Genomic DNA, 555232 nt, shown 5'->3' on the forward strand with positions numbered 1-555232 from the left:
AAATCAAGGACACCGAAGCTTTGGCAAGTGAGCTTTCAGCCCTTCTTCCTTCCTCCTCATGCCCCCGAGCTACATCCCAAAGTAATCCACACCATCCCCTCCATCCCTTTGAAGCCCACATTATTTTTTTGTCGAATTATTAATTGTGCTTTTGGCACCTATTGCTCCCACCTTCCTCAGGTCTCCCAGCCATCTCAGCTTGGATGTCCAGTCAGCTGTGTAAAGCAATTTGAGATAATAATAATAATCCTTGCATTTGATATCGCGACTTATAACGTCTTTGAGACGTCTCAAAGCGCTTCGCAGAATATACTGTAAAAGTGAATTAACTATATTTTGTGGGCGAAACGCGGCAACCGATTGCGCACAGCAGCATTCCACAAACAGTCGTGGATTGAGTGACCAAATTATTATTTTATTGTTAGAAGGGTTTATTACACCTGGAAAGTGATCCACCAATCGACTAACAACCGGGTTCCTACTAACTGCTGGGTAAGCAGAGGCGTGTGGAGTAAGGAAACTTGCCCAATGTTTCGCACTGCCCGGGAATCGAACCCAGGTCCTCTCGCTTGCGAGGCGAGTGCTCTAACCACTGAGCTACAGAACTTCACTGTCCTCCTGCTGTGAAGGTGGTATATAAATGTAAATCGTTGTTGTTGGCAACATGTTTTCACGCCATGTCCATCAAATAAAATAATTTCACTGCATTGTACATTTAGTGTACAAATGGAATCTGTATACTTGTGGAGTCCTGTAGCTCAGTGGTTAGAGCAATCATCTCGCAAGCGAGAGGACTTGGGTTCGATTCCTGGCAGGGCAAAACCTTTGGCAAGTTTCCTTACTCCACACACATGCCTCTGTTTACCTAGCAGTAAGTAGGAACCCGCTTGTTAGTCGATTGGCAGATCACTTTCCCAGGATAATAATCTCTTCAAAATAATAATAATCCTAAAAATAAATTGGTCACTCAGTCCACAACTGTTTGTGGGACGCTGCTGTGTGCAATTGGCTGCAGCATCCGGTCCACAAAATATACGGTCAATTCAATTTACAGTATATCCTGCGAAGCGCTTTGAGACGTCTCGAAGACGTGATAAGCCTTTATATCAAATGCAAGGATTATTATTATTACTATTATTGCTAAATATGTGCGGATGTGTTTAAACTCTGTGTGCGATCTTTCCACGTGCTTTGCCATCTGTGCAAATAGCATGTGTGGAATTGGTGTGAGAGATAATTCAGGAAGTGTAAAAAATAATGCCTTGGTGGGACGAACAGTGAAATCGGAGATGCAGTGTACAGGCTTGTAATTATGTTTAATTCAAACATGATTCGTAGTGTAGGTTTTTGTGGTTGTCTTTTTTAGGGAACTCTTCTGTGAGCGGTAAAACAAGTTTGTGTACATCGGAACTGTCTGCGAAGGAAAATTACCCAACAAAACGTGAATTAAACATTCAATTTAAAAAAAAAGTGCACGCAGGCAAAGCTACACACGTTTCTGGTGTTGAGCGATAATTTTTACTAATACCGCAAATGGTGTGTGAAGAGAGGGGTACTTATTGGGGAGTAACATTCTAGGAGCCATGGAGTATGGGCATTGGGGGAAGGGGCTAAATTATCTTTGATTATGCGTAATGCATTAGCTCCATAAATACCATTGCTCACTGGATTTACTGAGCTATTTAACATGAATCCATTTATACACCGAGGATACATTTTTCCCTTCTCTGTGACAGTTCTACAGGCTCAACCATTTGTTTGATTTAAAGCTGGCTTTGTATCCTTTATCTGCGAGAGGAAATACAATTTAATAATGCAATGCTGTACTAATAGGTGCTTAAGCACACTCCATTTTTACTACATTTGAATTGTGAACACAATCCGGAAAAAAGGAACATTAATTCTTCCAAAGCACAAGGATTCAGTATTTGAGTTAGAGCACAGCCTTTATTTCATCTTACTAACAAACGATTCCCCTTATAATAATAATCCTTCCATTTCTCATGTTGTCGGGATGTCTCAAAGCACTTCACAGAACATACTGTAAAGTGAGATGACTATACATTTTGTGGGTGACATTTGCACACAGCAGTGTCCCACAATTCAGTCGTGAATTGAGTGACCAAATTATTTTTAAAGGGATTATTACACTTGGAAATTGATTCGCCAATCGACTTAAAACCAGGGTTCTCAATTCAAGTGTAATAAAAAGATTCTGTGCTTACTTCTAGGTAACCAAAGGTGTGTGGAGCAAGGAAACTTGTCCAAGATTTTGCCCTACCCAGGAATCGAACCTGGGTCCTCTCGCTTGCGAGGCGAGTGCTCCAACCAATACACAACAGATCTCCCGTTGTACTTAATGTGTTGGAATGATTTCAAACGCTACCCTAAAAAAATGATCGGCTGAGAAGGAACAATACTTAGAGATTCAAATATAGTTCAAAATGAACTGAATGTCCTCTCTTTTGAAGTGTTCTCCCTGCTAACACTGCCAATCCCTCTCCCAGAGGTTAAGATGATCAGAATTAGGCTCTTTCGCTGTTTCAGTCTTGTTTTTAAAACAAAAGGGATGTAGCAGCAGCCATATCCCGATCAATATTATCATGGGTAATATTTTAGCTACGAAGGTAAAAACAACATTTGTATTTCAGTAAGCGTGCCGGTTTGTGAAAGTGGTGAGTTAGGTTTGAATTATTAATCTCCATCCATTGTTCTCTCGTTGCTTTATTTTCCTTCAGTGCGTCAGCCCTCGCGAAGGAACTTGACGTTGCCAGTCATGATGAAGGGTTAGACTGTAATGTTAACCGATCTTTCTCTGTCGGATGCTAATCGAAACTGCTGTCCCTTTTCAGCTTTGTCTGTGCTTGTTACCAATCGGTTGTCTCATGAATAATACTGAAGGAACACTTCAAACTAATTGCAATTTACTTGTCTGTGCATCCAGTAAGATTCACACTGACGGCTGGGTGTCAGCATTTGCCAACACCATTCTCAGAATAATACTAATAATCCTTGCATTTGATACAGCACCTTATCGCATCTTTGAGACGTCTCAAAGTGCTTCACAGAATATACTGTAAAGTGGAGTGACTGTATGTGTTGTGGGTGAATCGCGGCAGCCAATTACGCACAGCAGCGTCAGCGCAAACAGTCGTGGATTGAAGTGATCATATTATTATTTCTTTTTTATTTTTAACATTTATTTTGGAGGGATTATTACCCCCGGAAAAGCGATCTGTCGGTCGACTAACAACCGGGTTCCTACTTACTGCTGGGTCAACAGAGGCGTGTGGAGTGCGGAAACTCGCCCAAAGTTTTTTATTGGCAGCAATGCAGATTTTATTCTCTTGAAAACTTCTGGTGCAGTAGTTTCCAGTTGCACAGCACGTTTCAAGCAAGATGAGTGTGGGCCTACAAAATACAGTCACCGGTTGTAAAGTCCTGTGAAGCGCTTTGGAATGTCCTCCTGATGTGAAAAGCACTACATCAAATGCAAGGATTATTATTGTTATAGTGTCCTGAACCCTTGCATGTTCCGTTCACTTCCATCAGTCTGATTAGCCATGTTTGTGTGATTCCTACGATATTAAAATTACTGCTTGTCACTATTGCTTTGAATGCAACCATTTTTTTTGAATATTTCTGTTTTTCTTAAAAAGATTATATATATATATACTCGCAGGGTAATCAAAAAGTCATGCTACCATTACAATGTCTAATAAGTCTGGATAATAGGATAGATATCCCAACTTTTTGGTCACCCTATGTATATGTACATATATTATATATATATATATAATTGTGGTTTAATTCTAACTGACAGATGAATTAAACGCCACTTAAGATCTTAATGAGAGTACGTTACAGAATTAAATACGGCAATAGTGTAATTTTCCATGGATAATCGTGACATGAATTTGCAGCACCCGAATAGCCAGGTTTGCGGCCTGTGAAGTTGCTCAGAGGACCACATCTCTCTCAGCCAGGTAATGGGATTAGATCATGCTGCAGCACGTTCTGGTTTATTGATAGCAACAGCGATAGCCGCTGAGCAGAACAATCAATCCTAGAGGTGAGGAGGAGTATCTCAAACCAGCTTTAAATGAGAGGCTAAGGTGAGAGATGTTTTACAACAACAACAAGATTGCATTTATAGAGCGCCTTTCACGTCGGGAGGACGTCCCAAGGCGCTGGATGGTTGGGTCGGGACCCGAGCAGGGGAGAAATGGTCAGCGTGAGGGGAGGGAAGGGAGGGAGCGAGGAGGGGGTAGAGAGTCGAGAGGGGAGCTGAAGGCACTGTCAAAGAGAAAGGTCTTGAGACCGGCCTTGAAGGAGGAAAGGGAGGAAACGGCGAAGGCACTGGGGGATGGAGTTCCAGAGCCTCGGGGCTGAGAGGCTGAAGGCCACCGATGGTAGGGCGGTTGGGACGGGGGATGTGGAGCAGACCGGAGCCAGAGGAACGGAGGGTACGGGCAGGTAGGTAGGGGGATAGTAGGTCAGAGAGGTAGGAGGGAGCGAGGCTGTGAATGGCCTTGTGGGTGAGGATGAGGATCTTGAAATCAATCCTCTGGGGGATGGGGAGCAGTGGAGGCGAGCGAGGGCGAGGGTGGGAGTGATGTGGTCGCGGTGTCTGGTGCGGGACAGTACACGAGCTGCAGAGTTCTGAATGACCTGCAGTGTGGAGGGAGGGCCGGGAAGGCCGGCGAGGAGAGAGTTCCCATAGTCCAGCCTTGAGGTGATAAAGGGGTGAGGTAGTGCCGTAGTCTGGCGATGTTCCAGAGGTGGTGGAATGTAGTGCCAGCTGTGGCGCGGATGTGGGGAAGAAAGGACAGCTCAGGGTCGAACAGAACACCGAGGTTCCTGACCAGCTGTGAGAGGCTTGACAGATGCATATTGCCTCATCAGGCTCTGCCATTATTTGCTGGATATAATAATAATAATCCTTCCATTTTGTATAGCGCCTTATCACGCTTTCGAGGCGTCTCAAAGCTCTTCAAGGGATAATACTGTAAAGTAAGTTGACTGTATATTTTGTGGGAGAAATGCGGCAGCCAATTAGTCCCCACAAGCAATCGTGGATTGAGTGACCAAATTATTATTATTTTGAAGGATTATTACCCCTGGAAAGCGATCTGTCAATCGACTAACAAGTGAGTTCCTACTTATTGCTCAGTAAACAGAGGCATATGGTGTAAGGAAACTTGCCCAACGTTTCGCCCCGCCCGGGAATGAAACCCAGGTCCTCTCGCTTGCGAGGCGAGTGCTCCAACCACTGAGCTGCAGGACTCCATTTAAGGCTTAATAGCAGGAAATCAATAATATGCTGAGGTTCCATGAATCCTGGAGTGCCCATGTAAAGTAGGCAATTGAAAACATAACCTGTCAATTACGCATACACACCTACAAGCTTCAGAGATCTAGTGTGCGCGTTGAAATTAATTTTATAATCACACAACAGCAAGATAAGAAACTTTGCCAACCAGTGAAATTTCGCCCTCCCCACTGGAGTAACTAAACTCAGTTCAATGTCCAGTCCTTCTACACAGAAGCACAATATTTCCTGGATAGATGTTGCTGTGCTGTGTCAGTGTAAGATGAACTGATGCGTTTTTCTGTGAATAAGCTGTTTCTTCGGACACCATGAATTGCAAAGGAGTCAGATGCACTTCAGAAATATGAATGGGGCATCCTCCCTCATAGTTGGGATTAGCCCATTTATTTTAGGGGACAATGAGCTATTTTACTCTGTCGAATATTTGCTGCCCAGTGACGCTCATAAAAAAGATAAAGGAAACAAATAGGAAGAAAGCTATCTTTGTTGCCAAGCGAGACAAGTTGTTTGTCAAGGATTAAAGTAACACCGAAGATAAATTTAGATCCATGGAAAGGAAATTTATAATTACAAATTACTAAATGGCTGGCGCAGAAGGAAGGCCCGAGGTGGATTTGTTAGGATTAGGAATACATATGAAAAGGACGTTTACTAACTATTGGTGACATGACTGACCTGGAATAATAATCCTTGCATTTGATATAGTGCATTATCACTCCTTCGAGACGTCTCAAAGCGCTTCACAGAATATACTGTAAAGTGAATTGACTGTAATTTTTGGGCAAAATGCAAAAAGTGTTTTTTGTTAAAACACAAAGGTAAATGAATAAAAGCTAACATTGCTTCTTGATGCATTGTGAAAGGAAATTAATTACTATGAGGTATTGAGTCCTGTAGATTATTGGTTAGAGCATTTGACTTGCAAACGAGAAGACCTGGGTTTGATTCCCGGGCAGGCTAAAACCTTCGATACTCCACACGCCTCTGTTTACCGAGCAGTAAGTAGGAACCTGATCGTTAGTCAATTGGCAGGTCGCTTTTTCGGGGATAATAATCCCTTAAAAAAAAATTGGTCACTCAATCCACAAGTGTTTCTGGGACGCTGCTGTGCACAATTGGCTGCCACGTTCCGTCCACATCCGACTTTATATATTCTGGGCAACAGATCGTTATGGAAGTTCATTATGAAATGAAGAGGAAACAAGTAGTCAAGGAATTTAGAGGATATGAGCTGAAATCATACGCCAAAGGAAAAAAATTGCAGTGATTCAACAAGACAAGCAGTTATATTGATAAATCAGTCGAGTTTTTAGGTTCCCAGATGTGATTCTCAGGCTGGACAGTGATCAGGTCAGACTGCACCTTGAATACTGCTTACAGTTCTGGTCACCGCAACATAACAGGGCTATCCAGATAGTGCAGAGGAGAGCAATTAGAATGATACCCAATTTTAGAGGAATGAACTATTGGCAAAGACCAGACACGCTCATTAGTCTTGAGAGAAGACAGAAGACTCTGAGGAGACCTCATAGAGACGTACAACATTTTAAATGGGATTGAAAATGTAACCCCAGATCCATACTTTAGGATGTATCACGACTGTAGATCAAGAGGACGTAGGTTTAGAGAGGGCAATTTCAGGACAGATACCAGGGAGTGTTTCTTTGTTCGGACGATTGGAACAAGTCGCCAGGAATGGTGGTAGAAGCCAAGACATTTGACTCGTTTAATAAAAAATAGCTTCAATGCAGGTCTACCAACATGTTCACATCAAATTAGAAAATCTACTTTCCTCTTTGAGACGTTCACGACAGCCTAATTAGCCCATACCCTGTTGGACTGTGTTGGACTGTGTCCAAAAACAACTAGAATTTCAAGCCGCTGACTGCAATTTCACCCAATAAAGCGAAAGACAGAATAAATTAGTAAATATCTCCTGTCTTGAGGTGACCCAATTTCCCACATTTCCATCACCGTATTAGAACCACGGAGCAAATAAACAATCATGGTTTCTCAAAAATGCTTGCATCTGAACACTATCTTTCCCCATCAAAGCCTTTAAAAAAGCCTAACTAACTATCACTCAATGTGATTGCGATACATTGAGAAGTTATAACACCTCATGCATTTTTTTCTGTTTGAGGAAGAAATTTTATTAACCCTTTTTTAATAAATATACTCCAGAGAAATATTCACACTGAGTAAAGGTAATTTTTCTTTTCAGCTGCTCGGCCAGTTACTGACCACTATAATCATAATAATCCTTGCATTTGATACAGCGCCTCATCACATCTTCGAGACATCTCAAAACGCTTCACAGAATGTACTATGAAGTGAATTGACTATGTTTTGGGGGCGAAACGCGGCAGCCAATTGCGCACAGATGTGTCCCATAAACAGTCGTGGATTGAGTGACAAAATTATTGTTATTTTTGGAGGGGGAAGGGATTATTACCACTGGAAAGCGATCCGCCAACAGCTGGGTTCCTACTTACTGCTAGGTAAACAGAGGCATGTGGAATAAGGAAATTTGCTTAAGGTTTCAACCCCGCCCAACAATCAAACCCATATCCTCTGGCTTGCGAGGCGAGTGCTCTAACCACTAAGCTACAGGACTCCCTGTATCCCTAATACAATAATTACAGTTGTAGAGGTGCATCCAAATTCAAAACGGCAACAGTGTAGTAGTCATGAATTAAATTAGCCTTAAAAATCATATCCTCGGAGAGGAAAATTCTGTAACATCCATTTATGAAAGGGCTAAATTGCTGAATAATACAACAGAAGTTGTGAGTTCAAACCCCGTATCAGGGATTTTGAGATCACAAGTCTGTTCTCCTTGGGGGAAGAGAAGCTTGATCTCCTCGGAGCTTATTTGGCTCCTGGGTGATGTACTTGGCAATGGAATATTGGAATTGAGTCAACTTCAGTGGTAGTCTCCATAGTATAGATCCTGAACCAGGTGGGTCCACAGCACTCCAGGACCTTGCTGATGACAGACCTGCCAGCCTGTCACATCAACAGGACTTCCGTTGGGGGTAGGGATTCTTACGAATTGAACCCTGTTAACTCTGCAGTCTGAAGCCCTAATAAGTAGGGTAGTCTAGCAGAAGAACAAGCAGCAGGAAACTTGTCCGACCGTGCGATTTTAACTAACTAAATTCTAATGTACGCTCTGTTGTCTCTGAGCCAAGCTGCACCTGATACTCCTGGAATTAGGTAAACAAGATTAATCCCTCCATGGAGAAGAAAGTGAGCACTCCATTCAAAACACAAGGAAATTTCCATGTACAGGTGAAGTACATATGCAAATCTCGTTTGAATAGTTTGAATATTCTTTTAAGCACGGCTTTGGGTTAATTTATAATTAATAATAATCATTGCCCTTGATGTAGCGCTTTATTACATGTTTGAGTTGTCTCAAAGCGCTTCACAGAATATACTGTAAATTGAATTGACAGTATATTTTGTGGGCGAAACGCGGCAGCCAATTGCGCGCAGCAGCGTCCCCACAAATAGTCGTGGATTGAGTGACTGTTTTTTTTTAAGGAATTATTACCCCCGGAAAAGCGATCCGCCAATCAACTAACAACCAAATTCCTATTACTGCTAAGTAAACAGAGGCATGTGGAGTAAGGAAACTTGCCTAACGTTTCGCCCTGCCCGGGAATTGAATCCAGGTCCCTCGCTTGCGAGGCGAGAGCTCTAACACAATTCCCTTTTATCAATGAATGCTTTCTAAACCCCATTAACTTGACTGTTGGTAATATCCTTTTAGGTTTGTTTTCAGCGTTATGTGGGTGTCAATCAAATATCGCTGTTTCTCGCCAGTGCCTTTGTAAAACTGTTGACACATTATTGTGGCTTGAAAGTGACTTATCTGGATGGTTTCTGAGCCACGGTTATGAAGCTTCCGATCAGGATACACCAACTTGTGGCCAGTTCATTTCTTAATCAGGATGATTAAGAAATGGAGTCCACCAGCTTGATGGTTAGAGCACTTGCATTACAAACGAAACGTGGTTTTGATTCCCGACAGGGAGAAACGTTGGGCAAGTTTCCTTACTCCGCACGCCTCAGTTTTCCCAGCAGTAAGTAGGAACCCGCTTGTTGGTCGATTGGCGCATTGCTTTTCCGGGGGTAATAATCCCTTCGAAAATAAATAATAAGAATTCCTGACGTGAAAGGCACTATGCAAATGTAATTTGCTGTTGTTGTCTGAACCTGAAGAGTTTAAACGTGCATTACGAATTTTCGTTTCTCTCAGGAACTGATGTTCGATAACTGATTGTCAGCTTGAACAAACAGACATTAGACAAGTCACATTGTCAAAACCTTATGTTAGGCTGTCCAGCGGGAGACTTAGTGCTTTTATAAGTTCCGGACTGTTATATAGTAAATAATAATAATAATCCTTGCATTTGATATAGCGCCTTATCATGTCTTCGAGACATCTCAAAGTGCTTCACAGAGTACACTGTAAGGTGAATTGACTGTACATTTAGTGGGTGAAACCCCAATTGTGCACAGCAGTGTCCCACAAACAGTTGTGTCAATCAGCCAATTAAATTTAGTCGTGGATTGAGTGACCGAATTTTTAAAACAAAATGTTTTTGAAGGGATTATTAACCCCAGAAAATAAACCATTTTTGCACAAACACTGCACGACTGACTGACTAACTGACTGCTTACACAGCCAGTTTGGGAATCCAGTCACAAATCTATGTCTTGTCTTCTTTTTTTGACCTGCAGAGACTCAAAGTGATGGCTGGTCGATTGAAACTAATGTGTTTTTTTCCTGGGTGGTCAGACACTGCAGCAATTGGGGCTTTAGGTTGAAGCAGAAGCTGCGAAATATAGAGTTCTTCAACACTCAGCAACAGCACCTACATTGACTCAGTCGAAAGAGCAGGTTCTGTGCAATGTCACAGACAAGAGATGCTTTAATTATACACAATTATGCACAAAAATATATACGTTTGGCTTAAAAAGTGGAACTTTTTTGGATACTGTCTGTAGTCGTACTTGCACACAAGAAGTAATTAGTGATAAACCTGTGCATGTAGGATAAGAGACACGTATAATATTGAAACTCTGCACTATTTACTGCCAGGAACCAGTATTACTTGGCATTACTTGGATCTGTTTGAGATGGCAGCTAAAAATGTGTATTTGTTTCTTCATCACCAGCACAATTGTATTGGCTTCTGGTTTTTGGCAGTTCCCTCCGCTCGACAGGCACCGGCCAGCTTCACGTTACCCCCCCACCCCCCCACACTGCCTGCCCCACCATCGGTGGTCGGACCTTCAGTTTTTCTGCTCGCACACTCTGGAACTCCATCCCGGAGACCCTATCTCGCCTCCATCACGGTCTATCTAAAGACCTTTCTCTTTGCCCATGCCTTCCCCCCCCCCCAACCGCCAACACCCCATACCGCCCACTTCGGATGAGGGGCTTTGTCACAATGGTGCGGTCTGATTGCATGATAATCTGGTAATTTACATTGGATCAAATACACGTACGCTTGGTCAAAATTCACCCAGCCAGATTATTTCAAACCTCTAGTGAGGCAGATTGCTAAAACAGTAAGTTTTTTAGTGAAATGAGGTGTTTTTATTTTAAATATTCTAAACAATAACAAGGTGAGCTTATATAGCACCTTCCACGCAGGGTAACATCTCAGGACAGTAGTAAACTGAAGATAGTCCTACCATTCAGGGTGTTGTTGTTTCTAGGTCGAAACACACTTTCCCTGGCCGTATCACAAAACATCTTTTGCTGTAGATACACAATGTTTGGTTTGTCATTGTCAAAATGGAAACACAGCGAGCTGAAAGAGGGTTCTGTGTAAATCAGACTTTGCCCTGTCAGTGTAGGAAAGAGTAATATTATGTTACAAATGCTAAAAAGAATCTGCTTGAAAGGATCCGTTCATTAATGCTGCCCACACAAACTCGCCTTTGCCAGTTATGCGTCCTGAAAGTTCAGCTAAAATGTGATGAAACTTGAGATATCGGCCACTGACAATTGTGCTGTTTGTGACATTGTACTATGGTCAGACTGTGAAGCACTCCGAGACCCTACCTGGCACGGAGGACGCTATATAAATTCAAGTTGTTGTTATTGCACCCACAGTCATAGAATACGCTTGTATTACATACATTAATTACCCTATTTTCTACATAAATTGCCTTTTTTAATTCAATTATCCAATTTATGGAGGAGAAATTCCATCTGGGTCTCGCTTTACTTTTTTTGTTGTTGTTAGCGGATTTCATGGTATCCAGAATTCAGCAAATTGGTTCAGTCTAGGTTGAAACTCAAATGCAGTAATGGATTAATAGTGCTGTGTTTCAGGTGAGATGATAAACTGAGACCCTTCTGCCTGTTCAGATGGCTAATAAAAATATGGTGACGTTATTTACATTGTGGCTATTTGTGGGAAACTTGTGCCTACAAAATACACAGTCATTATACTTTACAGTGTATCCTGTGAAGTGCTCTGGAACAAATCGCGATATTAAATGTCGAGATTATTACTATTATTTATTATTCGACAGCAATTATTTCTGAAGTGCTTTAAGTCATTTCAACGTGATTGAAACCGCAGCTTTTTTTTACATCAGACAGTTTTAGTGCAGTATCTTGTTATTTGTGACTTAGAGCATATAATATTGTTATTATGCACCCAGGAAACTTTTTCGAATGGGTTCGGGGACTTTGTTGAATTCTGGAATGGGACTCAATCCAAGATATAATAATATAATAACCCTTGCATTTGATATAACTCCTTATCGCGTCTTCAAGGCATCTCAAAGCGTTCCACAGAGTATACTGTAAAGTGAACGGTCTGTATAGTTTGTGGGCCAAACACGGCAGCCAATTGCGCACAGCGCAGTGTCCCATAAATAGTCGTGGATTGAGTGACCAAATTATTATTTATTTATTTTGAAGGAATTATTACCCCTGAAAAAGTGATCTGGCAATTGACTAACAACAGGCTTCCTACTTACTGCTAGGTAAACAGAGACATGTGGAGTAAGGAAACTTGCCCAACGTTTCGCCCTGCCCTGGGAATCGAACCCAGGTCTCTTGCTTGCAAGGCGAGTGCTCCAGGACTGCGATATAAGATATTTGTATCTCTGATCATTCTCCCAGGCCATATAGAACTGGGTTCCTTCCACTCCACATTCCTTCTAGCATACAGACGGAAATCAATTCCCTGTCCATCGATTATATTGTGGGGTTTAATTTGCTCAAATGCATAGATTTCAGGCAGATGTGTTTATTCCCTTAGTTTCTCGATGGCGAGAACTTCATTAACATCAGCGACCAAATGATCAATTGACCGACTAGTGACTGCCTCGAGCGGGGAAGACTTCAGCAAGGTTTCTTTCGAGCTGAAGCTATGACCAAGGTGACAGGACTTAGTGGGGCAGAAATTCTTCCCACTCGACTCCTGTTGATTCTGAAAACCCAAGCAAGCAAGGTCCTAGTTGGACAAGCAGCGGGAAGCTTCCCAGACAGCGCTCTCAACGGCAAGCTGTGCTGTGTTCGCTGATACAGTTCAAGATCCGGGTCCTCACCTTCAAAGACCTCCATGGTCTTGCTCCGACCTCCTAACCCCCTACCACCCTGTTTGCTCCCTCCATTCAGCCGGCTCAGGCCTGCTTGACGTCCCCAGTCTCGCTCGCCCCACTATTGGCTATACACTATTGGGTCTTCCACCACTCTGCTCCCATCCTCTGGAACTCCATTTCACAGTCCCTCCACCTCGCCACCTCCCTCGCCTCCTTCAAGACCCACCTCAAGACCCTCCTCTTTGACCATGCTTTTGATCTCCCTGCTTCCCCCCGTGCCCTTCATCCTCCCCGACCCCAACCCCCAGCTCAGGTCCGTAATTCTGTCTGTCCAGCTCCTCAGGAACGTCCTCCTGACATGAAAGGCGCTTTACAAATGTAATTTTGTTGCTGTTGTTGTCGATATTTCCCGGAATTAGGTATAGTTTGTGGCCGGCCAGGGAGAGAGTGTGCATTTCCTTTCTAGACTCAGGAAATGTCAGCGCATAGGTGGAATACATAATAATAATCCTTGATATAGCGCCTTATCACGTCATTGAGACGTCTCGAAGCTCTTCACAGGATACACTGTAAAAGTGAATTGACTGTGTGTTTTGGATAAGTATATTTTACATATGCCACTGATTCAAATCTCTGCTTTTGGATACTCTTAAGCATAGCGATAAGGTTTTGCATGTGTCAGGCAGCAGCTGATTCCTTTATCAATGGGTTCAGATGTAAACTAAACTTTGAGTGATTTATATATCTGTTGTATTGAGTATTGTTGTAATCTAGACGATTACAGCTTCGCAATCATATCACCATTTTGTATTTATATAATATATGCAGCGTTTACAGATTTGGTGAGGATTGACAGGTTTATCCTATTTTTACTGTGCAGTAGTTTGATCACTGAAAGCAGCCTAGAAATGTCATCAAGTGGAGTCCTGTAGCTCAGTGGTTAGAGCACTCGCTTTGCAAGTGAGAGACCTGAGTTCAATTTCAGGCAGAGGGCGAAACCTTGGGCAAGTTTCCTTACTCCACACAGAGCCTAATAATAATCCCTCCAAAGAAACCAAAAACAATAATAAATTGGTCATTTTCAATCTACGACTGTCTGTGGGACATTGCTGTGCGCAATTGGCTGCCGCGTTCGCCCACAAATATACAGTCAATTCATTTAAGTGTGTTCTGTGAAGCGCTTTGGGACGTCCTCCCGACGTGAAAAGCGCTATATCAAAATGCAAGGATTATTATTTCACACGCCTCTGTTTACCTAACAATAAGTAGGAACCTGGTTGTTAGTCGATTGACGGATTGCTTTTCCGGGGGTAATAATTCCTTCAAAAAAATAATAATAAATTGGACACTCAATCCACGAGTGTTTTGCAGGCCACCGCTGTGCGCAATTGGTTGCCGAGTTTTTCCCACAACATAGACAGTCACTACACTTGACAGTATATTGTGTGAAGCTCTTTGGAAGTCTAGAAAATGTGATGAGGCGCTACATCAAGAACAAGGATTATTATTGTTGTTGTTGTGACCAATGATACAAAATGAACCGTTTACGGAAACCTCTTAAGATGGTAACTTATCCCTTTGTATCTTTCAACAGCACTTTCTTTCTCCATAAGCATCCTCTCCACGTGAGACAGCAGTTCACAGCTACTGCCTTCGATCTCGGCAATCGCTGTGTGGTCTCTTGTGAAAACACCTGGCGTATCGGAAACAATGTGACTTGACCATCTCGTTCAGTCTATAAGTATGATCCCAACTTCCTTGTGGCTTCTGCCTATTGGGTGGCCCATAAATTCTGAATGGGAGCCTTTTTATTGTTATTAAACAAACAAATGCAGGACTGTGTGTTTTGTTGCATGTTATATACTTCAAATACAATAGCAATCCTTGCATTTGGCCCAGCGTCTTATCACATCTTCGAGACATCTCAAAGGGCTTCACAAGATACACTGTAAAGTGAATTGACTGCGTATTTTGTGGGCGAAACGTGGCAGCCAATTGCGCACAGCAGCGTCCCCCACAAACAGTCGTGGGTTGAGTGACCGAATTATTATTAGAAATAATTTTACAAATTATTATTACAAAACAAATTATTATTACAAATGGACCTTGAAATGACGTAATTGGATGTTCTGTTTTGTTTGTTGTGGGGGACGCACACCATTGATCTCTTTATTGTGTTCTCTGAGGCAGTGTTTGGTATTATTCAGTTATGACAGAGAGTCTCGCCCGAAACATTAATCTCGCTTTCTTTCAGATCATTCCCAGCATTTTCTGATCTGTTTTCCAGAAACCCGTGTTCCCCCTCTCTCTCCCACCCCCTCCCACACCCCCTTTTATTGCTACTTAAAATTTATTGTAAGGATAGACCTGCCATCATACTGCGTCAGATCATAAAGACCGGAAGATGCGCTTATTGGCTGAGGACTGGATTTAGTACTAACATTATCGCCAAAGATTATACGATTGAGTTATAAGCGTTTCATTTGAGATAGTGAGGCGAGCAATGTCAATGGATGAAGCCAGGTTAAAAATAAAGCCATCAAAGGCAAGAGGCCTTTTCTGAATTATAAATCAAGCAATCTGTGGTAATGGGTCTTCTGTAACCCCCTTTTCTGCAGAAACCGTAAAAGAGAAGAAAAGTTGTCGTTTTTCCTGAATTCACAGACGTCTTATGAAGACCAGGGATGCTTTAATGGCTACAATTAGTCAAGAAATTACATTTCACGAATGCCCATTTTGGATATATTTTTGCTGAAATGTCCCGGATTAGGGGCGGCAATACCTATATTGGGCTGCTGCGTTCACCTGCAAATACACAGTCACTTCATCACGTCACAGTAAATCGTGTGAAGTGCTTTGAGGTGCCATGAAAGGAGCTAATACCAAAAATGCAAGGCTTTCCGTGACTATTTCCAGCATTCTCTCCTTTTAATACTTTTTTCAAATTCCCAGAACTTAATGTTTCTTTTTTTTTAAAGTACGTTTTAAAGACCTTCGTAAGAAATTACACATAACAAATAATAAACCTTGCGTTTGATTTTTAGTATCTTAATCACGCCATCGAGACGTCTCAAAGCACTTTGCGTGATTTGTGCGAGACAACGAGAGAGAGAAATAAAAAAAATTACGCTGAGGACCGAGATGTAAAATGAGAGAGAGTGCGGCAATATCCTACAAACAGCCGGAAAGTGAACGACTAGTTTTTTTTTGGAAACCAGAAGAAATTCCCTTCTCCTTTAGAAAACCGCCGTGTGGGATCTTTGACGTCCGTCTGTACAGACAGACGGGACCTTGGATTAATGTCTGATCTGAAGGACGGTGCAATCAAGTGACAGCCCAAGACGATATGAGTCCAGTGTCCCTCCCTGTCTATGTGTGCGGGGATTACGCCCCAATATTTCTGACTGGTTGGTGAGAGTGCTCTCAGCTGAACCAGGCTGACACCCCCCTCACATGTTAAATGGGGGGAGTAACACATTAAAAAGGGTTTTGAAATGCGTTTTAAAAGGGATTATTATTATTATTGTTATTATTAAACCCTGGAGGAGATCGTGAACGTTGAAGGGTGGGGGCGGAGGGTTCGGGGGGAGATGTTGGGACATGATACCTTTTCATCTTTTGTTTGGTTATCCTGGCGTCTGACACACGCGGAAACACACCACCGCCTTGCATTTATTTAGCGCCCCCAACGCAGGGTAGTGTCAGGAATGGGTTGCTCATTCTTTGAGGGGTGCTCTTCCCCCCCCCCCCGCTTTACCTAATCTCGGAGAGTATCAGGACGCAGGTTGGCGAGACTCCCAAGCTGAACGTTGTATGGGGTGGGGAGGTAAGCCACTGTGTGTGTGTGAGACAGCCGGGTCCAGCCGGGGCGAGCCTACTAACTCTTTGGGGCTTTGGCTTCCAACAAACAACAACAACAACAACTTGAGCTGATATAGTGCCCCTCACGCAGGTTAGCGCCCCAGGGCGCTTGACAGTGACGGAGCACGACGCTGAGCCGAAGGGGTGGGGGGGGTGGGGGGAGATGACCTGAAGGTGGAGAAGGAGAGATTGAGGTAGAGCGTTCCAGAGTTTTTTTTGGGGGGGAACCGAGCGCCTGAGAGCGTGACGGCCGATGGGGGGTAGAGGGTGAGAGAGCTGGGGGGTGGGCACTGCCCCTTTAACAAGCAGCCGAGTGTGCACAAGACGAGGAGACCCCCGGGAGAGTGAACGGACAAGAAAGACGCAAGAGTTTGCGCTTTTTAAGAATAAACACACGCGCGCGCGCACACACACAAATATATATAATATATATATATATAATTTTTGAACAGACAAAAGAAGCAAAGCAAAGCTGACTCTTTTTTTTTCCCCCTAAAAATAATAATTACACACACACACACACACATATATATATACATATATGACATAATTATTTATCACTCTGACATATGTGTAGGGAAAGGTTTGCCTTGTGCTCCTGATGTGCAGAGGCTGTATTTATTGTCTCTCTTGTGGTCACATCCCCTCCTCTCTCTCTCTCTCTCTCTCTGACTCCCCCTTTGCAGACGTTTCAGGGGTTGGGATGTGAGGCAATTGTTTACCATCAGCAGCTCCTGGTTCTAACCTGTTTTTTTTTACTCGAGAGAGAATATATATATATATATATTATATATTATATTATATATATTTATATTGCAATTTGCTCCTCTCTCTCTCTACCCCTTTCCCCCCTCTCTCTCCCTCTCTCTCTCCTCTCTCTGTGGAAGGAAAAGAGAGGATATTTTGCTTTATTCTTTGCTCTTAAGGGGAGAGAGGGAGAGAGAGAGAGAGGAAAAGAGAGAGAGAGAAGGAGGGAGGGAGGGAGAGAGAGAGGAAGAGGGAGGGAGAGAGGAAAAGAGAGAGGAAGAAAGGGGGAGAGGGAGGGAGAGGAAAAAGAGGGGAGAGACAGAAGGAGGGAGGGAGGGAGGGATAAGAGAGGAGAGAGAAGGAAAGAGAGAGAGAAGGAAGGAGGGAGGGAGCAAGGAGGGAAAGAGGAGGAGAGAGAAGGAAGGAGCGAGAGAGAGGGCGAGGGAGGGAGGGAGAGAAGGAACGAAAGAAAGAAAGAAAGAAAGAAAGAGAGGAGGAAAGAGAAAGAGAGAAGGAAGGAGTGAGGGGCAGGAGGGAGAGAGGGAAGGAGAGAGAGGAGAGGGGAGGGAGAGAGGGAAGGAGAGAGAGGAGAGGAGAGGGAGAGGGAGAGAGGGAAGGAGAGAGAGGAGAGAGGGAGAGGAGAGGAGAGGGAAAGGGGGAAGGAGGAGAGGGAGAGAGAGGAGAGGAGAGGGAGGGGAGAGAGAGGGAAGGAGAGGGAGAGGGAGAGAGAGGAGAGAGAGGGAAGAGGAGAGAGGGAGAGGGGAGAGGGAGAGAGAGGAGGAGAGGGAGAGAGGAGAGGAGAGAGGAGAGAGAGAAGGGGAGAGAGGGAGAGGAGAGAGAGGAAGGGAAGAGGAGAGAAGGAGAGAGAGAAGGAGAGAGAGGAGAGGAGAGAGAGGAGGAGAGAGAGGAGAGAGAGAGGGAAGGAGAGAGAGGAGGAGGGAGGGGTACAGAGTGCCCGGTGTCCGGGGTAAGATGACGAGGGGGAGAGGAGCCCCGGGGCGGGGGCCCGGGGGCCCGGGGGGGTGTCCGGGGCCCGGGGCCGGGGCGGGTGTCCGGGGGCCGGGGCCGGGGCGGGGCCGGGGGCCCGGGGCCGGGGCGGGTGTCCGGGGGCCCGGGGCGGGGGCCCGGGGGCCCGGGGCCGGGCAGGGCCTGTGTGTGGCCCGCGCTGCTGTACCTGGTGCTGGCGGCCCGGGCCCGGGGGGCCCTGGGGGTCCCGGGGGGGCCCTGTGACCCGGAGCCCTGTGTGTTCGGGCGGTGTGTGGGCGGCGGCTGTGACTGTGACCCGGGGTGGGTCGGCCATCGCTGTCAGCACTGCGGGGGCCGCTTCAGGTCAGTCACCCCGGGGGGGGGGGGGGGACTGTGTCACTGTGTGTCACTGTGTGTCACTGGTCTGTCACTGTGTCTGTCTCTCTCTGTGTCACTGTGGGTATCTCTCTCTGTGTCACTGTGTCTATCACTGTGTCTGTCACTGTGACGGTGTCTGTCACTGTGGGTGTCTCTGTGTCTGTCTCTGTGTCTGTCACTGTGTCTGTCACTGTGTCTGTCACTGTGGGTATCTCTCTCTGTGTCACTGTGTCTGTCACTGTGGGTATCTCTCTCTGTGTCACTGTGTCTGTCACTGTGGGTATCTCTCTCTGTGGGTTTCTCTGTGTCTGTCACTGTGTCTGTCACTGTGTCTGTCTCTCTCTCTGTCACTGGGTCTGTCTCTCTCTGTGTCACTGTGTGTCACTGTGGATGGGTGTCTCTGTGTCTGTCACTGTGTCTGTGTCTCGCTCTGTCACTGTGTCTGTCTCTCTCTCTGTCACTGTCTGTCACTGTGGGTGTGTCTCCCTGTGTCACTGTGTCTGTCACTGTGTCTGTCACTGTGGGTGTCACTGTGGGTGTCTCTCTGTGTCACTGTGGGTGTCACTGTGTCTGTGTCACTCTGTGTGTCACTGTGTGTGTGACTGGGGGTGTCACTGTGTATGTCACTGTGTGTGACTGGGGGTGTCACTGTGTATGTCACTGTGTGTGTGACTGGGGGTGTCACTGTGGGTGTCTCTCTCTGCGTCTGTCACTGTGTCACTGTGGGTGTCTCTCTCTGCGTCTGTCACTGTGTCACTGTGGGTGTCTCTCTCTGTGTGTCACTGTGTCACTTTGTGTGTCACTGTGTGTGTCTCTCTCTCTGACTGTGTCTGTGTGTGTCTCTCTGTCTGACACTGTGTGTGTCTGTATATGTGTCTGTGTGTGTGTGTGTGTGTCTCTGTGTATGTGTGTCTCTATGTGTGTGTGAGTGTGTCTATGTGTGTCTCTATATGTGTATGTCTCTCTCTCTATATATGTGTGTGTCTCTACGTGTGTCTCTCTCTATATCTCTATATATGTGTGTGTGTCTATGTATGTGTGAGTGCGTCTATGTGTGTGTGTGTCTGCGTCTCTCTGTGTGTAACTCTATGTGTGTGTGCGTGTCCGTGTCTGTGCGTATATGTCCCTGTGTGTGTCTCTCTCAGTATCTGTGTCTGTGTCTCCCTATCTGTGTGTGACTATACATGTATGCGTGTGCGTACCCCTCTCTCTCTCTATCTGTGTCTGTGTGTGTATGTCTCTGTGTGTCTCTGTCTCTGTGTGTGTGTATGTCTCTGTGTCTCTCTCTGTGTGCGCGTGTGTTGTGTCTCTGTGTGTGTGTTGTCTCTGTGTGTGTATGTCTCTGTGTCTCTGTGTCTCTGTGTGCGCGTGTGTGTTGTGTCTCTCTGTGTGTCTCTCTCTGTGTCTCTGTGTGCGCGTGTGTGTTGTGTCTCTGTGTGTGTGTGTCTCTGTGTCTCTCTCTGTGTCTCTGTGTGTTCGTGTGTGTGTGTGTGTGCGTCTCATCTCTTTCTCTCTCTCTCTCTCTCCCTCTTTCCAGAACAAAAGGGAAACCTTTTCCAAGTGCGAGGCACTCAGTGTGGGGTTAATTTGTAGCAATGCCGCATTTTTAACAAAAAACACTATGTGTACACGTGCAATGTATGTATATAAATATGAATGTTATGCATAAATAGGCGCACAAGGTGTACGTATCAAGAAAAAACCCTCACAGGGTGGCTGACGTAAGTGTTTGTTGGTGTGCGATCCTGCAAAAGTGTCCGTTTCATTTGTTAACAGTGTGGATGAGGTTTTTAATATACAGTTATGAAAGGAGAGAGAGGTTGCAATGTCAAGCAAAGCGAGAGCTAATAGACTATAACCCCCCCATCCCCTCCACCCTCCCCAGTCTCCCCCAGACGCACGTGCAACTCTTTTTTTCTTGAGCTGGAACGAAAGAGGTTCAAGAGCGGTGTGCGTTCCTGCACAATTTGTTAAAAAAAAATTAAACCCCAGCCCCTTCGCTGACGCGCCGCAGCCGACGAGGATTTCTCCGCCTGGCTCTCACCGCTCCGGCGGAGCCGGTGCGAGCGGAGATATCATGCATTTCGGCTCCGATCTTTCACCGTCAAGAGAGGACGTTGAACTGATTCACCGCGTCGGCAATCTGTGCGGGCGGGCGGGCGTGGGTTCGTAAGAGCAGCTCGCCGGTCAGGCCCATGAATGTTTTTCAAATCTCTGTGCGCTGTCGTCAAGTGGCTTCCAATAAGTTATATATTTTTTAAAAAAATTACGTTTCTTCACCTTTTTGCTTCATTCAATAGTTGGCAGAGAGAGAGAGAGAGGGGGAGAGAGAGAGAGAGAGAGAGAGCACGAAACTCAACCACTCAGTCTTTCCACTGCTCGATTTTGACTTGCAGCACAAAGGCAAAGCTTTTGCTATGGTTTCTTATTATCGTTACATCTAAAAAAAAAATCCCAACAATAACGGTGATTCCCCTGAGAGCATTCATTCGATTATTGCTTGCGGCCTTTGCAGTTTTTGTTTTTCTACGGAAATAAAACAAAATATAAAAAGAATCCGGCGATCGATCCAAAGAATAAGTCATCTTTTTTTTTAATGCGGGCAGAGTTTGCCTCTCTTAACCAATGGCAGTTATATTTGTTGTATATTACACAACTTCTGTCCGGAAAGTGTGATTTTTTTATTTGTATTAAAAGTTTGACTGAAGTTATGGAGGAGCAGTGAGGAGTCTCCCCCACAAAATCAAACAGTCGAGTCACTTTATAGTATATTCTGTGAAGGGCTTTTGAGACGTCTCAAAGACGTGAGAAGGTGCTGCATCAAATGCAAGGATTATTAATAGTAATAATACTACTACTAATAATAAAGTCACTAAGTCCACAACTGTCTGTGGGACACTGCTGTGCACAAATGGGTGCCGCGTTTCACCCACAAAATTCACAGCCACTACACTTCACAGTGCATCCATCCTGTGAAACGTTTTGAGACGTCTCAACGATGTGAGGTGCAATAATCAAAGGCAAGAATTGTTATATTACGGAGGAGGAGAGGGCCTTGCCTTGTTGTGGCAGAGAAGTTAACTTTGTTTTGGGGCCGTATAGAAAAAAAAACAAGCACCTGATCTCCAATTTACCCATTTCTATCACCAGCTGTTTTTTTCTACGAAAAAAAAAAGACCTCATTTGGATCGTGTCACATAGTCCTGACGAGCTTGTACTTTGCTCATTATTTTAAAGGACGCATTTTGTGGGACACGTGAAGAGACAGTGTTTCTGGCTTACGGGCGCTCTGGGAGGCTAACCTGTGTGAAGGGCGCTATATAAATGCAAGTTGTTGTTGTTGTTGTTGTACGTGCACGTGCGCGTGTGGGGTACATGGGTGACACTGTGCTCCTCTCTTTTCTGTCAATAACTAACTGACAGGCGGTGACAGCATCAGCATCCAAGGCTGCACTCTCCATCTCTCAAAGCCATCAGGAACCTCGGGGTTCTGTTCGACCCTGAGCTGTCCTTTCTCCCCCATATCCGCACCACAACTGGCACCGCCTTCCACCACCTCCGGAATGTCACCAGACTACGGCACTACCTCACCCCTCACGCTGCTGAAACTCTGGTCCACGCCTTTGTCACCTCAGGGCTGGACTATGGGAACTCTCTCCTCGCCGGCCTTCCCGGCCCTCCCTCCACACTGCAGGTCATTCAGAACTCTGCAGCTCATGTACTCCACATCACTCCCACCCTCACTCGCCTCCACTGCTCCCCATCCCCCAGAGGATCGATTTCAAGATCCTCATCCTCACCTACAAGGCCATTCACGGCCTCGCTCCCTCCTACCTCTCTGACCTACTATCCCCCTATCTACCTGCCCATACCCTCCGTTCCTCTGGCTCCGGTCTGCTCCACATCCCCCGCCCCAACCGCCCTACCATCGGTGGTCAGGCCTTCAGCCTCTCAGCCCCGAGGCTCTGGAACTCCATCCCCCAGTGCCTTCGCCGCCTCCTCCCTTTCCTCCTTCAAGGCCGGTCTCAAGACCTTTCTCTTTGACCGAGCCTTCAGCTCCCCTCTCGACTCTCTACCCCTCCTCGCTCTCCCTCCCTTCCCTCCCCTCACCCTGACCATTTCCCCCCTGCTCGGGTCCTGACCCAACTGTCCAGCGCCTTGGGACGTCCTCCCGACCTGAAAGGCGCTCTATAAATGGAATCTTGTTGTTGTTGTTGTTGGTCCCTAATTCGATCAGAGTGCAGTCTGCAGTCTGATCGAATAACCAAATGCGACACTGAGGTCATTCCGCGTGTTTTCTGCAACAATGTGCGATCCGGCAAACCTAAGGCCCGAATTTATGGTGAGTTTGTCTTTGGTGAAGTTACAATTTCTTCGGCCCCCCTCAGACTCCCAAACGTCAGTTGTGGTTTGGTTGCGTAACTGGTTTCCGGTGAGGGTGGATGGCAGGTAAAAGGCATTTATTATCATGGCGTAGGTAGATAGGATCTCCGTTGCTAGTCGTGCTGCCCAATGATGGCAATAGAAAGGCAATTTTTATCAAATAATTTCTAATCGGGGTTTTAGCGTTTCTTTTTTTTTAAGCTCGACCGATAAATGATTTGAAATCTACATTACGCCTGGTGTCAGCGTACAGTCCCGTATTCTACGCTGTGAATTTAGAGGGATACTGAAATTCTTGGATTTCTTTTCTTTTGGTGTTCAGTGTGAAAATCGTTTGATAGAAAAAAAAACTCATGATCACAGCTGCAAAACTGTGCTCCCGCCTCTGAATCAGAGGGTTGTGATCCTGGTCTTGCACTATTGCAAGAGAGAAGAGAGTTTGTCCTGGTGTTCTGGCCAACAGTCCTCCATATGAAATAAAAACGTCACTTGTGATCTTGCTGTGTGCAAGTTAGCTGCCGCATTCCCCCATTGAAAAAAAAAACAGTCACTCCACTTTACAGTATATCCTAACGTGAAAAAGTGCTATTCAAATGTAAGGATTATTCTGATCGTTATTCAGAAGAGAGGGCTCTGGTTTTGACTGGTGGGGGAGAAAAGGACTAAGGAAAGGCTTCTCGGAGATCCTCAAGGTAGAATTGAGAGATCTGACTCCAGGACCCAAAAGGTTCCTATGGAGTTCTGTTGCTCAGTGGTTAGAGCACCGGCCTCGCAGACGAGAGGACTTGGGTTTGATTTCTGGGCGAAACGTTGGGCAAGTTTCCGTATTTCACACGCCTCTGTTTACCGACAGTAACGAGGAACCTGGCTGTTAGTCGATGGCAGAGGTAATGATTTTTCCGTGGGGTAATAATTCCTTTCAAAATAAATTTAAAGAATTTGGTCACTCAATCCACAGCTGTTTGTGGGACTCTGCTGTGCGTAGTTGGCTGCTGCATTTCGCCCACAAAATGTGCAGTCCATTTACTTTGTGGTATATTCTGTGAAGCGCTTTGAGACGTCTCGAAGACAGGATAAGGCGCTTATCAAATGCAAGGATTATTATTATTATATATATTCACCTGTCAACTATCCAGCCATTACTGCACTTCACAAATTTTTTGCCTTTTTTGAAGGCAAACATGACCGACCGGACTGTCATGTCGTTTTGCGGTCTTGTATCATACTCGATACAGAGCAAACGGTCTGGTGATCGCAAGCAATAGAATCTTTTAATAATGAATTTTTCAAAGCTGCAGCCCAACTTTGAGATGAAGAGAAGTGCAGAAAGCAAACGCGCAAAGGGTTCCTTACACAACTTGCCTACTTAAAAGTAGAAGTTGTGCTCAATTATTTAATAAGGCGAGATTGTGTTACCACTCTGTTTAGTTGCTGGTACATGAACTAGGTAGTGTTTACTACTCGCCAAGGTAAGGCAGACTTTAAACGCAACCTGCACATCTGTATATTTTTTCGGGAACGGGTTGTTGCAGTGGGTGAGAGCGCATGTGTTTGAGCTAAATGAAACCTAAGTCCCAGATGACAAGTTTTTTCTTTCTCTCTCTCTCTCTCTCTCTGTGACTGCTAAAGGTCCTAAGCAAAACGAGCTTTGGCTGTTTCATTCGTGTTCCCGGTGGACACAAGTACGGAGCGTGAAAAGCGTTCAGAACGCACGTCAGTGGCGTGAAACTGGCCTAATATTGGCTTTTTCTTAATAGCTCAAAAAGCTATATAGGCTGAGTGACTGTATTTTACCTGCGTAGTGCACATCCCATGCATGTGTGTCGACTGTTATCAGAATCGATTGCAGTGTGTCCTGTTCCCGAGCATGTCCTCGTACAATGTCAACAACAGTAGAATAGGGAATGGTCTTCAGTGTCCTAAAACGTTTCTTTAATGTAAAAGTGAATTAATTACGGCTTATCTGAAAATTTGCATTTATGGCATCTAAAACTCAAATGAATATCATTCCTTGTCTTATTGCTGGCATAAGGCGTAATCTAAATACAATGGTGTAGAAATATTTCCTCTTCCCTCAGGGTATTATATGTGTTCCAGGAAGATGACTCAAGGTGTACAATAACATGCTAAACCTGTATGGGATTATGTCGTGATCAAAATTATGATTATTTGATTTGCATTTTTAATATTGTTCTTGGTTGCTTGACAATAGGGGAGACATTTCTACCTGGGTCTGGATCTACACGATGTTTGTGGCATATTAGAATGTGAACAAAAAAGCTTCGAAATTAATCTTCCGTTTGAGAATTTGCCAAATTCCACAAGTTTCGAAAGCGCTATACGAGTAGAAAGAATCTGGACCCAGGTAGAATTTTTCTCTAAATTTTTTTTACCAAGCTATCAAGATGACCAAAAGATCTTTGCCACTGTCATTGCCTCCCCTTTGGTGATACTCCTATTTTATAATAATACTAATCCTTGCATTTGACGTCGCGCCTTATCACGCCTTCGAGAGTCTCAAAGCGCTTCAAAAAATTATACTGTAAAGTGAATTGACTGTATACTTTGTGGGCGAAAAGCGGCAGCCAATTGCGCACAGTAGCGTCCCACAAACAGTCATGGATTGAGTGACCAAATTATTATTATCTTTTTTAAGGAATTATTTCCCCCGGAAAAGCGATCCGCCAATCGACTAACAACCAGGTTCCTACTTACTGCTGCGTAAACAGAGACGTGTGGAGTAAGGAAACTTGTCCAACATTTCGCCCTGCCCCGGGAATCGAACCCAGGTCCTCTCGCTTGCGAGACGAGCGCTCTAACCACTGAGCTACAGGAATCCATTTTGGGTACGATAGCTGGTCTGAATTTGGCTCAATCCAGTTTCGAAACGGCTAACGCTGTGTAGCACTGAACTGCCTGTGGATGAAAACACAGAGCCCAAACACTTTTGGGTTGGATCTCGCTTCCTGGGACGCAGTTGCGCTCGGGCCAAACCAGTTTGGTTCAGAGTTGCAGTGTATTTTCATTTCACGCTACTACTCCTCAGCACGCCTCAAGTCATTTTGTTTTGAGCTTGTATCAAAGCCCATCTGATGCCAGATCACGCTATGGTGCTGTTGTGTTTATTACAGCCAAGCACCTCATCAATTGATGATTTCTCCATCTATGTTATTGGAAGAAACTCAGTCTGGTTTAGTTTTTTTTCCCTGAACCTGGTCTTTCATGAACCCCGCCCAGTGTGCAACTGCACTCCGATTGGGTTAAAGCCTTCCGGGACTTCGTCCGGTGGGAAGGATGCGGTGCAAATGCAAGTTGTTGTTGTTGCTGCTGCTCTGAGGACTTGCCTCTTCCCTAATCTGATGAAGCAAGAGAGAGAGCTGATACCAGGTGCTTTGTGTTTAAAAAAAAATTCCTTGCTTGGCACCTTCCACACCAGGTGGACATCTCCATGGATTTACTGTAAATTTGTGAAAAATAAGAAACCAGCAGAATTACAGTTTTAAAGACGCCGCTAGGAATTTCATCCAAATGCAGAGCTAATGTCTCTCTCTCTTCCCATGATCATGGGTGTTGTCCATGTGTCGGGTTCTGTGTAGCCCAGTGAATGCCAATTTTCAGTGTAGAAATTTACATGGTTTGAATGTTGATGGTATCGTTTTAACTCCCATGGCTTTTGTGCTGTAGAAATGGAGTGGTATTTGTCAGGGTCCAACTGCAGATAGTTTGGTATTTGAAGAATCCACACTTTTATTAATTTTTCATTCAATATTAAGTATCCTTTTCCTGCTGCGTGCCCTTATAGAATGGCCCTTTTTGTGCATGGGCGCACTGTGAATTGTTTCTATAGTAATCCTTGCTTCCGATAATATAGTGCCTCATTACGTTATCAAGATATCTGAAAGTGCTTAATAGGATTTACTGTCAAGTGTTGTGTATTGTATATGTGAATGCAGCAGTCGATTTGCGCATAGCAATATCCCACAACCAGCCCTGAAGTAATGACCAATTTTATCTGGAGGATTGTTGGCCGGGATACTGGGAGAAATCTCCTCCTCTGTTCGAATAGTGCCTTGGGGGCTTTGAAGTCCACCTTGACAAGCAGAATCTGTTCAATGTCTCATCCACAAAAGACAGGACATCCAGTGACAGCTCCTCCAACAATGCAGCACATCCCTAGCACTGCAAATAGAGTATCAGCCAAGTCTATAGGAGTTCAAAGTGCTGCCAGCAAGGCTTGACCCACTACCTTCTCGCTCAAAGGCAATTGAGCCAGTTCGACACCTATTTCGATCCAGTGCCACTACGTTGATGACTCGTATATAATTTTGCCCACACAAAATGGACAGTCAATTCACTTTATGGTACCATTTGTGAAGCTCTTCGAGACGTCTCAAAGACGCGATAAGGTGCTATATCAAACGCAAGGATTATTATATTATATTATATATTGCTGGACTTTCAACTTGATAGAAAATCTGCTGCTTACGTTTGGCGCAGAAACTTGATAATGAAGATCCTTGATGTACTCATTGAAATTATGCAATATAATAATGTATAATAATGTATGCAATAATGTATAATGCAAACAAATTTACGCTTATATGGTGCCTCTCATGTTGGAGGATGTCCCAAGGCGATTGATTAACAGTTAATACTGACTTGGCGTGCAAGCTGAGGGTGGGACCCAAGGGGAAATAGAGGATTGAAATTGTGGTCAAAGAGGTAGGTTTTGCGATGCTCTGGGGCACTATATGAATCCAAGTTGTGGTTGTTGTTGAAATGGACCTCGGATTGAGGTGAGGGAAAAGGGAGCGAGTCAGAAGGGCTGTATGAAACTATTTTTTTAAACCACATTTGCCTTTGGAGTGGCTGGGGGCGGGGGAGAAACACAATCGATTCCCCGTGTGATACGATCTTACATTGTTTAAACACTGGAGATGATTCAGGCATGTTTTCTGTTGGTGGAGCATAAGTAGCGCGTAACCTGGAGCGTGCCACAGATGCCTAGACTGGCATGTTAATCACAGGATTCGAACACAACAAAAGCATGCTGAGGTGCGTGTTGTGCGCGGGTATATATTGCCAGGTGCTTCAAATATAATCTTACCCTGGGAGGAGGAGGATGGTGAGAATTCTGTTTGCGCGCGTAACCTTTTCCTCGACAAACAAAGCTGACTGATTCCTTGCAGCAGAATTCTTTCCTCTGGCTCAGTTTACTCCTTGTGGTCTAAACACTGAGGCCTACCTTGTGCTGATCTCTTTGAAAACGTTGTCTTTTCACGCTGGGACGACAGTATTGAAAAAAAAAAGTGGCTGTTCTTGATTAACGTAGCAGCGTGGAGATGTTGGATTGTGTGGCGGAGATTTTGTGCAAGATCCATCGGTGTCAGTTTATCAATCTAAACGCCAGTGTATCTGGGGCAGCAGCAAGTGGGGGGTAGAGGAAAAATGAGACTGTTAATGCCTTTTCCCTCTGAATGGAGATCAGGCAATAATGATAATCATTCCACCACTGAATCACCTGAATGTGTTAAGTTGGGAGTGTATCTACGACTGTTTGTGGGGACGCCGCTGTGCGCAATTGGGCTGCCGCAGTTTGCCCACAAAATATACAATCAACTCACTTTACAGTATATTCTGCGAAGCGCTTTGAGACGTCTCGAAGACATGAAAAGGCGCTGTATCAAATGCAAGGATTATTATTACCCATGCATGTTCCTACGATATTTATTTGCACAGTCAGAAGGGAAGTCGAGTATAGTTGTTTTATGTGGCATTGGTTTTAAATGACTTCCTTAGAATTCTAAATGACTGTGCTGGGAATGACAGCTTCTAATAATAATAATAATCCTTGCATTTGATATAGCGCTTTTCACGTCGGGAGGACGTCCCAAAGCGCTTCACAGAATATACTGTAAAGTGAATTGACTGTATATTTGTGGGCGAACGCGGCAGCCAATTCTAACAGTCAGTTGTAATCCACAAGGCCGTGAAATATGAAAAGGTTATATCGTTATTTACTTTGTGGGAAAAAAAAGACTGAGAAATGGACGCTCATCGGCCTCCCCGAGGAACACTGCTTTAATTCTTACCAGTGAGCAACCGAAGCAGTTGTTCAAAAAAAAAACAGGTCCCTAAATGGGTGTCTCTCGGAGTCTCTCCGTGACTCTCGGAGTCTCTCCGTGTCTCTCGGAGTCTCCCCGTGCCCCCGTGGCTCTCCCGATTTGAATGAAGTGGTCCACTTTACGAAGATAACAGTATCGGCTTGAAGCTCGGTTTTTGAAACGCAAGACCGTTTTTGGAGTTGTCGGGAGAAAATGTCAATGCACATTTGACACCAAATTCCGTGTTGCTCAAATATGGCATTCTGCTGCCCACTTTGGCAACATCTTATTATTATTATCTTGGATACTGCTTGAATTTTGGGTGAATTTATTTCCATTGCTTCAGAGCACTGAATTGAATGTGATTTTAGATCTTGCGTGACAGACCTATAGGGAGGGTGGGGAACTCTAGGAGTTCATAGTTTGTAACATGGTTGAGCAAACTTGGTGGAGCAGATTATCAGCTACAGCTGTTTTTTTTAAATAAAAGTCTTGCATTACATTGGAAGTACAATATTGTCACATTCTGTGCCTATTTGGCTGATGTTTCTGGGCTAAAATTCAAATTGTATGAAAGCTGTGAAGTGAAATAGATGTTAATAATCTTGATTTACATCTCAGCCGAATGTTTTTCTTTATATAAAACCCTAAATCGTCAATTGAATTTTCTGAGCCTTAGAAAATGTTGTAGTATTTGTAATACTGATGGACACTTGTAAAGACATCCAGGGATTCTGCGTGGGGGTTTGGGACAAACATGAGAACATCTTGCTTAACTGAACAGACGAGACATAGTTTGCAAACAAGTTTAATTGAAAAAATATTGGACCCATAAGTTTCTTTTTAAACCAAAAATGCCGTCTATCATGTTGAGAAAGATGGATCACTGATGTAATTACTCGCCTTTCTTGCAACCCCACCGATGTCTTTGTACAGCACGTGAAAATAGATATCCTTCTACATGAATAGTACTTGTATTAATGCAAATTGTTATTGTGTGTGGCTTTTCACTGTGAGAAACGAATGTCTAAGGAGCCACTTGTGGTTTGCCTGCAAGACATGCGGTCACTGCAATCTACAGTAAATCCTGCGAAGCGCTTTGAGGTGTCTTCCTGACTTGAAAGGCACCTGTAACAAATGCAAAAAATATTATTTATTATTATTATTGTTATACCCGATTCAATGTGTTTAAAAATATATACGTATGTGTATATATATATAAATTTCTGAATTCAGTGAATGACCACTCTGAAAAGACATTTGAATTCATAGAAATGGTCAGACGTTTAGTTAATAATATTTCCTGCATTCGATATAACTCCTAAAATGTCAAAGCATCACAACGGCTTTCATTGGTAATTGCTATTGGATGTATTTGTAGGCAAAAACAACAACAGCCAATCTGTACACGGCAGTGTCTGAAAAATATCGAGAAGGTGAATGAAGAGTTTATCTGAGGACTATCTGCTGCGACACCAGCAGTAACTCTCTTCTCTCTTCAAGTCGTTGAGGAATCTTTAACGTCTCTCTGAGCAGGCAGACAGGATCTCGGTTTAATGTCCCACCTGAAGAAGTGGACATCTGGTAATGCAGTTGCGGTACTTCACTGGGATCCTAGCAGAAACTCCCCTCTACATGTGGGATTTGAATCTACATCCTTTTGATCCATTGGTAAGGCCCAGTTGAACTGGAGGAAAGGGGAAGGAGGCTGTGTGGTTAATCGGAGACTTGCTAGCAATCTGGTTGTGTCATGGAAACTTAAGGCTACAGAAGAAGGCCGTTCGGCCCACGCTGCCTGTGCCTGCTGTTTGAAAGAGCTACCCATTAGGGTTTGTGTTTGTTCCCATTTCTGTTTGTTCAATTATAATAATAATAATAATCCTTGCATTTGATATAGCGCTTTTCAATTGAACCTGGAGACCGCAATTTTCAAATTGTCATAATGCTACATGTACAAGTTAGCATGCACAAGGGAAACGGACTTTGCAAGTTAAATCTACTCCGAGTGCATCTCCCTTATGGACATTTTTGCTTCGAAAAGCTCAGGAGGGGTGGAGGGCGGGGAGGGTATGAGTAGGAGGGTGGCCGAAGGCACGGTCAAAGAGGAGGGTCTCGAGATGGGTCTCGAAGGAATCATGGCTGTACAATCCAAACATTGTCGGGGCCTCAGAATGTTTCAGTTAAAATTGTTCAAGGAGCTTATTTAGTTGGTTAAATAGGACACCAGAGATGTAAAGAGTTCAGATGGTGCAAACTGCTAAACTCCGGCATATTGACCCATATCTATTTTTTCAAGCATTTTTAATTCTGAAACGTTTTAACATATATCATGTCCATTTGAGTGCTTTAGTTGGACCCACTGAAAGTTGCACGCAGAATAAACACTTGTGAGTTGTTGGGGTTTTTTTTTGGGAAAAAAAACCTTGACTAACTTGTGCTTGTGGGACGCTGCTGTGCGCAATTCGCTGCTGTGTTTCGCCCACAAAATACGCAGCCGCTACACTTGACAGTATATCTGCTTTTGAGACGTGTCAACAACGTGGTAAAGCGCTGTATCAAATGCAAGGCTTATTATTGTTGTTGTTGTTGTTGTTGTTCTCTGCTTCAAGTTACATGTTGAGAATAAAACAGAAATGAAATTTACGAACGACAGAGAAAATATAGTCACTTACAGCTTCCTCCTACAAAATGTGGTTCCCAGATAATCCCTATTGGATATCCCGGGATGGGTCACATTGTTAATGTGCTATAAATAAACACTAATCAATCTAAAAGTAGGATACTTCTGTCACGTTCTTCTTATATATGGATGCCATGGTCAAGCGGTTGACAACGGTAATGTCACTTTTTCCCGTGGATGTTCAAAAGCACCACAAAATGTGTCTTGTGGTCTCTTCTCAGTGGATCCTTTAGTGGTCACATCCAGACGGTTAATGAGCTAGCTTGCTGCAGAAGTAATAGTTTTCTTGGAAAAAAATCATGAATGGGATTCTTCAGACACAGCTAAATGTAGTGTGCACCGAAAACTCACCCTTGTAATTTGGAAGGAACATCCGGCAGGGAAGGAGAAGGGAGAGTGCATTTTTGGTTGCAACAGTCATACTGTATCTGAATAAGATGAGTGCTGTCCTACTCTGCCTTCTTTTAATATAATTTGTGAGATTGCACAACTAAAGATGGTCGTCTTAACAGTCTGGGTTTCTACAATGCAATTTATTTAGCTCTTTCATGTCTGTGTGTGTGTGTCTGTCTGTGTGTGTGTCTGTGTGTGTGTCTGGATCAGTCAAAGATGTCTTGAGTTGCTATTTAAAAGTGGGAAGGGATGAGATGGAGGGCCTCGGGGAAACCCCATTTACTCCCAGGTCCTCTCGCTTGCGAGGCGAGTGCTCTAAGTTTCAGGACTCCACATAAATGTAAATTGCATTCTTATAACCCTCCGATCGAGGTTCATAACATCAAAATTTGTGTTCTGGGATTGCGTCTACTTGTTATTCATGACTACTTTTCCAGCTCCAAATGTTGATCTAACCAATATTACACATGACAAAAAGATGTACAATGCATTTTATGCCAATTGGTCATTTGAACATTATTTTTTCAGTGATGCAACTTGAGATTCTTAATAACGGGGAAACTCTCTGGCAATTTACTTGAATATATGATGAATGACAACTTTTGTGCAGATGATTAAAGTAGAACAAAATTAGTTTCACCCGTTTAATTTCTAATTTGCTCTCGCATTAATTGCTACTCGTGCCAGTTGATACAATTTTCTAAAGATTCACAGAAATGTCGCCTTTGATGTTGATCACAGCTGTCAACGTCTTACTGTTACGAGAGTTGGAATCTATGGAATGAAGTGGATAGGTATAGTTATACGTGTTCTGCAGATTCAAGATTCACCCTGAACAGATTCGTGCACGTTTTATTTTAGATTTGTGATACGTTTACGACGATTTACAAAGAATGCGCAGCATGGCAACAGGCCACCCTGCTCGACCACTCCATCTTTATACTCCAAAAGCGTTCTCAACTATTGGTTGCTCCCTCCCACACCCTCAATTCCCCTCTCGAAATTAAACGGGTGAAACAAAATTAGTTTCACCCGTTTAATTTCTAATTTGCTCTCGCATTAATTGCGAAGGTGAAGGTCTAGCTTTCTCTAAACCATTCTACGCTATCAGCTTCCATCAGCTGCTTCAGGCAGCGAGTTCCACAATCTCACTACCCTTTGTGTGAAGCAATTCCTTCGACAGTCTCCTGTAGATCCCCTTAGTCTCTATCTTATACTTGCAGTTCAGTGTTGGAGCATTCAGATCAGAATTGTTGGCCAGCACTTAGTGGACGGCTTGGCTCACGATCTTGATTCGAAGATGGCAGGGGATTTATAATCATAATAATCCTAATAATGCATGGATTTCATATGAGGACATCTCAAAATGCTTTTCATTAGTGTGTCAGTCTGGCTCAGTTGGTAGCACTCTCGCCTCTGAGTCAGCAGGTTGTGTGTTCAAGTCCTGCTTGGGATTTGGAACTCATGTAGCCTTAAAATAATAATAATCCTTGCATTTGATGTAGCGCCTTTTCACGTTTCGAGACGTCTCAAAGCGCTTCACAGAATATACTGTAAAGTGACTTGACTTGTGTATTTGGGGGGAAATGTGGCAGCCAATTGCGCAAGCAGCGCCCCACAAACAAAGACATTCTGTCACAGGAATGTCTTTCTGCTTCGCTTGCAACCAAGGGATCCAATATGGAATGCAGATTGACACACCAACAGACATTTCATCTTTATCTTTACTCATCTGGGAGGACTCCTGTGGGAGGATTCCTTTTGGGAGGACTCAGTGGAAGGACTCAGCGTTTTTAAAAATGTAATTTTGTTGTTGTTGCCACAGAGGGGGTGAGGCGGAGGCACTGCAGGATGGAGTTCCAGAGGGTGGGGGCAGAGAGGCAGAAGGCCCGCCCGCCAATAGTGTTGTGAGCGAGGCAGGGAATGTTAAGCAGGCCAGAGCCTGCTGAGCGGAGGGAGCGAGCAGCATGGTAGGGGGTTAGGAGGTCGCAGAGGTAGGTGGGAGCAAGTCCATCGAGGGCTTTGAAGGTGGGGACCAGGGTCTTGAAATATACCCTCTGTGTGTTGGGAAGCGAGGATGGGGGTGATAGGGTTGTGGAGCCTAAAGCGGGAGAGGATACAGGCTCCAGAGTTCTGGATGAGCTGTATCCTGTGGAGTGAGGAGTTGGGGAGGCCAACAAGCAATGAGTTTGCATAGTCCAGCTTCGATGTAATGAAAGCATGTATGAGGGTTTCGGTGGCCTGCGGTGTGAGGCAGTGTCGGAGCCGGGCGACATTGCGGAGGTGGGGGAAGGCAGAGCGGGTTATGGCGCAGATGTTGGGTAGAAAGGATAGTTGAAGGTCAACCAAGACTGGACTGGCTCAGTGAGGTGGAGTGCGCAACCATGGATGGTGATGCTGTCAGTGCCTAAGGTGAGGAGGCGCTGACAGGAGCCAATCAAGAGAGCCTCGGTCTTGTAGAAAGTTCGCATACATGTGGAAGTTGACCCCATATCTGCGGATGATGTCACTAAGAGGGAGCGTATAGATATTGAAGAGGAGGGGACCAAGGACAGAGCCCTGAGGAACACCGCACGAGATGGTCAGGGGGCTAGAGGAGAAGCCGTTTGAGGAGATAAAGTGGAGGCGGTGTGAGAGGTAAAATCTGAACCAGTCAAGGACAGAGCCGTGGAGGTTGAGGTGAGAGGAGAGGTGGTGGATGAGGATAGAGTGGTTGACGGTGTCGAAGGCAGCAAAGAAGTCAAGGAGGCTCTATACAAATGTAACTTTGTGGTCGTCGTTATTTTGTTCTCACCACTTGGCTACGTGCGTGCTCTGTGATGCAGGATTGCCGCAGTGCCACATAGACTCGGCAGTCACCAGGTGTAACTGTAGGGAAAAATGCAAAACTGAAATTAGCTCATTAACGATATAAGATACCTGAAAACAAATATGCCCACATCACTCCCAAACGCAATTGCTTTCCGGTGAGGTATAAATGATGTCTCTACGTCAATCGGTTATTGAGATCCTTCTTGAAGCGCAGACAGACATTGTTGTTTTATTAGTATAGATAGACAGACACACAGACAGACAGAGAGAGACAGAGATGGATGGGTGGATGGATGGATGGAGAAGATTATCATCACTTGTGGCTGATGTTGTGACCAGTTTTACGTAGCTCTTCCGTGCCCCCACACACCAGCAAAAAATAATCAGTTTTCCAAACTGGTTCATGGAGATAGTGCCCTATTTAGAGGAACGAATGTGAAAGCTGTTGGAAAAGAAGTGACTTGCAATGTGTTTTGAAATTTGTCTCATTTTTATGGAATTTTTTTACGCACTCATTTTTCCTGATTTATAATTCATTTGTTTTGGGAGGAACAAAGCAAGTAAAGTCACTGCTCAACAACGTGCAGTTCTGTGAACTCGCACATTCAGCAGCTCGAACTGCCCTGTGCCATGTGAAAAATTCAACATCTGTTATATATTGATGCATTTCCTGTTTTTTTGCTCGTTCTGTTCCACTTCAGCCGTTTGCAGCTTTGAGACATTCACACCAGCCTGAGATTTTCTTCCTGCAGGCTTCATATTTGTACATGATCACATGTGTTTTTTTTTATTTAAAGCTGACCCATTTCTTTCGATGGAATGCGAGTTTTAAGGAATTTGGGTGGCAGTGTTTTGTGTCGTGTTGAGCGATTTTTTTTTAAAGAAAATGGCATTCACCGTGCTTAATGTGAACGTAGCTTTCTGTCACAGGAATGTCTTTCTGCCTGTCTTCCTCGAATGCTCACCCTCTACCCATCCTCCCATCCCAGTATCGAGCTGATTTTTTTTTGATATCAGGATGAGGATGAGGCATTCTGGCCTAAAACCACTCTTCCTGGTGACATGTCCCATTCGTTAATTAACCTAAGGGTAAAAAAAAATTACTTCCTGCTGTCTGGCCTGAAAATGCCATTTGCAGCCCTAAACCCACGTCCTCTCAATCCAGTTTCAAAGTGATTCCGAAAGTATTGTTCTGGCTTTCCTTCCAAAATTGTTGTCAACAAGAATCTGACCTTGACTGTGACAGTATACCCTGATGCTGGGCATAGAGGAGGGAGGGGAATATGGAAGGAGGTGTGATGGGGGGGAAATGTGGGGGTCGGGAACAGACCTGTGTACAGATCCCTCAGAAGCGGTGGGTAGAAGTCGCCATAAGTACCTTCTTTACGTGGTCTGTGGAAGCATCAGGTTGGTTGTATTAGCCAAATGACAAATGTAACGCTGTTCGTAATAGAAGAAAAGAGGTTGCAGAGAGTACTGATTGCGTTGGAAAGTTCGCTGTGCTCGTGATTTGGTCCAAGCTAACTCAAGCCAGTTTGTGTACTGGAGCAATTCAGATTTTGGGTGGTATTAGACTTCAGACAAAATGTAAATCGACCATCAGCAAATCTGCCAAACAGCTGTATTTCTGTTTTTGGCAGTGACGCGAATCCCTAAGGCGGGCCTGACTCACACTGGTGCTGATTCAGAAAAAACATGTTTTGGGCCATTTACGGTGGTGAAATCGAGGTCAAATCCATCTATTTTCACGAATCCAACCTGCATTTACGGTCATAAATGTGGCTTTGGAGTGAACGCGAGTTAACCGTGTCTGACGAGCNAAAAAGCGGTTGCTCTGGATTTAATATATTGATACGCAATCTCACAGTGTACATTGGAAACCTTGATCTGCTCCCACTCACTCGTCATCTCATTTCCTGCTCCGAGGAGCAGAGCTAGGGAGGTGAGCAGTGCACACACTAGTAAGTCTGCTTCCAATTAAACCCTAGGCGATAAGTGCATTACAATATCAAGTTTGTAACGGAAACACTGTGTCCAGATGTCCTGTCACCCTTTTGCGTATACTTCTATAAGTAACTGGAAGCTGCTATCCTGATAAATCCAGTTTCCAGCAACCAACGTTTCTCCACCGATGAGTCATTCTGTAGTGGAGAACGGTAAAGGAGGAAGAAAATAAGTTTTTATGCTGTGGAAATTTGAGTAGTGTTGGGACTTTTCTTCAATGTGCTTCAAGGCAAGTTACAATACCTAATTTCTGTAGGTTGTGTAACGTTTCTTCTGCATAGTAATTGTAGCGTAGTGATATAGCAAGCGAGAGGACCTGGGTTTGATTCCATGGCAGGGCAAAACCTTAGGTAAGTTTCCTTACTCCACACACACGCGGCTCTGTTTACCTAGCAGTAAGTAGGAACTTGCTTGTTAGTCGATTGGCGGATTGCGCAATTGGCTGCCACATCTCGCCCACAAAATATCCACAGTCACTACACTTTAGCGGTATGTTCTGTGAAGCATTTTGAGACATCTTGAAGACGTGATAAGGCGCTACATCAAATACAAGGATTATTATTCTATTATACTCCCAAGGTTTTTATATTTCAGCAAACTTTCAAAACCTATTTTTCGCCAAACAAACTGTGGTTTTGAACCTCAATTGCTACTTGAGTACGCAAGAGATTTCCACTCTGCTGCGCTCAAGGCGAATTCTTAAAATGAAACGTTTAGTTGGGGTGGCTTTATTACACGGCTTTGTGAATTATCTTGGTGGGAACTGGCCTGCTGCATGGCCCCTGCCTGCCCTGCCCGCCCCACCATTGGCGGTCAGGTGGTTGGGTTGAGGGATGTGTCAGTCGCTCAAGATTAATGCTAATTCTTTGATACCGAGTTCAAGGTGTTAGAGCAAGCAGAAAAAGGGCATTTGGTTACTTCATCAGGCCCTTTGGACGTGTTGGTAATGCTTGGATGCCAGGTGAAGTGAAATTAAGTCTCAGACAGGGTTGAAGGAGCAGATTGGCTCCTGGACCAAAAACCACACTGGTATCAATCAAGGAGCCATCCAGTTGGTGGAAGGACAAAACCTTGGCCCTAAATAATTTCTTTGCCCTCGACTATTTAGTTCACTGATTGCAAAGTTAGTGCAAAGTGAAGCCTATTTCAGAAAATGTGAACCCTGTGTAATGCTGTCCAATTTGGCTCCTCGCCTGTGGACTGAAACTTTGTTTTCCTTGATAGTGACCAAGTAGTAAAATTTCCAGGACTGAAAATCTCTTTCCAATATTACATCAGAACTTTGTCTCTTAAGCATGTTGTTTGTGCAGTTCACTGCACACTTGAGCTATGTGCGAAGCTTTAGATGTACATGGTGAATTACACAAAAGCTACTCATGGTGATCGATTTGGGGTCAAAATTAACCTATTTTCGTTTTTCAAGTTAATGGCTTTTGGAGGCAAGTGGGGGGGCGATAGGCGAGAGGGCAAAATGTTTAGAGGTGTAAATTGACTGAGGTTAAAATGAGCCCACCCTAAAATAATGATAATAACATTAATCTTTTGATACAGCGCCTTATCACGTCTTCGAGACGTCTCAAAGCGCTTCACAGAACATATTGTAAAGTGAATTGACTGTGTATTCGTTGGGCAAAACGCAGCAGCCAATTACGCACAGCAATGTCCCACAAACAGTACACCCGAAAAAGCAATCCGCCAATCAACTAACAATCGGGTTCCTACTTACTGCTTCAACAACAAAATTCCATTTGTATAGAGCCTTTCACGTTGGGAAGACATCGCAAGGCACTGAACAGTTACTGTTTCGGATCTGAGCTGGGGGTTGGGGAGGTGGAGGGCAGGGGTGGGGAAGGAGGGTGATCAAAGGCACGGTCGAAGAGGAAGGTCTTGAAATGGGTCTTGAAAGAGGCAAGGGAGGGGGCGAGGCAGAGGGTCTGTGAGATGGAGTTCCAAAGGGCGGGGGCAGAGCGGCTGAAGGTCTACTGCCAATGGTGGGGCAGGCGAGGCAGGGGACGTGAAGCAGGCCAGAGCCCGCTGAGCGGAGGGAGGAGCACTTTGGTAGGAGGGGAGACCGACAAGTAGGGAGTTTGCATAGTCAAACCTGGAGGTTATGAATACAAGTATGAGGGTTTCGGTGGCCTGTGGTGTGAGACAGTGGCGGAGCCGGGCGATGTTGCGGAGATGAAGGAAGGCAGAGCGGCTCGTAACTCAGATGTGGGGTAGAAAGGATAGTTGAGGGTTAAACAAGACCCCAAGGTTCTGGACTGGCTTAGTAAGGTGGGGTGTGCAACCACGGATGGTGATGCTGTCAGCGCCTGAGGTGAGGAAGCGCTGACGGGAGCCAATCATGAGAACCTCGGTCTTGTTGACGCTCAACTGAAGAAAGTTAGCTCTCATCCTGCTGGGTAAACAGGATGTGGAGTAAGGAAAGTAGCTTAAGGTTTTGCCCTGCCTGGGAATCGAACCCAGGTCCTCTCGCTTGCGAGGCGAATGCTCAAACCACTGAGCTGCAGGACACCACGCAGCTGTTGATGATTGTGGTCTTAAAGTCTGTGGCAACGTGATAAGAAGAGAGTTTCTCCCAGTGTCCAACCAACAATACACAAAATAAAATTGGTCACTCACTCCATGGCTGTGCATAAATTGACACCCTTTTCCACTCCCCTTCCCCCCGGTACTATAAACTGGTTGGCGTTCAGGCTGATCATGTTTTTTGCTCTGTCTGTAAACGTGGAAACAGGAGGAGGCCATTCAGCCCCTTGAGCCTGTTCCACCATTCTATAAGATAATACTGATCTGTACCTCAACTCCCAATTACCCGCCCTTACCCCATATCCCTTGATACCCTGACCCTACAAATATCTATGCACCTCAGTCTTGAAGATGTGAATGGATCAACATCACAGCCTTTTGGGGAGAGAGTTCCAGATTTCCACTCTCCTTTGGGTGAAAAACTGTCTCCTGATTTCACTCCTAAATGGCTCAGCTCTAATGTTAAGGTGGTGTCCCCTTGTTCTGGATTCCCCACCAGAGGAAATAGATTATCTGTATCGAATCCCTTTATTATTTTAAAAACTCAATCACATCGCCCCTCTAACTTCTAAACTCGAGGGAATACAGACCAAGTTTATGCAACCTGCCCTCGTAACTTAACCCTTTTTGCTCTGGTATCATTCGGGTGAATGTACAAGTGGGGGTTTTGTGCTTACTGGCTCTCACGTGCTGTTTCCCCCTCCCGCATCAATTGCATTTGCAGTATTTTGTTTTTCTACTCTGGCTTTTGTGGAAATTACCCCACAAATTAAATAATTGTTTTCACTGAAAAAAAAACGCCCTGTATCTTCAGCCAAGCAGCTGGAAACTGAAGGTTGCAAGGCTCAATTATTGTTCGGGATACTTAATTAATGCATGTTACACGTGGCTCGTTGTCAGATTACCATAAGCCCTCATTCTACACGATATATCTATGTCTTGGCCCATTTTAATTGCCGCAGAGCTCTTAATATTGTGCAATCCTAAGACTCGTTGTTGCCAGTTGCTGGTGTAATTTGCAGATTGTTAAGTGAAGTCAGTTTTTGTGGCCGTTGTAGATATTGAAAGGGCAAAGCAATTTTATGTTTCTTCCTGAGATGAGAAATTACCTTTTTTTAAAAAAAATACGCAAAGTAGGGTAAGTGGGGGAAGGGGAGAGAGTAATCTCAGTTTGTGCTGGGATAGTGTTATCAGCATTGATCGCATCCAGAGTTCACCGCCACATTGCCCGCCTCTGTCCATACCTCACAACTGACACAGCTGAAACCCTCATCCACGCTCTTCGTCACTTCCCGACTGGACTATTCCAGTGCCCTCCTCGCTGGTCTCCCCAGCTCCACCGTACACCTCCCTAAGTCTCCGACCTGCTTCTCCCCCACCCCACTCCACCACCCGCTGCCTCCGCTCGGCTGGCTCCGGCCTCCTGTTTGTCCCTCGTGCCCTCCGTTCCACCATCGTAGTACCTTCAGCCGCTACACCCTCAAACTCTGGAACTCTCTCAATCCCTCCGCCTTTCCCTCTCACTCCCCACCTTCAAATCCCACCTAAAGACCTTCCTTTCTGATCGTGCTTACGATACACCTCCCCCCCTCCCTCTCCCCCTGGCTCGGGGGCTGGGCTCTGCCACTGCGAAGCTCTCCGGGACGTTACCCCACGTGAAGAGCGCTAGATAAATGCAAGTTGTTGTTGAAGTTGTTGTTGTTGAAAATGAGTTACTGGCAAGCACTTGAATTGTGTGCAAAAAATAGCACATTTGTTTTTTGCTTTTTACATGCGTTCTCCCTCATCTTTGCTCCATCCACGGTATCTTTTTTGAAAAATAAAATGACACCTGATGAGAATTGGATCATTTCCATATGTATATGTGTGTATGTGTGTATATATATATATATATTCAGAGTATTTCATCTCAATTTAACTCTCTTCCATTTTAAACATTTATGACAATGAGAGTGCGTATTAATAACCCATTTCAGGGCTTGCAGTTTTTTTTTATTCCGATAGCTTTTTCTTTGGCCTTAGAGCTATCGGGAACTGAAAGAATGAGATAGGACTAGGCGGCATTGAAAGGCTTAATTATGTTTGATTGTATATTTAAGTGAAATTTAAGAAAAACGATGGCTAGAATCGTAGGAATTCGCAGCGCAGATGGAGGCCATTCAGCTCATTGAGTCTCAAGCACTTTCTTGCCATATCCCATACCTCTTCAAGGCTAATTTGTCATTGGAACTCCTCAAATTATGTGAGCTAATTCTGAGTTGAAGGCAATCAACTGCTATACGTTTGACCCTTGATTGCACAGTTCAGGAGCATTATTTCTGAAAGTTTAACTGTCGTACAGATGGATGACTGCACCATGGAGGGGAGGGGGGGAGGGGATAAAGGCTCTAAAAGACATTTGGGGAAGCACTTAACTGTAGGGTGTTTTACGCGCTGTGATTTCGTTTCCACAAAAAGTCCCCGTTTACAGGTCAGTGCTCAGGGCCATATTTGGCATTTGAAGTACCGACTCTCAAAACCTGACCAGAAAATAAAAAGCATTTTAACGCACAAACGTTTATTTTAGAGTAAGTCGGTCAGCGAACTTCTGAAATGTGCTTTAAGCCCAGTCACAATAAACCTTGCACCGGACGTAGCACCTCTTACGTTGGGAGGACATCTCAAAGCGCTTCATAGGATTTGATTGTAAAGCAAGGTGGTCCAATTGGCAGCCTGTGGGCCGAATTCATCCGAATCTCTTCCCCTCACCCTCGCCAGCCTCGCTCCATTTCATCTTGCTCACCCCTCGTTCCCTCCATAACCCATAAATGTTATGTTTCTGGAAGGGAAACCTGGACGTATTGCTTATGCAGCCGGCAGGCGTCTCTCAAATAAGGCATCCGTTCGTCAGCAGCCAAAAGGTTGAACCTCCCCCTTGCTGTAAAGTGTACTGATTGAGTATTTTGTAGGCATAAGTGGCAACCAATTTGCACAAAGAATAATCCCACAAACAGCCTTGGAACTGGATTGTTGGCCAGGACACTGGGAGAAGCTCCACTATTTTATCAAGCAGTGCCATGAGATGTGTGAGGTCCACCTGAACAGGCAGATGATTCTCATCTCATCTGAAGGACAGCACTGTAAATTATGCAGCATCGCTCCAGTACTGCATTGGAGTGTCAGCCGGGGAAGTATGAGTTCTTAGGCCCAATACGAGTCTTGAACCCACAACTCACAGGTGAGAGTGTTGAGACAAGCTGACATCTGATGCCAGTACAGTAGATACTAATGAAAGTATTAACGATACATTTGGTTTAACATTAAAAGGAAAACTCATTTTGGGGGCAAAACGCCTCCTTTGTGCAGCAAATGTTGATGACTTAAAAAAAAAAGCCTGTGTTTGATGGCTATCGCAGTCGTTGAAGTTTCCAAGAAGGGATAGAATAAGTTTAAGCCGTGCCTAGAATTTCCAAGTAAATGCACAATAAATTTGTACAGCCACAATTTTGGAGAATCCTACTGGCACGGTGCCTGGAGCTTCCAGTAAGAAGGAACATTTCTACACGTGGGAATAGGCTGCTCTTTCCCTTTGCTCTCTGTACTCTATTGTGCTCAGTGACTTCTCGGTGATCTCTCCTGTGCAATCTCTAAATCTCTGATGGTGTCCACTCGATGCTGCTGTACCTAAGGAGTGCAGATTAATGCTGCAAGAAGTAGCAGAGACTACCAATATATGGGGAATTCAGAAACAAAATCCCCTCCTCTCTTGGTTATTAGGTTTTAACAGCAAGTGGATTCCTGTAGCTCAGTAGAGCACTTGCCTCGCGAGTGAGAGGGCCTGGGTTCAATTCCCGGGCAGGGCGAAATGTTGGGCAAGTTCCCGTACTTCACGCGCTTCTGTTTACCCAACAGTAAGTGGGAACCTGGTTGTTAGTCGATTGATGGATCGCTTTTCCAGGAGTAATAATTCCTTCCCCCCAAAAATAAGAAATTGGTCATCTCAATCCACTGTTTGTGTGACGCTGCTGTGCGCAATTGGCCACCGCGTTTCGCCCACAAAACGTACAGTCACTCCACTTAACAGTATATTCCGTGAAGCGCTTTGTGACATCTCAAAGACGTGGAAAGAGCTACATCATATTCAAGGATTATCACTATTATATCAAGTGAAAGGATTATTATTATTGTTAGTATCAGCTTCACTATTTTATAGTTATGAAGTTCACAAATCTGAAGCATATCTGAAGCCACTTGACTTGAGGTAAAATGAGTTCAAATCTATATTTATAGAAACAAATGAAGGGTGAAGGGATTCCCGTAGGGTTAGTGTGCTCGCCTCGCAAATGAGAGAACCCGGCTTTGATTCCTGGCCGAGACGAAAGCTTAGGCAAGTTTCCTCACTCCACACGCCTTTTGTGTACCTAGCGGTAAGCGGGAACCCAGTTGTTAGTTGATTGGCAGATTGGTTTCGAAGGGGTTAATAATCCCTCCCCAAAAAATGGTCACTCAATCCACGAGCGTTTGTGGGACACTGCTGTTCACAATTGGCTGCTGGGTTTCACCCACAAGATGCGTAGTGAATGCACTTTGCAGTATATTCTGTGAAGCACTTTGAGAAGTCTCGATGACGTAATAAGGCGCTATATCAAATGCAAGGAATGTTAATGTTATCATTCCCGAGGCAGCCGTTGTCCACGTGGTCATCATTGTAGTTTTGGCAGTGTCTTGCGATGGAAGTCTTTGCATCCTCTCTTTGCTGTTCACACAGCTTCGGCAGTATTGGCTGGATAGTTGTCAAGAAAGTGAATATATAATAATAATAATCCTTGCATTTGTCATAGCGCCTTATGACGTCTTTGTAACGTCTCAAAGCGCTTCACAGAATATACTGTAAAGTGACTTGACTGTATATTTTGTGGGCGAAACGCGGCAGCCAATTGCACACAACAGCGTCCCACAAACAGTCGTGGATTGAGTGACCAAATTATTGTTGCTAATTTTTTTTGAAGATATTATTACCCCTGGAAAAGCGATCCGCCAATCGACTAAAACTGGGTTCCTACTTACTGCTCGGTAAACAGAGGTGTGTGGAGTAAGGAAACTTGCCCAATGTTTTGCCCGTACTGGGAATCCAAGTCTGGGTCCTCTCGCTTCTGAGGCGAGTGCTCTAACCACTGAGCTACAGGACTCCATTTGCTGTGTCCCAGCCTTTTCTTCCATTCCCTCCTCCTTCCTCCCCACACAATTCATAGGTATCGCCGAAGCACAGACTGAGAGATTTGGAACTGGCACCTTTTGGTCTAAAGCTCTGATTTGTTTTTGGGGGGTGGGGAGGAGGAAGGAATTGGCAATCGTTGGTATTAATGTTCCCTACATCAACAGCAATGTTGCTGTTTCTATACAAAATTTACACAGCGCTGTTACCCAATCAGCCACTGCCCGCTCCAGTGTTTTCTAATTGTCAATAAAACACTTTGGTGTTTGCCATTTTATACATTTGAGACTGACAAAGTGCCCCACTTCATATGTAGAGCAGCAATACTTTATATTCTCAAGAGACCAGTTCAGCTTTGAATCTATCTTCACTTCAGGGCTTATCTTGCTGTTTCATAATGCATTGAATAATAATTTACATCTGGAGTAAATGGATATAAATACTTCACGGGGGGAGCGGGGGGTGGGCTAGAGAAAGAAATAGACTTTTTGTTACACACAGGATGAAGGCTTTCCTCAATAACTCAGTTCAACCTATCTTGTGTCAGTAATTTGCTCAAGAATATGCTGTATCACGTTTCTGTACTCAAAGCAAGGTGATGGCAGCCATCTGGTCACGAGTTGGTTTAAACACGGTTTAATGCGTGTGTGTATTTTACAGACGAAGATTGAAATCTTGATTACACTGAGACATTTTGTCATAGGCCACAGCATGTGACTTATTTTAAAGATACAACCTAAATTGATCTGCTCAGGTCATTTTATATAAGAGCATAAGAAATGCTAGATGAGAAAAGACCAAGGTCCATCTAGTTCGCCTTCCGAAACTATCTATTTTTAGGTAGTTTGGGACATAGATATTTGTCCCAAATATTTTAGATATTTTAGAATATCTATATGTTCATGAGATCACAAGATCGGTTCGGGTGAAGGCACTCATCCATTCAGAATATCCACTCTACATTTTTCAAACCTGTCTAAAAAATGTTGTATACCTCTGAGATTGAAACAACTCACAGAGCTTCAGAGTAATCGTCGTCAAATCTCGTGCTTTTTAGTTTGGGGGAAATGATGTTATGACGTGACCTGAATCAAGTTAACTCAAGATGATTAAAGTTTGAGACGATAAATCTTACTAATTTGCTGTCAACTCGTATTTCATTCTGTTTATGTGTCCTCACTATTCTGGGATCCGCTGCCCCTTCTCCAACCGTAGCTACATTGATGCAGTGAAAGAAATTATTGTGATGTTTTGGGGGTTTTGTAGAGATGAGTATTTTTACACATAAGCGTTGATTGAAAGGCTGACTTTCATACCAATTGCACCAATTGGAGCTACATCAGTGAGCAGCAATACAGACTGCACTGGTCCAGCAGGAAGGGCACAATAATAATAATAATAATCCTTGCATTTGATACAGAGCCTTATCACATCTTTGAGACGTCTCAAAGTGTTTCACAGGATATACTGTAAAGTGAATTGACCGTATATTTTGTGGGCGAAACGCGGCAGCCAATTGCGCACAGCAGCGTCCCACAAACAGCCGTGGATTTGAGTGACCGAATTATTCTTTTTTTTGAAGGAATTATTACCCTTGGAAAAACCATCCGCCAATCACTAACAATCGGGTTCCTACTTGCCGCTGGGAAAACAGAGGCGTGTGGAGTAAGGAAACTTGCCCAAAGTTTTGCCCTGTGGGAATCAAACTCAGGTTCTCTCGCTTGCGAGACGAGTGCTCTAACCGCTGAGCTGCAGGACTCCACAACTCTACCTGTATCCCTTCCTACGTCAGGTGCCAAGAACCGGACAGATTCACTCCCAACCTTTAGAGCACTCGCTTTGCAAGCGAGACCCCTGAGTTCAATTCCAGGCAGAGGGCGAAACCTTGTGCAAGTTTCCTTACTCCACACAGAGCCTAGTAATAATCCCTCCAAAACCAAAAACAATAATAAATTGGTCGTTTTCAATGCGTGACTGTTTGTGGGGACACTGCTGAGTGCAATTGGCTGCCGCATTTTGCCCACAAATATACGGTCAATTCACTTTACAGTCTATTCTGTGAAGCGCTTTGAGACGTCGAGAAGACGTGAAAAGCGCTATATCAAATGCAAGGATTATTATTATTATAACCTCTTCTTTCTTCGTCTCCCCTCTCCTCATCCCGAACATCCAGCAAGAACTTCAGGAATGCCATTTGAGTTTGAGTTCCTTTTGGAAACGCTTCAATGATTGTTGAACGCACTTCCACCGGAAGACCTTTTGCTCTTGGCACGTCTAGAGCGTGAGCAATGGTTGTCAAGAGATTTGGAAGGTTCACATTTTTGACGCTGAAAATCTCTGAGTGAATTCAGTTGAACAGGGAGCGAGGCTTTCTAAATTTAGAAAGGGACTAAATGCAAAATGTTTCTTTTCCCTTCTCTCCAACCATCATCTTACACGGCATAATAATGGGTTTGTTAGGATTATCTGATGTATTCTGTAGATGCTTTGCAGAACTGCTGTTGCTTGACCTGCGTGCAACATGAAGCTAACCTTCCTTGGCAGTCTTGTTTGAATTCACTTTTGAAGAAAGAGAGAGAGAGAGAGAGAAATAGATCGAGAATGTTGTCTGAAGTGTAGGTTGTGGGTGGATGCTTGGCTCAGAGCTACGTGCGCAAGCAACAACCTGTTTAAAGATCCATTGAACCCACATGTGCATAATGGACTTCAAAGAACCACCACTTGAAATGAATATCCCTGAATTTGACCTAGCTGTTTGGATTTATTGTTAAGAGAGCGAGAGAGAGCGAGAGAGTACAGTGGATGTTTGATGATCTGCTGTAATGAAGAGGAACCCAGTGGATAATTGAAATTGGTGGTTAATGATAGTTTTTTTTTGATTGTATTGTTGCACTCAATGGAAATGTTCCCTGATGCATTTTCATGCGCTTCTATCGATATTTAATCGCTTTCCTGACCTTTTCATGGGGTGACCTTTTCATTAAAAAAACACTTTGAGATGTTTTGACGTTATAATAGGGTTGTATCAAATGTAAGGATGATTATAGCAATGCAGCTGATGCACTGGTGAAAGTTATTTCAAGATAACCGGATGGAGTTCACTTTAATTCGTTTTTTCTCTCTCCTGGAGTTGCTATGCTGTGGTCTGTGAACTTTCTGTCTTCCGCAACAGACGGTTAGCTTTGAAATGTGGATAATTAATCTCGCAGTGTGTTTACAAGGTCCAGGGGGGCAGTGTGGCCAGTTGATAATAGGAGATATACTTCAGTCACTTATTATTTTGTCCAGTTTAAGATGCAGTCAGAATGGCTTGGAATAATATAACATCATTAGTGTCATTTTTCTGCGCAACTCTTGACAGTCCATTCGCCTCACGATGATAATGATCGCACACTGGTTGAGAGCTGAATTCTGCATTCACAGTCTCGGGATAAATTGCGCGCTTGTGTTTGCATTAATCAAGCCTTTTGCAATTGCAAAGTTGAATGGTGGCTCCTATCATCTCTTTAACCGGTGAAATGCAGCTCAGTTCTGCAAGTCTCTCTTTGTAGAGGACATGACACGAGTGGCTGCAAATGCACTCAGACACGCACCAATGTCTTTTGAAGACGGGGTGAGCAAAATTGGCACAAGTTATGCTTAATTCTCAACTGTATTAAATCTAACCTCACCAGGATCTCCCCTTTCCTCCTGAAGTTAGTGTCTCATGTTGGGGTATAGCTCCATAGGCATATGTTGCTTTTCAGTCCCTCAGCCAAGAAACCATCCCTTAATGTACGGAAAAGGCAAAGTATTGCAGATGCTGGAAATCTGGTATGGACACAGAAGTTGCTGGGAACACCCAGCATTATAGGCAGCATCCACACATACTGCCTGACCTACTGTGTGTTCCCAGCGACTTCTGTGCTTATACCTTAATGCATGAAGTTCTTCCATGCGTGTCAGAGGACTTTTAGACGATGGGGAAATATCTTACCCTTCTATTTTGGCGGATCGCTTTCCCAAGGTGGGGGGAATGGGGGAATATTCCCTTCCATTTAAAAAAAAGTCATATTAATTTGATTGCTCAATCCACGGCAGTGTTTGTGGGGACGCTGCTGTGCTCAATTGGCTGCCGCGTTTCGCCCACAAAACATACACAGTCAATTCACTTCATAGTATATCCTGTGAAGCGCTTTGAGACGTCTCGAAGACGTGACCAGGAGTTGTATCAGATGCGAGAATTATTATTATTATAATATAGCCATAGTCTGAATACATGTATTTCCACCCAGGGCACGAGATTTTCCCTTTTCCATCACCCCATTCACTTGGTGCTTTTATTAGAGAATGTGCGCTACTGTTTGACGTGCAACAAATACCATTTCAGCCCCCCCACCCCATTGTAGTGGTTGCTTTGTTATTTCCGTGAAATCTATAGCAAACCTTTCTGTAGTGTCGTGCCTTGTTGACCAAAGGACTAAGAGCTTTAACGGGCAATTTCCCAGACCTGGTGCTGCGGATTTGGAATCTATTACTACTAGTTCCCTGATTTTCTCTCTCTTTTTTAAAACTCCCCTCTCCCGAGGGCTTTAGCTAATTATTACAGCAACAACAACAACGACTTGCATTTGTTTAGCGACCTTCATGTGGGGTAGAGCCTTTGACCAAGCGGAAAAAAAAAGAGAGAGACATAGGGCACGCTACCAACTTTAATGGCACCGGACTGTAAAAAACAAAAGTCCGTTCATTAATCCTGGGCTTTTTCTCTTCACTCTAATTTGATTCACTGCAATGAAACGCCATCAAATAGAATGTCTCACACAAGCTGTGTCACTTCAAGCAGCACACCCGCCTACATCTGCTGTTGTGCGATGGAAGTGATGATTCATGGTCTGTTGATCTCTCCGGGTGTTAGAAATGCCAGCTGTTTAAATTCACTTTTTTAAAAAAAAAATTGCTCACCTCTCCCATTGTGAAAGTAGTTTACACCACCACCACAACAACAATAACAACAACTACTACTTGCATTTATGTGGCGCCCGTCACCCCGGACAGCGCCTCAAAGCGCTTAGTAGTAAGCCTTCACAGATTTACGAACCTTCTCTGAGCTGTGCTTATTTGAGAATTACGTCCATGTCAGGACGTGACCTAATATACCATGCAGGGATTTGTAGCTGAGCAAAATTCTACCCCTCGCCTCAAGTTCTTTTGAAGAACCCGGAAAAAAACGTCCTCTGAATTGAAGACTGTATGTTTAGGCTTTGGCTCAGATCTGCACAATCCTAAATTGCACAATCTTTCTGCCAAGCGTAATTTTGGACCTTAGATGTTCAAACACGAAGCCTTTACGCGAGAGATCACTGGAACGAATGAGTGGTCAGTGCTGGCAACCCTGGCAAACAGGAACTTGCCACGTTTTTTATGCTTCCTCTGTGTGAGGGGAGCTATCCAAATGCAAGTTGTTGTTGTTGATTTTCCATTTCCTTAAAATGCTCCCACTTATGATTTTGAATTGCCTGCAACTTTATTTGTTTGACCTTGCCTCGAGGCATGATAAAAATATGAATTTCAAACGGATAGGCACACTATTCATGTGCAGGAAGTGGGAGATGCCATCTGTTTTTGTGTATCTATTGACTTGAATTCAGGATCTTAGTCTTCAGTTTTACAATAGTTTTCACTGCACACAGTTTTATTTCCCAGTGTGTCGTGTCTGAGTCATTTCGGGAAGTTGTGCAAGTAGACCAAAGGAAAACTTTTCCGAGCCACACAGATCACACATGCAAAGACACACTGTGATTTGTGAATATTTGCCAAAGGCCAATAAGCTAGAAAACTTCCCAGTTGCTGCCTCTCTAACAAAGGCCTTTTCATCACAAAAATACAGATTATGTAATGGTTTTGCAGAGTACCAGTGGACTGGTACAGTTCTGTGTACAATCTTGGAGGAATGGTATGAAAGAACTTGCACTTCAAAAACAAAATTGCCTGGTGCTTTTCACCAAACTCACCATTGTCTGAAGCGAACCGCAACTATTTATCTCATCTTAAATCTCCAATCTAAACGCTGCATAAAAGTTCTATAAATGAGTTGGTCCAAAAATGCGTGCGTCAACCTGGCTCAGTTGGTAGCAGAGGCAGTGCATATCTAATCATGTCGGGAGGACGTGCCAAGACACTGGATAACTAGTCGCTGAGCCCTTTTCCCTTGGAGTCGGTGATGAATTATCAGGAGTTTCACGTTCTTACGTTCTTCTACACCTCTTACTGTCAGTGTGGTTGTAGTTAGTGCAAGGCAGCAAGGTGTGTTCTCGTGCTTTTCAAGGGTAGAGATTTGGTTCAGGACAAAGCAGCCTTGCTTTAGGGAATAAAATACTGAAAATTTGCAAAGGGGATGGGGAAAGAGCGGGCGAGTGAGATTGATTGGGTAGTTCTTCCAAAGAGCCTAATCCTTCTGTGCTGTAATATTCCATGATTCTATGAAGTGAAAAGGTTGACATTTTCAATCGGGAGTGTTCGCTTATATAGCGGTTTCGTTGTGAGATTGGAACTAATTTAATTTTGTGACCATCAACTAATCTGCTAATGTAACTTGAATTAATATTGTCACCCGTGGGTGTACACATAGTTAGTCTGGAGACTCATCCCTTGGTGCAGGATAATGAAAGTTTCAAATCAGACTCGTTCATTTTCTGTGTTTTTTGAGGAAAAAGGATTAGTTTTAAAAGATATGCAAACTGATTCAAATTTAACACTTTTCACATTTCCTATTCCACGTAAACTTTAACCATTGCTTGCTCTTGGTTCCAACCACCAGTCTTCAGAGCATCGTGATGTGATTTGTTTTCTGTCCGATTGTTGCCTCATTTATCTCTGATCTCCATTGTACTGTAATAATAATAATTCTTGCATTTGATATAGCGCCTGATCACATCTTCGAGACGTCTCAAAGCGCTTTACATAATATACTATAAAGTGAATTGACTTTATATTTTGTGGGTGAAACGCGATAGCCAATTGCGCACAGCAGCGTCCCACAAACAGTCGTGGATTGAGTGACCAATTTATTATTATTATTTGTTTATTTAAAGAAGGGATTATTACCTCCAGAAAAGAAATCTGTCAATCGACTAACAACCGGGTCCTACTTACTGCTAGGCAAACAGAGGCGTGTGGAGTAAGAAAACTTGTCCATTTGGCCTTGCAATCAAACCAAAGTCCTCTCGCTTGCGAGGCGAGTGCTCTAACCCCTGAGCTACAGGACTTCACTTTGGCTTAAGATAATACATTCATATTGACCTTTTACTGGCAAGCAAGCACTAATATTGCAAAGTCAATGAATGGTTCAACTACCTAGTCTTTCCAAACAATGAAAAAAAACATTAAAAACGCGTGTAACTATAAATCCAATTGAAATGGACTTTAAGTTTTTTTTGGTTAATTTCACAACCCCACTGCCCACACACACACTCACAAACCCATCCCTTGGATGTGAATACTGAGAGAAGACCAACATTGATTGCTTTGCTGTTGATTTAAGCAAAACTTAAAGTGGGGTTCTGACAACATGCAAAACTTATGGATTTTTTAAAAATCAATTAAAATTTCTTGAGTATAATTGCTTTACTAATTGAAAAATCGAGTTATAGCGCTTTTCAATTGTAGAGATTTGATTCAATACAAAGCAAACTGGCTTTAGGGAATAGAATAATGAAATATGTTGTGTATATATTACATGAATCCTGCAGTGGCATTATATATTAAAAGGTTTAAATTACTTTAGAAACCTCTACATCAGGCTGCTGTCTTGAGCAACTTGTGCCTCTCATGCCATGAACTGTAGGTTATTACAATTCAGGTGGAATATAATTCATTTATAATAATCTTCCTTAGCTGCCAACGGCTTCCAGCATCTGTCTGAAGGATAACGAAAAGTCCAGCTGTAATCGTGGGGAAAATGAAGGGGAACTGGGGTGTCTTGAGCCAACATGGACATTTATTTCCAGGTGGTTATGTATGAGAGTTGGGCTTGAAGCTGAGGTGTTGCCCCTCATTATTCCAACCTCCCTGTGAGTCCGACCTACATGTTTGAAATGGAGTTGCTGCAAAAAAAAAAGCATCTTTCGAAGGGCCACAGTGTCTCACCACCTCATTACCTTACAGCAGTGTCACTGAGGTCTGTGTTCAGGTTGGTAGAGGCAGCAGCAGCCAACATGCAAAGTAAATGTCTGGAGTCCTGTAGCTCAGTGGTTAGAGCACTCGCCTCGCAAGCGGGAAACCTGGGTTTGATTCCCCTGCAGGGCGAAACATTGGGAAAGTTTCCTTGCTCCACACACCTCTCTGTTTACCTAGCTGTAAGCAGGAACCTGGTTGTTAATCGATTGTGGCGGATCGCTTTTCCAGTGGTAATAAATCCTTCCCCCCAAAAATGTGGTCACTCAATCCATGACTCATTGTGGGACACTGCTGTGCGCAGTTAGCTGCCGCGTTTCGCCCACAAAATATACACAAAATATACACTTTACAGCATATTCTATGAAGCGCCTTGAGATGTCTCGAAGAGCAGATAATAATAATAATCCTTGCATTTGATATATCGCCTTATCACGTCTTCGAGACATCTCAGAACGTAACCTGAATTGACTGGGACTATATCAAATGTAAGGATTATTATTATTATCATCAACGATTTACTCTTTATTTTCACTGGATGAATTGTAGAATGAATGTAAATTTTGCCCAAAAGGCCCACGTCTTACAAGAGCAGGTGCAGTTTGACACGCTGTTTCATAAGCTGAATAGCCCTCTCCTGCCGCAGGAAAGTTCTGTTTCAATGGTGGTTTATCCATTCACTCCATTTTAATAAAGGCTCTTTCATAATCTGCCATTGCACTTCCAAGGGATCTGTGATAATATCTTTGACAAGACATTGGCAGTCGTCCAGTTGTCTTTATATTTAAATTTAAAAGCAGTGTTTGCCATTAACTGGAGGAGTTAAGAGCTTGCTGTAAGTGTATTTTGTGCAACATTATGACAGTGACAGCTGGGACTAAACATACTATTAGACCATATGATATTACTCGTGGAGTTCATAATAGTGCACTGTAGTTCACTGTATTGTACCCAGTAATGATAATAATCCTTGCATTTGATAAAATGCCTTATCTCATTGAAAGATGTCAAAGCACTTTGCAGATAGCTGCTGTTAAATACAGTGGCTATAACATATATATATATATATATATGTTATATATTTATGTAGGTGATAGCAGCAGCCAATTTTGTTCCCAACAGTGACCCATAAACAGCCATGAAGTTGATTACTATTTTATTACAAAAAACATCTGAAGGATTGTTTGACAGGATCCTGGGACGAAACTCCCTTTTCAAAAAATACAACGCTTCCCACTTTTAAACCTCTTGATTCCTCCCGTAAATCAAAAGATATTCAATCGAGAAAAAAACGAAAACCATTGCCACCGATTATTATTGCTGACTGAACACGGATTTGCCATGACTCGAACGCTTGATGGCCCCGTGGGCCACTTCTGGCCCGTGGGCCACAGGTTGGCTACCACTGGTCTAAACTCTGAGCTCAAAGTCTCGACATCAAGCTTCAACCTTTCGACTCGGACAACCGACTGACTGAGCTAACCTGTTATCTTGTAGCAAAAGGAATATAAATTGAGAGTGGACTTAGATTTTTTTTTCAGAAATGCTGAATAAATCTGACCACATGAATAAATCTGATCCATTCACTCCATTTTACAAGTAAATTTACAAGTCTTTCACGGAGTATTTAAATCTTTTGCCAATGCTGGGGGAACGTTTGATTCAATCAACAAAAAAAAATGATCGGTCGTCATTAAATCCCCGTTTGTTCTTTGGATTGTTTAATGATTTGGCCTCTTTTTGCTTTTCAGATTAACCGAACCATCAGGATATTTAACAGATGGACCAATAAATTATAAATATAAAACTAAATGCACATGGTTGATTGAAGGATAGTAAGTATGCCTTTTTTTTTCTCTCAAGTTTTTAAAAACAAAATATGTCTGACCCATTCTACATAATTATGTACATACGGATGCAATTGTATAAATTACAATTTGTTTTGGCTCTGAAGTTTTTCCACAACTGGCTCAGTTGGCAACTTGTACAAATGTTGAATGCTGTACTTGCAGTTGGTCTTCAGTTCATTTAAAATTAAATTTGTCTTAAAAAAAAGTGTAGTTTTAGGAATTAAAAAATGCAATAAAAAATTTCTCATTCTGTTATTTTAAGAAGATCTAATCTGTAATTTGTCTACATATAATCCTTGCATTTGATCCATTTATATGTTGCATTATAGCATACAAGTTCTGCATTATTTACAGCTATTTGGATATTGCATTTTTCAAAGAATTGACGACTTTAGTAAGTTTGTGTTAACTAATGTCATTTAACATATGGCCAATGAATTCTGGCTATTTTTGCAAGTACTTCCAAGCCTTCAATGCCACATTCATTGGCTACGATGATATTTTAGTGATGAACGGGTGAAATTATAAAGAATTATACTTTGAATCGTCTCAAAGATGTGATAAAGGCGTTTATACCAAATGCAAGGATTATTATTAATGAGAGAGCTTAAAATACCAATGTGAAAATTGTTTAGTGTTTTTGATGGAAATAACTGGTTGCAAATTTTTAAATTCATGTTTCCAATGTTTTTTAACATTTGATTTCTCTTGTAGTCCAAATGCAGTATTAAGGTTAAGGTTTAACCACTTTGCTACAGAATGCAGCTGGGACCATATGTATGTATATGATGGAGATTCGATATATGCACCTTTGATAGCTGTGTTCAGGTAAGTGAGAACATTCTTGTTCAAAAGACAGTGCTTTTGAGTCTCACGTGAAATTTGTGTAGATTGTTGTCAATTTGGGCTGCATGCAACAGCAACACAAAAATGTGCAGCTTATTTGATTTAAAGATTTTAAGAGAGCTAAGGGGCGGGGGGTGGGCGTGTGGGAGCACGTTGATAGTTTCATTGTTAAATTTTATTTTATTTTTTGTGCGTGTGAGTATGTATGAAATAGACCGTTTGTGATCTTGGCTTTGTCACGCAAAAGCGACCAACTGCACAGCCAAGTGGGATAAAATGCTGATTAGCAATGCAATCACCGAACACCAATGCCCTTGTCACTTTGAAAACATTTTCTTTTACCGTTTCTTCTGTTCCCTGACGATAATTAGCTGAACAAGGTTAATGAACTGGAGCAATAACCATCAAGCCCAAGATTGCTCTCCTGCCCATACATGGCGTATGACCTGAGCCAATGGAAAAGGCCAGAATTATTTGGCAAAAATTACATGATGTTTGACGTATTCCGTGGGAGATTGCGGAGACATTTGAAACATGTTGCTCTTGCCAAGAATTAGTCGCAGGAGCTTAGTTGAGACCGGGTGAAGCCGATTTTCACCCACAGGCACAGCGTCGAGCAAACAGAAAGAGAGGCCTGAGGTCTAACACCCTGTGTGTACAGGTGTGTAGCAGAGGGCACTCTGTGTGTACAGGTGTGTAGCGGGGCATGCTGTGTGTGTACAGGTGTGTAGCAGGGCACGCTGTGTGTACAGGTGTGTAGCAGGGTGCGCTGTGTGTGTACAGGTGTGTAGCAGGGCACGCTGTGTGTGTACAGGTGTGTAGTGGGGCACGCTGTGTGTACAGGTGTGTGGCAGGGTACTCTGCGTGTGTACAGGTAGCAGAGTGCATGCTGTGTGTTCAGGTGTGTAGCAGGGCACGCTGTGTGTGTACAGGTGTGTAGTGGGGACGCTGTGTGTACAGGTGTGTGGCAGGGTACTCTGCGTGTGTACAGGTAGCAGAGTGCATGCTGTGTACAGGTGTGTAGCAGGGCGCGCTGTGTGTTCAGGTGTGTAGCAGGGCGCGCTGTGTGTGTACAGGTGTGTCGCAGCGGGCACGCTGTGTGTTTACAGGTGTGTAGCAGCGGGCACGCTGTGTGTGTACAGGTGTGTAGCAGGGCATGCTGTGTGTACAGGTGTGTAGCGGGGCACGTTGTGTGTGTACATGTGTGTAGCAGAAGGAGAGAGGGGTGATTGGAATTGGACCTGAACAAGGTTAAGCTCTTGAAAATCTCGCTTTTTTTGCAAGAGCAGTCTTTCCTTTTAAAGTAGAAAATATTTTTTCTCTCTCGTGAGAATGTGGTTAGGAAGCTCCTCCAAAGTGCACATCAAGCGAAGGTTTGTGAGATAGATTATTTAAATGAAGTTAAAGATGCATATATTCCGTACGGAATAAGGAAATCCACTTCATTCTTAGACTTGAGGGCAGAGTGCTGAATACTGGTTCACCAAAGGAGCTGCACATGGATGAAAATATTTCCATCTGAAAGGAAATTGCATCTTAAGGCCACCACACTGAGCCACGTTAAGTAACCAGTTGGCTGGTGCGAGAGTTAATCAGCTATATTCCTCTGTCAACCCAAGTAAATCCCTTGATGTGCATCTGCTTTCCAGCATCGCTCCTTATAAATGGCCTTTATAATGTCGGCAGAGAATTCTGAATAGTTTGATTGGGGAGGGGAAGAGGTAGCTCATTGAAGGGCCAGCTGAATAATAGTTTATTGAGCTAGAAGAAAGAGCTCAGTTGTGTCGATGGTGAAATGCCGAATGAAGGCTTTGCAGAACGATAACACCGACGGAAATTTCTTGAGACTTAAGAACGTAAACAAAACAAGACTTAACGGAGAACTAGAGGCAGATGATAATTTGCTTTTGTGCTTCGCCACATAGTCATATTTATATTTGAGATTTTCCAGGTATTTATAAACTTTGCTGCATTTTCCAACCTTCCCCTGGTTTGTTTTGAAAGGTTGGTTTACAGCATGTAAAGTTACACAAAATCTCAGTGTGTTTGGCTTAAAACCTGCACAGAAATTCGACTGTTTAAAGCTCCCCTCTTCATTTTATCTTGAACACAACAGCTGGGTGGGATTTCAAGTCTTCTGTTAACGTTTCCAAAGTGTTTAATTCAAAATGATAGTTGGCTTTTGTCGGGCATATTCCTGTGTAATCCGAAGTTTCAATCAACTATTTTCACCCCGTTGCTGCTCATGGTAAATTGTTTGGCAAATCCAAAATGTAGTGGTGCCTTTACTGCGAATTTGGAAAATATCATGTAAGTAAACCATCTTGATGATTTCAATACTTTTGCTGATGTAGTGAAAGCACTCGTTGCACCAATGGATGAGGCGGCCAAATAAAACTGTGTTTTCCACATCTGAAAGGTTTTTTTTAAAAAAAATGTGCAATCGGGAAGGCTATTGAAGCAGGGAGTGTAAATTCTGAATGTGGTTAAAGGAGGAGGCATTTATTGCTCTAGGGAGAGAAGGAGTTGAGTGACCGTAGTAAGAAGGGGGGTATTTTGTGCTAATTTTAGGCAAGAGTAGATCCATCATGACATCCAGCCAATCCATTCATCACCAACAGCAACTCGCATTTATATAGCGCCCCTCACACAGGGTAGCGTCCCAGAGCACTTGAAGTTTCCCACAGTGGCAGCTTTGTTGAGCCCAGTTGCTTTTTGCTGTTAAAAAGGTCTCACGAGGATATTGCTTGTGTCATGATGGGATTGTGGAACAGGAGGAATCTATGATTCAGACCCAGAATGATTGACGAAGCAGGGAGAAAAAAGTAACTATTAAGGAAGGAAGGGGACTGTTAGTTGTGAGAAACTGATGTCGGAGGAGAATTTATAGCATCACGAGACAATGTAATAATTGAAGGAAAAAGCTGTAGGAAGATATGGATTATTTTCAGGTCCACCATCTGGTGGGCAAGAAGATATGAATTGCCAAGAGCAACTTGAGGGCAGATGCCAGGATGTATTTCTTTACCCAGAGGACAATTAACAACTTGAACAGGTTGCCAGGAAGTGTGGTGAAGCCAAGACACTGGACTCATTTTGATGTTGTGTTGGGAAGTTGGTTTTTCTGGAAATTTGAGATCAAATTGACCGAAGGATGACTATTTGTAAAACAAGGAGTATACTTGTGACATGTAAAGATCTTGTAAAATTAAATGAATGTCTCGGGACTTGTACTTGAAGTCTTATCTACTCGGCAGCAAAAACATGCTTATTCCTACCAGTCATTGCATGGTTCATAAACCAATTCTTTATTTTGTCCCTTGAAGAAAATCATGTACTGCTTCAATGAAAGTGTAGAATGGGGAATTGGAGCCATTTTACGTTAATAAATTCATTTGAATTAACTTAGAAGTGACAAGGATGGCATTTGTGCTTGGCTTGACTCAGCATGAAGTATGCATTGGTCATCATAATATTCTCTCTATGGATCTCATTTAATTCATTCAGCTGAATTACGATAATCTTTAATGGCTGTGGTAGGATGTCTCTTTCAGTGAATTTTTGGTTTAGACAATTATGCAGCCTTATGTCTGATTTCCTCCCTCTTCCCCCTCCCCCTCGCGCCCCCCCCATCCCCCCCACCACCCGCTGTGATTTGTTTGTACAGTAGTTAAAATGTAAATGTATAGTCTAAATTTCAAGGGTAAAAGCTGAGGTGGTTTTAAAAAGGCAAAGAAATTAAGTACTCGGAAAGTTAAATAGATATTCTCCTCCATGCAATTCAAGACTTTGTTATTGTTAAAGGTTTGCTTGTTTGACCCGTGGAACAGTATGATCGAGGTTTTATCTTATGTTTTTGCTCCCAAAATTTCTCCTTTCTCTACCTCTATTAAGTATGAAGTTACTCGTAAATGTTAGGGAAATGACTAAAACTGTCACTTTTCTGCTATTTAAGTTGCATTTCCCTTGGATGAACATTGCATTGAGGTCAAGCCATTCATCATTATCATAAGAACATAAGAGTTTTGCTAATTATCATAAGAACATAAGAATTAAGCGAAAGAAGACCAAGGTCCATCTAGTTCGTCTTCCACCATCCTGACAGTGGCTTGACCTGTCGTGTCCCAAATTATATACTGTATCCCGAGGATATTATTTTATAGCAGAAATCTTGCTAATTTGTTCTTGAAACAAACATTTTCTGCTTCCACCATCTCCCAAGGGAGCCTGTTCCTTAAGTTTGTTACATAATGGATGTGTGCTGTTGACAACTGGATGTCCGTGTGTTCAAGTGTTTTTATCCGAAATGCTGAACTCAATACTCTTTCTTTAGTTTTAAATTTTTTTGCTCTTTTTTTCACAGTGGCCTCATAGTTCCAGAGGTACGAGGAAATGAAACCGTTCCCGAAGTAGTGACCACTTCTGGTTATGCCTTGCTCCACTTTTTTAGTGATGCTGCTTATAACTTAACTGGATTCAACATTTTCTACTCGTAAGTACATTGATATAGTAGGCTATCTAGTACAGCATCATTAGGCACTGATGCAAGTGTTTAAGATTATGAAAGGATATCAATAGCTGTTTCCACTTGTTGGACGTGTTAGATTTATTAGACAGTGTAATGGTATCATGGTAATGGTTTTAGTCGCCCTGTATAAGGCAGCAGTAGATTTGAAAGCGAGGTTCATTAAAGTGATGATGATGAGAATGTGGTCCTCACTGCTGGAAATTGAAGCAGAAAGCCTCAGCGTATTTAATAATAATCCTGCATTTGATATTGCGTCTGATCACATCTTTGAGACCTCTCAAAGAGTTTCATAGAATACACTGTATCCGAATTGACTATATCTATTGTGGGCAAAACACGATAGCCAATTGTGCACAACAGTGTCCCACAGACAGTCGTGGATTGAGTGACCAACTTATTATTATTTTTAATGAAGAGGAAACTTGATGCATGCATAAGGATAAAGGGAAGAGAGGGGTATAGGAGAAGCGATTAGGAAGGGTGGAGGCTCACATGGAGTAGGTGCACCACACGGATTAGTTGGGCTGAATAGCTTGTTTTTATGCTGTAACGTGTGATTGTAGGTAATACTGCTTTTCCCACTTAAACAAAACACTTCGCTGTTCCTCAAACCAAGCTGAAATCTAAAACATGATTGGTAATCACATTTTGGAAAAGAAAATTGTTTTATACTTGTATAATTTAGGGGCTAATGCAGAAATCATAACTACAGACGGTGAATAATTAATAATTTTCGAAATCATCAAAAGTGCTGTGGTGCAGATTTTCAAAAATAATCTGAAACTTCTATTTGTGTTAAAGCTTCCGGCACTGGAATTAATTCCATTTTCTGGTGAAAGCACATTAATCAACAAAAACAGTTGGCTCGCGAGGTGTTATATTGTGCTATGATAATTAAACATTCAAACCATGGCCAAGAAAACAAATGGCTCTGCAGTTTGCTTTGCGCTGGAGGCTGACTGACTCAGCGAACATGGAAAAGATGGTTTCTGTAGCGTACCAACTTGTACCCTGTCGGTACAGATGAAGTGCGATGAGAAACAGTGTTCGGCTCTGCTCAGAATTGGTGTCTTAAAATGTTTTGAGGAGTCCAATGGCCAGTAGTTTTAATGGACTGAATTTTGTGTTATTAAAGATGTGAATGATATTGAAATACTGTTGCTCGAACAGATTAGATATGGTTCGCTTGTGCAGTGCCAGCCAATGCAATTCGGAGCAGGAAGCATAAATTTAGCTTCACAATCCTCATTGCTCTACTGCAAACCATGGCGCTCTGTTTCCAGCAACGTAAGTTGGCAGAAGTCATGCTAGCGTTGCTTTATAAGAGGAAATTGTTTTAATGCCATTCAGCACTGGTTTGGGGCACTGGCTAAGATTTAGTTTAATCAGCAATCTATGGAAACTTGCTCTTTAACACGATTGAAAAGGCATCATGTACCTGCTGATTGACTTCGGTTGAGGGACACGAGCAGGAGTCTGTCTGCAGGCGGCTAAAATTAATTTCAAAGATTTTTGAAAAAAAAATCGTTGAAAGTGCATCATTCTCCCTGGAATAAACGGGGTGGATTGCGTGCGTGTGCAGCAAACCCTCTGTTTGATCACTCTGAAGCTGACGCGCTGATTTTTAGCCCTGTAGCCCTCGATTGCGGTCGCTATTGGAAGGGAAGGAAATGGTAGCAGTTCCCCTTTCTGATCTTGCAATAACTGAAGCAGCGAACTGTGTCCGGCAGGAAGAAAACCAGAAACATTCTGGTTTCATCGCCTGCCATTTGTGAAGACGAATGCCTTTTTATAAATGCTTCTTGTTAACTCTAAAGCCCACTGCGTTAGTTACATTTATAGCCATGACTTGTGTTTTGGAGTTTTTTTAAAATCTGCATGGATTATTATTGTGTGGGCTGTTTTGGAGGATGTAGGATTTCGAGTCAAACTAGATGTAGGATGTTCTCACCTGCGAACTGCAAACTGTATTTGCACTTTCGAGCAAGTGTTGCTGAAAAGCAATCAGCAGTGACATTTGTTTTTGAGTGCGATGGCGATACGGAGGCCAATTCCTCACTGTTGCCCTGATTGATCGACTCTTGCAGAGAGATGATTGATTCTGAGATCTTCACGGTCTGCTTCACTTAGTACCACATGACATGCAACTGATCCGTCAGGGAAGATCTTAACGTTAGCTTCGGAGAGTGTCTCAACCCGGATCTGTATAAAAGAAAAAGAGAAAGTTTCTGTATACCATGAGGAAAAGGCTGAAATGTCCTAAGTGTTTGTTTGTGATGTGTGATGGCTTTGATATGAGGGTGCCTTCACCCATGTTTGATCCACGTGTATCTGGTTGCCGCCCATCAGTCCCATAATAGCAGGTTGCTGCTGAAACATAAAGTCCTAAAATCATTGACCCCCAAAACCACAAAAGAACACATTTACACTCGTTGTACAAGTTTTATTTTAAGTTGAAGCAAGATGAGCCTCTTGGGATCTTTATACATTTCTTGAAATACAGATTTAAACGAGAGAACACATTTGTGGCCTACACAACGTTGAACAACAGCAGAAGGACTTTTATGCTTGAGTTATTATACCCGGAGACTATGTTTGAATCCCTGAGAAGACCAGATATTTAATCCCATCAATTGCTGGCAAAGCTCGGACAAACAATTGTTCCCTAGTTCATTTTTGTTTGAGCAATTGAATTGTATTGAGAAACCCTTGCTCGGCCACAATGTTTTAATCAGAACCAGATTTTTATCAACGAGTAGACTCACAGTTCAATCAGCAGGACTTCTTGATACCCCAAAGTCCTGTGTCGCAGTGTCCTGAGAATCAGCAGTAAAAAAAAACCCCTCAAAACGCATTCAGTCTGCAAATCAACACAACCACCCTGGAGGTTTGGGGATCGGGATTTTGGGAATGTGTGCACCAAGTTATTGCTATTATGGCACTGATAGGATATCTAGGTATGGTTGGCTGAAATGTGTGTCGTAACATTCTGTGAGCTCCGGTAGATATTGCGTGGGTTATATTCTCTGCTCGGTGGTAAATGTCCCACGTTTTATCGTAACGCCGATTTACATTTACATGGCGTCTTTCACATTGGGAGGATGCCTCAAAACACTTCACACGGTTAACTCGGAGCCCAAGCTGTTGGAAGCAGCTGGGCAGAACATGGCAAGAGCACAGTCGAACAGATGGGATTTAAGCTGGTTTTGAAGGTGGGGAGGGAGAGGGCAAGGCAGAGGAACTCTGGGATGGAGCTCCAGAGACCAAGTGAGAACCCGATAGCGAGGGACAGTTTTGGGTGGAAGGGTTGAACAAGATGCAGAGGTTTTGCATTGAATCCGTGAGGTGGAGTGAGCACCTGTGCAGGTTGATGGAGTGAGAGCCTGAGGTGAGAAGACATTGACGGGAGCCAAGCAGGAGCGAATCTGTTAGAACTCAACCGGTTAGACTTGATGTCCGACAGGCAATCAGTCTTGAATTCAGGGTAGGAGCAGAGAGATAAAGTCCGCGTGCGTACAGAAGGTAATTTGAGTATTTAAAACAATTTGATTATTTTTTTTGCTGGGGGTTTATTGCTGCTGCGTCTGCATTGACGGAGGATTTTTAATTTGTTCTTCTACTGAAATGAAACTTACTGTAGTCTATATTGTTGTGTAAGTAAGCATCGTAATATCAAGTGTAACAAGATATCGCAAAATGTTTGGGAGGCTTGATAATGCGATAATGATTACAGATATTCAGGTTTGCTGATGTGCGTACAATTATACTTGCATGGCAGGCCTGTGCTTGAATGTAGCTGAGAAATTTGGACGTGAATAACAACTACAACAAAATTACTTTTGTACAGCGCCTTTCACGTCAGGAGGACGTCCCAGGGCGCTGGATAGTCAGGGATCCCCACCTGAGCTGATGGGTGAGATCAGGAGGGGTGGAGGACGGGGAGGGGAGGGGTAGGAGGGTGACCGAAGGCACGGTTGAAGAAGAGGGTCTTGAGACAGGTCTTGAAGGAGGCAAGGGAGGGGGAGAGCGAGGAGGAGGGGACTATGTGATGGAGTTCCAGAGAGTGGAGGCAATGAGGCTGAAAGTTGGGTGGGTGAGTCAGGGGACGTGAAGCAGGCTGGAGCCCGCTGAGAGGAGGGAGCGGAGAGGTTGGTAGGGGGTTAGGAGGTCATAGAGGGAGGGATAAGTCAATGTATGACTGGAAAAGACCATTGGGATTCATTCGGCTGGTCCCAAATAGATGTGGGTAGAAAGCACAAGGAATCTGACGCACAAAAAACCTTGAATTATGATTTTTGCTTGAAGATGCCTTTGCGTACTGGTGCAGTCCCATTTGATTCCTGTCCAATATCTGAATAATTCAATTGGATTAAAGCTGGAGGAAATAATTTGGGTCGTGACCAATTCAACATTATTACAGCTGGTAAAACACTGCAGGTAAGATCCTCTGCAAGAAGGAGACGGGTCTTAAAATGGTAATGCTGAATTTGGGATATGTTTTCCCGAAGCGATTCTTCAAATTACAATGTTATTTTGATCACTCGTGGAGTTTTATCTGTAACACTCGTGTTCAGTGCAGATTCATATAAGCACCTTAGCTGGCAACATTCACTTGTTAGCTTTGTGTGGCTGTGCTAAGATTGTTCTAATGACTGGATAGTTGTACAGTTAGTACTTTAAGTATGCTGGAGAGAGTTCTGTGGTCGAAGAAGTAGTTATTTACTGGCAAATCTAGTATTTTGAAAGATTTCTCTGAATAGATGAACATTTGTCAAGCAAAGCCACATGGACGCAAAGTAGGTTTAATGCAGATTTAATCTCAGTTGGTGCACTACATTCGGCTTACTGCTTCTGGGTTTTGGAGGGGAAAAAAACGGCCACTATCAATAATAATAATAATCGTTGCACTTGATACGGCGCCTTATCACGTTTTCGAGACGCCTTAAAGCGCTTCACAGAATATACTGTAAAGAAAATTGACTGTATATTTTGTGGGCGAAACATGGCAGCCAATTGCACACAGCAGCGTCCCACAAACAGCCGTGGATTGAGTGGCCAAATTATTATTATTTTTTTTGAAGGATTTATTAAACCAGAAAAGCGATCTGCCAATCGACTAACAGCCGGGTTGCTACTTACCGCTAGGTAAACAGAGCCGTGTGGAGTAAGGAAACTTACCCAACATTTTGCCCTGCCCGGGAATTCAACCCAGGTGTCTCGCTTGCGAGGCGAGTGCTCTAACCACTGAGCTACAGGACTCCTATGGTTGAGTGCCTTGTTTGCACTCATGTTTGCTACAAAATGGTGATCAGACGTTTGAGGTCAAACTCTGGAGGAAAGGATGGGAGAACAAAATTACTGGCTGGTGTCAATGTGTTTAATATATCTCACTTGTACCAGACGGATTAATGTAATAAAAACAATGGTTATTTTACTCAGATTTAAAGTGGTCTCAAATTCATTGCATTATGTTCAAAAGCAATAAATCCAGTTGCTTTTGATCACATTACAGTGTATCAAGCAGTCATTATTTTATATAAATAATAATAATCCTTGCATTTGATATAGCGCTTTTCACGTCTTCTCAACTTCTCAAAGCGCTTCACAGAATAGACTTTAAAGTGAATTGATTGTATATCTGTGGGCAAAACACGGCAGCCAATTGTGCATAGCAGTGTCCCACAAACAATCGTTGATTGAAAATGACCAATTTATTATTGTATTGTTCTTTGGAGGGATATTATTAGGTGTGTGGAGTAAGGAAACTTGCTCAAGGTTTCGCCCTGACGGGAATTGGATCCAGGTGTCTCTGCTCTAACCACTGAGCTACAGTAAATTGAGCCAACTTGCTTCATTTTATTGAATGGCAGAAAATGTTTTTCAAAGGGAAAGTGGCTGAATAGCAGCAACGAAGCTTAAATGTATCGTGTGGCGTTTGCACAACGTTTCTAAACCTTTTTGTGTCATAAGTAGGCACTAATGAATACCATAGAATTACCATAGTTTGACTTGTACAGCACACATTCCAGGACAGAATGTTTTACTCTTCGGATCGCATTTATTGCCAGATAGATAGATAGATAGATAGATAGATAGATAGATAGATAGATAGATAGATAGATAGATAGATAGATAGATAGATAGATAGATAGATAGATAGATAGATAGATAGATAGATAGATAGATAGATAGATAGATAGATAGATAGATAGATAGATAGATAGATAGATAGATAGATAGATAGATAGATAGATAGATAGATAGATAAGATAGATAGATAGATAGATAGATAGATAGATAGATAGATAGATAGATAGATAGATAGATAGATAGATAGATAGATAGATAGATAGATAGATAGATAGATAGATAGATAGATAGATAGATAGATAGATAGATAGATAGATAGATAGATAGATAGATAGATAGATAGATAGATAGAGCGAGCATGTGACACAATCTGTTTTCGTCTGTTTTCACAACTGGAGAAAATCTCATTCAAATCTATTCTCTGCAGTACAATACATGATTTTATTTTAAGAGGGTGAGGGAAGTTGGAAAGCTGCAATATTCAAGTTGCGTATATTCTCGAGGTAAGTTTTGCACCTTTTTTTTGCAATTTTGCTTTTTTTTAAAAAAATATCATTCTCGCTTTTTTTTCAATAAAGGATCAATTCCTGCCCAAACAATTGCTCGAGCCATGGCAAGTGTGTCACTGGAAGTACGATGGGCAGAGTATTCTGTGAATGCGATAATTATTGGAAGGGCGAAGCTTGCGATATTCCTTACTGTAAGGACAACTGCGGGAGCCCCGATCACGGCTACTGTGACTTAACGGGAGAGAAACTCTGTGTCTGCAACGACAGCTGGCAAGGTGAGTTGATTAAACGTTACCTCTTTGAATGAGCCTTTGGACCCACCTCTCCTGTTGCTCGGTGTCTAACCGTGTCCCTGTGAAGCTCTTGGCTTAGATACTACATGTTGCTTCCCACGGGCTCGGGTCCTAATCCCTGATTGCCCAGCGCCTTGGGACGTCCCGACGTGAAAGACGCTTTACAAATGTAATTTAGCATCATATATGATGGCAAGTGGTTACTACAGCCACAGAATAAAGTGCTGTAGGCATTTCACTTTCGAGGTATGAGGTCAGTAAAGTGCATGATTTGTGCATGTTTCAAAACTAAAGTGGCTGAAAAGAGTTCCAAAAATTTGGATGCACTTGTGTGACAAGGGGCCTTGAGATAAAGCAGTGCCGCATTTAGCTTGAAGTCAGTCAGCCGCCTCGTAAAGCAAAGACCAAACAGGTTCATGAATGGTATTATTGTTCCCTGGTGCATTCGATAATTTTCATTAAAAAGTTCCTTGTCAAAGGGAGAAAGGCTCTTGGACCTGAGCCACCAAATTCTCAACATTTCCTCGCTTTAAGGAGAAGTGACAGTGCTAAAGGATGATGTTATCACTCCTTGCGTAATTCCAGCTCTTTATTGCTTCTACTCGGGCGTTGAAAATGTGTGGCGTACAGTCACTTTTTCAAACTCGAATCCTACATTATAAGAAGAGTTTTTTTTGGAAAGAAAAACAGAATTCTCAAGTTTGATGTGCTCTGTAACCATTTCCACTAGACAAACGCACGGGAATGTAGTGACTGATTTATTGAATTAATGCCAATTCACAGAATGCTTAACATCTAATTATTGTCAATCCACTGGCACCTGCTCTTTGGAGTTGGTCGCTGCAGAAATCTCATGACCTATTGTATAAATGTGATGCGTTTTTCTACCTGTTTAATTCAGAGTGAATTGTCAGGTCACTGAAAATACTAATTGGGATCTTTGTGAATTGAAAGCTTATTGAGATTCTCTTTGCAAACAATCTTTGAATGTGGCTGGACAGGTTGATGAAGCTGTTAAAAAAAAGCATGCGGGCTACTAGGCTTTTTGAAATAGGGGCATGGAATACAAAAATCAGGAAGTTATGATGAACCCTTATAAAACACTGGTTAGGCCTCAGCTAGAGACTGTGTTCAGTTCTGGACCCCACACTTTAGAAGGGATGTCAAGGCATTGGAGAGGGTGCAAAGGAGATTTACCAGGATGGTACCAGGCATGAGGGGCTTCAATTTTCAGGCGAGGCGAGAGAAACTAGGATTATTCTCCTTGGGACAGAGAAGGTTAAGAGGCGACTTAATGGAGGTTTCCAAAAGGATGAGGGGATTCGATAGATCATAGAATCATAGAGTTATACAGCATAGAAGGAGGCCATTCGGCTCATCGTGTCTGTGCTGGCTCTTTGAAAAGAGCTTCCAAATCCATCCCACTTGACCCTGCGTGGAGGGCGCTATATAAGTGCAAGTTGTTGTTGATAGGGTGAACAAGGAGAAACTATCTCCACTGGCGGATGGGTCGGTAACCCGAGGACACCGATTTAAAATAGTTGTTAAAAGAAACAGAGGGGAGGAGAAATGTTTTCACACAGTGAGTTGTTGGATCTGGAATGCATTGCCTGAAAGGCTGGGGGAAGCCGATTCCATAACAACTTTTAAGAGAGAAGTAGATCATTATTTGGGGATGACAAGTTTGCAGGGCTATGGGGAGAGAGCGGGGGAGTGGGGTTGATTTGGACAGCTCTTCAAAGACACGATGGGCTGAATGGCGTCCTTCTGTTCTGGATAATTCTGCGATACTATGATCTGTGTGTTTAGCTGCACTGATTTTGATGGCATAACTTTCCCATTAGCTTGTGGTGTGCAGGACCTCTGTTGGTGTTTTCCGTGGAAAGCAGGTTTGAATTCTGTTGGATCAGTTAGTACATCGGTGCCTCTTAATTTTCTCCTCTTGGAGGAGGTGACCCTTTTGAAGGTTGAGTTCTGATACCTTACTGAAGCGGCTGTTTATCATAAACACGTGAGCCCAGCCAGTGAGGACCAGCCGGTGTCTTGTGTTTTATTTTGCCATCGTCGCTGTCATTTTTCAGGAACCGCAATAACAAATTGCAATCGTTAGACCAGAGCAAAAATAAGTGGCCCAGTGAGATAGGTCAGTGAGAAGCCGAGCCTGGTGGAGCAGGAAGAATCCAGGTCCAATGCTTGCTTTATTTGGGCTGGGGTTAGCCAAGGTTAGCTCAGGAAGCAGAGGCACCACAAAGGCCTTGGGTTGGGTTGGGGGAAATTATAAGAGCCAGGGTTTTAGCTGATGATAACGCTAATAATAATAATCATAATAATCCTTGCATTTGATATAGAGCCTTTTCACGTCTTCGAGACGTCTCAGAGCACTTCACACAATGTACTATAAAGTGAAGTGACTATATTTTAGTTTGAATGACCAAATTATTTTTAATTATTTATTTTGAAGGAGTCATTACCCCCCCCTTCCTACTTGCTGCTAAGTAATCAGAGGCGTGTGGATCAAGGAAACTTGCCCAACGTTTCGTCCAGTCCGGGAATCGAACCCGGGTCCTCTCGCTTGTGAGCCGAGAGCTCTAACCACTGAGCTACAGGAATCCACATAGCTAAAGTAGATAACTTTGATGGTGGCTAGCCAGGGGCCGGAAGCACACCCATGTCCAAGTTGGATGTGACCTTATTGTATGTGACTATATTGGCTCCCTCCCATGTAGCGAACGTCAACATTTACACGTGTGAATAATACACTCTTGGACAAGTTACCTTGAGGGTGTCTGACACTTCGGAACCTTCAGGAAGTTATTAAGAACTTTCCAGCAAAAAGAGAGGGGCGGAGGGAGTTAAGTGCCTTCAGGCGAATAACAACAGCCGTCATTTACTGTGATGTTCTTGCTTGTGTGTGTTATTTTGGTCCGTAGCCAAAATTATCAGCACAACGTTTGAATTTAATGAGGCTACTTTGCCATTGGCCCATTTTCGACTGTGTGTTTTGGACAAAGAAGTGAATACATTTTTTTAATCTGATAGCATTGCTCGCTCTTAATACTGTTGATGTTGACTGATCTGGGGAGCTCTGCAGATGGTGGATGAAGTTGATGCGAGAACACTTGCTTTTGTCCCTGGCCCCAGTATCTTGGGACGTCCTCCCGACTTGAAAGGCGCTATAGAATTGCAATCTTGTTGTTATCGTTGGTGGTGGCTTGGGAGAAGTTGCCTGAATGCTTAACCATTGCTGGTGCTCCTGCAGATTGCTGCCTTGCACACAGTTGCTGGGTGAAACCCATCTTTTCTCCTCTTCTCCACCACTCCCCCATCACTTCCCCCTCTCCCCCTTCTCTTCCCCTCCTGCCCCCTTCTCCTTCCCCCTCGCCCATCTCTTTCCCCCCCCCTTCGCATCAGAATTACTGTGACACGATTTTCTTTTTCGTCAGCTAGCCTACATAGATCACAAAGTCAAATTTCATCTGCATCCAGTATCCTTCTCATAGGTGCAATCAACAAACACAGGCTGACCTGCAATGGACAATTCTCTGTGACACCTGTGGATGCTCTTCGTTCAGTTCTTATCTCTATCTTTGGGAGATTCCAACAATTTTATTTGTAGCTCCCTTTTTGGGTACGATTTCTACCAGGGATTTGAATGTGGCGTTTAATCCCAGAAAGGGTTTGTGGATATCCAGGAGATTCATCAAGTGGTATATTCACAATGTGTTTGATGCAGTGTGGAGGCTGTGGTGGCTTAATGATAATAATTATAATTCACATAATAATTCATAATAATAAAGATCTCGAACAACACCAACAACAAGATTCCATTTATAGAGCGCCTTTCACGTCGGGAGGACGTCCCAAGGCGCTGTACAGTTGGGTCAGGACCCGAGCAGGGGGGGAAATGGTCAGGGTGAGGGGAGGGGAGGGAAGGGAGGGAGAGAGGAGGGGGTTGAGAGGGGAGCTGAAGGCACGGTCAAAGAGAAGGGTCTTGAGACCTTGAAAGAGGAAAGGGAGGAAGCGGCGAAGGCACTGGGGATAGAGTTCCAGAGCCAAAGTAAAGCATTGATCCAAAATACCATCAAGCTAACAGAAACATTCGACTACATATTATCATTAAATTCAACCCTAGATGGACTTGATGATAATATCAGAGAATCTGATTCAATATAACAATCTGGCTAAATATATTCACTGGGCAATTTTGTGAACCCTTTAATATTGATGTAAAGACCAACTGGAGTGAACATCAAAGAGCAAAAGTGTTCTCGAAAAATCTCATTACAATAATCTGGGACTCACAAGTACATACAGATAGAACAGTAATCTGTAACTAACCGGATATTATCATAAAGAACTAAATAGATTATACATGTAGTGCTATTGATGTGGTTGTCCCAAGTGATTACAACATAAGAAATAAGGAACTTAAGAAGATCAGGAAATATATCAATCTACACATTGAAGGCGGATATCTGTGGTAGTATAAAACATAGTTATAATAATAATATCCTTACATTTGCTGTAGCCCCTTATCACGTCTTCGAGACGTCTCAAAGCGCTTCACAGAATATACCGTGAAGTGAATTGACTGTATATTTTGTGGGCAAAACGCGGCAGCCAATTGCGCACAGCAGCGTCCCACAAACAATTGCGAATTGAAAGACCAAATTATTATTATTTTTTAAAATAATTTTTTTTAAGGAATTATTGCGCCCGGAAAAGCAATCCGCCAATCGACTAACAACCGGGTTCCCACTTACTGCTGGGTAAACAGAGGCGTGCGGAGTGAGGAAAGTTACCCAACATTTTGCTCTGCCCAGGAATCGAACTTAGTTCTTCTCGCTTGCGAGGCGAGTGCTCTAACCACTGAGCTACAGAACTCAACTTCCTATGATTATTGGTTAACTAGGATGGTTAATAAAACTATTCAGTTATGGCTTGACAAAATACCAAAGTGAACCATATATCAACCTCCTCCTCCAAATATCAAACATTCCTGTAACGGGGCAGTGATATTGGTCTGGCTGACTTAAAACCACTCAGAAATACCTCTACAGAGTGATTTTCAAACCGCAATAACATAATTAACAATAAATAATTAATAATAAGTATTTGTATTTGATAGAGCCCTACAATCACAACAATTAATGCTTCCGATCCTCTGCCCAATTCACCTCACCAACAGTGAGCGAGCTTTTCAGCCAACCTACCCCCTGTTGTGGAACTCCAACTCCCGAGTTCCTCTGCTTCCCTTTCCCCTAACGCCGTCGCTTTTGAAGCCACTTGGAGAACTATTTCTTTGACTCCACTTTGAGTTACCTTCAACTCTTCCCCCACCGACCTCCACCACCCACAGCTCCGATGTCCAGTCAGCCGTGTGGGAAGCGCTTTGAGATGTGACGAGGCTCTATATAAATGTAAATTTTATGCAAGATGGCTCCCTGCCCCACGTAGGTAAAATTGTTAAGTGAATCGACTGTGCATTTGTTGGCGAGGTTCATCCTCGACCTTGTGTGATTAACTTTTTTATGACAGTCATCACGGTAATTTGCATGCTTTTTCAGTTTGCTTGATTGAGCTGCACGTAACCTGCTGGTCCAATTAATTGCGGATCTGGAATGCCAAATAAGATTTTTGCCTTGGTATGTCATGTTCAGCTGTGAAAAGGGTAAAGCAACTGAATGGGGAACAGAATACATCACGTCGACTCTCTCTTGTGCCTTCAAATGCAAGTGCTCTTGAAGCAATTTGCGTCTGGGGTGGGGGTGGGAGGGGAAATGTTCATTGCGTTTACTTTCAACTCAGCACCGTACAATGACCGAAATGCAGGACGAATTTATAGCATTTCCACTCCAACTGAATCGCTTGACTATAATTCCTGTGAAAGATTAACATTCTGTTTAGACTTTAGTTTAGCTTCTCGCAAGAAGCATTAGTGGGCCTTTCAAAGAGTGTTCTGTTGGCCTCTTGATTTGGTTCATTTACTGGTGAAGTGCTGTACTGAATTGACAACGCTGCACTCCACCAGGATTACACTGCAATGTCAGTCTAGACTATGAGCTCAATATCCTGATGTGGGGCTTGAACTTGCAATCTTCTGTCTCGGGGAGAGGAGTGCAACCACCTGAGCCCTGTTAATTCTATTTTCACGTTAAAATAATAATTGAATTTAATTGGAGCTCGTCGCTGTGGTAAATCCTTAATATTCACTGTAACTCAGCTATTATTTTATTTAATACGTTACTACTAAAGCCTTAAACGTGGTAATTGACTGACTTTTTTCTAATCTGCCTGTGTTGCTGTATTAATTGTCTTGTCACTGTATTGTACCCTGTGAGTTAACTCTGCAGTTCGGCTGCACCATCATGTGGATGCCAATGCCTACAGCAGCATGTGTAACTCACGGACATCGCTTTTTTCAGATTCCTTCCTGCTTAACCGTATTATCACAGAAGGTTTTAATTCCCCAGGAATGTTTCTTTATCCTCCCGTGTGTCTGCGCGTCTAAAAAAAATGCAAATAATATCTTCCCAGACCCCGACATTTCCATCCATTCTAACACTTGTGAAGGCACTGCTGTGTGCAAGTTCCCGTCATAATATAATAATCCTCGCATTTGATACACCGCCTTATCACGTCGTCGAGACGTCTCAAAGCGCTTCACAGAATACACTAAAGCGTATATTTTGTGGCGAACCACTGCAGCCCATTGCGCACAGCAGCGTCCCCACAAACAGTCGTAGATCGAAGTGACCAATTTATTCTTATTATTTGTGTAAAGTGAATTGACTGTGTATTTTTGTGGGCGCTACTTGAGACTAGAGCAGCGTTCTCACTGTGCGATGTTTCAGTAGAAAGGCAGATAAGATCATTCCAGTGGAACCTCTTTCGAGGTGTCCGAAACGCTTTCTGTAACGGTCTGGTTCTCAGTCTTGCTGTCTTGCAAATTAAGTCTTTTAATTAGAGCCCACCGCCATCTGCTGAATTGCTTCCTGCTACCCTTTGTATAAGCTGTTTGATAAGTGGGGGCAGATGATCGGATAATGCCGAATTCCTTTGTTCATTTTAATTTTTGTATGCGGTGGAAACCCGTGCTTCTGTTCTCTTTCAAAAATGTTAATACCAATGCATTTCACTCCTTCTCTCAACGGTATCGCATTGTAATCGATCAAAAGGCGTCTGCTTAAAACAGCCCACGGATTAAGTTATCAATCACGCCCAGCGTCTGCTGGCTGTAGAGAAGATGTGCGGCAGAGAAGCAAATCCACATGGCACTGAAGTTACAATCACATAGTCCAGTCAGATTTTAGTTCAGTTGATTGTAATTCAATCCTGGGAGCTCTCCGTCACCAACTCCCGCTTGCCCTCGGGCAAGTCAAAATAAGGCAACACAGAAACTACTGTGACATCAAATTAACTGAAAGGGACATTAAATTCCCCCCACCCCACTAAACTTCACGATTGTATTTTCTGCTGGATTAGGTTTGAACCCCTTCTGGGCATTATACTGTCTCGGTTTGTGTTGATAAATATCTCAGGTGGGATGCTCAAGAAAGAGGATTTTCAACATCTTTCTTTAGGGCTTATCCTGGCATTATCTGCCTCTCCAGATAATGGCTGGTAAAAAAGGTGTGAGTTTTTAACTGATTTTTAGTTATTGCAAAGATATTTTGAAATGCCTTGGAATATATGTTTCGTGAACCAAAGATATTTGAGAATGTGGATCTTTTGATGTTTTTTTTTACATCAGAGTTTGAAATCTTCCAACACTCGTTTTGCCTATAAATTGTGCCGCTCGAAACATTGAGGTGTAAAACTCTGGGGATTGCTGAATCTGGACATAATAATAATAATCCTTGCATTTGATATAGAGCCTTATCTTCAAGACGTTTCAAAGCTCTTCACAGTATACACTGTAAAGTGAATTGACTGTATATTTTGTGGGCGAAACGGGGCAGCCAATTGCGCACAGCAGCGTCACACAAACAGTCGTGGATTGAGTGTCCAAATTATTATTATTATTTTTTTTGAAGCGATTATTACCCCCAGAAAAGTGATCTGCCAATCGACTAACAACCGGGTTCCTACTTTCTGCTAGGTAAACAGAGGCGTGTGGCGTAAGGAAACTTGCCCAAAGTTTCATCCCATCGGGAATTGAACCCAGGTCCTCTCGCTTGTGAGGCGAGTGCTCTTAAGAGCTAAGTTGGCGGGACTCCACTGCGTGATGTGAGCCTGTCAGTTACTATATACAGTCAGGTAGCTTTGGATCTAACCTGCTGAGTGGCTTTGTAATCCAGAATGGATCTCTTGTGAGCCGGAAGAGGAAACAGAAGAAGATGAAAGAACTTTTCAAAATGTTGGAACCAGGTTCTGTTAGATTAAAATCTAAAATGGTGTAAATTTAACTTGGTAGGAAGTGTGGTGGTCGGTAAAATTTTAAAAATATTTATACTTCATTTATTTCCCCCTTCCCTGCTTTTAAAGCTTGCCTCGAGATTTGCCTCCTTTGGAAAACGTGACCACCTTCATCTGTTTTGGTCATCGTTTGAATCCATTAGATTCACTGGGGGTCTAAGTAAATGGATGGACAACTGCAGGTCGGAATAAAGATCACAGTGAAATAACCTTTTGCTTTGTCTCCAGGGCCTGACTGTTCTCTGACTGTCCCATCTACCGAATCGTACTGGATATTGCCAAATATTAAACCCGTTAGCCCAAGTGTGAGCCGGGCATCCCATAAGGCTGTTGTACACGGGAAGTTTATGTGGGTGATTGGTGGATACACGTTCAATTACACTTCGTCCCAGATGGTCCTTCAGTAAGTATGTGGTTTACGTTGAGTCTTTATTGTCTCGCATTAATGATTATCGTCAGGACAAATGGTGCAACAGCGTGCGTTTACCCTTCACATGAGGTAGCTTCCTGGAGCACTTCACACTGACGGAGTCTGATAATGAGCCGGGGGGGGGGAGAGGGAAGGGGGAAAAGGAAAGTCTTCAGGTAGGGAGGGAGGGGGCAAGGCGGAGGGATTGAGGGAGAGGTTCGGGGTGTAGTGACTGAAGGCACGGCCACCGACGGTGAAACGGAGGGCACGAGGGACAAATAGGAGGCCGGAGCTGGCCGAGCAGGGGGCAGCGGGTGGTGGAGTGGGGGTTTTAAGCAGGTCAGACAGGGAGGGAGGTGGGAGGGCATGAAGTGATTTGAAAACGAGTGAGAGGATCTTGAAATCGACATTGATGCAGATTGATACACTGCACCATGGTTATAAACTATTCTGTGATGTGTTTCAGCAGCCTGGTGCCCAAGCTTTGTATTTTTCCAAATTAACAATTCACATTGAACTTGTAGAGGAGTTGGAAACTCAAACTAGTCTGATAATTACATTCCAGTTATGAGTGTGAAATAACGACTATTATACAATGGATATAAATTTGAGAAATAGTAATATTTTAGGCAACCTTGGAAAGTTCAGCTACAGATTTATATTTGGGCACATAGAAAGTTGCACGTGATTGCAAGTCTTCTGTGTTTTTTGAGTGGGAGGTTGGGGAGAGAGGAAGGAAAAAATTACCATATAATCCACACTATTTGGAATAATAAACATCATAATAATCCTTGCATTTGATATCGCGCCTTATCACGTCTTCCCAACGTCTCAAAGCCCTTCACAGAATATACTGTAAAGTGAATTGACTGTATATTTTGTGGGCGAAACGCGGCAGCCAATTGCTCACAGCAGCGTCCCACAAACAGTCCTGGATTGAGGGACCAAATTATTATTTATTGATTTATTTATTTGAAGGGATTATTACCCCCGGAAAAGCGATCTGCCAATCGACTAACAAACCGGGTTCCTACTTACTGCTGGGTAAACAGAGGCGTGTGGAGTAACTGAATAAAAGAAGTGAGTGGAATATAGAGTAGGTGGCACCACTGTTTGTAGGTTATGAGAAGGGGGTAACCTTAGAGCTCAAATGATGGATGGTCAGGACAATGGTTTTATTTACAACCTGATCTTCGCTGCTTAAGCATCTCACGCTATGCAAAGGCAAAATCAGCAGCAATGTCATGACAGTGTTGCTGAAGCATGTCAATCTTGACTGTTTATATAGACTGTTATTTCCTAAAAGGCCAATAACTGGAATGTTTTAGCTACACTTGCGAATGTGCATTAGAAAACTGAGGGAAGGAATGCTTTGGTTCGTATCACTCAGATACACGTAGCTTATTAATTATTGTACAGCATTGATGGGGTGTGTGTTTGTTCCAGGTATGACTTGGAAAGCAATAGATGGACTGGGGTACTTGTCACCAGTTTTATGAGACCACTTGCTAGGTATGGACACTCTCTAGCATTATATCAGGTAAGAACAGAATTTTTTTTACCTTTTTTAAAACAGATTGCGAATGAATTTGCTGAGAGCAAAATCACCTTAAAGTAAAGGGTAAAGGATTACAAAATTCAGGCCACAGAAGGGAACTAACTTTTCAAAGAGTGGCAAGTCACACGCTTGAAATACCTATTTCTCAACACATCCTAATTCTTAACTTCTGATTTCTAATACACTGGCAAATAGACTTTTGGATACATAGTGCCACTGGGAGGCAGTAATGCATCGCAAATGTACACAGCCTTGAATTGAGAGGCTGCTGGTTCAAGAGATGATCGAAGTTGGGCACATTCCACATTCAAGCTATTGTTCGTTATTTTTTATTTTTGTTTCAAACGCGCATTATCCCTTGGAGAAAACTTTTCTGACTTTAATAAAGTTTTGCAGCCGAACAATTTTGGGGGTTTTAAATGAAAATCCTTCAGTTTTCCTGATCTGCGAATTGCTCCGAATTGCATTCGGTTTGAACTGCCCATNAAAAAATGCACTACAGTGTTAATATTTTTACAGCCAAATTGAGATGCATTCATTGGATTCTGTGCATAAATTATCCATTGAAACAAGAGGACATGCAATGTCATGTACTGTTTTTTTAATCCCAAGTGTTTGGTAGAGACTTGTTGCAATTTTGACAGTGGGTTTCTACACCAAACTCACAGTATAGACCAGGTCTAAACCTGAGTGAATCCTGGAAGAGGTGTTTAGCTACGAGACAGTATAACTCTGGTGGAAGCAAATTGCACAGGGCTCACTCCTCCATGTTCCATTAAATCTCAGCTGTCTGTTGGATAATCTGTTTATTAATGGTATTAAAGAGCGTTCGTACAATGAGCTCTTTAACCGCAATAACGTGTGATTTTCATGTCCTTGGTTCATGGACTGTTCGACATGTCTGGGCCACGCAAACTTTATGCCAATGTGGTTTGAAGGACTTTTTTTGTTTTAAGAAAGAAAAGTAGTGACCTGTTGTCTACATTTTAGTAGGGTGGTGTTGGTGCTCCTGAGGGGAAAGGGTTGTTAACTGATCTGTCAGGCCTTTCAATATGTGTGGAACTTTCAAAGAGTTTTTGTTAATTATTAAACATTAAGCACTCGGAATATATACAGAGGAGATCTGGTAATAGGCAACTTTTTTGCCTTTATTAAGATCGAAGGGAGTTTATTTACCATTTACAGTTGTACCAGTTTTCTTTGTTGTTTTTCACCTTTAATGAATTAAAAGTTTCTCTGATTGTCCTGGATTTTGAATTATTCCCAGTACTAATTTGCCAACGGGAGCCCAAGACTGGTTTGCACAAAATCGCCACAACAACAGCAACTTGTGTTTATACAGCTCTCCTTCATGGGGATATCGTGTCTCAGAGCGCACACAATCCACTGGCCATTCGCTGGAAATATTATTTTATTGCACATATTACTGTTATGTGGTTGTGCGGCACTTTTGTTTCGACGGCAGGAGAAATGGCAGGTCCAGTAACGTGTCTTTGAACTGTGTGTCTTGGAACATTTGGGACTTCAACCACTTTGGTGATTTTGAAGCTAGAATTTTGCACAGTGCAGCAAATACACGTCCACAGCACATTTGGGAGGAATGTGTGGGGAGAGTGAATGATTGATAGTTAACCCTTCCTATGAAAGGTTACTTTCATGAGTTTTTTTTAAAAAGAAAGAAAACGTAAAGTTTTTGACCTATTTTCCAAGGGGACCTTGTTAACCTAAGAATTTAAGCAGCTCTGTGCCTTTTTTTGTCGCGGACAGTAACTTTGATCTTTTGGGGGCGGTGGGGGGGGGGGGTGGGGGAGAATTCAAGCAACTGAATGTGCAATGACCCTACGCATCAAAACTGTCGACATTCAGCTTCCAGTCTTTAAGTTATTTCAGTGAAACTGAAAACTGGAAGTAAATGGCTACCAGCATCCGTGTGTGTGTGTGTGAGAGAGAGAGAGAAAGAGAGAGGTTAATGGTTCCAGGAACAACACTTCAGTGGAGTTGGAAGAATTGGACTCTCCCAGAACCTTTTATAGAATTGTCAAGTGCTCTGGAACGCTAGCCTGCGTGAGGGGCGATGTATGAATGCAAATTGTTGTTCTATACAAATAAAATAATAATCCTTGCATTTCATATAACGCCTTATCGCATCTTCGAGACATCTCAAAGCGCTTCACAGGATTTACTGTAACGTGAATTGTCCATGTATTTTGTGGGGGAAACGCGGCAGCCAATTGCGCACAACAGCATCCCACAAACAGTCGTGGATTGAGTGACCAAATTATTATTTTTTAAGAGCAGATGGGACAGCACGGAGACCTCTAGCTGTATCTTAGAATACGTAATCACGATCCTGACCTTCCTAGCACTCGGACTCCCAGTCTAAGATAACCTTTCTATCTCAGACCTTCTACAATTGCTGCAAACCAAGCTGAACGCAAACCTCTGGGGCAGTGTCTCACTTTCCTCATGGGCGCTATTCAGTCTCTTGGCGAATGGTTTCAAATGCCAACTGGCTCTTTCATTTTTCCACCAAACGGGTTTACTGCTAATTTCTAGTCTGCATTTCCAGCCTATGGTTTACTAAGCCCCTCAAGCCCCCTCAAGTCTTTAAGAGGATTTCACCCTCATCATGTAACACTTTGAGGTGTGCCCAATTTACTTAGTCGCTCCTCTTAGTGAGGACTACAATGAGCGGCTCAGTAAATTGGGCATCTTCACGCTGGAAAAGAGAAGATTGAGAGGCAACATGATTGCTATCTTTAAGATTCTAAAGGGGCAAAACAATGTAGATCATGCCAGGCTGTTCCAACTTGTCCAGAATAGTAAAACCAGAGGACACGGCCTGCGATTGAAGCGGGGAAATTCAGAACGAATCTATGAAAACACTATTTCAGTGAGCGAACAGTAAACCTGCGGATCAGGCTCCCTAGGGAGATGGGTGAAGCTGGAAATGTTGTCTCCTTCAAACTCAGATGAGATAGTTTTGTTTTAGGAAATAACATGATGGGATATAGTACAGAGGGAGGTTGGGGCATATGTGCATGCGTCCACCAGGAAGGTGGAAGGCAAACTAGATGGACTTTGGTATTTTTTTTTGGCTCCATTTCTTATGTACTTTTAGACCCACTCGGCCTGTCACAATTTAGTTATAAATAATAATAATAATCCTTTCATTTGATATAGCGCCTTATATTATTATTATTTATATTGAGTCTCCTATTGCCTTTGTAGCGAGTTGCCTCGTTCCAGAATGAAATTTTTTTTTGGGGGCAATTTTCTGCCTTTATTTTGGAAATCCGTTTATTTGCTTGATCCCTTTGATAAATTTCATCACTGCGTTCTGTCTGAAATTCAAACGAGTTTAATTTTGTAATTAACATACAGATAAGTATTTCTATCATACGGGAGACTGAATTCATCCAGTGTTCACAAACAAACAGCGCCTCGCAAACAAAAGCAACAAAATGGGGTTTTGCCCCATCCAGGAACCGTTCACATTTTTTTTAATTGTAGATTTGATTCTCGTATAAAAAATGTGTTCAATAGAGGTATGAATGCTCATGCAAATGCCTGTGAGAGATAATTCAAATGCAGTTGTTTTTTGATGGATATGAGGTTCTGTGTATGAATCCAAATATACATCGCCAATTAACACGCACAATTTTCCCTGCTTTGTGACACTTCTATAGAAATTATTTCTGCTTTTTGTACACTGTATAATTTTCGCCCTTTGCCATTCTTCCACGCCTTGAAAATCGTTTACGTTTTTAATAATGGTAATTATTTCATAATCGCCGAATGTTCCAAAATCGACACATTCATTGTTGCACAAATTATTTTAAAAAGTAAAATATTTGGAGCAGAAAATTTATTGTTGATGGATGTAAATTGTTATCAAGTACGTGTGCGGGATTCAAATAAAATATTTGCATTAGGAGGAGTGAGATTATGGTCTGAACAGAAGAGGTCTTATGACCTTTTTTTAGACTGAATTTTGAGATGATTTTCATGAACTCAGGCAGTAGCCTGGCTCACTTGTTAGCTTTCTTGCCTCCGAGTCAAAAAATTGTGGGTTCAATCTCTAAATTGGGACTTTATAATAATAATAATAATCCTTGCATTTGATATAGCGCTTTTCACGTCGGGAGGACGTCCCAAAGCGCTTCACAGAACACACTGTAAAGTGAATTGACTGTATTTGTGGGCGAACGCGGCAGCCAATTGCGCACAGCAATGTCCCACAAACAGTCGTAGATTGAAAATGACCAATTTACTATTGTTTTGGGTTTTTGGAGGGATTATTATTAGGCTCTGTGTGGAGTAAGGAAACTTGCCCAAGGTTTCGCCCTCTGCCTGGAATTGAACTCAGGTCTCTCGCTTGCAAAGCGAGTGCTCTAACCACTGAGCTACAGGACTTTGAGCTCATAGTCTCGACTGACACTCCAATGCAGTGCTGGGAAAAGTATTGCATTGTCAGAGGTGCGGTTCTTCAGCTGAGATGTCATCGGTTTTTATTAAAAATCCCAAACGAATTTGCTCTTAAAATGGTGGCAGGTGTTACCTCATTGTCTTACTATACCATACGCCTGGGATTATCCTCAATTGTTAATGATCAACACCTTCATGTTTTAGGTGCTCCCAGTTTTTTTTTAAAATTAAAAAAAATTAAAAAAACAAAAAACTTGGAAACTGTATGGTTTCCAAACTCCATCGTACAATATTGTAGTGTCAGCTGCTCTGTGCTTCACAGGAGATTATAAAGTACATTGATGTTACATTTGAGTGTCTATTATTTCTTGAGACAACCTGAAAGTGAAGCGGGCTGGATAATTCACCATCGAGGCAAGCAACAGGGCAAAGTATAATTTAGTTAAAGAAAAAGATTTGCTGGAACGTTAAATAAATCTGAAATTGCAACATTGCATTGGTACATTGGGGGAAAAACAGTTTCATCATTCAGTAGCAAAAAAGGGCTGTTTATCGCAAATTGTGGTCATAACTCTTTTAGAAAATGAAATTTTTCTTACTAACTGTCCTTAATGTTGGTTTATAAGATGAACTTGTGGGAGACAATCTGTGGGAGAGATTATAACTGAGAGAGTGGGGTGGTACATCACTGGCTTCCCAGCAATACGATGGGTTTTAAGTCCAAATCTGACTTATCACCAAAGTCTCACAGTTCCAATGAATGTCATTATTTCTCTTGTCTGGCAATATTGATACAAGGCCCCAGTGAAGCATTCCGCCCTGGACAAGGTGGAGGAGGAAGGTTGGAGGATTTGCTCTTGTGTTATAAAGAAGTATGACTTTGTCGAACATTGTTCAGTCATTGAAGGGAATGTACAAATGAGGCCCCTGAGCCCAGTTGATGAGTGCGGAACAGAGCAAGAATCAAAATGTTCTTTACTGTCTCCCTGATTTATTATCACGATAACAATCCAAATAATAATTCTTTATTATGTGGGGGGGAGGGTGGGGTAGGGGCGAGGGGGAAGCAGGGAAGGCATCTCAAAGTACTTCACAAATAATATGCAATGGCTTTGTATTTTGTTGGCAAACCTAGCAGCTAATCTGCACAGAACCTTGTCCAACAAAAGCCATGGAGTGAAGTAACTAATTTTATCGGTGAGATTGTCGGCCATGACAGTGAGAGAAGCCCCTTTTCTCTTTTTTGTGCAGTGCTATGGAATCTTTAATGTCACCTGAAAGGCCAGGTGGAACTTAGTTTAACGTCTCACCCAAAGGATTGTCTCCAATAATGCAGTGCATTGGAGCATCAGCCTACGCCATATGACTTGGGGCTTGAACCTGCAGCCTTCTGACTTTTGAAGTGAGATTGCTGCCAACTGAACCAAATCTAATTGGACCATGATTTCAGTTTTTTTTGTTCAGAATAAGTGGAGTCCTGTAGGTTAGAGCACTTGCCTCGCAAGCAAGAGGATCTGGGTTCGCTTCTTGGACAGGGCGAATGTTAGCCAAGTTTCCTTACTCCCCACGCCTCTGTTTACCTAGCGGTAAGGAGGAACCTGGTTGTTAGTCGATTGGCGGATCACTCAATCCACGACTGTTTGTGGGACACTGCTGTGTTCAATTGGCTGCTGCGTTTTGCCCACAAAATATACAGTCACTTCACTTTACAGTATAATCTGTGAAGCGCTTTGAGACGTGATAAGGCAAGGATTATACTATTAGGTATACCCAAGATATATTTTAGGGCAATCATGGCTAATAGCTTTATTGTAAAATCCTGTACATTGTCGCAGAAATTTATCTTGCAATGGTGCGTTAGTTCACATTTGATTTGTTGGCATTTTATTACGGGCATAAATCCTGAACTGCACCTATGTCATTGACTCTCACATGAACAAGTTCAGTAAGAATAATTGTACTTAAGACAGGTTGTCAAAAAAAGTGCAGAACTATGTTAGGCAGTCAACCATAAAGACAAAAAGTTAATATGGCTAGATGGATAAAGAAGGTAAATAAATCCAAATCAATATAGATCCAAAGAGTTGGCCAGCAATATATGTCATTTTTAACCCATGATAAATAGTGCCATCTTCCCAACGTTTTGTATTGGCAAGTATTATTCATTGAATCTATTTTCGCCTCGTTTGCAGCTTTGGTTGGAGTTACCTTGAACTGATAGTTTCTGTCGACGATTTTTCACTTTCAGAGACAAGTTTTGCTTTTTATTCATTTTTTAGTAATGTTCCCTCTGCGGGTTCCTGCATTCTTTCTTGGAACAATTACTCTTGCATATTTCTGTACCATCAAGTTTGTTCCCATTGAATAATAATAGTAATAATAATAATAACAAACCTTGCGTTTGATACAGCGCTTTTCATGTCTTCCAGTCGTCTCAAATCGCTTCACGGAATATACTGCAAAGTGAATTGACTATATTTGTGGGCGAAACGTGGGTGGATTATATTTGTGGGTGATTCCTCCTATTTAGGAAGAAGATGATTTCTTTATTAATCTGGTGGTCCTCTGATTAGCTTACTTAATCAGTATTGACCTACCCCGCTCCACTTATTTATCCTTTCTGTCTGTCTGTTTGAGTGAACTTTAACTTCCATTTGAATAGAGAAATTATTCTCTCTGAATTTTCCCAGCTAATGATCCTCCATTTACTTCATGGCTGTATGTGGGACCTTCATGTGCAGAAATTGGATGTTGTTTTGGCCTACGATTGCTGTACTTGACCTTGCTAAGCCAGTCCGGAACCTTGGGGTCTTGTTTGACCCTCAACTATCCTTTCTACCCCACATCTGTGCCATGACCCACTCTGCCTTCCCCCACCTCTGCAACATCGCCCCGCTCCGACACTGTCTCACACCGCAGGCCGCCAAAACCCTCAGACATGCTTTCATTACATCCAGGCTTGACTATGCAAACTCACTGCTTGTCGGCCTCCCCAACTCCTCCCAACACAGGCTGCAGATCATCCAAAACTCATGCAGCCCGTGTCCTCTCCTGCACCCCCATCCTCACCCGACTCCACTGGCTTCCCATCACACAGTTAAAGATCCTGGTCCTCACCTTCAAAGCCCTCCACGGTCTTGCTCCCCCCTACCCCTGTGACTCCTAACCCCCTACCACCCTGCTCACTCCCTCCGCTCAGCGGGCTCCGGCCTGCTTCACATCCCCTGCCTCTCTCGCCCCACTATTGGCGGGCGGGCCTTCTGGCACTCTACCCCACCCTCTCGAACTCCATCGTGCAGTCCCTCCACCTCACCCCCTTTCTTGCCTCCTTCAAGACCCATCTCAAAAACCTCCTCTTCAATCGTGTTTTCGATCTCCCTGCTTCCCCCCCTGCCCTTCACCCTCCCTGGCCCCGACCCCCAACTTGGGTCCGAAACTCTGTCTGTCCAGCTCCTTGGGACGTCCTCCCGATGTGGAAGGCGTTTTACGAATGTAATTTTGCTGCTGCTGTTGTTGTTGACAGAGGTTACCTGTGAAGTACTTTGAGACATTATTGATATTAACAGCGCTACATCCAATGCAATAATTATTGATGATTTATTGAATATCTGTAGATTTTTCCCACGCTAAGCAAATTTACTACATGCCTCTCTTTAAGTTAAACCGACCGGCTATCAACTGCATTTGCTCATACTTGTTGCTGTTGTCACTAATTTGTTCTTGCACTTTTTCCATTGCTTTCCTTTCTGTTATTTTGGCAATTTTATCAGCTGCTGTTATCATCCTCCACCACTCTGCCCTGGTTCAGTGGTTCATTCCACGTGAAACCTATTATTGGTACTATTTATCAGAAGAAATGCACTGTTAGGGGTGTAAATGAGACATTAAGCCAAGGTCCTGTCTGCCTGGTTAGGTGGATGTTAAAGATCCCCATGGCACTACGTGAAAAAGGAAGAGAGTTTTTCCCAGTGTCCTCGTCAACCATTGCCCAGATAAAATTGATAGGGGACTCCTAATTTTCATTCGGAGAAACATTTAATTGTAAACCTTCAACCCCTGTTTAGTCTGTTTTAAAATGTTTATTTGTGTTCCTACTTTCAGTCCAAACATTATTTTGTTTTTAACCTCAGGATCAGCAATGAGTTACTCCCTCAGTTTGTTCATCCATTCCTTCATTCAGGTTTACCATATTGTCTGAGCCTCTTCCCACCAGAATGCAGTTCAATTGAACTGCAGTAGTTACCTCCGCAAACTGATCCCAACGTTTTTCCAGGGAGATACTTAGCAACTTAATAAGAATTATAACATTATAAAAGACGAATAAAAATAATTAACGGGTCACTGCTGTTGAAGCTTTTTAACTGAATTAATGAACTGTTAAGATACTGGAACAGAACATGCTTTATTGAAAATAACGCAAATGAACAGGAGCAATACACTACGAATATGCTGATAGATTCAGAAATAATAAAAATGGATTGATTTGCTTTCTTGTGAGTGCTGCAGACTGGAATAGGCAGTTTTCCGCGACTGTTTGTGGGACACTGCTGTGCGCGTTTCGCCCACAAAATATACAGTCAATTCACTTTACAGTAAATTCACGTCTAGAAGACGTGAAAAGCGCTATATCAAATGCAAGGATTATTATTCTTTGTGTGTTGTGTCTTGAGGAAATTATTATTATAAATGTATGCATCATGTTGAGCAGCCGAGATAATAATAATAATCATAATAATAATCCTTGCATTTGATGCAGCTCCTTATCACGTCTTCGAGACGTCTCAAAGCGCTTCGCAGGATATACTGCAAAGTGAATTGACTGTATATTTTTGCGGGCGAAACTATCGAGAGATGTCTTCCTAATTCATAAGATTCCAAGTCACCAGCAGGACATTTCAGACTGAGATGCACGCTTAGAAATTGGGAAACTAAACTGTAAGGAATGTTACAGTGGCCGCTGGCAAGGGGATATCTGTATTGCCTTTCGCAGGGCCACCAGAGTGCAGTGTTGCTTTGCTTTCGGTAGCAATCTGACTGCAGTAATGCTGTAATGCTGCAACCACAATTGCTGTGCCCCTTGAGCTGGTAACACAAATAGACATTTCCTTTGCCGCTGGTGCAGAAAATGCTCTGGGGTTTGGGATACCTAATATACTGAGCCGTCCATATTGGTGAGACATTTACAGTTAGACTGATGCAGAATGCAATTGCGCTTAGACACGTGGAGCTGGATTCAGTTTTAATTCTGATGTTTAAGTCACTTGCAAGTCATCTTTTTGCGATCAAAATGAATCGATTGTCAGTCCCACTGAGTGACACTGGTCTTTGCATCTGCATGGACTTTTATAGTATTTAAGATGTTGTCTGGAATAATAATACTAATATTCCTTGCATTTGCATTTGGTATAGTGCCTTATCCTGTCTTTGAAATGTCTCAAAGAGCTTCACAGAATATACCATAAAGTGAATTGACTGTATATGTTGTGGAATGGGAGTACACTCACTTTGTCATTGGCAACTAAGCAATTGTAGATTCATTGTGTTGTGCAGTGTTATCACCACACCAGTGGGCTTTTATTTTCCGATGAGTAACACTTCTTTAAGAAAGATTTTTTTTAAAAAGAAATCATGTTTCCTTCATTAAGTTATATTTTGTCTATACATTCTCATTACATCTACTAAATACATAGTTACTACACTAAACTATATCCCGTGAAGTGCTCTGTGATGTCCTCCCAACATGGTATGCTCAGCGGGCTCCGGCCTGCTTCATGTCCCCCACCTTGACTGCCCCACCACTGGCGGGTGGGCCTTCAGCCTCTCTGTCCCCGCCCTCTGGAACTCCATCCCACAGTCCCTCTGCCTCACCCCCTCCCTTGCCTCCTTCAAGATCCGTCTCTTTGTCCGTGTCTTTGGTCACCCTCCTACCCCTACCCTCCCCGTCCTCCACCCCACTTGTCCCCAACCCCCAGCTTGAGTAGGGATCCCTGACTGTCCAGCGTCTTGGGACGTCCTCCTGACGTGAAAGACGCTGTACAAAGGTAATTAGTTGTTATTGAATGTACCAAATGTAAGGATTATTTCTATTATGAATTAATTCTTCGCTCCACTCATCTTCGACTTTAATATAGATTTTAATGAATCAATATAACCTGCAATGACCAGTGTAGCATTCATATCGTTAGGAGTTCACTTTTTTTTTCTCTGGATTTGTATTTCGATTGCCGACATCTTAATGTCGCCATCTTGTGGTTACCAAATTGGTGTTATTATTGATAGCAAAGCTCTAAATTTGGTTTGGGGAATGCAAAAGTGGAGAAGGTGGAAAGAAAGACTGGTCAAATGTTTCTCACACTAAAACCCAAAATCTGTTAACTTACCTGGACATCAGAGAGAGAAAGCGAGGTCAAAGTTTTCTGTACAATCTTCAGAACATAGTAATAATAATATCTAGATTATGCTGTGCATATGGAGTCAATACAAAGAATACCTTTGAAGTACAATTACGATTAAGTGACTTACGTAGCAGTCCACCTCCCCAAAACAGTCAACACTTGGTTAAGATTAGGGAATGTATTTGCTTCTGCTGAGGTGTAAATGCAGGCAGTGCAGATACGTTTGACCTCTGGTCAAAAATCATCCCTTAAAGGTCCTTTGGCTTGACTGGCCCAGCTCATTGACATTAAAAACTGGTTGATTTTATTTTATCTTGTGGGTGAAATGAGGCAGCCAAGTGCGCACAGCAGTTTCCCAAAAACAGTTGCGGATTGAATTGACCAAATTCTTATTTTTTTAAAACTTTTCTGTTTTTTAAGGGATTATTACCCCCTGAAAAGCATCCGCCAATCGACTAACAATGAGTTTCCTACTTTCTGCTCAGTAAACAGAGGCGTCTGGAGTAAGGAAACTTGCCTAAGTGTCTCCCTGCCTGGGAATCGAACCTAGGTCCTCTCGCCTGCGAGACGCCTGTTCTAACCACTTACTACAGGACTCCATGTTTCGGTCACAAAATATACAGTCAATCCACTTTGCAGTATATTCTGTAAAGAGCTTTGAGACGTCTCGAAGACGTGATAAGGCGCTGTATCAAACACAAGGATTATTATTATAAAAAACATTTGATACCCAGAACCATTTGGTGCAGCTCTGGATACTTGCAAAGTTCCCCTCCACCACTAGGCAATTAATTTTGGAGTGGGAAATCTAAATGAAACTTCCTGCTTCTTGTCGCATTGAGCAATGCAGACGTATGGCCTAAGTTGAGCAGAAAATGGAAGGAAAAAAATCTGGCGTGTAGGCTGCTCTTGAAATTTCAGTAAGTTGTTTGAGTGGCGTGAAGGGAAGCTTCAGGAACAGGTTGTTTGACTTTGTGGGCCCATTAATTCGTTGCTTGCTGACTGCAAAATTCGCCGTCAAATGCTTCCATAAATAATACTGTGCACGTTGCATTTCGGAGGGGTCACCGTGAACATAAGGCGACAATTCTCGACCCCTTAGCAGCGAGAAGTGGATTCATAATACGGCTGAATACTATTGATTTCATTTTCTTCAAGCTAACAACTTCTGTCTGCGGAGTAAGTTCCATTCTTTGAACTGTGCTGATTAATTTGGTTTAGTGTTTTAACCTCTCAAAATTGATCAGGTATTGCAAGCAGCGACTGAGGCAGAAGTTCAATACAGTGATTAAAAAGGAGGATTTGATCATCCACTTACCAAATGGAACTTGATGCACATAAATAAAAGCCGCTGATGTGCTTGCGCGGTGTTTGATTTTGTTTTTTTTCCCGACGTTTCTTCCTCTAACAGGGTGACATTTACATGTACGGGGGCAAAGTCGAAACTGGTTATGGAAATGTCACCAAAGAACTATGGGTCTTCCATATCCCAAGCCTGTCGTGGACAATGAAAACTCCCACAGTTTTGGCTCACGGACCTCAATATGACGTGGAAGGACATTCTGCACACATCGTTGAAATGGACAGTGGAGACGTAATCATGATCATCATATTCGGATATTCTGCATTCTACGGTTATATCAACAGTGTTCAGGAGTACAATATAAGTAAGTGGTTTGTACTTTTTCCTTCCCGACCCCAAGTGTTCAAATCCTTTCATAGGTTCAGATTTGTGAGTTTTGAAACAACTACTTACACAGCATTTATGCAGTGTCTTTCACATGGAGCAGCATCTCAGAGCTCTTAACGCCTAATGCGAAGCCTGACACTAAGCCGGGGGGGAGGGAGGGGGTGACCGTGAGCACGGTCAAAGACAAAAGTTTTCCAAAGAGGATCAGTCGTGATCTAAAAGAGGGGAAGGAAGGGGGCAATGCTGAGGGATTGAGGGAGGGAGTTCCAAAGTTTCGAGAAAAACACGCTCATGAAATTTTTCTTTTATTTATTTAAAAAGATGGCTTTAAAAATCAACTTAATGCTTTAGGATTAAGTGGAAAGCTATCCTGTGTGAAGAGCGCTAAGCAAATGCTACTTGGTCGTGGTGGTGGTGTTGTGTTCACATTGTTGCCTTCCATTTACTGTATTTAAAATGTTTTTCAAATCTAACCTACACTTTTTTTAAAAAAAGCAGTTTTTGGGGGAAGTGCTTTTATCCATTCAGTTTTGCTGATTTGTAGGGGACTCCTTTTCGTTTTTAATTCTTCCGTGAAGCGCAGAAACAAGACCTCTCCAATTTTAGTAAGGAGTGAAACAAAATATTGTTGACATTTGGTAATGGAAAGCCTTTGTTTGCATCGATTTTCTTCCAGCTTAGGCTTTTCTAGTCTAATTGAGTGGCATCTATTTTGGGGTTGGGGAGAAAACCCAATTGGTGTTCAGAGACATATTTATTTTGTTCAACAAGTTTGCTTCAGATTTGTGTGTTTTTTCCACAAAACATAACTACAGGGATGTTGAATAAAATAGGAAAATGTCTGTTTTTCTCTGTTCTGAACTTCAACGAAAGGTTATCGAAGAACAAAACCCCTGTTCCAAACTCATGATGTGGGTAAAACAATAAACTCAAGGCTTTGATAGTCATTACACAAAGTGCCTTGATTTTCAAGGTCTGCACTTCTGCCTGCACTGTTCGCTTGCTTCGGTTTTCCCCGCAATTGATATTTTCACTGATCTGTGAAGGTGTGTACATATGCACCTAATTAGCTTGCCAGTTGAAGTGCTGTTCCTAATATCTCCAGGGAGCTTAGCAATTCATGAGCTGCAGGCTTAAATCATAGAATAATGGGGCACTATTTGGAAGTGAATGTGGAGGACCGCATGTTATTTTTATCGATCACACTGTGAAAACATTCAGCCCATTGAGCCTCTTCCACTGGTTTATTTGATTTTGCCTGATCTTTTAATTCCAATGCCCTACCCATTTGCCATGTCCCTTTGTACCTCTGAATACCCAAGTATCTGGCTATTGAGTTTTTAAATGTCCAACCATGTGTAGGTGGGATGTATAGAAATCCCAACTTGATTTGGAGACTCTTAAGGACGGTGATGGGTTTCTACATTTGTCAGACACTCGGCTGGGCAAAAAAATAAATGTTTTCATAATGACTTACCCGTTTGTGCTTTAAGTCATCAGAAAGGTTATATAACTAGCAACAGTGCTGACAATCACACACATGCTTTATGCTCTTAGAACATGGGTACAAGTTGTCAAATGTCCAGCCAGCTGGTGTCTCCAAAGTATGTATTGGGGTGTTGCTGGATCAGCTAATGAACCAGCTAATCATGCACATCTTCTCAGCACAAGGCACTGGTAAGCTTTCCACTGCTTAGCCAGCTTGGATTACCATTTTCGTTCGATGTTAACTTCTGAGTTGAGTGACAAGAATACCCCAGAAGAATATGTTAGCCCACGGGAAATACACGGTAACTTACACATTGCAGTATTTCCTGATGTGAAAGGCACCCTAAGGATTATTATTAGTTTTAATACAATTTCTTCAGTCCCATTGACAGCGAAGGCATACAAACTGGTCAGAATCTGAGCTGCAGTGATGCATTGCTTTTGTTTCAGTACACTTTACAGGTAGTTCCTCAAAGGCTCAGTTGATAAAGCCACTGCCCTGTGTGAAACAGAACCAAATAGACCTGAAAGATTACTCTATTTCTAGTCAGCCATCAATTCTTTTACGTCAGCTGATGCTGCTGTAAGGTCATTGCAATTAGCCTGGGTGGATATCGTGGTGAGGAAAATCAGCCACAATTCCTTCTCCTGATTGATATCTAGTGAGCCCTGCAAGAAAGTGTTGTGTGCAAGAACATTGGACAAGATTGGACACCGCTGTGATGCTTCCACAGCCAAAATAGCCCGCTGAGGCTCTCTGTCAAAGCTGGTGGTTACAGAATGGTTGAGATGCTGGAGGTGCCTAATACTTACGGAACCTATCCGACTAAAATCACTGCCTTCAGGAAAGAAGTGTGGGGAACATAGCACCTGCAGGGAATAGCATCCCCTATATATTATATATATTACACGCTACATGAAGGGCGCTCTATAAATGCAAGTTGTTGTGGTTGTGAGACTTTGACACCGCTGAGGGTATCAAAACAGAATGCCTTACCTCTTGTGTTTAGCTTCTATTACATTCATTCACTTCACATCAAGATTAATAGGAGCGAAATCTATCTTAGAGGAGGTTAGTTTTCATTTGGTGCCCATGAAGCATGCTACTCTTTAGTGGATATCCCGTATCAACCTGCCTGCTCCCTCCTCTCAGCGGGCTCTGACCTGCTGCAGATCCCCTGCCCCCACCATCGGCGATCTGGCCTTCAGCCTCTCTGCCTCCACCCTTTGGAACTCCATCTTACATTCCCTTCGCCTTGCCCCTTCCTTTCAGACTCCTTTGCCTCCTTCAAGACACGTCTCAAGATCCTCCTCTTTGAGCGTGCCTTTGGTCACCGTCCTACCCTCCCTGTCCTTCACGCTCCCTTAACCCAATCCCCCCTGCCCCCACCCGCTTGGGACTAAATCCCTGACTGTCGAGCGCCTTGAGATGTCCTCCTGACGTGAAAGTCACCATACAAATGTAATTTTGTATTGTCTGCTTGGTGGACACCGAATGAAAGCTAGCATCTGCAAACTGATATAATTTGCAGATGCTAGCGGCAAAATAACTGATCTAATTTCTTTATATGTAAAACTGTTGTCTCCAGGATTGGTTACTGTGGTTTGAGCAAAGCTATTGGGTTCCAGTGCTGATGGAAAATGAGCTTTCTTTCCCAATGAATTGTGAAGTGGAGAGAAAGAAGCGAAATCAAAACATTTTTTAGGAGAATTTTAGCATGCAAATTCTGTTTTAAATTCAAAATTAGTTATGCATTCATTAAAGGCTGTTGAGGTGGTGTAAATGAGTTGATAGAACAAATGTAGCAGGTCACTGGGCGTGGGAAGAACAATTAATCTTGTACAAATTGGACTAATCCTCGAGAGCGAAGGGAGTATCTGTTGGAATCAGTGACTTATTTTCTGTAATGTATTTAACTGAAGAATAGTAAAATTGTTAATCAGGGCTGCACCAAAGAACTTTTTTTTGTTCACTTAAGCTCACTGGAGAAATGCCTTGAATCAGAGAGTACAACCTTGCAGGGAAATGTAATGACAACCAAAGTTCACCATCATAATATAATTAAATGAGCTGAAGGTCTATGATTGCTAAATTGAAATGTGTCCTCAGACATGGTCAAATATTTATCTTTAATTGAATGTACACACTTGGGATCTCTGTTGTGTAGAATTTATTTAAAAACCGAGCTAATTTTATAATCCAATTAATAAGCAAGTTTTGAGCAAAAAGTGGGATGAGTTTGTGTTCCTCGAGTAAATTGGATGGATTAGCAACGGTTTGGTTTGCAATCTGTTTTGACTTTGAACTTGATATCTTCTCTCTCCCTTCTTTTGATGAGATCCTCGTGCACCACTCGTCTTTTAAGCGCTTTGAGACTCTACCCTGCGTGGAGGGCACTCTATAAGTGCGAGCTTCTTGTTGTTGTCGTTGTCTTGAGTTCATATTATAACAACAACTTGTACAACTTACACAGCGCCCATCACACAGGGTAGCGTCCCATTGCGCTTCACAGTGGCGGAGCCTGACAGAGAGCCAGGGGGGTAGGTGACAGTAAGCACGATACATTGCATTACAGCGTTGGCGTTCATTATAGGAAGGGGGAAAAGAAAGGGGGGTGTAGGGTGGGGGGAGAGAAAGGGAGTGCTTCATTATCAGTGAAGGGGTTTGGAAAAAAAATGCTATACCAAGGGCTGAAATTACTTCTTCCCGTTCAGTGGACCTTAGGGGACCCGGGAGACTATTTGCAAGTGACAGGAGTTTCACCTGGTGTCCTGCTTAACAATCTTTCAAGTTAACTCTCAATTTGTTATTGAATAGTGTCGTGCAATTTATCACCATTAAAGCCATCGCATTATACGGTATTTTCTCAGAAGGTGTTGGCAGAATGGGGTCAGGACACGAGTCGGTTCATACATTTCTATATAAATGTATTGAATTGCAAACCGAATGAGTGCCAGCCTTAATTTTATACTACATGATTTTCAACCTCCTGTCAACTTTAAACCATTTTATTTATAAGACAGGCAGACAGACAGATCCACCAGCACGAGGATTAAAGCAGCTAAGAAGTAAAGTGTGAGCGTGTGGGTGGAAGGGGGGTAGAGAGAGAGAGAGAGAGAGAGAGGGTAAAATGGCATTTCCTCTCTGTATCTTTTGGAGGCAGGTTAATGTTGAAAATGCTAGCGTTCCTCATGCGGTTGCCGCAAAGAAAGGAAAGATCCTCTGTCCCCCAACGCAATGAATCATTTGCTGGCCAGCTTTTTGCCTTTGAGGCAAGCAGGAAATGACACTCAGACCTACGGCTTTTTCTGGAGTAGCCTTCTTGCATTTGTACACAGTTATCACCACTGACAGCAGCAACAACTTGCATGTACATAGCGCCCGTCGCGCGAGGTAGCGTCCCGGGTACACTTTATCCCATCGGAGTACAATTGAAAAGATTCCCTGTACTCTGCATTTCGTCACCTCTCAGGCAAATGGAGCTGCTTTGCAGTTTAAAAAAAAACTAGAGTGCTTATTAAGATTAATAAAGATAATAACCTGCCATCCTCAAACGATGAATAATCAGAAACTTTACTTCAGTTCCTTTATTTATCCCCAAAGATGTCGAAGACTAGGTGATGGGTAAGGCTTAGTCCAAACAGAAGACAAATGCAACAATTATTATTATTATTCCTAATAAACTGAGATAGAGAATTTCCGAATGCCCCACACAGTAATTGTGTGCATCTGGTGAAGGGTGTTGTATCAATGCAACTTGTTGTTGTTCATTTCCACAGCTATGTATGGATGTTATTCAGCAACATTTTCTCATGCATAGAAGGGAAAAATTCACCATAAATCTTAAGAATCTTTACCAAATGTCTATGGACGCATTTTTGCCACCTTCAGTTCTCTTTAGTAACCACCACTTGCGATAGGCATATTGGTTTACAGCTGACCCACGTAAATCCTGATAGGACTTGAAGTTTATAGGAACTGATTTCAAACATAACTCATGCATTTTATCTCATAGCTGATCTCATGTGCTTGATCCAGCTGATGTACTGATCCAGTTGTCATCGAGCTTCTCAAAGGATCCCAATGATGCTTCAAAAGGGCAATGAGCTTAATATAATACAATTTGTGAAAGTTGTTCCGTTTCCCTTACTTGGGACTTTTTTTATACAGGGTTTTTGGCGAATTCTTGGAAGTTTCTTTACATAATTAATTCTTACAGGTTTGAAGCGGATTTTTTTCTCTGCAGAGAATTATTCAAGAATTCTGTTTGATGGCTTTGAGCTACATTTTAATTCTTTGACTTTGAGATGTTGAATTCTATTATTGTGATTTAAGCATTGCTTGGATTTTAGAATGACAGTTGCCATGAAGCCACACATGCATATATCAATTGAATTTCTGATTTACAATGACCTTATAAAAATCTTGCTTAAAAAAAAGAAAAAAGCAATAAGATTTTTTTTAAGATTATGGCAGCGAAATAGTTTAAGTTGTAAGAATTATGTGCACAAAGTGCTTTGTTTTCAAATGTTTTCACCCTAATTTAAAATGAACTTGGCCATCTTTTTATTTGTAAAGAACAGGGGGATTCAAGAAAATTATTAACTAATGTAAACAATAATATCTGCACTTATCAGAAGCTGATAAATAACGCTGTACATTTAGTGGAAATGGTAGACTAGACTGGTATATCTAGTTTGTAAATGGTCATGAATATCCTGGAGTTAAGCGTATTAGGCATGTTACTAGGCATGTGATCAATATTACACTCAAAACTGTTAAGTTTATTCCAGGATTAAGTCTTAAAAAATTCCTAGCATGGATTACAGTTTGTTTATGTTCAGGGTTTGGAAAGTATTTGTTTGTGGCTGGCAAACCTTTCATGAAATACAGTTTGCATCTCTTGGAATGGATTGTAAACTATTTTATTTCCTTCATCCAGAGACCAATTCATGGTTGGTTCCAGAGACCAAAGGGGCGATGGTACAGGGTGGATATGGCCACAGCAGCATCTACGATACCATGACCAAATCTATTTACGTGCACGGAGGATACAAAGTGTTTACAAGCAATAAGTACGGCTTGGTGGACGATCTGTACAAATACACAGTGAATACACGTACCTGGTAAGTGGAACAGTCGTGCATCTGTTCAAATGGTTTAGTTGTGGCAGCGTCTTCTGTAATTGCTTTTAAATAATAATAATAATCCTTGCATTTTATATAGCACTTTTCAAGTCTTCTCGACGTCTCTAAGCACTTCACAGAATAGACTGTAAAGTGAATTCACTGTACATTTGTGGACGAAATGCAGCAGCCAATTGCGCACAGCAGTGTCCACACAAACAGTCGTGGATTGAAGTGACCAATTTATTATTGTTTTTTTTTTTCCTTGAGGGATTATTATCAGGCGTGCAGAGTAAGGAACTTGCCCAAGGTTTTGCCCTGCCGGGAATTGAACCCAGGTCTCTCACTTGCGAGTCGAGTGCTCTAAACACTGAGCTACATGTACACTTAATCCTGTAAAGTACCCAAGCTTCCTTTCTGACCACACAGTGACATTGATCTCCTCTTCAGCATGCACAGGATTCAGGGCTTCTTTTTCATTTTTAGCAGAGGAAAGATATTTCATTTGCTTATTGATGATACTGATTGCAACATTGGGAAATGAAACAAAGGATTTTCCATTTTTCACAGCCAAGGTTAGCATCAATCAGCCCTAAAGTCAGTTAGCCCAAGCTCCGAGCGTATCTTGTCTCCTACCCTTACCCAGGTCAGTCTGACAGATAACTTCCTTCCCCAAAGTGTCAAAGAAAAAAATCCCCGACCAATTAATTCAATCATTTGTTGCAATTCTGTTTAATTCAACACTAACTCTTGTAAGAACTTTTAAGTCTCAAATTTGTGTGCACTGCACAAAACCTACATTTAACCTCCCAATGATTTTACACAGAAAAATGGCAATACATTTTCTGCACTGCATATCAGCAAATTTAACTCATGTACGCCTTTTACTCCTTACTTACCTTGGTTCCCAGCCACAGCTAAGGTGTCAAGCCAGTACTATTAAGTGCCTTGAGACGTCCTTCTGATGTGAGAGACATATTAATGTCATTTTGTATTGTGTTGGGTAGTTAGTTATAAATATTAGGCTCATCAACCCCACAGCATTGTTTAGAATTGGCAATTCAGTTGGATAAGGAAGAGTTACCCAAATTCCTGTTGGGTGAAGCTATCCCCCTTCTCTGTATACCTTTGATTTGAACTGAAATAATCAAGTAGTTGCCTATCTTATTTTAAACAGAAATGATGAAGCTTTAACGTAGATCTTATTAGACGTGAAGAACCCAATTGTTTTTCAGTTCCTTGCGCTTTTACTTTAGGGCAAAGTAAAGAGACTTAAACACGGCTTAATATGGGTTACTGAACAGATTTAGACTTCTTTTAAAACATACGTACAATTAGGACATGACATGTCAAGCGACTGCCACGATGGTAGAAGACGAACTAGATAGTCATTTGTCATGTTTTACCTAGAAAATTCTTATGTTCTTATGCACTCCCTTGCATTTTTGTCCTTGCTCCTGTAGATTATTTTTGTTCAGTGTTTCTCCAACTTTATTTTTTTAACAAGACCCACCCCAAAAATAATGAGATAATTTTTATTCCAGCAGCCCTGCCAAAATGTACTGAATCCTTTAGTTTTCACTCAAATTTTATTTACCAATTTTGAACAAGGATTGTAACATTTAACAATGGTGTTTCGATCATAACAGATTCAATTTTCAATCAAATTTGTGCATATTGCGCACGTTTTCCACACTCCATCAGTTTTGTTTGTTAAACCACCAGCTTTCAACCAATTTTTTTTTCTACCTTTTTGAAATAAGCCCCACGGCATCGCCTGCAATATGACTTAGAGAGGAAAAAATAATTAGTTCCAACTATGCATGTCTCATGTACGTGAACTAATTAGTTTTACAGGTTAATAATATACCCCAAATTCAAGTGCATTGTTCTCAGTGCCCTTTGAATTAACAAATACAATTAAAGTGTTTTTTTTTACAAAACGGGCAACAAGCGATTTATATTTCCGATACAAATGTTGGGGGAGGGGGGAAAACTCCAGCCTCTTTTGCAAACCTCCCACCCAACCAAAAAGAATCCTTTTGCGCCTGCCTCCGCTCTACTGGCTCCGGCCTCCTCTTTGTTCCTATACAAATGCAAGTTGTTATTATTGTTATGTTGAAAAATCTCAGATCGCTTCACTGGATTTTACTTCATAAGTGCAGGCAATCAATTTGCATACAACCATGAACTTCATGACCAATTTTATCTGGGGAATTGTTTGCCAAGGTGCTGGTAAAACACTTTTCTCTTTTTGAATGGGATGATGTCTTTAACATCCACCTGAACAAGCAGATGGGACCTGGGTTTAACATCTCATTCAAAGGATGGTGTCTCCAATAATGCAGTGCTCCCTCAGCTATGCATTGGAGTGTCAGCCAGAAACAACTGCTCTTTGTTGTGACCTGGACTGGGTTCAAATTTATTATATTTAAAACTAAATCATAGACTAAAGTCAAAAGAGCCCACAATCCAAGAGCTGGAGGTGGGTACGTTATGTAAATTAAAATAATATTGTTTGTTTTGCAAAGGGATTCATCTGCCAAGTGGCTCCATTAGTGAAAACTTTCTATTCCTTGGTGTTTAATGGAATTTTTAAAAAAAACACAAAAAAAATCTCTTTGATGTTTTGTTTTGCAAATTGTCCCTGTGGGGACTTGTGAGCATAAGTGATGCTCTTTCTACTCGTGTTTCATTTGAACTTAATCTTACTGAACTCATTGGCTCATCATATTAACAATGCAGCATTTCCCAAGAGTATCAGCTATAATGGTGAGGAAGTGACATTTTCCATTGGAGAAATCACATTTGCACGCTTGCAGGACTCTTAACAGATAATTTACCACATCCTTTGTTTAGTTTAATTGCATGTTTCAATTCCCTCCCCCTCCTCCCTCACCCCACACACTTTACTCCCTTCCCAAAGGCAATGACCCTCTTATTGGAGTAGGGTTCCATAGACCCTCCAGTATTTCCCCCTACTCCTCCCCTACCGTCGCCCTCGAGGTGCCCAGACAGATTGAGGCATTTCTACTTCTGAAACCAGCTAACAGTACATCAGGAATCAATGGTGACCTACACCAATAACAACTTGCATTTATATAGCGCCCCTCATCAGGGCAGAGTCCCAGAGCACTTGTCAGTGGCGGAGCATAACACTGAGCTGGGGGGAGGGGGTGTGACCATAATCACAGGCATAGAGGAAGGTCTTCAGGCATGACCTGAAGATGGGGAAGGAAGGGACAAGGCGGAGGGATAGAGGAAGAGTGTTCCAGAGTTTCTGGGCATAGTGGCTGAAAGCACGGCCACCAATGGTGGAACGGAGGGTACGAGGGACATGGAGAAGGCCGGAGCCAGTCGAGCGCAGGCAGCAGGTTGTGGGTTGGGCGGTAAGCAGGTCTGAGAGGTAGGGAGGTGCCAGGGCATGAAGGGGTTTGAAAACAAGTGTGTGGATCTTGAAATCGATCAGTTTAGGCGATAGGGAGCCAGTGGAGCCCCGGCCAGAACTGGTGTGATGGGGAGATGGAGTTTAGTGCGGGTGAGTATGTGACCGATGTGGATTAGTGCTACATTGGGTTGTGCCTCCACCCTTTGGGTCAGTCGAAATCCCGTTTACTTGCACTTTCTGAACACCATTTTGAGCATCTTGAATTGTAGTTTAACCCTGAGGCTGATGCATTTCAGATTCAACTCCGTTTGATGTTCTCCATTTTATTAATATGGCAGGCAACAGTAAGCATCCAATCAATGCACATTGTAAGTGGAAGAGAATTAATTTAGCCCTGTCTAATTCCTTGCATTTGAAACATCTGCAAGGAAAACTCATTAGTGAAGCCACATTTGTAACACAGTTTTGCCACTTCCCAAACAATATTACCCCAGTGATGGCTGGAAAAAAAAGCGGTGAGCACAATTGCAGAATAATAAAAGATAACTCTTTTTTATGAGATATAGATGATCTACTTTACATCTTTAAAATCAGAAAGCCACAGATACTAATGTTGATGGTGATTTGATTATAAACGTAACGCAAGAGGAGCCAAAAACCAAATTGTAGCCTTGATTGAACCTTGCTAGATTAGAGCAGTCGACATGCGATCGACCCACCAGGAACAATGCGCCAATCAATTCTTGCAAACAATGATCAAATTCTGTACTCTCTGTGGAACGCTGTTTGAGTCCGGTCCAAAATGGAACTATGGGGAGGGGGTAGACATATGCGAAATATAACTGGAAAAGGAAATATGAAGTGTGTGATGTCAGTTGATACCTCTGTGAATTTCTGGCTAATTGGAGGCAGGAATCATGGGAGGCAAGTGAGAAGTTTCACAGATTTTTCTCATTTTGCAAGTTTTTCTCAAAGTAATTATTCACGTCCGTCGAGAGATTAAGTCAGTTGGGAGCGCTGGCATCTCTGCAAATTGAACGTACAGTATTTACAATATTTCTCATTTGGTTCTTATCCGTTGATCTTTTTATATTTTTATAAAAGGATTTGCAGACTAGAAATTCCAGATCACCCCAAGACTTTCAACTGTCTCCAACCAAAATGGAACTGGAATATAAATTGCATTTCAGTGGTCTCCCTCACAAACGTTGCTGTTTAAAATGTTAATTACATCCAGAATATATTTACAGCTGTTATTTGATCAAGAATTATAAATCATGAGGGGTTATGAAGAAAGCCTTTCAGTTTCTTTCCGTCTCATACTTGTTGAATTCTAATTCTACTGTGTTTCCCCATGACAGTGTTTATTGTTTATTCCCTGTTTATTCACAAGATCAGGTCAGATGAAGAAAGCCCTTCAGTCCATTTGATCTCATCCTTTTCAGAAAACTCACCTATATGTTTTCCATTGCATGAATGGAACCCATCAGTTTCACTAGTCTGATCCATCTGGATAATAATCATCTTGAAAGCCTCTTGGCTTCGTTATCCTAGTTTATTTTGATATCTGAACACTTCACTTGAACTCAAGCTTAATAATTCATTCTGCATGCATCTCATTCTCTTCAAGCCAGGTCTGGCTGTTTGATGTTAGTAAATGTGATGAGCATTCATCAGCAGCATTTCAGCTGAGAGCAAGTTGCGAGTGTCAAAGTGTGTGTGTTCTGGTGTGATGGGGGTCCTTTAACTTAATTTCACTTTTGCACTGTTAGAAAGGCAGTAAAAATACTTGATATGGATAATGGTGGAGTCCGGTAGCTCAGTGGTTAGAGCACTCACCTCGCAAGCGAGAGGACCTGGATTTGATTCCCAGCAGGGCAAAAAGTTGGGCAAGTTTCCTTACTCCATACGCCTCTGCTTACCTAGCAATAAGTAGGTACCCGGTTGTTCGGCGATTGGCGGATTGCTTTTCTGGGGGTAATAATCCCTTCCAAAAAGAATAATAATAACTTGGTCACTTCAACCCACGACTGTTTATGGGACGCTCTTGTGCGCAATTGGCTGCCGCGTTTCGCCCACAGAATATACAGTCAATTTACTTTACAGGATAATCTGTGAAGCGCATTGAGACGTCTCAAAGACGTGATGAGGCGCGATATCAATTGCAAGGATTGCTAATGTCTTTCTGTTTCGATTTTCAGTGCATGTTAAATTTTCAAATACTGCTAGTTCTGCTGCTTACAGGGTTGACCTTTATTTTTCCCCTCATAGCTATTTTGAGTTCAGGACCTATATGAAGTAACATTTTCCTCAATCAATTGAAGATTTGCCTTGGGCGCAGTATACCTGCACTTTCCACTGATTGTCAATGTTAGAAATGTACCTTTTGATTTGGGTACGGAGTCTTTATTTTAAATGCCACTACCTTGTAGTTGGCATTGTTGATACAAACATTGAGTTTTAATTGAATGTTGAGGAAGACACAGATACATGCCCCAGCCTTCCCCCACTGCAATGATGCAATGTACCTTTCCAAAGATCCTAACTGGGCTTTTGCGAACATGGACTGTGTTCGTAGTTTTAGGATCGCGATTAGGTAGAAGATTATGGGTTCAAGACCCACAGCAGAATGGAACCCATATAGTAGTAATAATAATACTCTTTGCATTTGACATAATGCGTAATTACGTCTTTGAGACGTCTCAAAGCTCTTCACAGGATATACAGTAAAGTGAATTGATTGTATATTTTGTGGGCAAAACGTGACAGCCGATTGCACACAGTAGCGTCGCACAAACAGTCATGGATTGAGTGACCAGTTTATTATTTTTTTAAGGGATTATTACCCCCGGAAAAGCGATCCGCCAATCGATTAACAACCGGGTTCTTACTTACTGCTGGGTAAACAGTGGCATGTGGAGTAAGGAAACCTGTCCAATGCCCTGCTGAGAATCAAACCCAGATCTCTCACTTGCGAGGCGAGTGCTCTAACCACTGAGTTATAGGACTCACGCACGAGGCATTCCGCATGCATAAAATTATCCCTCTCTTCGCAAGTTGACCTTCCCTGGCATTGGCGGAGGTGCTGTCCTTTGGATGAGAGGTTAAACCGAGGTCCCGTTTGTCTCTCTTGGAGTTAAAGATCCCATGGCACTATTTGAAAAGACAAAAGGAGTTTTTTCCAGTGTTCTGGCCAACAATCCTCCAAATAAAATTGGTCACTCGCTCCATGGCTGTTTGCGGGGACGTTGCTATGTGCAATTTGGCTGCTGCGTTCGCCCACAAAGTACACACAGTTACTTTCCAGTAAATCCTGTGAAGCGCTTTGAGATGTTTCAACCATATGATGAGGTGTGATGTCAAATGCGAGGATTATTATTATTATTTTTATTATTGCTTGTTTTCCTGCAACACTGCAAAGGTATTTCTGTGTGTCCGACTCTCAAACGTAACACTATCTTGACACGCCATAAGCTTAAAACTGTACACTGGCGTTCAAGTACACTGCCCGAGGGGCGCTTTATAAATGCAAGTTGTTGTTGAGCTTGCCACAACTCTCGGTCCAGTTCTTGCCAGAACTACACTCGTATTTCGCGGGTTTGGGGTAGGAGGGAGGGGGCAGGGGAAAATGAAAATGTCAAATTAGGGGATTGTGTTGATGATCTACATTTGACGCATCAGCATCTTGTGTAAAGATATCGCCCTCGGAAATAATCATTTGCACAAGACTGTAAGTGTCACTTTCCCTCCAGGTTCGCTCTCTCACTTCAGTATTAATCAGCTTCTCAGTTTCACTTTCAGCAGCTGCCAGACCAGCTCGCACCAGATGTCTCTTTTCATTAAATGACGAGACAAATTACATCGCATTAATCTGTGGAGTTAGCCAGTTTTGCTTTATTTGTGTGTTTTCATGTGGTAAGAGGCAAAATACTGCAGATGCTGGAAATCTGAAATACAAACAGAAGTCGCTGGGAACACGCAGCAGGTCAGGCAGCATCTATGGAGAGAGGCAAATGAGTTAACGTTTCAGGTCCAATGCCTTTCATCGAGAGTTCTGATGTAAGGTCATCGGCTTGAAACTAACTCATTTTCCTCTCTCCATAGACGCGGTAATGTAATATTGTCGGATTATAAAGCCATAGCAAATTATATTTTTACTGATTTTAAGAGGCGGATTTAAAAGAAAAGTCTTTTTTTTTAAAAAAAAGGCATTTATTGCATTAAAATTGTTGTTTTTCCCGAGTTTGAAATGTACCTTTAAGGCTTTTTGTTCTATTGTTGTACCTTTTAAGTGTGATATACGACACGTCTAGTTACTAACCCAAATTCTTGGAGAGCAGGCACTTTGAATTAATTCATTGATGAAGTTCTGAATCAAAATGCATCACCAGCACACTTCACCCAACAGTACTTTGGTTCTAAGGTTTCTAGTCATTTTCTGGATTACTTGTTTTTCAAATTGACTGCTTGTGTGTTGACATTACAAACGAGAAAAAAATGCTAAAGCTACAGTTTTTTTTGGTAATGATATTTTAAGTCAATTTAATAGTCATTTAGTAAATTCAGCCTGACACTGTTTTCCTTATTAATACGATAATAATACTTTTAATAATGATAATAATCTATCTGGTTTTAGGCATTCAGGTTGAATTCTGTTCAGAATTATTCTGAAATTGTCTTTGTTTGACATGTGATAATTTGTTTGTTTTGGGGTCATTGCTGTGTACAAATTGGCAGCACTTTTATCTAAAAATACGACCACTGCACTTTACTAGTACATTCTGTGAAAATGCTTTGAGACGCCCTCCCAATGTGAAATGAACTAGTATCAAATCAAAAGACGTCAAGATTGGTTCGGGTGAAGAAGGCCCTATGGCTCACAGTGATCTCTTCCTTTCAGAACACCCACCCTACCATTACCCACCCCTCTCACTTCATTGAGCTGTTTTTCTTTAAATGAGTCGAATCCTGCCCTCGGCCACCATCCCTGGCAATTTGTTTCCAGTCATTGATTCCCCTCTGAATGCAAAAAAACTCACTGGTGTCTGTTCTGAAATAGCAGCAAAAAATATTATTTGATCAAGGCACATGTGGAAACTTCGAGAGAAGATCCCATCGAAAATTTTGAAAACAAACCTATAACATTGCCTTGTTATAATTTCCACTTTCACCAGTGTGAGAGAGATTATGCCCTTATTTGATGATTGAATAGCACCTTTCAATTAGGGCTGCTCTCTTTAGCAGTCTCGCAGGGAGGGCAAATTTGCCTTTTAACTTTGTGCTTGTATTTTCAATTGATTTGATCAGAGATTGTAAAGACATTCATTCTCCTGAAGAAAACGATCTGATTGTTGATTCTTACGTCAGGAATTTGTTTAATCTGTTCCTTCCGTTCCTTCTCAAAGCTAAAATGGAAATTGTGTTTATAATTTATATGTTGATTACATGTATGTTCTGAGTTAAGTATATAAAGGGCACATTTATTGCTACAAGACGCAAAGCCGAGTAATGGATTTTCTGTTTTCTGTTTGTACGAAACGTGTCTTACCTTTCTTTTTCTTTCACATTACAGGACAATCCTTAAAGAGAGTGGACTGGCACGCTATCTACATTCAGCTGTCATCGTCAGTGGGGTGATGCTTGTTTTTGGTGGAAACACACACAATGACACATCTCTGAGTAACGGAGCCAAGTGTTTCTCTGCAGATTTCCTAGCTTACGACATTGGTAAGTACATCTTAGCACTTTGGAGTAATCAAACGACAGAGCTCTGACTAATTGTTTCTAACCTTGGCTCGAAATGCTGAGATCATTATTTGAGCATTCCCACTCTCAGCCTGCTTCATGCCCTCAGTTTCAGGTTCAATGACGTTACGAGCTAACCTCTTGGGGGAGAATGTGCTTGTGTTGATTTCTGTCCTAATACTGTCCAGCTATGAAATGTTTTGTCTTATGCTACCTACGTTAGAGAAACAGTCCAACACAAGTTTTCTGAAGAATACCTAAAATTAACATCCACCATAGGTTGGGTACACACTGTGGTCACATTGGCTGGAATGGAGGAGGTTTAAGTTGATTTGATTGAGGCATTTAACAAAACGAAAGGCATTTGGCAGCGATAAAAGATAGTTGGATATCTCTTTCCTCTGGTATAGGGATTTCTCGCATCGGGACATTGCCATGAAATCGTAGCTAAGATGGTTAAAACAGACATTGGGAATCATTTCTTTACACAGAGGGTTGTGAAAGCATGCAATCCTCTTCCCGAGAAAACTGTAGAGATGGAATCAATAGGATGTTCAAAGGAGAAATAGGTCCTTGATTAGCAGAAGTATTGAGGGTATGGGGAAAGAGCAGGGATATTAGGAGTAAAAGATCTCAAACTGTTGGATTGGGCTCAGTGGTCTGAATGGTTTCCTCCTGTACCCATTTTCTGGACTGAAACTTTGCGCGACCATGAAAAATTGCTGTTCTTTGCAGAATTGTAAACAACAACAATATTACATTTGTGTAGCGCCTTTCACTTCGGGAGGACGTTCCAAGGCACTGGACAGAGTACAGAATTTCAGACCCAAGCTGGAGTCGGGGTGGGGTGGCCGATGGCACGGTCGAAGAGGAGGGACTTGAGGCGGGACTTGAAGGTGGCTAAGGAGGGGGCGAGGCGGAGTGACTGGGAGATGGAGGTTGGGGCCAGAGTGGCTGAAGGCTCTCCCACCAATGGTGTGGCGGGTGGGTCGGGGGGGTTGGGGGATGTGAGCAGGCCAGAGCCGGCTGAGCGGAGGGAATGGGCGGGTTGGTAGGGGATTAGGAGGTCACAGAGGTAGGGTGGGGTGAGGCCATGGAGGGCTTTGTATGTGAGGACCAGGATCTTGAACTGGATCCTCTGAAGGATAGGGAGCCAGTGGAGTCAGGCGAGAGTAGGGGAGATGGGGTCACGTAATTTGGTGCAGGAGAGGACACAGGCTGCAGACATCTGGATTATCTACAGTCTGTGGAGGGAGGAGTTGGGAAGGCGGACAAGCAAGGAGTCTGCATAGTCGAGCCTGGAGGTGATGAAGGCATGAACAAGAGTTTCAGTGGCCTGAGGGGTGAGGTAGTGGCGGAGTCGGGGGCTGTTATGGAGGTGAGGGAAGGCAGAGCGGGTCATGGCTTGAATGTGGGGGAGAAAAGACAGTTGAGGGTCGAACAAGACACCCAGGGTCCTGACTTGCTGGTGAGTTCTCATGCAAGTGAGTATCAAAACAACAGGATCAAACACATGAATGCATGGCTGGAGAAATGGTGCAGAAAGTCGGGCTTCAGGTTCCTGGATCATTGGGACCAGTTCTGGGGCAGGTGGGACCTGTACAAGGTGGATGGGTTACACCTGAACAGGGCTGGGACCAATCTCCTCGCAGGGAGGTTAACTAGTGCTGTGGGGAAGGCTTTAAACTAATTTTGAGGGGGGAAGGGAATCAGGATGTAGAATCAGAGAGGACAAACAAGTTACATAGAGGGGCTGGGAGAGACGAATAGCAATGTAATAAGGAGTAATCCAGAAAAAGGAGGAATTGGACAGGAGAGGAATGCAGAACAGCCTCAGTCGGTCTTGGAGTGCATGTGTATAAATGCACGGAGTGTGACAAATAAGATTGGTGAGAGCTGTAGCTCAACTTGCCACATGGGGTTATGATGTTGTGGCAATAATGGAGACCTGGCTCAAACAAGGGCAGAAATGGGAGCTATTCAGGAGGGATAGAGAAGGGAAAAAAAGGAGAGGAGATATTGATTAAAGACACGGTTATGGCCCTGGGAAGGGACAATTAGTTAGAGGGTAGAAAAACAGAATTTATTGGGTTAGAATTAAGGAGCAGAAAAGGAGTGTTTACTCTGTTAGGTGTATACTATAGACCACCAAATAGTGGGAAGAAGATAGATGAGAAAATCTGCAAGCAGACTTCAGAAAGGTACAAAACCAATAGAGTAGTGATAATGGGGGACTTCAATTACCCTTACATAGACTGGCAAAATAACAGTGTAAAGGCCAAGGACGGGGAAGGATTCCTGAAATGTATGCAGGATAACTTTCTAGATCAGTATGTTTCCAGCCCAATGAGGAAAGAAACAGTGCTGGATCTAGTTTCGGGGAAATGAAGTGGGGCAAGGTTTCAGTAGGAGAACATCTGGACAACGTCATTAGGTTTAGAGTCCATGTGGAAAGGGACAAGGAGCAATCAAAGGGGAAGATATTCAACTGGAAGAGGGATAATTTCAATGAGTTAAAAAGGGACCGGGTCAAGGTGGACTAGAAAGAAAGCTTGTCAGGTAAAACAGCTAACGGGCAATGGGAAGCCTTCAAGGATGAGATAGTTCTGATGTAAGCTGATGGTACAATCTTAAAGGGGTGAAGAAACAGAGACCATGCGGGGGTTCATATAAGTAAATCTTTGAAGGTGGCAGGACAGGTAGATAAAGCTGTTAAAAAAAGCTTACGGGATACTAGGCTTTATAAATAGGGGCACAGAAAATAAAAGCCAGAACGTTATGATGGAACTTTTATAAAACACTGGTTAGGCCTCAGCGAGAGACTGTGTTCAGTTCTGGGCCCCACACGTTAGGAAGGATGTCAAGACATTGGAGAGGGAGCAAAGGAGATTGACCAGAATGGTACCAGGAATGAGGGACTTCAGTTATCAGGAGAGGTAGAGAAGCCGGGATTATTCTCCTTGGAGCAGAGAAGGTTAAGAGGAGACTTAATAGAAGTTTTCAAAATTATGGGGGGAATTGATAGGGTGAAGAAGGAGAAACTATTTCCACTGGTGGGTGGGTCGGTAACCCGAGGACACTAATTTATTATAGTTGTTAAAAGAAACAGAGGGGAGGAGAAATGTTTTCACACAGCGAGTTGTTTGGATTTGATTTACATTGTCTGGAAGGCTGGGGGAAGCTGAATCGATAACAACTTTTAAGAGAGAAGTAGATAATTATTTAGGGAGGACAAGTTTGCAGGGCTGTGGGGAGAGCGCGGGGGAGTGGGGTTGATCAGGGCTATGGGGAGAGAGCGGGGGAGTGGGGTTGATCAGGGCTATGGGGAGAGTGCGGGGGAGTGGGGTTGATCAGGGCTGTGGGGAGAGAGCGGGGGAGTGGGGTTGATCAGGGCTGTGGGGAGAGAGCGGGGGAGTGGGGTTGATCAGGGCTATGGGGAGAGCGCGGGGGAGTGGGGTTGATCAGGGCTATGGGGAGAGCGCGGGGGAGTGGGGTTGATCAGGGCTATGGGGAGAGAGCGGGGGAGTGGGGTTGATTTGGAAGCTCTTTTCAAAGAGCGGCACAGACACGATGGGCCGAATGGCCTCCTTCTGTGCTGTATAATTCTATGGTTCCATGAATATTTGAAGAGTTGAGAGAGGTAACGAGGACTTTTTCCAATCTTCCCTATGAAAGTGGAACGCATTTATTTTGAGTTATTGCTCTTTGTTGAGTCGATGAAGTTTATAAAGAGCTCCGTGCTTTGCGATTTTGATATTTTATTCTGTGAAGCGCTTTAAGACGTCTTGAAACATATATCAAATGCAAGGAATATTATTATTATTATAGCAATGTTTTTAGTTATCCCGGCTGTTAACAGGTCTGTACCTTTCTATACCATTGGAAGGAATTGACCCTGTTATGAAACCATTCGGTGGGAGGGGGAGACGAGGGAATAAAATTGTGTTCTGATGTCTTAAGAAGAGCTTTCTGCTGGGCCTGATGGCCGCTGATATTTTTATAATCTGAAGATAAGCAGGAGTGTGACCATAGTTTTAAAATCGCAAGACCGTATAATGCTCGGGTGTCAGCTGGTGACCAGTCTAGCAGTGGCGAAACTTGCTTTTAACTTGAAAATAAGAATCAGTTCGGAAAATTGTCTGCGGTGAATCCAGTTAATGCTGCAGCCGACCCCACTGATCTGATTCCAAGCCGTCTTCAGAAGGTTGTTTCAAGAGTGTGGGGCTCCACAGGAAATGCACCATAAAAGGCCGCCAGAATTACTGTACTTTGTAATTGCCTCCGAAAAGCTCAGTTTAACAACGAGAGTGACACAGCACCAAAGTTATTTTTAAGCTCGAGTCAGTGCAGGTCAAGGAAGAACTTGCAATTTTAAAAACGTGTGCGGTTTGCTTTCAGCCGCCGCACCCCGAAACTCTGCCACGCTCGCTCTGGAACACTCTTCCTCCGTCCCTCTGCCTCGCCCCTTTCCTTCCCCGTCTTCAGGTCGCGCCTGGAGACCTTCCTCTTCGACCGTGCCTACCGTCAAACTTTCACCCTCCCTCCCCCCATCCGTTACGGCCTCGTGCTCCGCACTGTCAAGCGCTCCGGGATGCTATCCTGCGCGAAGGCTGCTGTATAAATGCAAGTTGTGGTTGTTGTAGCAGTTGTATTGGCGAGGTCTTCGTGCAGATGATGAGCTGGATATTCCTGGATCAGAATTTGCTACATATAATTGTGTAAAATTTAGCGTGCAGAGGGTTGCGTTAGATTCGCATGCTGCCAAACATCATGAAATTCAGTTGTAAGTAATCTGATTTACCGGCAGCTGCAAGGCAAACTCCATGTGAATTCAATCATTTCGACTTGAAACAAAGAACCAATGACGTGTTTTTATTTGAGGTAAACCAAATGATTACGGTGGGGGTGGGGGGGAAGGGGGAAGAGAGGTCGGCCAATATAAGGTTGTCGTGGCTCCGCGTTGGGCAAGTTTCCTTACTCCACACACCTCTGTTTAGCTAGCAGTAAGTAGGAACCCACTTGTTAGTCGATTGGCGGATCGCTTTCAAGGATTTTTGATCCCTTCAAAAATAATGATGATAGTAATAGTAATTTGGTCACTCAATCCACGACTGTACGTGGGACGCTGCTGTGCGCAATTGGCTGCCGCGTTTCGCCCACAAAATGTACAGTCAATTCACTTTACCATATATTCTGCGAAGCGTTTGAGACGTCTCGAAGATCTGTTAATCATGCGCTATATCAAATCCAAGGATTCTTATTATAAGAAAGGCAGCATTTAAAATAATAATCTTTACATTCACTTTACACTTGGTTGACATCTCTAAGTAGGGTCACAGAATTTTACTGTAAACTGTAGTGACTGTGTATTTTGCAGGTGAACACAGCAGCCAATTTGCGCACAACAGTGTACGACAAGCAGCTAAAAAGTTAATGATTTTTTAAATTAATATATATATGTGTGGGGGATTGTTGGATAGGACACGGGGAGAAACTCCCTTCTCTTTTTAAATAGCACCACTGGATTTTTAACGTCCATAATTTGACAAGCGACTACAAAGTACACAGTCACTACACTTCACAGTAAAATCCTGTGACCAAGCTTTGCGATGTTGACCACGTTAAAGCACTGTATCAAATCCATAGTTTACTGATTTTTTTTAAAAACGTGCCACCTTTCTTATAAACCTCTTAAATTTGTTGAATGCAAGGGTACGAGAAGCATTCGTACAACGAAACGGACCATTCGGCCCAACTAGTCCGTGCCAGTGTTTATACTCCAGGAGTGGAAAATTTAGCATAAATTTTGGAAGAATCGGTATTTTCCTGAATAGTAATAATCCTTGCATTTGATATAGTGCCAAATCACGTCATTGAGACGTCTCAAAGAGATTCACAGAATATACTGTAAAGTGAATTGACTATGTATTGTGGGCGAAACACGGCAGCCAATTGCACACAGCAGTGTCCTGCAAACAGTCGTACATTGAGTGACCAAATTATTATTTGATTGATTGATTGAAGGAATTATTACCCCCAGAAAGCGATCTGCCAATTGACTAACAACCGGGTTCCTACTTACTGCTGAGTAAGTGGAGTAAGTAACCTTGCCTGAGCCTGGGAATCGAACCCGGGTCCTCTTGCTTGCGAGGTGAGTGCTCCAACCATTACCCTACAGGGTTCCACAGCAGATATCAGCTGGAATGGTATTGGCAAAATGTAGACACTCTCCATCTGGACTCCATGCAGTATTCACGTAGACCAGTGGAGTGCAATGGAGGGCTAGGATTAGCTGCCACATATCCAAGTATACCCTCCGCTCTCTTTCAGTTCGGTGTAACCTGGGTTACAATTTATAAGCCCTTACTGGTTCTCAAGCCACAGACCTCTGGGTTTTATACTCTTGAGGCAGCAAAGCTGCTGCACCTCTGACTTATCCTCGGTTGGCCTGCAAACTTGGCGTGAAATACAAGCGACTGCCATCAAATTGTTCCAAATGGACAGTTAGAACAGAGCTTTGTAAGCATGCGACAGTTTAGAGAGTTTTATCCGCAGCTGTTGCGCATTGTAATTTGATGATTTTACGGTACTGTAGCCATAATGTTGTGCTTTGCACATTGCAGACAGCAATTAACTTCTCTCTCTCTCTCTTCCTCCCCACCCCACCACTAATAAAAGGATAAAACCCAAAGCAAACGCTTCGAAAGCAACAGGAAATGCAAATGACAGTAATTGAAACTGAAATGTTTTTTTTAAAAAAATAAATGCCTGGTTGTGTGGATAAACACTCTCGTTTGTCCCAAATAACACATCATTTGGCTTCAATTTGTCTTTGAGACTGGCGGACTATGAATTGCCTGTGCGAGATTTTAATTATAAGAATAGTGTGAATAACACTGCAGTTGCTGTGAGTCGAATGTTACATTCAGAGAAGGAAACAAGGATGTATTGTGAGCTACAGCTTCATTATCACAACAAAGCAGCTTAAAACTACTGCCCCTAAAGAATGACAAAGTATTGTGTTTGTCGGTACCCGTGGTTTCCTTGATTGAAGGCAGTTTTTGCCAATCTTATTCATTGAAATAGGCTGAGACTGCCGTCAGGAACCTTAGCAATCATTTGGAAATTGACTTCCCCTCTGTATTTCTTTAACTTGATTCAGACCCAGAGTCCAGAGGCAAAAAGGAAAGCTTTTCTAACCCATTTCATCACCAGGTGGTGGATTTCGGATTGTAAAACACTGATTTTTGGGGGATATTCATTAAACAAAAAAAAGTCACACCACCTCCAGCATTAGGCTGTTAAAGCTGCAGTAATCCGCGAGTGTTAACCTGTCGGTTTGTGCGAACAAAAGGCTCACTTGGGATGAAAATCACACTGTTTGATAATCAAATCATGAGAAACTCCCAATTTTTCTTTTCCCCTGCAGGGGGGATGAACAGCCCTACAGCTGTGCTCTCGACCCAACTCTCCTCCACGGACTTGGCATTGGTGGGAATACCGTTTATAATCCCTTCCACCAACCCCCACCTTCATACCAACCTGTCCTCTCCGGGATTAAGCCTTGTTTTTCCCTGTTGGCTGATGGGTGGATTTCCAACCCACCAGTGGGTGCTCATGGGGTATCTGACCTGCACCCCATCTACCACTTTTGGCTGCTGCTAACGTGGATATTAGTAGGGCATTGCTGGGGGCAAGTTAGCTGCCTCATTCGTCTGCAAATATTCACAGTCACTGGACATTACACTAAATCCTGTGCAGCCCTTTGAGATGTCCTCCTGACACCGAAGGTGCTATAAGAAGTGCGAGGATTATTATTTGCATTCAAAGGATTTCATCTGGATTGCTTTATAACCTCCTCTAAAATTTGAACACAGGATGTTTGTAGATTTGAATGAATGTCATTATAAAGCACGGGGTAATAAAACTCTGCCTGCCTTTGGAGATCTAGAAAAAAACGTTCTGCTTGAGTTGCTTTCTATTGCTACTTGTCGCGGGCAGGTGAATTGTGGACGTGTAAAAGTGTCACTGCGACTTCAAAGGCAAAATACGGTGCATTATATAAGCCATTGTTTTGACAGTGGGGCGAGTGGGGGGGAGAGAATCATTCAGAATGTTTCTCTGGTAAAGGAATATTTTGGGGCTGGGCCAGAAAAGTTTCAGTCAATGTTCCCACAGCTCTGCGGAGCATTAGTAACACCATCATAAGTCACGTCAGTCATCGAGGGATATGAAGCGTGTATTGGATGTATGAATGGTATTTGATGCCTTGAAGTCAGGAAGCAAGTTACGTCTAATTACCTTATAATGGTGTTCAGAAATTTGCCAACTAACCACAGGATTTCCGAAGAGACTTCAACTGACAGTGTATCCGTTGGAGTTCAAATTATAGCTTTTCTAATCCCATGTATAATAACAGAATCTCCAGGAAGTTGTCATTAAGGTGTGCTGTATTGTTTATATGAGAATACCCTCGTTGACCCAGTGTGTGTCCATGCAGCTTCAATAATTAGCTCGTGCTCGGAAGCTTAAACGTTGGATCCTGTCGAGTCACTTGCTCTCCTGTAAGAGGAATGCAAAGCGATCTCTGAACAACACTCTGCGTTCCAAGTTGAATATTAAAACCATAATATTGTATTTTCTGTATTTGCATTCTTGTCCTTCGCATGGGAGTCCTGTAGTTCAGTGGTTAGAGCACTCACCTCGCAAGCGAAAGGACCTGGATTCGATTCCCGGCAGGACGAAACCTTAGTTTCCTTGCTCCGCACGCCTGATAATAATCCCTCAAGAAAAAAAACAATAATAGTTTGGTTACTCAATCCACGACTGTTTGTGGGACGCTGCTGTGCGCAATTGGCTGCCGCGTTTCGCCCACAGAATATACAGTCAATTCACTTTACAGTATAGCCTGTGAAGCGCTTTGAGACATCTAAAAGACGTGAACAGCGCTATATCAAATACAAGGATTATTATTATGGGACGCGAAACCGAAGCCCCGTTTGCCTGTTCAAGTGGAAGTTAATTTGAAAAAGAGAAGGAATCTTCTCCCTTCGCTTCATGGCTGTGCAAAAAAATTCAAACTACGAAAATACAAAGGCACTACACTTTACAGGACATCACTTTGCAATGTTCTCCTGATGTGCAAGGCTCCATATTACTAAAAAAGAGTGGGTTGGTTCTCTCAAATCCTGATTCAGCTCAAAAAATACTGTTATACTTACTGTGCATTTGTGAATACTTTCACCCACAAAGTATATTCACTTTACAATGTATTATTTACATTACATTGCTCTTTTCAAAGAGCCGGCACAGACTCGATTGGCCAAATGGCCTCTTTGTGTGCTGTATGATTCTATGATACAATCCATGACTGTTTGTGGGACGCTGCTGTGCGCAATTGGCTGCCGCGTTCGTCCCCAAGTATACAGTCAATTCACTTTACAGTATATTCTGTGAAGCGCTTTGGGATGTCTAGAAGACGTGAAAAGCGCTATATCAAATGCAAGGATTATTATTATTAAGCAGAGTATAAACACCAGCACAGACTTGTTCACCTGAATGACCTGTTTCTAAGCTATCCTGTTCTGTGTAATTTTCTAAAATACCCAATATTTCAATCGCGTTGAAACGCACAAAGGGTGTCAATGTCTTTGCTAACGTTTTCAAACGACCCTCAATCTTTTAATCCACCAAACCTGTTGTTAGGGGAAAGTATGCGTTTGAAGGTTGTGAAGGAGGGACCGTTCTTTTCAGCACTTTATTAAAGCTTCGGAAAGAGAGTTGCGATAACGTTCTCGGAAAATAGCAAAGGCTGAAAGACTAAAAGTAAACCATCTCAACTTAGGGAAAGTGACATTCCTTTTAAGATTGGGTTTTCTGCAGCCGTGCACTGCTGGGATGTTACATGGCATCTTCTGTGCGTTTTATTCTTGTTTTCAATGGAGCTGCGGTAGTTTCAATTAGCTCTATCCACTTCAGTACAAGATTTATATTTCATGAAGTGGTTCTTGATTTAAGAGTCTTTTACTCTTTTCACTGGGTTTGTGTATTTCAGCAGCTTATCTTGTTGCGGTGCGAAATTAAAACTTTGAACTTGAAACCCAACAGGCGTCCGACAAACCAATGCTCCGTTTTAACAGGAATCATTTCAAGAGTGACTTTGAAGTCATTTGCTATTGATTTTTTTTGTGTGTGAACTTTTGCTAATGCTTTTCGATGTAACGAAATCTGTCCTTTATCTAGCTTGCGATGAATGGGAAGTGCTTCCAAAACCCAATTTGCATCGTGATGTGAATAGATTTGGGCACTCAGCAGTAGTAAGCAATGGGTAAGTCCAGCAGTTACGTTTACTTCTCTGTTTCATATCAGTTTCACTTTACTGAGATTTTTTTGTTGTTGAAAAGTTTCATTTTCACCTCTTAATTGTTGTTCTAGTTAATACTCAAATGAAATTCTAGTCCAGAACCAATAAAAATGTAACCTACTCCCAGAATCTCTTTTGAACTCGTGTGAATGAAATTGGCTCTAAGTAGGTTGGATGGTTGGTGGGAAATTTTGTAACTTTTCAGCTAAGTTCTGGTCTCTATGGCATAAGGCGCTAGAGACGGTTGGATTCAGTCACATTTTCAAGACAGAGGTGGATAGATGTTTGTTAAGTTAGGTTATCAAGGGATATAATACAAAATACAATACCAAATTACATTTATATAATGCCTTTCGTGTCGGGAGGACGGCTTAAGGTGCTGAACAGTCGGAGATTTGGACTCAGGCGAGAGATGAGGGGTGGTGGGGGTGTGTGGTTGGGATCAGGGAGGGTGGAGGGCAGGGAGGGTAAGGGTTGGAGGGTAGCTGAAGGCTCGGTCGAAGAGGAGGGTGTGGAGACGGGCCTTGAAAGGAGACAAGGAAGGAGTTGAGGTACATATCAGCCATGGTCGAATAGAATGGTGGAACAGGCTCAATGAGCTGAATGGCCTACTCCTGTTCCTGTGTAGGGAGAGCAAGAAGGATGATTCCGATTGTTAGAGGAATGAACCATGAGCAATGGTTAAACAAGATAGAGCTCTTTCGTCTGAGAGAAGATGTCTCGGAAGACTGTACAGAGGTGTACAAAGTGTCAAATGTGATTGAAAAAGTAAACGCAGTTCAATTATAATTTAAGATGCAACAAGACAGTTAGGTTGGCTGGAAGGGTGATTGAGGTCAGGGCACTGGATTCATTTAATAAAAAAAAAGCCCGATGCTGTGATGGGAAGATGGTAGGCTGGGTGTTCTGCTAGAATGAGATCACAAATTATAGAGTCAATTCACTTTACAGTGTATTCTGTGAAGCGCTTTGAGAGGTCTCTGAGACGTGATAAGGCGCTGTATCAAATGCAAGGATTATTATTGTTATTATTGTATAGGATTATTATCACATAGGCTGAAGAGCGTTCTTCATCTGAACCGATCTTGTGGTCACCCCTAATTCAACGTGAGACGTGCCAAGTCTTTATTCATTCAGTACCTGATAGGCTGAGATCAAACAGTTGACAGAAGCCTCTTCAACTGAACCTCTCTTGTGATTAATTCTGTCAGAAAGTCCTACCCACTTCGGTAAAACATTTCGAATCTTGCTATCAACTTTAAGCCTGTATCATTATAGCTCATAACATTAAATTAACAATGAAACATATCTGAAGCTCGTACATATTAAATTAATCTTGCTTTATTTTTTATTCTATCTCCCCCACCCCACCCCTTCTCTTCTCTTCCCTAGGTCTATGTATGTGTTTGGTGGTTTCTCCAGTATGCTTTTAAATGACGTCCTTGTATATAAACCTCCAAATTGCGAGGCCTTCAAAGAAGATCTCTGTTTAAATGCGGGTTCAGGCATAAGGTGTTTGTGGTACAAGAATCACTGCGTTCCCTGGGATCTGGGCTTCGCTAATAGTAGCTCCCACAAGGTGAAATGTCACCCAAAGAAATGTAAGTATTAGGCAGATGGGTGTTTGCATCCTCTCCCTTCTACCCGCTACCAATTTTGTTCCACATTTTTTGTAATTACCTCAGTTTACAGATGACAACAGCAAATGCTTTGAAAAGGAGCAACCTTGGCAGAGTCATTCCATTTAGTTTCATTTCACCCTTTGCTTCAGAATATTCTCAACTATCAATCTGCACATGACCGTTCTTGTGTTATATGTCTTTTGCAGCATTGGTCATTTTCTGCATTGGGAGGTTGGGGGGGGAAGAGAATTTAAATCCAATCACTTCAAATGGGGAGAGGTGAACACAGTAGAACTGCTGTTACAATGTGCTTTGTCTCTCCAAGAGGTGGTTTATATCACGATTGTAGACAAATCCACAGATAGACAGCTGACTCGCTTCAAATTGCATGAGAGGGCTTCAAAGCGTGTCCTTGGTGACGTGTTGGTGTTGTGACTCGAAGGGACTCTTAAGCCTGATGCGCCCATTTGCTGGCTAAACGGTGAGGTAACCAAAGAGAGTGCGTCCTCGTCTCGATCAGCTCAGTTCCCAGTGGGGTTGGACTATTACACTACTGTAGGTAGACTCCAGTATGCCGGTCTGCCCAGCTCCACCATGCACAAGATCAGCTCATTCAGAACTACTGCCCGCATACTGACCAGGACCAAGCTCCGAACCCACATCTCACCAGCCCAGGCTCCACTGGCTCCCCATCACCGAACGGATCGACTTCAAGATCCTCACACTCGTGTTCAAATCCCTCCACTCTCTGGCACCTCCCTCCCTCTCCGACCTCCTCACTCCCCAACCCACCACCTGGTCAGCGCCTCCGCTCGACGGGCATCGGCCTCCTCTCTTCCCTTACACCCTCCGCCCCACCATCGGAGGTCGCGCTTTCAGCCACTACACCCTAAAACTCTGAAGCACTCTCCCTCAATCCCTCTGCCTTGCCCCCTCTCTCCCCTCTTTCAAGTCCCGCCTGAAGACTTCCCTCTTCGACCGCGCTTACGGCCACCTGCCCCCTCCCCCCCAGCTCGGAGTCGGGCTCCGCCACTGCTAAGCGCTCTGAGACGCTACCCTGCATGGAGGGCGCTATATAAGTGCAAGTTGTCGTTGATGACTTATATAAATCTATTTTATATATAATATATGTACATAAAGTCATGAGCTTGGTACTCTTGCACTCGATGGTAAGCTCTGTGATTTTTAGCTGGCTAAATTTCAACGCTCTGAAATGTTCACGTGTAAGTCCGGTACATAGGTGGAACCCTCGGTCTGGTTTGGATACTCTTAAAGCATGCTGCCGGGTTTACGTGTGGATCAGACACCTGGCTGACTGCAAAAAAAAAACTAGACACAGATGCTGCATTTATAATATCAGGAGAGAGATGTGGCAACCTGGAGTGAGAAACCTGACGTGTAGCGTACACTCTAAATCGTCTTGAATTGGGGCAGATGAAAGCGTGAGCCCAGAAGTCAATGTTCCACAGATAGAAATCCTCTTGGGTGGGGAAGGATTAATTAGGTTTATAGAACTTTATTGGAGGAGACCTGCTTCCTGTTCTCATGTTTTAATTATTAGGCTCTGCAACATTTAGCATCTCTCATTTGGGACAGCAACATTGTGGAGGAAGTGTGAAATGGAAAATGCATGAGTTTCTGAGAAAACAAGCAAAAGAGGAGTAATTGGGATCTTCTAGGGAAAAGCCCACTATTCCACTGTAATAATTGTGCTTCTAATGAATGGCAAATTCTGGCAAATTTGTGAATCCTGCATTTTTAAAAAAAAAAACCACACAAATCTGAAGTAGTTTTTCAGCTTGTGCATAAATTGCACCCCCCCCTCTCCGCCCACTGCACCCCACCCCACCCCATTCAGGTCCTTTTTGATTTGAATAATCCATATAAAAATCGTTCAAACAATACAAAAGTTGACTCGCAGGATGAACCCTCCAGTGTTTAAAACTTTGCAAGAAAACGAAGAGACGTAGCGTGGAAGTCTTCAAAGTATAATTTGTTTTATAAAACCTATTAACAGTTGGGAGGTGGAGGTTGAAGTGAACGTCAGCCTCAGTTTTGTTGCCATGCAGTGGCTTTGTGATTAAGGGAAAACCATATATCAATGTACTTTTTGTAGGAGAACAGAAGTAGTTGCCTCTTAGATAAAATAAACCTCCAGGTAAAATGTAAAGATGTATTGAGACCTTTACGGACCTCGATTTAACCAATGTAAGGTGTTTTTTTGTTCAGGCTTGACCTTTTCTTTAGCTATTTCCTACAGTTTGTTCCTACTTTATTTTTATTCCCTCGCCTTAATAAAGCTCTAAAGCTGAGAGAGCGACTGAGTAAGCAATTGATCCTATTGCACCACCATGGATTACGTTTGCCTTTATTAAGTGGTTTGTTCTGGAAATGTCATCTGCTCATCTTGTCTTAGCTCTCCAGAGAATAAGTGTTGTAGTAGTTTACAAAGATATTACAATAGTATGAAGAGCAATCCAATGCCTCAGGCACACCGAGGATAGAGTATTTGAATCTCTGTAACAGCTTTTTTTTTGGACAACAAACTTTGGTTATTACCCATTTTAAATCGTAAATGCTGAATCAATGAACTGTGATGCCCAGAAGTGCTGAGGTCAATGCACCAAGTTTGAAACGTAGCCTTGGACACGATCGATGCAGTTATCAACAGTTAAATGTACTTTTGAGTCAACGTTCCTTAAAATTTGTATTATTTTTTCCATTCGAGTTTACCCGGTCTGCTACTGATAATGACTTGCTGTGACCGGATAATCCTGCCGACCAATCTGCTGGTGTGAAGCTCCAAAGATTCCTTCGAAAGTGATCAACAGGATCCTCTATACCTGCATTACTGATGTCTCGAGATCATTATCAAAGACCGAGATACCAATCCGTGCTTTCACAAGTCATCAGCCATCTTTTGCTGCTTAAGAGCTGAATGGGCAGGTTGACAAAGAAGTGGTTTAAAAATAAGACACTCGTGCTCCCACAAAGGTTTCACCTGATGGTCTGGAGATTGATTGTCAGGTTTATTTATTTTCTCTTTGCCCTGCGACCTCAATGGATCAAGTCTTTCCTGTAAAGCTGCAGGGAAACCTAGATTAGTCACCAGACTCGCTAACCCGGCTTCTGCTTCACTTTGCCAGCGATTTTTCTTCTCCAGAGTGAGATGGTTGTTGCTGACCAACTGAGCGTTGTGGAGTCCTGTAGCTCAGTGGTTAGAGCACTCGCCTCGCAAACGAGAGGACGAAGTGTTGGGCAAGTTTCCTTACTCCACACACCTCTGTTTACCAGCCGTAAGTAGGAACTCAGTTGTTAGCTGATTGATAGATCGATTTTCCAGAGGTAATAATTCCTTAAAAAAAAATTGGCCCCTCAATCCACAACTGTTTGAGGAACACTACTGTGCGTAATTGGCTGCCGTGTTTCGCCCACAGCAAATATACAGTCAGTTCACTTTACAGTATCCTCTGCGAAGCACTTTGAGACGTCTCGAAGACATGATAAGGCGCTGTATCAAAGACAAGGATTTTTTTTGGAGTGTCTCTTGGCAGTGAGCAGTTTATTTTTTCAGCGACTTTGAGCAGCCTGTGAGGGTATATTTTCTTGAGCAGCAGTTGTATTGCTGAGGTTCTCAATCCTTCATCATGGTGGTTCGTGGGGAAGGAATCCTTCCCATTGTGGTGTTTAAGGAATGCTCACTCTTAATTCTCCTGCTCAGCTATGTTTTTAAAGGAGGGTGAACATTGATCATTGCCAAGGTCGCAAACTCCTGAAAGGTATCAGGCGGAGGGGAAGAGCTGCTAACGCAATAATTGTGGGGTGCGTAACTGTCCTGTTGGTGTCTGCAGACTTGTTAATTAGTCGCCCACTATTTTTGCTAAACGGCACACCTGGGCACGCACGCTGACAAGGACACTCGATGATTTGGCAAGAATAGCCTTGCGCCCACGGATTAAACCTTCGCTTTGCAGCTCCTTCGCAGGAATGACTAATTTTGCCGCTGATTTATGTTGCAGCTGCTACGGATGGCACATGTTTCAGGTACACAGAGTGTGCCAGCTGCACTGCTAATACGAACGGGTGCCAGTGGTGCGAGGATAAGAAGTGCATCTCTGCCAACAGCAACTGCACTTTGGTGAGTTTGAAGAGAAAGATGAGTTGACGACTGGTACTTATTCACTTAGCTCCTATGCAAGTGTTTCACGCTAACTCAGACGGCTATTGCTTTCAGGGTTCTATTCTGACGAAGGGTCGTGGACCCGAAACGTTGACGCACTTTCCTTTCTCCATAGATGTTGCCTGACCTGCTGAGCGTTCCCGGCGATCTCGTGTGTTTTTTATTGCTCTTAAGAGTTGTGTGTCCTTAAGAAATCCCTTCGCCCTTGCTGGGTGTCCAACCTTGCCCTTGATCAGTAATAATAATAATCCTATAATAATGCTCCAAGATACTATCCTGCATGAAGGGTGCTATCTCAACCCAAGTTGTATTTCGTAGGTTTCAGCCAATTCCGCGCTTTCAGCCACTACCCCCCGAAACATTGGAACTCTTCTCCAATCCCTCTCCCTCGCCCCCTCCTTCAGTCCTCTTAGGTCACGACTGAATACTCTCCTTTTTGACTGTGCTTGCGGTCACCGGCTTGGAGTCAGGCTCCGCCACTGTTAAGCGCTCCGAGATGCTGCCCCGCATAAAGGGCGCAAGATAAATACAAATTGTTGTTGTAGTAAAAGGTAGACATTTAGGATCGGTTTTGGGAACTTCGCTTGATCCTTAACAAACTCAGTGGCTGCTTTCTCTGGAATCTGGAGCGGCTTGTGGGGAGGTTACGGCTCATATGAGTATCTAACTACTACTTTCAACTTCAATAACTCAAAATGTCTTGTAGATATTTCCTTGTAGACAGTGAATAAATGAATGAACGAATGAGTTATGTGGTTTTGACCTACTTTATGTATAGAAATCAATATGTGAATACAGAAATAGTGTTGCACTTAATGACCTTTTTTTTAAACTGCTGGAAGGCAAAGCGATATCACTTGCAGCAGTAAAGCCATTAGAATCAGGTAGCCTGATTTATACCTCCTGCTCCTAATTACATTGGAACTGAAATGCATTGAAACGTCAAGGATCATTTCGGTGCGAAGCCTGAAACCATTTCCACCACCTGTATTTATGCTGCAGCAGTGCAGAATTGATGTGCTGATGTTTCCCCTGAGTTGCTGTTGCATCTGAAACCACTTCTTCAAGGTGGGCTTGGCAGCGGGGCTGCAGATTGAATTGTTTCCCTGTTTCTCTCCTCAACCTGATTTACACTTGTCCTTTTAGCGATGGCTTGGCACGCGGACAACGCTCACAAAGCAGCCACTTTTCCTACGTGGCGTAGAGTTGTAAGAGTTGTGCCCGAAAGTCTATTTCACCTAATACGTGTTTGTTTTTATATTTTTTTTACAATGTATTTCGTCGACAAAATACAGTCAATTCACTTTACAGCATATTCTGTGAAGCTTTTTGAGACGTCTCAAAGACGTGGAAAGCTCTATATCAAATGCAAGGGTTATTATTACAATGTTATTCATGACTTAGTACTTCCCTAACATTACCGTTGTGAATTGGAAAGGTATTGAGCATTTGTGGAGTCCTGTGGCTCAGTGGTTACAGCACTCGCTTTGCAAGCGAGAGACCTGAGTTCAATTCCAGGCAGAGGGCGAAACCTTGGACAAGTTTCCTTACTCCACACAGAGCCTAATAATAATCCCTCCAAAACTAAAAACAATAATAAATTGGTCATTTTCAATCTACGACTTTTTGTGGGACATTGCTGTGCGCAATTGGCTGCCTCGTTCGCCCACAAATATACAGTCAATTCACTTTACAGTGTGTTCTGTGAAGCGCTTTGGGACGTCCTCCCGACGTGAAAAGCGCTATATCAAATGCAAGGATTATTATTATTATTATTAATAATGAGTGAAATGGCCAATAGCTGTCTTGTTCAGTGTGTGGGTGTGTTTTGGGTGGTGGGGGGGGAGGGGGGAGGTGTGTGTGCAAGTCTGAATTTGCTAGTGGTTGCATGTGTCCTTTTGGATGACTTGACAATAAAATGGGTTGCGAATTGGAAATATTCCATGTTCCTCGGTGCTGGATCTCTCTTCCTCATTAAACTTAATAATAATAATAATTATAATAACCCTCATCCACACTTACAACTCATTCAGGCTCGACTACGCCAACTCCCTGCTCGTCGGCCTCCCCAACTCCTCCCGCCACAGGCTGCAGACCATCCGGATCTCTGCAGCTCGTGTCCTCTCCCGCACCTACTCCGTGACCCCGTCTCTCCCACCCTCGCCCGGCTCCACTTGCTCCCCACCCCCCGGAGGATAGATTTCAAACTTCTCATCCTCGCCTTCAAGGCTCCGCACGGCCTCCTCCTTACCTCTGCAACCTGCTGATCCCGTGTCAACCTGTCCGCTCCCTCCGCTCAGCCCTCCCCACCATCAGCCGTCAGGCCTTCAGCCTCTCTGCCCCACCCTATGTAACTCCATCCCACATTCCCTTTGCCTCTCCCTCCCTCCCTTCGCCTCTCTCTCCCTCCCTTCTCCTCTCTCTCCCTTCGCCTCTTTCCCTCCCTCTCTTTGCTTCTCTCTTCCTCCCTTCGCCTCTTTCCCTCCCTTCGCCTCTCCCCTCTCTCTCCCTCCCTTGCCTCTCTCTCTCCCTCCCTTGCCTCTCTCTCCCTCCTTTTGCCTCTCCCTCCTTTTGCCTCTCTCTCCCTCCCTTGCCTCTCCCTCCCTTGCCTCTCCCTCCCTTGCCTCTCTCTCTCCCTCCCTTGCCTCTCTCTCTCTCCCTTTGCCTGTCTCTCTCCCTCCCTTGCCTCTCTCTCTCCCTCCCTTTGCCTCTCTCTCCCTCCCTTTGCCTCTCTCTCCCTCCCTTTGCCTCTCTCTCCCTCCCTTGCCTCTCTCTCCCTACCCCATCCCGACCGCTAGCTCGGGTCCAAATCCCTGAATGTCCAGCATCTTGGGACGTCCTAGATCATGACAGACTGATTAGGGGTATTATTAATGTGTTTCAGGAAGACTGTTATCCACAAAACAATTCAGTAGAACGTTTGAAGAACTGGAGAGTGCCAGGGGAGTTCCAGTTATTAGGGATACATAATTAACAATTTGTATGGTTGATCCAGGATAAGTTTCACGAAGCTAATCTGTTTAACCTAGGAAGTTCTCAGAAGGACCTCTGCCAGAGTTTTCTATCAAGATGATCAACTGCGAGTTGCCCTGTTTTAAATGGTCACGTAAGGGCTGCCGTAAATTATCTGTCACAGGGCAACCTGAATGCATTCTAACAGCCCAATAAAATAATGCTGCGGCTGTACCCAGGCTGATATTCGTGCTGATTGAGTCGTATCCAAGTGCAAGTTGAACCTTTGCGCTTATCACAAGACGACCTGCTCTTGACATAACCTCGAGATTTCGGTAGTTCCAGCAGAACTCCGAAATCCACTGCCCACTGTTTAACAGCCCTCAATGACACAAACTTTACAAGATTTACTTTGAATGAACAAGGCCCTTCACAGAATTATACAGCGCAGAAGGAGGCCATTCGGCCCATCGTGCCTGTGCCGGCTCTTTGAAAAGAGCTTCCAAATCAATCCCACTCCCCCGCTCTCTCCCTATAGCCCTGCAAACTTGTCCTCCCCAAATATCTATCTATTTCTCTTTTAAAAGTTGTTATCAAATCGGCTTCCACCAGCCTGTCAAGGTGCCATCCGATCTCAACCTTCCAGACCACCCACCCTGACGTCCCCCATCACAGCACTGATCTGCTTTTTAAATGAGTCCCAGTGTCTTGGCCTCAACCACCTTTCTTGGGAACTTGTTCCAGTCATTAATAATAATAGTAATCCTTGCATTTGATATAGCGTCTTATCACGACTTCTAGACGTCTCAAAGCGCTTCACAGAATATACTGCAAAGTGAATTGACTGTATATTTTGCAAGCGAAACTCTGCAGCGAATTGCGCACAGCAGCGTCCCACAAAACAGTCATAGATTGACTGACCAAATTATTAACGTTTTAAACTTTTATATTTTTGAAAGAATTATTATCCCCGGATAATAATAAGCGATCTGCCAATTGACTCATATTTAAGATATAAAATATGTACAAAATATATATTTAATATATTAAATATACATTTAGTGTGATGGTGACTACAATATTAGCCCCAAAAGTTACATTTTACTGGGACTTGGTCAATATAATTCAGCCCAGAATGGAACCAGAGTTCAGTCAGCTAAATGAGATTACTGTTTTGCGGTTTAAAAGATTATTCAGTTTCGACAAAACAACAAACCTAGACTTGATAGAAAATCCTGGAGCTGAGAATAGTTTTCATCTATACTATTAATTTGTTACTATAAACGCATCTCCATATAAAAAAATCTATCCTGTGTATGTGGGAGAGAGAGAGGTAACGATTTAAATTTATTTCCATCTGCAGCTTTTTATTAACTGAATTGAAAAAATTAGTGCTGATATAATACAATAAACAATAATAATCCTTGCATTTGATACAGTGTCTTATCACGTCTTCGAGACGTCTCAAAGAGCTTCACAGAATATACTGTAAAGTGAATTGACTGTATATTTTGTGGGCGAAACGCGGCAGCCAATTGCGCACAGCAGCGTCCCACAAACAGTGGTATTAAGTGACAATTTATTATTATTATTATTGCAGACCTTCAATATTTTTTGTCTGGTTTACATTATTTTTCTCTCTGTGGTTCCCCAGCTTCCCATGAATTTTCTTGCTTATATTGTCGGGAAGCCTGTAGCTCAGTGGTTAGAGCGCTCGCCTTGCATTTTCAGTCCACGACTGTTTGTGGGACATTGCTGTGCGCAATTGGCTGCTGCGTTCGCCCACAAATATACGGTCAATTCACTTTACGGTCTATTCTGTGAAGCGCTTTGAGACGTCGAGAAGACGTGAAAAGCGCTATATCAAATGCAAGGATTATTATTATATGATAAGCACTTTTCCTGGACAAAATTAGGGATTGCAGCGATTGAACCAAAATCCTGTCATTTCTATCCTGCAGTGACCTAAATGCACTCTGCTGCTTCTCACGATTTGGATCGATTGGCGTGTGTGGTGCATTAGATTGGGCTAAACTGGTTTATTTTCTTAATTGGTAGCACCTCTGGGTCAAAACGTTGTCCAACTGAAATCCACTACAAATTTGAACTTCTAATCTCGGGCATTGCAGTTTATTATTAATAATCCTTGCACTTGGTATAGCACCTTTCACGTTGGGAGGATCTCTCGAAGTGCTTCACAGGCCTTGTGGAGTTAGTGGTTAGAGCACTTGCCTCGCAAGCGAGAGACCTGGGTTAGATCTGTGAGCCGGGCGAAACGTTGGGCAAGTTTCCTCACTCCATACGCCTCTGTTTACTTAATAGTAAGTAGGAACCTGGTTATTAGTCGATTGGCGGATTGCTTTTCTGGAGGTAATTGTTTCAAAAAATAAAAATAAATTGGTCATTCAATCCACGACTGTTTTGTGGGACACTGATGTGAGCAAATGGCTGCCGCATTTTTCCATCCATACAATATACAGTCAATTCACTTGTGAAGCGCTTTGAGACATCTCGAAGACGTGATAAAGTGCTATATCAAATGCAAGGATTATTTATTTCTTTATTTCTTATTTTCTGATGGAGTGGTACAGGTGAAGGTTAAAGGTGCAACAGCACTGTTTCAAAGAACAGCATGGGTTGGGTTGGTTAACGACCTGATCAATATTCCTGTTCCATCTGAATTCGGTAAACAAGTAGATTAAAATTGGCTCGTGTGTCTTATTTGCTGTTAACGCTTTTTAATGTTTTTTTGTTTTCCAGTCAGTGAAAAACTACACAAAATGTCGCGTGAGGAACGAGCTTATTTGCAGCAAGCTTACGAATTGCAAGACCTGCTCACTAAATCTAAACTGTCAGTGGGATCAGCGGAATCAGGAATGCCAAGCTTTACCAGGTAAGAATCCTTAATCCAAATGCATCAACGCCCAATTTGACATAGATTTTTGTCTTCGCACTCGATTGATTTAAAAGGTAACTTCCTTTTATTCGAATGGTTCCAGACGGGTACCTGAGGGACATTGACCCTGAAGGTGTGAGAAGATTTAATCATCCTCAGCTGTTAGTTTATTAGAAACGAGCTTGGCTGTATTAGTATTATTGGAATCCTGTAGCTCAGTGGTTAGAGCAGTTGCTTCGCAAGCGAGAGACCCGGGTTCGATTCCCAGCAGGGCGAAACATTGGGCAAGTTTCCTTACTCCACATGCCTCTGTTTCTCCAGCAGTAAGCAGTAACCCAGTTGTAAGTTGATTGGTGGATCGCTTTTCCAGCGGTAATAATTCCGTAAAAAAAATAATAAATTGGTCACTTCAATCCACGGCCGTTTGTGGGACACCGATGTGCGTAATTGGCTGCCGCGTTTCACCCACAAAATATACAGTCAATTCATTTTACAGTATATTCTCTGAAGCACTTTGAGACATCTCGAAGATGTGAAAAGGCGCGATATCAAATGCAAGTAATTATTATTACTATTATTGCGGTTGACAGTTTCCTGTGAGAGGCTGTATTATTACTCCAGATGTTATTGAGAAACATTTCTAGAGGCTGATTGAGTTGCACCGAACTCGACGAGAGCTTTCCTTGCATTGCCATTTTTCATTTTGCTTTTTTTTCTGGAGTCCCCTGACGATATGATATTGAGTTTCAGTTGATTGTTCAGAATAAAAAATAGTTTTCCCGTCACATCCTATAAATGCATATTGTGTTGGGGAGATTTGTATAGTAATACTGCGAATACATGTCGAGGATTCCCGAGGCTTTTTGTTTCCTATTTAACACGGTTAGAATGGTTGCGTTTACCATGGTTGAGAGGAAAAAAAAAAGTGTTTTGAGACGAAAGAGATTTGGCTCCGACTTACTTTTCGAATCGTGAAAATGTATTGCAGGCAATCGCCTGAAAACAAAATCCTGTCGGTGTTTGACTTTGATTATGATAGTCCGATGCGATGCTATTCTGATGGCGTTCTGCTTCATTATATACACTCTACAATCGTGCTTTTGGAGAGAGCTTCAGGACACCTAACAAGTCTCTCTGTTGGGATTTACTGACTTGAGCTTCAAACCTTGTGGACCAGGCACATTGCGTCAATGCAGACAAAAGCCAACCCAGCAGGAATCGATGAGAATAACGATGTTTTGCCAGACAATGATAGTTCTGTACCCCTCTGGAGATTTGAAGCAATTTCAAGTACAACAGAAATTTTGGTCCAGGTCGACATTCTACGAGTGTTCCGTGTCAGGCTGACTCAGACGGTCGTGCTCTCGCGTCAGTCAAGGTTGTGGGTCAATCCCCCTCTGTGACTTTTTGAGCTCACAGTTTAGGCTGCCACTTCTTCACGTTGCCTGAGAAGCACAGCATTCTTCTTTTGGGTTTACACGTTTGACCAAAGTCCTGTCTGCCTGTTCTGCTGGATGCTCAAAGATCCCACGGCACTATTTTTTGGAAATAAAATGCCTCTTCTCCCAGTGTTTCTCCCCCCAAAAAATCGTTTCATAGATGATTGTGGGCTATCCACTTTGCTGTGGATAAATTCGCTGTCATTTTTGCTTTCGAACACACAAGAAAATGCTGTGAGGTGCTTTGAGGTGTTTCGATTCAATAAGGTGCTATATCAAATGCAGGGAATAGTACAGAATTATTATAATTAGTTTAGATACCACTGAGTGCCAAATATAGTCAATTGCATTTTGCTCTTCAGATTACTATGAAGTTTTCATAGCAATGACATGAAAGAAATCTGTTCTTGCAATGTGTGGTGTGCGTGCTTGTGAGGTGCATGTGTGATGCGTGCGTCGTGTGTGTGTGCTGCGTCCGTGCGTGTGGTCTGCGTGTGGACAGCCAACATAATCCTGATTCAAGTAGGTGACGATACAGTACAGAGTGCATTTATTTAGTGCCTTTCATGCTGGGAGGTTGTGTCAGACTCTGGCAATGGCGGATGGGCTGGGATGAGAGAAGAGCCGGGTGGATAGGAACGAAAAATGGAAGCGGTACAGTTTGAGACGGGCCAAGGAAAGAGGGGGAGGTGATGATGGTCATCACAATACTAATAATAATACTAACACTAATCCTCGCATTTTGATACAGTGCCTTATCACGTCTTCGAGACGCCTCAAAGCGCCTCACAGGATACACAGTGAAGCGAATTGACTGTATGTCTTGTGGGCGCAATAAACGCGGGAGAGGGAAATGCGGGCGGGTTGGAGGATGTGTAAGGTGCGGCATTTTTTTGGGGAGGGGTGGAGGGGGGGCTGGTTTACGGTGTTATGTCCCGGCAATCGTGGCGCTCTACCAGTTGTTTGTTTTCCTGTGGCTCCAGCTCACCTCTGCGGAGAAGGTTGGAACCATGTAGGTGACGTCTGCCTTCGCATCAACACGAGCCGAGAAAACTACGACAACGCCAAGCTCTACTGCTACAACCTCAGTGGGAATCTCGCTTCCCTCACCACTTCGAAGGAGGTTGAATTCGTTCTGGACGAGCTCCAGAAGTATATGGTACAGGTGAGTGCAGCCTGGTGCTCCTTGTCTTGCTCTGTCTCTTGCCCCCTTCGAGTCCCGTCTAAAGACCTTCCTCTTCGACCGTGCCTTTGACCACAGTCCCACCCCCCGCCCTCCACCCCCTCGGACACCAACTCCCAGCTCGGGTCCAAAAACCCCTGACTGTCCAACACCCTGGGCTGTCCTTCCGACGTGAGGAGGGGGCTATACAAGTGTAATTTGTTGTTAGCTTTGTCGTGTGTGGTGTACTCTAGCATTTACACTGGGAATTGAAGCTGTTTTAACCTCTGCTGTTTTAACCTTATCTCATCGTGAGATGTGGTGAGATATTGATACACCAGTCCATGTCCGTTAGAACCCCCCCTCCCCCCCATTTATAAATACTTTCAAATTTCAGAGTTCACTGTTCTTTTGTGCCGGAGTCGGGAAGTGTCGAAAGGATTACTGTATCCAAATGCATAGTACAGTTTTGTTTTGACATTCCGGTTTAATTTCCCGAGAGCTGAACATTTTACAAAAATTTATTTTAAAAATAATAAACAGAGTTTTCCTCTTTTGTGTCAAACAATTCAGTTCATCAATTTTTGTTTCCACTTCAGTTAAACGTGCTGGGGTTATTCGAACCAGAATAGAAGATTAGCATCACAGCTTGATACCAGTGTTTTGCTTTGAAATGTACTTAATAATAATCCTTGCATTTGGAATTATCATGTCGTTGAGACGTCTCAGCGCTTCGCAGAATGTACTGTAAAGTGTAGTGACTGTATTCGTTGACGGATGAAAACTGATGACACGACTTCAGTTAACGAGCAGTAAACTTTGTGGAACAGGCTCCCTAGGGAGATAGCAGAAGCAGAAAATGGCACTTGTTTCAAGAACAAATTAGATAGATTTCTGCGAGAAAATAATATCTCGGGATACTGGGTATAGTTTGGGACACGACAGGTCAGGCGACTGCCAAGATGGCGGAAGGCGAACCAGATGGACCTTGGTCTTCTTTTGCCTGCAAATTCTTATGTTCTTATGTTCTCCAGCGACCATGGGTGTGGAGGAGTCTTGTTTGTACAGCAAGCATCTGCAGAAATCCAGTCAGATTAAAAAAAAATAACTCAAGTCTTTGATATTACTGTGGAGCTGCTCCCTGACTATATGAAACTGGTAACTTCAGACATGTCATGGCGCCTGCACTGCCCTCGTATAATCTGTTGCTGTACACGGGTTTGAAGCAACAAGAACAGCCACTTGCCATTTTCTTTCAATTTCTTATCAAAGTCGTGGAGTTAAATATTCACACGAGGTCCGTGATTAAAGTGGTTTCTTCGGGCTGAAAACATTCGAGTGATTTTAATACCTTACCCCTGGAAGAGAGAATTTTTAAGATGAATGCTTGTGGGGTTGGAGAAACATTCAGGTAGCGTAACTAGTACACATCCGCTTTGAAATGAAATACGACATTATTTTCACCTAAAATTATATCTAGATTTATTTTATGTGAACTAGATTACACAATGGGAGCGAACAGAGGTTTGACCATTGCTTTACGCTTGTGGGGAAAGCTGCCATGAGTTGTTCACAAAGGAGTTTATGTGGTTTTGGCTTGTGAAATAAACTGGATCATTCGCTTTTATTCATCTTGCAACCTCTGTCCAAATTTAGAGAATATACTGACCTACCGAAAGCAAAGTGTTGGATAAATGTTAAGGGGAAAAATAAAACTATTCAGGGAATGATAGACTTCCAATTAGGTGACGATTGATCTGTGGACAGACTATTTGGATCCAGGACTGTTGCTATAGCAGGATCTCCAAACTGCAAGACAAATTTTACTCACTTGACAAGAAACATGAGGGTTCTGTAAGTAAATCATTGGAACGGAAAATCCTAGCTTTTTTTTTATTAGCGTAAGCTTTTCAATTTATAAAAATTCTTATACTGCAACTTTGTCTAGTTGCAGTGATCTGGCATGCTAAACCTTTTAGTCTCTTGTGGAATCCTGTAGCTTAGTTAGAGCACTCGCCTCACAAGCGAGAAGACCTGGGTTCGATTCCCTGGCAGGACTAAACGTTGGGCAAGTTTCCTTATTCCACATCCCTCTGGTTACCGAGCAGTAAGTAGGAAATTGGTTGTAAGTCGATTAGCGGTAATCATCCCTTGAAAATGTGGTCACTTAATCCACGGCTGTTTGTGGGACGCTGCTGTGAGCAAACTGGCTACCGTGTTTTACCTGCAAAATATTCAGTCAATTCACTTTACAGCGTATTCAGTGAAGCCCTTTGAGACGTCTCAAAGGCGCTATATCAAATGCAAGGATTATATTAACACGAGAATGCGCTGTACTGAGGAGCTCAGATAGCATCCAGTCATACTAGGATACAATTGTTTGATGTAATTTAATCTGATGTGGTTATAGGCTACAATCTCTGCGTTCTGATGCATTTTGAGGTGGTTATTCATAGATATTCAAAGGGACAAATGCAAGAACTACCGTGTCAGCGTTATACAATTATAAATCGTATTGAAAATACTTTAGGCTGCACCAACCCAGGCCAAGAGGACATAGGTTTAGAGTTGAAAATGGCAATTTCCGGTGGTAATTAATAACTGTGGTTGAGGCCAGAATACGACACTTTTTAAAAAAAAAACACACACAGATAAATGCAGTGATGGGAGGTTTTCTGGAAGGATGACTACCTTAGAATGCATTAGAATCTACAGCACAGGAACAGGTCATTCGGCCCAACTGGTCAATGCCGGTGTTTATGCTCCACATGAGCCAATGAGCAAATGTTGGTCATATTTATATGGTCTTGGTACTCCATCCCATATTCCCTTTGCCTCGCTCCCTCCCTGGCCTCCTTCAAGACACATCTTAGGACCCTCCTCTTCGACGGAGCCTTTGGCCACCCTCCTACCCTCCACCCTCCCTGATCCCAGCACACACGCCCTCCCCCTCCTTGCTCGAGCCCAAACCCTTGACTATCCAGTGCCTTGGGACTTCCTCCCGACATGAAAGACAGTGTGTAAATAATTATGTATTGGAATATTTATATAAATGTAAGTTGTCATTGTACTATTTGGATTTACTTGCTTCACATCCCCCGCCTCGCTCGCCCCACCATTGGCGGGTGGGCCTTCTGCCACTCTGCTCCCAACCTCTGGAACTCCATCCCACAGTCCCTCCGCCTCGACCCCTCCCTTGCCTCCTTCAAGACCCATCTTAAGACCTTCCTCGTGTTTTCGATCTCCCTGCTTCCCCCCCCTGCCATCCATGCTCCCCGACCCCGACTCCCAGCCCGGTTCTGAAACACTGACTGTCCAGCGCCTTGGAACGTCCTCCCGACGTGAAAGGCGCTTTACAAATGTAATGTTGTTGTTGTCACTTCACACTGCTTTGTAGTCAACTTTTTGTAATCTTGTTTGAAACTGTTGAAGACGACACATAATTTTATCGCCTTTGCAGCTTTACGTGAGTAGGAATGCAGGGAGTGGGGTGAATGAAAGAGTTGGTTCATTGTTTTTTGTTGCTTCGATTGCTAACATTGCGACAGTACATAGAACTATAGAATTATACAGCAAAGAAGAAGGCCATTCGGCATGCCATGTCTGTGCCAGCTCTTCAAAAAGAGCTTCCAAATCACCCCCACTCCCCCACTCTCTCTCTCCCCATAGCCCTGATCGACCCCACTCCTCCCTCTCTCTCCCCCCATAGCCCTGATCAACCCCACTCCCCCGCTCTCCCCCCATAGCCCTGATCAACCCCACTCCCCCGCTCTCCCCCCATAGCCCTGATCAACCCCACTCCCCCGCTCTCTCCCCATAGCCCTGATCAACCCCACTCCCCCGCTCTCTCCCCATAGCCCTGATCAACCCCACTCCCCCGCTCTCTCCCCATAGCCCTGATCAAGCCCACTTCCCTGCTCTTTTCCCATAGCCCTGATCAACCCGACTCCCCCACTCTCTCTCCATAGCCCTACAAACTTGTCCTCCCCAAATAATTATCTAGTTGCGTAGTGATACGACGATACAGCAACATAAAATAAAGTCATAAAATTGCACCTTAACAGTGACGGCACTCTCTTCTCACTTATCCTGTAAACTTTTTGGCTGGTGTATAGTAAGGTTCCTCTTAGTTTATGACAACAGTCGGGTCAGGAACCCGAACATGGGGGAGCGGTGGGGTAGGGGTGAGGGAAGGCAGAGAAGTGGGAGGGCGAGCGAGGGCACGAACGAAGAGGAGGGTCTTGAGGCCGGCCTTGAAGGAGGCAAGGGAGGAAGCGAGGCCAAGGGACCATGGGATGGAGTTCCAGAGTGTGGGGGCAGAGAGGCTGAAAGCCCGGCCACTGATGGTAGGGCGGGTCGGGCGGGAGACATGGAGCAGGTTGGAGCCCGCTGAACAGAGGGAGCGGGCAGGTTGGTAGGGAGTCAGCAGGTCAGAGAGGTAGGAGGGGGCACGGCCATGGCCATGGATGACTGTGAAAACTGAGAGTGCAGACGCAGCACAGGTTTGTGCAGCAATCCCAGAATGTCTCAGCTAAAGCAAGTGATACTTAGACACTGTTGCCATGTCCCTCACGGACTTATTTGATGCAGATTAAAGAACTGCTGAGAATCAGATTTTCCTGTGTACCTTTGATCTAAGTGTCGTTTTTTCCGATCGAGGGAGTCAGTGCCTTGGACTAACCTGCAGGCCATCTCAGACGTGCTTGAGCCTATTTTTGTTTAATAAAAATCTCTCTGATTAGTGAACTTCTGATAAAACCAATTAAGCTACTACCCGAGACACTGAGGCTGACCTTGAAACCTTTTGTCGATGTAAAAGCTGTTGCTTTTCCTCTCTTAAAAGAGATCAGTGGGACGTATGCACACGAGGTAACTCACCCCTCCCCCACGTCATTCCGCCTTTTCCGTCTTGTTCGACTGGAAGCAAAAAATCCTATTCAATCCGGAATTGAAATGTGATTATCAGGCTCATGGTTTCAGTGACGGTCAGCCGTACAAACATCCTTTTATACTTCGTAGATGTTACCAGACGCACTGCTGTGGCCTAAAAATGTCCGTGCGTTGTCTTTATTAAAAGGGTTCTCATTTTCTTAGGTTATTTCCTATTTTTGCATGTTCGTTTCACTTAGAAAAATGACTAAGAGCTTAACCCAACAGCGAAATTAGGAAGATGTGATCTGTGAGCCATCACCTCTGCTATTATCAGATACTGTCGAATTTGTATAATATTCACGGTCACGCCTCTGTTTACCCAGCACTAAGTAGGAACCAGGTTGTTAGTCGATTGGCGGATCGCTTTTCCTGGCGTAATAATTCCTTCAAAAAAATAAATTCAAAAGATAATAAATTGGTGGTTCAATCCACGGCTGTTTATGGGACGCTGCTGTGTGCAATTGGCTGCTGCGTTTCGCCCACAAAATACACAGTCAATTCACTTTACGGTATATTCTGTGAAGCACTTTGAGACGTCGCGAAGACTTGATAAGGTGCTATATCAAGTGCGAGGATTTATTATTATTATCCGTGCGTTCAAAAGACAAAGGAGTGTTGCTAACTCCTAAATGTGTTGCCCATTATTTAAATTCGATGTTTTGAGGGAAGAATTATTTTATTTTCTATCTTCTTGTCGTTTTCAACTTTCTGTGGCAATGTCGACTTTGTAAATTTCTAGTTAAATAACCTGTCTCTTGTGAATTCAGGTAGCGATCGACCATTTTCGGCACAACATAAATTGTATGGTTTTAAACCTTTGTATGACCTATGAAACAGCGTTTGATTTTTGTGTGTTTGGTGATAGCAAAGGCGAGGCAAGAACATTTAATGATGATAAATTTTAAGAATCTATTTTCAGCGCTGCAACTAGGTTTACTGTACAATTATAACGTAAAATATATGCCATTTTCGACCGTGCCCTTCAATTGTATCAGTTGAAGCTGAGAAACACATAATTGAATGAGAATAGGTAAGGATGGATTTTTTTTCATTAAATTTTTCAAACTGTAATTATCTGTAAAAACTGGACCAGGCAGATTGTTTTCTGCTGGGGGGTGAGGGGGGAGAGAGTTGTGGGGGGTGGTGGGGGCAGAAATCAATGTGAACGGAGGAGGCTGAATGTAATCAGAACAGTATTGATTTCAAACAGGAGAAAATGGACACTGATGTTAATATAAGAGGTAATTGTTCCGTTTGCCTTTTGTTGTGACAGAAAATCTCACCTTGGGTTGGACTGCGTAAAATCAACATCTCCTACTGGGGCTGGGAGGACATGTCCCCATTCACAAACACTACCCTGCAATGGCTTCCTGAAGAGCCCAATGACTCCGGCTTCTGCGCATACTTAGTGAAAGCAGAAGTCGCCGGTCTCAAAGCATACGCATGCACAGAAATGGCGGACGGCTTGGTCTGTGAAAAACCAGTTGGTAAGATTTGTTGTTTTTTCTTTTCTTTTGTGCGACTCGGATCAATTTTCAAACAATGAAAGCACCGCTGGAAAAATGGAACCTCTATTTGACCTCGAGAGTTCAAAGTCTACCCAACAGAAGGGCTGGAGGGATGGGCCGGAGCTGACCAAAGTTCCAAAAAAATATATAATAATGCTACTTCAATTTGATAGAGCGCCTTTCATCTCAGGAAGATGTCCCAAAGTGCTTGACTGGGTGTACTGTAAAGTGTAATGACCATATATTCTCTAGGCGAATGAGGCAACAACAACAAATGACATTTACACGGCGCTTTTAACGTCAGGAGGACGTCCCAAGGTGCTGGACAGTCAGGGATATGCACCCGAGCTGGTGGTTGGGATCAGGAGGGGTGGAGGGCGGGGAGAGTAGGGGTAGGAGCGTGACCGAAGAGGAGAGTCGAAGAGGAGGGTCTTGAATGAGGCAAGGGGAGGCGGCGAGACGGAGGGACTGAGGGATGGAGTTCCAGAGGCAGCCAGTTTGCGCACAGCAATATCATGCAGACAGCCATGAAGTGAGTGACCAATTTTATTTGGGGCTTGATAGCTATCCATCAGGAGAAATTCCCTTCTTTTTTGAGAAAGAGTCATGGGCTCTTTAAACGACCTCAAAACAGGCAGACGGGACATCTCAGCCAAAGGATGTGCGGCAGCTCCAACACTGGAACACATCCACCCTCAGCATTACATTGGGTCAGTCAAGTTCAAAGCCCTGACATAGGTGGAATCCTGCAGCTCAGTGATTAGAGCGCTCGCCTCGCAAGCGAGAGACCTGGGTTCAATTCCCCGGCAGGGCGAAGCGTTGGGCAAATTTCCTTACTCCACACTCCTCTGTTCGGCGATTGGCGGATCGCTTTTCTGAGGGTAATATTCCCTTCCAAAAGAATAATAATAATAATTTGGTCGCTCAATCCACGACTGTGTGTGGGACCCTGCTGTGCTCAATTGGCTGCTGCGTTTTGCCCACAGAATAGGCAGTCAATTCACTTTACAGTATATTCTGTGAAGCGCTTTCAGAAGTCTCGAAGACGTGATAAGGCGCTATATCAAGTGCAAGGATTGTTATTTATTTTATTATGGGTCTTGAACCGCACCTTCTGACTCAGAGGCAAGAGCATCCCCGAAGTTACAACTAAACTTCCCACCTCCTCTTTGACTTCCCCACAAGTAATCAAACGCAATGAACAGCCAGTATAATGACCACTAAGAATTTGACCTCTCTGTAACTTATGCTTACTTTTTTGAAAGGTGTTTCAGATTCCGACAAATGAATAGTCAGACTCTCTTCAGGCAGAGATACAGCCCCAAACTTTATGGAACAACGTAACCATATGATACTTTACCATAAAAGCTTTATGATAAAGAGAGGTGCCCAAATGTCCTTGTGCACACGTTTGGAAGAACATTCAAATATACATTTTGCACTCTAGAGGGCAGACTTGCACTGAAACCTACTGATTTTTAAAAAAATAATTTGTAATGTGATCGGATGTTCTTTCCTGTTTAGAAGTCAGTATTCTAATTTTGCATTCTAATTTAGCAACATAATAAATAAATATTCTATGTAACTCAAACACGCTGCGTGTAATTGGATTCATGTATACATCTAGACTGTATTATAGTAACAACCAGCACGCTATTAAGTGTTCAAATAATTTAGTCTCATCAAATATAATTTAAAAGTCCTTTTTTTTTGCAGTAAACCAAGATGGAAATTGTTTACATTTTTCTTTTACAAATAATTGCAATCCAAATGTGAAAGTATTATTCGCTTAGCCCCGTGGAGTTCTGTAACTCAGTGGTTAGGGCACTCGCCTCGCAAGTGAGAGGACCTGGGTTTGATTCCTGGCAGGGCAAAACATTGGGCAAGTGTCCTTACTCGACACCTCTCTGTTTACCCAGCAGTGAGTAGGAACCCGGCTGTTAGTTGATTGGCGGATTGCTTTTCCGGGAGTAATAATATAGACGCCATATCAAGTGCAAAGATTATTATCATTAGCGAAATTCTTCAAGTGCATTAATTGGTGCCCATCATACATACTATATGTATATATTATAGGTTGAGAGTCATCACTGGAAAAAATATTTCTGCATAATGCAATTATTCAACCAATATGGAACGATGTTATGGACACATTTCCCTCTTCCCCTCTCCCTTTCCCCTCATCTTTCACCAAATGCCACTGAACCCCTTATGCCTTTGTTAGCTCCTGCATAGACTTTTTAAAAGCACCCTCACTGGTCGCTCCAGCTTTGCCATCCTTTAAACTCCAGTTAATCCAATACTCTGCAACCAGCATGTATCTCCGCAGGCACTCCCACCAGTTCTTGCTAGACTCCCTGTCTCCCAAAGGATTGATTTCAAGTCCTCATCCTCGCCTAGAAATCCCTGTATGCGCTATGTTTTCATTTTTCTTTTACAACCAGTTGTAAACCAAATGCCCCATCTTATGATCTCCTGCTACTCCAATACTTTGGATTCCCTTATTCATTCGAAGTCTTCAGTTATAATGTGTCTGACCTCTGGAACTCCCTTCCTCTACATCTCTATTAGAACCTCTCTCTATATCTGCCTTAAAACCTACCTCTTCAACTGAGCCTAAGGTCACTTCTCCTTCCACCTCTCCTGTTTCCCTTGCTTACATCTGACCTTGTCATTGGAAATCGCTCCGAGACATTAACCTACACAAAGAGTGCTGTATAAATGCAATTTTTGTTGTTGTTGCGTTCTCATATACAGGGTACCTAGATTTCCTTTTTTTTAAAAAAAAACGAACCTGCAATTCTTACAAATGTGCAAAGCAAATCACTCAATTTTTGATGAATAATATTACAGTCTGATAGAAAAGACTGAAATTCAAAGAAATTCTTTGCAAGCGGGTTAACTCTAATTGTTTATTCCACCAGTGAAAGACTTTTTCTTTTCGTTCCCAAAGCTCAGTCTCTGTGAGTAATTTGTTTAAGGAAGATAAGATTCCTGTTATAAAGAAATATGTAGTGGGTAGAAATAATGAGAATTGAAATTACATCTTATTCATGCAATGTGGGTATGTGTGTCCATAGACACAAAATTAACTACCTCTAATTTAGAGACCAGACTTTATAAGAACATGGTGTTGACTCACCGTTACATAATGACTGTATTGCAGCCTGGCTCAATTCCCAGTGGCAAAAAGAAAAGAATTTCCCAGCGCACTGCAAATGGTGGATTTAATTCTGAAACCTGCATGAGCAAGAGAACACTTTAACGTTTTAAGCCCAGCTGGCTCATTAGTACTCCTGCTCAGTAATATGGGTTAGTTTTCCGCTGAATTTGAACTGTGGGGAATAAAACCTTCATTCCCTGAAACATGAAACCTAGTTAATAACGGTTTCATTTGCAATGCTGCTGATTCCTTAGTTTTTAAGAAAAAGGTGAAGCAATGTGCCTCAGTGCAGCAGACATCAAGTTTGAAAAGGAAAGCAAAGAGATGCGATAAGTCAAGAAGAGGTTAGATAACACCGAAATTGGGCCTTTAACCACTTGTGGATTGTATCAAGGAAAAAAGACTGGAGGAGGTAAGGAGCTTCTCTATGTTGCTGCTCCTGGGAAATAAGAATAAGTTAGAAAAGAGAGATTATACCGTTTATTGATTTCCTCATGCTTGATGAAGAGCATTCGGAATTGTTTATGTGAAACTTAGGAGAAGCACATGCAAGACTTTGATGTGGACTCCATGAAATAGGGAGAAGCGTTTAAGACCAACAATCCTGGGAGGATCAGACCACCAGTTTCGTTTGTCCTTATTTAGGAATGCAAAAGAGCTGTTAGTCTCCCCAGATATGGACCAGTATTCAAGCCTTGTGTAAACAAAGCTTTCTAAAGGATCGAGAATTGTTTGGAGGAAAATTAATGTTTGCTGTGAAAGAGGACACTGAGCATCTTGAAGACCTCTTTGGAGATCAGGAGAGATAGTAGGGGATGGATTGCCGACAAATGAAGAAGCATTAAGAGTCAAGCTATTGAAAGTTGAGAGATTGGTTAGACTCGCAAGAGATCCAAGGAACTGTACCTTTGATGAATTAAATGAAGTCAGATTATCTCTGCTAAGGAATTAGCTTGTAAGAGAATGGAGAAGATGCTGATTTAGTGATCCAGCCATCCCTTGGAAAGGATTGAAAGTTGTGTTAATCAAAGAAGGGTTATTTGGAGAAAGCTGATAATTGTGGAGTGGAATTACCATCAGAAGCACGGATAGGGTTGGATGAAGTGTAGAAGAGGACAGAATGGGTGAGGACAGAGCCCAAGTTGTCGATTGGGGAAAATGCTCACAAAAAAGAAACATTGACCGGAACACAGAGTATGATTTGCTTGTACGATCAGTACATCCTTCTGCCATCATTGATCACAGAGTATTACACACATTCACTGTCATGAAAATTCCAACTACCCGATTCCACTTTAATCCAAATGCTTGTACATAAAACGTGCGCAAATTGGGTGAAAAATTACATATAATAATAATAATAATCCTTGCATTTGATATAGCGCTTTTCATGTCAGGAGGACATCCCAAAGCGCTTCACAGAACACACTGTGTGAAGTGAATTGACTGTACATTTGTGGGCGAACGCGGCAGCCAATTGCGCACAGCAATGTCCCACAAACAGTCGTAGATTGAAAATGACCAATTTATTATTGTTTTGGGTTTTGGAGGGATTATTATTAGGCTCTGTGTGGAGTAAGGAAACTTGCCCAAGGTTTCGCCCTCTGCCTGGAATTGAACTCGGGTCTCTCACTTGCAAAGCGAGTGCTCTAACCACTGAGCTACAGGTCTCCACATCTGCAGGAAGGTGATGTATCAATGTTGAGTTCTTTTTCAAAAAGGAATCAGATAAGTAGTTGAAAAGGAAACATTTGCAGGGATATGGGGAAAGAGTGGGGGAGTGGGACTGGTTGGGTAGTTCTTCCATAAGAGTCGGCACAGGCAACGATGGGCCGAATGGCCTACTTTCTGTGCTGTAATGGTCTACGATTCTGAGTAAGAAATCTTCTTTCTTCTGCAGTCAGTCCAAATCAAAATGCGAGACTCTGCAAAGTGCCTTGCTCGCTCAGAACAACGTGCGCAAACTGCACGAGTCAAGGTGTCGAGTGCATGTGGTGCAGCAGTACCAAGCGATGCGTGGATTCCAACACTTACGTGATCTCCTTTCCGTATGGACAATGCATGGAGTGGCAGACCATGAGCTGTCTCTGTAAGTACTTTATTCTTAAACTTCTCCTCACAACTTTTCACTTCTTCTCAGAGTCGCTTCTCGTTTCCAAACAGGATCTGCTGATCACCTTCAGTGTACCCGTGTGCTGTTTGTCAAGACTAGACAATATTTTACACACAGCGATGTTTCATTTAATCTCTCATTTATCAACCCGCCCCCCCACTTCCTCACCCAGTCACCCAAATGTATTTTTTGGAGGTTAAAAGTTGTGACCTCTCGTAATTTAATCTTCCTCTTAAAAACGCTTTCTCGTTTGAGACGAAAGTGATTTTTAACCTTGATTTTTACCGTGAAAAATTTGAAGAAAATGATCATTTTTGAATAAAGAAGTTAAATAGGTTGCAAGGGCATTTAACAGCAACTCTGCTCCTGTTGGAGCATTGCCCCTTAATGCAACAGATTTACAAGCTTTGCCATTGATTATTTAGCCAGCAGAGTAAACCAATCGCTTGATCTGTTTGTGAAGTGTGGAAAGGAATTTTGAATGAGCGCATCTGCAAAAATAGATACTTAAGATTTCCATACAAGTCAAGCGAGAAGGTTAATATCAAAATCCTTTTTTTTTGCTCATCAAACACTTGATTTTTTGTAATGATCACCAGATGATTATATTGCATGGCAACACATTGAAAGGATATAAACTGGCTTTATGTTGTTGATCATTTTTTGTTCTTTTAGATTTTTTTCTCTCCCTCTTGAGGTGGAAAATTGTTGCTCTTGTGATGGTCCCGAAAAAGCATTCTGTACTTTGCAATATTTGGCCTTTTTGTGTATTATAGATAAACCAAAATGCCCCATCACTGTGACAGATATTTTGTACCATTGCAATTTAGAAATGAGTTGTGAACATCCATTGCTCGGCCATTATATAAAACATTGTTTCGCAGCTTTACAGAATCCAAATGTTTTCCGTTGTTGTAATTTGTACCCTTGGGATATGCTGAAATTTGGAGTATAATAGAACGTGAAGCGGGAAAGGCTATTTTCACGGTGGGGGAAAAAAAAGCTCAGCCAACAAAATGGAACCCTATACAGCATTTCCTTTGAAACACTGAAATATTTTAGATGTCTGTGGTTACTAAATCTGCTGTCACCAAATGTAATTGCATATGAAATCAGTTTTGTGTCACAACAATGCACTGCAGTCCATTAGATTCCATTTAGACGCTCGATAGAAATTGCTGCATCCTCATTTGAGTGCACTCTGGCTATTCCAATGGAAATGTGTTTTAAAAGGGTACGGAGCCAAATATGACAGGCGTTGGGGAGGGGGAGGTGGGGAGGGGGAGGGGGGCTGGGAGAAGGTTCATTGACTGATCCAGCTGAGAGAAGAACTGAGCACTTTCCGTAGATTGGAATCATATTTTCCATGAGAAGAAACAATTGAATTGCCTCACTTTGTGAAGAAATTGGGTTCCCTAATGTTATCCTTTAGCACTTTGTGGAAGGTTGATGAACAATGAGGTCATGTCAGTTTAGACGATTATATCCCGTGAAAGGTTTTAACCAATTTCTAATGATTTGAGGTATTTTGGAAGAAAATGTGATGATGTAAAAGACTGAAGCTGCTTCATCTCCAGCACGTTTTTGTTTGGTCAACCAAACCAACTTTTGTTTGACACACGCAGAAACCCATTGCCATGCTTGAGGGCATTCAAACCAGGCAGAATTCCACATATACATGCCACCTCCCCATCGAAATTTCCCATTTCACTTATTCAAGACTGAGGTTGATAGATTTAAAGTATAGAGCGATTAAGGCATATGGGGATTAGGGCGGGTAAATGGAATTAGGTTAGAAGCTCAGCTATGATCTTATTAAATGGCGGGACAGGCTCGAGGGGCCGAATGGCCTACTCCTGCTCCTACGTCTTATGGTCTTATTTATCTCCGATGCAGTGTGCATTTTCTCCCTAGAAGCGCACACCCTGCTAATGTATTTTCAGAAACTGCTAGGCACAGATTGGTAGGAGCCAAGCCAAGAATTCAGGTATTGCTGGACTACTAACCAGCTAAAACCACATAGTTTGCCATTGGAAGTGCTGTCTGGTAAACTACTTTAGCACTACTTGTCCAGCTAAGATCACCCGACTTGTTAAAACTTTGGCTTGCAGAATTAATAGGCGCTGATTGAGAAGGTTCCCTGTGCCCAGTGGCTGACTCATTTGTTAATTGTCATCTGGCCAAATGTGCTAAGGTGTAAAAATTGATGCAAATAATTCTCTGTACATTGCAGATTGAAACAAATACAATCTTACTCGCATTTATAAATGTTTTCAGTGTTTGGGAAACTTATTTCCTGCCTATAAAGCACAAATATGTTGAATGTTACAGGTAGCTTATGAAAATCGGAGAGACATGAACTAACTCATTCACTATCTGGCCATTTGCTGAGTGATTTCTTATTGTCTGAGTGCTTGTAGTGTTTATTAGCACACAGTTTACTCAACATAGATGTGGAAGCACAGAGTGCAAATTCATCTCCCCACCTCTGTTCTCTTGACTGGTACATTACCCCATTGATTTTCACTCCACAGATTGGTTCAGCACAGTTTGGCTAGTTTTATCCTTGTTTAAAATGTGCTCACGGAAATGGGTTACTAGTGGTGTTTTGCGAAACTCGGCTTTAAAACGTACAGTGTGCAAAATTGTTCGCAGTGTCAGAATAGGTGCAGAAACCAAAGAGTCCCATATTGGAGGAAGCACAATTGTACGAGAAAGTTAACTGTCGGATTGTCCCCCGACACATTATGCTGTCTTCGAGGTCTCCCGACTGGGCAGAGGGTGTCAGCAGCTGTTGCAGGATGATTATGTAAAGCACTGTTCCGAGACAAAGACAACGACGATATTGGTATGAAATAGGTTTAGAGAAAGGTAACAAAATGTTCAACGAAATAGCCGACGTTGATTGGGCAATGAATTTCCACTCCCTGCTTCAGTTAATTAAACAGTCTGTTTGATGCAGGATTCATTGGAAACCTTGTGCTTTGCAAGAATTTTCACATAATTGCTGAACTCGGGCATTCTTTCATCTGTCTGTATTGACTGACTTGCATAGTCATCTTTAATGATGAAAATTAATGGGATTTTTTTTCTCCCCACCCTCCCCTTCCTCTCTCTCTCTTTCCTTTTAAATAGCTCAAAACTGCTCTGGGCTTCGTACCTGTGCACAATGCCTGGAACATCCTGGTTGCGGTTGGTGCAACGACCCGAGTAACACAGGAAAGGGACAGTGTACAGAAGGCTCTTCAAGGGGACCAATGAAGCCAAGTGGGAAGAACACCCAAGAAGTCGTGCTTGACACAAGCCTTTGTCCAAAGGACAAAAATTATGAATGGGCTTTCATAAATTGCCCAGGTAGGCAAATTTTCTGCATTAATGTCACTAGTTTCATCACCACTCGTGTTCAAATCCCTTCACTCCCTGGCACCTCCCTCCCTCTCCGTCCTCCTCACTCCCCAATCCACCACCCGGTCAGTGCCTCCGCTCGACTGGCACCGGCCTCCTGCTCATCCCTCGCACCCTCCACCCCACCATCGGAGGTCGCGCTTTCAGCCACTACGCCCCGAAACTCTGGAACGCTCTCCCTCAATCCCCCACCTTGCTCACGCTCTCCCCTCTTTCAAGTCCCACCCGAAAACTTCCCTCTTCGACTGTGCTTACAGCCCCCTCCCCCCGGCTCGGAGTCAGGCTCTACCACTGTTAAGCGCTCTGAGATGCTACCCTGTGTGGAGGGCGCTATACAAGTGCAAGTTGTTGTTGTAGTTTTTTTAAAAGGAAATAAGATTGTGGGATATAGTACACAGGTAGCTCGGGACATGTGTACATGCAACTCCCTTGGAAGGTGAACTCGATAGAACTTGGTCTTTTTTTTCATCTCGCATTTCTTATGTTATTATCTGTTCATGTAACTAAATGAGTTTTTAAAAACAAAAAAAAATCCACTTGGATATGAATTGTTCTGAACGGTACAGTCAGAGATTGGAGTCATACCATAAGCATTGATGATGATCTCACCAGAAAACAAATCAAACTGGAATCCAGTCCAACCGTTTTATTGCACGATTCCCATGCTCTCGTTTCGTCCGACGATGCAGATGCAACGATTTGCAGTGAATTGAAGACGCACACATGGGATTAAGTTAGCATGGGTAATGCAGAAGCTTGCAACTCCTAAAGGAAGCTATTTCACATTGGAAACTCTTTGGCCTTCATTTACTTTGTGAGGACAAATCTCTGTCCTGTTCTCTATCTTAGAAAAAATCCGTCGTATGTAATTGCGAAGACTGGCACTGAGGAACTGGTTACGATGGTAATGAGAGCATAGCAATGCCCAGTTGTTGCTGATTCTTTTTCCAACCCCGCACCCGCCCCCCCCTTCAGCCTTCAGCCTCTCTGCCCCCACCCTCTGGAATTCCATCCCACAATCCTTCCGCCTCGCCCCCTCCCTTGCCATCTTCAAGACCCGTCTCAAGACCCTCCTCTTCGGCTGTGCCTTTGGTCACCCTCCCACCCCTCCTGATCCCAACCACCAGCTCGGGTGCGGATCCCTGACTGTCCAGAGCCTTGGGACGTCCTCCCGACTTGAAAGGCGCTGCGTAAATGTCATTTGTTGTGGTTGTATGTGACACGCCTGACAACTGAACCACAACATCAGACCAATTTTGTGGCAATCCATGATGATGCGAGCACAGACTGCAATGGGTGTTCTCAGTTGGGGTCACAGTGCAGAAGATTGACAAGCAACTTCTCCCCTCTTCTCCCCCTCCCCCATCTCCCGCCCTCCTCCTCTTTCCTCGGCTATATGGACTATAACATAACTTATGGTTTTTTTGCTCTTGATCGGAGAGATGTTTTACTTTAATGACGAAAGTACCGCAATGCTTTATGCTTTTTAATTAGGTACGTATAACTGTCATAAAAATATACAACTTCCCAATCTAATTAAGTAGTGCTACTGCATTATTAAGTACTAAAAATTGGTATCGACTCCCAACGCAACTCAACTTTTATTTCTCTTTATGAACGTGGTGGGCTCTTTTTCATCCATGGCTAGTTTTTTTTTATTGAGCCTTCACAAAAGGGGGAAATGTGACTTTGGCACATGTAGAAGCATTTATGTGTGTGTGTGTGTGTGCGTGCGAGCGTGTCTTTTTTTAAAAGAAAATGACTTGATCTTCAGCTGTTCCTTGCCCAGGAAGATCCAGTTCACGGGATGCATTTTGCGATGATTCACCCCAAAAATAGCGAGTTGGGTTGCGGGACCCAGATACAAGTTCACACCGGAGCAACCACTTTGACAAGTTAGTTTGGGCGGGATGTAGGCTTCCCGGAAATGACCGAGGCTTTCAATAACATTGAAAAACTACTGCTGGTTCGTAGAATGTGTGTGTCTTTGTGTGTGTGCGTGTGTAAGCGTGCTTAGTTGTGTATTTTCTGTGCTCTGTTCAAACTATGGTAAGAGGGATTGGGAGCAGGATGTATTGATCTGGTTCAATGCACTGTACCGCTGGGAGCCGAAGTACGAACAGGCAGAAGTGAGGTCAACCGAGTCGGGGACATGCAGGGTGTCGGAAGATGAAGAAGCCATCAAAGATCGGAAATGTTAGCCGTCGGTTAGGACGTGTGAAGAACGGGAAGAGAAATTGCCTGAGCGGCTGGAAGAAAGGAGATTATCTTTGTCGTGCAGCACTCAGTCATAGTTTCGGCTTCATTGTTGATCTCTGTATTGGTACAACTGTTACAGTGACTCTGGCGGTGAACTTCAGAAGGAAATAACTTTACCATTAATCACATCGAACTCATCGGTATGCACTCATGTGCGGCAATCCGTGGTCCCAGGGACAAGCTTCTGTCAGCTCCTCTATTGTTCCACTTAAAAACTGCACTGAATTGCAGCATGGTTTGAATTGGATGTCATGGGAATCTTTCCCTGCAATTTATTTTTGTCGACGTATAGTCAAATGCCCTCTGAAATGTCAAAAGACCTCAGACAGGTAACAAGGTTTTATCTTGCATCGCTGCAATCCTCCACTGATATCGCTGGAGGTTTTCCATAGCCTTCCTAAACAGAGGACTCCAGCGATTGTACTTAGTTTTTATTTACTCCGAAAATCATGTGGATTTCACCCCCGAAGTTTTCCACAGGTGCGGAATCACAAAAAGTCTTTTCCTGTTTTACCTCGAGAGAACAAGATAGATATCTTAACAAGGAGCAAACTACTGGGGGAACAGGCAAGTAAATGGGACCAAAAGGATTGTTCTTCAATAAAACCAGGACAAGACACAATGATCTTCCTCTTGAGTGCTGTCAATTTCTGTGATTCTTGCAAGGCAAGTGTGCAAGGATGTTCAATATGACTCTGTGCCCTCAGTGAAGTTGAATAATGTTCTCCAGTTTCATCTTGAAGTTCCTCGTCTCTCTCTCTCTTCTTATCACGACACGTTGAAGAAACCGCTTGCTAGGAGGGAGGGTAGGTTGAGATTCTTGATTGGATATGATCAGATGATCTTTTTTCCATCCGAACCCCGTTTGTGTAATCGCTTATAAACCTTTTGCTCTGAGAATATTAAGTTGGTATTTATTGTTTGAGTCTGTGTGAATTTGTGTGTTTTTTTTCAGAAAAAAGAGAGATTATTTGCAATTGATTTTATTTTGTGGTATACATTTTATTATTATTTTTTTCAGGGTGTCAGTGTAATGGACACAGCACGTGCGTGAACGGCAGTGTTTGTGAGCAATGCAGAAACCTCACTGTGGGGAGACAGTGTGAAGCCTGCATGCAGGGATACTACGGAGATCCTACCAATGGTGGCAAATGTCAACGTAAGTACGTGTACATGGTTAGTGTATAACAATGACCAATTGCAACTCAACCCTTTGATAGATAACGCTTTAAAATATGATATAGATGTGTCAGATGCCCGGCTGACCTCCCAAAAATATGACTAGCATGTGTTTAACCCCGACCTCCTAACCCCCTACCACCCTGTTTGCTCCCTCCGCTCTGCAGGCCCCGGCATGCTTCACCACCCCCGTCTCGCTCGCCCGACTATTGGCGGGCCGGCCTTCTGCCACTCTGCCCCCACCCTCTGAAACTCTATCCCGCAGTCCCTCCACCTCACCCCTTCCCTTACCACCTACAAGCCCCATCTCAAGATCCTCCTCTTTGACCATGCTTTCGATCTCCCCACTAACCCCCCACCTGCCCTGGACCCGCCCCGATCCCCAGCTCGGGTCCGAAACTCTGTCTGTCCAGCGCCTTCGGATGTCTGCCCGACGTGAAAGGCGCTTTACACATGTCATATGGTTGTTGTTGTTAATGTCCTTTATTTTAACTTTGAGTTAATTCATACGAGCACATGTGATTCGTCATTCAGGAGGCTATTTGATCGGAAAGAAAACCAGAGGAACATTTTCTCGGTCGCTAAACCATTGTAAACTTTTATTTTTTGCTACTAGGAATGTGAAGTTTAATCCCGGTTGCAAAAAAAAATGTTCGGATTTATGTCTTTTTTAAAGAAAAAAAATCCAACAGCTTGAAAATTATATTTCAAGAACGAAATTTCGTTCTCAGTGAAAAAACGTTGTTTCATTTCTTTCGGGCTCTACAGATTTGTGTGTGTGCGGGTGTTTAGGGAGGAGGTTTCTATTGTGCTTTATTGAAGTCAGCATCAAATCTCTAGTCGCACGAAAAAACCCATCAGTTAGTTGAGTGTTTTTTTTCAGTTGAATAACTATGATGACGCAATATGTTGTTCTCTGGTTGAGTTGAAAACTTGTAATGCTTTGTAGCCTCAGGCTGTGAATTGAATAGTCTGGGTATTACAGGTTGAAGCCAGGTTTGCAACTTGCCTGTTTTATATTTGGTGAGTTTTGTGACAAAGGTATAGAATGGAAACTGTAGCGGACTTTTGGCATAGCAATTAACCCCCTCCAATCTCCCACAAGTTCTTTTAAGAAGTGCTGAAGTGGTCTAATTTGTCAAATCTCTTTAACTGACTTTAACGTTGCTGCCGAGAAAAGCAGAAAAACCCAATGGATTGAGGGCATGAGTTGAGCTGCCATCATTTTGAAGGTTACAAAATGTAATGGGTTCATAGTTTCTACCCCCGCCTTGGTCTTGTCACGGTAGATGTTAAAGATGCCGTGGCACTATTTGAAAAGGGAAGAGAGTTTCTTCTGGTGTCCTGGCCAACAATCTCCCACATAAAATTGGTATTCACTTAATTGCTGCTGTAGCTCAGTGTTCAGCGTACTCGCCTCGCCAGTGAGAGACCCTGGATCGATTCCCAGCACAGCGAAATGTTGGGCAAGTTTCCTTACTCCACACGCCTCTGTTTACCTAGCAGTAAGTAGGAACCTGCTTGTTAGTCGATTGGCGGATCGCTTTTCTGGAGGTAATAATTCCTTGAAAATAATAATAACAATAATAAATTCACTTCAATCCATGACTGTTTGTGGGACACTTGCTGTGAGCAATTGGCTGCCGCGTTTCGCCCACAAAATACAGTCAATTCACTTTCCATTGTATTCTGTGAAGAGCTTTGAGATGTTTTGAAGACATGGTAAGGCGCTACATCAAATGCAAGGATAATTATTGCTGGGAACAAATTGGCTGTCGGGTTCACCAACAAAATGCATACTCACTCCGCTCCACTCTGTGAAGAAGTTAGAGGTTCCCATTTGGTTCATGGGGAGGGGACAGGCAGTCATCTGTGTTGCTGAACATCTCAGGAGAGGAATGGAGGACATTGAAAGTAAAAAAAAATGTACAGAGGGTCCTCTATTTATTATTTACTAACTCATCTCTTTACATTTGTAAGGTCTGAAAGGTCTCATTGCCGAACTGACTCATCCGTTTCTGTATCAGTGTCTGTAATGGTCTCAAATAACTGGAGCTAAACAAAACAATTGGCTTCAGAATGTACCTCGGTAGAGGAAATATTAAATTAAAACTTGCTGCTGAGTTTGGTGTTTCTCAGCCATTTCTATTACCCGGCACTCAAATCTGTACGCTCATCATAAAGAAAAGGGCACAGCTATTAGCTGCATCTGTTATTTCTTAACAACCCTTTCATGTTGTCTCGTTGTTTGAGGTTATATAAAAAAGAGAACGGTTTCACTCTGGCTTGTCAAGATGATTCTGAAGAATGCGTAAATGGAGTTTTCACTTCGATTCAATTCCTACGAAGATATTAGGAAGCGCAAAAGTTATTAAACAGTACACGTCCAGTAGTACATTTGAATTGCATTTTATTAGGCAGGATTTATAATGTCTACTATTGACAATTCAAGTACTGAATAGTGTTTTATGATGCCTTAAATAATTTCAAATACTTCTATTTCCTGGAGTTGGCAGGTCGTTTTAGTGCTGTCAATAATAAAATGCTGTGCCTTCGATTTACCCAAACGGTCTATTCTTCTGGGATGCATTTAGTTTTTGCCACCAAATGGGCAGCAAGTGGTATATTTTCGAAAGTGAAGGGAGGTGGGAAAGTAGGGAAAAGAAAATGTGGCCTTTATAAATTCTTTGCCCCGGCATATGCTATAAAATAGCTCATTTAATTTTTATTGTGTTTTGATGCAGTGTCTTTTCTGAAAATTCAGCAGATGAGTGCAGTCTTGTTTAGCATGCTTTACTGTAAGGCAGGAATCACCTTAATTCACGTGAAAGGCGCTATATAAATGTAATCTTGTTGTTATTCCAGGCAAAGTAAGTAAGCGATTGTAAGTGTGTGTGTGTATATGTGACAGTGATATGGCTAGGTGCATCTAGCCAAGAGCTCTAATAATAATAATCATCCTTGCATTTGATATAGCGCCTTAGTATGTCTTCGAGACGTCTCAAAACGCTTCACAGAATATACTGTAAAGTGTAGGCTTTGTGGGCGAAACACGGCAGCCAATTGCACACAGCAGATTCCCACAAACAGTCGTGGATTGTGGATTGAGTGACCAATCTTTCCCTTAAAGCTCTTTTTGTTCCAATGCAAGGAGTTTTCTGCGTTAGGACCCAAATCCTTGTTTGTTTGAATAGCAGTGTGATCACCTGAAAAACCACATGGTTGTTGCATGATTATAATTTGTGTAGCTGAAGAAATTGCCATTCTCTCTTATTCTACTCAAAGCAGAAGTACACTTCATATCCCATTGTATCCACTGGTGCTCTCTTGACTGAATGAAAAGTCTCAGAAAATCCAATAGAGGAGACTTTTCAGATGCAGTATAATGGAGGACAAGAGTTTGGGTAATCCAGCTTCAAAACGAATAACAGTGGTCAGTGGAATGTATATAGTGCTTCTACCGACAGCCTGGATTTCCCCCTCAAGAAACCTAACGAACCATCACTAGTTGAACTCGCCACTTCCTGTAAATGAATGCACATTTGCTTTGAAAGATATTTAACCGAGGCTAAGTAATGATCAAGTGGTTATTAAACATAAATGTTTGGATGTGGGCGCAAGCATAAACGCAGTTAAGGAAAATGTTTATGTGGGGAACAAATTCTAATGTACTATCTGTCACCAGAGTGTAGCCATAGAATGGAACTGGTTTTGATCAAGATCCCAGTGATAGATGGAGGCAAAAGATCAGGCAGTGTGTTTACATAAGGTGAATTGATCCGCTCTCTGAATACTCTATCACAATCAGCACGACACAGCACAGCCGTACTCTTCTACGCTAACCCAGCGTAGAAACACCCACACATAAATCACGCATTAAGTGGGACTTGAAGGTTATTTGCTGCTACCTTGAACTTAGCAGATTTCCAAGATTGTGAGCCTGCTAAACGAGAAACTGCGAAACTTTTGTTTCCCTTTGAAAAGTTTTGTTTGGGTTTTTGCATGGCTGGTGAAATCAATTTGAGATTGGTTCTTGTGCTGATGACCTAGTCAATGCGGTAGAAATGTAATCACTAATGCTATTTTTCTTTGACATTTCTGCTGTTCTCTGTGTCTGGATATAATTGACTGGATGCAAAGTTCTGCACCAATTTATCAATAATGCCTGTTACTGAACATCCTGTACCCACCACTATGCATCACGGAGACCAAATGGAAGCATTGCATTTTCAATATCTTGCGAATTGAAATAAAAGCCGAAATTCGAACCATTTTGAATATATGAGTCTTAAACGGGTGCCTGGTAAAAATTCATACAGCAGATTCATAAAGCGAATTGCAGAGCCTTTTTTTGTGCTTATTCAGCAACAGGGCAGCACGTTAGCTGAACACAGAGGGCTTTGGCTAACTGGTAAATATATGGTAACTTCTGCAGTCATCGTTATTGAAACTGTGAATGGAAATCCAGCAGTTTGATTTCCATCAATTGCCTTTTATCTATTTCTTGTGGGTTTTTTTTTCCGATAGGATTAATTGATAATCTCATAATTGTTTCATTGATGCCGGTGGTTGGAATTCCCCCGCATGTCATTGGATGTTAAAGTTTAGATATGACTGCAAAAACCTTAAGCTCTAAATCTGATGCAAATAATAGAGCTGCCTTACTAGTTGAGTTAATTTTTTTACATCACTGAAACATAGAGCCGTAAAATCATTTAATAATAATCCTTGCATTCGATGTAGCACCTTGTCACATTGCGAAGACACCTCAAAGCGCTTCACAAGTTGCACTGTGAAGTGTAATGACTGTGTATTTGTAGGTGACATCCGAGGTTAATGTGCACATGAAATGTCCCACAAAAAGCCACAAAGTTAAATGACCAATCATATTCAGGAATAATAATTGTAATAATAATAATCCTTGCATTTGATATAACGCTTTTCACGTCTTCTAGACGTCCCAAAGCGCTTCACAGAATATACTGTAAAGTGAATTGACTGTATATTTGTGGGCGAACGCAGCAGCCAATTGCGCACAGCAATGTCCCACAAAACGTCATGGATTGAAAATGACCAATTTATTATTGTTTTTGGTTTTGGAGGGATTATTATTAGGCTCTGTGTGGAGTAAGGAAACTTGCCCAATGTTTCGCCCTCTGCCTGGAATTGAACTCAGGTCTCTCGCTTGCAAAGCGAGTGCTCTAACCACTGAGCTACAGGACTCCACACTCCAGGATTTTTCAACATTATCCCTTAATGTTGAAAAAATCTTAGAGCATTTTTTTTCCCTCTTAATGTTTTTATTTAGTTCCCTTTTGATTCCAATTTGATGGTCAGCAATAGTAATGAATTCCACACTCTCAGCATCTCTCAGAGTGAAGGAAATTTCTCCTAATCTCTCCATGAATTTAATTTGTCAACATTCCTGAGACAATATCCCTCTGTCACCAGTCTCTCCATTCAAAGGACAAAGTTTATTCTTATTTAACTTGTCATGTCCCTTCATAATCTTGAGGACCTTACTTTTATCCTTTCTCCCCAGTCCTGTTTCCTTTATATAATCTAATGTATCTTATTGGGGGGGGGGGGAAGAAGAGCAATTTCTCACTGATGCTCAGATCATATTGACCTTTTTAATTAATCAGATAAACTTGGTAAAGGGAGAGATCTTGATTGTGGGTGCTCATTAATTAAGGTGGACAAATGGGAACACCTCCTGATGAGCAGCAAAACTCATGGTCCAGATGGGACTACATTTTGGTTTCACAAGAGATTTGTGACTGGGGACACGCTATTAACCACTGAGCTGAATAATAAATTGTGGCAATTTAGACATTTTTATGTACCGGTGATGTAGTAATAATAATCCTATATTATTAATTAATAATACTAATTATTAATAATATACTGTAAAGTGAATTGACTGTGTATGTTGTGGGTGAAATGCGGCAGCTAATTGCGCACAGCAGCGTCCCGCAAAAAATCGTGGATTGAGTGTCCAAATATTTTTTTTTTGAAGGCATTATTAGCCCCAGAAAAGTGATCCATTAATTGACTTACTGCTAAGTAAACAGAGACATGCGGAGTCAGGAAACTTGCCCAATGTTTCGCCCTCAGAGAATCAAACCCATGTCCTCTCGCTTGCGAGGCGAGTGCTCTAACCACTGTGCTACAGGAGTCCAAGATATAAATCCTGGCAATTTAGACATTTTTAAGTACCGGTGATATAGTAAGTTTAATGTGACACTGTAATATGGGCAGAGGCAAGATGTAATTAAAAATGTATCAGGTACAAGGAGGTGATTCTTTGAAAAAAATTATGAATAAGGAACTTACAGCATAGAGCAAAACCATAATTATTTTCCAAAGACAAACTGGAAGGCTTAGACTAAAGTTTACATACTATATCTGGAGCAGATGGCTATTTAAACGCTAAGCCCCGAATGGTTACAGAGGAAGGTGAAGAGATGAATTAGAAATGTTCAAAAAAAAAACAAGTTTTGAATTATTTTCCCATTCAGGCAAGAATATTAACAAATATCCAACAGAAAATTTAAGAAATAATAAAAAAATGATTGAGGGATAAATGAAAAACAAATAGCATCGGACATCAGGGAAGGGTGTAATATATCCTTCAGTTCTGTCTGGCAAAGCAGTAAAAAACAAATTGAAGCCCATTAATGAAGAGCAGCAGAAGTGCTGATGGATCGAGTCTTAAATAATTTTTTCTTATCAGTATTCACTGCAGCAAGTGTCCACAATATTCCCAATCCTGTCAACCAATTTGTCAGCAGATGAATCCAAGTTCAAGTCAAAAATAGAAATTGGGAATGAGATGGTTGATACGAAACTGGAACAGGGATTCATAAAGCATTATATCCAGATGGAAAGCGTCTGAGAGGACGAAAATAAATTGGGGTAGAAAAGGAGTGGGGGGGAGTCACCACCTGCAGTTCATGGGACCCAGAAGTGATATTCAATGTCTCAAATATCTTTATTTGGTTTCCGAAATACAACCTTGGGAATTGCCACCAGTGGCTTAACATCCGCAGTAGAGAAATAGAGGAAACAATTTTAAAGAGCAATTAAAGACTAAAGGCAATAAATCTCAGGGAAAAAAAAACTTTTGGCTACTTTATTGGAAGTTTCTAAGATGTAATGGATGAAGCCAATATGTTTCGTGTTACGTCTTGTCTTTTATGCAAAGCTAATTACTGCAGAAAGAGTAACTCTGGGTGATTCCCGTTGGTTTATTAATCGTTTTTTTCCTCCTCCTCATTAAATGGTAGTGATTCAGTTATTCTACAGTGCTCTGAAATGTTATCCTATACAAAGGCTGCTCTCTAAAAGCAAGTTGTTGTTTAGATAAGCAAATCTACCATCCGTCAAAGAATTAAGAAAACCATTCCCGGGCCACATAATCTTAACATTGTGTTATAATATATAAATAATAATCCTTGCATTGATATAGCGCCTTATCATGTGTTCGAGACATCTCAAAGCGCTTCACAGCATATAGTGTAAAGTGAATTGACTGTATATTTTGTGGGAGAAACACGGCAGTCAGTTGCACACAGCAGCGTCCCACAAACAGTCGTGGATTAAGTGATCAAATTATTATCATTATTTTTTTTGAGGGATTATTACTTCCGGAAAATTGAACCGCCAATCGCCTAACAGCCGTGTTCCTACTTACTGCTAGGGAAGCAGAGGCGTGTGGAATAAGAAAACTTGCCCAACATTTCATTTCGCCTTGCTCGGGAATCGAACCCAGGTCCTCTCGCTTGCGAGGCAAGTGCTCTAACCACTGAGCTACAGGACTCCTGTGTTGATGCCATCTCAACAGCTTAGAGGGCAGTTACTAAACTAGTGGAAAAATCGAGGCACCCCTGAAGTTGCAAGTTGCATATTGGCAGAAGCGAGGCTTGTTTTTCAGCGTTGTTGGCAACTGAGATAAACATGAGAGGAACATCCACATTTTCATTACGAACTAAACACTCGAGCGATTTTTCCTTTTTACCCCCTCAAAAATTCCGCCTAACAGCAAGTTTGTTCCATGCTCATATTTATTGAGTTCAGTGAGGCGAAATGCCTAAGTAGGGCAAGCTTTGTATTCTCTTTTGTACCAGTGGGAACTGGGGCCACAGAAAGCTCGGATCGTTTAAACAGGATGTTGAATGGTTGGTCAGTTGAATATGTTACAGCCTTTGGGAGAAATTTGAATTCTTTGGTGTGATTTTGGTGTAATTATTAAAGGCTGCATCAGTTCTGGGTTCAAATGTAGTAACACCAATGCAAATCATTAGTTTGTACTTCTGCCCTGATGCAAGTATTTCTACTATTCATGGAAGATAATTCAAATCCATTTTTAAAAAAAAAATATGGTCACTCAATCCACGACTGTTTGTGGAGACGCTGCTGTGTGCAATTGGCTGCTCTGTTTCGCCCACAAAATCTACAGTCAATTCACTTTACAGTAGTTCTGCGAAGTGCTTTGAGACATCTCAAAGACGTGATAAGGCTCTATTTAAAATGCAAGGAATATTGTTATTATAAGATACTATAAACAATAACAGTTAATAGAAAGCGGTAAAAATAGCAAAAGTGTTACAACAATAACAACAAAATTACATTTATCGAGTGTCTTTCACATCGGGAGGACGTCCCAAGGCGCTGGACAGTCGGGTCAGGACCCGAGCATGGGGAAGGGGTGAGGGAAGGCAGAGAAGTGGGAGGGCGACCGAAAGTACGATCAAAGAGGAGGATCTTGAAACTGGCCTTGAAGGAGGCAAGGGAGGAAGCGAGGCCAAGGGACCGTGGGATGTAGTTCCAGAGTGTGGGGGCAGAGAGGCTGAAAGCTCGGCCACCGATGGTAGGGCGGGTCGGGTGGGAGTTATGGAGCAGGCTGGAGCCCGCTGAATGGAGGGAGCGGGCAGGTTGGTAGGGAGTCAGCAGGTCAGAGAGGTAGGAGGGGGAAAGGCCATGGATGGCCTTAAAGGTGAGGACGAAGGATCTTGAACTTGATCCTCTGGGGTTGGAGTTGGGAGAGGGTGGGAGTGATGGGATCACGGAGCCTGGTGCGTGAGAGTACACGAGCTGCAGAGTTTTGGATGATCTGCAGGTTGTGAAGGGAAGAGTTGGGAAGGCTGATGAGGAGGGAGTTCCCGTCGTCGAGCCTTGATGTGACGAATGTGTGGGTGACGGTTTGGGCAGCCTGAGGGGTGAGGCAGTGGCGGAGTCTGGCAATGTTGTGGAGGTGGTGGTTGGCAGTGCCGGTCATGGCGTGGATGTGGGGGAGAAAGGACAGTTCAGGATCAAACAAGACACCCAGGTTCCTGACTGGCTTAGTGAGGCCGAATGTGCAGCCTTGGAGGCTGATACCGCCAGTGCCCGAGGTGTGGAGGCGCTGGCGCGAGCCAATCGAGGGCCTCGGACTTGCTGACGTTCAGCTATTATTTAGAAACCGCTAGCATAAGTCCAGCTTTGTCATTGATGAGATATTGAAAAGTATTCATCTCTGCCTTCCCATTTTCTTCCTTGAATCACATTTCAGGAGCTTTATGCAATTACTAATGCTGTCGGAGAATTTATGAAGAAATGCAAGCACTTAATTGATGGTGGTCAGCAACAGTAACATCAATAGGCTCTTAATTGTAGATGTATCCTTTGCTGATCCGCACACATTCTGCTCCTCATGGAAAATTAACTGACTAACTGGGTGAAGTTCTCTTAGAATATTGGCTAATTAAAGTCAGCTGTCACCCGAAAGAGAGGACCGATTTCATTACACTTCAATCCAGAGGCTTCCAAATTTACTGGCGCTGCAATTTGCTAATTTGTCGCTGCTCACGTTCCCTTTTTGCTGTATTAGCATCGCATCAAATTCAGGCTTCTGGGGTCTGAAATCCTCAGAAATTAGCTGGTGGCAGCCCGTCCACCTGTTTTACATATGTTTGAAAAGCAAAAATGTAGTCGGATGCATTCATCAAAACCTGTCAGTCTCTCTGATTAGTTAACGTGTTGGAATTTATTGCAACTTTGGAGATTAGCTGAACTCGGCAATCCACTGTTGTTCTGTTGGGGAAAGAAAAAATAAGCACTGAGCTGCTTTTCCATTTTAGACGTCTTTTGTATCCTTTGCTGTTATTAGTAAGATTATGTGTTTCGTGTTGTAACACGAGTCCTAGCTGTGCAGCGCAGATGGTTATGATTTTGCAGGCCCTGGGCTGTGTACGTCTTTTGAATTCCCCCTCTCTCCACTTAGCGGTGATGGATAATTGTTAGTTCATTGCCAAGTTGCTAACTGGAAAATTCTGCGACCAAAGTGCTTCATTTTTGTCATTGAAGCCAGTCGCTGTCTACTTTGCCTTGTTATAAATTTGCCTTTGTCGCTGAGCTAATTCCATGGTTAGACGTCTGTTTGCATGATCCCAATTGCTCTTGAGTTTTTCTTTGCCTTGATTCCCTCCCTCTATACAAATGCAAGTTGTTGTTGTTGATCACAAAGTCAGTTCAGTTAAAGAAAACCATGGAATAAAGTACACTTTGTGCCAATTCTGTAGCTGATTCAAGGTGAGGATTAAATGGTTGATGGGGGTGCCATTGATGCATGTTTAGTTGGAGGGAGGAACAATGAATATGGCAATTCATTTCAGGTGTTAAAGGTTACCTTATCTGTAGTCTATCAACGGAAAGCCTGAGTATTAGCTTCCCCTGACTGCCAGATGCCTTTGAGAACTATGGTGAGTCTCTAGCCCTGCTGTGCGCTGCTGATGGAAACTCTCTCGTTTGATGCTGAAAGGCTTAGTGGTGCACATGTACTTTTCACTTTGGGGTGCAATTTTACAACTTACTCTGCTCCTGCATCCAAGTAGTCTTTTTCTATTGCAGTACCCAGTTAGTCTTCCCTTCGGGTATTATAATAATTCTTGCATTTGATATAGCGCTTTCCACGTCTTCGAGACGTCTCAAAGCGCTTCACAGAATATACCGTAAAGTGAATTGACTGTATATTTGTGGGTGAAATGTGGCAGTGTCCCACAAACAGTCGTGGATTGAAGAGACCAAATTATTATTATAATTTTTTTCCTGAGGGATTATTATCAGGTGTGCGGAGTAAGGAAACTTATCCAAGATTTCGCCCTGCTGGGAATCGAACCGGTTCTCTCGCTTCAAGGCGAGCGCTCTACCCACTGAGCTACAGGAGTGTTGTCTTGATGGCTCCTGTTAATTGACTCATTGACTACCTATGTACTATATTAGGGGATATATTACGTAGATAGTTTGGGTTGTGTGCATGTGACCACCAGGGTGGTGGAAAGCGAACGAGATGGACCTTGGTCTTTTTTTTATCTCCAGCCTTTCTCACGTTCTTATGTATTTGTTGCTTTTTAAGCTTTCGGTCATCCATCAGTTTAGTTCAGTTCCAATGTATTAAGGCAAATATTCTACGTGAAGCCAATGATGTCAGTCGTGACCTCATCAGTGGTAAGTGGGCTATTTTTTGGAGTCTCGTTTGTAACACAGCTGTTGAGACATTGGACACTGCCATCAAACCCGCATCAAGGAGTCGGTAATATGCTGGAGTGAGTAATGAGTTTCATAGACTCCAATTTATCTCTAAATCATGCCAAAACTCTGACTCGGGAAATAGCTTCATATAACAGTGCGAACTTGTCTGTGGATATATTTTCACTTCAGCTTTCTTTTCCCGATCCTTTATCTAAAGTGATCGTTATTCAACATGCATTCAATAATTTGTTTTGGTCCGGCTGTGTAAAAAAAAAATAAAAAAAAAATTTGTGGCTCTTATCAGAATATTCCGACGGTAAAACTTATTTTAATAGCTTGAATTATGTTGCAATCAATTTACAAATGATTCCGTTTTGCAACCGATTTTTCTTCCAGTAAATCTTACGTGCCACAAGGCACATTATCGCAGGGTCATTAGGCTTATTCCATGTAAGGCACTTTTTAAGCTGCTTTTCCTGCTCTGATTTTTATGGTTCTTTGCTTTGATAGGTCGGTGTATATAATTCTGAGATGTCAGTAACATTCCTATGTTACCCCACGTGAAGGGCACTGTATGAATGCCAGTTTTAGGAGTGGAGCAGTAGACGACTGTGAGGTCCGATGAGATCATAACTTGTTGAATAAATAAGAACCATTAAAATCTATTTTCACCAATAAATACGGCACTTGTTTGGGTGACATCAATTAGTGGAAAAACATTTCACCTGAAATTTTTAAAAACAAATTCGGATCACATTCTGTGCACTGTTAAGTGGATGTTTCAAAATAATTCCTGATTGATCACCAAATTCACCCGTTTTTGTATTAAATCCCTCTTCCCTCACACACGCACTCCATTTTCTCTCGGTTTTTTGACAGTAAAAAATTGACTCTGAAAATAGCTGNTTTTTTAATTGTTCTGAAATGGAATGGTCCTATCAACAAAGCCTTGTGAGGAGGTGGGGTTGGAGGCTAGTGGGGATGAAATGCAATAGACACACAGGCAAGCTCAAATCGTTGTGTAAGACGCTTCTGCCAGGTGTTTGGCATGATTTATAGCCAAGTTTGAAACTAAAGCAAAATTGATGTGTTTCGACTTTGCCCTTTTATAATAATATAATAATAATAATCCTTGCATTTGATATAGCGCCTTATTACGTCTTCGGGACTTCTCAAAGCGTTTCACGGAATATTCTATAAAGTGAATTGACTGTATATTTTGTGGGTAAAACGCGGCAGCCAATTGCACACAGCAGCGTCCCACAAACAGTTGTGAATTGACTGTTTCACCTTTCACACAGGTGAAACCAAAATAAAGCTTTCAAGATAGCCTAACTATGCGCAGCACCCTGGCTATAAACTTACCTTACAGATGCTTGACTAACCTATAGGTGTGAATGGATTGAAGTTAGGAGAATAAGAGAATTTAGTATTGGAGCTACTGATGATACACATCTCAGTCATATAGGTGAGGAGAAATTATGTAGAAAAGGAATTTTTATTTGTTGACTGAAACCTATTTATTGTGTACTCTTGTTTACTTGAAAGAGATGTACCATTATCAGGATTTGGCTGTCCAGTATTGCTGGCACTGATAATCCCTGTGCGCAATTGGCTTCAGCGTTTCGCCCACAAAATATGCAGTCAATTGACTTTACAGTATATTCCGTGAAGCACTTTGAGACGTCTCAATGGTCTGATAAGGCTCTGTATCAAATGCAAAGATTATCATTTGCTTAGCGTTCCCTTATCTGGAATGGAAAAACCAACGCAGGCGAAACAAAATAATTTTTTAGGGAAACTGAGTGGCATTTCTTTGTAAGAGATACCACCAGAGACAGAACGCTGCAGTTAAAGATTGGGTTTCAGATTGCGCTGGACAAATTGAATGTCACCCAGTGGGAACTTGAGTGAGTGACGGTTGTCATTGAGGGAACAGCCGAGATTAAGCCTCTTATGAAGGAATATTGATACAAAATTATTTTCTCGCGTTTTATCACCGGAGCTCCGAAACTCGAGATTGTCAAATGTTTCAAGGTGAAGAAAAAAAAAATGCCCAAAGCATTTCCGGGAACAGGGGAAGGAATCAAGCAGAAAAGCGAGTCGTGAAATTTAGGAGCTGAAACGTTTCGCCATCAAGCAGCTTTTATGGTTATACCTCGATCCATTACTTTTTGTGGGAGGGACGCTGCTGTGCGCAATTGACCGCCATGTTTCTCCCACAAAATACACAGTCGCTTTGTTTGATACGTCTCGAAAGATGTGGTGAGGCGCGCGATATCAAATGCAAGGATAATTATTCGGAAACTGGACAGTTGTGCAAAATCAGGCCATTTATGGGGAAACCTGACCGGCACATCTGTTGCGACCGACTGTCTGCAGAAAGTGGCAGCAAAAGACTCTCGAGTTCTGCGAGAATTGGCAGGGAGCAGTTTGCAAAGCCCTGGGAGATGTCTGAAACAGCACATACTCCGCCAGCCTTTTGATGTGGGGCACAATGCCAGCCAATGTCTTGGACCAGCCGTTCCACACACAATGATATCCTGAATTCAATCGCTCCACTATGGGGAGCTGTCAACTTGAAGGCCAGGCGCTTTGAAACCCTTGGGGAATAAAAGCCGGGATCAATAGATCCGTTTCAATATGGCCCTTTCATTTGCCTTGTGGAAGCTGCAATTTCCTTGTTTCCCCAACACATAGCCTGACCTTTTTAAACAACAAAGGGGGAAAGAGAGAACAGCACCGAATTGTCACTTGGTCAATGCCGTAAAGTTAGGGCACACCGTGAACAGAGGCCTAGTGGCAGATGGAGCATAGCGAATCTATCCAGCGCCAAGGGGCGAAGGAGAGGGCAAATGGCACCTCATCTGTATAATAAATATCACTGGGTATACTGTTTGTAAATTGAATATGAAGCCATGAATAGGAAGTGCTGTGGATTTGAAAGGACAGCCCAAATGGGGCATGAGAAAGCAGGACATTCAGTGGCAGCGAACGGATCAGCTCAGGCTTGCAGCGACGTCGGCGGGAATCAAAGGTTGATTTAAGACCCGCTTCTGATTCAGCTTCGCCAGTCTGACTGCCACCTAAAGTCTCGCCCCTGTGCCAGGAGGCTTTCGGCACCTGTACACGATGTGCAGCCAGGCGGCAAGGGAAGCTGGAAGTGTACGGCAGTTTCAGATGCGATGGGTCAATGATGCAACCCACGGTGTTTATAGAAGCAGGTATAACTGGTCTCACTGTCATTAAGATGATCAGTGAATCTGAATTAAAATTGGTGACTCGCTACATTGCTGTTTGTGTGACATCGCTGTGCACAACCTGGCTGCAGGTTCACCTACAAACACACAGTCACTGCACTTCACAGCAAAAATCCTGTGAAGCGCTTTGAGCAGTCTTGACGTTGTGACGAGATGATGTATAAACTGCACAGAATATTATAATGTGTGGACAAGCACTTTAGAAGAGAAACTGATTTCCATTAACCTTGAGGCATATTTCAAGGCCTCTTTTAATAGGTTAAAATCAACCCTCTTAATTGGGTGGTTGATAATTTTATTGTAATGAGAGCAATTCAATGAATTTTGTGATAAACGAAAGGACTGGAATTTTGTAAAGTGGATTTTTACTAACAAGATTCATGATAAATCTGTCAAGACCACATTTTAATTAGTTTTTGTTTGCATTCCTGACGTCAATGAAACTTCTTATCTAACCTTTACTATTTCTGCCAATGAAGAAATCATTCCTGTGACCAGGAAGATTATATATGCTGAGGCACTGCATGTTTACCGCTGACACCTCCATACTAGCTGCTGAGCAGCCACGCCATCAACTTGCAGTCATGTAGCACCCTCCGCTCCAGGTAGCGTCTCAGAGCGCTCAACAGTGGCAAAGCCTGAGCAGATAGATTTCTCAGAGACTTTGAGCTTGTGGTCTAGGCTGCGACCCAAGTCTTACCCTGGGGGAGCACTGCATTTCTGGATTGCCCTTCAGGTGAGATGTTAAACTGAGGTCCTGGGGCTTGTCTGTTTAGATGGATGTTAAAGGCAGCACTAGGACACGATTCCAAACGAGATTACAGTTTCTCTCTGTTTTTCCCAACCATCCTCCACTTAAGCTAATCATTCACCTACCGGGCTGTGTTTGAGACATTGCCTTGTGCAAATTGGTTGCCGCACGTTTGCCTACACTCCAGTGACTGCACTTTCACTTCACAGTAACTACTGTGAAGTACTGAGATGCCAACATGAATAATAATAATCCTTGCGTGAAGGGCGCAATACAAATGTCATTTTGTTGTTGTTTATGGGGATAAGGTGGTGTATCAAATATAAGGATGATTAGAGCACCGACAATTTGCATTTATATTGCGACATTCCCGTAGGTCAAAGTCTCTCCGAGTGCTCCATATTATATAATATGAAGGGATTTCAGCAGGAGACCAGTTTACAGCATGCGTGGCCTCATCTTTGCTGCTTTAGCGCCGTCAAACAAAACGTGACATTGAAATGGCTGATTGATAATAACGCAAACCCCCTTTCTTTCAGAAGCTCCAGCTGTAACTGACTATTATAGAATCTGCAAACCAAGCTGATGTAGAAATCTGGCATGGCCCATCTTTAAATACTATCAAGAGGACAATTAAACTGCAGTTGATTGTAAATCTTTTGGGGTTTTTTTTTTGGAAAAGGTGTGCTTGAGATTTTTGTTTTTGTTTTGTTGCATTGACCTGAATCATACAGAGCAGATCTTTGCGGAACCGAGAAACCAAATTGATTATTTGTTGCGGCAAGAGAACACTGTTTGCCTTTCCACTATCCCATAACAGATAGATGTGAGGATGGCTGTTTTGAATTTAGGTCAATTAGTTGTCCACCTCCCAAGTGTATAAATGAGATGCATGTGTCAGTTCTGCTGAGTCCCTGAGTGGGGCACATTCATGCTTAAACCCACAAGGAAGCTAACAGGCTGTATTTTTTTTGTGTGTGTTGTTCATTATATTTGTTTATTGAAATCATGAGTTTTCTGCCAAAGTCTTAAGCATATATTCTTGTATCATTATTTTGTATTCATTTGGAGTCCTGTAGCTCAGTGGTTAGAGCCCTCGCCCTGCAAGTGAGAGGTCCTGGGTTTGATTCCCGGGTAGGGAAAAAAGTTGGACATGTTTTCTTACTCCATACGCCTGTGTTTACCTAGCAGTAAGTAGGAACTCGGTTGTTCGTCGATTGGCGGATTGCTTTCCCGGAGGTAATAATCGCTTCAAAATAAATCAATAAAAATAATAATAATTTGGCCGCGCTGCTTTGGGCAATTGGCTTCTGTGTTTCATCCACAAAATATACAGTCACTTCACTTTACAGTATATTCTATGAAGTGCTCTGAGACGTCTCGAAGATGTGATAAGACGCTATATCAAATGCAAGGAATATTATTATATTGCTAATTTCCAAAACAAAGACAAACTCCCTTGTCCAGTGCCAAGGGATCTTTAACGCCCATCAGAGCAGATAGAAGGGACTTCGGTTAATGTCTCACCAGAAGGATGGCACCTGAAACAATGCAGCACACTCCTCGATGGCATTGGAGCGTAAGCTTAGACTATGCGAGTTCAGAGCCCTGAGGTGGGGCTTGAGCTCACAACCTTCTGGCTGAGAGGTGACTGAGACAGATGGCACCATTACATTTGTGCTCCCAACATTAACGGGTCGATGAATTTAAATGGTAGTTTGCCTAGAGATCCCCATTGACGTCTTTCAGGGGTGTCAGGTTCATATGTGGCGGGTGTGGTGTTGCCTGCACTTTCTACCCGACGTATCTTTGTGCTAAACTGGTGAATGTGCTCTGTATCGCTTGTAATCATTTAAAAATAATGGGCTTAAGTTGTCAGCATATTTGCATTCATAACCATAATCCTTTTAAAATCGGTACTGACTGATTAAGGTGCTTTCTCTTATCCTGTGGTGCAAACATCTTGATAGACCTTTCCATATTATTTTGAAGGAAAGCTCCCAAAACCCATTACTATACCACCGGGGATACTATTCCATTTAAGGATTAGAAAAGCTAAATCCTAGCAAAATGTAAAATGAAATAACATTGATTATAAAATACAACATTAATCTTTTTGCACTTTACGTGCTGATTTCACCACACAAAGACTTGGCCGAAGGCATGGTGCAAGAGGAAGGTCTTTAGACGGGACTTGAAGGGGGCAAGAGAGGGGGCGAGGCAGAGGGATTGCAGGATAGCGTTCCAGAGGGTGGGGGCAGAGATGCTGAATGCTCGACCGCCATTAGTTGGGCGGGAAGTGCGGGGGAAACTCACTTTGTTTATTTTGAAAAGGCGCAGTCACCTGTGGACCTGTCCCGAGCGAGTGTGGCGTTCATACTTGGAACTCTTAAGACTCGTTTGGATGCCTTTAAGCTCGACGATGGGTTTCCGCGCGTGTCTGACGCTCCCAACTGCTCAAATAAATTCTAGGAAATGGTTTGAAAAAAAACCCCAAAAAGTGGCAAACAAAAAAGCTTCAAAGCTTTCAGCAAAGGAGGAGCGACAATTAGTGAAGGTATCAGATCCCAAGAGCAAATTCGGTTCATGTCGCCAAGTGACTGGGAGAAAATCTCAGTCATCTCTGATGAATTAAAAAAAAGTCATAATATTCTTGGTGATTAATTCTCATGTATTCGTTTTTTTAAAAAAATTAATATTTCCTCATCCATTTAGTGCAATCGGCGCTGAAGACTGAGGAGATTGCTCAAGACCACTAAATTGTCCTGGCCAACAAATCCCCCAAAGAAAATCGGTCACTGACTCCATGACTGTCGATGGGACATTACTGTGCAAACTGACTGCCATGTTTCTCCCACAAAATACACAGTCAATCCACTTTACAGTCTATCCCGTGAAGCGCTTTGAGACGTCTTAACGGGGTAATAAGACGCTGTATCAAATGGAAGGATTATTATTATTGTGTATTTAATCGTGTTCAGACACGTATTGGGTTACTCACACATTGTTTCGCAAAGTGGGGATTCAGCCAAATTAGNTTTTTTTTACATATAATCCCACCTTTACATTTATTTTGAGTTTACTTTTTGGAAATAAAAATCGTTCTATCAGTAGAAATATATCCCCCAAAAAATAATCTCAACCTTTGATATTTTGGACAAGTGTCGTTTTGCTCAGGATTGAATTGCAACTGTGCTTCTCTAGGAATGTCTGCAATGTCTTGACACTATAGAATATATTGCTCAATTGGATTATTTTCTATCATATTTTCTACTGTAGATTACTTTTTTGTTAAAAAAAATGATTGAATGTAACAATAAATGATTCTCAAAAGTATTTTTTTTTCACAATTCCCCACTGAAAGAAAAAAAGGACGAGAAGATTACACTCACAAAAGTGGCATTTTATTCCTACAGATGGGGATGAGGTTAAACTTTCAGCTGCAGCTGAACTGAAAAGTGCTTTGTGTGCTATTATGGTCTCATTAAGCTCTTCATATTTTAATTTTGCACATTGGAATTCCATGCATACTGATTCAGCACATTTCTATATCCTTATTGTGTGTAATCAATAAGTATATAATCCAGCATCTGATAATTGATTGGATATGGGGCAAATATTTGAACTACGGAAAGTGCTTGGATGCAATTTTAAGATTGAAACGATGTCTTGATCGTGACTTTACAATTGCAATCTGGTTTATATCACCCGAACAGCTGAGCTATTGTGCGAGCGTTGAAAGAAGCAGTTGTGGCTATTTTGGCATGAAGCAGAACGTTCAAATATTAATGCAAATATGACCTGACCGCAAGTCTAAATTCACCTCATTCACAGGTGACATATTGACTTCAGTTGGATTTGATTGTCGTCGACTTGAATTCTGATGCACATTGCTGTTGGGGCTACCCTTCCTGCTCCCTTTAACAAATGCTTCCTTTGGATACACAAGAGAATACATTTCACTTGACACGTTGCTTACAAAAGGCCCAGTGTTGCTATTTAAAGTAAAGTCTAGAGTCTAGATAAATACACTTTGCTCCAAACACATAAACCATGATGTATTCTGTGAATTTATATTTTTTTGCAAGCTCTTAATCTAAACGCACGGTTCTTGGCAAATTGCTTATAAGCCATTCTTTTTTTTTATCGGGATTGGACTGTGTGAAATCTCGTTTGTACGTTGCAGTAGATGAATGTTCTCTGTATCGCTTTTATTTGCTGTGCCTCTCTTTCTCCCTGACCTCCTCGGAGAGGGGAAAGGACAGACAGCTTGTGACAATCTCCATGGCTGCCAATAATCTCTTACAACTAACCGCCTGATAGTTGAAATGTTCATCAAAGGGGCAGTAAATAATTAAGTTACTGTTCCTCCTTCCTTCATGTTCTTTTGCATTGAGGTGAGGCATTCCACGTATTCTGAATTTAGACTGGGGTCATGCCTTTTCTCTCAACTGGAATGGGCAGATCTAACCAACGAGCAGTAGGCGTATAGTCTCAAACACAATGCAATCAATCTCAGCGAAGTGGAAGCAATTTGCTGCTATTCTTCTGGTTCCAAATCTTTGAAATGATGTGAATTACTAAAATAGATTTCCAAAGGTTGTGAACGCACATTCTTAAATTCGAGAGCTGATTTTCCCAGCTGTTGTATTCTGTTAATTTATCCGCATCAAACAAACCCACATTTCCATGAAACTTGACGCAGGTTGCAATTATCACACTTTACTGGTAAAGTCCAGGAATCGAGTGAATATTGAGGTTAATTTCAACATAAGCATAGCCTTTACTCCATCTCAATTGTATTGAAAGCTCAAATCGCTATTTCTTTTTAAAACTGCAATATTGATGTCGTTAACCCATCCATATCTTTGTCAAAACTCATCAGACTAACAGTTGGCATCTGAGTGATGCCATTGTAGAGACAGAATCAGACTAAATCGGGTGCACCTACAATCCACATTTTTTTATTGTGCGAGTGCGTGAGAGAGAGATGCACCATTTTCTCCCTGTTTGGATTTCTGCGCCTTGCACTATCCTCAGTCGTGAGTTTAAGCAGATTGGTGACTTGCACCCAGCCCAGTATAGAGCTAAATAAACCTCTTAAGTTTCATTCTTGAAGTCGATGAACGTTTCCGAATTCCTCCTAAAGATTTAAAACCCAGTAACCGCTCTTGGGGGTCCATTGTTGGTTATTTCATTGTGACGGTTGTTGCCTTAACGTAAAGGAACATTTCTTTGCTCCACAGCTTGCAAATGCAATGGACATGCAAACGCTTGCCAGGCACAAACAGGGAAATGCTTTTGCACCACGAAGGGAATCAAAGGAGATCAATGCCAGTTGTAAGTATTTGTGCGTCTGATTATTTTACTCGTCTTGATTTACTGTGTTATAAAAATGAAGCATTTGTCTATACCCTGGGACAACCCTAAACACGCCCAAAACTCCCTGGCTCCCCATCCCCCAGAGGATAGAGTTCAAAATCCTCGTCCTTGCCTTCAAGGCCCTCCACGGCCTTGCTCCTCCCTACCTCTGCGACCTGCTGGCCCTGTTTCAACCTGTTCGCTCGCTCCGCTCAGCAGGCTTGCTCCACGTCCCCCGCCCGGCCCTCCCCACCATTGTCGGTTGGGTCTTCAGCCTCTCTGCTCCCACCTGATTGAACTCCATCCCACATTCCCTTCGCCTCACTGCCTCCCTTGCCTCCTTCAAGGCACGTCTCAAGACCCTACTCTTCGACCATTGCCTTCAGCCACCCTCCTCCCCTCCCTGCCCTCCACCCTCCCATCTCCCGACACCCCCCAGCTTGGGTACAAATCCCTGACTGTCCAGCACCTTGGGATGTCCGCCTGACGTGAAAGGCGCTGTACAAACTTAATTTGGTATTATATTATATTGAAGTGCTAACATCAAACAAAGAATCATCACAAAACGAGTAACTGGCTTTGTTCAGCCTTGGTATTGTTGGAAGCAAATAAGGATGCAACAACGGAAATGATTTTGAAAGAATAAGTTAGACAAGGTGGGGGAGCGCACTGTGCTTTTTTGTTATTTCTTTCAATGTTTGTTGCTCGACGATAACGAACTATGTGTTGCTGGTAATTTTTTCCAAGTACTTGGCAGTTGAGTTGAAAAGAAATATTTGCTTATGAACCTTCAAATGTAAATGTTTTGGAAATGTGATTTGCCTTGTCAAAGCATTTGTCATTTCACTTGCAACTTAATTCAATTAAAAATCGCTTTTTTCCCCCCACCCCAAATGTGCTACCTACATTATTAGAAATTATGCAAAATGGCTTGCCTATTGGAGTCTATCGGAGACTGTCCCTTTTTTAAATCTTGAATGGGAGAAATTAATCCTCACTCTAAAATAAAGTTCAATGAATCCTTGATTTGGTCGATGTCTTACGATCCTTCTATCTTGACATTTTGAATTGAGTTCGATTAAATTTGATCAAACTTGAACAAAATTGAACCCTTGTCCTATTATTGCAACAGAATTCCTTCAACAAAACAGTCTCACCTTTAGAATGTGCCCCAGTATAGTGCTTCTCGTGAGCAAACAGTAAGTGAATGCAACATCCGAAGCTCAGCGCACTAAAATTCTGTTGCCCATGAAGCATTTGAGTACAGGAAGCAACCTCCACAATGGCCATTTCATATCACGCCTTTATAATGATAATAATCCTTGCATTTGATACAACGCCTTATCAGCTCTTCGAGACGTCTCAAAGCGCTTCACAGAATATACACCATAAAACGTAGCGACTGTATATTTTGTGGGCGAAACGCGGCAGCCAAATTGCACACAGGACTGTCCCACAAACAGCTGTGGATTGAGTCACCAAATTAATATTATTATTTTATTATCACACGATGTCTTGCTCATAACGGGTTTGGTGTGTAGTGTCACGATCCATTTGCGGACACTGGGGCCTGCTATTTGAAAGCACATTTGGGTTCTGAAGCCCTGTGTACAATGTGTGTTGGTTACTTAATTGTGTACTATTTTTATTGAACATAGACTGCTTGCTCAGAGATTTTCTTATTCCAGTTGTGGTTGTGCGCAACGCTGAAATGTTATCCACGAGCTTTTTTTTCTCTCCTCCCAAAAAAATATGATTGCAAGCTGAAATTTTAAAGACTTGTTACTTGAAGCCCTGAAGGATTTTAGCATCTTCTCGTGTAAAGTCAACATCGGGTCAAGCAGAATCAGAATGTAAAGCAAATTACAATCCTACAAGGCATAAAAACCACGCGCACGCTATGTTAGGATTTGAGTGGAGATTTGTTAAAATTCTGCAGCAGGCATTTTCAAGAGTTCTTAGATCTGTGGAGTCTTGCAGCTCAGTGGTTAGAGCACTCGCTTTGCAAGCGAAAGACCTGAATTCAATTCCAGGCAGAGGGCGAAACCTTGGGCAAGTTTCCTTACTCCACACAGAGCCTAATAATAATCCCTCCAAAACCGAAAACAATAATAAATTGGTCATTTTCAATCCATGACTGTTTGTGGGACATTGCTGTGCGTAATTGGCTGCCGCGTTCGCCCACAAATATACGGTCAATTCACTTTACAGTATATTCTGTGAAGCGCTTTGGGCCGTCTAGAAGACGTGAAAAGCGCTATATCAAATGCAAGGATTATTATTATTATCATTATTATCTGGCTGGAATAGGTGTCGTGAAACCCCACGATCATTACAGATGATTTAACATTGCAATGCAGTGCTACCTGGTTATGAGACACTTTATTTATAAGTGCTGGTTTATTTATCTTTAACACAAAGACTGTGTGGATCCCCTTCAACTCTGCAGGTGTGCAGCTGGATGCTTCGATCACCGTCCATGTGCCAATTTGCGCACTTAAAAACGGCCGACTTCTTTGCCAACATCACTTCCTATGTTGCCCAGTACAACAGAAGTGACATCAGTAGCAACCTGTCGACCTTTCATCAGTGCGCGAGCCAGCTGATTGTGCGCGTGCGCTGTGAATTATTACTATTCCGAATAATAATTTGGTCACCCAATCCACGTCTGTGTGTGGGACACTGCCGTGCGCAATTGGTTGCCGCGTTTCGCCCACAAAACACACAGTCACTACGCTTCACCATGTATTCTGTGAAGCGCTTTGAGCCGTCTCGAAGAAGCGATAAGGCGCTATATCAAATGCAAGGATTATTATTATTATGGCTATCGTGGTCTTGTTCTGAAGCAGTTTTTATCGACCTCCCTTACTTCCCCTTACAATGAGGCCCCACTGTGTTTTACAACACGTCAGATGACTCGAAGGTTTGCAATTATTTTTCAAAACTCTAGGAATTTTTGTGCCGATGTAGCTTGCTTGTGAGATAAGCACTACTCTCTCAGTTGCCAGGAGACTAGGGAACATTTGCAGAAAGAAAGACTCGTTAATTTCCAAACGTATAAACCCGCTCTGATTTGATCGGCTGCCAAAACAAGCATTTATCCGCCCCACTGATGGTTATGAGGAGTCAGATCAGCGAGTTCAGAAAATTCTTTTTACAAGGCAGTATTTTTTTTTAACCAACATTTTCTGCACTTAACAGACATTAAGCAGTTTACGCATAAATCATGAGTTAATATAATTTTTTTTCCCCAAAGTTGGCGAGCAGTGACGAGAAGTTGCATAAATGTCTTGGAACTATTGTGCCTGGACTGGCTCTCTGAAAGAGCTTTTATTAGCCCCCACACGGGCTAATAATTTTCCATGCCAGATGTTAATCCAATTCGCTAGTCCTAACGGAGGTGGATTGTGCCTCAACCACCATTATTGGCAGGGCGTTCCACAAACCTCTGTTTTTTTTAAAAGAAAAACTCCCAACCTCTCCCTTTGCTCTTTGGTGATTACAGTAAAACTCGCACAAGTCTTGTCTTTAGGAATCGTACAGATGCCTAAATCATACAGGTACCCGAGTCCCGTTTAGTTTACTATCAAAACCAATTCGATTTCTGGGCACTTTCATTTCCTAACTCGAAACTGCGCTCCCCTACCCTCCGTTACACCCTCACTTACCGGCTGTGTTGAATTGTAGGCAGTGATGTCCTGACCAGTTGACACATGCGCACTTCCCAGCCGGCTGATTGAATCGCGGGTAACATCGCCTTGACCCGTCACACCATGCACACTTACTGACTGCAGTGGCAAACTACCTCTTGTGCACTGATTGAATTGCAACCACCACAACAGCAACACCATCAAGATTACATGTGTATAGCACCTTTCACGTCGGGAGGACGTCTCAAGGCGCTGGACAGTGTACAGCTTTTCAGACCCGAGCTGGGGTCAGGGGGGGGAGGGGAAGGGGGTGGCCGATGGCATGGTCGAAGAGGAGGGTTTTGAGGTGGGACTTGAAGGAGGCTAAGGAGGGGGCGAGGCGGAGTGACTGGGGGATGAGAAGTCGCGGGTGGAATGGCTGAAGGCTCTCCCGTCAATGGTGGGGCGGGTGGGTCGGGGGACGTGGAGCTGACCAGAGCCGGCTGAGCGGAGGGAACGGGCGGATTGTTAGCGGGTTAGGAGGTCGCAGAGGTAGGGTGGGGTGAGGCCATGGAGGGCTTTGTAGGTGAGGACCAGGATCTTGAACTGGATCCTCTGAAAGATAGAGAATCAGTGGAGTCGGGTGAGAGTGGGGGAGATGGCGTCACGGAGTTTGGTGCGGGAGAGGACATGAGCTGCAGAGTTCTGGATTGCCTGCGGCCTGTGGAGGGAGGAGTTGGGAAGGCCAACAAGCAGGGGGTTTGCATAGTTGAGCCTGGATGTGATGAAGGCATGAACAAGAATTAAATTACGCATTACAATTACGCATGCGCAGTGTAGATAGTTGATTAAAGCATATTTTGTACAATTTATACAGTTTGCCCATAACTAGGATTTCACCCAAGTCGTATTAAAATGTTCTGGTCCTGACTGATACGACTGATGTGAGTTTTACTGTACCTTTAAATTCACGCTCTCTGACTACTGACTCACTGACCAGTGGAAATAATTTCTCCCCATCTTAAATAGCCGTTCTCATACTTAATCGAATGTGGATTAGTCCTGGAATATTGCCACTTTTATCAGTTGCAAATCAGATGCTGGGTTTGCTCGCGTCCAGAGCCACGACAATGAACCATAAATATCTAAAGTAAATCAAGAGGAAGTGACAAACTCGTTGTTTATTTCCAAACACGTAGCCGCTAGTTGATGAAATTGAACATCAGGCAATTGTAGGTAAATTGCAGTATTTATGTTTGTATCATTGTGCAAGACCCACGAATGCTGACCCCGCTCAGACTTGTGAAGTGACAGGGTATGGACAAATCTAACCATCTTGAAATGACACTTATTGTTTGCTTCCACTGGGAACATCTGTTTCTTTGCAGAAATAACCTCTGCATTGAAATTGTTTTTTCTTGGGAGGGACGTGCGAGAAAAGTGTTCATTAAATCTATATATCCTGATGTTGTGATACGGTTATTACACATCAGATGTAAAAACGCAGGGTTGAGAGGTGATTTACTTTAAAAGCTAGAAAGTGTGGAAACGTATCTCTCTGTTAATATTTCAATAACTTTCTTGGACCAGGTTTAAGATACCTATGTCTGAAAGAAGCCCTCTTCTGTTCATTTTGCAGTGGAAAGTACATTTAAATATATTAATACTGCATCAAGCAGCACACACACGATTTCACAGAATGAACATCTGATTTCTTCCAACTTAATCCAGGAAAGCACCTTCAGTGCTAATACTGATGTTTATTTTATGGCATTGGATTTGAAAGCATTTCATGAGGATGATTGCAACTAAGGTCTTTGCTAAGGGAGCTAGGTCAAAATGGAGAGAGGTGCCAAGCAGTGTGCCTCAGGAGCCTGTACTGGGACCCCTCCTGTGCCTTGTATATATATATATCAATGACCTGAATTTACAGAGGCAGTGTAAGATAGTTACGTTTGCAGATGACACCAAGTTGGCAGGGAAACGTGGAATCAGAGGAGGCAGCAAAGATCCTAAAAAAAATACCAGTAATAATAATCCTTGCATTTGATACAGCGTCTTACCGTGTCTCCGAGAGCTGTCTCAAAGCGCTTCACGGAGCATACTGTGAAGTGAATAGACCGTATGTTTTGTAGGCGATTCATGGCAGCCAATTTGCACTCAGCAGCGTCCATCCCGCAAACAGTCGTGAATTGAGTGACCAAGTTATTATCTTTTTTTTGCAACGCTCTGCCTCATAACCAGATATCTTTCTGATTTGTTTCCAGCACAGCAATATCTTTGCAACCACTAATCTGGGCAGGGTTCAACCAGTGCATTTGAAATCAGCGTCGTCTCTTTTGTTTTCGTGTTGCGGTGTATCTCTCTGCTATTCCAACATGTTTTTTTGATTGCAGCAGTGATTGAACTTCTGATCTCAGTGATTTTTTTTGCAAAAAAACGAAATCCCTTTCCTAATTTGCATGCTACAGGGCTGTCTAATCCCCCATATTCTACACCCTTGTACTGGTTGCTTGGGTTTGTAGCATTTAATTTACATCTATCTACATTGAACTGCATTTGTTGTCCCTGGCTACAGTTTCCCTGAAGATCTGTATCCATCTGTTATTCATTTTTTGCTCGGTCTCGAATGTTAATACAAGTACCTGCAAAATGTAGGGCTGTTGCTTTCAATATTCTGGTACGTGCTGTTATTTTGTGTGCCCATTTGTACCCCTTTTCAGCCCAAAGAGTTTCGATTTATGGCTGCACTTAAAATGTCACAGAGAAATTGAACTAAAGAAAAACAAAATTGGATAATTAATCTGCTTTCGTGGTTGACCTTTTTTTATGTGTGTTATTGATAGAAAAATATTGTTGCATACATACATGCACGCACCCATGCACACATACATATACACGCACAAACTATTTCTGAAGTATCTACGTATAGTTTGGGAAAATGCCAGATATCTGATTCGGTTTCAAGCAGTTTATATTTTCTTTTCTATGCAGTTACCAGTCAGGAGTAAGTCATAGGCTAATCTTAATAAGCATCTGTTATCTGTAATGAGAACCAGTAATGTTTTCCTTTGATTTCCTTAAAAAAAAGGAGATTTGAGGATTCTTTCCCAGTGCCCCTAACACCTGTTCATTTTAATTGCCAGTTTTGCAGTTTACATTTCTCCATCACCAACATTGAGGCAGTTGTAGCCATAGAAGCTATAGAATAATAATAATATTCCTTGCATTTGCTATAGCGCCATATCATGTCTCAAAGCGCTTCACAGGATACACTGTAAAGAAAATTGACTGTATATTTTATAGCGAAACATGGCAGATAATTGCGCACAACAGTGTCCCCACAAACAGTCGTGGATTAAGTGACCAAATTATTAAATTATTTTTGGAAGGGATTATTACTCCCAGGAAAACGATGTGCCAATCGACTAACAACCGGGTTCCTACTTACTGCTAGATAAACAGAGGCGTGTGGAGTAAGGAAACTTGCCCAACATTTCGCCCTGCCCGGGAATCAAACCCAGGTCCTCTCGCTTGTGAGGCGAGTAATAATAATAATAATCCTTGCATTTGATATAGCGCTTTTCACGTCGGGAGGACGTCCCAAAGCGCTTCACAGAACACACTGTAAAGTGAATTGACTGTATATTTGTGGGCGAATGTGGCAGCCAATTGCGCACAGCAATGTCCCACAAACAGTCGTGGATTGTAAATGACCAATTTATTATTGTTTTTGGTTTTGGAGGGATTATTATTAGGTGTGTGGAGTAAGGAAACTTGCCCAAGGTTTCGCCCTGACCTGTCTGGAATTGAACTCAGGTCTCTCGCTTACAAAGCGAGTGCTCTAACCATTGAGCTACAGGACTCCACAAGCTGGGGCTACATGTGGTTCCAATTTTCATGCAAATATATTTTTAAGCTCCAGTCATTTATTCGCCCACAAAGTACACAGTCATACCATATGACAATATCCCGGTGTCCCGGCCAACAAACCCCCAGATAAAATTGGTCATTCACTTTGTGGCTGTTTGCGGCACATTGGCTTAAGGCACTTTGGCTGCAGCGTTTGCCAACAAATCCCCAGTCATTGCAGTTCAAGAGGAATACGCTTTGAGACATCTTCACGGTGTAATAAGGCGCTATATCAAATGCAACGATCATTATTGTTATTTATTTAATAATACACTAGATTTTCCCGAAACAAAACCTGAGGTGACTAGACACCAGATGCCCTACGGATGGATGATGATAATAATAATAATTAATAATAATCCTTGCATTTGATTTAGCGCCTTATCACGTCCTTAATGGCAATGTTGTCGGTGATGGTGCACTGAGTTAAGGATCGGGTCAAAATAAACTTGAGAGAGACGCTGCCTGTCGGTAATTACGGCAGATCTTTGTATTGAAGCCGGGTTACCTCGCAAATCAATGCTCGAGTCTCGTGGGTCATACAGTTTTTAATACGAAGAAACATTCAACGCAGGCAGAAACTGTTATAACGGCAGAGATAAAAGGCAAATCTGCCATTACATTACAATGACATGGCTAATCGGGTTTAATTTAGGAGATCAGTGCCACATGTGCATAAAGCTTCTTTATTCACAGCGTTCCGCCTGCCACCAGGGAGTGTCCTCTGCCGTGCATTACACTTGTTAACTGCGAGTACTCTTTACTGTCGGACTGCGTAAAAGAAGTCGGGCCTTCCGAACAACCGTGGTGCAAACGTTACATCAGAAATCTGCTCAACCATTCGATTTAGAAAAGAAAATGCAAGCGTTTACCTAACTTGTGTTTGCATCGCTTTTTGCAGAGTTTGATCCTGTGTGGTGAAGTTAAATTTTTTGCTCCAGCTCGTTAGCAAAAGGCAGTTAACGAATGATAGTAATACTTATTATTTCATCAAGGTGTCTCATAGTGCTGCATAGGATAGGCTGTCAAGTGGTATTAGCATATGTATTTTGCGGGCGAATGCGGCAGCTAATTTGCGCACAGCGATGCCGCACAAACAGTGAGTGAGTAGCCAATCTTATTTTAGGGGGAATTTTAGTTTGCCCTCAAAACACACCAGTCACGCCACTTTTTGGCATATGCTGTGAAGCGCTTTGAGACAGCTAGACGATGTGGTAAGGCGCTATAGGGAAAAAGCAAGGATGATTGTCTATAATAAAAAGAGAGCACAATACAGTGAATTTCTTGAATACAATAATATTCCTTGAATTTATTGAGCCAACGAGGAAGATTTTTTAAATAGTCACTTTTGGACAACCAGTCTCCCCTCTGAGTTCCCGTTTCATATTTTATTCAGACATCACCGTGTAAAACAAAGACAGTGTGAGTTGATTGATTTTTTTTCCTCTCTCGCACCATTGTGCAACCTTGGATTAACATTTGCAAATGCCTGCAGCATCGTGTAGCAGATATTAATCATTTGTTTAGTCACAATGAAAACGAAAAGTGCTAATTACTCAAGAAGTCAAAGCAATTGTAATTTCCAGCAGCTTTTGTGTGTTTACTAGGGCGAACAGTGCGGTTGTGTACTGACACATCAGAATACAAGCATAAAAGAACAATGCTGTAAATGTAGCTCGTGACTTGCCAGTCAACAAATTGTCAAACAGCAGGAAATAGCAGGAACAGGACATCTCTCTAATGGCCCACAGGGCCCCTTATGTTGGAGCAATTTTATAATCGCTTACTCTTTCTCCTGTGCCAACAGTGTGGGGAAAAAAATCTGCAAAATGGTAGCCCACTCGCATCACAGTGCTGCTGTTGGCAAATTGTTCCAGTCTGCGGGTTCCTTCCCGCAATCACCTCGCGTGCATTTCACTCCCATTATCACACGCACTCATCTCATTGCTCACGTGCACTCGGTCTCACACCTACAACCCCACGCACCCACACACACCCTCTAGGGGGAGGTGGTAACGAACAGACCCTTCTTCTCACAGATATCTCCTTGGACAAGTTTGTCTCCTAAGTTTCGCCCACAAAATACACAGTGAGTTCAGTTTACAGTGTACTCTGTGAAATGCTTTGAAACGTCTCGAACACGTGATAAGGCGCCAGATCAAATGCAAGGATTATTAATGGAAAGCCAAACACTGAAATTTTCGCTTGACCTTTATAGAATCGTAGAATATTACAACACAGAAGGAGGCCATTCAGTCCCGCTCTCCACCTCTTTCCCTACAATCTTTGCAAATTTTTTCTTTTCAAGTACCTATCCAATTCCCTTTTGAAAGTTGTCATTGAATCTGTTATAGAATCGTAGACTCCTGTGTTAGACTCCTTTACACAAATGATGATCGGGACACTCACGAGGGTTTGAAATTTGGGGAGGTTAGGCGATCACTCTGTTGTTGCGTTTCCTGCATTATCATAGAGGATTAATATTTAAAGGGTTCTGTTCACGAAGAAAAGGAATCGCATGAAGCCAACCTGGCAACTTGATGCATTGCTTCTGGACAAATGGCCAACGTAATGATCTGGGCCCCACATTCAGTTGCTTGTAATGTTTAAAGTAACTCACTAAGTGGCATTTCTAACCCCGATTTATTTTTGCCTCATTTGTTTTTTTGTTTTTCTTGCCCAGATGTGAATCAGACAACCGTTACCTTGGGAACCCACTCCGAGGAACCTGCTATTGTAAGTATTTCCGTTTCTCATTCAATTTTTGGAAATGGCAGGTCGAAAGATAAGACTTTGAGCTCATTAATCTGGGCTGACATCTCCAGTGCAGTGCCAGGAGAGCACCGTGCTATCAGAGGTGGCTTCCTGTATGTGTGAGGTTAACCTGAGAAGTCATCTGCCTGTCCAGGTGGGCATTAAGTGAGGAGGTGATGTTTAATTTAAACAAAACTTTGGTTAGACCACATTTGGAGCAAGAAGGATGCAGCATAGATGCAAAGAGTAGCTCAATGTGGAGTCCTTTGGCTCACTGGTTAGAGCACTCGCCTTGCAAGCGAGAACCTGGCTTCGATTCCCGGGCAGGGCGAAACTTTGGGCAAGCTTCTTTATTCCACATGCCTCTGTTTACCCAGCAGTAAATAGGAATCTCGCTGTTAATCGATTGGCGGATCGCTTTTCCGGGGGTAATAATTCCTTAAAATAATAATAAATTGGTCACCTCAACTCCTGACTATTTGTGGGACACTGCTGTGCGCAATTGCTGCAATGTTTCGCCCACGAAATATACAGTAAATTCACTTTACAGTATTTTCTGTGAAGCGCTTTGAGACGTCTCGAAGACGCTAAGGCGCGAAATCAAATGTAAGGGTTATTAGTATAATTGTTAAAGAGTGCAGCATAGATTTACAAAGATGATACCAGGATTGTCAGGTTACTGCTATCAAGATAGACTGGAGGGGTTGGGCCTTTTTGTTTTGCTAGAGATGAGATGTTTAAGGGGAGTCCTAATAGGAGCATTTAAAATTATAAAAAGGTTTGATAAGGTTAACATAAATAGGCTATTTCCACTGGTTTGGGCATCAGTGACCAGGATACATAAATATAAGATGGCAATTAGGAGAATCAAAAAAAAGAATTTAGGAGGAACTAGTTCACGTAGAGTGGTGAGAGGGTGGAACTCGCTGCCTGAAGTGGTGGTTGAATCAGATAATGTATCTGTAATCAGGTGGGTATGGGAGGGAGTAAGAAATGGGTGGACTGTTCTGTTTACCTACAAAATGTACAGGGCTGTATAGAGTCTTGAATGTTACACTAAAATATTCCACCATCGGTGGCCGCTTTCAGCCACTACGCCCCGAAACTCTGAAACCCTCTCCCTCAATGCCTCCGCCTCCCTCCCTCCCTCCCTCCCAAAATGCAAGTTGTTGTCAAAAATCCTTTGAAGCTCTTTGATATCAAATGCAAGGATGATGATTATTAAAGCAAAATGCTGTGCAAACACATCTCATCAGCTGTCAATGTTTGCTCACTTGCACCAATACAGAAACTTGGATTAACATGTATTCTCAGCCTGCAGCTATGAAAAGAAATGTGTACTACATATTCTCCTTCTTGCAGCAGTGACTGATTTGACCTCTGCCTGTAAATGACCCTGTTTCAGTTGTCAAGCATTTATGCGTTTAAACGAAATGGTACTTTTCTGCTTGTTTTTGTCTCTCACGTGGTGTGCTGTTGTGCGCAGACGCGTTTTAATACAGAATTTTTAAAAAATCAAGCGTTTTGTGGCAAATCGCGTTTGCGAGCTGAAAAGGCGAGTTGAGGCACAAATTGACACGGCTTCAGGTTGCCACTCACATTCATGGGTTTACAGATCCAAACAAATATATGTTCCGAATAACAACAGCTTGCATTTCAATAGCACCTTCACGGAGGAATTATCGTCCAACAAGGGAAGGGGGGAATGGGATAGTGACCCTTGGTGCAGTTAAAGAGATAACATAAATCACTATAATAACTCACAGTAACTCAGTGGTTAGAGCACTCGCCTCGCAAGCGAAAGAACGTGGGTTCGATTCCCGGAAGGGCGAAACATTGGGCAAGTCATTTCATTTTACAGTACTTTCTGTGAAGTGCTTTGAGATGTCTCAAAGACACGATAAGGCGTTGTATCAAATGCAAGGATTATTATTATTTTCTTCTTGCCGTGAGGATCATTACTGTTGTGCTTATATTTTTTATTTATTTGCCCTCATATTGGGATGTGTGAAAACTGCTTCAGATGCGAGAGCGGATTCAAAAAAAAGGGAGGAAGAATAACATTGAATAGATTATACACACATTCTGCACATTACATTTATTACCTTTATTGTTTACAGGTTACATTTATTGTTCCACGTATCTGACCTGTGTGGCACCACCTTCATATTTTAACGCATTTTATTTTCTCTCGGACCCGTGGGTGACAGAACAGTCAGGGAAATGCGCTGCCCTTTAATAAATTGCTGGTCTTGAAACAGTTTCAGAAAAAATCTTCCTTTCAGGCAGACAGACCTCCTTTCTCGTAAGGCACCAACCGGAAATGACACGAAAATAACACAATGGCAGGTCTTTACATAAAGCGTGATCAGAGGTGACACAGATCACAAATTAATGGGGATCTGGGGAAGAGAATTGTGACTTTAGGAAGAAAACGTAGCAATAAAATGGACAGATGACAGTGATATAACATTCTAAAGTGGCACATTGGCAGCACGATTCCGATTAATCAGGTTTGTTTTTTTTATTATATAAAAAAAGCTTTTCTGTGCACTCTGCCTAAGTTGCCTTGAGCTGAAGAGCTGGATTGTCAGCCTTGTATCCATTCCGACTGACTTCATTGAAAGTCAGAGTACAGATGGGCAAAGCTGCCCATTTCCTGGCCGTTCCTTGACCTTCGCACGGCTCGTTTAAGACGCCAGCTTTCTTGCAGCAAATAAAAATAGTTCTTAGTTTGCTGGAGCTCGCTGCGTTGGGCAGAATCAGTCTTTCTAAATCTGCCTTTGATTTATTTGTGATTCATAATTATCCCACCAACTTTGTAGACTTTAATGCCGGCAACTTGCATTTTATATTCGTTTTATTGCGAGGCAACACTGGGGCGAAATTGATTGTGCACAAACATAATGGAATCTTCAGAAGCAAGAGATTACATCGAAATGGCTCTTTTGTTCAAAGCTAATTGCTTTATCTTGGTAAGAAAGTTTCAAAGGAAATGCATATATTTGCAGTCTTACATGCACATTCCAAATTGCTAATTTATTGGTAATGTACAGTTAAACTGGCAAACTATTAGTTGCTAATGAGGTCCAAATGCAATTTCAGGCTGGTTTGTCAAGAGCCCTGAAGTGATATGATAGTGAATTGGAATGAAAGATAATCTTGTTTGGATAGTTCTTAATCTGGAAATTTAATTCCTTGGCTGTCAAAGCACTAGAGGGCACAATCATTATACTCTATACACTTATAATTTTCCCCAAAGAAGTGATGAAAAGGTGATGTGTACTCTTACTGTGTAATGATGTTAATTTAATTTGCAAATCCTTGTGTGTTTTTGTTTGTAATTAACGTGGAATACTGTAGGCACTGACAGCTTCATCTGTAGAGTATAATAATAATAATACTTGCATTTGATATAGCGCTCATCACATCTTCGAGACATCTCAAAGCGATTCACAGGATCTACTGTAAAGTGAATTGACTGTGTATAATTTGTGGGTGAAACACAGCAGCCAATTGCAGTGTCCCACAAAGGTTCGTGGATTGAGTGACCAAATTATTTTTTTTTTGAATGATTTATTACTCCCGGAAAAGCGATCCCTCAATCGACTAACAACCGGGTTCCTATTTACTGCCAGGTAAACAGAGGTGTGTGGAGTAAGGAAACTTGCCCAACATTTCGGCTTGTCAGGAATCAAACCCAAGTCCTCTCGCTTGCGAGGCGAGTGCTCTAACCACTGAGCTACAGGACTGTAGCATTGGTGTAGCAGATCCTCAGGCCTTACTCTTCTCTCACCTATCACCTCCACTGCCCAACACTCCCTCCAGCAACAACAGCGATAACAAATCAGTACAGAGCCTTTCACGTCAGGAGGACGTCCCAAAGCTCTGGATAGTCAGGGATCCGCACCCGAGCTGGTGGTTGGGATCTGGACGGGGAAGGAAGGAGCCGAGGCGGAGGGACTGTGGGATGGAGTTCCGGAGGGTGGGAACGGAGAGGCTGAAGTTGGGGGCGGGTAAGGCGGGGGACGTGAAGCAGGCCGGAGCCCGCTGAGCGGAGGGAGCCGACAGGTTGGTAGCACCACCCACAAATATGACCCCACAAAATATTTTAAGCTTTTAGAGGGTTATCACCTCGTGCACATGTGATGTTCCAATTTGCACGCATTAACTTGAGCCTTCTGCAAACAGGATCCGAACAGGATCCAGTTAAGATGCCTTAATAAGTTTGATATTACGCACGCAGCCATTTAGTTTGATTGCAGGTCGTTTTCAGAGATTATTATCAGGATGTGCTTGCATTGATTGTAGCTTGGATTAAGGGTTAATGAAGTAAAAGCTGAAAATTGGATTCACGTGCCAGCAGCCTGCAATGTGATCATGGTGACGATGGGTGATTATTCAAGGCAGTATCTATCCGTCTTTGAAATAGAGTATTGAGCCTTGTGAAATCTGTGGTGCTCTGTAAATTTCCCTGTACTGTTCAATTTGCACAATTGAGGTTCAACTGATTATACCTTGATGGGCTTTCTATGTTGGATGTAACGGTAATAATAATAATCCTTGTATGTGATATAGTGCCTTATCACGCCTTCAATAAGGAGACATAAGACGTGATAAGTATTGCACGCGGCAATTTTAATGCCATTCACCACAGAAATTTACAGTCATTCAGCTCCTTGAGCCTGTTTGGTTCATTTCAGTCCCATTTACTGGCCCCATTCCTTAAACCACTGAGGTATGTATTTTATTGATTGAAAGTACACTCTAGACCAGTTATTTTGTTGAATTGACTATACTGACATTGTTTGGCACATACAACTTCTCAATGACAGAACCATACAGTCAAGTTATCACAGTAAATTGCAGAATATTGCTTGATACTGAGAACACTTTCCTTGCTGTGCAGTTTTAATTTGTCCCTCTTGTCTAAAATGCTGCTGAGTTTGATTTAGAAGTGGAAATTAAGAGTCTTCAGGAAGTAAGTAGTTCAGATCTAAGGAGAGTAGCTTGATCGTAATGATGAAATACCTTAATGGGCAGGAAGAATTTTAATAGTTTGAAAAATATTAGCATGATTATTATCAAAAGGTTGGGTAAAATCCATAGCCATAAAGTATCGTGTCTATCCTGGTACTTAGCCCCAGAGCCTGTGTAGAGCATCCAGCTGTGATGTTAGTTCTAGCTAATATCTTTTATGCCTGAATATGAAGTCTAGATGCTCTACAAGCAAAAACCAAAGGCCTTCACATATTTTGCATTTCGTCTCTCCCGGCTGAATTACTGACAAACAAACTCCATCTGATTAGTCAGTGAAGTTGAGGGATATTAATTTTTCTTTAGATACATTAAACGGTGCCTCTGGAATGCTCTCCCTCAATCCCTCCGCCTTACCCCCCTCACTCCCCACCTTTAAATCCCACCTAAAGACCTTCCTCCTTGATCGTGCTTACGATCAACTCCCTCCCCTCCCTCTCCCCCCCTGGCTCAGGGTCAGACTCCGCCACTGCCAAGCGCTCTGGGACGCTACCCCACGTGATGGACGCTGTATAAATGCAAATTGTTGTTGTTTCACTAACTTCACTTCCGCACATGTCAGACACCCGGCTGCCCATAACCCCCTCCCCCCCCAAAAAAAACAATGCATATTCCCTACCCTACTGTACTTTGTCTAAAGTTTTTTATTGAAAAAAATGCTTCACAAACAATTCAGTGAGTAAAGCAAACCAGATGTTGGGATGTATCAACAGATCAATAGCAGCCGAAATAGTGGGGTCATCCTGCCACTGTGTAAATCCTTGGTGAGACCGTACTTAGAGACTGTACAGTTCTGGTCGCCGCAGTACAAAAAAGATATTGGAGAAATCGAGAAGATACAGAGGAGGGCAACCAAAATGATTGAGGGGATGGAGGGACTGGACTATGAGGATCCACTCAGTAAATTGCGCATCTTCACGCTGGAAAAGAGAAGATTGAGAGGTGACGTGATTGCTGACTTTAAGATTCTAAAGGGGCAAAACAATATAGATCATGTTGGGCTGTTTCAACTTGTCCAGAATAGTCAAACCAGAGGACACGGCCTGCGATTGAAGTCGGGTAAAATCAGAACAATCTACGCAAACACTATGTCAGTGAGCGAATAGTGAACCTGTGGACCAGGCTCCTGAGGGAGACGGTTGAATCTGGAAATGTTGATTCTTTCAAACACAGATTAGATAGTTTTTTTTAGGAAACAACATGATGGGATATAGTATAGAGGGAGTTTGGGCCATATGTGCATGCGACCACCAGGAAGGTGGAAGACGAACTAAATGGACATTGGTCTTTTTTCGTCTAGCATTTCTTATATTCTTAATTGCCTTTTAATATGAACAAGGCAAACAGGATGCCGGGCTATTTTGCCCAATTGAGCTTAGATCAGCAGAAGTCATACTCAGCCTCTATTAGTGCTTTGGCCTGACTGCACATAGTAATCATAATAATAATAATAATCCTTGCATTGGATACAGCGCCTTATCAAGTCGTTGAGACATCTCAAAGCGCTTCACAGAATGTATTGGAAAGTGGATTAACTGTGCATTTTGGGGCCAAAACACGGCAGCCAATTGCGCACAGCAGTGTCCCGCAAACATAGAGCCACTACAGACAGATCTGCTCACTGAGAAATAAGAGAGCCACCCATCCCCTCGAGGCAATGCAAAATAGAGTAACGACTGTTAGAGAAAATGAACAATAAGCCAACCATTAGACAAGCTAGGAAGTTTCAGTCTTGAATAGACGGCCACTGTATCTTGATTTTTGTCTTTTTTGTTCCCTTTTCTCTTCCCCACGACTAATTCTTTTTTTGCTGGAACAGTGTCCATTGATGGTATGAATAAGAGTATAGACTTGAAAGATACTGTGAGCTTGCTGAGAGATAATAAAGGAGCTCAATTATTATGTAGTAAAAGGTGAAGTACCTCACCACAAGGCTCAGTGATTCCAAGTTACTCTCCCAGTGATTTTTTTTGTTCGCTATTACAACATACTTATATATAAAAAAATTAACAAGGTGGGTATAAATGAACATCTTGTGATTCTTCACAATGATTTCCTTTCTTTGCATTAAAAACAGTAGGTTCTTGATGATCGGGAGTAATAACAATAATCCTTGCATTTAATATAGTGCCTTATCACATCGTAAAAATGTCTCAAAACAATTTCACAGTATATAATAATCCTTGCATTTGATATAGCGCTTTTCACATGTTCGAGACGTCTCAAAGCGCTTCACAGAATAGATTGTAAAGTGAATTGACTGTATATTTGTGGGCAAAACATGACAGCCAATTGCGCATTGCAGCGTCCCACAAACAGTCATGGATTGAAGTGACTAGCTATATTTCTTTACTGTAAAGTACAGTGACTGTACATTTGTTAGGGAACGCAGCAGCCAATGCGCACACAACAATGTTGCATAAACAGCCATAATAATAACAATAATAATCCTTGCATTTGATACAGCACTTTATCCCGTCTTTGAGGCGTTTCAAAGCGCTTTGCGGTATATACTGTAAAGTGGAGTGACTGTATATTTTGTGGGCGAAACAAGGCAGCCAATTGCGCACAGCAGCGTCCCACAAAAAAAATTATAATAATTTGGTCACTCAATCCACAAACAGTTGTGGATTGAGTGACCAAATTATTATAATTTTTTTTAAGGGCTTATTACCCCCGGAAAAGCGATCCGCTAATCGATTAACAACCGGGTTCCTACTTACTGCTGGGTAAAAAGAGGTGCGTGGAGTAAGGAAACTTGCCCAATATTTTTCCCTGCCCGGGAATTGAACCCAGGTCCTCTCGCTCACGAGGCGAGTGCTCTAACCACAGGAGTCCACATAGTGAAAGACCAATTATATTTGATGGATTGTTGGCCAGGACCAGGAGGAACCCCCTTATTCATCATACCCTTCATAACTTGACGTTGAAGCAGCCTCAAAATCCTGCTTTGCGCTATCAACCTACAGCCTTGATCTGAAGCATATGCTGCCAATCCAGAGGATAGAGCGTTGAAGGATTTATAGTGTGTTCTTTCTCCACCATGATTTCCTTCATCCTTTATAATCTGGTGATGGTTTCCACTTCCTTCAGTGTTGAGAAATGTTATTCCTCATGCAGCACAGTGACTGGAGGTCTGAAACTTGATCTCCGTGTGTTTTTATAAAGCAAAGAGTGCCATGTTTCCACCGGCCCCCACCCAGTTTCTCAAACGAACAGTTTCTGCATACCCCATGCCAATCGACGAACACCTACTCTCCCTTACACCCCCAACAACTCACATTTATGCAGCTCCCCTCACCCAGGGTAGCGTCCTAGAGCGTTTGACAGTGGCTGAGCACGACGCCAAGGGGAGGGAGGGGGTGTCTGTAGGCACGGTCGAAAAGGAAGGTCTTCAGGCGGGATCTGAAGATGGGAAAGGAATGGGGGCCAAGACGGAGAAATAGAGGCAGAGTGTTCCAGAGTGAGGCTGTGGGTTGGTGGGGGTGGGTAAATCTTTAATGGCTCCATCTACCTTAATCCTTTGTAGATATTCTGGGTCTCTCAGTATCTCAAATAGTATTTTCACATCTCTATTTCTATAGCTGAATAATAAAAATAAAGGTTGGTTCACTCTTTCAAGCTCAGATCAGCAAGCCTTAACTCTCTTTAAAGTTCAAGATTGTACAACTCTTTATTATTGCTCCCGATTCCTGGGAAAAGCATTTGATGCACCCATGGGGGAGGGAGAACAACCAGTTCGCCTCCCACCCTCTGCTGGCAGCCCCCTGGCACATGTAATGTGCCAACCTATATGCTGTATCCCATGATATTATTTCTTAACAGATTATCTAATTTGCTTTTCAAAGAAGCAAGAATAAAAGAAAAACCTTTTATGGGACTGTGACATGTACCCTAATAATCCTTAATCCTTGCATTTGATACAGCACCTTATCATGTCTTTGAGATGTCTCAAGGCCCTTCACAGAAAAAGCTGTAAAGTGCATTGACTGTAAATATTGTGGGTGAAACGCGGCAGCCAATTGCGCACAAACAGTTGTGAATTGACTGTTTACCCTTCACACAGGTGAAACCAAAATAAAGCTTTTAATAATAATAATCCTTGCATTTGATATAGCGCTTTTCACGTTGGGAGGACATCCCAAAGCGCTTCACAGAATGCACTGTAAAGTGAATTGACTGTATATTTGTGGGCGAAGATAGCCTAACTATGCACCCTGGCTATAAACTTACTTTACAGATGCTTGACTAACCTATAGGTGTGAATGGATTAAAGTTAGGAGAATAAGAGAATTTAATATTATGGCTACCGATGAAAGCTCAGTCGTATAGGTGAGGAGAAATTGAGTGACCAAATTGTGGCTTGAGGGACCAAATTGTTAGCGTTTTTTTTCGGAAGGAAGGAATTATTACCCCCAGAAAAAGAGATCCTCCAATCGACTAACAACCGGGTTCCTACTTACTGCTGAATAAACAGAGGCGTGTGGAGTAAGGAAACTTGGCCAACGTTTCACCCTGTCCCATACCAGCGTATGAATCGCCATCGATTTATATAACTGGCGATGAAGAGAGGAGATGATACTTTCCATCCTCTGGATCTTTTTTTTCCCCCCCTCAATGCAGACATGAAGGAAAAAGAGTACTTGCTATTTATGGAATATAATTGATGGTGTACTTTCGAATCTTTTCTACAGACGGCCTTTTGATTGACTACCAGTTCACCTTCAGCCTCATACAGGATGATGACCGCCATTACACAGCTATCAATTTTATGGCCACCCCCGAGCAGGTTGGTTTCATATATTTTTTTCTCTCTCTCTCTCCACTACAAATGATTTGCAGTTTAGAAGATTGTGCTCAGAGCAAGCAGCTTTCGTGAAGTATATCTCCTCAGGTTTTTTTTTCGTGAAGCGCATCGAAATTGTGCCGTTTGGGAAATTTATACAATACCCGGCTCTGTGCCCTCGACCAAACTGTGGAGATGAGGCTACATATTCCGGCTTTTAAGTTGTAATCTTGTTCAGCTTTCCGCTTTGCTTCCTCATGCCCTGTTGGTACCAGTGGAAGGTAAGCAGCATGATTTTCCGCCTCAGACACGAAATGTTCTTTTACTTCCTGAACCCTCATCGCTTTGGGTAGGGGACTATATATTTTTTTAAAAAGTGCCCCGTTTCGGAGCTGTGTGTAAGTTGTACTTCGATGCAGGACTCTGGGCTCATAGGTTCATTTTTAATCTTATTAAAATGTTTCATGTTTTTGATGTTAGCGTTGGCGGGCGGGCCTTCAGGCTCTCTGCCCCCACCCTCTGGAACTCCAACCCCAGTCCCACCCTTGCCTCCTTCAAGATACTCCTCTTCGGTCACCCTCCTACCCCCACCCTCCCCGCCCTCCACCCTTCCTGATCCCAACCACCAGCTCGGGTGCAGATCCCTGACTGTCCAGTGCCTGGGGACGTCCTCCTGACGTGAAAGGCGTTGTGTAAAAGCAATTTGCTGCTGCTTTTATTAAGGAGCTAGTCATGCATTTGCACTTGGGTGACTTTGGCAAAAATGGACAACAATAGTCCACACAATAGTCCCCCGAAAGAACTTGTTAGGAGCAGGGACACCCTTGATTAGACCACGGTGGAGCGAATCTTGCGGCTCAGCCCATGTTTATACACTCCTGTACTTTTCACACAGTCTAAGTCCGGCATTAAACTTCCTTGTTTCACTTAATGTTTCCAAAAGAAGACTCGTGTCTCTTCTGACCGCACCAACCCCATCTGAGTTTTGTTCGTGTCGTCCTCAGTTGTTTGCGCATTTTTGTTCTTGGCTGCATGTGCTTCACTGCGAAGGGACTGAAGAAGTTTTTAATATCTCCTCCTTCCGCCAAACACGTGCACACACTCATTCGCACACACACTTACTCACACACACTTACTCACACACACTTACTCACACACACACTCACATACACACTGACTCACTCACTCTCACTCACACGCACTCTCACTCACACGCCCTTTCACTCACACGCACTTTCACTCATGCACTATCACTCACTCACACACACACACACCCACTCTCATACACAATGAATCTCACTCACTCACCCACCCCCCACACATACACTCTCTCGCTCACACACACTCACTCTCTCGCTCACGCACACTCACTCGCACACACCACTGCCGCTCTTGAAACCATTTTGTTTGATGCTCCCTCATTCTTTCATCTGATTATCTACCAACGTGTTTTCAAGTTCTATTTGCTTCACACCAATACATAACCTTTACATTTCCTTGAGATGTAGATCTCTGGTGGCTGCAAAGAAAATCAGCGCAAAGCTGCAGTGCGTTACTCTTATTACGCTATCTGCTAAGTATAAAGATAAGACTGATGTATAATAAATTGGGTAAGAGAAGCAGAAGGACAATTTTCCTCCTAGGAGTAATTTTATTTATGTACCATTCAGCAGCGTTTCTGCTTCAAGATAAATTGGAACGCAACGTCTTTTTACTTCTCTGAGAGAATACTCACGAAATGTGAAATGTGGTTGGAATCTGCAGGGTACTAAACATCCTATTTAGAAATGCAAAGTACCAGATTGTTTTTGTGTTCACAATTAAGTTGTGCGGGATTGCCGCTCACTCAGCGCGATCGATGCGTAGGTAAGCAGGATGTGTCCCTCCAGGGAGAGAATTCACATTCCACGAGACAAACGACGACCACAACAACAACTTATATTTGCACAGCGCCTTTCACGTCAGGAGGACGTCTCAAGGCGCTGGTTAGTCAGGGATGTGCACCTGAGCTGGTGGTTGGGATCAGGAGGGGTGGAGGCGGGGAGGGTAGGGGTAGGAAGGTGACCGAAGGCACGATCAAAGAGGAGGGTCTTGAGACGGGTCTTGAAGGAGGCAAGGGATGGGGCGAGCAAGGCGGAGGGACTGTGGGATGGAGTTCCAGAGGATGGGGGCAGAGAAGCTGAAGGGAAATCTCAGCTTGGTTTGGATAACCTTAAACATGGTGATGGGTTTCCGCACATGTCAGACTGCCTCTTTGGTGGCATTTTGCTTGCAACAATGATATAAGTGCAATTTGAAAGCTGCGTAGAATAGTCAGTCCCTCACCAGGTGCGCTCCCCGGATTTCCAGATCAGGCTTCTTTGTCATAGCACCAACCCTCATTAACCAAAAAAAATGGAGTGCACATTAAAAGCTCTGATGGAAATTTGCAAAGTGCTTGTAAAATCAATGTCAGTGCACCTGTCTGAAGTAAATAAGGTTCGGCCAGATGCTGGGATGAAGATTAATGAAATGTCCAATGCAGTCGGTGTAATTGTAAAGGTTTGATGTTTCAAGGGAATTCGTGCCTTTGGCTTTTTAATCAGGCGATCACTTTCCTCTCCATGGACCGATCAGATTTCCTTTCCCTTCTCCGGATGACCCTCCCCACATTCCCATTAATAATAATAATAATCATTGCATTTGATATAGTGCTTTTCACGTCTTCGAGATGTCTCAAAGCGCTTCACAGAATATGTGAATTGACTATATATTTGTGGGCGAAACGTAGCAGCCAATTGCACACAGCAGCGTCCCACACACAGTCGTAGATTAAAGTGACCAAATTATTATTAATTTTTTTCTTGAGGGATTATTATCTCCCACCCCCTTTGGCTTCTACCTTCAACTTGGATTCCCGGCCGTTAACTTTGAGACGTTCACTCGCTGTGAAAGTCGCTTTATTATAATAATAAAAATAAGCCTTACATTTGAAAAATAAGCCTTACAGCGCTTTATCACGTCTTCAAAGCACTTCATAGCATATACTGTAAAGTGTAGTGACTGTATTTTGTGGGCGAAACACGGTAGCCAATTGTGCACAGCAACTGAGCACACAACATTCATTTATGAATGTACATCAGATTTATTGTATCTTAGGACTTTGAGCACTATTTCTTCTGTACCTGGGACTCTCATAGCAACACATCTCTTGCATGTTTGCCAACTGATTAATTCTGCTGATGGAACGAGCAATATATGTTGCTAATGAAGGGTTAATATCGTAGGATATGAAGAGGAGGCATGCAATCCTGCAGTTTCCTCCATTGACTTTGGCTGAGGCAAGCAGAACATTTACTGAAAGTTTCTTCTGCAGTTTTCCTGGGTTTTGGATCGAGTCCACGATGGTTTGCAGTTCTGTTCTTCAATTTAATTTAACATTGGGCTTCTCCTGGTGGGTGGCATTGCGTTGTGTGGGTGTAGAGAATTGACAACTAATTGAATGCTGCAGCATTTGGGGAGTCAGGAGCGCAATGTGACGGCAAATACAATGGGAGCCCAAGCTTTGGTTTTTATTTTGTTTTAGGGGAAACGCAGTAAGGACAATAATCATCCTTGCATTTGATATAGACCCCATCCCGTTGTCAACATGTCTCAAAGTGCTTCACAGGATATATTGTAAAGTGGAGTCACTGTGTAATTTGCACACATTGTTGTCCCACAAATAGCCATGGACTGACTGACTAACTGACCAATTTCATTTGGGGGAATTTTTGGCCAGGACACCGGGAGAAACTCCCTTCTCTCTTCGAATAGTGCCATGGGATCTATAACGTCCACCTCGGTTTAACATCTCATCCAAAGTTCCGCAGCCCTCACCATCCCAGACTCCACTGGAGTGTCAGATTGGGCTGTGATCCCAAATCACGACGTGAGGCTTGAACCCACAGCCTTCTGAGTAAGAGCCAAGAGTTTGTGGAAGAATGCTGAAGAGTGCACGCAAACTGCCATGGTGTGAATGACCAATATTATCTGGGGGGATTTGTTTGTGGAAATACTGTTAATAATAATTCTAATAATCCTTGCATTCGGTATAATGCCTTTCACGTCAGGAAGACGGGAAGCACTTCACAGGATATTCTGTATATAAAGTACGGTGTGTGTTTTGTGGGCAAATGCTATTGCGCTTCATAGGATTTTGAAATAGTTTGAACTGTTATTTCTGGTTATTTTGTTTTCTGTTTGATAATAATAAAAATAATCCTTGCATTTGATACAGCGCTGTTCACGTCTTCTCGACGTCTCAAAGCGCTTCACAGAATATGCTGTAAACTGCATTGACTGTATATTTGTGGGCGAAACGTGGCAGCCAATTGCACACAGCAGGATAAATAATATTTATTTGCAGGGCAAACAATAATAAATTGGTTCATTTTCAATCCACAAACAGTCGTGTTATTTATTATTGTTTTTGTTTTGGAGGGATTATTATTAGGTGTGTGGAGCAAGGAAACTTCCCAAGGTTTCGCCCTCTGCCTGGAATTGAACCCAGGTGTCTCGCTTGCAAGGCGAGTGCTCTAACCACTGAGTACGGGCCTGATGTTACTGTATGAAAGCTAAAACTTTGATGGAATGAGCCAAACTGCAAAAGAACTTATTGCTGTATCGTGAGAATTGGATTTCTCGTGTGAGCAATTCCACTTTTCTTTTACAAACTTAATTTTCTTTAGCGCAGGATGGGTTGGTTAGACTCTCAGAGATTGCTGTAATGTCAGAGGTTCCCGCTGTTGAAGTGAATGGTTAAAGTGAGGTCCCGTTTGCTCGTCCGATCTTATATTAAAGATTCCATTGCATTGCTCAAAAAGAGAATGCTGCGTTCACCTACAAATACAGAGTCACTGAACTTAATCCTGGGAAGAGCTTTGAGACATTCCAACAATGCAATCAGGTTCTGTGTCAATTGCAAGGATTATTATTACGCTCAAAACCTGTGTTGCAAAGCTGTTGGTTTCCATTCTCTTTAGAAACATCCAGCTTAATCCTTTTGTGACCAAAGCATTCCTGCAAAGTACAGGGGAAAATATGAGCATTGCTAAATTCCGATGCAATTCTTTGATTGTCTATCGTGTTTCATCGTGGGGGACTTGTATTAGAAGAGCTCATGTTTTTACATTTGAATTTGCGGATGGTAATTTTTGCTCGAGGTAAAACACCGATGCCTTTTTTCAGAATGACTTAATTTGGAGGATTAATAATACTTGTTGCTTCAGGCATCTCACAGGTCATTGAAAATTAAAATTGTTGGAGGGGGAGAGATGGGTGGTTGCGTGCGTGTGGTTGAGTGGGGGGAAGGTAATCAGTGCTTAAATAAATATTTCTATTGACGTTGCAGTATGTTGGATGACATGACATCCACTTACTTTTTCCATTAGGTAATTTTTAAATATGTATTTTTTTTTGACAGACAGACAAAGATCTCGACCTGTCCATCAATGCGTCAAACAACTTCAACTTAAATGTCACTTGGTCTGCAGGCTCAACAGGTAAGAGATGGAGAACTCTGCAGCTCGTGTACTGTCCCGCACCAGGCTTCACAACCATATCACTCCCACCCTCGCTCGCCTCCACTGCTCCCCATCCCCCAGAGGATCGAATTCAAGATCCTCATCCTCACCTACAAGGCCATTCACGGCCTCGCTCCCTCCTACCTCTCCGACCTACTATCCCCCTATCTACCCGCCCGTACCCTCCGTTCCTCTGGCTCCGGTCTGCTCCACATCCCCCGCCCCAACCGCCCTACCATCGGTGGCCGGGCCTTCAGCCTCTCAGCCCCGAGGCTCTGGAACTCCATCCCCAGTACCTTCGCCGCCTCCTCCCTTTCCTCCTTCAAGGCCGGTCTCAAGACCCTTTCTCTTTGACCGAGCCTTCAGCTCTCCTCTCGACTCTCTACCCCCTCCTCGCTCGCTCCCTTCCCTCCCCTCACCATTTCCCCCCTGCTCGGGTCCTGACCCAACTGTCCAGCGCTTTGGGACGTCCTCCCGACGTGAAAGGCGCTCTATAAATGGAATCTTGTTGTTTAAAAAAAATAGTGTCTTTGATGTTTCTTGTTCAGATTCGTTCACAATAGCGGGATCTGATCGGAACTGAAATGCCAAAAAAAAAAAGGGGCATCCCATCAAAATCTTGATAAAACTCTTTTTCCTTCAGGCTTCTCGTTATTGAACATTTCTGGGATGGCATGTTGCAACTTGGCGTCTGTCTTATTTCTTTAACTCTATATGTTGGATGCCCAGATAACCAATAATCTTTTTCCAAATCCATTAAAATGCACTGTGTGATATGCAGGACTTGTTAGGTTTAGGGGAGACACTGAGCATTTTGTTCATTGTGAAATATTTTCTGATGTTGCATTCTTAAAGCAGAAGGTCTCAGTTAAAACTCACTGCAGTGATCTGGCCTAAATTCACTTCATTCCCTTGTGGCACGAGTGTATCTTGTGCTGCACACAGTCGAATCCGTAGCTTTCCGCCGAATAATGTTTTATTCAATCTGACGTATCCACTTGTGCACAATCTAAGGTGTGTGTTTGTGCTTGGCTCAGTTAAGTGGCACTCTCACCCCAGAGCTCGGAGGTTGTTGGTGGAAACCCTCCATTGGATCTTTGAGCTCACAGCTTTGCCTTCACCCAGCGGCTCAAGCCATCAGAGAAATCTGATCAGATTGCAGCTGTGGTGCTGGGCTGCATTGCATTGTTGAAGGTACCTAAAAATCGCTTCAGGATGTCTCGAAGACGTGATAAGGTGCTATCTCAAATGCAAGGATTGTTATTATTATGATTGTTCAAGTGGACTTTAAAGTTCTCATGATAAAGAATTCTACAGACTATCCTAATACCCCACAAACAGCAGCCTGACTGAGATAAACCAATGAATTTAGCACACAAGGGAATTAAGATGGGACACTCCATGTTGCATAATGTATTTAATTACTAAACCGTTACTCAGTTCTTCTGTTTCTCCTCTTTCCTCCAATACTGCCTCAGATTATAATGTAATGTAGAATTACGTTTTGGTTCACTGTGTTCATTGCTGGTATTTTAAAGAAAATCTTCCTTTGATTGTGTGTAAAAGAAGTTTGCATGCGGTTTGAAAGGTGAAAAAAACTCTTTCATTACTCGAGGGTTCAAGGTCGTTTTTATTTATCTTATTCAACTAAGATTAGATTTTTTTTAATATTAGGAATCGCTGCAGCTGTGCATTCTATGTACATAACTCTATTAAACAGTCTGGCTTTGCTTTTCCATTTCGGTTTAGATTGGTTTTCTAACAAAGTCTCTGACTGCATTAAAATTCCTGAAGCCACAGAAAAAAAAAGAAATACTGTAATTCCAGTTAAGATAACTTTGCATTTGCCTAACAGCTGTTGCTTGTAAGATTCGAAGGTCTGCTGTCAGGCATGTCGTGCTGCATTTAATTTTCAAAGTGAGCGAAATACAGTTCACGCAAACCAGATAAAAAGAGCACGGGCTTTTAAATACCATGGATGAGTCATTTAACAGCGATTATGATTCTGTGTCCTGCATTCTTCTTCGTTGGGAGTTTGGTGTTCGATACAATTCTTTTCATCGCACTTCTTGAACGCTGTAAGCCTTTGTGCACCATACCTGTCAAACTCTGCCCGCGGTTGTCTCCTTTACACTCCCACTCGCCAAATGGTACGAGAATCCCAATTTAACTGTGGGAATTATAAAGCAAAAATAGACACCAATTTGGTGCCCCTGGATTTCATGGACAGCAGCATCTATCTCGGCCTGTCCCGCCCACCATCGAAGGTCGGGCTTCCAGCAAATCTACTCGACTCTGGAACTGAATCACTGACTCCCTCCGACTCGCTCCCTACCTCACCTCTTTCAAGTCTGTCTCTTAACCTACCTCTTTGACTTCACATTTCCCCTCCCTACCTCCCTCCCTCGGGTCCCACCCCCAGCTCGGGCGCCAAGATAGGACTGTTAAGTACCTTGGGAAGTCTTCCCAACATGAAAGTCGCTATGTAAATGTGTATTGTATTGCATCTGCTCCCATTACAGTGCTCTCTGGCTGAGGCTTGCCCTCCTCTTGTTAGGTACCTCTTTTTCTTTGTCCTGTTGCTCTTAATTTTCAGAGGGTATTGGTTGCATTTGTTCTCATTGCAGCCTCCCTCTCTCGCAGTAACTTGTTGGTTCTGTGATCCCTGCACAATACAGGCTGAGGTTAGATTCATTTACCGCTTGCATGTGCTCACAGTACTGGGAATAAACAGATCCTGTTTTACTGTATATGACGAAAAAATTGGAATAAAAAATAAGGAATGTGGGCTAATCTGTGGGTAGGGTTTTTGCTCTCGGAGACTCTAGCCCGAGTGAAGGGGGCTATATAAATGCACTTGCTATTGCACAACAGGAGATATTCACTTGAGAGATTTGTGAAAGTATTAATTTGGTCACAGTGACTAATCAACTGATAATTAATGAGCATTTCCTATATAGTCCGTAGAGGATGCCCAGTATTTGACCCAAACTCTTTTAAAGTGATGGCCGTGCTTGTAAAATGCGATTTTTGCAAACACCGGATATAATTTTAACCAAATTTCACAATTTCTCAACCTGCAGCTGGAACAATATCTGGAGAAGAAGTTCCCATCATCTCGAAGATGAGCATTAAAGAATACAGAGATGGCTTCTCTTACGAAAAGTTTAACTTTCGCAATAACCCGAATATCACATTCTACGTGTATGTTAGCAACTTTAGCTGGCCCATCAAAATACAGGTGAGTTCTTGTTTTTTCCTCAGTGAAAAGATGCAGCCTCGATCTCTGTTTTATATAACTCCGGCCAAACACAAACAATGTGAAACTTGTGAAATTAAGCAACACTATTTAGACTCTGATGCTGAGAAGCTGCTCTCTAACCTTGACTTGACAGTCGTAGGCTTAACATCTCAGTCACCAGCGTTGTGAGATAATAATGTGAGCGAAATGCAACTGCGACTTGTTTAAGACTTGTCATTTATCATTTTGTCATTTGTCATTTATATTGAGATTTGTCATTTCTATCATTTCCCGCAACAGAGTGAATTGAGAGTGGGGAGCAGGATTTATATGTTAAGTTCTCAACTCTGCTCACCAACGGGAGCTGTGCCCATACTCGATTTATGTGCAAGCACAGAACTTTGGGTCTCAGTCGTTCTTTCTTTTTAAATTTTATAATGCTGTTTAATGATAACATTGCAAAGAGTCCCTTAATTCAAGATCCCTCGAATTCAAGATCCTCATCCTCACCTACAAGGCCATTCACGGCCTCGCTCCCTCCTACCTCTCCGACCTACTATCCCCCTACCTACCTGCCCGTACCCTCCGTTCCTCTGGCTCCGGTCTGCTCCACATCCCCCGCCCCAACCGCCCTACCGTCGGTGGCCGGGCCTTCAGCCTCTCAGCCCCGAGGCTTTGGAACTCTATCCCCAGTGCCTTCGCCGCCTCCTCCCGTTCCTCCTTCAAGGCCGGTCTCAAGACCTTTCTCTTTGACCGTGCCTTCAGCTCCCCTCTCCACTCTCTACCCCCTCCTCGCTCCCTCCCTTCCCTCCCCTCACCCTGACCATTTCCCCCCTGCTCGGGTCCTGACCCAACTGTACAGCGCCTTGGGACGTCCTCCCGACCTGAAAGGCGCTCCATAAATGGAATCTTGTTGTTGTTGTTGTTAAAAGTTCATGGAAAACCTAAGGGACCCTTTCTGAACAGCAGCCTGCATTTCTACCGTAGCAATTGGAATCTGTGTCCTAGTGGAACCAACTTTTCAAGGTGCTCCAGGGAGGCAGACTCACAGAGCAAATCGTTTCCCACTTGTGCCACGTCACACAACAAGCCGTGTGTTTTTCCACTGCAAAACCTCGCCCGAAAACTTCAGTGCGAACTGGGGAAAATCACATTTTCAGCTCAAATGTTCAGTCCACTGTTGTGAATAATATAAGTATCTTGCGAACCAAGGTTATGCTTTTACCAGCTGACCCTAAAGACCATTGACAATCGCACAGGATCTGTGGCATTGCGATTTTACCATGTAAACCACCTTTATGATAGAATATTTCTTGATTTATACCTTAAAACGCGCTATTAATCGAGCACCGATTTACCTAGACTTGTGCGAATGCTCGGGGGTTGCCTCTTGATGGCCCCGTGGGCCACATCCGGCCCGTGGGCCAAAGGTTGGCCACACCACTGATTCCCAACCGTTAACTTAGGAAGAAAGCTGGACTTAATGTAATTTTAATTGTTTATTTTGAAATATTCAATGATGTACTTACTGACGTGCTCTCCCTGAAATGCCTGGTGGAATGGAATATTCCCTTGTTCTGTTGATAATGAGGTAGCACAAATTCCATTACTTCGACTTGAAGGAATTACTGAGTGTAAACACAATTTCCATTCTGCAGTACAATTTGCGTGTATACAGAGCCTTTCACATTGGGAAGACGTCAAGATGAGTTGGGGTGGGGGGGTGGGGTGGGAGCTGAGGGGTTGGGGTGGGGGGTTGGGGGTGGGAAGGGGAAAGGTGACAGCACGGTCAAAGAGTTGCATCTTGAACTTGAAACAGTACTTGAATAAGTAAAATCTCCTCTTCAGATGATTCAGGTGAAATGTGTTGAAACATGGCCCTTGGTTGATAAGAATTAGGTGTTCCAATTTATCGTCTAAAGGAAATAATCCACAATTTCAATTTCACAATTTCAGCAGCTCCATTTCTACTCTTGGGTGATGAACACCTGCTAAAATGTAGTCGTTATATCCAAAGGAATGAACGCCTCACCTCGGTTGTTGTCTTGGCTCCCTACTTCCCAACAGATTGACTTTAAGTTCTAACTTTCAAATGCTTTGATGCTGTGACCCCATTGGAATCTACAGTTCTTCTGTCCTTACTCCCTCACTCTGCTCTGCCAACTCAGGTCTATACAAAATGCACGTTCTTATGTGGTGCATAGACTACATTACTAACATTATATATTAAAAACAATTTTTTTTCAGTGGGATTGGGTAGCAGAGTGGATGAGAAGCACCACTTGGGGCGGTGGGCTCTAGGTCTAAGTTCAGATTGAAGGAATGAAACTCGCCTCCACTGGCTCCCCATCCCCCAGAGGATTGATTTCAAGATCCTCATCCTCACCTACAAGGCCATTCACGGCCTTGCTCCCTCCTACCTCTCCAACCTACTATCCCCCTACCTACCTGCCCATACCCTCCGTTCCTCTGGCTCCGGTCTGCTCCACGTCCCCCGCCCCAACCGCCCTACTATCGGTGGTCGGGCCTTCAGCCTCTCAGCCCCGAGGCTCTGGAACTCCATCCCCCAGTGCCTTCGCCTTGCTTCCTCCCTTTCCTCCTTCAAGGCCGGTCTCAAAACCTTTCTCTTTGACCGTGCCTTCAGCTCCCCTCTCGACTCTCTTCCTCCTCCTCGCTCCCTCCCTTCCCTCCCTCACCCTAACCATTTCCCCCCTCCTCTCTCCCTCCCTTCCCTCCCCTCACCCTGACCATTTCCCCCTCCTCTCTCCCTCCCTTCCCTCCCCTCACCCTGACCATTTCCCCCCTGCTCGGGTCATGACCCAACTGTGCAGCGCCTTGGGACGTCCTCCTGACGTGAAAGGCGCTCTATAAATGGAATCTTGTTGTTGTTGTTGTTGTTGTTTTGCTGGTGGTTCTAAGGATCATGAATTAAATCAATTTTGGTCGCCTCGATCTGATTCCCAGTCACTGTAGGTCTGAAAAGTCAGACTGTGCACATTAAATTGGACAGCTTTGGTGGGAAAGACCGCAAGGATTAAATGAGGTGGAAGATGGAAATGTCGCTTTGGTAAAGCAGAGGGCAGATGTTTGTGTACATTTCTACAAAGTGGAGATGCACATATAAAAACTGGAATTGGAAAAATTCATTGCCTCTGTTGATATTTAGTTTTATTTGGGCCGGGTGTCTGACACCTGCGGAAACCCAGCACCCTGCTTAAGAGTGTCCAAACCAAACGAGTTCCATGCGTACCACTTACGCGTGGAAGTTCTTGTGTTTGGAATGGAATTCGGACTCTCTCTCTCCCAAGAGGGATGCATCCTACTTACCCAATCCTGGAGTGTATTAAACAGGATGACGAGAGCCAAGGTTTGGGGATGCCACAGTGCATGTCGGACTTGGGGAGTAGAAAGGGCAATGGTATCACATGGGGTGTCGCGTAACCTTATTAGCACTGGAGGAGTCGGTGCTTTTAATGCTGGCTGCACAAGGACAACGATGATAACAATTTGCATTTATATAGCCCCCTTCACGGGGGTAGCATCCCAGAGCACTTCACAGTGGCGGAGTCTGACCCTGAGCCAGGGGGAAGAAGGAAGGGGGAGGTGACTGTAAGCACGATCAAAAAAGAAAGGTCTTTTGGCAGGATTTGAAGGTGGTGGGGTGCGGGGGTGAGTGGGATGGGGACAAAGATCAATAGTGGGTGGTTTTCCTCTGGTCTGAGCCCTTTCTTACTCTGCAGGAGTGGTTCAGGTTCTCTCAATTGGACACCCCGATAACCTCTCGGTGAAATATCTTGGGGAACACCGCTCCGATTGCTGGAATGAAACTGGTCATGCAAAGTAGTGTTTGATTTTCTTTCATTTTCCCAGTCTTGTTTCACATGGCTAGGCTCCGTTGGTTTTATTGTATTTTAATTGCTTTGGTTTTTAAGCACGATTCTGAACTTTCAGGAGGAAATGCAACAGGGTTTAGCTGTGTTAACACGGGGTTTTAACACAGTTAGATGTCTTTAAGCAGTCTTTGTAGATTAGCTTTTCCGTACCATACGTTGAATGTTTTTATCGTTCACAAAACTGCTTAACATTTTTGCGGCTTGCTTCGTTGTGACTATCAAGTGGGGGAAGGAAATTTTGGGGTGAAAAGGGAGCTGATGAAAGAAATTGGCGTTCTCCGAGCACTTCAGCTCGTCTGGATGCACCGGTCCTCCTCAAACATTTATTCTTAGATTGTGGACTTGCCTGGAGGAGAACCTCAGGGTGAAAGCCTGCCTCTACAACTGTGACCGGTGTGAAAGGTGCCCAGGAGAAAGCATCCAACTTGAGGGCACTGCACCACCCAGAATATGTTTCATGTAAATAAGATCCAGTCATCAACGTCGATTTTGGGGAAGCAGGGAGCGAGAGAGAGAGAGAGAGAGACAGCCAAAACGTATAACCGGCTGGTACAAATAATTAATCATTGGCACTAGTTATTTTCTGGTTTCTCAGTTTGTGTTTGAAGTGTGGTGTGTATTAAGGTTTGAGACATTTAGTTTACTATCTCTGAAACTCAGAAATTCAGTTCAATGAATTTCTAACGGGGACAGTGCTTTGATGTGAGTTACGGAAGCTCCAGACTCAGCTTTCAGAAATAGCATCTTAAGCACAGCGAGTGTCGTCAGCTATGTGCAAAGTGGCAGAAAGGGTAGTCAGCTGTATTTTGTGGGATCATTAATGTGACGGCCACAAATGTTGCACAGGTCCGGTCCAATCCACATTTGCTACGAATTAAACTTTTTTTTAAATCGATTCTGAAATATTTTACCCCCGCCAACCCTCCAGTTGGTACTGGTGTAAACAGTCTGTCCTCCATAGTCTTGGTATGAACAATTTTGCGATGTACAATGCCCCAAGGCTGTGGGATACTGATTCATGCCTTGATGTGAACTTGGGAGAATGATATAATACTACTACTATTAATAATAATAATCATCTTTGCGTTAGATAGAGCACCTCATCACGTCGTTGTGACGTCCCACAGCCCTTCACGTAATACAATGCGAAGTTCAGCGCCTCGGGACGTGCTATGTCACTACACAAAACGTTGAAGCATTGAAATTGCAGGTCGCTTCAACTTGGGCTACTTTCATAGGCCCGGAGAGGGCGAGTTCTGCTCAATATAACCGTTCTTTCAATGCGGGCTTCTAATGGGAAACTAGGCCAAATCTGAACTCAAAGTCTAAGCTGACACTCGCGAGACAGTATTGGATGAAGGGAGCATTGCATTGTTGGAGGTGCTATCCTTTAAATGAGACGTTAAGCCAAGGTTCCTGTTCAGGGGGACGTTAAATATCCCATCGCACTACTCGAAAAGGGGGGGATTGTTTTTCAAAGTATTATATTCTCAATGTTTACCGACACACTTTTGTGCGAAATAGAAAAAAAATTGTCAGATTATCACAACTTGACAGTGTGACAATCTGAGCAGATGTTTTGAGGGTGTGAACCCCCAACATTTACTTACCTAACCATTCGAACCCCACTCAGGAAGCCAGCCGGCTTCAACGGCTCGCTGCTCGTGGTGGAAATGTTCCCTTCGAGCTATTCAGCAGCGACGCCAACATTTAGAGCAACTCCTGTTGAATTTACCCATCTCGGAAAGATATCAGATATTAGAGTCATTAATGCAGCTGTACACAGGTAATGATGACGGTAATTACCAAAATTGTGCTGGATGGTTTCACTGTTCACAAGAATTCACTGAGCCCAGATAAACATGGAATTGCATACATGTCTAATTCCATCTCATTTCCTCTTTGTCAGTCAATTTACTTCAAAATGTTTGGGTGTAGGTAGCCAAGCACTAGGTGACGTTTGCTTAACTCAGTATATTCAGGTTCTAGTTTCACTATTATCCTTTCTGCCAGAGCCATGGGTGATGTTAGTGTGTTCACTGATCACGAGAATGGTTTGGATGAAGAAGGCCCTTTAGGCCATCTGATCTCATCCCTCCAGAATACCCATCCCAAAAATACAAGCAGCATAAAGCTGCTTTTTTTAAAAATAAATTCAGTGTCCTGGCCTCAACCACACTTCCTGGCATAGTTCACCAAGTACCTGTTGGGTAGTCCTTGGAGCACTTGCCTCGCGAGCAAGAGGACCCGGGTTCGATTCCCGGGCAGGGAGAAACCTTAGGCAAGTTTCCTTACTCCACTCGCCTCTGTTTACCTAACAGTAAGTAGGAACCCAGTTGTTAATCAATTGGCAGATTTTCCAGGAGTAATAATCCTTTCCAAAACTGTAATAATAATAATTTGGTCACTCAATCCACGTTTTTAGGACAGTGCTGCGCGCAATTGGCTGCTGCATTTCGTCCACAAAATATACGGTGAATTCACTTTATAATATATTCTGTGAAGCGCTTTGAGACGTCTCAACGACGCATAAGGGGCTATATCAAATGCAAAATGCAAGGATTATTATAAGTAAATGAGCAAGTCACAAGTGGGGTTTCTCATTGGGAAAGGGGAGGGGCAAAATGTAAAAACAGGGCTAATTGCTCAGCAATTAGAATGCTTTCTCTTTGCACTTTAATATTTTCTCAGAAGTTGTTTGTTCGACTTATTTCTGAGTCTTTGAACGCCAAGCGAAAATTGCTCGAATCTAATGATCGGGGGGAATTATATCATTAAAATTGTGTTTTTTTTCATTAAACAAAAAAAATTGTTGTGAAATTAAAATGTCCTACTTTACAAATGAATTTCTATTAGATTCATTTATAAAATCCAATTAGTTTAGATTGTTTTAAATGAGATTGACGATATGCAATGCCTGGTAAACGTTCAATTTTTTTCTGAGCAAAAACAAAGGATTAAATAACCATTTCTTGAAGCAATATCAATTTCAAGATCCTCACCCTTGCATTCAAGTCCCTGCACTCCTCTGCAGCCCCCCGACCTCTCTGACCTCCTCTCTCCTCAAAAGAATACCCGTTGCCCCCGTTCCTCCGGGTCTGGCCTCCTCCTCGTCCCCCGAGTCCTCCACTCCACCCTCGGTGGCCGTGCCTTCAGCCACTATGCCCCGAGGCTCTGGAACTCTCTTACTCACTTCCTTCGTCTCGCGCCCTCCCTCCCTTCCCATTTTCAGGTCTTTGCTAAAGACCTTTCTTTTTGACCGCGCCTTTGGTCACCTTTTCCCCTCCCCCTCCCCCTGGCTCGGCCCCGGGATCCGTTACTGTAAAGCGCTCTGAGACGCCGTCCGGCGTGGAGGGCGCTATATAAATCCAAGTTGTTGTTGTTCCCCAAAAGAGTGCTATGCTAAGAGAATAGAATTCCAAATGGTCATAGTGACTAATGGCTGGTAACTTTAGTCAAATACAAAAGTTCAAACCGTGCTTTTTTTTTTTACTTTGCTTGCACCCAGATCTCATTGATTTTTGGGGAATATTTTTCATCTCAGAAACTGCAGACGGAGACATTCGATGATGCATTATCCATTTACCCTAAAGCTGCTTTTGTCACGGTGTTGGGATCCAACCTGACTCTTATGACTGAGTAAGCAAGTGTGTTTCGGGATGATTTAAGAAATGATAACTCTGGGTTTTCATTGCGAGTTGTTTGGGCTCTATTTTACTGAACACCCACACACGCTGCTAATGAGCTTATAAAGGGGCGTTTAAAATTGACCACTGTAAATCTCCGTCGAGAAAAATGGGTTGCGGTAATGTAGATTGAGGTCACAATGAGTCAAAAATGCATCATACTAGGCTTCTCCCACAAAATATACAGTCAATACACTTGCGCTTTGAGACGTCTCGAAGACGTGATAAACCGCTATATCAAATGTAAGGATCATTATTATTGCCGGTCAAGATGGCTGACTGGGCTTTACGTAGCAGAGTTGTTTCAGTTTTGTCGGGACTCATTGCAATGTTTGGGAGATGCCTGAAGACTTGGCTGATTTAAAAAAAACCTTTAAAGCACTTATTACTGTCATGTGTATGAAAGGAATTTCATTGAAAGCTTTTCTGTATGAATTCCAATGGTGTCATCTTTGTGCAGTTATATAAGGTCCTTCATGTTGAACAGTTGGTTGCCGCGTTTTTCTCACAAAATATACAGTCAATTCACTTTACAGTGTATTCTGTGAAGCGCTTTGAGACGTCTCGAAGACGTGATAAGGCGCTATATCAAATGCAAGGGTTATTATTATTAATAACATTTTGGAGCGCTTTACATTGGTGAGGGAGAAAAGTAGTCACTGATAGTGATGGCGATGAGGCCACCAATACACAGCAGTTAGCAAGGATTGTTTTTATTGTTCATCAGTAAAATCCAAATCGTTTGAATTCTTTTTAAAATAACGTTGACGCATTTTTGCCACATTTGATATCTTTGTTAACTTGTAAATCTGCAGTTCATGTGGTTTCACATACTTTGTTGTCAGTGACAATTAATTGTGGTGACATTTTAATTAGCTGGTCTAAAAAGTTTAAAACCTGCTTCTATCCTTACCATTTTTTAAAGATTGTAGGTGTTGAGTAATCTGGATGGACGGCATTTGTTTCGGCTGAGACAAAAGAATGAAAGGACTATGCAAATAGTTCAATATCCAGCAAAAAACGACACTTTCTGCTTTGTTTTTCCCCTTCAATTTTTTTTGTTGAAGAATTGAAACTCTGGCATTTAAGCAACCCAAATCTTGATAAAAAAGATTTATTGATACCTTATGGCTTGGGTGTCAGCCTGGCTTAGTTGGGTGGACTCTTGCCTCTTGTTGAGAATTCAATGTGGAGCTGGAGGAGCAATCCTTTGGGTAAGACATTAAACTGAGCTCTCGTCTGCCTGTTCAGGTGGATATTAAAGATCCCACGGCACTACTGTTAGACATTGCTGTGCAGTCATAGGCAGCTGTATTCGCCTACAAGATACACAGTCATTGGACTTTACAGTAGATCCTGAGAAGCGCTTTGAGACATCTTCCCAGTGTGAAAAGCACTGCGTTAAATGCAAGGGTGGATTATTCTACCTCCATAGGGCAGCTTTTGGTGCATCAGTATTTTGGCTGTGGTTCTGCATGGATCTGATGGTAAAAATGGAGTTCCTTTTGTGTGGAACACCTGTTAGTGGCAGCTTTGTGGCAAACTCCTAACGATCTTTACTTAGCCTTCAGCTGAGCAAATGTGAATATGCATCACACTGTATGATTTGCCGTATGGTCGCAGACAACTGGAGGATAAAAGCTTAAGTGTGCAAACCCCGCATTAAGAACAGATGCTGGAAGGGAATCATGCTTAAAGTACAATATTGTCCACAGATGCTAGGACTATATTTCTGATGGATGGGGTTCAGCTCTGCAATTTCAGAGATTAACCTCCTGCCTTCTGCGTGAGCAATTGTCCTTTGTTAATGAAGTTTAAGACCATTCAAGGAGTATTGTTGTTCTCCATCAAGGGTAGTGGGGAAAAAAAACACATTTGTGTAATTTTCTTTGGCTTTTCTTAAAGAGATGTGGAGACATACCGCTAGGTTTTTATGGATTTTTAATCTTAGTTAATTAAAGAAATATACCGCTCAATGACATGGGGAAAGACATTTGTTTTGATGTAAGTTCGCAGATTTAGTCTGTGTGACCAGAACCATCTTTTTTTTAAAAAACATGCAAGTCCATAAACTTGTTTGGGAGATAAAACATTTGAGTTCTGGCGATTCTGTTTTTAACACTCCAGGCTCCTCTACGTGTTGAGTTTGTCATTAGTGAGGTTGTCAAATATCTATAGAATAATAATAATAAATAATCCTTATATTTGATATACCGCCATATCAGGTCTTCGAGATATCTCAGAGCCCTTTACAGAATATACTGTAAAGTGAATTGACATTATTTTGTGGGTGAAACGTGGCAACCAATTGCGCACAGCAGTTGTGGATTGAGTGACCAAATTATTTTTTTTCTCAATTTATTTATTAGTTTGAAAAATAATAATGATAATAAATTTGGTCACTTGAATCCACGACTGTTTGTGGGACGCTGCTGTGCCCAATTGGCAGCCGCGTTTCACCCACAAAATATACAGTCACTACACTTGACAGTATATTCTGTGAAGCGCTTTGAGACATTTCGAAGACGTGATAAAGGAGATTGACCAAGATGGTGCCAGGAATGAAGGACTTCAGTTATCAGGAGAGGCTGGAGAAGCTCGGATTATTCTCCTTGGAGCAGAGGTTAAAGGAGACTTAATAGAAGTTTTCAAAATTATGAGGTGATTCGATAGGATGAACAAGGAGAAACATTCCCACTGGCGGTGGGTCGGTAACCCGAGGACACCGATTTAAAACAGTTGTTAAAAGAAACAGAGGGGAGGTGGGGAGAAATGTTTTCACACAGCGAGTTGTTGGAATCTGGAATGCATTGCCTGAAAGGCTGGGGGAAGCCGATTCCATAACAACTTTTAAGAGAGAAGTAGATCATTATTTGGGGAGGACAAGTTTCCAGGGCTATGGGGAGAGCGCGGGGGAGTGGGGTTGATCAGGGCTATGGGGAGAGCGCGGGGGAGTGGGGTTGATCAGGGCTATGGGAAGAGAGCAGGGGAGTGGGGTTGGTCAGGGCTATGGGGAGAGAGCGAGGGAGTGGGGTTGATCAGGGCTATGGGAAGAGAGCAGGGGAGTGGGGTTGGTCAGGGCTATGGGGAGAGTGCGGGGGAGTGGGGTTGATCAGGGCTATGGGGAGAGCGCGGGGGGAGTGGGGTTGATCAGGGCTATGGGTAGAGAGCGGGGGAGTGGGGTTGGTCAGGGCTATGGGGAGAGCGCGGGGCGTGGGGTTGGTCAGGGCTATGGGGAGAGCGCGGGGAGTGGGGTTGATCGGGGCTATGGGGAGAGAGCGGGGGAGTGGGGTTGATTTGGAAGCTCTTTTCAAAGAGTCAGCACAGACACGATGGGGCGAATGGCCTCCTTTAGTGCTGTATAATTCTATGGTTCTATGCAGGCGCTGTGATATTTGTATATTTTTGCCTCTGTATCTGCTGTATTCTTTACATGCAGCATCTGCTGGGCGGTTATTCGTTGTAAGGATCCAGCTGCCTGCGTGTCGGCACCCACGAGGATGATCTTTCGGTTTCTTTGTGTCTTAAGCCTGCCTGGTTGTAGCTTCCTGAAGGCAGCAGGAAACTCCAGAGAGGCACTGCGTCTCGGGAAAATAAACAAGAGTGGTAACACAAAATACATCAATAAGTGCTGAACCAAGCCAAAGATTTAGTCTTTCCAGAGCTCCAGCTTGTATCGATTGAATCATCAGAGACATATTAATGTATGTTTTATAAGCCAGTTTGTTTGGGGCCTGTTTTCATCCTGCTAAAACATGCTGAAATTTGCTTAGCAAAAAACACAAGGACGTATGGAAATTGTAATGGGTTTAAAAATTTACGTGTTAAACATTTTTTACAACAACTGTAAAATGAAACCTACTTTTATTAGCATTTGTAAAAGTAAACCGTCTCAATTGCTGATATTAATACAGTGATTGAGTATATAGAGTGACTTTCAGCTTAAAGAAGTGTAGTTACAATCGCTTATAAATTACAATCCTTTAAAATCTTTGAGTTGAATGGCTAAGGCTACAGGCTTTAAATCCGCCTTGATGACACCAAAAACGAGATGATATAGTTCTGATGAAAGGCTTAAAAAACAGAGACTGTATTCACTGTAGCAGAGAAGGTTAAGAGGGGATCAAACGGAAATGTTCAAAATAATCAAAGGGTTTGAGAGGGCAAGTAATAAAAGATTTATTCTGTGGCTTGATGAGCCAGTAACAAAGGGGAAATAAAGCTCAAGATTATTACTGGATGTACTTTAGAAAGGCGAGGAATTGTAGCTGTAGTTGTAGTTTTTATACCAAGGGTTATTGTGAATGGTCATGCGTTATCACAAGTGGCTATTGAATCCTGGTGAATTGTACGTTTCAGATTAACAAATAAAAGGCAGCAAAGTGGGATCGGAATGAACAGCTCCAGTGAGGATCTAGCAAAGCATAGATCCTAATGGGCTCCTTTTGTACCATGATTCTATGAAATGCTATTTGCAAAACTGGGCTAATAACATTTGAACACTTCCAGTAGGAGTTCTGTAAATGTGTTCAATTGGACTACTCTCCTCCAGCCAGTGTGATTAGGAACAGGAAATGCGAGTCGGTCTTCCCAGTCCAAACCACTCCATTGCAGGAACTGTCATTGTTTTCTTATATAAGAACTTAAATGCTGGTCGAAAAAAAGACCAAGGTCCATCTAGTTCACCTTCCACCTTCCCAGCATTCACATGCACATATGTCCCAAACTCCCTCTGTACTATATCCCACAATGTTATTTCCTAAAAGAAAACTATCCAATCTGTGTTTGAAGGAGTCGACACTTCCTGCTTCAACCTTCTCCAATGGAGCCAGTTCCACTTACGGTGGAGTACACTGAGTATTTGTGGAGCTCAGTTCTTCAATCGGTATTTGAGCACTCCGAAGTTATAGCCTCAATCTAGTTTTCTTTTTTGGAGGGGGAGGAAAAAAAAAGCAGGAAGATCCCCACACAATACATATCCATCAATCTCATCAGATCTTTCTCCCTAAATGTCACTTAAATGTCATTGCTGAGAAGTGGCTTTCGAACATGTCGGCAGCTGTGTTTGTGAAGGGCCCTCCATTTCAGAAGATTCGCACTTGATTTGCCTCAATCATCCTCCATGTTAAAGCATTTAAGTGACACCCTTGTGCTCAACTCAAAAATTTGCAATGTTTCTAGAAGTCCTCTTTCCCACTCGTGCACTTCACGTTGTGGCAAATTGTTGAGGACTCGTTCCTCTCTGCACAAATGGGCCTTTTCGTCAACATTTTTATTGCTGTCGACAGCTTCACACAGCAACCCAAACAGACAGACCAAAAAAAAAAACGGGATCTAAATTAACGAAATGCACATATTGCCGATGAATGAAAAAGTCGTCTCTTCTCCGTAATTATTTTACTCTTAATAATTTGAGCTGGAGTCAATCGAGCTCCCGAGAGAAAATTGTAATAATGTGGTGTGGATGTTCTTAATTAACCTTAAAAGGAATTGATCGCACTTGAAGAAAAAAAATCATCAGATTTTTACCCTGCAGTCGTTTGGGATTCTGCTCTCCTTTTGGCCGCACTGAAACTGGGGAGATGGAATTTAGGATGTCCTTTGTCGTAGTGACTTGTTAAGGAACCAGATCACAGTTCTTCTCTGCAATGTGTTGTGCGAACAGTGTGATATTGGGTGAATCATACCCCCTCCCCACACTCTACCTCTGTCATCTCCTCGCCATGTCATGTCATCTACTGTTTGCTTAACTAAAGAGACTGTTCCCTTCACTCAGCAAACACCGGCTTGGTCTGCTCACCCCTCTAATCGATTAACTCAGGCCCCAGCTTCTGCACCCTTCTGCATCTACCTCCCTAACCCTCTGAGACACTAACCTTCTGTCAAGCCTTCTTCTGACTTTAAATCTGGCTTTAAGTTGTGTCTTAAAACCTGTCTCTTAGACTGCATCTGGGGTCACCTTCCCCCCTGCTCAGCATCCAATCCCACCTTTGTAAAGCATTCAGATGTTATCCTATATGAAGGTCGCTATATAATATATAATATACACACATAATAGGCAAGTTGTTTCTCGTGAAAGAGCATTTAGTGACTTTTACTTTGCAGAAGCGCAACACAATAATGCAAAACTATATATAGTTTTTAAACTATAGTTTTGTGGAGTCCTGTAGCTCAGTGGTTAGAGCACTCGCTTTGCAAGTGAGAGACCTGAGTTCAATTCCAGGCAGAGGGCGAAACCTTGGACAAGTTTCCTTACTCCACACAGAGCCTAATAATAATCCCTCCAAAACCAAACAATAATAAATTGGTCATTTTCAATCCACGACTGTCTGTGGGACATTGCTGTGCGCAATTGGCTGCCGCGTTCGCCCACAAATATACAGTCAATTCACTTTACAGTGTGTTCTGTGAAGCGCTTTGGGACGTCCTCCCGACGTGAAAAGCGCTATATCAAATGCAAGGATTATTATTATTATTATAAACACTGATTCTTTGCAATATCATTCTGTTTGTTTAGTTACAATGGTCAAGCGCTCTGGGATGCTGCCCTGCATGAAGGGCACTATACAAATGCAAGTTGTAGTTGCAGTAATCCCTTGTGGCTCCACCCCAAACAATAACAAAAGGTTTGCTGAAGATTGTGCCCCTTCAATGAATAAACTGATGATTTTTTTATTTCTTGCTGCGCTCTTGCCTGCTCAATTGACGGGGAAAGCACCATTGCGCTTAATGGCGGCAATTGACTTAAAAATGGGGAGTATAAACCCAAGTTGAGTCAGCGCCATTCTCTTTGGCGGGGAGGGGAGAACTTTCAAGTCCAATCGATACGCCTTGTTGTAATGTAAAAGCAATCAAAATCTCGCCCATAAAATATACAGTTAATTCACTTTACAGTATATTCTGTGAAGTGCTTTGAGATGTCTTGAAGACGTGATAAAGCACTGTATCAAATGCAAGGATTATTTCTATTATTGTTATTATGATCAAATGGAATACATTGCCTGAGAGGGTGGTGATTCGATAACAACATTTAAGAGAGAAATAGATAATTATTTGGGGAAGACAAGTTTGCAGGGCTATAGGGAGAGGGCGGGGGAGTGGGGTTGATCAGGGCTATTGGGAGAGCGAGGGGGAGTGGGATTGATCAGGGCTATGGGGAGAAAGCGGGGGAGTGGGGTTGATTTGGAAGCTCTTTTCAAAGAGCAGCACAGACATGATGGGCCGAATGGCCTCCTTCTGTGCTGTATAACTCTGTGATTCTTTAAAAACAGGCTCGACTCCCCTGGTGTTCCCTTCACGTCGTTGATCACATGGATGATCAGGAAGTTCAAGCACCAACGTAGACCATATGTTTTAAATTGGACTTTTTCTAATGGCTCCGAATGCAGTACAGAGAATAAGCGGGAAAGAACCCCATCAGGCCTCGCGCACACTACAGTGCTGTGCTGGTGCAAGCAAAAAGCTGCTTCACTTCGAGCAGTCTAAACGCAACATTAAAGTCTCCAATATCCATCAATATGCAATTAAGGAGGAGGTAATTTAGTTTGCAATGAGGTTTTGTCAACAAGGTTAAAATGGGTATGACTAATGGTGTGTACAGTTACAGGGCAAATGGAGAAAATTAAATGGAGTGAATAGAAAAATGACTGTGGGTATCAGTAAATGCGTCTCACACTGAACACGGATGTGTGTTTTAATGGTAAACGTCAGTTTACCATTTCTGAAGAATTCTTTAATGAAGAATAATAATAATCCTTGCATTTGCATTTATATTAATGCAAATGCATCAATAAAGAATATGTTGAGCCACCTTCCCCCCCCGCCAACCCCCCACCGCACAAAAAAAAACGGAATGAACTGTCCGAGTCGGATAATTGAACATGTTTTGCTTTGGCAAGACGTGTCCAAATTCTTCTGAATTTAACTGTTGCCAACTAAAATGTCTGGGTTCCTGTTGTCAATCATGCGGAAATAGCCCACATGAGAGCTGATGCCTAGGTAGACTGATAATAATAATAATGCATTTGATACAGCGCCTTATCATGTCTTCGAGACGTCTCAAAGCGTTTTGCAAAATGCACTGTGAAGTGAATTGACTGTATATGTTGTGGGTGAAACGCGGCAGCCAATTGCACACAGCAGCGTCCCACAAACAGTCGTGGATTGAGTAACCAACTTATTATTATTTATTCTATTTATTGTTTTTTGGAGGGATCATTACCCCCGGGAAAAGCAATCCGCCAATTGACGGTGTTCCCTCTTACTGCTAGGTAAGCAGAGGTGTGTGAAGCAAGGAAACTTGCCCAATGTTTCGCCCTGCCCTGGAATCAAACCCATGTTCCTCTCGCTTGCTCTAATTTGGAATACGACACAATAACATAACAATTGACAGACATATACTGTAGTGCCTTTCATGATACGATGACATCTCAAAGCACTTCACACTGCTGATTGTGGGTCCAAGGTTTGGGGGTGTGCGGTGTGGGTGGGAGAGAAGGGGGAGTTAAAGGGGAGAAGGTGACTGAAAGCCAGTTGAAAAGAAGAGGTGGGTCTTCAGGTACGTTTTGAAGGTGGGGAGAGAAGTGACGAGGTGGAGTGATTCCGGGATGGAGTTCCAGAGGCAGATATGAAGTTCTGGCAGTATGTGTTTGTCAGAACACGTCAATGCAATGAAACTTCGAACCAGTGCAGTGCAACAGGGAACATTTATTGTGGATAATTCTGCTCTCAAATCAGTCCCCAAACATGCATCTAAACAACTTGCCATTATGGCAAAAAAAATTCTGCAACAACTGGTATTTTTCTGCAAATAACCTCAATAGATCATTGCTGAGAACAGTTATAAACATTACTATTCTCTGTGTGATTTACTTACCCATGCCATAAATTGAAAGCTTGATCAGCTTTCTTTATCAGCTTTCTGTCCTCTCCCAGTTTTGCTATTGCTGTATTTACAGAATGTGTGACAGTGAGGCTGAGTTTCCTCTTAAGTCAGCTTTCCTTCCCTTGCACACTTTAGTTAAAAACTCAGTACTCTCGTAAAACATCAATCACACTAGTTTTTTTTTAGAGACCCTGCGAAAAATGAAATCAAACGAATGCAATCAAAAGGGAACGGTTATCTTTTTATTAGAAGCAAATATCACGTCATTTCAAGCAACAAATGATTTTTTTTGTCTTTTATAGGAAGTACTGGGTCTTTAGCAGTATAGCCACTGTGAATCTGTGGCTAAGTGTGGGGAAAAAGGCTTTTGACTCATGTTTTTCAGAATTCTCTTCAGCATCCTCCTACCCGAGGTAGGGTTAGGAAAAATTAAATACACCATTGCTATCCAGAGACCCCTACTGGAAGTTGTGTGTTTGTTGACTTTAGTTCAGCACAGGAAGGAGAGAGAGACGTAACATTCCATGGCAAGTGCCAGCCTCGCGCGCTCTCCTCTCATCTTCAGGCCAAAGCCCCACATTACAGGACTCAGTCCTTGCCGACAGTAAAAATGCTGTGCTGGGGGGTGGGGGGGGAATGCTGCATTGGTGGAGATGTCATCCTTCAGATGATATGTTAAACTGAAGTCATGTTAGGCTTGCTCAGGTGGATGTTGTAAGAACATAGGCAATGCTGGACAAAAAAAAGGCCATCTAGTTTGCCTTCCACTTTTCCTGCCGTTTGCATGCCAATAATGTCCCGAACTACCTCCATACTATAGCCCATAATTCTAAGTTATTTCCTAAAAGAAAACTACTTAATCTGTGTCTGAATGTATCAACACTTCCTGCTTTAACCGTCTCCCTAGTCTGAAAAGGGAAGGGAGTTTCTTTCTCCAACAACCACAACAACAACTTGGATTTACATAGCGCCCTCCGTGCCGGATAGCGTCTCAGAGCGCTTCACAGTAACCGATCCCGGGGCCCTAGATAAAATTGTTGTGACTACGTGACTGTCGAGGGCATTGCCATGTGCAGAGACGAGTCCTGTGGGAAATGTGTGCTAAATTGTCCGCTGCTTTTGCCTGCAAAATATTCGGTCACTAAACTTCACAGTAAACCCCGATGTGAAAGGATTTGAGTCAAATGCAAGGATTATTATAGGCTGCCAGCACTCACTCACCACAAGGTACAGGAGGGTGCCCAGCTCCCTTACAGCGGTGCCTCAGTGAAAGGGAAAACAATCATCTTTGTGCTCAACATTGCTCTGATGGTTAAGTTTCCGGAGCACATATTACTTACTGTCTCTTTCGAGAAGAGTCTCTTACTTACTGTCTCTTTCAGCGCCTTGGGACGTCCTCCCGACGTGAAAGGCGCTCTATAAATGGAATCTTGTTGTTGTTGTGTTGAGATGCCTTGCTGTTTGATGTGGCTTAATGTATGGTTGAAGAAATAATGACAGCCGGTAAATCCTTACATGAAATGCTTGGTTTCTTTTGAATAGATCATTGATATTTATAGTGGCATCACAGTAATAATAATCCTTGCATTTTCTATAGGGTTTTATCATGTCTTCGAAACGTCTCAACACGCTTTCACAGAAGGCAATGTAAAGTAAATTGACTGTATATTTTGCGGGCGAATACAGTGATTGTTATGCAGGGCTATCCCACTTATTAAATGACTCGGGTGTCCTTGTGGATATGTGGTTCCTTGAAGTGTGGTCCACATCGGTGCAGACTGACCATCTTCAACCGCTGACAAAATGGCCGACTTTTGAGTCATCCGGTCACCGCAGATGTGCAGAAATTGTCGTTACTGTTCCTGTGCGCCGCCATTGGCGCCCTGTGCAAGAAGTACCGACAGCAGTGCTTCGCGTACGTGTACACAATACACAGGAAGTGATGTCGTTTTAACCCGGTGACCTGGAAGTTGCCCTTTTTTTTCCTTCACACCCAGTGTGTAACGCGCACTGTCTGAGATATTGAACCCCGAACGACCAGGTTGTAACTGTTTTTATTTGCAGTGATGTTTTCGGCCCCCGTTTTTACAGTTTGGTCGACATCGATTAAAAGTCATCTTATTTGTGATGATCTACACAAGGGGGTTCTGGGAAACACTTAGGGGTGGGGTTGGGGGTGGGGTGGGGGGGGGGGGTGTGCAGGCAAACCCGTTGCCATGTGTCTGGATGTGAAGGCGGAAACCGTTTTGAACTGAACGCTTGGAAGATTTGTCTCAATATTTTAGTCGCGGTGGTAAATTGCTATTATCTGCGTAACAGCATAGCACTTAGCATGGTAGGGGGGTGTCTGGAGTTATTGCTGAGGCGATCGCTGAGGTATCTGGGTCAACTCAATATCCGAGAATGTCTCAATACATTACAACTGGGAACTTGAATGCTGTGCAGACAGTAACCATTACCACCAGAAACATAATTATCTTCCTCGTGTCGGCCATGGTCTGACCATGGTTATCATTGAATTATAAACTAATCCAGGGGTTCAAGAAGCGACCAGAACTCCTATCAAGCTGTTATTAAATTGCTGACATCCCGTGCTAAAAGCTTTCGCTCTCGGCTTGCAGGTTTCCGCACGAGGGGACCTTGGTAGCAGATGCTTAAGCAATGGCAAAGAACACATTTCTACTCCCTTCGTTTGAGAGCCCTGAGCAAACAATAGCGATCACTTAGCAGTTATAAACATTTATTGAACAATGTCAGGATCACTCCTGTGTTTTATGCATTTGTCTTATGCTCTTGTTAGAACACGTTTTGCGGTGGGGTTGTAAGAATCGAGAGCATGAACCAACCAGCAGAGCGGCATGTATGCGGTTCCTAGCTTGACGACTACGTTCGGCAAAAAAACCCGAACAAAAAGCCAACGTCTTGGTGAAACTCGCGCAGGCGCAGCATCATGATACGTTTAATTCCTTCATTAAAATGCTTTTTACTTAACGAATGAAACTTTCGGTGCCAACCTGTCGGACTCAGCCTCAAATTGCAACGATTTGGTGGGACAAAAAAAAGCTTGGTTTGACCCAGGGAGTGGGGCCACTGATGATATACTGTTATCCCAATAGATTGAAAAACATTTGCATCAAGTAATTGGAGTAAACTAAATTGTCACTGGGTATTCCTTATTAGGAAAGCGGCGCAATGCCTATAAAAGGAGCGAGCACATGGTGCTCCAGGTTGCTATTTTCCTGATGACACCAAAGCTACGTGCCTGAATGTGACTGAGGAGTCGTCCTCTAGGTCGGGAATTTTCAGTGCATTCTTTTCACTGACGCACTGTTGAGCGGCTGCTAGCTGGTGTTTAGTTCAAGTGTAATTTTAGTGTTTCTTGGCATCATATTTACCCCATTTGTCAGGAAGTGTTTTAAGTTGGGTTGCGTGTTTCATGGAAGAGCAATAAAATTCGGTTGAGTTTTCTTGACCATGCTTTCTCGAGTCTCTGAAATCAACCTGGAACGAGGGACACGCATACGTAGGTCGAGCTTACGTCACAGTCTGCTAGTGAGATCGGCTGCTGACGGAATCTTCTCAATCAGCTGTAATATAAACGGCAATTGGCGTTGCCTGTCATCGTGGTATCTCTCACTAACGAAGTACACCTTAAAATTAGGGACTTGCATTCATAGAGAGACGGATTGAACAGAGGGGCGGCCTACGAGGGTGGGCGAGATACACATAAGGAACGAAACTTTCGATTTCATTCACTGTAAATGCACAAAAGGGGTGAGAACCGTCGCACCATAGCTCGGATTTATTGGATTTATTGACCTAAGCCGTTCAGAGACTAATTTAATGATTGCTCTTTAATATCCAGTTCTTTGCAATAGTTTAATTTGAATTAAAAAGACCTCTTTAGCTCTATTCACTCAGCCAGCTCTAGCCTTCTGCACATCCCTTGGTCCCTCTGTTCCACCATCAGGGGTTATATTTTCAGGTACAATGCCCCCAAACTCTGGAACTCCGTGCCTCAATCCCTCCGCTTTGCCTCCAGCTCAGCAAGTTGCACCATCGTTAAGTGCTTCGAGATGTTATCGCGCTGTACAATTGCAAGTTGTTGTTGAATAGTTACATTTATGTAACGTAAAGAATCTTGATGGCTTGGATAACTTTAAGACCACCATATTCATCCGTTATGTTGCAAAGCACGTGAGGAATTTATTTCCTTTTTTCCCTGTTGAAAGGAGGAGGAAAGCAAGAATTCCTTGGAACATAAACATAACCAAATCTCTCGCGCATTTAAAAATCGCCACTAACTAAACGAATGCAATTTCTATGTGAGACCCAATTAGCTAATGGATGGGAGTCATGGAAAGCCATCACACGCATGGGTAACGAGCGGAAGAAAGTTACTGTGCAAGTCTGCTGGGGTAGACCTTGTGTTCCCTTTGTAACCTTGGCCATTCGTGGCGACACTGCACCATGCAGTCGTTCAACCGTGGAAACGTTGATCAATATAATACTCGCTTTTGCTTGCTGGATAAATCATGCTGATAAAATGAAGTTTTATAGGGCGGCATTGAGTTTGGTACCCCAGCTCGTAATATTTAATAGAATTTCTTTATTGGATTTCAGAACACAAAGTTACTTATTTACTCACTGAATAGATGTGATTAAATTGAATGCCTTTTGTAATTCAGTTGCCTGTGTGACATAAATTTTAATCTCGTCTCTTAGTTAGGTGCATGAATCAAATGACAGTAATTCTCCTACATTTGATAAAGGTCAATTGAGACAACATAACATAACATAACATGTAGGAGCAGGAGTAGGCCATTCGGCCCTTCGAGCCTGCCCCGCCATTCAATCATGGCTGATCTTCTAATCTAACTCCAGCTAATAACCTGACGCTGCCTTATCCCCATATCCCTTAATCCATTTTGCAATAAGAAATCTATCTATCTCAGTCTTGAACATGTTCAAGGACTGAGCGTCAACAGCCCTTTGGGGTAGTGAGTTCCATACATTCACCGCCCTTTGAGTGAAGAAGTTCTTCCTCAACTCAGACTTCAAGACATTAAAGATTAAATCACTAATTGCGGTCAATTCGGTGATTTCATTTCCAGTAGATGGACAGAGTTTAAGTAGTCGCTGATTATTGAAATTCAGAAAAACAGTTGAAACATTTTCTTTTTAAAAACAAATGATTTGATTTATTTTTCTTTTACGTCGTATCTTGCGTGGAGGGGGGGGGGGGGAGAACACAATCTAACACACTTGACATCAAATGGAAGAAGTGATCCAGATTGATGTGCACTGTAAAAGGTTTGCGATATGACTGGATGATGCATTTCTGTTTAAAGTGTGGGTGTATAATTCATATTGCTTTGCTTGCGTCTTCCCCGCCACAACAAAGCAAAATGAAATAAGGCCGCAGATGTTCACTTTTTAATTTCAAATTGCTGCACAGTTTAATCTAATGGTGGTGTTAATAATAATGATAATACTTATTTTATATCGCGCCTTTCACGCCGAGAGGACATCTGAAAGTGTTTCACAGGACACGCTGTAAAATGCAATGGTTGTGCGTTTTGAAGCTAAAGCTCAGCAGCTATTTTGTGCACCGAAATGTCCCACACTCGAGACAGCCATAAAATGAATGAGCAATTTTATTTGGGGGAATTGGTGGCGAGGACACTGAGACAAACTCCCTTCTCTTTTTGAACGGTGTTGCAATTGGTCTCAGCAATCCTGCTTTGGGAAAAGGAAGGGGAAACGTCAGCAAATATTTCTGATCCTGATGTTGGGACCTCTGCTAGATGTGGACATGCGGGGGCAGAACAGGGCTTAGATACGACCAGATCCCAGTGACACTTATTGTCATGGCTCACCCACACAGAATTGCTGCTGAGGCTGTAAATTCTGGTCAATCTACTGTTACCACAGTCCATAGAGAGGAGGGGTGGGGGGGAGTGAGGAAAGTAACAGGAAATAACCTTCAGGAAATAAGGTTTGAGTGGGAATATTGCCAGGGAATAAAAAATAATTGCTGCAGGAAGGAGCTGGTAGATTAATTGATTTTGCATGTTAATAATCCTTACATTTGGTGTAGGGCCTTTCACATCTGGAGGACATTCCACAGAGCTTCACAGGATGTACTGTAATGTGCATTGCCTGTATATTTTGTGGACGATCTGTGCAATACTGGCATCTGTCAAATGCAAGTGTTATTGTTATTATTGTTATTATATTGTTATTGCAGGATGATTCCTCCGTTGTGCCTTTTTGTGCACATAGATGTAAGAAAAACTGGCATTTGCTGTAGCGCCTTTCACGTTTGGAGGGCGTCTCAAAGCGCTTCACGAGATTGCAACGTGTAGTGACTGTGTACTTTATAGGAGGAAACGGCAGCCAATTTGCGCACAGCACCGACTCGCAAACAGCCTTGAAGTGAATGACTAATTTTTTTTGATCTGCTGGATTGTCTTTGCAGAGTCTATTTTGGCAATAGTATGAAATATAGATTTTCTTGCAGTGTCGATCGTGACAGCTGCAGGAAGCAGGCTCCCTCAGCAAATTTATAGACATCTTTCTCCTCTCCCTCTCGATGACTTCATCCTCTGTAATTCAAAGTGCATCCGAATTAAGAGAACTTGAATTAAATGGAACAATTAATTATGCCAGATTTTTGATTCTGGGCCAAAATGCGATTTCTTGAGTATCAAAAATAGAATTGTTCTTTCTGCATTTTTGGACCACTCAAGTCCTCGTCAAAAGATCTTCAGATCGAATCGGTCCCATAGCTCCTCGTGTCCAGCTGCACTTGACCTGAATAGGTTATAGCAATTCTGGATGGATTGAGGCCAAATATAAGTTCTTGATTAGTACACCAGATGGAGCACTACACGTGAGTGAGTCTAATCTCAAGGAAGAAACTACTGAGTGCAATTGTGCCTTCCCTTTAATTCACAGTCCTCCACTCTCCAACCTTTATCAACTTCCAGCTCATCTTATTATCGACTTAATGGTAGAATTTCCGGTGAATTGTATGGAGGATCTGTCTTGTGGTCAACCAATAAGTAGAGAATAATTGGATCAATATAATAATAATAATAATAATAAATCTTGCATTTGATATAGTGCCTTATCACGTCCTTGAGACGTCTCAAAGCGCTTCAAGGATCATATTGTAAAGTGTAGTGACAGTATTTTTTTAGGCAAAATATGTTGTTTGCGTTTTATGCTTTAGGAATGAAACTGACCTGTTCGTGGAAATACATGTGCATATTTCACCCTTGTTTATTTTTTAAAAAAAAGCTTAAAATTCTACTTTGCATTCTTTTTCAACGTGTTTAAGAGAAAAACTTGCTGTAGGTAAATATCATATAGGAGTGGTGGAGGTTTGTGTGAAGTATAAGCACCTACAGGAACTAGTTGGACTGAAAGGTCTATTTCCTTGCCATGTCAATTATTTTGCTTAAGAGTGCAATGTATATACATTTGAGCACCAGATGACAATAACAACTGGCATTTATATAGCATCCTTCGTGAGGGATAATATTTCTGAGCCATTCCCAGGGTTAGACTCTGAGCAGGAGATGTGGGGGAGCGGAGAAAGGAGGCTTGACCAGAAATGCGAACAGAGAGGTGGGACTTAAAGCCAAATGGAGAGAGGAGACGACAACATTAAAGGCAGAAGCTTCAATATGTTAAAAATAAAGCAAGTAATTGTTATCTAGCAGTCCTATGGTAATAACAGCACACCTTGTTTTTTTTTATTCCCTCTCCCAAGAACTTTCTTCGCTGGGGATGTGGTTACTTTGATTATCAGTGCTACTTATCTCCAGTCTTCCAGAATGATAACGGTAGCAGTACAAAAAAATCCTTGCGTTTGATATAGTCCCTGTAACATCAAAATGTGTCATAGCAATTCACACGGACTTGCAGTAAAAGCGTACTGACTTGATTTGTTGGTGATCATGGAGGCGAATTTCCTTACAGCAGTGTGCAGCGAGTGAGTGATTGATTCATTTATCTCGTTGGCCAGGATACCGGGAGTAAATCCTACCTCAGCTCAAATAGGGTCACGGCATCTTTAACATTCGGTTTAACGTCTCATCCCAAAGGACCGAACCTCTTAACAAAGCAAAGTCCCGACGTGAGACTTGAACCCACAACCTTGCGATGCAGAGACGAGGGGGCTACCAACTGAGCCGGGCTGACGTCGAATAGTAGAATGAGGGAAGCCTGTTTCCTGAGCCAGCCAACCCTGCTGCTTCAAGCTGTTGGCTCTATGTGAAACTTCCAAGAAGATAAAGGAGAAAAAGAGCCTGCGTCCCTCCTGGGGGTAATGGAGCACAGAGACGATTCAGCCTTGTATTACTAACATGTCTGTGTTCTTCAACCCTGACTGGTTACATTCTACGTTTTTATAAGATTCCCTGAAATCTCCCGTTGCACATTAGAACCTTTTACGTTGGTACTCAAGTAACATTTCTGTAACTAGCTGCTCATTCAGTGGTATTTTGTGAAGTGCCACGTCGACAAACCGTGTTCGGCTTTTAACCGAAGATTCTTCCACATGTTTCACAGGCAATGGTTTGTTGGTTTGTGTTGAGATTGATCACCAGTTTCATAGTCCTGGCTCTTGCTCCGTGAGCATAGTTTAAATTAAATATCGTCCACCTCATTCATATATATTATAGTAATAATTATATTAATAATGATCAATATAATTATAAATAATAATAATAATAACAATATAATATATGATAATAATAATCCTGGAGTTTGGTGTAGCGCCTTATCACGTCTTCGAGACGTCTCAAAGCGTTTCACAGAATATACTGTAAAGTGAATTGACTGTATTTTGTGGGCAAAATGCGGCAGCCAATTGTGCACAGCAGCGTCCCACAAACAGCCGTGGATTGAGTGACTACATTTTATAAAAATTTTTTACTTATATATAATGTGTGTGTCTCTATATATATATAGAGAGAGAGAGCACATTAAGGAATGGGATCACTTTTCCATTTTCCTTTTTTTTTCTTTTAAGAAGACAAGGTTCATTCTGTGAGCCTTTACCTTCACCCACTTGCAGGTTATTAATTGATTCCGCTCGGCTGTTAAACACCAATCTGATGTAGAATCTGCTCCGAAAGTCTGTTTCTCACATATTTTAAAAAGTCACTTATTACCTCCATTAAAGTTGCTTGGGTTTTCACTGTCAAATATTCAATCTCCTATCACCGCATTACGAATCATGATGGCCTCACGACTTGTCCTCACAACTCACTGTCTGCGTTTCCACCTTGAATTTTGGTTTGATGGCATTGGTGGGGTTTTTTTATGTTTAATAATCGTCCAAATCGCTTCTGTCACACCACTTTCTACTAGTGTTTACGGATCACTCACCGTGCCAATATAATAATATTTCCGTCTGACGTAGTGCCTGATCGCGTCGGGAGGATGCCTCTCAGCTCTTCGCAGAGTTCACCTTGAATTGTGGTGGTCGTATATTTTTTGTAGGTGAACGCAGCAGCCAGTTTGCACTCAGCAATGTCCCACAAACACCGATGGTGTGAACGTCCAGTTTTATTTGGCAAATTGTCAGACAGGAAACTGGAGACACCCCTTTCTCTTTTTGAATAGTGCCGTAGGACTTTTAATGTTCGTTCACCTGAACAGGCACCTCTGACAACGCAATACTGTCGTGGACCAACATTAGAGTGTCAGCTTAGACTGTGTAAGTTCAAAGTCCCGACGTGGGCCTTGAACCCACAACCTTCTGACTGTGAAGCTATCTGAGATGTTGTGGCAATTTGATGAGGTTTATAGATCAAATGCAAGGATTTGAAAGGAAAAGCAGTCGTCATGCCTCAACACCGAGATTACAACAAATCCATTGTTACCCTGAATATCATATGACTGAATGCTCAGCAATACTATCCAGTACTTGGAGCAGACCTGCATACAGTAAGACCGGCCGAATGGCCCGATGAAATCGCAAGGTAGTTGTGGAGGACGTAACAGTGTTTACAACAAGTGATTATCTTTTAATTGCAAGGTTATTGCAGCTTTTTAAAGCAATGGTATAGTTACTCCTAGCTGTTGCGTACAGTTGGTAGGTGGTAAGAATAGCTCATTATGTAGACAGCTCAAGTGATCTACGCGACATAGATGCCTGTCTTTGGGGTTGAACACGACAACTAAATGTAGGCTGTCTGTTCACTAAGTACAGTCTGTCTCTCTCTCTGTCGCTCTTTCTCTGTCTTTCTCCATCTGTCTTACTCTCCCTCCCTTACCCCCCTTCTCTCTTGCTCCGCTATTTTTTTTCCTTGTCATCTGTACGGTGAATCGGTCGCTAGATTTTCCAGTAAATACTGTGAAGCACTTTTGAGACATTTCAATGACGTGATAGGTGCGATATCGAACGGAAGGATTATTATTGTTTATAATTATGATTTGCTCAGTCCTTCAACACAAAAATAAAAACTTACATGTAGACCATAAGGTGTAGCAAAAATTGTAGCGGGAGAAAAGATCTGAATGCTATCATGTCTTAACTGATCTATTTGCACTTGTCTCCTTATTAGTTAGCTTTACTCAACTGTTTATGAGTATCATAATAAAAATAAACCTTGCATTTGATATAGCACCTCATCATGTTTTCGAGGCGTCTCAAAGTGCTTCACAAAAGGTACTGTAAAGTGAGTGGAGTCCTGTAGCTCAGTGGTTAGAGCACTCGCCTTGCAAGCGAGAGACCTGAGTTCAATTCCAGGCAGGGCAAAGCCTTGGGCAAATTTCCTTACTCCACACGCCTAATAATAATCCCTCCAAAAACCCAAAACAATAATAAATTGGTCATTTTCAATCCACGACGCAATTGGCTGCCACGTTTCGTCCACAAATATACAGTCAATTCACTTTACAGTCTATTCTGTGAAGTGCTTTGAGACGTTTAGAAGACGTGAAAAGCGCTATATCAAATGCAAGGATTATTATTATTATTTTTTGGGCGAAACGCCCGTCATATCATCAGTGGACATCCAGCTCAAGTCTGATGCACACAACCAATTTGATGGCCATGTTCGTATTACACGGTTTAGTTTTGATCTCACTTCGATTTGCACCCTTGCGGATTTCTGCATACTCAGCAGTTGAGTTCAATTTTCACTCCACTCCCAAATGGCCCAAGAACTTGCAAGAGAACTCTTTTTTTAAAATCATGTTAAAGGGCACATGTGGCTTCACTTCCAGAAGCATTGGCTTGGCATAAACGAGGTATCTATATGGATTGAGCCGAGTCATCGCAAAGAACATTATCTCAGTTTCCAATTAAGGCCAAACTTTAAAGTTGAGTATTCCTGGGGCGCTAAGAAAGCAAATTGATTGGTAAATGCTATCATATTTACGTTTGTTGTATATGAAATCTGTGGCCTTGGCGAAACGTTTGGAGATTTTTTTGGGGGCGAACGATATTCAAAATAAAAAAAAGAGGAGATGGAGTTTTAGTAACTGGACAGTAGGCAAATGGGATCATAGTCAACTAGAAAAAAAGGAGCGTGTGTGCGGGGTGTGGGGGGGATGGAGGGGTTAGGCCAGGGGGAGAGAAATCTTTAGTTTTTTGATATATGTTGGGAAATCACAGATTTTAGGAACTGAATACACAGAGCACAGATGACAAATTTGATTCCCATCAACATGTAATTATATCATGACTGGAGTCCAGCTCTGAAACATAATATTTCCTAAGCAGCAAGAGGTATTGGCGCTGGGGGAAGGGAGAGATTTTCCATTTCCATTTCAGGCTCCTTATGTCAGCGGCACACATTTCCAGGTCAGGTAGAGCTTGCACGGCGATAGAACATGATTCAAACGGAGCAGGTTCCTCCCAGGTCTAATCTCCGCCACAGAGATGCTCATTTATCTCGTCGGGTGGATGATTTGAGGAGACCGTCGGGAATCCTCTGTAAACTGCGTCCCTCGCAAAGTATCCTCCGCGTGACTTAGGTTCCGCCTGAGTGAGTGGGATTTATTTTCCTCCAGTCATGTTGCGGCTTTCGCGTCGAGATATGTCAAGAACTGCGCTGCGATCCTGTTCAGGAGCCCTGCTGTTCTGAAAGGGACGTGAAGCGGGTTCTGCAATCACTGCTGGCAAACCATGCGGACGGAGGTTGCACTGCGGGAGAGTACAGTGAAGTCCAGTCCCAAGGATATTGCATAAAGTGAGGATATAACTCTCAACGACACAAGCACTTCCCCCGTTTCTCAGAGCGCCCCCAGGCCTTCACTCGCAGGGCATTGCTGCTGATCATTGCACCGCAGATCGCCAATTTCTCCTGAGAATCCAAAACCTTCCATGCTGTGGCCTCTTGACTTACAGATGGAACTAAAGTCATTCTAATATTTCCCTCCATCCCCAACCCCCAACTCCCCCCCTCCCCCCCCCCCCCACCCGCCCGCCGGAAAAGCTAAAAGCTCTGTGTCTGTAGGTCTCAATTGTGTTCTATAAAAACGTACAGGGTAAACTGCAATTAAACTGGCTAATAAATTAGCTCGCAGCATATAATGGGGAGGGGGTGGGGGAACGTTGGCTACTCATTTCAGTGATGTGCTGCACACTGGATATTTAAGGGGTTGAGACCATCAAGCTGAGAATGCCACAAATGGAACAAATTAGACATTCCACTGTGCACAATTCATTGTATGTTACGTTAAACAAATCTGGGACAAAACAGCGCTATTTATTTTAATGGGCAGCGCAGAGAAGTCGCTTCTCGCTTCCAGTTTATGTCAGGCGAGCACTCGAATCTCTTTTGCCCGCCTTCAGAATTCTATGAGCAGAAATCAATAATAATAATTCTTGCATTTGATACAGCGCCTTGTCACCTCGTTGAGACGTCTCAAAGCGCCTCACAGAATATTACTGTAAAGTCTGTATATTTTGTGGGCGGTATGTGGCAGCTAATTGCACACAGCAGTGTCCCACAAACAGTTGTGGATTGAGCGACCAATTTTTTTAGTATAAAGAAATTATTCAGCAGAGTTGGATGGAATTTATTTGGCATTTTCAGTTCTGTCTGGGGCATTTGGTAATTGTGGTCCTGTTGAAAGTCACAGCTGCAGCAGGGAATGGAGAAATCATTCGGTCCATCATAATAATAATGACATTGTTTCATAATCTGAAGTGTTCTATACAGAAAGAGAGGTCAGAATGGGAAAAAGGCAATTAGCTTATCTTGCTGCCCTTCGCTTTTTTAACGATAGTAAGCATTACCCACGCACGCAAAATCATTGCCAAAATTAAACCCTTCTACTTGTGGAGTCGCAAATCCCATTTATTTTTGAATGCATCAATGGAATCCCTGTTCGTCTCAGTAGGTGAAAGTATAATTGATTTAAGTCTTTCAGTTTTTTTTTTTGCATTTGAGACAGCGGACGAATGTGTCGGGAAAAAGTGTCAAAGCGCTTCCCAGGATTTAATTTAAAGTGTAGTGACTCTGTATTTGGTAGGCGACAGCAGTAGCCAATTTGCGTACAGCAGTACCACACAAACAACCATGAAGGGAAGGAACAATTTTTTTTATCTGGATGATTGTTGGCAAGGACACTGGGATAAACTCCCTTTTTTTTTCAAATAGTACTATGAAATCTTTAATCTTGTAATAAATAAAATAATCCTTGCATTTGACATAGCGCCTGATTGCATCGTTGAGATGTCTCAAAGCGCTTCAAAGAATATACTGTAAAGTGTAATGACTGTGTATTTTGAGGGCAATTGCGCACGGTGTGTCCCACAAACAGTGTCGTGGCTTGAGTGACCAAATGATAATTATTTTTCGGTGAGGAATTATTACCCCAGAAAGCGATCCGCCAATCGACTAACAACCGGGTTCCTACTCACCGCTAGGTAAACGTGTGTGAAGAATAAGGAAACTTGCGGACATTGAACTCGGGTCCTCTCACTTGCTTGGGAGGCAAACCCGCTAACCACTACACTACGGGACTCCTAAGAGTTACAGATGGATTGTTGTTTGAAGGGTGGGGAAAGACACACAAAAACCTTCACCATAAAAGGCACAAACAACTCCTCGGTTTAACATCTCATCCTGATGACCTTACCTTCCCCAGCACTGAATCGGAGTGTCAACCTGCACTGCCGTGTAGTATTTGGAAGTGGGGCAGCCAATGGATTAAATTTCCACTCGGAGCTTTGAGGACAAATGAAAGAGATTAGAGTGTTCTGCGCTCTGCTATTGCCTGTGAAATTCTTCCCTGGAGAGTTTCGCTGCCAGCGTAGAAACTTCCATGCATCTCCAATCGGCATGTGTGTGTTTCTATGGTCCCTTGTTTCTCTGAAGGTATTGTTTTTTCCCATTATACTGATATTTACAAAGCCCTGATATCACTTACAAAGAAACATTGCAGCTAATTTAAAAACAGACTTGAATAACCTTTTTGTTTCCACACTGCCTGGTTTTGCTACAGTCGTGCGGTTTCACATTAACTTTACACAATCCCATTTTGCACTCAGTGAATATGGTAAAAGTGCAGTTCGGTTCATTTTATTTGCTTGGGATTATCGCACTTGCATCTTTCAATAAATATAACCCCCACGTCTCGCCCGACACTCAACTGCTGCACTCAATCTTCAGAAGAGAAGTTAAACCAAGTGAATTTGCACATGGCAATGTCCCACAAACAGCAATGAAATGAATAACGTTTTTTAATATAACTGGGGGATTCTTTGCCAGGACGTCCAGAGAAGAGAAACTCCATTCTCTTTTCGAGCAGCGCCTTAGAATCTTTAATGTCCACCTGACAATCAGACAGGAATCTCAGTGTAACGTCTGTGCTCAATTGGCTGCCGTGTTTCACCGACAAAATACACAGTCACTGGACTTCCCAATATATTCTGTGAAGCGCTTTTGACGTTTCAACCGTGCGATATGGTGCTATATTAAATAACAAAGATTATTATTATCTCATCCGAAGGATGACTCAGTGCTTGTTCCGTATTCTCGCAACCTTTTATGTGAATAAGTGATCTGTGGGCTCTGGCTATTCGGATGCTGGGGTAATTGTCCCTCTAAAAAAAAACAGCAATCCCTTGTGCTATTTTTATAAACAAAAAAGGTAAAGGATGCATCAAGTATTGTCGTGGTTGATGACTGAGAATTTTGTAGTGGATGCAAGATAAATTTCTTAATTCCTTATCGCACTTGTCTAAATAATTGGAATAGAACATCGATACCAAACCTTCATCTTCTTCGAGTAATGTCTGCATATTTTCTTTCATTTCAGACAACGGGTTACTTAATAATGATAATAATAATCTTTGCATTTGATACAGCGCCTTATCACATCTTCGAGACGTCTCAAAGCGCTTTACAGGATATACTGTAAAGTGAATTGACTGTATGTTTTGTGGGTGAAACAAAACTGTAACACAATCAGAGCTAACCTGTGGACTGTACTGCTGAATGTTCACCAGCTCGCTTTACAAAACAACGTGCACTTTTTTTAAAAAAAAGAAAAACAGTCAATAGTCATCTCTTACCGAAGGGCACAGTAAGAGAGATTCCGTACCTATTGGAGGTCAGCAACATTTTTGTATGCAATAATCATAGTGGGATCGCAAGCTATTCGAGCGGGTTTAAATTGCTCCGAACGTCTTTGAGACGTCTCGACGATGTGAAATGCAAAGATCATCATCATTATTATTATTTGTACCTTTTTCTCTTTGTGGTAAGCAGATATTTGCTGAGCCCATTCATTGAAACGGAAGGTGCCACAGAGTGAAGGGAGGTCGCAATCAAACTCTTCACTTTGCACTACAACTCATTGCTCTGAGCACTGTATCACTGTGTCACCCAAATGGGTTCCTCAACATTAAACAGCCAGTTTTAATGAGGGTTCTTTATAGTTGTTTAATGATCATATTTATTCTACGGCATGTTTGTCAAGGCAGATAACCATGCAGCTGGACACTTGTAGTGTGGATCCTGTAAAAATATAGACAATGTTTCGACCTATTTTGGGGGCAGATTTCTTCTCTTCATGGGAAGCTTATTTTGGGCTGCAAAAGAAAATCATAAATAAATTACTGCGCACAAGGGAAATGTGAGAAGTACAGCAGGCCGGGAGCAGTTTTTCATGCAGTGCATTAAAAGTAAAAAATGTACCATGTAGACATTTTAATTAAGGTGAAGATTTGTGCTTCGTTTTGGAAGGTTACAAATTAAATCACTTACTACTTGCGACCAGAAGTATTTTTTTTTAAAAAAGCATTGAATGTATGTTTGTGATGAACTGCCAAAATTATAATGTTAAGGTGGTTAAGGTAGTGCTGTGGTAAGTTAGAGCAAAGTTGACCTCAGTCAGGTGTATTAAATATTTAAAGAAGATTGAGCATGAGTGCATGAGTAACGAACAAGGTGTTTTGAAACATAATATTAAGGCTTGGCAGCCTTTCCCGCACCAGCACTTGAATTGAATAATTGTTCAACAAGAATATGTTAATTGTAACTGAGCCACTTATTCCATTTTGTGCATAATTTTGCACTGTGGGCTACAAATCCACACTGATTTTTATTTGCACGGTCCTATCCTGTTTTATTAAGGCTGTGCCCCTTATTAGCCAAGCTGGTCTTCAGTTACTTGCGAGAGCTATTCTTAGAAGGTTCAAAGAATAATATTTCATGATTTTTTAAAAAAAAGTACCCTTTGTTTCTGAATTATGAATAGCCCCTCACAGTAGGAACAGTCAATCTGATCTCAACAGTTATCTGGACTGTCAGACTGACTTGTGGCGGTCCGTAAGAATTTGACACGAGGGTATTATATCTAACTGACTTTGTAACTGAATAACGTCTATATCTGGAGCAATTTTTTGCGGCGTGCCATACTGTAAACACATTTTAAGCTGGGTCAGATTTCACCCAGGCAACAACTGCATAATTCGAGAGATAATCGGATGCAAAGCGACCGGTTTCACATTCAAATATGGAAGAAATTTGTCCACCTCCTGCTTGAACACGTACATTTAGCTGCATGCACTCGGGACATTTTTGAAGTCGTCTCGATATTTTATTGAACCGATAGAAATGCAATTGCCCAAAGCAGGAGATTGGGCGTCTTTAAGTACCCCTTTTCTTTCCCCCCTCGCAAATTTGTTGAGTGCTTTCTGGAAATGAGATGCATTTAAAATCCTGTCCAGAGTTGCTGAAAACTTAGATTGCTTTTGATTTCTACCCTGGTTATGCAGTACAGGGTTTTAATTTGATGGTTTTCTTATTTTTTCCCCTCACTGTGTTTGTTTTTACACAGGACCTAAAACAGCTGTCACTTTAATCATAATCGCAAGCAGCCATGCCCAAACTATTAAATATAATAGATTTCACATCTGTGAGTCTTCATATTATCAATCTTTTTACAAGAGTCTACTAGCTGGGGTAGAGTTAAAAACTCCAAGGATCAGATGGTGAGGGAAATCCTAGCCCCACAGAGACGATTAAAGTTAAAACAGATGAATAAGACTTTGCAGTAGATGAAGTATAAGGAAATAGAAAGTCCAGAGAGAATTATCCAAATTGAGATTGGTAAACAGAGAGCACTGCCAATTGATGAAATCTTAATTACGTTCTGTCACACGATGTGTTGATTTGAATTCCTGCTAATTGCAAGAGCAAAATAAATAACTTGTCCTTGAATCGTAGGAGCAGAGGAACAGGAGGGGCCATTCGGTTCTTTGAGCCTGTTCCGCCATTTAATTAGATCATGGCTGATCTGAACCTCGACTAATTGCAATTGCAGGCAACCTCACTCTTGAAGGTGTGGATAGATCCAGCATTCACAGCCTTTTGGGGGAGAGAATCGGGCACTGGGATCGCCTGATGAGTCTCTGAATTGCCACCCAAACAAAGTTTAGACTCAAACAAACTGTGGAGTCCTGTAGCTCAGTGGTTAGAGGCCTCGCAAGCGAGAGGACCTGGGTTTGACTCCCTGGAAGGGCGAAACGTAACGTTGGCAAGTTTCCTTACACCACACGCCTCTGTTTACCTAGCAGTATGTAGAAACCCGGTTGTTAGTCGATTGACGGATCACTTTTTCAGGGGTAATAATCCCTTAAAAAAATAATATTAATATAAATTTGGCCACTCAATCCATGACTTTTCGTTTAATTGGCTCCCGCGTTTCGTCCACAAAACATACAGTTCAATTCACTTTACAGTTTATTCTGTGAAGCGCTTTAAGATGTCTTGAAAACGTGATAAGGCTTTGTATCAAATGCAAAGATTATTATTGTTATATATTATTGCTTTCATTGTTCACTGGAAGCATTTCATGACGATAGCTTTGCAAGATATCTTGATTACGCCTGGAATTTGCACAACCTATTTTAGTAGCACAGTAGCACCTTTTACGTTGAAGGCCAATGCCAAACTAACCGTAGGGCAATGTTAATCAATAATTTTGATTAGATGCAAGTGGATTCAAGGCCCTAAATCAAAGAGTTTGAACTCAGGATCTCTGCTGACACACAGAGTTGAGGTGCTCTCCTTCAGATGAAATGTTAAATCAAGTCCCTGTCTGCCTGCTACGGTGGACGTTCTGGATCCAGTGATACTGTTTTAAAAGAGACGTAAGTCGCCAGTGTCCTCGTCCAGGGATTACCGAACACAGTCGTTCATGGACTGCAGCACACAACTCTTAAGGAGCACTTGAGCTGCTCTTACTGTGCAATGGCAAATTAGTGCTGAGTTAAGTTGGTCATTCATCTCCTGGCTGTTGCTGAGACATTGCTCTTTGCAAACAGGCTGATGTGTTCACCTTCAAAATATGTGGTCAATGCACAGCAATTAACAGCGACTACGATGAAATGCTTTGAGGCAGTTCAATGTGAGAAGGGTCCGTGTCAAACGCAAGGATTATTTTTATCATCATTATGGAGTGCTGTGACGCCCACAGTCTCTCTCTCTCTCTCTCTCCTCCATTTCCCTCATGTAGATATTCTGATGTCACTGAGCATTTGTGAGTGAAGCACAGACACCTTCGCACGGGTGGAGAGCAATGGGTTCATTAACGTGAAACCTGGATTAACACTTCTAATTGTGTGACTGTGGGATGCTTGTGTTGCTTCCTATCCCAGCTGTGCCCAGAGTGACATTGGCAAGGGCTGGGTGTAGGTATTTGGCCAATGTATATGGATGGAAAAAGTGGACGAGAAAACGTGGAATGAAGTTGTTGAGGAAGAGCTATCGTAGTACCAGAGCAAAGGCTTCTATAGGACCTACCTATAACAACAACAACTTGCTTTATATAGTGCCCCTCTCACAGGGTAGAGAGCGCTATTTATCTATAATCATAAATATAACTTAAAACAACAACAACAAGAGCTTTCATTTATGCTAGCGCCTTCACTCAGGTAGCGTCTTGGAGTGCTAAAATACAACCACGATATAATTCAGCTCTAAAAATTGTTTGGTCTAAATCTGTGTCGTAATTCTCCTGTAGCTATTTGTGCCATGAGCACTGCAAGGCAGGATTACGGGATGGTTACGACACAGGTTTAGGTCCAACACTTTTTTAGAGCTAAATTATATGCCGGGGAGATCGACTGGTCAAATCATAAGTGTGATTCACTGAAAGGAGGGCACAGATGTCCTCGCCAGATGGTGGCATGAATAGTTAATGAAAAATCGCATGGGCGGAGTGAAGGGCGCATGTATTATTTAAGGTTAGAAAGAGGGTTGGAAAAGATTGTCCCACAATGCTGCCGTCCATAAGTAAAACCCAACAAAGGTGGGAAAGCCGAAAATCCCAGGAGTGTACAGAAGGATATATTACTGTCTTGCTCGCGAAACTTCATCGAGTAAAATAGTGGCTATTGTTTTTTTTAGATTTGTAGCACTCGCATCCCTTCAACAACAACAAAAAAGTTGGACGCTCAACCCTTGGCTGTTTGTGGGACATTGCTGTGTGCAATTGGCTGCCGCATTTCGCCCACAAAATATACAGTCAATTCACTTTACAGTGTGTTCTGTGAAGCGCTTTGGGATGTCCTCCCGACGTGAAAAGCGCTATATCAAATGCAAGGATTATTATTATTATCCTGTGAAGCATTTTGAGACGTCTCGAGGACGTGATATATCAAGTGCGAGGATCATTATTATTATTTGTTGCATATGTTCCAATACTATCAGCTGAAGTTTGTTTATAATTGTAGAAGCATTAATCCAAGTTCCACAGCAAGTGACCCAGGAGAAATGGGTTGGGGAAAAAAAGGTGCCAGCAAGAAAAGCGTTTCAGGGAGCATGCGATGGCAATGTGGAGTTGGTAGAGGTTGGCGTACTTTGCTCATAGAAATAGCAGCAGATTTAACACACGCCATGTTCCCTAAAAATATCCTGTAGATGTCATCGCAATAGCAATCATTATCATTTGATGGTGGCAACGACGAGAATTGTATTTTTCCTTTTGTGTGATGGCTTTTAAATCAAACCCATTGGAGATTTGGCGTGGCAATTTTATTGCGAGACATCGCAGAGTTTTCAGCGAGGAGAAGTGGGAGCGGAGAGGTTGTGGGCAGCAGGGAAAAAGGAATTCCACCCTCACAGTTTATTGCACTCAACGTGGCAAACTTCAATTCCTGCAGTTTTTCGAAGGGGTGTGTGGGCATATGTTTTCAAAAAAACACAGATCAAAACGCTTCCCGATTCTCTCGCCGCCTCCCTCCACACGTGCAGGAATTATTTGGGTGAACCCTCTGTTCCATTCCATTCCATTCCAAGTCACTGTCCTGTGTGTAGGTCGCTATATAACTATTACATTTCATACAGTGCCACCACAATTAGCCAGAGGTGAAATGCCTTTGTGAAACACCAGTTGAGATCAATGGAAATAATGATGATGATGATAATAATAATAATAATACTTGCATTTGATACAGCGCCTTATCACGTCTTCGAGACGTCCCGAAGTGCTTCACAGGATACACTGTGAAGTGAATTGACTGTATTTTGTGGGCAAAACAGCGCGGCCAATTGCACACAGCAGCGTCCCCACAAACAGTTGTGAATTGAGTGACCAGATTACTATTATTATTGTTGATGATAGTGCCCTTCGCAGTTGCGGAAGACCTTCATTCCAAACAACTGAGACGAACACTCACCCCACCCTACGAGTCGAGTTTGCCTTTTGAGTGTTTATTTCTACGGTTTTGCTGTGGGCTTTCGCAGTCCGTTTCTGTTCAGTTTGGGGAATTCTCGCGCTTGTTGTCTTTCTCTACAAGGGAATCGCTGCTGTTGTTACATGAGGAGGAGGAAATAATCGAGGAGCAGGTGCTTTTTTTTAAAAAATATATAAAAATTCGGACCTTGCCAAAGAATCTGCGTCATAGGCTTGTTAATAGTTAACTGCCCGTTAAATCTTGGTATGGAAAACACGTGCTGAATTAATTTCTTCCCGTGGATTCATTACTGACGTGTGTGGCAAGCAAGTTCCTCATCCAGATGTTTGCTTCAGCAAATCAGAACCTCAAACTGCGGTTCAAACTAAAAAAAGAAAAAACTCTTCGAATTAATGCTTGAAGCCCCTTTGAAACGAAAGGCACTGCTTCAAATTATGCCTTGATAAAGACCTCATGAATATGCAGATGCATTTCAATGAGGTTGCCAGTAACCATTGATCCAGCATGGGCTCCTTTCCAATGCTAAATATCAGATTTTGTTGACTGTATTGTCTTGAACACTTACCCTTCGCTTCTGCTAATTGTCATCTCGATGGAAGGAATGTGTGTTCACTGTGTGACAAGTCGATTCCTTTGAGGTAATGGCTTGTCAACATGTGCGTGGGATATTAAACGCTTGAGATGTTAAACGATATTAAACGCTATTTTTGTAAAAAAAAATAACAGCTTTTAAAGATAGTCATTTTTTTTCAATCCACCACCACCTGCACATCACGTCATTGGAACCCTTGATTATCCAGCAGAAAGCATTTGTCCCTGGTCAATTGCAGGAGCGATTAAAAACCATTCCACTTTGTGGCTGTTACAGAGATAAAGTCTGAAACAGAAATAAAGAAGGGACTCGCGCTTTTCTGGAACCTGATTGCATCGAAACGTCTTTACAAGTAATTGCCACTGAGAGAAGATGCTGTTGTTTGTTGCAATGGAACCTCCTAATGCGTCATTACGCCCATTCACTATACAGTGTGTTCTGTGAAGCGCTTTGAGACATCTCGAAGACGTGGTAAGGAGCTTTATCAAATGCAAGGATTATTAATTATTACCCTTGCCCAAAAGAAATGCGTTTAATGTAGAGAGGTACGAGCTGCGTTTAAGTGCTACATTTATACACCTGGACGCCATGCTGTGACACTTCCACCAGAGACGATTGAGATCAGGAAACCTTGATCACCTGGTTCCGCCAATTGGCTTGAGGCTGAAGAGAGATCTAGGCTCGTGCCGTGCTCCGCTGTCTAGTCTTGAACAACCCTCAGCTATTTAAATGCAGAAGCAGCAGATATTCATTTGACCACCCAAGGTTCTTCCCTCAAAGTGGCTTTGGAGGACAGGTGCCAATGTAAATTGCTTTGTGATCTTGTGCCTGAGGCATAATTTATACTGTGTTCTTCCTTTCCATATTCAGTGTGAAAGGCTCAGTAGAAATATGGCACGAGACGCGCTGGATATTCTTCATTGGCACCTTATCGTGACAGCGATCAATGTGAGGTGCAAAAATCTATACCAATACGAGGCTCTTCCTTGAGGCACAGCAGTTGTTGGCAGATCATACAGTGAGACAGGAGGGAACGGGCTGACAGTTATCAAGCGAGTTGAAGGGATAATATTGCTAAAGCAATCACTTCCAACGCCTGATTGGTGCCCTTCTCGAAATATCTCTCCCCTGATGGCCTTTAATTTCATTAGTGCTTATGTACACATGGTCCATTCATCACTGCTTCCTTAGAAGTAAGAGCAGCCTCAGTGGCGAATTGGTCAACCCAACTCTGGCAGCGTTGAGCTTTATGGCCCAACAGTTCTGCTGGAGAAGGAAGGTTTAATTCCACCGCATATTGAATGCCGTTTAAACGTTTATCTGACGGGAAGTGCGCAGTTTGTTTGAGTTAACATTCTTGGTGCGTTCCCTTTTCTTTGTGCTGGCATTTCAATATTTTGCGATCAGCGATGCAAGCAATTAATATCGCAGTAATTATTATGAAAAGCATTTAAGATCATCAGCTCGGATCGCTATAATGACTGGATAATGATTTTTTTTCCCCTCTCTCTCCAGTTCTGAGTCTTTTTTTTATATATATATATAGAACGAGAAGCCCTTCATGCACCCAGAAGATATAAAGCTCGGGAACCCTTCCAATATGAAAGCCTATGTAGCAATGACACTGATATCAAATAGTCAATTATTTTTGTGTGATGCATTGTTAACATCAATGATGAAATCGCCCTTTGTGACAACAACAGAAAGTGCAAGCTCCACATCGGAATTTTATTGTATAAAAAAATTTATACAATTTTTTGTATTGTGTGCAGTTCTGAAGTCATCACCATGTTGAGCGCCTCTGGTTTAGACTCTTCTGCCTGTACAATTGTTGCCCTTTCTTATGTACCATAAAAAGGTTTTGTTTAAAGAGTTAACATTTTTTTTAAAAAGAAGTAAATCCAGTTTAAAAGAGATACTTAATCTGTTCGTCAAGAGGGAAAAAAAAATCGTAATTTGACCCGTAAATCACACCTATGTAGCTCTATGTATGCATGTGAGTTATTGTAGGATTAAGTATTGCAGTTTAAATTTCCAACACAGATTTGTAATTGGAAAGCGCAGTGGGCTCACAATTCCACCAAGACTTAGCTCTAATACCAATCAGCTGATCTTAAAATTTAAGATGGCGCAAACATGTAGATAATTCTTTATAAAGTTCGGATTCAGTTTCCAGGCATTTTTTCCGCAGTCCTTAAAAAGAAATCGGCTTCCAACTTAAAACCAAATTTTAAATTGTTTTTCACAATTCCGCTTCATGCTAAACGTCAAGACAAAATAATAAAGAAATAATAATAATAATAATAATCCTCGCATTGGATTTCATTATTAGGACTTCCAGACGTCTCAAAGCGCTTCACAGGATATACTGTAAAGTGAATTGACTGTGTATTTTGTGGGCGAAACGCAACAGCCGATTGCGTACAGCAGTGTCCCACAAAGAGTTGTATATCCTTATATTTTGACATCGGGAGGACATCTCAAAGCGCTTATTGTCGCTTATAGTGCCAAAGGGTTCTTTAGTGTATCAGAGTGTTGACTTAGACAGAGTTCAATGTTCCAACATGGGGCTTGCATCCAAACCTTCTGCCACTGAGGCTAGAGTGCTTCCATCTGAGCCAGTCTGCCGCAAAAGAGTCTCGATAGCTAAGACAAGGTGGAATTTCAAGCCTAATGCGTATCAGGAGATTTGTTCACTGTAGTTCAGAGTGCGTAGTGCAGTGTGTGTTAGAACAGTGTATTTTTTATCTTTGGAACTCTGGTGAATTTTGCTTAAAGCAGCGGCATCGTGCAGCCAAATTGTCTGCTTTTCTCTTACTAGGTCCCTTTAAGTAGGTGTGTCAGCACCAGGGTGCTGTGTTTGTGAAGTGTGATCCCGTCAGTTCAAACAAAAACTGAGAAGGGATAGAAAAATGACTCAGAAAACGATCAAATCGACAAAAACCAAAGGAAAGGATTATATTTAACCTTTCTGAGGTACAGCCACACAGATGATCTCGCATATTATTTTGAGAGAGTGGATATAGGCAGACTGTCAATTTATTCGTTGAATTAAATGATCTTGATATTTTCGACTGAGCTCATTTACACATCTTGCCAATAATACGGCTTCTCAGATCAACCACATTGAAATTCAGTAACGGATGTTGCAGCAATTTGACTTGTTCAAGTCACCTTGTAAAAAAAAATTGCTCTTAAAAATCTGTCACACTTAGCTAGTTCAAAGTGATCGGCAGTTTGATGTTACCCTGTGGTTCGCAAGTCAAGGCAGATCACTTTCATTCCTATCACAAAGTGCCTTATAATGCTGCACATACTTTGCAGTTTCACAGGCTGTCCTTTAGCTTCGGATAATTCGTATTCTTTTGTGGTGCGGAATTAATTGGAATAATTCCTATCGAGAGTAGACTGATGATGTGAAAATGGGAAAATATTGATGCGGGTCTGGATTGAGTAGTAAATTGAGCCTCAGTCGAGCAGCAAGAATAGTAAATGTCTTTTATAATCCAGAATTTCTCCCCATTTATTTCCAATGGGTGATGAATCATAATTTTTGTTTGCAGCATGGGAACCAAGGACATATCACTTATGAAAAGATTGCTCTGTGGAGAAGAGAGCCAGAGCACCAATCTCACTTGCAACTCTTTCATTTTTCCCACAGCCTTAAAAAGACATGTTCTCTCTGCGTAATCCATTTCCACAGGCAGTGTGGTGTCGAGATATATTGATGGCATAGTTAAGTCTATTATGCCAGGTACAATTGTTTGCTACACCTTGCATATAAAGCAGCAACATGAATAAATTCAGACAGTTCAGTTGATCAAACCGCAAACAATTGGAAACTCAGTGCTGTAAGTAAGGATTGATGAAGATTGAAAGCAATTGAACTGTTATAGTGATAAAGAATTTCCTTCTGTGCTTTCGTTTTCCATCATAAAGCAATGTAGAGATGGATTACATAATCAGATGCATTAGGTGCTGAGAAATGTAGCGTGGGCACTGTTTCTAACCCCACGTGTGTTCCAGCGGTGGGTGGGTGCAATCGGAATAAAAAGCACCTCCCGACGTGAAAGGCGCTGCGCAAATGTGATTTTGTTTTGTATTGTAATAATTCAGAAATGATAGTTGCTGAATTTGGTCAAGGAGACAAGGAAGTGAAATAGATGGTGGCAGGAAACCGTTTTAGAATAAAGAGCACTGTCGACAAAGCCACACACTGTTGTTTGACTTTATTTAAGGGAATGCTGCTCAAGAGTACCAGAGAATCATAGAATTGTACAGCACAGAAGGTTGACCATTCGACCCATTGTGTCTGTGCCGGCTCTTTGAAAAGAGCTACACAAAGCAATCCCCGCGCTCTCCCCATAGCCCTGCAAACTTGTCCTCAAATAATTATCTAACTGCAGAGTGCAATCATCTGCTCTTATGTTCTCTATCATAAGGAATCAAGACTTGGGTACTCGTTTGGCCCTCTTAAAATCTCTTTGGGGCCTGGCGTCCATTCTCCTGAATGCACCGAAACTTTCAGTGTGTCCTTTAATAATATGCAAAGGAGTATGTTGTTCCTGCACTCAACAACTTATGGAGAATAATAACCCTTATTGTCATTATTGTGGTCATCTGTACAGTGGAGTCCTATGCTCAGTGGTTAGAGCACTCATCTCACAAGCGAGAGGACCTGGGTTCGATTCCCGAGGCAGGGCAAAACGTTGAGCAAGTTTCCTTACTCCACATGCCTCTGTTTTATCTAACAATAAGTAGGAACCTAGTTGTCAGTTGATTGCTTTTCCAGGGGTAATAATCCCTTCAAAATCAAATAAATAATAATAATAATTTGGTCACTCAATCCACGACTGTTTGTGGGACGCTGCTGTGTGCAATTGGCTGCTGCGTTTCGCTCACAAAATACACAGTCAATTCACTTTACAGTATATTCTGTGAGACAACTCAAAGACGTGATTAGGCGCTATATCAAATGCAAGAATTATTATTATTATTATTATTATTATCTCTTTTCCCATCCAGGGAGAGTGGGTGGTTGGGAGACCGGAAGAGAAACATTGAACAATGCTCCTCCAAAAGCTTTATTCATGTCTTACAAAACACGTGTGACTTTCAGGCTAGTCTTTCACTACATCAAACGCCGGTCCACGGCTCCACCCTCAGTTCTGTTCTCCCATTAATGATAGCAGAGCCTTGCAACAAACTATGAAAGTGCTTCCCGGGGAATTGAGCCGACGCAAATTGATTGAAGAATTAGATTAGTGCTTGAAAACTTCAATTGATCTGTCTGTACTGAGTTCCTCAGTGCAGTACAAATAGAAGTTCATTATTGCTATTTGATTGCTTCTCCGAGTGGTTTGAGGAAATTTTCTGTAGTATTCTTCTAAGATGATTTGGTTTGTGCATCTGTTAGTTTGGCATTGCTCCTGGAAACACAGTCTGCATTGAGCACTCCATAAAGTTATTTGTGGACTGTTACCATTATCTCAGACTGTGAAGTGTCAGCATTGCTTACGTTTCCACAGTAATGATGTGATTAATTAGGAAGAGAGTTTTCTTCTGAGATTGCCTCAGCAAATGTCAAGAATTCTGTGTTTGAAGCTGGTATTACTGTTGCCTTAGGCATGTGATAGTGTGGCATGTGTGCCAAACCGTATCCCATGAGCATTTTTTCTGTCACTGTCAAGCTATTCCCAATCCCGTCAAGAGCTATAGGTTGCAGCCAGTCAGAACTTTGCCAGAGCTGCACTGAAGTATGATCAGATGTCTTCTAACCAGCAGTCTTGAATGTCGGCACTGTTTTACAACCCGTTTGGACTCAAAAGCAGAGAAATACCCTTTATGTGGTGTTGAGTATCAGAGGTGGTGATTATGTACAAAAGGCAGTTTTTTCTTTTGTTTAATTCATCACATTTTTTTCTTGTATCTTTGTTTCCCCTCGCCCCAAACAATTGTCCCGCGGTGCCCTGGGAGAAGTATTTATGTGCTTTCAAGTATTAATGCCGGCTTGAAGAACTCTTGGAATTTTTTTTTGAAATGATTGGAAATGATACCGATGAAAAGTAAAGCAAAGTGAGAGAGGTTTACTGACGACATGAATTTGATGACGTTCGGATTATTTCTCTTCCGCCTTTTGACTTTAGAGAGCACTGGTTCGCAACCTGTTTATTTCGACCAACAATCCCTGAGATTAAAAAAAATTGCTCATTCACTACATGGCTGTTTGTGGGACATTGCTGTGAGTAAATTAGCTGTCGCGTTGACCTATAAAACACACGGTCAATACACTTTACAGTAAATCGTGTAAAATGCTTTGAGACATCTCGACGACGTGATAAAACTATATCAAATGCAAGGTTTATATATCTTATAGGGAGCTCAGTGGTTAGAGCACTCGCCTCACAAGCGAGAGGACCTGGGTTCGATTCCCGGGCAGGGCAAAATGTTGGGCAAGTTTCCTTACTCCACACACCTCTGTTTACCTAGCAGCTAGTAGGAACCCGGTTGTTAATCGATTGGTGGATCGATTTTCCAGGGGTAAATAATCCCTTAAAAAAAATTAATAATTTGGTCACTCAGTGCACGACTGTTTGTGGGACGCTGGTGTGTGCAATTGGCTGCCGCGTTTCGCCTACAAAATACACAGTCCATTCACTTTACAGTATATTCTGTGAAGAGCTTTGAGAGATCACTGCAATGTGATAAAGCGCCATCAAATGCAAGATATATATATATACACATTCCAACAAGTTTAGACTTGACGTTGAATTTTGAAAAATGAATACAATGTTGGCACCACGCTATAAACACTGAGCATCACAGGTTAATGGGAATCGAAGAGTCATTGCTGACGGGATAAGTATTTGAGGTGATAAATCAAAAGTCTAGATGCTCTGGTAACGGAATGTTTGTGTGGGGTAATTTGTTCCATCTGTGAAGACTAATTTGACACTTCATTAGTTTCGAAAGATTAAACCGAATTCCATCTCTTTTGAAAATCGGTAGATCCTAATGCTATGCCATTCTTGCACCAACAACTTTCAAACTTTTGGCTATATTTTAACTGTGTGAAACTTCTCCAAGTCTGTCATCGGTACCAATGTTAGCGTTTTTAAAAATTGCACAGAATTATAGATTGTAATAATAATAATAAACCTTGCATTTGATACAGCGCCTTATCACGTCTTTGAAACGTCTCAAAGCGCTTCACAGGATATACTGTAAAGTGAATTGTATATTTCACTTTATATGTATATCTTGTGAGCGATACTTGGCAGCCAATTGCATACAGGTTGAAACAGGGCTGAAACTCCATCCATCCTAATTCCCTACCCACCTCCTATCCTACTCTACCCTATTCTCTTCTCCCTCATGTATGTATCGAGTTTCTTTTCAAATGCGTTGATGCTTTCTGCTTTCGATCACTTCTTCTGGCGGCGAGTTCCACATTCTGCCCACCCTCTTTGCGAAAAAATGCCTCTTGAACACTTTCAGATCTGCTAGTAACTATTATGTCCACGCTGCCTTGTTATAGATTCAACAACAAGTGGAACCAACCTCTCTATATCCAGCTTATCGAACCCTTTCAGTTCCCGTCTCAACAAGCACCACATCTCTAGAGTGAAAAATTATTGAACCAATCCAGCTTTTCTATGTAGTTATATCTTGTAAATCTATGCTGCATTCTCTCCATTGCTACAATATCCTTCTTGTAGTATGGTGACTGGAACTGCAATTGGCAGCCAATTGATGCATCCAAATGGCATCTCAGCAAGGTTTTGTTACAAGTTTAACACTGGAACTCCGGAAATTCTCGCTGTGTAGAAATATTGAAGCACAACTTGGGTGATATGGAATAGTTTCCAAAGCAGTGTGCAGCTGAGTTGAGCTCTTATTGCTAAGTCAACAGACCCAGTCATAAATCAGCCTTGTTCTAATTGTATTCTGAAAGGCTAACTCTTGAAGTAATGTGTCAGAGCCAAAATAAATATAACTGGAGAGTTACCAATTGAGTGTGGTGATTAAAAAAAAAAGCAAGTTATTAAATAATCTCAGATGCCCTTGTAATCTTGTTTGTTTTCCTCCAATTAATTTGTTTGCCTACTTTCCCGTTCTGTAAAAATCACCTGACCTTTAATATCTGAAGTTCCATTGAAATAAAAGGAAGTAGGGACACACAAAATCGGATATATTTTGACGAGTACTTAGCTGCTGTGTTCTTCATAACCGGGGCTAAACTTGTTTCTCTGTTCTCTGCTGAGCACTTTTGATGTAATTTTCTGAAGAATGAAGTGCATTTGCAAAACCTACTTTTCGATGCAAATTGTGAGCAATTACTTCATCAGAGTTGCTTTGATTAAAAATGTTTTGATTTAATTGTGACTGCTGCTCAGCACCAGGGCCATTGTATAAAATTCGAGTTCCGTGTTTCTCCCAAACATAATGAGACGTGAGTGAAATTTCTCCATATGCTCCAAAACAGCCCGGATCAAAATTAACATTTTTGTCAAGTTATGCGCAAACCGAGTTCATTATTTTTTACTTTTTAAAAGGGGTTAGAGAGTAAGAATAAAAAATAATGATGAAGGTTGTACAAATGCAGCATTCTGTCAGAAATCTTTAGGGATAGTTAATGTAATAATAATCCTTATATTTGGTATAACGCTGGTCACGTCAGGCGGATGTCGCAAAGCGCTTCACAGGATACACTGCAAAGTGTAAAGTGGAGTGACTATTTTGTGAACCGATTCGCATAAAAGTTGGCATTCATAGACACGATGGAGCAAATGGTTGCCTCCTGCGTTGAAAGTGCTATGATTATTCAGTGAAGCTTGTTCGAAAATGATCTCACTCTTAAAACCGGATAAGGTGGTGTAAACGTGGAATCACTGAATTCGGTGGAATGGAAATGGTTTGAGGCAGGCGCAATGTCATTCTTCAAGACTGCCCTCAAGCCTATTTTTGGAGCCTTACTGTAGTTGGGTAAATGTGAGCAAATTAAGTAATCACTTAAGCGGTTAAACCGTGTGGGTTTTATTTTCCTTTGGGATCGACCAGATGGATGACAGTGTTGTTTCCTTGTGCTGTATTGCAAGAATAATAACTCAAAGTGCTTCACTGTACAGTGTAGTGGCTGGGTATTTTGTAAGTGAATGCGACAGCTCATCTGCACTCAGCGGGGTCCCAAACACCAGCCGTCAAGTGAACGACCAGTTTTATCTCGGGGATTGTTGGCCAGGACGTCAAGAGAAATTCCCTTCTTTTTTCAGTTAGTGCCTTGAGTCCTTAAGTGTCCACCTGATCGGGCAGGAGGGAGCTCAGGTCACCACAAGCTCAGGTCTGCACTGCATTGGAATGCCAGTGTAGATTTGAGTTCAAAGTCCTGACTTGAGCTTTTAACCCACAACCTTGTGACTCAGAGCGAAGATACCTGGGTACCTACCTTCCTACAATGCTTCATTCCATTTTCCGATCGGTATTTGCGATTGTAAATTCAGAAGTGGGGGGTAAATTCAGGATAAATCTGCGGAAACACTACTTCAGTGAGTGAGTAGTAAACTTATGGAACAGGTGCCAAGGGAGACAGATGGTGGGAGCAGAAAATGTCATTTGTTTCAAGAACAAATTAGATAGATTTCTGCTAGAAAATAATAGTATCTCGGCATACAGAATATAGTTTGGGACAGTATATAGTCAAGCACACGATGGTGGATGGCAAACTAGATCGACCTTGGTTCTTCTTTCGCCTCGCTTATGTTCTTGTGTCCGCCACAAGCGACAGACACGGAACAATTACAGTAATGTTTTACACCTGAAGTTGGAACAAATCTCTCGCCTGCTGGATGGATTGCTCATTTTTCACAAAAAAATTCTAGCACAGCACTGGAGAAAGGAAGATTAGTTTCATGTCATTTTTTTGCTCTAATTGTAGTTGAGGTTTTATTGAATAAAACATTGTACGAAATTTAGACATGGCCGTTTTCTTGTCTTTTGAAAGTCTAGACATCTCAGAAAATGTCTCCCTGTCAATATTCCAGGAAATCCATGGTCTGTTCATAAATGCACATTTATAGAGCATCTTTCATGTTGGGAGGATGTTTTGAATCATTTTGCTCATAAAACACAGTCAACTCACATTACAGTGTATTCTGTGAAGCGCTTTGAGATGTCTCGAAGACGTGATAAGGCGCTATATCAAAAGCAAGGATTATTTATGATTATTACCTGGACTTGGAGTGGGTGGAGGAGCTCAAGAGGATGGGGGAAAGATGACTGAACGTGTGGTCAAAGAGGCAAATCTTGAGACAGGCTGTAAGCAGATTCTCCAAATGAGTTTCCAATACGTGCATCGTGTGAAAAAGATACCAAATACTGTGACATAGTTTGCTCTACGCTTTAACGTATATTCGGCTTTTAAAACAAAATCAATATACGTTCACATTTATCTCCCAAGGAGTAACATTTCCAACTCTTGTATCTTTAAAAAGTAAAGATTAACTACATATTAATAAAGTTAATAATAATAATGTTTCAAGTAACGTATGAGTGGATTTTTCACATTATTTATCTATCTGCATTTGATATAGCATCTTTATCATGTTGCAATGTCTAAAAGCTACAAATCTTTGTCTAAACTCCAGCAATCAATTGCATATTTGCAGGCAAACACGGCAGCCAACTTGCACGCAGCGATGATGCACAAACAGCTATGAAATGAGTGAGCAGTGTGTACCTGGAGAATTGTTGATCAGGAAACTGGGAGAAATTCCCTTCTCTTTGCTAATAGTGCTATGGGATCTTGAACAAGCAGATGAGACTTTAATGTCTCATGGAACCGGTGGATCCATGTGCACTTTTTGCATCTCACCTGGGCTTTACTTGAGAGGTTTCCGAAACTATCTTTGACTTGCACACAGGGAATGGGCGGGCGGGCAATTTGCTGAAGGTTTCACATAATTTTTCTCAAAAAGTCGCTTTTCGCTTTTCAAACACAAAAAGTGGTTCAGTATGTTAGCAATGTAGGTCACGCAGCTGAACGGTGCTATTTTCTCAGGCCATAATCTCACCTAGTTTTTGTTTCCAGGTTCGGACTGAGCGCCTGGCACCCAGTTTGTGTAAAACAAAACATTATGAAACGTATATGAAGGCAGAGAAACACATTGGTCACCACCACCACCACCAACATCTTGCACTTAAAAGAAAAGGCCTATAAAACTGCCAAAAAGTGTAGCAAAGCTGAGGACTGGGAGTGTTTTAGGAAAACCAAAAAGCTCATTAAGAGTGAGAAAATGAATTATGAGGAAGCTCGCTAGGAACATTAAGACAGATTGTAAGAGTTTTTATAAATATATTAAGAGGAATAGGCTAGCAAAAGTAAATGTGGGACTATTACAGGCAGAGACAGGAGGAATTATAATGGGGGATAAGGATATGGCAGAGTCCCAAAATAAATACTTTGCTTCTATCTTCACGTTAGAAGACCCAAGAAGTTTACCAGAAATTGAGAAGAACCGAGGGGCTAATGAGAAGGAGCAACTCAGGGAAATTTACATTAGCAAAGAATTGGTGCGTGGGAAATTGATGGCATTAAAAAGGTGACAAGTCCCCTGGACCTGGACTAGGGTTTTTAAAGAGGTAGCTCGTGAGCTAGTGGAGGCCTTGTCTGATCTTCCAAAATTCTTTGGATTCTGGAACGGTTCCCATTGATTGGAAGATCGCAAACGCGACACCACTATTTAAGAGGGTGGGAGAGAAAAGATGGGGAACTATAGACCAGTTAGTCTGACATCGGTGGTAGGGAAAATTCTAGAATCCTTAATTAAGGATGTGGTAGTGGGATACTTAGAGGATCACAATATGATTAGACAGAGTCAACGTGGCTTTACAAAAGGGAAGTCATGCTTAACAAACCTCTTAGATTTTTTTGAGGACACATCAAGTAGGTTAGATAGTGGGGAATCAGTGGATGTAGTGTATTTAGATTTCGAAAAAGCATTCGATAAGGTGCCGCATAAAAGGTTGGTTCACAAGATTAGGGCCCATGGAATTAAGGGGAATATATTAGCATGGATTGAAGAATGGCTAACGGGAAGAAAGCAAAGAGTAGGGATAAACGGGTCCTTCTCAGATTGGCGGGATGTGACTAGTGGAGTGCCACAAGGATCAGGGCTTGGGCCTCAACTATTTACAACCTACATCAATGATCTAGATGAGGACATCAAACTTAATATATCCAAATTCGCGGATGACACTAAACTAAGAAGGAGAGTAAACACTGAGGATGACATTAAAAAAATGCAATGAGATATAGATAGGCTCAGTGAGTGGGCAAATAGGTGGCAGATGAAGTATAATGTGGGGAAGTGTGAGATCATCCACCTCGGTGGCAAAAACAGTAGAGCAGATTATTGTTTAGAAGGGGAGAGACGAGATAGTGTTGGCGTTCAGAGGGACTTGGGTGTCCTTGTACACCAGTCACAAAAAGTTAGTTTGCAGGTACAGCAAGCAATTAGGAAAGCTAACGGTTTGTTGGCATTTGTTACAAAAGGGTTAGAATATAAGAGTAGGGAAGTCTTGCTGCAACTGTATAGGGCCCTGGTGAGACCACACCTAGAATATAGTGTGCAGTTTTGGTCTCCTTATTTAAGAAAGGATGTACTCGCCTTGGAGGGGGTCAACATAGATTGACTAGGTTGGTACCAGGGATGAGGGGGATGATTTATGAGGATAGATTTAGCAATTTAGGCCTATATTCTCTAGAATGTAGAAGAATGAGAGGTGATCTTATAGAAACCTATAAGATTATTAAGGGGCACAGCAGAATAGATAGTGGGAGACTTTTTCCCCTGATTGGAGAAACTATAACCAGGGTCATAGTGTTAAAATTGGGGTAAGCCCTTTCGCACTGAGTTGAGGAAAAACTTCTTCACTCAGAGGGTAGTGAATTTATGGAATTCTTTACCCCAAAGGACTGTAGATGCTCAGTCCTTGAACATATTCAAGACTGAGATTGATAGATTTCTTGTGGATAAAGAGATTAAGGGATATGGGGATAAGGCGGGCAGGTGGAGTTAGAATAGATCAGCCATGATCTTACTGAATGGCGGGGTGGGCTAGAGGGGCCAAATGGCCTACTCCTGCTCCTAATTCTTATGTTCTTATATAACGCCCTCCACGCGTCTCAGAGCGCTTAGCAGTGGCGGAGCCTGACTCCGAGCCGGGGGGAGGGGGAGGTGGCCGTAAGCGCGGTCGAAGAGGAAAGTTTTCAGATGGGACTTGAAAGAGGGGAGAGCGTGAGCAAGGCAGAGGGATTGAGGGAGCGTTCCAGAGTTTCGGGGCGTAGTAGCTGAAAGCGCAACCGCCGATGTGGGCGGAGGGTGTGAGGGAAGAGAGGAGGCCGGTGCCCGTCGAGTGGAGGCGCTGACCGGTGGTGGATTGGGGAGTGAGGAGGTTGGAGAGGGAGGGAGGTGCCAGGGAGTGGAGGGATTTGAACACGAGAGTGAGGATCTTGAAGTCGATCCGTTCGGTGATGGGGAGCCAGTGGAGCCTGGGCCAGAGCTGGTGAGATGTGGGTTCGGAGTTTGGTCCTGGTCAGTATACGGGCAGCAGAGTTTTGAATGCACCTTGTGAATGGTGGAGCTGGGCAGACCGGCGAGGAGTACGTTGGAGTAGTCCGTCCTCCCGACGTGAAAGGCGCTCTGTAAATGGAATCTTGTTGTTGTTGTTGAGCGGGAGGTGACAAACGCATGCAGGAAGGCAGCAAGCAGCCATACAGGTTCACACCAGGCAAAATATACAAACCTTAGCATAATACTAATCCTTGCATTTGATATGTCTTCGAGCCTTATCATGTCTTCGAGACGTCTCAGAGCACATCACAGAATATGCTGTAAAGTGAATTGACTGTGAGCAAAACATGGCAGCCAATTGTGCACAGCAGCGTCCCACAAACAGTCGTGGATTGAGTAACCAAATTTTTATTAAAAGGGACTATCACCCCTGGAAAAGCAATCCGCCAATCGACTAACAATCAGATTCCTACTTACTGCTAGGTAAACAGAGGCGTGTGGCGTAAGGAAACCTGCTCAACATTTCGCTCTGCTCGGGAATCAAACCCAGGTCCTCTCGCCTGCGAGGCGAGTGCTCTAACCACTGAGCTACAGAACTCCACTTTGTAGAAGTAGAAATTTAACTTTGTTGACCCTGGAAATTGTACACGTATGTGGCTTTATTGCTTTAACATGACTGCTAGTGGAATTGGGATAAGTTGCATTGATTAAATGATTAGATTTGTTCTGTTTGTGCGGGCTTTGCACTGACTGTTAAAAGGGAGTGGGTTTGATGGACTGAATGACCTTGTTTTAGTTCACTCCTTTCCATAAGGTGCCTTGTATAACCCTTGTTATATTTGCAGTTTGGAAATCTAAAAAGAACTGAAGGATAAATTCACAGAGCAGTTCAACCTTCCTCTCCCCACCCCACCACTGTCTCGCCCCCCCCGCCCCCCCCCCCCCCCCCGAGTCTTCATCAACTGAGCTCCTAACCTGTGGAATTCCCTCGATCTATCCCACGATCTCATCCCCTCTCTCGCTGTCATTAAATCCTGTCCAACAAACTGCCTCTTTGACCCCCACCTATGTGTCCACTTCCCCTCCTTGCTTGGGGTCTGACCCCGTCTTTGTGGAATTGTGTAAGCGCTTCGAGATATAATCTTACATGAAGGGTACCTGTGTTTTTTCCATGTGTCTGGGTGGTGGTGGAGGAGGTGGGGTGGGGGTTGGGGAGGGAGTGGTGGTCAATGTGCCCTCATATTCTTTCTTCAGTCAACCCTGAGCTAGTCACTTGACTCCACTTATATCCTGTGGAGCCAGAAATGATGAAATGATCTCGCCTTTACCCTGTGTGGCTCAAATCGGGATCTCATCTTGTTGCGGATAATCACAAGATAAATAACACATTTATTTTTGGGGGGAGGTCACAAGATTGGTTTGGATGAAGAAGGCCCTTTGGCCCATCTCCTCCTTCCAGAAAAACTCACCATACCATCTCCCATCACAGTATAAAGCTGCTGTTTTTTTAAAAATGAAAAGCACAAACTCTCGCCCACCCCCCACCTTAACACGCGTCAGAAACACAACTCTTCCAAGTGCTTTTGTCGTTTCTGTGCAATGTTGAAAGTTGAACAAGGAATTGAACGACAATCCTGGTTGCGCATTTGTTTTTGTTTTACAAACATTTGGAGATGCATAGAATTCTTCTTTAATATCTGTCGATCACAAAGCCCACTTTATCATTTCGCCAGAACAATAACTTTACACGGGGGAGTTTTTGCTTTGGAATATTGGATCACACTGAGACGTGAGCGGGAAAGCATATCAGAGATATCTGATTGCCTGTGGGGTCAGTTTGGCATCAGCATAGTCAAGTGCTATGAAGTGCGTTCAATAGCTGCAGCATTTTAACAGTGACATAAAGGGCAGTTTGATGTGGAAGTGGGGATGGAAGGAACAAAGAGACTTATTGAAACAGAAACCTGAATGATTGGCATTCGTGGCAGTGAGAGGAATTGAAAGCGAGAGGGTGGGGTGGGATGGTGGGGGAGGGAGTGTTATAGCGAGGCAGTCCCAGGCAAATAGGCTTGTTACAGATGGCAGACAGGACTTTGTCAGCACGTTTTTTTCGTATCTGCTGATGGCTTATTTTTCTTCACTTTTATTTCCAAATAACTGTGCATGAGAAGCACAACAATAACCAATAGACAATTATTAACTTCACGAACAGCTGTTTTGCACCTAATCCTTTATCAGTAACTATAGAGGGAGGGAGGGAGAGGGTAGTGTGGGGGGAGAAAGCAAGTAAACAGTTCATGCATATGGTCGTCAACAATTAAAAACAACTCAAACGTTAAGGACTTATTATTATTATAATACTCATTGCATTTTATCACGTGTTTTATTGCATTGTTGAAACATCTGAAGATGCTTCACGGGATTTAGTGTAGTGTCACGGAATGACTGTGTGTTTTGTAGCTGAACGCAGAAGCCAATTTACGCACAGCAAGGTCCCAAAATGGCCGTGAAGTGACTGACAACAACAACAACAAGGTTGCATTTATAGAGCGCCTTTCACGTCAGGAGGACGTCCCAAGGCGCTGTACAGTTGGGTCAGGACCCGAGCAGGGGGGAAATGGTCAGGGTGAGGGGAGGGAAGGGAGGGAGCGAGGAGGGGGTAGAGAGTCGAGAGGGGAGCTGAAGGCACGGTCAAAGAGAAAGGTCTTGAGACCGGCCTTGAAGAAGGAAAGGGAGGAAGCGGGGAAGGCACTGGGGGATAGAGTTCCAGAGCCTCGGGGCTGAGAGGCTGAAGGCCCGGCCACCGATGGTAGGGCAGTTGGGGCGGGGGACGTGGAGCAGACCGGAGCCAGAGGAACGGAGGGTACGGGCAGGTAGGTAGGGGGATAGTAGGTCGGAGAGGTAGGAGGGAGCGAGGCCGTGAATGGCCTTGTAGGTGAGGATGAGGATCTTGAATTCGATCCTCTGGGGGATGGGGAGCAGTGGAGGCGAGCGAGGGTGAGGGTGGGAGTGATGTGGTCGCGGTGTCTGGTGCGGGACAGTACACGAGCTGCAGAGTTCTGAATGACCTGCAGTGTGGAGGGAGGGCCGGGAAGGCCGGCGAGGAGAGAGTTCCCATAGTCCAGCCTTGAGGTGATGAAGGCGTGGACCAGAGTTTCAGCCGCGTGAGGGGTGAGGTAGTGTTGTAGTCTGGCGATATTCCAGAGGTGTTGGAAGGCGGTGCCAGTTGTGACGCAGATGTGGGGACAGCTCAGGGTCGAACAGAACCCCGACTGACCAGTTTTGTTTGGGATGTTGTTGGCCAGCACACTGGGGGCAACACTCTTCCCCTTTCGAACAGTGCCCGTGGAATCTTAACGTCCACCCGAAGTCAGATTGAAATTTGAGTTAACGGCTCAGTCGAAGGATGGCACCTCTGACAATGCACACACTCCCCCCCCCAGCGCTGGAGTGTTAGCCGAGAATGGATCGACTTCAAGATCCTCACACTCGTGTTCAAATCCCTTCACTCTCTGGCACCTCCCTCCCTCTCTGACCTCCTCACTCCCCAATCCACCACCTCCGCTCGATTGGCACCGGCCTCCTGCTCGTCCCTCGCACCCTCCGCCCCACCATCGGAGGTCGCGCTTTCAGCCACTACGCCCCGAAACTCTCCCTCAATCCCTGCACCTTGCCCCGCCTGAAAACCTTCCTCTTCGACCGTGCTTACGGCCACCACCTCCGCCACTGTTAAGCGCTCTGAGACGCTATCTTGCGTGAAGGGCGCTATATAAGTTTAAGTTGTTGTTGAGATTAAGTTAGGAGCATTATACGTTATCCCGTGCTTCTGTAAATGGCTATTTACCAAAGAGCTTTGGTAGATGTACATAGTTTCAGCGATTGAAAGGCTTTCTGATGTATGATGCACGAAGAGAGAAGTTTCCATTTTGGTAATTCACGAAAGCTCATTTCTGAACCTCTTTTTAGTCACAAAATAAATTATGAGCGAGTACGGGGAATAGATCTGCCAACATAATCTATGTCTGCTGTTCGCAAAACAGATCATTCTTTAGTTTGAGGCATTTTAATTTCCATACCATGTTTAGTTTCCTTTGATGCACCGTCGATTGATGTTCCATGCTCACATTTTTCCCCACTCGGGATAGTGTTTGCAACATGTTGGTTAATTATGACCACCAGAATCTCCCTACTCTGCGCGATTAAAACATTAACATTTTACTGGCCATCGCAAAAAGAGATCACAAGGGCAATCTGGATGGGCAAAATGGTCCCTTATCTGTACTGAAGGTCGTTTGCTGTGCATCACCCCTCTTTGTAATAATCCCTTCAAACAAAATGATAAATAAAATAACTTGGTCACTCAATCCACGACTTGTGGGACACTCCTGTGCGCAATTGGAGTGCGTAAGTGGAGTCCTGTAGCTCAGTGGTTAGAGCACTCGCTTTGCAAGCAAGAGACCTGAGTTCAATTCCAGGCAGGGCGAAACCTTGGGCAAGTTTCCTTACTCCACACAGAGCCTAATAATAATCCCTCCAAAACCAAAAACAATAATAAATTGGTCATTTTCAATCTACGACTGTTTGTGGGACATTGCTGTGCGCAATTGGCTGCCGCGTTCGCCCACAAATATACAGTCAATTCACTTTACAGTGTGTTCTGTGAAGCGCTTTGGGACGTCCTCCCGACGTGAAAAGCGCTATATCAAATGCAAGGATTATTATCATTATTAATTGGCTGTCGCATTTCGCCCACAAATCACTACACTTTACAGTATATTGTGTGAAGCACTTTGAGATGTCTCAACTACGTGATAAGGCGCTATATCAAATGCCCACTTGAATGTAACTGCATTCATGAGAGAACTTTGGTCGAGGAGGGTAGAAATGTATAGGAGAGGGTGGAGAACGAGCTCCAGCGCAGGCTAATTTGATCGAACGGCCTGTTTTTCTGCTGTAACTTTCTGCGTTTGAAACAGAGCCTTATCATGTCTTCTTCGAGATGTCTCAAAGTGGTTCACAGAACATACTGTAAAGTTAATTGACAGTGTATTTTGTGGGCGAAACGAGGCAGGCAATTGCGCACAGCAGCGTCCCACAAACAGTCGTGGATTGAGTGACCAAATTATTATTATTATTTTTTTTGAATGGATTATAAGCCCTGGAAAAGCGATCCACCAATTGACTAACAACCGTCTTCTTTTAAAAAAATAATAAATTGGTCACTTCAATCCACGACTGTTTGGCCGACGCTGCTGTGCGCAATTGGCTGCCGCGTTTCACCCACAAAATATACAATCAATTCACTTTAGTATATTCTGTGAAGGGCTTCGAAACGTCTTGAAACGTGATAAGGAGCTTTATTAAATGCAAGGATTATTCTTATTAATCGAATGTAACATTAATACATCACTTCCTCCTTGTCAGCTGCAGAATTCATTGTCAGAGACAAAATACCGTTTTAGTTGCAAGCAAAATGCAATTAAGCACTAGCTTGCAATTCGGCAAGTTTCAGACCTATATAAAACTTTTGAGTTGTAGATGGCGAGAACGCATTTCAAATTGAGTTTGGCCAAAGAACACATGGCAAAATGTGCCATTAAAAAAAGCAATAATAGAGGCTGGGGGAAGCATCCTGCTCAAAGGGTATCAGAGAACTAAATAATGGTTTTAATCCCAAGAAAAATAATTTCAGGGCGTGTTTTTTCCTTATGCACACAGTTTATATATTTCATCCACCATCCAATATTATACAATTCCATCTGTTACAGTGCTCACTTTAATATTTTATGTTTCATATACCTGTGCTGTTGAACTAGTACCTATGCTGGGGTGATGTGAGTCCACAGCCTGGACTACTAGCTCTGCAATGCTCTCCCGGGAAGATAAATTTAAGCAAAGCAGAAGCTTCACGCGTACGAAACCTCCTCACATCCCAATTACACCCACAAAGAACTTTCTTGTGCCTGGTGTTTGAATTCTGGTTCATTTTTTAATGTTACCCAGCATTGCCTCCCAACACGCACTCTGGAGACCCCAAGCCTTGGCTCTTGCCAATCTATGCCAAATACTCTCCAGAATTAGGTAAACAGGTACATCCACCCAGGGACAAAGATTGTGTATTCCTTTCAACAACAACAACAACTTGGATTTATATAGAGCCCTCCTCGCCAGACGGCGTCTCAGAGCGCTTTCCAGTCGCAGGTGAATTTCCACTTGTAGACGGCAAATGGATGTGGAACCTTCGGTCTTCCTTCTGGTCCTGTCCCAAGACCTTCCTCTTTGACTGTGCCTTCGGCCACCTTCCTCCCCCGCTCCCCGCCCTCCCCTCTCCCCGATCCCGACCCCCAGCTCGGGTCCGAAGCACTGACTGTCCAGCGCCTTGGAACGTCCTCCCGACGTGAAAGGGGCTTTACAAATGTAATTTTGGTGGTGGTGTTGGTTTGAATACCCTCAAGCATGGTGATGGATTTCCACGTGAGTCAGGCAAAAAGATGATCAAAATAAAAGTTACTGGAGAACTGGTGGAATTACAGTATCAACTTGTTATTGCATTGAGGTTTCAATGACCTTGTCGACCTCTAGTATTCACAGGGTCATTGAATACAAGAGAAGATGTCAGCTTTGTGCAATGCATTGTTTAGGCTGTAATTAGAATTATGGCATCTCAGCTTTGTAAACTTTGAAACATCTCAGTTTCTGTGATTCTTTAAGCTTCGGCGAGACTTTTTAAAGCCATTAGCTTTGTACTGACTTATGCCGTGATACTGCAGAAAAATCAGTGCAGGATTAGCTCCCGCAAGCAAACTAACATCATGGAGACCTGTAGCTCAGTGGTTAGAGCACTCGCCTCGCAAGCGAGAGACCTGGATTCGATTCCCGGGTGAGGGCGAAACGTTGGGCAAGTTTCCTTACTCCACACTCCTCTGCTTATCCAGCAGTAAGTAGGAACCCAGTTGTAAGTTGATTGGCGGGTCTCTTTTCCAGGGGTTATAATTCCTTAAAAACAATCATAAATTGGTCACTCAATCCATGACTGTCTGTGGGACGCTGCTGTGCGCAATTGGCTGCCATATTTTCGCCCACAAAATATACAGTCAATTCACTTTACAGTATATTCTGTGAAGCGCTTTGAGACGTCTCGAAGATGTGATCAGGCGCTGTATCAAATGCAAGGATTATTACTATTATTTATCATCACTTCTCTTTATGATTCACCCTGAGAATTTTGACCAACTCAAGAGATATTGACCCTACTCCGGTATCCACTCTTTCTCGTCTCCATGTCAATGGCTTCCAGTCATCGTCTCACCCAGTGAACTTCCTTCGGGTTGCAATCGGTGAATGCAGGCAGCCTTCATTCCTGCTCCAGTACAGCGTCTGAATAATAAAACATCCATCTCATCCATGCAGCTCAGTGGCTGTGAAAATCTAGTTTCTTTCAACTCCTCACAGAGAGCGTTTCTTCAAGTCTCTCGCAAGTCTATGCCAACAGCCAAGACTCTCCTCGCACCTCTTGATGTCTGTACTCTTAATTCTCTTTTTTTATCTAACGACACTCTTCACCTCACTCTCTGTGCTTATCTCAAAAGGAACTCTCACCATCATTTCCTCTGTCGCTAATGCGATTGCCTCTAAGAAGATCCATTTCCTCCTTTGGACCAAAAGCGTTTCCCCCTCAACAAGTCTTAATTCTCGGAATATCATTACGTTGAATGACGACTCTTTGTGAATAGGAGATTTGCAGCTCATGTCCACAAAACATTTCTTGCAGAAATGATGCCGTTCAAATCGCAGGGTTAGCTGTATGATTAACCCTTGAGAAGGATTAATACCAAAGACATCAAAAGTTAAAGAGACTTGCAAGGGACAAGAAGAAACTCTCCTCAAAGAATTGATGGAAACCTGATTTTCATTGCCCCATTGAACAGCTCAAATTAGATCGATGTTAGCGATTCAATTATTACAGCATGAGCGAGTGAAAGGCGATCTACTAAAATGAACACTAAAATTATTATAAATATTTAAAGTGTTGCATTTGAAATGTTTCCATTTTTTGGTTTCCTTTTTTCCTTATTCGCTCTGCCCTTTTCTTTAACAAAAATTGCACTGTTGTATGTCTTTCTTGCCTATTCTAATCTTTTCATCAACTCATGTCTAAATGGTGTTTCAAGCTCACCATCGCAAATATCTATATAAAAAGTGAGGGCGTCTCAAAGCACTTCACAGAACTCACTGTAAAGTGCAGTGACCATGTATTTTGCGGGCAAACACACAGCCGATATGCGCACAGCAATGTCCTGCAAACAGCCGCGTGGCCAATTTTATTCACCTGTGGAGGAAAGATCTCTATCAGCATTGTTAAAACCAGGTCAGTCGTGCTTGGTGGAATGTGCAGTGGTGAAGTGGTTACGAATGAGGGCAGAGGCACATATATTTCAGCTTTTCATTGTAAAAATGCTTCCTACCCATTCCTGCGAGAAATATAAATCCTGACTGGAAACACACAGAGAGAAGCTGGAGACTCGTATTTCCAAAAGTGATTGCAGACTTCCTATGGGAAAAGTGCAAAGTGACTTAATGGGGGGGGAGGGGGGAGGTGAGGGAAGGCGAGAGGAAAGAAAATCGACATGTGTAGACTTCAGTTCAATTTCACCGCATTAAACCTGCAACAGGTGAAATTATGTTCCATTTGTGTGGATAATGATAATTGAACGTCGCCTTGCTTGTAGAAACTCGAGTAAATATCTCACAAAAGCAGCGCGGTGCCTTAAAGCTGAAACGCCGCCTCTTAAGCCAATCGAATTATACTGATTGAAACCAGTAAAGCTGATCAAGACGATCAGTTGGACAAAAAGGCAAACTGATTTGCGAGGAAAATAATTTTCTGCCAACGGCTGCAAGCAGAGTTTGCAAAGAAAAGGCAACAAAGTCAGTTTTTCTTCTTAAAACCAAAATATTGTCAAATTATATTTTTCTCTAATTTTGTCCCCACTGACGTTTGCCCCCCCCCACCTGCCCCCTGCTTCCACTGGCGAGGGTATAGTTCTATGGACACTGGGTGCTTTCCCATACCGTGCTGAAGTGCCCATTGTACACATGTGAGTGTTGGCAGTGCCACTCGACTGTAGAGGGCATCCCAGCCTCACCCGGGCACAACCAGCGAGTGTCGGCCTTTGAGGATATGATAATAATAATAATCCTTGCATTTGATATAGCGCCTTATCACGTCTTCGAGACGTCTCAAAGCGCTTCACAGAATAGACTGTGAAGTGAATTGACTGTATATATCGTGGGCGAAACGCGGCAGCCAATTGTGCACAGCAGCGTCCCCATAAACAGTCGTGGATTGGGTGGTCAAATTTTTTATTAAAGGATTATTAGCCCCGGAGAAACGATTCGCCAATCGTCAACAACTGGGTTCCTACTTACTGCTAGGTAATCAGGGGCGTGTGGAGTAAGGAAACGTGCCCAACTTTTCGCGCTGCCCGGGAATCGAATCCAGGTCCTCTCGCTTGTGAGGCGAGAGGTCTAAATAGCTGAGCCAGACCCACTTTCTACCTAGCTGAACCCCCCCCCCCACCCCACACCCTTACATTTCAGGGCTGTTCTGTCAAAAGGTGTTTATTTCAAAAAATATTCCAACCATATTACTTAGTAAATGCATAGAAACCATTAACCACACAGTTTCAATTGAGACCTCTTTAAGTGGAAATAATGGTATATTATTCAGCTTCATCGAGGCTGACGAAAACTTTAACGACAACTTTGGTTAAATGCTGAATAAGGCAGAATTTTCTAGCAGTGCTGATTGATGACTTTTTTTTCATAACTTCACGTTAGCGTAGTCAGTTTTCGAAAACAAAATGATTGCAAAGTCTGTGTCTGTGTAGTGGGATTCCTACAGCATTGTAGTCCATGTGAAATGTACAGTAAGATTCTTCAGTATTGTTTGGTCCACTTAGTCTTCTATGGATAACAATAACAACGTACATTTATATTGCGCCCTTCAGAGGACAACACTCTGCTCTGTGTATAGTCTGGTAAAGTCTGCTTTCTATTTAATAACTCTAACTCGGTTGGCCTCGGGAGTTTTAATAACCCATGTCCTGGTGTGAGATAAAACGGGATAGATTGGAAGTTATTATTCGAATGTCATTGATTGCAGTTGGACAAGATCTGAAATAGATTGCCAGTCGGGGGAGTAATCTGTTCCACACCTAAAACAAAACAAATAAGTATTCTTGCAAGCCATCTGTAGCCATAAACAATGCCTTATTTTAGTGTGTCTGTGTTCCATTGCACACGCCAGAGATACAGAGGTTTGTTTGACAGCGCAGTGAAATAGTCACCATCTGTTTGTTTAGATGCACATGCTTCCCTTGCAAGATTCTTGAGCGCAGCCTGCTGTCAGCTTGGAACGCATTGAATAATGTGATGATTTTTAATCCCTCCAGTAGATTTTGCCTTCATCTTCAAAATGCACTGTTGTTGCACTTCGCAGTATACCCTGCAAAGCGCTTTGAGATGCTGTGCTGACATGAAAGCGGCTATACAAAGCACAAGGCTTATTAATATTGTTATTGCGCTTTTGTAATGTAATTAGGAAAAGTGCTCTGAGATGCTATCCTGCGTGAAGGGTTGCTGTATAAATCCAAGTTGTAGTAATTGTTTTTTTATTAGCAAAACTTTTTTTTAAAAAAAGAAACTTGTGTATAATAATAATAATAATCCTTGCATTTGATACAGCGCCTTAACATGTCTTCGAGACGTCTCAAAGCATTTCACAGGATACACTGTAAAATTAACTTACTGCGATTCCCGGCAGGGCGAAACCTCGGGCAAGTTTCCTTACTCCACACGCCTGATAATAATCCCTCAAAACAAAATAATAATAAATTGGTCATTCAATCCAAGACTGTTTGTGGGACACTGCTGTGCGCAATTGGCTGCCACGTTTTACCCACAAATATATAGTCAATTCACTTTACAGTATATTCTGTGAAGCGTTTTGAGACGTCTCGAAGACGTGAAAAGCGCTATATCAAATGCAAGGGTCATCGTTATTATTATATTTTATGGGCGAAACACGGCAGACAATTGCCGTGAATTTTATGTACGATGCAAGAGAAATTATGTACTGACCTTCCCTTTAAATAAATATTTGCTTGGGAGGATAGATGCTCAGCGTTCCGCTGTCGTTTCTCGTGAGACTTCTGACATCACTGTTATTTAAGATAGGGAAAGGTCGGGATTATGGATTGTAATGGGTTTACTTGACAATGATTGCTTCTGAGTGAAGGAAATTCCAACTATTGCTGACATTTCACTATCCCCGAATTACTGCATTAGCGTAATGTGTACGAAAAGCAGCTTTAACAAATAGCACTCGACTGTGTCACTTCAGCAGAAAATCGTTTAAAAATGGCAGTGTCATCCAAGTGATTTGGGTTCCTGAGGACCCGCATGTCAACATGTGCAACTACTGGAAACATGCTCCCACTGTCGTTGCGATGATCTGTAATTAATTGCAGTCCGCTTTCTGACTTTGTCCCTCTCTACTGCCCCTCAGTGTCAAAACCCTTGGGACCTTGGTCCGTTTATAGCACAAGTTCAGCTGTCATTTGGGTAGCAATTTGCTGCCAAGGGGCAGGCAGATGGGTGGATTGATGGGGGGGTTTCAGGTACGTGTTGCCCTGGGCTTGCACCTCGATATTCCGAAGGGCCCAATCTCGGCTTCAAACGGCCCAAGAATTTAGATTTTTAATGTTAGTAAAGAGTCGGGGTTTAATAGTATTAAAAATATCTCCCCTCCCTCCCCCAACAATCCTATCACCACCCCCACCCCAGCCTTGATGGAAAGTAGCTTCACTCCACACAAGGTGCAGTTTACATAGCTTGTTGCATCTTTAAGATAAGACCTGTTGACCTTGGACGTTTGAAACGGAGTTTAAGGATCTCAAACTTTGACCTGAAACTAGTGCAACATTCAAAGATGTTGGTGTAGCTGATCTGAGCTGAGGTGGAGGCTGAGGCTGGAATTGAGACACCAAAATGATGAGCTGAGCCAGGATTTCCACTGTACGGTTGGCAAGTCTTACAATCCAATACAAAATTACATATGTACAGCGCCTTTCACATCGGGAGGACGTCCCAAGGTGCTGGACGATCTGGGATTTGGACCCGAGCGGGGGTGGGGGGAGGAGTGGGATTGGGATTAGGGAGGGTAGGAGGGTGGCCGAAGACACAGTCTGGGAGGAGGGTTTTGAGACTTGCCTTGAAGGAGGCAAGGGATGGAGCGAGGCGAAGGGAATGTGGGATGGAGTTCCATAGGGCGGGGGCCGAGAGGCTGAGGGTCCGACCCACCAATGGAGAGGCAGGCCAGGCCTGTCGGGTGGGGGATGTGGAGTAGGCCAGAGCATGCTGAGCAGAAGGAACGGACCGGTTGATAATGAATTAGCGGGACGCAGAGATCGGAGTGGGCAAGGCCGTAAAGGGCCTGGAAGGTGAAGACGAGGATTTTGAACTCTATCCTCTGAGGGATGGGGAGCCAGGACATCTGATGAGAAAAGATGTCTGGCTTTGATGCCCTCCGCAATTGAATAGCCCGCTGGCTGACTGACATTCAACGTCTAGCCGTAATCGTGCAGAATGTCACTTGGGCTCAGTACCAGTCAGAGAGCTGTGAAACGCACCTCGGTGAGATTACGAGCCCACCAAACATGAGAAAGAGAGAAAATGGCAAAAAAGGAAACCTTAAACCTAGGAAGCCTGGAACAGGAGAAGGTCATTCAGCCCACAGAGCCAGTCCCAACAGTTTATTAGATCTCGGCAGAACTTTTAATGTCAGTGCTTCATACTCCTCAAATACCGCTAATATATGGAGTTCTGTTGCTCAGTGGTTAGAGCACTCGCCTCACAAGTGAGAAACCTGGGTTTGATTCCCGGTTGGGCAAGTTTCCTTACTCCACACGCCTCTGTTTACCTCCCAGTCAGTGGGAAACCGATTGTTAGTCGAATGGCGGATCGTTTTTCCGGAGGCAATAATTTTTTCAAAATTAAACAAAAATAGGCGGCTCAATTCACTGCTGTGTGCAATTGGCTGCTACTTTTCACCCACAAAATATATAGTCAATTCATTTTACTTATATTCTTTGAAGCGCTTTGAGGCATCTTGGAAGACTTAACAAGACGCTATGTCAAATGTATAATGTTATTATTATTATCTATCCATCTCTATTTTAAACATCCCTGTTGTGATTTTTCCTCTGGAGTTTTCTGGGGAAAAGCATTCCACAGCTGCACAATTGTCTTTGTAAAGAAATGCTTCCTGAGCTGAGTGTTACGTGTCTTGTTTCTGATATTAAGGCTGTGGTCCCACTACCAGAGGAGTCATTCACAATAGAAATTCCTTTATATTAGATATTAGATAACTCAATCAAATTGCCCATTGACCTCTGCTCTAAGGAATATAACCATAGTTATATGGTTGCTGTAAGGAATATAACCGTAGTTTACCCAGCCTCTCATTGCAGCTAGGCTCTTCCATCAAGGTATTAATCAATTGAAACACCCCTGGACACCCTTCAAGGCTTGTATATCCTTCCTATGATTGGGTGTTGAAAACTGAACACAGTAACTCAAAATAAGGTCTGACCAAAGCTCTATATAGCTCATCCAGCACCACCTTGAGTTTATGTTCCAAAACCTTCGTCATAAACCCCAGGTTCCCATAGCTTGATGTACCTTTCCTTTTTTTCCCACAATGTCTTAGAGAGGACTGCTCCTTTAATTAATAATAATAATAATCCTTGCATTTGATATGGCGCCTTATCACGTCTTTGAGACATCTCCAAGCACAGAATATACTGTAAAGTGTAGTGACTGTATATTTTGTGGGCAAAACGCAGCCAATTGCGCATTGCAACGTCCATACAAACAGTTAAGGATTGAAGTCATCATATTATTTTTTTGGAGAGATTATTACCCCCGGAAAAGCAATCCGCCAATCGACTAACGACCGGGTTCCTGCTTACTGCTGGGCAAACAGAGGCGTGTGGAGTAAGGAAACTTGATTTAATTGATTTAAACTTAATTGCTCTTCATATAGCCTGTATTTCATTCATATTGTCCATTCAATACATGTTACCAATTTAATACGTTTGTTTATTCCGTGTGTTATTTAATCCTTGTCTTATTGACTGTTTGCTGATAGTTTATTCTGTGAGCAACCGGTATCAAAATAAAAGTAGCTCTTTTGCAGCATCATGGGCTGCCTTGTCAAGTAAAATGTTCTGCTGTTGTGTGGATTTCTCCAATGCCTCACTATCTGATGTTCGGAATTAGAAAGTTGGAGGGCATAACTTCTCGGATCAATTTCTGTGATAGAAAGCCTGCACATTAACAGAAATCCACAAAGGATATTCTGTTCTCAGTGACTAATATAAAAACTCTGGTGATGCGATGAATTGGGTAGTTCTCTCCTGGTTTTTTTTCCCCTTCCCTTGGCCAGTAAATGGATATGGGAATTGAATTCTGTGATGCACGTGCTGTCTCTTTTGAATATATACTTAGTATAAAAGAGGATTTGCAAAGTGAGATCTGTCCGCAAATGAATGCCTGTGGCAGGGTGATCTATCTCTGTTTTACTTTGGTCAGCCGGGTGGCTTGACATGTGCAGAAACCCACCACCATGATTAAGAATATCCAATCCAGACTGAGAATTCCACGTACCTCCGCATACCGTCAACATTATCAGACGTCATTGTCCCATATTTGTGTAAGTGCGGGAGTAAAGGTTGGAATGCAGATTTAGCGACAACTTATATATTTCTGTAGCTCAGTGGTTAGAGCATTCGCCTCGCAAGCGAGAGACCTGGGTTCGATTCCCGGCAGGGTGAAACCTTGGTTTTCTTGCTCCACACACCTGATAATAATCCCTCAAGAAAAAAAAACAATAATAATTTGGTCACTCAATCTACGACTGCTTGTGGGACATTGCTGTGTGCAATTGGCTGCCCTGTTTCGCCCACAGATACACAGTCAATTCACTTTACAGTGTATCCTGTGAAGCTTTTTGAGATGTCTAGAAGACGTGAAAAGCACTATAACAAATGCAAGGATTATTATTATTATAACTGCACTAAACACAAGGACACTGAGTGGAACATTTCTGGTCATTTGGAATTTGAAAAGCTACCACTCGTAATCTCTTTGAAATCCTTACCTATTTCAGAGCCTTGGGGACATCATCCCGATGTAAAAAGCGCTATACAAATGTAATTTGTTGCTGTTATTGTTGGTTTGAGGGTCATCGAAGTATCCTGGGTACGGCAATAAGATTGAAACGTAAAGTACAATACAATGCAATTTACATTTGTATAGAGCCTTTCACATCGGGAGGACGTCCCAAGGTGCTTTCAACACTGCCGTCTGAGCATCAGTCTAAGTCATCTAAAGAGCCCAGTGATTGCTAGTTAACACTCATCCGAATTTGTTGTCGACAGCCTGCTCTCCAGAAGCAAAATCTTTCTGGCAAACGTCTCCACCACCTGCTCATGAAGGATGATCTCTGAAGGTTACAGAATGCCTTGATCTCTACCTGGACCCCAAAATCTTTGACATTTTCTCAAGCTGCACATGTAGCAGAGAAATTAATCCACGGTCAGCTGAGCTTTTGGCAGGAAGGGATCATTTCTCACTCCCCTTTCTTGGCAATCAAGGGTAATCCACACTATGGTTCCATGGGTTATCGACATGGAAGTGTTGCAATCTTGATGCCTATCCAATGAAAGCCAATCCGTTACGCAAAAAGCAACTTGCAGCATTTAGAATGAACATATCTCCTAAGTGTTTTCATAGTTAAGACTAATATTAATAATAATCCTTGCATTTGCTATAGCGCCTTATCACGTCGTCGAGAAGTCTCAAAGTGCTTCACAGAATGTACTGTAAAGTGAATTGACTGTACATTTTGAATTCATATCTGAATTTTCATGTATCAGATGCCGTGAGACTGTCTTCAGCAATTGGGTTTCCTTTTTTAATTGAAAAATAACTATTGCAGTGAGGAATGTCTGACAGAATGTGAGCATCTTTTCCATGGTTCCTCCATATGAATAAAGAAACCATAAAGCCATGTGAAACGAGAAGTGGTGCTATTCCAGTGACTGATTCCTCGATTCTTTTTATCGTACGCATCAAATGGTGTGACCACCCACCCCACACCCCGCATTTGATAAGCTGGGNTTTTTTGTGTGTGCGCGCGGGTGCAACCATCTTGTGTACGTAGTTTTCTTAAAGGAGAAAGTTAGGGCCAGAGAAATAGTTTGGGTTCAAAGTACTCCGTCTAAGTTACGCAGAAAATAGCTTTTTATCTTTAGAAAGGAATCCTCCCTTTAAGTGCAACCTTGGGAGCTATCTCCTCAGCTGCTTGGAGTATTGTGTGTACTTGTCAAGACCTGAATTGGTTCCCAAATCAATCTAATGTCATCCCCCTCTGCTGTACTGGGTGCAGCCGTTCAACGAATCAGTGTGCTGCTTTCCATGAATTGCACGTGGGAGAGATTCCTTCAACAAAGAAACAGGAGGAGGACATTCAGCCCCTCGAGCGTGTTCCACCATTCTAAAAGATCACGGCTGATCTGTACCTCAAGTCCAAATACCCGCCCTTACCCCATATCCTTTAATAGCTTGACCTAACAAATAGCTATCCAGCTCAGTCTTGGAAGATGTGAGTGGATCAGCATCCACAGCCTTTTGGGGGAGAGAGTTCCAGATTCCTACTAGCCTTTGGGTGAAAAACTGCCTCCTGATTTCACTCCTAAATGGCCTCGCTCTAACTTTAAAACCATGCCCCCTTGTTCTGGATTCCCCACCAGAAGAAAGACAGACTGTGCTAACTGTGAAGATTCCTCACAAAAGGTAAAGAGAGATTTTGTTAGATTGTAAGTTTTTCTACTGGGACTAGGGGGTATGTGTTGAATTGAAAGTAGTCTCCCTGGACTGACCAAGACATTTCACAAGATTTGGTTCAGATGAAGAAGGCCGTTAGATCCAATTAATCTCGTCCTTCCAGAAGACCCACCCTACCATCTGCCCATCATAGCATCAAGCCATTTTTTAAATGAGTCCAGCACCCTGGCCTCAACCACACTTCCGTTACAATCATTAATTACCCTCTGGGTAAGGAAATACTTCCGCTTGTCTTTGCCGCTCGAAACCCATGTCCTCTCGTTCTGCTGTCTGGGTGGATCCTAAAGTATTCCGAGTATTCTGAGATTAATCTCTTTTTAATCTCAATCCCATTTAACATTTTAGATACTTCTCTAAGCTATCCTCCGAGATGTCGCTTTGCAAGACTAAAGAGCCCTATCTGGTCTAATCGTTGCTCGTACGCTCACTTCTATTAACATGAAATGCCCATAATTAACCATTGATCAAACAAAAACCGGCCACCAAAACATCTGCTCATTTTGTTCCTTCATTCATTTTGTGCTGGTCATAAAATATTGTGGGTTTGGGAGTCTTCCGATAAAAACATAAGTCGCTGGGAACACTCAGCAGGTCAGGCAGCATCTACAGAGAGAGAGGATTAACGTTAACGCATTCTCAAGGTCCGGTGCCCTGTCGATGACAGTGTTTAGGCCCTTCTTAGCGGAGGTTTTAAAATTGAATTTGCTGTAGTTTTACGGGCGTCACACGGCCAAGCACGAATAACACTTTAAATATGGGCAGGTAATTCGCATGACGGTTCATGATCCTCAGATTATCACCTCCAATCTGTTCCGAGTGGGTCATGATTTGGGTTCAGTTCATTGGAAGGCAGTGAATACTGTGGCGCTTAATAGAAAAAAAAGGACTGCATGGGTTTCATTTTGCCCTGGCATTTTGAGCCTGTCTAACTGTACCACGGGAGACATTCGCTAGATTTTCACAGTGTCATTTTGTGTGTTAGAGAAATCGCCTCCCTCCGACCATTGGCAAAGATAACCTTGGCTTGGTAACTTTCCAGGGCCCTTCAGCCAGTGCGGACAGAAGGAGCTTTAGGTGGTACTTGCCTGAATTCTTCAGTGCTTAGCAAGATGAGGGCTCGGATTAATATTTCTCCATACTCCAGTGTTACTGATAACATTGCCAATAAGCAAGCCTTTTACCGCAGGCAAATTGCTCCTGTGGTCTTGCCAGAATGCTGTATTTGTCACGTAATTGGCATTTGAAGGTGACCTTGCAGCTTGCTTTGTAAATAATTGCAAGGGGAAATATGTCAGAAGCTCTTCGTGCCATTGTAAGCTCCAAATGCTTTGTGTTTGACCAGGTTCAGTTTCTCTATTTTTATGATGGGCCAGCGATTAACTCCTTCTCGTCGGAAACGCTAACAAAAATGCTATGCTGACCCAACCATCGTGGCACAGACTGTGGGTGGAGCAGTATCTCTCTCGCGTTCTCTCCCCTCTCTCTCTCTCGCACACACACACTCTCTCTCTGCTGAAAATGTCTGTGTTTTATCTGCCGTGCATTTAAATTGTCTGGGTCTAGAATGAGGGGAGGGAGGAGGTGAGGCTTAGGTAAAAATCGTAATAATCCTTGCACTTGATATAGTCGAGACGTCTCAAACTGCTTCACAGAATATACTGTCAAGTGAATTGACTGAATATTTTGGCTGCGAATCGCAGCAGCCAGTTGCACATAGCAATGTCCCCACAAACAGTCGTGGATTGTGTGACCAAAATTTTTTTATTTTTTTTTGAAGGGATTATTACTCCCCAGAAAGCAATCTGTCAATTGCCTCACGACTGGGTTCCTAGCCACTGTTAGTTAAACAACGACAACAACTAAATTACATTTGTAAAGCGCCTTTCACGTAGGGAAGATGTCCCAAGGCGCTGAACAGTCAGGTATCAGGACCCAAGCATGGGGCGGGTGGGGGCAGGGTTGGGGTGAGGGAGGGCAGAGGGGTTAGGAGGGCGGCTGAAGGCACGGTCAAAAAGGAGGGTCTTGAGTTGTGCCTTGGAGGAGGAAAGAGAGGGAGCAAGGTGAAGGAACTGTGGGATGGAGTGGGGGCAGAGAGGCTGAAAGCCCGGCCGCCGATGGCAGGGCAGGTTGGGTGGGAAACCTGGAGCAGGCCAGAACCTGCTGAGCGGAGGGAGTGGGCAGGTTGATTGGGTTCAGCAGGTCAGAGTGGTAGGAGGAAGCGAGAGGGTGGAGGGCCTTGTAAGTGAGGACGAGGATTTTTGAACTCTATCCTCTGGGGGATGGGAAGTCAGTTGAGTCGGGCGAGAATGGGGGTGACAGGAGCCTGGTGCGGGAGAGGACACGGGCTGCAGAGTTCTGGATGATCTGCAGCTTGTGGAGGGAAGAGTTGGGAAGGCCGACAAGTGGGGCGTTTCCGGAGTCGAGCCTTGAGGTGATGAATACGTGTATGAGGGTTTCGGCGGTCTGAGGCGGGAGGCCGTGGTGGAGTCGGTCAATGTTGTGGAGGTTGGGGAAGGTGGAGTGGGTCATGGCATGGATATGGGGGAGAAAGGCCGGTTGAGGGTCGAACAAGACTCCCAGGTTCCAGACAGGCTCGATGAAGTGGAGTGTGCGTCTGTGGATGATGATGCTGCCAGTGCCTGAGGTGCTGGTATGAGTCAATCAGTGGGGCCTTGGTTTTGCTGACGTTCAGTTGTAGAAAGTTGGCTCTCATCCAGGACTTGATGTCAGACAGTCTGTCAGGATGTCAGTTGTCCTGGAATTGAGGGTGGCGGCAGAGAGATAAGAGTTGGGTGTCATCCGCATACATGTGGAAGTTGACCCCATGTCATCAAGGGGGAGCATCTAGAGGTTCAAGGAGGGGACTGCGGTCAGAGCCCTGAGGAACACCGCACGAGAATGTGCGGGGGCTGGAAGAGAAACCGTTGGCGGAGACAAATTGGAGATGGTGTGAGAGATAAGACCTGAACCATTCAAGGACAGAACCTTAAAAGTTGAGGTGACAGGAAAGGCAGTGGAGGAGGATGGAGTGGTCCACGGTGTCGAAGGCAGCAGAGAGGTCGAGGAGGACAAGGAGGCAGAGAGCGCCCCGGTCACAGATGGACAAAATGTCGTTTGTCACCTCGACCAGAGCAGGGAGGGGGCAAGGCGGAGGGATTGAGGGAGAGAGTTTCAGAGTTTCGGGGCATAGTGACTGAAGGCACGTAGAATGGAGGGACAAGTAGGAGATGGGAACCAGCTGAGTGGAAGCAGCGGGTGGTGGAGTGGGGGCGTAAGCTGATCAGAGAGGTAGGGAGGTGTGGGGGCGTGAAGTGGTTTGAAAACGAATGAGAAGATCTTATCAATTCACATTTCTAAAGCACCGTTCAACCTGGTTTTCAGTTAAGCAGGTGGGGCTGTTGCTGGGAGTTGTGAAGTGGAGTGTTGTTATTGCCACAAGATCGGTCAGCGCGGCTCACTCCCTGATACCGTGGATTTCCTGTCTAAACGCTGCGGGTGATTTGATGTCAAATGCCGTTGTTTCCTGACGTGGGGCTGGCAGGGTTCTGCAGATTTTCATCAGCAAATGTGGGTATTTGTAGCTGATCCGGATAATCTTTCAGGCGAGACGTTAAACCGAAGTTCTTGACAGCCTGTTCAGGTGGATGTTAAAGACCCCGGAATGCTATTCGATGAGAGAAGGGAATTCATCCCAGTGTCCTGGCCAGCAATCCCCCAAATAAAATTGATCATTCAACTCCGTGGCTGTTTGTGGGATGTTGTGGTCTCATTGGCTGCTGCATTTGCCTGCAAAATACAGTCACTACTCTTTCCAGTACATCCTGTGAAGCACTTTGAGACGTCTTCCCAACTTGAAAGGCGCTATATCAAATGCAAGGATTATTATATTTGATATCAGCGAAGCTATAGGAAGCCTGAACAGCCACATGTGTGTAGGCTATAATTTTCTGTACTCACAAGGACTACTAAAATTATTTTCCCAGTTTTGGATTTTCTGTTTGGAACGTGGGTACATCAACCATGCTGATTAATAATAATAATAATCCTTGCATTTGATACAACGCCTTATCACGTTATTCAGACGTCTCAAAGCGCTTCACAGGATACACCTATAAAGTTAACTGATTGTTGTATTGCTGCAGCCAATTGCACACAGCAGTGTCCCACAAGCGGTCGTGGAACGAGGGATCAAATTGTTATTATTTTTTATTATTATTTTTTTTTGACGGATTATTACCCCTGGAAAAGCGATCCACCAATCGACTGACAACCGGGTTCCTACTTATTGTTAGATAAACAGAGGCGTGTGGAGTAAGGAAACTTGTCCAACGTTTTGCCCTGCCCGGGAATCAAACCCAGGTCCTCTCGCTTGTGAGGCGAGTGCTCTAACCACTGAGCTACAGGACTCCACAGGACCGAATAACATAAAAGTTAATATTTAGAATGATTCAGTATCTTGACGTGCAACATTAGACCAGCAAACAAAAGTAAGAATGCAAAATATCTGATTATTGTTCATTCATGATGTTTTTTTGTACCAGAATCGGTGTCTGCCATACATGTTAATAAATACTCTGTTGATTATCATCGATAAGCCATTCAAGAATATCCCTTTGTACCAAGGTAGTAATATCGACTCTTTGTACACTTTGCCATTGTGTTGAGGGGTTTGGTTAGCTTTTGAAAAGAATCGCAATCAGTGCTCATAGTTTTTTTTTCCAAGTAAATAAATGGGATGTAAAATAGTTCTGGAAATGTAATGAAAAATAGATTGAGTTTATATCGGTCCTGTCCAATCATTAAGTGCAATAATAATGTCGTTTATGTCTGTCCCTCCACAGATCTCCTTTTCACAGCACAGTAGTTTTATGGATCTGGTCCAATTCTTTGTCACATTTTTCAGGTAAGTTGATTTTTTTAATTGAAGCATTAGCTTTGTTTAGACCCCCAACCCCCTCCCCCTTTCCCCCCGCAAAACAAAATGCACACAATTGATCAGAAATAATCCATACATTGCAAATGTAGGAAAAGGGAACAAGGCGTGAATGATGATAATAATAATCCTTGCATTTGATGTAGCACCTAATCAGGTCTCTGCGACGTCTCAAAGCACTTCACGGAATAGGCTGTAAAGTGAATTGACTGTATATTTTGTGGCCAAAACGTGGCAGCCAATTGCGCACAGCAGCGTCCCACAGACAGTCGTGGATTGAGTGACCAATTTATTATTATCATTATTATAAATTTTGGTCCTGTTGAAGCTTGCTTCGTCATCTCTTTCAGCTGCTCAATCTGACTATGTTTTTTTAATTGCCGATTTTCCTGCACAAGCTTAGCACTTAGACTCTTCCTTTGGATCAGTGGTTCCTCCAATTTACTTCTGAATGCTTCAGCACGGTATTCAGTGCAGGTGAGTGATGAGTCATTTCAGAAATTGATGATACAAGATGGACAAAAGAAAAAAAAACCTGTGCACTTTGGCACTGTGCTGATTAATGTGACTTTGGTATTGCAACCCATACACCAGAGAAACATAGAAACAGGAGGAGGCCATTCAGCCCCTCGAGCCTGTTCCGCCATTTTATAAGATCATGATTGCTCTGCACCTCAAGTCCAATTACCCTTCCTTGCCCCATATCCCCTAATACCCCGACCTAACAAATAGCTATCTATCTCCGTCTACAGAGAATGATGGTGAGAGCTGGCTTCTCTGATAGACTGTAAACAGAATAGGATTTCTTCAAGATTCATTGGCCTTTATATTAAAAGATGACTGTGGTCGCTTAAAGGCTTCTCTTCGAAGGCCACCAACGTGCTTTGATTTATAATAATAATCCTCGTGTTTGAGACAGCACCTTATCACGTCGTTGAGACGTTTCTAAAGAGCTTCACACTCTATGAGAAGTGGATGGACTATCGCGTTCCTTCAGCATCCAAGACCCTGACCTGGGTGAAGAGTTCTATATAAATGCAAGTTCTTGTTGTTGTCACTCTACTTTTACCAGATATTTCTTCTAAAACCGGACATCAGATGCCTCTCAATGGTCCGGTCTGCTCCACATCTCCTGCCCCAATCGCCCAAACCATCGGTGGTCGGGCCTTCAGCCTCTCAGACCCTCGGCTCTGGAACTCCATCCCCCAGTGCCTTCGCCGCCTCCTCCCTTTCCTCCTTCAAGGCCGGTCTCAAGACCTTTCTCTTTGACCGAGCCTTCAGCTCCCCTCTCGACTCTCTACCCCCTCCTCGCTCCCTCCCTCCCTTCCCTCCCCTCACCCTGACCATTTCCCCCCAATGCTCGGGTCCCGACCCAACTGTCCAGCGCCCTGGGACGTCCTCCCGACGTGAAAGCCACTCTATAAATGCAATCTTGTTGTTGTTGTTGTCACCCTCTCTGGTCACCCTCATCCATTGTGCCAATGCAATGCCCGCCAATCTGAACTGCCTTTCAGAAGAATTTGCCGGGCAAACGAAGACCAAGATCCATCTAGTTCGCCTTCCACCATCCTGGCAGTCGCTTGACATGAGTCCCAAACTATATACCGTAACCCGAGATATTATTTTCTAGCAAAAATCTATCTTATTCGTTCTTGAAACAAATAACATTTTTTGTTTCCACTGTCTGTCTCCCTAGGAAGCCAGTTCCATAAGTTTATTACTTGCTCACTGAAGTAGTCTTTCCACAGATTTTTTTCTGAATTTACCCCCCCACCTCCTTCAATCGCAGGCCATGTCCTCTCGTTCTACTGTTCAGTACGAGATGAAACAGCTTTTTCGTGGTTTGCATTATTTGCATCAAGTTATTGATTTTTTTTCCCTCATTGGCTTCTTCTCTTGTTGAAAAAAACCCCTTTGTTTTTTCTCTCTCTTACTGTAGCCGTGGAGTAAACAGGCCTCTAATTCAAGCTTTCGTGCTTCTTACTTTCTTTTATTATAAAAGCTGAAACGTTAGATCTATTCTGTCTGCTTCGTGAATTGGGAGCAGTTTTAATATTAAAAAAATTGTCTTGACTGAAAACCAGCTGCATGGGCCTCTTTTCCCAAATCTTTTCCAAAGATTAAACTGGCTGCTTTATAAAAATGTGGCACGTTACACCTGGTAATAAACTCTCAGGCGAGGTCCAAAACTTTCCACTGTCAAATCCAACCAGAATTATTTCACTCTTTTTATTGCAGTTTCCCTTTTTGAATTCAGGTTTATACATCTTCTCTTACCATCTTTTTTTTTGCTCTTCGACCTCGACTCAAATCACCCTCCTACCCCCACCCTCCCTGCTCTCCCTCCAACCCTGCTGATCCCAAACCCCCTGCTCGGGTCTGAATCCCTGACTGCCCAGTGCCTTGGGACGTCCTCCCGGCGTGAACGACGCTGTACAAATGTGCTTTGTTGTTTGTTGTTGTTTTTATTATCTTTTTGCCACTGTACATTTTGACTTTCCCGCTTAAACGATAAGTAATCCTTACGTTTGAGGTTGCACCTTTCACATTGTGCGTGTTTCGAAGAGTCTCTCACGGATTTATGATTCTTAACAGTTGCAGCACTTCCAAACGATAAAAATTCCTGTGGAGTCCTGTAGCTCAGTGGTTAGAACGCTCGCCCCACAAGAGGGAGGACCTGGGTTTGATTCCCAGGCAGGGCGAAACATTGGGCAAGTTTCCGTACTCCACACGCCTCCGTTCACCGAGCAGTAAGGAGGAACAAAGGGTAATAATCCCTTCAACAACAAAAAATAATAATTTGGTCACTTCAATTCACGATTGTTTGTGGGCCGCTGCTGTGCGCAATTGGCTGCTGCTTTTCACCCACAAAATATACAGTCAATTCACTTTACTCACTGGCTGCTTTATAAAAATGTGGCACGTTACACCTGGTAATAAACTCTCAGGCGAGGTCCAAAGCTTTCCACTGTCAAATCCAACCAGAATTATTTCACTCTTTTTATTGCAGTTTCCCTTTTTGAATTCAGGTTTATACATCTTCTCTTACCATCTTTTTTTTGTTCTTCGACCTCGCCTCAAATCACCCTCCTACCCCCACCCTCCCTGCTCTCCCTCCAACCCTGCTGATCCCAAACCCGTGTAAAGTGAGACGTCTTGAACCCATGATAAGGCGCTACATCAAATTATTACATTATATAAATGCAAATTGTTGCCGTTGCCAATGAAAAAGTACTCTGGCCTCACTCGAACCTTCCCAGCAAGCTGTTCCAGTCAATAATAACCTTTTGGGTAAAGAAACCGTTCCCTTCTCCTCATCCTCTCCAGCTCTAATATAATAAAATACGGCCCAAACAAGCATATTTTCTGAATGATTATCTGCAGTGCAGCAGAAAAAGTGTTCCTTTTCCTCTCTTATGTTTCCCTTCATTCAGTGTCTGCTTGTTTACCAGCTCAGTGATCCTCCTCCTCGGAACTAGTGCTGAGAAGGCATGTTGTAAAATCATAAATAGTCACTGCTGGTGATTGTCGACAAAGGCAGACACATCTGCAGTGGAATGATACGGTTTTATTTTGCTGAAGATGTGCGCATACAGAAAGAGAGAGAGAGAGGGGGTGGGGTGGGGGGATGTGGGTGGGTAGACAGAAAGAAAGCGAAGGAACAATATCTGCAAGAGCTGGGGAAAAAAAAATTGAGCAATGTTTATCCGAAAAAAATTCCAAACAGTTTTCCTTTTCAGGAAGAGGTTCTCGCAAAGCCACGTAAAATGCGTTGCCCAGATCTTAGGGAGGAACGGGGGAAAATCATCAAATAGAATGAAATTAATAATAATGATAGAAAGAAAAATAATCCTTGCAATAATCCTAACCTGCCGATCCTGGTATCATCCTTGTGAATCTATGCTGTACTCTAATAATAATCCTTGCATTTGATTTTGTGTCTTATCATGTCTTCGAGACGTCTCAAAGCGCTTCACAGGATATACGTGAAGTGACTGTGTATTTTGTGGGCGAAACGTGGCAACCAATTGCACACAGCCGTGTCCTGCAAACAGTCGTGGATTGAAGTGACCAAATTATTATTGGTATTATTTTTTCGAAGGGATTATTACCCCCGGAAAAATGACCCGCCAATCAACTAACAACAGGGTTCGTACTGACTGCTGGGTAAACAGAGGCGTGTGGAGTAAGGAAACTGGCCCAGTATTTCACCCTGCCCGGGAACCGAACCCAGGTCTATTGCTTGCGAGGCGAGTGCTCCAACCACTGAGCTGCAAGAAACTGATAGTTTTCGTGCAGTTTTCCTCGGTTGGTCTTTTCACAATGCAAAGAGGACTCCGTGTGTCTGTACCATGATCCAAGTTGAAGGATGTCAGTCGTACAAACATCAGTTCTGCAGCTAACGCTTCATTATCGTGCATTGTGCCACATGCATTATTAATCGGGCAGCATAGTTTGGGAGGGGAAGGAAAAGGAGAAGGGAGAGAAAGAGAGGTAATAGAACCAGTAAATTGCCAACATTTCAGATCTTTCCCGAGACTATTGTTCGTTGGCTTCACAGTGATGCAAAAGAGGTTACAGAATTTAAGATGTTTCTTTAGCAACCCAGAGGAAAACGGGGGAGGAATTGCGAAAGAAACAAGAGATGTAAAATAACAGGTCTTAGCTGTAAGCAATTGGTATCATCTTGTGTTAAAGAAACGACAAGCTGGCTCACAGGGCGATGTGCCTGTTTCTGCATGAAGCAAGCCAGCAGAGGTCTCTGTGAAATGAGTGACATTAAAGAAATGAGCAACCTGTTTACAGCGTAAAAAGCACGTGTGTGTGTGTGTGTGTGTGTGTGGAGAGGGGGGGGGGGGCAGCTCTTTCTACTGAATCCCAATAAATTTCAGAACCGTAGAGAATTGCTCGTGCCTCCAGAAGATTATATCTCGTGCTTTCCTTTGCTCAGTTATTAAAAATAATCAAAATTGCCAGGATATAAGAAAGAGGGGAGTGTGGGTGGGCAAGAAGCAGATTACTTTAATTAATTAAAAATGAAACGCGGGGCCTGCTTGTGAAACGTTATTAAAAAAAAGATAACGCACATTTAAAGAGGAGGAAATATTTGAATATCGGTTTATGAGCAATTATGGGTGATCTCTGTGAGGGTCATTAAAATAATGTTCTGCTTCACCAGGGATTTGCTGCTGATATCTTAGTTAAATCTTATTTGTTCACTTAAAACAAGAGATAAAGTTAATGACCCTGATAGCCCACTACAGGGTCAGCGCTGATAAGCCATGATGAATGTTGAACAAAAGGTACTTCGATGTTTTGTCGTACAGCGTCGAGTTCAGTCAAGTCTCCCTCAGCTCGGTCTTACACTGATGCACCACAGCATGTGTCACCAAGCAAATCATTGCCCCCACCCCACACTCGCTTGTTTACAAATCCCTTCGCGTCCTGGCACCTCCCTACCTCTCCGACCTGCTTACCCCCAACCCACAAACCGCTGCCTCCGCTCGACTGGCTCCGGCCTTCTCCATGTCTCTCGTGCCCTGCATTCCACCATTGGTGGCCGTGCTTTCAGCCACTACGCCCCAAAACTCTGGAACACTCTTCCTCTATCCCTCCGCCTTGCCCCTTCCTTCCCCATTTTCAGGTCGCGCCTGAAGACCTTCCTATTCGACCAGTGCCTACGGTCATCTCCTTCCCACTATATAAATGAACTTTCTACGTCGGTTTGCAAGGTTATATTTTCAAAGGTTTAATCCCAGAAATATCTTTTATTTGCATTCTTCCTTTCAAAAGGATCGAGAGTTAAAAAGGGTTGCCATTTTATGATTGTCTACAAAAAACTTATTCTTAGAAGCAGGAACAGGAGTTGGCCATTCAGCCTCTCGAGCCTGTTCCTCCATTTCTATAAGATCGTAGCTGAGTAATAATAATAATCATCCTTGCATTTGATATAGCGCCTTGTCACGTCATCCAGACATCTCAAAGCGCTTCACAGAAAATAATGTAAAGTGTAGTGACTGTATACTTTATGGGCAAAACACAGCAGCCAATTGCGCACAGCAGTGTCCCATGAACAGCCATGGATTGACTGACCGAATTATTATCATTATTTATTTTTTGTCAGAGGGAGAAAGTGCATAATTAGGGTATCGCTGCGATTTTGTGCTCATCACTTATACTGTTTCTTTGGGTGTGTATTTTTCTGGAGCAGAGTGTATGTTTGTAACTGTTCAAAAAGTACAGCCTAAGGTACACACGTGTTATTGTACCTGCACGCGTGTGTGTGTGGGGGGTGGGAGGGGGCGTGGGAGCATGTGGTTACGTTTTCTAATGTACCCGATTGTAGTAGTACATTGTAGAGCAGGGAATGTAAATCAAACTTCTCTGATTTGACCCTCCCGCTCCCTGTACCTATTCCGACTGTTGATAAGGTGGTTTTATTTTCGACATCTATAATGACTTGCATCGTTTCCCTTCCTGTCGCTCTCTAATGATAACTGGTTCAGTTGTTCAGGTTCCTCGTAACGCAGCCCCTGAATCATCCTTGTCGTATGTTGACGAACTCTCTCCGCAACGAGTCAGTGCTCTTTTGAAAGTAATTCAGACCCAGATTCGTGGCTCTGTATAATGCCCCAGTAAATACTAACCCGAGGCAGACTCTCTATTTTGTAACATAGACAGAAATGTTTTGACCTAGAAATTCAAACCATCTGGAGCCAGACTGTGTCAGCAGTTTCGAGAAGGAATTAGATAGTTATTTGGTGAATGAATGATTGACAGAGATGAAGCATAGAAACCGGAGGAGGCCATTCAGCCCCTTGAGACTGTTTCTCCATTCTATAAGATCATAGCTGATTTGTACCTCAAGTCCAATTTATCTGCCCTTGGCATATCCCTTGGTACCCTGACCTAACAATTAGCAAATCCATCTCAGTCTTGAAAATATGAATGAATCCAGTATCCACAGTCTTTTGGGGGAGCGAGTTCCAGATTTCCACGACCGCAAATTATTTTTGCTTCAGCTCGGCAGACTGCAGTGCTCTTTTGCAGCTGAGTATCTGTGCAATAAAACATTAGACATCTTCTCCACTGTGGATGCAGAATTTTCAAAAGAGCAACTAACATTGGGGAGATGAACACTTCAAAGCCTTGGGACGTCCTCCTGACATAAATGGCGCTCTACAAATGTGTCAGTAACCCTGTATTGCTACCATTGGATTGATGGTTCGAAGATCTCTCTGCAGACTTCCTTGCCTATACTGATGAGGTTGTTGCTATCACCTTGAAGTGCAAACATTGGTCTGACTGTTCGTATATAGTTATGTTTTAAGTGGAGTGACAAGTGAAACAGAGTCCCCTATTAATATTTTGCATGGGAAGAGGCTGAGATATGGACAGCATAGCTACTTAAGTGGCCGTGTCTAGTTAAGCTCGTGTCTTGTTATCAGGAGTTGACTGTATTTGAAATGTGAATGTTTTCAACGTCGACCATATCCAAAAATGATGATATTTTAGTTAAAGCACATTTAGAGATGTTAATTCGCTATTGTCCTGCCCTTTGCAGGTATAATAACAATAATAATAATTATTGTTTCACCCACAACATACATGTCAAACCACTTTACAGTATATCCTGTGAAACGCCGTGAGACGTCTTCATGACATGATAAGGCGCTATATCAAATGCAAAGATTATTATTATTGTTGTGTGAAGTTATATTACTAAATTACGGGACAAGGGCGGGTAATTGGATTTGAGGTACAGATCAGCCATGATCTTATAGAGTGGCGGAACAGGCTCGAGGGGCTGAATGGCCTCCTCTTGTTTCTATGTTTTCTACGAAGTCTGATCTTGGTAAATCTGCATATGCCTCACACTTTTCCTGCAATCATTTACTATACGTCAACCAGCAATCACTGCATACCATTATGCATTCCTGCAAGCATCATTGACCACAATATGTGCAACGCTACACATGCTGGGAACTCAGTTGAAGGGAATGATTGAAGTGTAACTTCATTTCTGAACTGGGACAGCACTCTCTCGCTCTGTGTCCAATTTTTCCTTCGTCGAAAGAAAATCAAGTGATTAAACTGCAGTCCTTTCCCTGCTCTTCAGCAACGGGAATAATCCTTCCATTTGGTACAGCGGCGTTCGTGCCAGGAAGACGTCTCGAAACGCTTGGAAGGATATATACCGTAAAGCTCGGTGATCGCATTTGTACCTGAAAACGGCCGCCCATTTGCGCACAGAAGCCAGAAAAGTGAATGACTAATTTTATCTGCGGTCTTGTTGGCCAGTTCACCGGGAGAAACTCCCTTCTCTATTCAAATAAGGCAATTTAACGTCCACCTTAAAAGGTAAATCAGTTTAATCCGAAGGACAGCACCTCCAGCAATGCCGCAGCAAACCATCGGAATGTCAGTCTGGAATATCTGACTTCCAAGGAACGATGTGGGGCTCGAAACCACAACCTCTGACTCCGAGGCCAGAGGGCTGCTACTGACTGAGCCGGCCGGCACTCGTTATTTCAGTAATTAATATACTGCCAGGTGATGTTACAGCACCATATGCTTGTATGGAGGTTATAGAAGTAAGTTCCAACAATAGTAGACCACAAGAGCTGATGTTGTAAAAAAAAACTACTGTAAATGTTAGGTCAGTGATAACATTGGTAGATCCGGAAAGGAGCAACAAAGTGTTGGAGTTATGCAATCTTAATGAAACGGCATCGATGTTCACCGGAGACATTTACCAACACATCCCGTTGGTGACTTAATGCAAGCGATGGAGGCAGTGCCTTAATTCAGAGCTCCACCGCCCAGGATTCTCACCCACACGAAACTCCGTAGCCTCATCACGCCAGTCCTCGCCAGGCTCCACTGGCTCGTAATCACCGAACGGATCGACTTCAAGATCCTCTCACTCGTTTTCAAATCCCTTTACGCCCTCGTACCTCCTTACCTCTCCGACTTGCTTACTCCTGCATTCCACCACCCGCTGCCTCCGCTTGGCAGGCTGCGGCCTTCTGTTTGCCCCTCGTGCCCTCCACTCCATCATCGGTAGCCGTGCCATCAGCCACCATGCCCTGAAACTCTGGAACTCTTTCCCTCAATCCCTCCATCTTGCCCCCTCCCTCCCCACCTTCAAATCCCACCTAAATAAAGACCATCCTTTTTGATCGTGCTTACGGTCATCTCCCCCACTCCCTCTCCCCTTGGTTCAGTGTCAGACTCCGGCACCGTCAAGCGCTCCAGGACACTACTGCGCGTGAAGGGCGCCATATACATACAAGTTGTTGTTGCCCCCCCGCCCACCCACTCTGGCTTTGGCAGAACTTGCCCCAATGGGTTTTTTTCTGGGTTGTTTTCCTGGTTGTTTGTGACATGGGCTGAACTGAGCAACATGAAAAAGGGCGTGGACTGAATACAGTGCCCTAAAAATTAGTGAGGAGAGTCTTGAGGCTTCACTTAGGACTTGAAAATAACTGCACGCATTTTACTCCACGAAGTAGAAGGGGCCAAGTCGACAGCATTTGGGGAATTCATAGCCGCTTCTCTTCGAACCAGTTCCTCAGTATCAACATTGAGGCAGAAGCCTGATATTGTGAGGAAATGCAACATCTTTGATATATCGTTGGTAGACCTTTCCTGAGTCCAGGTGTTTTACTTAACACCCAGGACATTAGTAATGGCCGTTTAAATTCACGATGGTGGCGCCCACACATTTTAACACTTGAAAATCTGCGTTGCACCTGTTCTGCAAACCAAAATGAGCATCTGGCGTGCCAGAAAATGGCTGGGTTGATCATCAGTTTTGTCGAAAGCTGATGCAATTCTCCTCTATCTAATTGCTGTGACTCCTGTAACTAAAATCCTGCCTCAATGGAGATTTTCTATCGGGAGAGAGAAGTGCCTGAAAATATTTGACTGGATTGTTTGGAAATAATAATAATGATAATAATAATCCTTGCATTTGATATAGCGCCTCATCACCTCTTCGTGATATCTTAAAGCGCTTCACAGGATATATTGTAAAGTGAATTGACTGTATATTTTGTGGGTGAAACGCGGCAGCCAATTGCGCACATCAGTAAAGTAAGGATCAAACTGTAAAAAACCATGAGAACTGCAATGCTTCTTTTCGAAGCAGGACTCTCAACAGCCAGTCTAGTCTCGCTATTCAGGTGGATGTTAACGATCCCATGGGGCTACTTGAAAAAGAGTAGTGCATTTCCCCCAATGTCCTGTCCAACAATCCCCCATATATATAAAAATTCAATAATTTCCTGTTTGTGGGACATTGCTGAGTGCAAATTGGCTGCAGCTTTAGCCTACAAAATGCACAGTCACTGAATTTTACAGCAAATCCTGTAAAACGCTGCAGGAAATACATCCTCCTGACGTGGAAGACACTATATCGAATGCGTGGATTATATTATTAGAAATGCACGAGGTGGTGAGGATGAAAACTGGCCCCAGTCACCAATACCGATGCTGCGGAAAGGCCCAGGGTGAGTTATTTACCCAAACCCACCTTGTTGCTAAATATCATCCCAACTCCAACACACTGTCAATCTATGTCATGGTTTTAGATCACGAGATGTGAACCGGGATAATCCGGGGGATTAAAGAGGATGGAAGTTTAAAAAAAAATCACAAACTAGGTTTACTGAATGCTGAGTCGGTATGATATTTCCGATGGAGAAAGACAAAAGGCTAAACAGACACGTCTGTTCCTGGCTCAACCCCAAGCGCTGTAGAAACTCCAGCTTCATGAAGCCATCCTAAAAATGAGCTGCGGTGTCTTGGAATGGCTGTCCATTTAAATCACATCGCGTCCCAAACACATTGGGTGGAATGACGTTGTGGACTGAAATCGGTTCCTCACTTCAGGGCTGTTTTGTGGAACACTGCTGAGGGCATACTGGCTTCTTTGTTCGCCCGCGCTCCCCCCCGCCCCCCAAAAAGTGCAGTCACTACACTTTACAGTGCTTTGAGACGTCTCCATAACGTGAAGAGGGGTAAGAATTATTATTTTGCATGTGGAATGACAGAGTTATGTTACCCACTGGTGAAAAATTGCTCTTCGTCTTCTGTTTAGATTTGCCGGGAACGGTAATCGGCAGGTGACCTCGAGTGATCACGCACTAATTATGCCTTTTGTTGAATCAACATTGTACATTATAGTTTCTCCTTTTCTGGATTGCATATTTCACAATAATGAAATGAACAATTAGTCGTGATTAAATTAGTTAAATATGCATCAAATTCCATGTTTACCAAATAGACTCTGCAGAACATCATAGTTATTACCATCAAATCGCTCCTCGACTGGTCTACGAGGAGCGATTAGATAAACTGGGCAAAACATGGTCAGAAAGAAAGTTTATTAAGGCGTTCTTAGTTCCAAGCAAATTCATCATATTTGCCACATTTGCCCTAATCTGAGTTGAGTTTGCAGTCAGTGCACCCACCTTTATCAATAGAATTGTTCTTTATTCATATGCAGTATATCGGATACGATCTTCCAATTATTTTTCCTTGGCAGTTTCCTACCTCTTTGTATGATGCTTCTCTCTGGTCTCCACGAGTCAGCCTTGCTCAGTTGGTCGCACTCTTGCCTTGGAAACACGGTTTCTTGTGGTACTTTGCTGTGTGCTAATTAGCTTCCCCGTTGGCCTACAAGTGCACAGTTGCCGCATTTCAACATAACATTGGCTGCCGTGTTTCGCCCACAAAGCACACAGTCACTAAACTTTACAGTGTTTCCTGTGAAGCGCTTTGAGACGTCTTGAAGATGTGACAAGGCACTATACCAAATGCAAGGATTATTATTAAACCAAATGCAAGGATTATTATTATTATTTTATTATAATAGCCTTGGAAATATTTGCCTCAAACTTTCTGTGCTGAAGAACGCTGCTATATTACCTTTTACATGTATAAATAATGCATTGCCCACTGGTTGGTAGGTGTTTTTTTTTCTCATCTGCTGTAAAGTGTACAACAGCTCTATTGAAGGTTCAGTAAAATCCTGATAACTCGTCACTGTAAGGGAGAAAGGCTCAGCGACTTGTTATCCAGAGTGACTAGTTAGGCATAGGCCCTCCTGTCCCACAAGGGGACACTGTGGTTAGTGCAGGTGCTTGGCAGAGTTTGGGTGTGCATTCGTATTTTTTTTTGCCCAGCCGGGTGTCTGACACGCACGGAAACCCGTTGCTTAAGAGTCTCCAAACCAAACTGAGAATTCCATACCTCCCACCTGCACATGGAAATCCCAGAGATAGGTTGTCGGAATGGAATGCACTCTCTCTCTCTCTCTCTCGCTCTCTCTCTTCCTGGAGGGACCCACCTGTTTACCTAATTCCAGAAAGTATTAAGCGCAGGTTGGCAAGAACCAAGAGCTTGGGGACAACAGAGTGTATGTTGGGGTAACTACTGGAGTCTAAAACCACATAGCTTGCCATTGATAATTGATATTACTGTCCGGCAAGCGTTCCCGCTACTTCTCTAGACCACTGCTCTACCTGTTAAGGCTTTGGCTTGCAGAGTTAGCAGGAGCTGAGTGGGAGGATTCCCTGTCCCCAGTGACTGGTCTGCCCTTCCAGGTCCTGCCGATGAGTCAGGCTGGACTGTGCTGTCATTAGCTGTGCCCTGGATTATTGAGGACCCACCTGGGTCAGGAACCTGGGAGTACAATGCTCAGATGCATTACAGAGGTTTTTGGTTATAGGCTGTGCCATGCTCTATCCTGTTGCAAAGGCCTCTGCTCTCTGCCATGGACCTCCGCTCTGCAATGCAAGACCCCATCTCATAGGGCTAGTTATCCGATTAATTGGACATTCTAAGGGCTGACAAGAATTTCTGTTACACGAATACAGCTAATCGCTTGTAAAGTCCCTCATTAATATTCGGCATGGGAAGTGGCTGAGATATTGACAGCACGGCAACTTAAGTGGAAGTGACCAGTTAAGCCAGTGTCTCGTGGTCAGGAGTTGACTGCGTTCGAAATGTGAATGTCTTCAGTGTTGACCACGTCCGATTGATTACAGGCACTTTTGGCTCTGGAACTCTATCCCCCAGTGCCTTCGCCGCTTCCTCCCTCTCCTCCTTCAAGGCCGGTCTCAAAACCTTTCTCTTTGACCGAGCCTTCAGCTCCCCTCTCGACTCTCTACCCCCTTCTCGCTCCCTCCCATCCCTCCCCTCACCCTGACCATTTCCCCCCTCCTCGCTCCCTCCCCTCCCCTGACCATTTCCCCCCTGCTCGGGTCATGAGCCAACTGTGCAGCGCCTTGGGACGTCCTCCTGACGTGAAAGGCGCTTTATAAATGGAATCTTGTTGTTGTTGTTGTTTTAGAGACGTCAGTTTGCTATTGTCCCGGGCTGTTCATGTATTGCTTTCAGCATTGAGATGCTACCAGCTGTGCATTAACATATCCCCCTTCCCCCCCCCCCACGCCCCTCTCCCTGCCCCCATATAAGTGACACAAGTCTGCATTCGGTCTGATCAGCGCTGCTTTTCATTTTCAAAGCCAGACGGAAATGGTTTGAACGATTTGCAGACTGTCAATCAACAAACGACTTTGCCTCAAATGGCTGAGACACAGCCCGTCCGATTTGATTGACAAAAAACTTACACCTTTTAAGCTTTTAACAGCAGAAAACATTCTTCGTCCCCAATGTGATGTTTCTCGAGGGAGGCAATGCTAAGATTCGCCAGGTAGAAAAACAAAGTTACATTTGTAAAGCGCCTTTCACGTCGGGAAGACGTCCCAAAGCACTGGACAGACACAGTTACGGATCCGAGCTGGGGGTCGGGTTTGGAGGGCAAGGGGGGAAGCAGGGAGATCGAAAGGAAAGTCGAAGAGGAGGGTCTTCAGATGGGTTTTGAAGGAGGCAAGGGAAGGGGTGAGGTGGAGGGACTGCAGGATGGAGTTCCAGAGGGTGGGGCAGAGTGGCTGAAGGCCCACCTGCCAATGGCGAGGCGGGGGACGTGAAGCAGGCCGGAGCCCGCTGAGCAGAGAGAGCAAGCAGGATGGTAGGGGTTTAGGAGGTTGCAGAGGTAGTGGGGGAGCCAAACCATGGAGGGCTTTGAAGGTGAGGACCAGGATCTTAACTGAATCGTCTGTGTGATGGGAAGCCAGTGGAGTCGGGCGAGGCTGGGGGTGATAGGGTCATGGAGCCTGGTGCGGGAGAGAACACGGGCTGCCTGGATGATATGCAGAGAAGTGTAGTGTGAGTCTGCTTTGGCCTTGCTTACTAATAGCAGCTTTTATTAGTAGGGGGTGGAGGAATCTACGTTTCCAGCACAAATCAAAGCGGTGGAATGTTATTATGGGAGCTCTCGAGAGACAATTATCAGTGCTTTGTCAGCGCGAGTTGGGAATGACAGCTTTTTGTTTGCATCTTCAAAAAAAAATCCTGATTTGTTTGCAGGAATGCAATTCATAATTGTGAAAAAAAATAGCGGGAAGCTTGCCAGCCAGTGCTCTGAATGACAAGCTGTGCGTTTTTATCTGGCTAAGCTCCAGGAGCACCCCAATACACACTCTGGGGTGCCCCCAAACCTTGGCTGTTGTCAACCAAATACTCAATCACTACCACAATACTAATGACGTGCATTCATCTAAGTACCCTTCACGTACGCATCCCGCACGAGATCCTCTCGTTCGTTTCCAAATCCCTTCATGCCCAGGCACCTCCCTGCTTATCCGACCTGCTTACCGCGCACACTCCACCCCCGCTGCCTCCACTCGACTGGCGCCGGTCTCCTGTTTGTCCCTCGTGCCCTCCTTCGTTCCACCATCGGGGACACTACCTTGCGTGAAGGTGCTATATTAATGCAAGTTGTTGTTGAATCCCATCCCAGATGTAGAAATTTCCTTGTGTTGGTGGCCAACATGGAACTCCATATGGTTTAGATACTCTTAAGCATAATGATGGGTTTTTGTGCGTGGCAGCCACCTGCCCAACCCCCAAAAAAAGCCAAATTGTGAAAAAATATATGCTTCCGTTCAATTTCAATCCGGTGTTTATATTATTTAAATGGATATTCACATTATGAGCAAGCGTGAAAAACATGTACACTCTCCCCCTCAGATGAGAAATCTATTATTTCCATGCTTGTTATGCTATCTCTATTGAAAATCGAATTAAGCAAGCCCAAAACTTGTGTTGACTGTTGCAGAAGGTCATTTATACATTAGAGAAGATCTTTCTAATTACATATAATACAGTTAAATGGTTGACCATGCATACTGAATGAACAGTATGGTGTTTGATTTTTGTTCCCTCCCCTATGTCAACATTTCATTGTGGCAGTTTCGTCACCTTGAAATCCCTCCATGGTCTCGCCCCACCCTATCCTTGCGACCTCCTCAAACCCTACCCATCTCGCTGCTCCCCTTCGCTCAACAGACAATGGGCTGCTTCACATCTTCCCCACCCCACCATTGGAGGGTGGGCTTTCAGCCCATCTGCTCCCACACTCTGAAACTCCATCCACAAGTCCCAATTAACTCCCTCCCTCGCCTCGATGAAGATCCATCTCAAGACCTACCTCTTTGACCGTACTTTTGGTTATCTTCCCCAGAGTTCACGGCCTGCGATTGATGTGGCGTAAATTCGGAAAGAATCTACGCAAACACTATTTCAATGAGAGAACAGTGAACCTGTGGAACAGACTCCCGAGGGAGACGGTTGAAGCCGGAAATGTTGATTCTTTAAAACACAGCGCTTCCCAGAATATACTGTAAAGTGAAATGACTGTATATTTATGGAACAGTCAATTCATTTTATGTTGTGTATCCACAGAAAATAATGCACAGAGGAAAGATTTAGATTTTTTTTCTCGGTCTGCCTTTACTTTGCACTTTTTAATGTGTTAATAAAACTCCGAACGGAAGTTTCTTTTTAACCGGGATTGATGGTGGGGGGGAGAGAAAAAAAACATATCTGCTAAGGAACAAAAATTGATATGATTAATGTGAGGAAGCAGAGACCAAATGAAAGAGACCGAGAATTCAACAGAATAATTTAAAATCTCGTATTTTCACTGCCTAGGGCATATATTTACCACATATGCACATGAAAACCCATCATTAAGCTTAAGAGTATCTAAACCACATATGGTATATGTTTTGTGGAAAAGCAGGAAATTGCAAAGAAAATGTGTTCAGTTTTCCTGTGATACGAATACACGGAAAACCGCTTTTATTTTATTTTTCTTTAAAATGAGCGTCCTCAATTTTCTTTTTGCCTTAATTTGCCCCCAATTGCGTACCCATTGCTCCTCTGCTGCCACCACAAAGAATATTTCACATCTCAATAAAGACCCTCACATGTGGGAGCCCTAAATCCGATCAGTTTGTTGATTCTTCCTTGAAGTTGCAGAAGTGCTTCACACAATGTACCTGCTGGGTTAAGATGTCATGTCTCACAGCCCTGAATGGAAGATAGATGAGCTCCAGTGCTTTTCCGTTTACTCGTTGTCGAAGCTGTAAACATGTCTGAAATGTTACATTTAGCGAGCGGGAGTTGTTTATGTTCGCAGCTGCTGCCAGTCTCATTTTAGAAAAGAATTGGGATGTGAAATCGCCGTCGTTTCCATGCTTTGATGCGCAACACTCAGATTATTGAAGAGATTGAAAAAGCAATTTCAGAATAAGGTGTCAGGATGCTCTAAGACTGTAGAACAAGAGGACAGAGCTTTTAGGGTTACAAAGGGTAATTCCAGGACAAAATACCCAGGCAATTTTTTTTCTTTGCCCGAGGGGGTTTGGGGAAGGGAATTAACCACTCGCGCAGATTGTCGGGAAGTTTGGTTGAGGCTAGGTGATGGTTGGGTGGGTATTCTGAAGGGCGATGACATCGGATGGGCCAAAGGGCCTTCTTCAGCCAAACCAATCTTGCGATCTTATGATCCAATATATATATCTGTTTCTGTCCCATATGTGGCCATTGTGTGATTTGTGAGCTGACAGGAAATTGGCAAGCTCGGCAGGAAGTCCGAGCACACACTGCATCTTTCTACATTAAAGCCATCTGTGAGTACATAACCCCAAAGCATCTATCATTCAGAGAAGCAGGCCTTCAGTGGGTTTCATTTCACATCGCTGACTACTCCAGGAATTCAGCAGTAACATTTGTTAGACGCCAATGATTTCCAATCTAACGTACGATGTGCTGCTTGTCTGACCGCTTGCGTTTATATCAGTGACTGCCACTTTGCTTCGTTGCTGCAGCTCTGCGTGAATCCCAATGCATTTTTACCTCTGTCGATATCTCACCTACTTGTAAGTTAATTTGTGAGTTGATTCACCCGTTACAGGTCAGCTGTTCCCAACACTCAGAGGGTCGAGCCAGCCCTTTGCAGTCCTAGCGTTTGTGACTTTGCGAGGTCAACGTACAATCAAGTCCCGAACTTGCAGAATGAGGGACGTAATGAGGGTGGAATGAGTGTGAAAGCAATGGCTTCTTCTCTGTCAGTTTGGCGGTTTCTACAGTGCGTAAAAAACGAGTGGATCATTTGGGTTTGGCAGTGCAGAACGCACTTGTAAATGATGTACAGCTCTGTCAAGCGTACAAATAATGCCGCATATTAACATTTGTTAATTTCAGGTGCGCCTGAAACCCGAGGAATGGAACACTGTGACTGTTCTAATGAATATCTTCAATTCGGCTGCACAATTGTTTTTTTTTAGATCCTGCGAATTTCAAGTGTGAAGCTGCTATTCTCTTTATTGGGATAGGAAACTGGGATGAAATGGCTGTCTAACTATCATATATTTAAATTAAATCAATCTGCGGTTCAGTGAAATTGCATGTAATCGTGCGCAACTTCCTTTCCCACACAGACCTTTTATTTCAAATCAATGTTATTTAACAGGAGTCTTATTTATGTGCAGCCTTGATCGCGGGCTGGAGAATGACCAGATTTATGCAGCGAAACAAGTTTATTTTTACACCGGTTTTCACTTCAGACCAATTATTATGAAATCACTAGGATATTTCCTATTCACCTCTTTGTAATTTGCAGTGATATATCTCCTACTGGAACCATTTAATGTGATGTATTTTCTTATTTGAATCACCTCCACTTTCTCCCTCTAACCCAAGCTTGAATGCAGATGAAGCTAAGTCTTTTCAAGCGCTGGACCTGAGATTTAAAGGTTCTGGGTTTGAATTGCTGTGCTTTCACTAAGCTTTTACATCATTCTGAATACCAAGGCTCAAAAATTCACTGGGAAGAGAGGAGGTAAGAGGGACTTGCCTGGGGCCAAAATAGTTATTAGGAATAAATTCATGACCCACTTTTATGTCTCGATCAATAAATGTGAATTTATGCTCTCTGATTGACTATCAATAACGAGTAGACATATTTTAGTATCAATGCCATCAAATGTTTTTAATAATGTTGAACAGTCTATCGTCTCTCCTTCTCTGGATTGGGATCTGGTTAGGAGAGTGATTGATGATTACGGAAGTATGTACAGAGGGAAGATCAGAAGGATATTAAAAAAAAGTAAAATACTGCAGATGCTGGAAATCTGAAACAAACACAGAAGTTGCTCGAAACACTCAGCATCTATGGAGAAAGGAAAGTGAGTCAACGTTCGTTCTGACGAAAGGTCATGGACCAGAAACGTTGACTCACTTTCCTTTCTCCATAGATGCTGCCTGACATGTTGAGAGTTCCCAGACACTTCTGTTTGTGCTTCTCTGTAGGATATGATGGTGTCTTTTCCCGTCTTCTCAACATCTCAAAGCGCTTCACAGAATAGACTGTAAAGTGAATTGACTGTATATTTGTGGGCGAATTGCCAATTGCGCACAGCAATGTCCCACAAACAGCTGTGGATTGAAAATGACCAACCGATTATTTTTTGTTTTGGAGGGATTATTATTAGGCGTGTGGAGTAAGGAAACTTGCCCAAGGTTTCGCCCTCTGCCTGGAATTGAACCCAGGTGTCTCGCTTGCAAAGCGAGTGCTCTAACCACTGAGCTGCAGGACTCCACTTAAAGTTGTGTTTAACATTGAGCGCTTTTCATTTGATGAACTTTAGGAAGAATTTCTGCAAAGGTATCTCTCGGGGGATGAGAGACAGCTAATTAGGATTGTTGGGGTGGGGGGGCTCTTCCTTGTCAGTGGAAACAATTGTAATGTAGCGTTAATCTTGTACCTGCAGTGGATGCCAATGTATCCCTGAGCAGTTTGTTCCTCTCTCTGTGGGAGTGTAGAGGCCTCGAGCCAGTCCTGACCAACCATCCCCCAGATCTAAACAATTGGCCATTCACGTCATGGCTGTTTGCGAGACCCTGCCGTGCACACATTGGCTGACGTGTTCATCTGCAAAATACACAGTCACTACACTTAACATTATACCCCGTCAAGTACTCGGAGGCGTCCTCCTGATGTGGAAGGCGCAGTATCAGTTGTAAGGATTATTATTATCTTGAAATGCACCATGTAAGTGCAGGCTCTTGTATTTGAGATGCTAAAGAGAATCTCTTTTAATACCACCTGCACAGGGGCAGTCGAGACCTCAGTTTGATCTCCAATTCCGGGTACCTTCAACACCTCCAGCCCTGCACTGGAGCATGACCCGAGACACTGGGTTCAATATCCCGTCATGGGGGCTCGAACCCCTTAAGATGAACTCCCGATGGGTCGTCCCAGCTGTCACCCCCACCCTCACCACGCACCGCGCCCCCCCACCGCCGTAAATTGAATCGGGTGTTTTGTTCTCTTCTGAACAGTTGCCAATTTATGAATATTAACCCAAGTAGAGAGGGAAAAAAACAGGCTTGCTTTCCTGCTGCTCAGGCATGTTGGCACTGAGCCCGAGATCAACAGATTGAGAAACCTGCGCCTCTCAGACGAGTTTCTGTCTGAAGGATGAGGCGTGGGAGCAAAGCAACGTTTAAAAATCGAATTTCACACCCAATCTCTCAAATGGACATTTATTGGAAGGTTTGTTTCTGCACCACCGAAACTCTCAGACTTAGAAAATATACTGCATTGTTTTTGTGAAATAGGGTTCTTTGAGTTCGTCCGAAGGAGTTAAAAAAAACACAGAAATCACAGCTATGGTTCTGTTTTATTTCCTTGTAGCTGTTTCCTGTCGTTGCTGTTGGTGGCTGCTGTGGTGTGGAAAATCAAACAGACCTGTTGGGCATCTCGAAGGAGAGAGGTATGTAATTGTAGCATTGATGACCCTCTATTGAAACAAGTGCGTGCAACACAGACACGGTTAGTATTTTCAGTTCAGTCAACCTACCTGGTTTAGTTTGGATGTGCTATCTTCACTACTGGTTAGGAGGGGCACTCAGTGTGTTGCAAGTTTGTCTTTTGTTCATTGTATACCTGTTAGTGGCTCAGATAAAGTAAGTCAATTATTAACGGTGAGCTGTTTTTAAAATCTCACTCAACAAATGATTTGTCATTAATTGACTTTAATCTCGTTGTTTGCTTCACGGCCCGATCGTTTCGTCCCCGTCGTCCACCTCGCTATCAGTGGGAGAGTTTTCCTACCCCAGCTCTCTGGAACTCAATCCCTCCTTCTCAATCCCTCCGTCTCAATCCCCCTCACTCAATCCCTCACTCTGCACGTTCAAACCCGCCTCGAGACGGACCTCTTTGACCGTGCTTTTGGTCACCTTTCCCTTCTGCACCCTCTTCAGACGACACAGACCGTAGAATCAGGTATACATTTTACTGCTGGTAGTTGCGTAGAAGTAATAGAAGCCTTTGACTTGTGAATAGAAGATGCAAGTTATGTTAGCTTTGGAACCTGCCATCGTTACCTTTGATCGACCCAGCGCCATTATGTCAATCTGCTTTATTGTAGAAACATTCAGAATGGACTAAAAATCGTACGAGTGGGGACGGCGGAGGGGCACAGATTATAGAACAAATAATAATATATATGATATATAATCTTTGCATTTGATTTAGTGCTTTATCATGTCTTTGAGGTGTCTCACAGACTATACTGTAAAGGGAACTGTATATTTTGAAGGCAAATGAAGAGGGGAGACCATTTTGCATATCAAATGCAAGGATTATTATTATGATGATGATGTTTGGGCCTATCGGGTATGCTCAACAATGGGGGGGGGGGTTAAAACACAAGAAACTAAAGTTTTGACTCACCTTTTGGAAGATAATAGTTCTTGCTACATTAGATGGTGTGCTGGCTTTACTGCTTCAATGAGAATGTTGGCAGCGCAGTTTTTCAGTCCTGCAGGAATTCTCGGTTTATGAGTGTACATGTGTGACTGCATATTTTACAGGAATTTTTGAAACTCATTACCGCCGCAACACATCTTCCCAACCTATTAGCTGTAATTTAATGCATTTTAATGTAGATAGGAGTATTAAGAAAAAGTGAATATCAGCTGAAGCATTTTACAAAAACTATTGCAATTGCCACTGTTGGAGGAGCCAAGTCGTTTTGGATTCCGTCCAGAAATAATGGATGGCAGCTGATGTGGTTTAATGCACTCAGGATTTAAGATAATTTAATGCATCCAAAATCCTGCAAACTTCAAAACTAGTTGGACAAACAATGTTATGCTTGGCTCTTGAATGCGCATTAATGGGGACCAGTATTGAGTAGGTCTCATCTCAGATACTCAGCTTTAGATTGAGAGTGAATCTGATTATAATGATTCAATTGGATTCTACTCTTTGGAGTGAGTGGGGGGATTGTTGAAATGGAAATGATTCAAGTTCCTTGCTGATAGGGTCAGGGTTTGTTTTGCATTCCCCCTTACACGCACGCACGCAGTCTTTCAGTCACACATTGATTCCTGCCTGTGGCTTTAAAGTGTGTTTTCTTTTTTTAAAGACTCCTCTTCCTGACATAGACATAGTTGCATAGAATGACACGGTATGGAAACAGCTACTATAATAAAATAATAATAATAATCCTTTCATTTGATATAGTGCCTTATCACGTCTTCGAGACGTCTCAAAGCCCTTCACAGAACACTTTTCACTGTTAAGTGAATCGGCTGTTTTTTTCTGGGCGAAACCCAGCAACCAATTGTGCACAGCGGTGTCCCACAAACAGTCGTGGATTAAGTGACAAAATTGTTCTTATTCATTCTCAGCACTTTTTACATGAAGCTGTTCTTCCTAAACTCCCTATTAGATCTGGTACTTATAATTATGTCCCCTTGGTTGGTGGCGAAGGCGGTGGGGGAAGAATTTAACGTACGAATGCTCAGAGCAGAACAAGGTTGTGGGAGCCCTGGAAGCTGTGGTTGAATGTGGTTTAGTGATTGTTGCAACGTTTGCTTCTCTTTTCCCTATTTCCCCAACCCACAGCATCTGCCCACCCACTCAGAGTTACATCAAAAGGCAAAGTACCTCAGATGCTGGAAATTTGGTATAAACACAGAAGTGACTGGGAGCACGCAGCAGGTCAGGCAGCAACCATGGAGAGAGGGAAATGAGTTAACGTTGCAGGCCTGTGACCTTTCATCAGAGTTTTGCCAAATTGTCTCTGGAGTATTCTTTTCCCCAGGAATGTGCGGAAATTGTCTTTGCAGACCCAAACGGAAGTAAAACTCACTTCTTTGCTTAAGATTTATTTTTACTTTATTTTGAAAAAACAAACTTCCCACAATCTCGACTGGAAACATGCTTTTCTGGGGCAATGGATTATTATTTGCCCCCACACTCCCAACACCCCCCCCCCGGGCTCTCAGCAGTTGATGTTCCGTATCTTAACCCATGCTGTGAGCATTCCTGTCAGCTGTGTTTATAAAACAACAGGGATTCGAGGTCAGATGAATCCAGGGTCAATTTTGTCTTTCAAGTTGGGGAAATGATGCCCGACAATAAATAGGTTTCTGTAAAACAACTACGTAATGGGAATAATCGAAAAGCATTGCAAGTCCATAAACAGAGTGAAAATGGACTGAAAAGTAGTCTCTAATAGTGCATTACCTTCCCACTTGGTAAACAGTGATTGTGGAATTGCCAGCGTTCTCGCTCACCCTAAACCTGAGCAATTTACAGCTGGGAGGTATTCTTTGTCACAGCGTCACGTCATGCTGTGAAACACTAGTTGCTTTTGAGAAATGCTCCCTTCAAGTGAACTATTGGATGATTCAGTATTTGCAGATATCACCGTAGTCATACATCAGCTTATGGATTTGTTTGCCATTTCCTTAAAGTATTTATCATAATTTAAGCTAAGTTTAGGGTCCGATTGGGCAAAGTGACGCATACCTTCACTTCCAAAGCGGGATTATGATTAGAAAAATACATACTGTTTGAAACTCATTGTTTCCTATTGTTTTCGTGCAAGAGTTTCCACAATGATTCATTTCTATTCCTGCAATTTGACATTTGAAACATTACGGTTTACAATCGGTGTTCGAAGATTCATTGCTTCTTTGCTCGCCAAATTTAAAAATAACTTGTCATGTTTGACAGTCAGTCTGCAGGCTTATTATATCTCTTTCCCTGTGTATATACTTTAGGATGTTGGAGGCAAAAGGCAAAGCATAATAAACTCCGCTGGTAAATTGTTAAAATCCTGGTGAGGATTGATGGGTGCTACAGGGCAAATATGTTGATCCTGTACGAAAAAACAGCGCCTTGGGACATCCTCCTGACATGAAAGATTTAATCTGTTGTTGTTAATGTGGCCCATCCCAGGATGGACAGTAAGGTCTCGAGAATGAAGGGCTGTAGGAGGAAACTGTTGGTAAAGACTTTACTCTGTAGATTATCTGCCATGTTAATCTGCGTGAAGGGTGATATGTTAAGTGCTGAAACGTATTTCGACTCCTTGCAATTTTAGGTTAGCAGCAACCCTGGTTATGAATATTGGCGCAGAAAAATCAAATGATCTGTCTCACAGTCTTTAACTGCCCACCCAACTTCACACCAATCAACGTTTGACAAGAAATGTGCAGATCACTAATATTATTCTGTTTAAGGAGAATATTCCATCCTGCTAAAAAGGTGAGAATGTGGACTACTGGCTCTCGCTCCCAGGTAGGGCGAAACGTTAGGCAAGTTTCCTTACTCCACACGCCACAGTTTACCTGTTGTTAGTCAATTGTCGGATCGCTTTCCGGGGGTAATAATCCCTCAAAAGAAAATTGATCACTTATTCGAGAAACTTGTTTGAAAAGAGAAGAGAGTTTCTCACAATGTTCTGGCCGACAATCCCCCAAATAATATGGGTCATTCACTCTCTCACTCCAAAGCTGTTGTTGGGGGTGGGGGGGTGGGGGGGGGACAGGTTGGCTATGGCCTTTCGCCCACAAAATACACAGTCAACATACTTTACAGTGTATCCTGTGAAGCACTTTGAGACGTCTCAACGGCGTGTGATAAGGCGCATCATCAAATCAAGGATTATTACGTTACATTATCACTTGTTCGAGTATTCAGTGTGTCGGTCTGAGACACTAAAAATTAACACGTTCCATTGGGTTTACGCATTTACACAACTTTCCTCGTTCCATCGGTGGTTGTGCCATTGAGACAATTGGAAGCTCCTAAGCCATGGTGAAACATCCTAACACAAGCGCGAATGTTCAGCACTTACAAATGTTCTGTATTTAATGTTCTGTAATGTTTAATCAAAATTGAACACTTTGTTCGAAACAAATTCCCCACAATGGTGTTCAACGTTGCTGCAATCTTCAAACTCAACAATTACTAGAAACGTGTTCTCTCTCTGCCTCGGTAATGTGAAACCATGTCTCTCTCAAATCGCAATGCTCTGTTAAATTTCAGTAGCACTTGTTTGGCTTGGAGCATGATACGACGTCCTTGCTTTATGGCACATTAATTTACTATACACATCTGTCTTTCACTTGTGGGCAAGTTTCCAAACCAAATCAGACTGCCGGGAAGGCAAAAGTGGTGAAAGAACGCAGCACTCAACATGCAATCCGGTCATTTTGATTTTTCAAAAGGATTTTGCAAAATGTTAATCGTTGTGCTTGCGAGCTCCACACCCAACTCTCACTCGCCTGTTTATTTTGTTTCAAACTTGTCACTGCCTGGGTTATATCACCTGCCTCTACCATTCAGCTCAATAATTGGGAGCTTCTCCCACTGTCCTGGCCAGCCATCCCTCAGGTAACACTTGTCATTCACTTCATGGCTGTTTTATGGTACATTGATGTATACGAATGCTACATTCGCCGACAAAATACACAGTCACTACACCATCAGTAAATCCTGTTGGTGCTTTTATTGCGCCCACTAAATATACAGTCAATTCACTTCACAGTATATTCTGTCAAGCGCTTTGAGACGTCTCGAAGACGTGATAAAGCGCTATATCACATGCAAGAATTATTATTAGACGACTGCGCTGTGTGAAAGGCACTGTATCAAATACAAGGATATTAATGTAACCATTCATTTTTAGAAAAATATGAATTTCAGAATATTTAAATCGATAAACGGCAGTGCATCTACAAAGTCTTAAAATAAATCATAATAATCTTTGCATTTGATGTAGCGCCTTTTGATTCGGGAGGACATCTCAAAGAGCTTCACAGGATTCATTGTAAAGTGGAGCCACTGATTTGTTTTTCGAAGTGAAACTAGCCCGAGTATCGAAACTGGGGATAATTTGGAACCTGAATGCATTTCTGTAGTTTAGTGCATGTGCTATGACTGCTGAATAAATAGAAATTTCAATGGTGGAAGATTGAGCAGTGTGTCAATTTGCCATCAGTCCAATAACTCAAGATTCCCTGCACCTCTATGGAACCTGTGTTTTCATACACAGTAGCGAGTTGTAGAGATGATTTGACTTGTGCTCATTGCATTTGAAACTTTGATTGTATTTTTTCAGAAGACACAAATCCTTGGAAAGATTAACGTCACTCACAAGTTAGTGTGATATTGCTAGGTTACATCAATAAGTCACTGCCGAAGTAGGGGGCTGATTAAGATTGCAAATGATAAGATACTGACAGTAGTTTAATGTTTAGTGAGGTTTAAAGCCTCTATGTTAACTTCTGGTCAAGGATGCCTTTTCTTACATCCACAATGATCAGTACCTACTCTGACGAATGTTCAAAGTAAGGATTCTCCAGTTGTATTGAAATACCTGGAGCAAAAAATCTCGACAATGCACCACCAGTAAGCAATTATTCCCATTGAACATTGTTGGCTTTGTCTGCCTGCAAACCGAGATTTCCAGAATAGCACAGCTTGAGACGAACTCAGCATCTATGGTCACAAGGGCTCCTATTAGGAAAGGTGTGTGCTGAGCAGCATTCCTCAAATCTGTACGTATTTGACCCTCCAAAGCAGAAAGAACACTCAATAAACTGATTCAAAGTCACATAAAGTACCGACTACAAATCCAGATTCCAAACGTCGCTCTAGAATTACTAGCCACATCAGAAAGCCGGGGGCAATCTGGTCTGGATAGTCACCAGAGCAGTGAAACTCAGTCGGCTCAAGATAAAATGAATCAATGGCCAGTTGACTTTCATTAACGACCATGCCAATAGACTCTCAACCAGAGATGATGATAAATGAATAATAACAAAGTGGTACCCTGTCAAAACGGCTCAAATGGCTTCACAGGATTTTAGTGTAAAATGCAACAATAATGTTGCATCTTTGCATTTGATATGACGCCATTGAGGTGTCTCAAAGCGCTGTAAAGGTTGTTGACTGTATACTTTGTGGGCAGCCAACTGTACACAGCAGACAGTCGTGGATTGAGTGACCACATTTTTTTTCGCGACTGTATTTCTGAGGTGAATGTGACATTCAATTTGTGCACAGCGATGACCTACAAACAGTCAGGAAGTGAATGGCCACAAAGTTTTTCCCCTGGGAGATTGTTGACCAGGGCCCCATTAGATCTTTTTAGTGTCAGGCAGGCAAGGTATCGATTTAATGTCTCATTCGAAGGACAACACCTCCGACATTGCAGTGGAATTTCATCCTAGACTGTGTGCTCAATGTCCTGATGTGGGATTTGACTAATCATCTTCTGACTCAGAGACACGAGTGCTGCCAACCTACAGGCTGACTGGCACCTTTTGTCCACTCCTGACCAGAGATGTAACACTTTAAATCGAATGAAATCCGCCTCCCATTTCCTCAAATCACCTAAGCAAGCACACCAGAAGAACACAAGTCTCACACAAAAAAAAAGGTGAATGCAGTATCCTCCTATAGAGAGATGGAAGCAAACAAACTGTCAGTCAAATAATCTCACACCACGTTCAAATAGAAGTGTAGGAATGAATGCTGAGAGGCTGAGTGCGCTGCATGCATCTTATTCAAGATTAGAAGGTGTTGTTGATGTGTCTTGCACTGTACATCATTGTTGACTGCCAGTTCGTGCAGAGGAAGCTAATAATAATAATCCTTGCATTTGATATCGCGCCTTATCACGTCTTCGAGACGCCTCAAAGCGCTTCACAGGATATACTGTACAGTGAATTGACTGTATATTTTAAGAGCTCCTCTCCAATATACTTTGTGATCATTGACTGATGTTGCGATGGCCTGAAAATAAAAATAGGATTCCGGTCTGAATACCCTTCTGATCCAGATACAAACATTTGCAAAGCAACCATGGAGGCGACTATAAATGTGGGTCATGCAGCTCTCTGTGACGCTATCCTGAGTAAAGGATATAAATGCAATTTGTTATTGCCAATCATTGGGTAGATATTAGAAATCGCAGGCAGCTCCTGAAAGATCTTGTGGTCGCTGAAAGAGAATTGGGAAAGAGTAACTCCGCTTAAAAACTCTTTTGCATAATGACAGCACAAAATCCACCACTTGCATTTATTGATCAAGTTTGGGAATTTAATCACACGTACATTTGATGTAGGGAAGGAGCGAGGGCGTCTCAAAGCGCTTCACAGGATATACTGTGAAGTGTAGTGACTGCGCACCTTGGAGGTGAATGCGGCAACCGATTGCTCGGCTGTTTGTGCAACGTCCCCACAAACAGCCAATTCAGTAATTCGTGTAAGAGAAGAAAAGGGAGTTTAGCCAAACGATGACCAGTGAAAGTGGAGCCATGAGGGGGGAATACAAAGTGCCCCAATAATAAAAGAACATCGATATTACAGGAAACCAGTGAGCAACAGGTGAACCATGTCCAAATAAAATTGTACTTTTGAGGGAAAGAGCTGTTGAAATCGCTAGTTGAGACTTTGTTTTACCAATCTGTAGCCTCTAAATTAATAACGAATGAGGAGAGAGCTACAGTGAAGAAAAGCTACCGAACAGAGAAATCACAGCTGTGATAACTGGTAATAGAATGATGTTAGAAAATGTATCACAGGAAATAGTACCATTTTTATCTATTTAGCAGTCCCGCTGTTTCCAACACCATTTTCTGTTCAGCGATTCACTGTTTGTCGCACCTTCTAATAAAATCTCGCGGATATTCACACTCGTTTCGAACGCTAGTCAATCTGCGTGACGGTTTCAGTGCTCAAGGTTTCATTTTATATATAAATAAATATATTTTATATATAACTTCCCAGCAGTAAGTAGGAACCTGCTTTGTTGGTTGATTGGTGGATCGCTTTCCGGGGCTAATAATCCCTCCCCCCAAAATAATGATAAATTGATCACTCAATCCACGACTGTTTGTGGGCAATTGGCTGCCAAGTTTCGACCCAAAACACACAGTCACTACACTTTACAGTATATTCTGCGAAGCACTTTGAGACGTCTTGAAGACTTGATAAGGTGCTATATCAAGTGCAAGGATTATTATTATTTTGTTATAATAACTGTTTAGGATTATTATAATGGGTTCGATTCCCGGCAGGGTGAAACCTTCCTTGCTCCTTACTCCACACGCCTGATAATAATCCCTCAAGAAAAAATAAATAAATTGGTCATTTCAGTCCACGACTGTTTGTGGGACACTGCTGTGTGCAATTAGCTGCCGCGTTTCACCCACAAATATACTGATAGATTTTTAAAAAACAGAGGGATTAGGGGATATGGGGATAGGGAAGGTAATTAGAGTTAGATCTGAAGATCAGCCATGATCTTATTGAATGGCGGGGCACAGGCTCGAGGGGCCGAATGGCCTACTCCTGCTCCTCATTCTTATGTTCTTATACAGTAAATTCACTTTACAGTACATTCTGTGAAGCACTTTGAGATGTCTAGAAGATGTGAAGAGCGCTGTATCAAATGCAAGGATTATATTATAATTTTATAGAAAAGCTACAAGTATAATAGAAACTAGAGCACGTGTATGAAGGAATCTCAATGCAGACGTGAATTTTAAAAAAAATACTCAGTTCATGCCGTTAACAAACTTACTTGGATTTAGATCATTGAAGCTCGTTTCTGAACCAGGACTCCAAAGAGGACTTGCTCTATGTGTTTGAGTTGATTTTTGAGTACAATCACTATCAGCTTCCCTTGATCCCCTCTCCCAGTTTTACAGTGAAGGTTAAGTTCAGGAGTAGCAGAGATATGGCATATTTGCCCCTTTCAGATCAGATGAATATTGTGAGTATTGTGAAAGAAAGAAACAGAGAATCTTTCTTTACTTGCAGTTGTGTGACAAGGAGGTTTACTGTGTCCAGGCTTCTTCATAGCTGCAAAAATAGTAACGATGATAAATAATATTAATATTCGTTGCATTTGGTATAGTGCCTTTTATGTTAGGGAGACGTCTCAAAGCACTTCACAGGATTCACTGTAAAGTGGAGTGACTATACTTGTAGACAAAAGTCAATCTTTGCACAGCAATGCCTCACAAACTTAGCACAATGTTAAGAGTATAAAAACCAAGAAAATGCTTCAGCAGTTGTTACAAGAGCGCTGGACAGACTTGTAATAAGATGTTGCAATATCTCTCCTTTGTGTAAAATGGCTCTAAGCTTAAAAAAAAGTAGATAAAGATATAAACCATTTTGCCTTATTTTAATGAAAACCATCCCTCCTTTATTTACGAGTCTGTTTTGGTTTCTTGTCATGTGTGTACTCTCTCCGATTTTAATATCTCAAATCTCTGGAATAGAAACTGAAGTAATCATGCACTGTTGGGCAGGGCAGCATATTTTGCACTGAATTTAAGAAGTTTTAATATTCCAAGAAGCAGCAAAAAATATGAGAACAAAAATGTGACTCCAATTATGGAGTACCTGTTTCTGTTTGGCAGCAGCTTTTCATTTGCAGCTTCATTAATAAGCCCGCAATTAAAGCTTTCTCTTTCACTTGTAATATCCACTCTTTAATTATTCTACATTGTCTGTTTTCTTATCTAAGTGCATCAATGGAGTCATAATGTGCATCACTGACTGTAAATGGAAAATCTAAATAAGAAACCTTAGAGGCATATTTGGTTTCATGGTGACTGAACAGCTCAAGGCACAACAGAGCACTTTAATATGTATTCATTATTAGTGCAAACAAATGTGTTCTAAATGAACGCTGCGAAAAAAAAGAGGGGGGGAGAAAGAGAGTCAGAGAGAGCGGGAAGTCTGAAAGTGCTATTACATTAATAAAGGGTTTCATATTTTCGCTGTAAAATTGCTTTTGTTTAGTCTCAGCCGAAGTACAAGCTCAAATACAGTTGAGCGCATCTACATTATAAAGTAATGCGTGTAAACACTGTGATCCTGCAATCGAAACACAAGTAATCCTCCACGTACCCTAATGCTATATCTTATGACTTCAGTTGGGGGAGGAAGGAATGAACAGGGTGTGGGGGAGAGAGAGTGCAAAGAGGAAGAACGTGGAATCCTGTAGCTCGGTGGTTGGAGCACTCGCCTCGCTAGCGAGAGACCTGGTTTTGATTCCCGGGTCAGGGCGAAACCTTGGGCAAATTTCCTTACTCCACACGCCTCTGTTTACCCAGCCTTAAGTAGGAACCTGGTTGTTAGTGGATTGGTGGATCACTTTTCCGGGAGTAATAATCCCTTCCAAAATTTATTTAAAAAAATACTACTAATAATAAATTGGTCACTCAATCCATGACTACTTGTGGGACGCTGTTGTGCGCAATTGGCTGCCGTGTTTCGCCCACAAAATATACAGTCAATTCACTTTACAGTGTATCCTGTAAAATGCTTTGAGACGCCTCGAAGACATGATAAGGCGCTGTATCAAATGCAAAGATTATTATTATTACAATGCACACTCAGCCCTGAGGCTCATCACTAGACATCATCTGTATTCAGACTACTTCCTGAGATCAGCTCTGGTCCCTTCACCCTCACATCATAAGCACAGAGAGGGAATTAGCGTAACTTCCAGCCACTTACCTGAAGCCTCCCTGAGCGAGAGACCTCTGGCTGGAGAACATCATTATTCAATTATAGAAAAATACCAAGACTGGCGATTCACTGAGAATGGTTCCAGATAAAAAAAAGCATTCACCTAAAATGCTTTTTTTTAACACTACCAAAGCGCTGTGTCATTATTTTTTCTTCCCTCAAAACTCCATTGAGCAGCAGGGAAATTTCCATGGATAGGCAGCATACGTGCATATGTGGAACTCTCGGTCTTGAGTTGGATACTCTTAAACATGGCGATGGATTTCCTCGCCTCAGACCAGTGATGACTGTGCAGATGTCAGATTAGATTCGGCCAAAGCAGGTTTGAGTCGGATCATGTTTTTTTCCCCTGCGTTATTGTGCGGTTGTTTGTGCGTGGGGAAGATGGGAATAAAATGCAATCTTGTACTTACTGTATCTCCATCTAAATGTGGTAAAATGCACAGCAGAATGAGTGATTTGCTTTACCTTATAAATCTGGTTTGTCCCTGAGGTTTCACAATTTCACATTGTTGCACCTTTATTTTTAATATAACCACTCCGATTATTAATGCCCTTTGCAAAAAAAACAAAAGTCGTTGCATGTAATCCCATAAATAGAGAACACAAGAAAAGGAATCCATGCTCAATTTACTTAGAAAGAATCTGTTTAGCTTGTGCTAATATTTATAAATTACTGAAGATAGAAAGATAGAAACATTGAAGTTGCAGGAGAAACAAGGCATCTTTGTGTAAAACACAAAGAGGATATTAATGAATACAGCTATTAGGTGTTTTTGCAGTAACCCAGACAGTCAAGACAGAATTCAGCAGAAAGCAGGGACACTGACTGCATAAATGTCTTTTGAAAATTAATCTAAAATCGAGATTATGCGATAGATAGGACCTGAGTGCATGTGTGATGTGTCCACCATGCTTTGTACATGAGCATCAATAATTTAATTTGCTTGCATGAGGAAAATAAAACCATTATCAGCTCGGAACAGGTGGCTGAGCTATAATAATTCCCCCATTGAATGTCTGTTATCAGAAGAGTCTCACTGGTCTTAGATTGCCTTTACATTGACTTCTAAGCACATTCATGAAAAAAATGCTATATATTAGTGGTGACTCGAAGCTGCACTGTAAATTGAATGGGGATATATCAGTAAACCATTTTATCCAATATAAATAGCTAGACTGCAGTAAAACTATCAGAATTTGTACGACAGCTATATCCCATTTTTATGGGATATTTAGTAATCTTACTCCGAAAGAGGTTTACCAATAATCTCGGGATTGACATTGGGTGTTGCAGACTGTGTAAGCAGTCTGCTGTTTGAACGGAGGATTCCTAGTCGCTTAAGGAATTAGCGACCAAATACTTCTCAAACTTTCCCGACTTAAATATGTTTGAAGAACACTGTGCTATGAAACAGCTGTTTCCAATGTGTCAGTGGCATTTGTATGTGGGACTCTCAGTCCTGTTTGGATACTCTTAAATGTGGGGATAGCTTTCTGTGTGGTTAGCCACCCGGCTGGCAAATGAAAAGGAGTTGATTAATAATTTTACATTTCTGTGCCATTTTGCAAAGCATCCAACCTCATTCTCCCCTCGTGAATTTGGATCCCTGCGTCTGGAAACCGAAGTTTGTGCTCCTCCAGGTTTTCCACATAAACTCTTCAATCTCCGTTACGCATAAGCAAAACTTTCTTACAGCGTAAACATGGAGTTCACAATTAGTTTTTCTCATCGGTTAATAGTAAATTCACTGTGGTGTTTGGCTTTGAAGCTGTATAGATATTACCTCTTTTGCCCAAGGATGAACTGGTAGCTAAAATATGTGTTCATTGTCTACCTGAAAAAAGGACATTCCTGATCCCCCCCAAGGAGAAGATAGTAATAGTCCTGTGTTGTCTTTCAGTCAGGATATCTGAGCAGAACACACAGACTGCTCAAGTAGTCTTATACCATATGGGGGGGGTAAGATTTTCTTTTCATATGTAGCTAACATTTAAAGTATGGGGTATATATAATAATAACAATAATCCCTGCCTTTGATATAGCGCCTTAATCACGCCTTTGAGACGGCTTCAATGTGCTACCAAAGCAGAGCGGGCCCAATTAAGGCAATACCCAAAGTAGTTGAAAGTAGTCGTGTCTGTTGGTAGCTCTTTGAAATATGGCATCTTCAGGTCGGTGCTTGCGTCAAAGAAAAGACGGCTCATTAAAGATCCTTCCGAAAACACTCAGCACGTGCCGAGGCTCCGATGAAAGTGGAAAAATCTTGCCGCGCCTTTGTCAGGTGCTGTGATGGATTGATTCAATTTGCACCAAACTGCACTGCGAAAGCATCACCGCCATGACAACGCTGTTTGGCTGCTCGGGCCACTCCGACCCAGGCGATCAAGAGAGGGAGTCACATCACAGCGATGCCTCAATCACAGTGATGAGAATGTGGAGATGGACTGACCAGATTTTGAACCTGTACACGTTTTCCAGCTGGTGGGGGGGGGCCCTGTGGGACCAAGACAGAATTATTTTATGTGTATCGTACAATTCACAGCGCTGACAGGTATCCTTTGTGCAGTCTATACTTTATGGCATTTCTGTGCCTCAGACTTAGAGAAAACATTCCAGTTAGATCAGCAATATAGCACTTCAACGAAGGGTATATTAATGTCAAACCACCTCACCTCAAACAAGTTCGAGTTTTATAGCCTGCAACCAAAGATCAGAAAGGCCTTGGGAGGTGCAGAAAAGGGCTAGAGATTCAGATCGGGTTCGAAGGATAAAAGGTAACGTGGAAGTGAGCAGATATTTTCACTTTTCATACTAGTTTTTCTTTTTACAAATTAAAAATTACAGAAATAAAAACTTATTTGTCCAATACAAATTGCTGTATACAACCTGTCTAATGCAGGAAAGTCTCGACAAAACAAATCAATAACAATAATATTCCTTGCATTTGAAATAGCGCCTTTTCACGTCGTCGAGACGTCTCAAGGAGCTTCACAGAATATATTGCAAAGTGAATTGACTGTTATCGGCCTTGGGGGATATTAATAGTCATTTTTTTTTAGAAATATGGAGGTCTGAGCTATGAGGGAACAAATTGTAAATTGGATTTAGTAGCTTGAGTTGACCTTATTGAGACCAGCCAATGTTGGCCACTCTTGGGGGAAGCAGTGGGCACTTGGATGCCTTTGTAGGGAAAAATAGTCCCCAGAGAAGAAGTAAATCGCTCTATTTTTAAGTAACAAATGAATAAAAATGTACATTTGAAAGTGCAATCAAAGATGACTGGGAGCCCAATGCATTTTTCTTCCCCCTATTGTGTGCTCCTTCAGTATCAAGGTAATCATTTGTCACAATCTATAGCTCAGTGGTTAGAGAACTCGCCTCGCAAGCGAGAGACCTGGGTTCTATTTCTGGCAGGGTAAAATGTTGGCCAAGTTTCCTTACTCCACACACCTCTGTTTACCCAGCAGTAAGTAGGAACCCGGCTGTTAGTCGTTTGGCAGATCGCTTTTCCGGGATAATAATACCTTAAAAAAATAATAACTCAATCCATGACTGTTTGTGGAACACCGCTGTGTGCAATTGGCAGCCAAGTTTCGCCCACAAATTTTACAGTTAATTCACTTTACAGTATTCATGTGAAGCTCTTTGAGACGTCTTGAAGACGCGAAAAGCGCTATATCAAATGCAAGGATTATTAATATTATTATATATTATCTGTACAATGGCTGCTTTCTTTATATGTGGCTCACTGATCTAATGCACAGATAGTCTATTAGAGATCAAAACGAGAGTTAATTCCCATGATAGGCGTTTGTTGTAAGATCATAAAAATGATAATTAATGCATATGGTGGGGGGGTTTTAAACGAATCGTTCACGGGTGAAAATCATACGTAGTCTGTCCGACTTCTTTTTACGAATGTAGAGCTGAATTGCTGAAGTCCAGGCAATTCAGTTTTATCCCTTTCCATCAGTAAAAGCACGTACACTGTGGCAGGAACGTTAGTAAGGTTTCTGAGCCCAGATCAAGCCGATGAAAGCAAAAACGAAACAAAATTGTCGGCGGGGGAGGGGGGGATAAAATCAAAAATCAAAACGTTTTTTCTGTTGAAAAATAAGCCAAGTAAGTTTATGCACTTTGAGCAGGTAAGTAAGCTAAGTATATGGGAAATATATAACCAAATGATCTGATCCTTTTGTTCCGTGGCAGCGAAATTGCAGATCAAACTGACTAACAATTGAGTATTCACCATTGCAAAGAAGCAAACAGAAAGCCTCCACGTAGAATTTATTTTATGTCGGAGCGTGTCTGTTGGGGAAAGGGACATTATTTTATATTGTGCGCCTTTTTTCCTGTTGGTGACAATTGCCAAGAAAGAATCCGTATCTAATATTTTGTGTGTTGTACAGAAAAAATACTTTTTCAGTCCTATTTTTTTTCATCGTTTGGATATGCCCCATTTCCTACTACTCTGATGTAGTTTGCAACTACTTGACCTGTAGCTATATTCAGCACAGTGTTATTCCACCCACTGTCACTGAAACCCAGAGATTATTAACAGGCGTGGTGAGAAACTAATGTGCTGTGCATTCATGATTTTTTTTGGTGGTGGGGGGGGGGTGGGTTGCGAGAGGAAAAAAAGTTCTCGAGTGTGTTTTGCTAAAGAATTTTAACAACCATACTCGCCTCAACAACACTTACATTTATTGGGTTTCTTTGAAAAGAAGGAAAGAAAACGAAGTGAAAAAAAAACAGCCACCGAGAAAGTATAAAAAGCTTGTTGTGATTCTTTTTTTCCCCACTAGGATCGGGCATTTAAGGAGAGCGATGTCCGGCAAGCTTTCCCGCTGCTTGTCCAGCTTGGACCACCCTATCTGTTAGGGCGTTGGCTTGCAGAGTCAGCAGGAGCTGAGTGAGTGGGAGGATTCCCTGCCCCCAGTGACTGGTCTGACCCTTTGTATCCCCATCAATGAGCCGGGCTGGGCTGTCATCAGCAGCAGTATTGTGGACCCACCTGGCCTCGGAACTGAGCCTAAAGAGACCGCCACAAGGGGTTAACTCGATTCCGACGTGCCAAGCACGTCGCTGTGGAACCAGTTCAGTTCCAAGGAGACTCCGCTTACCTCCCACACCCGCGCCCCCCCAACCCCAAGAGAATAGATGTTGTTTAACAAGTGGGCAAAAGTAAAATAAAACACATCATAAGAGGGAGGCATTGTCAGTCGGTTGCAGTACCATTAGCCGTGGTTTTTTTTAAAAAATAACTTTAAAATGAATTAATTAACCTTTCGAGAATGTTGGATCCGAGAAGGTTTGGGTCCGTGCATTGTGAAGGTTAGTGTTTTAGGAAATATTTTACAAGCAAATTACTGACTGAAATACATTCGAACATATGTTTGAGTTATACTATTGGTTCTGACTTAAGTGCTGTAGCTCCGTGGTTAGAGCACTCGCCTCGCAAGCGAGAGGAACTGGGTTCGATTCCCAGACAGGGCGAAATGTTGGGCAAGTTTCCTTACTCCACACACCTCTGTTTACCAGCGGTGAACAGGAAGTCAAGTGGTGGATTGGTAAATAGGACCCTTTCATCATTAGTTGATTGGCGGATCGCTTTTCCGGGGATAATAATTCCTTCAAAAAAAAAATAATGATATTGGTAAATTGTGTTTGTGGGGCACTGCTGTGCGCAATTGGCTGCCGCTTTTCGCCCACAAAATATATACTTTGAGACGTCTCGAAGACATGATAAGGCGCTTTTATCAAATGCAAAGATTATTATCAGATGTAGCAAACACAAAATAGACTTTTCCCTGAATGTTCAAAATGTTCACAGTTTTGTTAATCAAACTTGGACAGTGTGGGTGAAACAAACCAACCCGATTTCACGGAATAATTCACTGTGAAATGCAGGTTTATGTAGATTTGGCAGAAAGTAGGTTATTGTGCTAGTGTGCTATGTCACAGATATCTAGGACTTATAAGATTTCTCTTCGTGTGTGTGTCCTCTGCCTCATTCGGCATTTTCTCAGGCGATGCTGAGTGTTGGAACATCTGCAAATAAAAGGTTTATTCTGGTCACCCTTAACGTCTCCATCATTGCTACAATTAGTGTGTTTTGGGAGGAGATCTTTTCCTGCTCTTGGGAAGGTCAGAGAGCAAGGAGTGAGCCTCCTTCAAGACCCGTCTCAAGACCCTCTTTGACCGCGCCTTCAGTCACCCTCCTACCCCTACCCTCCTCGCCCTCAACCCTTCCTGATACCAACCGCCAGTTCAGGTGTGGATCCCTGACTGTCCAGCGCCTTGGGACGTCCTCGTGACGTGAAAGACGCTGTGTAAATGCCATTTATTGTTGTTGCAGATAGAAACAAAAAATACCTGAAAGCAAGACAGATTCATAGTCTGCCCCACCCCTTCACCAAGTTTATTAAATGAAAGGGTCCTATTTACTCAATACTCTTGCAAGGTGGAACATTCATTTTTAAAATGCTTTGCCACATATAATCATTTCATCGCACTGGCTGCTTTCTCTGTAAGTTGTTGACCGCAGCTAAATTATTTTGATACAGCGAAATACATCGTTGATACTTTTGCAGTTGATTGCTTTTATCCGGTCATTTTCCAGGTTTTGCATTTTTACTAACATCCCCATTAATGTTTGCGTGGAATGCATTGGACCACGTTTTGTAAACTTTGCAATAGAGTTCTATTGGAAATGGCATTATTATTTCATTACTGTAGGGGTTGGTAATGCGAGGACACCGATTTAAAATAGTTGTTAAAAGAAACAGAGGGGAGAGGAGGAGAAATGTTTTCACGCAGCGAGTTGTTGGGATCTGGAATACATTGCCTAAAAGGCTGGTGGAAGCCGAATTGATAACAACTTTTAAGAGAGAAGTAGATCATTATTTGGGAAGGACAAGTTTGCAGGGCTGTGGGGAGAGAGGGGGGGAGTGGGATTGAATTTGGAAGCTCTTTTCAAAGAGTCAGCACAGACACGATGAGCCGAATGACCTCCTTCTGTGCTGTATAATTCTATCATGCTATAATTCCTGCTTTCCTATTAACTTGATATGTTAAGCCATTCATATCAGGCGAACCAGGGTGAATGTTTTTATTGTTTAAGTCCACTGTGAACTGCTACCTGGAGTCTCTCCGGGATGTGTTGATCCAACCTGGCAGCTAACTGATGGAAGTGTGATTGAGGAGATGTTAATGATTTCTCCGACTGAATTTTTTAATGGTCTGTGAGCGGGCTAGCAGGGATTTATTGTTTGTCAAAAGACGTGGAATATGTATCAGTTCCGTTTTCAGCGGAATGCGGTTTGAATTTAACGTCCAAGACATTTTCTGCGCAATGTATTTCTGTCCGTTGAGATTTCTTTTTCAGTGCATTACTCACTGCTTAACAGCCCGAAGCCTTCACTTCAGACACTACCTCAGAAAGGATGCTGTACGCGAACGCATTTGAAGCCGTTTCCACGAAGACATGGAAACTGAAATTTTAAAAGAGCTGCTTATACATTCTCACCCCGATTCTCGGCTTACTTTTCTTCCTTTAGTCCGCCATGTTGCACTACAAAGAGCACGCAAGGTCTTGTGCTACCAAACCTTCACTTGTGCTGCTTTTGAGCCGGTATATTAAGCATCTGATAGTGGTTCAGGAGTCCTGTAGCTCAGTGGTTAGAACACTCGCCTCGCAAGCGAGAGGACCCGGGTTCGATTCCCGGGCAGGGCGAAACGTTGGGCAACTTTTGTTACTCCACACACCTCTGTTCACCCAGCAGCAAGTAGGAACCCGGTCATTAGTCGATTGGCGGATTGCTTTTCTGGGGGTAATATTTCCTTCAAAAAAGAACATTTCAAACAAAAGAAATTGGTGAATTTATTGGCGAATTTGTCAAAAGCAATTTTGTGTTTGATTGTCAGGAAAAGTCCTAGTTATTCCCAGGAACTGGCTGTGCCCCAGAATTGTTCAGAAGGGGAGGGGTCTATACGTTCTCACCCCGATTCTCGGCTTACTTAACACTTACCCAGTGGAACGAGAGGTGATGCGGACAAGAAGATTAAAGGTTTGAATCCTCGTCGGGGTAGATGATTTTTGGAATGGTACAATTGGTGTTCACCTTCCTCGGATTAGGAAAGGGAAAGAATCTCATAACTCTCACTGTAGCTTCTCGCACATAAATAATAATAATAATTCTTGCATTTAATACAGCGCCTTATCACATCTTCGAGACGTCTCAAAGCGCTTCACAGAATATACTGTAAAGTGAATTGATTGTATATTTCTTGGCGAAACGCGGCAGCCAATTGCGCACAGCAGCGTCCCGCAAACAGCTGTGGATTGAGTGACCAAATTATTATTTTTTTAAGAAAAAATGTAAGATTATTTATTACCTAGGGCAGCTTTCACAGGTAGCAGAGGGCACCCATGTCGTGTTCTCCAGTAGAAGCAAAAATATGTTACAATACCTTCATGACAAGAGGGTCAGGGCGAAAATAGGAGCAGAAATATTGGGGTGAGAAAATAAATGAATTACTTTTGCGATATTAACTGTGTACATCTGTCAGATGGAAGAGTTTTCAGACCGCAAATTGCATCTTTTCTCAATTTCCTGAAATGATTGACGGTTTATCAGTTATTAAAAACACAGCCCTTTACAGATTCCACAGACAAGACTGCACAATTTGTGCATAGTCTGTTTCGTCAACTATTTAATAATGAACTGCGTTAAACCAGAGCCACTGCTTGGGTTTGCAACAGGATTTGCTGCTATTCAGATTAGGATTGCGGAGCAGAACATCCATCTTACATGAAGAGAAACGCAGCTGAAATATTTATTGGCTTTATAATTGGCGACACATTAGCTAATTGTATAATCGCAGTTCATTACAGGACCCGAGCATATTGTGAGTCAGAGCCTCATGTCTCAGTGTTCGATCCAGGTGCATGATAGACACCTGGAAACAACTAATAGTTCATTGACATTGCTGTCGGGCAAGTCTATGCCTTGCTTGATGATCTTGCTGTGCTCAAGATCCACTGCAGCTGATAATTAAGAGCAGGAGAAGCTGCATTGCTGATTGAGGAACTAGAAATAGATCGTCCAAAGTCTCCTGCCCTGTTTGTACTTGCTTTTTATTAAGCATAGGGCTTACAATCCCCATGTCAAATTGAAGCGAGCGAAGAGTGCAGCACTTGTCTATCGTAGAATCATTGATTCGAATTTGAGCTCCAATCCTGAACTCCAGGAGATCGCTTGAAACACTGCTATGTTCAATGAGCCGGGAGACGAGAGAAAAAGGGGGATTCTCTCGTGTGTCCCAAATCCTTTGGAGTTCTCTGGGAATGTGGGTGTACAGATTCTGACCTCCTGCAATGTAACATGACTCTCAGGATATCTTTTTGCTGCAGCATACAGCATGGGGAGATGGGGCGTGGGCTGTGTTCATCAAGGATCATACTTGTTTATAATAAAGGCGTTTCATTTCTTTCCAAAAAAACGCAGCTTTTTATTTTCGCACCAGGTTTGGTTGGGGAAGCTTAACCTCCTAGGTCTCTTTCTGACTGCCCCGTGGATTGGTTTCGAAATTGTCGCCTCCAGCCGCTGAGTAAGTCAGGGTTTTATCCTGCAGCCACTTTCGCGAGTGTTTAAAACTTTGTTTGTTTTAATTAAAAAGTGTGTCTAAATAAAGTTTTTCTTTAAATAGTTAAAGAGACACTCAATCAGTGGCTCAATCAGTGTCCGGCATCAGTAAGCAGCGTTAACTCACAGTGACTTTATTCTCCAACAAATTAGAACGTGGGAAGAAATCTCACTCCCCAGATTTCCTACTCCAAATTGCTCTTCCACCGAGACGAAGACTTGGGATTCGAAATAAAGACTTTCTGCGCAGTAAAAATTCACAGTGTTTCACAGGGGGGAGCCCAATAGGTCCAGGAATCATGTAAATACAGCAAAAATTGACACTCCCATGTGGTTTACCTGCCATGCTATACAAATGCTGTGTGTCAGTTTCTGTCCTACATACGTTAGAAATATTCAACACAGAATTCTAGTAATGAACTCCAGGAATATTTTTGAGCAGCTTTACTGGTTGTGTTTGTTTTTCAGCGCGCGGATATGAACCGTAAAAGGAGTTTCTTGCGGTGTCTTGGCTGGCCAACAATCCCCCAGATAAAATTGGTTGTTCACTTGATGGCCGTCTGTGGGAAATTGCTGTGTGCAAATTGGCTGCCGCGTTTGCCTACAAAATGCAGTCACCTCACTTGACAGTGTATCCTGCAAAGGGCTTTGAGAAAATTGCTCTATTGCTGACAGTCAAGTATTAGCAACAACATCAGTTCTGGTGCTTCAGGTATTTTTTCCTCTGTTTACCTAGCGATAAGTAGGCTAATAACCCGGTTGTTAGTCGATTGGCGGATCGCATTCCAGGGCGGTAATAATTCCTTCAAGAAAAATAATAATAATTTGGTCACTTGCTCCACGACTGTTTGTAGGCCACTGCCGTGCGCAATCGGCTGCTGCGTTTCGCCCACAAAATCCACAGTGACTAGACTTCATAGTATATTCTTTGAAGCGCTTTGAGACATCTTGAAGACGTGATAAGACACTATATCAAATGCAAGGACTATTATTTTCATTTTCTTCCTGTTATGAAAAGGGCGATAACAAATTAAGGATTATAGTTACCGTGACTATTAAAGGGAGAGGATTGGTCTGCTCAGAAGGACTGGTCTCCATGAACCTGTTGAGAGATGCGTTAACAAGAAAAATCAATGGAGGTGAAACTATTAATTCATGCTTGATACACTCTACATGGAAATAAAATCTCACTACAGTGTAATTTTAATTAGTCCTTGCTTTGTGATTTTTCTCATTAGTCAAATGTAAATACAAATGCATATGCAGCATTAACACAAAGTTTCAGCAAAGAAGCCATTTACATTTTGTTAGTGTTAAAATCACCTACTTGTGACTTTATTCGGTCAACTGGGGAAAATTAACAACAGGTAAATCTTTCTCGGCGACATCAATGATCTGTCTCTCTCACACAACAACAATAATAATTATACGCCTTGCATTTGATACAGCGCCTTATCACATCTTTGAGACGTCTGAAAGCCCTTCACAGAATACACTGTAAAGTAAATTAAGTAAATTTTGTGGGCGAAGAGCGGCAGCCAATTGCGGACAGCAAGTGTCCCATAAGCAGTCGTGGATTGAAGTGACCAAATTATTTTTATTTATTTTGAAGGGATTGTTACCCCCAGAAAAGCGATCCGCCAATCGACTCACAACCGTGTTCCTCTTTACTGCTAGTAAACAGAGGCGTGTGGAGTAAGAAAACTTGCCCAACATTTTGCCCCGCCCGGAAATCAAACCCAGGTCCTCTCGCTTGCGAGGCGAGCGCTCTAACCACTACACTACAGGACTTCAACCAAGGATATGCACACCTCCGTTTTTTCCCTTGCTCGGTGTCCAACACCGCCACTCCGAGACACAGTCTAAATCAACGCTGTTGTGTTAAATTGCATTTTATCTGCATATTGCACACAATGCTAACTTCTGAGTTCAAAAAGAATCCAGTTGCAGCGATAATACATTCATTCTTAACAGTTAATTTTTCGCCCGACGTAAGATGAGACGGAATTGACCTACAGGATATATCCATGTCTAACTAGAACGGCTTGCAGGACAGTAAAGGAACAGCTTGCCATAACACTGGTGACATACCAAGGTTTGTGGCATCCTCACTTGCCCAACAGCATTAGGAGGTTCTGAAAAAGATTGCATACCCATACTGCGCAGCCTGATTTCGTTCCTTTATCTTTTTGCTTATGGTGCTTATGAAAATGCCAAGGAGATGTCACAGGCCTGTCCTTTTTATCAGCGCTGTCTGCTGTCTACTTGCATAGCCGTGGTACGGCCCGGGAATCAAACCTGGGTCTCTCACTTGTGAGGCGAGCGCTCTAACCACTGAGCTACAGGACTCTACAAACATATTAAACGACTCAATTGGAACCTGTTCACCTGCTGCCCCAGCGGTATTGATGAATTTGTAGTGATTGCATAGTGTCACTCCCAATTATCGAGCGCTCTGGGACACTACCTGTGTGAGGGGCACTATATAAATGCAAGTTGTTGTTGCTGTTATTGGTGGAGAGTTGTCATACCGCTCATTCCCGCTTCTCAGACCGAGCATTGAGTTTTTTTGTGTATAAAAAAAGGTGTAATCACTGAGGCCCACAGGCATTATTTATGGTCTCATTTGCAAGTCAGTTTTTACTGCTGTGAATTGCCAAACAAAACGGGATAATAAAATCACCACCTATTCAAGTCGTTGAGTAGTAAATCAGTTTGGGATTACTGTCCAAAGCCATTAGGTTCTTCATCATACATCTCCTTCCGCTGTGCGCGGAAAGATTCAACACACAGGGCATTTAACGGAAGTGGACAGAGTTTAGATCAATGCTGCCCCTGTTACTAAAAAAAAGCTTACAAAGGTTTGTGACCTTTGGCCCAACAGACGAAAGATAGATTCACATTTCTTGAGAATATTTAACCGTTAATGATTCCAAGCCACTGCAGTCCTTAGGCCATACAAATTAGAATTGTTAAGTGTTCCTTTCAGTAAAGTGAGTCAGACAGTAATTTTACATGACTGCATAACCTAACCAGATTAGCTAACGCATTCAGGCAGATGAATCAGTCTTTTGTTAATCTGTCAAACAGCCTTGTAACTATTATGGTCTATGTGATAATCATAATTTTGGTCAGTTCCAGAAAATAAGAAGGGTTTTATCTTTTTTCCTCTCTTGGAATTCTGCACTAAAGCTTTCAACTATAAAATTCCCAATTTCTATTGACTTTTTCTCCCCCCACCCCCACACACCCTCTAATTCATCATTGTGCCGACTTATGTTTCTATTTGCATCATTATGAGTTCTGCATGCCATGCTAAACCTCTCTCTTTCTAATAGGGAAAGTTGTTTAAAAAAGAAAAGCGTTAGGATTCGTTACCAATGACTGAAAAACGTGTTTGTTTGCAAGTATCGCCGAAGGCGGAGGAGGGAATCATAAAGCAACCTTTTTAAGTCGTCGTGTAGCAATGACATGGTGCCTTTCACATGGTGCCTCAAAGCGCTTCTCATGATTCACTGCAAAGTGGAGTGACTGTGAATTTTGTACGAGGATGTGGTGTCCAGTTTCATCCAAGCGAATTGGCTACAAAATACACAATCGATCTTGAATTGCAAAAAACAAATTAATTCCCACTTCAGCTGTACTTTACTTGGTGTTAGGCTTGCATCATTCTTCAAGCTTCTGACATCAATTGAATGGCAGCCTTGGCTCAGTCGGTAGCAATCTCACCTCTGAGTCAGAGAGTTGTAGCTCGAAGCCTGACTTTGATGGGCACAGGCTGACATTGCAGTGCTGTGCTCGGGGGGAGCACCACCGCCAGAGGTGCCATCCTTTGGATGAAACATTAAACCGAGGACTTAACTGCCTGATTAGGTGAAAGATTCCATGGCACTATTCGAAAAGAGAGGGGAGTTTCTCCTGCTGTCCTGGCGAACAATCCCCCAAATCAAATAGATTACCATTTTCGCGGCTGTTTTGGGGACATTGCTCTGCACAAAATGTCCGCAACGTTCACCTACAAAGACGCAGCAAGCTTCGGTAAACTGCTGTTTGACTTTGCGAGGGCGTGATTGGGCATTATATCAAACGCAAGAATAATTATCATCATCATTATTATATACACGAACAACAGTTCTTTGCTCCTGGAATAATTAATGAGATGAATTTTGCTACCAGACAATTGTTAAATTGATTCAGCTCAGTTCCTCTTACTTCTGGGAACTAAGTTCCAAGAGAACAAGAATTGCTGGAAGACTCGCCGAGAGGCATTTGGTGCAGTTATGATTTTGCTTATTATAGGAAAGACAATAACAAAGTCGTTTTTTGGCACAAAAAAAAAGGGTCACGGACGTCTTCCGAACCCGAAGTTTTCCAATTGCAACCGTCAGATTTTTTTGCGGATATTGGAAAGTTTATCTAATGTAAAACAATTTTTTAAAAAAATGGAATCTGCCCTTTACAAACACAGTGGTTAGGCAATTCTCTTGTGATCTCGAATCACTAGTTGTTAAACAATTCACCGACTGCAGAGAATGAGGTGCTGAGACCTGTCGTTCACTGAAAGCAGCGAAAATTCTAGTTATCAGCTAAATTCCTTGCTGTGTGTTTCATCTGATTGCATACATATTTTATTTAGCATACATTTTTTATAAACTCTACCTTAAAGGGAATAGAAAATATATATTCCTCTAATGGGGAGCAAGGGAGGGGCAGAGATCACCTCAGGTCGGAACACAGAATAGTTTTCTCTTCCTATCATGTCTGATGTTTACCCATTTGCTCAGTGGCAATTTGTGCTGTCTTCTGTCTCAGCTGTTCATACTTGTCCAAATCTACTGTCAAGATGGAGTAACGAGGTGCGTCAGAAATAATACTCCTTGAATTAACGTTGCACAGGTTAACATTAGAGCAGAATCCTGAGCTGTATCAAGTGGAAGGATTATTATTATTGTTAAACATAATTTTTTGAACTGCAAATTGTTCAAAATTGTTTTAAATATTGACTTTTTTTATTTAGAAACCACACAATATAACATCTAATTCACAACTGTTTGTTGGACACTGCTGTGCGTAATTAGCTGCCGCATTTTGCCCAGAAATATAAAGTCAATTCACCTTATAGTATATCCTGTGAAGCGCTTTGAGATGCCTCGAAGACGTGATAAGGCACTGTAACAAATGCAAGGATTATAATATGATGCTTCAGTAAACCCAGGAGAAAACTAGAGCAAACAACTTGTGTGGGGTATTAATAATTTTACAGTTCTGTTTGGTTTATGATAGTATTGTCTGCGTGTGGTGTGTGTATGTGTATTGTACTTAAATAATTATTATATTATTATAAATAGGAAAAAATGACACAGCAGACAGGAGAAACTTTCAGCAGGTAATCCAGAAATTTGGTGGCTTGCAAAATAGTTTGATTCTCACTTATTTCTGTTCTATAAGTTTCAACCAAAATGGGGTTGGTTGATGGAATAAAATATGAATCTAGGTCACAAACATAGAAAGAAGATGAAAGCATCCATCCACTGGAAGGAAGAAACTGCTATCTTACCCCTACTGGTAGCAATCTTTTGCCCCAAAGGTGAACCATTAAATGTTTTTGAACTCAGCCTTTGTATCGCAACTATTTTTACCTGAAACAACAGGATGTATCGATGGCATGACTGACTTGACGCTCCCTGTGCTTTTAAGTTTTAATTGAACAGGATACCACCCTTCCTCTCTCCCCCCTTCACCTGCAGAACCTCGCTACCCCGACATTCATAAATGCCTGTGTTGCCTGGTGAAGTATCTTTCAAGCCTTGTGAATTGAAGGCAGGTTATTGCAGTTCAAAATCAGTTATTCAAATTAATCTGAAACAGTGTTGTAAAGATTTGTTTTTGCAGCATCTCTCACAGTTGGGCGTATCATGGTAGGATTACCCATTAATAGGGCCGAGGCCTCACTGAAGGAGGTATCCGCTATGGTTGCCTATGTATGGTGTAGGTTGTCTGTGTGGGCAGTGAGTGCTCATCCCCTGTTGATTTGTACATTAGCTGTGAGTGGGTGGGCAGAGAGAGAGGTGGGGGGGTGGTAAGAAAGGGATTAGATGAAATGGTCTGCAGGAACCGCCTATCATTATGCTGCTGGGAAGAGTGAGCGCTAAGATATACTGTTCTGCCCTCTCTTATTGCTGGCTCTTCATATCCACCATGAATGTGGCCAAGGTTCCAATTCAATGACCCTCCCACCAACTCCCAAAGTGAAGGAGAGTTAAGTTTTCTGATTCTCAAACAAGTTGGAGCTATTCAGCTCCAGAGAATCATTGCACAGCGCAAAAGTTCCCCTCAACACATCTGGTTGGGCTTAGTGGTAAGTGCTGCCTTCAGCCTCGCTACTCAGCCCTTCACACAGTCTCATAAAATACAAACCCATGTTGTCTGGAAACCCCTCGTAGCATCAGTTTGTCTCTAAAGGTCAGGGAGATGCCTGTGTCGCGTGAAAAGTGACCATTATCTTACCAACAATCTTATAGTAATAATTATCCCTGCTTTTGATTCAGCGCCTTATCACGTCTTCGAGACATCTCCAAGTGCTTCACAGAATATAGTGTAAAGTAAATTGACTATGTATTTTTGGGCGAAAGGCAGCAGTCAATTGCGCACAGCAGTGTCCCACAAACAGTTCTTCGTGCATTGAGTGACCACATTTTTTTATTTTAAAGGGTTTATTGCCCCTGGATAAGCGATCCGCCAATCGACTAACAACCGGGTTCCTACTTACTGCTGGGTAAACAGAGGCGTGTGGAGTAAGGAAAGTTGCCCAACATTGCGCCCTGCCCGGGAATCAAACCCAGATCCTCTCGCTTGCGAGGCGAGTGCTCTAACCACTGAGCTGCAGGACTCTACATGACTTATGGGGCGATAGTGCCTTCCCAGAGGAAATTGCTGGAGGCTGCTTCAAGGCGCAGTTAAGAGAGGCAAAGGCAAAGCAGCCAAATTTCTCCACAAAGGCAAGGTTGTGTCCATCTGTAAATAATTAAGGAGCTCCACATTACGTAAGCGGATTACTTCTGCCGCTCTCACATACAGCAGCACCTCCAAATCCCTGGCATGCTCCGTAAAATCCAACTACCTGGTCAGAGTGTTTTTCTGTGGAGCCCAGAACACTCCAGGCACATTTCCTTCCCCTGCATCAATCAGCACAATAAAGCCCACAATTGAAAATGATCTCTGCCAAGAAATAATCAATGTGCTACACAGGTGATTCTGTTCTTAGTAACTTTACTGACCCTCTCTTGGCCTACGGAGATTTGAACTTTGTTTTTTTAAAAAAAATGGTCTTGAAAATAAAAGAGCTGCAAAGCTGAGAATGGAATTACATTTAATAATAATATCAAATGCAAGGATTATTGTTATTATGTAGGTTAACGTGGCAAATCTGAAGGAAATGTTCCCTTCCTACTTCTCATCTTTGCGCAATGTTAGAAATCAAAGGCATTCCTCTCTCTTGCAGTACATTGGCCAAATCTACCTCTTACCACTGATCTCATTTCTCCCGTTGGTAACATTATCAGTAGTTCTATAATGCAGGGAGAATTTCACAATTTTAGTGTTAATAGTAATAAATTGGTCACTCAATCCACGACTGTTTATGGGACACTGCTGTGCGCAATTGGCTGCCGCGTTTCACCGACAAAACATTATGTCAGTTCACCCTACAGTGTATTCTGTGAAGCGCTTTGAGAGGTCTTGAAGACGTGATAAGGCTCTATATGAATTACAAGGTTTATTATTATTATTCTTTATTTATGATTTCTCTGCCCTTGATAAAGTACAAAGACTCCTTCCTGTTGGATCGCAGCTCCTGCCAATAACTGGTAAAATTTCTCTTCCACCCACAGAACTCCACTGCAATGTAGCTATTTCCTCCTGCTGTTAAGAATATTACATTTTTGACCGCAGTATATCAACCTCACCACCACAACCATTATGTTTGCAGAGTAGTCTTAGTTTTACAGGAGAAAATAACCCCTACTCTTCGTCTTAAAGAGGGGTTCATAAACATTCTGTTGCCTTGTTGTCTGGGCAGCTATAATAATAATCCTTGCGTTGGTCATAGCGCCTTATTAACGTCTTCGAGACATCTCAAAGCGCTTCACAGAATATACTGTAAAGTGAATTGACTGTATATTTTGTGAGGTATCTCTTAAAGCGTCTTCCCCAAAGACGGTCTACTTCTTTTGCGCCCTAACACAAAAAGCACGAGCTAATAATTATATTTTACATGATGATTGCATGCATTTCTTCAGTCCAAACAGTGAAATATATTCTCTTGTAACCATCGTGGTCCACTTAGTATTGTATGATGAATTACTTTGTCTTAATAGAAAAATACAGATTTGTTTATACTGGTTTAGGAATGTTAAAGTGGCTAGTTATGAATGATTAGGGGAGATTGGTAGTAAATGACAGACCCAGTGAACAGTTATGCCTTTGAGCAAAATAATGGATCCTTTGCACTGTTCATCCTTATCTTAGGATCCTTATATTTTACACGTGGTTATAATAATCCTTGCATTCGGTATAGCATTTTTTCACATCAGTAGAATGCCAGGAGAGTGCTTCAGCAGATCCACTGTAAAGTGCAGTGACTGTGTATTTTTAGGCGAATTTGGCAGCCAATGTGTTCGAGGGGCAGTGACCCACACGCAGACATTTAAGTGAGTGACCAATTTCATTTGGGAGTTTCTTGACCAGGACTCTGTGAAAAATTCACTTCTCTTTTCAAGTTGTGTCATAGAAACAGGAGGAGACCATTCAGCCCCTCGAGCCTGTTCGCAATGCTATAAGATCATGGCTGATTTGTACCTCAACTCCAATTACCCGCCCTTACCCCATATCCCTTGATACCCTGACCTAACTAATATCTATCCATCTCCGTCTTGAAGATGTGAATGGATCAGCATCCACAGCCTTTTGGGGAAGAAAGTTCCAAATTTCCATGAGCCTTTGAGTGAAAAACTGCCTCCTGATTTCACTCCTAAATGGCTTAGCTCTAATGTTAAGATGATGCCCCCTTGTTCCGGATTTCCACATCAGAGGAAATTGTTTCTCCGTCGTGTCATGGGATCTTTAGTGTCCACCTGAAGAGGCAACCGAGACCTTAGTTTTAACGTATCTGATGTCCAGCATATCTGACCCTTTGCATCAATCCCCCAGCGAAGACCCAACATGGGGTTTGAACCCATGACCTTCTGAATAATTGGCGAGAGTGCTACCAACTGAGTCAGGCTGATGTCCTTGGTTGTAATATAAAGGCAGCTTACAATACACATGCAGAATTGTTGGGACATTATTGTTTGCATCTGTGCTGGATTGGATTAGTTACAGTGAGTGCACAGAGGAGCTGTGGTTGGCAGTGCTGAGCAATCAACAGAAGAACGCACAAGCCAAAATTCTCCAGTTGTTGCTGAGCTGGTGATCTCTTTAAACTCTGTGCCTTGAGTTTTACAGGCTGTATCTTGGTTGGGGTGAATTGGCTTTGAATAAACTTTTAGTGGAGTCCTGTAGCTCAGTGGTTAGAGCACTCGCTTTGCAAGCGAGAGACCTGAGTTCAATTCCAGGCAGAGGGCGAAACCTTGGGCAAGTTTCCTTACTCCACACACCTAATAATAATCCCTCCAAAAACCTAAAACAATAATAAATTGGTCGTTTTCAATCTACGACTGTTTGTGGGACATTGCTGTGCGCAATTGGCTGCCGCGTTCGCCCACAAATATACAGTCAATTCACTTTAGAGTGTGTTCTGTGAAGGGCTTTGGGACGTCCTCCCGACGTGAAAAGCGCTATATCAAATGCAAGGATTATTATTATTATTAAGAGGCCGCTGAGTTCAGCGACTACTATTTGGTAGACCAGTTTTGCTCTCAGTGAAGGGCGCTGATTAAATGCAAGTTGTTTTTGTTATTTAACCAGAGGGTAATTAAAGAGTGGAACACTGGTGGAGTTATTCACAAGATCAGTTCAGGATGAAGATGGCCCTTTGGCCCACCTGATCTCATCCTTCCCACAATGCTAACCCTACTGTCCTCCCATCACAACCTCAAGCTGTTTTTTTTTCAAACTAAATCCTGACCCCCTGAGTAGTTCAATCAAATTGTGCCTCTTTGATCCTCCAGGTTAATAATTTCCATATTGATGTTTTTAATGCAGGGCTTCACTGAACAGAGCAGTCCGTTTCCTGATGTTTCTGTGCTTAGCCACAAATTCATCATAATCTGCCATGCGTGGTGCATCCCAATCTCATCTTCCAATAAGACTGGAGATCGACTTGTTAAATGCCCTCTTTGCCTGTCTCCCCAGCTCCATCATGCACAGGATCCAGCTGATCCAAAACTCCACCGTCCACATTTTCACCTCTATTAAACTCCGTTCCCCACATCACACCAGCTCTAGCCAGGGCTCCACTGGCTCCCCATCACCGAACGGATCGATTTCAAGATCCTCACACGTGTTTTCAAATCCCTTCATGCCCTGGCACCTCCTTACCTCTCCATCCTGCTTACCCCCGAACCCCCAACCCACTGCCTTCGCTAAACTGGCTCTGGCCTGCCACCATTGGTGGCTGTGCTTTCAGCCACTACGCCCCGAAACTCTGGAACACTCTTCCTGTATCCCTCCCCCTTGCCCCTTCCTTCCCCATCTTCAGCTCGCCCCTGAAGACGTTCCTATTCGACTGTGCCTACAGTCACCCCCACTCCTCCCGGCTCAGCCACCGTCAAGCACTCTGGGACGTGAGGGGCGCTGGGTAAATGCAAGTTGTTGTTAACTGTTCAGCAGGCTTATGCTTTGCAAAGCGCCAAACACTTAGCCAATAGCAGCTGCTGCTCCGAGGATATGTGAAATCACGGCTTATGCGGTGTGCCTTCGACAGAAGTTACCCCTCTCTTCCTTCTCTCTGCGTCTGACGTTTCCACCATCAGTCCATTCCACCGCGTATCCCTTGCTTTCCTCCCCTTTCCCTGGAGGGTCATTCCTCGACTTCATATACATTTTAGTTGCTTGCTGTAATGTCCTCGCTTTAACCACAGATTGGTCGACAGAGGCAGAGTCATTAGCTCTTTGGCTCTATCCTGCAGCTTTAACCAACTCCTCCAGGTCTGTGCATGTGTTCGTCTGCCACCAACCCAATGATTGACATGGCACGCAGCCCGTGCTTCTGTTTGGCATCAAATATGCAGAGCTTTAGTTAAATTTGAGCAGTGTTTACAAGGAAGAGAGGGGTAACTTCTGTTGAAGACACACTGCATAAACCGTGATTTCACGTACTCGACACGGCAGCTGTTAGCACGTATTGGCAAAGTGTTTGGCACTTTGCAATGACAGAGTGTTTGTCACATTTGGAACTACAGCATCGTTTAGTGTATGGCTAGTGCAAGATGACAGTGATTACCATCGACGTCTTTTAATCATTTCCCCGAACAAATAAAAGGAGTAGGTCCTGCTGAGCAATAAATCGAAATGACGGCACTCGCTCACGTTAACTCTGCAGCTCTGTCGAGTTTATTCGAGCTGATCATGTCTGCCTATCATGTCTGGCTTGGACACTTAAAAATTGTGCAGGGACAATTTTTATCCAGTTTAGAGAGTAAACTACAGAGCTACAGCTACAGAGAGTAGCCCAGACCAATGGAAGCTGCTGTATTCTTCACTAACTCTTCTTTCAGGTTTTTATGAGTAAAGTTAGTGGCATTATTGACGTGAAGTCCTGAAGGATTTTCAGATCCTTGTATTTTGCCCCCTTTTCTCTCTTTCTCTCTCTCCCTTTTCTGGTATCTGATTTCCGAGAGTAATAAACGCTTCAAAAAAAATGTATAAAATATATTAATTTGGTCATTCAATCCATGACTGGACACCACTGTGCCGCGTTCCGCCATTAAGATATACAGTCAATCCACTTTACTGTCAAGCTCGAAGAAGTGAAAAGCGCTATATCAAATGCAAGGATTATTATTATATCAAATGCAACGCTAATTATTTATTTATTGTTAATGTCTCGCGGTAACTCAACAACAAAAAATTACATTTATAGAGCGCCTTTCACGTCGGGAGGACGTCCCAAGGCGCTGGACAGTCGGGGGTCAGGACGTGAGCATGGGGGAGGGGGGGTGTAGGGGTGAGGGAAGGCAGACAGGTGGGAGGGTGACCGAAGGCACGAACGAAGAGGAGGGTCTTGAGACCGGCCTTGAAGGAGGCAAGGGAGAGGCGAGGCGAAGGGACCGTGGATGGAGTTCCAGAGTGTGGGGGCAGAGAGGTTGAAAGCCCGCCCACCAATGGTAGGGCGGGTCGGGCGGGAGACATGGAGCAGGCCGGAGCCTTCTGAACGGAGGGAGCGGGCAGGTTATAATAATAATAATAATCCTTGCATTTGATATAGCGCTTTTCACGTCAGGAGGACGTCCCAAAGCGCTTCACAGAACACACTGTAAAGTGAATTGACTGTATATTTGTGGGCGAACGCGGCAGCCAATTGCGCACAGCAATGTCCCACAAACAGTCGTAGATTGAAAATGACCAATTTATTATTGTTTTTGGTTTTGGAGGGATTATTATTAGGCTCTGTGTGGAGTAAGGAAACTTGACCAAGGTTTCGCCCTCTGCCTGGAATGAACTCAGGTCTCTCGCTTGCAAAGCGAATGCTCTAACCACTGAGCTACAGGACTCCACGAAGGGATTGGTAGGGAGTCAGCAGGTCAGAGAGGTAGGAGGGGGCAAGGCCGTGGATGGCCTTAAAGGTGAAGACGAGGATCTTGAACTCGATCCTCTGGGGGACGGGGAGCCAGTGGAGTTGGGCGAGGGTGGGAGTGATGGGGTCACGGAGTCTGGTGCGTGAGAGCACACGGGCTGCAGAGTTTTGGATGATCTGCAGCTTGTGAAGGGAGGAGTTGGGAAGGCCGATGAGGAGGGAGTTCCCTTAGTCGAGCCTTGATGTGATGAATGTGTGGGTGAGGGTTTGGGCAGCCTGAGGGGTGAGGCAGTGGTGGAGTCTGGCAATGTTGCGGGGATGGTGGTAGCCAGTGCCGGTCATGGCGCAGTTGTGGGGGAGAAAGGATAGTTCAGGGTCAAACAAGACACCCAGGTTCCTGACTGGCTCAGTGAGGTTGAGTGTGCAGCTGTGGAGGCTGATGCTGCCAGCGCCCGAGGTGCGGGGGCGCTGGCGCGAGCCAATCAGGAAGGCCTCGATCTTGCTGGCGTTCAGCTGGAGGAAGTTGGCCCTCATCCAGGACTTGATGTCGGACAGGCAGTCGGTCAGGACGCCACGGTAGTCCTGGAGTTGAGGGTGAAGACAGAGAGATAGAGTTGGGTGTCATCCACATACATGTGGAAATTTACCCCATGTCTGCGGATGATGTCACCAAGGGGGAGCATGTAGAGGGTGAAGAGGAGGGGAACGAGGACAGAGCCCTGAGGAACGTCGCACGAGACGGTGCGGGGGCTGCTGGAGAAGCCGTTAGCTGAGACGAAGTGGAGGCGGTGTGAAAGGTAGGACCTGAACCAGTCAAGGACAGAACCTTGGAGGTTCCGCGTGGGTGAGTTCAGTGAGCAGACTGGAGTAAGTCTGCGTTGCAATTGCAAAGAGGAGACGTGCCCGAACTGCTAGTCTCTAATATCTATGCGACTCCTAACTGTAATGATGCCGCCTGAGGACGGTTGGAGACTCGAAATAGCTCTCTGCGGAGCCTTGAAAATCAGGCTTATTTCAATAAAGATAATGTATATTTATGAGGAGGATCCTTTTTTAGATTAAGCTGGGAAGTAGTACTTTGAGCACAAAATAATTGGCTGGTCCTTTCCTTCCCCTTTAATTAAACCCCTGCCATCTCCCAATAAGCAAGTTGACCGTATGCAGCCTAATGGATACGGAGAACAACCGAATGTGAATACGTGAAACACAAGGACAAAATTCTGCTTTTTATTTTTCTCCCCCAGAAGTAGTTTTGATGTAATTGTTGAGCTCGTGATGAAAGTTTAGCACTAGGGGCAGGAAAGATTATTCACATTGTTGGATCCGATGCAAGGCTTGAGCAAGTCCTGGTTTGGAACCACAAGGATAAGAACCGGGCAGTCTCTCTAATGCAAGATCACAAGTGAGATTTTCCGCTTTTATTCTGGTTCAACAATGGATATTGGCCTATTTGATCCGCATTAGTTTGAACAAATCAGCCATTGCCTATCATGTTCCCTCATTGAGTTGAAAGTAACTACAATAATTTGCTATAGTGGCTTCCACATCAAGAAGGGGTTTGCTGGGGTGGGGGCAAAGTACTTCATGTGATATATTATAAAATGGAGTGGCTGTGTGCTTTGTGGGCTTTCTTTCCGATCTGTGGAACGTATTTGCCACTGATATTTATTTTCCTATATGTAGCGTCTTACAATGTGGCCATTTGAGTCGAGTGCCAACTGGAATATGTAAATAGTGCTGTCACTTGCCCCGCTTTGTAGGTTTGGGAAGAGATTAATAATAATCCTTACGATGCATTCCATTCCAGACCTAGGGAAAGTAATAATACTACTAATAATAATCCTTGCATTTCATATAGTGCGTTCATATCACGTCACGGCGGCCAATTGCGCACAGTCATGGATTGAGTGACCAATTTATTTTTTTTAAGGAATTTTGGAATTATTTTAGAATTTTTTTAAGGGAAGGAGTAGGTTTGCATTTATTGAGTTTCAACGCTGCATCCTACACCATCCCTTTGTTAACAGAAAATATGATTTTCCTTCTAACGTTGCCACCACTGTCACTATTCATTCTGGTTACAGCTCTTCCGTTTTTACTCAGCCTACTGATACCAGGTCACACGAACGGCAAAGTGCGTTTGCCTTCAACTTGTCATGATAACAACAAAAGATACACCTTAAGGGTCTTCAACATGGTGTTAATTGGAGCTTAGGGAAAATCAGTTCTTGAAATGCAAGAGAGCCTAAGAAGGATGGTCCATCTTGGGATGGTAGTGTATTGACTTTCTTCAAATTAGAGCAATACTTGTGTAGCATTTCTTCATTCAATGCTACATGGCTGGAATCTGTAGTTCCCTACAATGATGCAATAATTCCCACATACCTTAATCCCAAATCAACCTGGGGTTTCAGCGAAGTTGTCGGTTCTATCTTCAATTTTTTAACTGTAATGTTCTTAATAATAATCCTTACATTTTATATAGCGCCCTTCACATCAGCTGGACATTTCAAAGTGCTTCACAGGATACACTGTAAAGTGGAGTGACCGTGGTATTTTGTGGGCAAACATGGCAGCCAATGTGCATACAACAATGTCCCACAAACAGCCATGAAGTGAGGGATCAATTTTATATGGGGATTGTTGTCCAGGACACCAGGAGAAACTCTGTTCTCCTTTCAAATAGTGCCATGGGATCTTTAACGTCCACCTGAACAGACGGATATCTTAATGTTTAATATCTTATCCAGAAGGCATTACTTTCAACAATGCACTGCTTTGGAGCGTGAGCCCAGACAATATGAGTTGCAAGACATAAAGTGGGGCTGGAATCCACAACCTAACCCTTCTGATTCAAGAATCGAAAGTGCTACCAACTGAGTCAGGCCAAACAACTTTCCAAAAATTAAAGAACTTTCTGTTTATCTCTAGGTAGTGCTAACAGTCTAGCAGTCACATCTGGGTAAGACTTGACTAATTCAGGTTCATTCAGTGTTGCTTGGCTTGTTGCCTTACCTAAAATAACACATGCTGCACTTCAGATTGGACCCTGATCAGACTTCTTCAAATTGGTAAATCAATTTTTGAGGTGCAGACTAATTTCACTGTGAAGAAAAATCAGTAATGTTTTGCCTTTGATGAGGCTGATTCACTTACTGCACCATCAAAAGCTTTGGAACAAACAGCAAGTAGATCACGTCTTTTGCGGGACGAAATCAGCGCCATAAACGCCAATCAATCGTGTTCATTTGTTGTTTTCCTCAGCAGCGAAATCCAGCAATTGAAACAAGGCCGTTTCGAAAGAAAAGCCGCAGTGAAATGATGAAAGAATTTTAGAATTTCTAAAGTTGATTTCCTTTGCTGTTTTCAATGTTTGAAGTGGACGTTTTACAGAATTCTGCAGCTATTATAAAACGCTTTGATATGGTAAAAGCAATTCTGTGAGAAATGCTTCGAAAAATGTATGTTTGCGTGCATGCATGCGTGCACGCGTGTGTGTGTGCCTGTGTGTATATAACCTTAGTAACTACAATTTTATTTATATGACAATGGAGCCAGAAGGTAGCGTTAATTGTTTGCTTCTCCAGAATGGTGGGTGTGATGAGTTGCGTGTTTGTGGAGCTACGGGCGATCACTCAGTCCTGAACATCATTTGTAAGAGGGGCCATTCTGTCAACGTGCAGGTGATCTTCGATGCTTTGGAAATGAATGGTGACTCATTGACAAATCAATGGTGAGGTGTGCCCACAGTCTTTCTGAGGTATATCAGAGCAGAAGACTAGCACTAGGGGCATGGCGGCTTTAGTCTGAAACCATGACTAGCGATCCAGTGGACAAATCACAAGAGCCAGGAAAACACAGGCGCAAACAGGTGCACAAAGGAACACTAACTATTGTAGAGGAACCTGTTTTATTAGCATTTTCAGCGTGTGACATGTTCAGATGATATGCTGCAATATCATGCTTGCAAGATGTAGATAGCCTGCTGACATCTGTGTCATCTATGTATCTCAGCATTTTAAAGGTCTGGATTGTGTCCCATCTCAGTTGTCTTTGTCGTGCGTGAGAAGAAGCGTTCAGCTCTCCTACGAGTAAAAATTTCCGTCAGCAAGTCTGAGGACCTTTGGCAATTGGTGACTATCATGGGGCGTGCCATTAATGGGGACTTTACCCAAGGCAATGTTTAAACAGAGTTTTTAATCCACTCATCTTTCTTCAGATTATAGATCTTTTAATTCCTGTGAGATTTTCTCTGTTTGCATCGCCACTGTGAGCAGCATTCCAATTCGGGTTCGTCCACAATCAGTCCAAGATTATTATAACTAATTTTGACTTCAATCAAATACCCTCGATGTGGAACCTATCATTTGATTAGCTTCATTGATAAGTTTCCCATTAACTGGAAATTCTCAATGTGGAAATTCTCAAGGATAATCACACTCCTATAGTTTTCCTCATTTAGCTTTGGTAATGGACACACACACACACCTTCGTTGTTCTCGGCTCTTGTCATCGATTTCTTTCATATTCCTCAGCCCAGTTTTTAATTGGTTCCAGATCTCTTCGAATGCTGCTCATTTCCTTTATTTCACACACTCCTGTGGAGTCCTGTAGCTCAGTGGTTAGAGCACTCGCTTTGCAAGTGAGAGACCTGAGTTCAATTCCAGGCAGAGGGCGAAACCTTGGGCAAGTTTCCTTACTCCACACAGAGCCTAATAATAATCCCTCCAAAACCAAAACAATAATAAATTGGTCATTTTTAATCTACGACTGTTTGTGGGACATTGCTGTGCGCAATTGGCTGCCGCGTTCGCCCACAAATATACAGTCAATTCACTTTACAGTGTGTTCTGTGAAGCGCTTTGGGACGTCCTCCCGACGTGAAAAGCGCTATATCAAATGCAAGGATTATTATTATTATTATTATTACTCACGGTCCAGGCTAGCGTTCCAATGCAGCGTTGGGAAAGCGTTGCTTGGTTGGAGAGGTCATCTCTTGGATAATAATAATAATAATAATTGCGTCTTCGAGACGTCTTAAACCGAGGTCCCTTCTGCCTGTTCAGGTGGATGTTAAAGCTTCTATGGCACTGCTCAAAAAGAGAAGGGAGATTCTCCCAGTGTAGTGGCCAACAATCCCCCAGATAAATATTGGTCATTCACTTCCTGGAATTTGTTGGACATTGCTGCGTGCAAATTGGCTGCTGTGTTTGCCCACAAATGCACAGCGACTGTACTTCACAATAGAATCCTTTAGCGCTTTAAGATGTCTCAATAGCGCTTTGAGGTGTCTCGACGACATGGTTACATGGCTACATCAAACGCCAAGATTATTACTCGCTAGAAAGCCATCCAGCAAATATCAGAAGCAAATATTGTGGAAAAATATTCAAGAAATTGTCATCAATAGCCTGCGGGTTATCTCTGAACAGTGTGAACAGCAGAGGTCCCAAACCAGAACCCAATGGAACTGGAGTGGTAACCACTCCAGACAGCCCTGTCTGTTTCTCACCGTCTTGAATCAGTTGGGAACAGACTTTTCTCAGGAACAAAATGTGGTGAGGTCAAGCTGATAATCTAGGCTGACATTGCAGTACATTTACTGAGACAGTGCTGCATTGCAGGAGGTGCTGTCCTGTTCAACAAGGCAATAAAACTGAGATACCATCTGCCTGACCTGATGGTTAAGGTGGATGTAATAGATCCCATGGCACTGTTTTCAAGAAGAATGTCTCCAGCTAATATTTTTCCTTGTCCGAATTCACCAAAACACAGGCTAATCGGTTGTTCATCTCATTGTTATTTGTGGGACGATGCCAGGACAGATAGACTGTCACCTTTTTCCTCACATAACAATCAAAGTAATTCACTCTGCGAGTAACGAAGAAGCCATTTTTAAATGGTACTCTCTCCCCCCCCCCCTCCGCCCCTCCTGATCCCAACCACCAATTCGGGAGCAGATCCCTGACTATCCAGTGCCTTGGGATGTTCTCCTGGCATGAAAGGCGCTGTGTAAATGTCATTTGTTGTTGGTGGTAAATTACAAATTTGCACAAAGAATTATTTGCATTTTGCTTTCTACTGTAACCCGGGTATCAATTCACTAAATTAATTAACATTTAAATAGTGTATTTTTTCACATCGGGAGGACGTCCCAAGGTGCTGGACAGTCTAAGATTTGTACCCAAGCTGGGATTGGAAGGGAGGGAGGGTGCAGGATGGGGGGGGAAAGATGGCTAAAAGTCATTCATCATTAATTACATGAGCCTCGAACTCCTTTAAAAGTCTCACATGTGGAAATGTGTCGGATGCCTTTTGATATTCAACACAGTCCCTCTACCTCGACCTCCTTCCTTGCATCCTTCAAGACCTGTCTCAAGACCCTCCTCTTCGGCATGCCTTCAGTCACCCTCCTACTCCTACCCTCCCCACCCTCCACCCTCCTGATCCCAACCACCAGCTCGGGTGAGGATCCCTGACTGTCCAGCGCCTCGGGACATCTTCCTGATGTGAAAGGCACTGCGTAAATGTAATTTGTTGTTGTTGATATGCTCCACTAGTTTCGTTTTCTTCCTCAGTTCCAAACAGATGAATGAAGCACGATGTATCATTTGCAAACCATACTAACTGCTTATGTCCTCTGCCGTTAAGAGAAGCTGTTGATAGTCAACACCTGCGGTCAGGGAAATGAGATTCTAACTAGTCTATACAGTAACTCAGTCACAGACCCACGGTGTTAAGAAATACCTTTTTTATACCGGACTGACCTAAAATCATCTATTTCGATTCAGGATAATCTATTACGTGTCAGGAAAGAAAGTTCAGACTATGCCGGTATTACTTACAACAGAGTTTTCTAGGTTATAATGATTCATTTATGCTCCACTCTCTTTTCCTACATCTTCCCTCTCCATCAACTCCCTCATAAATATTGAGGCTTAGTGGATAGATGTGAAGAAAGCTATACTGGTCTCACACAGGCACATTCTCTGGGATTTATGGCACTGAATCATACAGTTAATGTATTGAAACAACTGTACTAATGGCTATAAGTTTTATGGCACAGGCGAATAAATCTAAATTCTGTTCTTCGCACAAAACAAGATCATTTGTCAAGTGAACGACTGATTCTGTCAATTACTTGTATAACTCTGAACCTTCCTTAAGATTTTTTTAAAAAAAGTTTGGAAATATTTTGTTTTCGAATCTCGCTGAATAATAATAATAAACCTTGCATTTGATCTAGCGTTTTTCACGTCTTCGAGACGTCTCAAAGCGCCTCACAGAATATACTGCAAAATGAATTGACTGTATATTTTGCGGGTGAAATGCTGCAGCCAATTGCGCACAGCAGCGTCCCACAAACAGTCATGGATTGAGTGACCAATTTAGTATTTTTTTAGGGATTATTCTCCCCAGAAAAGCGATCCGCCAATCGACTAATAACCAGGTTCCTAGTTACTGCTCGGTAAACAGAGGCATGCGGAGTAAGGAAACTTGCCCAACATTTCGCCTTGCTGGGAATCAAACCCAGGTCTCTTGTTTGTGAGGCGAGTGCTCTAACCACTGAGCTACAGGACTCCACTCCTGAATGTATCAGTAGTTTTGCTCCTGCTTTAAAATTCTGGACTTCTTGACTGTGGTTTTCAAAATTAACCAACAATTTGTCTGTAAATGAGAGAACTGTGCACTTTTCTTTCCTCTAGTCTGCTAGGCACTTTCAAATTGTAATGTATCAGTTTCTAAATCAGACACCTTTGGGTTTCAATCCAGCCTCTCCTGGTGTTTTAATAATCCTTACATTTGCATTTGATTTTGGTGGCTCTCATTCGGGTTAAGCTCTGGAAATGTGGATGGGCCAATGAGGAGGACAAGGAAGAAATGAAGGGCACGTTTACTTCCACAAAAACAAATCAGGCACAGAGGCGGGGAAGTCTGCCTCAGGAAGGATATTGGCTCTGGAGGGGGTGGAATGCAGATTCACCAAAATGATACCAGGGCTCAAAGGGTTTGTGGAGTCCTGTAGCTCAGTGCTTAGAGCACTCGCTTTGCAAGCGAGAGACCTGAGTTCAATTCCAGGCAGAGGGCGAAACCTTGGGCAAGTTTCCTTACTCCACACAGAGCCTAATAATAATCCCTCCAAACCAAAAACAATAATAAAATTGGTCATTTTCAATCTACGACTGTTTGTGGGACATTGCTGTGCGCAATTGGCTGCCGCGTTCGCCCACAAATATACAGTCAATTCACTTTACAGTGTGTTCTGTGAAGCGCTTTGGGACGTCCTCCCAACATGAAAAGCGCTATATCAAATGCAAGGATTATAGGATTATTATAGGTTAAGTTACAAGGACAGGTTGTATAAACTTGGTTTCTATTCCCTTGAGAAGGTTGAGGGGTGATCTAATTGAGGTTTTTAAAATAATAAAGGGATTCGACAGGGTAGATACAGAGAAACTATTTCCTTTGAGTGGGGAATCCAGAACAAGGGCGCACAGTCTTAAAATTAGAGCCAGGCCATTTACGACTGAAATCACGAGGCAGTTTTCACCCAAAAGGTAGTGGAAATCTGGAACTTTTCACCCCCCACCCCCCAAAAAAAAGGCTTGGATGCTGAATCCATTCACATCTTCAAGACTGAGGTGGATAGGTATCTGTTGGGTATTAAGGGATATGGAGTAAGGGCGAGTAATTGGAGTTGAGTACAGATCAGCCATGATCTTACAGAATCGTGGAACAAGCTCGAGGGGCTGAATGGCCTCCTCCTGTTTCTATGTTTCTATGTAGAAACATGGAAACAGGAGTAGACCATTCAACTGAAACTGTGGACTGCTTGTTTCGTCACAAATGGGGTTCAGCACCTGAAGTGACTACTTCTTTGGTAGCCCCTTTTCTCGCTCTGACGAGTAAAAGCTGCAAAATATTGACAAAATAACATCCAATAGGCTTTTGAGAAACTACCTTTCAAACCGACTTTTTGAAAACCTGCTCCCTTTTTCCGAAATGGAAGCTGACAAGAAGTAAGCTTACACTCATCAAAAAATAATTCCGCCTTGGAAGCAGAAAGTGTCAATGCATTCAAATACGATTGAGATAGATTTCTTTTAGATAATAATATTTGGGGATACAGTATATGAGTGATTTGAACATGACATATAATAAGGCTTGGAAGAACCAGGCAACTTTGGATCTAAGGTTTCCAAAGGGTTCTTTTGTAGACTAATCCATTGCAATCGACATCTCCATGATTGTAGCATGTGACAGGATGGCAGAAGGCAGATTAGATGGACCTTTGTCTTTTCTTGTCTAGCAATTCCTGTGTTCGTATGTAAATTAAAGTTTTTTTTAAAAAAAAGAGAAATCTAAAAAGTTGGGGAAATTGTATTTACAGGGCAAGTAAAAAACTGGAAAAAGGCCCCAAATCTTCAGGGAGAACAACATATTTAATAATAATAATGATAATAATAATTCTTGCGTATCGTATAACGTCTTTCATGCCAACGGACATCTTCAAGCACTTCACAGGATAGGGCTCAGGTGTATCACTCTTTCAAGCCAGAGAGTTATGGATGAAGAAAGCCCCTTTGACCCATTTTCAGGTGGTTGAATTGGCATCCAATTTGCACACAGCAAAGTGAATGAAGTGAATGACCAATTTTATTTGGGGGATTGTGGGCAAATACATGGGGGAGAAAGACCCTTTTCTTTTCAAGTAGTGCCGTGGAATTTTTAACATCCACCTGAACAGAAGATGGGACCGAAGCTGAACGTCTCATTGCTGCAATGGAACGTCTGCCTGGACTGTGAGCGAGTAGACCCAATGTGGGGTTTGAGCCCACAATCGTCTGACTCTGAGGAGCGAGCCCTATCAACCATACCGATGGCCGGAACCTATTCCCGAACTGTCAACTATTCAAAGGATAGTTTGATTGCTTTGTGGCAACGCAAAGGAGGCTTGAAAAAGGACAAAAGTAATTATTTTTGACATTTCGTTTTCTCGCTTTGTACGTTTCCTCTCTTTATGTCTGAACTTGACCTCAGAAACATGCTTTGGCATTGTTTTCCTTAGCAAATGAGTTCTATTATTGGAATGAAAGGTCCAATAAATAAAACATTTCAAAACATGGGGTTGTACACGATGTCTTTGAAACTGAATCTGAAGAACAATAGGGCAAAGGTTCAGCATTGTCGAGAGCAATTTGTTGACACAGAAGACGATTCCTGTGCCTACCACAAGGAGATTTGTTGATGACCGGATGTTGGGCTCATTTTGGACCGGCTTGGTGATGCAACAGAAAAACAGTGGGATGAGCACTTTGGAAAGAAGAGATCAAATGGGTCAAAGGACCTTCTTCTTCGTTTCACCCGCAAATATACGGTCAATTCACTTTACAGCATATTCTGTGAAGCGTTTTGGGACGTCGAGAAGATGTGAAAAGCGCTATATCAAATGCAAGGATTATTATTATTATTATTATTATTGATCCGTAGCTCTGTTGCTTGCAGTAAGATCAAAAAGTTGGGAGTGAATGGTGTCTACCTCCAATCTTGCCAATGCACATTTACATTGAGACCATTTGCATTTTAAAAAGATCAGCAATTTGTCAAAATTGCTCGAGATCATTTGTACGACTTGAAGGCTGTTTTTGCCGGCATTTGAGCAACTGAACCGTTAGCCAGAATCTTCAATGATCACTCTGCTGATTTTATTTTTACTTTTAAAAACTCTTACTGCTTTAGAGAGATGTTTCACAGCTGTCAGATGGAATTGCAGCCTTGTGATGCACAAGATGGCATGAGAGACAGACAGTGCATGTGTAGTCAGTGTAACAAGCTGTGATTGCAGTTCAGTGGTGGCTGGCAGAACATTCAAGCCCCATGATATCGTCTAAGCTGTTACTCCAATGGGGGGGGCGTGTTACATTGTCGGATGCTGTCCTTCAGGTGAGATATTTAACCAAGGCCTGTTTAAGATCCCGTGGTGCTCTTCGAAAAGAGAAGGAAGTTTCTTCCAGTGTCTTCGCCGGCAATCCACCAGATAAAAATTGGTCACTCGTCTCACGGCTGTTTGGGGGACATTGCTATAATAATAATAATCCTTGCATTCGATATAGCTCCTTATCGTGTCTTCGAGACGTCTCAAAGCCCTTCACGGAATACGGTGTGAAGGGAAGTGACTGTGTATTTTGTGCTCTGCACAATTGTGCTGCTGCATTTGCCTACAGTAAATCCCGTGAAGCTCTTTGAGACATCCTTCTGCTGTGATAAGGCGCTGTACCAAATGCAAGGAGTACTAATATATTAAATGATGTATTAGACTATTCTTTTTTGTTCAAAATAGAAATCATTTGGCAATGGAACAAGGAATCGAGTGTTTTAACGCAGGGGAAAAATGAGACAGGAAAAATAGCCGTCGATCGACAAAGATCCCAAACAACCAAACCAGTAGCTCTGTATTATTTAAAGGTGCTTCGTTCGAGGAAAAGATTAAAAGAGCAGAATTTATAATAAGATGGTTTCAGCAAAGCTGCCAAAATAAAGCCTGGAGTTCAGTGCAAGCGGTCTCTGGGGATCGTTTTAAAAGCAGATTTGCACCATATTTGCTGTGTAAGATTTTTGATAATAAAGGCTGCAGGTCAAACAGCAGCATAGTGGAAAAATACAGTTTGGACCCCAAATTATCGAATTTTTTTTTCCATAATAGACAAGTTAATTAAGGAATTACCGGTTTGCACTTTATTACCGAACCAATTTTGCGTCGTTCAGTCCACAAAATTCATTGCAATTCAGAACATAATTTCATTGTGCACGCAACAATTACTTCACAGAAATTCATCGAATGCAGCTCTTGAGATTTACTAAAAAGCTCTCGTCAACGTTCTTCACTCCAGCAATGATTTCTGAAGAATTTAAATCTAGACAAATTGAGTTTGGGTCAGGTAATCAAATCTTAATCACAATTTTATCCATTAGTGGATTGTGAAGTGCAGAATGTCAGAATCTTTACAAGGCTCGGAATGATGTGTGCCATTCTACTTTATTCACTCTCTACCTGATTTAAACTGACAAGATTAGTTTTGTCTTATTGTTAGACCAGTGCAGTCAGAGATTTCATGTTGCCTGACATTAAAATACCACCGACTGTCAAAGACAGTGAAGGCAGAAGCATTTTAGACATAAAACACATCTCAATGTAGTCAGCAACGCTGATGTGTGGGGGTGCTGAACGGGTGCGCTAGTACATAAAATGTGCTTGTAACTTTTTTATTCTGTGTATTATTGTTGCACAATGTTCAGCAACATTAAGAGTGTATTTGAGGATGAGTAAACTGATTCCATGCATAAGAACTTTACCAGGAGAAATCAAAATAAGCTACAGAAATAGGAATTAGTAGCAATAGCAATAGTACAAAATAGCATTTTAGCTTCAAAGCATTTGGGTGCAATGTGGCTGGAGTTAAATACACACACAGATCACTTTCAAATCCCACCTAAAGACCTTCCTTTTTGATGGTCACCACCCCTCCTCCCTCTTCTTCTGGCTCAGGGTCAGACTCCGCCACTGTCACCCAACTACCCAGCGTGAAGGGTGCTATATAAATACAAGTTGTGTTGTTGAAAGGAACAGAACAGGGGACAACTGAGTTAACCCAAACATTGCATTAGACAACATGCATTGGAACTTGATTTAACTTAAGACGATGAAATAATTTTCGTGATTCTCTCCTGATTTCGGTTTGCTTGCGAGCACAAGAAACTATCTTATCCACTCGATAATTCATTATGACGCAGCATATAAAATAATCGTGGCCACTCACAATGTCAATTGTGCAGGCTTTTTACAGCTGCAAGGAAAATATTCTATTAAACTGTGTACACTCTCTCAGTTGATCTTGATTGTCTTGAAGGTTTCCTGCAATCAGAAAGTGTTTTAAATCTCTTGAACATTACCGAAGGCTGTAAAACTCATACTGTAAAAAAACCTTTTATGTCCTGAAAATTCACTCATTTTGTGGTTATTCAAATTACAAAGTTTTGTAAATTCATCGTTCGGAAGGGCAGATTTTTTTCTTTGATTTTCCCCCGGACTTGTTGAACTCCTGAAGAAACTGCAGCCCAGAAAAAAAAATTCTGTTGCCGCACTTCATCTCCTAGCCAGAGGTAAATGAGAAACTCTGATCTCATCTTGCTGCTGGTCTGGTAATAATAATAATAATAATAATCCTTGCATTTAATACAGCGCTTTATCATGTCTTCGAGACGACTCAAAGCATTTCACATAATATTCTGTAAAGTGAATTGATTGTATATTTTGTGGGTCAAATGCGGCAGCCAATTGCGCACAGCAGTCCCCCATAAAGCAGTTGTGGATTGAGTGACCAAATTATTATTATTCTTTTGTGAAGGAATTATACTCCTGGAAAAGTGATCCGCAAATCGACTAACAACTGGGTTCCTACTTACTCCTCAGTAAACGGAGGCGTGTGTAGGAGGGAAACTTGCCCAGTGTTTCGCCCTGCCGGGTATCGAACCCAGGTCTCTCGCTAGCGAGGCGAGCACTCTAACCACTGAGCTGTAGGATCACACGTAGTCAGGAAGTGCACCTTTGAGAGTTGGGAATGCTCCTGTCAACGTTTCCTTCCCCACCTGCTCCACAGATGGCATATTCGGATGCTGCAAGTCTTCCCATCGATAAACTTGGTCAAAAATGGTCAAAATCCTCTGGGCTGAAAATCGATCATGACTGTGCGTCCCGTCCTCCTGACCTTCTGTTTTGTTTCGATAATCCAAGTGCAAAAGTTCACATGGTTTCTAGTTGCGAAAACCAGCTGTACAAACATTTTATGAAAATGATAGCAAGTTGTTTTGGATAATTATTCCATCTGTCTTTCAATTTGTGCGCATGTAAAGCTATATGTGAGATTAATCATTTCTGGTCAACTGCCTGACATTGTATAATAATAATAATCCTTGCATTTGATGTAGCACCTTTCACGTCAGGAGGATATCTCAAAGCACTTCACAGGATTGATTGAAAACAAGAAATAACAACTAGGCACAGGGTATCAAGGGATTATAGGGAAATAGCAGGCAATTGGAATTGACAGGATTAGTTGAGGTCCAGATCAGCCATCTAATTGAATGGCGGAACAGGCTCAAATGGCTGAATGGCCTCCTCCTGTTCCTATGTTCCTAAATTGCGTTCATTTAACATCTTTCACCTCTGCTCTCTGCTTCTTGGGTAAAGAAATTGAGATTGAATTCAGGATTTTTTGGTAATTCTGCACAAATTTAAATTCCAAGACAAAATGCCTTGCCGGCTATGATGTGATGATATTTTATCCGTAGTGTTGGTCAGATGCGAGCAACCAAAACACTGCGAATTTTGATCGTGGCACACGCTGAAAGCTTTGCTGCACTTTGCAGAATTTGAATCTTGTTCAGAAGTGATGATCAATCACTGCAGCTTTTTGCAATCTGGACTTGAATTTCCCCGAACTTCAAAGTATTTCAAATCTCGTTTTATTTTAAAGGAATGCCAAGATCACCCAGCGAAGATAAAACTCTGTGTAACTGTTATAGCTTCTGTGGTCAGCCAGAGAAATGGGTACTTCAAACAAAAATTGTCTTGCTCTCCCCGACCCCCTCTGGGAAATCGATAGCATAGATACATAGCATCTAGGATGCTGTAAAAATCAGAAGGATTGGTCATGCGCAAATCCATTCTTTTTTCTTAACGGCTGCCTGTCACCCGCTGAAATTTGCAGAGAAATGGTGAAAGCGGATGAACTCATTTGACTTGTTATTTTCGGTATAGTTACTGCGGGGATCTGGACGACACAAGACCCTGCGCTGCGTACGAATGTACATTTTTTTCAGAGTGCCCAATGTCAAAGCGCCTTGAAGTGTTTCACAGGTAATTACTGTCGAGCGTAGTGACTGTGAAAGAAAATTAGCAGCCAATTATAGATCAGTAAGGTCCCAGAAACAACAGTGAGATGAACGACCAATTAATCCGGAGGAATGTCAGACGGAACACAAGGGGAAACTTTTCTGTTTTCAAATCGGGTCATGGGATCTGGGACTCTACCCCAGGTGAAGGGTGCTATACAAATGCAAGTTGTTGGTGTTGTATGGGATCTCCAGTGCCCACTTGAGTAGACGGGTGGAGATATTGTTTAACATCTCATCCAAGGGATATTGGTCACTCCGCCAACACTGCACTGCACTGTCAGCTTGGGCCTGATGTATAATCCGAGGCTAGAGAATGTTACCAACCTAACATAAGAACATAAGTAATGCTAGACAATAAAAGACCAAGGTCCATCGAGTTTGCCTTCCACCTTCCTGGCGGTCGCAATCACATATGTCCCACGCTCCCTATGTACTATATCCCATAATGTTATTTCCTAAAAGAAAACTATCTAATCTGTGTTTGAAAGAATCAACACTTCCTGCTTCAACCGTCTCCCTGGGGAGCCTGTTCCTCAGGTTCACTATTCGCTCACTAAAATAGTGTTTGCGTAGATTCATTCTGAATTTCCCCGCTTCAATCGCAGGCCATATCTTCTGATTTTACTATTCTGGACAAGTTGGAACATTCTGTTTTGATCTATATTGTTTAGCCCCCTTTAGAATTTTAAAGACAGCAATCATGTCGCCTCTCAATCTTCTCCTAAACTAAACTACTGTATTTGTAACCAGGAAGAGACTGCTCAAATCTCACGCAAATTGAGGTCATTCTACATTCATATCCGATCCAGGATATTTAGGTTCAAATTTGATTCCGAGCTCACCAGCCACTGTTTTATGTTTGGATGCTTCCAAACTGTGCTTATTCGTATTTGCTGTGAAATGTGTTGCGCCTCCTGCCAACGTGAGGCGTGTTGTATCAAACGTACAGAAAGAAGGTGCAGATTTGGTATTTTAAGGGAGAAAAAAAGTCATCTCTATATATGGATTAAACTCCGCTATCAATAGGGGAAACCATTTGGGAGAGCATTGCTTAAAGAGCTTTGAATGATGCAGGAATCATAATAATAATAATCCTTGCATTTGATATGGCACCTTATCACATCTTTGAGACGTCTCACAGAATATACTGCAAAGTGAATTGACTATATTTTGTCATCTTAGATTTTCCACCCAACAGTCTTCTCAACCACATCTGTTGTTTTCATCCTGTCATCAGTAGCATTTCAGTGTTGCCTTTACAGAGAGGAAATAATTGTCATCCATTTAATTGGTAAATCTACACAATAATCTGCGTGATTGTTTAAATGTCGATGCTTTTTTTTAAAGTAATCTTCTGCATAGATTTTACTTGTCCTCGATCAGTGAGATCAGTACTTCCAATCATAGTTTGGTTTGGTGTTATCATGCACTGTATTCATCAAGATAAGGTCTTTCCTGCTTTGTTCAGATCCATATTCAGGTTGATGTGAAAACCGCTAATGCAATTTGTTTTTTTTTTGTTGTTGATTCATCCTTGAGCCAACTCAAAACGCCTCCCAATTTCAAGAACTCCAAAGATACTACCCTGAGGTCTTTGAGGACGAGGCTAGAGAGGGTAACAGGATTAAAGCATGTCTCGTGTCCTTGCGTCAGGCCTATTATACTAAATGTATGAACCATAAACATTGACACATAAACATTGCTCCAATAACCCAAGAGTCAAAGAACTGCTCTCAGATCTTCTGTCACAAGTAGGGTGGTGAGTGACTCAAAAGACAGACATTCCAGAGTAAAAGCTCAATGATTTTGTACCACGCCTCAACATAGTTGAGCCAAAGTTAATAATATCTCAACATCATCCATGGAAAATTTGGCTTGCACCTTCCTAGAATCATCAACAAGATCGGAAAAGAAGAGCCTTTTGACAATTTTGCCCACAAGATATACAGTCAATTCATTTTGCAGTACATTCTGTTAGGTGCTTTGCAACGTTTCGAAGACGTGATAAGGTGCTTTATCAAATGCAAGGATTATTATTATTACTATCTCTGGAGCCCCATTTCTCTGTCCCATGACGGAGCAAACCTTGTTTCTGCGGTGTTCTCCCTGAGTGTCTGTCTTACTCTCAGGTTCCGTAAAGTCAGACCCTTTTTTTGAGTGTGTGGATGGGAGGACCGGAACAGGTAAAGGGCTCCACTTGAGTTGAGTTGTCTGATTCTGGGCGGAGCGCTTAAATTCTCCTTCGTGCCCTTGGGTTCGGAAGATGAAAATTAACCAGTCACATCTATGGAGACGTGAAAAGGCTCTATTTGAAGGTTTCCATTTTGCCGTGCTGGATGTCTTTAACATCTTGAACCCTTTGATGCAAAGTGGAAAAGGGTGAGACATGGGTTTAAGGATTATGAATGCAGCTGATTAGGATTTGACATGCCATCTGTTTTGAATCATTTGTAATTGCTGGGTACTTGAGTTTTCGTACCAGGTCAACGAAAGTACATTTTGCAGCTGCCTCAGTGTGTGATCACCTCCCATTCGGTGGGAAAGCCAGCCAGTGAATAATGAATATCTTGCGGTAAAAATTGTTTCGGAAAGTAAAATAGTCTTTTTTTCTTTTTTTTAAAAACAAGGGATCTAATGCAGGAGGAAATCTGCCGCCCGCATCCTGGCCCGCACCAAATCCTGCGCTCCCATCACCCCAGTCTTCGCCAACCTCCGTATCTCCTAGCACATTGATTTGAAGGTCCTCACCCCTACAAATCCACCTGGCACCTTCTTATCTCTCCAGTCTCCTCCTACCCTACTCCTCTACTTGCCCCCAGCACTCGGCAAACTCACACTTACTTTGGGTCCCTCTTCATGCTGCCATCCTTGTCCAACCTTCAGTCCCTACACCTCTAACCTCTGGAACTCTCTCTCTACCACTCTTTGTATGTGTCTATGGCCACCTCACGATTTTTCCTCCCATCCCATTGCTCTGTGTCAAATTCCATCCCTGTGAAAACTTCCGAGATGTTTCCCTACTTGAAAGCCGCAACTTATTGTAAAGGAAAGGTGGTAAAGGGAGGCTGAGAGGTGGGCATTAGGCTCCTGTGGTGTATAAATACCAGCATCGAACCATTGAGCCGAATGCTTGTGAAATGGCCATGAGAAATTCAGGAAGAAATGCAAGTGCAGTTAATAGGATGCGAAGGGTGAAAGGGCATATAGTTTGCAGTACAGACTTAAAAGAGAGGGGCAAAAAGCTAGAGATGAAATGAGAAAATGCAGGCTGAAGATAAGATTTGAAAATCTTAGCATTTAATCAACTGTACCATACTTTCTTTTTGCAAAAGAAGTATAATTCTGATGATATTCGCAAGTGCTTTTATTCTGTTTGCTCTGAACGAAAAGAACATTGCAAATGGAGAGGAATTGTGCATTTGGTTCCGAACAAACCTTAATAAAATGTATCACAAAACAACAATTATTGAATGGAAGGTATCCTAGAGAAGGTGGATTGGTGTCCGTCTTTTAATTTCAACTCCTCCATCTCAAGGCATCCAGAATTCGACCCTTTGGAAATTGCCCAACTGATCACTTCTGGTTGATTTTGAACGTTGTCTTTTTGCTATGTTTAACGCACATCTGTTAGGGGATCAGCACAGCTATCAGGAAAGCTTTCCAATAATGAGAGGTATTTGAGAATAAGAACATAAGAGTTTGCTGGGCGAAAGAAGACCAAGGTCTATCGAGTTCGCCTTTCCACCATCCTGGCAGTCGCTTGACATGTCGTGTCGCAAACTGTATACTGTATCCTAGATATTATTTTCTATTTGCTGGCAGAAATCTATCTAATTTGTTCTTGAAACAAGCGATAAAACACCTTATCATGGTCAGCATTATCTATTCCCTTCAGAATCTTAAAGACAGCAATCATATCGCCCCTCAATCTTCTCTTCTCCAGTTTTTTTTGAAGTCAGTATTGTTTTTTGTTTGCTTTCTGTTGGTTGCAACCGTAGAAACAAAACAAAAAAACCTGGAAGGCAATTTCCCAACATGAAGGTCATTCGAAATACCAACTAATCAATGCTATATTTTCCCAGCGTGCCTTAATTAATCTCCCAGATGGTCTGTTATTTTATTTATCGCAGAGAATTTCCAGCTGAGTTTGCTGCGAGTTGAGTAAAAATCTGAAAGCAGCAGGAGATAAGTTTAATTAAGTGATTATTTTGCTCAAGAACTTTTAGTTTCGCGGCTTTCGAATAAATATATGTAAACAAAGAATATTTCAGTTTAAAGTGCTGTAATTGGCAGCTCACCAGAGCTTGATGTTATGTACAAAAAGCACACAGCAAAAATGCCATTTATGAAATACAAAGGAAAACTTGTATGAAATCAGACTACTGTGTGGATCATTGAAGACGTTTCCCTCAGGGTATTTTAATTATAATGCTCGCGAATGCAGACATTCTTTTAATGCTTTATTTTCTGTTATGTTCGCTGGGGCGCTAAACAATTACAAAATGTTTTTTTTATAAAAAAGAGAGACTTTCAATTTAACGCCAGGGCTGTCTAAGAATGTTCTCATGGTGAGGGAACAGAGTCAGGCTCCGCCACTGTTAAGCGCTCTGAGACGCTACCCTGTGTGGAGGAGGCTATATAAGTGCCAAGTTGCTGTTGTCATCATTGTACTTGAGCAACTTTCTGCTAATTGGTTAGGTCAAGGACCACCGCCCCACAGCATCACGGAGCACTTAATGGCGATGTGGCTTGACAGCATGATGGAGAGTGGGTGGGAGGTGAACGAAGATGCGGTCGGAAGAGGAAAGTCTTCAGAAGATGGGCAAGAGAGGGAGCAAAATGGAGGGATTGAGGCAAGGAGTTCCAAATATTCGGGGCAAAGTAGCTGAAGACATGGATGCCAATTGTGGAGCAGAGAGGACCGAGGGACGTGAGGCAGACCTGAGCCAGCCGAGCGAAGGCGGAAGATAGAGGAGTGTGGGATGTGAGCAGGTCAGAGAGGGAGGGAGGTGCCAGAGTGTGAAGAGGTTTGAAAATGAGAGTGAGGAACTCGAAATTGGATTATTTCTGCAACAGGGATGGATCCAGTGGAGCTTACCAGCATCGGAGGTCACACTTAAAGACCAGGGCTTATTACTAGTGGCACATTTATTTGTCCCGTCTCCTGCAAAGAATTCACCGTAACAAAACGCGTGTGAAATCGTTGCTGATGTATTAGTGAAGACATGCAAACAATTTCAAGAAATGTGTTGTGCGCTGTAACAAGCCTATTTGCATTATTGCGTCGGGCTAAAGGGACACAGTTTGCATTTACAGCATTGTCGCGAGTCAAACAAATTCAATTCTTTCCAAATGTCAGAATCCAAGCCGCGTTCTGCATGAATTTTATTTATGAAATTGTGACCCAGGGGATGCACATGGTGAGGAAAGAAAAAGTCACACACAGAAGAATAGTCCAGAATCAGAGAGACATGGACTCCGAGGTTGAGGAGACATTCGGCTGCAAGTTTACAATCTGCGCTGCCTTAAAACAGGACTACAGAATCTGATACAATTCATACTCGCACACCGCCTTTTATGTCGGGAGGCTATCTCAAAGGTTCGGCAATGATGGCTAATTGCCTGAGCTAGGGTTGGGAGGTGAGGAAATGGAGTGGCGAGGGGAAAGAACTAGCACAGAGAGGAAAACACCCATCAAGGATATGAATAAGATGTAAAAATGTGCAATCCATCAAGTCTGTGCTCGTGTTTCGTTCCTGGTGAGCCAGTCTGATCTCATTTTGGAGCTCAGTGGTTAGAGCACTCGCCTCGCAAGTGAGAGGACCTGGGTTCGATTCCTGGACAGGGCGAAATGTTGGGCAAGTTTCCTTACGCCACACACACACCTTTGTTTACCCAGCAGTGAGTAGGAATCCGGCTGTTAGTCGATGGTTGGATCTCTTTTCCGGGATAATAATTCCTTCAAAAAAGAATAATAATTTGGTCACTCAATCCGCGACTGTTTGTGGGACGCTGCTGTGCACAATTGGTTGCCACGTTTCGCTCACAAACTATACAGTCAATTCACTTTACAGTATATCCTGTGAAGCGCTTTGAGACATCTCAAAGACGTGATAAGGCGCTGTATCAAATGCAAGGATTATTATTGCTCTCTTGCGTGCATCCTTAAACGTTCCTCGTTCTGAAGCATGTATTTTTAATTCCCTTTTAAAATTGCTTCAAATACGATTTGTGGCAAGAAATTACTCGATCAGTAGTGCAGCTAATTGAAATAATTATTTTATTGATCCCTGCCTATATACATAACCATTCACTGGGAAAGCAACTATTAACGAAACTGAAGCTAACAAAATAACCTAAAGCATTTTTGTTCAATTGATACGACCGAGAGTTATTGAAATAAATGAAACATAGGCACAATTATTGATAGAAAATAAAGTATTTTGTGACGCTGATATACTATTAAATATATTTGCATAATCACTTATTAAGATACACACACATATCTGTTTAACAGTTGTGTTCAGGGAGAACCTGCAAAAGTTTCTTTCCACTGGGTGGAGTGGGGGTGCAGCTCAGGGGTCAGAGCACTCGCCTCGCAAGCGAGAGGACCTGAGTTCGATTCCCGGGCAGGGCGAAACGTGGGACAAGTTTCCTTACTCCACACGCCTCTGTTTACTCAGCAGTAAGTAGGAACCCGGTTGTTAGTCGATTGGTGGTTTGCTTTTCCGGGGGTAATAATCCTTTCAAAATAAAATAAGTAAACAATAATTTGGTCACTGAGTCCACGACTGCTTGTGGGACGCTGCTGTGCGTAATTGGCTGCCACGTTTCGCCCACAAAGTATGCAGTCAATTCACTTTGCAGTATTTTCTGTAAAGTGCTTTGAGACGTCTCGAAGATGTGATAAGGGATTATATCAAATGCAATATTTATTATTATATATAGCTGTCAAAAAACTGGGCGTCAAACCCCCCCACCAACCAAAATAGCCTTGAATGAGTTCCAAACAGAACTGAGCTGGTGTGAGAAGCAAGAAAAACACTGCCCACTTTGCATCAGATAGATGGGCAGATTGACATGAGGCTCATCTGCCGGTCGAACAATGACCAGCCAAATGGCCTAACAGTATGCAACGTTGCTAGTGCCACTGTGCCTCACAATATAAACTGGATTAGGCAGTGGCACAGATCTTTAACAATGCTTCACTGAGCGAGTAAACAAACACCACCTTTCCCCCAGTGCACTACGCACAGATGTGTGCTTGTTATGCCAGGAACTGCCACTGTGGCTACCCTATGTCTTCCATTGTACATCCTCCAGCTTGTGAGGCAGGATTGACAGAAGGCCATGCGGAGGACCTAGTCACAGATGGTAGGTCATCCTAATGCTTGACAGGACAGACGATTATGCGGACTTGGGTCTTGTAGGCTTTGTTATGCATTTGCAGTTAGAAGCGTCATCTTTACCAGATGCTCCCTTTGCCAGTGCTCAATACCCAACGATAATCACTTGGAGTTACTCCGCTTTGGTGATAATGGTGATGGATGTGGTAAACTCCGCCATACACAGAATCGAGGGGTGTCTTTGCTGTTGAGGTGGCGAAACTCGAACAGTCAAGTCGTTGACTTATTGGGTCACAATAAGTGAGATTACATCTGTAATTTGTACAGTTTTGTTGTATTTTTAGCTACACATCCAAAGTGTTCCGGCAATTCTTTTTGAGATTTAGCTTAGGACTAAATAGCTTAGGTTCGCTCTCCCTGCATGTTGTTTCAGTGACCCGGGTCCCTGGGAGAATTCTGGATGGTGTGAGGTCACTGGTTCATGTTCTAGAGATAAAAAGAAAACTACGGATGCTGGAAATCCAAAACAAAAATACAGGAACACTAAGAATACACGGCAGGTCAATCACGACAGGACAAAAAACTGCAAGAGGAAATATCCTGACACGGCGAGAGGAGCAAACCATTTCTTCAGAGTTAACATTCCTAGGCTTGATTTTTTTGGCTACGCACTTTGTAACTCTGTTCATATAGTCCCTTTAATTTCTCCAATACATGCCTCCCTCATGGATTCCAGATGAAATTTTAATCCCCTTTCTTCCAGGTCCACTGAACGAAACCCTTTAGATATTCAATACTTCCCTGACCATTGCTGGTTGCCCTCTAAGTATTCTCTGTACTTCTCTCTTTATCATGGAATCCTAGAATATTACAGCACAGAAGGAGGTAATTTGCCCCATCATGGCTGTGCCAGCTCTTTGGAAGAGCGACCCAATCAGTCCCACTGCCCCGCTCTTTCCCCATAGCCTTGCAAATCATTCCTTTTCGAGTAGCTATCCAATTCCCTTTTGAAAGTTGTTATTGAATCTGTTTGCACCGACCCTTTCAGGCAGTGAATTCCAGACCGCAACAATCAGCACCTCAATTATGTTTTATTTTATTCTACCCCACGAGTCTTTTCCTTCCCTTGATGTTTTCACTCGTTCAATCACTTTCGCAACCGCTGTTCCGATGAGGAATCACGCTTTTCAATTTGTCTTCCAGTTTGGAACAACTGATACACCTACCGTGTTTCCTTCATGGTTTCTTTGACTTCACCTTGACCCAACCTTACGCTAAATTACGCTGAATGATGTGTTTAACTGTTGGGCATTAAGAAAGAATAGGTTCTCTGTCACTGTTCATCATGGAGGCTCTCTTCTTCGCAAGCACAGTGAAGACTGCTAACACTTTAAGGGCTGTGAAACACGCATTGTTTCCACTGCATCTGTGACGTGCTTGTTTTGCTAATAAATGATTCAAACAAGATGTGCAGCAGTTCGATGCTTTGCTGGACAGATGGCTGGTTGTGTGGAAGTCTCAATCTGGTGAGCCCACACAAAATCGGTGTCATATTCTTTAATTCACGAGGATTAAATTGTGTAGAATATAGATTTGGTGTATTTAGAAGAATGTTGTCATGTCGATGGCTTGTCATGTGATACCATGGTCAAATGATTAGCTTTTTGATCATCAGACAGTGAAGCCAATTACTTTCAGACAATGTCAGTCTCTCCAGGCCTGATCTGCTGCCATTTGCATGCTTCCCCTTCTACGGCTGTGAATCGATTTGCTAGTATTAACTGCATCAGGGAAGAGGGAAAAAAATATTTAATGAGCTTTGTGCTTTAGCACAGAATGAGAACATCTGGCTTCCTCAATTCAGCCATTGTACTATAAAGCCATTCAATGGTACAGCGATGGCAATATACAGACCTGAGGTAGTTATATTACCAAGACTACGCTTGAACATTTAACCCTCCCGATTAAATTCTCAGCAACTAACTGTGCTGTCGAGAAATCAATCGAGTTTAAAGTAAATCGCGTTTGTGAAACTGAATCAGCCTTACATTTTCCAATTGGGATTTCGTACTGAGAGGCCTGCACAACATAGGAAGGATCACAGGAACAGGAGTCGGCCATTCAGCCCCTCGAGCCTGTTCCGTCATTCTATAAGATCATGGCTGATCTGTACCTCAACTCCCAATTACCTGCCTTTGGCCAGCACACATCTGCAGCATCGTTAGTATTTCACAGCTTGAAGCTTAGTGATATTATTGGGAGATGATTGTGCTGTGATTTATCATTGTAATTGAATTTCAATGCTATCTCTATCCCAAGACTCTCTATCCTGAATTGGTCAACTGTTATGGGAACACCTGGTCAACCAGCCCTGGATGCCTGCCTCGCTGAGGTTGGATAAGTTGGTCGAGACACTTCATGCTGGGATTCCCCAGTCTCCCTTCACCCTGTTCAAGATCTGTCAAAGCAGTCAGAGCAATTACTAATTGCTCTACACGGCTCCCATCATGTCAGATGCATTTTACATGTACTTTCACAAACGCAAAGATAGATTTACTGTGCGAGATGCCTTGCCAAAGAAGAGTACAACTGTAATAAGTGTTCTTATCAACGAACACAGCTGGATAAGGGTTATCTGCTTGGGTAAAAGCAATTGCCCTTGTGATTGAATTGGTAAAATCCATCATAGGCAATACGGTATAATATTCCACACATGACCCTTTGCTGCAAAAAAAGCAACTTTTTATAAACTGTGCCTCTGTTTGAAGCATTAATATTGGGAAGTTCAATGGTTGGTTAGAATTGGTTACGTTTTGCAATTAATATTACCTTTTGATACAATGAGGCAATAGCTGTTCGAAGCATTTTTAAAATTATAACTAAGACCTATATTTTGGCATTCTGTCTTCAAGGAAATCAAGATTTTAAATGAATTTTAATTGAGTAAAATTGACTTCATGGCTGTGTATTTTAATATCTCACTATGCACACTTAATTTTTTCAGATTTGTGGATTAAAATCTTAAACTTTGCACACACTGTTAACATAATAAAAGTGAAATGTTTAATTAAACCTCATTGGACACAGGAATAAGCTTTGAAGTAAAAGATTGACGACTTATCTTCTCTGAAGCAGGTAGCGGTTTGTTTTGTGCTTTTTTTGTGAGTACATTTGACTTGTGTTGGATCTCCTTGTTCCTATGAAGGTTTTGCCTATTTCGCCCCCTTTGCTCAGCTAACACAGACCTGCTGTGTGTTCCTTGACCCATCCTCACCACCATTGTAGGTTGTGTCTTCAGCCACTACATCCCAAACCTCTGGAACCCTTTCTTTTCTATCTTAAATCCCACTTTAAGATCTACCTCTTCAGTAATAATAATAATCCTTGCATTTGATAGAGCGCCTTATTCACGTCTGCGAGACGTCCCAAAGCGCTTTGTAGAATAGGCTGTAAAGCGAATCGACTGTATATTTTGTAGGCAGCCAATTTCGCACAGCAGTTGTGGATGCAAACAGTTGTGATCACATTTTTTATTTCAGCAATTTATTTTGAAGGGATTATTACCCCCAGAAAAGCGATCCGCCAATCGACTAACAACCGGGTTCCTTCTTACTGCTAAGTAAACAGAGGCGTGTGGAGTAAGAAAACTTGCCCAACATTTTGCCCCGCCCGGGAATCAAACTCAGGCCCTCTCGCTTGCGAGGCGAGCGCTCTAACCACTACGCTACCTGATTTCAACCAAGGTTATGCTCACCTCCCTTTTTTCCCTTGCGAGGCGAGCGCTCTAACCACTACGCTACCTGATTTCAACCAAGGTTATGCTCACCTCCCTTTTTTCCCTTGCGAGGCGAGCGCTCTAACCACTACGCTACCTGATTTCAACCAAGGTTATGCTCACCTCCCTTTTTTCCCTTGCTCGGTGTCCAACACCTCCGAGACATTGTCTAAATCAACGCTGTTGTGTTAAATTGCATTTTATCTGCATATTGCACACAATGCTAACTTCTGAGTTCAAAAAGAATCCAGTTGCAGCGATAATACATTAATTCTTAACAGTTAATTCTTCGCCCGACGTAAGATGAGACAGAATTGACCTACAGGACATATCCATGTCTAACTAGAACGGCTTGCAGGACAGTAAAGGAACAGCTTGCCATAACACTGGTGACATAACAAGGTTTGTGGCATCCTCACTTGCCCAACAGCATTAGGAGGTTCTGAAAAAGATTGCATACCCATACTGCGCAGCCTGATTTTGTTCCTTTATCTTTTTGCTTATGGTGCTTATGAAAATGCCAAGGAGATGTCACAGGCCTGTCCTTTTTATCAGCGCTGTCTGCTGTCTACTTGCATAGCCGTGGTATTGTGATTTTAAACTTAACTCGGTATTTCAGGGTCATTTAGCAGGAAATTCCATCGATTCAATTGATTACTCTACAGTAAGGAATCTATTTATCATGATTGTGTTGATAATTATACAGACTGTATGTTTTTTTTTTCCTTTTCCATTTAACAATTAACAACAACAATTCGTGCTTACGAATCACCTTTTACATCAGGAGGAAGTCTCAAGGTGGGGTTGGAGGAGTTGGCCAAAGGTACATTCAAGGTAATGGGTCTTCAAACTGATTTTGAGAGCCGAGGTGGTAGGAGGTGGATAGATTTGAGAAGATCATTTCAGAGGACTAGGGCAATACAGCTGAAAGTTCACATGCTGAAGCCGGGTATCTGATACATGGGGAAACCCATCACCACGCTTACATTTCCACGTGTAGGTTTGGATAACCTTATACATGGTGATGAGGGATTCAGCACACATCAGATTGACTTAAAAAAAAGCCAGAGGGACGTTTTGTTGCCACTGTGTACAAGGAATATATCTGCTCATCACTGCATAGTGTCACCTTTTTAGTAATAATAATATGAAAGGATATGATGAATGTTAAAGGAAGAACGATTGGGGGAATGGAATTAGGTGAGATGACTGACGTAGAGAAAGGCACCTTTGCGTACTTGATGCAATACCGTACAACAACAACACAAATTGCCAATTAGATAGCACCCTGTACATCGGGTGGACTTCCCAAGGCACTTGACGATGGTGGTTTGTTACCCCAGCTGAGCGTGGGGAGGCGGGGGAGCCGAGGGATTGAGGGACGGAAAGATAACCGAAGGCAATCAGTCAAAGGAGAAAGGTCTTGAGACTGATCTTGAAAGTGATGAGTGAGGGATGGGGGCAAGTCGGAGGAACTCTGGGTATGGAGTTCCAGAGAGTGGAAAGCCCGCCTGCCGATGATGGGGCGGACTGGGCAGGTGACATGAAGCAGGCCAACGCCTGCTGGGAAATGGCCAAAGTGACCTGTGTCCGCGGTGGAACAGTTTAGGAATTAACCATGGCTGCCACTCTGGCTGATTTTGCGTAACTTGCGTGTAGAATTAAATATTCCATCGAACAGCTTTTGCAATTACGATAGCCCGTTTGATTTTGAGCGTTCGGATTTATTCACCAACTTACTAAATCCACAGCAAAGTGCCGGCAGAGAAGGAAGGTGGCTTGTGAACAAAGAGCAGGAGGATGGGAATAGCTGTCACTTGTTCAAAGTTGACATACGTAGCAGAGTTTTTATGTGTGCAAAGCAGACATTAAGCTTGTCTGTGCCTCAAGGGGTTCATTAGCGAAAGGGGCGTGTGGAACTTTGATGCTATAAGGCTTGTGGTGTTCAACAGTAAAAACATGGGTTGCTCAGTTCTGATCTTAGAGCAGCTGAGAAGTATTTGACCTTTACACTGAACCACGCAGGCAGAAATATCTCGCTTGCTTATTTTGCCCCTTGACACGTGACTTCCGATAATAAACAATTATTTATTCATATTTAAAAATGCAATTAAAATGCCTAGAACTTGCTTAGGAGAGAAAAGAAAAAAACCCGAAGCTCTTTTACAGCAAAGGACGCTGTAACTGTATAACTGTGATAATATGCCATATCCATAATATTTAGGACAGTCGTCAGTGTAATGCATTTCTATTATGTTAATTGGATTGCTACTGGACCACTATCCTTGAAGTAATCGCCTGTAATCCAATTGCATAACCCAAAATAACGTTCACTTTTGTATGCTGGCTCTCTGGAGAACGCTGATGTATTCAACAAAGTGACATTAAAGAGCAATAGGATTGTCGTCCTCCAAAACAGTGCAACAAAACAAACACCTCTCTTTGCTAAAACGATCTTCCAATGCAGTCAAAGACTTGCAGTCTTTCGCTTTCGGCATTATTTCACGCTCGACACTTCTCCGACACCCTGGACCGTCACTTCAGTATCGCAGACATCAAGTTAAGTTAGCGTGTTCGTTTTGCGATGCAACCGTCTGACGACTTAGAATCCCCTTTATCTTGTAAGGTTAATTATTAATCCCTCAAAATTGGGCCAGGTTAGCAATGCAGAGAGCTGGTGTTGCAACGCACACACTGTAAGTTAGGAAGACGTGACTTTGTGGAGTCCTGTAGCTCAGTGGTAAGAGTACTCGACTCACAAGCGAGAGACCTGGGTTTGTTTCCTGGCAGGGCAAGTTTCCTTACTCCACACGCCTCTGTTTACCGAGCAGTAAGTAGGAACCCGGTTGTTAGTCGATTGGGGATCACTTTTCCGATGGTAATAATTCCTTCAAAAATAATAATAATGTATTAGTCACTTCAGTCCACGACTGTTTGTGGATAATTGACTGCCGCGTTTTGCCCACAAAAAGTATATATATATATACAGTCAAATCACTGCACTGTATATTCTGTGAAGCGCTTTGAGATTCCTCAATGACGTGATATGGCTCTGTATCAAAATACAAGGATTATTAATTTATATTATTATTTGAGTCTATAGCACCCCCTTTGCACATTCTTCTTGACCACAGTGTATTTTGTGGGCGAAACGCAGCAGCCAATTGAGCACAGCAGTGTCCCACAAACAGTCGTGGATTGAGTGACCATATTATTTTTTCCTGCTGTGTTGCGTTGATTTATTGGAGGGGCAGATGAAGCAAGAATCAAAGGAAGAACTGGCCAGGACTTCTCATCCACTCCTCAATGATCAGTCACCTGGCAGATTGAGAAATCAAAGGTCTATTCTATGCCTCTCCCTTTGTTGCCTTGCAGTGTCAAACAAAAACATCTCCTTTCAAAACAGTCAAGAGAATGATATTGAATACACTTTTCGATTTACCCACATTGCAACTGCACAGTCTCCTTCAGTTGAAAGAACAAGACAAGAATGCATTTATTTCTTCACAATTCCCGCAGTCCCGCTCTGTGTTCACTCACTGTGTGAGATACCTCGTGCGGGGGGTGCCTGCTGCAGGCTAGATTTTCCTATCCATTGGTAGCGAGGCTACAGCTGGCAATATCAGTAATAAAATAACTAATGGACAATCTCAATTTTCTGTAAATGGTGGTACAACTCTCCCGGGATGAGTAAGTGAACAATTTTTGTTCAAACAGCAGGACGTTACAGCTGGAGTCTTCTCCTGAAGTTTACTGAACCGTATTGCTGTCAATAGCGGAGACAAGACGACTCATGAAGTAACCCTAGCTACCGTGGTGAACTGTCCGCCCATACTTCAAACCAAGATAGTCAGAAGGCCCAAAGAGGGATGATTGTTTGGTGCAGCAATTTATAGCTACCGACGATAGCTTTCCCCGAACCACAGGCGAAAGGCGTTAACGTTTGCTATCAGACCTAAACTCACGTCAGTTATGCTTCCTGACTGGCAGGTGGATGAGTTTGGTCTGTTTCAGTGCTGCTCAGTCTGTGTAACACTATGTAATTTTACGATTTGAATGCTGTTGCGAGCCCGCTGGTGCTTATCGTGAGGTAACTCCTGTGGTGTTTTGGTTAGAGCACTCGCCTCGAAAGCCTGAGGACCTGGGTTCGATTCCCAGGAGGGGCGAAACCTTAGGCAAGTTTCTTTATTACCCCCCCGGAAAAGTGATCCGCCATTCGACTAACCACCGGGTTCCTACTTACTGCTACGCAGACAGACGTGTGTGGAGTAAGGAAAATTTGCCTAACATTTCGTTCTGCCCGGGAATCGAACCCAGGTCCTCTCGCTTGCGAGGCGAGTGCTCTAACCACTGAGCAACAGGTTTCCACTTTTTTTAAGCAACGAAAAGTTAATATTGTAGTCGTACTGACGTGACTGGTTGCCAACTCTATTCAAACACAATATAAAATGATCAGCCCAACAGAACATTTTGTTTCAAGTCCTGGTAATTTCTTCAGTCAAGCTATGCAGTATCAATTTGCCATGTAAAAATTAGCGGTCTCTTGCAAGGCTAGTCAAGGAGAAATGATGTAGTAATTCATTAGAATTAAGACAGCAGATAATGGCAATAATAAAGTCTTTTGAACTGCTGAAATGTATTATTTATGAAAGGATGTTTTTAACGGAGTAAAAATGTTCCCATGCAATGCAATGAGTTTTAGCTGTCAATTTATATCATGCATTTTATGTTTTTTTTCGTATTTGCTCTGTTTTACAGCAGAAATCTCCAGACTTCAGCAGTGTAGTACACCAGTTATACTTTGGTTTTGTGTCTTACTCTTTAGGTATTTATATAACATGGATAAAGGTCTTAATGATACACACTTAAATATCTTGAGGTGAAAAAGAGATTGCCATCATGGAGCATCTCAACTGATGTGTTTATATTTAGAACTTTTTTCCCACTAAAATAATAATAATTCTCTATTTCTTACTGCACCTTTCACATCAGGAGGACGTCTCAAAGTGCTTCACTGTGAGGTGGTGTGACCGTATTTTTTGCGGGCGAATCCTTCTAAATCCCCATGTCACCTCGTATTTTAACTCCATGCATGAAGAACACTGAGCCATATTTTCTACTCGAGTCCACTTGCCAAAAAACAAAATCCCAAGGCTTCAATGTGTTCATGTGCAAATGTATTCAGACGAACCAAGGGAGTGGGACTATTTGCTATGCAAACGACTTTATCGTGTGCTTATGTTGGTTTGCTGTTAAAGATGATGTATGAGTCTCACACCAAGGTGGTGGGACTTCTAAGATTTATTTTCCTTGACAAATGGAGCAGGAGCGGATAAAGGTATACTACGGTAACTGGGAGCCCAGCCGTAGTAAGCAGAGAGGAAGAAATCAAGAGACGGAATTGTAGTGTGATGTGCATGTCACACAAAAACTAGTGAACTATCATTAAAAAAAAATTCTATTCAGATCCACCGCCTCAGGGAAAAGGGCAGGTTACGTACTTTTGAGAGGCTGCATTGTACCTTTTCCATTGCAGTTATTTGCGATAAATCTAATTTCTCGATTGTGTCCTTTAAGAGAGGTTTGGTTTTAGAGTGCGATGAGGATTTTGACTCTGAAAATCTTGTTCTTGCCCACTTCAATTACAAAAAAAACATTGTTTCTTAACAGATTGTAAAACGAAATTCCGCACACTGTTCCAAAACACTTACTTTGTGTGGTAATAATTTGGTGGCCTGAATCAAATGTCAGGTTGAATGTCAGTCAACAACAACAACGTGGACTTATATAGCGCCCTCCACACAGGGTAGCGTCTCAGAGCGCTTAACAGTGAGGAGTGGGGGGGGGGGGGGGAGGTGGCCGTAAGAGCAGTCGAACGGGAAAGTTTTCAGACTGGACTGGAAAGGGGAGTGAGGGGCAAGGTGGAGGGATTGAGGGAGAGCGTTCCAGAGTCTCAGGGCGTAGTGGCTGAAAGCACGACCTCCGATAGTGGAGCGGAGGGTGCGAAGGACTAGCAAGAGGTTCAGTGTCAGTCGAGCGGAGGCCCCGGGTGGTGGATCGGGGAGTGAGGAGGTCGGAGAGGGAGGGAGGTACCAGGGAGTGAATGGACTTGAACACAAAAATCAAGTCCATTGCTCCGTGTGTGCAGATTGGATAAAAGAGTCTCGTGATTGTGAGCCTGGCTGAGATGGCGGCTTGGTTCAGTGGCAACATTCTCGCCTGTGCGTCAAAGGGTTGTGGCTTCAGGCCCCATTTGGGGATTTTGAGCTCACAGTCCGATCTGACAGGGGAGGCCTGCATTGTTTCAGGTGCCAGCCTTCAGATGAGTAAGTTTATGGCAGATTATGGTCCTATAGTTAATATAACTCTTGCACTTCTGCCTTTTCCATTCCAAGTAAGCAAGTCACCCAGTTGTTAGTCGATTGGCAGATCGCTTTTCCAGGGGTAATAATCCCTCCAATGAATGAATAACGAAATAATTTGGTCACTCAATCCACGACTGTTTGTGGGACACTGCTGTGCGCAATTGGCTGCCGGGTTTCACCCAAAAAATATACAGTCAATTCACTTTACAATGTATTGTGTGAAGCGTTTTGAGACGTCTCAATGACGTGATAAGGCGCTGTGTCAAATGCAAGGATTATTATTATCATCATTATTATTAAACCAAGGTTCCATCTTTCTGTTCAGACAGACATATGAGATCCCTTGGCACTACTGATAAACTGAATGCAGTTTCTCCCTGTATCCTGGTCGGATTGAAATTCAATTCATGGCTGTTTGTAGGACAGTGTCGTGCGAAAATTGTGGCTCACCTACAAAATACGCAGTCGCTTCACAGGATTCGCAGGAAATCCTTGTGAAGTGCTTTAACACTTCTCAGCTTGCATGATGATGCATTATTTCAATTGGAAAGTTCATTGTTCTAATTATTATTATCGTTTAACATGATTGTACCTGTAGCATATGCAGGAGAATAAATTGTGTACGCTAGATTTGCGGCTTTGTTATGACCGCAGTGTTACTGCAAGGTTTTGGACGTCCTTTCTGCCTTGAATTAGAATTGATGAATCCCATCAAGCCAGGCTAATGATGGAGGCTAATTTGTTGCAATGTAATTGATGAACTCCAAATCATCCTATATTCCCACTCACAGCTGCTGACGATCTTCTAAATCTCAGCGTCCTTTGCGTTTTATGTCACTTTGATGTTGAAACGTCTCTAGGTTGGAGCAGCCACTGTTAACTGGTTATCACCAATGAACTTCTGTCATAAAATTCTTGAATAGATCTTTATTCCTTTGTAATCTTGAAACCTGTGCCCAAGCTTATGATCCCCTGCAGAGTGAACTCCTGTGTACCCCCCACCAATGATTTAGTTTACCTGACTGTACAAGGTTATTGAAAGACCCTATCATATCTTTGAATAGTGTATATTTCCCCATAGACAAGAAGTTTAGACACCCAAAGAAAACCCACCTCATTTTCCTTTATTTCTACGAGACAATGTATATAAGGCGCTATATCAAATGCAAGGATTATGATGATGATGATTATTATTATTAATACAGAATCATCAATGAACAAAACCACAGAATTGCAAAGAAGGTTCTTACAATTGCTCGACTGCTTGAAACCGTCCAGTCGTTTAGTCTGAAACCCTTTGTGTTGAAAGTCCTTGTTGCTTCAAATCTAACCCCTTTTCCCTCATGTATTCATACTCAAAACAGTCTGTGGTGAGTTCATAACCTGCAATAAGGAGACAATACCGGTTGCTGTTTTACAGAACATATTTAACTGCCTCTTTCTCCTACAATGCTAATGATTGTTTTACTTCAAATCGCCAATGTCAAACTGAACAACTCACTCAAGCTGCAACCACTTTACTCCAGACTCGCACTTGGAAACAAAAATATTTCAGAGCTGTATGATCCTGATTCATCACAATTCTACTTGGCTGCTTCCAATGCACAATACAGCCATCACCTTGTCTTCCAGAGAACCATATGCAATAATAATAATCCTTTCATTTGATATAGCGCCTTATGACATCTTCTGGACATTTCAAAGCGCTTTACAGAATATACTGGAAAGTGAATTGACTGTATATTTTCTGGGCGAAACGCAGCAGCTAGTTGCGCACGGCAGCGTCCCACAAACAATCGTGGATTGAATGACCAAATTATTATTTTGAAGGCATTATTACGCCCGGAAAAGCGATCTGCCAATCGACTAACCATCAGATTCCTATTTACTGCTGGGTAAACAGAGGCGTGGGGAGTAAGGAAACAATATTACATGTGTTAAACCACTAGCAGTTTTAATGGTATGAATATTGTGCATAGTAGGACAAATATCGAGTTGCCAGCAATGTTTCAGAATATATCACTAATAATTGTGGTGATACGTTGCCTTCTCGGTTCACATTAGTCTTTCTCTCTGCAATAAGGTTTTTAATTTTGTTTGCATTTTATATATTTTTAAACGTTTCTGTAGTTTTACTGGTACATTTGTTCTTTGCAGCAATCATCAATCTCTAATGTGACCTTTTCAGTGAGCGACCCAGCAGGAACTCTACCATTAAAACAACGCGCTGAATCAATTTTTTTTTAATTTCTTGTAACGTCAACTATTAGGATTTAAATCTTTCTTTGCTTCAATTAACCTTGCCTTTCTTGTGAATGGTGTAACATCCATTAAGCTATTGTTTTGGGGACTGTTATTCCCAGCGATAGCAATGGAATGTAAGGTTGCCTGCATTCTTTGATGTGAATGTTTGCTTGAGCATTAAACACAATCTTTTCTCTTGCGCTTGTAGCTGAGGCCTTTAATGTCAGTTAAAACAGCTAAAACAGTCATAGCCATAAACTCCATACCTTAAGGCGGTTTGAGTTGCTTAGTCAATGGAAGAATATCTTTGCACTCTTTTAAATATCTTGAGCAGCTTGTATGACTGATTTTATAAGCCCAAACTCGCCAACTTTGGGTAATTCATAGCAAAAAGGCTCGCGATGAGTTGCACTCCCCGTGCATGTTGCGTAATCGCGATTTCCGTGACTGGGGAAGAGATGATTTATCACCAGACAATATTTTACCTCCAGTGACCTCCCTTTCCACAAACGTACCAGTTAATAGACTGACTTTGCAGCACTTGGAAAATCGCATATGCTTCTTCCATTATTCTGTTTGAAATTCTGGAAGTGGTACCTTGTGAATTCAGGGCAGCCTCTGCTATAATGCCCCCTGTTCGAACACTCCCACCGCTGACTAACCATCTTCCAGCGCAAAAGGTAATCGACTTCGAAGTCACAGCCAGCGTTATTTGCTGAAAGTGCAGAAAGTGCCACTGACTGCACTTTGTGAAGGAAGTGTCGTGAGCGGAGTTTGCACATAGCATGCAGCGCAAAGAAAGTGACGACCGAGTAGACAGCCATTTATTCACACTTCATCAGAGATATTGGATCCAGATGACTAGGTTTTAATAGTTTGCCCTCTGTTAACTTCATATTGATTGTGGTCCTAAATAAGCTCTGTGGTTCTTAACCTGGGAGGGGGTGGGGGGGGGGGAATTTATTTTTCCAATTAGTTATCTATTTATCTTAAATGACTAGAATTTTATTTTTAAATGTTGAATTTGTTGAAAATAGCTCTGTTGTTGATAGCAAAATACTTACTTTTGGCCAGAGCGAAATCCCCCTAAATCCTCTTGATTAAGTGAAATGGCCAGTGTTTTGGTCAGCCAAATCCTTTGGGAGAATCAAATAAGTTGTCGAGGTAGTTCTAAAATGCTTAAATCCCCTGTAAAGATGGGTCTAATTGCTTAAGAAGCATTTAAAGGTTACTGGAAAAGCATTCTGTCACAAGCTACTTAAATGTTTTAACACCAGCTCCACGCATCAAATAAAAAAAAAATGAGAACGATTCCATCTATTTGGGTTCTCCAGAATAAGTCTCCCAAGCAAAAAAAAACAGCTCTTGCCTTCGTATTGATTCTGGATAAAAAGAATCTTTTGTCAGTAAATTAATTCCTTAGGGAAAAAAATCCACTGAAAGATTGATCAGACCCTTATTGTAACTAGGCCCTCAAGTCGTACTTTACAACCTTTTCAACAAGTCAATTTGACAGTTCTTTTGTAATAAGCTGCTTTATAATGATCTGGATTTGAATCCCATTAGACGAAATGTGAATGACAGAATGTGTTTCATCTTAGTTTTTTTTTAAAATAGCTGTGTGTTCTAATTAATCTCACTGCAAACATAAATGTAGCATGTAACCAAGGGAGAGTTAGTTTTTATTTTAACCATAAAGCCTTCATTTTCTTCATTCAAGATATTTTTTTTAGAGATTAGAAGGTGTAATTCAATGTATGTGGTGTATGCAATATAGTTTAACAAAGGTACTGTACAGTGCAACACAGCCGTGTTCAGTTTCCGCTCTCACACGGTTGAGATTTAGAAACTTTCGAGTGTGTGATGTGAAAGCTCCCCACAGCTTCGGAAGTCTCTCTCCCCCCGTCCCTCCACCTTGCCCCCTCCTTCCCCTCTTTCAGATCATGACCGAATACCTTCCTCTTCAACTGTGCTTATGGTCACCTCCTACCTCCCTCCCACCGGCTCGGGGTCAGGCTCCGCCACTGTCAAGCGCTCTGAAACACTGCCCCGGTGAAGGGCGCCATGTAAATGCATGAATCAGGTCAGCTGTGGGCAGTTCCCTTCCAGGATTACTGCAGACATTTGAGCCAGTTCAGACTAGAGCAGAGTCTCTTCTTTCCTTTCTCCTGCAACTTACTGGAGAGTTTTTCGTAAGAATCGAGTCGACTCTGTGGAGCTTTCGGTAGTCCGGTTGGCAAACCGGGCAGGTGCACGCTGTACTGTTCGTAACAGACTAGTCAGCCCAGCCTGTTGGATATGGAGGCACTTAGTAATCCTTGCATTTTTTGATGTAGCGCTTTTCACGTCTTCTCAACGTCTCAAAGCTCTTCACAGAATAGACTGTATATATTTGTGGGCAAAACGCAGCAGCCAATTGCACACAGCAGGGTCCCCCAAACAGTCGTGGATTGAAATGGCCAACGTATTATTGCTTTGTTTTGGAGGGATTATTATCAGGCGTGTGGAGTAAGGAAACTTGCCCAAGGTTTCACCCTGCTGGGAAGCGAACCCAGGTCTCTTGCTTGCAAAGCGAGTGCTCTAACCACTGAGCTACAGGACTCCACTTAGCACAAAGATTCTTCTCGTTCAGCCCCTATCAATCCTGCAAGGCAAAGAAAGCCCTAACAGTTAGAGTGGACCTATCTGGACAAACCAGTTTCACTTCATTCCTCACCTTTGTACTTGTTTCTGAAAATCTAACACAGCAGCACAAAGAGGCCAGGAATGTCAAAGCTACAAAATAATACAATTGTGATGTTCAATAAGGGGATCAAAGCGATGATATTAAGGGATATGGAGACAGACGTATATGGGAAAATGGATTAAAAGATCTGCCATCATCTGATAAAATTGTGGAACATGCTGATTAGCCTAAGACTTTTCCAATTTTATTAATATCAACTATTTTGCTACATGAGGCGACCTAATTTTACAAGAAGTGGTAAATGTTACTCCTCTCACTTAGTGGAGAATGTGGAGAAAAACAACCTAGTCTTTTTAAACATACTTTATGTATTTTTTTAAGTAAGTGTTTTTGGAACATTATTCAGCTGGGCTGTTGGCTAGAACGTCACACGTGAAAGAACGCTAGCGGAGGCCCGAGAGGGTTAACGGAGGCGAACCGAAAATAAGACGGTGTAGGATTTATTTCGAATAACTTCCAATCGCCCGAGTTATTTTGTGCCCCGATTAATATCCGCTGACCTTCTAGAACTTTCTTTGTGTTTGTTCGGAAACAGCAACTCATGCGGGAAAGGCAGCAGATGGCAAGTCGTCCTTTTGCTTCTGTCGATGTAGCCCTGGAAGTTGGAACAGAAGAGCCAGACATCATAAGAGGCCCACTGGAGGTAAGGAAGATTTAAAGCTACCTTAAAAAAAAGTATGTTACCAGCTTAATTTACATGTTGGTCGTCTGGTCTATGCTGATCGATGCTCCAAATGCAGTGCTGATTTTTTGGAGGAGGCGGTTTCTCTCTCCCGGTGTCCTGGCCAACAATCCCCCAGGTAAAATTGGTCAACATGGCTGTTTGGAGCACATTGCTGTGCGCAAATTGGCTGCCGCATTCACCCACAAAATACACAACAACGAGGTGCATTTTTCTAGCAGTGGGTTAGCGCCCCGGAGCGCTTGACAGTGGCGGAGTCTGCCCCCGAGCCAGTGGGGGGAGGGAGTGGGGAGAGGAGGTGACTTTAGAGTATATCCTGTGAAGTGCTTTGAGGCATCTCTCGATGACGCGATAAGGTGCCGTATCAAAAGGCGAGGATTATTATTCTTCCCATCGTTTCATAATCAGACAGGATTCTCTTGTCTGGATTAAGTGGGGAGCCTTGGTTACAGTTGTTATGCATCTACAAATAATCGTTTTCTTTCAAAACCATGACAAAGCTGCACACCAGTCATTTGAGGGACTATTACTTCAGAACTAAGGCAGGAAATCGCTGTATCTCGAGATATTATGTTTTAGCAGAAATCTATCCAATTTGTTCTTGAAACAAATGACATTTTCTGCTTCCACCATCTCCCCAGGGAGCCTGTTCCATACCTTGACAACTCGCTCACTGAGGTAGTGTTTCCGCAGATTTGTTCGGAATTTACCCCCCTTTCAATCGCGGGCCCTGCCCTCTGGTTCTACTGTTCAGTGAGTGTCTTAACGCCAAACCGGGGGAAGTAAAGTTTTCTCGAGTGATTTACTCGCCCTCCCTCTCCACCCAGTCACTGATAGTTGGATTCATTTGATGTTTATCGCGTTTCAGGGCTTCTCATTTAACATGCAGCTCAAGTGGTCAGACAGAAGGTTTCGAGTTCAACTCCCTGGGTACTTTACACTTGAACTCACTTTCCTCAGTTGGGTGAATCTTTGTCAGATTTCAACCGGGCTGTTGGATAGAATGTCAAATGGAAGCGCACAATTGACATCTGTAACATGTTTAGGATTCAATTTTTTTTGTTGAATCTTTTATTTAAGCGGATTTACTGCCAGTGGAATCAATAGTTGTAATTACAATCCTAGTGCAATTTAATACGACAGGTTTCTGTTGACAGTTTTGATAAATCTGTAAACCTAATTTCAAATGTAGACGTGTTTATCCAATAAGATAAAACTATTCTGTATCTTTTGTTTGTTCTTTCAAGGTAAAGAAGTGGGCACAGTTTGCTTTATTTCAGCGTGGGGAAATGCATTGTAAAATAACTTGGTATATTTCAATTATAAGCTGATTCGTGGTGGAAAAATGGCTGTCTTTTATTAAAAAAAAGTTAACAGTAACATTTTGTAGCAGAACAGCCTTTTCAATTAAAATCTGTTCAAAGCAATTCAAGCACTGACCACCTATAATTATTCTCGCAATCAAATCGCACGGCTGAAATTAGTCATTAAGACAGAAACATATGAGGGAACACTTCTGTATTTCACAGTAAGTTTATTAATAGCTACTGTTGCAGCACGTTCTTGCCAGGTTTTAGTCAAGGTATATTGGAAGACCGGCGAGAAAATTGCTATATCCTGGCATCGCTTTCTCCCCCTGTCTACCTATATCATTATTTTCTTTTATTTCCCCTGGGTTTTGTTTGTGTTTTTGGTGGAGACACTGAGAAAAGTGTGCAAGCAATGACACCATTACACATTGGATATCTATCATGTCCAGGGAGATTCCAGCCTCCCCTCACAAGCCATTTATTAAACTGGCAGCGTGTGGCCAGTGTCCACAAGCTAATGATGACCAGTTAACAACAACATATTATATTTACACAGCGCCTTTCACGTCAGGAGGATGTCCCAAGGTGCTGGACAGTCAGAGATCCGCACCCGAGCTGGTGGTTGGGTTGGACCAGGAGGGGGTGGAGGGCGGGGAGGGTAGGGGTAGGAGGGTGACCGAAGGAACGGTCGAACAGGAATGTCTTGAGATGGATCTTGAAGGAGGCAAGGGAGGGGGCGAGGCAGAGGGATGGAGTTCCAGAGGGTGGGGACAGAGAGTATGAAGCCCCGCCCACCAATGGTGGGGTAGGCAAGGCGGGGGCCATGCAGCAGGCAGGAGGTGATGTGGACCTTGAGCTGGTGACCCCAAAATCCAGCTGATTTTCTGCCCGGGTGCACAGCGATGTCACTAGTTGTGTGATCGATGATGTCATGATCATGTTCCACACTAAGGCTGGTTGGGATTTTATGGACCTGGACAACAACAACAACAAATTCCATTTGTATAGCGCCTTTCACAAGGTGCTGAAAACCCCATTCTAACAGCCTTCCATAAAAACAGGAGTCGGCCATTCAGCCCCTCGAGCCTAGTTCTGCCATTCTATAAGATCATGGATGATCTGCACCTCAAGTCCAATTATTTGCCTTACCCCATATTCCTTAATACTCTGACCTAACAAATACCTATCCACCTCAGTCTCAAAGAACTTTTTGGGGGAAGAGAGTTCCAAATTTCCATTACCCTTTGGGTGAAAAACTGCCTCCTAATTTCACTCCTGAATGGCTGAGCTCTAACTTTAAGATTATGACCCCTTGCTCCACTGTACTCGAATGTCAGCAGTAGCTTTATTACTGCAAGAATTTTAACTAAAATCAACTCCTAACAATAAAATGTCGAAGCTCTATACTTCAGAAGACAATGTCTTCCCTTTTCACCCTCTTTTCATCTCTCTTCCCCTCTTTTCCACCCTGTTTTATTGTATTATTACGTTAAACTTAATTTCTGTCTTATTAATGCACTGTTTTAACATTTGTGAACCTTTTTTGCTTAAGAAAAGAACAAAAAACAACAGACAAAAAGCATTGCAGAAAAGTTGCCTCACAATGCAATGGAAAAGCTTAAATTGTGAAGGAAATAAAACGTTGTAATGGTAATAATAATAATCCTTGCATTTGATATTGCGCCTTATCACGTCTTCAAGAAGTCTCAAAGCGCTTTACAGAATGTGCTGTAAAGTGAATTGACTGTATATTTTCTGGGTCGAAACATGACAGTCTATTGCGCGCAGCAGGATCCCACAAACAGCCGTGGGTTGAGTGACCAAATTATTATTGTTCTTTTTTAAATATGAAGGATTACCAATTGAAAAGCCATTCATCAATCGACTACAACCACGTTCCTACTTACAGCTAGGTAAACAAAGGTGTGTGGAGTAAAGAAACTTGCCTAATGTTTTGCCCTGCCCAGGCGTAGAATTGGAGTAGATTATTCATGAATAACATTGAACACTGACCAGGAATTTGACCTGTTAAATAAATGGACATTGCAGTTTCCAAAATTCAATTATAAACGACTGTCTTCATAAATCATCATATTGATTCTGGGCTTTGTTTTGTTGTTGGTTTAAGGATGACCAAAAGAACCAGTCTCTGGGTCTATTTTATGGCCATTTACATTTTAAAACAAAAGTTTATACGTAACTACTTATGCGTGACTTGTTCCATACCCGAATTTTGAAAAGCTGTAAGACAGTGTTTTGATAAGCTGTCATTTCTTCACACAGAGAGATGCAACCACAAGGAGTTGTTGAGGCAAATAGCATGTATTTAAGGGGAAGCTAGAGAGGTACATGAGAAAGGAGAAAGGAATGGAAATTATGCTTGAAGGCTTAGTTGAGGAAGGGCAGTAGGAAGCTCATGTGGAGCATAAACACAAACACAGTTGGGCCGAATGGCCTGTTTCTGTGCTGTATATTCTAATGTATTCTAAGTCCCCAAATCTGATCAGGACTCAATTTAACTCAGAGATTCGGACGAATAGGTACATGCATTTTGGCTGAAGTACAATAGGAAATCACGGTGTGTGTGAAACATGGGATGTCTGTAAATTGTGGTATCTGATGTGATAATTATCACCAGGTTTAATGTTCATATCACTAACGAAATGTTCTCCTAACCAGTCATTAGTTAGGCGAATAATAATAATAATTATCCTTGCAATAAATCAATGGTTTAGTCCAAATAAAGATAAGAGTGTCTCAAAGTGCTTCTACCGGGTTTCTGTGTAGTGACTGTGTATTTGTAGGTATTCTGACTTGGACACTATGATTTGGTCTAATGTTATTTACAAAGCTATCTACTTGGTCTTACTGCTGCCCACAATTGCTGTGCTTTCAGCCCAGCCTCAGAGAATGTGCTTGACTCGATCAATTTTTATGGATAACAGTTGCTTATATCCAATGAGTTCTTTGACTACACTTGCGGCCATGTTTTCCATCCCCCCCCAGCTCAGGAGCCCAGCAAGAAGGTGTCAAACGCTTTGAGATGTTCTCCCGACATGTATAAATGTAAATGTAAGTGGTATCGACAGTCCCAGTGGTTCTGTTTATTCCGTTCCAGAATTCTTGCTGCATGTTTCCTCACAGGAACTCACAGATTGACTCAGTGCTTTGGAGTCCACTTTAGCCTGAATCAGGCCTAGGACAACCTGCGCAGGTGGCCTTTGCCGGCTTTATGGATAGTTCCTGCAGGTTTTCAGCAATCTCACACATCAAACCTGTTAGATTATGAAAGTGCGTCTGGGCTGGAAAGGCTTATCTTTTCAACACGGCGTTGGAGGGCGGGGGTGGGGGGGGCGAGTGGAGGGGACAGGGGGCGGTTTTCTCAGCAAAAAAGTTTACGGCTAACCAGCAGGAACACGACCAGAACTGCAATTCAGCCCATGGCATTGATCCCATGGTTTGAGGAGCGATGCGGCGAATACTGATGTCCCCAAACCTTCCTTCGAGTATGATTTTAACATTGATTCAACATGAAAACTGTGTTGAATTGAAGCTAGGAGTGCGGTAATAAATGGGGCTGGAAAGTCTGAAGTTCTCTCTGTCTGTGAGATTGCTTCTGCCAGGTTCTCCAGAGCTCCAGTGTTGGGGAGGCCTTGTGAATATCTCTGTGATGCAGCTGTCATTGAAAGACTGATGAGGTCCAAAGCAGCTTATTGTCAGCTCACAATCCCCAGCGACTGTGCCCCTAAACCTTTTTTTTAATTTGGCTTAAATATCGAACCCAGCTGCAGCAAATAACTACAGCTATTATTTCAGAAGAAATGGAGAGTGCAATTATTCAGGAGTGATGTTTGCTCCGCACGATGACCTTGCTGTTTGTTTTTTTCGCGTGGTGTTCTCTAAATAAATGTACGGCATTAAATGAAAGCAATGATAGGACGCTACGGTGGAAACACTACAATCGATGCCAATCCACCTCTGATGTGTTTTATATCAATGTGCAGTGTACAAAACAAAATGCATACACTAAGTACAAGATCTATTGTACATTACATTCCATGTACTGCATTTATTGTACATAAAACACATTTTCAGCCATGAGAAAATAGGTCATATGGAGAATGATTATGTATTGATGCATAGGTATTGTGTCTGATACACTTATGGTTTCTTGCTTGTTTGTGTGTTAAGATTTCTGTGAGCAATCTGCCAGGCCCATAGAGGTGATCAGTGCCATGGATTTAAACGGTAACGTTACGAAGACTGCATTGATTCAAGGCTCAATTTGGCCGTTGATCTGTAAATAAACTGTGCAAGCATTTGTCCTTCAAGTTAAGATTTTTTTGAAAAAAAAATAAGCTTTTCTGAGAAATGCTCTTCGTAGCTTGAGCAGGGAGCAGCATATTTTGCTGGTTTAAAAAAATACACTCGAAGGCTGGCCGAAACCCTTCCCTCAAAATGAAACCATATTTTGTGTTGTTTTGAGAAGACAATACTATACTTATTTGTGGCATCTCCGTAGTGATGCCTTGCAAGCGAGAGGACCCAGGTTTGATTACTGGGCAGAGCGAAACCTTAGGCAAGTTTCCTTACTCCACACGCCTTTGCTTACCTCGCAATAGGTAGGAACCCGGTTGTTAGTCGATTGGCGGATCGCTTTCTGGGAGTAGTAATCCCTTCACTCAATCTACAACGGTTTGTGGGACGATGCTGTGCGCATTTGGCTGCTGCGTTTCACCTACAAAATACATAGTAAATTCACTTTACAGTATAACTCAACGACATGATAAAACGCTATATCTAATGCAAGGATTGTTATTATTATTATTTTTACTTATTTTTTCTTCTGTAACATAGGAAAATAGTCACAAAGCCAACCAGCTCATCATTTTGTTAGAGAAAGGCAACGCATTCAATCTCTAAATCCTCCCATTTTCTCCAACTATCTGTCCTGTCTCCCTTTTTAAACGTCCCATTTGATTCCCCGAGCTTCAGCATATTTGAGACAGCTGATTCTGACAAATCATTATGTTGAGACAATCTCTCCTGATCTCACTTCTAACCATCTTGGCTAAGACTTCAGTGTCTTTGCTTTGGCTTCCTCAACCAGAGAGCAGAGTCTCTATCACTCCTTCCCCGCACCGCACCCCCCCATTTAGCTTGTCAACACTCCTCGTTATTTTAAACACTTTATGTCCTGTAGCTCAGTGGTTCGAGCGCTCGAGAGACCTGGGTTCGATTCCCGGCAGGGCAAAACATTGGGGAAGTTTCCTTCCTCCACACACCTCTGTTTATTTAGCAGTAAATAGGAACCAGTTGTTAGTCGACTGGCGGATCGTTTTTCCGGGGGTAATAATTCCTTCCAAAAAAAAATGATGCCAAATTGGTCACTTCAACCCACGACTGTTTGTGGGACGCTGCTCTGTGCAATTGACTGCTGCGTTTCGCCCACAATATATTCAGTCAATTCACTTTACAGTGCTTCCTGTGAAGCGCTTTGAGACGTAGTGCAACACCTTCATCCCAGACAATTGCTTCTGGATGCCCTCCAAGACCAGAGTCGCTTGTAATCCTTTTCATTAATTACATAAATCTACCTCGCAATTCCCTCTCTACCCTCTTGTTGGTACATGGTTTACGAGTCCTCAAATTACGCGCAGGAGGAGAGAGATTGAAGATTTTCAACCAAAAGAAAACATTTGGAAATTGGAAGGATTTTTTTCACACATGCGCACGCACGTACACACACGTACACACCCCCAAGGCGACCGGAATATGGAGTGTCTTACCAAATTTATAGCAGCAATTAAAAGGGGAATGAAATGAACATTTCAAAAGGAAGAGAGGAGAGAAATGGCATTAGTGTAGATGACTTTAGGTAGAACGATATGTCACATGCACCGAAAACAATCTATGATTCTATTACAATCTTGGAAAATATGTTGGAGCCGAATGATTGTAAATTGTCACCCAACAGTTGCTTGTTGTGAATACGAGAGGACTGACTCCTCACATGTGTTAGTCAACCTACATCCTGTGTTCGTGGAGGCGACTGTTCTCTTGAAAATGCAGAAGGTTAGGGAATCCACTGACATTGTCGACGAAATTGCATGTTTTTCAATTCATTAAGCGCTCCAAGATGCTGCCCCACATGAAGGACGCTATATAAATGCAAGTTGTTGTTATATATAGATCAGGCAACATATATGATGTAGTATTTGTAAGTACGAATGAGAAAGCTACTGTAATTTCACAAGAATAATTTTCCTTTTGCCAGAGTTGTTACCTAGAGAGTTACGAAGGGAAGCAAAAACACCAGCTACTTTTGACTGTAATTACTGTAAAGCATTTTTCGGGCGTTTTTACGCAACAAAAGTGCTATAAAAATGCAAGTCATTGGAATAAACACGTCAGTTTGGACATTTTGCCCTTAGATTTTGTTTCTATATTAGAATACACTAGAATATACAGCACAGAAACAGCCATTCTGCCCAACTGGTCTTTGCCGGAGTTTATGCTCCACATGAGGCTCCTCCTGCCCTTCCTCAACTAAGCCTTCAAGCATAACCTTGTATTCCTTTCTCCCTCATGTACCTATCGAGCTTTCCCTTAAGTATATCTATGCTATTTGCCCCAACAACTCCTTGTGGCAGCATGTTCTACATTCCCACTCTCTCTGTGTGAAGAAATTTCTTCTAACTTCCCTATTTGATCTATTTGTGAAGAATTTATATTGATGGGCCCTGGTTTTGGTCTCCCCCACAAGTGGAATCATCTTCCCTATGTCTACCCTATCAAAACCTTTCAACATTTTGAAGACCTTTATCAGATCACCCTTTACCTTCCTAATTTATGCCGAAGTAGCAAGCATGTTCAGCCAGTTAGCCAGGGTATAGGCATAAAGTCTATTTTGACCATCGTTTCTGGGCTGGCTCTTTTAAAGAGCAAAGTGCATGCACAAAACTAATAAAACATTTGATGTAAAGCCTTATCAGGTTTTTGAAACGTCTCAAAGCTCAGCATCCCACAAAAAGCCATAAAGCGAATGACTAATGTTATAATGAGGGACAGTTCATCGAGAGAATCTCCCTTCTCTTTTCTGGTAGCACCATGGTGTCTTAACCTGAAGCGTGCTCCTCCACCATTGCATTAGCGTGTCAGCCTAGAACATGGGTTCAAAAACCAAAACATGGGGCTTGAATCTTCAACTTTCTGACTCAGAGGCGAGTCAGGTTGACACCTTTGCACATGTTCTCCTCAGGCCCTGCCCAATGTGATTTTGGAGTGGGAAATAATATATAATAATAATAATCCTGGCATTTGATATAGTACCTTATCACGTTGTTGAGACGTCCCAAAGCGCCTCACAGAATATACTGTAAAGTGACTGTGTAACTTGGGGGCAAAACCCAGCAGCGAATTGCGCACAGCAGCGTCCCACAAATAGACGTGGATTGACTGACCAAATTATTTTGTATTTATTTTGAGGGATGATTACCCCTGGAAAAGCGATCTGCCAATCGACTAACCAGCGGGTTCCTACTTACTGCTCCATAATCAGAAGCGTGTGGAGTAAGGACACTTGCCCAATGTTTCGTCCAGCCTGGGAATCGAACCCAGGTCCTCTCGCTTGCGAGGCGAGTGCTCTAACCACTGAGCTACAGGACTCCATATTAATCAGGCTCCCAGTTCTTAGTCATTTTTTTTTGCTGAAAGAGGCAAGGATTTGCTTCTAGTATTCTAAACTGGGCATAATTGGGAAATTACTAACAATTCTGACTGCGCTTGATTCCCCTGAAAGAAGAAATAAATTGGTGCAAGCCACGCATAATAATCCTTGCATTTGATATAGTACCTTTCACGTCGGAAGAAAGTATCAAAGCACTTCACTGGAGTTACTGTAAAGTGCAGTGACTGTGTGTGTGTTGGTGTTGGCCGACATCCATCGCTTTATTTTTTTTTGCTCACCTGCACTCTTGGCCCCAAGATTCTGGATGTTTCAGAGTACATTGATTTTATTTTCAAGACGTGACGGTGGTTTGTTCATTTTGCATTATTTAAAAGGTAGTACAACAAGGCAGGGCTCAGGAGCTTTATTTCCAATTAAAACTGCACAACTTTTACTTAAGACGAATTATATTTCTGAGATTTACAGAGTTGAGAAATACTGTGTGTTTTGTGGGTGAAACTCAGCAGCGAATTGCGCACAGCAGTGTCCCGCAAACAGTCGTGGATTGACACAACAGCTATCTGTGAATGGGCTATTTTTCTTTCGTTTGTCATGTGCCACAAAAAAATTCCTTTTTTTTAGTACAATAAGAGCAACTTGCCTTATACAGCACCCAACATGCAGGGTAATGTGATATATGGCCTTTCATAATAATAATTTTATTATTATTACCCCCGGAAAGCGATCCACCAATCGACTAACAACCGGGTTCCTACTCATTGCTTTCATATGACATGGAATATATTTTTAATACATAATAATGTCATTCTCTCCCCCAAAAAACTTCATCCAGAACAGGAGCATCAACTGACATGCGCCGCATACTTGGGGGATGTCAGTTTTGCAGAAACGAGCAAGTAACGTAGGCTTCGGAAGACTCTCACATCTTGTGAATTTAATAAGAATGCAGGAAATGCCGTGATTTTGAATGACCCTTTTGTAAAATATACTGTATAAATGAAATATGCAAAAATGTTCTCAGCTCAGAGGCTGCACAGCCTCGAGGCGAACTTGTTTGGTGACTTTAACCGACACTAAGCCTGTTATATTGGGAGAGATACCACGCTTCTGTATCCCCAGGGCCATTCCAGGAAAAACGAGATAACCTGAGCGGGATAAGCAAAGCGGCATTGTATGAGCTGCTTCTGCAGCTGTTCTTTAATGACAGACAGCCAGTCTTTGAACTTATTTCTAATTTGAATCAAAATCTTTTAACAACCTTTGCCGGAGAAAGCCACTGAGAGAGAGAGAAACTCGTTAGATAATCGCAGCAGATTCATACATTAAACCCAAATGCCTTGGAAATGAAATTGCGGATTGATAGGATTAACTGCTTTTATATAATGGTTGAATTCCTTCAGACTCCTGCTTTACAGCAATAAATGTTTAATGACGCAGTGATTAAAACTGCCCAACGCTCAAAGACTGCGTTGGCAATTTTATTGTATAATCATTCTGAGTAGCCCTGATTCAGCATAAGGGTCAAAGTCTCTCTATTGTCAACTGGTAAATGAGCCAATTGTTGAACTTTGACTGGGCCTTTCATGGGACATTTATTATTGATGTTAAAAGTTTCTCATTGAGTTTTATACGTCTAGAAGCTAACAATTAACATTTTATACCGATGCAACTCACTTTTTTGGAATTTGGCAAAATTTTTGCGTTGCTGGCAGTGAAAATACAGTGAAATGCATTTTAAAAACTTTTATTTTATTAAAGAACATTAAAGAACATTTAATAAAGCTCAAATATTTCCAGGTCCACACATATTGACTGAAGCCCTGCCTGCAAACGGGTCCAAATTTTAATGCCCCGTTTATAAGTTTTAATGCACAAACAGCATCAAATTAAGCCTGAAATTGCAGTGTAAATCCCCTTTGCAACAAGTGACTCAAAGTCAATTCACGTTTCGGGTTGGCTAATGTAAACCCCTTAGAAAAGTAGGTTAAGCAGAACAGGGAATTCTACCAAATTGCTATTGATGCAAATGGTTAAGCTTGAATCACTGCTCCTCATCAGTCTTTAATTAGCCAATACATGTACCTTTTCAAACTTCTTAAGTTGTACAATTAGTCCTGGAGCTCAGTGCTTAGAACAAGCGAGAGACCTGGGTTCGATTTCTGGACAGGGCAAGTATCCTTACTGCACACGGCTCTTACTGTTTACTTAGCAGTAAGTAAGAACCCGGTTGTTAATCGATCGGTGGATCGATTTCCGGGGGTAATAATTCTTCCTAAAAAAAAATAATGAATTGGTCACTCATTCCACGACTGTTTGTGGGACGCTGCTGTGCGCAATTGGCTGCCGCGTTTGGCCCATAAAATATACAATCAATTCACTTCACAGTAAATTCTGTGAAGCGCTTTGAGACGTCTCGAAGACGTGATAAGGCGCTATGTCAAATGCAATGATTATTATAACTAATCTTCAAAAAAGAAGACTGAGAATCATTTGGTATAATATCTGATCACACGAGTTTCCTGTAACTGTGAATTTGTAAGCAAGTGCGGCAGGCAATTTTCACCCAGCAATACAATACAATTTACATTTATAATGATAATCCTTGCACCTTATCAGATCGGAAGAACGCCTCAAAGCGCTTCACAGAATTCACTGTGAAATGGAGTGACTGTGTATTTGTTGGCAAACGCAAAACACAATTGCACACGGCAATGTCAAGAGTGTATTTCATGTCAAGAAGACGTCTCAAGGCCCTTAAACATCTCATGCGCAATGTCCCGTAAATGTCTCGGGAAAGTGAATGGCCAATTTTTGTATCAGGGGAAATCATGCATCAAGAGAAACTCCCTTCACTTTTTGAATTGTGGCATGTTGTAATTTTGTTGTTGTTGTTGTTGCTATTATTATCCCATAATGTTCGTTTAACCAGGCTTACGTGATCCCCACTTAAAGTCCAGTGTGAAGGGCAGCACATCTGACAATCCAGTGTTCCCCCAGTACTGTATTGAAGCATCAGCCTAGACTATGATTTCAAAGTCCTGCCATGGGGTTTGAACCTACAAACTTCTGACTTACAATACAATGCAATACAATACAAGATTACATTTGTGTAGCGCCTTTCACGTCGGGAAGATGTCCCAAGGCGCTGGACAGTCAGGGAGCAGGCCAGAGCTTGCTGAATGGAGGGAGCGGACGGGTCAATATGGGTGATAAGGTGACGAAGAGCAAAACACACTCTGTGTGACCACCGTACATGAATTCCAAGTACAGTCACGCAAAGGAAGAACACAGACCTAATTGGGATTTCATTGAGCTTTCAATGTATATATTTCTGTAGTAGATGGGATTAACAGTAAGGGGGCATTTTCTTTCTGAGGGTGTATCATTGACTGCTCAGCATACGCCACACGTAATAACACTGTCACACACTTCTCAGTCTGCGGATTTAGAACTGCGCGCACTCTCTTCAAGAGCGAGTTTGATTGGAATCTCTTTTCCTCGTATCTGTACCTTTGTAGGATATTGTAATAATGCCACAAGGGAATCAGGCCTTCATTTTGCGTACAGCGATGTGCGGCGGGAGGAGCTAGCTGGTGCAATGCGTTTTAGTATTTAACTTCAACAAGAGTTAAGATAGCTGGCGTGGTATAAGGGCTCAGTTTGTTGGTAGGGTCTGCTTGGAGCAATATTATTCTCAAGGTTTAGACCAAGATCAATGAAATGCCTTGTGTTATGTTTGTCTGGTGTTATTTTTTGAACGAGAATTCAACCTGAGATCCTGAGATCCTGCTTCACTGAATTGGCAGGAGAGGCACCCAGACAAACAGCTCTGATATCTGCTGAACCAATACAATGTTTGTTATGAGGCACAGCATCATTATGCAGTAATTATCATCTGCACACCATAGGTTTTCCATTTCTACTGTAATGTGTCTGGCTAAACAGTAAAACTGCACGTCATTGCGTCATTTGGTAAAGCTACTAAAATCTGATTCTTGTTGGAAAATTAGGCTGGTATTCATGTTGTTGAACTTTTCAGAAAGAAAGAAAGCTAGATTTGAGTGAGAACTTTAGTTGTTTGTAGATGGGCCAAAGTCCTTCAACCAAACCATCTTGTGATCTTGCGATACTGTCTCTTTTGATTCAAAAGAGCAAAAAAAAAATTAAGTTTGAATGGATTCTCACATTGGAAATATTCAGAAAGGGGCTACATCAAATTCAAAGATTATTATTAATATAGGAAATATTAATTTTATACAGGCAATTGGCTGTCATGTTCGTCCAAAAAATACACAGTCCATCTATTCATAGATTCATAGAATGTTACGGCACAGAAGGAGGCCATTCGGCCCATCGAGTCTGTGCGGCTCTTTGACAGAGTAAGTCGCTTTCACTAACCCCAATCACCAGCTTTCTCCCCGTAACCCTGCAAACCCGTCTTCCCCAGATACCTATCCAGTTCTCTCTTAAAAGCTGTTATCGAATCGGACTTCACTGCCCTTTCAGGCAGATTATTCCAAATTCGAACAACTCGCTGAGTGAAAAAATTTCTTCTAACCTCTCCTCTGCTTCTTTTGGTAGATATCTTACGACTGTGACCACGGGTCACAGACACACCTACCAGCGGAAACAGCTTTTCCCTATCTCGCCTGTCGAAACCTTTCATGATCTTGAAGACCTCTATCAGGTCCCCGCGTAACCTTCTCTGCTCTAATGGGAAAAGTCCTAACTTCTCCAGCCTGTCCTCATAGCTAAGGTTCCCCATTCCTGGTATCATTCTCGTGAATCTCCTCTGCACCCTTTCCAGTGCCTTAATATCCTTCCTGAAGTAAGGTGCCCAGAACTGGACGCAGTACTCCAGCTGAGGCCTAACCACTGTTTTGTATAGATTAACCATAACCCCTACTCTTATACTCTATACCCTACTAATGAAGCTCAGTACACCAAATGCCTTTTTTGCTGCCTTATCTACTTGAACACCCAGATCTCTCTGTACATTCACCCCCCTTAAAATTGAGCTCCCAAGCCTATATTGCCTCCTATCATTTTTCCTACCTAAGTGTATCACCTCACACTTATCCACATTGAAATCCATCTGCCACATGTCAGCCCATTCCACCATTCTGTGTACGTCTGCTTGCAGTTGGTTACAGTCCTCCTTACTAGTTACTACCCTAACTTTGTATCATCTGCACACTTGGAAATAGTGCTCTCTATGCTTAAGTCCAGATCATTAATATATATTAGAAAGAGCAGTGGTCCCAATACCGATCCCTGGGGGACACCGCTGCACACCTCCTTCCATTTCGAGAAACACCCATTAACCACCACCCTCTGCTTTCTGTCACTCAGCCAGTTCTTAATCCAAACTGCCACTGTCCCCTTAATACCGTGGGCCTCTAATTTTTTATTAATCTCTTATGCGGTACTGTGTCAAAAGCCTTTTTGAAATCCATGTAAATAACGTCCACCGCATTTCCCTCATCAACCCTCGCAGTCACCTCTTCAAAAAATTCTATTAGATTTGTTAGGCAAGATTTGCCTTTAACAAATCCATGTTGGCTGTCTCTAATTATCTCGTGTTCCTCTTAGTAGAGATTTATTCTGTCCCGGATTACGGTCTCCAGTAGTTTTCCTATGACCGAAGTTAGGCTGACTGTAATTTCCGGGTTTGTCTTTCTGCCCCTTTTTGTAGAGTGGGGTAACATTAGCCACTCTCCAGTCTCTTGGCACCACTCCTGTGTCCAATGAAGATTGAAACGTAATGGCCAAAGCCTCCGCTATTTGAACCCGTATCTCCCACAGCAACCTTGGGTGAAACCCATCTGGTCCTGGTGACTTATCAATTTTGAGCCCAGTCAATCTTTTCAGAACTTCCTCTCTGTCTATAGTAATCTGATCTATTCCTCTACCCTCTCATCCAATACTGCGGCATTTGGGGCATCCATTTCCGTTGTGAAGACAGATGCAAAGTACTCGTTCAGTACATCAGCCACGCCCTCTGCCTCCACAACAAGATGGCCGTCATTGTCTTTAACCTACCTTTAACTAACTTTTTTTCCTTTATGTGCTTGTAAAATATTTTAGGATTCCCCTTTATGTTACCCGCTAACCTCTTCTCATGCGATCTTTTAGCCTGTCTTATCACTCTTTTAAGATCACTCCTGCATTCTCTATAATGCGCTTTGCTATCCTCAGTGTCTTGCGTCTTCCAATTGTCGTATGCCGTCTTCTTCTTTTTCATCCTAGACAAAATATCCCTGGTCATCCAGGCTATCTTGGTTGTCGCACATATCCCTTTTGTGGGAATATATCTATTTAGACCCTGAGCTATCATATCTTTGAAGATCTCCCATTGCTCATGAGTCGTTTTACCTGCTAGTCTTACTTGCCAGTCCACCAACTCTAGGTCCCTTTTTAGCCCATCAAAATTAGCCCTTTTCCAGTCAAGCATTTTCACCCTTGGCTGTTCATGAGTAATCTAAATCTAATAATATTATGGTCACTGTTACCTCAATGCTCCCCTACCGAAACCTGTTCAACCTGACCTATTTCATTCCCCAGGACTAGATCCAGCAATGCTTCCTTCCTCGTAGGACTGGAGACATACTGCTCAAGAAAATTTTCCTGTACACAGTCTATGAATCTTTCTCCTGCCTTGCCCTTAGCGCTGGCATTTTGTCAGTCTATATTGGGATAATTGAAATCCCCCATTATCACAACTCTGTTCGCCCTACATCTGTCCGTGATCTGGTTGCAGATCTGCTCCTCTATCTTCTTCTCGCTGTCTGGTGGTGTATAGTAAACCCCTATCAGTGTAACCACTCTTATCTCTAACCAGTATAATATATGTACAATATATTCCGTAAAGCACTTTGAAATGCCTCAATATATGATAAGGCGCTAAATCAAATGCAAGAATTATGATTATTATTAGAAAAGTCTCATTTTACATGCAAGCCGTCCTTTTCAAGAACCAAACTGCATGTAAAAATTTTCAGGTTGAACAGTACCAGCTTAATTAGGTTGGCTTGTTAATAACTGACAGAATATATCCCTGCTAAATATTTTTCTCTGCCCCGGCACAGAAGGAAATAATCCGAGAAGGGCTAAAACTTGCACATGTATCCAAACACTATTTGCTCTCCAATTGAAATACATGATGATGGTGTTGCAAAGCTTATTGAAGTTAAGGTTATTAAAAGTATGTTTGGATTGACGTATTTCAGAGTGCATAGATTTTTCAGCACTCTTATTATAATGTGAACATGAAGACAATAGCCAGACTCTTGCTAAATGATTCTTTCTACTCTGTTTCATTAAAAGTCTAAAACATCTCCTTCGAGAGACACCTGTGGATGTATCACACACTCACTCTGTCTCGTTTGGTTGTTGCTAATCTCTTAAGGGATGTATTTTAATGAGGTCTCGGAATATTCACAGTGGTATAATTCTGATATATTGAATGCTGTTTTCTTTTCATCTTCACGAGTAGTGGTTGTGAAAAGCCGTTCGAAAGAAAATTCTGTACACGGCGGAATCTAGGTGTGATTCTGATTCACGCCACTCTGCAGGACTTTGATTAAGGTGAAGCAGATCAGTCAATTCTTCCCACTCGGCTCCCATTAACCCTGCAAATCAAAGCTCTAATGAGTAGATGTGTTACTAATTGGACACGCAACAGGGAGTTTGATAGACAGTGTTCACAAAGACAAACTGTGTTCCTAACTGGTAAAACCCTGCAGTATCCTCAGCAAACACCTTGGGTTCCCCATACCTTGGGTTTAGTCAGTCTTCGCCGAATACTGTACTTTCTCAGATGGAAGTGAGCAGGATGAGTCCTGTTAGAGGAAGGAGAGAGCGAGCAAGCATTTCACTCCAGATAAAGATTATGATGCAGAAAGGTATTGCAGCGGAAAGCTGGGGAGAAAATAGATATTTACACTTGCGTGAGCTTACTGGGAGTGTGGTCAGTCAGTACTGTATTTATTTACAGCCTTCACATCCCGTGGCAAGCTGTTGTTACAAAACCTGGGCGTATCGAGCGCAGTCCGTAGAAACGTGTGCGAAACCAATAAACTACAGTGGTATTTTTGCCATCTGGGGGTTAATACATTGTGGGTTAAATTCCTCGCCTCTGAAGTGAAAGTTGATAATAGAACATAGTCAGGTGTGGTGCGAGCGAGTGAGTGAGTGTGGAGCTTATGTTGCTTTTGCCGGTATCTGAAAATCATCCTAAAGTGCATTCTGATGCATCAGATAGAGTTCACTTGATGAGGTGAAAAAGGTTTCATCAAATCCTTGAATCTTACATCCATTTCACTCTGTAAAATTTACTTGAGTCTCAACGGATAAATGACCTCCCTTTCTTTGGTCATATATTCTCGCCCCTATTATCTCCTCAATGCTGGGGCGGGGGGGAGGGCGGGGGTGAATTCGATGAAGGTTAGCCATTATTGAAGGCTAGGCTAGAGTTATATCAGTGGTGCATCTGGTGACAGCTATCTTACATGAGGTTGCCAGCACAGACCAAGGGTACGTGTTCCAAAACGTGCTGTAGTCTCAAACCGAGCAAATTGATTGAATCCGATATGTGGAACAAAGCTCAGCGAGTGAGGAAAATGGAAGACCAGAAACGAAACATAAACTTTGAAGGAGGAAAAGGTGTAGTGAGGGAGAAGAAACCTAACGCAAAATGATGTTTCTTCTGTTGTACATGATTTATGGCATCCAACAATGCAAGATGGGCTGAATCTAACAGCTAACGATTTGTACTGAATTGCTGACTTCAGTTGTCTGACTGAATTATTCAGAAGGATAAGCAGCTATGAAGCAAGGAAGATTTGCTTCAGTTTTCTGCCTTTCAACTACAAACGCTGGTCGGTTTACAGATATATTCACAAATATTTGGCATCATATAGGAACATGATAACTTTCAGTAGCTATATGAAATGTTGCCATCGGTAATCCTTATGATAATAAAAATAATCCTGGCATTTGATATAGCAGCTTATCACATCGTCGAAACGTCTCAAAGTCCTGCACGGAATTTACTGTAAAATTCAGGGATTGTATTTTGTAGGTGAACTTGGCAGCCAACAATGGCCCACAAACAGCCATGAAAATGTTATCTGGGGATTGTTGGCCAGGGACACCGAGAGAAACTCCCTTCTCTTTTCCAATAGTGCCATGAGATCTTTAATCTCCATCTGAACAGGCAGACGGGACCTCGGTTTAACGTCTCACCCGAAGGACGGCACATCTGATAATGACACACACCCTAGCATTGTATCGGAGGGTTAGCTTAAACTGTGTTCAGAGTCCTGACATGGATCTTGAACCCTCAAACCTTTGACTCTGAGGTGAGAGTGCCACCAACTTACCCAGACTGACACCTTACAATAAAATACAAAATTACATTTTACAACCTTATGTGTATTAAGCGCTCTGGGACGCTACCCCTTGTGAAGGTTCCCTTATATAAAAAAATGCAAGTTGTTGTCAGACGAGAGACTAATGGTTGCAGTTGAAGAAAGGGTGTTATTTTTCTTCATTTGAATGTCCCGATGAAAACGTATTTTTGACGGCACGATGGATCAAATAGATTACACCAATAAAATAAGGCCTTGGAAAAAGAAATAGATCATCAAATTGTTTCTGGTTCTGAGGAGAGCTTCAAGATATTATGTGGCATTTAGATTCATCCACTGAGGATGAGAGGAGGTTGGAATGAAATTAATGATAGCTTTTGTGACACTGAATACTGCAGTGGTCATGGGGATAACTTCCATTAGAAACATTATTGCCTTGGGTATTAGAATGCCAGGATCTGCATCGATTTTAGATTTCTTAAAGGTTTTTAAATGGGGTTATCCCCTCAAGAAAGTTAAGATCAAAACAAATGCCTGAAAGTTACATTCCGAGGGGTCATTAATCTTCGCTTCAGTTGTAGTTCAGCAAACGATTGAAATGCAAATCAGTGACGGTTTTGTTTCGCCAGGTGAAATACAGCGCTGGGTAACTTAGAAGCATCAAAGAGTCGATCTTCTGAACCTTGTCCCAATGTATTTAAGACGTTAGGGTTTGAGTAAAGATGGAAATGCAATCGGTTTCAGAGTGAATGAGTGCACGCACTAAAGCTTTCAAAATAAATGATTATTTTGGGACTACATTCAGGCTCCAAAGATCGCAAGGCGAAAGAAAGCACAGTGAGTATTGGAGCAGACATCAGTGTAACACTCTTGCTATTTAGGTTCCTGTGACCACTATAGGAGCTATATTCTGATCCCATTGTGATTGCTGACTTACTATCTGTCGTAGGGTGACATGGTAACGAGACCAGTCTATTCACAATTGATTTTTGTCTGTTTCTAAAACAATTTTAGCAGATACACGTTAACATTTCTCCTTCCATTTAGCAGCATCGCTCCCCCTCTTTTTCTTTCTCTGTCTCTCCCTCTCTCTCTGATAGCAGTCCTTCAAGAAGAGGCACCTTACCTTATAATCAGAGATTTAATAGCTACGGCCGTTACAGTTTTTCAAGAAAGATGATTGTTCATCTGCAAGCAGCGAACCGAGAAATTGTGTACACGTCCATCTCAGAAATCTGAAAAACAGCCATGGGCTAATTTTTTTCCCCCAGCCATGTAAGATAGCTCCCGCCTTCATCAAGCCAGGCATTAATGATTGTAAGATGACTCTCCATAATATCATTACCCGTCATTCTCGTCTTCATCATTGCAACTTTGCATTGACCCGAGACAATGTTCTTACCGCGAACTTGGGCCACAATTACGAGCCTCCCATCTATTGTGCAGCAACTCGCTTTGTGTTTCTTTCAGGGATTATCATTTATCATTTTATTCACCCTAGTGTCCGTTAGTTTGTTCGTTCATTCACCAGCCTTGCTGATCACTTTTCTGCTCCTCATTCCTAAAACAGATGGTGTTGTCAGTCAGCTCCGCCAGAGACAAATTTACAAACACGAGATATTATATATTTTTAGATATGTTGGGCCGACTTAATAAATGTAAGTGATGTAACCTTTTTGAGGCCATAAACATGATTTCCGAGGTGATAAAAGCATGAACCTTATTTGCGCAAGTGCTCACGCTAAACCAATGTCAAGTCGTACCAACCCTTCCGACTTATCTTTAGTGCTTAAACGCCATTAAAATGTTTTATTGAGTGATGAAGACACCTCTGTGACCCTCTGAGTTCATGTTACTTATGTTTATTAAGTCGGCCAAATAATTTTTTAAAAGACTACACTCGGTGACTTTTATTATCTCTCTTGTGCGTCAGTCTGACTCAGTTAGTCGCACTCTCGCCTCTGAGTCAGAAATGGTTCGGGGATTCAAGTTCCACGTCAAGACTTGGAGCAGATAGTCCAGGCTGACTTTTCACCACGTTGCTGTGTATTGTTGGACATGTCGTCCATCAGATGAGACCTTAATCCAAGGCCTGCGGACCTCAAAAGATTCCGAGAGTCACCTTATACGGTAACAATCTCAAGTCAGGACAGGTCATCGATCAGTCTGTCTGCACCGCCCACCTAACCTACGTAGTCTAAGATGACCCTCCAATCCAGTGCTGGGCGTCTGTTGCATTGTCAGAGGTGCTGTCCTTCAGATGAGATGTTAAACTGTTAAACTGCCTGTTCAGGTGGATGTTAAACATCCCATGGCACTATTCGAATAGGGAAGGGAGTTTCTTTCTCCCATTGCCTTGGCCAATAAGCCCCCGAATAAAATTGTTGATTCACACTGTGGCTGCTTGTGAGACATGGCAGTACGCAAATTAGCGCCTGCTTTCACCTGCAAAGTACACAGTCAGTCCACCTTACAGTATATTAAATGAAGCGCTTTGAGATGGCCTCCTGACCTGAAAGACTCTATACCTTATATAAATATTACTATTATTATTAATCTGCTGTCTACACTGATGTATTTGCAGTTCATTTTTTTTTCCAGAGGTTGATGTGACCCTTTGGATTGAATATTATCAGCAGTTCATCATCATGTTTTTTCATGCTACAGTTTTTTTTTCTCTCGGCACGAACAATTATCCCTTGAGAGAAAAAAATAAATAAATTGATCCTTTCAATCCACGACTGTTTGTGGGGACGCTGCTGTGCGCAATTGGCTGCTGCATTTCGCCCACAAATATACAGTCAATTCACTTTACAGTCAATTCTGTGAAGCGCTTTGAGACGTTTCGAAGACGTGATAAGGCGCTATATCAAATGCAAGGATTATTTTTATTTATTTATGCAATCTGCAATATTCCCGCATTGGCCACGTTGTTTGTCGTTGTGTATTTGAATAGCTGAATCATGAACTCGTGTCGATACTTAGCTTTTTTGGTCAAAAGTTAAACAGCAACAACAAGAAAATTACATTTGTATAGCGCCTTCACGTCGGGACGACGTCCCAAGGCGCTGAACAATATCGACACCAATGTTTAACTTTTTCACTTAAGAAGTTAAATATTGACCCCAGTCCCTGATTAATTTGGTTTGCTCTTAAGCATGGATTGAGCATCTTACGAATGACATGAGTTCAATATAATTCCTTGGATTGATTAATTCAGTCTGGTAGGAGCCTCTTAAAAAATAGCCAAACACTGCAAAATGAAAGGCAAATTTCACTCATTGTCATGACACAACCTTTCAAAGGGCTAAAAGCTGTGACATTCTTTCCCCTCCTCCTCCCCCCCGCGCCTTCACAAAAGGGATAAGTGCATCTGAACCCATCCGAATTCCTCAGCACAATAAACATTGTACATACGTTCCGTCGGCAAGACGGAAGCCACACTCTCCGGCTCCCGTCAATGTCTTCTCCCCTGCGGGTCTGAACTCCTCAACCTCCCCGGGCTCTCCCTCAGACTCTCCGAACCCGTGTGCAACTTAGGCGTCAGGTTCGATCCCCCAGCTTTCCTTTCTACCCCCCCCCCACCCCGTCCTCCGTTCCCTGACCAGGACCGCCTTTTTCCACCTCCGTCACATTGTGTATCCGTACCTCACCATAAAAGCAGCCGAAACCCTCGTCCACTCCTTCGACGCTTCCCGACTGGACTATTCCAATCCCTTCCTCGCTCGTCTCCCAGCTACACAACATACAAAATTCAACTAAATCAAAACTCTGCTGCCCAGATACGCACCCGCATGAAAGTTCCCTCCCCCCACTTCCGACTTGCCCAGCGACTAACTCTGCCACGGTGAAAAGTAACAAAGCTTTATTCCACATTAAGAGATGCTGTAAAAATGCACGTTGTTGTTGTTCCTGTTTGGTGGCGTTTCCTATTTTTAAGCCCATTATGTTGTCGTTCTTGGTCATTCACTTCAATGCCGCTTGCGAGTCATTGCTGGGTGCAAATTGGCTGCTGAATTCGCCTACGAAATACATAGTCCCTGCTGCGCCTTACAGTGAATCCCGTGACCCACTTTGAGAAGTCATCTCGACACGAAAAGACCCTGCACCAAATGTGAGGGTTATTTGAATTATTAAAGCCTGGGAGGGTGGCTGTGTGTGTTTTGCTTTAGCGTTGATCTTTGAATTTGAATTTACAAATTGTTCTCAGGACTCTCTTCCCACCCCCCCCCCACCCCCACCCTCATCACCCCTCGTCTTCCTATTGGGTATTTGCTGTTTCAGTAATTACTCAGCAGGGATGGAATGAAATGGGTCGAGTGCAGACTGTAAACATCACAGTCGCACTGATTCTAATGCTGCAGAGTATATCTGCTGCAAGGGAATCCCTGTGTCATCCTGTATTTCTGCTCAATTAAAATGGATGAACAAAGGGCTTCTAAGGAAACTTCATAAATATGATATATATATCTATAGATAAAGAGATTTCAGACCTGAATCGACCATTTAATTTTCCACCCCTGAGCTCAGGTGTCCAGCCAACAGTGTTAATAATAATAATCTTTGAATTTGATACAGCACCTTATCGCATCTTCGAGACCTCTCAAAGCGCTTCACAGAATATATTGTACAGTAGAGCGACTGTGTATTTTGTGGGCAAAAATACCCAGCGTTAGGCTCTTTGAGAACTTTCCTCCTGAACTGAAAGGGCTATAAAAATGTAAACTGTCATTGCCGTTCATGTCAGTAGGTGCGACTTCAGATGATTCATTGATGGGATTGTGTTGTGTTCATTCAGAAACTCAAGAGCTCCTGTTGGTCCCAAGCCACCGTGTAATGCAGTAACCTGCCTCTTATGGGATTCTCACGAACCATAAATATTTGATGTCCTGCTGGATAAAATCATTGCATCTCTGTCATTGGGTGTAAATCTATACCCCAGTACTATGTACAATGGCTCGTTTACATCTGGCACAGTAATGTTAAAGATGTGTCCAAGAAATGTTACGCTAAGCAAATAAGGAGCCATTGCATTAACACTTGGAGATGAATCTGTTTTGTTTTTGAGTTTCATTTTGGTTGTCTTTAAATAACATCTCAAAGGCCACGTCCAAACTCTTTTGATCTGCTCGTGAGTGCAGTTCCTTTAGAGATCTGTGATTTCTTTGTACTCATACCCTCCCCACCCCACCTTTGCCTCCTTCCAGACCCGTCTCAAGACTCTTCTCTTTGACCGGTCACCCCCTACCCTCCTATCCCTTCAGTCACCCTCCTACCCCTACCCTCCCTATCCTCCACCCCTCCTGATCCCAACCGCCAGCTCGAATCCCTGACTGTTCAGCAACTTGAGACATCCTCCCGACATGAAAGGCGCGATACAAATGGAATTTGCTGTTGCTGTTCATAACCATGCCAGAGATGTTCTTCTTCTGACTAAACGGAGAATTGAATCGCAATGGTCGTTTACACAACAAGATACAATAACAACAACAACAAATCATACTTGTATAGCGCCCTTCACAAAGAAGTCGGGAGCCGAATGCATTTGTCTCAAACAATTGTCTTCTGAGACATTAATTCATCACCTAAATGGCTAAACTCTTTTACAGAATTACAGAATGGAAAGAATTTTGTAGGCACCGTTTCTTCCCTGATGTATGCTCCTGCTGATTTTAATGGAAAAACACTTCAGGGGGTTTTGTAAAGTGAATCTGTGGAATTTACAATTTTTATTTAAAGAGTTTTTTTTGCACAAGTCAACTTTCTACTGGAAATAGATGTGTGACTTTGCTTATGAATTAACCGTACGTAATGGTTGAACTCCCCTCTGATTGATACCAGTAAGTATTTATGAGAGAGAAAAAAATTTACATTTTAATTACTTTGGGGGAATATTCTGAGTGTTGGTAGGCAAGGCATTGAGACGACTTTTGGAGGAGGGGAACGAATGCCAAGTTGTACATTTACCTAACACTGGTAAACCTTTTGTGCTGGAGGAATAACTTTCTCCCTCCACACCCCATCAATTTATCATGTTATTTACTATTTCCTCCGGAAAAGTGATCCGCTAATCAACTAACAACTTGGTTCCTCCTTGCTGCTAGGTAAACAGAGGCGTATGGAGTAGGGAAACTTGCCCAACCACCCAGAACAATATTTAGGATACAAGCAAAGCAATAGAATAAGTGGACATAGGTTTCGATTTGCAAAGGGGAATTTCAGGACAGACACCAGGAAGTATTTCTTTACCCAGGGGATAAATGCAACAACAACAACATCATCATCTTGCATTTATATAGCACCCTTTATGCGGATAGTGTCTCAGAGTCCTGTATTAATGACTGGAACAGGTTGCGACAAAAGGCTAAAAAAAAACAGCTTGCTGCTGTGATGGGAAGCTGGTGAAGTGGTTATTCTGGGCAGATGTGATCAAATGTCCAAAGGGCCCTTCTTCATCTGAACCGAGCTTGCAATCTAATTTACCACATAAATCGTGTCTTGTCGGGTGTGTAAAAAAAAACTGAACCGTAGAAGCTTTCTTCGGGCTCCCATTTTCTTTGCGTTTTTACTTTCTTTGTTTGCTCTCGGTTAGTATCTTCCTTTATAATTCCCTCGGCATAATTACACATTTTCCACTGTTCAGCAGAGTGAGCAGCAGCTTCTGAACCTGTTGTGATTAGTGTACAGTGGAAGCAGAGCTGGGTTATGCGGCTGCCTGCTAATTATTGTGGCACAAACGGCTGCGTTTTTCATGAGCTAACTGGCAGAAATGTGTCTGGAAAAAAAGGTAGGGGTTGAGTGCTGACCATTCAGCCGTGAACAAAAGGCATAGTCGAAAGGCATGACTGAATGCATCGGAGATTCGGCTTAATAGATTGAGAGATACACACAGTATATATTAGGTGCAAAACAGGGAAGATAGAAGCTGAGAACTGAACAATGAAGTGAACAAAATTTTTACCAGGCAGATTTTATTTTGGTTTTGAGTCTCTGTTTTGTCAGAAGATGCAGGTTTCCTTACTCCGCACTCCTCAGTGTACCCAGCAGTAAGTAGGAACCCGGTTGCTAGTCGATTGGCAGATCGCTTTTCCGGGGGTAATAATTCCTTCAAAAAATAATAATAATAATAAATCGGTTTCTCAATCCACGGGGGATACTGTCTTGCGCAATTGGCTGCCCCGTTTTGCCCACAAAATATGCAGTCACTTCACTTTACAGTGTATTCTGGGAAAGGATTTGAGACGTCTCGAAGACGTGATAAGGCGCTATATCAAATGCAAGGATTATTATTATTATAGTCGTAACATACAGGGTGACCCCATTATAAAGCGCCTTGCTAGAGTCTGGGTTCACTCTTAACGTGGTTGCCCTGCGGGCCTTGGGTTTACATATCCAGTTTGCAAGGCAGACTGGCTGCTTCCTGTCCACTATGCGTGGGAAGTGCTGCTGTCGTCACCTTTTGCCAACGTGCAATGTACAGGACAGCCTCTGTGCGCCCATCCTCTGGAACTCCATCCCACAATCACTTCACCTCGCTCCCTCCCTCGCCTCCTTCAAGGCACGACTCAAGACCCTCCTTGTCCACCGTGCATTCAGCCGCCCTCCTACCCCCTCTGCCCTCCCTCACCCCAAACCTGCCCCCTCCCCCCCACCCACCAGGCTCCAGTCCTGATCCCCGACTGTTCAGCGCCTTGGGACGTCCTCCCGACGTGAAAGGTGCTTTACAAATGTAATTGTGTGGTTGTGGTTGTTGTTGAACCCACAACCTTCTGACTTGGTGGCAACCTGATGATCCAGAATACGGCTGGTTTTACACACATTATGATATCCGAGATATTGGACCCAGACGAGTGGGTGGGAACACGCCATCGATCAGTCTGTCTGGACCACCCAACCTAACTTACATAAGACAGACACACACCTAAAGGTTGTGGGTATCTTATAAGGCTGTAATAGCAGTAGAGGATTCCAGTGACAAGCTAAACATCAGCAGATATTTGAGTTAGTGGCTACTAGTTTATTGTAAACAGATTTCTGAGTTATCAGAGGCCATTATATTATGACACCAGGTTATTATCTCCCGATCCTCCGCAACTCCCTGCATCAATCCCTACCTCTTTCTCCTCCTTTGCCCATCTTCAGCTCATATCTGAAGACATTCCACATCGATGTGCCCACGTTCACTTCCCCGTTCTTCCCAGCCCGGCCTCAAACTTGTGCCACTGTTAAGTGATCCAAGAAGCTACCCCATGTGATGGTCGATATTGTTGTTTCCGATCCTGTGTCCAATTCATTTTTAATGTTGGTAAACAAAACTGTCTTCCTGTAAAAATTTTGTTGTTGTAGTTTTGCCTTACGCTATTAGAAAAAGGGTTCCTTTGCCAGAAAATAACATTTGTGGCTTTCCATGGAACAGCAGTTGAGTTTTGCTGGATACCACTGCATTGGTATCGTTTCGCCCACAAATATACAGTCAATTCACTTTACAGTATATTCTATTGAGATGTCTAGAAGACGTGAAAAGGCGCTGTACCAAATGCAAGGATTATTATTATTTTGCAAGGGTATCGATTGCTCTGTGTGTGTAAGGCAGAAGAGTTTATTGGTCATATTTTCTGCTCAAGATCCCAAATCATTATTTCTGTTATGTGCATTTTACGTTTGAAACTCTACATTTAAATGGCACATTGATTATGTTTGCTCTGCCTTTGTGCTAGTTGGCAAAAAGTCAAGAGTCAGGCAAAGTCTAGGGCACTGATTTCAACCGCACAGTATTCTCTCATGTCTCAGGGATTCTTTATGCTTGGTGTTCATCTTCATATTATACTTATTTAGTTGGAGATGGTTTGAGCAGCTCAACTCCAAAAGGAATGGGTTTCAGTGTGGGTTGATGTAACAGATGTGCAACGTGATTTTTTTCTTATTTAATCAAAGTTGCCCGCTTTGCTCTACGTCCTTTCTGAATCGTATCATGCTTGGTTTGGCAAGGCAGGTTTTTAAGTTGTCTCACTAATTTTTGTCCCTCAAATTAATATCGAGTTCTAAGTTAAGTACCACTTTACATGCGTTTTCAATTGTTTTTGGATTTAATGCTAATCATTTTGATTAACTCCACTCCATTGCCAGTGATTTTTGTTTACGATCAGCCGGGTTTCCGACCCACATGGCGGCCCCTCGCCGTGGTTAAGAGCATCCAAAGAATGCTGAGAGTTTCATGTGGGTGACTTACACATTGAAGTGCCTGTGTCTGGGATGGAATGCGCACTCTCTCCTTGAAGGGTCGCACCCAGTTAACCTAACTCCAGAGATTATTAGTCATAGTTTGGCAAGAGCCAAGGCTTGGAGACCTCAGACTTGTGCGTTGGGCTCCGGCTAGATTTTAACCAGATAAAACTACTCCGCTTGCCAATTAAAGCACTGGCTGGCAAGCTTATTGCTGCTTGTCCAGCTAGAACCATCCAATCTGTTGAGGCCTTGGCTTGCAAGGTCAATGGGAGTTGAATGGGAAGAATCTCTGCCCCCAGTGACTGGTCCCTCCAATCCTAGTGATGAGCCAAGCTGGTCTGGGCTGTCATCAGCCAGGCCCTGGAACAGTGTAGATCTGCATCGCTCAAACCCAGACTACTGAGGGTTGAGATAATTGCGCCATTCCATTGCTAAGCACATCACTTTAGAGCAAATTCCGATCACTTTAGAGCCAATTCATCTCCAAGAAGACGGCCACTGAATCCCCCTCCACCCCAAGGAATTACTAGTGAAGGGATATATAGGATCAAACTAAAAGCTTACCAAGTAATGAATCTATAGTTTGGTTTCCACCAGCGTCACTTACTTTTTTATAAAATCTGTAAATTGCAGATTCCATCTGCTGTTCTTGTGACACGCATTTAAAAAAAATTCAATTTGTTGAAACTGGGCAGAATTATATTTAGTGTCGTGTCTGGTTGTAAGAATAATTCCTTTTTTTCGGATTTGGCAACTCAATACTATTATTTCGAAGCTGAATTTACACTGTTTTTATGACATTACTGCAGTATTAGGGACATAAGTCACTGGAACGAGACACGACTTTTATAATCGAGGTTCTGTCGAGTTTATTCCTTGCTGTCACCTTAAATTTAAAAATCCGGATAAACACCTCAAACGCGCTGACCGTTTTAATTGAAACGCTTATATTTTGCGAGGCAATTTCCATTCATTGAAGATCACAAGGTAAGTCGGGTGAAGAGACAATGTATGCAAGCGCTGAAGCCTTCGGCTCATCTGCTCTTTCTCTTCCAGAATACCCAGTGTACCATCTTCCCATTATGTCGTAGGAACATAGGAAAACAGGAACAAGGGCAGAAGGAGGCCATTCAGCCCACTGAGCCTGCTCCACCAGATTAATAACTTTTAACATATCTCTTAATCCTAAATAGCTGTTTCTTAAATGGGTCCAAAATCCTGACCTGAAATCATCCTTCCTGGTATCGGAAGCATTGGCTTCTCAGCGGGCATTTAAGACTAGGCTTTAAAAGGAAATGGCTGTGCTGCCCATAACATTAGCAAAATGATAACTGCTGTATGGCCTCGCTTTGAGAAGGGGAAAGGAACTTCATAAGCTGTGTCCGAGCTATTCAGCTCATTTACGATCACAAGGTAATAATAACAATAATAATCCTTGCATTTGATGTAGCACTTTTCACGTCTTTGAGACGTCTCAAAGTACTTCACAGAATATGCTGTAAAGTGAATTGACGGCAAATTTGTGGGCGAAACGCGGCAGGCAATTGCGCACAGCAGTGTACCACAAATAGTTGTGGATTAAGTGAGCAAAATATTATTTTTTTTGAGGGATTATTATCCCCAGAAAAGTGTTCCGCCAATCGACTAACAACTGGATTCCTACTTACTGCTCGATAAAGAGAGGCGTGTGGAGTAAGGAAACTTGGCCAATGTTTTACTCTGCCCGGGAATTGAACCCAGGTCCTCTCGCTTGCGAGGTGAGTGCTCTAACCACTGAGCTGCAGGACTCCACTGTTCCATATATTTCTGATTATCAGTTCTTCACTTCAAACAATTTCAAATGTTTTCACAACATGATGGGTCAGTTTCCTGCTCTCTCTCTCTCTCTGCCCCAAATCCTGCTCTCTCTCAAAAACTCTCAACTCATTTTCTTCCTGAAACCATTATACTTTAAATAATAATAATAATAATCCTTGCATTTGATATAGCGCTTTTCACATCGGGAGGACGTCCCAAAGCGCTTCACAGAACACACTGTAAAGTGAATTGACTGTATGTTCTGTGGCCAAAAGGCAATTGCACACAGCAGGGCACTTAATAAATATTTTGCCAGTGTTAGTGAGGTGCACTTGTTGCTGAGTTTAAGACTTTGTTCACCAGTCGTAGAGGAGAAATTACTGTGATGGCCTTAAATGTGAGGTAATTGTCATTCGAGCTATAGGAAGACTGATATTCAGAGTCCTGTAGCTCAGTGGTTAGAGCACTCGCCTCACAAGCCAACACACCTGGGTTCGATTCCCGGCAGGTCGAAACGTTGATAAGTTTCCTTACTCCACACGCCTCTGTTTACCTAGCGGTAAGTGGGAACCCAGTTGTTAGTTGATTGGTGGATCGCTTTTCTGGGGGTAATAATTCCTTCAAAAAAATAATAAATTTGGTCGCTCAATCCACGACTGTTTGTGGGACGCTGCTGTGCGCATTTGGCTGCCAGGTTTCATCCACAAAATATTCAGTCCATTCACTAAACAATATAAGGTGCAATGGAATTTTAAGTATTGTTTCTTTTGCACAAACCCAAATTCCAATCTGTTTTGTTAGCCTTGAACCTCTGACAACAGCGTAAAGGAATGCATTTTCAGTCTGTTTGAAAAGCAAGTTTAATGAGCTGGAAATGCCCTGCGAATATGAAATACTTTGATTATCAGCCCCTGGTGCTCGAATATAACTTGTTGCTTAAGACTATCAGTGGAACGGAATTTGTGTGTCGAATAGTTTTCAAAAATACTGTTATCTAGACAACTGCAGGGACCAATGTAAGATAATTAGCTCGAGCATCCCTATCATGCACTGTAATTCCATGACATTGTGTGATATATGCGCCTCTCTGCATCAATTTATTTTGTGTTTTTATTTGGAATTTGGTATTGAATTCCCACCAGACCCAGAACAGCAACAACCTCACAAAGGTTAATGTCTCAGACTACTCTACAATGAGGGGGTTAGACACTGAGGAGCAGAGAGGGATGGGGAGGTGATCATAAGGAAAGTCACAAGGTAGGTGTTAAGGTGGGACTTGAAGACAGGTAAAGAGCGGGCGAGATGGAGTGGTAGAGGGAGGAAATTCCAGAGGTTAGGGACTTCGAAATCGCATGTTCTTTCGACGAGCCAGCTGATTCGAGAGGGCAAGTAGAGGAGCGAGCCTTGCCACCCCCAAACTGGGTGATCATTTCAACGTTGAAGCAATGGTCTCCTCGAATAGCTTTCTAACGGGTGCTAATTCGGATCATTTAATTCATCCGACCTAACAGCTCACAATCAAACAGGTTCTGTCAAAGGTACGTGTAATGTAATAACCCGCTTGTAGCCCGTCAGTTAGTGGGGCTCCAGTTTCTTCAGCGACAATGCATTCACAACCCGCTGTCTCCCCTCTTAACAAAGCCGCACCGGCCTGCCAAGTGCCTGTTCTCTTCACGTCCCAAGTATAAGGAGTTCTGTAGCTCAGTGGTTAGAGCAGTAGCCTCGCAAGTCTGTCTGCCGCAAACCTGGGTTTGATTTCCGGCAGGGAGAAACGTTGAGCGAGTTTCCTTACTCCACGAGTCTCAGTTTCCCTAGCGGTAATTAGGAACCCGGTTGTTAGTCGATTGGCTAACGCCGCTTGTCTGCGGTTAATAATCCCTACAAAATAAATAAAAATAATTTAGTCACTCAATCCACGACTGTTTGTGGGACATTATGTGCGCAATTGGCTGCTGCGTTCCCCCACAAAACATACAGTCAATCAATTCACTTTACAGTATATTCTGTGAAGCACTTTGAGACGTCTCGAAGAAGCGATAAGGCGCTGTATCAAACGCAAGGATTATTATTATCATGATTAGACAGTGAGTGCCGACACGCTATTTGACCTCGGAGAATATCACTGACACCCTAGTTGTGTTTTACCGCACAGCCCCAGGTAAACCCTTTCCGCCAGGAGCAGAAACCTTGTCTACTTGGCTATGCCAGAGCTACTTAACCCCAATGTTTCCCCCAAAACAGTTAGCGCTTGCTGGTTCATATTAACCAGCGTGACACTGACCGGGAATTGAACCTGCAATCTTTGGTGTGTGTGTGTGTGTGGTGAGCTCGTCTTTATCCATTCCTTCACTGAGAGAGTTCAGCTGCTAATACTGGCCTGGGCTGATTCTCATCCTTCAGCAGTTCAGTCACACACTAAGGCTCAACCCCCTTTAGCTGTTTCCAATGTTTCCCAATTCCTCTACAAACGACAATTTTCACGCTGAGAGCACGGAGGGCGACCTTGTAAGGTTGGACTGATTGACAGTACACCACAGCCAAAACATTGACCAAGTCCATTTCTAAGCTCCAGAAATAGCTGTTGCTCGAATGTCTTGGTTTGCGGAAAGCAATTCCTTTGCAATTTACATGGTAAAATTGCGAATTAAACGACAGCAAGTGAATCTTGAACTTTCTTCGTGCGATTTTCCTCGATTTTAATGAATATCTGGACGTGGCTACCCTCTATGTTAAAAAATAATTTGCCTACAGAACATTTCGTAGCGACAAATGATTTTAATTTAAAGTAGCCAATCCTACCGCAGCTGGCCAGGGTTTAAGGTGTTCAGTTCTCTCCAGGATCGGTTCTTGTAAAGCTTAATCAATTAGAAATATCCGAAGAATCTTGCTGGGAGCTAACAAGGTAGTGTAAATACTTTCGCAAACAAGGATTAATTCCTCTTCTGCTGAGCATTAATTAACAATTCAGAAGAATATTAGCTGTGGAGATTTAACTTGCAGAGGCCGAGTTATACAAAGCTCTTTTTCTCCTCACTTGTGTGTGTGTGGGGGGGAACAGACTCGGTTAGAATTATAGGTTACGTTCTGATATGTGAACGTTAAAAACTAGATTGAAATATTCCCGAAACGCACTGCATTTTGAAATATTGCTACTCGCAGACGTCCTTTTTGCAGAAATGTACGTAAATGGGGAATGATAAAAGAAAGATTACCATTTGCCTTTTTTTTTCAAAGCAAGATCTACTCAGTCACACCTTTGAGGCAGCAAGTCAGAACAGTGTCCATTCAAATCGATAATATAATAATAATAATCTTTGCGTTTGATATAGCGGCTGATCAGGTCTTCAGGACGTCTCAAAACACTTCACAAACTATATAAAGTGAATTGACTGTATATTTGTGGGCGAAACACGTTTAAGGTGTTGTCCCACAACCAGTCGCGGATTGAGTGACCAAATTGTTGTTATTTTTGAAGGAATTATTACCACCGGAAAAGCGATCCGCCAATTGGCTACCAACCGGGTTCCTACTTACTGTTGGGTAAACAGAGGCGTGTGGAGTAAGGAAACTTGCCCAACGTTTCGTCCTGACCGGGAATCGAACCTGGGTCTCTCGCTTGCGGGGCAAATGCTCCAACCACTGAGCTACAGGGCTCCACAATATAAAGCGCTTTGAGGCATCCTCCTGCCACTATTGTACTGCTCCTGAATCCTCAACTATTACTATTACGTGAGAGTGGATACACAATGCATTAGACACATCGGGTCACCTCTGTTGCAATGGGTACTCGTGTTGGTGTTTTTTATATGGTATGAGGACCTATGGAATAGTAATATTTAGTACTTAATTACCAATTCTGTTTTCAAAACACTGTTGTTTCAGCAGCAGGTTCCCTGATGAGGAATATTGTTCTGTTGGATGCACTTGACTGCACTTGAGTGTGATAACACTGACCTTCCAGGAATTCTAATTATAAATTAAGTTTCTTATTGAATTTTTGCCACGGTTCCATTTTAAGCTCAGGGGCAATTCGAGAAATGTTTGTACGAGATCAGGCCATAAGTACAAAAAGTCGGCCTGGTTTGAAATTGAGTGTGGACACGTTTGAAATCACAACATGCTGACTAAGTTTAAGGAAAGAGTACCTACTACAAACAGTTATTGATGAATTTTCACTTACTCCATCGTTTAGGAGGTGTTTTGTTGGAACGATCCTATGAATAATTCTTAATTTGAAAGGATTTGCTGTAAAGTGTAGTGACTGTGTGCATTTTGTAAGTCAGAGGATACAGAAAAGGACTACCAAAATCATTGAGGGGATGGAGGGACTGGACTATGAGGAGCAATTAGGTAAATTGGGCGTGTTCACGCTGGAGAAGAGAAGGTTGAGGAGTGATATGATTGCAGCCTTTAAAATTCTGAAGGGAATAGATAATGTAGACCAGGATAAGATGTTTTATATTGCACTGAACAGTAGACCAGAGGACACGGCCTGCGATTGAAGGGGGTAAATTCAGAACAAATCTGCGGAAACACTACTTCAGTGAGCAAGTAATAAACATATGTAGCAGGCACACGAGGGAGACAGACGGTGGAAGCAAAGAATATCATTTGTTTCAAGAGCAAATTAGATAGATTTCCGCTAGAAAATAATATCTGGGGATACAGTGTACAGTTTGGATCACAACATGTCAAGCGACTGCTAGGATGGTGGAAGGCGAAGTAGATGGATCTTGGTCTTCTTTCGTCAAGCAAATTCTTACGTTCTTGTGTGCACGGCAGTCAATTGACACACACAGCAATGGCCCAAGAATTGAATGGCCAAATGTTGTTTGTCAGTTTTCTAGGGGATTTTTTTGTGTTGTGTAACAAGCCGATGTGGGTGGTGAATTTATTAGCCAAAAAAGCCCTCGTCGTGGGAGTGGGGATGGCATCTTTCCCAGTATTAGGTCATGATCTCCAAAGAAACATGAGAAAAAAAAACTACGCTGGGCAGCAACTCTCCAGTAGCCTCAAAGCAATTGATCAAAATAATATTTTAAATAACTTGAACTTTTTGTTCACTAAGATTCGCCCACAAAATATGCAGTCACTTCACTTTACAGTATATTCTGTGAAGCGCTTTGAGACGTCTCGAAGACGTGATAAGGCGCTATATCAAAAGCAAAGATTATTATTTTTATAATGAGTTGAGGAGATGAATAGTTTGTAACAACAACGCCTACAGTTAACAGTAAGATTGACGTCCCAAAGCTCTTCGCATTCTATCATGTGTAGTGACTGTGTATTTAGATTTGATTACATGGAAAAAGTGGGGAAAGTGTCAAATGGATGCACCATAAATGCACACATGATGGAGAAGAGATGAGAGGGAGTGTAAAAGAGGGAATTAGGATCAGCGGAGGTTCATCTAGAGCAGGGAGGTCCACAGGCAGATTTCAACTGCAACCCCACCCCCCCCTCCCCCACCACCACCCCCTGCATTTCACTGGCCCACCACTCCCTCCATAACCCGTAAATGTTATGATTCTGGAAGGGAAACACGAAAATATTGCTTATGTGGCCTATGAATGCTTCTCAAAGAGGGCATCAGCAGCTAAAGAGTTGGCTCACCCTGATCTAGATTATAAATACCTACACAGACTAATTATAATAATAATAATACTCAGATAATCCTTGCATTTGATATAGCGTCTTATCGTGTCTTTGAGACATCTCAAAGCGCTTTGGGCTGAATGGCCTGTTTCCTGTTTGCTATAACAGTTTGTAGCTATGTTGATAGGCTGGAGATGGAGAGTGTCAGCAATCTGAAACAAGCAGCTGGATATATTTTTGGTGAGAGAAGAATTAGTATATATCGTAAAAGATAAAGTACGGAATGCAACTTTAGGAATAGTCGGAAATGATCACAATCGTCTCTTTGTTTGCCTTAAGTTACACAATGTTTCTAAGTACTGCTGTGTGTTGAAAACACCCCCTTCGCACTATCGTATTCTAAGACTTGGGAATTCTTGGGAAACTTTCACGGGTGGAACAACAAGCATTTCTGTGTGTGGGAGGGAGAGGCTGGTTGCTGAGACAGAGAGGTTAATGTAGAAAAAGTTAAGAGGATTGTAACTGTTCCAAACAACCGCAGGTAACACGAGAATACCAACCCCCCCCCCCACTCCCACCTCCCGCATTACTTTTCAATACATCAAAGCTATTTACAACTCCTGTGAAGGCACCCTTCTGCTTTATTGCAGATTAATGGAAAAGAAAGAGTGCTATAAATCACAGCCTCCAGAAAGTTGTTACGATGCAGTGGAATAATTTTTGCTGTCGTGAAAAGATTCCTGCGCAGAATATATATTTTCTTTTGAAAAAAAAGAAAGTCTCCTGGTGGAAGCCGATAATTGACGATACTTTGTAAAACGGGCGAAAAATCACTTAGAAGCGAAGAATAAAAACAATGGTAACGAGTTCACATCGCGTGTCTTTGAGCAGCGGGTTTGAGTTATGGAATTTCAGAAGTCCCGTCATTTCGAACTAAGACGTTGGCCAAAATAGTTGCTTCTTTTTGAAACAGCTCTAAGTTACGTGCCATTAGCAGATGTATTTGCAAAGTGCCAATAAAAAGATATTACGCGGACTTCATTCGGCTTCGGTGGAGAGAGACGGATGGTAAGGTAATCGTGGTACTTCTCTGGCTGTTGATGTTAAAGAGAAAGGAGTTCCGATACATGAAATTGCAAGTTACTGAAAGCTGGGTGTGAGGTTCCTTTTACCCAATGTTTCCAACTAAAATGAGAAGAAATCCCTGAAGCAGAAGCAGGCTCCCGGTCAGCTCGCTGTGCCAAACGCTTTGAGACGTCCTCCCGACGTGACAGTGTAAACAGTGATGGTAAATTTTTCAAATGCACTATACACTGTGAAGGCCGTTATATAAATGCAAGTTGTTGTTGTTGTTGTTGTCACACTTAAGCTCCATCTCAAAAGAAGGTGGAAACTTCCCCGACAGGACAAAACGTTAGGCAAGTTTTCTTACTCCACACGCCTCTGTTTACCTAGTGGTAAGTAGGATCCGGTTGTTAGTTACTTTTTCGGGGGTAATAATCCCTTTAAAAAAAAGATAATTTGGCCACTCAATCCACGACTGTTTGTGGGACGCTGCTGTGTACAATTGGCTGCTGTGTTTCTCCCACAAAATACAGAGTCAATTCACTTTGCAGTATATTCTGTGAAGCGCTTTGAGACATCTCGAAGGCGTGATACCAAATGCAAGGATTATTATTATTATATTATTAAGTACAACGATGAAGTAGATACTCACCAGAGAAATAGTGAGGTGCACACATCTTACATGTTATCTTACACCTCGCCCCCTCCTTAGCCTCCTTCAAGTCCCGCATCAAAACCCTCCTCTTCGACCATGCCATTAGCCACCCCCTTCCCCTCCCTTCTCCCCCCCTGACCCCAGCTCGGGTCTGAAATGCTGTTACACTGTCCAGCGCCTTGGAACGTTCTCCCGACGTGAAAGGCGCTATACACATGTAATCTTGTTGTTGTTTTAAACATTAATATGATTATTTGTTTAATATGGCCCATTAATATTTACGCACTTCAATCAGGATTGGTTTGAGTTGCTAATACAGGTCAGTAGAAAGGATCCTCAAATTTGGGTTGGAGTTTTAGTAAGCCATTACTTTTACAAACCTTAATCATACATGACATCTCAGCCTATTAATAGGTGCATGCCGTGAAGCAATTCACATCTGAGGATAAGCATTAAGTGTTTTATTATGTTAAAATAAACCAGGAAATATCATACAATGACAGTGATTACAATAACTGGAATAAAGGTAGCCATTACAACTGCATCTGTTATGCACTACCCGGTTTACCATTGTATCCTGGGGAAGACAGCCTGACAGACTCCTAACCTCGATGCTTTTTCTTGATAAATGGACCTCCTCTGGTAAACTGCTCTCTGGAGCGATTAAGCTATGCAGTTGTTATAGGTGAAGCTCGTAATTACATCCTCTGTGTGAATAAAGAGTTGTGTGTGTGTGTGCTCAAACTTGACATTTTACAATATCAATGATAATAATAATGTACGCATTTGATACAGCGTCTTATCACGTCTTCGAGACGTCTCAAAGCGCTTCATAGAATATACTGTAAACTGAATTGACTGTATATTTTGTGGGCGAAACACGGCAGCGTCCCTACAAACAGTCGTGGATTGAGTGACCAATTTTCTTTTGAAAGATTGTTATCGACGGAAAGCGATCCGCCAGTTGACTAACTGATACACTTGAACTGATACCAAACACAGTGGGACCTCCACTTCTGTACATCAGGGTGATAGACATTTGCACTCCATTAGCACTGCCGTTCTCGGGATCTACTTTTCACGGCAGTGATCTCTGCTGCGACACGTTCTGAGATGAATTCAAAGCTCTGGGACACTTTTATGTTGAGGTGAGTGTTAATCCCACTGCCCCTGACATGACCATCTCCAAGGTGATGTGAGCAGCAGACCTCTAGGGCGATTTTCACAACTCTCTTCGGTCACCCTCCTCCCCGCCCTCCACCCCTCCTGATCCCAACCCCAAGCTCAGGTGCGGTTCCCTGACTGTCCAGTGCCTTGGTACGTCCACCTGACGTGAAAGGCACTGCGTAAATGTAATTGGTTGTTGTTGTGGGTTCAGCCCCATGTTGAAAAATTGCAGTAGCAAAGTCCAGGCTGATATTCCAATGCAGCGTTGAGGGGTGGGGGGAGGGTTTAGGGGGTGCATTGCCAAGGATGCCGTCCTAAAGATGAGATGTTAAACCAAGGTACTATCTGTCTCTTCAGGTGTGTTAAAGATCCCATGACATTACTTTCCTCGAAAAGAGAATGGAGTTTCTCCTGATCTCTCACCAATAATTTCCCCAGATAAAATTGATGATTAACTTCATGGCTGTTTGTGGGACATTGCGGTGCACAAATTGGCTGCCCCTACAATATCCAGTCACTGCACTTTACAGTGAACCCGTGAAGCAGTTTGAGACAACCTCCTCATGTGAAAGACACGATCTCAAATAAATCCAAGGATTATTTTCATTATATTTATTATTATTGATGTTGCGCATTTAGATGGCGATTTGCTGCCAGTAGAAAAAAAGGAGTGTCAGAAGATGGCTCGAGCATAATTAACCCAAGTCTGAATTAATAATAATAATAATAATCCTTGCATTTCATGTAGCGCCTTATCACGTCTTCGAGACGTCTCAAAACGCTTCACAGAACAGACTGAAAAGTGAAGTGACTGTATTCCTGGGCTAATAATAGCAAACTGAGTTTATTTCACGTTCTACCCATCTTAATTAATGAAATTGATTAATTAAGATGGGGGGGGTCAGAGGGAGATCCCTGATTGTTTTAATTTGAAGGTGAAATTGCAGTCAAAATATAAACAGACCTTTATCTCCTGTGTGGTGTTCCTGTCTGAGTGGATCCAGAATGCCTAAGCCTTTATCGCAGCGGGTGCAGGCACTTGGAGATGTAGCTATTCAAATCAGCACTGCTTTTAGCTTTCAGTTCCTGTTACTTATGAGGAGTCAGCCTTGCTCTGACTTGCACTCAGCCAGAGATCTGCAAGTCTGCAAGAAAACCCCCGAGCCCCAGCTTCAGCTCACAGTCAGAACATTGCTCAGCGGCTCATGTGATTTCCTCAGCATCTTTAAGCATTGCAGGGATTTGTCATCTCCCCTGCTGTCACCAGGATATTCTGCCTTTAAATATAAAGAGGAGCATTTCACTTTTAATGTCCTGTTCCTGATAATTTGTAGGCAGACGCACAGATGCTAGCCAACATCCCCAGTGAACGTCACACGGAACTCTTGATACAATAACCAGTAGGTAAACTTCACTTCACGGCTGTTTGTGCGTGGTGGGGTGTTGCTGTGTGCAAATTAGCTGGGCCCCCGTCTCAAGACCCTCCTCTTCGACCGCACCTTCGGTCACCCTCCCACCCCTACCTTCGCTGCCCTCCACCCCTCCTAATCCCAACCCCCAACTCGGGTGCAAATCCTTGACTGTCCAGTGCCTTGGGATGTCCTCCCGACCAGAAAAGCGCAATTCACATTTTTTGTTGTTGTTGTTGCATTTGCCTACAAAATACACAGGTAAAATCCTGCGAAGCGCTTTGAGACATTTGGAAGATGTGGTGACAACAAATGGCATTGATATAGCACCTTTCACGTTGGGAGGTAAGGTGCTGTATCAAACGCAATGATTATTGTCAGTCATGAAATCAGTCCTTGCAATTTGATGCAGCGCCTTATCACGTCTTTGAGACGTCTCAAAGCGCTTCACAGAATATATTGTAAAGTAAATTGACTGTATATTTTGTGAGCAAAATGTGGCAGCCAATTGCACACAGCAGCGTCCCACAAACAGTTTCAAATTGAGTGTCTAAATTATTATTATTATTGTTTTATTGTTGTTTTTGGAAGGACTATTACCCCCAGAACTGCTGGGTACCTATTTACTGCGAGGTAAACAGAGCCGTGTGGAGCAAGGAAACTTGGCTAAGGATTATTAAAGTATTGTTGTTCAATTTCAATCAGTTTAAACTTCAAAAGAGTGCAGAGCAGACAATTGATTGCCTCTGACTAAAGTCATTCACTGCATTGTGCACGCGCATCACAATCTCGGACTTCCTCACATGAACAAAACATATCAACAATTTCAAAAATAATGTCATTGGAAAATTCCCAACTACCTGAGTGAAAATCCTTGAAATCTGTGTAAATGTTTTATCCATGAGATTTTTCCTTCGTGGTTTTCAAGGGTATATGCAGATTTGCAAAGTCTCCATAGCTTCTGTGAAATTGTGCATCGCACGGAGCTTTAATTGTAACTCGAAAAGTGTAACAGGATCTGTTAAGAGAGTCAAAGGACCGTAGAGTCTAAACCCCTCTCCTGTAACTATTCTTGCTCTGTAAGCCTGATTAATGTTGTCGTCAGCTTTGCACGCTATTGTAAATATGCCAGCTCCGAGTTCTATCAGAGCGCAGCTTCCGGACAGGCGTGAGGTTGGCTAACTCTGTGTTAAAAGTCGACGGTCTTTTGTGTTTTGCAGGGAGTCCCCAAGCCTATTGCTGTGGAGCCGTGTTCGACGACCAGAGCTGCAGTTCTGACCGTTTTTATATGTCTGCCGAGAGGCTCGTGTGGAACCCCACCTCCCGGTCAATCAGGTGAGACTCAGACCCAGAGACCAGGTTTGCTTGAAACTTCCGAAGGAAGGAAATTGATCTTTGCGAGATCTTTGAGATTCGTTGTTTTCTCGCCCACCTGAGGGGTGGCCAGAGGCAAAGAGAAAAACTGTTGAAAATAACCCGAGTCTATTTTTTTTAGATATGTATTGTAATAAAACCCCGGAATTGGAACCTAGCCGAAACCGAAAACGACACCTTCGAAATTCTTTCCTTCGGTAATTCTGTAAAAGAGTTTAGTCAGTTAGGTGATGAGTCGTGAATTAAGGTCTCCGAAGAGAATTGTTTGAGTCAAACGCATTCGGCCCCCAATGTGTATCTTGCCGCGTAGTAAATGACCATTGCGATTCAATGCTCCGGTTAGTCAGAAGAAGAACGTCTCTCGCTTGGTGGTGAACAACAACAACAAATGGCATTTGTACAGTGCGGTTCACTTTGGGAGGACGTCCCAAGGCACTGGACAGTCAGGGATTCGGACTGAGCCCGGGTCAGGGGACGGGGGGGGGGGTTGGGGTAAGTGAGGGTTGAGGGCAGGGAGGATATAGGAGGGTGGTCGGATACACGGTCAAAGAGGAGACTCTTGAGACGTGTCTTGAAGGAGCAAGGGAGGGAGAGAGGCGAAGGGAACGTGGGATGGAGTTCCAAAGGGTGGAGGCAGAGAGGCTGATGTCCTGAACGCCGATGGTGGGGCGGACCAGACCGGACAGGAGACATGGAGCAAGCCATGACAGTCAGCTCTTAAGCTGAAAGCGAGTTCTTTTTGTCTTACCTCCGCAGTTTTGATGAGCAGTTAAAAGTCGTGATCTCTACCTTTGCTGTCGCTGATCGCTGTGATGAAGGGAATTGGTTTATCCCAACTTTTCCCATTTAACATTCTCCAAAAAAAAACAAGGGAGTTACAGATGAGTCGTTTTGATCTATGCTGGGGGTGGGGAGAAGCGAGTGGGGGGTGGGGGGGCAGGAGCGCGGGGTGGGAGAGAGTGGGGGGAAGAGAGGGGTTTGAAACAGGTTGAAACAAACCCAGTTGAAACGATAGATTTTAACCTTGGCAAGATCACAGCACGGCCCTGCTTAGGACCAATGGCCATTTTAACAACAACTTGCATCGACTTAGCGGCCTTCACGCACGCTGGAGGGTGTCTCGGAGCGCTTAACACCGCCGCGGGAACAGAGACGCTGGAATTTGGGAGCTCCGGGATTTTAAAGGCGGCCCCCGAAATACCAGGCTGACGAGCAGGAGCAACAAATGGCAAAATAGGCGCTGGAAATCTGAAATCAAAACAGAAGTGGCCGAGTACACACAACAGGTCAGGCGGCATCGATGGAGAGAGGGAAGTGAGTTAACGTTTCAGGTTGATGACCTATCGTCAGAGTAGCCAAACTTGTTCCATTGCCAGCTGGAGTCTAGCCCTCGGGGTGTTCAGACCGCAGCAAATTGATGGTTGCCTCGGCATTATAGGGGTTGCCGGAGCTTTTAACCCGTCGCCTTTCACCTTACAGCCAGGAGCACCGCTCGTGCAGCTGTTCTTCAGTGTTCCATATCAGCCCAGACCCCATCTGTGAGCCTTCACCAGTGCTTTTCACAGCTTGTGGGACACTTGCCCAGATGGTGCCATTTTACTGAAGCTTTTTCTATCTGCATGTTCGATGCAAGTTCGAATGCAGTGGTAATCATTAGCGGAGGTGTATGGGGGAGGTGGGGGGTGGAGGGGGGTGTGAAGGTGTCATGAGGGGATGCTTGAACCAGGAGGAAGCACCCAATGTGGAGTCCTGTAGCTCAGTGGTTAGAGCACTCGCTTTGCAAGTGAGAGACCTGAGTTCAATTCCAGGCAGAGGGCGAAACCTTGGGCAAGTTTCCTTACTCCACACAGAGCCTAATAATAATCCCTCCAAAACCAAAAACAATAATAAATTGTCATTTTCAATCTATGACTGTTTGTGGGACACTGCTGTGCGCAATTGGCTGCCGCCTTCGCCCACAAATATACAGTCAATTCACTTTACAGTATATTCTGTGAAGCGCTTTGGGACGTCCCCCAGCCGTGAAAAGCGCTATATCAAATGCAAAGATTATTATTATTATTAAATTGGTCATTTTCAATCTACGACTGTTTGTGGGACATTGCTGTGCGCAATTGGCTGCCGCGTTCGTCCACAAATATACAGTCAATTCACTTTACAGTGTGTTCTGTGAAGCACTTTGGGATGTCCTCCCGATGTGAAAAGCGCTAAATCAAATGCAAGGATTATTATTATTATTAATAGTAACAATAATAATTTGGTTCCTCAATCCATGACTGTTCGTGGGACGCTGTTGTGTGCAAATTGGCTGCCGCGTTTTGCCCACAAAAGATACAGTCAATTCACCCTACAGTGTTTCCTGTCAAACGCTTTGAGACGTCTCGAAGACATGATAAGGCGCTGTGTCAAATGCAAGGAATATTATAATTATTATTGCCCAGCCGTCTCCACCACGGACTGTGGCCGTTTTGTCAGTCGCCTGGTGAAAAGCAAGAACCCCCTCTGTCTGCCAAAAGCCGTCAGAAGGAACGCTGGGATGGCTCAACGTCGGAGAACAAAAGGAAACAAGCGGAGAGACCCGGTCAGATCGACGTGGGTCACCAGAGAAGCCCCATCTGCCAGGGAGTAGCTAACCCTGGCTTGGAAGCACACCCTGTGCTCTCAGGCAATAAATGAACAAGAGCAGCCAATTCACACTTGGCCACACACGACACCAGATTATGGGGAGATGGCTTGGCTCATCTCCGTGTAATCAGGAATTGTTATTTTACACGACTCTCTTGCAGCTGGAGCCTCAACCAAGAGACCTTCCTTCTGTCAAAACCTGGAGTTCCTCAGGGCCCTCTTTGCCTCGAAGCAGGGAATCCTCTGCCTTCGCGACAGCCATGTCCTTTCCTTAAAAATATTGAAATGGGTTGGACCTCCGCTAGCTGGAGCCTCAGGAGTCCTCCGCAATTTCACTGGTTATTAGCCAGACCCAATAGAAAGAGAAGAGAGGTTTCGAACTTCGCCATTGCTCCCCGAAGCGTGTAGAACTCTCTCTCTCTCTCTCTCTCTCTCTCTCTCTCTCTCGAACTCTTTGCCTTGCAGCCCCCACCAGCCTCCCACCACTCCTCAATTTCAGGTTGCGGCTTGAAGACCTACCTTTTCGACCGTGCCTACGGTCACCTTCCCCCTCCTCCCTGGCTTGGCGTCGCACTCCGCCACTGTCAGGCGCTCTGAGGCGCTGTCCGGTGTGAAGGGCGGTATATAAATCCAAGTTGTTGTTGTTTCTTCTGAGGCAAGAGCAGACTGGATTGACAGTCTCAGCTGGGGAGAACTTTTTCCACCCAGTTGGACTCTGTAATTCCCAAGCCACTCGTCTTGTTACGATCATCAGAACAAACTGTCCAAGCGAAAATATGGAGATATGTATACACAGCAATAATTCTGAGTAAAAATAGAAATATTATTGTGAGCACGGGGAGTGACAAGTGCAACTCACTGTTAAATACAAACAGAAAAGTTCTACTAACCATCTGCAGCTGGTAGAAAATTGATGCAAAAATTGTCCCTGCAAATAATCACAACCCAATGCAGACAAATCAGTGATCAAGGAAACGAGGAAAATCGGTGTCTTTTCAGATACACAAAAGCCTGGATGATCCGCTCCGCACTTGATTGATTCGTATCTTCGCCAGCTCGGTGGCAAAGTTAGCTGCAGTACTTGGCTGCTTGACCTGCCTGAGCTAAGCTATGCAGCTGCGAAACTGTGTCCGTGTCGGTACGTAAAACGTTACGAGCGGAAAATTTTTCATCTTCCTGAACAGTGAATCACAATCTGTTGCTAATCTTCGCCAAGAGACAATTACTTTCCGCTGTGAATCAGCTTTCACTCCGACAGCTTTCACAACCTGAAAACGCACTGATGTTCACCTGACAGCTATCTGTCTTGGCGATTTAAAAGCGCACGCCTTGTTGCAAAACAGAGATGGCACATGACTCTTGAGTTTTTTTAAAAACAACATTGACTTTAGCCCGATAAAAAAATCAGTTGCTGCAGTAAAGTTGTCCCCTTGGAGACGTTATTAATAATAACAATCCTTGCATTTGATATAGCGCCTTATCACGTCTTCGAGACGTCTCAAAGCGCTTCAGAGAATATACTGTAAAGTGAATTGACTGTATATTTTGTGGATGAAACGCGACAGCCAATTGTGCACAGCAGCGTCCCACAAACAGTCGTGGATTGAGTGACCAATTTAGCATTTTTTTTTGTAGCATAGCGCTTTCAGGACATTGACTTTGTCTGTTTGTTTGGAGGGAGGGATAGGAGGGAGGGAGCAGTGGTTTTTAAAACATTAGGAGACATTTGAAATGTGGACAGCACAAAACAACTTAAAAATAATAGCAGGGGTTGCAAGTATATTTTGAATAGGTAAGAGTTTACCAATTCGGGATTACATTAATAGAACAAATTCATTCCTTTAAAATCTATTTTTCTTCTTGAAGAGTATTCAGCAGGTGTACATTGAAATTGAATCAAAACCCTAAAGCGCATTGAGAAATGTTGGTATAGTGATGTGAACATAAGCGTTCTTCAACGCAGCAGAATGTTTCTGAACTGAAATTGTGTCAACCTGGTTCAGCTGGGCAGCTCTCACGCAAACTCACGGGAATTTTCCATCTACCCATCCATCCCGGAATGGAAATGAAGACGTGAAGTACGTATTGAGATTATTAATGCTTGAGTTTTAGAATTGATAGAGACGCAGAAAATGTTTTGGGTTTTTTTGGTTGTAAAACATCTTTTGAATCATTGGGGCTTAGTGACGAAACCAAGTGCAGTAATGGGCAGTTGTGGTTTATATTAATCCCAAAGCAGTGTAAATAGCTCATTCATCATACATGGAGATGCTTCCTCAGGGAACACTCCAGTGGGAGTTACTAGCCTTCCAGTCAGGGTCATCCTCATCGCTATTTGGTTAAAGTTATCAAAAAAAGCAACCTCTTGAATGAAAGCAGCTGCCACTCAAATTCTCTTTCTCGCTCTGATTTACTGGAAGGCAAGTGATTTCTCATAGCAAGGATGGGAGCCCCGAAATTCTGCCTAGTCTTAACCCGAGGCTTTGCTTTAAGAGAGGAAGGATGTCTCAACGTTTTAAGTGCCGCCCCCCCCGCCCCCCGTCTCGTTAGATATTCTTCAAGGTCTGACAAAGGGATTGACCTAAAACATTAGAATTCTGAGCCTTTTGGTAATGATAATAATAATCCTTGCACTTGTTACGGTGACTTATCATGTGGTTGAGACGTCTCAAAGCGCTTCACATTGTATATTTTGTGGGCGAAACACGGCAGCCAATTGCGCACAGGAGTCACAAAAAATCGTGGATTGACAAATTTTTATCATTCTTATTTTTTAAGGGATTAATATCCCCGGAAAGCGATCCGCCGATCGACTTATAACCGGGTTCTTACTTACGGTAAACGGTGGCGAGTGGAGTAAGGAAACTTGCCTAAGGTTTTGCCGTGCCCGGGAATCGAACCCAGGTCCTCTCGCTTGCAAGGCGAGTGCTCTAACTAATACGCCTTATCACGTCTTCAAGGCAACAACAACAACAACTCCTCAGAACTCCACCGGTTGACACTCAGTTCAAATAGTCGGTTAAGTTCAATTGGAATTTGCACTGATCTGTTTTTTCTGGTGCTGTCTTGGGTTCGGTATCCCACCTCGATGGAGGAGAGCAGGACAGGATGAAGTGGAGTCCTGCAGTGTAGTGTTGAGAGCACTCGCCTCACAAGCCAGAGGACTCGGCTTCGATTCCCGGACAGGGAAAAACCATAAGCAAGTTTCCTTACTCCACACGCCTCTGTTTGCCTAGCGGTAAGTAGGAACCCGGTTGTTAGTCGATTGGCGAATTGCTCTCTGGGGGTAATAATGCCTTCAAGAAAAAAATTATAATCATAATTTGGCCACTCAATCCACGACTTGTTTGTGAGACACTGCTGTGCGCAATTGACTGCTGTGTTTCGCCCACAAAACCCACAGTCACTACACTTCACAGTATATTTTGTGAAGCGCTTTGAGAGGTCTCGAAGACATGATAAGGCTCTGTATCAAATGCAAGGATTATTATTAGTGGTAAGCGGCAGTGATAAAATGCTGTGAAACACCCTGATGTCTGCCTGCCTCCCTCCACCAACATAAACCCAGCACTTACCACCAACTATTATTTTCCTTTTTTTTTAAACCTGAGAACGAACAGAACAGAAGCTCATCTCGTCTCCCAGTGCTACACAAGTCCGGGACTGCATCGTGTAATTCCCTTTATATTTAGTACAGCGTGTAATGGAGAACAGAAGGTGATGCCTGGAGATACTCAGACCATCTTACTGATGAGGCGACAGACACTCAAGCCTCTCTGGCAGTTTAGAGCAAATCAATATTTAATTATTCAAATGGGCAACAACCCACAGATGAATAAAATTATATGATTTTTTTTATGCTGAGGCACAAATAATTGCTGTTTGAGATACTTCAGTGCCAGTGCTGGTCCGCTGTTTGTATTCTACCCGAATGGCTTTGGCAGTCTTACCGGATGGTTGAGAAAACATCACACAGTTCAACAGCTACTGTCAGCTCAAATCAACAATCTACTAACGGTTTCCATCTCCAGGAGCTGTGGTATGTATTCAGCTTGTCAAGCTAGTCCAGGGAACGGACCTATTAATAATAATAATCATCCTTGCATTTGATATAGCGCTGTACGTCTTCCAGACGTCTCAAAGCGCTTCGCAGAACATACTGTAAAATGAATTGACTGTATATTTTTGGGTGAAACCCGGCAGCCAAAACGCACAGCAGCGTCCCACATACAGTCGTGGATTGAAGTGACCAGATTATTATTGTTTTTTTTCTTGAGGGATTATTATCAGGCGTGTGGAGTAAGGAAACTTGCCCAAGATTTCACCCTGCCGGGAATCGAACCCAAGTCTCTCGCTTGCAAGGCGAGTTCTCTAACCACTGAGTTATTATTAATAATAATTATAATAATGATAATAATTCTTGCATTTGATACAGAGCCTTATCACGTCTTCAAGGCAACAACAACAACAACAAAATTACATTTGTATAGTGACTTTCACGTCGGGAGGGCGTCCCAAGGCGCTGGACAATCAGTGTTTCAGACGTCTCAAAGCTCTTCACAGAATATAGTGCAAAGTGAATTGACTGTATATCTTGCAGGACAATGTCATATTTCGGCATCAGCCCAGTCTTTTAGCAGCGTTCTTCAGTTCTTGCTAAACAATTGAATATTCACTATTTCTAGGGATTGTCTTTTTTAATGTGAATCCTTCTCCTCTACGATGCTTACCTCTTTTCCGTGTGTTTTCATATGCTAATAATGCAGTGTGAACACACTGTTCCTCTAAGAATAGAGCACAAGAGGCTTTAATACAAATGACAGCTAAACACTGCAATTTTCTATCAAACGCTGAAACCTATCGTCGATGGCTCAGAGGGTGCCATATAATTAAAATAATTACTTCATCAAAAAGCTTTCTGCGCTCCCTTCTAATATCTGACATTGATTTCTGCCTCTGTTACTTTGCCGTTGTAAAAAGGAAAGTGTTACATTCTAGTCAAAACGTGGCTGCGTCCTGGCATTTGGACGTGAGCCAACGATATTTCGTGCTTTTCATTCTGCTGGTTTTCTGCTTGTAACTCGGTCTTGCTGTGTGTCCCCTGCCATCTTCACTGAGCAATCCTTCAGTTCCTATGCCCCACCCTCTGAAACCCATTTCCTCTGCCACTCCATCTTTCCCACAAAATATACAGTCAATTCACTTTGCAGTATCTTCTGTGGAGTGCTTTGAGATGTCTCGAAGGTGCTAAATCAAATGCAAGGATGATTATTATTGTTAATCTTGCTCCCCTCGCTTTCTGCCTCTAGATTTATGAGCACAACAGGGAATTTTTGTTCACAAACTCACAAATTAAGAGAGTTTCCCCTCCCCAATGTTTTTGTTGTAACAAAATATAATCTTCCCATCTTGTGTCACGTTTCACTCTTCCGCACCACCTAGTTCAAAGTCTGTCTCAAGTCCTTCCCCTTTGACCGAGCTTTCAGTCATCCTTCTCCACCCACGGCTCCCACCCTCAGATCGGATGCTAAGCCATTATTGTTAAGTGCCTTAGGTCGTCCTCCAGATGTGAAAGGCGCCTGTATAAATTCAAGTTTGTATGGTACTGTAAAGTCATTCTTGACTTAATGCACCACACTTCACTTCAGTTTACATCTTCAACCCAACATTCGACACATTGTGAAAGCAATCATATTAGCAAACATATCTGGCCAGGAAATATCAGCTGAGTAAGGTGCTGTAGCAGATATCAATGTGTATTTATCCCATGCCGTACTGTATATACTTAACATGATGTAATTGCAAGTTATTCACAACAAAGAATCCACATTGTGTGAATCCACTTCGTGTCACCAATTGTTCCTTTCAGGCTTCTGTGAATTTCTGCCATTGGCCAAAGAAACTCGACCACATTTTACAGAGTTGTGCACAATAATCGAAATGGAGCAGCAACAGCAACAAATTACGTTTGTGCAAGCGCCTTTCACTTCGAGAGGACGTCCCAAGGCGCTGGACAGTCAAGGATTTGGACTCGAGCAGGGAGTTGGGATCAGGAGGCATGGAGGGCAAAGAGGGTTGGGGTAGGAGGGTGCTGAATGCGAGGTCGAAGAGGAGGGTCTTGAGACGTGCTTTGAAGGAGGCAAGGGAAGGAGCGAGGCGAAGGGACTGCAAGATGGAGTTCCATGGGGTGGGGGCAGAGAATCGTATTCATTATCTCGTAGAAAACTTAGTGAATGCCTAACTTTTTCTGATGATAGATAAGAGATGGAGTGCCCTGCAAGTGCATAGGTGAGTGCTCATTTCAAGCACCAACCCTCGTGAAGGGCAGTATATAAATGCAAGTTGTTGTTGTGCCTGAATCCCAATGACGAGATTCAACTCATTTTGTGAGAGAAATCAATGAACCTGATAACATCTAATTGAAAGTAATCCTCACTTGCGTATACCTCCTGCCACTGTCCTACCCCGGCTGCTTCCTCTGCTCCTCAAACATTGACCTGCTTCACCTCTCCTCTTCACTCCCTGCCCCTCCATCGATGGCCTCACTCTTTGCCTTCAAAAATATATAAATTAAAAAAACAATAATAATTTGGGCACTCAATCTACAACTGTTTGTGGGACACTGCTGTGCGCAATTAGCTGCCGCGTTTCGCCCACAAAATACACAAGTCAATTCAGTTTACAGCATTTTCCATGAAGCTCTTTGAGACGTCTGGAAAACGTGATAAAGTGCTATATCAAATGCAAGGATTATTATTAATATACTGTTGTTAATAATCAGCGAGATACAACAGGCTTCTGTTTTTCGTTGAGAGCATGAGATTCACAAAAACCTAAACAGTGAGATTTATGAAGAGCGAGAGGAATGGAAAGCGCAAACTCTTTTTAAGTTAAATAACCGCGGTTATTTTGCAGAGTCATGCGTATCAAATAGATGGACGGTTTCAACTGAAACGAGTGGCTCTCCCTCCCAGTGAGTGGGGCTTGGCATTTAATGTCATCTGATTGTCGTGATTACCCCAACGATATTGCTCAAATTAACGAATGGTCCAGAAGTAAACACCATAGTTTTAAAGGAATGAGCTCGGGGACTATCAGTGCCATGGAGGTCTGGTTTGCAACGGTAGCTTCAATGTATTTTTTTGTAGCCTTTAAATAACTTCTAACTTCAAAGTAAAATGCTCCACCCGTTCCTGTTAGATGTCTGGGTGGTCTATTTGGTGGTATTTCTTAATTGGGTCCCTTAATGGGACTTTGTAGGAGCTCCACTTCGGAACCGCTTTCAACCACTACGCCCCGAAACTCTGGATCACTCTTCCTCTATCCCTCCACCTTGTCCCTTCCTTCCCCATCTTCAGGTCGCCCCTGAAAAATTTGACCGTACCTACAGTCACCCCCTCTCCCCTCCCTCCCCCACCCCTCCCGCCCTACTCCCTCCGGCTCAGCATCGTGCTCCGCCACTATGAAGCACTCTGGGACTACCCCGTGTGAAGGGTAAATATAAGTAGCAGTTATTGTTGTTGCTTTGGCTTGCAGGGTTAACGGGAGCTGAGTGGAAAGAGTCCCTAGCCCTAGTCACAGTCACTCCACTCTACAGTAGACCCTGTGAAGCACTTTGTGATGTCCTCCTGATGGGAAAGGCGCTACACCAAATGCAAAAAAATATTATTATTCATTACTTCCTCACCTGATGTCCAAAATTGAACATTTCCACTGGCCGACAAGAAACACAGCCCTCGATACGTTACAAGTTATAGTCGTTACACTTCGCAGTAAAGCCATCCTCCCGACGTGAAAGGAGCTGTATCAAGCGTCAGGCTTATTATTTATTAATTGACTTCCTCTCTCTCTCTCTCTCTCTCTCTCTCTCTCCGAGCCATCGGGGATGGAGCTCGGAGGTTTCAATCAAAATGTTTTCGTTGGCAGCTCATGCGGAGAGCGCTGACAGTTTATCCGATGCGCCCAACAACGCTAGGCAACGGCAGCAAGCCTCTGCCGGGTTCTACTTCGAGCCGCTGGATTTACACGTCTTTTAACGTGTGATGGACAGCATTTCGTAACTCTCAGTGAAGCCTAATAAAAGGGAAGCCCGTGCTTTGCACTCAATGTGCAGCTAGCTAGCGTGATAGCTTGTTACAACTGAAACCCCTGCGATGATTCAATTCCGTGCTGAGCTTGACTGCCAGCTGCATCTCCGCAACCCACACCGGTTATAGGTTTTTAAGGATGGATCTCTTATGCAAATTTATCGTTCGTTTATACATATAAAAAAAAGTTTTACCCTGCTCCGGCAAGGCTCACTTGCCTCAGCGCATTCAGCGGTGATAATTAAGTGATTGTGTATCTAACCTAAATATATAATTGTGTTAACAATATACTGGGGTTTCAAATGCTTGGCTTGCACATGCATTTAACCATAAATCACGGGATTAACAGCAAAATGAAACGAGGCATCATTGAAGTCTTTGTTTTTCTATCTAGTTAATCTGCCCCAGGGACAGTAGAAGAGAGCAACGAGGATGACCCCAGTGTTTAGAGGAATGAGCTACGAGCAGCGATTAGACAAACTGGCTATTTGGTTTTGAAAGAAGATGTCTCAAAGGTGTCCTTATAGAGTTGTATAGGAGTTTGAAGGAGAAAACCCAGAGCAATAGCATGCAGTCAGACAGTAGAATGAGAGATTTAGAGTTGCAATGGGGCAGCACGTACACCAGGAGGCTTCTCTGACTGGGACAGGTTGCCAGCAAAGGTGCTTCAGGCACAGGGCAATGGACATCTTTCTCATTCAGAGGATGGTAACTTCAACAAGACAGAGCAACAGCTTAGATTTGTACAGTGCCTTTCATGTCAGGGATCCCTACCAGCACTGGTGATTGGATCAGGAGGGTGGAGGGCGGGGACGGTAGGGATAGGAGGGTGACCCAAGGCACGGCGAAGAGGAGGGTCTTGAGACAGGTCTTGAAGAAGGCAAGGGAGGGGGAGAGGCGGAAGGACTGTGGGATGGAATTCCAGAGGGTGGGAGCAGAGAAGCTGAATGCCTGCCCGCCAGTGGTGGACCGGTCAAAGTGGAGGACGTGAAGCAGGCCGGAGCCGGCTGAGTGGAGGGAGCAGACAGTTTAGTAGAGGGTTAGGAAGTCACAGAAGTAGAGGGGAGCAAGACTGTGAAAGGCTTTGAAGGTGAGGACTACCAGGACTGCACTGGAGACTCAGCCTTGACACCGAGTTCAAATTCCCAATTTGGGGCTTGAACCCGCAAACTTTGTCACTGAGAGGCGAGAGTGCTACCAACTGAGTCAGGCTGACACCTTGTTAGATCATGGAGCATTGGTGCCCAGTGAAGCCTCAACTAAATTGGGTTACCAGTTCATAATCCGCCATGCTGAGTATTTCCTCCTGCTTTCTTGTTCTTAACCTTCAACTGAATCTTTGTTCTTTTGAAAATGTATATTTTTCCAATCCCTCCTCTGGTTTTAATTCTCAATTTCCAACTATTTTTTAAAAAAAATAAGGCAAATCTTCTGGTCATCCCATTTCCTCGAATTCTGCTTTTTCAGTTTGATTTGCCAACTGGATTCCTGCCGTCACCTCATTTTGGTGCTTTATATTTCGCATTAGTATTTCAGTGCTTACGTCCTAAATCATACCCTGCTTGCATTTTGCGTCCCAGATGTTCTCTGCTATTGCTGTGACCATTCTATCTGCCCCACTTCCATATTTCATCTGTACTGTGTTGTGTTCCCCAGAAAAATTATTTTGAGCAAACTACAGTGTGACCAGACTACATCATGACAGGACTAGAGCAAATGATTGTAGGGCGTTTCGAGATGGAGTAATTTAGCGAATGCCATTTCAGTTCTTAATCCGAATCTGCGATGAGGAAAGACCGATAAAGGAATCCGTCAGTTTAACCCGGTCAGTTTAACCACTGATCCTGTGCTTATTCTAGTTGATTTCTATCCAATTTTCCTGCGTTCTTACCTCCTCCTCCCCTTCTTCAGCAACGCATCTAGATTTAGCGGTCTGTTGAGTTGTTACACCTTAGGTCAAACAGTTCAACTTGAACTCCCTATTTGTTAAAACTCTCTTGTTTTTTAAAAATCTTTTTTCAAGTGCTCGCTTTGTAAGCGAAAGACTTGGGTTCGATTCCCGGCAAGGTGAAACCTTGGGCAAGTTTCCTTACTCCACACACCTGATAATGATCCCTCAAGAAAATAAAAACAATAATAAATTGGTCTCTTCAAATCACAACTGTCTGTGGGACGCTGCTGTGCACAATTGGCTGCCGCATTTTGCCTACAAATATACAGTCAATTCACTTTACAGTCTATTCTGTGATGCGCTTTGAGACCTCTAGAAGACGTGAAAAGCGCGATATCAAATGCAAGGATTATTATTAAATAGTGAAGGTGAGTTAATAGTTTCACTCTGATGGGACTTTGACAGGGTTTATAAAAACAACCATAAAGATTGGGAAAATTATACCATACAAGTGAGAGGAGTTTTGCCTGGTATCCTGGCCAACAACTCCATGGCTGTTTGTCGTGCACTAATTGCCTGCTGCTTTCCCCCACAAAACACACAGCCATTGCACTATACAGTGTATCCTGTGAAGCACTTTGGGGACATCCTGCCAACGTGAACGGCATTATACGAAACATAAGGCTTATTGTTATTTATATGCCATGCATGTCCCAGTGGTTCAGGATTAAACTCAGCCCATGAATGGTTCTTCAATCATTCTGCGGAAAATACCGATATGAAGTATTTGGTTGTAATTGTATCAAAATATTGGTCTCGGTAGTGAAATAATGAATGTGGTCGCACCTTGATTTAGAAGCATTCAGTGTTGCCAGCTCTGGACACTAACTCTCACAGGACAGTGGAGAATAGATGACCATTAACAATCAGAGCCGTAAAGATTTATGAGTTAAAAACCTTCAGTGGAAAGCTGTCAGATATATTTATATGCCTTTCAAAACGCTGTCGGCAAGCAGCACTGCATTCAGTAGCACACACAGTAGGTTCACTCGATTGTGATCACTTTTGCCTAACTGGATTTTGGCAGAGAGCACAGAGATCTTTTCTGATCTTTAATATTTGCAGCCAACGACCTTCTCCTCCGAAAAGGGGATGAAGCGTCGTGTGTACCATCTCCTGTGTATTTAATGCTGTAATAACTTTGATATGCAGGTGCCTGTCAAATTCAAATTGACCTCAGATACACACTCAACAGAATGATTAATCTTGTTGATTGAAATCGAACTTCCTAAACATCATTGGGGCTCTGATACTCATATCTCAGCTTCATTATCAATGATGAACAACTTAAATAACTCGATGATGAATAACTTTCTTTTTTTTTCCCCGCAGCAATGAATTGGTATTTAATAGAGAGAGTCTGACATGACTCAGAATCGGAAATGTTAGGAGATGAACGAATGGTGCTTTCCTCCCAAATGATTTAGGAAAGTTAATTTAGCTGATTGCAATCGTGAATATTAAGCCTTTATTACATTTCAGATATTACGTTTTGGGTGTTGCCTATTTATTTCCCACTACCAGCAAAATACACAGTCTTTACAAGCTTTATAAGTAATATAATAATCCTTGCATTTGAATTAGCGCTTTTCACGTCTTCGAGATGTCCCAAAGCATTTCACAGAATACACAGTAAAGTGAATTGACTGTATATTTCTGGGCGAAACGCGGCAGCCAATTGCGCACAGCAGCGTCTCACAAACGGTCATGGACTGAAGTGATCAATTTTATTATTGTTTTTTTTATTGAGGGATTATTATCAGGCGTATGGAGTAAGGAAATTTGTCTAAGGTTTCGCCCTGCCGGGAATCGAACCCAGGTCTCTCGCTTGCGAGGCGAGAGGTCTAACCACTGAACTATGAGGAACCCAGGTCTCTCGCTTGCAAGGCGAGTGGGCTAACCACTGAACTATGAGCTGTAGGACTTCTTTACAGTATATCCAAGGATTATAAACACCAGAACTGGAGACTCATAGTAATACTTCTGCACTGTGAAGCTTTTCCCCTTTAAGAGTCTCTCTGTAAATATTGATTGCACTTATCAATGATCTATGGTTGAGCATTTAAGCTGCCAGCCAGGGACATCATTAGAAGCTTTTAACTGTAAGATAGCCATCCACATTTTCACACATTTGAAAGGAAAATATTGACTTGTCAACGACATTTGTAGGACAACTAACAATTTAGTGTAGCGATGTAAAATAGTTTCCTGACAGGCTTTCTAACCCCCTACGTGGTCAATAATCCCCCAAATAAAATTGGAGATTTACTTCATGGCTGTTTGTGGGACATTGCTGTGTGCAAATTGGCTACTGTGATCACCTACAATACCACGGGCACTAATTACACTTCACCATAAAATGCCGTGAAGCGCTTTGAGATGTCTCAATGCCGTCATTAGGCTGTATAAAGTACAAAGATTATTATTATTACATATCTCTCTGGGTGGGTAGACGAGAATATCTTGCAATATTTGGATGTTTATATTGTTTTTTTTCTCATCCCTTTCCCCATTCTGGCTCCCATTTTTATCCTTTCACGTTTGCTTTTCGCCTCCATAGCCCATCGCTGTTTGTTTCGTTTTGCCTATAAACGTAACGTGGAACAGATTTGCTCGCCACTGTACCCGAGTTTCCGAAGCGGGAACTGAATTGAAGGCAAAATGGCCTCAGGCTAAGTTTGTGCTCCAAAGCCTAGCAACAAGATCAATGTTTGATCCAATTTTTATAATTCATATAGAGTTGTTGTTGTTGTTGAGTCACTCCATCCCAGAGATGGTACTTTCTAAGCTATTTGCTGATGACCACCACACAGAGGGGCTTGATGATTGCATAGTTGGCAAGTGCAAAGTTACCGCACAACATGCTCGAATACGCCCGTTATTATTGCTCGCTGTCTGAGATGATGTTGCTGATCGCACAGTTGCTCCAAGCCAAGCCGAGCCTGTTACTGCTGGATGAGTTGTCCAGATCGTGTCACTGTCTGTTCAATCAGACCCATTGCTTTAGGGGTTAAAATTCTTTCTACCAAGGTCATATATGAGGCCCTATTATCGCAGGCTTCTTCGACCTTTCGAAGGATGACTGTGTGTTTTGGTTACCTACCAAAGGCCAATAAAGGAAGATTTATCGACTTGGAGGAGGAACTATCACTCTTTGCGTTTGGAGCGAGCGAGTGAGCAGCCGTTTAGGCATAAAAGTGCCAGCCCACACCCCTGATATACAACCCCCAAAATACCCGGGGTTCTCTGCTATAAATCCTGGGAATTGGGGAGCACCGTTAGGGTATGGGATTCCCGGGAAAGCAACCCCTAGTTCTGAATCCTGGACACTACCCCTGCGCGAAGGGCAAGTTGTTGTTGTTGAGTCACGCCATCCCAAAGATGGTGCTTTCTAAGCTACTTGCTGATGACCACCGCACAGAGGGGGCTTGATGATCGCACCGTTTGCAGGTGCAAAGTTACCTAACAAAGTGCTCAAATGAGTACTTGATTGCTTGCTGTCTGGGATAACACTGCTGAGTTTTTCGCACAATCGCTCCAAGCCAAATATTTAGGATGCAATGCCATTAAGAGCCCAGCTGTTGCACGTCATTCAGCCCCATACGCCCTCTGTGAAATTAACACCAATTAAAACATTTCCAGCTCCTGTTTCAGTGTCTGGCGCATTGAGGAAGGGGTGGGGTGGGGGGAAGAAATTACATTTGTAAGAATGGTCACTTTTATCATTCTGTTTTATAAATATTTTTCAATTTGTTTGTTTGACGGGGAGTGGTGGGGGGGGGGAATAAAACTATAGCGCAGCAATTTTTTTTTAAAGCATCCTTTGATAATAATAAATAAACAATAATAATCCTTGCATTTGATACAGCGCCTTATCACGTCGTCGAGACGTCTCAAAGCGCTTCACAGAATATACCTTAAAGTGAATTGGCTGTGTATTTTGGGGGCGAAACGCGGCAGCCAAATGTGCACGGCAGCGTCCCACAAACAGTCGTGGATTGAGTGACCAAATTATTATTATTATTATTTTTTGAAGGGATTGTTACCCCCGGAAATAAGTTGGGGATATATTGTCAAATTTCAAGCCGTCCAGCTCTGTTTTTCAGGCGCTGTTCATCAACAAGATGCCTATTTTAATTTCTACCTCTCTGTGTTGGTCATGAAGGCAACCAGGTTATCTGGTTTCAGGGTGCATTAATGAAGGCAAGGAATAAGTTATGATTAAATATGCATTTTGGAAAAGTAAGTGAGGACTCAGAGAAATTAGAGTTTATTAACATTAATAAGCCTGAAGTCCCAATTGGCCCAGTTTTCCAAAATGGCATTTATAAACTCAATTTATTTTTTCACGCAGCATTTAATAATAATAATAATCCTTGCATTTGATATAGCGCTTTTCACGTCAGGAGGACGTCCCAAAGTGCTTCACAGAATATACCGTAAAGTGAATTGGCTGTATATTTTGGGGGCGAACACGGCAGCAAAATGCGCACAGCAATGTCCCACAAACAGTCATGCATTGAATATGAACAATTTATTATTGTTTTGTTTTTTGGAGGGATTATTCTTAGGCTCTGTGTGGAGTAAGGAAACTTGCCCAAGGTTTCGCCCTCTGCCTGGAACTGAACTCAGGTCTCTCACTTGCAAAGCGAGTGCTCTAACCACTGAGCTACAGGACTTCCTGTAACCCGAGAGAATAACATTCCCCACGTCCATAACTTTCCACCAAAAACCATCACTGAAAGTTAAAGCAACCGAGTTGATCTGCCCCCAAGATTGAGTTGCTCCTCAGCCTTCCACAAGGAGGTTCGGAGAGCACAGGGCTGGTTCGTAACCAGATTTACCGCTCGCCTCCTCTCCCCCCCCTCCACCCCTCCTGATGCCAACCACCAGCTCGAGTGCGGAACTATTCAAATTCTCAAGACTGAGGTGGATAAATCTTTGTCAGGTCAGGATATCAAGGGATATTGAGTGGGTATTTGGAGTTGAGGTACAGATCAACTGAGCTCTAATAGAATGGCGGAATAGGTTCGATGGACGGATGAGCCTACTCCTGTTCCTATGTTCCCCCACTTCCCTGTGGCCCAGGCACGATCAGGGTGGGGAGAATCACAGAGCGAGGCTGAATCTTATGGTACCTGGACCTGCCATTGCCTCCTACTCCCGTTCCTGCTCTTATTTCATTCGTTTTCCACAGTTAGCGTTTTCACCAAAAGAGTGTGGGGCGCGTGATTTAAATTACATTGTGATGGGTTGGACCATCAAACTGAAGGAGAATGAAATCCAAATTAGTAATAATAAATTGGTCACTTCAATCCACGGCTGTTTGTGGGACGCTGCTGTGCGCAATTGTTTGCTGCGTTTCGCCCACAAAATATACAGTCAGTTCACTTTACAGTGTATCCTGTGAAGGGCTTTGAGATCTCTTGAAGATGTGATGAGGCGCTACATCAAACGCAAGGATTATTATTACTATCTACAAAGCTGGCAACCCTACTAACAGAACTGCGCGCGTGTCTGTGTGCGTACAGGTGCACGTTTGTATGATGCGTGTTCGGGTGATGCGCATTTTTACGTGGTGCCTGTTTGCGTGGCGTGTGTTCGCGCGCGCCTGTGTGTGTGTGTGGTCGCAGGCATGTGCGAGAACTAAACCATAAATCTTTCAAATCAAACCTGTGCAGCGGTCACCACCCTGGTCCAGCCTGCAGCTAGCTTCGTGTTTGAAACTAGTAGATTAAATATTGACTAACTTTGACGCTTATTCTCTGGGCTTCTGGACAACCGTGGAAGACATATCGACCCGAGCACTTTTGAGGCTGATGTTTAGTTTTTGTGTTCCAAAAATATATCGTTGCATAATATACACGTTTTAACGCCTGTGCAATTTATACAATCTTTACCCGGAGCGCACTCTGAATTTGAAAGGTATAATTACCCGTGTAACAGGCAAATAAAGGCACATCTGTCAATTTTGTGCAATAACGAACGATCCAAAGGTAGCGATTCAAAAGTGCCCAAAAAAACTAACCCCTAGAAAAGATCCAAGAGTGCTTCATCTCTGTATGCATCTCTTTCTCTCTCTCTCTTTATCTGTCAAATAGGCATAGAAGGACTTCAATAATTTAATTGGCCCTGAGTGAGTATGAAATAAGCTAGTGTGTGTTCCTGCACCCTTCAAACGAGAATCTATTTCCATTACTGCTCTTTGTTCGAGGACAAACTGGATGACTCAAATCACACCCAAGGGAGGCTTGCATTTCATCAAATGCTCCCATTCCAGTTGTACAAAAGCCAAGGATCCGATACAACTTTTCAATGCGGTTTAGCGGTGCTTTGCGTATCGCGAGCAAAATGAGTGCTTTGTGATTTTGTTTTTCAAAGGAGCGTGAAAGAATTCATTGCCCTGCTGCCGGAAGTGCGTGTGTACCTGGAATGAGTTCCCGAGCCTCAATAAGTCAGGTTACCCTCACCTGCAAATGCCGAGCACCTCATTTCATCTCTGACCTGTCCACTCCACTCTCTTCGCTCAACTACCACCGGCCTGTCCATCCATGTCACCATCGGTGGCTGTGCCTGAGTCACAGCATCCCGACCTCTGGAAATCCCTGCCTTTTCACCCTCCGCCTCACTCCCTCTTTACCTATCCTTAATTAATAATAATAATAATCCTTGCATTTGAAAAAGCGCTTTCACGTCGGGAGGACATCCCAAAGCGCTTCATAGAACACACTGTAAAGTGAATTGACTATATTTGTGGGCGAACGCGGCAGCCAATTTGCGCACAGCAATGTCCCACAAACAGTCGTAGATTGAAAATGACCAATTTATTATTGTTTTTGGTTTTGGAGGAATTATTATTAGGCTCTGTGTGGAGTAAGGAAACTTGCCCAAGGTTTCGCCCTGCCTGGAATTGGAATTAAATCCCTCTTGAAGTCCTCCCTTTTCGAACTGGTCACTCCGGAGTTGTTCACACTGGCGAGCAGTCTTTTAAGGGTTGATAGAAAATTGAGAGATTTCCTCACAAACACTAGAGTAGATCAAATTCCATACCACCTGGAATCTATTATGAAACATTATTCAAGCCCAAGGTCTTATTTGTTCTACCTACCTTGCTGGGGGGCAAACCTTCTGACCTTGCCTTCCCTGTTACTATCTGTCACTATCTGTTACTATCACCTACAAGGCCATTCACGGCCTTGCTCCCTCCTACCTCTCCGACCTACTATCCCCCTACCTACCTGCCCGTACCCTCCGTTCCTCTGGCTCCGGTCTGCTCCACGTCCCCCGCCCCAACCGCCCTACCATCGGTGGCCGGGCCTTCAGCCTCTCAGCCCCAAGGCTCTGGAACTCCATCCCCCAGTGCCTTCGCCACTTCCTCCCTTTCCTCCTTCAAGGCCGGTCTCAAAACCTTTCTCTTTGACCGAGCCTTCAGCTCCCCTCTCGACTCTCTTCCCCCTCCTCGCTCCCTCCCTTCCCTCTCCTCACCCTGACCATTTCCCCCCTGCTCGGGTCATGACCCAACTGTGCAGCGCCTTGGGACGTCCTCCTGACGTGAAAGGCGCTTTATAAATGGAATCTTGTTGTTGTTGTTGTTGTGATTCTGTTGTAAAGGGCATGCGATATTATCGTGATGGACACTACAGCATTGTAGTATGGGGCTCGCCCCTGGTAACAGCTAGGTAATTGCTCCTGCAGTGAAAATGGGGCCTCACCAATAACACGGGAGGTAATATTTTAGTGCCCGCCTAAGGGAAAATCCTACCCTAAATATTTAAAATTGGAAATTGCATTCGTGGGAATGTGACAGGTACAATAATAATCCTCACGCTGGCCGAGTTATTGGACACTTGTTTGACGTATGGATTAGTTGAGGCCCGTTTTGAAACGTGGGCTGCTCTTTAACAGAGGTTTATGAGGAAAGGCAGCCATCAGACTACTTATTTCGACCTGGCCTCGTGCAAATGCTGACTTTATTGGATATGATGGAAATTTGGTTCAAATAAAGAGGGTTTGAAATTTACAGGTAAGCTTTCAGACACCTGCAACACGCAAATTGAGCGCATTGGCAGAGATGTGGGGTAAGTAGCAAAAATAGATTGCTCTTAAATGAGATGAGAAAGCTTTTTAAATTGGCGTGCAGCGAGTTTTTTTTATATAAAGCTACATTTTATCTTGTTCAAGACGCAGCCAGGTCTGTTCTACTGACTGGAGTCCACTCGCCGGCTTCAGTGTATGCGCTTTGACCTGCAAATAGCCTTCTGTGTTGGGTTGTGGTAAATTCTGATGGGATTTTCTCGAATGGTAGAAATTTACAGCAACAGAAGTAGAATCGTTCAGCCGTTCCATCGAGTCTGCACCAGCTCTAAGAGCAACCTACCCATTCAATCCCGTTGCCCGGGCCCATCCCCATTCCCCCTTCAAGCTTTGTCTTACAACAATAATAATCCTTACATCACGTCTTCGAGACGTCACAAAGAGCTTCACAGAATAGACTGCAAAGTGAATGGACTGTGTATTTTGTGGATGAAACGCGGCAGCCAATTGCGCACAGCAGCGTCCCACAAGCCGTCGTGGATTGAAGTGACCAGATTATTACTATTATTATGTTTTGTTTGAAGGATTATTACGTGATATGGCATCTTATCACCTCGATGAGACGTCTTTCGTGCATTTGTCTATTTCCCTCTTCGCTGCCACACTGGACTCTGCTTCTCGTGAAAGATACCGGAAATCCGTCACACCGAAACAACAAAAGCTGCACTTCAGTGCAACGTACAGTATTCTCAGAGACAAGTTCCCATGTGAAGCTTCCTGCTCCGTTTTCTTAAGGAATTTCTTATTGAGGAATCCGGTTAGACGCTGCCATGTTTTCGACACGCGTTCAGCCTTTTTGGATTGATGTTTAGTTTTCTGAAGATGTTTCCTTTCCGGTCGCTGTGCGTTAAGGAAAATCTGCAGGCGTCGGAGGAATGACCGAGCCCAGCGGTATGAAAGGGTTGAATTAACATAAACGGGTGCGGTGTTATGCTGCTATACGTATCTCGAATTTCAACTCACTTCAATCATGAGTGAATACAAGTGTGCGCGGATAAAGGTTGCAGCAAAATCCATTCAGCTATGATCTCTCGCCCACAAAAATGTACAGTCACTCCACTTTACAGAACATTCCTTGAAGCGCTCCGAGACATCTCGAAGATGCGATAAGGAAGATATCAAATGCAAGGATTATTATTTATTCATTATTATCGCCTCGTAGTTGAACAGACAATTCTTGGCAATCAAGGCTCAAACGTGAATGGATGGATCCTTGTTAGATGTAGTAAGGATGGCCGGGGTTCTTGGAAACGCACTCCAGTGGACAGATACTGGGAGATAGAAAGCTTACACGAGAGAAGGAAGGAAGAAACAAAGTTTCCAAAGGACAAAATGCTGAGCTGCGGGAAAAAAAAGACATCCTAATTTCTAGTTTAGTTTATATTGTGGCTCATCAGGCTCGATCTCTTCAAATACCCAAGGTCTCCAATCTCTGTACCCTTGACTTCACTTTGTGCTTTAAGAAAATTGGACTGTCTTAACTATTGAATCCTCAATGTTTTAAAACGGCTTCAGGGAGTTTATAAAATTACCGTGCGTTTTCATATCTGCATGCAATTCAAAAACTGAAAGAAATGTAAAGACTTGCAGTCAACATTTTAAGCGCCGTATTTATACCAGGGCTTAAACTTAATCTTGATTTAAATTTTCTTTGCCCGGTGCTTCTGTGAATCATCTTGACATCGTAAATGAAATTCCTTTAGACCTGAAGTCTTGAGTAATGAATTGTTCCTCACTTAATTGTATTGCTTTGATAACAAGGAACTGTGCCGGGCTGGGAAAAAAACCCACAATAAGTGGATTTCATAAGATGATTTGTGTGACATTTTGAAAAATGATCTTCTCCAGTGACCTGATTTAATGGAAATCAAACAACATGCCACAGTGAATACATTGCATTAGAGTTCGAGTGGATGGTCCTTTCAGCGTGATATTATGCAGAAAGGTGACCGACTGGTGCGCAATGAAGCTAATACTTTTCTGAGTAAATCATTTCTCATTTCTTCTACTTGCAGGTCTGGCCATAGCCAGTGCACTTATAGACATCTCCCAACAGAAGCCAGGCGAGTGCAAAGAGAAGACCTCAGCCTTTAGGAACCGAAAGCAACTTCCTCCAAAACATCAAGGAACCTGTGTATAAATAAAGGACGGGAGGGGAGGGGTGGGAGGGGAAGGGGGAGAGAGGAGAGAAAAAGAAACACTGCGCTTGTTTATTCTGTACTCTTTTCCTTTTTTTTTGATATGGCTTTACTTCGAAACCACTCGACACGCCTCAGGTTTTGTGTGCGCGTGTGTTGGAGGCCACGGCGTGAGATTAGGAAAGGCACATCAACTGCGTTCAAAGTCAGCGGTGTCCTACAGCAGTGAACTGGAGGTAAAAGTCGTCTCTCTTTGCTGTCAGTTTGACTTATTGCCTTTCACTTCATTGAAGTATAGTTGTGAATAGGATTATGAAAACAAACAACGAGAAAAAAAAAGGAAACACTGAAAGAGAATCCACCAACACCAGTGACTCCCTTCTTTTTAAGACACAATTTCCGACGGCAACCGAGAGCAGCTCATTGATAGTTACTGTCAGACAATGCACCTAACGAACATTAAAGATGGTCAAGGTGTTGATTCAAAGGCTGTTACCAGAGGGATGAATGCTTTTGATATATATATATACTGTATATAAATACATATATATATATAATTGTATATGGTACTGCAGTTTTGGGTAAATGTGAAGGGTGGGGAGGGAGAAAGGTCTAATGTTAATGCATTCTCACCATCCTTAAAGCCCCCCCTCCCCCCCCTCCCCCCACCAGATGTTTTAATCTGCAGAGATCAGCTGAAATAAGGCTGATTTGTGCAATTTTTATGACTTGCATGCCACAGAGGTGCTGGAGCAATAATTAGGAATCTATTGTATGCTGATAAGTTGAAGAAATATACTGCAATGTACAAAGATTGCAAAGTTTAGGATATTTCCCGGACCCTGTGTTTACGTTTCAGCCCTTCTGTAATGAAGCCAGTTAACGTATTTCACTGCTGTACTGACTTGTTAAACCACAGTACAGGGGAGAGAGAGCCTTTGTAAAAAAAATGTTATTTATTACAGACATTTAAGTAAAACCTGCACATAACTTTTTTTAAAAAATAATATCTATGAAAAAAACCTGTCTTTTTTTTAGTATAAGTTTACCAGGGCGAATGTCTTTATCACAAGATAACATGTCTTTTCAAGCATGGAAGCAAATTGTGCAGTTTGGCTGTCGATGTTGATTATACAACTAACTTTGTGAAACACTTGATTGACGCGACAGCTAAGTAGCGATGAAGGGCACAGGGTAGAAGAATAGAGGGAATTTGTTCTGTTTCAGTTTCAGGGCAGGTTTAGATGGCTTGAGTTGATCACATCACCTTGTAGCCAGACCATGAATACTGCAGAGACATTCCTATTTGTTCAAAACAATCTGGGACGTAATCCAGTGAGGAAAGCCTCGCATGTCCGACACTTGTCACTTTGTGCAGTACAGTGTCTTAACTCCCAGATTTTCATATTGGGTGACAATTTTCTGGCAGACGATAATCTGGGAAGCTCGGAATAGCCACTCCCTTCCCCCCCCATTCCCTCCCTCTCCCCCTCACCCAAATCAACAGAAGCTGTTCTTTTTATGTAACGTTTGCGTTGAATTGCACTGATACCTGGATTTTTAGTTCTAGCCTATATTGTAAACACTTTTCCGTCTTGCATATTAAGGAGCGGCAGGAGCATAGTTCTGTCTCTCTTCTCTTTATATTGTTTTTTTTTGTGTTTTTTCGAACGGGAGTTCTCTGATTAAACTTAGTTTTTACTTTATTTGTTCTTACTGTGACTTTGGGACCTGTAATGCGTTTTGGGGAAAAAAAAATACCTGTAAAGTTGCCACATCTGTAAATACACATCTGACCGAGTCAGTCAGGTGATTGCACAAAAGAACTATTTTACACTGAAATGTTTAGATTTGTATCATTAAGGAACAGCTCACCTAATTTCCGTGTTCACCTGGGCATATGTAAAACAATTTTGGAGCTTCAACATAATAAAAAGAGAAAGGATCTCCTGATATGTTTTTTCTTCCTTTTTTGGGGGGCTTCCCATTTCTGTGCACAAGTGTTGTTTTTTTTCCAAATTTATGATTATAACGGCTTTTTTTTAACGTTTAAGATCTCCGACTGGGCTGTTGCGTCTGTGTTCAGTGAGTTCGTTTTTACGGTGTTTTTCTTTACATAAAAAGAAATAGCTGAATGTGCGCGTGAAATGCAACGGTAGGAGACAGCAGGAGAAATGAGGATCGATGGCGTGTTGCAAAGCTGAGGTTTGCTTTGTTGGGTTACCACTATGTGCTGAACGACGTTACTAAGCACATTTTCAGTTTCCTAATGGAAGAATATCACATCGAAAATTGGCAAGTTCTGCAGCACTGCAAAGGAAATGGGTTCTTGCTAATACACAGCGGCTGGTATGTATTCAACCTACAGTGTGTGTTCCTCTGGAGAGGCAACCAGTGAATAGAAACACAGTTTGCCAACGACAGTTGTAAATGAAATCCACCACATACAGGGATAAAACTGGGACACTTAATATGATATCATCTTTTTCTTTTTAAATTTCCATGTGGTTAATTTTTCTTTGATATTTTGGAAACTGTTAACTTTTCGACAGCATCGCTTATATTTACTTTCGCAAAATATCCACCGCGGCGATCACAGTATAATCGTGATCTGTAAGCACTCAAATGATTGCCTACTTCACACAGACTTCCAGTGATTAGAAATACAAACCACCGTGTGTTGTTTTACATAATTATTAATACAGGAGCGACACGATCCCATATACACACTGAATACACAGACGTTCAAGCCAAAGTAAACTCCATTCCAGATGTCAGCATGGTCATAATATTCAGTTAAACCAATATTCTGTTTCATGTTATTGCCCTGTAAAACATCAACAGCTATAGATCCAAAAACAAACATCTGAACTCATTTAATTCAGTTAAGAGTTATTTCTTTGACTGTGCCTAGTGTCACCTACCCCTGCCCTCTTGCTCACTATCGAACCTTGCCATTGTGCGACACTCTTGAGAAGCTGGTCTGCTTGAAGAGCTCTTTGCAAAATGCAAGTTGTTGTGTTGAATACCGAATCTACTATCACTCAAACCACTCATAACTAATCGAAAAGCGAAACTTTCAAGGAAACTTACAACTGCCAGAAAGCCACTGTGAACAGAAGCGCAAATACTCCCACCTGCGTTTTAGAACTTGTGGTTTTCTTATGCCGTCGTGACCTGCAATAATTGAGCTGAACTGGAAATGTTTCTTGGAAGCCTCTGGAGACACCTGGTCTATCAGAAACTAATCGACAGGCACCACAATGAGAACATCCAGCATGTCCTTGCTGGGCTGATACACACCCGCAGATGGCCACAGACACTGACAGCGTATATTGGGTGAACGGACCCATCAAAACTGCGCCAATCGGCTTGGCCTCACTAGACGGCAAGCTGGTGGGTTGCCAAAGGTAGCCTGATTGCAACTTAAAGTCTCCTCCTGAACTGTGGTCCAAAGGACTATGTGGCCATCCTCAGCCTCTCCGATCTGCTTACCCTCTCCCCCCACTCCACTACCCACTGCCTCTGCTCGGTTGGCCCAGATGAAGTTCTTCGGAGTAGCATGGAAAAGGCTCCAAATATTATTCAAATATCAAATGGTATTTTTCTCTCGATGCCCAAAATAAAATGAGCCACACAATTCGACCCCATTTATGCGCAGTTTGAATTACAGTATTATCACTGGACTATAATAATAATAATCCTTGCATTTGATATAGCGCTTTTCACGTCGGGAGGACGTCCCAAAGCGCTTCACAGAACACACTAAAGTGAATTGACTGTATATATGTGGGCAAACGCGGCAGCCAATTGCACACAGCAATGTCCCACAAACAGTCGTAGATTGAAAATGACCAATTTAATAATAATAATCTTTGTATTTGATATAGCGCTTTTCATGTCGGGAGGGCATCCCAAAGCGCTTCACAGAACACACTAAAGTGAATTGACAGTATATATGTGGGCAAACGCGGCAGCCAATTGCACACAGCAATGTCCCACAAACAGTCGTAGATTGAAAATGACCAATTTATTATTGTTTTTGGTTTTATATATTGGATTTTCTTATAGATCAACCAGGTAAGCAGCATGTTCGAAAATAATAACAATCCCTGCATTTGATATAGCGCCTTATCACGTATTCGAGACGTCATAAAGTGCTTCACAGAACATACTGTAAAGGGAATTGAACATATATTTTTTGGGGGCGAAACACAGCAGTCAATTGCGGACAGTAGTGTCCCACAAACAGTCATGGACTGACTGACCAAATTCTTTTACCCCCGGAAATTATTACCCCCGGAAAAGCGATCCGCCAATCGACTAACAACCCTTTGACTCTGTGACTCTGGTGAATCATCGTTAGCTGGTTAAGCTCCAGCAGGACTCCGAAGGCAATCTGGGGTCCTCATGTCAACATGCAGCTTGTGTGCCCGCCACACATTGTTGCACTGAGATGTTGCCTCAGTGTGGAAGACTCTTACGTAAATGGAAATTGCTTCGTATTGATGTATGGCGTGCACCGTTGTGATTTGTGTTAAATAAAAATTGATTGCCTCGTTTTAACTGATTCTAAATTCTTAAATTCCCGCCCTCCACCCCTCCTGATCCCAACCACCAGCTCGGGTGAGGCTCCCTGACTGTCCAGCGCCTCGGACCATCCTCCTGAGACGTGAAAGGCGCTGTAAAAATGTAATTTGTTGTTGCTGTCGATTTACCTAATATAAAGTAAATCACCAAATTATTATTATTTATTTCTTTTAAGGGATATATTACCCCCGGAAAAGCGATCCGCCAATCGGCTAACAACTGGGTTCCTACTTACTGCTAAGTAAACAGAGCTGTGTGTGTGGAGTAAGGAAACTTGCCCAACATTTTGCCTTGGCCGGGAATCAAACCCAGGTCCTCTCGCTTGCGAGGCAAGTGCTCTAACCACTGAGCTACGGGACTTCGGTAGGAGTTTCTATTCAGGAGAAACTCCCTTGAATTTTAAATAGTGCCACAGGATCTGTAACATTCACCTGGACAGGCAGATCAGACCTAGTATTGTCTGAAGAATGGCATTTCCATTGCTCTACAGTGCTTTCCCTACAGCGCGATTCTCAACATGGACCTGAACCGATAACCAACTCTTTTGCAAGTAGCGAGGGTTCCAAATAGATAGTTTTTTTTCAAAAGTAATTTTTTTTCTGATCAGCCGTTGTCATGCGGAAACCCATCACCATTAGAGAATCCAAACTAGCCTGAGCGTTCCACATTTGTATGCCAACATACACATGGCAATTTCCCTGTGTCTGGAATGGAATGCACACTCTCTCTCTCCCTCGAGAGATTGCACCCAACGGACCTAATTCTGGAGAGTGTTAGGCATAAATTGTCGATCAAAAAAAAAGTACTTCTTATATTGCTTATGAAAAAAAAAACCAACTATTTGGAATCGTCACTGCTCGCAAAGGAGCCATCATTTGCAGACCCCTAGATTATGCACACTGTGGATACTGTCTGGAGTTTAACCAGCTAAAATCTTGCCATTTAAGAGCCTGGTCTGGCAAGCTACCCGCGCTTGTCCAGCTCGGACCACCCTGCCCATTAGTGCTTTGGTTTGCAAGATTAAGTGAAGTGAGTGGGAAGAATCCCTTGCTCACAAGTCCCTCCGAGTCCTCCCGATGAGCCACGCTGGCGAGATCTGTAATCATCAGCAGGGCCCTGATAATTTGTTCACTCACTCCACCGCTCGTTTGTGGGGACACTGCTGTGCGCAACTGCCTGCTGCGTTTCGCCCACAAAATAGACAGTCACCATACTTTTTACAGTATATTCTGTGATGTTCTTTGAGACGTCGCTAAGGATTATTATTGTCATTATTATTTAGACCGCCACAGACTCAGTTCTGAGATTGTGTTACTGAGCATATGAGGAACCAGCGCAGGGGGGCACTTCCTAGCTCTTCCAACCCCAACTCCCCTCTCCCCCCCACCCCCAGCCTCCACTCCCACGACTTCCACACACTCACACCTCAGGGATAAAAATGGAATAATTGAATGATATTGCGATACTGTGAGTTCAAATTAATCTCCTCACCGCTCTGTAGTCCTCGAGAAGCACAGTTGTGAGCAGCACTATTCTTTTTAATCTGCAGTGTGAGATGATATAAAGTAGCATGCAAGGTGGGCAAGATGCAAACTGAAGAGATCGTGTTAGAATGCAAGGACATGAAATACGCTGTTATTTTTGAGACTCGGGCTTCCTGAGTCGCTCGAAGGAAAATTCGTATTCAGGATGTTGAAAGACTCCTTGATATCCAGAGAGCGAGACCATATCTAGAGAGCGAGAGGCTGCAGCGAGCCAAATATTATTTATCAGGCAGCACACACATCATCCACAGATTCCCTCCCACAGACAGAGCCAGTCTGACTGCTGTGCGTTAATTTCACAGGTATCCTTTGAAGCTGGGAGCAAAGATTGCTGATATAATTTTACAGTTGCAACCTGGTGAAGAAATTGCTCCAAAGGAGGTATACCTTTCTGTCTTAAGATAGTGGCCCAACTATGGGATCTTAGGAAGGAATGAAATTGATCACAATGCTTTCCTTGTATGTTGATGAGCAGAGGATGGGGATGTTCCAGGCAATTTTTAAAATATATGGAACAAATCAGTTGACGAGCCCTCTGGACAGCTGAATTCTAGGAGAGAGACCCAAACTGATTCAATAAAACAAAGAATTAAATTAACCACTTTAGATTTAGCCTGGACTGTGGAAATTGTAGCCTGTTACAATTTGCTCAACTACTGTGTATACGATAATAATAATAATAATCATAATTTTCTTATATAGCCCCTTATCATGTCATTGAGACGTCTCAAGCGCCTCACAGAATATACTGTTACGTCAATTCACTGTATATTTTGTGGGAGAAATATATGGTTATAATAATAGCAATAATCTTTGCATTTGACATAATGTCTTAGACGAGGTTGGGATCAGGAGCGGTGGCCAATGGCGCGGTCGAAGAGGAGGATTTTGAGACATGTCTTTAAGGAGGGCAAGGGAGATAGTTAGTCGAAGGGAATGTGGGAATGGAGTTCCAGAGGGTGGGCGGGGAGAGGCGGAGAAGCTGAAGGCCCATCCGCCGATGCTAGGGCGGGTCGGCGGGGGGGGGAAGGGGGGAACGTGGAGCAAGCTGGAGCCTGCTGAGTGGAGGGAACGGACAGGTCGATACGGGGTTAACAGGTCACAGAGGTAGGAAGGGACAAGACCGTGGAGGGCCTTGATCCAATGAAGATGTATTCACAGGATATCTTAAGTGCATTTCCTTCACAAGAAAGTCAAATGAAGCTATGTGGATGCCTTTGGAAAGTACGTTACCAGAACCTTAATTCTGAGAAACACAGTCATTTAGACCGCAGTCTAATGGTCACAGAATAATTTATACTCTTGTTCTGCTCACTAACAGCGGCAAATGTTTCATTGAACGCTTCTAATGAGAAACCAAGATTAAAACCTAGCATCCAATCTGCTGTTTTATGACTTTTCCGTGGAAAGAGGAGAGAAATGGTGACGGAGTCCGGGCAGAATTCCAGCAGGATTCCATTGAGAAACTTTCAGTTACATGCAACGATTCAAGATTTGCCATTCCTTTGACAGATTCCACAAATTATACCCCAATAGAAGCATCTGCAGCTTCCATCCAGCCATGGAGAACATGGACAGCCATGAGGTAACTCGGAAAAGCACCTTTTCTGTTTCTCGTGGGGCAGAAGGGCAAAAGGTTTGCTTGACTCTAGAGGGTCTTTGTATAGAGAGGCTCTCCATCATTGGAAAAGCTTTCCTAGGGTGCAGATGGGGGGAAAGGGGAGAGGGCAGGGGGAAGATTGGAAATAGAATGGCTCATAGTCCACTAAGACGAATGGAGTAAGGCAGGGGCAAGACTGCAAATTAATTTCTCCCACAGAATATGCAGTCAATTCACTTCACAGTGGTGTGCTGTGAAGTGCTTTGAGATCTCAAAGACTTGATAAGGTGCTATATCAAACACAGTGATTATTTTTATTATTATTATTAATTCAGTGTCAGCTACCAATAGTTCCTTTGAGGTCAGGGAGGGGGGCAAAAAAAATAGAATGATCTCAAGAAGAACGTTAAGGTAACTAGTTGATGTTGCTCCAATTTTGAGCTCTCCGCACCATGTGTGCGGCTGCCAGTAATAATATTGTGGCCGGAACCAAACCAGATAAATATCAAATTTGATCCAAGGGCAACACTGTGCAACAAAGTATGTTCAGATTCTCATTACTGTGCGAGGGGAAAATGTAGAAATTATAGTGGAGAGGGAATGCCTCGAAGCAGAAAGAAGCACAGTGAATTACCGAAGCTGTTTTCATCCTGCCTCTTTGACTCTCTGCCAAGCAAAATAGATGGTATTTTCGGGCCCCAATTTTCACTCTCCCTCTTCTTTCTCCTCCCCTCCCCTTCTTTCTCATTCCCTTCAGCGCGTTTGTTTTGTCCCTGTTTTGCTATGCGTCTTCGCTCAACGGTGTGCAGGCAATCTGTCAAAGCAAACCATCTTGCCATGTGTCACCATTGTTCCAGCCTTGGCCCTGGAGAGGCACAGGCAATCGACTGAGTGACAACGTGTCTCATGAATATTTCCTAATGTCTGCCATCTCAGTGCCAACATTCACCATCAGTAGAGAATCTCAATTCGGCCTGTCCCTCCAGGCAGTAAATTGGGAGGGAGTCTAGAAGCTTATTAAGGTGCGCAGTTCTGCGATCACATAGACCAGTGACCAGTGGGAGTAATTATCTACAGTATAGAGGTTAGGGTGAAGCTACAAAGGAACACCCAACAAGTAAATATTGTTCTAATTGTATCCTCCGGTCAAGTCTTCAGCTGTGGTTGCAGAGCCCAAGGTCTCACATACCTCCAGGGCTCTTTTCCTTATAAACCTATCCGTAAAGGAAGCCTGGAGGATAAGAGCATCACTGTGTCTCACAGGGAACCTGCCATTGATCTGCATAATCCACTTTGATGGTCCCATGTTTCTTGCTCATTACAAGAGCGAAGCCTTCCTCCGATGATCACACACAGAGACACTCCTCGAGAGCGTCTGAGTGCTGCATACATACAATCAATTACTCCCCCCCACATCCACCCACCCCACCCATCCTCTGCACGCACACGAGAAATACCCCTGAGTTTAAAAAAAAATTGCTACCACAGTTCTGAGCATAATCAAAAGAAAATGAGATAGATTTCTTGTAGGAAATAACATCACTGGATACATGACCTTGGTCTTTCCTTCGTCCAGCAAATTCTTATATTCAATGCACGTACCAGGTTGGTACCAGGAATGAGGGACTTCAGTTATCAGGCGAGGCTAGAGAAGTTAGGATTATTCTCCTTGGAGCAGAGAAGGTTAATAGAAGTTTCCAAAATGATGAGGGAATTCGATAGGCTGAACAAGGTAAAACTATTTCCACTGGCGGTGGGTCGGTAACCCGAGGACACTGATTTAAAATAGTGTTAAAAGAAACAGAGGGGAGGTGAGGAGAAATTTTTTGACACAGCGAGTTGTTGGGATCTGGAATGCATTGCCTGAAAGGCTGGTGGCAGTCGATTCGATAACAACTTTTAAGAGAGAAATAGATAATTATTTGGGGAGGACAAGTTTGCAGGGCTATAGGGAGAGCGCGGGGGGGTGGGGTTGATCAGGGCTATAGGTAGAGAGCGGGGGAGTGGGGTTGATTAGGGCTATGGAGAGAGAGAGCGCGGGGGAGTGGGGTTGATCAGGGCTATGGAGAGAGAGAGCGCGGGGGAGTGGGTTTGATCAGGGCTATGGAGAGTGCGGGTGGAGTGGGGTTGATTTGGAAACTCTTTTCAAAGAGCCGTCACGGACCCGAATGACCTCCTTCTGTGCTGTATGATTCTATGATTCTATGATACGGTGCGTCGTAACCTGAAAAGAGCTTTTATTAGATAAACGTCAGCAAAGAATTCATGTCAACACACCACGTGCGCCCGTTAGGCACCAGAGCCGCTCTCTTTTCGGATCAGAAGGTGTGATGTTTGGGCGCTCATCGGTTGCTTTGCTGATGATTGATGCTAGCCGTCTACAAAAACAATGTTGCCAGTTGAAGCGTGGAAGGAACATAGAAACAGGAGGAGGCCATTCAGCCCCTCCAGCCTGTTCCGCCATTCAATTAGATCATGGCCGATCTGAACCTCAAGTCCAAATACCCGCCTTTGCCCCATATCCCCTGATAACCTTTCACCCACAAAATATAGAGTCAATTGACTTTACAGTATATTCTGTGAAGGGCTTTGAGACGTCTCGAAGACGTGATAAGGTGCTGTATCAAATGCAAGGATTATTATTATTATTGTGACCCTGACCTAACAAACACATCCACTGGTGTAAGAGTTCAGGCGTTAAAACCATCTTTCCGCTGCTTGTTCTCACTGAAGCTTCCCTCGATGTCCGTCCCCATCAGCTCTGACGGCTTCTGTCACTGCCTGTTCCTTGATGGCCTCTGGCGTCTCAGCCTATTCGTCCCACAGGTCAAGTTAGCTCATCATGTTCCACAGGAAAAGGTGCAGCCTGGGGTGGAAGCTGCCACCTACAGTCAGCCTTCGATCTCGTCTCGTCCGTTGCTCCAACCCACAACGACCCCTGTAACTGCTGCTCCTCCTGTCTCAATGTGGAGTCCTGTAGCTCAGTGGGTAGAGAGAGACCTGAGTTAAATTCCAGGCAGAGGGCGAAACCTTGGGCAAGTTTCCTTACTCCACACAGAGCCTAATAATAATCCCTCCAAAACCAAAAACAATAATAAAATTGGTCATTTTCAATCTACGACTGTTTGTGGGACATTGCTGTGCGCAATTGGCTGCCGCGTTCGCCCACAAATATACAGTCAATTCACTTTACAGTGTGTTCTGTGAAGCGCTTTGGGACGTCCTCCCGACGTGAAAAGCGCTATATCAAATGCAAGGATTATTATTATTATTAATGCTCCCCCTTACACAGACACCGGTCAACAAGGTGGACGACAGCAGTCCAGCTCGGCACAATTTTGCTCGTCAAGAAATAAAGGCAACAATGGACCAGAAGGCACAAAGACATTTTGCACAGCAAAGGTCAATCTGAACCGTGGCCATTTAAACAGCTCGAAGTTGAAGTATTTTCTGTGTGAAGTGAAGTGCCGCAGTGGTAACATAACCACTTTGTTTTCAAACCTTGCATTTGATATTTTTTCCAAGGCGAGGTGCTTAGGAATTGGAATGTCGGAATCAAGTCAACCCTCTGTGGCGGTCTCGGTAATCCCGCTGCTGGGTGATATCGCAGTATTCCAGGGGATTGCTGATGAAACAACCAGCTCAACCTCACTCATTGGCAGGACTTGGAGGGCCAGACCGGTCGCTGAGGGCAAGGTGTCCTCCTACTCAGCTTCTACTGACCCTGCAAGCCAAAGCCCTAACTCATATAGGGCGGCGATGGCTGGACAAGATAGCGAGAAGCTGGTCAGACCAGAGCTCTCAATGGCAAGCTGTCACGATCCCTATAATTCTCAATCCACGACACCCCGGTTAGACGACATAAAGAATAATCCTTGCCTTTGAAGTAGCATCATATCGTGGAGTCCTGTAGCTCAGTGGGTAGAGCACTCGCTTTGCAAGCGAGAGACCTGAGTTCAATTCCAGGCAGAGGGCGAAACCTTGGGCAAGTTTCCTTACTCCACACAGAGCCTAATAATAATCCCTCCAAAAAAAACCAAAAGCAATAATAAAAATTGGTCATTTTCAATCTACGACTGTTTGTGGGACATTGCTGTGCGCAATTGGCTGCCGCGTTCGCCCACAAATATACAATCAATTCACTTTACAGTGTGTTCTGTGAAGCGCTTTGGGACGTCCTCCCGACGTGAAAAGCGCTACATCAAATGCAAGGATTAATTAATTAATTAATTAATCACATCGTTGAGATGTCCAAAAGCGCTTCACAGGGGAGTGACATTAGTGACTGTGTATTTTGTGGGCGATGCCCCCAGCCAATTTGCTCACAGCAATGTGCCAGGAAATCAGGAACTCACCAAGAGCTGGGCAATCAACAACAACAACAACTTAGAACCACTGCTCCTTTTAATCTATATAATGACCTGCACCTGCATAGGGAGTTTGCAGATGGTACAAAGCTAGGAAAAATAGTAAACAATAATAATATTAATAATAATAATAATCCTTGCATTTGATATAGCGCTTTTCACGTCGGGAGGACGTCTCAAAGCGCTTTACAGAATATACTGTATATACAATGATGAGGATAGTATCAGACTGCAAGAGGACATTGACAGACTGGTCAAATGGGCAGACACGTGGCAGATGAAATTTAATGTGGAGAAATGTGAAGTGATGAATTTTGTGAGGAAGAATGAGGAGAGACAATATAAGCTGATGGTACAATCTTAAAGGGGGTGAAGGAACAGAGAGACCTGGGGTTCATATCAGTAAATCTTTGAAGGTGGCGGGACAGGTAGATAAAGCTGTTAAAAAAGCATATGGGATACTAGGCTTTATATATAGAGCATAGAATACAAAAGTCAGGAAGTTATGATGAACCTTTATAAAACACTGGTTAGGCCTCAGCGAGGGACTGTGTTCAGTTCTGGGCCCCACACTTTAGGAAGGATGTCAAGGCATTGGAGAGGATGCAAAGGAGATTGACCAAGATGGCACCAGGAATGAGGGACTTGAGTTATCAGGAGAGGCTGGAAAAGCCGGGATTGCTCTCCTTCGAGCAGAGAAGGTTAAGAGGAGCTTTAACAGAGGTGTTCAAAATAATGAGGAAATTTGACTGAGCGAACAAGAGAAACTGTGTCCACTGGGCGATGGGTTGGTAACCCGAGGGCACAAATTTAAGCCAGTTGTCAAAAGGAACAGAGGGGAGATGAGGAGAATTTTTTTCACACAGCGAGTTGTTCTGATATGGAATGCATTGCCTGAAAAGGTGGTGGAAGCTGATTTGATAACAACTTTCAAGAGAGAAATGGATAGATTTTTGTGGAGGACAAGTTTGCAGGACTATGGGGAGAGCGTGGGGGAGTGGGATTGATTTGGGTAGCTTTTTCAAAGAACCAGCACAGACACAATGGGCTGAATGGCCTCCTTCTGCGCTGGATAATTCTATGATTCTATGAACTTGCATTTATATAGCGCCCTTCACGCAGGTTAGCATCCAAGATCATCGCCTAGTGTTGGCGACCAAGTCCCCAGGGGTGGGGGCGTGAGTCACTAATCCAAAGTAAAGCACTACCGTGTCAATTATGCAAACGCCTTCTTATTCTGTTAGGGCAACATTCAGTGAATACAAAAGGCTGAAATAAATTCCCAGCGTGTGCAAAGAAGCTGTACAGATCAAACATGACTGAGCGATTGCACGAATACAATCCTTGACCTAGAAGCTGTGAAGTCCTTGGAGAAAGGTCTTGCAATGGGAGCGGATATTAAACAGAGACTGATTCCGAAAGTAATTTTCATGTGGCTATTCTCCAAACTGGCAAGGACTCTGTTCGACACGACTTGCAGGTGCTGAAACCAATGGGCTTGAGGGTATGAGCAGGTAAATCAGATTCTTTTTCAAGCCTGGTTCTTATTGAAATTCAATCCGAGGTGAAGCACGTTACTTTAATATCACTGCCGCTTTTTAAATTCAAACGTTAAAAAAAAATGTGATTTAATTACTTTTTATTTGCATTTAAAAAAAACAATTTTAATACAAAAGCAAACACTTTTTAATTAAATCTATGGCCAAATGTTTCCTTAAGTGTCTTGGGGAAAGTTAAGAGTCCCTGAGTGCAAGCCATGGAACTATTGCACACAGTTGATACTGAATGATCCCTAAAGCTGCCTCGGTTAATAATTGTCTCCACGAGTGTTAATTCATCTTCACACACAGCAGCTTGTCTCAGTCGCTGCAAAGGTTTGCTTGGGAAGGAAAATATGTTTCCTCTCCTCAAGCAAATCACTGCAAAGGTGCAGGGTGTCAGCCTGCCTCCGTTTGGGGTGTCAGCCTGGCTCGATTGGCTTCACTATCGCATCTGAGTTAGAAGATTGTGGGTTCAAGCCCCACGTCGGGACTTTTGAGCTCACCGTCTAGGATGGAACCGCAGTGCAGTGCAGAGGGAATGCTGCATTGTCTGAGGCGCTGTTCTTCGGATAAGGAGTTAAACCGAGGGACCGTCTGCCTGTTCAGGCGGACGTTAAAGACCCCGCGGCGTTCTATTCGGAAAGGGAAGTGTCCAGGCCAACAATTCCCCGGATAAAATTGATCACTCACTTCAAAGCTGTTTGTGGGACATTGTTGTGTGCAAATTGGCTGTCGTGTTTGCTCACAAAATACACTGTTACAGTAAATAATAATAATAATCCTCGCATTTGATATAGCGCCTTATCACGTCTTCGAGACGTCTCAGAATATACTGTAAAGTGAATTGACTGTGTGTTTTGTGGGCGAATCCTATTCTCCCTCAACTATTTATTCAAGATGCTATTAGAAATCGCCTCTTATTACATCCATATATTCATTTGACAAATAGAAAATGGCTTATATACAAAAGTGCTAAAACAATATTTACTTTAATTGACAGTAACGTGAACCCAATAATACGCAACGGTGCTTGATAATATTGCTGCTTTTTCACACTGGAGCCATCATTAGTTACAGCTGATGTGGGAGATAAGGCAATGCCTTCAAACACTAGCCATTAAACAACAAACCTTTTAACGAGAAGCAATGAAAATTATAGAATTCACTCACAGCCGAAACTGGTAATTACTGTATAATTACTTGTTAATTCCTGGAACCTACAGGCAAGATTTTGTTGCGTAATCAGTGCCTGCACTCGTGAGGTTGCTTATGGCAATTATAAAGCACAGAGGCGCTAAAGCCCATTGTATATTCTACGGTGCAAAGTCTGCTTTAGCTCCGGGATGTGAAAATGCAGACCTTGTTTTCACAAAAAAAAATGCAACCTTTGCCTTATCGGGTGTTAGCAAATTTGTAACTCATTTGCTTCCACAAAATAAAACCTTATTCAACACCAGTCATGGGCAGGTCGTTTGACAGTTTGAAACCAAAGGAAAGACCGATCAATTGGTGTGTTGAGATTGACTGTTTAGAATCTCATATACCTCTGTAAGGTCCTTACTCAGTTCCTTGTTAAGTCCTGAAACTCGGATCAGCCTCGTTGCTCTCTTCTACATAACTAGCACTGCGCTGTATTGCCTGTTCGGACATCTGTGACGTCAGTAACAGACATTTGGGATCAAATGGAAGCATTTTGTGACTGGAAGTAAAAAGTTACGAAAGTAACACATTTTTCAAATCAAACTGACTGAACGCTAAGAATGCGCTCAATGTTGTCATGAACGCTACAACAAGCAGGCGTGGATTGCTTCTCAGAATGCAACGAATTGAACTACTTTCGCACAAAAAAGTGACGTTTGTGGAAAATAGACTATCCAGGGACAAGAGTTTTTGCCAGCACATTCAGGAAGGAATTGGTTAGGTTTTTGGCAAAGTGCATGTTTTTTTTAAGCTTCGGCCAGAACGGACCAGTCTTTTAAGATTCCTATCTTCCAATGAGATAACTGGATGCTGCGTCCTGCTCAGCGAAGTGACAATAAATATCTCCACAAGTGAGGCTGGTCTATGTGGATGTATTTATCAAGCCACGCTGTGACATCTCCCCCAGTTACACGAATCGCCAGATATTTATCACTTATGTGGAGCCCAGCAGCCATGATGTATTCTATCCTTGATGCTTGACCTATGTTCCCAATTGTTTTTCATGATAGTCGAACATCAGTTAAAGCTACTTTGCGATACCAATTTGTCACGGTTTTAATGTCGTAAGACTTCTGTATCCAAAGGAATCGCGAAATGTTTAAGGAAGGCTTGAACATTCAAGTGAGCACTTGCAGATGTAGACTTTCAAAATGGGGAAGATTAATGATCCACACCTGCAAGAAAGACCAATTAACTGGCGCTCGCTTTGTTGTGTTAAAAGTACAAGTCATTAAAACCTTCAACAGCAAGAAGTGGAATAATAATACAGAGATTAAAAGTCAATAAAATTCACATAACTCAGTCTGGGCACCCGTTTACAAGTGTAAATGTAATCCTTATTAGGTTGTCAGTGGGAGGCTTCTTTCTGGTGGTGTTTTGGTACATTTTCAGCTTTTTGTGCTGTAATACTGAAGAACACACCAATATTTGCAGTAAAAGAGTTGCTTTGTTCCCATCACCCCGTAACGCATTGAAATAAATCGGGGTCAGCCCGGTTCAGTTAGTAGCATTCTTGTCTCTGAATCAGAGGTACGTGGGTTCAAGCCCCAGGACTTCCCTCCCCTCACCCTGACCATTTCCCCTTGTTGTTGTTGTTGTTGTTGTTGAACTCACAAATGAGCCTGATACCCCAGTGCAGTGCTGGGGGAGTGCTGAGTTGTCGGAGGTGCCGTCCTTTGGACAAAACATTAAATCAAGGTCCCATCTGTCTGTTCAGGGACATTAATGGTATATATATGTGTATATACATTTCATTTGTTATAGCGTCTTGTGGGTGTTTCGCCCATAAAGTATACAACAACAACAACTTGCATTTATATAGCCCCCCTTTACACAAGGTAGTGTCACAGAGTGCTTGTCAGTCAAAATATAGTGTCAATTCACTTTATAGAATATTCTGTGAAGCGCTTTAAGATGTCACGAAGACGTGTTAAGGGGCTATATCAAATGCAAGGGTTATTATTATTATTATTATTATTATTATTATTATCATGTCTTCGAGACGTCTCAAAGCGCTTCACAGAATATACACTGTAAAGTGAATTAACTGTATATTTTTTGGGCGAAACGCGACAGCCTATTGCGCACAGGTCACATGGCACTATTTGAAAAGAGTTTCTCCCGGTTCCCCGTCCAACAATCATCCAATAAAACTGGTCATTCACTTCACGTCTTTGTTTATGAGGGATTGCTGTGTCCAAATCGGTTCCTGCATTTGCTTACAAGAACACAATTTACAATGAATATTAAATCCAAAAAAACAATTATAGAAACTTCACCTAATCTGATCCTTTTCCCCTTTGTTCATTGTTTAGTCCCCTTTAGTCCCGTCTAAAGACCTTCCACCGTGTCTTCGGCCACCCTCCAACCCAACCCCCCCCCCGCCCCGCCACCCCCCTTGACCTCCACTCCTCCTGACCCCAACTCCAAGTTTGGTCCACAAGCCCTGAATGTCCAGCACCCTGAGACGTCTTTCCGATGTGAAAGAGTTAGGAACGTGCAATTCGCTGGTCGTGTTTCTGACTGTGCCACAGTTCAACTTGTCCCATCTTGTGGCTGTGCTGAAAGCTATCGAGTAACAGCTTCAGTAGCTAATAATCCAGCTGAACCATACATGGATTCCGCAGAACCAAACACAAGCGATGGTTTGTGCTGGCTTGTGCAAGGCTTGGAACCTATCCCAGGAATATCACAGTCGAGCAAATGTGCTGCGAATTGATAGCAAAGCACAACGTGAGACAACGTGAGCTGAATTCTGCTTCATCCTTGAGAAGTGTGGGCAGTCATCACACCCAGGAATCTCAATACTCGTGCAGGCGAACCTTTTGGATATCTTGATTGTCTGGCCGCTGTCTTCTGGTCACGATGACACCAGTCCTCGCCAGGCTCCACTGGCTCCCAGTTACTGAACGGATTGATTTCAAGATCCTCTCGCTCGTTTTCAAATCCCTTCATGCCCTCGCACCCATCAAACCTGCTTACCTCCGACTCCACCACCCGCTGCCACCACTCAGCTGGTTCCGGCCTCCTGTTTGTCCCTCGTCCCCTCCGCTCCACCATGGATGGCTGTGCATTCAGCCACTATGCCCTGAAACTTTCTCCCTCAATCCCTCCGCCTTGCCCCCTCCCTCCCCTCCTAACTTTCAAATCCCGCCTAAAGACCTTCCTTTTTGATGGTGCTTACTGTCATCTCCCCCCCTCCCTCGCCCCCCAGACTCCACCACTGCCAAGAGCTCTGGGACGCTACCCCGGGTGAAGGGCGCTGTATAAATGCAAGTTGTTGTTGTTGATCTCCGATGTTGCATGTTCCTTCAGGGAGCCTTGTGTAGATGTGATGGTGGATGTCTATGGATCTCTTCATTGTCCATCCTTTGTGTTTCACAAGAGGATGCCACAGTTTTATTGCATTTAATAAACTGAAGCCACATCTGATATATTGCAAGGTTAACAGCAGGAAGATAAGGTGCACTTGCTCAATTCTCAGTGAGTCCATGCGCAAATATCATCCTGTACATTGCGATTTTATTGCACATCACGTTCAATTAGGGTAAAAGTAATGGTCAGAAGCGAAAGAGGGAACTGTGTTAAATGGAGCAGACGACAAGGGTTCTGATCACAAAAGAGACTGGGGAGTAAGTTACAGTAAATACATTTATGAACCTTATTGTCCATTAACCCCACGACTAGCGGCAGCAATAAAAAGAATAGCAAGTAAACTGCTGGGTGGGATTAGGCAGAGGAACAGGTCAGAGTGAGGAGTGAGCGAGGTTCCGCTGTGTGATTACAGTGAAAAGCCTTCAGTCTGCTCCTGGAGGGTCCATTGCTCCCATGTTAAGTGGGTGGCCTTTTTGCAATGCTGCAAAGGATCCTGCTGAGAGCTGTCATCTGCTTGAACCGTCCTTGTCAGATGGCGCTGTTCTGTCAGAGAGGAAAGCAGTCCATCACAGGAGAAAGCCCTCTGGCATCAATTCGCACAGCAATTTTGTGCTTTCAGCGGTCACTGGGGGACGTGCGGTCTCCTCAAATTACACTTGCCTCTGGCTGTGCCCAGTTGTTTATTCCATCTTTCGACAAAAATGCACAGAGTGGGGGGAAGGGAGAGATGGAGGTTGACGGGATGGAAATCATCATTATGACCTGGGCAGCCCTCATCGTCTTACTGTTCCGTAAGATTGGAGCGTGGTGTCTCAGCCACAGCCAGCCAGACTATTGCAAAAGTCGGCACAGCTGTTTGCTCTCAACAACCAACTCACAAGCAGTTACGATTTGGTTCTCCTCTGACTCCACTGGAGCTCTGCTCCTACCTTAGCGGACATATTTGCTGTGGGCAAATGGCTGCCACGTTTTGCCCACAAAATATACAGTCGATTCACTTTGGAGTGTATTCCGTGAAGCGCTCTGAGACGTCTCGAAGACGTGATAAAGGGCAATATCAAATGCAAGAGTTATTATTATTATTATATGTATGCAAAAGGGCTTCCCACGCATCCTATTCAAACACTGTGGCAATACTCGTTTCACAGATTTTAAATTGCCGCTCGTTAAAGGAGTCACTGATCTTTCTGCAAAGCTTCTGAGAAAGGTGATTTTTTTTAGTGTGTTCAGCAGTTTGCCACGACATAAGTTGTTGCTGAAACCCACATTGTTACTCGATTTGATAAGTCATTATTACGCATCAAAAGTAGACAGTCGTAACATTGTTTAAACGGGCAAGCACTCCAGTGGCTTAGCTCATCGATGACCCGATGAGCGGCAAGATTGTGGTCGCTCTTTGTATAGTTACAATTTCAAGGAAAAATTTCATGCCAGGTTTCTGCCACTGACTGGGAACATCATTGCTCTCTTGTAATCAACAGCGGCGCTTATGCTTTTCAAATTCTCTGGTTTCTGTTCTACTATCCATTCCTTGGCTGACCCCATTTTAGCCTGTTCAGCTGCTTTGCAATTAGTTTCACAAGCTTCAATCTTTTTAAATTCCTCAAGTGTGGAACTTTAATAAATCCTTTAATTTACTGTGACATCTTCTTTCAACTACGGTGCTTTTTTTTGTGCAGCAGACACACAGGATAGAGGTGATCAGGATTCATCCTTGGAGGCACAGGTATAAAGAAAAGTTTTATTTTAATCAACCGACTTTGTACCTTATGCCATACACTATCATGGATGTTTGCGGGACATTGCTGTGAACAAAATGTCTGCCACGTTCTCCAATAAAATTGCAAAGCCACTGCAATTTATCAATCGATCTTTGTCTTTTGTCAATTGGTACAGTGTAGATTGGTTGCAGTGTCTTTCATGGCAGGAGGGCGTCTCAAAGTACTTCACAAGATCGCTGGATGTTGTGAAACACTTTGAAACGTCCTCCTGGCATGAAAGGCACTGCATAAAAAGCAAGGATTATTGTTTCTCTTAAGTTTAGATGAGAACATTTTACTGTAAAACAAAACAATGGCCTTTGTCTTTACTTGATGGCGTTTCACAACAACCCACACATTTGGCGCACAGCTCAGCTCTGCAGCTGACCTTCGCACACTAAATGCCCGGGAGTATGCTTGAGATTCTCAGAAGAACTAGCCAGTGAATCATTTGTTCACTTCAGCCCGCCCAAGTCTTCATATGAAATCAAACTCATCGGATCCTTCTGTGTCAGAAACATTGGAGGAATCTTAGAGAACATTTGCTTGCTCAGGGAGAGAGTAATGCACGTTTGCATGCTTGCTCAGTCCAATTTTTGTGATGTGTGTGCTCCATTCATGGATGAAAATTACTAGCTTGGAAGATTCTTGCAGCCTTTGGCTTTTCTCTGCTCTGTCGTGTTTACCCTGTGCTTTGGTGAAGACCATTTCGAGAGCTGACATTCCACGGTGCTTGGGAGTGGGATGCCAGGAATAACAACAACAAACTGCATTTATATAGTGCTTAACAGTGCTGTAGCCTGACGCTGAGCTGGAAGTGGGGTNGGGGGCGAGGGAAGACGTGACTGTTAGCACGGTCGAAGAGGAAGGTCTCCAGCCAGCCGTGATCTAAAAAGGGGGGAAGGAGGGGGGTGGGGGGGCAAAACGGAAGGATTGGGGGAGAGAGTTCCCAAGATTCAGGGCAATTTGCCCACAAAATTGTAGTGGCTGGAAGGAATAATCAATAGCCTGCAATGGAGGCATGGCGGCAGGAAGAATTAGGAGAGAAAGGACTTCACTGCGGATGTCAACTGAACCTCAAAGGTGTCGGTGTCAGCCTGGCTCAGTCGGTAGCACTCTCGCCTCTGAGGTTTGTGGGTTCAAGCCCCACATCAGGGATGTTGAACCCAGTCTAGCCTTTCACTGCTAAACATTCCAACAAAAAGGCATTTTGAGTGCTTCAAGGGATCCCTAAAGAATTCTGTCTGAAAATAGGTTATTTTTGCAAAGGATTCCTGATTCCGAGAAAGAGTCCCTATAATTGCTTGTTTCTGGTTCCTTATTAGGAAATTCTGTTCAGAAATACTACAAATTAGATCCCAGCTCCTTCAGTCCCTTTAATGTTTTGAAAAGCAATCGATTAGTCACTCAACTGGATTGGTGATTGGGTCTTTACAAACCGTTGTCAACATTTGATTAGGCTGGGGTGAAGCTATATTTATCCCAGCGCAAGTTAGGTTATGAGCCCAGTGTTTGATATGATTTGACAGTGTGTAACAGAGTGATAATTTAATTTATCATAGGCCACTTCCCTTAACAAAATCCACTTTGTCTGATTAAGGCTCAATGGTGAATTGTTCTATTTGGTTCTCGTGCTTTTCGGCTTGCTTAATTCTACTAAATATTGCAGCTTTCCCTTTTCAATGCTGAAACCTACGTAGGTTTTTCACTGTGTTTTCTGACTTGAAATTTTCAAAATGCCCGTAACCAGCCCTTTTTTCTTCAGGACCCTTTAAATCCCAGCTGCCAAAGTGGCAACGCTCCCGTGCAACGCTAAACAGGAGCTCTCCGCACGAGTTAGAGAGCAGATTTTTTTTGGTTGCAGCAACAGTGGGTAGACCAGTTATGAGTATTGACATCCGATCAGTCTCGACTCAAAGTGCCAAATACCCTACAACTATCTGCTGTTGTCACTGTCGATTAGTTTCTCTTGCACATTTTGCTGCTGAGGTCATTCAGTGGAACTCTACACTGTGATGGGTTGTAATATTCTGCAAAGGAGCATGGAAAACACTGTTACCTCAGTCCTCAAGCGCAACTAATGTCAGACAACCCTATGAGCAGCGTTCGTTAGAGATTTGGAAGTGATCCAGATGAAGGACACATGAAAAGACAAAAGGCTGTGGATTGGGGATTAATAGAGAATCATAGAATCATAGAATTATACAGCATAGAAGGAGGCCATTAGGACCATCGTGTCTGTGCTGGCTCTTTGAAAAGAACTTCCAAATCAATCCCTCTCCCCCGATCAATCCCTCTCCCCCGCTCTCTCCCTATAGCGCTGTAAACTTGTCCTCCCTACCTGGGAATAAACCCCAGGTTGTCTCGCTTGCGAGGTGAGTACGCTAACCACTACGCTACTTATATAAATATAAGGTAGTGACTTGGGAATCGAAAAAAGGATTTATGAGGAACTACTTCACCAGAGGATAGTGAGATTGTGGAACTCACTACCTGAAGAGGTGGTTGAATAAGATGCATTCGAGAGGAAGCTGTAGCTTCACGTGAAGGAGAAGGTAGAATAGAAGGTTTGGGAGGGAGTAAGGAGTGAGTGGAGACTCGTGTGAAGTATAAACACTGTCACAGACTGGTTGGACATTCTTTGTGACCTTCTTTATAATACGGCAATTATAACAATTAACAAGGATTATTATAATACAGAGAATAATAAGGTGGACAAATTGGATTATAAAGAGTTGCCACGAACGAACAACAGCAGCAAGCTCGATGGAATGAATGGCTCATTCCTAATTCCTTTGTTAAATGTATTAAAAAAGTAATTGTAATTACATGGGTATCCGTTGCTTTCATATGTACATTATATTATTAATGTATGTTATTGCATATGATGTGCATAAAAAATGTGACCCGATAAGTCCTCATGTCACTGATGGTTGGTGAAATCTCCACTAAAGGAACAACAAAGTGAGAAATAATCATAATAATCCTTGGGTTTGATTGAGTCACTTTCATGTCACGATTTACTGTGATGTGGAAGTGGAATGTGTATTTTGTAGACGTTAATTGAGAAATAGTCAAATAATGGCACTTAAAACGGAAGTAAATTATTAACTCCAGCACAGGGCGCTAACTATTTGGAATTTTTTTTCAACCAACCACATTGTAACGAGTGTTATTGGAATGGAGCCTTTTAAATCGTGAATCAATTTCTAAAAGCCTAATAGATTGGGTAAATGCCGAAGTCGTCTTATCTGTGTGAGATAATTCGCAGTTACTTCTGCAAGGCAGAAAATAGCAAGATTTTATCTTTCTCACAGAGCTTGTGAAGTCTTTCACACTCTGGCTAATTGCATGCTCTACGAGCATTGAACAATCTCACGATTTAAATTGCTCCCTAATTTGTATCCTTAATAGCTCCCTCTGCACCTCACGATTAAACCTGTAAGGGAAAAAGTTGCCTTTCTAAAGTGTGGCATCTTATCTTCAATCAAAATTTTTCAAAGTATTAGCTTGACTCTGGGATACCTGTATATCTTTTTTCTCGTCCCTCCAGGGAGAGAGTGCGCATTCCATTCCGATAATCTATCTCTGGGATTTCCATGTAATATGGAATATGGAATAATAAAAATAATCCTTGCATTTTAAATAGCGCCTTATCGCTTCTTCGAGACGTCTCAAAGCGCTTCACAGAATGTACTGTAAAGTAAATTGACTATACATTTTGTGGGTGAAACGGGGCAGCCAATTGCGCACAGCAGCGTCCCACAACCCGTCGTGGATTGTTATTATTATTATTATGGATTGAGTGACCAAATTGTTTTTAAAGGGATTATTAGGTGGGATGCAGGGAAACATCAGCTCAGTTTGAATACTCTTAAGCACGGTGATAGGTTTCCAAATGTATCAGACACTCAGCAACAGAATTTTTTGATGACCATGTGGAACGTGTTCCCCAGTAGACCTTCACAATGCGTTCCTTGTTTCCAGAAAGATAATTTTATTTGTATATCCTTGCAATTAGATTCATAAAGCTGTTCAAAACAGTACTCATAGGACATTGCTCAATGAAGAATATTAATGGGCATAATAATCTTAGGCCACAACTGAACAATATTGTCTTTCCCACAAGAGGATGAACTCAACAATGCTGCATAATTTGAAGCAGAGAAAGAGACTTCATTGGCACGTCAGCTTAACACCGACCCTTTGCTCATTGCAACATTGCAGGCAACCTGTTTTGAACAGATAACTGATTGAGAAATTTCACCATGTTTATATTTTGAAACAAAGATGTGCCTATTGCTGCATTGAGTTCCGTAGCTCAGTCGTTAGAGCACGTGCCTCACCGGGCAGGACGAAACATTGGGCAAGTTTCCTTACTCCACACGCCTCTGTTTACCTAGCAGTAAGTAGGAACTTGGTTGTTAATTGATTGGCGGATCGCTTTTCCGGGATAATAATTCCTTAAAAAAAATTATTTGGTCACTCAATCCACGACTGTTTGTGGGACACTATGTGCGCAATTGGCTGCTGTATTCCCCCACAAAATATACAGTCAATTCACTTAACAGTATATTCTATGAAGCGCTTTGAGAATTCTCAAAGAAGTGATAAGGCGTTGTATCAATTGCAAGAAGAACATTTCACCGAGCTTTATCTTGTTGAATATCTTACCAATGGTTAGTTAGTCACCTTAGAAATTCAGTGGGAGAACTTCTGTATGGTCTGTGGAGAGAAAGTAGGGAACAAGAACAATAATAACAACAATAATAATCCTTGCATTTGATACAGCGCCTTATCACGTCTTCGAGACGTCTCAAAGTACTTCACAGAATATACTGTAAAGTGAATTGACTGTATATTCTGTGGGCGAAACGCGGCAGCCAATTGCTCAAGGCAGTGTTCCACAAACAAGGCCTTTTCTCAATTGATGTCTTATTTTCTTTATTTCTTATACTTCATCTTTATATCGCAAGAGAGATTTGGATAATTAAGCCCTTCAGCCCATTTGAACTTATATATTTCTGTCTTCCCAATAAAGTTGTGTTTTTAAATAACCCAATGTATTTGAATGAATTTCACACTATGATACGATTTAAATTGATGCAGGGCTGTCCACATCAGGAGGATGACTCAAAACCCCTCAGGGTGCAGTTCTGGATGGACACCCAAGGTGGGGACAGGAGTCAAGACGGGTAGAAAGGGGAAGGATAACCGAAAAGGTAAGTCAAAGTGGATAAAGTTTGAGGATAAAGTTCCAAAATAAAGGAATGTTTTAACTCAGTTATCATCAGTGTCCTTCATTTTCACATGACTCCTATGAGATTGTATGTAAGTCTATCATCCCATTAGTTTAATTTAATAAAACAAATTATAAAAAATGGAATTACTTGCAGTTAAGGTTGGAGGCGCATTTCAATATTACATTTATTGGTCTGTTTATCCAAATATATAACTCATCTGGAACAAGGTTAGAAAGTAATTTGGCATTAGTTACCATGGAAGACACACCCAAGCAGATGGATTGCATTTGTTCTGCTAGCCATCTTTCTTCAATAGGGCTGAAATTTCTTTTTCCCAATAAAAACATAAGAATTTGCTTGGTGAGGTCCATCTAGTTCACCTTTCACCATCCTGGCAGTCGCGCATGTTGTGTCCCAAACTATATACCGTATCCCGAGTTATTATTTTCTAGCGGAAATCTATCTAATTTGTTCTGGAAACAAACAACATTTTCTGCTCCCACTGTCTGTCCCACTTGGGCACCTGCTCCATAAGTTTACTACTCGCTCACTGAAGTAGTGTTTCCGCAGATTTGTTCTGAATTTACCCCCTTCGATCGCAGGCCGATTTCCTTTCTTTTTCCTTCGCTGTCCATGGTCCCAGCCAAAGGTGTTGATTTTTTTCTTGCCTTGCTCTTTTCCTGCAGTGCGTAGTCTGACTCTCGTCTCAAGGCAACTCCAGCACATCATGCACTTTCTATCGCTGTGCTTCCTCCTGCCACTGCACGTGCTGTACTAATTGCTTTCTCTCTCATTCACAAATAGATCAACTAACGCAACATGATTAACCTACCGTTCCTGCCTCGCCCAGGATCACGTTGGTTCCTGGTTGATGATAATAATCCTTGCATTTGATATAGCGCCTTATCACATCCTCAAGATGCCTCGAATGCTTCACAGAATATACTGTAAAGTCCAGTGACTATATTTTGTGGGCAAAACGTAGCAGCCAATTGCGCACAGCAGTGTCCCACAAACAGTCGTGGATTGAAATTATTATTCATGTAAGAAACATTTTTTTTGAGGGGATTATTACCGTCAGTACAAAAGTGTTTCGACAATAGAGTAACGACTCGGTTCCTACGTACTGTGGGGAAACAGGCTTGCGGAGTGAGGAAACCCACCTAACGTTTCGCCCTGCCAGGAATCAAACCCAGGTCCTCTCGCTTGCGAGGAGAGCGCTCTAACAACTCAGCTACAGGACTTGACGTACAGTATTATGATATTATTGCTGTGTCAGTTGAGACTTTGTGAATATATGATGAAAATGTATTTCTGGGCCATTGCTGTATTTGATCTCGGGCTTATCGAAGAAGATTAAGAATTGAATCTCTAAACCCAAGATTCAAGCACTTTGAAATTTGCTCAACCACAAAGAACACATCTGGCCATCTTATACCTCCCAACCTTGGGACCCAAAAATAGCTATAGATTATGTTGCAGATTTGCCCATCTGTTTCTAACTAATGATAATGTCCTAAAATGTTGCAGATGACTTTTCTAATTGGAACTGTTACAGCCTCTTTATAAGAAAAGTGACAGCATCAAAATGTAACATTAAATTGCTTTTTATTTTTATTGTGTGCGGTACAAGTTATCAATCCAAACCGCAGCTACGGGAGACTGGAATTTGTTCTTGCTTTTTTTCCGTAGGGCAGAAAGTCTATCCATTCTATGTGATGCCAAAAGATTTCTCCATTTACAGCGTTAACACAAGGTAAGCAATGTAAACCTCGGCACAAGTAGCGCCTGCTTGAGTCAAGATGTATGGTCCTCTGTCTGGTGTCTTTACTGTTGCGCTGTTCGTAGCATGTCAATTTGGTTCAGTTGGCTGTAGACCCTCCTTTGGGACAGGAAGTTTTAAATCAGGTTTGACACAGAGGCCTGAGCTCATAATCCATGCTGACACCAGTTCAGTGTTGATGGAGTTCTATATCCTTGGAGGTGTTGACCTTTGGATGAAAGATGGCACCGAGTTCTGTTTTCCTGTTCCAGTGCTTTGGGAGGCCTTTAAGGATTGCATGGCAACAATTCAGAGCCGAACTGGAGGTTCTCAATGACTCAACAGTGTCCACCCCGAGGGAAATTCTCAATTCACCAATTGACCAACCAGGTTTTTGCTGGTTGTGGGCTGTTGCTGGTGCAAATTAGATGCTTGCATAAAAGGTCTTTAAGGGTAGTAGAAATTTGGAACTCTCTCTTGCCCCCCAAAAAGGCTGTGGATGCTGGATCTATTCAAATTTTTCAAGACTGAGGTTGATGGATATTTGTTAGGTAAGGGTATCAAGAGATATGGGACAAGGGTGGGTAATTGGAGATAAGTGCAGATCAGCCATGATCTTATAGAATGGTGGAACAGGCTCGAAAGGCTGAATGGCCTCCTCCTGTTCCTATGAGGTGATTTTTCATGATTAGTTTCTGTATGAAATATCACTGTTTCTTTATTTTATTTACATACAACTGGTACCAAAGTTAAACCAAGCTATAAATTTTAAGCAAAAACGTAAAAATTTCAAAGATCCAGTCTTTTAAAAGTCAAATTTCACATTCTTTTATTTTCTGCACCCCCCACCCCACCCCCCTTTGGAATTCTATCCCTCAGTCCCTTAACCTCCCCCTTCCCTTGCCCCCTTCAAGGCCCATCTCAAGATGCTCCTCATCGACCGTGCCTTCGGTCACCCTCCTACCCTTACCCACCCCGCCCTCCACCCCTCCTAATCCCAACCTCCAGGTCGGGTCCAAATGCCTGACTGCTCAGCGCATTGGGATGTCCTCACGAGGTGAAAGGCGCTGCGTAAACTGTAATTTGTTGTTGTTGGTGATGCTTTCAGAAATTGGAGACTGACAAGGAGAACTCCAACGCAGAGGTTAAATACACATGTGTAGAACTAAGCTTTCACTGGTTGGAACGTAGTTGTGTGGACATAGGGTGAGACATAGGGATCAAACTGGACTTTGATTCTCCCCTCTTTCCCCCACCCCGCCATAGTTGAATAGTGTGCAGTCACTTACTGTCCAGATTTACTTGCAAATAATAGTCATTTGGATGATGTGCCAGGAAGGCAAACTGATGTAGAGAACCACACCCTAGTAGAAGGAAAAGTGAGTCGGGACAAGAGTTCCAAGTAATAAAAAGTTGTTGTTCATGTAAAATAAAAACTCAATAAAACTTATTTACCAGCCCCATTCCAGTAAACTGCTGTATATATTTTAAATTAAAATACCAGTAGATTTTGCTCTTGGAAGTGATAGAATGATATAGTCTACATACTGTACGAATGTCAATATAATTCCAAGGAGAATCTAATTTCATGATAAATGTTTGGTGTGTTTATAATAGTGTGACACAGTGACTGTCAGATGTGAAATAATAAGTCCCTTATTCCAATTTATTTTAAAGCAATGCATATCTAACAGCTCATTTTGAAAGTCATAGCATCTGCTTTTCATCAGTCAAACAGTTCCTTTTTTTGTTTGGCTCTCTATTTCAATGTAAATTGTCAAAAGTCATTTTTGAAATGTTCATGCTAAGAGATTATCTAATTTAGTTTTGCTTTTCATATTTCAGAATCTTATTAAGTATTTATTGCTTTGACATTGAAAAAACAGCTTTCATCGAGGGGTGCTGTATACTTTACAGTTGAAGGCAAGAAATTGAGTGAGGGTAAAGTTTTTCTTTTTAATCTACTTTCTGTTTTCTCCAATAACTTTATTCAATGTAAATTCATGTTCTACGCTGATATCAGGGCGCGGTTATAATAATATCCTTGCATTTAATATAACGCCTTATCATGTCTTCGAGACGACTCAAAGCCCTTCACAGACTGTAAAATGAATTGATTGTATATTTTGTGGACGTAACACAGCAGCCAATTGCACACAGCAGTGTGTCACAACAGTTGTGGATTGAGGGACCAAATTATTTATGTATATATATATATACATACATATAAATGGATCCCTGAGGCTCCCTACCTTAATAAGCATAAAAATTTACAACACAGCTAGAAAAAAAGGAAATGGAATATTGTCCCAATTAACATAAATCACAAGCTTTACATAACATTCACAGATTCCTAAGATTATCTCTACACAAACCGGAATATATTAATTTAAAGATTTGCTCATTTACAACCGAGTGTCCCTTAAGATGCGATTCTTACGCAGACAAGAGGGTTATATGGTAATTAAGTCAGCAGAAGCCAAAATAATTTGCAGAAACAGCTGGAATAATAAACAAAATATCTTAACGTAAGAGGCAGTCGAGATCAGGATTTTTTAAAAAAAAGTTTAAATGCAAAAATTAGTTTGAGATTGCAAATCCTCTCTACATTTTAATCTGAAATGTCTGAGGAGAAGACAAATTAGCATCCGGATATCGTTTCTGTTCAACTTTTAATATATGTGCACTTCCTATCGTAACAACCACAGAAATTATTTTATGTAAATTCCTAATGACAGCAAGTTATTATTAGAGAAACCTAAAGTATCAAAATCAGCTGCAAAATAACCCTATGCACTTGGAACTTGAAATATTCTGCTCCTGTTGCATTTTATCTCAATACAAAATGTTATATTATGCAGCACTGTAAACATGAACATCAATTTTTAGGGATGTTATGAACTGATTCCCTCTGTGGTCAAGCAATTTTACTGGGGGGTAGAGCTGGTGTTATTTTTACACTTTTAGTGTCTTTTAGTGTTTTGCAGATATACTGTAAGAAAACTATACAATGAATTGTACTGAGCTATCGAAGGAATCTGAAAATCAATGATCAATCAGTATGACCAATTCTATCTATTTGCAAATGTACGGTTAATAATAATAATAATATTTGCACTTGATAGAGTGCCTTTCAGGTTGGTGAGTATATAGGATGTATATGGTTTATTGTGAAATGTAGTGACTATATTTTTGTAGGTGAAGCAGCAGCCAATTTGCAACACAGCAATGCCCCACAAGTAGCCACAAAGTGAATGACTATTTTTATCTGGGGGATTGTCGGGGAGGACCCTGGGCTAAAGAAATTCGCTTCTCTTTTCGAACAGCGCCATGGGATCTTTAACGTCCACCTGAATGAGCAGATGGGAGGTGGGTTTAACAGCTCAAGGACAGCACCTCGGTCAACTATCGGAGGGGCCAAGAGAGGCCCATGGGTGATACAGGTTGGGGCTGCACGGAGGACTACATGTAGACCTCCTCAGGGATCAGGGATCTCACCTCCCCTTAAACAGGTGAACCGTAGGTAGATTTGGGAGAGGGGAGCTCCAGGCTTAGCCACCCACTACCTATGCCCCCAACACTGCATTGGAGCTTAGACTTGTGAATTCAAAGTCCTGATGTGATGGCTGAAGACACAGCCTTGTGAATTAGAGTGAGAATGCTACGAACTGAGCCAGGCTGACACCAAGTGCATATGGTTTTTGAAGTGGGCTGTTTTGAGTTAAAATATTTACCTTGCACTTGAGCTAAGTAATTAGATTGAAACCGACATTGTTTACTTACTTACTGTCTACCTTTCAGCACACGATTCTGTTGACAAGGTCACGGATCCAAATTGATGGCTTCAGTGCCACTTCCAACTCTCAATCGCAGTTTTATATGGTGCTGTGTTTAAATGGCTTGTTTAATCTAAGTTTCCTATCCATGCTGTTCTGTTTGAAACATAAATGACCTTTGACTGGATTCAAGTTATTTTATGATGTTTGAACATGGGGCGTGATGTGCATAGACTTTTAGCTAATATTCATCCTTGCATTTGATATGGTGCCTTAGCACTTCACAAAATATATTGCAATGTGGATTGACTGTGTATTTTGTGGGCGAAACGCGGCAGCCAAATTTGCACAGCAGTGGATTGAGTGACCGCATTATTTTGTTTTGTTTTTTGGAGGGGTTATTACCCCCGGAAAGGAGTCCACCAACCGACTAACAACCAAATTCCTACTTACTGCTGGGTAAACAGAGGCGCGCGGAGTAGAAAACCTGCTTAAGATTTTGACCTGCCTGGCATCTAAATTATCATTTGGGACTATGGACTTGCTGTCCACAACCTTCAGTAAAGCAGCACATGGAAAATATCTGCACATTACACCCAAGGCTCCTGATGTACATCTGCTACCACATCACCCATGCTTAGCAGAATACCTCAAATGAGTTCCCACATCCAATTCCTAGGATCATTTCCTCAAAACAAAACCATTAAAACATTTTGCTGTTCGTCAGTGACTAATTGCATTTACATTTACCAAATCACAAGCTAGTGTGAATATACATAATAACAATCCTTAATCCTTGCATTTGAAATAGTGCTTTTTACGGCTGGAGGACGTCCCAAAGCGCTTCACAGAACACACTGTAAAGTGAATTGACTGTATATTTGTGGGCGAAACACAGCAGCCAATTGCGCATAGCAGCGTCCCACAAACAATCGTGGATTAAAGTAACCAATTTTATTATTGCTTTTTTTCTTGAGGATTATTATCAGGCATGTGGAGTAAGGAAACTTGCCCAAGGTGTCATCCTGCCGGGAATGGAACCAGATCTCTCGCTTAATGCGCCTAAATCACGATAAAGCGCCCTATCACGTCTTTGAGAGGTCTCAAAGCACTTCACAGGATATACTGCAAAGTGAATTGACTGTATATTTTCTGGGAGAAACATAGCCCATTACAAAGACTATGTGCTCGTGATAGATCAACATGGACTTAACGTAGGTCCTAGTTGTTTTTGTGTCTCGCATTCCCAGAAATTGCAAATGATTGTGCGCTCACACGATATACAGACACCTCAAAGAGTTTCGAGACTTCAAAATTATGCAGACAGACAAGCAACAGTAATTTGGATGTGTAAACATATTTTAATGTTCCATTGTAAAATATGACATGTGTTTTCCATTATTTTCAGTCTCACTGTAATTCACAAGCAAGCGATCCCTTCCTCTTTATTTCTGCTTAAAAATTCAGGCAATTTGATTCGTACTTTTCCTTCCACGAACCTGGGCTCAACAGAACCCAGTTTGACAAATTACAACAATGTGCTCTGTACCTCTTCGCACCGCTTGCCAGCTGAAAGCTTGCCAACCACTGGGATATTTGCTACAAGACAGTATTACATGTGTTAGTAACCCACAAGAACGCTTTGCTAACATCACAGGGTTCTTCAGCTTTAGTTATCGTCACCCAAGCTGTATTTTGCTGCAATATAGGTAAGGTTGGTTCATTAGCCATAACATTGTTGTTCGCTAAGTATTTCAAAGATGGTTGTTTATAGAAATTCACACTTCCTTGGTTTAAGGCTAGCATTTTAAAACTCTTGTCATTTACAATTTTGCGAGTAACACTCTTCAGAGAATCGTAAGCACACCACACATTTTGAGCTTCTTGTTTAACGTAAAATGGCAGACATTTACAATGGTATGTGTCGTGTCGTGGATTAATGTGTTTTTCATTTCCTCTGTGATGAGTGCATCCATTTACATAAACATTACAGGGGGGGGGGAGGGGGGTGTGGACGTATAGCGGAAGATTTAAAAAGGTCTGTAGCAATCCAACAAACCAAAAGAGGGATAATAAAAAGCAACAGGAAGTCTCTCTGCTCTGCTCGGCCCCTGCTCCTCAGGTGAAAACTCTTCCCGAATGACAGCGGTCTCAGTGGACACAACATGACATTCCTGCTGTACTGTACATAACTTGCCAGGTTAAATAAAGCAGTACACATGGACAATACACATAGGATCCAACAAAAGCTGCTTTTGAGTTCCCAGTTTAAGACTGGGGCAAAAAGCAAGTACAGCCGTAATTAAACCCTGGCTCATCCCCTCCACATGCCTAGAAACCTTTTGTCTGGAATGTAACAGAGCATCAAGTATCACACACAGCCTCTAATTCTCACCAACAGGCTCTCCTTCCCCCACCTCCCCTCCACCGCCTCCTCACCACCCACTCACCCCCCCCCCTTTCCTCCGTTACTACGAATCTCCTTTGGCAAGGTGCCTCGAAATTAGTCTGTAATCTTAGAAATTTTGAAAAATTAAATGAACAGGGAACGGACTTTTTTTATACAGGTCCCTTTATACGCGTCTATAACATTCCTGACGAGTAGAAGCAATGAAAGGCTGAATGTACTATGGTGATCAGACACAGCACTTCACTGACACGGATCCCGATACTGGAAGCAGATGAACTATCTGGAGACGTGCGTCCTTTGGGCTGTACGTCGACAGTCTCCTCCTTTGAAGCCGTGATTGGTGTCTGAAAAAGATTATGATTCAATTATAATATCGATGGTAATAATAGTAATAATCCTTGCATTTGATACAGCGCCTTATCACGTCTTCGCGACGTCTCAAAGCCCTTCACAGGATATACTGTGAAAGGAATTGACTGTATATTTTGTGGGCGAAACGCGGCAGCCAATTGCGCACAGCAGTGTCCCACACAAGTGGTTGTGGATTGAGTGACCAAATTAGTATTATTTAATTTAAATTGCAAATGAGCAAATTCAGTCACTGCCGAACTTTTAGGACTCACTCAAATGGCGAAATAACAAAACTGACACATTAAATGTTTCTTTCCTATCAAAAGCTTTCAAGGCTAATGTCGGAAATGGCTATCATAAATTGAAGCAGAATCTTATGTGATTATTTGGGCTGATTAATTGTTTTCATTTTAGACAATATGTTATCTCCCAAAGTAAATACCTAATCATTATGTACAATTAGGGAAACCATTTGTGATTGCAATCGTTATAGGAAAGTTGAACTGTAACCGTAAAAGCATCATTATACGTATTAATAAATAAATATGGTTCCTTTTATTCATGTTTGGAAGCTTTACGTGGACAATGAGGGCTGCGATCACAGGGTCAAGTGAAGGACGACTCGTTTCAAAAGATGTTTCAAACTGCTGTCTTTAGTTTGATTGTTTTCGACAGCTTTTAGTCTGGGATCTTAGATGCAGCACTAACTCTGAACAGTAGCAGAATGTGGCGTTCTGAGTGAAAGAGGAAGAGGAAACATTTGCCAAGAAATGCACAGTCACTACACTTGAGTGCAATTCAATTGAATCAAATGACTTGTGTTTGATGGAGCGCCTTTCATGTTGGCACAACACCTCAAAGGCTTTGCAGGGTTTACATGTGGTGACTTTGTGTTTTGTAGGCAAAATACTCTGTGAGAGAGATTTGAAGGCACTATATCATTTGTTTTAATGTTGAAGGTGCTATATCAAATGCAAGTCATGCCACTTTACGGTAAAATCCTGTGAAGCGTTTTGTAATGTCTCAACAAGGTGCTGTATCAAATGCAAGATTTATTATTAACCTTTAGCCTCTCGTGCTGACAGACAATTACAGATTGCAATTGACGATTGAGGCTAGAGCTGTTTATTACCCCTTTCCCTGATGTTTAAAACAAAAGAGACCGTGGTGGAGCCCTTGGGAGGTAAGAGTGGGAATCAATAACAAAAGTAAACAAAGGGAGATTGACCATTTTAAATATCTCCAGGTCATGATGCAAAATGTGCAATTAAATAAACAAACACACTTTGTGTGTAAGGTTATCAGTGCCTGGGAGGTGTCTAAGAGGAAGATCTTATCATTCCCTGTAATGAACCTCGGACCATAAATCTTGTATTGTCTGATTCTCCATCATGTAACTCAAACCTGCTTGAAGCATTTTTTTACAGAAGAATGCATTTCCTACGACATTCGAGCCAGCCAGACTAAGCAGATATATTATGCTGTATGCAGTTTTTGTGCTTAAAGAATTAAATACTAAGTTTAAACTACTGCGATTAACTTAGTCAGTACATACCTCTGAGATGCAAAGCTCCTGACTGACTGATGCGTTGGAATGTAGTCTCTGTGCCTGAAGGTGAAAGACATTAAGAGTTTTAGAAGCACACAAATTATACAAGCTAAGAAGCCCCCAAAACACTCCCCCTGCCAATGGACCACAGGTTTCCATTAAGGTATCAGATTCTGGAGTTTTCTCTCCAGTGCACAGTCTCCGGTGTGTGGACAGGGTCTAGTGAGAGAGATTTAATCTCGTTGCAGGCCTCCATCAATACTCCACGTGAGTTAATTGCTCAACGTCAGCTTTGAGATGACTTTCCCTATCACAACAGCTCAGCTGGGATTGACAGTTCGGTGGTGTGGAGAATCCAACCTGTTATGTATGACCTGATGTGCCCCATACCTCGCAGATGGCTTATTTTTGATTTTATCTTGAGCATTGTTCCAACTCGATAGCACAAGAACAAGTATATAGCAAAACATTGGGTAAATTTCCTTGGGATACTTTGTGGTTGTGGAAATTCGAGTGAACATGAACACTTTTTAAACCTCTATGCAGAAAAGTCTGACCTTGATTTATCGATCGTATTTTTTCCCCTCCCCCTACCCCCCCCCGACGTGGGTGCTAAATTGCAACCCTTTGTAAGGGCACTCGTTATTAGTAACAGCTCTTAAGCTGCAAATAGCGGCTCCCTCCTGAATGCGACGCAATCTATTTCAAGAAGCAGAGTTCCTGTATCCCCGACTTGCAGATAGAGGAACAAGTTGTTATTCGCTGCTCAGAGCTGTTTCACAAACCCTGTGAAAAGCAAATCGCTATAATTTAAAAAAACCCTAATGTTAACCTTTAAGTCGTTGAGGAGGGGGGGTGGGGGAGGGGGTTTACTGAAGAAATCTAATTTGAATCTAATCTTTGGATCACTGACGCTGGTGAAAACCGCTCCACACTCGTTTGTGCCTGTATCTGTTGATGATGTCAATGGCTACAGCTCAGCCCTACAGCTGCTGGTGAGGCTGGCATGTCCTTGCCTCTGGCATTAATAACTGAGAGAGGCTGATGCTTGTCAGAAGTCGGATCCAAGCTGCAATATTCTGAAGCGGGTTGTTGTGTCTCTCAGCGCAAATATTAGCTGTCACACCAATGCTGTGTTCAGCAAACTCCTGCCTGCTTCATGCCTTCAGCCTCTCTGCCCCCACCCTCTGGAACTCCATCCCACAGTCCCTCCGTCTCGCCCCCTCCCCTTGCCTCCTACAAGACCCTCCTCTTCGACCCTCCTCCTCGGTCACCCTCCTACCCCTACCCTCCCCGCCCTCCACCCCTCCTGATCCCAACCACCAGCTCGGGCGCGGATCCCTGACTGTCCAGCGCCTTGGGACGTCCTCCTGACGTGAAATGCACTGCGTAAATATTATTTGTTGTTGTTGTTGTTGCCTTCAGTGGGCGAGCTTTCAGTCATTCTGCCCCACCTCTCTGGAACTCCATCTTCCCGGAGTCCCTTCACTTTGTCTCTTCCCTCCCCACATTCAAACCACATTATCTTTTTGACTGGAAATTCAGCCATGTGCCTCCTCCACCTCTCCTTCCCCACCCCGCCTCCCTACACCCGTCTTCACCCACAAACACACACATGCACACACACACTTCCACTTGCTGCTCAGCTCAGGCTCCCAGTCAGCTCTGTGAAGTGCTTTGAGATGACCTCCCGACATGAAATGTAAATGTAAATCACGTTTCTTTCATTTCGCAAAGCGTCCTCAATTATTGCTCAACTGCACTGACTTTCTCCCCACCCACCTTGGGTTTATGAATAATCATGTATCACACTTTCAACAGAGCTGTTTGTTTCATGTTTCAATGCTGTTGACATGGTTTATTGATAAGTTGCCCCATGTGTTTCAATCCTGTCACTGAAAATTCAATGAATACTTAACTAATTCCCTTTGGTATCAATTAGAAGATTCTTTAATTTATTCCTGAATTCACTCTGACTATTGCGTGGATTTTTTTTAGGATATGTGCTCATTAGAGGGAGAGACTGATATTTGAAACGCTTTTCTAATATTGGCACTAATGCTCAGGAACATTCGTAGAATCAAACAGTATTGCAGCATAGAAGGAGGCCATTTGACCCATCACGCCTGCGCCAGCTCTTTGGAAGAGCTACCTAACTAGTCCCACTCCCCCGCTCTTTCCCTATAGCCTTGCAAACTATTCCTTTTCAAGTAACTATCCAATTCCCTTTTGAAAGTTGTTATTGAATCCATTTCCACCGCCCTTTCAGGCAGTGCATGCCAGACTGTAACAACTCTCTATGTAAGAAAAAATTCTCCTCATCTCCTCTCTGGTTTTTTTGCCAATTATCTTAAATTTATTGATAAGTTGCCCCATTTGTTTTCAATCTTGTCACTGAAAATTCAATGGATACTTAATTCATTCCCTTTGGTGTTAATTAGAAGATCCTTTAAGATCACATTATTGGTTTGAAGTTGAGAGAATCTCCTCCCACGCGGTGTTAATGATGGGCTTCAACACTGACCGCAATAGAGCTTTGGTAAAAAAAGGTATCGGTAGTAACAGGTGGCAGCCTGGCTCATTTGGTAGCACTGAGTTAGATGTTTGTGGGTTTAAGCCCCACTCTGGCCTCTGAACTCACAAAGGCATAATAACAGCACTGTGGGGGCGCTGTATTGTTAGAGGTGCCGTTCTTCAGATGAGACGTTAAACCGAGGTCCGGTCTACCTGTTCAGGTGGATGATAAATAACACATCGCGCTACTCGAAAAGAGAAGGGAATTTCTCTCTCCCGGGGTCCTGGACAATAATCCACAAGATAAAAAAAAAAAATCCCAATCCTGAGATAAGATTTTACCTTTGTTCCAGTCTTTTACTGTCTTTCCAACAATCCCTATGAGGTTTATTTATTAACTAACACCAATGAGATGCAGCCCAATTCCCGATTAGCCTTCTTACTAACCAATAACATTCCAGCATCCATTCAAAAGATAATAATTCTTGCATTTGATATAGCACCTTATCATGTCTGTGAGACGTCTCAAAGCGCCTCACAGAATATACTGCAAAGTGTAGTGATTGTATACTTTGTGGGTGAAACGCGGCCGCCAATTGCGCACAGCAGCGTCCCACAAACAGTCGTGGATCGAGTGACCTTTTTTTTTTGAAGGAATTATTAGATTGCTGCAATCCTAACATGAAACCAAGATCTCATTCTATAAGATTAACCTGACCTTGACAGTTAGTTCATCGCAGTTTGGTATTGTCTACAACACTATTATAATGCTATTGCAGTAACCAATGGTGTCATCAGCCAACCAACAATGTACAAGTCTCCACTACCCATTGATTTTAAAGAGCAAAGTAGCAAGAAGCTTTTATACGGTGCCATAAAGTAAAGATTTTGCTAGTATTCTGTTATCCAGCCTCCGTGGAGTCCGAGTAGAAACCCTAAAAGCACATTTTTAATGACGTTTTGTAAGCCTCCTGTGTTTGAAGGCAATGGAAACGTGGCTGTTTTGCTAATAGCTTGGGCTGCACAAATACACGGCCAGAAAGCTGTCATAACAGCCAGATGGAGAGAGTGTGTAAACCGGGAGCAGAGCCTTATTCATTTTTATTTGTTTATTACAGTTCTGTGCAATAACTGGAACATTGGTGTTCTGGTTCTAGCTCTCTTCACACTTGAGTCCATCTCAGTTTTATTGGTCTAAGAGGGTCAATATATCAGCCCTTGCAAAGTAACACGATCACGGCATTTCACATTACGCTCTGGGACACTATATAAATGCATGTTGTTGTTGTTGTTATGGTACTTCAGTGAGGGCTAATACAGTGGAACCGAGTTATAAGGTGGTCGTCATGGGCAGTGTGCACCAAATAGACTTTTGCGTATCTGTCAGAATACGTTCATTACTTAATGGAGCTTTAAATCTCCCAATAGCTAATGCTTTGAGACGGAAATAAGTAGTTCCAGGATTACTGAGCAAAATCAATTAGTCTTTGCCTTAGAATTGGGTGCGCGCACAATGAAACAGTCATCTCACTGATTCGGTAGCACTTTCAGCTTGTTTTTGATCTGACAAAACAGCACAAGTCTCCCCACCCCCCACCAACCCCGCCCGCCCCAAAAAAATCTGTTCCACACTTGCTCCGTGCGGCTTGACAATGTAAACAGCCCTGCTGTTCCGATCGTCAATTGAATCTGACAAAGCAAGTTACCTCTCATACCTTGTGTTAGTTTCCCAGTGTTGGCCATGGATGTGACAATGAGATTTTTGCCACCGATTAATTAGTGCAACTTGTATTTCCTTGTCAAATACCACCTTATCCTTATTATATCCTGACTCGTTGCTTGGCTTGTAATGAGTTACAGCGATCATTCCTTACCTGTAGATTTGCACAGATGGGAATGACGCTGGGATCGTTCGCTGTGTTGATTGCGTTGCTCTGGCTGGCTGGCTCGGTGTTGGACTGCGGCGTGTCATTCAGCCTAAACGGTGTCGTGGTCTGCGCAGGAGGCATGTGCTGCCAAAGATTCACGTCCGTACCGTTGCCAAATGCCTGCACGGCGTTTTCTGACGTGAGAGGAGAAACATGAAACCCATTTATAGTCACAAACTGTTGCGTGAAGAAGAACGCAGAGCGGTAATGGGCTTTCTCTCAAGTGCATTGCAAGCAGCAACGTGTGTTTGAATGTGGGTGGATTAGTATTTGTATTGTTTATGAATTACAGGTAAAATGGGTCATTCACCTCAGGTGAGAAGGTGACCGAAGGCGCGGTCAAAGAGGAAGGCCTTGAGACAGACTTTGAAGGAGCCACGGGAGGGGTTGAGGCAGAGGGATTCCAAGATGGAGTTTCACAGGGTGGGGGCAGAGAGGCTGAAGGCCCAACTGCTGACGGTGGGGTGGGCAGGGAGGGGGAACATGGAGCAGGTCAGTGCCCACCGAGCTGAGAGCCCGGAAAGGTCGATAAGGTGTAACGCAAAACCACACGTGTCAAGACATAGGGCTGACAAAAAAAAATGGACTGTTGTAACCGGGCTGGTCTGTTAGTGGTTTGTTTACAATTAAGATTAGTTGATAGCCGTATAACAGAAAAATAGCAGCGCAGACTGCAATGGGGGTAACACCAGCTGCCTGTTAATTGAAACTGTACTCAGCTACTAACGTTTCTTGAAAATGTGGCAATCCACACTTTACTGTAGCGAGAACTTACGAAAACATCTGTTGTGCATGAAGAAATTGAGTAATTCATCACAATCCTCTTTGCGGTTCCCGCTGCCACTACAGGAGCACCAAGGCGCCACACTGATGCTTTGAGAGTCGATGTAGTTTGGGGTCATGAACGTTCCTACCAGATGGGAAGGGAGGGGGAAAAACAAACAATGAATGAAGAGTCTTATAGTACAACACAACACAGTTCAGGTTTACACCGTGCTTTCAGGTCGAGAGGATGTCTCAAAGCGCTTCAAACTGCAGGCTGGGCACTCATGGGGGAATCCAGAACAAGGGGTGGAATCTTAAAATTAGAGCCAGGCCATTTAGGAGTGAAATCAGGATGCATTTTCTCACGCAAAGGGTAGTGGCAATCTGGAGCTCTCTCCCCCAAAAGGCTGTGGATGCTGATCCATTCACATTTTCAAGACTGAGGTGGATAGATATTTGTTAGGTCAGGGTATCAAGGGATATGGGGCAAGGGAGGGTAATTGGAGTTGAGGTACAGATCAGTCATGGTCCAAGAATGGCAGAACAGGCTCGAGGGGATGAATGGCCTAGTCCTGTTGCTGTGTTCCTAAGACGTTGTCGGGGTGAGATGAAAGTGAAGAGGTTGGCGGGGGAGGGTGGGAGACATGACCGAAAATGCATGCAAAGAGGCAAGTCTTGAGGAAGGGATGGGAGGGAGGGAGGATGGGAGGGAGTGAGGAAGGGAACAGATCGAAGGGACTCCAGGTCAGAGGGACTCTAGGATGGAGTCCAGAAACTCAGCCCAGAGTGGCCGAAAGCCTGACCCCTTCTCTTTGCTGAACAAAAAAGAAACGCTCAGACTCGGAAAATTCCCAGATGAAACTAATCGATTCATCACTGATCATGGAGGAGAGAAGGAGAGAGAGAGAGAGAGAGAACATGCAAATATAGCAAAGCGTTCCTCAGCCATTAGTTAGTTTTGTTTCCAGAGTCGTGCATCATAGACCCAAACAAGGCGAAACACAGCTCCAATTGCAAATTGAACGACTCGCCTGTCTTACAGCAATTGTGGTGTGACGGCAGTATAAACAGAGTCTAACTGGCGTCTTACCTATGAGTCCTGTGTAAGCAAGCAAACAGCCAGCATAGTTCTCCCTCAAGCACCCGCTCACAGTCCGTGACTCTGATTGACAGTTTGTGAAGAAATCCGCAAGCCGTGACCTAGAAAGAGAATAAAGATACACAGGAACGTTATTTTATTACATCTGAACTAAAGCGATTTGTTTCTGAAGAGGTTTAACACGCTGTGCCTCTTAAGTACCAGTCTGTGAAACAAACATTTTCGGGAAACATTCTGAGTGACTTTAGCTGCTCACTGTAAATCCTCTCTGATGTGCCTCAGTCTCCAATATAACTCGCATTGACTGTGGTACCTTCACCAAAATGTACGTCCTGCATCAACAACGACAACAACGACGACGACTGTTGATGATAGATAATTATTTGGGGAGGACACGTTTGCAGGGCTATGGGGACAGCGGGGGGAATAGGATTGATTTGGGCAGCTCTTTTAAAAGAGGTCAGCACAAAAACCATGAGCCGAATAGCCTCCTTTTGTGCTGTATAATTCTATGATGCTGTGAATAACAAAATGACATTTGAATAGCGCCTTTCACTTTGGGAGGAGGTCCCATCACTCATCTTCATGGCTTCTGTGTCCGGGACATTGCTGTGCGCAAATTAGATGCCGTATTCGCCTACAAAATATATAGTCACTACACTGTACTGCACATCCACGCCGGGAGATGTCCTCCTGATGTGAAAGGTGTTATATAAATGCGATTTAGGAACGTAGGAACAGGAGGAGGCCATTCAGCCCTTCGAGCCTGTTCCGCCGTTCAAGTAGATCATGGCTGATCTGTACCTCAGCTAATCCTGTCAATTCCAATTACCCGCTTTTTCCCGTATCCCTTGATCCCTTGAACTAATTTGTTGTTTGTAATAAATCCTGTGAAGTTTGCGTCATTCTCCTGAAGTGAAAGGTGCTACATCAGATGCAAGGATTATTGTTGTTATTATTAATATTATTAGTTCACAAGCGAGATATGAAGTGAAGCACAAAAAATATCAGGACCGTATTAATTTCACAATCTCTCCAGTGTGCGCTGATCCACAGCTAGTTATACAGTTACAAGCCAAGCTCACCCAAAACGCTTTGTTCTAAGGCAGGTACTTGCCTTAAACCTGTTTTGCACCTAGTTTTACGGTCGGTTTACTGCGGCTAAAATTTGCCGACATCCTCAAAAATGTTCTGTGGATGCAAACTATTGCGTTTTGTTGGAACCTGCCAGAAATGATCTACTCATGCCTTGTTGATGTGTTACTGCAGACCATACAAGCAGTACTGTCAGAAAGATTCTGTTTGTTGACAAAGTCACTTAAATGAACTATAATTATAATAATAATAATCCTTGCATTTGATCCTTATCACTTTTTCAGCCATCTAAAAGAGCTTCACAGAATATACTGTAAAATGAATTGACTGTATATAAGAACATAAGAATTAGGAGCAGGAGTAGGCCATTTGGCCCCTCTAGCCCACCCCGCCATTCAGTAAGATCATGGCTGATCTATTCTAACTCCACCTGCCCGCCTTATCCCCATATCCCTTAATCGCTTTATCCACAAGAAATCTATCAATCTCAGTCTTGAATATGTTCAAGGACTGAGCATCTACAGCCCTTTGGGGTAGAGAATTCCATAAATTCACTACCCTCTGAGTGAAGAAGTTTCTCCTCAACTCAGTGCGAAAGGGCTTACCCCAATTTTAACACTATGACCCTGGTTATAGTTTCTCCAATCAGGGGAAAAAGCCTCCCACTATCTATTCTGTTGTACTCCTTAATAATCTTATAGATTTCTGTAAGATCACCTCTCATTCTTCTATATTCTAGAGAATATAGGCCTAAATTGCTCAACCTATCCTCATAACTCATCCCCTCATCCCTGGTACCAACCTAGTGAATCTACGTTGTACCCCCTCCAAGTCAAATACATCCTTTCTTAAATAAGGAGACCAAAACTGCACACTATATTCTAGTTGTGGTCTCACCAGGGCCCTATACAGTTGCAGAAAGACTTCCCTACTCTTATATTCTAACCCTTTTGTAAGAAATGCCAACAAACCGTTAGCTTTCCTAATTGCTTGCTGTACCTGCAAACTAACTTTTTGTGACTGGTGCACAAGGACACCCAAGTCCCTCTGAACGCCAACACTATCTTGTCTCTCCTCTTCTAAAAAATAATCTGCTCTACTGTTTTTGCCACCGAGGTGGATGACCTCACACTTCCCCACATTATACTTCGTCTGCCACCTATTTGCCCACTCACTGAGCCTATCTATATCTCATTGTATTTTTAAATGTTATTCCCGGTGTTTACTCTCCTTAGTTTAGTGTCATCCGCGAATTTGGATATATTAAGTTTGATGTCCTCATCTAGATCGTTGATGTAGGTTGTAAATAGTTGAGGCCCAAGCCCTGATCTTTGTGGCACTCCACTAGTCACATCCCGCCAATCTGAGAAGGACCCGTTTATCCCTAATCTTTGCTTTCTTCCCGTTAGCCATTCTTCAATCCATGCTAATATATTCCCCTTAATTCCATGGGCTATAATCTTGTGAATCAACCTTTTATGCGGCACCTTATCAAATGGCCTTTGGAAATCTAAATACACTAAATCCCCCCATATCTGATTCCCCCCTATCTAATCTACTTGATGTGTCCTCAAAAAAATCTAAAAGATTTGTTAAGCATGACTTCCCTTTTGTAAAGCCATGTTGACTCTAAGTATTCCACTACCACATCCTTAATTAAGGATTCTAGAATTTTCCCTACCACCGATGTCAGACTAACTGGTCTATAGCTCCCCATCTTCTCTCGCCCACCCCTCTTAAATAGTGGTGTCGCGTTTGCGATCTTCCAATCAATGGGAACCGTTCCAGAATCCAAAGAATTTCGGAAGATCAGACAAGGCCTCTGCTATCTCATGAGTTACCTCTTTAAAAACCCTCGGATGCAAACCGTCAGATCCAGGGAACTTGTCACTTTTTAATGCCAACAATTTCCCTCGCACCAATTCTTTGCTTATGTAAACTTCCCTAAATTGCTCCCTCTCATTAGCCCCTTGGGTCATCTCTATTTCTGGTAAACTTCTTATATCTTCTAACGTGAAGACAGAAGCAATTTGTGGGCCAAAGGCAGAAGCCAATTGCGCACAGCAGCGTCCCACAAACAGTCGTGGATTGAGTGACCAAATTATTTTGGTTTGTTTTTGAAGGGATTATTACCCCCGGAAAAGCGATCCACCAATCGACTAACAACCGGGTTCCTACTGACTGCTAGGTAAATAGAGGCGTGTGGAGTAAGGAATCTTGTCCAATATTTCACCCTGCTGGGAATTGAACCCAGGTCTCTCGCTTGCGAGGCGGGTGCTCTAACCACTGAGCTACAGGACTAGAACTATGCCTGGGTCACACAAAAATGGCTGTGTGAATTTTATTTGATGAAGCAAGAATCACTGGGAATTGTCAGACATGACACTGGGACAAACTCCCTTCTCTTTTCAAACAGTGCTAAAGGCTGACTAGACTGGCCTTCGGTTTACTGTCTCATCTGAAGGACGACACCTCGTTCCCACGCTCCCCCACCACTGCACTGGAGTGTCAATCTAGACTGAGTTCACAAAGTCCTTGGTGCTGAGGCTTGGACCCACAGTCGTCTGACTCAGAGGCGAGAGAGCTACCCAAAGTGAGCCAGGCTGACGTCTGACGATAAAGAGAGAAGAAAAGAAAGCTGGAGGGGTGGTGGGGCACAATCAATCTGATAATCAGTGGACTGCTTGTGTAGTTGAATGTTCCGCGTGTTAACAGAAGCAATGCTCACATTCGCTACATATGGGAAGTAAAGACACTTGTTCCCTACAGAATTAAACCTTGCTGCTGCTGTGAGCAAGAAGGCTTATTGTAAATCCATCCTGGATTGTGGTTTGAATACAAATGATCAAACTCGAGAGCCTTGATCTCTCTGACTGACCCACTGGATGCATTAGCTGAAAATGAAATAACGATGGGGGGTAAAATATTGTGCTTTCTTACTCCATTAAGTTAAAAAACATTAGGTTAAGAAACGGTGCAAAATTTTGTTTCAGTTTGCCTTTCACCTCTTTTTTTTTCCAAATGAAGCTGAATCTATTCAGCGTTTGACGAACAAATCTCATTTGCATTCAGTTGCTGTTTGCAAAGGATCACTAAGAAATGTGTGCGTGTGTTTAATTAAAATATACTCCAATAGAGAATGTCAGAAGTGTGGGTCTCTTTACCGATCTGTTGGGTGTGGGTGGGTGTCTGTGAGGGTGGGGTGTGTGGGGGGCAGAAGTCTCAGCGACATGATAAGGCGCTAGCTGTACCAAATGCAAGGATTACTATTAGTATTCTCATATTACATTGGCATGTGGGAAGTTCCAAACTTCATATAACATTCAATTTGATGATAATCTAAAGGGAAAATCAGATGCGCAGATAAATGTGATAACAATGGTAAATCTAGTGAAGAAACTACAAAGATATTTCAAGCTACTGAATCCAAGCCCACATTTGTAAATGCCTATTCCCATTTAAATGCAGCAGGAGGTATGAAAGCACTGATGAAATGGATTAGAAAATGAAAGGCGAGCCAAGAAGTCACCTGTGTTTGAAAGGCCCTGATGCTTGTGGGAAGCAAAGCAATAAAGAAGCAACAATTAAAGAATTATCTAACTGGACAAACGATTAAAAAGAAGTGCAGCGTGTGAATGAAAGGCAAAGCTGGTCTTGGACTGTGCATCATTCTAACATATTAACCTTTATTATAAAGCGTTACGACACAACTGGTTTGGTTGGAAATATTCGAATGACATGTTTTCTGTTTCCAAAACCTAATTACATGCAATAAATCACCATTGCACTGTGACTTAGAAAGTGGTTCCGCTCCTCACCTGAAACAAATGCTTTTCTTGATCAGTAATAATTCTATAACTGGAATATATCTTCCACTTATCCGGCTCTGCCGGGGGTAATACATTTTAATAAGATGGTTGATTTGGATACTGTTCAAACGAGTCAGGCATGTTCAAAGGGGTTAACGGTGACAGGATCCCAAAGGGGAGTGAGAGGCGGAGGGGGGGGGGGGGGCGGGGTGCGGTGGAGGAGGGAGAGTGGGGGAGGGAGTCAAAAGGCAATTCACTATCAGTTCTAATGGAAATAATAAGTTAAACCAACAGCTGCTTAAATTATTCATTGTTTTATAAATGTGGCTCATCAGCACTGAATTACATTAAGAAAAAGTGAACCATATGCTGAAAGAATGATTCCTTACCGAAGTCTGCTTTTCGTTAATGTGTTGCTCCACAATAACAAAGTGCCGTCAATGGATTTTTGAACGCACCCCTATTGTCTCCCAGTATCATTTACTTGTCAGAAACTGCACCCTGTCTAACCCTCATCGTCATGTATCACAGCAGACTACAAGGGCCAATTAGATAAAACAAAGCTGGTGGAAATACACTGACGTCCGTTTGACACCTCAAAGAGCTCGCTGCTAATCAATTATTCCGCGAGGGGGCAATAAAAAAATGAATTATTGATTTTAAATTAACCAGTGGTGTAAAGAGTACAAATGACACTCTCTTCATTCTAAAAAGGACGTGCAAGTCACCTGGTGGGTTCAATGTTTTTAACCAATGAATCATGCTGCATGTTTCGCCCACAAAATATACAGTCAATTCACTTTACAGTCTGCGAAGAGCTTTGAGACGGTGAGGATTGTTATTATTATACGCTTTTAGAGGAGCCTGCTCAACGGAAATGTTGGAGCTGGTGTTTAATACCTGGAGATTGGTGGATTCACTGCATTGCACTAAAATAAATCCACACAGGACAAACTTTTTTATATGACTTTTAAGTGTTGCAATATTCCTACTGTTGCAATATTCCTACTAGTTCAATTCCAGCAGAGGGCGAAACCTTGGGCAAGTTTCCTTACTCCACACAGAGTCTAATAATAATCCCTCCAAAACCAAAAAAATAATAAATTGGTCATTTTCAATCTACGACTGTTTGTGGGACATTGCTGTGCGCAATTGGCTGCCGCGTTCGCCCACAAATATACAGTCAATTCACTTTACAGTATGTTCTGTGAAGCGCTTTGGGACGTCCTCCCGACGTGAAAAGCGCTATATCAAATGCAAGGATTATTATTATTACTGCTCTCTACTCTGGTTGTCACTTCCGTCTTTGAGTACGTACCTCCTTGAACCAGCAGGACAGAGTGCTTTGAGTACAATCGTTGACCTTTCCAGTAACATTGCTCAGTAATCATCTGGCAAGCAATGCAATTTGAGGGGCTGGTGAATCAGGTCTGTGCACGCTCTCACTCTCTCCTCAATGGACTGTTCTGTGATCATCGGGGGATTCACTCTGTACTCGAGTTCGGTTTGAGTGATGACAGTTGGCTACGTGACTTCATGTGATGTGCAAGTCTTGATACGCTCTGGGATGCTATCCTGCCTGAGGGGCGCTATATAAATGCAAGTTGTTGTGGTTGAATCTCAAACGTATCTCCTTCTGACTGAGCCGTGTGGCGAGCAGGGGAACTTACATTGACTTGGTCCGCATCTTCAAAATAATCCTTGCATTTGATGTGGAGCCTTTGATCGCTTTCCTAAAAAAAACTGTGGGATTTCTTTTCCAACCTGCGCCTAATACTTTCCGGAATTACGTAAGGGTAAGATTGCAAATGCAGGCTCTAATTAATTGACCTCAACACCTCTTAAAGGTGTTTTTACTTGGAGCAAAAATGAACTATGAAGTATGTGCAGTTATTTTTCTTGTTGTTTCCCCTCCCGCCCGGTTTTATTACAGTACCTTTAATATTTCATTCCCGCTCTCAGCTCCCTCAAGCTATGTTCTATTTCGCAAGCAGAAGAAGTGGCAAGCAAATTGCTCACAGCTCTCTTCCTTCCAGCATTGCTCTGCAATAAATCACTGGGGGGGAGAGACTGAGAAAGAACAGCCTGAATTGACTTATTCTTAGGGAGTGAATCTCCACTGGGAGAGAAGCTTGTGGGTCAAGCAGAGATAAATAGGGCATTTTATGGCACTGGTTAAGGCCCCATCCTCCATTTCCCACGCAGTCCTCCAGAGAGGGCAGCTCTGACTCCTCAGACTGGAGAGCGAGGATTTCATCCTTCTTTACCAGACCAGATCCAGGCAGGAACACCATAAAGCAGAGATTTCAAGTTAAAAGCTGTGCGAGAGGATCAGAATCTTAAACAAATCGCATCTCACAATAAAGTGACCAAATTGTTTGTGAGTTGTCTAAGGGAATCTTATTGGTGAATTAGTGAATGTCTTTTAAATTTGTGAAGCACTTTGAGATGTCTCAACAACGTGATAAGGTGCTATATCAAGTGCTATGATTATTAGTATTATCTCATTCTCCTGAAGTTGAGGGCCCTGTTTGTTTGGAGGGGGTGGGAGGTGAGTGGGGGAGAGATTTAGTTTGCAACGTGTCTCTTGCCTTGGAGTCGGAAGGCTTTGGGTTAAAGCCCCATGTCGGGGTGGTGAACTCATATACACTACGTTGACACTTCAGAGCCAGAGGTGAGATTCTTTTTGCACAGAGAGTTGTTACGGTCTGGTCTGGAATGCATTGCCTGAAAGGGTCGGTGGAAACAGATTCAGTAATAACTTTCAAAAGGGAATTCGATAGTTACTTGAAAAGGAATAGTTTGCAAGGCTATGGGGAAAGAGCGGCAGAGTGGGACTAATTGGGTAGCTCTTCCAAAGGACTGGCACAGTCACGATGGGCCGATTGGCCTCCTTCTGTGCTGTAATATTCTATCATTCTATGGTTCAATGCAGTGCTGGTTTGCAGCCTTCAGTTAAGACGTTAAACTGTGGACCCTTTGCCCAGAGCACTATTCGCAAAAAGCTGAAAATTTCTTTCTGACACCCTGAGGGCCAACAATCCCCCAGATAAAATTAATCATTCACTTCATTGTTGTTCTTTGAGACATTTCTGTGCGCAAAATAAAAAAACAGGGTGACTAAAAAGTATGGTATCTACCCTATTATCTAAAAATAACCCACAAAAATATCATAATTTCTCCAAGACTTATTAGATATTGTAATGGTATCACAATTTTTTAGTCGTCCTGTATTTGGTGTGAAATGAAAAATGCTGATGGGGCATCTGATATAGTATGTTACAGCTTGTAAAGTAAATTAAGTAATTAAAAATCCTAGATGGAGTATGATTTACTGTATTGGTTTCTGGCTGCTGGTCTGAGTTCAGATTGAATTGCACCCATGCTAATGATATCCAGGCATTAATGTGTTTGCTTGTGTAATGTTGCTTTGGATTTACAGATAGTGGTGTCGTGTTACTGTGAGAAAGCAAGTGCAGAATTACAATTCCTTCAATACTATGTGTACAGCGATGTACAATTTTGACGTACAGTATAGACTCAACTGTTCCGAAAGGTTGGTTTCCACCATTGCTTGTCAGGAGGACAAGAACACGACTTGCATTAGTTCTGTTCACAGAGCAAATGGGCTAAGTGCCCAGATCAACTATATTCAAGATGAACTTAATACAGTCACTTGCTCGGGAAACTACAAATTGTCAAATTGTCTGCCAAGTTTGCCTACAAAATACAGTCACTACACTTTACCTCGTTTCGCCTCCAAAGTATACAGACAATTCACTTTACAGTAGATTCTGTAAAGAGCTTTGAGACGTCTTGCAGACGTGATAAAACGCTATATCAAATGCAAGGATTATTATTATAATGATTATATATACCTGAATCCTGTGAAGTGTTTTGAAACGTCCTCCTGACACGGCATATTAAGTGCGAGGATTTTTATTATTGTAGTACACTCACTGTACAGAAAAACTCTAAACGCTTCAAAATATTTTGATGTGATACCCAATGGCGTAACCCATTGCAAAGATTGTTATAAGGGTTACTGTTATTGCAGAGTTCCCTTAGGTCAGGATGGCGGTCAGTCAGTTATCAAAAGAAGTCCCCATTTGCAACTCAGTGTCCTTTTATGGAATCCCAATTGAAATCACTGCATTTTACAACCCTTGCTATAACATCGGTGCAAAATGTTCTAATTCATATTAACCATATGCATATACAATCTCACCATGCTGTAAGCAACTAGGTTGTATTCCACTGAGCAGGGGTGATTTGATGAAACAAATGGACTCAGGAGCTTAACGTTCAATGTCATTACTCACTCGTTGCATCCAGTCAGGTTTAAGGCTTGTATAATGTATTACACTGGGATCCGTGGGGTATACTATTTGTGTGAAGAAAGTGCTGAGTATTGGCAGTATTTTCACTGAATAAGAGAATTGTATGCTCTCTCTCTCTTTATTCTAAAATTTGATTTTACTCGCGGCATTTGCTTTAGCAGAGGTTGAGCATTGCTCAACACAGGGCACATGAAGCTTCTAACACACCAGATTTTACAAAAGCACATCACATGAAGGACAGAATAATCCAAGAGAGGTAAAATATTAACCTTTGCATTTGATATTGCAACTAAACTTCACAAAGCTGCCAATTGAGGAAGCATAATTCAGCAATAATGGGACTCTCTAAATTGTTTTTCTTTTTGAGACTCAAGTTGGCCGTTTCTTTTGTTCATAGTAATAATAATAACCTTGATATTTTGCACAGAACGAGAAAGTCTCAAAGCCCTTCACAAGATTCACTGTAAAGTGTTGAGACTGTGCATTTCTGCTGCTCAACCGATATTACAGATCATTTTATTAATAATAATCATAATCCTTGCATTTGATTTAGGGTCTTTTCACGTCATTGAGACGTCTCGAAACGCTTCACAGAATACACTGTGAAGTGAATTGACTGTATATTTTGTAGGCGAAATGTGGCAGCCAATTGCGCACAGCAGTCTTGGATCAAGTGACAAAATTATTATTATTTTTTTATTTGAAGGGATTATTACCCCCCAGAAAAGCGATCCGCCAATCGACTAACAACCGGGTTCTTACTTACTGGGTAAACAGAGGCGTGTGGAGTAAGGAAACTTGCCCAATGTTTCGTCCTGCCCGGGAATTGAACCTAGGTTTCTCAAGTGCTCTAACCAATATTCTACAGGGCTTTAAAAAATTTAAATAACATGCAGCATCTTTATTGTAGGGGTAATGGGAGAGGCAATGTTTTACCTTCTCCTTTCTTGGCTCTTCCTGACTTACTGGATGGGCAGTCAGTCCTAATCCCAGGGAAACAGACTGCTCTTTGACCGAGAATCTGAGGTGCACAAATCCGTCTTCACATCTCGCAAATTGATCTCCTCATCTGCTAAACACTCGAAGTTACCAGACAGTAAAATGGATCAATCATACACTTCACACACCAGGCAACTTTAAAAAGCTTCATCCCTTATCTTGGCTGATTGTAAAACAAGCAAAATAAAATTGAACAGCACGAAGATCGAGTCACTGTGCTCTCAGCCTCTAGAACTCGCTTCCAAAATCCCTCTGTCTCCATCCCTTTCTCCACCTGCTTTTGAAAAGCACCTGAAAAGCTACATCTTTGACTATGCCTACGTGCGCCTCTGCCCCCTCACCCTCGCTCCCCGGTGTCCAAAACCATCTCTGGGACATGTTACCACAACTAAAAGGTGTTATATTGTTGTTGTCGTTGTTATGAGATGAAAGAGCCTCTTACCCAGAGGAAAAGCTGTCGCTGTGCATTACAATGCTTGCCCATGATGTTCCATTACTCTTGCTCTTGAGTGTGATCGACTTTAATAACTATCATTAATTTGAAACTGCTTTAATTACTGGAAGTGCGAAAAGCGTGTTCGTTTATTGCCCATCGTTGTGCTCTCAGAAATGTCTGTACTCTCCTGCTCCAACAGATCTCTGAGACCCCGATGTTGAACGAGCAGAAATCCACAAATCCGTTTGGCGCCTCTGGCAACGCAGCCCCTTCTCCCAGCACGTTCCTGCGAGGTGGTTTGGCCGTAACACACGGGGAAGAGTACAGTCCTACCCGCCGACTCGCCCATCTTTTCCTCAAGCTTGCTGCCGTGAAGTCAGATACAGTCTGAACTGGGCACGACTTGAGAATGCAATTCTTCTGTGGCCATGAAATTGTGATCCAATCCTCCCAGCTGAGGGTTACAGGCTTGCATTGGGGCCAACTTGTATTCAATGGTTTTCAGTAGGGGTGTTCTTTTTGTTTGTTCTATATCCTGTCTTGCCTCTCGAGCGAAAGTACCACTCTGCACAAAGTTCCAGAGACCACTTGCGCAGACAGGAGCACATTTAAAGCCCTGAAATTTCACCTCATCTTACTTACTTAGCCTGTAAGACCATCCTTCAGATGTGACGCTAAGATGAGGTTCGGTCAAGTAGACGTGAAAGATCCCACGGCAAGAGAAGAGAGGTTCTCCCTGTGTCTTGGCCAACAATCCTCCAGATAAAATTACTATTTGTGGGGCATTATCTGTGGCCAATTTGACTACTGCGTCTGCTTACAAAATGCAATCATTGTACTTTACAGCAAATTGTGTGAAATGCTTTGAGATATCTCAAGGGCGTGATAAGGCACAATATCAAATGCAATGGTTAGTACAAGGATTATTATTATTAGTCCATTTTGTCATCGACTACAATTTAAGATTGTGCAGAATTGTGAAAAATCCTTAAATTCAGTCTTCATTTGGAAGCTGGTTCTTAAAGAAAAGACTCTAAAAACAAGACAGAGCCTAAGGATTTTGCAAACCTTATTTTTTAGATAAAACAATCTTGGTGGAGATTTCAGCCCTTTAAAGTTTCAGAAAGGAAAGTGCAGGCACGAAGGTATTAGGATTATCTTTGCTGATAGAAGCTGAAGTAAATCTCTTAACACCTAAATGCAGGTAAATTGTGCTCAAGGTGGTAATGTGAGATAAAGGTAATGATAAAATCACAAAAGAATTGATGGAAACATTTCAAAGTTCTAGTTTTAGTGATGGTTAACCCTTAAGTTGTTACTTTTAAACTCCTGTGCCTCTAACCTCGGGACTTTCCACCTCTCCACCCCGCTGTTCCAGATATACGAATTACAATTATTATTATCGCTCAGCGGTAAAGCATTGATTAACTTTATGAATTTAGTTGATCCAATAAAAGAAATTGAGGAGGGAGAAGGCAGGGGAAAAGCTCTATTCCTGTTCCTATGATCCTAAGGGATAGGGATAACAGATAGGGATGGGGAAGTGCTGGAAAACAAGACATGTTTGCAGCCTGATACCATCATCAAGGGCTTTCAGGTCAGGTTCAAAGCAAGAGAGAAGGAACACAATGCTTCCTAAACAAACCGCTTGCTTGTAGGTGGTTTTCTTACATGCTCATTAGGGTGCATCTGACAGTAAGTGACCTCTTCATGCTTGCTTTGACTGAACTAAGATAAACACTTTATAAAAATGTTTACTCAGTGCGTGGATTAATACCCTGTGCCAATAGGGTCATTATTATGCTGTGCTCAATTGGCTGCTGCGTTTCGCCCACAAAATATACAGTCAATTTATTTTACAGTGTATCCTGTGAAGCGCTTTGAGACTTCTCGAAGATGTGATAAGGCGCTATATATCAAACGCAAGGATTATTATGATTAACGAGAGCCCTTCCGCTTACTTGGGAGAAATGTCATTAGCTGCAGCCCGAACCTTAGAGAATGCTTCCTGATGCTTGAAAATAGCTGCTTCAATCCACACACCAACCATTGGTGTGACCTCCCCTCAATGAGACCACAAATTTGCTAACAAATCACCATGCTGTGCTGTGCTGAAACTGAAGTATAGTAAAGTGGAGATTGCTAAACTCAATGTTTTTCTCCCTGCCTCTTCCAATCGTTTTGATCTCACTGAAGGACGCCAACTCAGGGTGGGGAACGATGTGACAGGAGCCAAGTACATTCCAGTTCTTTCTCCAACTGTGTGCAGCTAACAGGCCAGCCCATTGGATTCTCATGCAATTTCTGTGTGTGTGTGTGTGTGTTACAGGGGTATTAATCATAAAATTAGAGCCAGGCCATTTAGCAGTGAAATCAGAAGGTAGTTTTTCACCCAAAGGATGGTGCAAATCTGGATATCTATCCCACAGAAGTCTGTGGATGTTTGATCCATTCACATCTTCAAGACTGAGGTGGATATTTATTTGTTAGGTCAGGGTATTGAGGGATACGGGGTAAGGGCGTGTAATTGGAGTTGAGGTACAGATCAGCCATGATCTTATAGAATGGCGGAACAGGCTCGAGGGGCTGAATACCCTACTCCTGTTTCTACGGGCGGTTGTGCATTTTAACTCTGTCCGATTTTCTTTATTTATTCTGGCACTGATTTCCCCCCCGGCCCCTCTTCCAATTCATCTCACTCCGCCCTTACCCTTCTGCCCTCCACCCTTCCTCTCCCTCCCTGCCTCGCCCACCCTCCCCCTCCCCCCCCCCCACCCACCACCAGACCCTCAAGCTCAATCCTGTCCCATTAGCTTCTCCATTTCATTTGTTCCAATTCTGACCGAAGGACTCCACTTCCTGAAACAACCCATCTTCTGCTTTCAAAGCCTGACCGACCTTGTACGACATTTCCGACAATTGACTCTTTTCATCTCGGATTCTGGCACCACAGCCTTCCCTTCCGTTCCCATAGTCTTTCACACGTGCTTCAAGCCCCTTGACACTAGACTTTCAACAAAAAACAGCTTTTTGTTATTTAGCTCTGGCTGTCAGCTATTCCCATGCTCTGGTGCGAGGTTTGAAACCCTATCTCAGGTCATACCAGCAGTTCAAAAAAAAAACTTTCTTTCTGCACTCTCATTAATCACCTCTACACCGAATGCTAGAGGAGTCCTGTAGAGTATTAGTTAGACCACTCGTCTCGCCCGAGAGAGGACCCAGGTTTGATCCTCGGGTTGGGCAAAATTTTAGGCAAGTTCCCTTACTCCACACGCCTCTGTTTACCTAACAGTGAGTGGGAACCCGGTTGTTAGCTGATTGGTGGTTCGCTCTCCATGGGGGTAATAACCCCTTTTTAAAAAAGAAATCATGACAGTATATTCTGTGAAGCGCTTTGAGGCGTCTCGAAGACGTGATAAGGCGCTGTGTCAATTGCAAGGATTCTCATTATTATTATTTGTAATAATGATAATTTGGTCACTCAATCCGGTCTGTTTGTGTGGGACGCTGCCGTGCGCAAATGGCTGCCGCGTTTCGCCCACAAAATACACAGTCAATTCACTTTACAGTGTATTCTGTGAAGTGTAGTGTCTGAAGACGTGAGAAGGCGCTGTATCCAATGCAACGATTATTATTATTATAATTATTGTCTTACCTGCAGATGTAATTTGTCTGGCAGGATTCAGCCAGAGACAAGCAGTTCGGCTTCTCTTTCTCCTGATACGAGCAAATAGGCACAATCGTCTGCCGTCTCCTTTCGGTGCAGGCTGTGTTCCTGCAGGAGCAGAACAGCATCCCGTAGCTGTACTTCGGGGGGACCCGGTCGAAAAAGTGTCGGAGAGCCTTGTGGCACTTTCTCCGGTTGCAGATCTCCGAGGCTGATATCCGAGTGGTGCAGGGAGAGACGTACGTGGTTCGGAATTTTTTGCAGTTATCGTTTAAGTTGCAAGCCTTGGCCGCGTCCAAACAGTTGTTTCCTCTTGTGCCCAGCGGTTCCGCTCCTAAAATGCCCACAAAATGTACAGTCACCACACTTGACAGTATATCCTGTGAGGTGCTTTGAGACGTCTCGAAGACGTCTTAAGGCGCTGTATCAAATGCAAGGATTATTATTATTATTATTATTATGAACGAAAACGATATCACGTAAAGACCCGAAACTCTGGAAAGACTCTCACTACACTACCCCTCCGCCTTGTCCCTTCCTTCCCCATCTTCAGGTCACACATGACGACCTTCCTCTTTGACCGTGCCTACGCTCTCTCCTCCCTACCCCCCCCACCACCTCCCTACCTCCCGCTACTGTTCAAGCGCTCTGGGATGCTACCCTCCGTGAGGGGCACTATATAAATGCAAGTTGTTGTTGTTGCTGTAAAGCACCTGATGATTTACGGGTCTTGTTTGCGACTGGAGTTTCACATCTATGAGAAGCATCAGTGTTGAGGACAGGGAATCTCATAAACCCTTGATGATAACAATAAGATAATGATCAGAGTGTATTTCTTTGTCAGATGCAGACTGGAGTTCTCTTGTTTCTTTTGGCCCCTGAAATCCTTTCACCTCAGATGGAACATATTCCCCCAGCGCCGTGCAAAATGTCTCCTTTTTTTTCCCCGAAATATTTGGTAGAAGGGAGTTTCTCTCAGTGTGCTGGCCAACAATTCCCAACTCCCCCTCCCCTCCACCCCCAAATGAAATCCCTTGTTCCCTTCACGACTGTTTGTGGAGCATTGCTGTGCACAAATTGGCTACTGCTTTAAGATGTTTTGATGTTATAGGCCCTCTATCACATGCAAAGTTTATTATTATTCAGCTGACACTGCAACATAGTGCTGGAGTATGCTATATCGTCAGAGGTCCAATCTTTCAGGTGAGACATTAAACTGAGGTCCTGTCTGAGGTCCGTTGATGTTAGAGATCTCTTGGAAGAGAACGGAGTTTCTCCTAGATTCCTGAATAAGATTCCTCCAGATTAAAAAAAAATGATCATTCACTTCCATTGCTGTATGTGGGACATTGCTGGGCACATTTTGGTAGCCCCATTCACCTTCAAACACACGTGAATTTCTTGTGAACAGCTTTGAGACGACTCAATGACATGGGAAGGTACCATATCAAATGCAAGGATTGTTACTGACACGTCGAAGAGCCTCGAAGTGCTTCGCAAGTGATGCCCATCAAGAATGATGACTAGGCTAAAGAGGCAACCGTTTGAGATGTCAGTTTGAAGAGGTCCGCAAATATGCTTTAAGAGATCTCCCCTTGGAGAGTGCTATTTCGGAGAGGGAAATATAAATGTTATTTCTTGCTCCTAATTGCTTTACTGCTGGAAGCAACTTCAATTTCCATTAGTATAAATCAGTATAATTGAGGCAAAATTAATGAACTACTCCCAATTAAATTTTCATTGGGGTTACTTGAATCTGGTCAATAATTCCCCCAAAAGATGCACAAACGTATCATTTGGGATATCTGTTATTTTCGGAGTGAAATGAAATAGAATATTGCGCTCAACGTTAGGTATGTTGGAACATCAGGCTAAAAAAATCAGGTGCTAGTCTAGCTAAATAGGTAGTGCTCTCGCCTCTGAGATAGAAGATTGTTGGTTCAAGCCCTACATGGGGACTTTGAACTTGCATAGTCTTGTGTGAGACTACAGTGTAGTGCTGGGTGTGTGAGTTGCATGGTTAGAGATGATGTTCTTCGGATGAGATGTTGAGCTGTGGTCCCATCTGCCTAATCAGGTGGACACTAAAAATCTCATGGTGCTATTCAAAAAGAGAAGGGAGTTTCTCCACCCGTATTCCAGCCAACAAATCCCCCAGATAAAATCGGTTCCTTCACTTCAAGTCTGTTTGTTGGGGCATTGCTGTGTGGAAGGAAGTTAGCTGTTGTATTCACCGACAAAATACATAGGCACTACACTTCCAAGAAAAATCCGGTGGAGCTCTTTCACAATGACTTGATAAGGCACTATAACAAATCATAAAAGTTTTATTATTATTATAACTTGCTGTACATTTCTAGCACTTTTAACTTGAAATTTCACAAAACCATTTTTGTTCCAAAATTTAAGGTCAGACTAGAGTTTCTCATTCTTAAATTCAGTCTGAATCCCAAATTCTGAGGGCGAGGGGATGGGGGGGGGGGGGGGGGGGTGAGGGTGTAATGCTTCCAATTTAAGAGTGAATTTAAGAATTTTTCACAATTCTACGCAACAATTCTAACTTTTAAGACAAAATGGTGTCATGGGCTAAGATTGGGTGCAATTTTGGACCTGCATCTGTTTTTTTATTTTGGTCTCTTGCGATCTGATGAGTTGATTGAGGTTAGTTGATGATCTTTCTCTGAGCAGTATCTCACTACCCGCAATAACCTGGTATCCCTCTTTGACAATTATTTAATTCGGTGACATGTTTATCACAGTCACGTCGCAACAGTCATAATTTGTGAGGTCCTGTGACATGCAGCGCTACTTTTAAAACACTAATGGCACCAAAAAAAATTATATAGCATCACTTAGGCCAACATTAAAGGAATCATTATCAACTAGAAATGATAAACAGCACGTTCCTATCTCTCCCATCTCATCCTACCCCACTCCTCTGCTCACCGCCAATGCTCGGCTAACTCGGGCTTACTGTGTGTTCAAGCGCTCCAGAACACCACCCTGCTTGAAGGGCACTTTGTAAATGCAAGTTGTTGTTGTCCCCTGTTCTATCTGCCTCACCGTCGGTGGCCAGGCTTTCTGGATCAATCCACTCGTTCCCCCACCTCTCCATCTCCCCCTCTCATCTGAAATTATACCTACCTTTTTGACGGCACCTTTAGTCACCTCCACCTTCCCCCTCTCCCCTAACTCCTGCTGTAAATTATTCCAAAACGTTCTACATGAAGGGCGCTATATAAATGTGACTTGCCCTTGCGAATAATACTTGATATCAGTGTGTTTAAGATAATTAGGGGCGGGGGGTGTGTGGACAGGAATGTATGTTATCACCAGTGATAATTAACACATCACATTTCGCACATTTCCCCCATTAATCCATTGAAAATGTTAACCTGAACCCTTTTATTGTAACCGGCGATCCCTTTACTCACGCTGTAGGTTTTGTGTGTTGACTCTTAAGCGATTCTATGTTAAGCGCAATTTCTTTAAGAAATAAAAATGATTCTCATTGTTGAGTTCTCCTTTGAAAAAGAGAAATGGAATTGCTAAGAAGGAGTTATGTGTAACCTTGGCAAGCGTTGGTTGGTTTTGTATTTCTCTATTCTATTGGGGTTTTTGGGGTGACTACTTTTGTTCAGATAGTGAATGCAGCGACACCTTAGAAGGAGCTGGCAGGCAGGAGATACTGAGGCTGGTGAGTTGAATTAACGTGCTCACAGTTGAGATGTCAAGATTGCGGAAGTCCTGTGGATTAATGGCTGTATCAGTCTCTCACAATGTTGCGTCTACCAATTTCTCCCAGCCCGTTCCCAGAATAATAACATCAGAAATGAGTCTGAAAGAAACGTTAACAATTTTTAAAAATATTACGAATATAATAGACTTCATTATATGGTCTTTTGACAGTAATTGTTCTATTGTTAGTATTTTTTTGCGCGCTTCGAGATACTCATTCGACGTGAAAGGTACTATTTAAGTGCATATTGTTGTACCCTCAGACAGTGTGCTGACAGCAAACTCTCTATCTACCCTCCAGGAGCTAAAACTCATGCAAAATGCAACCACTTATATCTTCCCTTTATCTGCAATCCCATAACCATATCCTTGCCAGGCTCCACTGGCTCCCAACATTTCAGTGGACCAACCTTACGGTCCTTCTCTCGATCTTCAAATCCTTTTTCAATGTTGCCCCTCTCTACTTCGGCAACCTCCTTCAGCAATATCCTCTGCTCTAGACTACAACAACAACAAAATTACATTTGTATAGCGCCTAGGGAGGATGTCCCAAGGCGTTGGACAGTCAGTTTTGGACCCGAGCTGGGGGGGGGCCGGGATTGGGAAGGGTGGAGGGCAGGGGAGGAAGCAGGGTGGTCGAGGCACGGTCGAAGAGGAAAGTCTTGAGATCTGTCTTGAGAGAGGCAAGATAGGAGAAAAGTTGGAGATACTGCAGGATGGAATTCCAGAGGGTGGGGACAGAGTGGCAGAAGACACGCCTTCCAACAGTGGGGCGAGCGAGGCGGGGGACATGAAGCAGGCCGGAGCCCGCTGAGTGAAGGGAATGGGCAGGATGGTAAGGGGTGAGGAGGTTGAAGAGGTGGGGGGAGCAAAACCATGGAGGGCTGTGAAGGTGAGGACCAAGATCTTGAACTGTATCCTCTGTGTGATGGAAAGCCAGTGGGGTTGGGTGAGGATGGGGGTGATAAGAGTCACGGAGCCTGGTGCGGGAGAGGACATGGGCAGCAGAGTTCTGGATGATCTGCAGCCTGTGGAGAGAGGAGTTGGGGAGGCCAACAAGCAATGAGTTTGCATAGTCAAGTTTTGATGTAATGAAAGCATGTATTAGGGTCTTGGTGGCCTGTGGTGTGAGACAGTGGCGGAGCCGGGAAATATTGCGGAGGTGAGGGAAGAGCGAATCGTGGCACAGATGTGGGGTAGAAAGGACAGTTGAGGGTCAAACAAGACCCCAAGGTTCCGGACAGGCTTTGTAAGGTGGAATGTGCAACCATGGATGGTGATGCTGTCAGTGCCTGAGGTCTGTAGGCGCTGACGGGATCCAATCGGGAGAGCCTCGTTTTCTTGACGTTCATCTGAAGAAAGTTATCTCTCATCCAGGACTTGATGTCTGACAGACATTCTGTCATGACAGCAGCAGGTCCTGGAGTTAAGGGTGGAGGCAGAGAGGTAGAGTTGGGTGTCATCCACATGATGACTCCCATGTCTGCGGATGATGTCACCAAGAGGGAGCATATAGATATTGAAGAGGAGGTACATCCCATGAGACGGTGCGGGGGCTAGAGGAGAAGCCGTTTGTGGAGATGAAGTGGAGGCGGTGTGAGAGATATGATCTGATCCAGTCAAGGATAGCGCTGTGAAGGTTGAGGTGAGAGAGGCAGTGAATGAGATAGAGTGGTCGACGGTGTCGAAGGTGGCAGAGATGTCAAGGAGGACGAGGAGGCAGAGGGAGCCCTGGTTGCAGGTGAACAGAATGTCATTTGTCACTTTGACCAGGGATGTTTCTATGCTGTGGACGCATGGAAACCCGATTGTAGGGATTCGAGAAGGTAGTGGCAGGAGAGGAAGGAGCGAAGCTGGGAAGCAACAACTCGTTCTAGGACCGCGGAGAGGAAGGGGAGGTTCGAGATGGGGCAATGGTTTGAGAGATGAGATGGGTCCAAGGAGAGTTTTTTTAAGGATAGGAGTGATGATGGCCGTTTATAATGGAGTGGGAACAGTACCAGTTGACAGGGAAAGTTATGATATCTGTGAGTAGAGGTGCGATGAGGTGGAGCTGGGAGGTAAGGAGAGGGGTAGGGATGGGATCGAGGGAGCAGGTGGTCAGTTTCATGCGGGTTATAGTGGTGGTGAGAGAGGTGTGGGAGACACGTTCAAAGGTGTGGAAGGAGGGATGTGTAGGGGCCGGGGAGTGAGGGGGAGATGGGGAGGGGGTGGTGATGGAAGGGCAGAGGCAGCTGAGCGGATCTCCTCAACTTTGGATTCAAGGAAGTCCAGCATCGTCTCGCAGTTGGCATTGGAGGTGAGGATGGGCGAAGCATGAGAGGGTGGGCGGAGGAGCCGGTTAGTGATGGAGAAGAGGAGCTTGGGGTTGTCCTTGGCCTCCAAGATTGTCTTGGAGTAGAACAACGATTTAGCGGAGGCGAGGGCGGAGCAGTAGGAGTTGATAAGTTCCAGCAGATCTGCCGATGGACCGTTAAATTCGATTTAAGCCAGGTGCGTTCAATAGCACGCAACTGTGCTTTAAGGGAGTGGAAGTGTTTGGTGTACCAAGGTGATTTAAGTGAATAGGAGACAGTTCAGGAAGAGAGCGGAGCGAGAGAATCGAGAGTGGAGAAGAGTGACCGAGGAGAATAGGTCATTGCAGGAGAAAGCCCAGAGGGGAAGAAGTTCATATGACTCCAAGGCAGCCAAGAGGGAGTGGGGGGGGGTCAGATTTTTTTTCAGGGGCGGTAGGGATGGAGGTGGGTTGGATGGCGGTGCTAATTAGAAATAAGAGTATTGCTAATTCCTCACTCTTTCCAGTCCATTATCAATGGCCAAGCCTTTAGCCACTAAGATCTCAATCCCAAAATCGCTTTACTATATCGTTCCCTACCTACAAAACTTAAAAAATGTACCTGTTTGCCCATCCTTTCAGTCAACACCTTCAAAGGTCCAAACTCCTTTACTGCTTGTTCAGTCGCCTAACACTATTAGAAGCGTTTTAAGCTGGTTATACTACATGAAAGGAGCTACACAGCGTAATTTGCTGTAGAAATGCTCTTTAAAAAGTGGTGAAAAAGCAAAGATGGTTAATGATTTTTATAGTGTTGGCGTTAAGCAACCCAGATTAAATTGCAGTCGACAGAAGGATGACTTCGACGAGAAAATGGAACGATATCCAATGGCAAATATAATGTATGTATAAGATTACGAAAAGAATCCTTTGCCTTTAAAGGCAAGCTTTCTGGAAAATGGAAATACGTTATTCATAGATTTAATTGGCATCTTTGGACTCCTATTTTTCAACAGTGTTCCTTTTGAATCAGCAGTCTACTCCCTTATTGTGCATATACAAGATTAATTGCATTTCATTCTTCCAATGCTATCATACTCCTGCAGGTAATGGTTCGCTGTGAAATGCTGTTGCAGCAAAAAACATAATGCCTGCAGAATTTTTACAGTGGCCTCGCAGTCCCATTTCAATATTACCATCTTTCAAATTTATGTTCCAATCCAATAATCTCGCAAGAATTTTTGTTCAAATCAGATAAAACAAGGTCGCAACCCTTGTAATTAAATCTTTTAGCTTCTCTGGCTCTCCCGGTTTACGTGGTAAAAATTGCCTTCCATCCATCTGTGGAACCCTTGAGAATACTGTGTTGATCATATGAATGGCTTCTTAGCTATTGGATTACTAAATGAGAAATCTGTTGAGCTCTGTCTTTATTAATAATCAGCCACATCGGATATGGAAATGTAGCTGAAGTGACTTTGAGCATCAATCACTAGGCATTACAGAAATACGTAACCTTTCTACCTCTTACCCCAGCCCCCACCAAACCCCCTCACCCTCCCCTCGATGAGATTTTCTTGTAAATTATGTATTTGTATCTTCATGTTCCATTTCAGGTCACTTAGTGATTTTTGTAAGATCCTATTATAATCGACATGCAGCAAACTCCTGATAACTCAACCATGGCTTAACTTGTCACTACCACTTAAATAAATCATCATGCTGTCAATATCCCGGTGCATTTATGCGTGTATTTATAATTATGCCTAACTTGACACTCTTGATAACTCGTCACTGAGCCTTTTTTTGAGCCCCTTGGCACACAAGATTACTGTATCTCATTATGCAAACAAACTGTATCGTTGGCCCTCTTTGATTCTTCTTTAATGCTGTTAGTTTTGGGAGGAATCCTGATGAAACTCGACCAGGAAAAACTGCGCATTTCGAGACGGAGTTATCGCACTCATTGCGACCGTGTGCCTTGGGATGTCCTCCCGACCTGAAAGCCACGAGATACAAAAATGCAGTTTCTTGGCTTGAAAATAGCAGATCTTCATAATTTTTCTTTCTTTTCAAAGCGCATGCTCTCATCCTTTTGCCTAGGTTTGGATGAAGCAAATATGGATTTTTAGCATCAGAGAATCATAGAATCTTACAGCACAGAAGGGGGCCATTTGGCCCATCATGCCCCTGCCAGCTCTTTGAAAGAGCTACCTAACTAATCCCAGCTTCCACGCTCTCACAGCCCTGCAAACCTTTTCAAGTACATATCCAATTCCCTTTTGAAAGCTACTATTGAATCTGCTTCCACCTTTTCAGGCAGTGCATTCCAGGTCGTAACAGCTCGCTGGGTATAACAAAATTCTCCTCATCTTCCGTCTGGTTCTTTTGCTATTCAGCTGGTTTTTTTTATTCCTATTTTATTCTGTGTTCTGCTTTGTGGCCCAGGCAAAGAATGATAATTCTCCCACAACGTGACAGGCTGCCAAAGAACACGAGTCTGTGACTGTCTAATTGAGAGGCAAATGTCTTAGTGTTGCATTACCAGGAATGTACCCTGTGGTGTTCCTTCGTTAAAATATTTATTTAATGGAAGACATTCGTTTTTCTCAAGTTACTCTTAAAGCAAAATCTTACTGATAACATAAGAGAGTAGGGTAAGATTATACGTGCTCTGGGACTCGTTCTACTTATTGCATTCACCTTTACATTAAACATCAAATACTCTATTTGTCAATAATTTCATAGCAGTACAAGTGGAGTCCTGTAGCTCAGTTGTTAAAGCACTCGCCTCGCAAGCAAGAGACCTGGGTTCTGTTCCCGGCAAGGTGAAATGTTGGGCAAGTTACTCCACACGCCTCTGTTTACCTAGAAGTAAGTAGGAACTGGTTGTTAGTCGATTGGTGGATAGCCTTTCCAGGGATAATAATCTTTCAAAGAAAAAATAATAATTTGGTCACTCAATCTACGACTATTTGCAGGACACTGCTGCTGGGTTTCTCCCATGAACATATAGTCAAATCACTTTACAGTGTATTCTTTGAAGCGCTTTGAGCGTCTTGAAGACATGAAAAGCGCTATATCAAATCAAGTATTATTATACTACAAATCACTGGTGTTAAGCAGTTAACGTATTATTCATTAAAAGTTAAAGACTACGATAATCTTAATAAAATTTGAAGGGAAAAAGGAATAGAGGGTTATAGGGAGGCTCATGCGGAGTATAAACACTGACGCAGACTAGTTGGGTCAAATGACTTGTTTCCATGCTCTAACAATGCATTTAATAATAATCCTTGCATTTGATATTCACAACAACAAATCACATTTATGTAGCGCCTTTCAATAACCACTCAATCAGGAGGACCTCCCAAGGCTTTGAACAGTCAAGGGTTTGCACCCGAGCTGGGGACTTAGAATAAAGAGGGGTGAAGAGTAGGGGAGGTGGGGTGGTGGGGCGGGAGGGTGGCCAAAGACGAGGTCAAAGAGGAAGATCTTCAGATTGGGCCTTGAAGGAGGCAAGACAGGGGGCAAGATGGAGGGATTCCGGAAGGAAATCCCAGAGGTTGGGGGCAGAAAATCTGAAGGCTCGCCCATCACGAGAGGACGTCTTAACGCGCTTCACAGGACATCCTGTAAAGTAATAATAATATTAATCCTTGCATTAGATGTAGCGCTTTTCACGTCTTCGATTGTCTCAAAGCGCTTCACAGAATACGCTGTAAAGTGAATTGACTGTATATTTGTGGGAGAAACATGGCAGCCAATTGCGCACAGCAGCGTCCCACAAACAGTCGTGGATTGAAGTGACCAATTTATCATTGTTTTTCTCTTGAGGGATTATTATCAGGCGTGTAGGTTTCGCCCTGCCGGGAATCGAACCCAGGTCTCTTGCTGGTGAGGCGAGTGCTCTAACCACTGAGCTATAAAGTGTGTGGCTGTGTATTTCATAGGCAGCTAATGGTGCCATATTCCACTAAAATGTAGCTTTGGCCAGATCTACCAATTATTGGTTTAATCTGGATGGAATTTAATAATGCAGGGTACTTGATGGTATTAGCATGACTGATTATTTCAGAAACCAGGCATACTACTTAATCGCATTAATCGTGCTCAGTGGTCAATTTTCATTACAATTATACTCCACTATTTCATGGGAAATATTTAATTTAAACAGGACTGGTACAACTATTATGAATGCTTTCTGCAAGAAAGGGATAATACCTTTAAAGATATATATATATACACAAACACATCCAGACACATACATACACACATATACATACATACTCGCCCATACATACACACACATACATACACACATACATGCATACACATGCATACATACATATACACCTTTAAAGATATATATATACATGCATACACACACACATACATATACACACACACATACATATACACATACATACAAACGCAAACACGCATATACACCTTTAAAGATTATATATACGTATACATGCATACACACACACATATACATACATCCACACACACATCCAAATACACACACACATACATACATACCTGTACATACACACACATACATATTCACACACAAATACCCACATACATATACATACATATATTTAATGGTTTCAGCTTTTGCAATAATGTTGTACCACACAAAAAGTTGCCTGACGTCTTCCTCTACTCAAATGTTACATCACTCACTCTTTGAAATATTTTTCACCACTGAGAAAAGCAGTTTGGAGGTTTGGAGGGTGGGGAATTCTGTGCGAAAATAACTGATGACAGGAAAGTGCATATGATATTTTTTCGAAAAGCATTAAAAGCAAGACGATTCCCCCCAGAGAGGAGTGAGGGATGGAGAAGGATTTTCACTAAAAAAAATAAGAGTTAGAGAGATTACAGAAATTTGTTCCACAGCAACTCTCTCTGTGTTCTGGTGGTGAACCGTAGATCTTTTCACTTGTGAATTGAAGCACTGCCTTTGTTAATGCTGATTTGGGTTTCGACTTACATTGCTTAAACCATTTTTGCAACAAAGGTGCGAATGGAGATGTCCCTTTGGCAAGTTTGATCCCATTTATTTTTATTGGAGCCGCCTTAAATCAGTGAAGCCAACATTTATTATTGTGTCGTCGTGGTAAGATAATAAAACCTGCTCTGGTCAAGGTTAAGAGTGTAATTTATAATGCGATTAAAAAACACGCGGACTTTAGCAGAAGATGATAAGTTGCCATAACAAGGCGCTTAGGCAAAAAAGGATCCACGCTAGATTAGGGCATTAGTACTGCATAAAACCCCAGTCTCAAAAAATTGACACGTGAAGAACAAGGCTATCGATCAATGTCTTGGGAAAGATCGATCAAATACAACTATATTTCTCAGAACCAAATAGTAAGCTGGTAATAATGTAGCTGGAAAAACTGCAGTATACAATTTACTACTTCCACTTCAAGCTAGCGTGTCGTGCAGTGACTAATGTTTTCCACAAGACTTTAGCTGAATTGAACGGAAATCAGTTACACTTCGTGTCATTTGCTTATTCATCGGAATAGCTCGGGGCTACCATAAGAGTCCACCGGTTGAAGGCGCATCAATTTTACATGCGTTTGTCATTCTAAATATTTATACCCCTTTTGTAAATAAGCGGACATAAATTCTATGTCCTGGTAAGTCCTAGGTCTCAGGAGAAGGTTGCCACTGGCTAGCTATAGAGTTAAATGGGCCATATGATTGCATACAGCGTTACGATGCCTATATTTAATCTGCTGCTATAAAAATGCAATAGTATTCAATAAACAAAATCAATGCAGTGAAATTGCCAAATGTCGCCTCTTGTGCTGAAATCAGCTCATAACACAACTCCTGCGCCACACCACACCTCCAACTTAAAGAGTGCGGGATTTGGGAAAGTGTGCACTTGCAAACTCGGCATAAAAATATACAATATTGTTTCAACTCAATAATCACGATGATAATCCTTGCATTCGATCCAGCGCCTTATCACGTCTGCGAAACGTCTCAAGGCGCTTCACAGAATATACTGTAAAGTCAACTGACTGTGTATTTTGCGGGCGAAGTAACTTCTTTACTACGTCAGTGAAAAACAAACGGAAGAAAATGCTAAGCAAAGCTGTGGCACCAGTGGAACATTTCTCTGTGCAGGAGTCTTGCCTCCACCCAGTTCCTGGCGAGCTTCCTTTTCGAACCCACGTTTACTGTGCATTAAAGTGCTTGCAGATATCGACGCATCTGGTTCCTTAGTGTAGCCTATCAGAAGTTGTTTGGCTTTGGAGTCGCACAGCTGTGCTATGCAGCTCCTCTCTGGGGCAGGAGCTCAGTGGCTCCCAATGTATTTGAAAAGTCACATGGCAAGGCAAGCGGAATTTATATTACGTGGTTTCCAAGAACGCGTTTTCTCCTTTAACCCACCAAAAAAGGCTCCGCAATGTTAATCTGGGTAAGACATTGTCGAATTTGACTTCCCGGGATTTCATCGTTTCTATTTGGGTGCTATTTGTACTTTTCTGCCTGAATTTGCAATAAGCCGAACGCGATGAGCTACGAGATATTCAGGAGAGCTGAAACTGAAAGAGAAAGAGGCGAAATACAAACCTGATTAGGTATTGTCTTTGTAAATCACATTAGAACTCTCTGCTCAGTGTAATTGCTTTCAGGAAAGCTTAACACTGGTAGTAAATAATTTTGCAAGATGGAGAATTGCTAGTTACTGTATTGTAGTAATTATTTTATCATTTGCAAACCCGCTAGAGCTATAATAATTCTCTAAACCTGTCTGCTCTATTGCAGTGGTACTTTACAACGCAAACTTATAGATAATTTTAATGTATTTCTCACCAAGCTGTTTAATTTATTCTGCAGGAAACACACACGCGCACACATTGGAGTTTGATAGCTTTTGTCTCAAGATAAAAACCAACTCTCTAGGCCATGACACACAATGCACCCATACGGTGTTATTTAACAAATGTCCATTAATCAGCGAGTGATTTTTCTTTTAAATTAATTACTTTGGTTTTTAGGAACAGAGCTTGCCTTTTGAACATCTATGGGTTCTCCATTTCAATTTTACAGTGTTATCGGTATTATCTGTAATAATACTGATAACACTGTAAAAGTTATCAATTAAAATTATTAATTATTAAATGAGTTATCTGAGCCTGTTAATGACTACTTATCACGGAATGCTGGCTATCGGACAAACTGGAAAGTTATTAACAGAACTGTCTGTCTATTTTGTTTGGTGGTGCAATTCATACCCAATTCACTTTGACATAGATTTGGGGTAAGTGGATTTGGATTCCCCGATTCGGCTTGACTTTAAAGACTCGCAATTCAATCTATTTGTTAAGAACATTGTTTTGTTTTTATTATTTAATGTGACTATTTTTTATTATTTTGTAGAATGAGTCAATTCACTTTACAGTGAATATTCTGTGAAGGGCTTCGCGATGTCTCGAAGACGTGATGGGGCTCTCTATCAAATGTAAGGATTATTATTATTATATCATTAAAATATGGCCAATTTACATAAGTTGCTCTGAAATGTCAGTAGCATTAAATTTATATTTTGGGGGGCAATTTAAGTTTCTTTATGAATACATCCAGTCTCATACTCCCATTTTTCTACTGCCCTTTGCCTCAGTTGGCTCGGGACATTTGTATGTACCTCAATCCCTCTGCTCCACCATTAGATGACCAAAACAGAGCATTTCTGAATCCCGTTATTGAGGGGATAATAATAATAATAATAATAATAATAAAATAAGGAATTAAGTAGATGAGTTATCTACTTTCCTTATATTGGGTTTCCAGATAAATTATTATTAATAACAGCTCAAAGCACTTCACAGGATTTACTCTAAACTGTAGTAACTGTGAATCTTATAGGGTTATAAAGGTGATTAAAATTGCATGACTCGCCAACTCCCTTGATGGCGAAGTTGGAACAGCCACTGTCTGGACTGAGCCAGAGACATCAGAAAGACGCCATATTCGATCCCAGGTCTGAGCTGGGGTTGGCTGATCTCAACAGTGGATTCCTGTAGCTCAGTGGTTAGAGCACTCGCCTCGCAAGCGAGAGACCTGGGTTCGATTCCCGACAGGGTAAATCGTTGGGCAAGTTTCCTTACTTCACACACCTCTGTTTACCAAGCGGTAAGTAGGAACTCGGTTGTTAGTCAACTATCGGATTGCTTTTCTGGGGGTAATAATCCCTTCAAAAAAAATAATAATAAATTGGTCACTCAATCCACGACTGTTTGTGGGACACTGCTGTGTGCAGACACTGCTGCGTGCAATCGACTACCGCGGTTCACCCACAAAAATGTACAGTCAATTCACTTTACAGTATATTCTGTGAAGCGCTTTGAGACGTTGCAAAGACGTGATAAGACTCTGTATCAAATGCAAGGATTATTATTTATCAGGGCCAGCAGTAGGAGCAGAGCTGGGGAAGCAACAAATCAGCAGACTTGGAGTGTGGTCGTTATAGGCTTAGACTCAATTATTGCAGCTCTCCTGGCTCGTCTACCTTTGCTGACTTGGTTCACACGTGAAAACTAGTCACTTGGATGAAGTATCAAGTGCAACTGGCGCCTTGTGGGGTCTTTCTCCAGCACAAGCGGGAGAGAGAATTGCCGGGGATATAAAAACGTTTAATTTTGGCCCCTTGATCGACACTCGCAGTTTAAACTGTAAAAACCAAACCACGTAGGTTTCTAAATAGCGTTCGAATTTGTCATGGGTGCAGAGGAACACACTGCCGTTTTCAAACCCTCCGTGCATTTCACTTGCCACACCGGTGGGACGCACCCTAAGTATTGTCTTAATCGACACAATTCAAAGAACCGTCAAAAGGATCAAGAACTAAACTGCACCATCGGAAGCGTGCAAATCCAGGCTTTGATACGGAGAAGAGGGAATAATATTTTAAGTGCTGTAAAGCAGCATCTTCAAGCTCCCTTTGGATCTTGTATAACCCTGGGTACTGCATGTGGCATGATTCTCATTCCGCAGTTGATCTTAGCACCACTGAAGCTTATTACTGTGAATTAGTGAGCAGAGCGTTCCTTTTAATGCAGAGAGCGCTATTGAATAAACAATGTAATGTACATTGACTACCGCTCCTACAGAATGACTCACTGCCTAAGAAAATGCTCTCATTAAACAAACATTTCCATAAACAAGGTGTCTACAGACTGGCATCTGCTTTATCTATAAAGTGCCTAATTGCAGGCTGTCCATAGTTAAGAAATTAGGGGAAATGTTTTGTACATGTCTGCCAAGTGCCCTGGAAGTCATAGTCAATATTTTAGCATAGCCATCAGCAGTACCGAGATACAGTGTGTTGCTGGCATAATACCAAACATTTCCATGGACTGAATAGAATTCTAAAGGGACTCTGGTACCTTTTCTCTGTATCTATTAATATGTTAATACATGTACGTGGAGTGACTGTAAGCACCAGGAAACCAAAGTGGCTTTAGTAAGTTCATTAACCCTAGTTCAAGGACAGTTGTGCTGTAATAAACCAACGACCTCTTGTCCTGTTTTCTACCTTTTTTCTCCCCCTGCCCAGCCCCCCATCATCCCCTTCCCCCTCACCCCCCCCCCCCCCCTCCCCGATCAATCACTAAACAGAACATCATGGCTTAGCAAAATCACTGCTACGGTTTGTGAGTGGATTAACCATTCGCATGTGATAACAAAACACTTTTTGCTGATCAATTCTGCTTTACTGTTGTCAGTTTTACAGCAAATTAAATCTTGGCTTAAGATGTGTATCGCTGGAGGGCTGTTTCGTCAGAGGTGCCGTCCTTCGGATGGGACATTAAACCCCGTCTGCCTGTTCAGGTGTCGTTAAAGGTTCCGTCAATCCTCGAAAATAGAAGGGAGTTTCTCTCCTGGTGTTCTGGTCAAACACTTCAGCCAACTTTTATCTGCCGGAAAGGGCTATGGAATCATGGTTGTTTGTGGGACAGCAGTGGCGCACTGCTGTTTGTAAGTTGGCTATAATTTACTAAATTGGCTAAATTGGTCTGTCTACAAATAAACTTCACGATAAAATCCTGTGAAGAGCATTGAGATGTCTTGCCGACATAATAAGTGGCAATATCACATGCAAGGATTATTATGTCTTCAAAAAATAATAATACTAACTGGGTCATTCAATCCACAGCTGCTTATGGGACACCACTGTACGCAATTGGCTGCCGCGTTTCGCCCGCAAAACATAGTCAATTCACTTTACAGTATATTTCTGTGAAGCGCTTTGAGACGTGTCGAAGAAGTGAGAAGGTGCTATATCAAATGCAAGTATTATTATTATTTTTATTAATGTTGAATTGCTATCCACTAGTGTAAAGAAGTCTTTGGATATGATGATGATGATGATGATGATAATAATAATCCTTGCATTTGATGAGAGAGATGGTGTAAGGGGTTTATCAATGTTTCTCAGATATGGATTCAGATCCAATCCAGAGAATAGTAATAAAAATAGAAGTCGCTGGGAACACTCAGCTGGTCAGGTAGCGTCTATGGAGAGGGGAAAGTAAGTTGACGATTCAAGACCATTAACTCACGTTAACTCACTTTCCCCTCTCCAAAAATGCTGCCCGACCTGCTGGGTGTTTTCTGTTTTGATTTCCGATTTCCAGCATCTGCAAGTATTTTGCCAGAGAATGGTAAGATCGGCTTAAATGATTGAACTGCCAGTTTCAGGATATTATGAGGCAGTTGAGTTTGCAGCTCAATGCAGGACACGGTTCAACACTGACACGGTCATTCCCGAGTTGTGAGTGCTTCGTAATGCCACTCGATGAAGCAGGGATGTGGTGAAACCTTTCCAAATGTCAACACCCTCACCCTTACCTTTTACCGGTGCAGGGAAGCAAAGCATAAAAAATAATTACGTTCAGAAAATAATCAACGCAGTTCAGCAAGAAGGGAGTCGGAACCAGCACAGGGCAAAAAACAAATCACATTGGCTGTAGGTGGCTGGAGATAATAATAATAATCCTTGCATTTGATCTAGCGCCTTATCATGTCTTCGGGACTTCTCAAAGCGCTTCACAGTTTATGCTGTTAAGTGAATCGACTGTGTATTTTGTGGGCGATACGCCAAAATCTTTTGTGGAGACGCAAAATCTTGTTGTGAATGTTTAACAAACAGCTTCGCCACCGATTAAAATGACTCAGTGGCCGTGCTGTACACTGTCAGCGAACAACTAATGTGCCATTACAGAAGGGATTCTGATCAATATGCTACGGTAGCAGCCAAAGCACAGATTTATTATTGTTCATGGTGTTTCGTATTAATATCACCCAAATGAAACTCAAGATACCGACATCCATAATTGTTTCTAAGGATGTAGTCTGCGCTTATAGGCTGATTACAATTTCTCATTACTTCTGCTCACATCAGTGAATATGATACAGGTGAATTGATATGAAATCCACATATACACAGATCTAGAAGGGAATTTAGAAGGAACATTTTTACGCAGAGGGTGGTGAGCATGTGCAACTCACTGCTGGAAGCTGTGGTTGGTGACAAAAGCATCAACGTAATTAAAATGAGGCAGTGAGATTACAGCTCAATGGCGAGATTCAACATTGACACGATGCATGCGAGGGGGAGAAGGAAACAGAGCAGAGCAGGAGAGGGGATTAGAAATATTTTGCAAGACGTTTAAAGAAATAGAATTTGAATAGGTTTATCTGCGGTGAGGTTTATTGCAAGGTAGCCTTCAGTAAAGTCTGATGATATAAAACCCAGCAGAGTGATTGCGCTGTAAGAAAAGGCAGCTGTAATTCAGGAAGCAATCCCACTGGAAACATTCCAAGTTGATCTATACGTTGAGTAGCTAAAGGCCAAAGGCGTTGGGAGAAGAGCAGAGAGCCTCTGATATAAAGAGAATCTCACACTCAAGCAATGCCTGTGGAAAGCTGTCGTTTCACTTGATGTTTGTTGCTGTGCACTTCTTTTGAGTTTCGACTTTCTTATAGAGGTTCACTGTTGGAATGAGCCTCTATAAGAAAGTGCCCAAATGAGCGAACGCTTTGATGGTGCTTCAGGAGTTGGGTACTAAGTGCTGCGGTGTTGACCCAAGTGGATTACGAGGAGCACCTAAGGCAATGTGTGTGAGGTGGAGTGGAATGAAGAGGGGTAAAGAAATCAATCAGGACACCTATTCCTTACCATCATCCACGTCCCCTGTTAGGAGTATGTTCAGGAGGGCAGGATCTGACTTTGGCTTTGATGGGTGATAAAATAAGGAACCACTAGTGCTTACAGACCAGGGGCTTGCAAATGAGCACGTCAACTTAGATCAGATACCAGAGGGCAAGAGTCAATGCAACTATAATGCGCTGTTGTCTGGAGGGAAATGGGGGAGAGAATTGAAGAGAGAGAGAGTGGGAGCAAGAGAGAGAAAAAAAGAACTTCCGTCTTTTAAGATTTTACCCTCTCAATTTCTTCTGGCGTAGTTCATGAATGAAACAACAATCTCATGCTGTGCAATGCTCTTTGTGTTCAGCTTAGCATTCACTTGAATGTGTGAACATGTGGTGAATTAATGTTTTTTTCCCAAACAAAAATAACTTTAAAACAGCGTGAAAGAGCGCAGACAGATGTTCTGCTGTTCGGGATAAAAAAAAGACTCAAGACTATCAACGTACATCTCGTTTTCAGTGTCTCTCAGTAAATTAACTGTAATGCCTGCTACCTGTATGGATATAATTACCAAACAAACTGAAAGAACTGAACAAAGAGCGATCACTGAAGATGGAAATAGCCTGAAGCAATGCAATGTGCCCACTTGAACAGGAGAGATGATTCATTACTCCACTCCAGGATGCATTCAGGAATATTGCATGATTATTTACAATTTTCTCTTCCACTTCGGAATTGCACATTGAAGAGAGAGAGAGAGAGAGAGTAAGCCCCACTGATAATGGAATTCATTTCCTTACATTGCTCACTTTTCTCTCCATTTAATTACTATGATCTTTTCTTAGCCACGTGTTTCTTTTTTTAATTATGTTTTTTGATGTACTGAAGGGTATAATGTATCGGGTGAAAGAATACTCTGGGCAGCGGAGTGCTGGCAGAGGCTCAGAAACAGCCTGATGGTGATATAATGATTGTTCATTTCAGCGCTGCACAGTCAACTTTGTCAGCGAGCAGAGTTAGGCCGTCAAACATAAAGAACTCTGCGGACCAGATTGAGACAAAGGGCTTGACGTTCCATGATTTCATGGCAGCCGCGCTTTCAGCCACTGAGCTCTCAAAACTCTGAAACCCTATCCCTCCGCCTTTGCCCCTTCCTTCCTCATCTTCAGGTCGCGCCTGAAGACCTTCCTCTTCGACCGTGCCTACGGTACCTCGCCCCCTCCCCCCGGTTCAGGGTCGTGCTCCGCCACTGTCAAGCACTCTGGGACACTGCCCTGTGTGAGGGGCGCTATATAAATGCAAGTTGTTGTCGTTGATCTTTGCCTGTAAGACCATCTCTGTCTTAAAATTAAAGATCACACAGAGTTATGCAAAACTCAATCATCATTTGAAAGCCAGTTATTTTTAAGAAGTGCAGAAAACCAACTTGACTTGAATTTGGCGACTTGGAGCCGAATACAGGCTGAACGGCTTGTGGAGAGACAAGTGGCCAATAACTGTACGAAGCAGCAGCTAGTTTCATTCGCTTTGATGAAGCCCTTTCACGAGAGCCCGAGATTGGTTCAGATGAAGAAGGACCTTTGGCGCGTTTGATCAACTGCCCTGTCTGGCAACCTGTCAAGAGAGGTCAAAGGCAAGAGAGGGTAGGGGGTAGGAAAGATGACCGAAGGCACGGTTGAAGAGGAATGTCTTGAGGCAGACCTTGAAGGGGGCAAGGGAGAGGGTGGAGAGGCTCCGGGATGGAGTTTCAGAAGATAGGGGCAGGAAGGCTGAAGGCTTGACCGCCAGTGGTGGAGCGGGCAAGGCGAGGGATGTGAAGCAGTCCAGTCCTCCACGTCAGTAAGGAAGGAAATATTTTCTGGTGCCTGTCCTGAAATCGCCCATTACAATGCTAAACCTGTGTCCTCTAGTTCTGCTGTCCTAGTACATCCATCAGTCTAGTTCTTGGTTTACTTTCTAACCCGTTTAGTAATGCATAAGTTTTTCTCTGAGAGGTGTGCTTTTAAGAGCCCTCGCTTGCCTAATTGTTGCTGAGAACTCATCCCTCTAACACTGGGGGATTATCCTTTTCAGATATTTTCAGATATTTATCTAATTCCCTCTTAAAAGCTAATATGGATTCCGTCTCACCCACAGCATTAAAATCAGGACTGAGGCAGTTCCGTGAGAACTGAAGGTTGTGAAGAGGTGAAAATCTCTGCTCCAGAAAGCTGTATTGATTCCAGAATAGGGATGTTGAAAACAGAGACAGATAAATCTTTTAGTAGTCGAGGTATTGAAGACTATGGTGAAAGGGTCAGATCTTGTGATTAAAAGATCTATCAAGACCCAATAAATTGGCAGGCCAGCAGCGATGGGCTGAATGGGTTCTTCTCGTCGAGGGTGGGGTGCTGGCTCTCAGCGCCGTTGGACATGGTCCTGACATGAAAGGCGCTATACAAATGTAATTTTGTTGTTGTTGTTAACGCATGTGACTGCTAGGTCAGAGTAGTTAGTGTGCTCGCGCTCATCTTCCTGTTCCAATGTCAGACTCCGCCACTATCAAGTGCTCAGGGCTGCTATCAGGGCGCTATATAAACAAACACAAGTTGTTGTTCTCCTACTTTCCTAACCATGGTTCCAGGTAGGACATTTCCTTTCCCATCAACCAAACCAAAGATTTTCTTTTTGTGAAGTTGGGAAGTTCCACTTTTTAATTTCTTCCCTTGTCCCCAGATGGGCTTTCACTTAGCACAAAGTCCTCCCGAGAGATATCTCAGCAACAGTCTCTAATCTTGGGAGCATCGATCCATCTCTTAAGTAGAGATCGATGGTGTTTGGAATAACCAGAGGAACAACCAGAGGAATAACCAGAGGGATTCACATCTTCACAAATAAAGAAGCAATTTTAACAACACAGTTTATTTAAATTTCTCCCTTTGAAAATGTAACTATTTTATTTATCAAAAAAAGTCAAAATTGGCAACGTTCAAAAGTATTGTAATTTTCCAAAGTATCACCAGATCTGAGTGATTCAAAATAACTACTGAAATGAAACAGATGTGAACGATACGAGTCTAATCTTTTGTTTCATTGTTTAATAAAAATAAACAATTTGGAGTTGCGAGTCTGAGAGCAATTGAAGAACAGGTGGTGATTCCATTTCATTGCTTCCACACATACACCATGTGCTTGATGTGATCTGTCAGGAACAAGAGCCTTTACTTCAACAGCTAGTTGGAGCTGTAGCATTCACTTAATCATCCGGTAAAAGAATGCAGAAATGCACCAGTTGAAATTTTTTTGCTCAAGTTAGAAGATCCAATAATCCTCAGGGGTAAGATCGGGAACCTGGAAACTTGGTTGCTCTCCAAAGCACACTGGTAAACTCCAGCCTTTGTTTCAGAGACTGTTTACGGTCTTGTGATTGTGGCTTAGGCTTCCTTGTCCCTCGATCCCTCTACTCCACCATCGGTGGCCATGTCTTTAACCACTACGCCCTGAAATTCTGGAACTCTCTCCTGCAATCCCTCCGCTTTGCTCCCTCGCTCCCCACTTTCAAATCCCTCCTAAAGTTCTTACCTGTTTTGATCGAGCTTACAGTCACCTCCCCCCCCCACTCCCTCTCCCCACTGGCTCGGTATCAGACTCCGCCACTGTCCGGGACTCTACCCCACATGAAGGGCGCTATATAAACGCAAGACGCTGTTGTTGTCTTCAGCATGGATTGACGCTTAGATTTGTGTTAGACGATTCGAGGCTGCAAACAATTTGAGAGGAGGACCCAAAGACCTGAACATACCAGGTTTCAGTCGCTTAACCTTCGGGTGAAATACGACAAGGAAGAGAATCACAGCCCAGTTCAAAATATTTATTCCAATCCCAACCCTCGTAAACGGAAGGCTTCACTGTTCGCTGTCGAATTCTAACCAAAAAGAAAATATCACAAGGACGTTTTCTCTTGAGATTTCTGGAATTGTCTCAGTTTGACCTCCCGGTAAAATGGCCTCTGAATTTACAACGCTCAGTACAATAAATTGCCCCTGATGCTGACAGGAGGAAAGGTAACTTGCAGGAAGGTCTATGTTTTAACATTTGGGAGTGCACAGGATATGAGGCGTTCTTCTGTAACAGGCAAATATCAGCGATTCAGTGGGACTCAGCTGAACATACTCGTACTATTATGTCTCGTTTCGCCCACAAAAATATGCAGTCAATTCACTTTACAGTATACTCTGTGAAGCCCTTTGAGACATCTCGAAGACTTGATAAGGCGCTGTATCAAATTATTATTATTTAGTGGGATGTTGCCGACATGGATTAGCCGTTACATTTGCCTCTGTAACATCCACTAGACCTCAATGTAACGGGAAACTATTTCTCCGTGGTCAGTGGCTAAAGCTCCTGATTTACAACTCTCAATACAATAAATTGCCTTTGACAGGAGGAAAGGTCACTTGCGGGAAGGCCTATGTTTTGACATGTTGGACTGCACAGGATATGAGGCATTGAGCTGCACAGGCAAATATCAGCATTTCAAAAGATATCCCCTTTCATGGGAATAACTAGGAAAATAACAATAAGGAATAGTGAGAGTGCAAGTATTTTCACCTTTTTTTCCAGCAGTTTCACTACAAATTACACATTTTTCTACAAATGCTACAAAATCGTGTCGTCTTCAGACTTGCGATTAAAGGGGGGTTAAATTAAATTCAGAACAAATCTGCTGAAACACTACTTCAGTGAGCGAGTAGTAAAAACGTATGGAACAGGGAGACGGTTGAGCAGAAAATGTTGTTTGTTTCAAGAACAAATCAAATAGATTTCCGCTGGAAAATAATATCTGGGGGATACAGTGTATAGTTTGGGACACGACATGTCAAATGACTGCCAGGATGGTGGAATCCTGGATAGTCCTCAGTCTTCTTTTGCCAAGCAAATTCTTATATTCTTATGTTCGTAGGACATGTACCGGCATTTGTTACCACTGGAGACGGCCTGTGAAGTTAGTGAGGACCATTGTATTTAAGCAACTCACTGCCATTTGTGTGTACTAATAGCATAACCTATTGTGAGGGTTAGAAGCACATCTGAGGATTATTCGTAATTCTGCTCTTCTCTGAGTAGCAATGAAATGCCTCCAAGGTTCAAGATGGTGCTCACCGTTTGCCTGATGGACTAATAAGTCTTTCGGCTGAGATGCTGTACGACTGCTTTCAAGGTAATTTTACATCCATTGTCACCGCTGTGGTCGGCTTTGGCTCATCACAGCCCTTGGTAGACAGTTTATCACCCCAGATGGCTGGGAGCGGAAAGCAACCTCCTCCCTTGTTGTTTGCTTTCCGCCTCTAAACAACCCTATGTACAGCTCCGCTTCTCTATTGAGCATTTCACTGCAGGGCTGGGTTCTGATACAACCCGGTTGAGGCATTGCTTCCACTCCTCAACCACCAGAAAAGATCTTCCCTTAATGTTGAAGATCCCGACACAAGCTCTTTGTGCTGCAAAATGTATTCACCGTGCTCATGTCCTCTCCCGCATTAAGGTCCGTGAGCCAATCACCCCCATCCTCGCCCGGCTTCACTGGCTCCCCATCCCCCAGAGGATTAAATTCAAGATCCTCGTCCTCACTTTTAAAGCCCTCCACAGTCTTGCTCCTCTCTACCTCTGTGACCTGCTTAAACGGTGACCGACATGTACCAGACAGCATCGAGGAAGGTATGGCACACAATGCATGGTTGTTTGGCAGAGGCAAGGAGAAACCGCTCTTCTCGGCCAATTGATATCATAGCACAGAGCACCCGCCTCGCAAGCGAGAGGACCTGGGTTCGATTCCCAGCACGGCGAAACGTTGGGAAAGTTTCCTTACTCCACACGCCTCTGTTCACCTGGAAGTAAGTAGGAACCCGGTTGTTAGTCGATTGGCAGATCGCTTTTCCAGGGGTAATAAGTGCTTTTTAAAAAAAACTTGACCGCTCAATCCATGACTGTTTGTGGGGACGCTGCTGTGTGCAATTGGCTGCTGGGTTTCGCCCACAAAATATACAGTCAATTCACTTAACAATATATTCTGTGAAGAGCTTTGAGGCGTCTCGAAGACATGATAAGTCTCTGTGTCAAATGCAAGGATTAGTATTATTATTATAATAATGCGATGGAAAGCCTGAATAATATAAACTATCACGACTGACCTCCGTGCTCCTGGCCACTGTCCCATCTATTTGGGTTCCAAACCACTTTCACAGTTTAACAACTTCAGAGAGACACGAACATTGGTTTGTGATTCCGGTAGAAAAAGAAACCGTAACTACTGTTGTTTATCAGCATTTGCTGGAAAAGACGAACCTCCACAAATCTTCCGACATTTGCTGCGTTCTAACTATCGTATCCCTTACTACAATGACAGTCACCCCAAATGTCATATGTCCATGATTATGTCCATTCTTAAAATGTTTTGGTCACCTTATGGGGAACCGGTGTCAGCCAGGCTCAGTCGGTAGCACTCTCGCCTCTCAGTCAGAGGGGTTCCAGCCCCAAGTTGGGACGTTGAACTGAGAGGGCAGTCAACCAGTGCAGTGCGGTGCTAGGGGTAAGCTGCGGTGTCAGAGGTGCGAGACCTTTGGATGAGATGTTAAACTGAAATCCCATCTGTCTTTTCAGCTGAACATTTCTCCGGGTGTCCTCGTCTACAATCCTCCAGTTAAAAAACTGGCTCATCCATTTCACTGGATGCTTGTGGGTCATGGTTGTGCACAAAATGGCTGCTGTGTTTGTCACAGCAATTGCACAAGACATAGAGGAGTATGGGGTTAAGGAGGTGGGTAAGGAGCGGTAGATGGACTAGTTGGGCTGAATGGCCTGTTTTGGTGTGCATAATCCATGTAATTCTCTATAATCTACTTCCAGAGCAGAGTTCCTAAGTGGACGGGAATTCTGTTAAGAAATATCGCAAGTTAGACACCCCTCCCACCTCCCCAATAAAACATGTGAAAACTGTAAATAAAATACCTGTTAATATTTTCCTTCAATCTATAAGTAAGCAACGCAGAGCTTTTCTTTAAATAATGTATATGAATTTTCGTGGCAGAGATATTCCTCACCGCCCTCGCTCTCCGGAAAATAGTGAACAAAAAATCAATGTTCTACACAGCCTGTGCATTTGCAAACTATACCTTATCTGAGGAATATAAAGGGCTTTGCAACTCCCTATTTATAATGGACCCATTTGAGGTCTTTTTAAATGAAACTACCAGCAACTGATAGTGTACTGTAATAATAATCAATAATACATCTGTCGGCTTTTTTGAAAAGCTTTTTTTTTCGAAAAATATATAATGCGCTCACAGATTCTACTTTAAATTTCATTCGCAGCTATCTGCAAATAATCTTTTCCATGAAAAAAAATACTATTTTATTGCCACTGAATATTTGTTCCTCAGTTTGTTTGTCTCTTTTTGTGCGAGGTTTGCAGAGTCAAGATTATAAAATATAATCATACGTTCATAATCTCTGTGATGCACGCAGCAACCCCTGGTCCATTTTTTATGGTTAGTTAATAAAAATGTAGATTTTTTAAAAAAAGTGAGCCATTGATGGGGATAATGGATAGAGCTGCAGTTTACCAAGAGCTCTGTCCCCATTTGTGCTGAGTTTGCTAATCAAGGCTGCATAGGGAGGCTATATCTCAGATAGGGCTGTGGGCTGATTATCTGGTGGATGATGCTGTTTTTTGGTGGTGGTACCCACAAAGGTTAAAGATTATCTTTCGAGGGTTAGGGAGGACAAAATCAGCCAGGCTTCCTGCTTCTGGTCCCTCCACAGTACCCTCTACTGGTCATGCCCATGTGTGGCAGCCAAGTGGGGAGAGGTCAGGCTGTGCCACTGTCAATGCTCGCGCATGAATAATGGTCCCTTTGATGGGGAAGTGGGGAAGCAACCAGTTTTATAGAAACCGCACCCCAGGCAAGACAAGGCCAGAGTGGGAACAGAGAGACTCTGACGAGAGAAGCAGCAACTTGCATTGAAGTAGGACCCCTTCATGTGCGAAAACATCTCCGAGCGAGAGCTTCACAATGATGAGTGATGTTGGATGCCGGGAAGGNAAAAATAATTTTTTTTAATTAAAAAAATGTGAAAGATGTACTGCCAAATGGAATGAATACTTGCCAAGTGGAATGGATGCAGTGAGACAACAGTGGAGCAGTGAACTGCACACTGCGCTATTCATTTATCAGGAATCTAATGCTGCTTTACCCAATGGAGTCATAAAGCTGCAAACTGGAGCAAGATTTAAAAAGCAATTATAAATATTCCTGTATACTTCAACTTTTTAGATGAATCAGCAAACGTGTGCACCTAGTTGTATTTCACTGGGAAATAGCAGCGCGCTCAGATTCTTGTAGTGTTGGAATGTGTAGATTTAATTAAACTTCACTGGATATGAAACTTCAGACTATGTTAATATTGATAAACAAAGTTTAACGCTAGTCGTATGTTTACTTATATATATATATATATATATATACACAACAACAATTTGGACTTATATGGTGCCCTCCAAGCGGACGGCGTCTCAGAGCGCTTCACAATAACGGATCCCGGGGCTGAGCCAGGGGGAGGGGGTAGAAGGTGACCAAAAGCATGGTGGTAAAGAAAGGTCTTTAGACCATATATAGTCTATATCTCAGATTGAACTGCGGGCTGATCAGCTGGTGGTTGCTGCATTTGCTGGCTTTTGGTGGTGGAACAAACAAAGGTTGGTAAATTTACAGCATCATTGAGTGCTGGAAAATGGCAGCCAATGAGCAGGTGGACAAAATGGACCCATTCCCGTAAATTGGGTCACCCTGACATCAATTCCTATTTGTGACCTCAGCAGCCGACCTGGAAGTCAGCCATTCTGTTTTATAGGGTACCAACTGGCACATTGAAGCATTAATGGAGTGTCCCAAATTTTCTGTTTTTTGGGTGGTGGGGATAAATAAAATGTTTTGTGCGGACTCCACACAAAGCACATTATAATGGCGTTCAATTGTATTTTGGAATGAGTGTAAGTAAAAAGGGTATAAACACAAAAGGTTTTATATCCAATAAAGTACTGAGCTGCGTTGGTAGATGAAGCAGCAGAAATCCAAAGAGATGCTGTAAGACAGTTGCATATCTTATCTGCAGTACTGTGTCCATCTATCTGGTCAACTCATCTTAAAAAGGACAACAAAGGATGTTGTCCTTGAGAAGATACAAAGACAAGCTTCAAAGGCTATTTTTGTAATCTGAAATATGTGTTAGAGAAAAGCGGTTAAAAAATTTAGGCTCATTCCTTCTGTGAAAGCAAAGATTTAAGATGATGGAGAGAACTACCACGCTCGATACAGGGTCTCTGCATATTGGGAGTTCAGATAGATGTGCGCATTATTGGGCTGAAGAGAGAGAAACCTTTTACCTACGGCTGTAAAATAATTTAGTTGGAAAGGCCACTGAGGCAGGCAGTCGTCTAAAACACAATGTTCACAACACAAATTTTCAACTAACATCTCTTGAGGGCAAAGGTAACTGTAAAAAGGGGCTTCAAAACTAAGCGTTTTGAACTAAGAATTTTCCAAAATTCTACACACTTGTCAAAAGTGCTGCATTGGAGTGTCAGCCCAGACTATGTGAGTTCAAAATCCCAATGTGAGGTCTAAACCCTCAACCTTTAGAATCAATGGAAATCAATGGAAAGAATGCTAACGGCTGAGCCAGGCTAACCTTATATACAGTGGTTTAAATCCATATTGATATATCTCCAAATAAGGAATGTCCATGTCACGGAATTGTTCGAACCGAGCTTGATTTGGATGACTCTTCAACTTAAACTAGAAGGTACTTTTTCCCAGTTGATAAAGTAGTCTTGTTGTCTTGCAACTAACTCTGCATCATAAAAAGCCACGAGCGTCAAACCGTTTTATTTCCTTTGCTTATATGCGTCATTACAGCATTGCAACTCCTCTGTTTAGTCTTTCACCCAACTCTTGCTGAAGGCAGAACTATTAACCTTCCTATGAAAAAAACATTGCAAACATCCAAAGCTTTGTACGGTAGAAGTGGATCCAGTGACTGGAAACCATGGCACAATAGAACACGCTCTTGGACACCTGGCAAGTCTACAGGTAAATCCTAATATTTTAAGTTTTTTCTGTGAGCACAGCCCCATTGGGAGACATTTATTGAAGAATATTTTGTGCCCAAACCCAGCTTACCATTCAGCAACCAAAAAGTGTGCACAACGTGTATCTATAGGATATGGGGAAAGAGTGAGGGGAGGGGGACTGATTGGGTCGCTCTTCCAAAGAGCGGCACAGGCACGATGGGCCGAATGACCTCCTTCTGCGCTGTAATATTCTATGGTTCTAAAGTGTACATTAGCAGTGTCACGTGTTAGCCATTTGTGGTTAAAAATCTACAAGTGCAGTGCAGCACGTACAATGAACGTTCAGATCGGGAATACACTCAGTTACAACATCCAGTGTAGAACAGCTTGACGATTCGATTACTTACAGAAAATAGCTCATAAGCTCATAAGGGCTACATCTTTTTTCCAAGCATTAAAAATTTTATATCTGAATGCGCAAAGCATTCGGAATAAAACTGATGAATTAAAAGCACAGATAGACACATATGGGTACGATCTGATAGCCATCACTGAAACATGGTTACAAGGAGATCTAGGGTGGGAGTTACATATTCCAGGGTTCTCAGTTTACAGGAAAGATAGGCACTGTGGGAAACGAGGTGGACGGGGGAGGGGGGGGGAGTGGGGGTAGCCCTGTTAATTAGGGATGAAATAAGAGCAGTGGAGAGGAAGGATCTGAAATACGATGACCAGGAGGTAGAGACAATATGGGTGGAAATAAAAAATAATAAGGGGCAGAAAATATTAATAGGAGTGGTTTATGGAACCCCAAACAGTGATCACAATATAGCACAAGGTATTAATCAGGAAATCAGTGGAGCACGTAGGAAAGGTAAAGCGATAATAGGGGGTGATTTCAATCTCCACATAGATTGGGAAAACCAAATCGGCAAAAGTAGGTCAGAAGAAGAGTTCATTGAGTGTATGAGAGATAACGTTCTAGAGCATCGCGCCGAGGAACCAACTATGGGACAGGCCATCCTAGACCTTGTTTTGTAACGAAACAGGGCTAATTGGCAGTGTCGGTATTAAGACTCCTCGAGGGCAGAGTAATCACAACATGATTGAATTCTGCATTAAGTTAAAGAGGGATATAGTTCAATCCAAGGCAAGTATTCTGAATTTAAATAAGGCTAATTTTGTAGGTATGAGGAAAGATTTAGGTAAAATAGACTGGAGAATAAGAGGTAAAAATGTAGACCAATGGTGGCAAATATTTAAGGATGTGGTGCATAATTCTCAGCGGTCACATATTCCCTTGCGGAATAAGAGTACCACAGGGAAAGCAAGTCATCCGTGGCTAACTAGAGCAGTTAGGGAAAGCATCAAATTAAAAGAAAAAGCTTATAAAACTGCCAAGAAAAGCAGCAAATCTGAAGATTGAGAGAGTTTTAGAAACCAGCAAAAAACTAAAAAACTCATTAAGAGCGAGAAAAAGGAGTATGAGGGTAAGCTAGCTAGGAACATTAAATCTGATTGTAAAAGTTTTTACAAATACATTAAGAGGAATAGGCTAGTGAGGGTAAATGTAGGTCCACTTCAGTCAGAGACGGGAGAAGTTGTAATGGGGGATAAGGACATGGCAGAGTCCCTAAATGGGTACTTTGCATCTGTCTTCACCCTAGAAGACACAACAAGTCTGCCAACAATAGAGATGCACCAAAGGGATAAGGACAGGGAGCAACTTAGGGAAATTTTCATTAGTAGAGAATTGGTGCTCGGGAAACTGTTAGCACTAAAAAGTGACAAATCCCCTGGTCCGGATGGCTTGCATCCCAGGGTTTTAAAAGAGGAGCTTATGAGATAGTGGAGGCCTTATGTCTGATCTTCCAAAATTCCTTGGATTCTGGAACAGTCCCCATGGATTGGAAAATCGCAAATGTCACACCACTATTTAAAAAAGGTGGAAAGGAAAAGATGGGGAACTATAGGTCAGTTAGTCTCACATCAGTGATAGGAAACATTTTAGAATCATTGATTAAGGATGTGGTAGTGCGGTATTTAGAGGAGCACAATATAATTAGGCCAAGTCAACATGGCTTTACAAAAGGGAAGTCATGTTTGACAAATCTCATAGAATTTTTTGAGGATATTTCGAGTAAACTAGATAAGGGTGAATCAGTGGATGTGGTCTATTTGGACTTCCAGAAGGCATTCGATAAGGTGCCGCATAAAAGGTTAGTCCAAAAGATAGGGGCCCATGGAATTGGGGGAGCATATTAACGTGGATTGGGGAATGGTTAACGGGTAGGAAACAAAGAGTAGGGATAAACGGGTCCTTTTCAGATTGGTGGGATGTGACTAGTGGAGTGCCACAAGGATCAGTCCTTGGGCCTCAGCTATTTACCATCTACATCAACGATCTAGATGAGGACATCAAAGTTAATATATTTAAATTCACGGATGACTCAAAACTAGGAGGAAGTGTCAACACAGAGGATAACATTAAAAAAATGCAGCGAGACATAGATAGGTTAGATGATTGGGCAGGTAGGTGGCAGATGAAGTATAATGTAGGGAAGTGCAAAGTCATCCACCTCGGTTACAAAAACAGTAGAGCGGGAAATTTTTTAGAAGGGGAGAGACTGGAATGTGTAACGTCCAGAGCGACTTGGGTGTCCTTGTACACCAATCACACAAGGTTAGTCTGCAGGTACACCAAGCAATTAGGAAGGCGAACGGTATGTTAGCATTCATTATGAAAGGATTAGAGTATAAGAGTAGGGAAGTCTTGCTGCAACTGTATAGGGCCCTGGTGAGACCACACCTGGAATACTGTGTGCAGTTTTGATCTCCTTATTTAAGGAAGGATGTACTTGCCTTGGAGGGGGTACAGCGCAGATTTACTGGGTTAGTACCAGGGATGAAGGGGATGAGTTACGAGGATACGCTGACCAATTTGGGCCTATATTCTCTAGAATATAGAAGAATTAGAGGGGATCTTATAGAAACCTATAAGATCATCAAAGGGCATGATAGAGTAGATAGTGGGAGATTGTTTCCCCGGTTTGAGAAACTAAAACCAGGGGTCACAACCTTAAAATCAGAGGCAGCCCTTTCGCACTGAGTTGAGGAAGAACTTCTTCACTCAAAGGGCGGTGAATGTATGGAACTCACTACCCCAAAGGGCTGTTGACGCTCAGTCCTTGAACATATTCCAAGACTGAGATAGATAGATTTCGTATTGCAAAAGGGATTAAGGGATATAAGGATAAGTCAGGGTTATGGTATTAGCTGGAGTTAGATCAGAAGATCAGCCATGATTGAATGGCAGGGCAGGCTCGAAGGGCCGAATGGCCTACTCCTGCTCCTACATGTTATGTTATTAAAAAAAAGAATGATTCCTAATTCTTTACATAAATGTAAAACTAATAATAATAATTATATCCTTGCATTTGATATAGCGCCTTATCACATCAACGTATATTCTTGTATATTCGCAGCATATACTGTGAAGTGAATTGACTGTATATTTTGTGGGTGAACATAATGGAGCATGTGCAGATCCCCAATATTATTCATTCTTAATGGTGTGTCAGCCTGGCTTAGTTCAAGACCCACATTGGAAACTGAACTCTTATCGTCTAAGCTGATGCTCTAATGCGGTGCTGGATGTGTGCTGTTATCATTAAAGGTTCCGTCTTTTGTACCGCACTTTAAACTGAGGTCCCGTCTGCCTGTTCAGGTGGACGTTAAAGATCCCATGGCATCTTTCAAAAAGAGAAGGCATTTTCTCCTGGCCAATATTCTGCCAGGTCAAATCATTTCATGGCTGTTTGTGGGACATTGCTGCCCACAAACTGGCTGCTATGGTCGAGTATAAAACACCCAGTCACTACACTTCACACTGGATTAGGTACAGCATTTTGTGCAAGGATTATTATTATAATGAACATGATACAGTAGATAGCAGCAGAGCTATACAGCCTTACACTTGTTTTTTTTTACCAAATGAACATGTGATATTCCTTTTTAGCAATCTGTCTGAAATTTCTCCAACAGCAGCACATTAAAGCAGGAAGCCATGCTTGAACTGATGATTTTTTTTTTGTCGCCTTTGCAGTCAGAGATGTACGTGCTAGACACAGTAATTGACATTTAAATCACATCGCTTATGTTTTCATTCTGCAAGTTTCGGCTGCAAAAGCAAGTGACCACAGTTTGACGTTTAATCTACTTCACTTGATTTAATATTTCAAACTGCATGGCTAAAAAAAAAGGAGTAAATGCAGTTTTAGATATTAATAAACGATTCATTATTCTTGGGTTGGGAACATCTGTCAGTAAATACCAAAATATTACTTTAATATAGGAATACCAAGGCACCTTGCTTAAATGTAAGAAAAAACATATGCTGACTGGTTTAATCTATAACACATCATTCTCAGGTTACCAGCAATAATAACAATAATAATAATCATCATCTTTGCATTTGATGTAACGCCTTGCACATTGAAATGACTCAAAGGGCTTTGTGGTGCTTTTCTGTAAAGTGTAGTGACCATGTTTTTGTCTTTTCTGTAAAGTGTACATGTACCATGTACGGCAAACCTGGCCACCAAATTGCACACAGCAATGTCCCACAAACATCTTTGAGATAAATGCCCTTTATGTTATCCGGAGGATTGTTAGCCAATACATTGGGAGAAACTCCCTTCTCTTCTCATCAAAACGTACCAAGGGAATGTTTAGTGTCCACCAAGACGATATATGGCTTCACTGCCATGTAGAAATGTACAGTTAACAAGGTTATAATATAATAATAATCCTTGCATTTGATATAGCGCCTTATCGCGTCTTCGCGACGTCTCAAAGCGCTTCATAGAATATATACTGTAAAGTGAATTGACTTACTTACGAAAATTACACACAGTGGGAAGGGAGGAGGGAAATAGAGGCATATGAAATTCATTCAACTTACACGAACATTTTGGCCAATAACTGCTAATCCAACACTGTTCATGTGACACCCACCTCAATATCATAATAAGTAAATAAGTACGATGCATGATCTGAAGTACATTATTGCTAAATTACCAAATTAGTTGGCCATCTTCAGTTATTTAGTACAACATTCATGTAATAAACAAAATCACCTCTTAGTTTTAATATCCTGATGAATGTCAAGTGGTATTCGGTGCTAATTGCGTGCTAAAATCTGTACTTGCATTGTTATGTTTATATCTATATGTATTACATATATTTATATCCATATATTATTTATATTTATATCTCGTGCAGTGATTGTCATCACCATGATAACTTAGCATCTTGTCTCCAATTAAATGCATTCGTACCAAACAAATCAGGTGGGTTTACAAAGCAGAACTGACTTACAGGCACAAACATATTTGTAAGTGAGTTTAAACGGACGTAATCAAGCAAGTTATTTTCCATTTATCAAACGCAGGAGTCTCTGTTTTGCATAGCGCTATAATAGTATTAATAATAATAATCATTGCACTATGATGTAGCGCCTTTCTTGTCGAGAGAATGTCTCAGGCACTTCACAGGATTTTCCTGTCAAGTGTAGTGATTCCCTGAGTGTTTTGTAGATGAACGGTTCCTTTGTTTTCCTCGTTTGTTTTAAGAGAGGAGGATAATAATAATAATAATAATAATAATAATAATAATAATAATAATAATCCTTGCATTTGATACACTGACTTATCGTGTTTTGAGAGACATCTCAACTGCTTCACAGGATATACTGTAAAGTGAGTTGACTGGACAGTTTGGGGGCGAAAATATGCACAGCAGTGTCCCACAATCAGTCGTGGATTGAGTGATCAAATTATTATAATTATTATTATTTTGAAAGGAGTTTTTCCCTCCGGAAAAGCCGTCCATTAAATGACGAACAACCGTTAGGATGTTAGGAGATGTAAGCCGTGCTGGTATTTTTGTAGGTCCTTACAACTTTTTCACAGTTCATGTCACAAGAAGAAAACCCCTCTGTAATGCTTGTTCCAAAGTCTGACATTTTGTTGTCGGATTTTCTTGGTTTTTCAACCATTGTCGTTTGATGAGCAGAAAAAGTCACTGAAGTAAGTAAAGGGTGGGGGGGCGGTGCGTGGGGGCAGGCAGGGGAGGGAGAGCAGCCAAACACACCTCCCCCATCCTAACCCTCACACAAAAACATTGCAAATCACAACCAGAAAGCACTACCCAGTCTCCAGAGGCAGTGCAGAGGAGAGCAACAAGGATAAACCCCAGCGTTAGAGAGAATGTGTGTACGCGTGTGTGTGTGTGTGAGAGACTGTGTGTGTGTGAGAGTGTGTGTGTGTGTGAGAGACTGTGTGTACGCGTGTGTGTGTGTGTGTGTGTGAGAGACTGTGTGTGTGTGTGAGACTGTGTGTATGTGAGAGTGTGTGCTTGTGTGAGACTGCGTGTGTGTGAGAGACTGTGTGTGTGAGTGTGCGCTTGTGTAAGAGTGTGCGCTTGTGTAAGAGTGTGCGTGTGTGTGAGAGACTGTGTGTGAGAGTGTGTGCGCTTGTGTGAGAGTGTGCGTGTGTGTGAGAGAGACTGTGTGTGTGTGAGTGTGTGCGCTTGTGTGAGAGTGTGCATGTGTGTGAGAGACTGTGTGTGACAGAGAGTGTGTGTGTGTGTGTATGTGTGTGAGAGAGTGAGAGAGAGAGAGAGAGAGTATGTGGAAACATTCTGAAACACGTACAACTCGGGTAACTACGCCAGGAGCAAGTCATACCCTTTGATTGGCTGCGGCTGTCACTTAAAATGAGATTCTGAATGGCGTTATATTTTTTGTTGCTTTGCATTTTAATTCGAGTGAAGAATGACAAGCAATAACATGTTTCGCTTCACAAATCAGACAGGGAGCTGTAGATGGTTTGAAGTGATCCCAGAGTTTGCGCTTTCTGTGAGTTGTCGAAGAGCACAGAAATGCGCTAAGCACAAAATTCGAGGCATTATTACTCAATTAACCGTAAAGTAAATGATCGTCTCTTCCAGTCCAACACCATTTCTTTCCCAATTACGTCGATCCAGTTCTCAATCTCGTTGGTTTCCTTCGATTTTCCTATTTTTCCCGCATCGCCGGACTTCCTTCCAGCAACAAGAACGACGACTTGCATTTTATGTGGCGCCCTTTATTTAAGGAGTGATGTTCTCCACGGCGACTATCATACCTATGTTCTGAGCATCTGGCTGCAGATGTTCTGCTATCAGACAGATGTGCTCTCTCTCTCACACACACACACACAATGTTTCGGTATGTTGGTTTGGTAGCTGTTAACTTGCCTCAGTTGGCTGCACTCTTGCACCTGAGTCAAAAGGTTGGGGGAATCAAGCCCCCTTTGAGATACTTTGAGCTCACTGTCTAGGCTGACACTTCAACGCTGTGTCCTTCATGAGGGACATTCCATCGAGGTCCCGTCTGTATACTCAGGTGGACATTAAAGATCTCTTGTCACTACTCAAAAAGAGAAGGAGAGTTGCTCTCTCCCAGTGTCCTGGACATCAATCCGTCAGGTAAAATTGGTCACTCATTTCATGGCTGTTTGTGGTACTGCTGGTATCTGAACTGGCTACTGCATTGACCTAGTTGATGGCAATTGACTGTGAAGCACGTTGAGACGCTTTGACCTTCTAGAGGCCATGTTGAAAGCAAGGGTTAATATTATTAAAATAGGAGAATTTCGCTCTAAAGGGATATTATACTTTTTGACAAGGATGAATCTTTTTGGCAGTTTCAGTCAGCCGTTTGCTTGTTAAAGATAACTATTTTGGATTGTTCACTGTGGCGTGTTTTGGCGGAGCTGAAGATTAATCCCGATAAAGCTTAATCACCTTCAAAGCCCTCCACGGCCTTGCTCCTCCCTTCCTCTGTGACCTCCTAAATCCCTACCAACCTGTCCGCTCCCTCCGCTCAGTGAACTTCAGCCTGCTTCACGTCCCCCGCCTCGCCCGCCCCACCATTGGCGAACAGGCCTTTGTCCTCTCTGCCCCCATCCCCTGGAACTCCATCCCATCGTCCCTCCACCGCGCCCCCTCCCTTGCCTCCTTTGAGACCTGTCTCAAGACCCTCCTCTTTGACCATGCCTTCGGTCACCCTCCTAACCCAAATTTCAAATGGGGCAGAGTTTAGGAAAATCCCTCTGTGGAGGTTTGGAAGTCGGTTTTCTGCGCAACCCCAAAAAGAACTTCAGAAATTCCTCACCTAGAAATCCCCCTGGAATTCCTGTCCATCCCCACATTAGGTCACGTGGAACCAGAATTCCTGTGGCTTAGGCTGACGTCCTTCCAGTCACTGGAAACTGCCCACGTTTCCTTATTACAGACCTCAGTTAGGAAATACTGAGCATTAATCCCTGTTAATGGGTCATCTTTGAACAGATGAACATTTCACAACTGTTTTGGAGCCTTTTATTTGGACCTTCTATTGGAGTTCATTCAACCTTGCAACTGCTCTTGTGCCCCAAGACACCAGGTCTGGTAACAAACGCCTAGTTCCTGCTGTATCAGTGCCTTCGCAAGAGATTCTTGCTTCAGCTTTTCCCTCAATTTCAAGAGCCTTAAAATGTCTTATTGTGCATTTGTTGGAACTATCCGATCTCTGTTGTAGCTGCAATATTGAGTTCACTCCAGGATTCATTCCAAAGGGCAAAGCTTTGCCTTCGCGTGGGATTATAACGTGTCACAAACTGATTCCATGTGAACGAAATATAAATTCAATCTTTAGGACCTTCGCGTTGCATTTGTCAGCGCAAAACTGTGAATTTATGAACAGAAAAAAGTCTGTTGCCTTGGTTTAGAAAAAAGAAAACGCAGAGATGGTCAAATGTCTACTTTGGAGAAGCCCAGTTCAGACTCTCAACACTTTGACAAGTTTCCATTCATCTCTCCTTCCTCGATCAAACGTGCTGTAGCACTAGTTTTCATACAGTGGAGAGTTTCAACAACAATAATGCATTTTACTGCCCAAACTTCATCAAAGCCCTTATGTATTGGATGATTGTAACAATATTCCTTCTTGCATAACCAATCCTTAGCAATTATAAGTGCTATGTCGTGTCAGTTCTGTTGGGCTAGGTTGAAACAATACAAGTATTCGCTATTGAATTGTTTTTATATTACATATTTAAAGTCTATCTCATTATAAAGTGGGAAGCATAGACTTCTGCTAAATCTGTAAATAGTATGAAAATACATACATCTGATTTTAATTACCATACGTTTACTCTTTGTTATTATTATTTTCAAGGCACAGCATATGAATCCAAACTGCAATTTATTCTTGTTCATATCTTATTTATGTGTTTAGGAAATATTCAATAATACATTGCTTTGCGGAAATAATGCAAAGATTGACTACGGCTTAATTGAAATGAATCATTCATAAGCGCTACTGAATTTAATGTTGTTAAAAAATGCTACATCAAGCAAAAAATATATTAAAGAAGCAAATTGGATTCTTAACCCTTATTTAAATTTCTACCATCGCCAAGGTAAGCCTGGAGAACATCAGAAAATAGCATTTTTGGTTCCTGTGAATTTACGAATCAACCGCTTTACCATAAACATAATGTCAAATTTCCATTTAAATACAAGCTCATTCAAATTTGGATTATATTTTCGCACAGCAACACGTGGATGTCAGGACCCTATAAGCGAAATTACCAATACCTCTGGCCGTTCCATGTCTAAGTTGGCATTGCCAATGCATCAGCACTTTGAACCTAATCCCCGGCATAGGTTACTAAGTACACACAGACGGAAATCACAAACAAGAACCCACTTGAGTCTCCGTCTTTAAGGTGGAAATGTAGCCTTTAAGGAAAATGAAACACTCACCAAATATTACAATTATCTTTGATATTCTTTTGTATCTCTCTATGTGTTCCCGGTCATCTGAAGACCCGCTTTTTTTGTTTAATCTCTTGAGTGGTAACAGAATCAATTACAGGAGAGCTCGGAGCAGTTACTTGGAAATGGAACGACGCACATAGGTTTTAAATCCGGAGACATTGTAAAACCTGCAAGTAGGGTACCCGATCTAATCGGAATAAAAGTGATTTCAAAACATTTCTCCCGTTGATAATTATAAAAATAATCTTTGCATTTGATGTAGTGACTTTCACATCAGGGGGATGTCTTAAAGTGCTTCACAGGATATACACAGCATAGTGACTGAGATACCCTCTGCCTATTCAGACTGGCATAAAAGAGAAGGGAGTTTCTCCCAGTGTCCAACAACCTCCCAAATAAAACCATTTCATAGCTGTTTATGGGACATTGCTGTGCGGAAACTGGCTGCCACGCTCGCTCACAAAACATACAGTCAATGCACTTTACGGGAAACACTTTGAGAAGTCCTGATGTGAAAGGCGCTAGAACAAATGTAAGGATTACTATTATTATCTGGAGGAGAACATCTGATGAATTAATTTAATGACAACTTTCTCTCAGTAGGAATGGGAAAGGACGGTTTAAGAACAACAACACATATATAGCGCCCTCCGCACAGGGTAGCGTCTCAGAGCGCTTAGCAGTGGCAGAGCCTGACTCCAACGGGGGGAGGTGGCCGCAAGAACGGTCGAAGAGAGAAGTTTTCAGGCGGGACTTGAAAGAGGGGAGAACGTGAGCAAGGTGGAGGGATTGAGGGAGAGCGTTCCAGAGTTTCGGGGCGTAGTGGCTGAAAGCGCGACCTCCGATGGTGAGGCGGAGAGTGCGAGGGACGAGCAGGAGCCCGGTGCCAGTCGAGCGGAGGTGCTGACTGGGTGGTGGATTGGGGAGGGAGGAGATCGGAGAGGGAGGGAGGTGCCAGGGAGTGGAGGGATTTGAACACAAGAGTGAGGATTAAGACAGTTAATAACCTGTAGGATTCAAATTACAAAATGATAACCCATTGAATGGGAATTAAATATGACTGATGCCATGGTGACCATATACTTTAACCAGTATGAGGGGGTTAATAGGCTTCATGCTGCTTGTTCAGCTAGTATTGCCCTGCCAGTCAGGGCTTTGGCTCGCAGTATTAAGAACACATCCAAGTGCTTTTTTTGAACGGCACAGGTTTGTCAAGAATGCCTGAGATAATCCTTGCATTTTTTTTTGATATAGCGCTTTTCACGTCGGGAGGACGTCCCAAAGCGCTTCACAGAACACACAGTGAAGTGAATTGACTATATATTTGTGGGCGAACCCGGCAGCCAATTGCGCACAGCAATGTCCCACAAACAGTCTTAGATTGAAAATGACCAATTTATTATTGTTTTTGGTTGTGGAGGGGTTATTATTAGGCTCTGTGTGGAGTAAGGAAACTTGCCCAAGGTTTCGCCCTCTGCCTGGAATTGAACTCAGGTCTCTCGCTCGGAAAGCAAGTGCTCTAACCACTGAGCTACAGGACTCCTGAGATCTAGGATCTCTGCAGAATTGCCAAGGTTTTGTTTAAGTACGACAGTGTGCGAGTTGAAAGTATGCAGAAACGGTCAGTCTGAAGTTGATGAGCGACATTGGGGAGAGGAGTTGCCACAGGAATACTGGCATTCCAAGGGTTAACCCGTTCAACCAATTTCATTCCAGCCTCTTGTTTCTTGCGAGTTCTTGTTCTGGGGATTTTATTTATCTGCTGAGCAGTTCTAGCTAAACGGACAGACTGGTAACAGTTTCTTTGATCACATGAATAATTAATTCTGTTAATTATTCTGGGTTCTTCAACATAATATCGCACAGTGTGTTCTAATCTGTGCTATTTGTTGATTGTTATGTGTTGGAAATAGTACTTTTTTACTGGTTGGACCCAATTGTTTGTTGTGACAAAGCTTTCTATTAAACTTAATTCTAATTTCGTAAGCGGAATGGGATTGGGATTTTTGTTTGCGACTCTGTTCTCAAAATTTATAGATATCGGAAATATTCAAGGAATTACAAGCGTATTTTTATCTCAGTACCTGAATATGCTGTAACTACTGAAACAACAAGTGTGTGTCAGCTTAGCTTAGCTTAGCTGGTGGCTTCAAATACCTTACAGGCCTCGGGACTTGTGTAGTCTTCGCTGACACTCCAAGGCAGTTCTGGGGACATAACTGCGTTGTTGGAGCTGCCGCCTTTCAGTTGAGACATTAAACTGCAGTCCCATTTGGTTATTCTGTTTGACATTAAAGTCTGTCCCTTTGGCACTGTTCAAAAAGAGAAGGGAGTTCCTCCCGGTGTCCTGGCCAATAATCCCCCCAAATAAAATTGGTCATTCACTTCACGGCTGCTTGTGGGGCATTTGCTGTGTGCAAATTGGCTGCTGCGTTCGCTTCCAAAAATACACTTCGCTTTAGAGTGAATCCTCTGAAGTGCTTTGAGATAATAATAATAATAATAATAATAATCCTTGCATTTGATATAGCGCTTTTCACGTCAGGAGGACGTCCCAAAGCGCTTCACAGAACACACTGTAAAGTGACTTGACTGTATATTTGTGGGCGAACGCGGCAGCCAATTGTCTCATCAGGAGATGTCCTCCTGATGAGACAAGCGCTATATGAAATGCGAGAATTATTGTGAATTATGTTAACTGCATTTTCCCGGGGAAATCATTTCAAAGTTCCCAAAAAAGAACTGTAGACAACTAGCTTCCTAATCAGACCGGATGTGCTGCCAATTCCACATCTGTTTCCTGAAGCATGTTCTGGCCACATTGTGAACTTCAATCTAAAATTCAACCCAAATATTATCTGCAAGTGGGCTTTATCATCTACATTGCTCAAAGATTTCCAGGCCAGATGATATCTTCACACTGTGCTGAGGTACTGCTACTCATACTTTTCCCGGCCTCCTAGAATTTCCTCCCCAATGAAGTGCGCTACACACCAGTCCAAATAATGTGATAGTCTGAGTCTACTGCCCACTAAATTAGCTCCCATTTGCATCTTTACAAGCCAATTTGCAGGAATGATTACTAATGACCACCTTTACCAATACGTGGACTTCTGGCAGCCTTTGATCAACTTCCAATATGGATTCACGGGACCACAGAAACCACTGGCATGTTTTTATGTGACATCGATTTACAAAGGTACATTAACAGCTTCCTCAAGGCCTCTGTTCATTATATCTATCAACCAGGGCTGCCAATGTCTCAGTGATCAGAGGTGGCTTTGTAATTCGTAGTCAGTAAACTTAGTTAGCTGTTGTTAATTGTTATACTTCCACTGCTGATTCCTAGCACCCTAGGTCTTTGCTCTTCCATATCTTATGCATACTTGACCCAACCTTCTTTACATGGAATGAGGCTACTCAGCTCACCTGGTCCTTGTCAATACTCCACACAAGCCTCCACCCCTCCCAATCCCCTCACCCATACCTCTCTGTTCCCTTCTCTCTCATGTAAGCGTCAATACATGTTTGTGGGTCGCTGCTGTGCGCAATTGGCTGCCGCATTTTGTCCGCAAAATATACAGTCAATTCACTTTGCAGTGTATCCTGTGAAGTGCTTTGAGACGTCTTGAAGACATGATAAGGCGAGATATTAAATACAAGGATTATTATTATTAATAAGAATACATTGACACATTTTGATTCAACCACAGCTTCTGTCAGGAAGTTCCTTTTAGATCTACTGCAAAGTGACATGCTTGACAACAGAATGTCGGGATCAAGTCAACCCTCTCTGGTGTTTTTGCTCGTCCGTTTCCTAAGAACAAGAACGGCTGCAATACTCCAGGGCACTGCAGGTGACAGGTAGCTTGTCAGCAGGACTTGGAATGACACTGGAGAAAGGGGAAGGAGGGGAGACAGGGATTCTTGAAAGCCATGGGGGAAAGAGCAAGAGAAATGGTATTAGGGTGGCAGGTTCCGTTGAGCAAACCAGCACCAGCACAAACAAACACAAGGTGCTGAAAGGCATCCTTTTGTATTGTAAATATTCGATGATTTAATCAGGTTGCACAGGATCTCAACAATGCCCCTATTTTGATGCGAAGCTACATTCAAGGCATTAATCAGTTTGATCTCCCATCACTGTCACCTGCAGATTGTCTACACATCTGATTGATGTCTCCACATCTGCTGGATGGTTTGCACGGCATTAAGCAGTGCCTTCAGTGGCATGAAGTTGGATTCCCAACAGACCATGAAAGACATCATCACTGGGAAACAGACAAAGCAGGCGTCTGTCTACCCACCAGTATTTTTTTCACAGGGATACAACAACAGTAAATAGCCAGAAACGTACTACTTGGAATTGCTATTACACTTTTATTAGTCCGAGTTACAACTCAAGCAAAGTGCCATCTTATTGATTCATTATCTTCCCTTGTTATTATACTCTTTCTTTCTCTCTCTCTCTCTCTTTCTCTCCCTCTCTTGCTGGAAGTTCTCATTAATTTTCCTCCATAAAATACTTTTGTGACTTAGGCCTGAACACTCCAATCCAGTTCGTCCATCAGCCCTTTAATGCTCCTCTGTTGCTGCTATATCACAGCCAAAGGGCTTGCAGGCATTTAGAGACACTGTGGCACTGAGTGTATAGGTTGCCTTTCCATTTTTTTGCTGGGTATATGGCAGAAAATCTAACAGAGCTCATTCCATCTTCTCTTGACAGCCTGCTGCTCCACCAGGCAATTAGTTTTTTTTTTATCCTATTTCGTTCTCGCCAAATTTCTCACTTGAAGGCTTGGCTTTCGTAAACTTTGTTTTGAAACGAGGCACTAACACTTTTATGGAAGTCCTGTTCTTGCAGCTGCTTCTTGAGCAGATCAATCACATAGTGGTCTTCGTTAACATTTCACGGGAGATAAAGAATATTTATCAACGTTTATAATAATAATGATAAGCCTTGCATTTGATATAGCGCCTCATCAGGTCGTTGAGACGTCTCAAAGCACTTCGCAAGATGTATTGTGAGGTGGATTGACTGTATTTTGTGACGGATTAACACTTTTACGTAAGTGCTGCTTCTGCAGGGGCTTGGCATACATGGCAGACAATTACACAACAACAACAACAACAAGATTCCATTTATAGAGCGCCTTTCACGTCGGGAGGACGTCCCAAGGCGCTGGATAGTTGGGTCGGGACCCGATAATAATCCTTGCATTTGCTATAGCGCTTTTCACGTCTTCTAGACGTCCCAAAGCGCTTCACAGAATATACTGTAAAGTGACTGTATATTTGTGGGCGAACGCGGCAGCCAATTGCGCACAGCAGTGTCCCACAAACAGTCGTAGCTTGAAAATGACCAATTTATTATTGTTTTTGTTTTTTGGAGGGATTATTATTAGGCTCTGTGTGGAGTAAGGAAACTTGCCCAAGGTTTCGCCCTCTGCCTGGAATTGAACTCAGGTCTCTCACTTGCAAAGCGAGTGCTCTAACCACTGAGCTACACACAGTAGTCGTGGATTGAGTGACCAAAGTTAAGTACTAAGAGACATACATCTAAGATGCACCTATGTGCAGCCAGCAGAACTCTTTTGAAAAAGGAAGCAGAAAAGCCAATACACTAAACTTTTCAATTATGTCCTTCACGACGACAGGATTTCAGTGTCGTGCGGGACATAATAATAATCCCTCCAAAACCAAAAAGAATAATAAATTGGTCATTTTCAATCTACGACTGTTTGTGGGACATTGCTGTGCGCAATTGGCTGCCGCGTTCGCCCACAAATATATACAGTCAATTCACTTTACAGTGTGTTCTGTGAAGCTCTTTGGGACGTCCTCCCGACGTGAAAAGCGCTATATCAAATGCAAGGATTATTATTATTATTATTATATTGAAATGTTTAGAATCCATAACTTAATTTTACCAGGGAGTCAAGTTCCCTCTAATTCATTTAAACAAGCAACCTCTGCTTCAAGGAATATCATCAGTTTAGTGCCGCTGTCGATTGTTGGAACCTGTTGCATCAGATGAGGTGGAGTAATACATTTAACGCTATATTTACAGTATATCTTGTGAAGCGCTTTAAGGCGTCTTGACAACGTGATATATGCAAGGATTAGTATTATTATTATTTAAGTTCAGAAGCTCTTCCTGAAAGTCCATGCAGTTGTTTAGATCAATGTTCACCTTGGCACAGCACACAATTTAAGGTTACTGCTGTCCAATTTAGTATCTGTGTCAAAACACTGAGAGTCTATGATCCGTGTTAAAAGCAAAGCACCAAAGACACATCAGTTATTTAAATATATTATTTTGTGTCAGAACGGATAGCTTTATATTTAGGAAAACCTTGTGATTATAACTGGGAAGGAAAATAAACAACCGTCTGTCCCGCTGTTTCATAAGTGTTCGTTCCTCCTTTTGACCTTCAGACAACTTCCAAACAAGCTGTTTGATGCCAAACCTCAAATTTAATTCATCACAGCTTGTTGGTCCCTCTTTATCATTGGCAAGTTCTCAACACATCAGCTAATTAGGCGAGGTTTATCTGTACCCATATGTCTGAAAAAAACCTTACTAATTGACTGTTGACTGTGATATACAGGAAATACTAATCCAAATCACTTCGATGTACACCATACAAGCCCAGCAACCTGCAAGGATTCCGAAAGACATTAGCGTACAGGCCTCAAAGGTCAAGCATTATGTGTTATTTAATGAAACGTGTTCTTTTGTATAACTGGGTGCAGCGATGTGCCCTTAACCTGCTGATCCAAGGTTTATCTGCAGAGCTAAGGACGTTTCTGGGGTAGGTTTGCGAAGCTCTCCACAACTCTGCCGTGAAGGAAAGTAGGCCATTGAATGTTCTCCAGCACAGAAATTGGATCCTCTGGTAATTGGACACTGCTGTGCGCAATTGGCTGCTGCGTTTCGCCCACAAAGTAATTCACTTTACAGTGTATTCTGTGAAGTGCTTTGAGACGTCTCGAAGATATAAGGCGTTATATCAAATGCAAGGATTATTATTATTATTATTATTATTATGGCGAGAGGGATGTGATGCTGGTAAGTGACATCAAAGCATAGCATGCCGCAGGCATTATTTACAAAGAGTTGAGCATTCCTGAGGCAAGTAATGGTTTGAACTTATTATTCTTTGTAAATACAGTTGTGTTATTCTGGTATCTCCCTGCTGAATGTGAATCATCTTGTCTACAAAAACTGGGGGGAAATTATCAAGTGCAACTGCACTGATGATGTTTTACTGTAATGTTTCGATAATTTTTTATGATAATGTTTTATGGTAATGTTTTATGATAACGATGATGTTTCTCCTACAAAATACACAGTCAATTCACTTTACAGTATACTCTGTGAAGCGCTTTGAGACATCTCAAAAACGTGATAATCCTATATCAAATTCAAGGATTATTATTATTATTAATATTATTATAATTCATTATTGTAAGTGTTATTATTATAAACGGTGTTTTGACAATGTTCCTGGCTTTTCTGACGCTGTGGTTCTTGTTCCAGGATTTTGGCTCACTCTCTTGAGTTCACCAGAGGAATATCTTAGATTTTAGAAAACTTTAAGCATTTCTCCAACTTTCTTTTAATGATTTCCCACTTCACAACATGCTTACTTATTGAAAACAAAAGCCCAACACTCTTCCAGATATGTCGATAACTGCGTTTTATGATCCTGCATGTGCACATCTCAGGAGAAAGAATAGCCCTAAAGACGGGGCTGGAATTAAGGGATGTATTTTAAGCCTGCACAATGAATACAAATGCAGCAACACAAGCTGCAAGAGTAAATAGAAGGTATGTGCCAGAGGTGAAAGATGCTTTCAAAACATACGTGCCCAAGCATATATTTTAATAGAGATGATCGCAACTTGCCAGCAGAATTGGGGAGAATCCCAAGAAGCTTTTTGGCAAGCACAAGCATGAATAAAAGTCTTTTAATGCCGCCTAATCTTCATTACAAATAAATATAATTGCAAAAAGTCACAAGGAGATTTCCCCCCACCAATAAAATTCAAAAGCCGATCGATCATTCCACAAAACAACCATTGGATCTGCGTTGCTGCTTGAAAGGAAAACCTAACAGTGGGACAACTGGAATGGTCTTAAACAGGTGCTTGCTATCTTTGCCTGGCATCCCATCTACCAGTCTGGGCATTGGCTAAACCAGGGACGGCCAACCTTTTTAGTTGGCCAATAAAATAATCATAGAAATTAACAAAGCAGCATAGAAATATTCAATTGAGAAACACTGGGATAAGCATAACATATCAAAATCCATGTTAAATATTGGTATGGGCTTCCAGCCTGGTTTTATACTGTTAGCCATCAGGTCTGTGAAGTTGAGAAGGATCGTGCAACCAAAATGATAGGGTAGATATCAAATCTTCTCAATACCAGAATCCAGAATGAAAATAAACCTGAATTGGGCACCGGTACCTAACAAAAATAATCCTAGAATTTGGTGTAGTGCCTTATCGTGTCGACGAGAACATCTCAAAGCAATTCACAGAATTTACTGTAATTTGTAGTCAAATTTCACAGCCAATTTGCACTCAACAGTGTCCCACAAACATCCATGAAGTGATTGACCAAATTTATATCTGGTAGATCATTTGCAGGAAAACCAGTAACAACTAAGAGGTGATCGTCATTGGCTGTGTGGGGGAACACTGCCGCGCGCAAAAGTATTGCTGCATTTCACAGTAAATCCTGTGAAACGTTTTGAGACGTCTTGAAGACATGATAAGGCGCTATAGCAAATGCAAGGATTATTATTATTAAGGATAATCATTATTATTATTAGAGTAAGAGGTGAAATGCAACACTGCAAATCACACTCAGCAGATCAATGGATGTTTACTTTGTGTTTTACTTTAAAAAAATAATTTATTGTTTTTTTTTAGTTTCTATGTTTGATTCAATCTGAATACGTATGTGCTCAACGGTTGCACCAGATTGTATACGCTGGGTGCAGGATTTCTGCAATTGGTTAATTTGATAGAAGTCAATTTTCATTCCAGATAGATTTCATTACAGTTCAAATTAATATTGAATGAGTTTCTCAATTAAGAAATTCATTAACAAATCGTGGAAAACCAATCCTTAAATAGTACTTCAAAACCAACAAGAAAACTGCTCTACATGGACACTTCAATGAATCTACTAAGTGTTGTAAAAATAGTATTGCTTGACACTTAACATTCATTACAGTTTCAATGGTAGCATCAATGATAGAAAATAATGATAATCCTTGCATTTTGATATAGTGCCTTATATATATATATATAGACATCTTATAGAGATGTCTCAAAGCCCTTCACAGAATATACTGTATAGTGAATTGACTGTATATTTTGTGGGCGAAACGAGGCAGCCAAATGTGCCCAGCAGTGTCCCACAAACAGTAGTAGATTGAGTGAGCACTCAATTTGAAGGAATTATTACCCCCGGAAAAGTGATCCGCCAATCGACTAACTACCGTGTTTCTACTTAACGCTAGGTAAACAGAGGAGTGGAGTAAGTAGAGTAAGGAAACCTGCCCAACGTATCGGCCTGCTGGGAATCTAACCCAGGTCTTCCTCTTGCGAGGCGAGCACTCTGACTACTGAGCTGCTGAGTTAGAATATAAATTCTTAGAAGGTTACAGCCTTCACCAGATCACAAGACAATTTCTGCTGAAGAAGGCCCTTCAGCTCATCTGATCTCATCCTTCCAGAATGCCCACCACAGCATCAAGCTATCTTTTTAAATGAGTCCAAATACTCACCTTGCCAGTTAGCCTGATGATAATGAAAGTACTTCTCCAAAATCGTGACGGAAATGTCTCGTTTCAACATAAGGTCAGTAAACTCCTTTAATGGTTAAGTCAACTTTAATTAGTTTGTCTTCAATACTCTTAATGTTTAGCTGCCAGAGCGAGAGAGAAAAAAAAGCACCAAACCATTGCTTTAACTTTCTTTCCCCTTTAACTGATTCATTATAATTGTCTTCCAAGAGACGATTCTGACTCCTTCGGTTATTGACTGAAAAGATCAAAACGCCAGTTAAAATAAATATAAAGCCTGACAATATTTTCAAATGAAATCTCCTGTAGAAACAGAGGGAGTTCCACTATACCGAGTGATCCTAATGTGCTCAAAGTACATTGTATGCAACTGTGCGCATGATTTTTATGGCATCTAAAATTCTGCACTGGGGAACGGGACTAATGATATGATGTTAAATTTTATGCTCACTGGCAAACAAAGGAGGAGCTTCATCAAAGAACCATCTTAGTATTGGTTTGGCTCAATTGCGTAGCGCTCTGGGTCAGTCTGTCAGGACTTTGAACTAACGGTCTAGGCTGACATTCCTTAACAGTGCTGGGGGATCCTCCATTGGCAGAGTTGCCACCCTTCGGTTGAGATGTTAAACCGACGTCCATTCTGCCTCTTCAGGTTAACTGTAAAGATTTCCATCTGAAAAACTTCCGACTGTCTATAAGCCTTTGACCTCTTGTCCTGTTGTCTCGGTGCATGCTAATGTATTATTCTGAGTTTACCTTTTCAATCCCAATTAAAATGTTACACAACCTTATAAGTTCCCCTTAGAGACACCTCCTCTTAAGACCGAAGAGCCCCTAGTTTCCCTAATCATTGCTCATAACTCATTCCTCTAAGACTGGGGCTCATCCTTGTTGCTCTCCTCTGGAGTGGGGGTCTCCAACCAGTCGATCTCTGCTTGGTGGCGTCTCGCACTTGCTCAATAAGAACAGCGTTATTTCCCGCAGTTTAAATATTAACCTTTACATTTATATTTTGAGATCCGTGAAATACTTTTTTTTGCACGTGGCTTCGTTTTCAACCGGACTCAACAGCTCACTTCTTCCTCTCATCTTTTTGATCGCTACGCTTCAACCGGACTCAACAGCTCACTTCTTCCTCTCATCTTTTTGATCGCTCCGAGACGCTACCCTGCAAGTTGTTGTTGATCATGCGCAAGAGAAACACCTAGCGATGATCGACCGGTTGGAGACCTCTGCTTTAGAGCTGGGGTCGTGCCCATTTACACATTACTCTAAGTACGGGCTAACAGCATGAGCACAGTCGTGCGTGACCAACTTATTTTTATTTATTTTGAAGGGATTGTTACCTCCGAAAAAGCGATCCACCAATCGACTAACAACAGGTTCCTACTTACTGCTGGGTAAACAAAGGCGTAAGGGCGTGTAACATTTTAAATGGGATTGAAAAGGATCTGAACTCAACTGAAAAGAAGCACAAAAAATTGTGATTATCAGTGATGCAAACTAAGTCATCGGTACCAAGTGAGGCACATTTTGAAAGTGCGGCTTGTAAATTTAGTTTCCCATTATACTCTAATGTCCGATAAATGTCCACGAAGATGTACTGCAAATGGCAAGAATTGTAAAAAAAATCATGGTTTAGCAAATTAAACTGGCCATATATTGATGGGAGATTTAATGTACTGCAGTAATAATTTTCCATGGGTCAAATCACCCTTCTCTGAATATCCACAGTTCAAAGACGAAACTGGCATTCAATCAAAGACACAGTGGGCATCAGCTGGTGTGGCCCAATGTTGCGAGGGCTGAAACCATCTAAGAAACCAATTAAATGATTCATCAGAGAGAATGCTCAAGGCGTGGAGGTGCTGGCTGTTGAAACCGAGGAAGGCACTGTTGGTAGGTACTTCATCAGCTTGACATTTCCTGATTTGCAGTACACAGCATCATACCGTCTCCTTCCACGGCAATGCTACACGAGCAATTCATACCAACTCTCATGACAGCTCGACAGTTGTGTCAGTTCAATGTACCCCTGCAAAGTGGCATCAGAATTGATGTATGTGGCTGTGCACTCGTTAGGGTGACATCTGCTTCACTTCATGGAACAAGGAGAATCACAAAATGGGGTTAATTTAGCGGTGTTTCTCAACCAGGAAATTTAGACATCCGTGATGTGATATGGTGTGACCTGACGTTACATGATGTGGCGTGATGACTGGCACTGGTGAAGCAGGAGTGGTGAAGAGAGATGAGCTGGCACAGCAGATTGAGAACTTCAATTGAGGAGCCTGTTGTGAGGTTTCTTTCAAATGGAGATTGATGGTGCATGATGGTGAGCTAGAGACTTCCAGGAAGAGAAGCATTAAACACAACCTCAGACTCTTCAGCCTTGAAGAAACATCTCAATGTGGGGTGGGGGTGGGGGGCGTGGGTGTGGGGTTGTGCATTTCTGTATGCAGAGGGTAATTAATGGCTGGAAGAGGTTACCAGGAAGACCAGTTGAGACTAGGATGCTGGAAGCATTTAAGAAACAGCCTGATGCTGTGATCGGAGGATGATGTGTTGGGTATTCTGGAGGGATGAGATCAAAAGGACTGAAAAGCCTTCCTCACCTGGACTACTGTTGTCTTCTTTTGATGATTGGAAGTTAGCTTCTGTTCTAGCAGTTGTTCTAGCCATTTGGCCCAACCAGTCTGTGATGGTATTTATACTCCAATTGAGTCTTCACCCACTTAATTTCTCTCTCCCTTTCCTGGACTTCCCCCAATCCTCTTTATTCCATAATAATAATACTAATCCTTGATATAGGGCTTTATCACATTTTTGAGACGTCTCAAAGAATATACTGTAAAGGGAATTGCCTGTATATTTTGTGGGCAAAACATGGCAGCCAATTGCACAAACAGTCTGGATTGGGTGACCAATGTATTTTTTATTTATTTTGAAGGGATTATCACCCTCGAAAAAGAGATCTACCAATCAACTAACAACCAGGTTCCTAATTACTGCTAGGTAAGCAGAGGAGTGTGGAGTGAGGAAACTTGCCCAGTGTTTCGCCCTTCATGCGGGGTGCAACACAAGCACAGACGAGTTGGCAATCATGTTACCTACATAAAATGACATGGAATCTACAGCACCAAAAGATGCTTTCTCTCTCAAGTACATCAGTGGCATTTCTGCACCATCTCAGTAACATTAAGTGCCACCTCTAAAAGCTGTGCAGTGGATTACATTTACACATTCGGTTTGGTAACCCTGTGATATTTATTTAACGCACCAACTGGTCTGCCGGGTGTGCTAAGCAATGTTATTTTTCCCATTTCCCAAACTTAAGCTGACGTCCACTTTCACCGACGTCGCTGGACGCTTTGCCAACGTTTAAGCGAAATGTTTCTCATGTCCTCTGAGAGCTGCAGTGAAACTGACTTAAGTAAATTTCATTTAGCTGGCCCATTAGAACCATCAGGAAGAGGAGACTGTCATCAAATCTGTCTGGGCTGCTTTTTCTAAGCTCACAACCAGTAGCTGAAAGATCAGGGCTCTAATCAGTTTCACCACTTATATTTACGCATTCAGGTTTCTTCAATCATGTTTGTCAAACAAAAAGAAAGAGAATACTGACACAGACGTGATGGGCGAAATGCCCCCTCCCTGCTTTTGTGTAGGAAATGTCTATCTCTCTCTATAAATATTAATGTACTGGCTTCCTCTGAGTATTGAAGGTGTTTGAGGCATGTTGTTTGATTTCAACGGCATTACAACATGATACATTAAGCTACCGTTGTTCATAACTTTATCTTCAAAGGTAACCTATTTTCTGAATTGAGTTCACGTTTTAATTGGCAAAGCCACCGCTGCAGGAAACTTAGAATTGATTTTAATAAAAAAAACACACTTGGGACAAGATAATCACTAACAGACAACAGATGCTGAATAATATCAGATTCACTTTACGGATGGCTATTGTGGGACATTGCTGTGTGCAAATTGGCTGCTGCTTTGGCCTACCAAATACGCAGTCACTATACTTGATTGAAAACATTCTGAAGCACTTTGAAGTATTTTGACCAAGTGGTAAGGTAATGAATCAAATGCAATGATTATTATTGCTGTGACTACCCAACATCATTGTTTTTTTTACCCTTTTCTCTTTCACTCGACTGAATTATTCGACCGGGTTTTCTTTTCTTTTCTTTCCTGAGGCGGCCGTTGTGTGCAACCCACAACGAAAAAGGGAACGCCATTTACCCAAATCAATTTTTCTTTACATTCAGCCTGAAGTCAGTATCTTTGACATGATCCAAATTGATCAGTTTTCAGCTCAGTCTCCCTCCCATTTTACAGTCTGTGGGGTATTTGTGAAAGTACTGTAATCATGTATGAAAGAAGAGGGTGTGGGGTGTGGGGGGGGGGGGGGGGGGGGGGGGGGTTGTGGTTGTAGGTTGTTTCATCAAAGCCAAGTTGAAACCCTTTGATTACGAAAGCAGCAACGAGACAGGCGTATCAAGAGAATGCAGGGAAACCTAGCACTTAAAAATACATTTGAGCCCATTATATTAGAAGTTCGAAATAAACACAATTTGGTAAGGACAAGTGTGGCAGAGTAAATGCATTTCATTTGAAATCACAGTCGCTTCTAAAAGCTTCAATCGTTTACAGTCTTTTTTATTCCAACATGGTATGATGATGATTTCCTCTGGAGACAAAGGCACCCGAGGTTCTGTGTGTGGATGTTTTTTTAAAAAAAAACGTATCAGTGAGAGTAAATTAAAATAATTGTTGCAATTACTAGGTTATTTTTTTTTCCCTGTCTGCTCTTAATACTATCCCTGTAATCCTAAAGGCAAAGCTTTCGTATGATAGTGAACGTGGAAGGATGTTGTACATTGTCAAAACTGCTGGCGAATAGACTCTAGTTCAACGTATTGAAGAGGAAGCTTGATGCCTGCCTACATGAAGGAGAGGGGAATGGGAGACGGGATGAGGAGGGATGGAGGCTTGTGTAGAGTTAAGAACGCTGGTGCAGATCTAACTGGGTCGAATGGTCTGGTTCCCTGCAGTAGCATAATTCTATGTAGATAAGGCAAAACTGATGAAATGTTACCTTGCCATGGTTCTTATATTTTATGACAGAATCACTAATGCTCTACTTGCATTGTGCTGCTCTTAGTGAATCACCACGGTTTCGCTTCACTTCCAGCAACGGGCATTACTGAAAACATGTCATCGAAGACAAAGCAGAGTGAAGAACAAATCTGTTGGCTGTGAGACATGACTGGAATTAATTGACTCTGGCAATAAAAAGATGCTTAAATCTTTCTTATTTAATAAGCTGTGATCCAGAAGTCCTGAGGGAATGCATATTTGTTCACATTAATAACCAAATTGATTTTTAAATGCATATTACATCGTTTTTAATTTATTGAAAATAGTATTAGGATTTTAAATTAGATAGATTTTTGTTTTTCCTTCGCAGCAGGGCTCCACTGTAAATTAGCCATCGTTGCTTTATTCTGCAGGGTCTCACTCCTCACTAACAGTTTTGAGATCTATAAATTATTCCATCTGGTGCAACGAATGAAAACCCAAAGACTTCATTCAACAGTTGCCTGTGCGTATGTCATTTTTTGAGTCCTATTCCTAAAGATAACGATGGGGGTAAGTTTGCAGCATCGTGAAGCATCGTATCATATCTCTTGTGAAGTGTCACACATAGTCTCAATGGAGAGCTCAAGAAACTAAATTCTTATTATTCACGACATCAATGGATTTAGGTATACATGATCGACTTTTGTAAGGCTGCCTTTTTTTATTCTGGCACACCGTGTTCAGCCACATAAAAGTGTCAGTTGGAGGTAAATGTAAAAGGGATAGATATCTCATCAGTTTGATCATAACGGTTGCCGATGGTATGAAAGCCTTTGAGTAGTGGTACGTTTTGTTGTTGTGGGCAAGTAAGAGATTGAACATAGCACAATGTATGCTTCAGCAAAACCGGTTCAGCAAGTGATAGATAAGCATTTCAATTTGCTTCAACTTGATTCAGATCAAGAAAACATTTCTTAGTGTGAGAGGATACGAGAATGCCCTGATGCAGAACTGATTTGGACGTTTAGAAAGAAAGATAGATACATTCAGGGAGATCCAATTATCTATCACGCAAGGGGTTGGGTCCAAAAACTCTTTAAGATTCATGGCAAAGCACAAGAAATAGCTGTCTTCTCGGTCATCAGCTGACATCACCTCCTGCTCAATCCGTGCAGGAAATGAATCTGATGTCACTGGTTGCAAGCGAAGGATAGGAAGTGATGATATCAGTGGCGACTGACTGTATGGGAGGCAGTCATTTTTTAGTACACAAAGCCAGCCAGTCAACACCAGCAGCTTATCTGTGTCACAGTATAACACAGGTCCACAATAACGCACAATGCTTGTGCTAAACCGGAGGCTTTATAACAGAGTTGCTCTGTACTTGAGAAGCGACGGCATTGAGGGATGTGGAGGGAAGGCAGATACATTGGATTAAAACATTTGCCACGATTTAATAATATTGTGGAATAGACTCAATGGGCTGAATGATCTACTTCTGTTCCTGTTACTATAAATGCCCCCAAGTCATCGCACATTTATCTTCTGATCGCTCAGGGAACTCGCAGAAATCTTGATGCATCTGTACAGCTATCTTATCCTATTGACATTTACTGGGGCACATTGTTGCAGATCAAATGATTTTGTAGCATATGACTCGGTTAGTGGGAAAATGGTTCATCTGTTGTGACAGATGTACAGCCTCGATACTCTACTGGGAAACGCTAAACATATCAAAGGTTTTAAGAACCAACTTCAAATGCTTGATAACTGAAAGTTGGAATATTTTGCTGATATATTAAACCACAGTATCTAAATTGTAAAATGTATAGGAGCTGTAAAGAGTACTTTGACAAAGAGTATAGAATACTTCTACCTTCACCTAAAAATAAACAGTCATACCACTTTACAATAATTATAGTAATAATAATAATCCTTGTATTTGATTAGCACCTGATCATGTCTTTGAGACGTCTCAAAGCCCTTCACAGAATATACTGTAAAGTATTTTGGGTGGAACGAATGAATGAATAAATAAATTAAACGATAAATCCTGTGAAGTCCTTTGACACTTCCTCCCAACTTGAAATGTGCTATACGAAATGTAATGATTATTATTATTACAAATAAAAATAATATAACCCTTGCACTTTTCATGTCTCATCGTCCTTACGCTCTAGTCCAGGTGATCAGAAAGAATAATCAACAGGTAGAGATACAGGTGAGGAACAATGAAAAAAGGCAAGTGAGCAGTCTCTCTGCCAGAAATTACTGAAGTGAATCAGTATGCATTTATACAGGCCAGGGTAAGGTCTTGGGAGTCCTGTACAAAGTTGGGGTTGTAAACCCAGCAAGGTGGGGGGTGGGGATAAGTAATAGCCACTGGTGGTAGACTTTAAGGCAGGTCTTCAAGACGAGACACAAAAAAAAGAGGCACAGACGTATAGGGAAGTAGTTTCACAGGTTAGGTGACTGGTGGGGTAGGAGGAGGGACTCAAAACAAGCCCAATTATGGCAAGCAGAGGAGTGGGATAGGAGAAGATCAGAGAGAGAAGGAAGCATCACATTGAGAAAGAATTGGAGGTCCACATTCGTATCTCGAAATGTCCTTGCTTTATAAAATCAGCAATAAAATTGCTTCTATTTTCCTATTAAATGACCCCGCCACAAAGTTTGTGCACAAAGTTGAATATCAAAATAGAGACAATTCAATTGCAACTCACAAAAGTGTAACACTCACAAAACGATGGCAATTTTAAGTGGTGAATACAACTCTGAAACAAGAGCGGGCTATTACTGTACCTGAGCTACGGAACCTTTCATCAATGCTACTCGTCTAGTTTCAGCTCTCTAAGGCACTTTTTTTCCCACGTACTACATTAATGTGCATTCGGTATAATACCTTCTTAATTGGATAGACAAGGGTGAAGTCATTTAATGGGCATGAAATGACTTGCTAGAAAAGGAGGCTTTGAATTATTCACAGATTGTATTGCAAAAAACTGCACGGAGATTGTGAAGACTGACCTCTAGCATTCTCACCAGAATCCCTTTATAGCGGTGCAAATACTTTTAAAAAATCAGTGTGTCAGAAAGAGTTTGGGGAGGGGAATTGAAAGCATGGTCGACTTTTGTCTACTTTTGTGACTTTATTGCCTGGGGGAAGAAAAATGTTAGAAGCTACGTCAAAGTCCAGCGACAATGACCGACAGTGACAATTTTGTTTCAGCATTCAAAGCAAGAAAAAGTAAAATGAATATCAAACTTCAACAGAGGACTTTAATTTGAAGGCAAAGGGAATAAAATTATATAAATGGTACAATTTTCATGAAGTTTGTAATTGGCTCATTGTATATTCATATATCTGCCAAATCTGACATTTAACTATAAAGAAATCTCCCACACATGCAATAAATCTTGGTAATACCAGGTAATTATTATGCTGTATTCCAGATGTGTTTCTTTTACTTAACCACAATCTATATTTTGCATTGTGCAACTGCTTGAGAAGAACACTGGACTGCACAATGCTCTACATTTCCACCATTCAGACAAACAAAATCCCTATTGGAAAAATGCAAGAGTTGACAGTGTCCCTTAACTGATATTTTATATATATATATGTGACTTGGAGAGAAATTTGACTGGAAACATAGAAACACAGAAACAGAAGGAGGCCATTCAGCTCCTCAAGCCTGTTCCGCCATTCTATAAGATCATGGCTGCTCTGTACCTCACGTTCAATTACCCGGTCTTGCCCCATATCCCTTAATACTTTGACCTGACACATATCTATCCACCTCAGGCTTGAAGATGTGAATGGATCCAGCATCCACAGCCTTTTCGGGGAGAGAGTTCCAGATTTCAGACTATGCTCCGTCTCCTTCATGAACTCAAGAGAACATACCATGTCCCTTAACACTCAAACGTTGTGGTACAGGTATTTTTGAACTGTCTTGGTTTCTCTCCTCCTCATTCCAATCTCGTACTCTGTGCAGTATCAGGACCTCTGCCCCACACCACCCATCTCAGTTTCTTGTCATCACATGAAAAACATGATTAAGTGAACTTGGTTACATTTTCTCGAAGTGGTGGGACTGGTTTCAACATGAAAGGTTTGATACACTTGATCTAAACGCTCTGGGACCCCATCTCATGTGAAGAACGCTATATAAATGCAAGTTGGTGTTACAATTCCCAGTTTTCTGCGTGTATAGATTGTAAGCAAAAGCCCTCCAGCACAGACTTTTAGATGACAAGGCTTACAGGCATGAGAGAGAAGATTGGTCATGAAGAGACATAAAGAAGTAAACACTGCACTGTCGGTAACAAAATAGAACCCATTGTAAATGCGCAATGGGTTCATCAGCATCTGAGAGATTGGGCTGACGGTTTGGGGGTCTGACCTTTTACCAAAGCTCAAAACAATAAGCTGTCTTTCTCTTTCAGATCCTAATCTACCCGCTGCACATTCTGAGCATTTTCCGTTTCTATTACTAACCGAGTCAAGTTGCAATGAGACCCATAGAGGCAACGAATGGGTGGACCCACTATACCACTATAGGAGTGAGAAAGGTGGCAGTTATACCTGTGATTTTACTTGTGTGTGGTTAAACCAGAAATGTGCCTTGCTAAAATATCAGCACAAGAATACATGAAGGACTTACCGTATAGCTTCGCACTGTTGGGCACAGATGGATACAGAAATTGCATACGGATGAATTAGTCAGCAGATAAGATCAGGGGCTCCCCATATCCGTCAACGTTGGCTACAGGGACTACAGCTTTTGTGATTCTGAAAATTCTGTTCTAACGTTTCCAAATGTTGAATTTTACTCTGACTGGGGTGGTTCTCGTCTGTTAGGTTTTATATATTCTCTCGTCCTTCCTTATCGCCAAAATTTGACTCTGCACCAGGTGACTGGTGGCGGCAATGTGAAACCATGTCAACAACAACAACCAACAATTTGCATTTGTACTGCGTAATTCACTCAGAATAGCATCTCGGACTAATGTCACCTGATGGGGCTACACGGGGTCAAAAAGAAATCGCGTTAAAAAAAACTCTCGTGTTATAATAATCTCTGCGTTCGATATTGATATGGGAGAGGCTGCAGCCAATTTATCAACAAGACTGGTCCTTTTTAATTACCTTCATACTCTCGTTGACCAAAAAATCCATTTTGCATAAACTACCCCCCCTTGCTCTTCTTCATTTCATTTCTGTGTTTTGCATTTGGAAGTACAATATCTTCACATTCTCCCAAATCAGGCATTTTACACTTGGCCCTGCACTCCCTTTTCTTAAAAAAAACTATTCTTTTGAGCCACACAAAATCAGAAGCTTTTGATGAGAGAGCTTGATTAATAATAATAATCCTTGCAATCGATATAGTGCTTGTCTAGACATCTCAAAGCGCTTCACAGAGTATACCGTGAAGTGAATTGACTGTATATTTGTGTATATTATATGATTTCTTAGAAAGTATGTTCTCTTTAAAACCTCAAGACAAAACAGGGTTTCATATTGTTTATGTACACCCCCCACCCCTCCCTCCATGACTATATTATAATAGCCCTTGCATTTAATATAGCGCGTTATCATATCATTGAGACGTCTCAAAGTGCCTCACAGGATATACTGTAAAGTGGGTTGACTGAGTATCTTGCAGGCTGAACGTGGCAGCCATAGTATTCTAGATACTGTGAAATCCTCCTCTGGAAAAATATATATACAGTATAAGTGTCTATCGAATTGTGGATTTATTGAATAGGACTGAGATTTCAGGAGAATGTGTGAACCACTGTAAATTATGCTTTCCAAATTAATTTTTAACTCATCCCCCACCTCTCTCCACACACACACACACACACACACAAAAACCCCACCACTATGAGGTTTCTACTAAGAGTCCAGGAGAGTGAACAGAGTTGATTCTGAAACAATTATCTAAATAGCACACTGCACAGAGGACTTTGACAAAGCACCTACATCAGAAATTGTTGCTCGAGTGAAGGCAGCGAACGAGTGAGAGAGTGAGTGAGTGAGTGAGTGAGTAAGAGTGAGTGGCACTGTGTAAAATGAGAAGTGAAAGATCATGATAAGCAGCCTAGATAATACTTGTCGCTTTTCTTATTTCTTGCAAGTTCCCAGGCTGACCTCGCTGGGCATTTAATGCCAATTCTCTGCCCTCCCCAACCCCCCCCCCAAAAAACCTCTGTAATGCAGCTAGCTGGCAGATAAACTTGGATAGAAGTCTTTATCAGATTTTTCAACACGACTTAACAGTGACTTGAAGTTGTAGGAGGGAGTGAGACTGCCATCTGCAGGCAATAAGTAGATTCAAGGGTAGACAACAGGGTGAACGACAGAGGGAAGGAGGGGGGTAAAAAAAGGAATTAAACAAGAGCCCCATCACCCAATTCACACGAGCAGAATCCTCAGAATATGCAGTCAGGTTTTGACTTATTGGACTGATTCCCTTTGTTTTCTGATTTTGGGGAAAAAAGGGAAATTCTAGATACTGTGAAGCTGGTCTACAGTCAGGTTCAAAAATACAAGATCAATGCTATGCTTTTTCCCTCCTTGCCATCCCGCTAAAAGCCAGAGAGAGAAAAAAAAATTGTGCATCGATAATCCCTGAGAGATTCGTGTCTTTTTAATTGAGGGAATAAAAAAATCTCCAGAAACTCAGTATTTTTCTCTAAGCTAAAGAAGGGAGCTTTAAAAGGCACGTCCGGCATCAGGTAAGGTTTCAAAGTGAGCTTCAGTTGCTGATTTTAGTATTATTATTATTATTATTATATTGGAAGAAGAAAAAAGCATTGCAATGTCTTGCATTTACACCACTTTTTTTCAGGACTGATCAGAAGATTTTTTGGAAGGGCTACAAGTGCTTGTTAGTGGACCTGATAAACATACCCGTTGGTTGGGTTTCATGACAAGTTTTGCAATGAACAGTTACTAGAGGAAAGGAAAAATGGGGGCAATGTGTTTTTTTAATGCATTGCATTTTCAAGTACAACCTCTTTGAGTACAAATCACCAGGAAGACAAGACCAGACAGACAGACAGGACTGAAAGTTCTTACCTGAGAGAATGGAGGCAGCTCTGAATATGTCTGATAGTCTGTTGTTCACTGGTTCATAGGGAGAACCCGAAAGATCATCGCCTGTAAAAGGTAGACCTTTATCAGAAGCTCATCCGCAAAGTTGGTGTGTAAAATAAAACCCTTGGGAAAAAAAAGTCACCTAAACCTCCTCCCCCAAAATATATATTATTTATATCTTTATATATATATATATATATTGATTTATATTTATACAATAGAACACACCAAAAAGTTCAGTTTGTATTATTGCCTACAAATGTAAACCTTATCAGAGGCTCATTCACAAAGTTGGGGGGGGGTGTTAAAAAAAAATGGGGGGGGGGGAAGAATTCACCCCCACCCAAAATAAAAATATTTTTACAGCTACTTATATTTATTCGTACGCTTGGGTATCCATCCCTACCATGCATGAAACTTTGGTGAATGCTCCAATATATTCGGAGGCATCGCTTCTCATTTTTCATGCCTCTTTTACACCTGCAGTCGTACAGGGGGCTTTGCTGGAGAGCTTCCATTGCGTTGATGCACTCGTTCTTGGCTTGGGGTCCCGTCACCATGCTGGAACTCCCGGCTAGGCATTGCCTGAATGTCCGGTACTTGCTGCTACAGCTGGAGTCGCTGGTACACAGTTCATTAGCTTTTACACAATCCACACGGTTGTTGTTGACACCTGCCGTCTGAGCTATCACATCTGGAAGAGGTGGACAGAGAGGCAGAGAGATTGGGGGGGGGGAGAGAGACAGAGAAAGAGATAGAGGGAGAGGGAGAGAGATAGAGAGAGAGAGACACACAGAGAGAGAGAACAGCAAGACAGAAAAAGCCTGTTATTTCCAATATGCCTCAGATGCATATTTCCAATATACAGTGACAATAATAATATATAATGATCCTTGCATTTGATACAGCGCCTTATCGCGTCTTCGAGATGTCTCAAAGCGCCTCACAGAATACACTGTAAAGTGAAGTGACTGTATGTTTTGTGGGCGAAAGTATATATGTATATATTTTCAATTATATATATGCTGTTGAATCAATTGCTGTATGTGGACAGTCAATTCACTTTACAGTGTAATCTGTGAAGCGCTTTGAGACGTCTTGAAGACGTGATATATCAATGCAAAGATTAATATGTCGATGTGTGTACAGATATATATATATATCTATATACATACACATTAAATCGGCAATAAATAACAATAGCCATAACTATAGGTTGATGCCCCCGAGGACAATGAATGCATAGAATCCAAACGCTGACAATCATGTTATTATCACAGCTTTATATTTCCAAATTATGTAACGGGTTATGTCATCAATAACAAAGCATATTAAGTGATGAATTTGGCTAGATATGGATCATTCTAATGACCCCGTTTCGGAAGCAATGTGATCCAAAGAGGTGGTGGGTGTTTTTTTTTGAATATCAACACTTTTTACAANTTTTTTTTCAATTACATTTTTTGAATCAACAAATACCCCAATTTTAGAAAACTACAGTGAATGCATTAGAATTGATTACCGATCAAAGCGCAGCCAAAACCCAATAATTTTTTTTATATATGTGTGTGTGTGTGTATATATATATATAATATAAATAAGTATATATAGAAACAGTTTTTTAACATAACATAATCCTCGGCTCACAACACAATAGAGCTAGTGAGTTACTTCACTGTTAAGTTTCTAAACAGAGCCACTGTTTAATAATAATAATAATAATATAATAATAATACTAATAATAATAATAACAATAATAATAATAATAAATAAAAGGGAGATTTTTTTTTCTGGAACAGTAAGAAAATGTGTGCCTTACCTATCAAAAGCAAAACGACATACAAAGCTGCAGAAATCATCTCGTGTGGGATTTTTTTTCCTGGGTGTTTTTTTGTTAAAAACAACAGCTTCTGCTGAAGCTCAGGAAGAGAAGGCGAAATGAGCTTTGTTGGGGGGTTCACATTCAGGACTTTGTCACACTGACCAACGATGCCAATCATTCCCAGATCAGATCCTTGTTATTTCTGGCCATGGACACCAAACACAACCCACCCCCACCCCCCCCCACCCCCCAAAAGCCCCCTTTAAACCCCCTCTCTGCCCCCCCACAAACCAGAAAACAATACAACCACCTTCACATTCATTCACAAAACCAGTTTCACTGGAGATTTGGTAGTGGGGAGTGGAGAGGGGTGGTGTTGGGGGTGGGGGGGGTGGGGGGTGGAAAAATAAATCCTCTCCCACTTCCAAGCAGACACACAGACACCTCTCTTTCTTTTTCTTCCTTTCTTTCCTTCCTTCCTTCTCTTGCTATGTCACCCAAAAAAAAAAAGCACAAGTGACCACCCTCCTCCTCTCTCTCTCTCTCTCTTTCTCTCCCTCTTCCCCCCTCTCTCTCTCTCTCTCTCTCTCCCTTTAAATCACAGCAGCAGCAGCTGTTGGGTCGGTGTTGGGAGCTGCAAAGTAACGTTAGAAACCCAAACGGTCCATCAGATCAGCTCCAGATCAGCTCCAGCGCTCCTGGTTACAGATGTGTCTGGTGTATCCACTCTGCAAATGCAATGTGCAATACGATCAAGCAAAGAGCCACCAAAAAACCTCTTGCATTTCACTCCAATATCAACGTCCTTCCTCTGGTGGATTACTCCAACTCTGACCCAACACACACACACACAACACACACACACACAGCCACTGACTGACTGACTTGACTGACTGATTGCCCTATACTGTGGGTTTATTTTCTCTCCACTCCCCCCACTACACCCACTCCACTCCCCCTGACTGCTATCTTTCTTTCTCCCTTTTGTGACAGATTTTTAAGCTGATGGTAGATAGATGGTGTGCAGATTTCCTCTCTCTCTCTCTTTCTTTCTTCTCTCTCTCTCTCCCTCCCTCCCTCCCTCCCTCTCTCTGTGGGTCTCCCCTTGTTAATTTCTGTTTGACCAGACTGCTTATGCATTAACCTGTTTGTGGGGTATTTTTTTGGCATTGGGATGGGTTTGGTTGGGAGAGGAGGAAGGTCATTTCCCCACATCCCCCCCTCCCCCCACCACTTGCTCCTTAAGATGAAGGGAGAGAATGTAGGGGGTCTGTATGGCATTTATATATTAATAACAATAATAATCCTTGCATTTGATGCAGCGCCTTATCACGTCTTCGAGACGTCTCAAAGCGCTTCACGGAATATACTGTGAAGTGAATTGACTGTATAATTTGCTGATTGGCGGATCACTTTTCCAGGGGTAACAACCCCTTCAAATAAATAACTAAATAATAATAATAATTTGGTCACTCAATCCGCGACTGTTTGTGGGACGCTGCTGTGAGCAATTGGCTATCGCGTTTCACCCACAAAACATACAGTCGATCCACTTTACAGTGTATCCTGTGAAGCACTTTGAGGCCCTATATCAAATGCGAGGATTATTATTATTATTAGATCATGGCTGATCTGTTCCTCAACTCCAAACTCCCAAGACGAATGCAACTCCCATCAACCATCACCACCCAACTCAAATTATACTTTAACTGGCAAAAGGCAACAAATTCGACCCATTTGGGAGTTGGGTGGGTGGGTGGGTGGGAGCATGTACATAGGCATGTGAAGGGGCTTGTATTTGGGAAGAAACCCACGGCATTATTGCGCAGGCAATATGGATATTCCTAGTACGTAAAAAGATGGTGATAGCGAGATCTCCTGTCCTGACTTATTGACTGAGTGGGTGGTATGTATCCAGGCACAAGGTACTGTAGAAGCTTTCGGCAATAGCACAAGCACAAAAGGATTATTGATTATTTATTATAAATGTGTCAAGCTTCCAGAAAACCTTACCCCCTAGCACAAACCCATGGAGGTGTTTAGATAGATAGACAGACAGACAGAGAGGGAGAGAGGGAGAGAGAGAGGAGAGACAGACAGACAGACAAATCAGCAGAACTGTTTTGTGTGTGAAAAAAAGTTAATTTGAAAGTTAAAGAGAAATTCCTCTCTCTTTCTCTCGCTCTCCCCTATATCTTTCTCAAATACTGCAGAATCTCTCCTCACTTTAACACATTAAAAACAACATGAAGCTTGGAGGCTAATCCCAGAGCTGAACCCGTTGATCCATATGGAGGTTAGGTCGGTGCTTAAAATAATAGCAGGTTTGGGGATTTTAAAAGCTGGATTGATCAGGTTTGCACTTAAAATACAAGTGCAAATTCAAGTTCTGTCTCCTCCGCCACACTGGGACTTCTCATGTTAGGCTGACTTCAGTATAAATAGTGTGTTTATGTCGGAAACAGGAACTGCCTCTCCTTGTTGGGGATCACATTACCTTCAACGTGACAATCTCATTCAGAAAGTCAAGTAGCAATACCGGAGGTTAAGAACTAGCAAAAAAGCAAAACGGGTTCAGCCAACCTTTCCCCTTGACTATCACCAAATGTGTCACCAAATCTGTGTACAGTACAGTTATGTGTTGGTTTTCCAATACTCCAGTGTCTCCAATACTGTACAATAGAATCCTGAAATAACTCCTTTTTTCATTTGACAGCACGTTTTAGCCATATTTGTGCCGACGGGAGCCAGACATGAGCCAAGCCTTTGTAAAGTCAGATTCAAAACATGATCTGTTTTTATCAGTTGACAAAGGAGTGTTGAGTAAACACAGGTGGCATATGTCGCTAGCTCTACAAATCTGTAACTGAACAGATGGTCCCAAGGAAGAAAAAAGACTGTTTAGTTAGACTCCCAATGAGGGGAACCCAATTGTGTTTCACCAGCCTTAAATCTTCAAAGCTCGAAGCGGAGCGAGTGAGTGAGAGAGAGAGACTAGTCCGTCCCAATTTTCCACGGGGATTGTATAAAGTCTGTCGAAGTTGTCATCAATACAGGACATGCACGCCCATCCAGAAGAGGTTAAGATTTCAAAGGCTTCAAGGCATTAAGCATCATGTTTCCTCTGAAGTGTAACAGCAGAGGGTACATGACAATTTGTCGAGAGCCTTTTTAGATGCAGGGCATCTAGCACAGTAAAAATAGACCGTGTGAATGAATCCACAGCACAACAATGGGAATGCAAGTAAACTAATATACATTACCCTACTCGTGGGGACAGTCGTGTGCTGAAAGGAGATGTTTTTGGATCCTATCTTTTGGGACAGATTTGGGTGAGTGAAATGTGTTAAGTGCTACAGCATATTGGTAATAAGCTTAGAGTGGGCGGTTTCCATTTCAACTGTAGTCATAATAATAATCTTTGCATGTGGTAAAGTGCTTTTCGAGTCATGAGGACATCTCAAAGTGCTTCACAGGATAAAGTGCAGTGTTGTGACCGTGTATTTTGTTGGCGGACAAGGCAGTCAAGTTGCACGCAACAATGTCTCACAAAAAGTCATGGAGTGAATGACCATTTTCTTTTAATCCTTGGGGATTGTTGGCCAGGACACTGAAAGAAACTCCCTTCTCTTTTCGAATAGTATCATGGGATCTTTAATGTCCACCTGACAGGATCTTGGTTGAGCACTAATTTGGTAATAATAATAATAATGGTATTTGCATTTGATATAACGCCTTATCACGTCTTCATGAAGCCTCAGAGTGGTTCACATAATTGACTGTAAAGTGAATTAATTGTACCTTTTGTGGGCTAAACTCAGCAGTCAGTTGCGCACAGCAGCATCCCACAAACAGTTATAATAAGTGATATTATTTTTTAAGGGTTTATTACCCCCGGAAATGCAATCTGCCAATCAACTAACAACAGGGTTCCTACCTACTGCTAGGTAAAAAGAGGCGTGTGGAGTAAGGAAATTTGCCCAATGTTTAGCCCTGCCGAGGAATCGAACCCAGGTCCTCTGGCTTGCGAGGCGAGTGCTCTAACCACTGAGCTGCAGGACTCCAATTTGGTAGCATTGAATGAGTAAAGAATTTTTTATTTGACTGACTTTGGCCCAACGAAACCCCATACAGAGCGTGAGTATTTTTCGTGGATGATATTCCTGCCATTCATTATAATGCTAGCGTGATGCCATGCAGAAAATAGCAGTGTAGGCATTAGGGTGCTCTGCATGCAATTCTTACCAGTTTGCAAGTTCAAATGCAATGTGAACCGTTAATACCAATGAACTGAATACACCAATTGCGCCAAACTATTATTGCGGGAGTGGGGGGGGGGGGAAGAGGTGGGGGGTGGAGGTTCTAATTAGCAAAACTAAATTTGCAAATTGTTTTGTTGCTTAATCTACCAGAAGTCAAAGTCACATCGCGGCCGACTTTAGTCTATTAAGACTGAAGTCAAAATGATTGACGTATTTTATAAATAACCATCAGAAAATGTCAGATAAAAGGTACTGTACATTCCATAATGATGTTTGCAGAGGACACTGCACTAATACTGATAAATGTAATCCATACTAGCAGGCAACACAGTGAATTTAAAGATCCCTCATTGCAATGAGCTGTGCTTGGGTATTATACAGGATGTACAGATTGGAAATGTGCAGGAAATCATTTCAGTTTCATTTGGCCCAAGGACAGCAGGACACCCCAGGGGAACAAAAATGAGAATATAATCCTTCCATTTGATATAGCACCTGATCAAGTCATCCAAATACCTCAAAGCGCTTCAGAGGATCTATTCCAAGTATAGCAATTGTGTAATTGTAGGCAATCACGACAGCTAATTAGCACACAGTAATGTCCCGTAAATAGCCTGGAAGTGAATGGTCAATTGTATCTGGAGGAATGTTGGCCAGGAGAAATTTTTCTTCTCTTTTCGAATAACGGCGTGGGACCTTTAATGTCCACCTGNAAAAAAGGCAGACGGGACCTCACTTTAGCATGTCATCCAAAGGACAACAGCTCCCAAAAATGCAGTGCTTCCCCAGCGAGCTAACCTGCAAGCTTAAAGATGTGGGGCTTGAACCCATATCCTTCTGACTCAGAGTCGAGAGTGTTACGTTTTGAGTCAGGCTCACAGCAAAAAAGGTCACGTCAATGAGTAAATATGTGAACCTGGCATGGTACCTGACTATGTTTTGGGGCAATCAGGAATCAACCCCTTTTGTACGACAGCACATCTCCTGCTGTGATCCACGGTCAATGCCTCGGGCCGCACAGTTATATGAACGTGCAGTGTTTCTTTACATAATACTACCCAGGAGGAGCTGGCAAGAGCATAAACTGCTCATGTTTGAATAGCTTTCTTTGAATCTGTTATTTATTATGATGCTATAGTCCCTGTGTAGAGTAGTAAGTGGTATGCATCTGCTCCCCAGGCCTGGTTCCTGACAGATAGATTTGGGGCTTGGTGCCAAAGCCAATAATAATTTTTGCCCTTCTCCACATTACTTCATCAACAATTAATAAAACTACAACCTCACTGACACATAGCTTTCTTATCTGCCTTGTAGCCATTTCCACAGTATCTAACTTGTGCTGCAGCCTCTGCACCAATATACAGTAAGTCTTTCCACACACTAATGACCTCGCTAACTGCTCATTATGAGACCATTTAGTTCGTTATTCTGTCCTTTCCCGATTGATGCCTTAAATTAATGAATCTCAGGCAGTATTAAGCTGCTCTAAGAATGCTGGCTACTTTTCCGCTATTTTGCAAGCAGCACTGATTTTACATCCAAATTCACACTCTACTTTTATAGATGGATTAAAATGGTCCCTTTCCCCCATTCCTCTCAATTTATTTTTGTTACACTGTTATCCCCTTCTGTATAGGTACACACCATAGATATGTGACTGAAACTAGGTACACATTCCAGGAAGGAAAATTAATGATCAATAAACTTGTGTTTATTACACGCCTGGAACCCGTTTTGAAATGATATTCCTCAGCCTGTATCATATTAAACTGCAAAAGTAGACAGATGAGCCTTCTGTCTGTTGGCAATCAACATGGAAATGCTATCATAGGTTGTGATGGGTTACTGCAGCAAAAAAAAGATAATTGATAACTCTTTGCCAGAGAATAACTAAGAAAAGTCTTATGCATGAAAAATGCCAAGACTTTGACAGTGAATAATAGTACATCAGCAATAAACCTATAATTACCATCTGTCCAAAACTGCAAACCCTACCTACTGATGATTTAATAATGTATGCAAGGGTAGTGTAAACCAGCAAAAAAAAACTGTAATCAATTAAAAATACACATTGAAGAATTAATTTTAATTATAGATAGGTATACTTCGACCAAAAATACAAAAAGTGCCTTCTGTATCACTGCAATTTAATTATAACCTCGGATTCAAATTTGCTCACTGTTCATAAGGTCATAAGATCAGTCGATTGAAGCACCTTTCCTGGCAACCGAGTCGTTAATTACCCTCAGGGTAAAGAAAAAAACATCTTGGTCTGTCCTGAAATTGCCCTTTGCAATTCTAAACATGGGCCCTCTTGTTCTATTGTCTTGGAACATCATAAAGCATTGATCTGGATGGATGTGGATGAAGGCGTGATCTGGGTTTTAAAATATTGTGAAGCATAATGGATTCAGATTAAAGCATTGTGGGTGACTTAGAATTGGGAGAAACTGGTTTAAAATGAACAAGTCTCAAATGAGAAAAGAGGTTAGAAGATTGTACGCGGTTTGTGGAAGGAGTGGGCTTGACTGCTAAATAAATGGGCTTTTCTTGATCCTTGCTTTTTTGAGATGAGTCAGAATTCTTGTTGAACAAGGAAAGAGGTTTCTTGAAAGTTACTGCCTCTATTACTTATGTTGTTTCCCTTTACAATTACCCGACGTTTGCAATGTATTCCGATTAGCATTGAATACGTGGAATTAGTACCAATGTGAACGAGTTGTGTAGAAGATAGAAATTTCAGCCACAGAAGCAAGTTATTTGGCCCATTTTGCCAATTCAGTGCTTGTTCCCCCACTGGAGTTCCTCCCAGACTGAAGAAGAGTTATTCAATCAAATGCAGGCAATTGGCGAAAAGTCAAACTCAACAGTTATGCGTCCATGGATATCGGTGGGTCTCAGTGGCAGGAATTGACTTATTCTGTTGATAATAAAGCCAGCATTACCAGGATCACCCCATAATGCTTTCGATGGTTTACCGAAAAGTTGGTTCAAATAAAGGTTTTGAGTCAGACAGTAAAAAGCAACAGAAGTAAAGATCATTGTTTTTCAAGGAAGTTAGCGCCCGCCCAGCCACCCCAACTGCAATAGCAAGGAAACAATACCCTAAGCGGATAGCCTGTAACAAAGCAGATTTGTCAGTCATTAATCTTTATATGTAAAAACTAAAAACCCATCAGATAATCTGTTAAACGACAGAAAAAAACCCTCAGCGCGTAAGAACAACATGGCGAGGAGTCAGTCCATTATTTAAAAGGATAGAGATAGTCTCAGATTTGNAAAAAATTGTGGTTCGATACATACAATTTCTGTTGTTGCTGTCAAAAGGGTGAGAGAGGTCAGAACAATGATCCTTTTAAGGTGCAGCTTGATACTATGGGGAGAAGATAGAGTGATATCCTGGAAGCCTGAGATCAAATAGGATGGAGGGCCTTTTTCATCCAAACTTCTCTTGTGACCTAGTTTCCAACTGTCCAAGCCACCGCTACACCGATCTAACTTTGCTCTGTGAAAACTGACAGAAATGCACAGGGATTGTGTTTTTTTATTAAAAAAAACAAGAACTTTCAACTTTAAAAATACTTTCCTGGATTTAATTCAATTTCAGTCAAATCATTTTGTCTCCCAATACCTACAGTGCCATGGAATTTTACATGATCACTTCATTTTCTGCTATCATGTTAACAAGAGCTGGACTTCCTACATATATATGCAAACACAACACACAACAATCGTATAAATGAGCTTCATTAAGGCTCACACAAAAAAATCCCAATTTGATTTTGTTAAAATAGCTCCCAGTATATTAATTGCCTGACTGTAATAAACTGATCGAAACGTTCATTGTTGCACTTCTGTCAGAGATAATTAGCTTCTTCTTGTAGATTGCTGATTTGGATCTGAAGTTTGCCACTCCATTGTTACTATCTTCTTATTCTACTCACAGAAGCTTTCTCAAATTACAATTATTCAGATTTAAGGCTTAGTTGGTGCGCCAACCTGGCTCTGGTGGTAACATTCTCGCCTCTGAGTTAGAAAATTGTGGGTTCAAGTCCCATGTTGGGACTTGGAGCTCACCTAGGCCTGGCTGACACTCCAATGCAGTGTTAATGGTACACTACATTGTTGATGGTGGCGTCTTTAGGATGAGATATTAAACTGAGGACCCGGCTGCCTGTTCAGATGGACGTCAAAAATCCCATGGCACTATTCGAAAAGAGAAGGAAGTTTCTCCCGATGGCAAACAGTCCACCAGATAAAATTAGTCATTCACTTCATGGCTGATTTTGTGGGACATTGCTGTGCACAAACTGGCTGCCTCATTCACCTACAAAAATAGCAGTCACTGCACTTCATAGCATACCTTATGAAGTGCTTTGAGTCATCCTCTTGACGTGAAAGACGCTATATCAAATGTAAGTGTTATTATTATTATTTCTTCCATGAAAATTGTAATAAGCTAAAAGCTTTAAAATATATTTTGGTCATGAAACAAGCTCTATTTTACACCAAAGTTGTATTAACATATAAATATAAATAAAATAGAAATTGATTCGGTTCATCCAGTTATGTGGCATGCTCATAATTCATATTGTGGAATGAGGCATGTTGCTATTGTCTTTAAATCTGTTCAGTAGTGAATTGTGTAAAATATTCAGTTCAAGTGAGTATATTGTCTGAGTTGGACGAGCCATAAAACTGTGTGTAACTCCTTTGAGACTTCATATGAAAAAAGGGGGCTTCAGACATCAATCTGGCTGTCACGGGACTTGCCAGACGAATTTGGAATGGATAATATGAACTTTGTGATTGATAGGAATGTTTCAGCATCTCACTGTTTAGTTTTTTTCAGGTTGGATTAAATTATTATAATGTTTAAATATTAAAGGAGAGTTTGACGAGAAACATAAAAGTAGATATCATTCTGCTTGCTGTCTTTCATGTTATGTAGTGATCGGAATCTAGAACCGCTAGTGGGTAGCCATGGGAGGAGTGATCATATTTAAAACATCTTGTCTGGCAGTCGTACGTAAAGGGGAGAAAATCATTTGTAGCATATGACACACAGAAACCGCATTCATTGAATCCTAATATTGTACAGGACAGAAGCAGACCGATTCAACACTTTGTTAGTTTCTCTGCCAGCTCTCGGAAATAACTATCCTGTAGAAGTTCTGTAGCTCAGTGATTAGAGCACTTGCCTCCCAAGCGAGAGACCTGGGATCGATTCCTGACAGAGTGAAACTTTGGGCAAGTTTCCTTACTCCACACGCCTTTCTGTTTACCTAGCAGTAAGTAGGAACCCGGTTGTTAGTCGATTGGGTAATAATTCCTTCCAAAAAAATAAATAA

The 555232-nt window shown here is 42.7% G+C and overlaps 2 protein-coding genes and 1 non-coding gene across 3 annotated transcripts; 1 reads left to right on the forward strand and 2 right to left on the reverse strand.

Annotated features, from left to right (window-relative positions):
* Positions 1–16259: 16259 nt before the first annotated feature.
* atrnl1b (attractin-like 1b) lies at positions 16260–428543 on the forward strand. Its single transcript, XM_042336792.1, has 30 exons — positions 16260–16320; positions 18508–18850; positions 54872–54955; positions 55685–55798; positions 60180–60308; positions 67013–67218; positions 75883–76057; positions 77510–77603; positions 89856–90111; positions 96566–96749; positions 105710–105864; positions 116125–116209; positions 117638–117846; positions 121887–122005; positions 127760–127892; positions 130318–130499; positions 136702–136915; positions 142000–142188; positions 145348–145566; positions 148898–149035; positions 169824–169917; positions 180163–180215; positions 189965–190059; positions 195500–195578; positions 198683–198840; positions 272460–272521; positions 292668–292746; positions 364180–364287; positions 404831–404945; positions 427757–428543. Exons 1-30 carry the CDS (start codon positions 16260–16262, stop codon positions 427879–427881), a joined length of 4257 nt encoding a protein of 1418 aa, XP_042192726.1. The 3' UTR covers positions 427882–428543.
* trnaa-cgc lies at positions 373231–373304 on the reverse strand. The gene has a single exon. It is a non-coding gene; the product is annotated as a tRNA-Ala (tRNA).
* A 31435-nt stretch (positions 428544–459978) lies between the features above and the next one.
* Positions 459979–545863, reverse strand: gfra1a (gdnf family receptor alpha 1a). The gene is made up of 9 exons (XM_007909162.2): positions 545617–545863; positions 544204–544491; positions 543780–543860; positions 483588–483933; positions 469245–469354; positions 468165–468299; positions 467336–467523; positions 462954–463007; positions 459979–461391 (listed from the first exon to the last, which is right to left on the reverse strand). The coding sequence occupies exons 1-9, from the start codon at positions 545795–545797 to the stop codon at positions 461221–461223; spliced, it is 1554 nt and encodes a 517-aa protein (XP_007907353.1). The 5' UTR covers positions 545798–545863; the 3' UTR covers positions 459979–461220.
* Between the last annotated feature and the right edge of the window lie 9369 nt (positions 545864–555232).

Source organism: Callorhinchus milii, unplaced genomic scaffold, assembly GCF_018977255.1.
Source record: "Callorhinchus milii isolate IMCB2004 unplaced genomic scaffold, IMCB_Cmil_1.0 Scaffold7, whole genome shotgun sequence".
Lineage (NCBI taxonomy): Eukaryota > Metazoa > Chordata > Chondrichthyes > Chimaeriformes > Callorhinchidae > Callorhinchus > Callorhinchus milii.

Excerpts from the sequence above, each read along its gene's own strand:
- atrnl1b (XM_042336792.1), top strand. The coding sequence starts at position 16,260 with ATGAGTCCAGTGTCCCTCCCTGTCTATGTGTGCGGGGATTACGCCCCA. Across the intron at positions 77,604-89,855 it reads ACTCTCTAGCATTATATCAG|GGTGACATTTACATGTACGG; the intron begins GTAAGAACAGAA and ends TTCCTCTAACAG. Across the intron at positions 136,916-141,999 it reads GGTCTGTGAAAAACCAGTTG|TCAGTCCAAATCAAAATGCG; the intron begins GTAAGATTTGTT and ends TTTCTTCTGCAG.
- gfra1a (XM_007909162.2), bottom strand. The coding sequence starts at position 545,797 with ATGATTGGCATCGTTGGTCAGTGTGACAAAGTCCTGAATGTGAACCCC. Across the intron at positions 544,492-545,616 it reads TGTCGTTTTGCTTTTGATAG|ATGTGATAGCTCAGACGGCA; the intron begins GTAAGGCACACA and ends CACCTCTTCCAG. Across the intron at positions 467,524-468,164 it reads CATGCACAACAGATGTTTTC|AAAACGCCGTGCAGGCATTT; the intron begins GTAAGTTCTCGC and ends CTCTCACGTCAG.